This window comes from Acomys minous (genome assembly GCF_964271855.1).
Source record: "Acomys minous genome assembly, chromosome: 9".
Taxonomy (NCBI): domain Eukaryota; kingdom Metazoa; phylum Chordata; class Mammalia; order Rodentia; family Muridae; genus Acomys; species Acomys minous.
The window spans coordinates 17,031,679-17,608,394 of NC_140490.1; the positions used below are offsets into that span (position 1 = coordinate 17,031,679).

Here is a 576,716-nt window from a genome sequence, read left to right on the forward strand (position 1 = left end):
TTTAAAGACTTTGGAATACATATGATGTTAGTGTCACAGCAGAGAATGTAGGATTACAAATTTCCCAGGGAAGAGCACTGGTCATCTCATCTCTGTTCTTTGTCCTTAAAGTCAGGACAATGCATTAGCTTTCTTTATATAGCAGGAATATGAAGGAGATGTGAGTCAGCATATGGTAAGGTCTTAAGAAATAGAAAATAAAGGAAGACTTTTTTAAAGGACCATCTTACATCACCATCACTGCAAGCATCAACATTGTCATAACGGGTCAGAAAAGCAGTTACTTGGCCTCCCAAGAGCTTATTTCTGTTAACCACAGGCAACTAACCTACCACAAGCCGCCCTCCTCACTCCTGAAGGGGCTGCATTGAAAACCCATCACAAACAGAAGTCATCAGAAGTTGAACGTGCGTAACACAGCCAACATGCTGAGTGGACATCCTAGCTTAGCCTTGTAGTTCCCTGTACAGTATCAGTGCTTTACTCTCGAGATAATGCTGCTGACAGGCAGCCATAGCACCCAGGGAGTACAGAAATACAGCACTGTGCATCGTTAGCTCCAGAAAAGACCAACATTCCAAATCTGAAGTGTAACTTATTGCATTTTCACTAGTGTAAAGTGTAAAATCACTGAGTCAGGGACCACCTCAATACAACTTCTTATGACAATGATGGTACAAAGCTGTTGTAAAGCATCAGCCGTTAGTGTCGCTACTATCAAATATATATTCCCAGGCCTCCTCGGGTCACTAGAACCAGAATTCCCAGGGATGGCAAGGAAAAGGCCTCAGTCGCCTGCTCTCTGGAGAGCTGTCGCACTCCGAATGTGGCCTCCAGAATCCAGCCCAGGTGGCATATTCTCTGACTCCGTCCTCCAGGGAAGTGCCTCTTCCTTGCTTGTCCACACCCTGGCTTTCCAGGTTTGGCCAACATTTCCCTACATTCTCTGTACTTCCTGACTATTCCCTACTGCTCTCTTGGCCTGTCCTACTCTCCAGAACAGTTATTGTCCGAACACGACCATTCTTCCTCAAAAGGTACCCTTTGACATTTCTCACTGGAGAAATATAACATTTATATCTGTAGCTGGCTGTTCTAGCCCATGAGTCAACATGGCAGTGACACGGGTCCGAAGCAGAAGTCAGGGCACAGAAATCAGCAAATAGCCCAGGGAAAACCCCAACTGCACCAACAATATTGGAGAAAAAGACACGAAGTCTTCTCATACGGGGAAACCACAGCTTTAACTAAAATATCTAAAGCAGTATTTTTAACCCGTGGGTCGCGACCCCTCTGGAGGTTGAATGACCCTTTCAGAGGGGTCACATATCAGATATCCTGTATATCAGATATTTACATTGCAGTTCATAACAGTAGCAAAATTATAGTTATGAAGTAAAAAGGAAAATAATTTTATGGTTGGGGGGGGGATCACCACAACATGAGGAACTGTATTAGAGGGTCACAGCATTAGGAAGGTTGAGGGCCACTGATTCAAAGCCTTACAGAGGATGAGCATTGGGAGCCACAGCCTGTATGGTGTGTGTTGTTTTCTGACTGATAAAAGAACTGAAACTTTTGGTCCAGCAAAGAAAATGCCAGCCTCAGCAAGTTTTTAGAGTGGGAGTTATTTGGAAGCTGTTTGGAAGAGTTCAATTCCCTGTCCAAAAGGTCTAAACAAACTGATACTAGAGCTTTTTATACAAATGGCTAGAAATGAAAGCAAAAAAAAATTTTTTTCATCAAAGTAAAGGTGTGTGTACAACATATTGGCCCCTTGGTGTCACTTGAAGCAAATTAATGTGGAGGACCAAAGAGATGGCGTCGGCAGTATGCAACGCTCCAGGGACCTGCCTGTGATTTTGTTCCTAGTGTAGCAGAAATGAATGCTCCCAGCAAGCCTTGGGGGAGAAATACGACGTGCATAAGTAAGATTAATCAGTAAAGCTAGCATCCACCTAATGAGTCATCTTTGACATCACAAAGCTAGGAAAACATCGGGCTGCAGCCTGGCAGGTCTGTGTGATCCCAGAAGACACAAAGTGGGAGCCACCCACATGCATGGGTGTGGGTGGCCCCTGAGCACACTGGTCCCAGCAGAGAGAAAGTGATAGAAAATGGCTGCCTCCTGGGTGCCATTGACTGCTGTGGGAAGAGAGTTGGGGGCTACTAAAGCAAGACTGAGGGGTCCATGTCCCCTCAGCGTCCCTCCTGTCTTTCAGAGGAGCTCTGGAGGTGGAGGGGGGGCGGAGGGGAGGCTGTGTTTCTATTGCAAGTGAGCATCTCTAGTCTGAGGCAGAAAGACTACAAGCTTGAGCTAGTTTTGGAGATACAGAAAAGAGACCTAGTTAAAAAGAAGAGAAGAGGAAGAAGAAGAGGAAGAAGAAGAAGAAGAAGAAGAGAAGAAGAAGAAGAGAAGAAGAAGAAAAGAGGAGGGGAGGAAGCAAGGAAGGAAGGATGGAAGGAAGCAAGGAAGGAAGCAAGGAAGGAAGGAACAAGCAAGCAAATTGCCAACTCTAGGAACCCTAAGATTCCAGAGCAAGTGAGATCACAGCTTTCTCAGCTGTACACCCCCAGTTGCCTCAGTTTTTGCAAACTTTCCTTAAACACTCAGCACCCTGCAATCAACCCTCCCTCTACTGGCCACAGTAAACAGTATGAACCCAAGAGCCCTAAGCCAGTCCTCCATGGTTAGAGAAGCCAGGCCAAGTCCTATGCACAGGTCCAGTGATTGTAGTGTCCCCGCTACAGAGCCCACTGCCTGACTCCAACCCAGTATGCCCCGGTCCGCAATCCAACTGGCAGCCCACATTACTCCACAAGATCCAACTGCAGCATCCAAGGTGTTGATATGTGGTCCCCTGGTTTGCCCTGACAGTCCTTGATAAGAATGTTCCATTGTGCTTTCTTTCTCAGGTCACCTGTACACAAAGAGAACCCCAAGTCTTCCTCAATGGCGGCCATTGTATGTACAAAAAGCAGGAGGTTTGGAACTGATGAGGCAATACACGCAGGCCTGTGTCCTGGGCCAGGCACTGATGTGCAGCCTGCCAGTGAGATAAAAGCTCCAAGCTGCACTATCCTGGCTTCCCATGCTTTCTGGGACTGTTTGCTGTGATTGCTATGTACCTGCATTGTTCTGGACACTGAGGTCACAACGGCAAATCACTGCACACAGGCTCTGCTCTGTCAGGTTGTATTTTAGTAGAGAAAAAAGCGAGCGAGTAAATGCAATCAGATCAGGCAGTGACAAATGTCATGATGAAAGTGGAAGAAACCCCTGTGACAAAGGGACATAGCTAGTCAGACAGGCAGGGAGTTGGATAGCATGGTGAGAGAAAATTACTGACAGGTGAGTTTTTGGTTGTTGTTTGTTTGTTTTGAGACAGGATTTCTCTCTGTATCCCTGGCTTTCCTGGATTCACTTTGTAGACCAGGCTGGCCTTGAACTCACAGAGATCCACCTGCCTCTGCCTCCCCAGTACTGAGATTACAGGCGTGTGCCACTGCCTGGCAGCAGGTGAGTTTTGAAGTAAGGCTTGATCACCAAGAGGAAGCCAATGAGGGAAGGTCTCGTGAGATGTAGGCAGAGAGAGCGGAGGTCAGAGTGAATTTAATGCCTCCTCCCAATTTGTAGGAATGTATTCCAACACCCTAGTGGATGTCTGAAACAGAGCCTACATGCTGATATATATATATATTTAGGATAATTTCGTTCAGAATTTAATCATAGCAAAAGATTGACAATGTAACAAGTGATAAAAAACAGAACAACAAAGAGTAATATAGTTTAAAGATATGGATATCCTATCTCTCTCTTTAAATACCTAAATGTATTGCACATCTTAACAATGTCAGCACCCAATTCTTTTCCTTTCCTTACTAAATTGAGAACTTCTGCCTTTTTGGTTACAGCAAGCACTTCGTGGCTTTTCTCTTATATATTTGAATTACTAGGATCAGTGTCCTTGGGCTTTCGAGCTAGCCCAACCATGACAATTACTCAGATCACCACGACAAGGCTACTAAATGACGAATGCGTGGGTAGTGTATACAGCTCAGCCACACTGCACAAAAGGATGACCTATGTCTGGATAGGGCGCCGTAGTATGATGTAGGATTTCATTGTGTTACTCAGAATGGCATGCAACCTAAGAATTATGAATTGTTTATTTCTGGAATCTTCCACCTAATATTTTCCAAGCATGCTGGCAGTGAGTAACAAATTGCAGGAAGTGGAGCCATGGATAAGGAAGGACATGGAATTTAATAAGCATTGAGAAGCAGTGGCAGGGGTGGAGTAGGAAGGGGAGTGGAAAACAAAGAGATCTGGCACGTGGGTGAGAGGGGACCACATACAGTCTTGGAGCTTGTCCTAGTCGAGTTTACTCTTGCTGTGATGAAGCGCCATGACCAAAGGAACTTGGTTGGGGAGGGCTTATTTGTCTTATGCTTCCACATCACTGTTCATCGAAGGAAGACGGGACAGAGCAGGAACTCAAACAGAGCAGGAATCTTGAAGCAGGACCTGATGCAGAGGCCATGGAGGGGTGCTGCTTACTGGCTTGCTCAGCCTGCTTTCTTATAGAACCCAGGACCACCAGCCCAATTAACCCACACACCCAATGGTCTGGGCCCTCCTCCCGTTAGTTAACTAATAATTTTTAAAATGCCCTACAGGCTTGCCTACATCCCAGTCTCTTGGAGGCATTTTCTCACTGGAGGTTCCCTCCTCTCAGATGACTGTAGCTTGTGTCAAGTTGATATAAAACTATCCAGCACAATGACAGAATCCTCCTTGTTTGAATATTCTCCTAGACTTAGTTAAAAAAACTGCTGGATGGTTTGGTAAGAGGGATAATATGTTTTGGTTTGGTTTTGTAGTTTCCCCCTGCCACCCACCCCCCCCACTCCTCCCCTCACCACCCCCCACCCCCTCCCCTCCACCCCCACCCCACCCCACCCCCACTGCCTGCCCACCTGCCACGGGATGGGATGAAGGGATGGTGGAAGAGAAGCCAGGTGTTTTGCAGGGTACCTGGAAACCCTATGAGTCACTCTCCCAAATAGCCAAAGACTTTAGAGAATGAAAAACATCTGTTCCCCTATAAAGCCCAGCAGGAGCAGCACTGGTGGGTGAACTCTGGGCAATAGGAAACAGCCAGAAGGGTGGACCCAGATGAGTCAAATAAAAGAGAAAGGGAGATGGGCAGCGGGGAAACGTCACCAAGGATGCAAAGAGCAAGGTTTGCCAAGGGGAGAGAGTAAGCACAAAGCTCCTTAGGGTACCAGCAGGAGCCATAACCCGGGCAAGCCCCGTCTGCACACTTGTTGCTGGAGGTAGCTCTGCACAGACTTCTGAGCAATGTTTCAGTCGCTGGCCACTTACACAAGAGGAAGCAGGTGAAAACACTATTCTAAAAGACAAACAGCTCCCAAGGGGCTCTGCCACTTGTCGGGTTTTTAACAAACCACAGTAATTTTTTAAAAATGTGTAATCATGAAATTAGATGCTTAACTCTAAATGTGTGTGGGGGGGGGGGAAGATGGGGGAGAGAGGGAGGGAGAGAGAGAGAGAGCACACACGTGTGCACAGTAGAGCTAAAGACAGAGACAGATAATTAAATTAGGTGATGAATTAACCTTTTCGGAATCAGATTCCCTGTGACATAGTACTCTATCATCTGTCTTTCTCCTCCCATCTCTATTTTCTCTCCTCTTCCACCGGCTTCTTTCTCAAAGTATTGTTAGCATTTAACGCATGGCGTGTGAATAAAACTCTGCGGGCTAGATAAGACTCCATGTTATATTTTCAATTGTTCGGGTTAATCAGAAAATTCAAATATATCATGCGCAACGCTGTGGAGTCTCAGAAATTCCAAAGCTGGTCCAGTGTCTGAGCCCTATGACAGCCAAAGCCTCAGTTAAGATCCCACAGCAGTGCCCGCGAGGGGCAGGACTTAAGCCTTTATAATCATCCCAGCACATTGGCTACACTGGGACCTGACTGTGCATAATGTATTTGAAAAGGACTTTGTTTAAAGGACAGCAGATGTCAGGAGGTTAAAGAAGCTAGGAGACAGAGGCCTCCTTCCTTTCTTCACTTCACTTTGGAATTTAGCTTCTAATTTAGCAGAAGAACCTCCCTCACATGGCACGATAGTTCAGCTCAGTGGTGGAACTGTATTAAAGGGTCGCAGCATTAGGAAGATTGAGAGCCACTGCGACAGATGAAAACTTCATCCAACAATCCAACCGAAAAAATCCCTGCAGCCCGTGGTTCCCACGGTCAGTTCCCGTTATAAAGTTAGCCATTGCTTGTGCTGTTGCTAACTGATGACATACTCAGAACTCTAGATCCAAAAGGCTGAAACTGAATCTTTGCCTGCCCCCTAAACATAATAAAATAAGTGACAAGGTTTGTAGCACATGGTTTATGTTTGTACACATACAAGGAGAGAGGAAGAGGGCGTGGGATGTCAGAAGCAAAGCCGAGTGACCCAACACACTTGGACCCAACACAAAGAAGACCCTTCACAGACACGGTCATCAAGCCCATTTGTCCCCTGAGGGTGAATTTCTAGGCTTCTCATGGGGTCAGAGCTTTCTTATGGTCCCCATATTTGGACTGAGGATGACCTATAAAAAGTTGTGGGCCAAAGGAAAAAAGATAAAGTCTCCTTCAAGAACCCTCAGAACAGAAGCAGGCAGCAAAGCTAATCCTCCTAAAGATGTGCCAGCTGGCTGTCTCCATCACCCTCAAGATGTGATCTAAAAGACTAGCTCTGAGCATCTCACTCAAGGCAACAGTACTAAAAAGCGGTAGCTGTAAAAGATGATGAGGCAGGAGAGCTCTGCCCACACTAAAGGAGTTAGCTATCTTTTATTAAAGGGGCTGGACAGAACTAGCCCAGCCCTCTTCTGCACGCCTTCCAACACCCACAATGGTATGACGCCAGAAGCAGGGACTGGGTTCTCACCAGACACCAATTCTACCATGGACCATTCCAGCTTCTAACACTAGATCACTTTCTGAGAAAAATAAATATGTGTTGTTTACAAAAAGACATAGCCTTTGGTTATTTTGTATAATGGCACAAATAGATGTGGTAGGATAGTGCTAACTTCACCTGGGAAATGGCTCCCCTGCTGGAGATGGACGACTGACAAGCCTCCTCCCCCTATTCTGCCTTGAGGCGGATCAAGACCTGGGGATCTTCTCAAAGGTGGTCTGCTGTGATGGAGGAGGATGTACGCCATATGTGGGGTCTCATTTCTTTAAAAAAAAAAAAAAGATCTTTTCTCTGCTCTTGGGCCAATTAGAATGAGTTCTATAAAGACACAGAGACTCCAGTTTTGAAATTCTGCTCGCTCACTCTTGTTGTTTGTCTTCACACACAATATGCGGCAGGGAAATAAGCAGAGAATAAGGACACGTTTCATGGCTGTTGCTCTAGATCTACAAGTTTGCCCTAGCCAGAGAGGTCAGAACATTCCCCAAGTATTGTTAAAGCTTCGTCCAATTGTCCAGGAAGAGCTGCGGGCGAAACTCCTATGTAGCCCTACACAATTGCCAAGCAAGTCCCATAGCCCGCAGACCAGAGCTGTACAGAGGATCTTCGGTACTCTACCTCATCGTGCTGGCTGAGCAGGGATATTGCAGGGTCCTGCACTCACCTGCGCAGACTGGGGCAAGGCTTCCCAATGGCCCTCACCTCTAAGGCTATGCTTCCCTGAAAAAACACAGCACGGTCTAGAGGGGAGACACAGCTCATTTCCTTTTCAAGAAAGCTGGAGCTACCAGCTCTTGGATTCAAATACAAGGCTTAGAATTCTTAAACTCTGATTTTGACCAAATTGACTGGAGGAGGAAGGAGAGCTATGTCAATAATTAACACCAAGTACAAAAGCACAGTAAGGAGGGATGGAGGGCAAGAGAGAATAGCAAGGGCTAGATATGAGCAAGGCACAGCTGTACCTATGAGAAAAGATACTAAACCCCATTGTTTTGAATGCTAATTTTAAAGCATAGATACAAACTTAGTCACCTGAATTGGATAAATTAATAATCATTCATAAAGAAAAAAACAGAATCTGAAGTTTCTCCAATATGTAAATCCTGTGGATAGATCAAATATTCACTGAGAAATGTACAAGAAAGAGATTTACTTGTGATCAAATACAGATTCAAATGAAGCTGAGCACTCACGTGATAGCAATCAATGGAAAAGCCTGCCATTCTTCACTGTGACCACAGGGTGGCAATAGAGACCGGCATTTGCAGAAGTCAAGCCACAGAAGGCTTAAGAGAGAGAGCTCCAGGGCCAAGGCAGAGGAACTCAGAAATGCAAATCTCAAAGCCAGGGACTCCCAGACTCTCCCACGCACAACCAGCTTTCCCTAAAATCACCAGGCACTACCCTAGGAGTTGATTGTGAATTTCTTCATCTTATCAAATAGCTTCTGCCGAACCATTAAACTGCCTAGTTTTGAAAGAAAAGCAGTGCAGTCAACTCCACCTAAGAATCTGTCTGCCACACTGAGCCTCACTTGTAAGGACTAGGTAGGTGAGGTTTGAGCCCTGGGTCTTCCTATCTGGGTGATATGGCCACTGCCCTCTTTCCCACACCCCTTTCTGCCTTGGACTTTTCCACTCTATCTTGGGAAGGAATCTAGCTCTATGTTTCTGTGTCTCAGCTCCTTCTGAAGGTCAGAGGTTACCCTCACTGGAGTTCTGTCCATAGTGTCCTAATTAGTAAACTAGAGCAGAAGTCCAGACCTGGCCCTCATACAATTATCTCTTCTCTGGTTCCTCTTCCAAACCTCTGGCCAGTCCCAGACCTAAGTCTCCTCCGGCCCCTCCCACCACTTGCCCAGTGTGAGATTTCTACCCAAGGAGGCTGGGATTGGATGTTTGCATTACCAGAAGTGGACTGAGCATTGCTCTTTGTGTTTGTTTGTTTGTTTGTTTGTTTTTTGTTTTTCAAGACAGGGGTTCTCCTACAAAGAGCCCTGGCTGTCCTGGAACTCTCTTTGTAGACTAGGCTGGCCTTGAACTCAGAGAGACCCACCTGCCTCTGCCTCTCAAGTACTGGGATTAAAGGCGTGTTGCTCTTAGGAAGGCAGACATGTTCTGGTCTCAGCCTGGCTACTTGGGGAATGGTTTGTATAAGCCACCAAACCTCAGCCATAAGATGAAGGCAAAGCTCTGTTCTTGCTTTGCACTAGCTGATCTAGCATCGTTTGTGGGGTTCTGGGAAGTCTCCCCTTCTCTCAGGCAGTAGGGAGTTCCTATGCCTGGCAGCCTGGGAACTGGGATGTACATTTGTCAGACCTTAGGAATTAGATAGAGATGACAAACGCAACTGACTACAGGGTGTAGTGCACCCACAAAAATCAGCCCACCAGCTGGCTGGACCTGTGGGACACCAGAAGCCTCCTGCCCTTCTAAATGTTGCTTGGATTTTTAGGACGAGAGCCTAAGTTTTCAGAGTCCCAAATGAGGAAGCTCAACCACCTGTCCCAACCCACCGGTCAAAGAGAAGAGCAGCGTAAAGACTGGTCACAGTGGGAATAAGTTCAGGTGTTCCAAGTCTATCTTTGCCATAGGGCCCTGAGCTTTGGGTTCGGTGGAGGAACAATTGGGGCATGGAGAAACAGTGCTCAGAATGAATCTCAGTCTTGATCAAGAGCTGTAGTTTGGTTGAACACTAGGCTCCATGTGTGCAAAGCGACTCCAGGTCTTCCTTATTGCTTGAGGGGACCTGCCTGTCCCCATGAGAAGACTGCTTGTGCTTACGATGTGACTCTTCTGCTGGAGGCTCTGCTGCTCCTGACATTCATGGTCCAGGACAATTACTGAAAACCTTCAGGCAGCTTTAGGGGTTCAAGAGCAGGAAGCGGTAGAAGCTGACACGATGCCCTCCCCATTTACTGGTATTTTTGTGTCTTCATCCTTGAGGGGTGATGAAAGCGCAGGAGTGTCACCAGTTTTCCTACAGACAATCCTTGAGGAATCAACATGCCTATGGGACCAGCTAAGCTGGAGTGTGACTCCAAGAAAAGACAACAGACACGGCATGAAGGCAGAGACCCCAGGCCTCCTTCCTGTTATTGCTTACCTCGCAAACCCCTTGGGTGTTTGTTTTTAGCACAAAGCAGCTTTTCAGAGCCTGTTTATGGGGAAGCCACTGGTGGTTCCACTGTGTGCGTAGATATTGGGGTACACTATGAACAGAGGGGTTGGTATGAAGCTGAGGCTGTGGCCTGCTTCTTGAGGACTCTGGCAGAAGGGAACCACGCTTAGGTCAGGGCCATGCATAGCTGGTACTTAATGACACCATCACATCTAAGGGTCTGCCTGGAAGCCTCTAAGTAGTGGATGTTGGAACCCAGACACAAAGCCAGGGTCTAGCCTCCTCCCCAGCTTTCCAGGCTGTTCCCCAAGTCAGAAGAGGCCAGCCCTGTAGTTGTAGCAAAGGGCCTTTAGTCTGTGCAATGCTGAGGGTGGGAGTGCACTTACTGTGGTTGATATCTGTGAAAACTCTGAGGGTGCCGTGCTGAGAAGTCCCGTTCTCTAAAGCCATCCATGGCCAGAGAGGGCTGTTTGGAATTGTGACTGAGAAGACCATTGCCCAGTTGTATTTAGAGGAGAGTCACCCAGCGACTCAGATGCAGAATTCCATCTAGAGCATAACTGCAGTTTCTGAGGACGGGCACCCAACTTGCTTCCTAGCACAACTCTTTGCCTAAAGCCCTGCTCACGGCCTTCTCAATGACCCACCCAGCCCAAGGGTAGCTCCTCTTGTAAGAAGCTGAGGGTCTGAGGTATGCAGCCCGTCTGTCTGCTTCAGCGGGGGAAGAAGTTTAACTTTGCTGGGCTCTAAGGACACACGTCCAGTGGTCTTTATTTGATCACTGTTGGTGAGCCTCACCTTGGCCGTCTCCAAGCCCTCCTTGAAGGTTGACGATGTAGACTTGACGGCCACCTGCATGACACGGAGGAAAAGGTCTCTGAGGACAGGTCCATTGTGTCCCAGCTCTGTCTCCTTTGCTCAGCCGTTCTTCATTCCATCCCATTCTCACGTCCTCCCTGTGGGGACAGTGCCGACCAGCAATCCTGTAGCTTCAGTGTCAGCCTTAAAAGGCACTGAAAGCCAGAAGACGTCTCGTGACTCAACACTGTCTGGGCTTACGTCATTTGGTGGCAAAAACCTGACCCGGAATGACACGAGTCTATTTATGCTCTGTTGATCTTTCAAAATAGGAATATTTGTCCACCTTTCATGCACAAACATCAACTATTTGACTGTAGGTAAATTACCCCAAATGTTGTGGAGGAATTATCAAAGGCATGCTATGTACTGTACATATATCATCTTGTTTCCCTAGCTATTTAAGATGCTCCAACCGACAATGGAGCCCTGGAGTCTCCGAGATGGATTGTGGGTCTTTCATCCACACTCCCACGGGGTAGCCAGGATCATTTATGAAACAGAGTCCTGCTCCTTCCAGTAGAGGCATGAGGCGCAGTGCTGCTGGTGCTGCTGGCATGACCCCATCCTGGCTGCCTGTGGTAAGCAGCACAGCACCATCACCCCCGCAAGGCTCCAAAGCACTTTTTCCTTCATGTTCTTCAAAGCATCTTCTGGGTATCACTAGTCATACATGGTCCCCAAGGGATGACCAGTTCTAACTACATCTTGATAGATGGTCTAGTGCTCCCTCGCCCTTCTGCATCCTCAGATGATTTCACATCAATCACCAAGTGGCCCTGCCTGCCCTGCCCTGCTTGTGCCTCCTCCCTACACTCAGGAGTGAGGCAAGCTTGCTTATCTTGGCACTGGCATTTCACAAACTATTCTTGATGCTGAAGGAGGAGACCCTGTTGGTTAAAGGCCCACTCTTCTGAGCCCATACATGAGCTAAAAGGGGACTAGAAGACCTCTGACCCTTAGGAAGGAGTTTTCTTCCTTCCCTCCTTGCATTAATGTCCTCAGTTCAGGGCTAGGGGCTTCTCTGCCTCTCTCCTACAGGGATCTCACAGAGAGGAAGGCCAGCCTGGGCCAACCGTTCCTAACATAACCAGCAGGGCTGGGGACATTCCTGGGAATCGTTCATGTAGAATACAGCCTGGGTCCCTCTTGAGCTATGGGTACTCTCGATAAGCCTGCTCCTTCTCAGAGAGTGGCTTAACAGGGCTGGTCCGCTGGAGGCATGGCCCTTCTGCTCTCTGCCCAGTCACCCAGAGGCCGTCTGAGCCAATCACCCACTGTGCAGACTGAACGCTCCATGAGGGAGTCTGGAGCTGACTCCATATCTGGGGTCAGTGAGGATGTTCCAGGCTGTGAGGTCTGCTACCAGATGGCGTCTGAGGAGTTCAAACGAGGAAATGGCACCTGTCATTTGCACATCTGAGAGGCAGCTTGACATGGCATAGAGCCAATGAACGGTCAAACACATCTCACTGGACTGCATGCTCAGGAGCTGGGGAGACAGGCCCTCACCATTGTGATGGATGTATACATATGTCATGATTAATTTGATGCTAACTTTAAATGAAGCTTAATCAATTGTATATAATTACCCGTGATGCTTTCACACGGCCTGCCCTGAAGCCACCTCCCTGTGCTGCCACCCCCATCACCACCACCACCTGTGCAGGTAGGCTATGCCTACATTCCTGTCCCTAAGTACAAAATCTGAGTCCTTGCCTGCATCGCCACTCCGAGGTCTAGCACCATTCCAGAGAATTCCTTTCAACTCTCTCCAGCCACCATGGATCAAGTCTAGCAATGAAACTTGACACTTGTATCCAACCTACACAGTCAAGGTCCATCAGGATCGTTCTGCACCACACACTCATTACACTTAGACACAGGCATTCTCACATGCCTAATTACAACAGGAGTTTAGAAGATAGAACCCCTACACTCTCGCCTCGTGGGCACAGTGTAAAAACACCAAGATACTTCAGATAGGTTTAATGAGTTTGACCCTCAACAAGAGAGAATCTGAATCCTGGACATTTTCCTCCCTGTGATAGCCTCTGCGCGTGCAGGCATGGTACCAGGTGTTAGAGGCACAATGGAGCAGCACCAGCCATTGGACAGCACTCAGCTGGACTGTGATGCTGACATTGCTCTCCCAAATCGCACACCAATAATAGTCAATGCTTCAGATATGTGATCTGTTGCACCCTCAGGTCAGTCACCACTGTGTCACCTGCACCTGGCAGGCTCTATGTGATCTCCTGACCTATGAGTCATCCAACATCATGAGCCACCATCAGCCATCGTAGCCATGTGTTGGGGATGAAGCGCGGGGTCTTGAACATATGCCTGGGTTGCAGCCCTGCTATGATGCTCCCTGATGGTATGATCTGGAGTGAGTTACTTCCTCTCTCTCTGCATCTCACATAAGATGGTGAGAATAACAGTTCCAACCTAATGGAGGTGCTGTGAGGAGGCTTGGTCAGCAACCATTAATCTGTTTTAAAAAACCAAGTTAGAAAGCCAAGTGTGCTAGCATGAGACAGTGCTGAAGGGCACAGATGGGCTGATATAACGGTATGTGTGAGAGGCTCATTGGCTGGCCAAGCTAGCCAATACCAGCTCTGGACTTCATGAAAGACCCTGTCTCAAAATAATAAGCTGAATAGTAGGCTAGGGTTGCACACAATTGATCTCAGCACTTGGGAAGCAGAGACAGACAGATCTCTATGAGTTTGGAACCAGCCTAGTCTAAATAGTGAGTTTCAGACCAACCAGGGATACATAGTGAGACTCTCTCACACACAGAAAAAAATGATAAATAATGTGCAAAGCAATAAAACAGGACACCTTAGTTAACTTCTGGTCTCATCATGTGTGCATGTGCGTGCATATGAGTACACACACACACACACACACACACACACACACACACACACACACACACCCCTTCACCATCACACAGGAATCCAAACCAAATTAGTGAGTTGTCATGCCTCACTTTAGAGAAGTCTATACACACATGTCTATATGTGTATATTCAAAGCATTTCAGATGTCTTTTAGTCTGGAGCGCATGGTGGGCCTAAGAGATTCCAGGTGAATTTAACATGGCCAAGAATTCTTCCTAATGTTTTTGGGCCAGTGCACCCCTTTTTAGGAGTCACCTCTCGTTCTGGAAAGCAGGGAAGAGAACACATTGGGCTCTGAGTTCAGGATATGAGGACCCAGGTGCCCCGGGCAGGCAAGCCTATGATGTCTGGAAGTGCAAGGAGAAAGTGACAGGGGAAGAGCATGCCATATACAGAGGGTCTCGAAAGCCTTGCAGAACTCGTGAACTTGACCTGAGCAGTGGAACTCCGAAGCTGAGCCTGCCCTTTCATGCCGAGGGCGGACAATGCCCAACAATCACAGGTCTACCTCATGAAAAGGGTGTGGATATCCATTTCGTGCTCCTGTGTCTGCACCGAATGGAATCAAATGATTCCTTTTAATTATGGTAGCATAATTAAAATCTTTGCCTAGAAACCACAAGATTTTGGAGAAGAATGAACCAAAATTGCACTTAAATGCTCATTTCTGCCCATTTATTAAAGTCCCTATCACTTATCTTGGGAAGACAAGATACTCACAAGAAACTTTGCTAAGGAGTAACTCCTGTAGTCATCTGGACTAGGGTCATATGTAGATCTGGTTTGGTAAGAAAGAAATTGTATTACTCCTACAAATGTTTGTGTGGGGTTTTTTTTTTTTTTTTTTTTTTTGCTACCTACAAAACATGTGTCTGTAAATGTTTGCTCCTGCTTGGGCTGCAGAAATTCCTTTTGGGGGTCACAGGACTCAGAGACCACCCTCAGGTGGCCACACTATTACCTGATCTCTAAAAGCTATAGGAAAATATGGGGTGCCCCTTTCCAAAACATTATCTTGGGTCCCAGCCTGTATGTAAATAGAGCTCTGTCCCTCTGGTTTTGATGGGTAGAATTCCCTAACAGAATTTGGAGGCTCCAGTGAGATCCCAGCCACCGCAGCCCTTCACACTGAGGGAGCAGCAGCTCAGCCAGGCCAGAGTGAAAGAGTTCCAAATGCAGATGCTAAGCGATATCTGCCATTCCTCTGAGCAGTACTCGACTCAGTCCTTGACTGTCCTGTCAGCCAAGCCCCTAACTAGATCACTGGAGAGAGAGAGAGAGACAAACTTGACAGGAAGAACTTGCAGGATAAGGTAAGGCGCTGAATGAAGCTCAGAGTTCTAGTCAGGCCCACTTGGGGTAGAATTCCCTAATCATATTCTAAAGAATCCTCCATAAGCCAGGCTCGATGACACACACCTGCATTCCCAGCACTTGAGAAGGTAGAGGCAGGTGGATCTCTGAGTTCGAGGCCAGTCTGGTCTACAAAGTGAGTCCAGGACAGTCAAGGTTACACAGAGAAACGCTGTCTCAAAAAAAAAAAAAATCCTTCATAAGAAGGCCCTCAGCTCAGGGAACCACACCTCCCAAAAGAGGAAAGGAAACACAATCACCTCTGAATGGATGTGCAGCTGGTTGGCGTCACCTCAGGTTCAAGTTGGCAGCTCCATGGCTGGGTGTCTTTACAGGACCCCATAAGGCTATGGAGTTCATGGGGGCTTGTCTGAAATACTATGGCAAATGCTTATTGTCTAAGGGTGACACCAGCTTAAAGTCCAGTTGCACATCATGAAAAGCCAAGCATCACCAAAGCTCTGAAGAGAGACATGGGCAGATGAGTAACTTCATCTTCGGAGGTGAGTCCTCATCCTCGGCTGTCTGTCTCACATCATCACATAGGAAGGGACCACTGGGAAACCATTAGGCAGAATCGTAGGGAGACCTCTCAGCCCTCAGCACTTGGGAAACTTTCCTTGAGGAAATTAGACTCCTATCTGGTCACCAGGCCTTTGGGTCACTCTTTGTTGTTGTTGTTGTTGCTGCTGTTGTTGTTTTGGTTTGGTTTGGTTTTTCAAGACAGGGTTTTTCTGTGTAGCCTTGGCTGTCCTAGACTCACTTTGTAGACCAGGCTGGCCTCGAACTCACAGCAATCTGCCTGTCTCTGCCTCCTGAGTGCTGGGATTAAAGGCGTGCGCCACCACGCCTGGCGGTCTTTGGGTCACTCTTATCTGCAGGCTCACTGTTATCTCTGACGCTTGCCCTCTCTGCACTCTGCATAAAGGGACCATTTGACATTTGGGGTCGCAATTGATATTTGGGGTTGCGTTCCTCTGGAGGACGCTTAGATCCTGCCCAGAATGAGGAGGCACTTGGAACTCATTTGACACTGCTCCACTTTTTGCCATCTGGGGCCTCTGTTAGGTTCTCAGGTCCCCAAGAAAATTTTCTGGGCCTTCTATCCTACCTATCTGTCTAAGAAGGCTGCCACTGTGTGGGAAACACCACCAGAATGTCCCTGAAGGGCATAGAAGGGCCTAGAAGGGCCCAGGGGACACAGCAGTTGCTGCTGGGTCACCTGTAACCTAGTAACTTACAAGATTAAAATTGAGATGGTTTCTGGTGGCTTGAGACAAATTCAGGTTTTATCTTGCTGTTATGTTTGTCATGTAGTGGACCCAGTACGTTAAAAACTCAGATTATGTTATCCTCTATGATAATCTCCGTTGCCAGAGGCGAATGTTATACTTAGCTAACAGTCAAAAGACCTGTGTTGCCTTGTTGTAGAGTCCCTTCACTGCTTGTGTCCAAGTGTTGCTAATACATACACAGGACATTTGTTACACCACCACCACCAAGCCCTAGCAAGAGGTAAACAGCCATATAAGGCTGGATGCTATGTTTCGGTTCCTGGGCCTGTCAAATCCTAGCCTAGCAGAGTAATACTGACTTTTCCTGCCTCTTGGGAAGCCCAGCTGATTGCCATCCCGGGAGAGGGCTTGGAAGAATCATAAGAGCTCTCCAAGTTGTACCTTTGCTGCTGGAATTGGGGATGGCACTGGGAGTAGGAACTGGTTTTGGGGAACCAGCATCCTCTGGGATCCAGCATGAACAGCTGGCCTCTAAAGCAATGCAAGATGTGAAACAGGCAGCCCAGGCTCTAGAGACAATAAGAGGTCAAGTAGCCTCTCTTGCAGAAGTAGGTCCCCCAAACTAGAAGAGGATTACATTCACTGACCACAAAGAGAGGGGACTCTGTACTTTTAAATGAGGAATGTTGTTACCATGCAAATAGATCTGGAATAATAAGAGATGTGGCCAAGCGACTGCGGGAAAGCACAGCAAAAAGAAGGGAACAGCCCTGCTTGGTTTTATTGCTATGAACAAAATAATCTACCTGAAAACATTTGTTCCTACTCCTGCTGTTCCTGTAAATGTGGCTGACTATGACAGAAATTCCTCTTGGTATGCATGGGACTCCGAGACCACCCTCCGAGACCACACCATGCTGTGACCTGAGTTCTGAAAGCTGTGAGAAATTATGGGATGCTGCTGGACTTTCCCAAAGCACTAGCTTGGCTCCAAGCCTATGGATAAGTTGAATCAAGTTCTCCTGTCCCTCTGGTTGCATGGTTGAATCTCTGCTGGCGGGAACTTTCATAGCACGGCCTAGTGGGGTCCAGGAGAATGCCAAGGCTTCGAAGCCCACAGAAGAAGCCCATGAAATATCAAAGCACTGAAGATGTGGGACCAAGCAGATGAGCAACAGAGGACAGGTCAGACAGCCTGCAGATGAGACGTTGGCTCATCATCCACCCTGTGCTGCTGACCTGCACTTGCTCATTAAATGGACTTTGGGGCCTTTCCTCCCTGAAGGTGATGAGACAAAAAGTTAGAAAGAAAAAAAGGCTTCTATTAGAATGTCCATAGACATGGCTACTGTGTTTCCTGCTGCTGGTCTCTTTCCTCAGTAAACTTACCTGGACAAGGCATTAGCCAGAAACGGACTCTCTGGACTCTGTCCCAGACTGCAGTGAGGTTGATGGGCAGGAGGTGCAGGCTTTGCAATGCACGGCCTTGCCACTAGAGGGGGCTTTCTCCTTATGTCTCCGCGGACTACACTCACTGAGGAGCCAGATTTCAGAGGCTTCAAGACATCCCGTACTGTGAAAGATAAAGATAAAGAAAAAGAAACATATCTGGTAGATGGCAATTACCTGTTTAGATGGATTGGATCCACAAACAGACCTTTCTTTAGATATGCAAAGAGCCTACTTGATGATATTTACACACTGTTGATGCTTCCTTCTGGGCTGGTGGTTCTCAACCTGTGGGTCATGGCCTCTTGGGAGGCTATCAAAAAACCCTTTCTCAGGGATCACCTAAGACTATTTTAAAAATTACGATTCATAACAGTAGCAAATTTACGGTTACAAAGTAGTAACAAAACGGCTTTATGGTTGGGGTCGCCACAGCATGGGGAACTGCATTACAGGGTCGTAGCGTTAGGAAGGTTTACAACCACTGGTCGGCTACATGGAGGAGCCCATGACACTGTCCTCCAAAGAGTCCCTGCCCCAAATGCACGTTTACCAAAACTATAAATGGAAGTGATGGTGCCTAGTCAGACCTCTTTCCCAATCACAGCAGCCTTGAAGCCTAGGAGAGAAGGCCGGCAGCCTCTATTTACCTTCTGTTTTCTTCCCAAAAGCAATTCTAGACTGTAAAGTGCAGTTTCCTGTTGATATCTTAGCTTCTCCAACCAGCCCGTCAATGGAAATGTTTCCTGGTTCTTTCTAGAATGTGTCTGGATTTTTTTTTTTTTCAGGGCCGTGTGAGCTTCTCACTAAGCGTCCCCGGGGCACTCCACTTTCCACAGCCCTTTAACAAAATGAGAAATCCCTAATTCTTTTTTGAAATGGGAAAAAATCCTTCATCCAACAGTCATCTTTCCAGTATGATGTGCATCAGCCAGGGATCAAGGCTAAGCTACCTTAGATCTCACCTACAAGACAGGATCTACGAGAGCAAATAGCGTGCATTGACGCAATGTGGTGTGGTCCATACAGTGATAGGAGTGCGGTCACAACACAGTGGGAGATGGATTTTACTTAGTGCTTGGCTGGACCACAGAAGTTCAGTGTAAGTCATCTAGGAAAGCAGGAGTGATGCACATTTGTGAGCTCGGTCGCTCTGTAGCAGACTCTGTGAGCACCACAACGCACCCACTGCATAAACAGTATAAGATCTGATGGGCTTGAGTGTGTTGTACAAGGTCAGACACTTGGACATGGACAAAGAAGGAGCAATGTAAACTTGTAGGAGCCTTGTAAAAAGAAGGACCAATTCTGTGAGGGTTTTTTAAAAACAACAGATTCTAAACGCAGAGCATTTGAGTAAGTTTTTCCAGAGAGATAGAAGCTGATAGAATCAGTAATTGAATCTGGGCATTGCATTAGAGCATAGCAGTGGGTGGATCAGATAGAAAACCTTTTACATCAAGCTAAGGAGCTTGGATTGTCCCCTGTCAAAAGAGGCTCTTAGGCTGTTAACTGACGCTCTAACTTACCCTGCTCGAAAAGTATAAACTGCCAAATCTAGAGTGAAGGTCTAACAATAGCTGTCATCTCCAATGGGGACATTCAGGGCAAAGACAGCACCTTCAAAAATGCTTATGATGATGCAGGAAGGTAAGGACAACCTGGTGGAAAAACAGGGAAGTGAAGCAACAGGCAGTTCACACACACACACACACACACACACACACACACACACACACACACACACGGAATTCAAATGGCCTACAAACATACCAAAAGCATCTCAGCCAATTAAGCATTTAATGATTGAAATGACAATGAATACTATCTCTCATCAGACTGACAAAAGGAAAAGACTGCTCAGAACACGCACCGGCACTGACATGGCCCTGATGTGAAGGTTTGTGCAACCATTTTGGAAGGCAATTTGGAAATTTCTTTTAAAGTGTAAAACGGTCTCGGTGTGAGGGAACATTCGGGGCGGTCTAGGCAAGAATATTCTTACTGAGTTCAAGGCCAGATTGGACTACAGAGTGACCTACATAAGAGACCTGTCTTTTTTTTTTTTAAGTTGTATTTATTATTATGTATACAGTGTTTTGCCTGCTTGTACCCCTGCATGCCAGAAGAGGGCATCAGATCACATTATAGATGGTTGTGAACCACCATGTGGTTGCTGGGAATAGAACTCATGACCTCTGGAAGAGTAGTCAGTGCTCTTAACTGTTGCGCCATCCCTCCAGCCCAAGAGACCTGTCTTTAAGAAACAAAATAAGGGCTGGAGAGATGGCTCAGAGGTTAAGAGCACTGACTACTCTCAGGACACCCAGAGAAACCCTGTCTTGAAAAAACTAAAAACAAAACAAAAATCCCAAATAAGCAAACAAAAGAAATAAACATGCACACCACTGGGAGAAACCTCTCCATAAGAGGAGGAAGCTGTTCATTGTAACATCAACAAATCAGAAAAAAACCAGGCCCATCTATAGGTAGGATGTCAGTGGGAAATGAATATCACACACACACCCCTTTTAAAAACACTAACAAAAGTCTCATAGTATAATAGCAGCTAAGAAAATGGAACTCAGGACTAGAGAGATGGCTGAACAGTTGAGGACACTTACTGCTTCTGCAGAGAACCAGAGCTCAGTCCCAGCATCTACATGACAACTCACAACTACCTGTAACTCCAGTCCCAGGGGATGTGGCACCCTCTCCTGACTTCCATGAGCACAAGTCATGCACGTGGTCCACAGACATACAGGCAGGCAAAAGGCTCATCTGCATAAAAACAAATCAACCTTTAAAGAGAGGAAGACAACAGAATTCCCTTTTTATAAACTAAGGTGCATTAAATGCTTAGTAGAAAATGAGAAAGCCCCAGAGTGGCACACACATAGCAACACACATTAAAACACACTTAACTAAATGCAATGCGATTTGTTAAATTTTATATGAGCTCATATCTATGCATAGAAAAGTTTAGAAGGGGCCTGGAAATATGCATAAAACAATAATGGTGGCCAGGGACTAAACATCTATAACACTATGAATTCCATTAGCAGAATGTAGTTCCATAGTATTTGTGTGATTTATTTTTTATTTCAACAAGTGTAGAGGTGATTTTGAAACCCACTAGCACACCAGCTCCCCATGCAGAGTGCTGTGTCCAAGCCCTAACAAACAAACAGAGCTCATCTCTAAAGAGCTTTCAGGGCGGCTCTGATTAAGTGGTGGCCTTCTCCTGAAACACAAGCACTTGAGACGCTGAGGCAGGAGGATTTTGAGAGTTGCAGGCCAACAAGAGAAGACAACAGCAGTAACAACAAACTTGCTGGCGCACAAATGGGCAGGTGTGAGCCTCAGAGGTTGATTAGAGATGATCCGAGCACAGGAAGGCTGGGAGGCTGATATCCCCGGAGACAAAGCTAGGCCCACATAGCAGGTGGTGTGGGGGCTCTGTGAACAAGCTAGGAACATTCCTAAAGTTTGACAGAGTAAATAAATTTGGTGTTGTGCAGGTATGCACTGGTTAGCTAAAGAGGGAAGGTGTCCAGTTGAGAGCTGTTGAGTGGCCCAGTCTTGGGGAAAGATGGCGGTTCTTAACCTTCCTAATGCTGCGACCCTTTAATACAGTTCTTTATGTTGTGGTGAAACTCCCTCCCCCAACCATAAAATTATTTTGTCACTGCTTAGTATAGGAAATTTTGCTACTTTTATGACTTGTAATGTAAATATTTGTGTTGTCTAATGGTCTTAGGTGACCCCCCCCATGAAAGGGTCATTCAATCTCCACCAAAGGGGTCGTGAACTACTGGTCTAGGGCAAATTTTTAAAGAAGGAAGTGAACCTGAGGGAGTCATAGAATTGAAATGAAAAGCAAACATAAGGGCTAAAACAAAAGTGATCTGAGGCCAGGCTTCCTGTCAGAATGCATGTGAGGGATCTACAAGTCCATGTGTTGGCCAGGTCCTTTCTCTGAGAGCTGTGGAGAGCAGATCAGAGCTCACTCAGCATGTAGAAGACATTGTCCTTTGCCCTACTGCACCCACTATACTATCCAAGTCTGGGCCCTTGGGACGGGCTGGCCAAGGGCAGCCAGGCAGACTCATAGTCCTCTGGCTCCCAGCCACCAGAATCACAGGTTTCCGGGAAAAGCTGACACGAGGCCACTCTGTTCTTCTGAATCTGAGAATACTGAGCTGTGGAGGCCTAAATTAATTAAGTAATGCTGAAGCCCCACCCCACCCCCACACACAAGGCAGCACACGAGGGAGGGGCTAGTGAGGCCTGAGAACACTGCCCCACCCCCACCCCCAGTGCTGGAATCCAGAGGCTCCTGAGTGTCATTGGAACTAAGCCTGCCCTTAAGTGCTTCTTCCACAGAGACAAAGGAATAATAAATCTGGAGTAGGCACCCCGCCCACACACTGCCCAACCACCACACCAACCTGCTTCTCCACAGACACCCAGGCAGTTTGCAACTCTGGGATGAATTTCGCCAAGAAGCAACACATGGTAAAGCTCTGACCTTCATGTCAGAGGACCCCTTGCACCATCTCAGAAACGAAGCCAGAACAGACGGCCCCTCCCTCCACAGCGGCACCTCCACACTCAGGACCTCAAGTACGCACTGCTGTAGGTTCCGTTTGCACCCTCTCTCCAGACTCCCCCCACCCCAGAACTCCACACTCTGACCCAGCTCCCCGTGGCACTGATCCAGAGGGAAACAGATTTTGTTTTATCAGACTAAAGGCCACAGCTGTGCCCGCTGAATGAAATGAGAAGAAAGGTTGTCATCCAAACACCACCGAGCCGTCTGAAGCAATTCAAGGTACTAATGAAGCTCCCACTGAGTACCAGGCTTTGAGCCCTGAGGCCACATGGTGAGTTCCTTGGGCTGCCAGTCCCTGCTGCTGGATGCCACTGAGACTGAGGTGAATGCGGGCGTTAGATCTGACTAGGATGCATTATCCCAACAATAGAAAGATAATACGAGTGTTGGTGAGATAATTAAATGAGTTAGTGCATGCTTTGCACACCACCTGTCCCATTGCTAGCTCTCCTTACAGATTTAATAAATAAATTCCTTCCTCCGCTCAGTCAACTTACAAGGTATGTACCTGTACCCTGTAGTAACAGTTTCTACATTTTGAAGGGAAAGGAGAAAAGGTGCTTCTGTTTTCCCTCCAGGATGGAATAGGAAATTTCCTCTTGTCTATAAGTTATGATCAAATGCAGGAGTGTCGGGAAAGGAGTTTGCCAAGCGCCAGGGCGAGGAAAAAGCCACAGGCACAGAAACACAGCCTAACCGGAACCGGGGCCCTTGGAGGCCTACTGCCAGGCAGCATACTGGCCAGGACCATGGACAGTTCCAGTGAGCCTCGTGGCCTGGCTCATCCAGGAGGAGATAGCCTTTTGCCTATGGGGATCCTCCCTTGCCTGTGACCCCTGTACCCCAGTCCAGATGGGAAGGCCGTTGTCTTCTTACTTAGACACTAAAGAATGTCATTTAGAGACCCGGAGCCGGTCAGGTGCCTTTCTTACTCCAGTCTTTATCTGCATCTTGTCCTTACCCTACCAAGGTGTGCCAGACGGGGTAACACAGGCGCAATGAAACACAAAGAAAAGGGAGGCAGCAGACAGGTCTCAACAGCCAGAATCTTGGACAAGTGGCAAGCTTCTTTCTCTATGCCTAGTTCCCTATGAGGAGGGAGGGTTAGCATCTACCCTGTACCAGGGTTGAGGGGGGATGAGATAGGAACATACATGGGACTCTGAGACAGAACAGGTGAGTGTGCATCTCATACAGGAACAGAAGAGCAGTGAGTCGAGTGTGAGTCCAAAAATGAATTGGCTTCATTCCCAGGAACAGCTCTGGGTTATTATGTAGGGTGGGGAGCAAGAGACAAGACCTGCCGCTTGCTAGCACCGCGGAGTCTCCTTTCTGAGAGCTTCCACTCACTGTCCATTAGCTACTAGAAACAAATCTGCCTCCAGTCTCATCCTGCCTCCTGGTTTTATTCAGATAGAGGGACAATATATGAATAATTAACCACTGCCACATAGGTTGGGGAGGACCTCTTTAAAAACCACAGGTGAAGCCTTTGTAGAAAACCAGAGAGAGCTCCAGGTTTTTAAACTCAAGTGTGCAGAGAAGTGTCTCCAAGAAGCAACAAATGGTAAAGTCAGGTGACAAAAGTTCACGAAGCAAGCTAAGAAAGAACTGGTCGCTGGAGAGTGTGCTATGAATAAAGGCTGTGCAATAGCAGTCAACGGGTTTTTTCCTACACTTTCTGCAATGTGAATTTTGGTAACCTCTTAGTGAAGACAGGCCAGGAGGGCCAGGGACAGGCTAGGACTTGCCCAACGCCATCCACAGCTGTGGCTCCTTCCCTCCTTCATTTCCAGGGCAGCTGGGCCACCACAGGGCATGTGATGGCAGTTACCCTAATCAGATGGGTTCCTCTTCCTTTCATAGGTACCTGTGTGTGTGGGTTGAGAGGTTGGGCACTAGGACCATAAGACTGCTGCCTCTCACTCTGACATGGCGGTCTCCATCACCTCATCTTGCAGCTGGCTTAAGAATAGAAGCCAACTTTCCAGTTCTTTCTGCATCTTGCACCAGCCCAGACAGAGCCCAGGCTCACAATGCCTACCCAATCCGAAGGATAAGCCAGAGAGTCAGGAAACTCCTAGTTTCTATCTGCCCTTCACAAGACCCCCCACTGTGACATGAACATAAGGCAGCACATGCTACGATGATAACAGCAAATATGATTTTTCATATTATGTGTGTACCACCCCCTAAGCTGTAGGTACTTCTGTGCCATTTTACAGATAAATAAAGGGACAGTGGAGCAGAAGGAGAAAGCAATAGCCTCCTTGGCACTTTTATCTATTAAGTGGCAGAGCTGGGAGCCATCCTATCTGTCTGCCTCTTGAGCCCAGATATCATGATGTCTTCTTCCCGGTGGGAAGGATGACAGAAGAAGCTGGATCCGATGCCTTGGGCTCTGAAGGCTCCTGTGATGCTGGAAGACTGAGAAAGTGCGTTTTCAACACTGGCTTCTCTCCCTCCCCCTTCCCCCGGCCCCCAATCTCAGCTGACTAATAGCTTCTCTCCTGCCAGTCTGTGGACTAGTACACGGACCTCACATGCCATCTGGGGTCAAAGCTTGTCTGGGGACATACCGGACCCAATGCATAGGCTGATCTGTTCAGTCTCCTGGTCAGCCACAAACCACAAGCCTCAGAATTGTGCAGCCCTCCCGGAAGGAAGGTGAGCCTTCCTAAGCCTCTACTGACAGCAAAGCTGCGGAGGCCCTGCCGCTTGAGACCCAGAGGCTTCCACACAGGACTTCTAACTAGCGCCACACCACTAGTGAGCCCACTCAGGGCTTGGAGAAGGCCGCGGAGAGTGCGGGTTGCAGAAAAGTGGACGGATGCTCACAAGAGCCTAAGGAGGGCTTGGTCTAGAGAGAAGAGGACCTGGGAGGTGTTGGGATGAGGAGAAGGAGAGGAGATAGAAAAGAAAAATAGGCGGAGCTAGAGGGGGTGGGGACCCGCTCCTGGGAAAGCGGAAAGGGAGATTCCAGGCAGGGGGAGGTAAAAAAGGGTTCGTGCTGACATCTAGGGCTCTGGGTGCAGGGGATGACTCCTCCTGTCAGTCTTACGCGCTCACAGTCGCTGCCAAGACTTTCTGCCCAAGGGCAGGTGGGTCGGAACCAGACCCAGAAGGTTCTGTACCTTCTCCATCCCTTCCTGGAAGAGACCGAAGGAAGGGATTGCGTACACTGTGCCTCTAGGTCCCGGCTGCGCGTTCCAGCTGTGAGAACAGATGGAGGCAGCGCGGCTCACCTCGGGGGCTCCGTGCCCGCTGTGCGCCGAGGTCCAGGCTGAGGAGGAGGTCTAGAGCCCTGGCTCTCCCGTCTCCCACCAGGCTGCGGGGAACCGGCTGCGGTACCCCCTCCTCCCAAGTGGGGGAAGAATGGAGCCTCACTCCTATAGGTCTCAGAACTGGGAAGAACACAGGGCCGGTTCCTCCCATGGAGCACCCATCTCTAGGGGCTTGTCTAGGACTCTTTCTCTCAAAGATCCCCTTCCCCTGGCTGTATCTGGGAAGCGGACCCCTACCCCGACGCGCCCCGCCCCCGGCCCCCGCCCCGACGACGTCGCATTAGCATGAGCGACGCCAATGGCCCGGGCACCACTCGGGGGCCGAGACTCACCGCGTCATAGCCCCAAGTGGAGGGAGGAAAAAAAAAGAGGCGGCGGCGGAGAAAGAGGCAAGAGCCGACGCGCGGGGAGGGGTGCGCAGTGGCGGCAGCATGCCCCTGGGCGGGTGCACACGGCCTCTCTACGTGGCAGGGGCTGCTCCTGGGCTCGCTGGGCACCCCGCGTCCAGTCTCCTGCCTCAGCCCCTCTGCTTCCTGGCCTCCGCGGTTGCACCTGAAACAGCGGCAACTGGTCCCTGGAGCAGCTAAGAGCAGCGGCGCAGCGCGGGACAATCCTTGCTTTTCTCTGAGCTCGGAGATAAGAGCCCCACAGCCACCTGAAGCACAGGGGGCGCTACGTGGCTAGGACCGCGCCCCCCGAAGTACCATACCCTAGCCTCTGCACTGCGGGACGCCGGCACCCGACTCAAGTGGAAGCATCTTCGGAAGAGCAGCGAGTAGGGGCATGGAACCCACCACGCCAACCGATCAGGCCCGGGCGGCGGCAACCAAGCTGTCGGAAGCGGTGGGAGCCGCATTTCAGGAGCCCCAGAGGCAGCGGCGCCTGGTGCTGGTCATCGTGTGCGTTGCACTGTTACTGGACAACATGTTGTACATGGTCATCGTGCCCATTGTTCCCGACTATATCGCCCACATGCGCGGGGGCAGCGAGAGTCCTACCTTGGTTGCTGAGGTGTGGGAACCCACCCTGCCACCACCCACTCTGGCTAATGCCAGCGCCTACTTGGCCAACACCTCGGCGTCCCCGACGGCTGCTGGATCTGCCCGGTCAATCCTGCGGCCTCGCTACCCCACAGAAAGTGAAGATGTGAAGATAGGGGTGTTGTTTGCCTCCAAGGCTATCTTGCAGCTTCTGGTGAACCCCTTGAGCGGACCTTTCATTGATCGCATGAGCTACGACGTGCCTCTGCTTATTGGCCTGGGCGTCATGTTCGCCTCCACAGTCATGTTTGCCTTTGCAGAGGACTATGCCACACTCTTCGCCGCGCGCAGTCTACAAGGCCTGGGCTCAGCCTTCGCGGACACGTCTGGCATCGCCATGATCGCCGACAAGTATCCCGAGGAGCCCGAACGCAGCCGTGCCCTGGGCGTGGCGCTAGCTTTCATTAGCTTTGGAAGCCTAGTGGCGCCACCCTTCGGAGGCATCCTCTACGAGTTCGCGGGCAAGCGTGTGCCTTTTCTAGTGCTCGCTGCCGTCTCGCTCTTCGACGCACTGCTGCTGCTGGCGGTGGCTAAGCCCTTCTCGGCTGCGGCTCGGGCGCGGGCCAACCTGCCCGTGGGCACACCTATCCACCGCCTCATGCTGGACCCATACATCGCTGTGGTAGCCGGCGCACTCACGACCTGTAACATTCCCCTTGCGTTCCTCGAGCCCACCATAGCCACGTGGATGAAAAACACAATGGCAGCATCCGAGTGGGAGATGGGAATGGTTTGGCTGCCGGCTTTCGTGCCGCACGTGTTAGGCGTCTATCTCACCGTGCGCCTAGCCGCGCGCTATCCACACCTGCAGTGGCTGTACGGCGCTCTCGGGCTAGCGGTGATTGGAGCAAGCTCTTGCATAGTACCTGCCTGCCGCTCCTTCGCGCCACTAGTGGTCTCGCTCTGCGGCCTCTGCTTCGGCATCGCGTTAGTGGACACGGCGCTGCTACCCACGCTCGCCTTCCTGGTGGACGTGCGCCACGTATCAGTCTATGGCAGCGTCTATGCTATAGCAGACATCTCCTATTCTGTGGCTTACGCACTCGGGCCCATAGTGGCAGGCCATATTGTTCACTCTCTTGGCTTTGAGCAGCTCAGCCTCGGCATGGGCCTGGCCAACCTGCTCTATGCACCTGTCCTGTTGCTCTTGCGTAACGTGGGCCTTCTTACTCGCTCGCGTTCCGAGCGCGATGTGCTGCTTGATGAACCACCGCAGGGTCTGTACGACGCGGTGCGCCTGCGTGAGCGTTCGGTGCAGGGCACGGACAGCGGCGAACCCTGCAGCCCGCCTGGCCCTTTTGATGGTTGCGAGGACGACTACAGCTACTACACCCGCAGCTAGCAGACCGGCTTCTCCTCCAGGCCACCTACCCTCCCCGTTTAGGTCCTGCGGGAGCACTGGCCAACTATGGCTTGGGGCCCGCCTCCACCAACGAGTACCCCAGCCCCACCCCAGCCTTGAATTCCCTTGCTGGAACCCTTCTCCGTGACCTCTCTCAATGTAACCTCCTCCCCAAACGCACTCTCACATCGGTTGAGGGAATGGTACAGGGAGGTATAAAAAGCTATTGGGCTCCTAGCAGAGGTGAAGAGGTGTGCGGGGCGATCACCAATCACCTACTGAGCGCCCCAAAAATAGAGCCATGCACCTCTCCTTCCTGTGGATCTTTCCAGTGCCAAACTTGGTCTGCTGCACCCCGGTGCCTCCGGCCTGAATTAATAAACCATATCTGTCTGAGGAGGCCGAGTCTCTTTACTCATGAGGGGTGGGTGGCCATGACACAAAACCTGAGCACAGAGACAGGCTGCCTGGGTTTCCCATGTTCAATCCAGGCCTGAAGACAACTCTCTCTCTCTCTCTCTCTCTCTCTCTCTCTCTCTCTCTCTCTCTCTCTCTGTGTGTGTGTGTGTGTGTGTGTGTGTGTGTGTCTGTCTGTCTGTCTGTCTCTCTGTGTTTCTCTGTATATATGTGTCTGTCTTTCTCTGTCTCTCTGTGTGTGTCTGTCTCTGTCTTTCTCTGTCTCTGTGTCTGTCTGTCTGTCTGTCTGTCTGTCTGTCTCTCTCTCTCTCTCTCTCTCTCTCTCTCTCTCTCTCTCACACACACACACACACACACATCTCGAGATAGTTCCTCACTTCCCAGCCCAGTGCAGCACCTGAAGGTTCCACCCGAGGGAGCCTGAGGATCTGCCTGGCCTTGGAAGACAAGCAGCGCCAGGAGTTCTGAACTGGGCTTCCCTACCCAGTGGGATCTTATCTTACCTTGTCAAGTAAGGAGCAGGAGGGAGCTGTTTTCTACAGAAAAGAGGAGGCAAGTCCCCATCTTTTAGGGCCCCAGCCTGGGAACAGCGTTCTTTAAGGACAGTGGCTCTTAAGGATCTGAGGAATGGGAGAGCAGCTGCCTGTGGATTTGCCTTTTCTCAGTCAGTTTGAATGGAGAAGGGAAGAGATATGGGTGTGGGAGCTGGTGCCAATCCCTGCCCCTCTCTGTCCTAAATGAAAGAGGTCACTCAGAGATGGCAGGGAAGTTTCCTAGCCTGATTTCCTGTGCTGGAGGCTGAGGCCGAAGGCTGTACACTCATTCCTGGATCCTGCTGCCTCCACACGGAGCCCTCTGATTTCATGGTGGAGAGGCAGTTGGATTAGAGTAACCTGTGTGTGCAGCGGGGAGGACTGCACGTGTGTGGGTATATCTATCTGTCTGTCTGTCTGTCTGTCTGCCTGTCCTTATCCGTTTGTGTAAGAGAAAGGGGTGTGTGTGTGTGTATGCGGGGGATACTTTGCCTGAGAAGAGTGTCTGTGGGCATCTGGTTGAGTCCCTAAACAACCTTTGCCTGCTTTCATTGCGGACCAAGTCTGTGTTCCCTTGTCTCTGCCTCTCTCTTCAAAGAGCCTGCAGGAATAGGATGGTAAAAGAAAGGAAGGGAGGTCCCACAGTAGCCAACAAACTCATTAATATTTTAAAGGGGTGCAGTAAGGTTCCAGCCTTGTGAGAAGGGGTTCTGCATAAGCAGCTGCACAGAAGACCATGTGGATAGGGGAGCCTAGGGACTGAGGAAGGCTGGGGTGGGGTGATGGGCATTAGCAGGACAATGTTCAGTGCCCCTTTCCAGGGCTTAAATCCGATGCCAGTGCAGGAACGAACTCATCCGGGAAGCTGTCCGAGACAGGTTTTGAGGACAGAAGATGGAAATCACAGGGCGGGGCATGGGGTGGGGGGAGCAGAGGACTGTGAGGAAGAGATGTAGGGAGGGACAAGGGGGAGGGGAAAAAAGAGGAAAAGGGGAGGGAGGAGGGAAGGGAGGGAGTCTACAGAGGTGCGGCTGGTTTGCTTGCAGTCAGCTGCTGGGACCCAGCACGTCGTCGGAGACTCTACTATTGACCTAGGCGGCAGCCCCACTTTCTTTCTGACGCTGCCTCCGCCCCTTCCCTGGTCCTTCTGGCTCACACAGCGGCCTCCAGCCCTGCTTGGTGTGGAGCAGCGCCGGGTTTGGTGCCGAACAACCCAGGAGAGCAGGTGAGGAGGGCTGGGCAGCGGTGGGTGCGCGGGGCGGGCGCAAAGAGCTAAGCCCTTGGAGACAGGCGGACCCAGGCGCTATTCCCTCCGGAGGAGCTGTCCAAGGAGGGGCAGCTCCCAGGCCCAAAGGCCCCTGGACGCTCAGAGTGTACAGCGTCCTAGGCACCACTGGTTGTCGTCGGAGTACATCTAAGAGACTGAGGGGTTTGGCAGCTCAGATGCCTGGACTGGGAGGGCTCGATTATCAAGGCTTAGGACTCCCCTGATGGATACCGCCCACCTGTGTTACTTTTACTTGAAGCCCAGGGTCTGTTGGTATTATCTCTGGGCCCCAGTTTTCTCCACCCATTCTTAAGAAGGTGGGGAGTGCCGGGGGCCGGGGTCGATGACACGCCTGCAGGAGTGGCAGCACAGAGAGCCTTAGGAAACCAGATCAGATGTGTTGGACCTTCAGGGCAAAAAGCAAAGACCTCTCTCTCCCTGTAGCCCCTGCAAGCCAGGCCAACAGAAGAAGAAATGGGAGGGTACCAAACCACAGGAAGACAAATACATATGAACTCTCTAAGCCTGGGCCAAGGTGCTAAGGAGGAAGGAGCTGCGTGTCATGGGAGAACAGTGGGACACCCACCACAATGTCTACTGGCAGGGGCATATTCTCCCCTCAGAGATATGAAGTCCTTCAGGCCCGGCCAGTGTTCTCCCCTTCCCATCACTGAGATGGCACAAAAGGAAACATTAGCTGCCCAATGTAGAGCTTTTATTAACTTGACCTTGTTGTCTTGGTTGACCCCTCAAAGTAAACAACAAAGCACCCACATACTTACCCGGCAGTTTCTAGGCACAGTTGGGCTCAAGGACTGTTGTGCTGGGAGTGTGCTGCGCTAGACCCCAAGGCCTTTCTGTTCTCTGTTCAGTGGGGCCGGGCAGTCTCAAACTCTCCTAGGCCTGGCTGAGTCTGGTTCTTCCACCTTTCTGCATGGTCTCTCCCCAGGATGAACTGAGCCTTATGCCAGCACCTGGCTGTGCTTGATTCTGAGTGAGGTTTCTGCTGCTGCTGCTGCTGCTGCTGCTGCTGCTGGTCCAACAGGCTAAGCATCAGCTTTGGTCTCTTGAGGGAGAATAAAATGTAGGTTTGTAGAAATCTTGTCTGTGCAGGTTTCTGGCTTGGTGGTGCAGAAGGTGTACCCCACAGCTCTAAAAACTGGCCTGTGTCCTTAGCCTAGCTTATTTCTGGCGCACCTTCTAAATTAATCTGCCTTACCCAAGGCTGCTGGGAGAATCTAGAGGCCGTGACTACCCACGCTCTGGTATCATGTCCCCCCATATCCCCGTTGCACCCACCCTTGGAGCCTGCTGCCCAGAGACTACCCCGGGGTCTCAAGTAGCCCAAAATGTCACCCAGAGTACAGGACCTTAAAATACTTGAGGGCATTCAAGCACCCACTCATAATATTCCTACGTACAGGGTGCAGAGTTTTCTGGACTCACATCCCCTCTACTTCATAACAGAGCCAGGCCAGGCATCCTAGAGGGGAATCAGGACACGCTGGATATGGCTTTGCACAGGAGAACTACAGTTTTGGGGGAAAGTTGAGACCAGCCCGGTCGGGTCTCAGTTGTGTTCCAGGCAAACCAAAGCTAGCACTCTGACCCTGGTCGGTTGAGAGTGGGCAACCCCAGCCTGGCTCCTCCCAATGCCACCTGGGGTCACCAGCTATTCTTGAGTCATGCCGGCTTCATGAGAGCAGGTCTCAGCTCATGGAGGATTCAGAGAGGTCACCCTGGTCAGGGACACAGGTCTGAGGGGGTGAGATGGCAGTCACAGCAGCACTGAGCTCCCTACACACTGCTGTCAGTCTCTGGCTGCCTTAGGGTATGGGGAAGAGCCTATGGGATTCATTTAGGCTTCCATGGCTCTGTGTGAGGCTGCTTTTCGTCTGTCTCCAGGTCTACAGGTCAGCTACTCTGGAGCAAGAATCACCAAGATGCCCATCCTGGACAAGGTCCCCCAAAAGGTGCCTGCAAAAACATCTAGCTGTGAAGAGGAGCCGGTGAGGAACTTTTTGAGCCATGTGTCTTATCCCTGCTCTCTCTTCTCACACCCTCGTATTCCCAGAAGAGTCTGGAGTGGCACTGGCTCTCGACTGTTCCCAGCTCTGGGCTCTCCTAGACAGAAGGGCAGCTTGTAGCCCTGCCCTATCCTGGGAGGAGCCTCTTTTGGCCTGGAAGTTCAGAAACCTTGCTACAGGAGGGTTAGGGCAAAACCCCCAGATCTAGTTCTAGTCTCTCCAACTGGCTAGACTCAGCTGCTTGTCCTCAATATATCAATTAAAGAGACAATATGTTAAAAAGGTAGAGAAAAGAGCATTAGTTGACACATTAGGGAGATGAACAGGTAAAGAGGTCCAGTGAGTCTAAATCAATCTTCAAGGCATGGCCATACACTGGAGGTTTTAGAGGAAGAATCTGGACATATGAATATAGCCTGATATCTGACGTATATATGATCTGGACTTAAGATGTGGTCTGGCAGATCATTAGCTCAGCTGTGATTCTGCAAGATGACCAGGAGAAGTTGTTGCTGTGACCATCGAGGGGAAGCAGTTTATTTCCCAGTGTTTTCCTGGTCCAGAGGGAAGCTTCCTTATGGTGGATGACTGCCGTGATTTGAAGGGTTGCCTGTTCTGTAAGGCTTCCGACAGTGCTGTTTGAGGAATGCAAAATAATTGGTGTTGAGTGCAATGGAAAGGTTTAGGCACATTTGGAGGGTCTGGAGCAGAGCACTGGAAAATCCGCGAGAGATGCATACGTTCCTCTTGGTTTTGTTTTGCTTGTTTGCTGTTTTGTTGTCGCCGTCGTTTTTGTTTTGAGGGTTTCTCCGTGTATCTCTGGCTGTCTTGGAACTTGCTCTGTGGACCTGGCTAACCTTGAACTCACAGAGATCAGCCTGCCTCTGCCTCTGCCTCTGCCTCTGCTCAGTTAAGTTCCTCTTTGTTCTTTCAGCCAAGCTGAGGGGTTAGTTAGGTTAGGCACTGCTGTCGTTGTCTCTTTTGTTGTGGTGGTGGTGGTGTTTTGTTATTTTTAAAGGCAGTTACTCATTGAGTGGTTATCGCGCCGACATGCAGGACTCGGCAGGAAGAAACGAAGGCAAGGCAGAGGTGCCAGGCTTGCACCTCATTCTTAATTACCTTGTGGACCAAATGAAGAGTCTGATGCTTTAGTGGTGGGGGCGGGGCAAGGCAAAGGCAGTTTCTAAATGCCGACTGTAGCCTTAGGATGCTGGGGAACGCAGAGGACTGCACTTCTTGCTCTCAAATCCAAGAAGAGCTCAGGCACCAGTCAAGCACTGTCTCCCTCACCTCCCCCCCACCTCACTGTACCCCAAGTTCTACTGCAGATGGCTTTAAACCCAGCATGCTTGCCTAGGCAAGGCTGAACCCCCTTCGCAAGCCCTGGCACATCCAAGCTCCAGCTGCTGCCACTGGTTCAGCCCAGGAGCGTTCAAGCATCATCTTTTCCACTGGTTTGAAACAACACTATCCTCCCTGGGCAGGCAGCCTTCCTCCTGCTACATCCAGCCTTCCAGAGATAGAGCAGTGCATCTCAGTTCAAGTTCCTGCATGTGCCGGTCCCTCTGCCACAGCCTTCTCGCCCCTCCCTGGTCCTGCCAGGATTTCTCGTCTTCTGCCCTTGAGCTTGCTCCTAACACATCCCCAACCTCTGTAGCTGACCAGCACCTCTGCCACCACTGTCCACGGCATTGTGTCCACTGTGCCTCTCCTTCCCCGGCATTGGCCTATGGCCTATGGCTCCCTGGAGGGCAGACTCCTTCTCTCCACTGTCTATAAGACCAGTCCATAGCCTGGCTCAGATAAACCACTCAGAAATTTGCACAGGCCACAGAATTCCAAGTCTACACAAGCCCAGAGGGCCACAAGAGTCAGAGAAGGAGCCACGGCTGGAGCTGAGATGCCTAAACTAAGATTCCCACCCCCCCTCCATCTTACCCATCACTGCTTCTCTCTCACCCAGGCTGTGCCACAGCACGAGTGAAAGCCCAGGCACTCTCGTCAAACCTTCCACCACTCTTGGGCTACGCTTCTTGGAGACATTTGCCTGTTCCATCCACACAGACACCTGTGAGCAGAGGAGGAGGGACTAGAGTGACTAAGGAGGGGGCATCAAAATGTGGTTTGCTTGGAACGGGCCAAACAACATAGGACATCGTCCAGACCTGTCCTTGTGTTTGTATTGTCCCCCAGGGCAGCAGCACCAGAGGTTAGTGCTGACAGTTCACCTCCAGCCAGGGTATTGAGCTCCACAGACAGGACCAGACAGGTGGGGACTTATCCATCCATTATTACTTGTTCCGCCACCACCCTGGGCTGAGCCTCAAGAGAAGACAGGTGCTTTCAGCAGCCCACCAGGGTAGGGTGAGCCCTTGGCTAACCTATAGAAACACAACTCACCACCTCCCCCCGCCCCCTCACAGAGAAGAAGCCCCTGAAAAAAAGGCACCGTGCTGTGTGCCAACTGTGTACAATCTAACAATGGCGCTAAAAATCTGGCTTCTCTATTATCAAGGGCTGAGAGAGGGAGACGGGGGTGGGGGGTGGGGGGTGGGGGAGCAAAAAAGGTTGTGAAGGAGAGGAGAGGAAACCCCAGAAAGAGGAGGGGAAATGAACTGGGGGTGTAGCTCAGCTGCAGTGCTTGCCTAGTGTGTACAAGGCTCTGGGACAGGAGAAGAGAGGGGAGAGGAAGGGAGGGGAGGGGAGGGGAGGGGAGGAGATGAAATGAATTACATTGACTAAGAATCACTATGTGACCTGGGATTAGTCTCCCCATACTGTGGCTTCAGTTCCCTCCTGTTTAATGACAAAACTCCCTTCCCTGTCTATGTGGCACATTGAAGATACACAAGACCCCTGGTCAAGCATGCTGGATTAACAAGAACAGGCAGTGCCCATGTAGGAAAATCCCTGTGAAGCTCCCTTTCTGAATCTTCACCTCACTTGGAGCCTGGAGACCACAGGTTTCTTGGGTTTCCTTTAGAAGGATAAGGCCAGTTAACCAAGCACAATCCGCGTTTGTTGCAGCCCTGTTAGTTTTCTCTTTTATTTTCTTGGGGTCCATCAGGTAGGAAGAGTTGTTGAATGGGATAGGTGAAAAAGACCTGAGGCCTGGAGAGGCCTGGGCAAGAAAGCCTTCCACTGTCCCCCGCCGCCACCCCCCCAACCTGACCTAGTGCCCACATGGAACCAATGCCCTCCCTGGGTTCCACACCAGGAAGCAGGAATCCAGAGGCAAAGGGCAAGAGATAGCCACTGCCCCAGAAAGCCTTTCCAGGAAGCTGGTCATATCACTCAAAGCCATCTTAGCCCATTTGACTCTTTCTGTAAGGCTAGCATCTTCCAGGCCAGAGAGCATGCAGGCTCTGGGGCATCAGCTGGGAGGAGTTCCTATGTGAAGAGTGACCAGCAGTCAGCAATATCGCCAATGATCTTTCGTCCCAGACCCATCCTTTATGGGCTGTTAGCACATGTACATCTGTCATCCCTTTCCATCCTGTGAGAGGATCATTTTTCATAGAAGAACTGGGCCCTTGCAGAGGGAGAAACTTCCCCCAAGGACATATCACTGATCTGCAGCAAGGTCAGTGTGTGAACCCGTCTGTCTGATGCCAACAGCAGGGTCAGGGTGTGAGTCCAGGCCTATCATTTTGTGCCTTCCTGAGTCCTAAATACAGCATGTGGGCAGGGACAGCAAGCAGGAGGGCCCTTAACTTACAGTTCTGCTAAGGTAGGCCCAGTAAATAGGCCCCAGGGTGGCAAATGAGAATGAGACAGAATGAGACATGTTCTGACATCAACTCCAGGACAGGTATGGACCATATTCAATAAGGGGAGTGAGAGACCATGAACCTTCTTTTTCAGGGCTTACCCAAATTGCCAGTGCCCCCACTGCAGCAGACACTGGCCACCTATCTGCAGTGTATGCAGCACCTGGTGCCAGAGGAGCAATTCAGGAAGAGCCAGGCCATTGTGAAGCGGTTTGGGGCTCCTGGTGGCCTGGGTGAGACCCTGCAGGAAAAACTCCTGGAGAGGCAGAAGAAGACACCCAACTGGGTAAGGGTTCCTGGACAGAAGGTGGCGAGAGATCTCTGGGGTGGGGAGGAGAAAGAGGAAAGGATGTGGGAGAGGGTAAGAGCTGAGGTAGAGGGCGTTGGGAGAAGACAGGGATGCATGATGGATGGGAACAGACCGATAGCATATGTTGGGTGACTGCAAGGGAGAGAGGTAGGTAAGATGAAAAAGGGACTGGAGGAAAAAGGAGGGTGGGGAGCATGAAAGTGAAGACAGAGGTGAGAGATTGGGAGGGACGGGACACAGAGCTAGGGACAGGGATGGGGAAAGATGGGGATAGAGATGAGCTTAGAAGACAGAGTGGGGTGACAGGTAGGGCTAAGGCACAAGGACAGGCGGTGGGCAGGGATGTATCACTAACGATGGGAAAAGAGGAAGAAATAAAAGATACTATATGGGATGAAGATGAAGGGCAGGCTTGGAGAACTGGGAAGATGCAGGCTCAGCAAACAGCTGAGTCTTAGTGCATTTGTGGGATGGAGGGATGGATGGATGGGTGGATGGAGGGATGGATGGAGGGAAGGATGGATGGGTGGATGGATGGATGGAGGGAGGAATGGATGGGTGGAGGGATGGATAAGTGGATAGGTGGATGGGTGGATGGATGGATGGATGGATGGATGGATGGATGGATGGATGGATGGGTGGGTGGGTGGATGAGTGGATGATCCACCAAGAGGGGCTTATTTGGAGTAGTCAGAACAGGGCTGATGACCTCTGCGAGGACAGTGCCTGTGTAGGAAGGGTGTGTCAGGGTTCAGGTGTAATGGCACCCCTCCCTGTGCTTCCTGACAGGTATCTGAATACTGGCTGAATGACATGTATCTCAACAACCGCCTGGCCCTGCCAGTCAACTCTAGCCCTGCTGTGATCTTTGCTCGGCAGAACTTCCACGACACCAATGACCAGCTACGGTGAGGCCAGGATGCCCTGGGCACACAGCAGAGGAACCCACCCAAGATGTGGGGGTCTGCCTTCACACCAGGAGGGAGAGCCCAGAGCTTGTGCAACGTCTCAGCTTGCTGGGGCCAAGTAACACAAGACATCTCCTGATGCCATCAGGCCGGGGGTGGGAAGGGTTAGGCATGGTGTCACTCAGTAATAAACACGTGGTCTCTCCCTAAACACATTTATTTGATGGAGCTAGTGGGGGGGGGGGTCATGAGCCCCAGGGACCCACACAACACTTTTGACCCTGCTTGGTCTATGAGCTGTCACTTAAAAGTAGTCCTAACTGGGCCATGCTGCTCCAGGTGCCTGAGAGGTCCTCTGTACTCCCTGAAGCTCTGCTCCAAACACACTCCAGAGGGAGGAACATCCCTCCCTGCCAGCACAGCTACCATCTGCTGCAATTTCAGAGCTCAGTGAGCCGCTGGAAGGGCCTCTAAGTGCATGGAGAATGGTGGCAGTGGTGGGTAGGGGCAGGGAAGGACGGTCTCCCTGTTGGAGTCTGTCAGGATTTCATCCTCTTACTGTCTCCGTGGGAACACAGGCACAGCCTAGGCCTAGCTCCAATTGCCCGCCTCTCCTCTAGAAAGAGGAACGAGGATGGATGGGTTCTGAAGACAGCTCTCCAAATTGCAACTGAGGGGCATTTTCCCCCCTATGCAATTAAGTCAGACCTCATCATCCATAGACAGTTATGATGGCACCGTCCCCTGGCACTGGGCCCTGAGGCTTTCCTCCCAAGACTCATTTTCCTTTTCATTAGCCACTAAGAGGGTTCAAACTGCAGCCTTTCCCCCTGGAGACTGCATTTCCCAGAAGATCCAGCCACAGTGCTGGATCCGCTCATGGGAAACCTTACCCTCTCACCTTCCCTTTTCTGTCACTCACTCTGTCACTACTCCAGGCACCTCTTCCTCCTCAAGGTGATTCTGCCTTCCTCTCCCCACACCCCCCCCCCCACACACACCAAAATAAACCATCCTCAGTTCTCACCAAAGGACCATTTTTAATCCAAGGCTGTGGTGGGCTGACAGCACTCAGGGGAGGGGCAGTACGACCCACATCCCATTAGTGCACATGGGGCCTGGCATATGGCAGGCGATAGATGGGCGAGTCTGGAAAAGAGGGAGGGGCATGAAGAGCATAGAAGGAGAAAGGGAGGGAGGAGGAAGTCAGGAAGGACAGAGGAAAGGTGGGAGCATAGGGGCCCGGAAACCGCCTCACACACCCCTCAAGTCTCTCTGTGTCCCTGCAGATTTGCAGCCAGTCTCATCTCCGGTGTGCTCAGCTACAAGGCTCTGCTGGACAGGTGGGTCAGGGCCCCAGCCTGGGAGGGGTAGGGCCCAGCTTGGTTGTCTCCTCCTCACTGCCTTTCTCTGAAATGCCCCTCCCTCCCTCCGGACCTCTTTCCGCCTGCAGTGTGACTTACAGTTTGGGTCTGGAGATCCCAGGAAGGGCGGAGAAGGAAGCACTGTTAGAGAAAGGGGTGGCACACTAAGTGGTGCTATTGGGATGACGGTCTCCCCCACTTTGTGCCTTAGGGTCCACATGCCCACCCTAGCTCAGTGAACATGGGGTGCTCCTGTAGGTTGTGGGAGCTACTCAGGCACTGGGTTCTCCATAATCCTATGAGAACAGTCCCCCTTCCTAGCCAATCTCAGGGCAATGGGAACACTGGGGAGACCACAGAGCTACAGGTGCTGTAATGAAGGAGGGGCCGAAAGCCGCGCTCTGTGCACAGATAAGGAAGCGAAGCTCAGAGAGAGTCAATAACTTATCCGTTACCGTACAGCGGAGAAGCGGAAGGGCACAGGGGCAGTCTCCACTCTCTGTTCTGTGTAGATCCAGGTATCCAGGTTAGTGTTTCCCCAACCCTGGGACAGAAGCTAAGACACACATTGTCCCCAGGGAGGAGGGTCAGAGAGGCAGAGCCTGGGGTCAGCCCATCTGAATATGAATTGTGTTTTAGACAAAGCACTGACTTGGGGGGGCGGTCTGATACTTGTCTTTCCACACTGGGCTGCCAGGCCTGTGGGCTGCCCTTTCCAGTCACGTTTCCAGAGCTTCCTTACTCCTCAGCCGGAGCCTGAGCTCTATCCAACACACTGCAGCTGCCTTGAGTGAGCCTGTCCTGCTCAGCACTCTGGCTGCACAGTGGAGGAGGGAAAAGTCTGACCCTGACGGCAGAGCCCAGGGACCATGGAGCTACCCATTACTGGCAGCCTTGACCCCCGCCCCACCTCTCACTTGAGCAGGCAGAAACACGTGTATGTGTGAGCATTTACATGAATGCACACAAACATCTGTTTCCATGCAAGCCGACATAAAGGTCCATGTGCTCTGTACTTGCAAACATCATAAGACTGGGACCTTTGGAGGAGTGTCTGTCTGGCTTGGACACTTGGGTAATTTACTCTTCATTTTCAGTGTATTGATGCTCGGAAGATGTTGAGAAATTACCTACTCTCAAAACGTTCTCAGATGGACATAGAATAAAATCCCATTCCTTCTGTGAACCCAAACCCCAGGCATCCCCACTGGGGCATCTACTAGTCAGTCACCAAAAAGGGACCCAGTATGCTTCTCCCATGTGCACTCCCCCTCACTCGTCTCTCCTCCTCAGTACAGGCGGTAGCACATCCTGATTGGCAGGTCCAGCTGGGAGTCTCCTGTGGTCACTCCTTCTCCCTCCATGACATCCGTTGTGCTCAGATGCGGCCACCACATACCACAGCCAGTTCCCAAGCCTCCTTCTTAACTTACCCACAGTATTTTCCCACCTTGGCTTCAGTCTTCTTCCTGATGCTTCCTGGGACAGACTTTGGTCTTCTCCTTGTATAAGCAGGGCCATTAAAAAAGCAAAATCGGACAGGATATGCTGGGAATATAGCTCAGTGCTAGAGCACTTTGCCTTGCATGAGTAAGGCCCTGGGTTTAGCCCTCAGTACTGACAAATCAAACGCAAAACAAACCACACACACACACACACACACACACACACACACACACACACACACGCCAGAGCTGGGGGTGCTGTGTTTTAATGATGATGATGCGTATGCTTAGCATGGATGAGGCCCTGGGTTCAACCCTTAGCTCCAAAAGAAGAAAAGCACACATAACTCAAATCATGCTCCTGGGTGTCAAAGCTGCCAGAGGCTTTTTAATGCACCAAGCATAAGCTGCCAACTTCTACCTTGCCACCACAGCCCAGGGACCTGTCCTTGCCCATTTTTTCAGACTTTTTTTCATTCTGGCTTACTTTCTGCCTTCCACTGGTGCACTGGTAAGTCTCAAACCATCACTGGAAGAAGGGGCTTTATTTTCGAATTGTGTAAAACATGACAAAAAATTACTAGAGAACGTTTACAAAAGTGTAAAATCCAAGACTGCGTGTTTTACTATTGAATTCAGTTGGCATAACTCCCACCATTGCTATAGATATTTTTGGAGTCTGGCACTCATCACAGTCATGCAATTTCCATGCAACACCCCCACTTTGAGTGGCATAACTGTGGGTCTCTCTGCCCAGCCTGTCTGCCTGGAAGCTTCTTACCCTTTGGGCTCAGCTCAGTCAAGCAGGCAGGAATGAGGCTTCCCCTTAGTCCTGTACCCCTGCCCTTGCTGGTCACTCAATCTATCTGAAGCCCTCCTGATTGCCAGTTTACAATATACTTCCCAGCAACACATCCCAGGACCCACATCCAGTCAGGGTGGGAAAAATCGTGTCCGCTTACTATTACCACAGAATAGTGCCTGGCATAGAAATCGAACTTTGAAAGCTGAAAGAACAAAAGAATAAATGGATTAATGGGTGGAGAATAGGCCAGTAGGTAGATGGACGGTAGGTAGACTGAATGCATAGTAGGTCATTGGTTGCACAGTGGATGGATGAGAAGTGATGGATAAATACTTGGTGAATGCATGCACGGCAGATGGTTGAATGGATAATTGCGTGTGTGCACACATGCACAGTAGATGCGTGAATTGGTGCAAGAGCGGTAGATGAATGCGAGGGTAGCGGGTGGTTACATGTGTGGTAGGTGGGTGGATGCATTGGAGAGGAGTAGATGAGTGAATGGTGCACTGCTCACTTTTCTGTTGCTGTGATAAAACACCATGATCAAAAGCAACTTATAGAAGGAAGAATTTATTTTGGCTTATGGTTTCATAGGGGGAAGAATGGCATAATGGCAAGGAAGGCATGGAAGCAGAAAGCCAGATCAGAAAGAAAACTGCCTGAACACATTTGAACAGCACATATAAAACACACACACAGAGAGACAAAGGGTCGGCGTGGAGGGGAAAGAGAATGCAGGGAGAGCTCAGGGAAGTAGAGTAACGCTATAAAACTCTTAAAGCCCACCCCTAGTGATGTACTTCCTCCCTCAAGTCAACATGTCCTAAAGATTCTACAACGTCCCCCAAACAGTGCCATCAATTGGAGATCAAATGTTCAAATACCTGAGCCTATGGTGGAGCATTTCTCACTCAACCCACAAAAGACAGATACATGGTGAACTGGTGGGTGGACAGGTAGTAGACAGAGAGATGGATACATAATAGATGGATAGTATACATGCATGCTCATCGATGGATGGATAGTGAGTTGGTAGACAAATGTATGGATGGTCCTGATGCTGTGACCCTTTAATACAGTTCCTCGTGTTGTGGTGACCCCAACCATAAAATTATTTTTGTTACTTCACAACTGTGATTTTGCTACCGTTGTAAATTGTAATGTAAATATCTGTGTCTTTCGATGGTCTTAGGCAAACCCTGTGAAAGAGTTGTTCAATCTCCAAAGGGGTCACAGCCCACAGGTTGAAAACCACTGAGTTAATGCATGATGGGAGTGTATGAATGGATGCATTGATAGACTATGGATGAACGAATAGATACTGTGTGGATAGATGTATAATGCAGAAATGATAGGTAGATGGATGTAAGGATGGATGCATGGTGGTTGAATGGTGAATGTATGTATATAGTTGCATGGTAGATGTGTGGGTGGCTTAATGGTAGATGAATATATACATGAGGGATGTTGGATTGATGGATGGATGGGTGGATGGGTGGATGATGGGTGGGTGGGTGATAGGTGATTGGGTGGGTGGGAAACTACATGATGGTAATGAATTGATGATAGACAGTTGGATGCTTATATGGAAAGATAGATAAATGGATGAATTGATAGATTCAGTGGAAAAATGTGTGGACAGATGACTAGGATGGATGGATGGATGGTGGGTGGATGGATGGATGGTGGGTGGGTGGATGGATGGAATGATAGATATATCATTCAGAAGCCACATGACAAGAAGAACTTTCTACTTTAAACTCTGAGAAGGCTTCAAGAAGAAATAATAAAGAATAGACTCTTGAAGGAGGAGTTTTCTTAAAAAAAAAAAAAAGACAGTGGAGTACAGGGGTAGAGGAAAATGTGTGCCAAGAAAAATTGGTGTAAGCAAAGGCACAGAGAGTTAAAAGGCAAAAATTACATATACATTTCCTGTGGCTGGGGTGAGGGTAGAGTTGTGGAGGTTTGGGGGAAATTCTGAGGTGTTCCATGGGCCACAGAAATGGAACCTTCCATTATTTCACAGAATGAAAAAAAGCCCTGCAGCAGTGCCATTGTAAGTTTGATGTACCGTTAGCCTAACTATAACAACAAAGTACAGAGTAGTAAGCCATAAGTAGAGTGCTTGTTTAGCAGGCACATAGCCTCGGTTTGATGCAAAACCTTCAAAAGGAAAAACATGAGGTTACCATAGAACCCATCCCAGTGCCTTCTGGCCCTCTCACACCTGCCTGCCTAACTCTCTTATGCTCTTTCCTTCCAGCCACTCCCTCCCCACTGACTGTGCCAAGGGCCAGCTTTCAGGGCAGCCCCTCTGCATGACCCAATACTACAGGCTCTTCTCCTCTTACCGGCTCCCTGGCCATACCCAGGACACACTTGTGGCCCAGAAGAGCAGCATCATGCCTGAGCCGGAGCATGTCATTGTGGCCTGCTGCAACCAGGTAAGTGGCCCCTTTGCCACAGGCTCTCAGACTTGGAGCACGTGTGGAGCGGATAGTGGCTAGGTGTTCCCATCCATCCCTGCCTCTTCACAAGTGCACAGGCTGGTTCCTCAAGTCATACGGTGAGCTTGGGGCATGATACCCTCACAAAGAGGATTTCCTACTGGGTCAGTCCATTCTCTCCAGCAGCTGTATTTTAAAAACGGAAAAACTATTCAGTTAGAAGATAAACTCCCTGGGTTCTAATCCCAGAGAAGGCAAGGACTTAGGGTCATGAACGAAGTCCAATATGGCCTTCATCCTCACAGTTATTTATTTTCATGTTGTCCATGTCCTTCCTGGAGCCTGGATGGATGGACAGAGTTAAGGACTAGCAGACAAGACCTCTCATGTGTAAGACTGTGGGTCTAGAAATTACATTTATTAATTTCATTTAATTACTCACAATGACCCTGGAGAGGAGGCCTTTGAGTCTTCATTTGACAGCTGAGAAGGGGAGGCTTAGGGAAGCTAATGGTGTGTGCAAGAGCAAGAAGGATTCCAGGTCACCAACAGCCCAAGACCAGGCTCTACCCTAAAGTTCATGTTTTCAGACTTGATTGTTCACCATGGCAGGGTAACAAGCTGGGCATGAAGGCTACGGGCTCTGTCTGGTGCCTACTACACTGTACATCCTGAGTGCTGAAGCTTCTCAAAATAGTTCATGTGACAAAAAGTGGGGCTTGGGAGGTCTTCCTGTCTTTTTTGTATTGAAAGCTTAAGTTTGGCAACCACACCTGCCTCCCTACCCTCCACCCTATTTACTATCTAATATTTTCTTCCTGGGCTCATTTCAGTAAATTGAGAGCATGGGAAAAGTCTGTCCCCGGAGGGTAGCTGTGATCACTGTTTGAGGGTTTAAAAGCTAGCAGAAGACTTCCTAGCCCGGCTAGCACCCTGACCAGACAGGCACAGAGTGAAAACCTTTCTTCGTCTTCATTTAAAGAAAGTCAAGCCAAGCATTTCTCAGCCTCCATATTGCACATTATCCAAGCCTTCTGGGAACAACCATAGATCAGACTTCATGGACTTCGACGAGGGTGATGGGTGGAGCAATCACTTATATCTATATACTGAAAGGGATGTGGCAGGCTGAGTCAAGAAAGAGACCCTTTACCAAGTCCAAGGCCCTGGCTTTTAAAGCTGTAGAATCATAGCCCTACAAGGCATCCATGCTTAGCTCATGCATACACAGATGCTTGTGCAGAGATATACCCAGTGTTTTGTGTGTTGGTTTTTTATTTTAACATTTGTCTACAACTGCTGGTTTATTGTTGTTGTTGTTGTTGTTGTTTAGATCTATACCCACATCTCTGTCTATAGCTGTTTGTTCTAATTCACTGTGCACTGCATTTTACATATCCAGTCTACCCCAAAAGAACAGGCTGGCTCTCTCTACTGTTTGGCTAAATCAAAGGTCTACTCTGCACACACTCTTTCATATTCTTCTGGTACACATGGGTGTGCTTCTCGGAGCCCTAGGCTAAACTCTGCATATACAGACGCAGTTGCCGTGTCATAGACAAGCACTTAGTTTTGATGGACACTGCCTTCCGACAGTGGCTGTACCCATTTATACTTGATTCTCTGAAAACATGATGATGTTGCATGCCCTAGGAGCCGGAAAAAAAAATTTTTTTTTTAAAAAGGAAGGAAAAAGCTTTCTTTCTTAGGTTTCATCTGGCCCGTGCTAGGGAGAGCTTGGAGTTGAGTACAGTCAGCAGCTTTGAATGCTTGCCAGAACAAGACAACGCAGAACCATTAAGCACCCTGGAGACCTTGGGCCCGATTTCTCTGTGAAGACTCCGTGAAGGCCTGGAGCCTCGGGCTGGCTGCTACAAGTCATGTGTTCGCCCTGTTTCCCTCACAGTTCTTTGTCTTGGATGTTGTCATTAATTTCCGCCGTCTCAGTGAGGGTGATCTGTTCACTCAGTTGAGAAAGATAGTCAAAATGGCGTCCAACGAGGATGAACGCTTGCCTCCAATCGGCCTGCTGACGTCAGACGGGAGGAGCGAATGGGCCAAGGCCAGGACGGTCCTCCTAAAAGGTTAGCTGCAGTACCAGCCCATCTCCATCTCATCCTCATGCCATTGGCTTTCCCTCCTCCAAGGTGAAGAGGTGCACAATCTCGCAATCTCATCCCCATCAGCCACAGCGTGGGGGAGCCCAACCCTCCAACCTAGGGCGGAACAGTGGGGAGCCTCGAGAGACAGAAGGGAGCGGTTGTACTTTTGCATTCTAAGTGATGATACTGTAGCTTTCTGGGTGACATAAGGGGAGCCCTAGAATTGTGGGTCATCTGGGAATGTTGAGTGCAGGAGGTTTTTAAGCGAGAGGAAGGCTGGGGACAGCTGGCAGCTGTGTGGGACGTGTGGTGCTCACTTGGAGACATGAGTCACTGGAAGAGCAGGCAGATGGGGCCTTGGTGTAGGGACCACCTCTGAGAGTATAGTTGGCCTTCTTCATCTGGTTTCCTGGTCCTAGGACTTTTCATGTTCTTATGAAGCAGCTATCCACCCCCAACTAGAAATTGGTAATTCTCTTTCTCTGCCCTTCTCCTCCCCTCCCTCCCCGCTCTCTGTCTCCGTGTGTGTGTTCATGTGCACGTGAGTGCACCTGTGTGTGAGTGTATACATATGGAGGTCAGAGGACGGCCTGTCATTTATGAGGTGTTGCCTCATCCCCATTTTTGAGACAAGATTTTTCACTGCCCTGGAACTCAGCAAGTAAGCAAGGCTGGCCAGGGAGCCCCAGAGAGCAGCCTGTCTCTGCCTCTCCCCATGCTGGGGGTTACAAATGTGTTATGCTATGCTCAGTGTGGTTTCTAAAATTTAACTTTACAGGGGTTCTTGGGAGTCAGACTTAAGTCCCTACGTTTGCACCCAACTTTTATCATTTTAGCAGTTTTATCAATTCAACCATCTCTCCAGCTTCAGTTTCTGTTGATTGATTGACTTTTATTTTTTGCGTACATTACATCCTGATTGCTGTTTCCCCTACCTGCATTCCTTTCAGTCCTCACCTCCAACCTTCCGTGTCCCCTAGATCCATTCCTCCTCTGTTTCCCTTAAAAACAAAACAAAACAACAACAACAACAACAAAAGCAGAACTCCCAGGGATATCAACCAAACATGACATAACAAGTTTCAGTAAGACTTAGTACAAACCCTCATACCAAGGCTGGACAAGGCAACCCAGTAGGAGGAAAAGGGTCCCAAGTGCAGGCAAAAGAGTCAGAGATACCCTCACTCCCACTGTGAGGAGTCCCACAAGAACACCAGGCTAGTCAACCATAACATATATGCAGAGGACCTGGCTTAGACCCATACAGGGTCCACTGTTGTCCCTTCAGTCTCTGAGCCCCTATGGGCCCTGCTTAGTTGATTCTGTGGCTCGTGTTCCTGTGGTATCCTTGATCCCTCTGGGTCCTAGAATCCCTCCTCCTCCCCTTCTTTTTCTGCTTTGCCTAGTGTTCCCCAGGCTGGGTTTAAAAGTTTCCAATCTCCTCTAGAAAGTGCTTTTTAAACCGAAGCCAGCCTTCATGGGAGGAATGGCTTCCTTTCTTGCTGACGTTGGACACCATGTAATGAGAAGCCAGACTTGTAGGACTCTTCATCCACTGCTAGGGATTGCCAAGGACCAGGCCGTAATTCAAGCCCTGTGTGTGTGACTGAGGAGACTGAGCTAGATCTAGGGTGTGGGACAGATAGGACAAAGCCTCTGCCCCCGTGCAACCCAGTGACAGGAGCAGGATGAGAAAAGGCCCAAAGAGGAAGGTCAAGTAGATAGGAGCATAATGAAGCAATAGGGACAACAGGCACCACAGAGATGGTCAGGGGCTTCCGACAACAGAAGGAACACTTCCTAATCGGATTTGAAAGGCGTTGCTGGGAAACAGTGAGGAAAGCAAATGGGATGGAGGATGAAATCTAGGCAGATAAATCAGTGTGGATAAAGTCAGCCACATTCTAGGGACACATTGCCCCGTTCCAGGAATCATAAGAAAAGCAATTGGTTAGCAAAGATGTCTGCTGGTCATCAGGGCCCGGCTCCCAGATGATCAGTTGTTTGCATTTTTCCAGGCATCTTCCTAGAAAGTTCTTCCCCCCTGGAGTTGGTTGACTTTTTGTACTTTGCCAAACTGAACTCTAGTGTCAAGGCCTCAGAGCCTCCCTAAGCCTTCTTCCTTGCTATCGGCACAGTGTCACCTTGATCCACTTTTTAAAAGTTTATTTTAACATTTCTTCCCCACTCCTTGGTGTGTGTGGGAAGGGTACGCACACAGGAGTGCAGGTGCCCTTAGAGTCAGGAAGAGGGCTTGGGGTTGGAGTTACAGGCAGCTATGACCCACCATACATAGGCGGGTACTGGGCCCAACTCATGTCCTTGGAAAGAACACTAAGTACTCTTAACCCTGTCCCCCTTCCCCCCACCCCAGCCATCCCTACAGTTCCTTTGACCCATTTTCTTATCTTGAATGACTTTCTATCCTGCAGGAAGCTCAGTTCCTGTCTGGTCAACGGTCTGCCCCACTGCCACCATCTGAGGACAGGGACCTGTTTGGTTTAACCTCCAAATCTACCAGACCAACCATAACGGTGGTGCAATTACACCATGCTAAATAAAATGACTGAGGCTTCTTACTAAGGATACTAGGCCCAGATGTCCTTTCACCCAAATATTGAGCACCTGCTGAACACTTGGTCCTAAAAAAAAAAAAAAAAAAGAGGGCTGCAGAGGGCACAGAAATCTATGCCCCAAATCCATTTTCACAGATATGATTGCCACGTTGGAGAATTAATAACTTAGAATTTGAAGGTAGATTATTCCCCCAGGAGACTGTAGTGAAATCACACCCTACTCTTTTTCCCTCTGGGGATGGAAACAGGCATCAAAATAATCACCTCTGCTACCCAGATAGTTTCCACTTTATTAGCAGGCCAGGCACAAGATGACTGACTGGGGTTGCCTAAGGTCTGAGTGCTTGGGCAGCACTAATCAGAATTAATCCGTTAATGGCATTTGATCTGGCTTTCTGAATGGAAGTGCTGTTTTTTAAAGGAAGTTCAGCAGAAAGGGATCGTGTGTGCGAGCACCACGCACACCTCCCCGTGGGCAAATCAATTAATCCAATTAGCGCCACCGGCAGTGTCTCTGCACAGCAGGAAACCAAGTCCTCCCAGAGTGGCGCCCTCTTCCCTGAAGCGACCCCAGAAGGGAAAGCAGGGAAGCCATTGCAGAAATGATTTCTGCTTCCAAGTGAACTGCCCATGGCAGCATGGCCGAGGGCTGAGTGTGAAAATAAAAAGCTGCGGCTGAGTTTAGACAGTCTTGAAGGAGATGCAGCAGCAGCAGCAGCAGCAACAGCAGCAGCAGCAGGAAGGGGAGGGAAGGGGCGGGGGTCCCTGGGTTGCTCGTCCTGACCCACACAGTGGACACTGGTATCATTTACTGAAATGGGCCGTGGGCTGGAAGTGGAGAGATCCTGTTGAAGTACATTTGACTGGAGGCACCCTGAGTCATCTCAGTGGAGGTGTCATGGTAGATATATGTGTCTGGAGCGAGAGGGGGGGGGGGAACAGTTATACATTTGAAAGGCATCAGAGCTTAAGTAATATTTAAAGTTATGGGCCTGGATGAGATCATCTAAAGATGGAACAGAGTCTCGGGGTCAAGCAGAGAAAGATACAAGGCGTGAGAAACAGCTCTCGGCAAGGACAGGAAAACCAGGAATAGTCAGAGATTGGAGGGGGGCGGGGGGGGCATGTTCAGCCACATGGAAGGCTGCTGAGGGCTTAAGAGAGAACTGCTCAGAGAGGAACCACTGAGCTCTGCAACCTCAGCGCTGTCTGTGAGCTTGACAAGGCTAGGGATCACCACAGCCTATGTGGGTAGAGACATCAGAAGGAAATTGTTGATGGAGTGGTCAGTGACTAGACCCAGCACATGTGGGTGACCGTTTACAAACTTGGGAGTTAAAAAAAAAAAGCAGAATTCAACATTTCTGGAAGAGGACAAGGGCCAGGGAGGGGTGAGCAGTGGGAGAGGCTGGGGCCACAAAGGAACGCAGTGGAGAGAGTTGCCCATGAGGAGGGGGTGGGGAAAGCAGGTAGAAGCAGGGGAGAAGAGACCTTTGTTCGAGCTGAGTCCCATGGGGCTACAGCTGGCATGTACAGGAGGCTGCCAGGGGTGGTAGCTCCTGGTCAGGGATGGGCAGAGTCATAGTGTGAGTAGGAGTGAGGATGGGATTCTGAAGATGGAGAAGTAAGTAAAATAGCCTCTTGGGAAGTGGGACCGGAACTGTGTCTGGATGCTACTGAGATGTTTGGACTGTTTGGGGCCAATGTATGAGGGTTTTGGGGACCATCAAGATTAGTAAATGTTACTTAATATTATTACAGGAGACCTATACATGTGTACACCCACACACACCCACACACACACACACACACACACACACACACACACACACACACATCCAACTTGGCCCTGGATATATGGATGTGAAAGAAAACAGTAGTATCTTATCACAGGGCCCAGGGGTGGGAACACTTGGGAGTATCAGGCTCCAGTTGAAACAGGGGGACGGAGGATTTGTAGAGAGGATAGCCATGCTGAGAACCAGCCCATCACAGAGAGTACTATGGATTGTTCAGGAACTAACAAAGGCCAGGAGACAAGGCTCAAGGGCTCTTGGGGAATACATGAAGATGGGCAAGGGAAGGAATCTCCATAGCTAGGCACGGCCCCACGCTGCATAATGTCTAGGAAGTTGCTGTCTGCCAGCTGGCAGGGTTTGCTGGGGCCCAAAGTCACTCGGTGTTGTTGCTGAGCCATTCCCAGATGTTATAGGTCCCAACTCTCAGACGAAGCCAGGGAGTCCCGCCTCCCTCCCCTGTGTTGGCACAGGGCCAGAGAGGTGCTGTCCAGCAGACTGACCAGGACACCCATCTCTTCCTTTTCTGGTAGAGGGGGCTGGCCTATGACACTGCTTATGGGAAATGTGACTCTGGTCAAAATGAGTCCTCCTCCAGTCTGCTGAGAGCCAGTGGGACAGAGGATTGGCCACTTCAGCTCTTTACACTGTCAACCTTTCTCCTTCCGGACCCTGTCCCCGAGCCTCTCTACAGCCCTCAACTAGGACTGTCCCTTCTGTAAGCTCCACCCAGCCTGACACTGAGGGGCTTATGAGGGTTCAGGGACCACCAGGGGGCACAGCCTACTCAGAGGAGCAAAGTGTCTGTTCCCTGTTCCCAAATTCGTTTCCCCATTCAAGCTCACTCAGACATCACAGCTGATAAGTACCATTGGTTGCCCCAGCAACTGTGGGCCAATGCTAGGGCGTACAGGCTACAACCCAAGAAGCATTTCAAAAAGCATTCTAAAGGAATGTGGGGCCACATACCTGGCCTGTCACAGCTTAGGAGGCAGTGGAACTTAAGGCACAAAAAGTCATACAGTGGGCTTGGCTGATGATGAGAATCTTTGATACACTGCTTAGAACAACAAAACAAAACAAAGCCCAAGGCTCCCAAGCCTGAGGAATTTTCCAGTAAGGACGGAGTGCAGTGGAATTCCATTTTAAAAGGACACTGTTGCCTTCGAGTGAAGGAGCTACGGTTGGGACCCACTTACTCAGTTCCACACCAAGCTCCCCGTTTTGTTCATGGCCTCGACCTCAGCATTTTTTTCATTCGTCCACATTTTCGTATTGCCTCCGAGGTAGAGATTTTGTCCACCCGGCTTCTGCAGTGTCCCAGCCTTAGAAGTAGTGGCTGGCAGCACTAGGCACCCAGCTACCCCGCCTGAGGTCCACACACAGGGGGAGAGGGTGGAGTCTAAAGACGATCTTGGGGCCTCAGAAGGGCCTGCGCAGCCGCCCCATAGAGGACCTTCCTCCCCATCAAACTGTGAGACCGTGGCCTCCTGAACCCAGGAGGAACTAACACCATTATCATGGTCTGGAAATTTAATTAGACATTCAGCCCTGAGTCTGGAAGACTACAGTGCTTGTCAATTTGTAGGAGAAGTATGGGCAGCTTAGAGAGGCCCCCCAAGCCCTCCGGCTTTCCTGTGCTCTGTGTGGCGATCCTGAGAACCGACCTCCTAGGCAGATGCTCTCCATTTACACAGCCCGTAAATATTTATCCCCAGCAGCCAATTAGAGCCCAGGCACTGCTACCGAGGAGGGAGCTGACAGAAGGTAGTTCCAGCTGCGTGAGGCTGTGGTCATGGTTTACAAGAACGGCTCAGGAAGAAGGCAGAATGCTGTTTAAATATTGTCATCCAGAGCTCGGCAAGTCTGTTGGCTTGAAAACCAATTACACATTAGCAAGAACAGCCTCTCTGATTTAATTGGCCCAGAAATACCTCCTGAGCTTTCGAATTGGAATACAATTTTCTTTCTCTAGGGAGGGAGGGCCTGGGACTAAGCCCCACTCGGCAGTAGAAGCTCAGAGGCCTTTGTGATGAGCAATCCAGAGAGGGAGAGGGAGAGGTCCAGAGCAAAAGGGCAGCTGGTGACCCGTCCCTCTTGTCATCCACATCCTGGGGTTTCTGTCCCATGGTGGCATATGGCCTGGTACCTGGTGCACCAAGGGCGGTCACTAAATGAGAACTCTTATTAGATTTAGGGGAAATCTGTGGGTCACTGTAGTCAGAGACAGTGGCTTGAAGACCTGTAGGCTTCATGGCTTGCTTCCTTACACGCCATCCTAACTTACTAGCTTTTTACCTTGGGTGCATTTTATGTCCTCTGCCCTCTCTATATCATATTTTACATCACACACACACACACACACACACACACACACACACACACACACACACCTCTTTCTTTTTAAAAATTTCTCTGAGCTGCACTTCTCCAGCCTTTGCCTCCCATTTTAAGCATTTGAAATCTAAAGCATCTGGGAAGTGGCTTTGGGCTTATCTCCCCGACCCCCTGCCACCCTTGTCCCCAGTTCTGGAGCAATGGAACGCCTTATGTTCTTTCTTCTTGGAAAGGGAGGTTAGAACCAGGGGAAAGAGCTCAGCTTAATTCTTGAATTCGCTCCTTCCCTCCCTCCCTCCCTCCTTCCCTCTGTCTTTTATTGAGGCATACCTCTGTGAGTTCAAGGCCAGCCTGATCTACATATCGAGTTCCAGGGCAGCCCAGACTACATAGAGAGGCCCCCATCTCAAACGAACAGACACAAACCCCAAGAAAGAAAATAAGTTTTTCATAAAATATATTCTGATCGCCGTTTCCTATCCCCATTTTCTCCCAGATCCTCCCACCTTTCCACCCACCCATCTCTATGCATTCTTCCTTTCTCTGTCTCTTTAGAAAATAAACAGGCAAATATAAAAAACAAACTAACCAGAATAAAACAACAGCAACAGAGACAAAGAAAAAGCACAACACACACACACACACACACACACACACACACACACACACACACACACACAAAACCGCCAAAACAAAACAAAACAAAAAACCCAAACTCTCAAACCATAGAAACACAAAATCAGAAACAAATATACAAGCAGGAGACCAGTAAGACTTAAAAAACAAAAACAAAACAAAACCACCACCACCACAACAAAAACCCAAAAAACTAAACTACAAGAATACTATAGAGGTTTTTTGTTTTGTTTGTTTTTTTGTTTGTCAGCCATCTACTGGGCATGGGGGCATCCTTAAGTCATTTATATACCAACTGAGACTCCATTGGAGAAAATTAATTTTCCATTGCAAGTGGTTGTCAATTGGAGATAGCCTCTTGAGTAGGGACGGGGTCTCATGCCCACTTCCCTTCTGGGTGCTGGGATGCCCTCTCACTGGAACCTGTGCAGGCCCTGTGCACGCCGCTACAGTCTCAGTGAGTGCATATGCACAGTAGGCCTGTTGTGTCAGGAAGACACTGTCTCCTTATGTCATCCATGCCCTTGGGCCTTCACCTCTGTTTTGTTTCTTTTCTTTTTCTTTTTCTTTTCTTTTCTTTCTTTTTTTTTTTTTTTGAGACAGGGTCTCTCTGTATAGCCCTAGCTGTCCTGGAACTCACTCTGTAGACCAGGCTGGCCTCAAACTCAATGATTCCCCTACCTCTGCCTCCCAAGTGCTGGGATTATAGGCCTGTGTCACCACCACCCATCTCCTCTGGCTTTCACCATCTTTTTTTTTTCTTCCTCTTCCTCATAGCTCCCTGAGCCTAAGGGGAGGGGTTTGATGAAGACACCCCCAACTTAGTGTTCTCAGGCCTCTCACTCTCCACACATTGCCCAGTTGTAGGTCTCTGCATTTGTCCCTAACTACTGCAAGAGAAAGTTCTCTGATGCTGGCTGAGTCAGACTGACCCGAATCCAGGTCTCCTGAGGCCACTGTGGGTCGCAGGTCAAAAGTGTTTCTAGGTATCAGGGGCTGACACAAGGGAACGGGGATGCGCTGAGAGGGGGGAGGGGCTGAGAGGGTTTGCAAGGATGAGGAAAGCTGGGTGCACAGCAAGGTTTGACAGAGCCCCTAGGAAATGGAGATAGGACAGGGTCTGCAAGCAGTCTGTAACAAGTAAGAAGCTGGGCACAAAACTGGACAGATTGCAATGAAAGAAGGAAGAAGAGTGAACGAGGTATTATTATTATTATTATTATTATTATTATTATTATTATTATTATTATTATTAAACTTATTTGGGCCATAAGTATAGGTGTTCCAGTAACAGGGAGAGAGGCCATGTGTCTCTGTCTACCTCAGAGCTGGCATCTTGCAAAAACTATGGTACAGTGTCACACCCAGCATGCTTAGCCAATTGCAGGGCATCTCGACCACCTCAAGGATTCCCCAAAGTAGACTTTGGAGCCGCACTTGCCTTTCTACCACCTCAACACTTCTTTAGCCTCTGGCAACCACAGAGCTCTCCATTTTTATAATTTTGTTGCTTTAAGAATGTTATATAAAAAAGAATATTATATAAATGAAAACCCTATGGAACTGTGGTTGTCAGACTTTTTTTTTTTTTTTAACTCAGCACAATTCTCCAGGGATGTATTTAAATTCATTCTGGTGGTTTTGTTTTTTGACAGGGCTTCTCTGTGTAGCCCTAGCTGTCTTGATCCTTGCTCTACAGACCAAGCTGGTCTTGAACTCAGAGATTGTCCTGCCTCTGCCTCCTGAGTGCTGAGTGTTTTAGGCATCAGACTCAGGTGGCCTACCATAGCGGCCATCTCACTGACCTACTTCTTAGATTTTGAAGAAATTGTGTCATGAATGGGTGTTAGATTTGGCCATTTTTTTTCCTCTATCAATTCTGATAATGTGAGGGTTTTGTTTTGTTTTGTTTTTTCTTGTACAAGTCTGTTGTTTACTTCTATCTTTAACATATCGCTCAGTGCTCTGTTACACTTGTATGTGAAGAGCACTGGTCTGTCGCCTTATTCTCTTGTGTTTCAGTTGTGTTGGCAGTGGGTTAATACAGTGGGGTATGTTCTCCTTATGCTTCATGAAGAAATCACACAGACGTGGAGCTCACTCTGAGCCTAGAGGGTTACTGGGAGAGGGAGCAGTAACATACAAAGCCGATTTCCTTAATAATTACAAGACCACTTCAATGATCTATTTCATCCTTAATGCATTGTGGGAGTTTTACACATTTCAGGAATTGACCCATTTCATCTCACTCGTCAGAGCTATGTGTCAAGATGTTTGTAATATTTTTTTAAAGATTTATTTATTTATTATTATGTTCACAGTGCTCTGCCTGCATGTACACCTGCAGGCCAGAAGAGGGTATCAGATTCCATTACAGATGGTTATGAGCCACCATGTGGTTGCTGGGACTTGAACTCAGGACCTCTGGAATAGCAGTCAGTGCTCTTAACCTCTGAGCCATCTCTCCAGCTCCCATTTGTAATATTTTAAATTGTATTCTTATATCTATGGGGCCCTGCGTGATGGCATCTATTCCATTGCTGATATTGGTAATTCATTCTTTCAGTCTCTCAGATTCTCTCTCTCTCTGTCTGTCTCTCTCTCTCTCTGTCTCTCTCTCTCTCACACACACACACTTCACACTTAAATTTTCCCTTTAATTGCTTTAGCTGAATTTAATTTTTAAATTGTGCATGTTTATTTTCCTTCACTGTGGTGTATTTTTTAATTCTCTTATGACTCACTTTTTAACTTATGAATTATTTTCAAGTGTATTGTTTAACATTCCAATGTGTATAATTTACTGTTAATTTCTCTTATGTGTTTCTATTTTGTTCCCATCATAGTCAGAGAACAAACAGGGTATCATTTCTTTCTTTCCCATTTTTGAAGGCTGTTCTATGGCCCTAGATGTGGTCTGTTTTGGCATGCACTCAGCAGGTGTTTAGAAAGAATGCCCATACTGTTAGTCTTGGACTAAATATTCTGTAAATGTCAAACACATCCTGATGTGTGGTGGTGTTGAGCTTTGTGTCCTTGTTGAACTTATACCTAGCTGTTCTGTCCATTGTTGGTAAAGAAATGCTGATGTCTCAGCTATAATAATACATTTGCATTTTTTCCTTCCAGTTCTACTTTGTTTCACAGCTTGCGGAGTGTTACCTATAGCATATATGTTGTCATGCTATCTTGCAGATTTACCTCCCCCCTTTTTTTTAAAATGTAGTTTGCTCCTAAGTCCCTGGTTTCATTTTGAAGTGTATACACACTAATTCATATTCATGATTTCTTTTGATTAATGCTTGCATGAAATAGTATTTTCCAGCTGGATGAAGTGATATATGCCTGTAATCCCAGCACTCTCGGAGGCAGAGGCAGATGAACCTCTGTGAGTTCAAGACCAGCCCGGTCTACAAAGTGAGTCTAGGACATCCAAGAAACATACATAGAGAAACCCTGTTTCAAAAAAAAACCAAAATGAAACAAAAAAAATCCAAGCATTTTCCTTCTTTTTGCTTACAGCAAATTTATATTTGATGTGAGTTCTTTGTAGGCAGCACATAGCTTGATAACATTCTACTATATTCTAGCCCCTCCCCTCACTTGCCAGTTTCTAATCAGTGTATGTAGGCTTTTTTTTTTTTTACACAGAAAATAGTTATTGACTGTTATGTTCTGGCTTAACTCACTTTATATTTTTGTTTTCTCTGTTTTTTTTTGAGGGGATTGTTTGTTTGGTTTGGCTTTATTGGTTTTTGTTTTGGGGTTTGTTTTGTTCTGCTTTTTTCAAGACAAGGTTTCTCTGCGTTGCCTTGGCTGTTCTGGACTCACTTTGTAGACCAGGCTGGCTTCAAACTCACCGAAGTCCACCTGCCTCTATCTCCCAAGTACTGAATTTAAAGATGTGAGAAACCACACCCAGCTTGTTTTCTGTTTTAAATTTTTTTTCCTTGTCCAATTTTGTTTCCTTTTTCTTGCCTTCCTATAGATTACATGGTTTAAAAAAAAAAGCCTTCTAGTGTTTTAACATTATCTGTTTGTATAGCATTTTCTAGTTGTTCATGTAAGTACTGCCTTGGTTTTATGCAAATTATCAGGCTTGAATTGAAAGAACCGTCTGTGGTGAAGGGCAGGAAGCGTACCACTTTTCCTTCATTTTTTGATGTCTCCATACATCTTTAGAACCATGTCAGTCATTGTTATGGTCAGCTTCATACTAAAACATAAATGCAAATGAAAATTAACTTTTCATTCAAGCTTTTACTCTTCCCAGTGTCTTTTCTTCCTTGGCCAGTATTCCCCTATCACACACAGACACACACTTTTGTGGAACTTTCTTTAGTCATTCTTTTATGCTAGGCAGGATAGAGAGAAAACCTCCGACCTCCAGGATTAAAGGCAAGCATCCTACTGATGAGCATCCTGCCCTGACTTTTAGAAATGCTCTGGTTTCTCTTCCTTTTTGTTTGGATGTAGAATTCTGTGTTGACATACCTTTCATTTCCATTTCTACTTCCTTCCAGCCCCCTTGGGCTCTGGTTAGAAGTCTGCCGTCGGTCTAATGCTTTTCTTCTGTGGATGGTGTAGTTTCCGTCACTGCTTTCAATACTTTCCTCTGCTATTGGTTTTCATAAATCTAATATAATGTATGGTGGTGCAGATTTTTTTTAACTTATCCTGTTTGGTGTTGCTAGTCTCTTCAGTCTTTAGATTGCATGCTTGTACTAATTCTGGGAGTTTTAGCCATTGTTTCTCTGAGTACTTTCTGTTCTGCTCTTTTTTTCTCTTTCATCTGGGAATTTGATTTGGTGACATGAACTTTACATGTTGCAGGTTTTGTAGGTGCCATTCACAGTTTTTCTGTCTCTTTTCTTTCTACTGTTATTCTGTCTTCAAGTTTCCTTGTCTCTTTTCTGCCCCTTGCATTCTGCTCTTGAACCCAACTACCGATTTTATGGCTTTATACTTTTATATTTACTGGCATTATATTTTTATTTCTAAATTTTTATTTGGTTCTTCACATCTTTTTTTTTTAGAGTTTTTGTTTACATGCTGATACATTCTGCCTTTAAAAAAAAAACCTATCTTTTCAAACATGTTCAAAATCGCTTGTTAATACATCTCAGGATTACAGAATTTAAAAACATAAGTCACATAATTTGAACACTTCTTTCACTTTTTTTCAAAGTCATAATTTTCCTGTCTTGATGTGATGTCTGGTTTCTCTTAAAACTTGGGTGACTTACGTTATGAGGCCCTGGGAGCTGTGTAAACCTACCGACTCAGTTGTCTGATTCTGCTGCTCCTGCAGCAGGTGATGGGGGGGATAATGTTACATCATCACGCCCAGTGAAACCAAAGTCCTTCATTCTGTTGGTCCTCAAGGGTTCAAGGTCTCTACGTGCTTTCTGTGGATGTTGTGTGAAAGACAGTGGGGTGAGCTGGTTACCATTCAGTGGAAATGGAAGGTCCAGCTTCCATAAGAGACCATGGCTTGTGGAGCTCCTCAGTGCAGGTCAGTGTTGGCAGACCAAGTTCTCTGCTGACTGTGAGCCGGAGCAGGGCGTGGGACAGCTAAGTTATGGCTGTAGATAGGGCTGGGGACTTGTAGTTTTCCTGGGGATACCTGGCTGAAGTAGTGAGGCTATTGCCTAAGAGTTTGTTGTTGTTGTTGTTGTTGTTGTTGTTGTTGAGGGGTGTTTGGGTTTTTTGTTTTTTTTTTTTGTTTCATTATGGTTATTGTTTGTTTTGTTTAGTTTTTTGGGGGGGTGGGAGGGGCCTGGGACTCTCTATTCTGTAGCTCTGGCTGTCCTGGAATTCACCATGTAGATCAGGCTAGCTCACATTCCCAGGGACCAGCCTGCATCTGCCTCCCAAGTGCTGGGTTTTTCTTTACTAACCTTTTGGCTTTTTTTCCTTTGTATTACTGGGCAAGGAAGCTGGGTGTGGATGACTCAGTGCTCTCGTGACTGAAATAATGATTTGTTAGTGGGAAGCAAATAAAACGCTTTTAAGTTGAATAGAAAAGTGAGTGCCACTACACCCTGATTGTCAACTGTTCTATTTTGCTGTGGATGGAGAGAACAGGTCTGTGTGGGGACTCTGTGTGTGTGTGTGTGTGTGTGTGTGTGTGTGTCCATTTGTGTTTTCATGTTTCTGATTTCTTCGGATCCAGATAGTGACTATTTTAGATAAGAAAAAAAAGGAGGGAGGAGATTACAATTGAGATGTAATCTGAATAAATTACTTAAAGAAAAAAAAAAGAAAAAAGAAAAAGGGGAGGAACTCTCTTTATGTTAGTAAACTTAGGATGCCATAACAAAAACACCAGAGCCTGGGTAACTCGGAAGTGCCGTTCTAACTTATAGAACCTGGAAGTCCAACATCAAATACCAGCAAGGATGGTTTCTCCTGCAGCTTCCTCCTTGGTTTGTAGATGCTACCTTCTCACTGTGCCTTTAAAGGGCCTTTCCTCTGTGTCTCTCCTTACATGGACCAGTTGGTCCTGTTGGTGGATTACAGTTACTGCTTATGGCCAGTTACCATTTTAATTGTTTCTCAAAATCCAGTCATAAGGGAGGTTAGATCTTTAGTATATGACTTACAGGGAGTACCGTCATTCCAGTACACTCAGGACCTGCCCCCTTGCTGCCTCCTAGGCTGTGCAATGCCCGCCTGGCATGCTTTCCTCTTTCCATCTTCCAGAGTCTTCTTATGTTTGTTTTAAATATAATATTTACCTAGGACATCTAGTGGGAGGGGTGGGGTGGGGGGGAGCCTAGTCCATTTTCCTGGAAAAGAAGAGTCTCTGTCTTGAAAGATTTAAAGGAGATTTTATAACTCAATTCAAATTGGTTCTAATTCCCAAGAGCCAGGTTTCATTGATAAAGACCTGCTTTTGTTTTCATCTCAGCCCCTGGGAACTGGGACATAAAGATTACCTGCCCGAAGCTATAGATTAGGACAGAGTATCAAATGTCTGATGGAAAACGTACCTCCCAAAAGGAGATATAATCTGTTGTCCTGGGAAGGAAAGTTGTTATGATAGACATAGCGACAGATTAGAAGCTCCATGCCTCTAAAGATTCCTGGCTCATCTCCATGATGAAAATGTGATCTGTGCCAGAGAAAACAGGAGCCCGGAAGAGGGGCCAGGTCCATGTATGTGTTTGTGCACAGGTGTGTGTGTGTGTGTGTGTGTGTGTGTGTGTGTGTGTGTGTGTGCATCTCAGAGAGCAAGATCTGAGAGTCTCAGCCTTCCAAAGTAGAGGCACGAGGTATGTGTTGTATCTTTGCACACCTGGGTGAGTCTAGAAGCTTCTAACCTCCAGCCCTCTGGAACTTCCACGCCACCAAAGCTGTGCACAGCTGAGTGCGGGGGTCAGGAGAAATTCCTTATTACTCTGCTACCACCTCTCACTAGTAGGTAGGGGCTTCTTGAGGAAGATTGATTCACTCCCTCAAGCAGGCCCCAGTGTGCTCCACGAGGAGGTCACAAGACGAACAGCCCCTGCCACGAGCCTCTATCCCACTACCCAGTATTTCTATTACACTTGGGCCGCGGTCGTGGTAGATGAGTTTGGGTGTACTTCATTTCCTGCCTTACACAATAAACTTGTCAGTAGGTGACGGATCAGTACTTGCATTCAGGGAGTTCATTTGCAAGGCCACCTGGCTTCCTAGCTTTGCTGCCCTGCTCCCATTTCATCTTGCCTAATGAGCCAGGGCCTGGTTCCTGGTGAGTGGTGCTGAGCTTTGGGGGCCAGACATGGCCAGCATTTGATAGCAAGGTCTCAAGCCCTCCTGGGGGTTCCTTCTCATCTGTCTGATCTGAGGAGGTCAAGCCACTAATACAGGAAGAAACAGCCTTTTTTTTTTCTTCCCTGCAAGCCTGAGCTGTGCAGTGGGGAGGAGCATCCTGGGGTCTCGCTCTCCTGCCCAGCGGTTGGTTGGAGCAGCCTTGCTGCAGCTTCCCAGCTGGACACGCTTGCAACCAGCTCCCTGGAGTGCTGTAGCCTCCCCATCCCACCCTGGTTTGGGCTTGTTTCTAAGACATTCCAGTTAAGGGAGATACAAAGCCAGGCTTTCCGGGTTCACCAAGAAATGGCCCAGAGCTGCCCATGGTCCCTCGCCAGCCAGCAAGGTCTTATTCTTTCCATATTTCCAGGCAACTTTGACTCTTCGCCAAACAACATAACGGTGGCCCCGACCCTCCAGTGATTCTTGCTGCGAGGACTCTTTGCTCCTGAGTCTGGCTTTCTTGGTGTCCTGCTCCCAACCTGGGCTTAGGGGTTACCCATCTGGGAACCAACCCAGCCTTCTCCAGTTACTGGGCAATTATTATCTAGCTACATTCAGGTCATTCATTTATTTTCTTTTCCCACGACCTGCAAGTGGGACATGATAGCGTTGCTAGTATTCTATTATAGTACGCATGCCTAAATTGACACCTGGCACCTAGCAGGTGCTCAGCCTTGGCTGGATAATAACCTCGAATCACCGTGCTCATCTGGCCTCATCTAAGTCTTTTAACCTTTACCCTTAAGCTGGAGGGCAGCTGGTTTACCACAAGCTCCCCCTGTGTGGCTGGGGCAATACTTCCAGCCCTTTCACTCTTCTGCCTATCACCTCCTTCCTGTATGCTTCTCCTCCCCCCTCCCCCTCCCCCCTACCCCCTACTGTCTGGATCTGACATGGGACTGACCAAGCATACCTCCCCCCTGCTCTGAAGACGCTGTCTGTACTGGGAGTCTAAAGGGACCCTCAGCACAGAGCACCACGTAAAGCTTGCCACTGTGGCCATCTTCAGGGATGCATAGGGTGTGGAGAACCCTATGGTGGAAGGCACTCTCTATCCTGTTCCTGGCCCGCCCTCACTCCTACCTCTCCACAAAGCTTATGCCCAACGGGTCCTTAGTGGGGCCTTGACCATTTCTGCAAGGCTGCCGAGCTGCTGCAGGCCCATCTCCTACCTGGACACAGATCTCACTCCCAGCCGGGCCAGGCTCAGGAACGTGCCCTGAAATCTGCTAACTATAGATACTTTTCTTTGCCTGCATTAAATGGAGGTCTCATCTTCAGTGAGTTCACAGACATGGGAAAGTACCCAAACCAGAGTCCCCTCGGAAGCTGCATGACAGCCAGAGCCTTGAGGGCCTAGCATGACAGCAGGGCCACACACTGTGAACAGGAAGCAGCAGGCCTGGGGAAGGGGGGCATAGCGCTGTGAACAGAAGCTGCTGCGCAGTTTGGAGGAAGGTGGCAGGAGTGGCAGGGAGTACTTGCGGCTTCCAGGATGTAAAGGGACCCAGCGTACCCTCCCTGTGCCCTGAAGGCACTGACTAGCCTGGGAGCCCAAAGCCCAAGCCCATCCCCACCCCTGGGGCCACAAAGCACACAGTGCAGAGCTAAGCACCCTGGCCATCTTCAGTCCACAGAGACAAGGGGCATGGTGGAGAGAACAGGCACCTGGCTTTCTTGCCTCTAGATTTATTTTTAAGTTTATTTATTTATTATAATTTACTTATATTACATCTCGATTGTATCATCTTTTTAAATATATTTTATTAATTTATTCATATTACATCTCAATTGTTATCCCATCCCTTGTATCCTCCCATTCTTCCCTCCCTCCCATTTTCCCCTTACTCCCCTCCCCTAAGACTGTGACTGAGGGGGACAGCCTTCCCCTGTATATGCTCATAGGGTGTCAAGTCTCTTCTTGGTAGCCTGCTATCCTTCCTCTGAGTGCCACCAGGCCTTCCCATCCAGGGGACGTGGTCAAATATGGGGCACCAGAGTTCGTGTGAAAGTCAGACCCCACTCTCCACTCAATTATGAAGAGCGTCCTATCCATTGGCTAGATCTGGGTAGGGATTCGACGTTTACTGCATGTATTGTCCTTGGCTGGTGCCATAGTTTGCGCCTCTAGATTTTATTGAAAGAATTTAGACCTTTGCTTGCTTCTAGCAGAAGGGAGCCTGGAAGTTGTGGCTTTAACCAATAGTCCATGTCCAAAGCTAAACGCAAGGTCCTGTGAGTAAAAGGAACGGGGAAGCTGTGGATGCAGGCAGCAACCGCTGCCACATTGTGCATTATGGTGCCTAATACCACATCCCCCTGCCTCTGTGCATACAGCACTCTCACCCCTGCCCAGGGTACCTGTCTCCGTCCCAACACAGCATCCAGCTCCAAGCCCAGACTCTCCAGGCCGTACTCAGCCCTCTCCTCTGGGTCTTAAAGTAGCTCCTTGGAATTATAGATTAAAGCTGTGAAGTTTTGGCTCATGCTGGACTTAAAATTTTGATGAACTTTTAAAGCTAAAGATGGGTTCCTAAAACCCACGCCCACTGTGGGGTGGTGGAGAAAGCACTCGACGTCAGGAAAGTCACCTGTGAGGAAGAAAGAAAAACAGCAGTGTCCGCAGCACATGCCCACGATTGGTGCCACCTGCCAGGTGGGCTTGTCAATCTCTTGGGGACTGTTGAGGCTTTATGTAAAAAGAAGCTGTAGGCCAGGTTGGGCTGCCAGTTGATGCATGCCCTGAACATCTAGTGGCTTCTAGCCTATCTGCCCTGTTAAGTGAGTTCTGTGTGCCTGAACCAGTCCCAGCCAGCTCATTAAAGTACAGCATCAGCTGTAGCGTTGCCCTACCCCCTGCAACTCAGACCCTGAACCAACAAACCCTGTGGGGAATGGAGAGCAAACAGTCCCTTTCCTTCAGATTTCCAGGTGAAATTGCCTAATTTAAAGATTCCAGGAACAAATTTAAGTACTTGGAAAAAGTCAGAATCAATGATCAATATGGACAGGTATGGTGATATCTGCACAAGGATGAGGATGCTGTTGGGACTGGGGGGGGCGGAGGTGGCTGGGCGGGGCTGAGGGCTGAAGCATCCTCCTTCATCTAGGCAGGCAGAACCAGTAGCCACAACCTGGGTGAGGCTCAGGGCATTGCTAGGGGCCAAGCATCATGCTGAGACCACAGGGTAGAGCAGAGGCTCGGAACAGTACAACTGACTGCATGGTCCTGTCAAGGCTGACAGGCTGCCTGCAGCATGTGGTGCCTCAGAGCTGAGGCCACACTCCCCTGTCCTGCAGACTCCACCAACCGGGACTCCTTGGACATGATTGAACGCTGCATCTGCCTGGTGTGCCTGGATGGTCCAGGTGCCGGAGATCTCAGTGACACCCACAGGGCACTCCAGCTCCTTCATGGTGGAGGCTGCAGCTTGAACGGGGCCAACCGCTGGTACGACAAGTCCCTCCAGGTAAGTGCCCTGTCCGTGGCCCTGCAACTGCATAGCCTCCTCTGGAGCTGGCCGAAAGCACATGCTCTTGCTGTCTTCTGTCATTCAGACTTCATTAGTGATGTCACCTCTAGACTAGACAGAGTTCTTCACAGAAGCCAAGTGGTGCGACCCAACTGAAACTCCCTAACTGTCTTGCTAATGTGCTTGGAAGAGCTTGGTCACACCTGGGCTCATCCCTCCCCCACCTCCATCACACTCTGGGGTGGTCCTCTTCCACCCCAGTAAGTCCTCAACAGTTAGTGGGATCCAGGTCTGACCAGAGATGCCGGCTTTTCTGAACATCTGCCACCTGGCTTAACCATTTCAGCACATACCGAGAAGCACGGCAGCCCAGCATCCCCTAAATACATCCTAAGGTACAGTAAAAAAAAAAATCCATAGCTTTTCACTTACATGCATCGGGATAACCTCTTATTTGGGCTTGAAGGAAAACACCCACGCAAACGGGTTGTGCTCCAGGTTGGCCACTCATTTCAGGCCTCACCCCCTGCCTGCCCCTGCCTACCCCATAACATGCCAATATCTAATACAATCTTGTTTATCTATAATGCCACCACACTGTGCATAGAAAAGCAAGTCAGCCATCTCGCTGCACTGGGGCAGCCCACCTCTGTTAGCATTTCCCGGCAGCAGCTCATTTTCTCCCCTCCCCATCCCTGCATTTGGCCGGTTATCGCCTTTATTGGTTTACATGGTGATTCTGTTGTTTCTGATGAGTTCTGCTGGCTGTTCAGCCTCCACAGCAGTGCTAATGGCTTGGGATCTTTCACAGAGCAGTGGTGGGAATGAGATAATATCATGGGTGTACGGGGACACAGACCATAGTAAGCGTTGGGTACAGTTTTTCAAAGACCTATTTTCCTCCCTTCCTTTAAGTGACAGGGACAGAAAGATGCTCAAACGGGGTGAGCACAGGTTCCCTATTTAGTAAACAGGACAGAAAACAGGTGAGCCAGGGGCGCCACCGAGATGCCATGGACCTGCATGAAAGAAAGAGATTGCTGGTCCAGGGAGAGAGTCCGAGAAAGAAGCAGAGAAAGAAGCTTATTTAGGGATGCTCTGCGGGTGGGCTGTGTGATGGTTTGTCGGCTGGATTACTTGGATTCCGTGAGATTCCAGTGTCTGGCACAGATAACCAAGCCCGGGGGTAGGTGTGGGAAGAGGCTGTGTGTGCTGTGGTCCCCAGGAAATGCTTTCAGTAAACCCCTTGAGAACCTATTCCTTTCCTCGCTTGTTTGTTCATTTACCGAGGGCAGACAGTGTGAGGAACTCCAGAGCAGCCCAGCTTCACGGGGAGTACACTCAGTCAAGGCTCAAGCCTCATCTTGTCCGCTATTTTCTCTTAATACTTTTGAGCCCTGAGAATATCCCTTCCCCGGGTCAGCTCAGTACAGTCTCTGTAAAACTATGTAAAAGTGCCTGGGGAATCTTTAGAGCCTCTGTGGGTCCTTCAAAGACATTCTCTCTGAAGGGTCCTGTGAGCTGCCTTATTGGGCTGGACCTTAGTCCTCAGGGTCTGGTGGATGCTCCCTCAGTCACCAGACACAATAGCCAGCTGAGATCTGGTGGCTGTTCAACAGAACATCCTCCCACACCTTCCCCGCCAAGGAACCTGTTATTTCTCCTTACAAATCTTCTTACCCGCAAATCACATCGTTATTTTTCACCCATTTATGCAACACAATTACCCATCAGCTGCTCTGGGAAGGACACTGGTCTAGGTCCCGGGAATAAAATCAACGGTGGCCAACAGAAGCAAGAGACAATCCATTAGGCAAATGGGAATGGTGTTTCCTGTGCACACAATTAAGGACAGACAGGACTGAGTCACTCCGCCCCATAGACCATGCATCGGACAGTATGAGCTCACTAAGAGCCCTGGGCTGCTACAGGGGAGAACTTGGGCTGCTCCTTCACTCCCTGGAGGCCTGTGGGAAGAACCTCCTTGAGACTTCCATACTCTTGGGTGCCTGCAGTCACCTGCAGCATCCTTTTGAGGAATCAACGATCCTTGATATCTTTGGAGGAGAAATGTCCCAAGAGTCCAGGGGGTCCTAACCCAGGCCCAGAGCCTAGTTCAAAACGCTGGCTCCGGCACCAGCTCAGCTCACCTGCCTCTTCTCAACTCTTTCCCTGCTGCAGTTTGTGGTGGGCCAAGATGGCACGTGTGGCGTGGTGTGTGAGCATTCCCCGTTTGATGGCATCGTCCTGGTACAGTGCACGGAGCACCTGCTGAAACATATGTGAGTCTGGGGCAGGGCAGAGGAAGACCTCAGAAGGCTGCCGTGCAAAGCCAGGAGAAATTGGGGTGTCAGTCCAGAAAACAGCTGAGCCAAAAAAAAAATGAACTTGGAAAGAAGCTCAGAGACTGCAAAATGAGCTTCATGAGCCACAGATGGGGAGAGCAGATTGGGCAGGAAACTCAGGGCAGACAAGGAGAAGCAAGAGGTCCAAGCTTTGATCCCGGGGAGCTCAGATCAATCTTTGTTGTTGGTCCTGAGACCAGGTACCTAGTGACCCGGCACAGAGGGAGGTCTCCTCCATCACAGGCTTGGCCCCCCAGCCTTCAGTTCATGCTGCTAGGGGGAAGCCTTGCTTTTCTGTCCCTTAGCCAGGCTGCATTCCTTCAGGCTTTCACAGTTCTGCTCACTCTCTGCTAGTATCTCTTTCTTACACATAGCTTCTCAGTCTCTTCCACAAAAGTCTCTGGTGTGACGGAGACACAAGCCAGACTTTGGAGACAGAGCAACCAAGCCTGCTACCACGTTACCACGACTTTCACAAGTTCAGCCCTGAACATGGTTTAACACTAGGGCAAGTGAAAGCAAGCGATGCACTTTGGCGGAAGCGGATGGGATCCTGACTCTGTCATTCACAGAGTTTGGTTCATCTGCTTGTTGGTTTTCTGTGGGCAGCTCAGACTCCCACAATTCAGAGGCTGTGCACACCAGCAGCTAAGATGACTGCACAGGAAAGCAAGTGCACCCCTCGCTTGCAGGGTCTCAGGAGGATGCTCCTTTGTGCCTGCAGGATGAAGAGCAACAAGAAGCTGGTCCGAGCCGACTCAGTGAGTGAGCTCCCTGCCCCCCGAAGGCTGAGATGGAAATGTTCCCCAGAAACTCAAGGCCATCTTGCCTCCTCAGCAGAGAAACTTCAAAGGTGAGGGAACCCCAGATTTCCTTCAGGGGCCTACACTCCCCTCCCCCAATAGCTGCTGAAGCATCCTGGGCAATTCCAAAGGCCCTGGACTCTGCTCCCCTCCAAGCCCCGCCCCTTCTCATCCGTCACGGAAAAGTAGTCAAACTAAAAAGGAGTTATGGCTCTCAGGAAATAACCTTGCTCGAATATCCACCATTTTCATAAAATGCAAACGCGAAGTTATTTTTTTTTTCCCTGCAGGTTTCACCTGACTAAGCAGAGTCAAGGCTGGGGAATGATTCTCTGCTTTGAGGGAGTAATAAACAACTGCTTTGAATAGGTCATTTGAATCCAAGCTATTTCAATTTGCTTGAGTTTACACTGGAACTTGACAAGGGGCCCCTTTTCCAGGGGAGGAGCTGGTTTGGATGTAGTGGGCATAGGCAGATGGGCTGGGTCTGAGCTGCCTTTGTCAAGTCCTTGCATGAGAGAGAGCACTCATTCATTCAGCAGACTCCTGGAGCTCTATCTGGTGCATGCCAGTTCTGGGGTGAAGCCCTGGAAACGCCAGAAATGAACGTGCTCTGGGATTAACCTCCACACTTTAGTGGAAGAGGCAGATCCCAGATCAAATCATGTACGAGCCATGAAGTGCCCAAAACAGAGGGAGGCACACAGACCGGAACCTGCACACAGACAAGGGGTTGAACTCGACCTGGAAAATGAAGGAGGGTTTCGAAGGATGAGTAGCAACTTGGAGGGTGGGGGTGGCTTGTAGACGGGGAAGAGGCAGCACCGTGGCTCATAAAGACCCACGCAGGCTGGAATGGAGACAGCAAATGAGAAGATGCCTGGAACTGGGACGTAAGAGAGAAGCTGGGATGTAAGAGAGAAGCTAGGACATAAGAGAGAAGCTGGGACGTAAGAGAGAAGCTGGGACGTAAGAGAGAAGCTGGGACGTAAGAGAGAAGCTGGGACGTAAGAGAGAAGCTGGGACGTAAGAGAGAAGCTGGGACGTAAGAGAGAAGCTGGGACGTAAGAGAGAAGCTGGGATGTAAGAGAGAAGCTGGGACGTAAGAGAGAAGCTGGGACGTAAGAGAGAAGCTGGGACGTAAGAGAGAAGCTGGGACGTAAGAGAGAAGCTGGGATGTAAGAGAGAAGCTGGGACGTAAGAGAGAAGCTGGGACGTAAGAGAGAAGCTGGGACGTAAGAGAGAAGCTGGGACGTAAGAGAGAAGCTGGGACGTAAGAGAGAAGCTAGGACATAAGAGAGAAGCTGGGACGTAAGAGAGAAGCTGGGACGTAAGAGAGAAGCTGGGACGTAAGAGAGAAGCTGGGTCGTGCTATGAAGAGCCTGCCTTGCCTATGATGAGGAGCTCCTCCTGGGCAGGAGTTGTTGGGGAGTCCAGTGAGGAGTCTATGGGGGTAGCATGGGTGGGCGGGACACAGCGTGGCCAGACTAGGTAACCTAGGGTGGAGACACTCCTTGCTTGGAGCAGCTGTGGAGGCCGCCTGCCTTTAGTAAATGAGGAGGCGGTCTCCGTGTTTCCACGGAATGATGCTGACATCTCAGCTTTTAGGATGGGGGTCCAAGGTGAGTGGGCTGCCAGAAGGGGAGTGCAGAAGGAAATGGATGAAGGGCCAACAAGGACTCCCTTATTCTCAGGGACCCGGGAGCTCCTATGTCCCCCAACTTCTCCCTAATGGAGCAGGAGGTGTCCCCTGGGTCTAAACAGCCTATGGGAGGAGGTGGGCCTAGATGAGGAGAGTCTGGGAGGGGGGGTGTCCATGGTGACAGAGAAATCTGCTCAAGGAATCTGTCAAAAGGTAAGGGTCTCTCCTGTTGCAAGGAGCTGCAGGACTCCTGGGAGCTTAGCTCACATGGGGCAGGAGGACTGAGTTAAGGTGGGGAGGGGCAGTAGATGTAGCACCGAGTCCCAGGGACAATGTGGATGGGGTGGGGGCAGGGGCATGCCTGGCTCAGCCAGTGGCATACACCTTACTGGTGATGCCCCCCACAGACAATCAGACCAGACCCCAAACTCACTAGGGCTGTTTCGACTATCACACTAGAGAAGATGATCAGCAGTCACTGGAGAAGATGGGGTTTCTGTAAAACAAAAGAGGAGTAAAGCCCCAGTCCTCAGTGGAGCCACCATGCTGGTCAGATTCTAAGTCTGTCTGCCCCATAGCACAACAGGGATGAGGCTGGGTGACAGTGACTGAGAACTTAACTGTTGGGACAGCTGAAAGTCCACAGGGACAATGGACCGCTGTTCCTACACAGGTCATAAATAGTCTGTTTCCAGCCTGCTTTGTAGGCTGCCCATGCAAATCTCTCATGTCTGTGCCCCTCCTACCTCGCTGCTGCAGCCAGGCCCCACCTCTCCCTAGAAAGGTCACCACTACCACCCCCAACCCGGGGCTGAACTCACCTTCCCAGAAGGGCCCCAGTTCCGTTGTGCCTTCTGCCATTTGCACAGATGAGGGTACAGCTCTGACATCCCGGGGGGTATTTCTGGAGGATAAGAGCTGTATTCACCTTCTGGACCACTAGAACATGGATCAGAATTAGAAGACGCAGGCAGGCTACGTGGTGTAACTGCCTCAGAGCATCTTCTTTCTCTTCCACAGAATAGTGAAGAATCTGGACTTCATTGTTTATAAGTTTGACCACTATGGGAAAACATTTATTAAGAAGCAGAAATGCAGCCCAGACGCCTTCATCCAGGTGGCCCTCCAGCTGGCCTTCTACAGGTGAGAGAGGGGAATGGCTGCCCCTACTTGTGTCCCCCTCAAGCTCAGTCTTCACGCAGAGCGGACTTGCACATATGCAAATCAGGCTCTAACCCTTACTGCCTGGCACACCCGGAACCCCATGCTTGTGCTTTTGGGGCCCTCCTGGAAACCTTTTTTGCCCTCCAGATCTTTGCCTTAGCCACGAACCTGCCCTCTCACCTGTCACCTCCAACCGAAGGGTCACCTTTCAGAGCTCTGTCTGGAGATAATCTCTTACCAGAGGCAACCAACCCGGGCCCTGTTATCACCCAGCTCTCTACAATATTGAATTGACCATCAACAGTGTGTACCTCCTGTAAAGACAGACACAGAGCCATAACTTGTTGTGTGACACCGAGATCTCATTGGTCTCAACTCCATGGACGTTACTGGCTGACGGGAAATGGGGATTCTGCCATTCAGGGATGTAAGCCTAGGGACGTTCATTCACCAGGTTTCTGTCACCTAAGGGGGAAAGGCTTTCTAGACAATAGCGTGAGCCCCGCTGTAGTAGGCAGGAGAGCAAAACAATGTGTGCTGGTACCAGACACAGGTTTTCCCCGTGAGATACACCTTGATGCCCTGGTGGGCCTGGGCATCTGTCTACACTCACCATATTCACGTGCTTTGACCAGAGGTCATGGCTGAACCATCTAAAATAAGGCAGGCTCCCTTGCAATATGTGCATGATAAAGTGCACATGCTTCTCAGTCTGTGGTATTAATCAATACTCATTAGGTCGCACAGAAATGTCTAGGTCTCCCTACAGATTGGTGGTGGTGTTTTGTTTCTTAAAACCTGTCGCCTCCTTGTTTTATATCAACACAGTGTCCCCAGCGCATAAAAGTGTACATGGTTCTTTACATCAAAGACTTCCTAGCATTCATCTTTGGATTTCTCCTCTAGAATTCTATTAACATTAAAATGAAATACTATGCCACGTCCTGTCAGAGCTATGAAAATAAAGCCTGCCTGGGCTATTTTTCTTTCTGTATTTATGACTCCCTGAGAACAAATTACTGTTTGCCATCCATCTTTTATCTTGGTCAGGCTTTATCAGAAACTGGTGCCCACCTATGAGAGTGCATCCATTCGCCGGTTCCAGGAAGGTCGGGTGGACAACATCAGATCGGCCACTCCAGAGGCTCTGGCTTTCGTGCAAGCCATGACTGACCACAAGGCTGCCGTGCTGGTAACAACCCCTCCCTACCCACCCCCATCCCACTCCCACCCCCCACCCCCCCACCCACACCCCCACCCACACCCCCATCCCCCTACCCACATCCACCCCACCCCGTCCCACCCCCAACACACTGTGCCTTAAGAAGCCACAAGTAGGCCAGTGAGCCTGCCTCAGGCTGTCCGTGTACTTTGTCCCATGTTACAGATTCTGTGGCTGCAGTTGTCCTTCCAGGCTGACCCTCTTCTTTCTTCACAGGCTCCTGAGAAACTCAAGCTGCTGAAGCTGGCCATCCAGGCCCAGACTGAGTACACAGTCATGGTGAGTAGCCATGCCTCCCTCCCCCAGCACCCACTGCTCGGTGACCCGGTGAGACTTCCGCCCCCTTATTTTTACTCACTTTATTTTATTAATTTTGTGGCACTGGGGATTGATTATAGGGTCTTACACATGCTAGGCAGGTGCTATAGCACTAAGCTGTATGCCAACTTCTCTTTTTTTCACTTTTCATTTTGAGACAGAGTCTCATTAAGTTGTCCAGGCTGGCCTTGAAGTCACTATGTAGCCCAGGCTGGCCTTTAATATGGATCCTCTTGCCTTGGTGTCTCAAGTGGCTGGATCTGATTATGGGTTCGTTGCACTGGGCAGGGTCTTTTTCTTATTTCTTCAACACAGGCAAGCACACCTTTCCTGCTCTCCCCTGGTTCGCCCACAGGACAGTACGTGGTGCTTGAAATCTGTTGACATAACCATAATGACAATAATAGCTCGCAATATGTGTGGTACTTTTATGTGTGAGTGTTTGTGTGTGTGTGTATGTGTGTGTGTGTGTGTGTGTGTGTGTGTGTGTGTGTGTGTGTGAGATCAAACTTGGTGTAGGGGCAGCCTGATGAATATTGGTAGTTTGGTTGCTGGAACCCTGGAAGGAGTCAGAATTTATTATCACCTAGGGCTGATTTTCCCTCTTGCTTTCCATGTGTTCATTTATGCTGCCTGTGAACTGAAGGTTCGCTGAAAATTAATAGTGAAATCAAAATTGTATAGGGACTATTTCTCTAGTTGGAGGGAATAATTTATTTTTTAACATTGCAAAGCCATTATTTACATGCAAACAAGGGGGAATGTGAACTAGTGATCAATATATTAATTCCAGAGCACTCAAAAAACAACCAGAAGGATGACAAAAATCTATGGGAAGGATTGATCAAATTTTTCTCTATGTATGAAAGCAAGTACAACATACTTCTGGGTTTTGGAGATCACTAGTGTAGACTTTCCTCTTGGTCCCTAATTCATCTTAATAGCTATGTCAGTTTTGATAAGCACTGTATTAGCCAGGCATGATAGCTCAGGCCTATACTCCAAGCACTCAGGAGCCAGAGACAGGACGATCACCACAATTTCAAGGGGAGCATTGGGTATGAGCGACATTCTGTCTTAAAAAGCTCTTAGCTGGCTTTTCAATCACTCAAGAGACAATCATCAACCAATCAGCACAGGGGAGGAAAAGCTTACTCTGGCTCACAGTTTTAGAGGCCGCAGTCCACAATTGGGGGCTTCCAGGGCTTTTAGGCCTGTGGAAAGGCAGCACATTGTGGTAGGGAGAGGCCCATGATGTAACAAACTGTTCCCTTTTGTGGCAAAGGAGTAACAGGGAAAGAAGAAGGGGACGATCTGAGGTTCCACAATCCCCCTCAAGGGCACATCCACACTTATAGGAAGACCTTCCAATGGGCTCCACCTCTAAAAGTTTCCATGGCTTCCTAATGATGCCAAGCCTTTAATGCATGTGATTTTGGAGCTATTTCAGGTCCAAACTCCAGCAGGTGCCCTCTCTGTATTCAATGAATTATTTTTCCTGTTTCATGCTAAGCAAAATGCTATATACAGAGAAACAAAAACGGACGCCCCTAAGTGTTGTAATAGGGAGTTTAACATGGAGTTTGGGGAGATGGTGCTTCGGTTACGTCAAACTCACATGAAGAGAGTCCTGGGAAGTTACGGAGCACATGGGGGAGCAAGCGTCTTCCTCAGCTTTGGAAGGCTGAGAGGAGTTCCCAGAGGAAGCAGCCCTTAGTGTGAGGTGTGAAGGACTGAGAAAGAGAAGGAAGGCCAGGGAGAGAGCAGTGTGCGGCAAAGGCGAGGCTTGGGAGTGTGGTGCATTTGATGAGAAGAGCAGCTCAGTGTATTCAGCTCCACAAAAGACGGAGGAGCAGAAGAGCTGGATAGTCTGTCACCCCAGTGTGGGGCAAAAAGAAGGACAAGTTGCCTTAGGGAAGTGCTTGCCAAGCAGAAGCTGTATGATTCAGGAGAGAAGTATGGCTGGGCAGGGTCAAAGGGATGAAGGGGAGCCGCGTGGACTCCTGAGTCAACATGGCATGTTGAACATAAGAGTCCCCCCACCCTGACACTTTCTAGAACAAAGAATGGTTAGGGGTATTTTAATCCATATACATATGAAAGGGAATTGGAGAGAAGGTGACAGCAGAGCATTAAGAGCTAAAAAGCAGAACAGATGGCAGCTGGCTTAGGGCACAGACAAAGAAACCTAGTGAACTAAACAGCAGCTCAGGTACCAGGGATGCACCAAAAGTAGGGGCGTATGAAAAGACTAGGGTTGGCCGATGGGCTTGTCTGTTTAGTCTGCTATTAATAGAATGCTTTGTACTCTGCAATTCATAAAGAACCAAGATTTCTCACACTTCTGGAATCTGGGAGTACAAGATCAAAGCATCAGCAGGTGAGGTTGCTGGCCTCTGCTTCCAAGCAGGCGCCTGCTGCTGCATCCTCCAGAGTGGAAGGATGTGTGATGCTCATGTGGCCAAGGTAGAAGGCAAGAAGGCAGGAAGCTGTGTGAAGCCTCTCTTACTGGGGTCTTAAGAAGGAAGGAGCCCCAATGATCTAATCACTTATTAAAAGCATGGCCTCTTAATATATTTCATTAACTAGTAACTTTTGAGAAAATTTCAAAATCTCTTAGTCTATAAATAAGAACAAGAAACTCTGAAATAAAGATAGCTCTAGGGTGGGAGACAATACGAGGTAACCTAATTTAAACACCAACAAAGTGAAATGTAAGACAGATGAGGTGGTAGGTATGCTTAGTTCAGGTGAGCAGTATCCCAAATAGCAGTTGTTCAGAAAGAGAAATTGGAGAGTAGAAGGATTATTAACAAAATAATTCAAGAAAAATGCCAAAGGCCGAGGATAGTTCAGTGGTAGGGAATTATCAGGTATAAAGACCTGGGTACTATGCCCAGCACTAAAAACAAAAACAAAAACAAAAACAAAACAAAAAATCAAACTTCAGAACCACAGAAAATGTTTCTATATTGAGGGAATTCACCAAATATCTTACATAATAGAAAATGATCATGCCGAGGAAATTTTATGACACTATAGACAAAGAGAAATCCTAAGTTTCTTAGAGGAAAAAAAAAAAGGCAATGCTCATAAATAGAGATATAATTGATCTCCCATCAACATCATCAGATGGTAGATATTACTGGAGCAATGCCTCCAGTGTCTAAGGAAAAATGATCTTCAACACACCTTCCATACCTAGCTAAACTATCACCAGATTTCAAGATAGAAAAAAAGACATTTTAGACAGAGAAGATTTGTATTTTGTATTTACTAAATAATCTTTCTTATAAAACTGCTAAAGGCTGAGCATCTCAAGAGTGAGAAAATAAAACATGAAAGCTAAAAAACAAAAAACAAAAAACCCACACATGCACACACGAACAAAAATGAAGTAGAAAAACTCCCCAGGATGACACTAAGCAAAGACTAGAAGTCAACAGCTATTCTTGAGAGTAATTACTACACAAAGGAGGAGTAATTAAGAAGATAAATGAAATTCTGGCTGTATTTAAGAACTAATTAGAAGTAGATACATAAAAGTTTTTTTTTTAATTCAATTTAATGCTTGTCTTTAATGCTTGTCAATTCAAGGGAGAACAAAATGTTTAATAAAGGAAATCTATGTCTGGGAACATACCTAAGTTGGTAGAGTACTTGCCTAGCAAATGGTAGGTCCCGGGTTCAATCCTCAGTAGGAAAGAAAGAAAGGATGGGTGGGAGGAAGGGAGGGAAGAAGAGAGGGAGAGAAATCTAATCATATAACACTAGAAGACTCAGCTGCAGACGTTTACATAATAACAGCATCTAAGCACTATCTGTTACTCAAACAACCAAGAGTTGAAATATGACTCTACTAGGAAGACTGAAAAGTGGAAGTAGGTAGAGGAAGTAGAAGCTAATTTTTTTTCTTTCTCTCTCCTTTTTTTTTTTTTTTTTTGAGACAGGCTTGCCTTAAACTCACAGCAATCTGCCTGCCTCTGCCTCCCAAGTGCTGGGATTAAAGGCATGCATCACCACGCCCAGCTTAATGTTTTATTTCTTAGAGGAAAGTGAATAAGTAAGTCTGGAAAGGGAAGTTGTGGCACTCGTTTTTTTGTTTTGTTTTGTTTTTTTGAGACAGAGTTTCTCTGTGTAGCCGTGGCTGTCCTGGACTCGCTTTGTAGACCAGGCTGGCCTCGAACTCACAGCGATCCGCCTGCCTCTGCCTCCCGAGTGCTGGGATTAAAGGCGTGCGCCACCACGCCCGGCAGTTGTGGCACTCGTAAAGCATGCATTCAGAGCAGTGACCGCGGTAGCAGAAGGAGCAGCTGAAAGGCCTTGCCCCTGTAGAGCGGGAACCTGTGCTGGCAAGGTGGCTCAAGCTACTGGCTTCTTTATGTCTTAAACTATAAAGCACGGGGATACTAGCCTCTGTACTTTGGTAACAAATTTCTATTTACAAATTTTCCTTTTAGAGAAATGTCCTCAAAAGCATCACCATGGAATCCTCCGTGTTAGCGTTAACCTGACAAAAGCCACTGAATCAGGGAGTAGGCAGCAGAGAGGGAGGAGTCAGGAAGGCAGCTAGAACCGGGGGAAGAGACAGGAGACAAGGCAGCCTCCCACTGCACAAGCATGTTTCTGATAGAGATAGCATGGAGAGGAGACCCCAGTGAGAATGCGTGGTGGTCCAGGTCCCTCTCACTAGTCTCTTATCAGTTGATGCTCCTCCCTCCCAGCCTTTATTCTGGTTTATAGTTAGATGCAGCTCACGTGGTGGTGACTACCTACCCTACTGCACCGTAAACACAGGCCTCTGACCTCCTGCCTTCCGTCAGGTAGCAGCAGCAGGCATACAGTAGGTCCTCACAGTCCTAGAGGGGGCACGAAGCCAGGAGCCCTTATACTCGTTGCTAGTCACCACTCTAAACAACTGTTTATTTAACTCCTCTGGATGCCATTGGCTGGTAAGAGCAGGGTGGGCAGGCACAAACGAAAGGGTAAGTAGAGGTCAATGAAGCATGTCCACTTTTGGGGAGGGCTCCCAGCCAGCACCTCCTCTCTGTCAGAGCAGGGCACATAAAAGGCAAACTGTGGCAGGCTGGAGAGATGGTTCAGTGGTTAAGAACACTTCCAGAGGTTCTAAGTTCAATTCCCAGCAACCATCTATAATGTGATCTGATGCTTTCTTGTGGCATGCAGGTGTACATGCAGATAGAACACTCAGATACATAAAATAAATAAAAGTTTAAAAACCTCTTATTTAAAGAAATAATTAAAAAAAAGCAAACAATGGGATGGGCTACAGCTGCATGGTAGAGCACTTGTTTAGTGTGTGTGAGGCCTTCGGTCTGTCTCCAGCACCATCTTACATAAATTAGTTAATTAAGAATAAAGTTAGCCCGAGTCGAATAACTTGTCTTTTCAGGCTATAATTAGACGCCTTCAGGAAAAAAAGCCTCTGCATCATCCTTATGCACTTGTCCTCAACTGAAAAAGAACAGCTGTCAGACGCTCATACGTGCCTTGTAAACCCAAGCAAAGTTCACTGGCAAAGGAGGCTTTCCTCCCAGGAGGAGCAGTAACAGCTAAACAGCCACCATACATAACGGAAACCCCAAAAGTCTCGATTGCTCTGGTGGAACCAGGTTATTGCTACAGGCTAGAAGCAGTCCCTTGAGCCTCCTCAGAGTCTCCTCGCTTCCCCAAATTGCCCCCTATAAACACAAATCACAAACACAAGCGCAACCAAAGAGTGTGGCTCCTATCCACCAGCCTCAAGAGCGAGAGGCTCAGAACAGTGCCCTGGCCCCTTTTTCCAGTCCAGAAGTACTCTCTCCATGGCGTCCAGGTGTTTTCCCTCTTCCACCCCATCCACTGAGAAGAGTTTTAACTATCTCCATGGGGTAGGAGTGGGGGTGGGGAGGGAGGGAGGGAGAGAGAGAGAGAGAGAGAGAGAGAGAGAGAGAGAGAGAGAGAGAGAGAGAGAAGCCACATCATTCAACTGGCACTTTCTTTAAAACATCTCCTCAGCTGTCTAGTTCCTGACTCCATTTCTGAGCTTGTGAAGCAAATTTAAGGGAGTCCACACATTGCCCTGACAGAGTGACAACCCCTGCCCCTGCTTTGTGCCAGAGAGTCAAGAATTAGTTATGGTGTCATCCTAGCCCCGGCAGTTTTGACGTCCCCTCCTTCATGCCTGGACCCAACACATGAGCCAATCTTCTCCCCTATCCTCTTTCCCTGGTCACAGCCTGGTCACTGGTGCTGGGACTGACAGGTCCCCCGCCCCCATGCATGCAGGCTCCCTTAGCATGCAGGTGCAGCTGTGTAGCAGATGCTGACCTTTAGTCCAGATGTTCTCAAGGTAGATCTCAGCCTACTCTGGATACAACGTGTGTCTACGGTATGCTAGAGTTCAGGAGCAGAGGCAGCACAGTAAAGCAGCCTGCTCTGAGCAGATGCTCACACAGCAGTGGGTCTACCAAGAGCAGTTTTAAGCAAGGGTTGTGACAGCTGGAGCCACCCACTGGCCTTGAGGAGGAGACAAGGAGGGGAGAGGAGGTTCAGAGGCGTGCAGGTCTCATTGCCCGCTGTGTTCCTGACTCCCAGGCCATAACCGGCATGGCCATTGACAACCATCTGCTGGCACTGAGGGAGCTGGCCCGGGACCTGTGCAAGGAGCCACCTGAGATGTTCATGGATGAAACATACCTGACGAGCAACCGGTTTGTCCTCTCCACCAGCCAGGTACAGCCTCTGCATGCGCTCAGGGCCCTGAAGACATCAGTGACTTGAAACCTGGCTTTGTTTCTGCTTCTTTTCACACACACACACACACACACACACACACACACTTGATATGTTAATTATGCAAAATAATTCTATGTACTTACAGGGTACAGTGTGTGCTGAAATACCTGCATGTAAAGGGTAACAGTCAGATCAGCCTAATTGGCATATCTATCAACTTAGCCATTCAGAGAACATTCGAAATACTTTCTACTAGCTACTTTGAAATATTTAAGTTATTGTTGTCAATCATAGCCTTCTTACTGTGCCACTCTCAACCTCACCACCTGGCTCTTTGTTTTTTGTTTTTTGTTTTGTTTGTTTGTTTGTTTTTGTTGTTGTTTTCTTTTTTCTTTTTCTCTTTTTCTTTTTTTCTAGACAGAGTTTCTCTATGTAACAGCCCTGGTTGTTCTGGAACTTTCTCTGTAGACAAGCTGACATCACAGAGATCTGCCTGCCTCTTCCTCCTGAGTGCTGGGTTTAAAGGCGTGGACCACCACACCCGGCTTTCTTTTGTTCTTTTAACAAGTTTTATCTTTACATGTGTGAGTGTGAGTGTGTGTGTGTGTGTGTGTGTGTGTGTGTGTGTGTGTGTGTGTGTGTATGTGTGTGTGTGTCTGTCTGTCTGTCTGTCTGTGTGTCTTTGTGCGTCTGTATCTGTGTCTGTGCCTATGTGAGTGAGCGTCATGTGTTTGCTGGTGCCCTCAGAGGCCACAAGAGGGTGTTGAATCTTCTGGAGCTAGAGTTACAAGCAGTTAGTGAGCTAGCTGCCTGATCTGGGTGCTGGGAATTGAACTCGGGCCCTCTGGAAGAGCAGCAAGCTCTTTTAACCACTGAGCCATCTCTCCAGGCACAGGCTCACTTCTTAAGTTCTGTCACCTTCAGTAGCATAGCTAATGTTCGGGCCATTAATATCCTCCCATCTTCTACGCAGGAATGACCACAGCAGACATGCTGGGAACATGACCATCTGGGCTTCTAACTGTCATGCAGTACTGCCTTGCTCTCTGCTGCATGTGGGGTATATTCCACTGTAGAGGACCCTGGGATCTGAAGCTTGACAGGCCTGCTTGGGCACCCCTGAATTAGCTCAAGGGGATTGTGATAATGAATAGCCAGGCCACAGTGTCAGAAAACGAATTGTTAGCCCAACATTTCCTACCTGGTGCTGTACATATGCCCACGGTATTAAAGGACCACAGCCACAAAGACAGAAGGACTTTTATTAGTGGGAAGCTGCAGGGGAGGAGAGGGAACACGTAGCTACCCCAGCCTCCTGGAAGTTACCTCATCTGCAAACCGCTGGACATGCGCAGTGAAGGGGGTAGGGTCTGACAGAGCTGTGTTTGAGGATAGACGCCCACTCAGTAATGTAATTTTGCCATTACAGAAGTGGGCTCGCAGACATGAATAAATGAGAGCAGAATACTACAACATAAATTCTTCAGGAAACCATCCATGGGCGTAGAGTGCTCTGGAATGGCTTCATGGCCTCCGGCCATTGCACGGCAAATTTATCTGACAGTGCAGTGACTCTATTAGCAGGACTAATGGCCTGTTCTGCCCCATTAAAAGCGGCTAGTGCCGTTTCTGAAGGCCCAAGAACACAGCACCAGAAACCTGTGGATTTAAAACAGACCCTGTCCCACACTACACTGGCCCCATAATCCTTTCTGCTTGTCCCTAAAATCAGCTAGTAAAAGGAATTTGGGATGTGAGTGCTTCAGTTTCTTTCCCACTGGAAAGTGGCATTTACAGCTTGAGCGCCTTCAGAGCCACACTTTCTTGGTTTGTGATCTGGATTGCAAGGCCTTAGCCCTCGAAATTCAGAACTCCTTAGATGATTTTCTAAAGATTCCAGGTGACAGCTTGGAAGTGCCGGCACTGAGTAATTGTGCATGGGTGGGCCTTGGGGAGGAAATCAGACCAACCAGGCGGTTACTGACAGTAATTAAGGATCTAGGAGAAATCAACAGAGAAGACAGGCCAGATTTCCTCCAGTTCATAAATTACTCCCTGTGGGAAGCCATCTAATGGGTGGGTGCCACCAGGGTGCCATTTAGTAAATTAGCCTGATTGCCACAGTGCCTCAAATGGCCCCTAGATGAAGGAAAGCCTTGGCTCAAGCCTGAGCAGCAGGTCACCCTGGGAGCTTCCAGCTCCACAAGCAGAGCCAAGTGTACACTGAGGAGTGGACCGGGGTCTCTCTCCCCCGACACCTTGCGCCCTGATAGGCTCATCTTTATTACTCCAGCCATGTCTGTTCATTCATGCAACACAATTCAATCTGGTCAAGTCTGCCATGAGGGGATCCAGACAGGAAAGCAGATGCCACGGAAGCCTTAAGATACAGGACCTCACCCACCACGTTCTGGCAGGTTCCTAGGTTGAGTGCCAATAGGCTGTTACTGACCTATGCCCTTCTGCAGGTGCCCACAACCATGGAGATGTTCTGCTGTTATGGCCCCGTGGTCCCCAGCGGGTATGGAGCCTGCTACAACCCCCAGCCCGAAGCCATCATCTTCTGCATCTCCAGTTTTCACAGCTGCAAAGAGACCTCTTCTGTAGAGTTTTCGGAAGCTGTGGGAGCGAGCCTTCTTGACATGAGAGACCTCTGCAGTGCGGGTCAGCCTGCTGAGGCCAAGCCACCAGCAATAAAGGAAAATGCTAGGGGCCCAACTAGGCCAAGCAACCTTGACTCTCACCACTAGCCTAGCCTCCTGCAGGAGCCAGACCCTACTAAGCCCTGCTCCCATCCCAGACCTCAGCTTTCTGTTGCTCCCCTATCTTTTGGCAGGGCGAAGGGCAACCCACAGACTGTGTAGGAAGGCATCACACAAAGCTGGCATGGTAGGAGAAAGAGTCCCTCGCTATTAATCAAAGTAGCCTCTAGCCTTTACAACTGGAAAGGAGACCAGGCCAGTTTGGAAGCAGCCTGGGTGAGCTGGGACCTCTCTCCGAGGTCTTCAAATGCTTAAGATTTATGCATCTTTCCCAGCAGCACCCAGCAGTACACATGGTAGTTCTGCCCAATGGGAGGATGACTCATCTCAATGCTATGGGCCCAAGTAAGCCACAAAGGCAGAGACTAGGTCTGGATCATCACCTGCCACTGTTCCTCTACACCTCCACACGCACCCCTATAGCCCAAGTCCATTTAAAATAGAATGGCTGGCACCCCTAAAGACATTTCTTCTTTCATCTTCCACAGCAGTCTTCCTTGAGTTTACGTAATCTCATCCAGCTATTCAGAAAGGGAGGGGAAAAAAGCAAGCAATTGTCTTCATTTGCTTGGAGGGAACTGAAGTCTCTGGGCAAGGCTGAGACGATTCAAGATTGGGCTGTGGATGAAGGGCTGCATGGGAGATGGGCAGAGGTGCCCCCTTTGAGATAACAGTACCCAGCGGACATTGTTTGAGTGGCTTTCTCTTAAACTATTTACACTGATCTGGGAGAACTAAGCCTAGTCTTGCTATTCTCCTCGAGAAAAGGAATTCACTGTCTTTATTGGGTATATCAAACCATGCGCTGTGAGGGTGTCAAGACCCTTGAGTGGCAGACCCTTGGCTGGAGGGAGCAACTCCTCCCTTAGGTAGGGATTGGAAGCTGGCCTTCCCCCCTCCAGGAACAAAGGAGTGCATTCATCTTTATGCAAAGGCGACACTGAGCCATGGCCACAGGCTGCTCTGTGGGGACCCTGGGAAAGGAGACTGTTCCATGTGTCCCTAAAGATATGGAAAATGAGACAGTTGTTTCATCATAAGTATGGCCACCTTATCATACTGCTAAATTGCCAAATTATATATGAAGTTGATGTTTGGGTTCTATTTTTATAATATAGTTCTAGATTTATGGCAATATGTACATTTTAATTTATAGCTCTGTGCTTTAAAGACATACATGTATGAATAAAGAGCAGTATATTGAAAGTATTCTATTCAAGATATTTAAGGACAGTACGTCTGTATTCAATAAAATGTAATGCCAAGAAAGATTACATTGTCATTGTTCCTACTGGCAGATGGTACAGATGCTATGAGCTGAGTCAACAGTTCATTGGCCTGTGTCTGGACTCTGCCAGCCGCAGTGACTGAGAGCGGGGCTGGAACCTCACCCAGGGCCAGGAGTTTGAAGCCAATCTGGATAGCATAAGGAGACTCTGCTTCTAAAGATAAAATAAAAATACATGATACTGGGCCATGAAAGGAAAGAAAAGCGGGAACTAGGTCTCTGCTAGTGTGGATAACAGGCCACATCACAACTGAGGCGAGGCATAGGCTTCATGTGGCACTTGTGATTAACTGACGGGAACTCAGTGCAGAGAAGGGTGCTCCATGTAAACCTGTCCAAACACATGTGTAGGCAGCACAAAGTGGAGATAGTTCCTCCAGGCTCAGAAGTCAGATGCCTGGTTAACAAGCCCAGTGGTACTCTGAACTCGTGATGGGTCCTGGGGAGTCTTAACCACCTTTCTAGACCATAGTGTCTTTGCCTGCAACATGGGACTGTTAAGGTCAACACTAGGTGTTTCTGGGGCTTGGGACAAGGTGACATGAGAAGGCCATTGTTTGAAAATGGAGGAAAATATGTAAAGTCCTAGCACTCTTGTTGCAGGCTCACAGACATGGGCACACCTGCCCAGCCTGCAAGGCCCTCTCAACAGGTGAGCAGTGCATAGGGCCAGGATGTCCTTTCTTCCAAATGGGAACCCCAGGGCTTTCCTGGAGGAAACTGGAGTGTGCTGGTAGCAAGGCAGGATGTGGGACAGCCTTTTCAAAGAGATACAAGTTTAGAATATTCCAGGATGGAGGGGAGGAGGAGAGTAATGTGATTTGTTCCTCTCCATCGTATACGTGGCAGATGGCCTCCAAACAACCAGATGTGAAATTACAGACAACAACAGAGCACAGGAAGCAAAGGCATTATAAAATTACTCCTCCCTTCCCAGAGAAGGCAGGTAGACTCCCTTTAAATGGCACAAGAGCAGCCAGAAGTTCCCAGAGTGTTCTGGAACAACAGTCTCCTTGGAGATAGACACCAGTGGCTGCTTCCGTTCACTTTCTTTCTTTATATATATATATTTCTCTGAGTTTCCCTTTCAAAAAGCCCTTTACATACAAGGGGTAGACACAGGACTCTTCCTGAGAAGAGCTGGCCTCAGATCAGGTGCAAAGATCTTTCTAATCCAACTCTCTTTTTGTTCCTCTCCTATCGTGTGTCCTTCCAACTCTTGAAGGGACTCCCGTTCCTTGTGTCACGGGCCCCAGAATTCTGTCTATGCCCTCTATTTCTAATTAAGAAGTACTGATATGGCAGGCTGAGTTGAATCAAAATGGCTCCTCCAGTTATGAAAACATATGCTCAAAGGGAAAAACATTTAAACTATACACTGGCATTCAGGAGATAAACGTTTTCCAGCACTTGGGAAGCAGGGAAGGCATATCTCTGTGAGTTTGGGGCTACCCTGGTCTACATAACAAGTTTCAGGACAGCCAGGGCTATATATAAAAATAAAAATAAAAACTATCTCAGAGAGAGAGAGAGAGAGAGAGAGAGAGAGAGAGAGAGAGAGAGAGGGAGGGAGGGAGGGGGAGAGGGAGAGGGAGGGAGAGAGAGGGAGGGAGGGAGGAAGGGAGAGAGATGTTTAAATCTCAAATTCTAGAAAGAAGGCTGCCCCCTGTGAGCTACTACAAGTCCATCATACACAGCAGGTGTGCCTTAGCTCCATTTCTGTCGCTGTGGTGAAAGACCCCGACCTTGAGCAGCAGCGCAGATGGGGAAAGGGTTTATTTAGCTTATTGATTCCAGGCTGCAGCCCAATGTTGCTGAGATGTCAGGAGGCAGGAACTTTAAAGACCACACCCACAGCCAGGAGCAGAGAGAGAAGAAACGCAGGGGTCCTGCCGCCTGTTTGCCCACGGTTTGCCCACTGCTCAGCTGGCCTTCTTCACTCTTACACGGGTCAGGCTGCAGCCCAAGCAGGTTCTGATCGTATCCAGGGAGGGTCTTCCCATTAACAAACGGCCGAGAGGATTCCGAGACATGACCACAGGCTTACCTGACCTAGACAACTCCTCAATTGAGACTCTCGTCCCAGGTGGTTCTAATTGACATTTAATACTAGCCAGCACATGATCCCGCTGGCCCATCCAGCGCACTGTCACTTGGGGTACACTTAATACTAGCCAGCACATGATCCCGCTGGCCCATCCAGCGCACTGTCACTTGGGCTTCACAGGATGTGCAAGTCCATGGAGGGTGAAAAAACTGCTTAATGTCCAACACAAACCCAGTCCCCAGAGGCATCTTCATCTTGTGAAAAGGGCTAGAAAAACTCGTCCCCATCGCCCCTTCCCCCAACCCCAGACAGGGGCAAGAAATTCTGCCATCTACTGGAGGTAGTAGATGCAGGGGAAAGGAATGCGTGAGAAATCAACCCCACGGAATGTCGCCATGTGAAGACAAGAAGTGTGAATTTACACAATCATTTTAAAAGGCCGAATCGCCGTGATACAATAAGAGCCAGATAATCACATGCAAAGCCACTTCCCACCTTGGACACATCAAACACCCACAGTGGGAAACTGTCTATTGCAGATGAGCTCACAGTCAGGAACACAAAGCTAGGAAATAACATGCGCTACAGGACAGCAGCACAGAAAGCAAGTGGAGTCAGTACCACGGCAGCTTCAGATAATAGGCACTCCAGAGAAACAACAACAACAACAAAAATGTGTTTAATATTATTAAAGGCACTGTTGAAGGAAGGAGAAAAGAAAAAAAAAAAGGATCTCTGAGTGATGTACATGTAAGAGTAAAAGAAGGAGCTTCCTAGTTGGCTGTGATAGTGACCGTAGCCAAACACAACTGACAGAGGAGCGAGTTCCTTTGGCTTACACATCTCCATCAGTCTGTCACTGACAGAAGCCAGGGCAGGAACTCAAGACGGAATCCCGGAGGCAGGAACTAAAGCACAGGCCACGGAGGGGCGCTGCTTACTGGCTTCTTCTCACGGCTTACTCAGTTTGCATTTTTATACACTCTGCCCAGGGGCCACAGTGTCCAGTGTGGGGTAGACCCTCCTACATCAGTCGCTAATCAAGAAAAGATCCCCATGAACTAATTTGTCCACAGGCCGGTCTGATGGCAGCGACCCCTCGTCTGAGGTTCCGTCTTCCCACATGACTCTAGCGTCTGTGGAGCTGACAAAACAAAACTCAGCATGGGGATCTATTAGACAGAACGTGGGAGAGCATTAGTCATTGAGAACATTCCAGAATCTAACAAACACATGTAAAACTCATGGGTCAAAAAAATGAAACATAACACAGACTTTAGAACATGCAAAGAACATTAAATATACCACTTAACAGTGCTGCTCCCAGAACGTCTCGGTGACAAGTGTAGGGGACCTTATTGGGATGCTACCGAACAGTACAGGCTTTTGCTATTGTTCTAGCTGCCCAACCAGAACTAGATGATAAGACTCTATTGCTGCTGAAGACACCACTTGATTTTTGTCTCAGGGTGCTGATAAATTAAGCTGAAAACGAGCTGGAAGCATGCTCCCTGCTGGCAAGCTTTCACACTGCTGGGATGTGCTAAGCAGTCTGCTGAGGGAGTAGAGGCATCAACAGTCTCACCCAGCCATGAACCCTGTGCACTATAAGTACCGACTTGCAGGGAGAGTGTGCTCATCCATGTGATAGTGACACCACTGACATAGGAGTATCCAATCAGTTTATTGTCAGATCTGAGTCTCTCTTTCCACAAGAAGAATTCATGTCTGGTGATGTAAACTTGGTCAACATGGCTAGAGAGGTCATAGACCCTAAAATGAGACCCTACTACTGTTGGTTGTCCTGCTGAGTAGACATGGTTCCAAACCGCCTTCCGATGTTTATACCCATAGACTAGCGCCATTCTCTGAAATGTTTGTAGTTTATGCAGAGAATAAGTGCTGAATGCCTGACCGTAAACAGGGCAACTACGTCACTCCTTCCAGGGCTCAGGGAATATTGTGGAAGGGGATGTGGAAAGAATATAAGAGCCAGAGGACAGGAGGGGACACTGTGAAATGCTATTTTCTAGGCATGGCACCATGAAAGCAACCAATCAGGGAGGAAGCCGCCACCCATGAGCTCACAGCAGCAGAGGCTACATGCGTAAGACTGAGCCTATCAGCATTTCATCGCAGAAGGGGAGGGGTCCACGAAGCTATAGGAACTTAAAGGTTGTTCGGGTTGGGGAGTCATAAAATCAGTGGTACATCCACAGGTAAATTTCTCTTGATCAATCAGATAATCTCTCATACATGTTCATTCAGGAAACTGTAGTTAAAAACAACAATGACAACAACAAAAATACATGAATGTGGGAGGAGGGTTTAGAGGGAAATGGGGTTCAGTGGAAAAGAAAGAGATGAGCACACAATGTGGGCATATGATCAAAGCTTAAATATGTGTATGAAACTGTAAAGGATTAAATAAATTTATTTAAAGGTGTCTCATAACACTTTTGGGATATAGAAAAACCTTTTATGGGCACATAATACATCAGTAAAGGATATGATAAAGGAATTGGTGAGCTAAATATAGCTTTTTTTTAAGGGAAAAACTGGACATGGTGGTCTACACCTATGACCTCAGCACCTGGGCATCTGAGGCAGAAGGATGAGGAGGTGAAGGCCAGTCTGGGTTACATTGTGAGTTCAGGACATCCAGAGCACTGTGATGAGACCCTGTCTTAGAAACCAAATCAGGTGGCACAAGCCTTCTTTAGTCACAGCGCTCAGGAGACAGGGGCAGAGGTAAGAGGATCTCTGGGTTCAAGACCAGCCCGGTCTACAGAGCAAGTTCCAGGACAACTACACAAAACAAAAACAAAAACAAAAAAAAAAAAAAAGAGGAGAGGAAGAAAAGGTCAAGAACAACAAAAATAAGGAAGGAAGAGAAAGGGAGGGAGAAAGAAAGAAAGAGAGAAAGGTGGAAACTAATCCATTTTGTGATGCCCGTACTCCCAGTGCCCAGTCCCCCAAAGAAAACTGTGAAGAACTACACACATCAGCATCCCCATCACAACCTTTGAGAGTTCTCTTCAATGACTTCTTGCCTAGGCTGTGGTTTTTTTCCCTTTGTGTGTGTGTGGGGGGGGGGGATGAAGAGGTTATCACAGAAGCCTTCTATTTCTCCCATTCAGCTGTGAGTCTGTAGTCACCTGTACCACTGCAGAAGACGCTTCCCTGCCCTTTGCAGTCATCGGCAGCACAGCCCATGAACATCAACATGGCTTCAGGTGGTAGCACAGACCACAGAGATCAAAATTAAGCATTTTTTAATAAAGATGTTTTCAGTTAAAATAATGTGTAGTGCAGAGTTTTGGCATCTCTAAAAACTCAGTTATGATATGTAAACATGTTTTGGTTTTAATCCCAGGTGTGGCATATGGGGCTGCTTCAGATTGTCCACAGCAGTTGACTATTTGCCTTGTGCAGGCTCTGAGAGGGGGCTCTTTGCCAGCTGCAGATAGTTTAATTTTGAGGACTCTGGAGAGGGAATAAATACCAGAACCCAGAGAGTATTTGGGGGGGAGGGGACTCCAAAAAAGAAGGCTGCTGCTCCCAGATGCCACTGATGCAGTTTGACAAAGAGAAGTTGGAGCTATCCTGAAACAGAGACCGGGCTTGCCCCAAGGAACCCGACAACCCTAACCAGCCTCAACTAAGTCTGAAGAGGCCTATGTCTCCTTCCCCTTCTAGCCTTCTTTCTCTCCTACTTACGGTTGGGAGGTTGCAAGGGAGGTAGAGGCTTAAGGAACCCCAAATAAAATAGAGTTAAAATGTACATGCAATAGAAGAAGAAACCCAACAGTGGCCTCAAATGAAGTAAGAGAAAAGAGTAAAAGACAAAAACAGTCACTGAGTCAGAAAACAAAACATAACAACAAAGTACACAAGTATGGTAAAAACTACCTTGTAGTGGTTTAGTTTCTCAGCAAGCCACCACCTTAGCTGTGGGAAGGAAATATGTTAGAAATAATTGTTTCTTTTTAAAACATTCTCCTTAAATAATTGTGGAACTTTCTGTTTGTTTTGTTATGTGTTGTTGTTGTTCTGAGACAGAGTTTTTCTGTGTAGCTCTGGCTGTCCTAGAACTCACTCTATAAACCAAGCTGGCCTTGAACTCACAGAGATCCACCTGCTCTGCCCCCACCCCCACCCCAAGTGCTGGGATCAAAGGTGTGCACCACTACACCCAGCTTGTGAAAATTATTTTTATGGACAAACATTTCAATCGATAATTTGACCTATGGTGCAGAATTTTCACTGTGCCAAGTATCTTCAGTCTCTGGATGGGTGGGTCGTTAAACAAACAAACAACACAGAAGAAAAATTGTCAAAATCCAACCAAACATTCAGCTTCCTTAGCCAAAGACACCCGCTATTACTTCTTTAGTCTAAGATCTACACCACACAGAAAACATCAATTTGTCTCCTGTGCTGGCTAGATTTATGTTGACTTGACACAAACTATAGTCATCACAGAGGAGAGAACCTCAACTCAGAAAATTCCTTCTTAAGACTGGTCTGCAGACCAACCTGTAGGGCATTTTCTCAATTAGTGATCAATGGGGGAGGACCCAGCCCATTGTGGGTGGTGCCATCCCTGGGCTGGTGGCCCTGGGTTGTATAAGAACGCAGGCTGAGGAAGCCATGGGAAGCAAGCCGATAAGCAGCACCCTCCATGGCCTCTGCATCAGTCCCTGAGTTCAGGCTCCTGCCCTGCTTGAGTTCCTGTCCTGACTTCTCCAGTGGTGAACAGTGCTGTAAAGTGTAAGGCAACTAAACCTTTCCTCCCCAATTTCCTTTTTGGTCATAGTATTTGTTGCAGCAATAGAAACCCCAACTAAGCCTTTAATCCCAGCTCTTGGGAGGCAGAGGCAGGTGGATCACTGTGAGTTCGAGGCTGGCCTGGTCTGCAAAGTGAGTCCGGGACAGCCAGAGCTACACAGAGGAATCCTGTCTTGGGGGGAAAAACCCCAACTAAGACATCTCCTAATGATATAAATGTTGGGCATCCTCTCAAAACGGAGAGAGGACTGGATGAGGCATTATATGCTATTCTAAGGTATTTTTAAAATGATGACTAAAAATTCAGAATTGATCACAGGGACTTTGAAAAAGACAGCACCTTGGAGATTCAGTACAGCCCCAGTAAAGAGACACACCAGGTGCTTGTAACCAACCTCCTCTTGGGTTGCAAAACTCCATGAGACAGAGTTCAGCTTTGTATTTCTCACCTCGGACTTAGGCCAGCTTGTCCTGTGGGCATACCCACGTGGATTTCAGGGAGCACGCCAACTCAAAGCTCTCCTCACATTTCTACTAACGTCCACTCTTTTATAGAATGTTTCCTAAATCCTTTTATATTTAGACAATTAGAAAATCGTTCCTTAGTCTATTTTTCTGAGAGGAACAGTGATGATTTGGGTTTTAACGACAACACAGATGGAGGATTATATTATGCCATCACATTAATCACATTATTTGCTATGACTCTTAGCTTACCCAAACCTTCTAGTTTACTTGAATCAAGTTTTCAGTTTAAAAAAATAAAAATAAAAAAATCCACTACCTTTATAAAATAACTATCTTATTTGGAGAAAACACAGTTTTAGACCTAAAATAATAGAGCAGAGACTTATTTTTTTTTAAGATTTATCTTTAATTACGTGTGTACATGAATGTTTGTATGGGCATATGTGTGTACATGTATGTTTGTATGGGCATATGTGCACATGAGTTGCAGATGCTCACAAAGGCTGGGGACAGACTGCCTGGTGTGGACGCCTGCAAGGGCAGCTCTCACTCTTGACCACCAAGTCATTGCTCCAGTCCTGTAGAGACCTATTATAAGTTGTCTACAAGAGACCCATGTTGTGGAATACATTTCTCTGAGATGAGACTGGGTGGGTTTAGGCTGGGATGACTATAGACTATATCTGATATTTAATATAGCTAAGAACAAAAGAACTACTTCTTAACATATGTTGCATTTCTATGTGTGTGCATGTGCATGTTTGTGTGGGTCTGTGTGTGGAGGCCAAAAGTCAACATTAACTTTCATTCCTTGGGAGCCAATTTACGGTTTTTGAGACAGGGTCTCACTGATTAGCCTGAGATGGCTGCCTACCGTCTTAGTCTAGACTCTAGACAGATTCCCCTGCCTCTGTCTTCTCCATGCTGAAGCTGAAAGTGCACATCATTGTGCCCGGGTGCTGAGGACTGGACTCTGGTCCTCAGGTTTGCATAGCAAACATGGAGCTGTGTCACCCAGAGCTCTCAAAAGAAAGAATAGTAATTGGGTTCAAGCTGCTGGAGCTGATGCAGAGGTCACAGAGGGGTGCTGCTTTCTGGCTTGCTCCTCCTGGCTTGCAAAGCCTGCTTTCTTGTAGAACCCAGAACCACCAACTTAAGTGTGTCCCTGCTCACAATAGGCTGGGCCTTCCCCTGTAAGTGTAAGATGGGAAAGGTATCCCGGCAGTCGGGAGCCAAGGAAAACCACAATGTTAGCTCACACAGCCAACCTCGAACAGAACATTTATTGGGAGAGACAGACCCAAGAGAGCGGGAGGCAGACTTTATACAGAGCTGCCTCAGGGTGGAACATTCCATGTTTGATGGGTGAGATTTCAAGTCCCAAGCTTGGGCCAACTCAGGAGTTGGTGGGACTTCAAGCCCTGGAATTGAGCTCAGCTGGAGCTTGGCTGCCTCTGGTTGGAGGGGCTGGTCTGGCCAGACGGGCAGTTAGAGTGTTCTGTGGGCAGAGTCTGATGGTTGGGGGGGGGGGGTTCTCAGGGGCTGGGCCTCAAGGGGCTTCCACCCCATCAATCACTAATTAAGGAAATACCCTTCGGGCACATCTGATTACAACAGGATCCTCTCTAGGCATTTTCTCAATTGAGTTCCCTCATCTCAGATGACTACAGCTGTGTCGAGTTGATATAAACTCAGCCAGCACAGTTAGACCCTTCCTAAAGGCATGGGGCCGTCATGACCACAACCAAGAGCAGCTGCCTTTCTCCGTAGTTTGCATCATCCTCTGTGTTGTGAGTCAATTTCTGCAGTTGGGCTGCGCTGTAAACTGAACTGTCCAGAAACAGCCACACCCATGTAAAAGATTCTGCAGGGCTGTGGGTTGGTTTGAACCTCAAGAGTGTAGAGAGTCATAATGTTCAGACCCAGAGCCAAAATTGCCTTGGGTTATTGTTAGTTCCTTAGTGTTCAACCATTGCTAACTTCCCTGCCTGACCTAATATCTTTTTTTTTAATATTATGTAAAAACCTTTGGAATACATTAACAGAAAGTTAGCTTCCATAACCCCAAACTAAAAATATCATCAGATAATACCCGAAACCAATAGTTACTGCCTTGCTGTAACCACCTCCCCACTGTGCCCACCAATGTATTTGGTAAATGCTTTGAATTATGCCTTCCTTTTGTTCTGTGACTATAAAAGCCACTTCTATGTCAGAGCATGTTATTTGGGGGAACCTTAACTCATGCTCCTGGGCCATAGTTACTGGTTTTTGGTTCAGAATCAACGCTTTTCTTCCTCCTAAGGTAAAGGTGTATCTTGCACCGCCAGTGGGCAGGAGTGTACTGGGAGGAATTCTTTGTGCCTTTCTAAAAGTCAGAATTCTCCTGGCATCACAACTCTAGTCACCAGCGTGGATGCACCAGCATGTGCCACAGAGGAACAGACTGTACACGTGGAGAGAATTAAAAATGCACAACAGTAGCATATGTTGGGAGAAGAATTAATGGGAAGGGGTTTTTAATCCTTTCTCTGTTCGTAAAGAGTACGAAGAGACCAACTATGTTGATCTTTATAAATGTGTGCTGCTCTCACAAGAAGATAACTGTTAGGCTTGGCTAACTTCTGCGAAAACAAAACAAAACAACAACAACAACAACAAAAGGAATCTCAGGCATTGTAGAAGAAACGCTTCCTTCTTGCTCTCCCAGAATAAAGCAGGTCGCTGAGGCTGTGTCCAGAGATCCAGCTTCCGCCCTGTAGTGGAGTCCTTTGTCCATGGGCCTCCAGGTTCTCCCTGGGTTGTCTGTGACTGGGGTGGGGGTGGGGGCACTGCGAGCAATGGAGGAGAAAGAGGAGGGAGGGAGAGGGAGAAAGAGAGAGAGAGAGAAGGAGGGTGAGAGAGAGAGATTATTCAACGTGGCCAAGCATTTGGGAGGCTTCAACAAAACAAGGAAACACAAGAATGTCTGTTTATATGTATAATAAATCAATCAAAAACAGGTCATAAAGTAGAGAAAGCACAGTTTCCACTTTCCTGCCTGGCTTGGCAAGTCTCCTGAGCCTCAGCTGAGTAAATACAAAATGCAGGCTGCAACTCGATGCCTACCAATGCAATGGGGCAACTTTGGAAAGCACACATGCTTTCCATAACTGGCGGGTGTTAGTCATTCACCCATTCACTAACAGCAGGTGGAAATTGAGTTAGTTTATGGAGCAGTGTAACAGCAACTCTGTCCTAGGCCTAGGCCCCGCCCAGCATGTGCCACGCCCACCTTTCTGAGGACTGGAGGGGCGGTTGCCTAGCAGCGGGTGTTAGAGTCCTTGACAGCCTCGCTCAGCCTGGACGCAGCACCATGCCCAAGAAAGCCGTAGTAACCTTGCGCTATGGGCCTTACAGCGCAGTGGGCCTGTCCGTGGAGCACCGCACCTACCGACTGGAGGGTCTGCTAGGTGGGTCACCCCACTGTGTGCCTCTTTTCTGAGCCTCAGCCTCCCGGATGCAGGCTGCATCCTCTACCTAGACCCTCCCTTCTCAGACCCTGGTCAGGTGCCACCTCTCCCAGGAAGCCTTTCCGGGATGGGACGACTTAGCATCTCCCTCTGGTTCACCCAACTTGAATATTAAACTGAAAATGAATGTGATCTGATTGTTACCAGGCAAACACCCAAAGTCACTAGTTAATAAGTAGTTAATCCCACATTGGGATATGGGGAGTTTGGGGTCAGAAGTAATAAGTGACCTTTGTAAGTCAACTGGCTGCAGAGTGACAGATGGGAGGAGATCCTAACCCTTGCTCCTTCGTTTATGCAGCGAGGCTTCCATGAGTGCACGGACTCAGGCAGATGGGCTCAGGCAGGTGTTGAACAGGATGTGTGCAGCAGAGTCATGCCTACAGCCTGACGGAGGACACAAAAATCCATTTTGGTCCAGCAATCAAGGATGACTTTCTGGAGGAAGTGGTATTTGAACTTCATACCTGGAGAAGGGTGGGGAAGCTTTTTCACTGTTACAAAAAAGTTGCTTTCTCTAAGAAAATCGTTTATTGGGAGGTTTTGGTGGCAAATCCCATAGTGTCTGTGTTGGAAGTTGTATGCTAGCTAGACACAAGCTAGAGTATTTTGTTTTTTGTTTTTTTGGAAGAGCAACTCTCATTTGAGACAATGCCTTTGTAAGGCTGGCTTGGAGGCAAGTCTGTAGTACATTTTCTTAACCAGTTACTGCAGTTACTGATATGGGAGGGACCAGCCCATTTTGGGTGATGTCACCCATGGTCTTCTGGTGCTCCTGGGTGCTGTAAGAGAGCAGATTGAACAAGCCACAGGAGCAAGCCAGGAAGCAGCGTTCCTCCACAGCCTGTGCTTCTGGTCCATCCAGCCTGCAGGCTCCTGCCTTGAGTCTTGCCCTGACTTCCTTCCGTGAGGACGGTGAGATGGAGCTGTAAGCTGAAATAAACCCTCCCACCCACACCCACACCCACACCCTCACTTCCAAGTTGCTTTCAGCCATGGTGTTTTATCATCACGGCAATAGAAACCCTAAAGCAGCGTTCATATTAGTTCGTTTCAGCTGCCAGAGTCAAATGCTACAGGCTATGTGCCTTGGACAACAGAAGGCATATTCCTTTCCACATTGAAAGCTGGGGGCCCTGTCTAGGCAGAGGTGGTTTCTGCTATAGCTCTCTGCCCAGCTTGCTGACCATCGCTTTCCCTCTTGCCCTCGGGTACTGAGAAGACGGATAAGGTAGCAAACACTGATATCTCATCTCGGAAAGACCCTGATACCTTTTTGACATCATTAAAATAATATTTATTACTTCTTTTTTAAAATTGCATATGACAAACTTTGATCCTAATTCACCACTTCCTGCTCCACCTCAGCTTCCCTACTCACTTTCACACGCACCCCCTTTTTAAAAAAAATCCCACTAGCCAACTCTTGCATGTGAGTCTCTCTCTTGGAGCATGGCAAACCTACCAGTAGTCCCAACCCTAAAGAAAACTGACTCTGTCTAGGCAGCTATTAGTTGCCAACAGCTTCTTGCCTAGGTGTGGGACTTCACGTCTGTCTCCCCTCTCCCTGCTGGGATTTTGTCCCGCATGAGTTTCTGCCGTCACAAATGCTGTGAGCTCGTATGTATAATCGTCCTGGTGTATAACTGTCAGAAGACAGCTTCCCTTTAGTCTTGTACCACTCTGCTCACGATCTCCCTGCCCCTCTCTTCCACAGCAGTTCCCTGAACCTTGGCAATAGGGAGTATGATATACAGGTCCCATTTAGGGCTGAGCACTACTGGGCAGCTTTTATTGCTCTGGAAGGCGCTATGGATAAACGTAATCGTTACCCAGCTGTGAACCCCGAGAACTACAAAATGACTGGCCTGGCAAGATATGCCCACCAGTACAATAGGGCACATGCATTATGGGAACAACCAAAGACTTTCCAATTGGATTGAAGGGACACAATTGAGACCCATACCCAGTACCATTATTGCAACCGTGACACTGTGGGGTACTCAAGTTATAAGCTCTAAAGACAAACCTACTGCAGGGCTGGAGAGATGGCTCAGAGGTTAAGGACACTGACTGCTCCTCCAGAGGTCCTGAGTTCAATTCCCAGCAACCACATGGTGGCTTAACAACCATCTATAATGTGATTTGATGCCTTCTGGCCTTCAGGTGTACATGCAGACAGAGCACTGTATACATAATAGTAAATAAATCTTTTAAAAAAGGCAAACCTACTGCTGTTGTTCTGCTAAATGGACAGAGTATTGGACCAACTTCTGAAGACGTATCAATATACCTGTAGCTTAGTACATCTCTCAACTCTGATAAGACGAGCTTCTTCCTGCAACAGACACTGATGTACAGAGAATAAGAAACTCCAACCCTTTAACCCAGGGGCCCCCTATGACTTCATTTTACCTTAGTTATATCCAAAAGGTCAAAGTTAGGACTTCAACATACAAAATAAGGAAATTACAATTCAGTCCATAGCAGCAGCATGTTGCAACATTAATTAAGGATCACAATATCATAGAACCATCATTTGTCTGTGTCCAGCATTTTTCAACATCCTAAACAGTAACTCTAAGTAAGTAGTAGCTCCAACTTCCCACCCACCCACAGACCTGACACAGTCTAATCAACTTTCCATCCCTGTGCAATTGATATTTAATATATAAAATCTGCTAACAGACCTGCACTGTTGCCAGGGAGAGGGCACTGGCAGAGGTAAAGCACAGGGGCTCTGAAGTTGAGCTAACCTAGTTTTGACATGGCCTTACACATAAAGTCAAAAATCTCAAGTTGTTTTTCCTTTATGAGCCTCACTTTCCCTGTTGGTAAAGGCGAATGGGAAATCCTCACTGGTGCGAGTCTGATGAGAAATGCGTAGAGACCATGAGCACTGTGGCACGCGTGGCACACGTGGCACACGTGGCAAAGACTTATTCCAGGGACAGTTGCTAGGGAAAAAGGAGGGGGTCTCTCAGGACATTTGAGGAATGGCGAAGTTCAGTTCAGTCTTATAGAGTTGGATTTGTTTTGTCCTTGACATCAAGAAGTTAGCAAAGGAGCCTAAGTGAAGAATTAAGAGTTTGCCAGATGGCGGTGGTGCACACTTGTAATCCCAGCACTCAGGAGGCCGAGGCAGGCACATTTCTGAGTTCCAGGACAGTGTAGTCTACAGAGCTAATTCTAGAACAGTGAGGGCCACACACAGAGAAACCCTGTCTCAAAAAAACTATAAATAAATAAATTTGAACCATGATTTGTATTTTAAGGTCCAATTCTGGAGAGAGAAATTGGAGAAGAAAAAAATGGAGGAAAGTTGAATTTTTAAGTGATACCAAGCCAGCGTGTAGAAACATGTTCTAGAATTTAGAAGAAAGGAAGGCAAGAGCGATTCTGACTGTTAGCAAGATCTAGTATTGATGACATTCAATGCCTACCTTTTCCCAGCCCCAGGTCCTGCCTGCTCTCTTTTTGCTGTCATGTCACCTTGGCTCATTCCTCATTCCTCCCTCCGGTATACCTGCTGCTCAGCCTGTCAGCCCACCCCATGGTCTTTGTCCTCTGGGAATGCCCCTAATTCAATCTTTCTTAGCCCTGTTAGCTCCATCCCTCACTGGTTATCACCCTCTGCTTGAGTTGTGTCATGGCTTTTAGCCTGAGCTCCCTGTGGCCATGGTGTGGTCTTCTTGTAGTCTGTTCTCAGAACCAGAGCAAGGTCAGAATATGGCTTCATTTCTGGATGACTCAGGTGACTTCCAGCTCAATTAGGATAAAAGCCAAAGACCTCCCAAGGCCATCAGATTCTTCATGACCTCCTTACACATCCACTCCAGCCACACCCAAGTCTTCACTGAGCTCTCCAGGGATCTGGGGAGCTTACACCTGGTGCTCATCAGGAGATGCATCTGTCACACTTTTCCTATATGATCCTCTCTTTCCTCTCCCAGCCTTCAAGTCATCAGCCACAAATGTCATCATCCATCATGGACAAGACTTCCTGGAGGAGAGAGAGAGAGAGAGAGAGAGAGAGAGAGAGAGAGAGAGAGAGAGAGAGAGAGTTCATGTGTGCATGCATGAGTGCCTTGCGTACATGCTGACGCTAATATGTGGAGGTCAAGGGATAAATTGTTGGAGTTGGGTCTCTCCACCACATGGGTACTGGGTATCAAACTAGGGCTGGCAAGCTTGAGAGCAAATGCCTTTACCCATCAACTGCTCTCAGCTGCTCTGCCTCCTTCCTTCTCTATCCATCCCCTTCCCGCCTCCTTTTGTCCTTCTTAGTGTTTGTAGGTACCTGCCACAGCACTCATCCTACCGCCTCACCTCACACACGCGGATGTAATCTTCAGAGATTCCTATCTGTCCTGCTCACTGCTGGGTCCCATCTCCCGGGACTGTGTCTGGTATATGAAAAGTGTTGCAAGACTTTTCCCAGGGAGATGTGAATAAATATCTATTCACCCCAGATGGGGCACTAACAGCAGACCAAAGAGACAATCCCACACACGTCTAACTTAGCGAGCTAGCGAGCTTGTTGGAATTGCCTGCTTACAGGAGCATGAGTGATTCACAGGCAGCTGCATGGCAGGAGAGCCCACCCAGGCATTGCCAGAGTTCCCTGCTCCACTTACTGGTAGCTCTACTGAAGTGTCTCCTCTCCCCTGGGCATGACTCACTGCTTCTATGATAGTGAAAGTGGAGGCTCCTGACAATGTAACTTCCAGAACCTTCCAGGGGGGAATGTATCAAGTTTGAGGATATAGCTACTCAACGGAAAGATAGAGCCACACGCTGGGAGGAGCCTGGAGGAAGTAGGAGAGGGGGAAGCAGGCAGCTGGCAGAGGTGTTCCCTAAGGACAAGGTGCTAGGGCCAGGTACAGGTAGTGCAGAAATGGGAGGCAGTGTGAGAGTGCCAGCAGGCGTGTGAGACAGGATTTCAGAAGAAACGGATCCCAAACTGTTGAGCTCGTGCTATCTCCAGAGGGAGCTGCGTCTCTAGTTGTCGGTTGGGGAAAGATTAGCGAATGAATGTTCTCATATGTTCCCAGTTGGAAGACAGCTTGGGCAGTGAGCTTCGAGAGCAGCTTGGTAGTGTCTATAAATTGTAACCCACAAGCCAGGTATAGTGATAACACGCCTTTAATCCCAGCACTCAGGAGGCAGAGTCAGGCAGATCTTCATAAATTCGAGCCTAGCCTGGTCTACAAAGTGAGCAGGTCTAGGGCAGCCAGGGCTGTTAAGTGGAGAAACCCTGTCTCAAAAACCATACCTATAGATCCCAGATAACAGAAACCAAGTGTTTTGTTTCCAGTGCTTCTTTACTGGGAAAAAAAAAGCTACCCATAACACAAGTAGCATAGTACCAATGCTTTCTGCAACATTCTTGATGGATGGAAGCAACCAGAAACAGCAATGCCTCCATAAATTGCAGCACATCTGTCATGTGACATGGGAGGTGGGAGGCCTGGGCAGGGATAAAGCATCTTCCTAGTCCCCTGCACCTCACAGTCTCTCTTCACTTAAATGGGCAGCTAATGGAAGAGGGACGTAGGGTAGAATCATGGTTGTTGTTGCTTTTTTTTTTTTTAATTTTTGTCCTTTTCTATAATTTCTAAGGTTTTTGCACAATCACAAGACTGCCTTACATGACTAATCTGAAAATAGTTTAATGTACTTTTCTTTCAGTAAACATGTCCCAAAGGAAGATTTGAAACAGAGACCCGGTGCTCATCAGTAACCCTGACCACTTGGAAAGTAGAGGGTGGAGGATCATGAGTTCAAGGCCAGCCTATGCTACTCAACAAGACCCTGCCACTACCACCACCACCACCACCCCAAAAAAAAACAAGAAAGAGGGGTAGGGGAAGGAAGAGTAGAGGAAGGAGAGGAAAGGAGGGGAGTAAAGAGCAAAGACATGGGTCAGGGAAGGATACGGAGGACGCATGAGCGTGTGCTCCTCCGACCTCAGAAAGGCAAGTAGAGCAGAAGTAAAGGCCAGTGGGGGTGGGCAGAGGCTGAGCTGAGCCTCTCTGAGGCTGGTCCCTGTCGGGGAGGAAAGAGAATTTTGAAGAGATCTGGAGAGCATTTGGATGGTTGGTGAGGCTTGTAAGTCTGCAGGTGGCTGATTTGTAAAGTAAGCTGCACACACCCATGCTTGATAACAACATGTCTAATAACAGCTGACAACATTTACAAGGGACACAGTGACAAGGGCCAAGGTGTTAATAGCAATAGAGCAGGGAATATCCCCCCCCCACTTTGTCCCCCCACTCTCCCACTTTAGACTTAGCATTAACACTGGAGCAAACAGATCTACTTGCAGGCCATACTCTGTAAAAAAAAAAAAGTCTGCTTCTGAATTCTGCATGTGACTTTTAAAAATCATAGCCCTTTATCATTTCCCGAAGCCCCACTGTCTTTGGAAGGATGCCTGATCTTTTCTGAGCGTACCATGCCCTAAGCAATCTGAACACTCTTCTTCTTTATTATCCACGAATTATAATGGCTCAGCAAAAGAAAAAAAAAAGTCTCCACTAAACCAGTGCTTAAAAGAGCCCTAAGTAATTGGCCTGGCCACATTGCTCCTTGTCTACTGTATTTGAGCCTGCCAAACAGTCCTCTCAAAGGAATTGGAAGGCACTGGAACTGACCATTAAAAATGGAATCCATCTTTATTTAGTCGAGGCACCCAATTGCCATCCTTCCATCCCAGTAATGCATTAGCTGCACTCATTAATGGCCACTGGCATCATGTCTGCAGTGAGGAAGGAAAACAATCCATCAGTGTACCTCCACTTCCTTACCAGCGGCATTTACATCATCCACAGACGGCGGCGCACGGCTCTGCCAGCTCGAGGAGGACAGAGCCCTACCCTGTCCCTTCACTTTATCTAACCCCCCTGTGAGGAATGAAGTGCCACTTCAAAGAGATGGGTGTTCTGTGGGTGGCTTGCTGCATCTGGCTGATTTATGCTGGAGTTTAGCCACTGCCTGTGCGCAGACTTTGTTTCAGGGAAGATATTTATCTGACCTTTCTTTGAATAGCCAACCCAGCAGCAACTCAGGAAACCATGACACTGCCCCCTTCCGAGTGGTGGCATTTGGGTCAGCTGCAGGAATTCCAGGGCATCTCCTTCTCTCATGCCTTAAGCCTGCACCAGCCTTAGTCTCACCACCTCCTCTCTGACAGGAAGGGATGACATCCTGAGGCCGACAGGGTGACAGACTCTGCTGCAGTTGTCAGTTGACTACAAATCAGACAGGAAACCGATAGCCACAAGAGAAGTTGGTGGCACTCAGCATCGTTGTAAGTTTGCTGCTCTGGGGAGCCTGTGTTGACCCCAGGTGCCCAGAGAAGGGTGGAGGGACATGCCCTTAAGGAGCTCAGGGGCCTGTGCCTGGAGCCCCTAGGCATCTGCTTCACTTGCCCATAGGAAGCCTCACTATTCACCTCTCAACTCCATGAAGTGCCTGATTTTGTGGGTCAAATCTGTTTTCAGCTGCACCTTGTCACATGAGTGTGTAACACTGTCTCTATAAAATACTCCAAACTCAGGTGTGACCTGAGTGAGTTCAGATGGGCATTTTCAGGGGACCAGTCATGGGCAGCTGGGAAGTGCTTACCTCCTGAGGCCTCTGGCTGGACCACCTGCCTTGTATCCTTAGTCCTTGTATCCTCAGTCTCTCAGAGCCCCTTAGGCCCTGGGAGTTGGGAACAGAGTGACAGATAGGCTCCTGCATTGTCCTTGTAAGACTCCAGTCCACTCTCTGAGAGGGTCTATAGACCACACAAAACCTAAGGTCCTAGAGGCCACAGCACACCTTCCTACCTGTAGCTACTTCCTGTTAGGGAGAAGGGATGCTATGGGCAGGGGAAGAAATTCTACCCACAGTAGACATCATGTCTCCTTGATGATGAGCTGACTTTCCAAACCAGCTGGACCACTTCCACTTAAACAAGTCACTGGTCCAAGCTGAGTACCCTCTTCAAAGCTGTTTAAGATCAAGACAGCAAAACAGGATACAATAGCATAAATATGCCAAACAATGCAGGGAGAAAGGCGTTAGCTGAGGCAGGTCAATTAGGGCCACCACCGGGAGCCTGAGGAGCGTGATCGTGTTAATGGAGACCCTCGCTGAGCCTTTCTCAAGTTTCTTTCCAAAAGTGAAATCAAAATTATGCAATTAAAAGGCTCACAGCCGGGGCCAGACGTTCTTGAGCTGATTGAATGATGAAGAAGTGGACACAACAACATTGGGAAACAGCGATTGTCTCTGTAATTAAATGCAATTAAGTGACAGAAATGTCTGCTTTTTCCCCCTCCCGGAACTGATTGGAATACCAAGAAATACCAAGACCTTAAGGAAACACGACCCCCATCTGATACCTTGTTCTTCTAACCCAAAAGACTCAGCCAAAGGTTCTAGGATGGATGGGGGATGGGGCACATCAGGGGAACTAAAGATGATGGGGTGGGGGATGGGGAGGTCTAGCAGTCTAGAATGCTAGGCATGCTAACCATATACAAGAGACCGCGTTGGCTGGGCTGTAGTGGAGTCTTGCCTGAATTCCATCCTCAGTGAAGTGGGGAAAAGGATTAAGTCTTAACAAATTACCTGTGGCTGACCTCTAGGAAGGAGCCCCTGGATGTAAATGGTAAGCAAGCAGCAGACTCAAAGGCGAGAATAACAAATCCGTTTTCTTCTTTAAAGTTTCCTGATTATTATAGACATTGTGGACGGTGCTGAGAGAATCAGAGTAGATCTTTCCCATAATCTCACCTCAGAGAGAGAAAGAGCCACGGAGCGTCCTCTCCTCTCTCTCTTTCTTGAGACAGGCTTTCACTTTGTACCCCAGGCTGGCCTCTAACTAAAACATCCTTCTGCCTCAGTTTCTCTAAGAGCTGGGATTATAAGTGTGCCACCATACACAGCTCTTTTTTGTTATTGTTTATTTGTTGTTTTGTTTTTCAGGACAGGGTTTCTCTGTTTTAGCCATGGCTGTCCTAGAACTCACTCTGTAGACCAGGCTGGCCTCGAACTCACAGAGCTCCCAGCGCCTCTGCCTCCTGAGTGCTGGAATTAAAGGTGCCTGCCACCTCCACCTGCCTACCTCATGGTTCTTCACCGAGGCACCTTTACTAACCCCTTGATGTCAAGGGCAAAACAGACACCATGCTCTACCAGACCAAACTTATCATTCTTCAAATGTCCTGAGAGAGCTGTACCACTGCCTGGCTAAATTCCTATTTTTTTTACATATTGTGTGTGAGTGTGTTTGTGTATACATTGTGATGCATATGTGAACATGAGAGAACAATTGCAAGAACTGGGTCTCTCCTTACGCTATATGGGTTTAAAGGATTGAATTCAGGTCATAAGTCTTGGCAGCAAGCACCCTTACCCAATGAGCCATCGCACCCAAATTAAAATCTCACTATAGCACTGTTTACTCAGCCATCCTTTTATTATCAGACTTGTGAATTGTTCATGGAATTTTGGTGTTATAGAAAAACTATCTTACTAAAAAAAATTTTGCCTGTATTCCTGATTTTTTTTCTTACAGAATTTCTTTTAAGTATATTATTTTTGAAACCTGTTTTTGAAGGCTTGGGGTTATGCTATAAATTGCCCTCTAGAAAGGCAACCAAATTGTATTTCCATTAAGAGGAAAAGAAGTTGCTGGTTCTGGATCCCCTCCAATACTGAGCACTATGAGACTAAGCTAGGGAACGCTCAGTGGCTACTTCCAAGAGACAGGCCATTTCTTAACAGGTCCTCTGGGGCAATTCAGAAGCAAGAAGTGGCACTCAGGGGGTCTGTGTTTGCTCTCCTGGGACTACATGGACACATGGAGGCTGGGGACCAGCTAAGTGCCCACCAGGTGGTTAGCTTATAACCACGAGCAGCCAGAGAAGAGATGTCCATGTCTCTTGGACAAGGCTAACCTGGGGTCTGCCCCCATGTCCCTGTTTTCCAGCTGTGTTGGCCAAAGATGGACATAAGGTCATCCTGGAGCAAATAGAAGACTGGAATTTGGTAGAGCTTGTGGTAAATGAAGAAACAGTCTTCCAGTGTGATATCCAAGACCTGCAGTTTGGTAAGGCTATGGGGCCCCTGCCCAGCAGCCAGCCTCCTATGAGAAGTCCCTTTGTTTCCAGTAGATGGTCAGGAAACCAAACGGGGGTTCACTCTGCATTTCAAATTCACATCAAGAGCCCTGTTCCCTGTGACACATGAAAGACTGCACCTGTGTGCTTGAGCACAAGCTTGAGGTTGCACACACACACACGTACACCACACACACACACCACACATATTCCACAAACCCACACACCACACACCACATATACACAACACACACATTCATGCAGACACATACACACACGTACCACATGCATGCACATGCCACACACCATATGCATACACAAACATACCATGCACACTCCTCACACACACACACCACATGCACACTATACACGTACCACACACATACACATATCACACACACACCACACACACAGAGTACAGTGCTGTGCTGCCCAGCTTCTTCCCCAAACACTGGAGACAGAAGAGAAAAGAAACAAAGCTGAGGCCAGCCTTCAAATGTAAGATGCAACTGGAGGAAATTAAGGTTTTATGTTTAGTTTCTCTTTTCTCACTTTAATAATGTGCATCTTATCATTATCTTCTTTCAAAGAGATTTTTGTTATATTTGTTTACGTTATCTAGATTTCTGAGTTAGAATCAGTATACCCACAACATATGGCATTATCAGCTATATTCTGCATGTTTCTTTGTGCTGGGGCGCATCTGGCCCCATATGCTGGCCCCATGTCCGCCATCCTGTGCCTAACAGCAAAAGCTTCAGAATCCACTAAGCCTCTACCACAGGCTACTTAACATTTTACATGCCTGGAGCCTTTGAAAATATACTCCCAGTGGAAGCCCAAGGCACATTTAATATCACGTCAAATTGTACATAAAGCTGGCCAAAAGGTGTTATCTGTTTCCCTAGGGGGTGATGGCAAACTAGACCCGCTGTGTGAAGAGGCCAGGATTGCTGTGCTAAATGCCTTCTGAGCTCACGGAGCAGACAGAAGAAAGCCAGCTGTGCCCTCCAGTCTACAATACCAGCACAAGGGACTTATCGGGCACACGGACAGTGGCCTCTATCTGTTAGAACATGGCACTGCCACATGTCTTCTAGTCTGTACCGTTTGGGTTTCTTATCTGGCCACATAGGCACCCACAAAAATAATAAAAAAAACCACCTCACTGGCAGCGTCTCTCAGTCTCAGCCCATGGGAGAGTCCTCCAATATGAGGTGCAATGGATCTGAAGGAAATAACAAAACGCAATCTAATAACAGTGCCGTCCCCTAATAAAGCACCATTGCCAGGAGCATTAGACAGCCCATTCTTAAGCAAGCCAAGAACCAGGAATAGGTGAAATTAAAGAGCACCTGAGTAAGGGGGTGGGGGTGGGGGTGGGAATGAGGGCTTGGAAAGGCTGGACCAAGCCAGTGTCATTGCAGAATTCGGAAACCTGACCATCTCTACAGGTTTATTTCTTCCGCCTCCTGGAATACATTTTTAATTGCTAGTATAAAACCAATCCTCACTGGTCCCTGTTGCAAACAAGAAAGGCATCTGCCTTTTTTGTGTGTTAGCCAGTTCAGCAGGATGATCTGATGGAGACAGGAGACAGTCTGAGGCCAACTAGAGCAGCTCTTGGGCTCCCTGGAAAAGAACACAGCCTCATAGAAAGGAGCTTTCGTGACAGGCAATGTTGTGCTGAAATAATGCGTGTTTGCTTTCTAAGTCCTATGCTCGTGTGTGTGTGTGTGTGTGTGTGTGTGTGTGTGTGTGTGTGTGTGTGTGTAATAAGAACATATACATAAGAATTCTAATAAAGCTGGGCATGGTGGTGCACGCCTTTAATCCCAGCACTTGGGAGGCAGAAGCAGGAGGATCTCTGTGAGTTCGAGGCCAGCCTGGTCTACAAAGTGAGTCCAGGACAGCCCAGACTAAAAGAGAAACCCTGTCAAACAGAAAGAAAGAAAAGAAAAGAAAAGAAAGAAAAAAGAATTCTAATAAGAATATATACATATATTCTGAACTATAAAAGCGAGGAGAGGAGAGAGACAGACACCACTGTATGACGTCACACATTAGGTTGTTTGAAACAGGCCTCTCACCTTTTAGAGATCCTAATTGAAGTTAGGAGACTATACAGAAAGAAAAGCACTCTCCTACCCTGCAAAGAACCTATACCCCCTGGAAATCTGTCCCTCCCACCTCAGGTTCCCCACCCCCCACCTCCCACAGCTGCTTCTCCAAATCACAAAACCAACAGACGTTTCATGTGCTAACTTGAAACCTTGGCCCAAGATTCATTTGTCAGAGGCAATCCAGATCACAAATCGCTCAGAGAAATATTTACTAATCATCTCCTTAGTGAGAAACCCAGGCTCAAGTCCGCCCTGTGTATGTTCTCTGGTTGGCGGTTCAGTCTCTGTGAGCCCCTAGGAGCCCAGGTTAGTTGACGCTGCAGGTTTTCTTGTGGTGTCCTTAACCACTCCTGCTCTTTCAATCCTTCCTCCCACTCTTCCACACGATTCCTTAAGCTCCGCCTAACGCTGGGCTGTGGGTGTCAGCGTCTGTTTTCATCAGCTGTTGGATGAAGCCACTCAGGTGACAGTTATGCTAGGCTCCTTTGTGCGAGTCTAGCACTATTATTAATAGTGTCATGGCACGGTCTCAAGCGTGGCCAGTCACTGGCTGGCCTTTCCCTCACTTTTCGCTCCCTCTTTATCCCTGCATCCTACAGGCAGGAAAAATTGTGTGTAGAAGGTTGTGTGGCTGGGTTGGTAGTCCCCTTCCCTCCATTGGAAGTCTTGCCTGGTTACAGGAGGTGACTGTTTCAGGTTCCATATCCTCCTATTGCTAGGAGTCTTAGCTAGGGTCACCCTCACAGATTCCTGGGAGTTTCCATTGTCCTAGATTTCTAGCTTGTCCCAGGGATTCCAGCTTTCTCTCCCGCCATCCTCCCACCCCCTCTCCCACTGTTCCCTCCCTCCATCCACCCCAAGTGTCTATTTTACTTCCCCTCTTAAGTGGGATTTAAACATCCTCCCTTGGGCCCTACTTGTTACTTAGCTTCTTTGGGTCTGTGGATTGTAGCATGGCTATCCTGTATGTGAGCATCCTCTTCCTTGGGGCGGGGGCTGTTGGCCACCAGCCCACCGGGGCAGGAGGAGCAGAAGACGAGAAGCAGGGCCTGGAAGGCAGTAAGCATGACGGAGAGCAAACACTCCAGAAACCACTTCAGGAACCAGTTCAACTTTACTCAGGGAGAACAAAGGTAATACAGCCCTTGGGGAGTGTGTGGGAGCCTTCCAGGATAGGCGTTCATAACTGGCTGAAACCAGGCACTTTAAGGATGCTTGTTTTGCATTTTGCAGCAAGCTTCTGACATATGAACAAGAACCTAATTATCCTATAGGTCCAGGGAAGGGAGAGCAAGCAGGAAGCCGTGTCAAGGGCCATATATCAAATGTGGTTAGGGGCATCTATATCTAAAGACACTCTCCAGATGGAGTCAGGCAGAGAGCTGCAGGCCCTGCTGGGGAGAGGGAGTCCTACACCTAACGCCAAGTTGAGAATGGCCGCCCAGACCAGGAGGACTGCAACCTCAAACAGCAGGGTTATTCCAACACCTGTACTTTATGGTTAATATCCATTTATAAATGGATATTTGTCTTTCTGGGTCTGGGTTACGTCACTCAGGATGATCTTTTCTAGTTTCATCTATTTGCCTGCAAATTTCATGATGTCATCATTTTTAACAGCTGAGTATATGTACCACCTTTTTAGAAATCCATTATTCAGTTGAGGGACAGCCAGGTTGTTTCCAGTTTCTGGCTATTAAAATAAGGCTGCTATGAACATAGTTGAGCAAGTGTCTTTGTGGCATGCATGGGGCAGCCTTGGCCCCCTACACATACGTAACAAATGTACAGCTTGCTCAACATGTGTTACCTCTAACAGCAGGGGTAGGGGCTGCCTCTGACTCTGTTGCCTGCCTTTGGATCCCTTTCCCCTAATTGGACAGCCTTGTCCAGCCTCAATAGGAGATGATGCATTCAGTCTTACTACAACTTGATATGCCAAGGCAGATTGATATCCATAGGAGGTCTCCCCTTCTCTGAGGAGAAAGGGAAGGGAGGCATAGGAGGAGATGAGAGGGAGGGGAAGTAAATAAATCAGTTAATGAAAAAAAGAAACCAACAAACTCAAGCTCCAATGCAGTTCTCTTCCAGGATCTGGTATTGGTTTTCATAGATCCCTTAGTCCCTTTTGTCAGAGGCCAACCCCAGTTACAAAATTTGTAGCATTTTATCTTTATCTCAACATAAAATTTTAGAGGATTACATTTTCACTAAAGAACTATGGAAAGCCAGGCGTGATGGTACACACCTGGGATCCCAGCACTCAGGGAGGCAGAGGCAGGCAGATTTCTGTGAGTTCGAAGCCAGCCTGGTCTACAAAGCGAGTCCAGGACAGCCAAGGCTACACAGAGAAACCCTGTCTTGAAAAAAAAAAACATGGAAAATACAAAGTATTGGTAGAGTACAAATTCAGCATCATTTGGGTGCACTCACATTTGAGTTTCTTCTATTTATGTCTAGATAGTCACAGAGATAAACACACATGGAACTTGACTTTGCCTGCTCACATATTTTTTTTTTACCTTAGTGTCTTATATTGAACTTGTCTTCATGTGGCTGAGAATTTACTAACTGTCCATGCATTACTAACTAAATCAGGGAAGTTCTTCCTCTTTCAATGAGTGTAAGAAGTTGTCTTGGTCCATTTTGTGTTGCTATACATCAGCATCTGGTCCTAGATGATGCATGAAGAAAACAGGCTTACTTGACTCATAATTCTGGTGGCTAGAAAGTCTAAACAGCATGGTGCTGGTGTCAGAGGCTTACCTTACATGGCAGGTGACAGCCCATGTAAGACGTGAAGCAAGAGACAAGAGATGGCCCAGGCTTGCTTTTATAATAACTCTTGAGACTTGTGAGACCAGATTCAGTCACTGACACCATCATTAATCTCTCTCACAAAAAGCATTCATCACTCATCTGCCTCCTGTTAGGTTCCACCTCTCTGAGATTCCAGCATCACATTGGGCTCCAAACTTCCAGTACACAAACCTTACTGGAAAAAACCTACTCCAAACCATTGGGAAAGTACTTTCAAATAAATGTTTAAAATAAACTTAAGGGTCAGCAAGAAGACACAGGGATGAAGGTGCTTGTCACCAAGTCTAGCTATCTGAATTTGATCTCCAGGGAGAAGAGAGAACAAACTCCCAAAACTGTCCTCTTACACACACACACACACACACACACACACACACACACACACACACACACGTACACAGAGAGAGACAGAGACAGAGAGACAGACAGGAAAGAAAGAGGGAGGGATGGAGAGAGGGAGAAAGGGAGGGAGAGAGAGAGAGACAGAGACAGAAAAACTAAATACCTACACTTAAGACTTTGGCACAAGAGCCGTCTATCCATGTGCCTAACTCTCTGTGGAGATGACTGAGCATGTTTCCTTCTCTCCCTTCCTCTGTCTTCTGACTCCTCGCAGACACTTCCTTGGGGAGAACCAGGAACCTGCTTGCTCCCCATCATGACTAAAGCACTCTGTAACTCAGAAAGCTAGACATCAGATGCCTTTTAATGCTTTTAAATCACCGATTAATTAATTACATCGCAAGCTTTATAAGACGACAAATCAATGCCACTGCTAGTGGAACACATAAAGTGTCTTTTTCAGAATAAAAGGCATGGTTCTGTCTCAACAGTTTTAAAATGAAATTTGGAGTCTATAAACTTTTTCATCATTTAAAAAAAATTTGGCGTCCCCACCCCAAGGGGGTAAATTTTTTTTAATGAATAGATTGGGGGTGGGGTGAAGCTTCCAGGTTGTTGCTAAAAGCCCTGCTGACCACACCTACTTCCTCTTAGTTTTACCCTTGAAACATATGTGACCAACAGTCCTGTAAGGCAGCCATTTTTAGTATAACCTCCACTCCTGAGGCCAATGACAGGAACATTTCAGAAGTGTGAGGGAGAAAAGACCCGGAAAAGACCCTTGGACACTCTGGGGCTAAATATTTCTGTGGACACATCTCCCAGACAAAGTAACCCCAGGAAGTGATACACAAATCTTTCTCTTTCAGACACTGACCTACATCAGGTGCCTTCACAGATGATTAGATGTTTCAGGAAGGCACATCTCAGGCGATAGCATGCATGCTCCTGTGGGTACCAACTTTCCAGAAAAAAAACACATCAGCTAGCCAAATCCAGGTAAAAGACAAGAAAATAATAACAGGTGTCTAATAGGGGGCATAGAGAGATAGCCTTCAGGTGGACACAGAGGGATAGCCTTCCAGGAGCACAGGGGTGGGTAGCCTTCAGGTGGGCACAGGGGATAGCCTAAAGAGCATGGGGATGGCCTTCCAGGAGTACAGGGATAGCCTTCCAGGAGCACGGGGGATAGCCTTCCAGGAGCACGGGGGGTAGCCTTCCAGGAGCACGGGGGATGGCCTTCCAGGAGCACAGGGGATGGCCTTCCAGGAGCACGGGGGATAGCCTTCCAGGAGCACAGGGGATGGCCTTCCAGGAGCACGGGGGATAGCCTTCCAGGAACACAGGGGATGGCCTTCCAGGAGCACAGGGGATGGCCTTCCAGGAGCACAGGGGATGGCCTTCCAGAAGCACGAGGGATGGCCTTCCAGGAGCACAGGGGATGGCCTTCCAGGAGCACAGGGGATGGCCTTCCAGAAGCACGAGGGATGGCCTTCCAGGAGCACAGGGGATGGCCTTCCAGAAGCACGGGGGGTAGCCTTCCAGGAGCACGGGGGATAGCCTTCCAGGAGCACAGGGGATAGCCTTCCAGGAGCACGGGGGATGGCCTTCCAGGAGCACAGGGGATGGCCTTCCAGGAGCACGGGGGATAGCCTTCCAGGAACACAGGGGATGGCCTTCCAGGAGCACAGGGGATGGCCTTCCAGGAGCACAGGGGATGGCCTTCCAGAAGCACAAGGGATGGCCTTCCAGGAGCACAGGGGATGGCCTTCCAGGAGCACGGGGGATAGCCTTCCAGGAGCACAGGGGATAGCCTTCCAGGAGCACAGGGGATGGCCTTCCAGGAGCACAGGGGATGGCCTTCCAGGAGCACAGGGGATGGCCTTCCAGGAGCACAGGGGATGGCCTTCCAGGAGCACAGGGGATGGCCTTCCAGGAGCACGGGGGATAGCCTTCCAGGAGCACAGGGGATGGCCTTCCAGGAGCACAGGGGATGGCCTTCCAGGAGCACAGGGGATGGCCTTCCAGGAGCACAGGGGATGGCCTTCCAGGAGCACGGGGGATAGCCTTCCAGGAGCACAGGGGATGGCCTTCCAGGAGCACGGGGGATGGCCTTCCAGGAGCACGGGGGATAGCCTTCCAGGAGCACAGGGGATAGCCTTCCAGGAGCACAGGGGATGGCCTTCCAGGAGCACAGGGGATGGCCTTCCAGAAGCACGAGGGATGGCCTTCCAGGAGCACAGGGGATGGCCTTCCAGGAGCACAGGGGATGGCCTTCCAGGAGCACAGGGGATGGCCTTCCAGGAGCACAGGGGATGGCCTTCCAGGAGCACAGGGGATGGCCTTCCAGGAGCACGGGGGATAGCCTTCCAGGAGCACAGGGGATAGCCTTCCAGGAGCACAGGGGATGGCCTTCCAGGAGCACAGGGGATGGCCTTCCAGGAGCACAGGGGATGGCCTTCCAGGAGCACGGGGGATAGCCTTCCAGGAGCACGGGGGATGGCCTTCCAGGAGCACAGGGGATGGCCTTCCAGGAGCACGGGGGATAGCCTTCCAGGAGCACAGGGGATAGCCTTCCAGGAGCACAGGGGATGGCCTTCCAGGAGCACAGGGGATGGCCTTCCAGGAGCACAGGGGATGGCCTTCCAGGAGCACAGGGGATGGCCTTCCAGGAGCACGGGGGATAGCCTTCCAGGAGCACAGGGGATGGCCTTCCAGGAGCACAGGGGATGGCCTTCCAGGAGCACAGGGGATGGCCTTCCAGGAGCACAGGGGATGGCCTTCCAGGAGCACGGGGGATAGCCTTCCAGGAGCACAGGGGATAGCCTTCCAGGAGCACAGGGGATGGCCTTCCAGGAGCACAGGGGATGGCCTTCCAGGAGCACAGGGGATGGCCTTCCAGGAGCACAGGGGATAGCCTTCCAGGAGCACAGGGGATAGCCTTCCAGGAGCACAGGGGATGGCCTTCCAGGAGCACAGGGGATGGCCTTCCAGGAGCACGGGGGATGGTCTTCCAGGAGCACAGGGGATGGCCTTCCAGGAGCACAGGGGATAGCCTTCCAGGAGCACGGGGGATAGCCTTCCAGGAGCACAGGGGATAGCCTTCCAGGAGCACGGGGGATAGCCTTCCAGGAGCACAGGGGATAGCCTTCCAGGAGCACGGGGGATAGCCTTCCAGGAGCACAGGGGATGGCCTTCCAGGAGCACAGGGGATGGCCTTCCAGGAGCATGGGGGATGGCCTTCCAGGAGCACGGGGGATGGCCTTCCAGGAGCACGGGGGATGGCCTTCCAGGAGCACGGGGGATGGCCTTCCAGGAGCACGGGGGATGGCCTTCCAGGAGCACAGGGGATGGCCTTCCAGGAGCACAGGGGATGGCCTTCCAGGAGCACAGGGGATGGCCTTCCAGGAACACAGGGGATGGCCTTCCAGGAGCATGGGGGATGGCCTTCCAGGAGCACGGGGGATGGCCTTCCAGGAGCACGGGGGATGGCCTTCCAGGAGCACAGGGGATGGCCTTCCAGGAGCACAGGGGATGGCCTTCCAGGAGCACGGGGGATGGCCTTCCAGGAGCACAGGGGATGGCCTTCCAGGAGCACAGGGGATGGCCTTCCAGGAGCACAGGGGATGGCCTTCCAGGAGCACGGGGGATAGCCTTCCAGGAGCACAGGGGATGGCCTTCCAGGAGCACAGGGGATGGCCTTCCAGGAGCACGGGGGATAGCCTTCCAGGAGCACAGGGGATGGCCTTCCAGGAGCACAGGGGATGGCCTTCCAGGAGCACGGGGGATGGCCTTCCAGGAGCACAGGGGATGGCCTTCCAGGAGCACGGGGGATAGCCTTCCAGGAGCACAGGGGACAGCCTTCCTGAATCGAACATTTAAGGGAGAAGAACATGAGCTGGCGGTGCAGCCAGGTGCTCTCAGCTTGCTGTAAGGTAGTGTCCTGAGTCACAGGAAGCGGATCAGGGACCTTCTCCATGTGAGCTCACATTCTGGAGTTACAGAGGCTGGGTGTCAGCAGCCTGACAGCATCAAGCTCACCTAAGAAAATGGGCCAAACAGCCATGCCATGCTGCCTAGTGAGCATGAAGAGTGAGGTACCCAGTCTCTGGGTACAGCCATCACTCACCTCCAGTGTCACTGTTGCTCTCCAGGAGGAGACAGAGCTGGAGATATTAATCTTCTGTCTCCTTCCAGGTTTCTATTTTATCTCTCTTCCTTTATTTCTGGTACTGAGGCCTGAAGCCAGGACCTCCCACAAAACACAGTGCTATCTGAAAAACAAACACATCCATGGCCAACAGTAGGACAGTCCTTTACTACTTGCTCAAGACTGCTGCAGGTATGCCTTTGGTCTGGGCATCATTTTCGCAATAAATTCCATGGCCATCCTTCCCAGGAGACCCATGGCCTTCTGGTCTACAGTGTGGCTGTATGTAAATGACTCTGTTACACTGAAACATTTGACCCAGTCATTTGCATATGCAAATAAAACAGCAGACTGTTCACAGTTCTCTGAAATGACACCGAAGAAGCTGAATTACTAAAAGGTTGTATTATTCCCATGATCAAACACAGAGCATGTGCGCGCACACACACGCACACGCACACACACACACACAAATGTGAAAACACCACCCTCTTCCAGGTGGAGGATTGCCTCTTGAGAGGTACTAGACTGCATCCAACTGCATAGTCAGAGACCTTTGTGAAGATGATACTCCCATCTGACTGGCCCTTCAGTCAGGAGGTCAAGAGCAGACGTCCAGAAGCTGAGAAAGAATGCCAGCTTATACCAGTTAACATGCTAGAGGGAACATATTCCAGTCTGTACCAATGATATTCCCAAAATACAACAGGAAGAGCCAGCTTCCTGGCTGTAAGAACGCACTGATCTGTGGACTCCTGTAGGCAGCCTTAACCCTAGTCTTACCTCATGGTTGAGGGGTCTGGGGTAGGATTGAGAAGCCTGCATTTGTGACCTGGATATAGATAGTAGGTAGACCATCCACATTCTGAGAGGGTTAACATCAGATATTGGGAAGACCCTGTGCTGTAGGTAGGGCGTGTCAGTCCGTGTGCGCATGCGCACAAGGACACACCAGGGAAACAGTTGCTTCTGTCAATCATCCTAGGAAAGGCAAGAAAGGAGATGAGAAGAGAGGATATTGGAAACTAGGTGGGGGGAAGGGAAGGAAATGCGGCCACATATCTTGGCACTGTGTCCAGGTTAAATTGACTCCTAAAACATGGCCACTAATGACCAGCTTCAGTCATGTTGTTTAGATGTTTGTTCAACAGGCTGCTAACTTTGACAACTCCTCTAGAACACAAGGGTAGAAAAATGACACAGTTCTACTGCTGAGTTTATTATGCTGAGATGTAAGGGAGACCACCAAGCCCCATAGTTCTCAGAATGTGATGCCACGCGGCCACAAGTGTCCACGATGTTGTGTCTGGTGCTGTAGGGATAGAGTGGGGGAAGGGAAGGCTCAAAGAGGCTGCATGACAGGTGAGCAGAGACCTAAAGGCTGAACAAGTTCTGCCAGCCCAAAAGCACAGTGTAAGAATTTGAAGAAGAGGGAGGGAGGAAGGCAGAGAAGAGGGAAGGGCTGTGCCTTATTTTGAGGAACCATGAGAAATGTAGGGTATCCTGAAAGTATGTGTGGCCGTTTGAGTGACAATAACCTCATAGGTTCATAGGTTTGAATGCTCAGTCCCCAGTTGGTGGGACTATTTGGAAAGAATTAGGAGGTGTGGTCTGGTTGGAGGGTATGTGCCATTTGGGGTGCCCCCTCTCTGCACACCTACAACCCCCGCACCTCTTTTTTTCTCTACCTTGCGCTTGTGGAACAGATGTGAGCTCTCAGCTACTGCTCCAGCGCCATGTCTGTCTGCCTCCATACTCCCCACCATGACAGTCATGGACTCTAACCCTCCCACGAGCCCCCAAATTAATTTTTTTTCCTTTTAGAAGTTGCTTTGGTTGTGCTGTTCTGTCACGAAAATAGAAAAGTAACTAAGATGGAATGTAAATACATCAAAAGGTAGGTAGGCCAGTGGCAGGACGTGGGGCATAGTCTGCAGTACGACAGTTAGAGCTGTTCAGGGGTCTAACGCAAAGCCCACAAGGAGAGAAGAAAAGTGCAGAATTTGGAACTGGTTCTCTCTCTTTAATAATAATTTATTTTTATTTTACGTGTATTAATGTTTTGCCTGCATGAATGTTGGTGTGGGGGTGTTAAATTTTGAGGTTACAGATGTATATGAGCTTCCAAGTGGATGCTGGGAATTGAACCCCGGTCCTCTTGAAGAGCATTCAGTGCTCTTAACCACTGAGCCATCTCTCCAGCCCCATTGGGACTGGTTCTCAACTTAGCTGTTCTCATTCTTCACGTGGTCACATTGGCATTAAGGGCTCAACAAGCTGCTGATTTACAATCTGGGTGCCGTACTATTCTCCATTGGGACTTCGGATGAGGGAGTTACAAATCTAGCATGTCCTGGGGGAGGGTCTCAGCCCCACCTCTTCCTGTAAGAATCACAGCGCTGCAGCCCCCTTTCATTGCAATACAGGTATTTACTGCTTCTTACCCAAAGCAGAAGACTTACAAATGAAAAATGTGCATTTTAATACAACAGATCCTGGAGAAAGGAGAGCAGTTTTCAAGTACGCCAACCGGATTCTGGGGCGGGGGCGGGGGGGTTCCTCCTGGTTTGTGGGCTTGTGTAAAAGAGTAGCAGTAAAACCCACACATTGGGGCTGGAGAGATGGCTCAGTAGTTAAGAGCACTGACTGCTCTTCCAGAGGTCCTGAGTTCAATTCCCAGCAACCACATGGTGGCTCACAGCTATCTATAATGTGATCTGATCATACTGTATTCATAATAAATAAATCTTTGGCAAGACAAGCCCACACCTCCAAGCCAGATTGTCTCTGGACAGGAGTGTTAAGGACTTTAGACTCCATGGTCTCCACATATGGGAGACCTTACTTCCTGCCTGTTTCACCCACAACAGCTTCCATGGGTTTTGACATTTGAGGCCACTGCTGCTGCCCTGTTCTCTCTACACACTGGCCCGTAACTCCAAGAGTAGATACAGACCTTGTGGAAGACCAGACCTGTCCACGTCTCAGCTCAAGCATGCTGCTGCTGTTAGCAAGAGCTGGCTGGAGGCCCAGGGAGAACTGGTGGTGTTCAGTAAGTACCAGCCTCAAGAATCTCTCCAGCCTAGCCATGAACCTGGATCCAAGCCCAGGAAAGCAGCTACTCTCACCCTGCAGGAATATTGCAAGCTCTTCCAAGCTCTTTGGAACCTGGCCACCAGCATGCCAGGTGCTCATGGGATGTCCCCTACGTGTGAATCAGAGGGAAACTGGTCATCGTTTAGGGCTTCTGGCTTGAGGGAATATTGCAACATAGTTCTCTCCCCCTTCATCCTGCCAAGTGCTTCAGGCAGATTCATCATAGAAAACCAACGATCCCTAAGTAGAGCTATGAATCTAACGCGATGCCAATAACAATGCCAGCTGGGCTGTTTGAAAACAGGATAAACTAATTACAATGTCTATATTGACATATTATCAAGCAGTAGTGACCCCAATATGGAGTAGGCTTGGAATTTGACCCTCCAGGGAATGTAGCATATGGTAAAAGTCTTTCAGACCACTTGAGAGAAGGGAGTTTGTTCTAAAAACATTAGGAAAATTGGATGGCAGTCCTGAAGACCGTTGGACTCAAACCTAGTCTTCTCTGGAATAAATCCTAGCGACTTAAATGTAATAAATAAAACCACAAATCTGTAATTTTGTAAACTTGAAATGAGAGCTTTCCTTTTTAAAAGAATTTATATTTGCTTGTTTTCTGTGGTGGAGGGGATATGCATGCCACAACGCACACGTGGAGGTCAGAGGACAACCTCCTTGCTTCTCTCCTTCCAAGTTCTGGGCATTGAAGTCAGGTCGTTGCAAGCTCCTTTACCCACTGACCCACCTCAATGCCTCCTGAAAAAAGGCCTTTTAAATCCAGGTGTTGGTGACACACGCCTTTAATCCCACAACTCAAGAGGCAGAGGCAGTGGATCTCTGAGTTCAAAGCCAGGCTGGTCTACAGAACAAGTTCCAGAACAGCTAGAGCTACACAGAAAAACCCTGTCTTGGAAAGAAAGAAAGAAAGAAAGAAGAAGAAGAAGAAGGAAGAAGGAGGAGGAGGAAGAAGAAGAAGAAGAAGAAGAAGAAGAAGAAGAAGAAGAAGAAGAAGAAGAAGAAGGAAGAAGCCCTTTTAAAGTCTGACTCAAACTCCCCCAAGCATAAAAGAATAAATTAATATCTTCAATTCCATAAGAAATAAAATTTCCCAATCTTTTTACAAAATAGTAAATCACATCAAAAGTTTAAAATATATGTGGAACAGGGCCTTTCCAACTCATATTTTTAATCAATACAGACTGCCACAAATCAATAAAAAAAAATCCTAGCAGCTCACACAGAAGATAAACAAAAGAAATGGAGAGAACATCCACAGAAAAGAATGCATGATGGTCCTTCAACACAGGAAAAGATGTTTTAAGCTTACTCATAGTAAGATCATTGCAAATTAAACAGATGCTAAGTCTGAGGCGGCACAGTCTTTGGGGAGGATGTGGAAGAGCACTTATTCCCGGCCAGCAGCAGCCTGAGTTAGTAAAATGTTCGTGCGACAAGGGCATTATTTGTCAGACAATTAGAGCACATGGCCTTTAGTTCAGTATCAGTCCCCTTAGGAATTTAACCTAATGGCATCCACATGCAAATGTACACAGGAACGAAGACACTGGTTAAAGCATCGTTTGTGGTGCTGTGGAGCGGCTCAGTGGTTAAGAGCACTTAGTTGTTCCTGCAGAGGATTGGGGTCGGGTTCCCAGCACCACCTGCTGACTCACAGCCATCCACAACTCAGCTCCGGCAGATCCAACGGCCTCTTCTGACCTCTGAGAGCACCAGGCATGCGCACAGCACACATACATACATGCAGGCAAACACACACATAAAATAAAAGTGCATCACTTTTAACAGACCAGGTGTATTCATATGAAAAAAGTCAAGGCAGGTGAATATGTGTGTGTGTGTGTGTGTGTAATCTTTTTTTTGTTTGATTTTTTTTTCAAGGCAGGGTTTCTCTGTGTAGCCCTGGTTGTCCTGAACTCACTTTGTAGACCAGGCTGACCTAAAACTCAGAGATCCACTTGCTTCTGCCTTCCAAGTGCTAGGATTCAAGGTGTGTGCTACTACTTTCTGGCTAATCATATATAATCTTAACAAAGCTGTTAGCAAAACAAAAAACAACAAGAAACAAAAACAATCAGTTATGCCCCCCCCCCACTTTGAACAACTTAAAAATGAAATATGTTACTAATGTCCTGGTACGTGTGGTAGGTGTGAAAGAATGAATGCACAGGTGTAGGTTGTTGGTTGTGTGCTGTATATCTACACACTCACACAGGTGAAAGTACACTTGAAAGGCTAGTCTTTTCCTGGAGAACTCAAGAGCAAGGTGAGCAGGTAGAACAAAGCGGAGACCCCCTTTTACTTTGTGGAAGTCTACACTGCCTCGATGCTATGCTGCACTGGGAGCCCATGCAGTTCAGTTTGTATATAATAATAAAAAAAAAAAGTAGAAAGGCAAAAAATAAAAAAATAAAAAGAGCTCCTTTGGAGCTGGAGAAATGGCTCCACAGGTCAGAAGGCATAGCACTGCAGAGGACTTAAGGTGGGGGGGGGGGGTCCCCAGCACTCATGTCAGGTAGCCCATACAACAACCTGTAACTCCAGAGGGAGCCAACATCTCTGTCCTCCATGGGCACACCCCCTCTCACTACCACGTATTATTTTAAAAATAATTAACAAAAGTTAAGCTCCCTTACCTGTGCTTAGCGAATAGTGAAGCCCAGCTATGTGCACCTAGTTCATCCAGTGTCCTGATAGCAGCCAAGGTCACTGAATCCTCACATAGATCCCGGCCAAGGTGAGGGGCTCAACCAAGCTGGCTCCCTCAGGTAAGAAGCGGCCAAGCCTTGGGCAGAACCAAGTTCTGGTTGTTCCCGTTCTCTCCTCCCCTATTGCTGGAACTGAACCCAAGCTGTTCCCGTAACTTTCCCCCCAAGTGACCCTTTAGTGACAAAGAATGACAAGCACAGCCCAGCTCCAGCACCGATGTGAGATACATCAGTCTTGCCCAACGAACGTCAGATGTCACCAGAGCTCAGGCAAAGAGACTGACGCGCTGCAGAGGGGCCTCAGAGCAGTAGATGAGCCTCCAAGACCTGACTGATTCTGGTCCCTAAATGTCTGTCATCTAACTCTTCCCTAGTGAGTTGGCAGCATTGGAAAAAGGCATTAAACACCTCAAGTCCTAGCAGAGAAATAACCGAACTACATTTTATTTGATACACTTCTACAGAGCGCCCCCCCCCCCCCGTGAGGAACCTCTATTTCCCCCTTCTCTCACGTTGCTTCCAAAATGTCTGATTATATCTTCCTCATTGGGAAAAAAAAAACCCTGGTCTTATTGCATTGTGCGTGTGCGCATGTGTGTGCATGCATGTGTATGGTGCATGTGTGTGCCTGTGTAGGTGAAGGTGCATGTGGAGATCAGAGCTTGACACTGGTTATCTTCTTCTGTTGCTCATCACTTTACTGGTTTCTGAGACAGTGTTTCTTACTGAACTTGGAACCTGCCAGTCAGCTAGACTAGCTGACCCACAAAGCCCCAGGGATCTTCCACTCTCTGCCTCCCGGCTGCTGCCATTATAGGTGCCCGCACTCTGCCACATTTGTTTTTTACATGGATGCTGGGGGCCGGAACCCAGGTCCTGACACAAGGCAAGCACTCTACTAACTGAGCTATCTCCCCAACCCCCTTATTGTATTTGTAAGTGTCTTAAAGTGTCTTCTCAATGTGTCACAAACATTAGTGCTCTGTAAGAGCATCTTACTGTTAGTGTTTTGCAGTTACAAGTGTGTCTCTGAGCTCATCTCTAGACCAGCTCCCAAATCACAGCTAGTCTCCTGTCACACCCACCTCCTTCCCTGCAACTCTGAGGTCTCACCCACAGCTCCACTCTAGCACCCCAATGTCTTCCTCAAGCCCCATTTCCCTTGCTAAGACCAGATTCCAAATCCCAGTGGCTGAGCCAAGTGGCTTAAGTCAACCGCAACTGACACAAGGGCATAGAAGTATGTCAGTTTATGTAACCGAGAAAGGCAGCTTCAGTCATGGCTGGCCATGGATGCTCCATTGGTGACATCAGGCCTCTCTCTGCACTGTTTGGTCATGCTTTCTCAGGCAGGTTCACTCAAAATAGTGACAAGATGGCCACCAACAGCTCCAGGCTGGAATTCCCCAGCTAGGAAGCCCCTAGTGAAAAGAAAAAATTTTCCTTCCCAATTACTTCCAGAAAAAGTCCTGTAACCTAACTTTGATTTGCCCTGATTGGGTCATGTACTCACTTCAGATTGAGCTTGTGACCTGGGTTGGCCATGCCTGGGTCACACACATACTTCTAGGGTAGAGGGGTAGAGAATTCAATCCTATTAGAACAGACCTAGTGGGGGAAAGAGATGAGTTTCCAAAGGAAAAGCAGTGACTGCTTCCCAGGTAGAGTAACCAAAGCGCAATTGCTCCACACATCCTGGACATCTCCAGCTGGCTATGCCAGACACAGAGAGCCACACCTGCTCCTCATCACTATCCCTAACTACATCCATCCTCAGGATGACTAGAGTCTCAATCAGCGGCTTACTTTGGAAAGCAGGGAGTGTCACAATCACTCCTTTGCCATCTTACATTTTCCTGAAATATCACCAATTCGCCTTTCCCCTAGTGTGTGACTCATTCTCCATCACCATAACAAACAGCTAGGACCATCAGTTTAGAAAGAGAACAGGCTTGCTTTGGCTCACAGCTCTGGAGTTTCCAGGCCCCCGATCAATCTGCTCCATTGTTTTCAGTTCTGTAGTGAGGCAACACCCCACAACAGGCATGGGCAGCAGAGCCGATTACTCACACTGTGTCTGGGGAAACAAAGGAAAGACCCTGTGAGGGTCTGCTTCCTCCGTGACAGGAAGAACAATTCTTGGGCTCCACCTTCCAACAGTGCCTTTCTGGGTACCACTCCTTTAACACGTGGGCTTTGCGGAGGCAACTAAGATCCAGGCTGTGGTGCCTGACAACACAATCACTTCTGCTTTGGGTGGTTACGACATCTCCCTCTTGAACTATTTCACTGAATTCCTGTCTCATCAATGAGTCCCCAGGATCACCACCTGCAAGCCACATTCTGCACGGCTACCAAGAGTCTCTCTCCACCCCTGATCACCAATTCCCTTCCTGCCCTAATGTTATTTGGGGAACCTGCCATTATCATGGGTCTTGAGTGACATAAGCAAATAGCCCATGCTCGGTCAATTTCTTCCCCACACCTTGACTCTAGACGCTGGAGTCTAGAGCAATGGTTCTCAATCTTCCTAATGCTGTGACCCTTTAATACAGTTCCTCATGCTGTGGTGACCCCCAACCATAAAATTATTCTCATTGTTACTTCATTATAACTGTAATTTTGCTACTGTTATGAATTGCAATGTAAATATTTGATATGCAAGACATCTGATATGCAACCCCTGTGAAAGCGTCATTTGGCCCCCAAAGGAGTCACAATCCACCTGCTTTAGCTGTGTCTGTCTCCTGAGAATGTCAAGGGCCCGGAACAGCAGCAGCCATGTCATCTTTTCTTTGTGCCTCTTACCCAAAAGTAATACATGTAGGTGTCGCCTCATCAACTCTCCACAGTTGCATGGAGAACACCTGAAGGCATGATGGTCCATCTCCAATGTCAGCTTCACTAGCTTTAGAATCTCCTAGGAGACACATCACTGGGCATCACTAGGAGGGAGGCTCCAGGGGGAAGTAACTGAAGAGGGCAGATCAACCCTGAAAGTAGGTGGCACCATCACAGAGGCTGAAGGGGCGGTAAAAAGTGAGTGAGCACCAGCATTCATCTGCCTTGGCTTTCTGACTGTAGACACAATGTAACTGACTCCGTTGCCTGGTCCCTGGGCCTCTGCTGCCCCATCCACTGTAGCCCTCAGCCAAAAGAAGCTTCCCTTAAGTTGCTTATTGTCCAGTATCTGGTTACAGTAACAAAAAAATAGAAACTAGTGGTGGCAATGACAAGCGACTAATACAAAAAACAACCATCTGTTGAAACCTGCTAAAACTGAACAGGCACCATTCATCCCCCAAGGGGGCAGTGTGGCATTCTTGCTTCATAAAGCATGCTGGGGACTCTGGAGAAGTGCATAATATAAATTGTTCCTGACAGTTAGTAGGTATCTCCTTTGTGGGAACAGTTGGCTCCTTGGGGAGACTTTTCCCTTGGGTCCTAGTGTCTAGCAGAGCTCCAACTACGGGACAGGGAGGTTTGACTCTCAAGATGCAGCACTAATAGACAGTGGCTTTTCTCTTTGACCTTGTCATAGCAACAGTCTTACTGTTTTAAGAATCCACTTTTTGGTCTATGGGACTCCATGCCATCCTGCTGCTGCTACTGATTCATGCCTGGCCAATCAGAGTAGGACATCTCCCAGGACACAGATTCTCTTAGGCAAGCTTGAATTAATTAGAGCCTGTCACTTGGAACCAATATGATTTTCCCTAGAACCACTGCCAAGCATAACACAGCAAGTACTCAGCAAGCCACTGAGCAGCTAGGGGGCCAGTGCACCTCTCACACAGGAGCCAGGAAGCTTCCTACATCATGCTCCGCTCAGGTATGAATCACCCACACACTCCTGGAGGAACCGGCTGTTGATGCTCCCCTACCTGCGACATCTTCCAATCAGCCCACTCACCCAAAGACCCCAAGAAGTAAGCAGAATTTCTGATTCCCTGGAGAAAAAAGACAGGGCTTCTCTGCTATATCCACAGCAAGTGTTTTAAAGATTTATTTATTTTTACTTTCTGTGTTTCAGTGTTTTACCTGTGCACGCGCATGCATGTGTGTGCGTGCGCGTGCGCACCATGTGCATGCAGTGCCCACAGATGCCAGAAGAGGGCATCAGATCCTCTGGCACTGTAGTTATAGACAATCTTTAGCTGCCACATGGGTGCTGGGAACAGAACCCAGGTCTTCTGCAAGAAGAGCAAATGCTCTGAACTGCTAAGCCATCTCTCTGGCCTTTCAAGCCATACTATATGTATACTGTTGGTTAATAGATAACAATTATGTGTCTATCCGGGGTAGAGTAAAATGTTGCGCTACATTTACTTATTGACTGCATTTACTTACTGATCAACTCAGGACATGGATTAGTCTTTTCCTTGTGAGGACAACATTCAGAATCCAATCTTCTGGTTATGCTAAATTATGGTACAAATGGTATTTCAGAGAATGACACTTCTCACACCCTCAACAGCTTGCTAGAGGGAGGGCCAAGCCTCGAACTCAGGTCTGTGTAACCCAGAGGGAGCTAGGAAATTAGCTTGGGTGAACAGGGTGCTGATGAGTGAGGGAGAACACAAGCAGGGTGCTGAAAGCACTTGGACTCGACACGTGCTGTGGAGGTGTTAGGGTTTATTAAGGCAATGGAGCAAACGTGTACTGAGGAGCTTTCCCAAGAGAAACAATTTGTAGTTGTGACACGTTTGGGGGAATAGTTTCCTTTCCCAGAACCCAGTTCAATTTGTCACAGTGATTGTTGACCGTCCATGAGTCCTGGCCCCACCCTTCAAGGATGGCCACCATCTTGTTCAAACACATTTGTCAACAGGCTACATGATAGTCCAAAAATCCCTTCTTAGTGCAAGACAGTGTCCACATGTGTGTCTGGGAAACATTTCAGTGGTTGCTCGTGTATGTATGTATGTATGTATGTATGTATGTATGTATGTATGCGTGTCGTATGATGGGGTGAACCGGAAAAAAGAGAAGTTCACAACCTTTCTTGCTGATCACCTAATCTGCATGGCTCCAGGCAGAGATTCCGAATGACACTTCTCTAAATGACTGAAAAAATGTTCAGTCTCTTGTTTCTCAGTTTTCTCGCCTATAAAAGGGAGCAGTAATGCCACCACCCTCCTTGAGTTCCATCATTAGCATCACAAATTTATTTATTTATTGAAATTATGTAGCTCTGGCTATCCTGGAGCTCCCTACGTAGACCAGGCTAGCCTTGAACTCATAGAAATCCACCAGCCTCTGCTTTTTGAGTTCTCGGATTGAAGGCCTGCAGCACTCTCCTGGCTCCCAGTTTTGTTTTGTTTTTTAAGTAGCCTAGACTGTGTGATTCAAATCACAAGTGAAGCCGTCAGTAGAGATGGAGGACCAGTCCCATTGTCCTTTGTTTTTGTCCGAGCGGCCTACAGTTCAGGACCCACAGCACTGAGGGCGTCTCTGTCCGGGTCTGACATTCTGAGAAGGAAGTAACTGCAGGGGACTTTTGTTTTGCACTTCAGCCAGAGAGAGAGGTGCAAACAGCCTGTGGTGGTGGTGGATAATTTGTAACGTGGCTCTGTTCCTTCCTCCGAGTTTTGAGACTTCCCTCTGATCACACCGGAAAGTTGTTTAAAACCAAACAGTTCTCTGTAGTCTCCCACTCCTCACATAAGGAAACAAGCAAATGAGCCTGTAAAATCATGTTTTTTCTACTCCCATTCTAGACCTATTACATTGCTAACAAGCTTTAAAGCACTAAGCTGAGCAGATATGGATTTATTCTAGCCCGTCTACACTGGTCTGGACTATTTTCTGGCCACGTGCCCCATGCTGCTTGCAACCATAGTCTCGCCTAGGCTGCTTCTGCTCCATCTGTCTGTCCTCATGTCCTCATGGCTCCTCCTCCTCCTCCTAGCCCCTTCTCCTCCACCCTCCTCCTCCCTCCCTCTCCCTCCTCCTCTCTACTAACTGGGATTGGAAGTCCAACCTTAACTCTCCTGCCCAACTATTGGCTGTTCATCTCTTTATTAACCAATCAGAGATCATGGAGAACAATGTTTATACAACAGCATTGAGACAGGAGACTCTTCATAGAAATGACAGTCCACTTCCAGACTGCAACCAGATCTCCTCTGGGCACATAAAACAATATCTGAATACACAGCGCACAATACCATCCCCCAATGTGAGCCCCATTTGGACCCACACTGATCAGCACGGATGAGCGGGTTCTCTGGACCACCCCACTTGGATCTCATAACAGCCTTCCGCACCTCCACCCAGAGGCAGTGAGCTCAGTGGTGACCCTTGTGTGACTCCAGGACAGCAACTTAACCCTCCCAGAAGGGTGAGGCCAAAGAGCCCCAAACTGACACACAGTAAGAACCTGACAGTCCTGGTGACTACTGGGTATTGCCATTGTCTTCATGGTGCCTCTGGCAACAGAGGACAGCCATGTGCAGTTTGTTCTGATCAACACCTATATGCCTTTCTTCTAGAAGCCATGACCAGCTTGGCTTGGGCTCTTCCACCATTTCTTACACATAGCCTTATGAAAATTGTCAATCAGGTCACCCCAAGAAAGCTATGGGTGGGCCAAGAACTGCCGTGCATATATTCTGTCCTAGAGTGTGACTCTTAGAGACAGCGGCAAATCTGACAGGAAGTAGATCGAAAACCCAGGAATTCATCTTGGGAGGCAAACACAGAGTGGACTTTCCATCAGCACAGGTAGCAAAAAGGCTCAGATCCATCCTGGTCACGTGCCCTCTCTGTGCATTGTTCATAGATTCTGCACAAGTTCTACAGGTTCTGTCTGTGGCCCACAAGGAATGCTCTCTAAGACACCTGCAAGACGGTATCATACGTCAGCACGCTGCTCAGCTTCCGGTACATCACAATGGCAGGCAGGATTTTAAGATAGGAGATCTGTAACATACAGTCAGTTAAAAAAAAAAAAAGATAAAGATGCCAAGATCAGAAACAAGACTAAAGGGCTTGTGAGGCATGTGAGCCCTGGAGCTAGAACAAGACGTTTGGCTTCTCTGGGAACAGGACTCGGTATCCTGTGTCAGATGCAGGATTGCCAGAAGTGCTTACACAGTCGGGTGCCGAGAGAGTGTCTATCTCTCAGGAAATGGAGGTGAAGCATAGAGTCTGCCTAGATGCCTGCAACAGCAGATTCTTTGAGCCTCTGGACCTAAAAGCAGTCTTAGACAAAGAACTCAAGACAGCTGAAGCCCTTCAAGGCTCCTGGCCTAGGCTTTGCACCTCTCCTGTGCCACCGTAGAATAAAGTCCATAACCTCTATTGCACTGAGCCCCCTAATCTTAGGCCACGTTCCAAAATCCTCAGAGGATGTCTGAAAGCAGAGACAGTGCTGAACCCCCTCTGCACTTGGTTTGGTGGTCAGCTGCTATCAGAAAAATATTAAATGGGCAACTCCAGAAATACATAATCTACTTGTAGCATAATTCCCGGTAACATGGGGTGAAGTCTCCCACTTTGTGCTCCATCACGGTGGCTATGACTCATACCTTGGTCTAACAAATGTGCATCATGCACACACTGCCTCCCAGTCTCTTGTAAGCCATCCTTGAGATCAGGCTGCCTGAGCAGTCAGTGTCTGCATCCTAACTCTTATTGCTCTTAATCATGGCTCCAAGGTTCAAGGCTAGTGAAGAGTGAAAAATCAGATCTTCCAAAGAGAAATACAAAGGCTTCCTTTAAACAGCAAGACAAAAGTCCTCGATAAGAAGAACCACAGCAATTCTATGTCGGGCTTGCTATGCCTGTGGGTGGCTATTGTTGCTAATTTATTACTAATTTACTAATACCAGTACTAGTAATTACTAATTGCTAATTTACTCCTGTAAATTTACACAGTTATGTGTGGATAGGGAAAAACACAGTATACTTAGGGCTTGGTGCCATCCAAGTTTCCAAGCATCTACTGGAGGCTTTCAAATGCATCCCACAGGAAAAAGAGGGTGTGTTGTATAGTTTTATGTCAACTTAACACAAGCTAAAGTCATCCGAAAGAAGGGAGCCTCAATTGAGAAGATATTTCCATAAGATAAGGCTGTGGGCAAGCCTGTAGGGCATTTTCTTAATTAGTGATTAATGGGGTTGGACCCAGCCCATTGTGGGTGGGGATGCCGGTGAGCTGGCGGTCTTGGGTTCTATAAGAAAGCAAGCTGAAAAGCCATGAGGAGGAAGCCAGTAAGCAGCATTCCTCTGTGGCCTCTGCATCAGCTCCTGCCTCCAGGTTCCTGCCCTGTGTGAATTCCTGCCCCTCCCTGCTTTTGATTATTAACTGCTATATGAACTGTGAATAAAAAAAAAAAACACTCCTTCTCCCAGTAGGCTTTTATATTGGTGTTTCATCACAGCAATATTAATCCTAACTAAAACAGGGGCTACCATATAATAATTAGTCCTACAGAGATCATACAACCATTAAAGTGGAAACCAAAGGACTAGGCAGGAGAGAGAGAGAGAGAGAGAGAGAGAGAGAGAGAGAGAGAGAGAGAGAGAGAGAGAGATAAACTAAAACAACCACCTAAAACAAGGCAACATTCCAAAGTACAAGGAAAATGAAAATGCAGGGGGAAAGTTAAAAATAAAACAATTTGAAGATGTTTTGAAACTCATTTCAGGTAAAAATTAAGTTTATAAGACAATATGTCTTAGTTTGCTTCTCCATTGAGTGATAAAACACCATGGTTAAAATCAGTGGGGAGGAGGTATAGTTCAGTTCACAGTGTAGTTCATCATGAAGGGAGTGAATTGGAGGCAGGAACCTGAAGGCAGGGACTGCAGCAGTGGCCATGGAGGACTGCTGCTTACTGCCTTGCTCTCTATGGCTCGCTCAATTTGCTTTCTTATAGAACCCAGGATCCTCTGCCCAGAGTGTGATCTGGACTCTCCCACATCAATCATTAATCAAGGAAATGTCCCACAGACGTGCCCACAGGTCATTCTGATGGAAGCATTTTCTCAGCTGAGGTCCCTTCTTCCCAGATGACCCTCGGTTTGTGTTAAGTTGACAAAAACTAAGCAGCACGGGTAACTGACAGTTGCTTAAATCAAGTTCGGTAAGACAGATACAGAAATGACTGTCACAAGAAGGATGTCTGTTATCCTGTCAGATCTTTAGAAGCAGGAGGCAGGCCAGGCCAGACCTTCTGACATTGGGAAGCACTGTGCATAGGGGCTGAGGGCATGCAGTGAGCAGAGGCCTGTGGGGTTTCAACAAGAAGGCGTAGGCAGGCTCCGGTGCATGGTTGCAGTGGGCATGAGAGACTTATGGGCATAGAGGTTGTTCTCGTTGTCTGGTACTTGGCAGAGGGGCCTTAGAGGAGGTGGCTGGGGGCATATATGGCTGGTTTACATGCAGAAAGCCAGCCCTCTGGTTGTATTTATTTAACTAAAGATTGGATAAATACAATAGGAAGATGACTTTTCAGGTCCCAAAATTTACAAAAAAACTCTTAAAACTCAATATAAAAATAACAGAATTTCAACTGTATTTGTATACTTTACATTCTTAAAATAAATGTAAACATGTGTATATATGGGCAACACTCAAGTAGAACATGTGTGTGTGTGTGCGTGTGTGTGTGTGTGTGTGTGTGTGTGTGTGCGATATAGAAGAAGGGGGTAATGAATTTGAGGGTAGGACAGAGGAAAAGTTGGAGGGCTTGGTTTTGTTTTGTTTTGTTTTTGGTTATTCGAGACAAGGTTTCTTCGTGTAGCCTTGGCTATCCTGGAACTCCCTTTGTAGACCAGGATGTCCTGGAACTCACAGAGATCCACCTGCCTCTGCCTCCCTGGGTGTTGGCATTAAAGGTGTGCACCATCACACCCGGCCCTAGTTAGAGGGTTTTAAAGGATGTAAATGCAGTGTTTTTTTGTATAAAACTCTCAAAGCATTAAAAATGGAAAAAAAATAAAAGAAGAAATGAAGCATTTGAACAAGATAAGTGGTCCATGGGCTTACTGGTGTCTGTTCTGTGGTGTCCTTTCTGTATATTCAAAATATTTTTTTTCCTAAAAGTTAGAATGAGTCCTAAGTGGTGCCGCAGAATCAAATGAGTACCTATTCAACTGCTGTCTTTCCCTTGACCATCACTATAGAGAGAAAACGTCCACTGTCTCCTTCCTGTCATGGGTTGAGTCCTGAGACCCAACAGTCACGAATGATGAAAGAAGGGTGCCCTGTGAACCTGGCCCCACCCATCAGAGAGCTTTGCCTTCCTACTGCAAGGAGTTCCTTTCTTGCCAGAGTTCAGAGGCACTGATGCCTCCCCGAGGGTGGCAGATGCAGTCCTGAAGCTGGCTTCACTCTGGGGAACCCGGATACCCTTGGTGTGCTTTACTCCCATGTAGTGCATGGCAGCAGGAAACCACAGGCTGCTGCACGAGGCTCACAGGGCGTGGAGGGCAGCCTAGGCTATCATTTCTACAGCAGAAGTCCTATTATCACAGCCTCCTGTACTGATCACGCCTCATCTCAATACAAGAAAACCCTGTTCTGTAGTCAGCTAGAAGCCCCCATCCTATACTTTCAGGACATTTAAATACCAAAGATGTAACATTTATAAGACAACTAAGGAGCAGACTAGTGTACTGGCTCATTTGATGTCAACTGGATACAAGCTAGAATCATTTAGGAGGAAGAACTCTCAACTGAGAAAATGCCTCCATAAGACCGGCTCGTAGTTAAACCTGCAGTGTATTTTCTTAATTAGTGATGGATGTGGGAAGGCTCAACACACAGTAGGAGGGGTCATTCCTGGGCTGCTGGTCCTGGGTGCTGTAAGAAAGCAGGCTGAACAAGCCGTGGAGAGCAAACAATGCTCCTCACGGCCTCGGCCTCGGTTCCTGCCTCAAGGTCCCTGCCTTGCGTTCCTGTCCTGATATCCATCAGTGAGGGACTTTGATTTGAGAATGGTAAGATGAAATAATGCTCCCCAGTTGCTTTTGGTCATGGTGGTATTTTGTTTGGTGGGGTTTTGGTTTTGGTTGGTTTGTTTGTTTCGAGACAGGGTTTCTCTGTGTAGCCTTGCCTGCCCTGGAACTCACTCCGTAGACCAACCTGGCCCCAAACTCAGAGATCTGCCTGCCTCTGCCTCCCAAGTCCTGGGATTAAAGGTGTGTGCCACCATGCCTGGCCTGGTCATGGTGTTTTACTGCAGTAATAAAGTCCCTAAGACAACCAGTAGCCCCAATTTAAAGCAAAACAAAAACCAAAAAACTATTTCCATACAATCAGTGTTCAGCCCTTAGCTTCACTGCTCCAGTGAACTTATCCTCTGGAGATCAAGTACCTCTTACAGGAAAGGGCATATTTCTGAGTGGGGGGCAGGTGATCTGAAAGGTGGCATAAGGGATGATTCCATTAATAAGACAAAAAGACAAGCTGGTGTGGATGGAAATGGATTAGTGGTTGCTGGGGTCCCAGGTGGTGGGTAGTAAGTAGGCTTAATGGTGTTGAGTGCAGGGAGATCTTTGGGGTGATGTACGGTTCTGCCTTTTTTGTGTGGCACTAGTAGTCACACAAGTCAATGTATGTAGGAGTGGGGTGTTGAGGTCATCCGTTGTTGTTGTTGTTGTTGTTGTTGTTGTTGTTGTTGGCTATTAGCCACCATGTGCTGGCAGTTGAAGCTGGGTCCTCTAGAAGAACAGCCAGTGCTCTTAACTGTTGAGCTGCAGCTCTAGCCCTAGACACCGTTTTTTAATCCTATCTGCCAGTTTCTGTCTTTGGGTTGGGAAATTGAGACCATTAATAATCATTACTGAAAGGTGTTTTTTTTTTCCCTTCCCAACCCCAAGCTTCTGGAATAATGACTCATGAGACTCAAAATATGTTTACAAATACCTAGTTCATTTAGCTAGGCTCTTCTCTGACTAGCTCATAACTTAAAATAACCCATTTATACCAGTGTTCATTCTGCCACCTGGATGGTGACCTCTGCTTCCGGGGGGGGGGGGGGGGGAATCTCTTACGCCTGCTCTATCCCAGGATCCTTTCTGCCTGTTGGATGCCCCATCCTGTGTTTCCTGCCTCACCTGTAGGCCATTAGCTTTCTATTAACAGGTGATGCTTCCATGCAGACACAAGAGATTCCTTCTACAGAAAGGTTTGGTTGACTTCTGTCCTTTCGATGATTTTGTACTTTGTTTCCTAATTGTTCATTTGCTTAGTTACTGTCCTAGCATGTAAACAAAATGAGGAATGCCTGCTCCTATGTATAAGGTTGAGGATTTTATGGTAGAAATGAGGGAGCATCTGGAAGACTCCAGAACAGGGAGAGAAAGTAGTAAACTAAACATAACCAACAGCATATTGATTTGGGCACAGGGGCAGGCAGGGGCACGGGGAAGGGACTGTTAGGCAGCAGAGAGAGAGCAAAGGAGGAGAGAGAGAGAGAGAGAGAGAGAGAGAGAGGAGAGGAGAGCAGGGGGCGGGGGGGGGGGGGATGGGGATGGGAGACACACAAAGAGAGCAAAGAGCAGAAGGTCAAAAGGAACAGAGGGAACCAATGAAGTAAAAGAGATCACATGGCCGAAATGGCAGAGTTACATAGGAACAAGGAGCTGGGGAAGGGATGGAAAGCTGAAGAGATTTAGGGAAAGGGTGGGGGCGGGGCTTAAGAAGAGCTGAGAGGAGCCACAGGTGCTGAGTCTAGAGGCCAGCATACACTTTAATATGCTAATAGGTACCTCAGCCATTTGTCCTGAGTTTCATTTGGACCTGACAGCATGGTTTGGTTTTTTCTGTAGCATATATATATATGTAATGTGTGTTATATATATAATATATATGTATATTATATATGCTACAGAAAAGAATATATGTTTAATATATGTATATTACAAATATGTTATATAAATTATATTATAGATTATACTTGTATATGATATTATCAATATTTATATTCCTATTTATATAAATTCTTGTGTATGTATTATTATATTATATATAGATATATATTTAATACATAAATATATTTATGATTCTAATTTTAAACCAGGCATGGTGGTGCATGCTTTTAATCCTAAAACTTGGGAGGCAGAGGCAGGATCTGTGAGTTTGAGGCTGGCCTGGTCTACAGAGAAAATTCCAGGACAGCCAAGGCTACACAGAAAAGCCCTGTCTCAAAAAAAAAAATTATTTTGTGACTTGTTAAACTTACTATATACATATGCATATATATGTCATATATATAAATATATACACATATGTATCTGTAGAACTGTCACTGGAATGGCACTGAACTTAAAACCCAATTTACATAAGTTATTTAATTGTAGTACTACTTATGTTTTTATTTTACATTTTTTAAATTACAAATATAGTAACATCATTTCCCATTCCACCTCTTCTTTCTCCAATCCCTCTCATGTAAAGGGAGAAATGAAAAAGGGGGTGGACTTAATTAGGGAAGGAAGTCAATATGGACGGAGACTGATGGAATAAATAATTCTAAGGATGATTTGAAAAACACCATAAGGCATGGTGGCACATGCCTTTAATCCCAGCAGAGGCAGAGGCTGGCAGATCGAGGCCAGCCTGGTTTACAAAGAGAGTCCAGAACAACCAGGGCTACGCATAGAAACCCTGTCTAAAAAAAAAAAAAAAGGAAAAAGGAAAAAGAAAAACTCCATAAGGAAGCATATTATTTTATATTTACCCAAAGCTACATATAATGCATGTAAATGTTTCTGTATACATACATATATACTTTAAATGAAGTTATGCCATTGAGGGTAATAATATTCCCTCCAGAGCCATTTACTATCTAATAAGCCCAGTACAAAGCGTGAGACACTTTCTTTTGAGTTTTGGCCAATTGTGTCCAAGAGACTCCCAGAACACTAGAGGCCTCCCAGAAGCTGAAGGTAAGTCCCCATTGCTGAAGAACCTCGAATTCAGGCACAGGGTTTGGAGAAAACCAGGTGGATCTGCCCCAAAAGCGTCTTCTCAGAGGATTAGCTTTCACGATACCAAAAGGTGCTGCTATGCAAGCTTCCACCAGAGCAGGACAAAGCTGCCTTGCAAAGTTGGCGCTGGGATCAAATAAAGAAAGAATTCATATGGAAAAATGAGAGGGAGCTCGTTGGGGTTAAAGGACATGCGTGCATTCTGGCAGGATTCCAGTCTTGAGTCTCTCTGCACTCTGTCTTCAGCTGTTGGGTGCTTGCTACACCCTTGCTGGTCTGGCCCTTTGCCAGGTCTGGTCATATATGCTCATCTCACCAGAGGGCCATCTTCTATAGGCTGACGCTGCTCACACCACTAGGTGGTCCTTCAGTGATGAGTTTGCCAATGTAGCTCCTGCCTCTCTGTTCAAACCTGAGTCACATATTTGGTTCCCCCAACGGGCATGCCTTCATAGGTCCTGTCACGGATGCTGGCCGCACCTCTCTGGTTGGCCCTTCAGGAGTGTGGCTGCAAGGGCTGGCTCCAATCCTGGGTGGTTTGTTGGGAGTGAGTGATGTCCTGAGTCAGTGATTACTGTTTATGTGGACACCCCTATGCTTAAACACTCCTTTGCCTCTGCCCCATGGGAGTGGCAAAGCCTTCTCCCTAAGATGAGGTTCACATAGCAAAGGCAAAGCCTTCTGTCCTGGGCCAAGTGTGAATACCGATAGCTGTATGTGGAAAATGTCCACCATAGCTTTCTCTCCCTGGCATCTTTACATCCTAAAGACTGCTCTCAGGTAGAGGCTGCCCCATGGAGATTAGCTAAGCCTGCTTCCTTGACTTAGTCGTATACCATGAGTCCTGTGACTTTGATTTAACTGCATGGACTAACCCCTTCCTTCCTGTTCAACAGTACATAATGAACATGCTGAGCCTCCAGGGTGCTGGAGCGTCCCCATCACAGACCCATGTCCACCTTATTTTAGCTTTTCTCTGTATTCATCTGCGTGTTTGCCGTTTCCTCATTCTCTCACTGACCCAATCAAGTCAGTCCCCAGAGCTGTGCAACGACGTGGCAGTGGTTCTTTGTGGAGCTGGGTCACAAATGCTGGTCTCAACACCAGAGGTCAGGATTTGTGTCATGAAGCAATGTGGGCTTTTGTCAAAGGCCCTCTCTGCATCTATTGAGAAGCTTATGTGATTGCCTGTCCTTGAGATCTGTCTTAGTCAAGGCTCTCTAGAGGAACAGAACTGACAGAGTGAACATAAAGGTATGAATGTGTATGTATATGATTTACACACACACACACACACACACACACACACACACGCACACACACACTTTATTAGAGTGGCGTACAGTCTGTGGTCTGGCTACTCCAACAGTGGCTGTCTCCTGACAGAAAGGCCAAGTATCTGGTAGTTGGAGATCGTGGGGCCGGATGTCTCATCTGATATTTGGTCTATGTTAAAGTCCTGAAGAGGTAGGCTCTACCACAACAAAGGCACGCCTCAGCAACAGGACAGATGAACTTGCAGTGAGAGGGAGGACAAGCAGGCAAAAAGAAAACCGCTTTCATCTTTTGCTTCCTTCTCTGTGGGCTGCCACCAGAAGGCATGGCCCAGACCAAGGGTGGATCTCACAGCTACAGGCACGCCCAGATGCTTGGGTTTTAGTTGACTCCAGAAGTGGCCAAGCTTTCAACACGAGACCATTTATGTGATAAATTATATTTACCTACTAAGCTATGTTGAACATCCTTTATGTCTGGGATGAAACCATCATGATGAATGATCTTTTTGATGTGTTCTTGAATTTGGTTTGCAAATATTTGGTTGAGAATTTTTGTATCTATGTCCATATGGGGAGATCAGCCTATAATTCTCATTTGCCTGGGTAGTGAGGCAATAAGGGTTTCTTAAGGAGGATTTGGAAGTGGTCGTTTTCTACTTACAGAATAACCCAAGAAGTATTGTGATCTTTAAAAATCTGGTAGAATTTTGCACTCAGCTCCCAGATGACCTACGTGGAGGAGAGGAAGAGGCTCTGAGTCTATGTATATTATTGACATGGAATGGCCATATCAAAGACCCCAATGATTCTGACTGTGGGAATGGCAAAGCCTTCCCCAGGTGAGGCTCAGAGGCATAGCAAAGCCTTCCCCAGGTGAGGCTCAGAGGCATAGCAAAAGCCTTCCTCTGGTCGAGTGCAAATGTTGACAGTGTGTATAGAAACTGTCAACCACAGCTTCCTCCTCCAGGATGATTGCAACCTGAAACTGCTCCTCTATCTCTTCCTTCAGCTGCTTACCATAACCCCGCCTCCTCCTTCAGCTGTTTACCATAACCCCACCTCCTCCTTCAGCTGTTTACCATAACCCCACCTCCTCCTTCAGCTGTTTACCATAACCCCACCTCCTCCTTCAGCTGTTTACCATAACCCCACCTCCTCATTCAGCTGTTTACCATAACCCCACCTCCTCATTAAGCTGTTTACCATAACCTCACCTCCTCATTCAGCTGTTTACCCTAACCTCACCTCCCCCTTTAGCTGTTCACTGTAACCCCACCTCCCCTTCAGCTGTTTACCATAACCTCACCTCCTTCATTCAAATGTATAAAATAAATGCTCGGTGTTTCTCCTGCAGTTGGTGCCCTCTGTAAGAGTGAGCACAAGCTGGGCGCAGTGATGCACACCTGTAATCCCAGCACTCAGGGAGCCAGAGCCAAGCGGGTCTCAGTTCGAGGCCAGCTGGTCTACAAAGTGAGTTCAGGACAGCCAAGGCTCCACAGAGAAGCCCTGTCCCCCCAAACAAACAACAACAAAAGTAACTCAAAAAAACAAAAGGGGGGGGGGAGTGAGCACAGCACACACATCCATCCCAGCTTTTCTGTGTCCTAGCTAGGATAAATCATTGAACCAGTGTAGAGTGTGGCAGAACTAGACATTTTATTTGGCAATATTTTTTCCTTTTACCTGATTGCTTGTTATAGATATTTTAACGATGTGCTTCATCTTGCTTTGGTAGATCATAGCCATCTAGAAATTCATGTTTCTCTTGGTTTTCTAGTTTAGTTAGTGGAACATAACACTTTAAGGTATGTCTTCACAAGTCTCTGTGTTCCCTTGATGTCTCGCTGTTCACCTCTGATTGTATTAATTTGGGTCTTGTTTATCTTGTTTATCTAAGAACCAATTGTTTGTTTTGTTGGTTCACCTTATCATTTTTTCATTCTTAGTTCATTAATTTATGGCCTGGTCTTTGATTGCTCTGGAAACAGTTCTTGCTTTTCCAGTGCCTTAAGGTGTATCATGAGGCTTTGTTGTTTTGGTTTTTCAAGACAGGGTTTCTCCTTGTAGCCCAGGCTGTCCTGGACTCACTTTGTAGAGCAGGCTGGCCTCAAACTCAAAAGATGACCTGCCTCACTGCCTCCCAAATGCCGGAGAATCAAAGGCATGCGCTCCCAACACCTGTCTTTTGGTTTTTGTTCTGTACTTAAGAGTTATAACCTTCCCCTGGCATTGCTTCACTGCAGCCCACAGATTTTATACACTGTTCCTTTCCGTTCAGCTTGAGGGCTTTCATTTCCCTTTTTTCAATGATTTATGCATCATGTAATAGTATGTTGTTAAATCTCCACGAGTTTGTAATTTTCTATAGTTTCTCTGGCTGTTGTTTTATAACTTTATCCCACTATGGCCAAACAGACTGCAGGGCATCAATTTTCCTACATTTGTTGAGATTTGCTTTGTGTCCAAATATGTAATCTATTTTTAGATGGTTCCGTATGCTGGTGAGAAGGCATATTCTTTGGTAACTGGGTAGAATACTCTGTAGATATCTGTTAAGTCCATTTGATCTGTATGATCCCAATATTTCTATATTCATTTTCTGTCGATCCATCTAGTAAATGAGGTATAGTATTATTGTTATGATTAATTTGTGACTTTAAATCTCACAGCACTTGTTTAAGACATGGGGTGGGGTTTCAAGACAGGGTTTCTCTGTATAATAGCTCTGGCTGGGCTGGACTCACTTTGTAGACCAAGCTGGCCTCAAACTCACAAAGATCCACATGCCTCTGCCTCCCTAGTGCTGGGATTAAAGGTGTGTGCCACCACCCCCAGCTACAGCACTTGTTTTATGAAACTAGATGAGCCTGTGTTTGGTGAGTATGTATTTAGAATTCTAATTTCCTCTTGATGGATTGTTTCTTTGATCAGTATTAAGTGTCTCTATCTCTTCTGACAAGTCTATTTTGTAAGAAATTGGAACAGCAATGCTGCCTCTTCCTGGTTCCATTTGCATGGAATATCTTTCTCCATCATTTTATACTATGATAGTGTTGGTCTTTGATAGTAAGATGTACTTGTTGGAAGCACAAAAATTTTCAAAGTCCAGGAGAAAATAGAGAGAACCACATGTGTATATCTCCCAAACAGGACTCCAGGTCTGAGGAACTGGCATGCGGTTGTAACCTTGCACCTGGAGGCCCTGCTCTGGGAAGGGGATGCATGTGTCACAGCTCCTCAAGCATCTTAGAGGTGCAAAGTCAGCAAGGGAGAAGGATGGAAAAGCCAGAGAAGCAGAAAACCTCTGCCTGTGGCTCAAGTGAAAATCTGTTCTGGGCACCGACTCTTTCTCCTTCCCTTGCCCCTCCTCCAGCCATCTCTTCCCCAGCTTTAGTGTGAAAGGAGAACAACACATCTTTCTCAATCGTGTCTTTATTCCTCTGCTCTTTGGTTTCCTGCTTTGGTTCACACACGTGTGCTGCATCTCACTGCATCTTGCAGTGTGGGTGAGCCTTGTCCATTGTTACTGCTGAAAGCTCTACTTCCAAGAACACAAAAGAGGTCATCTCTCTGAATCTACAGATGAAGACAAGGGATGAATGGCAACTAAGTCGGCCAGGATGGGAGCAATAGTACACAGCTCCAGTGGCTGTCTAGGGACAAGACCAATACAGCTAGAGAACTCCCCCCCCCCAAAAAAAAGATCCAGAAAGGTCAGCAGGGCTGGTGTGACAGGGTACATCTACATCCCTCCATCTAAGGAGTGCTAAGTCTTGGTCCTGACCAATTCTGAAATAACAGAGACCAAAGCTGGCAATGTTACTCTTTGGTCCCAATTGCTACATGAACGGGGTTTATCTGGGCCCCCCCAGAGTTTTCAGAAACCTCCTTCTGCAAGACCCGAGCACGTTTGGCCTCATTCTAAAATGTCTTGCCCTCGAAGGCCTTCAGATTGAAGGCAGTATCCAGAAACTTCCTCAGTGACACCAAGTGAGTGTTCTTGTTTCCAGTGGCTGGTGCAGCTGCTGGGTCCCGGCCAACATACCTAGAAGAGGAAAGTCAGCTAAGGGGAAGGGCTGGGTCTACCTGCACACTCATTCTAGAACTGTAGGGTCACACATGAGAAAGACTGCCTGCCTGGGCAGTCCTCTCAGTGCACTGTGGCCTTACAAGCTCAGCGACCCAGCGGCAGGACAGGGAGAAGTTGCAGCCTCCATGACCATGAAGACAACAATCATGCCAAACCCCAGAGACTTTGGGAGCAAACACACTTTTGGTTTTCCACATTTCTCACCCCTGACCCCATCTTCACAGAGACAAAGACGCCCACACTGGGCACTAGCGGTTGCCACCTGCTAGGCACTTCAGGAGGCTGGCCTGCACACACAGCGAATCTTATCTTTTGGGGGGAGGGGACAGAGAGGAGGCAGTACCAAGGCTAGGGGCTAAGATTAAAGGGAGGAGATTTGAGTCACACAAGAGGGTCTAAAGTTTGATCCCAGATGCAGAATACTTAGGCTTACAATCCTTGAAGGCTACCCTAGTACCACCACCTCACCCCACCACCATCGATGCTGATATGCTAACCTGTAGACAGAGAGCTCAGAGCCTGTAGGGATTCATATACTTGCCAGAGAAGGGCAGAGGCTAGTTCTGAGTGGCACCGCCAATGAGGCAAGAAAAGCCAATACGGGACTGCCAGGCTCAAGAACAAAAGGCAGGCTAACAAGAGGTGGGAGGCAGATAGCGAACTGTCTAGCCCAGTACCATATGGGCCGGGAGCGGCCAAGGAGAGTCATGAAGCGCGGACTGATGTAGTCGTAATAGCCCATGTTCTTATGTTCTTCCTGGCACCACACCAGCTCAGCCCTCGAGTACTTCTCTGCCTCCCGCATGATCAGGTCAAAAGGGAATGGAGAGATCTGGGGAGCACAGTAAAGGAAGGACAACACATGCAGCGTCTGTGCTGTGCCTCACAAGTCACACCCACACATTGCCTAGAGCCCGGAGCCGGTGAGTTGACCTCGTCACCACCAGTGTGCAAAGACTCAGCCAACCTGCTCCAGGCGTGTGATGGCCACTTGCTGCTCCAGGCCCTGGCTGCTGCGCTCCTTCACCAGGTCATAGTACACCTTTCCCGTGCAGAAGATGAGCCGCTGTACCTGCTCAGGAGACCCTGCCGCAGGGCCATCTTCTGGAATCAACCGCTGGAAGCTAGTTCCTAAGAGATGGACCAGGTACCTCAGGGGCAGCAGCATCCAGAAGGGTAATGAGACACTGAGCACCCCAACCAACCCTGGGCTCTTCCTGGCAACTGGGTTGATTCAGGTTAGGCTTGTTCACATTCGACAGCTTTTGACTAAAGGATGAATGATACCCCAAGTTTTCACAGGGAGAGAGCAGAGCCCTGGGAACCCAAACATTCAAGGTGTGGGGTACAGGAATGGCAAAGGTCCCTGAAGGTCAGAGAAGATAACATGGTGGACCCATGATAGCACCATCCTGCTCCAGATCTGTACCCACCCACCCCCGACCCCCATTACACATGGCGCCCAGCCCCCATGTGCCAAGGTGAGAAGAAGCCATTGGGAGGCCATGGTACATTCCTCCTCCCTCCTCCCTGTAGCAGGGTCTCCATCCCCCAGCGTTGGCCATTTCTCCTTCCTGAAGTCTACACGCTGCAAAATTCCCCAGGGCGCTACTGAGATGTTCTGCCAGGTGTGGGGACAGCAATGCCAGTCTACCGTGGGGTCCAGCGGCACTGGTGGAGCTCTGATGGCCCACTACAGCTGCCTTCCCACAGTGGACAGATGAAAACAAAACAAAAACAACAAACCCCACAACTATCCATGCTGCTGAGGCCCTGACTGGCTAAACCCTGTCTCTACCACTACTCAGGACTCTGCCAAGCCAGAGCCACTCTGCTGGCCACAGGGCTTCCTTCTTGTGCTTCCCTGACTCCCTAGCAGGGCATGCTTTGAGCCTTCATGTATGTTACCTGCCCCTAATTCTCAGGTCAATGAAGCTGAGTGCTTTGGGAGAGGGCAACCAGGTTCCCAGAAATGCCTATTTGGTTCCTGACTGAGATAGACACATGATTGATGATAGATGGATGGATGGATGATGGGTGGATGGGTGGATAGAGATGGTAGACAGATGATAAAACAGTGACTAACACTCAGTACTTAGCAAACCAGATACTGCTCTACCAGTGTCTGACCTCTTGGCAGTCCTTACTGATGGTTAAGAGAGCCCGTCAACTCCCTGGACCCTGGAGCTTATTCCTAGCAATCTGATCTAGCCAAGGTGCCAATCTCCCAATGCTGTGGCAGGTGAGAAACAGGACAGGAGCTGCTGAAGGGCCAACGAGCACAGAGCTGGGAAGACAAGGGAGCTCCAGAGGCAAAAAACCACACACCAGTCACTAGGCCTCACAGGTCACCACCCCAGTGAAGGAGACCCAAGAGGCCCGGATCAGGCACGTACCAGACACCATCTGATCAAAGCTGGACTTGGCATCAGGGTGCCTCAGCAGGGACTTGGGTGTGAAGACAATGAGCTGGAAGGTAAAAAAAAAAAAACAAAACAACAACAACAACAACAAAAAACAGTTGCCAGTAGCCCCTACCCATCTACGGTTCCCCACACCCAACCCTTGCACGCCATGGTGCTAACAGGCCCCGGGGAAGCTCACGGGCTTGCGGAAGGGTAGCAGGATCTGTCGGCGCAGCACGTGGAAGTAGCTGGCTGGTGTCGAACAGTTCACCACAATCCAATTGCAGTCGTAGAGCTGGCTCACCTCGAAGTCCTCAGTGAACACCTGCAGTGCACACCGGTGGCTAGGAGGGGCGCTCTACACCAGGGCTCTACTCCCTCCTGGGGAGAGCAGGCAGCACTCACTGGGTAGGCATCTGAGTCCTCATTGCTCATCTGCAGGAACCTCTCTGGCCTTGCTGAGGAGTGCTCCGGACCCTGAAAGCACATATGTGACCCAGACTCAGCCTGCACAGACCTCAGGCCCGGGGTGCCTAGGGGTTCAAGGGGCAGACTAACCCTGCCTGTGCTTGTTCCCACCTAGCCCACAAGTCTGCCTTACCATGCCCTCCATGCCATGGGGCAGCAGGAGGACGATGCCGTTGTGCCGCACCCACTTGGCCTGGCCAGTGCTGATGAACTGGTCGATGATGCACTGGGCCGTGTTGTGGAAGTCACCAAACTGAGCTTCCCAGAGGACCAGGGCGTTGGGGCTGGCCATGGCGTAGCCCAGCTCAAAGCCTAGGCAAAGGATACCGAGACAGAGCTCAGTGCAAGGTCACCAAGTGACTGAACCCAGCCTCTCCTCACTATATGCTGCCAGTCCCAGTCCATGGGAATCAGGGGCTCACTGTACCACAGAGGCCTGGATGTGTCTTCCTGGGTGTGGAACCATGCTTTTTGTATACTATATGTTGCCATGTTAGACCATATATATCCCAGGAGCCAAGTCCACAGACAACCTGGGAACACTACACAGACCATCAACCAAAAAGACCCCTGAAAATATGTGCAAAGCTCCTGAGAAAGGGCAGACACATGTGGGGCTGAGCCCCAGGAAGGAGTGAAGGGGAAGTATGCTGGCTTCAGGCAAGCTAAAGGAAGCATGTCCCAGTGGAGTCACAGCCGGACCTCAGCACACAGTACCTGGGGGGTACAGGATAGAGAAGATGGGCTTAAGGCCACCTAAACCCAGGGCCAGGCTTTAGTGGCAGCCGGTCAGTAGCTATGTACTGTTATGGACTCCACTGGGATTTCTGTCTGGACTGCCTATGGCTAGTATCTAGGGAAAGAGTTTAGGTAGGTATCTTATAGATACAAAGCAGATGTCTGTTCACTGAGATGCCTGTTGGACCATGTGGGACATGACCGCATCTCCCAAATGTCTCTAGAAAGAAATGGTCCCACAGCAGTCCCTCAGGACCATCCTAGCACCTCTGTCCTTCCCAATTTCTGAGATCGCCTGCCCTCCCAGACCCTGAGGCATCCCAGTGAGCATCCCGCCCACCTAGAACACCATACTCCGAGAGGGAGCTGTTGCACACGGTGTAGGGGGCCTGGTCAGGCCACAGGTGATTCATCGGGACACACGTCCTCCGGTCAACCTCTTGGTCGTGAAGAACATGGTGCCGGTGGCTGGGGAGAGAGACCAGGAGAGGGACAAGAGTGGGCAGGCTGACACCTACTCCAGACCTGGGTGGCAGCTAGTAGGCGGGTCTCGTTATTATCCCCAAAACCTGTAAGGTCTAATGGAATGGTCACACCAAGAAGGTTGCCACAGCAACATGCTCCTCCTCCACCGCTAGCCTGCCAGCCACCCATACAAAACACTGAAGGTGCCAGACCTAGGTCTGCAAGTTAGATCATCTCAGCTTCATGGAGGGAACCAGTGAGACCTGCCTTGCAGCATCCCAGAAGCAGAGTAGCGCCTGAGACCCCAGCGGGCCACATCCTCAAGGTGCCATCCCCTACCTATCCTACGATCTCTTCGTCCACCACACCTGCCCCGCCCGTGCTCAGAGGGAGCTAGGAAGCACTGTGAAGCACCCACGATGGACTAGTAAGGGGGCTACCTGGTTGAGGACCAAGACTAGCAAAGAGTGGCATGTAGCCCAAGGTGCAGGTGATGGCTGCTTGGCTCCCAAGCTGAAATAAGGCTGGCCAATGAACCTGACACTGAGTCAAGACCCAAGATTTCGGGCCCCAACCGAGAAGAAATATGAGTCCTCACTCGGATCCCAAAGCTCAAGGACCAAGGTGGAAAGCATGGTCTGGTGCAAGCCACCAAATTAGAAATAAGGGCTCCCGAGGGCCATAGATGACCACCAGCTTGCTACTGAGGGGGAGGGAGGGAGTGGGGGGGGGGAGGCAGGGAAGGTCAGGAAAGGGTCTCAGCAGCCATCTGAAAACTTGGCCCTACCTGGCTGTGGATTTAGCCAGACAAGTGTCCTCCCAAGGAGTTCCCCGAATAGGGGGAGCCAGGTCTACCTCAAATCTCTAATGCTAACCCTGCGAAGCCTGTGTTTTGCTGAGTTATGAGACGCATGGGTTCAGTGAAGACAAGGCCCAGCCTGCCACAGCCTCACCTGAATGTCCCCCTCTCCACATCTTGGCCACTGAGGCGCACATGGATGCCCTCCTTCAGCAGCGAACCGAAGGCCATGTACTCTGCCAACGCCCAGTCCACTGTGCGTTTCCTGGTCATGTCTGCGCGGCCACGCAGGATGCGAGAGAGGCCTGGGAGGAGACCCGAGGAACAGGGTTCAGCCACAGGGGCAAATGGCTGAGGGTCAGTGCTCAGTGACTAAGGTCCCCTGCAGATGTTCCTCCCCTAACCTGCAGTCAGACCAGGGCTCATCTAGGCTTCTCCAAAGGAGGAAGCAGAAATGTCCTGGGTCAAGATGCTCTGTGACAATCTCATGCAGGACGGTCCCTGCTCTCTAGAAGAGGAGACTAAACTAATAAATATCGCCCAGCCAGGAAGACCCCTGCAGCGCGCACAGACTGCAGCACGAAGCCTGGATGCCACTGGTGGGTGCCTCACGCACACTGTGAGCGAACTGTGTCCTCAGAGCTACCTAGAGACACAGATTCTAGCCAGGAGGCCCTAAGCCTCCCAAACAGAAACTGCTGTGGCCACGGCTAAGTGACCACCTACCAGCCCGGCTCAAAAGCCAGGAACTCACGGGGTTACCCTCTGGGCTAAGCCTGAGCTAGCAGCGTACCCATGTCTCCTTGCCAGCAGAATTCCTGCAAGTTTCCAGGTTCTCCCCTATCCCTCCAGAGCTCCCTACTTCCCTGTTTTCCTACATGGCCCACGGGCACCCTAGAGACTGCCTTTGGCCGATTCAAGCTACTAATAATCTAAGACCTCGCCCTGGCACCCAGCTGGACCATGGTGTCCACAAATGCCTAACTGCCCACATCCACTGGCAGAGGAGCTAGGAACATAGCAAGGGGCCCACACAAAGCTTTGAGAGCCTAACCAGGACACCAACAGGCTAAGCAGGGACATGCCACAAGCTTTGTCTCCCTTGGTATCCCAAACAAGCCTCTCTGCAGGACACAGTGTCGGCTCCGAGAGTGGCCATACTAGAGCTTGGACAGCAGCCTCACCTGTGTGGATCTTAAAGTCCTCCAGGGGCACAGAGCTGGCCACGTTGCCAATGTGGGTTAGCATGTCCTCGGGGATGCCCGTGGTAGGGCAGGTCATGCTCTTGGGCTCCCCATCCATGTTGAAGAAGCCTGAGGGGGAAGACTCCGTTCATTCCCCGGTGGTGGTGGGACTCTGACACCCTGGTCAGTTTTCTGTCCCGGGATAGAAGGGTTGCAATTCCTGACGCCCAGAGGCATCAGTATATGCCCTAGGGGCCTGCCACCGTTGTAGCACCTACACCTACCCCGACACTCCCCTCGACCCTAGCATAGCTTGGCCCCACCATAGGGGCCCTCTTAGTAGACTCCCCCAGTACCTCCCACCCTTGTCCCTGGCGAGGCACAGGTGGCCCACACTGGCTCTAATGCCGCCTCCTTCACATTGGCCTGCCTCCTCCTGCAGGCAACAGCTCCTGGCTCTGCAGTGGCTGCTCTCCGGAGCCACTGCAGTCCTGCTCCTCCACCAATGCCCACAGGAGGCTTGAGGGGGGATCCCTGAGGCGCATGCACCGCACTCACCAGGCCAGGGGGAGTCCAGCCAGTGCTTTATATGCAGGATCTTTTTATCCTTGGACCTGCCATACGCCTCCTCACAGATCCGGTCATACTTGGCAATTTCTTCCTGGTTTGAGAGGAAGGTGTGCACAGACAGTGATATATTGGGCATCTGGGAGGGGTCAGTCAGCCCAGGCTCAAAAACCCTGTTCTCCATCACCACGCTCTGGAACTCTCTGCTTCTTGGTTCGTAAGTCAGATGCACAGTCAGACACCCGGACCTCAGAGTGCAGAGTGGTCCTGGGCACAGATACTGCAAAGCCTGGGTGAGCCTGGAGTGGGCCCCGGAAGGGATCCAAGGAGACAGAGCAGTGACTCAGGCCTTGTTTTCAGAGGTTCCGTCCACAAAGGCATAAGGACTAACATGTCCAGAGACAATTTTGGGCACGATGCCACACAAAGACACCTCTTTGAGGACCCACACAGGGAATCTCCTTTCCTGTCTGAAACTCGGCTTGTCCCAAATCACAGCACACACTCAGCTATGACCACTGTGCCCTGTTAAAACCAGGGACTTTTGGAGACAAGGAATATAAGCCACCTCCTTTAACTCTTCAATGTCTGGCATTGGGCCGACGGCATCTGCAGCCCTCCCACGGTCCCCTTCTGTCCATCCGAGGTTGGTCCCCCACGCCCACAAGTCCCGCCTGCCCACCTCAAACTCCTGGAGGGTTACGGCGCCCTCGGCGATGAGCTTGTCTGCGTACTTCTTCAGCACGGGCACCTGCTTGTGAATCTGCTTGTACATCAGTGGCTGTGTGAACATGGGCTCATCCATCTCATTATGGCCACGCCGGCGGTAACAGACCTGGACGGGGCAGCCAGAGGGTTCAAGGCCCTCCCACACACAGGCTGTGTGCTAGGCACACACGCAGGCGAGGCCCCAATCTGACACGTCCCAAAAGGACTCGCTCTCACCTGTCGCTGAGTGAATGCTCCATGCCCAGGCCATTGTAAAGTAGGGTCACTTCTTGGTGACACTAACCCTCTGCCTACATGCACTTGTAGCCCTCAGTGCTTAAGATGCCACTGCAGCTCTAACAGGCTGGCATGCCAGCATTGCTCCAGCCCCAGCACCCTCAAATAGTCCAAGCTTGACCCGATCAGCACAGAGAGCCCCAATCCCTGCTCTACCCCAAATCGCCTGGTTTGTCTGAACCACCAAGAACTGGCTACTAAGCCTGTTCTGGCACCAGCACCCGCAAACACACCTGACTTTCTTGACGAGGCAGGAATGGGCTATTCACCCCATCTTTGGCTCTAGCGCCCCCAACTATACCCAGCATAGCAGGAATGAGTCTACCCCCACCCTTGCCGTGGTCTCAGTCCACACCCCAGACCCACCAGGTCTACAACAACATCTTTGTTGAAGGTGTTCCTCCACTCGGCTGCCACACTGCACACATACATCACAGCCTCTGGGTCATCTGCGTTCACGTGGAAGATGGGTGCATTGACCACCCGTGCCACGTCAGTTGGGTAAGGTGATGAGCGAGCCATTCGGGGATCTGTGGTAAAGCCAATCTGCAAAGGCAGGAGAAGCCAGATCTGTGTTTTTTTTTTTTTTTTTTTTTACTCTACTCTGTGTCCCTCTGTGTATTCCTTTTGGGGACAGTGTTTCATTAGGCCTGGGTTCCAGCAATCCTACTATCTTAGCCTCTAGGGTAGCTGGAACTAGTGGCTTGAGCCCAGAGCTCTTGCTTACTTTGGGCTAGAACAAATAGTGACAGGCAGGTCAAGGAGCTGGGGGGCGGGGTCTACCAGGGTACCTAGGACACAGAGGGGACACTAAGGGATAATAGTGAGTGAGTCCTTGACCAGATATGACAGCAGCTGCTATGGGGCGACAGTGGCAGTGGCAACTACAAGGAAGCTGCACTGCTTTTCTACCAGACATTTGCTACACGGGCACATAGGTATCACGGGGAGGAGAGGGTCTGATCCACTGGAGTGACTGCGGAGCTCTGGGCAAGATGTTTCAGTTCCTAGCCTCAGTGTCTTCATCTATAAGGAAGTCTTATTAAAGTCCTGCCTCTGAGAAAAACTCAAGATTAAATGCCGCTGCAAATGAGGCAGCAGACACAGGGTTTCTAACTGGTATTAACCTTAGCTGCTTGGAAGGAAAGGAACGTGACTGCCAGCTGAGACCAATGTGCTCAGGGGAGCTCGAGGTCACCTATAGCTACATGGCCAGCCCCTGGTCCGTGTCCCTCCCATCCTTGCCACATCCTCTCTACTGCTACATATGGGGGTCTCCAGGTGCCTGTGAGAGGATTTCTCAGGACCTCACCCCTGCCAAGATACAAAAGTTTACAGTATTTGCACAGAATCTCATCTGTCCTATACCATTAGTCATATACCTAATATAATGTCACTATACTATAAACTTTAAAGAGCAAGAAAAAAAAAAGCCTGTTCATGCGTTCATGTTTTGTATAGGATTAGTGTCTCTTTTTTTGTTTTGTTCTGTTCGTTTTTCGAAACAGGGTCTCTGTGTAGCCCTGGCTGTCCTGGACTTGCTTTGTAGACCAGGCTGGCCTCGAACTCACAGCAATCCACTTGCCTCTGCCTCCCAAGTGCTAGGATCAAAGGCGTGTACCACCATTGCCCAGCTCAGGATTAGTGTCTTTTTTTTTTTTTCCCCTGAGTACTTTTGTATGTTTAATTTTGGAGTTCAAACCCAAGGCCTGCATATGCTAGGCAAAGATTCCCCTTGGATTTTCTGAGATGGGTCTCAATACACACACACACACACACACACACACACACACACACACACACACACACACACACACACACACCTTAAACTGTCCATGAACTTTCTATGAAGCCCGGTGCTGGGATGCCACAGGCAGGTAGCACCACACCTGGTCTGAATATTTTGGGTCCATGGTCAATTGAGCCTATGGATGTGTAACCTCCAGGTACAGTGGTTATAACACGGTCTATAAACATATATAGATGTGTATACAATACATATGTATACGTTATGTATCTACCACCTTCTCAGACCAGGACACAGGACTGGGCAGTGGGCTCCCTGCCTGAGGTTGCATGCTGGGATCAGGTCCTCTACCCACAGTCACGTGTGTTGGGAAGCTGCAGGACAGTGGGTGAACACCAGGGCTAGCTTGCTTTTCCCACAAACAAACAGCCCGGACTTCTAGGAATGGGCACGCAACCCAGTATGGAGCCCACACCCTTACCTGGTTGTTGACCACAACATGCACTGTGCCGTTGGTGGTATAGGAAGGCAGGTCACTCAGATGGAAGGTCTCATAGACGACACCCTGGCCAGCGAAGGCGGCATCCCCGTGGACCAGGATGGACATGACCTGAATGGCAGGGGGTAAGGTAGCAGGATCCTGTACCCCAGCCTATGAAGCCCACTCTACTTCCTCTGCCACCAAGATCCAGGACCCATGGCCTCAGTGTCTAGTATCTCAGAGCCCTGCTCTCAAAGGATGACCTTCAGGTGCCACCCTAGGGACCCTGACAAGCTCACCTTCCTACCCTGGGCATCCCCACGGTAGAATTGCTCTGCCTTCGTCTTCCCCTGTACCACAGGGTCCACAGCCTCCAGATGGGAAGGGTTGGCTACCAGCGACAGTGTGATGTTCCTGTTGGTGACTCGGTTGATCCTCTCATGGTACATGCCCAGATGGTATTTGACATCTCCAGAGCCCTGAGGGTAAAGGTGGGATGTGATGAACCTACCACTTCCAGCGGAGAATGAAGGGCACCTTATGATCGCACCGAGCCAACTTGCCAGGTTTCTTGGAACACACCAGAGCTCAACAGCTCCCTTAACCCTCACACCAATGAAGTCAATGCAGAGAAGTGTCAGAGGGCATCTTAGGAGCGACGAGAAAGACAGTTAAGCCAAGACAAATCTTCCATTAGCAAGGGGAAGAAAATCCAGGCACAGTAAGCAAGGAGAAAAGCAAGCTGATCCATCAGATGCAGGGAAAGAGCTGGCTGTTCTCAATACACAAAGTGGCTTTGGAAATTAGTAAAGCCAAGTGAGAGAAAAATGAACAAAAGACATGAAGGGGATTTTACAGAACACGAACCACTGAAATTCAAAATACTCAGTTGATTCACAAAAAAAAAAAGTGTTAAAAACATCATTTTTTAAAAAATCATTTTGCAGCTATCCTATTGGCAAAGGAAAAACAGAGATGGGAACGGCTGTGGGAGGCGTGTGCTGCGGGTGGGCCCAGGGGAGGCTCCCTGGTGTCCGTGCCTTGCCCAGGCTCATGCACTTCTCAGACGCCCATGTGCTCACATATGCTCATTACAACAAGCAGAGCCCTGACCCAGAACACTGCAGAACACTGGGAGAAGCCAGCACACCAAGCTTCCTCCGTGCTGGCACGGAGCAATGACAACTTGGTGAGTGAAGCAGCCAGGTACCCACAGTGCCCCAAGCTGTTCTCATGGCTCCCAGACAGATGCATGTGCCTGTGGGGAACACAACCTCACCACAAACGCAGGCGAGCGCACACGAACACACCACAGGAATGATGTATCATGGGGAAAATGTTTTCGTTGAATCAAACTTTCTTTAAATAATGTTCAATTTATTTTTCCATGTATATTTTTTCCTTTCAACAATATTTACATTTTTTAGTTATTTAAAAAAAAGATACATTTTAAAAAGTGCTCCCTAGCCAAAATAATAATAATAATAATAATAATAATAATAATAATAATAATAATAATAATAATAATAATACTGTTTTCTTCCTCCAAATCCTCTAATTCCTCACAGGGGCAGGTGCCTTTGTGACTAATCTACTGAGGAGCAAATAGAGGCTTACAGGTGTGAAGGTGGCCAAGCGACATGAACAAGATGCAGGAAGTTCCTGGGCTAGAAGGCAGCCATGTGGGCCCTGGGCCCTACTCCAGCACCATGGGTCAGGTGCTCTTGGACCAACCAAGCACCTACATGGGCGCTAAGGCTTTGGAGAGACAAAGTTCCTCCCTCGCTTTTGAAAGGAAAACAGATGCGCATGCGGGGTTACACAGACACAGACACAACACACACACACACACACACACACACACACACACACACACACACACACACACAGGGGTAGGGAGTGTGGAAAAAGGCCAGAGAGGAGGCAAAGCGAAGGGACACAGAAGAAGGAAGGACAGATAAAAAATACCCCTATCAGGAAATTCAGATAGAGCCTTGGATAAGAAGAAATAATGCAGTTGGGCTGAGGGCTTGGCATGCCAAGAGCCCCAGTGACATCCAAACCACAAAGTAGGACCAAGAAAGCATGTCCTTGGCTAGTGGGCCAAGGGCACAGGAAGCCGTCAGCACACCCATGCCTCTCTGGCTGATAAAAGGACTGTGCACAAAGGCTCAGCAACGAAATCTCAGGGGAGAAACTGCCGGGAAGGCCCTGCCCGGCTCTGCACCGCAGTTCCTCTAGCTGGGAATAGTAAGGTTGGCCTGGATTCTCCAATGCAGCACCGGGTCTCCAAAGCCTGAGGGACCTTCTGCAAGCATCCCAGCCCCTTGAGTCTTGACTCTTTCCACATCTGTCAGCCCAACAGCTCCAGTCCAAAACTCCCCCAGACCACCCCATAGACACCAGCCCCCTTGGGGTATGCCAGAACCAGTGTGCGGCACCCACCTCATCTGCAGCTTCCAGCTTGGGATCAAACTGACAGAAGATCTGCTCCAGGTCTTTGCGGATCACATTGGCCAGCACATTCAGCCTGCCCCTAAGACCAAAATGTCCTGGGCTGTCACCTGTCACCATGGTCACCTTCCTAACAATGGCCAAATCCAGCCATTCGCCCTACCTGCCACGGGACCTATCAGAACCCATCCTTCTAGAACCCAAGTAAAGCCCAGCCTTCCCATCCTGCCTCAATACACCAGGGGCATGAGTAGTTCTGCTCGGTCAGCTTCCTTCAGGCAGACTCCCTGCACATCAGTGACTTAGAAAGCCCTCTGGGGAGGGGCAGGAAGCCACCAAGCCACCTACAGCACGTCCTCACCCATTCTCCCACAAAAACCTAATCCAAGCTATTACTTTGGCACCTCTCCACACTGAATTTATTATGCTCAGGTTCCGGGGCTGCTCGCATGCCCCTCCAAGCCCAGCCGGCAGCAGCTTTGAGCAGCATGGGGCAGAGGGCACTCAGATCAGGGGAGACACACTAGGCACCCCTGCACCAGATTCTTCAGCGCAGCCTCAACTTCCCACTCATGGTAGTTACTGCAGGGCGGGTGCCAGCCTGGTAGGAACACACAAGTGACTCAAAAATTATCCTCGGAGCCCATTGACTTCAGGGCAAGAGTGACGCCAAGCCTGACTCCCAGCTCCACCCAGGAAGGAAGAGCCTCCTCCTGGTCAGTTCCTTCACTGATCCCCAATATCCCCGCCCTCTCCAACCACCCCCCCCCACACACACACACAACACATATACAGGTCAGGTACAAAGAACATTGCTCAGGTGCTCTGGGTAAAACCCTCCACAGCCCCCAGGTTAGTTAGCATTCACACTGTGGAGCACTGAGCAGAGAGCCCTCCAAGCAAATGCTCACCTAACAGCTATCTGAGCCACCTCTGTCTTCCAGCTGCCACCTTCTCCTGCTCTCCTAACAGCCTGAGGCATGGAGTCACGCGTCCCGTGCCACCGTGGCTACTGAGACAGCTCCACCAGACACCTGGGCACTTCCAGGCCCATCAAAGGACCACGACAGACAAACCTCAGACTCTTGACAGGCCTGCCGAGGCAGAAACCGTCTACACCGTGATGCTACAGTCTCTTAGGCAATGCAGCCCTACGCTAGCCCAACCACAAGCAGCTGTCTAGACCACGGTAGAGCTCTGCCCCACAGACTGCTGCTGGCCAAGGAAACTTCGAAGTCGTCATCAAGGGAAACACAGAGTCACCCGTCTCTACAGACCCATGTCCAAGTGATGCCAATTCAGGGATATCTACTCTCACACCCCTAAGCACAAGCCCTTGACATGTTTTTATCCACAGGATCTTCCAGTACAATGTGTCCCACCAGCTTGAGGCCCCGCCCCTCCTGGGAAAAGCAGCAAGAGGACCAGAGAGAGTCTGACAGGGCCCTTGCTGCACGTGGCTTTGGCCAACCACCTGGCTCTCGTTGTAAATAACAGGCCAGACCTGGGGCCCTTGAGAACCTACCAAGTTGCCTGCTTTTTTGCCTCAAGTCCCACCAATGCCCCTCAGCCCGACTTCTCCCTCCTCTCCTCCCTCCAAGCAAGCACGGATGGAGCGGAGACCAGCACCCCACCTGTGCGGCATCCCCAGAATCACGTTTTCGATGCCCATCTCGCTAGATTTGTCGATTATGGTCTTGAGCGCGGGGATCATGACCTCACAGCCTTCCAGGCCAAAGCGCTTCTCCGAAGACCACTTCCTGGCCAGGAAGTCTTCAAACCTGCTGGGGCAAGAGGGAAGTGGAAGGAACAGGTCGAAGGGGATGACGCCGGGGTTCTGGGAGTCGGGGTGTCCGCAAGCACCGGAAGCTGAACGCCCAGGACACAGAAAGGACCAAGTCACCTCTCTCCTGTATAGTCCAGGATACACACTGAGAGCTTCGAGGGCTCTCTGCTCAGAGGAGCCCTTCTGGGCCAGTTCAGGCCTCCATGGTGTGAATGCTAACTAACCTGGGGGTTGTGGAGGGTTTTACCCAGAGCACCTGAGCAATGTTCCTTGTACCTGACCTGTATGTGTGTTGTGGGGGGTGGGTAGGTTGGAGAGGACGGGGATTTTGGGGATCAGTGAAGGAACTGACCAGGAGGAGGCTCTTCCTTCCTGGGGGGAGCTGGGAGTCAACTCCTGCAAGCCCAGACAGCGCTACTGTGATAACGGTCTAAGTTGAGCTCAGAAAGTCACTCAGCACCCAGTAGCCGATCCAGGTGTACTTGCAGGCCAGGCCCCTGTAGCCCTGGAAGGTGCCTTCTTCCGAGGCACCAGTAGGTAGCACTTCAGCGCCCCTTGCCTGGGATGCCATCACACTCACCCATGCCAGGGACAGTACTCTGTCATGTCATTCCCACGGCCACACCCTGTTACTTCTGCCCATGCTCAGTGTGACCTCCGCTGCAGTGCTTCTCGGCAGTCCCATCCATGCCCACCTATGTGGCTCTGATGGTCAAATTAACTGAGCATATGGTCCTGATGTTTTGCCTAAGGGCTTCTACAGGCCTCCAGCAGTAGGAGCAAGCCAGCCTGCTTTCCCTTGCTAGGCCCTGCTAGTCTCCCAGCCAGGGGTACCAAGCATGGCCCTCCATCCATGCAGGATGTCCATCAAATTGTGCTGACCTCATGGAGCGCACCAGCCTGGCTAGCAGGGTCCGCTTCTCCTCGCTGGAAAACTGCATCACACCAGGGGTTTCAAATTTCTGTCGGATCCACTGGCATTGCTCCACATCATTAATAAACATGAACTCCAGGCCGATGTGCTGGCAGTAGGTGCTCTGAGAGGAACAGGTGGAAAGGCTATGAGGAGCCGGCCAGAGGGCTGACAGTCCTAGAGTCTGAGACAAAAAAGGAAGCACCCTCCCTCCTTCCCTCCCCAAATGCTCAAGAGCTGCAGCGCTAAGGCAGACAGGACTTCCTGGGCTTACCTCCAGGCGACGAATGATCTCTCGAAGAGAGAGTGTGTTCTCCGAGCCCCCAATGAAAGTCGTGGTGGGCAGCTGAAACTCCTTATCCAGATCAGCCTCCTGCAGGTCATAGAAGGCTGGAGAGGAGCCCAAGGCAGCAGGGGGAGCAAGAATGAGGTTAGGCTGGGGTGTAGCCAGCATCCTGGCAGTGCCCGCTGTACCCACCCTGCAGACCTAGCTGGAAGTCCTGAGCATTCATCAGTGGAGAGAAGAGGGGAGGATTCGCTCCCACCTGCTGCCATGAGAGTGGTTTGGACAAGTGGTGAACCCCAGTGCAGGGGGGAACACATCCCTCTTGGGGACGCTGTGTAGTAGTAACTGGACCCAGGCAGGAAAAAGTCATATAGACCCAGAGATATGCTGGGCTCAGGCTAGGTTCCAGACCCCACAAGCTCCTCACTGGGCCACAGGCACCAGCTAGCACGACAGGGAAGGATCTCAACTCTTACCCAATTTGTCAATGGTTGTGATCAAGTCTGAGGGCACAAAGGAGTCCAGGTCTGCATCCAGGATGCCCAGGGGGTCCAGCTGGGCCACGTGGTGGCCTCGGATCTAGGAAAAGGGAAAATAACAAGGCTGGACAGATCTTTATTCCAAGTGAGGCTCAGAGCCCCATCCTGCTCCCAGCTTCTGAGTTTCAAGCTGTCACACATCCTACTGTGTTGTCACCCGTGAATCTCCTGATGGCAGATGGTGGGAGCTCTAGTTCAAAGGTACAACACAAGGCTGCCAAAAATAAGCAAAGACATATACATGAGGTTATGTACTACACACCACCAGTAAGTGTGAATTTCCAGAAACTTCCAAAGTGTCCAGCATAACCAGGAAAATACACGTAAGAGTGAGGAAAAATCCTCTTTGCTATTGTGAAACCACTTCCACAGTCTCCAATGCACGCCCTTGCGCATGTGCATACACAACAATACAATTTTTAATTTAAAAGAGTGAGTGGAGGGTTTAAAAATTAATACATATAGGCATTAGAAAAACCGTAAACTAAAGAGAGATCATGAAGTAAGAAAAATTACTGTACACAGAGATGGGGCAATATAGGAACTGTAAAAATTGGGTTGAAAGAGTAAGATTTCAAAGAATCTGGCTTTTAAAATAACTTATTTTGGAGATTTGACTTTAGAACCTTATAAACATTTTAATTATAAGGTAGATTAAGATTTAACACTGATAGTAAGCTCTACCAAATAGCAATATGTCCACAGCAGCACAGCTATGCCGAGAAGAATGATTCCACTTGGCCAATGGAATATTCCCTAAAGACAACAGAACTATGGGGGGAGGGGAGACTCCTAAACTCTCCTCCTGCCAATCAGGAGCAACAGTGAGGAATTGTTATTCCAAGCCTGGTGCGTGTGAGCTAAGGAAACATCACATAAGCCATGGCACTGGCACCGCTGAGAACGTCTACTGCTGGCATCTTTGAAAGGAGACGGTGCTATAAGACGGATGAGGTCAAACCCTTAGTCCTGCATCTGAAGTATACAGCATCAGAATAAATCCATAATGCATGTTATCCTTCTAAAAAACACACACTTCCCAGCACTGATCACTGCAATTGACGAGACTGAGAGACAGCAGTCTCAGAACTCCCGGGAAGCCTAAGATGGTTCTGGAAGGGGGGGAAATATGCAAGGCTAGTCTACTTATTTTTCTGTTGTTATAATAAAACACTGGACCAAAACCACTTTGGTGAGGAAAAGGCCTGTTTGGCTTATAGGTCCTTCATGAAAGGAGGTGAAGACAGGAATTCAAGGCAGGACCCTGGAGGCAGGACCCGAAGCAGAGACCAAGGAGGGGCTCGTGGGATAGGAGGAGCGCTGCTCACTCACTGGCCAGCTCAGCTTCTTTGCTTACACAGACCCACTGCTCGCTGTAGGCTGGGCCCTCTTACATCAATTAGCAATTAAGACATGGCCACAGGCCATCCTGAGCAAGGCAATTCCTCAACGAGGTTCTCTCTTCCCAGGTGTCTCAAGTGACAAGTGAAGCTAACTATGACAAAGATTGACTTAGAGCATATTAGACCAGAGAGGAGAGGGCTGCTAAGCACTGCCAGGTCTGGGAATAAGGACACAGTGTAAGGTGTGTGTGTGTGTGTGTGTGTGTGTGTGTGTGTGTGTGTGTGTGTGTGTACATAATTTACCACAGACTGGAATTCATCTAATATGCTTAAGTATGTTCAATCATATGAAGCTATAAAAAGAAGAAAGTTGGGTATGGTGGTACAGGCCTGTAATGCTAGTAATCAGAAGGCTAAGGCAGGAGGATCATGAACTCAAAGCCAGCCTAGTCAGTATAGACTATTAATGGAGGAGGAGGAGGAGGAGGAGGAGGGGGAGGAGAGGGGGAGGAAGGGGAAGAAGAAGAGAAAAGCAACAACCTTCACTGGTTTCTTATGAAGGATGCACAGAACACATGGTGTTTTTGAAGATCAGTCAATAAAAGGAAAAACAAAATGCCTCCCCTGGCCATGCCTTTGCCATACACTGTGCACCTCAGTGGACAAAGGGAGCTGTCCTATGACAAGCACCTCAGGGAAAAGGGAAATATTTAGCATGCTTGGCTGCTCACTGCATCCCATGCCCACCAAGAGGCTGACTGGGGGAAATCAAGTCTACACGGGGTAAAGCCTCCAGAGATCAGAATTCATGTGCACGGACAATGGGATGGAAGCAGAGAAACTCTGACTCTGAAAACCTCTACAGGGAAACCACCAAGGTTCATTTCACAAAGTTAGCAAGAAATACACAAAACAGAGACAGAGCTGCAGCATGCAGGAGACACGTCAGCCACTGAAGCAGGCAGCTTTACTGTGGTCTTGCTTCAAACAGGCCATGCCGGAATCCACAGGACCCTGAGCTTGGTACTGGCTAATTAAAAACAAACAACAACAACAAAGAACAAGCCAGGTATGGTGGCACATGGCTGCAATCTCAGCACTTAGAAGATGGAAGCCAAAGGATCAGGAGTTTAAGGTCATCCTAAACTACATAGCTTGTTTGAAGGGAGACCTCTGGGCTACATGACAATATGGACTGAAAAGATGGCTCAGTGGGTGAGACATGAGGACTGAGTTCAAATCTGCAGCACCACATGAACAAACAATTAGGCAGGGTTTTGTGCACCTGTAACCTCCATTAAAGCTAACAAAATCAGCCAGGCATGGTGGTGCACACTTTTAATCCCAGCACTCTGGAGGCAGCGGCAGGAGGATCTCTGTGAGTTCAAGGCCAGCCTGGTCTACAAAGTGAGTCCAGGACAGCCAAGGCTACACAGAGAAACCCTGACTTGAAAAAAAAATAACTAAGCCAGATGGATCCAGAGAGCTTACTGGCTAGCCATCCTCGCCACAACAGTGAACCTCTGACTCAATGAGATACCATCTCAGGACAGTGAGACAGAGATGAAGAGAACAGCCTGCTCTGACCTCTACACACACACATACACACACACACACCTGCACACTCATATGCACGTACCACACACAAGCACTATACTGGGATAAGGCCAGAAAAAGGCCCTCAAGCGGCACCCTGGATGTGAATCTCAGTGCTATACAGTTCCAGTTCTACTTTCCTTGCTCTTGTCAATCATGAGGTTTCTCTGTGTCTTTGACCCAGTCAAGAAAACACAATGAACATTTCACACTCTTCTTGATTTGGGGATATTTCCAGACATAGTGAGATCATTGGAGATAGGACCCAAGTCTAAACGTGAAATTCACTTACGTTTCACCAGCTCCTTATATTCAGAGCTGAAATGTGCTTTTGTACAAATGTTCTTAGGATGCCTGTGCCCAGACTACAACCAATCACACAAAGAGGGGTGTGGAAGTTGCCCCTTGTGGTGTGACACTGATCCTCAAAAAGTCTTAGATTTTGGAGTTCTTAGGGTTTTGTTTTGTTTTTTAGATGCTCAACTGGCTAGTCCTCAGGCCAGTAAGAGCCCCCTGGCACCCTTGAGCACCAGGTGGCCAGGGAACTCTCTTTCACTCCACACCCCCACACAGAGGGTGCTGGGTGGAAGATAGCTAGTTCATTGTTTCCCTTTGCTAATGCCCTGGTGTTCCCTCCCAGTCCCATGTAGCAGCTTGCTGCTCCCTCCCTCTCTTCAAGGGCCCAGGACCCCTAGAATTACCGCCACTTCCCACAGAGATCCTCAATGGTTGCACCTGTAACCACACCGACACAATTGATCCTGTTCAGCTGAGAACATGGACCGTCACCAAAACACACTGCCAAAGACTGGGCCCAGCCTAGGGACCCCATGTGAGAGAGCCCAAGCCTCCAGAACAAGCAGCTGGTGGGGGAGCTACGCTTGTTAAATTATAAATTCATGCCATCTTCACTAATGGAGCTCCTGCTATTATAAACTGTCCCGTTGCCTGGAATGCCCAGGCTAGAGACTGGTTATCAAGTGTCAGAGTGCTCCGTAGTCACTTAATGCTAAATGGGATTGCTCACCTATTAAGTGTTCCTCTGGGTACTTAGGGCATTGTGTGCAACATGAACAACAGCACGGAGAAACAGACAAGCCAGCAAAACAACACACTCAAAAGCTCTAAGTGGCATATGACAAAGACTGGTTCTCAGTGGAAGTGACAACAGAGCTCAGACTCCCTGCACCCTCCCCACACCCTCCCCACATCCTCCTCACCCCTGCCTTGGTCACTCTCACCTGGTAGGCACGGATCAAAGACTGTACTGCCAGGTGGTCCTCTACCAGCTTGCTGGTCTTGGTGCAACTTGAGACTGAGGGTCTGCTCTCTTGGATGACAGCTGGGGGCTGTGGCTGAGCAGGACCCAGAGAGGCCTCCTTACTTGCTTTCTGGAAGAAGCTGTCCCAGGACTGGGTAGAGGAGAAAGAACCCAACACATTCAGTGTTCTTGGGAACCATGGTGCTCAGGGACTCTCTCTACTAGCCCAGACCCCTTACACATTGGCCAGCTCTCCTCAGGATGTGGGTTCAGTTATGACAGGGACATCTACCCTAGGGAAAAAATCTGTTCTTGCACATTGGGTTGTAGAGATCCTTAGTAAAGAACAGAACGGCAGGCACAGATCACAAGATCTATGCATAGACTTGTGTGTGTGTGTGTGTGTGTGTGTGTGTGTGTGTGTGTGTATGACAACAATCCCACTACTGGTAATTTATCCACAAATGTCCTTATACAACTGTGTCCAGATGTTCCCTTCAGGGTTGTTTATAACAACAGTGATGTCCAAACATCCTAAATGACTACAATCAGGCAACTGGCTAAATAAATAAATGTAGACCCTGGAAAGCTGTGCAGTCTTCTGTGAAAAAGTACATTTGTTGGGGGGTGGATGTAGGATGCTAGCAACACATGCTGCAAGGAGGACAGGGCTGGAGAGAATGTGTGGGCCTGCTGCTTCACAGAAGCAAGATCAGGCATGCACACACAGATATATCTGTGTTCTAGGAGAGCAGAGAAACAGTGCTGTCCTGAGGTGGAGCTGCTGGCCGGGTTCCTGGGAGAAGCCTGTCCCCATGTGTGAGGGCCCAGGACCCCATGGCCTGGGTCCTATTCTCAGCACCACAGTCAGGGAAAAATACTGCTTCCCTCTGCTCACTCCCATGTGGGACCAGTGGGAACATTAGCTGCCAGTACTCAAGGAAAGCAATTTGACAAAACATCGAAAGTGCGCACACATCTAGTATTAGAAAAACCCTCCCACAGTCAGCTGTGCACATGCACAAGTAGACTCTGCAGCAGCGCTCACAGCAATCAACACAGGAGTAGACCGGAAGTCCGCCACTGGGGACAAGATGACATCCACGTGATAAACTACACAGAAACAAATAATCAGTGGAGCTCTCCATGTATGAACATGGAAAGAGCTAAAAGCCAGCAACAATAACAACAACAGGATTGTTACCTGTCAGTCTGATAGAAAAGAGGGGAAATTCTGTTGTTTACAAAAGTTTACAGAAACAAAAGTCTCAGAATGAGGAAAAAAACTAAACCTAAATCCTGTGGTGGGCTGAGAGGGATCTCTTGACTTTTCATACTTTTTGAGTCTGGACCATGTGACCGTTTACTTCTCTTCCATTTCACTTTTAGTTACCAAGAGGTTAAATTAGTTTATCAGATGACACATCTATAGCCATCCATTTTCTTAATTTCATCCCAGGAGCCATCTGGAGAGAGCGCGGCGGCATAAGTAGGCAGGGCGTCTTCATGGCCCAACCAGCACTTCATCAGCAAGGAGGCAAGAATCCTCTCCTTCCTCTCCCCGAGAGACACAGGACCTGAGATTATGGCCGCTCCTGGACAATCCATCGTCCCGCCCTCCACCCCATGGAACACAAAACACAGGTGCTAACCTTGTGAACACTCTGTGGGTTTTCCAACCAGGCAAAGTACATCTCCTCCACGTAACTGGGGTTGACTCCACTTCTGCTCCTTGGGACGGTAGTCGGTGGCCCAGAGGACCTCCTGCGCCCACTGAACACTGGGAGATCCCGTGTGGCCAGGAGCTTTGTGGCCTGTGGCCCCAACCTGCATGGCAGCAGCCTCAGCTGACTCATTCTGAGCCTGGGTGATGAAGAAGAAGAAGAAGAAGCATAAACCACAGTCGGAAGGAAGCTCAGACACATACGTGTGAGTTCACTCCGAGCATCTACGCTCCTTCTGAAAGGTGGCCCCAGACTAAGCCAAGGTTGTCGGTGGCTGAGAGCACCTCCTGTACCCACAGAACACTGGGAGATCCCATGTGGGGAGGAGTTTTGTGGCCTGTGGCTCCAACCTGAATGGCAGCATGGTCCTAGCATCCATGCTCGACACCTATCGGCTAGACAGATTAAACTAGGCAGGGGACAAACTCCCATCTCTTCCAGCTTCGTTTCATAGACAGGGGTCTCCGTTCAGTAACCTTCTCCAACGGACTCTGAAACGCAGTGCTCTTGGGCCCTCCCCTCCAGCCTAGGCTCCCTCTCTGCTGGCCCCAGGACCCTGCTACCTCCACACACAACCCTGCTTCAGAGGGCACCTAGCTCAGGCCCTGGAGCTCACGCAGATCACAGGACATGTGTGGGCAGTAACCCCTCCCCTGTCTAAAAAAAAAAAAGGATGGTCACATAGCCTACCACCTGGGAAATAGGACAGGGGTCCTCCAAGCACTGGGTTGGCTGTGAACAGTCAGAAAAGGCAGGGAGAGGGCCCTGGGAGCAAAGGCTCAGGAAGATGAGCAGAGACAAGATACACCCTCTCTGAAGTCTCTACTCAGTGGTCAGAAGTGACCAGTGACTCCCTTGTGAGTGCAACACCAGGTCAGGGAAGACTTCCTCCTGATCAAAGCCAAAACGTCAGGAACCCAGGCCTCAACAACAGCCCCACTTCACAGAAGTGAGGTCTGAGGGTCCCTCTGATGGAGGCGAATGAAAGACCGCCCAATGGCAGATCCTTACTGCAGCTGCCTTCTCTGGCTCCCGAATGCTGCCTGGGACTCACACTCTGGACGAAGGCCAGCTGAGGCAGCTGTCAGCCCAGGGTACTGAGAGGCCGGAGGCCACTCGGGTCACGGATACACGAGACTGGGCTCCCTTCACTTGTCAAACTACCTGCCCTTTGCAGAGGAAGAGGCCTGAAATGATGGGCAGGCTTTTGATGGAGACATCCTCAGCCACCTCTCCCCAGAGGACCAGGAGTTTCAAAGGTCTCCTTGCTCAGACCCGGTGAGACCCCTACTGCCCCTGGGTCCTGCCACCACATGTAAAGTGGGACCTCTGTTGTTCTGCCTCCCCCCATGGCTTTGACCAGGAGGTCCTCTCCTGCCCTGCCCAGCCACGGCCTGGACACGGAGTAGATCCTTCCTACTGAATACTGGCTAATGCTTTTTTGCCTGGGGAGCCCAAGCTTCAAAGCAGAGTGCACCCATCAGAGTCCAGACGCCCACAGCCCCTTATACAGCTCGTTACCGTTAGCCCAGAACGTATATTCTAGCGTATAACTGGCTCCTGGTCCTGCTTAGGAACTGGCCCTGAGTCACTGCCAACCGCACTCCTCCGTTCTACCCCTACCACCAGCTAAACCAAGTCAGGAGAGCAATGGCTGGAGTTCCTCCAAAGGCCAGGTATGGCTCTCCTGGGCTGCCTCCCTGCACCCTTGCAGACTCACTTGAGATGGAGGGACAGGTGAGGTATACAGTCAAGGAAGGGTGGCCTCCTGAGGTGACCTGCAGTGAGTCTAAATAGAGGAAAATTAATACCTAGGAAATATACTCTACTGCAAAGGGAAAGGGTAGCAGAACTCGCATCCTCAGGTGCTCCAGGATCCCCTCCCACACATTTCAACCCCTGAGCTAGTGTAGCCAGACCCCACAGTGAGCCACCTGAGACTGGACCTCCTCAGGTAGCAGCTTTCCAAAGGCTAAGCGTGGGCTCTAGGGTCAGAGAGCTGGGGTCACGGGGTTCAACATCCTCAGAGGGGCACAGAGGCAGGAGGCTAGGCTGGAGAGTAACCGGCGGTCTGCTCCAGTGCCTGTGTCTTTATCACGACAGCATCAAGATGTTGGCCCACTATCTCCCGGGGGCAATGACCCAACTGCTCTTTCTCCCAGCTTTACCTCGACAGGGGGATGGGACAATTCAGGCCAGATAGGGACAATGCCTGGCTGTACCCAGCCTGGCCCGGGGTAGGAACACTGTGTTTTACAAACACAGAACAGTCTGGGCAGCCACACACTGCCATGGCCTTGACCCAAGCCAGCAGGGGATGCCAGCCATCCCCACCCCCATGCCAGCTGGGCTTGAGGACCCCAGAGCTTTGCTGATCTCTAAATCTACAGCCCGGGCCCTAGTTAGCACTGCTACATACTGCCCACACAGGGCAAGGTAGCAGCAAGGACCCCCAAAATGTGCCTTGTGTACGTTTCTAGTGGGCAGATCTTGGGGGCATCCTCTCTGGAACAATGTGTCATCCAGTAGTCCCAACCCAAGCCCAGAACCAGGGCGGGCAATCTGCCACTAACCCTCCCATAGAGATGCTCAGGGGAGGCCTTGGCATATTGGATGCCTTGGGAAATTCAGTTTTGGAGGTCAAGGGCAGGAAAGCCCCCTCCCAAGACTTCAAGCAGCGGCAGCCGCTGAGCCTGCATTCTGTGTATCTATTCTGTTTTGCACTAGAAACTGGACTCTACCTGACTGGAGAATACACGACTCCAAAGAGCTAGGCAGGGTGGGATGCGGGTGGGGGCACAGCTTATCTTCTTGGCAGGGAGGAAGGAAAGGACAGACTAAAGGCCAGGATTGGGAAAACTACAAGGACGAGTGAGGCCTGGCTGAAGGTTACGGTGGACGTGTGGAAAGGATCGACACATTGGTTTTAGGCCTGGATCCTCTGAGGCTAGGGGTTTCACAGCTGGGTCTCTGCAAAGCATGGCCCTTGGGGTCAGTCAGGTATGGCCTCTTAAGGCCTCAGGGTTCCTCATCAATGAAGGTGGGAAAAGCACCTTCCGTGAAGGCTGAGACCCCAGACTACTCGAGCAAAGGAATCTGGCCAGCCCCGGTTTGCTGTGGGAGAAGAGACCACAGCTAAAATCATGTATAGGGCCTGTCCTAGGACTTCGAAGCCGCCTGTGTGTCTGGCCAGGTGCAAGCTGGAATCTCTCCTCAACCTCAGTGCTGTTCTGGGCAGCCCCCTCTCCCTGGAAGAGTACTAGGTAGGCTCCTTCCCCAGGTCACTGAAGGTGGAGGGGGGGGGGGAGTTGGGGAGGGTCTGCTGCCTTCCGGGGAGAAGCCTCACTGTTGGCAAGTCACTCCTTCCCACGCAATCTGCACTCGCCTACTGAAACGAGCAAAGGGCCAAGGGTTCTAAGGAACGCCTGGGTGAAACCAAGGTCACGTTCCCCCCCCACTCCCCATCCCCACTCCACCCCCTCCCCAAGGGCCCCGGCTGAGGGCAGCGGGCAGCGTTGCCCTGGGACCTAGGACAGAGGAGCAGAGGACCCGACTCGCAGTAACAGGGGTCGCGCCGCCGCGCTCACCGGCTGGCGGAGATTCCGGGCCACGCGGTCCGGGAGGGGCTGAAGGTCCGACGGCTGCGCGGAGGGGCGCAAGCAGCGTACAGTACCAATTACCTGGGTCACGTGACTCGGCCGCTGTGAGCGCGCACCCCCGGGACTCCGCGCGTCGTGACGTCTCAGACGCCCCGCCCTGTCTGCGGCCCGCGCTGTCCGAGGTGCTGACCTCCCAGGTCCAAGACCACATGAGACACGCCCACCCCACCCCCACCCCCAAAGAGTCAGGCTCCTCCGCATAGCAAGCAGGAGCCCACGCCTGCCTGCCTGAGTGACTGGAGACACTGCTGGACCCATGAACCCCAGTGTGCTGGACTTGAAACTAAGGAGAATGTACCAGAATAAAGCAGATGTGTATGTGTGTTTGCGGGGGAAGATAGATTCCTCTCTATAGCCTATGAAAAGTTCTGCTGTCTTCAGGCTGTTTTGAAAAATGGACGAGGTAATTTGTGAAAGCGTTTAGCATACTACCCACTCACTTCCCAAGGAACTGTGGCCTGGCCTTCCCTCCACTCGGAGCGCCATTGCCACAAACAGATCAGGTGGAAATTTTTCCCCTGTAATATATATATATATATATTCCAGGTGGGTGGCTCATCTGGTTAGTAGTGCAAGTATGTGATTTCTCAAGCCAACAAAATGGTATCACCTTTGCTAGGGTTTTTTACTCCCGCTGACCACGCTAGAGGGTTCTTAAGTCCTTGTATCTTGGTGTTAGGGTCGTAATTTTGCCAGAATAGCAAGTGTGATGTTTAATTATTGCGTTAATCTGCACTTTTATTATTAGCAGTTTGTAGCTCATGTTGTTTGACTGGAGCTTTTCTGTTGTATTTCTGCTTGTTGCTGTTGTTGTTGTTTTGTATTGGGTTTGTTTCATTTGTAAGCAAGTAGTCCTAAGACAGTATATACAGTATATACTTTAATATAGTATACCTGTGACTGAAAGTGCCTGTCCTTTACAGGTTGCTGTAACAGCCCCTACCTGGCTTCTGTGAATCCTAATTCATCATAGCACCCAGAGATTTCCTTGTAGCACACACAACTTCATGTCATGACTTTATTCACTCATCTTCCTACATAGCTGTTTGAGAGGCACTGATCCTAAGCAAACTATGGATAGTCGACCCTGTGTTTTTGGGTGTTCAATCTGAAGGCTGCTACAGCACATAAATCCATAACCAAATGAGATTTCTATGTTTTTCTCTTGCTGACCTGTCCTTGGCTATAGGGGTCTTGGCCAACATCATTTGTCAGGAGCAGGAAGGGGCTCATCTATTTTTTTTTCTTCCTTATAAGGTAATAAACATCTGTACCTTACAGCATTCTGGAGGCTTAGGAAAGATAATTAAGAGTTCAAGGCCAGCCTGAAATACATACTGAGAACCTGTTTCAAAACAACACCCAGCTTCTGCCCAGGAGGCTCTGGGCAGTTATGAATGTTCAAGTTTGTGTCTTTGAAATCTTTCTCTGGAAACTTGGGGAAGGTGGAGGGTAAAATGTAAAAATGAGCATTGTCTCAGTGGGAGGCAATCACACACTGCTAGGGATGAAGCAGGGACATTTGGGAGCCACTCTGGGAGATTGGTGGCTGGCCGACTGTGAGTAACATGGATTTCTAGCTTTATTGACTGGAGCTCATTGAACAGGGAAGACAGGTTGGCACAGGTTGAGAGATACATCAGTGAAATTTACAAGTGAGCGCCAATAATGACTGATGACCTGAGATGCAAAGCTAACCAGCAGCAGCAGCAGACAAGAACAACACCCTAGCAAGTCCAAAGCCTTCAGAGCCTCTTGTTTGCTCATAGCCCTCTGCAAAGTTATAAGTGGGACAGAGAGAGAGATCCACATGCTGGAGGGAAGGTGAGTCACTCATAGAATGGGATGGAGAAGGGATGCCAGAGACGGGAGCCACTCCCGGGGAAGCCTGCTGGTAGACCAGCCCTCCAGCCTAATTGTTGCTCTGCTAATTACAGCGATTGAAGCAATTATTTGGGAGCAATCAAGGCTCCCATGAAGGTGGCTGCCATTCTTAGGAGCCTGAGAGGACTTGAGGCAGGGGCTAGAGCTATGCAGAACTCGTGGCAGCAGGTACCTGTCTTTTCCTCCTCAGGTGTGGGGTACAGACACCCACATTTCCTTATTCTGGTGGTGTGGACTAGTTAATTCAGAAATATGAAGCACAAGATGTGAGAGCCTTCCTTTCCTGGTCCTGATCTCCGTCTCCCCTCCAGAGACACCACTGGCTGGTTTGGTGGACGTCTTCACTAAATGTTTCATATATTTGCATACATGTGCATATAGACATATACATATAAACAATTATGAAACCATGCAACTATCACACTGGAACATAGCTCAGCAAAAAATATCTTAGTTTCTATTGCTATGACAAAACACCAGGACCAAAAATTAAGTTGAGGAGGAAAGGGCTTATTTGGCTTATACACCTTCACATTCCTGTTGTCACTGAAGGAAGTCAGGATAGGAACTCAAACAAGGCAGGATTCTGGAGGCAGGAACTGACGCAGAGGCCATGGAGGGGTGCTGCTTAGTGGCTTGCTCCCCATGAATTACTTTGCCTGTTTTCTTATAGAACTCAGGATCACCAGGCCAGGGGTGTTACCACCCACAATGGACTGGGCCCTTCTCCACTGATCACTAACTGAAAAAATGTCTTGCAGCCTGACCTCATGGAGGCATTTCCTCAACCGAAACAGCTGTCTCTCTGGTGGCTCTAGCTTGTGTCAATTTGACACACAAAACCAGCCAGTACCTGTCCCCTTTGTCCTTGGGGGGGGATTCTTTATTTTAATTTAATACAGGTAGGATCACCCTTTATTTTTAGTGGGTATCAGACACTTTGTATGATAAATGCATTTCACTTCTCATTGACTGAACATTTTATTTTGGTTTTTTTTTTTTTTTTACACTTATGGCAGGGAAAAAGATAGCAGAAGAAGGCCCCTGTATGTTTATATGCAATTTTGGTAAGACTGACTGCTGGATGGGCACAGTATGTGCGTTTTGGGATTTAATGTGTTCAGTCTTTAGTAAGACTGGTGCTTCTCTGTAGTGATCCTGCATTCTCACTTCCTCACATCCTTGCCTAAACTGCTTATAAGTCATCTACTGATTTGTTTAGCTGGTTCGTTTGTTTTTTAGACAAGTTGTTCCTCTGTGGCCCAAGCTGGCTTGGAACTAACTATTCTCAAACTTGTCCAGGTTATTCTCAAACTTGCAGCTATCCTCCTGACTCAGTCTCCCAAACGCCTACTTAAAAAAAAAAAAAAAAGAAACAATATGAGGGTTAAGAAAAAAAGGACACATTTTACTTTGGTTTACATAAAATGATGAAGTTAAGAATCGTTTTACGTGTGTTGTTTTGATCTGGTTCTGTTTTTGTTCTGGAACTTTGTTTTGTTTTGTTTGGGTCTGAGGGTTTCTCTGTGCAGCCCCAGACATCCTGGAACTCACTCTGTAGACCAGGTTAGCCAGTTCTGACTCACAGAGATCCACCTGCCTCTGCCTCCCTAGCGCTGGGATTAAAGGCGTGCACCACCACTACCTGCAGTTTGGATTTTTTTTTAATTGCCTACTGTTCTTCTGCCATTGCTCTAGCAGACTTTTCTCTTCCGTGTATCTTGTACTTCAGTATGAGCTGCACATGTTCTGGATAACAATACCTTGCATGCTGCATCCATTATTCCCAGATGTCATTCGTCTCTCACTTGGTTTGTGGATGGTTTGACCAAGTAGTAATTTATGCTTGCGTCCTAGTTTTCTTTCTGTTGCTATAATAAAACACTGACCAAAAGCAACTTGGGGCAGGAAAGGTTTATTTGGCTTACACTTCCACATCATTTACACTTCTGAGTCACAGTTTACCACTGAGTGGAGAAACCAAAGCAGAAACTTGGAGACAGAAACTGGACCGGAGACGGTGGAGGAGTGCTTCTTACTGCCTTACTCTCCTGCCTTGCTCAGCTGCCTTTCTTATACAACCCAGGCCCGCCTGCCCAGGGGTGACACTGCCCCAATGGGCTAGTCCTACATCAACTAGCATCCAAGAAAATGTCCCACAGACACGCCCACAGGCCTATCTGATGAAGGCAATTTCGCGACTGAGGGTCCCACTTCCCAGATGACTCTAGTTTGTATCAAGCTGGCAATCACAACTCCTTAAGGGTTACACTGGGTCCTTGCCTCCAATTCTATAAGATGAAATCCTAACCCCAGATAACTCAGAATGTCCCTACCTTTAGAGATCAGTATTTAAAGAGCAAATTGAGTTAAAATGAGGACATTAAGATGGCCCTAATCAAATAGGACTTGTATCCTTTTTAAGATTTATTTATTATTATGTATACAGTATTCTGTCTGCATGTATACCTGCACACCAGAAGAGGGCATTAGATCACATTATAGATGGTTGTGAACCACTATGTGGTTGCCAGGAATTGAACTCAGGACCTTTGGAAGAACAGGCAGTGCTCCTAACCACTGAGCCATCTCTCTAGCCCAGGACTAGTATCCTTATAGGTAAAGGAAATTTGGGCACAGACACAGAGAGGGGAGACCATGTGAGAGGCAGGAAACACCTGCCAGCCAAGAAGAGAGGCTGTGGAAGAACACCCTCATCGCCCTAAGATGGTGAGGAAAAGAGTGTGTGCTGCTGCTCATACAACCTGCCTGAGGCTGTCATCTCCCCTCCTTCCTGCTTCCCTGTTCTTCCTAGTTCCTGTGTCTGCTACAGGCTGGGTCATCTCCAAAAAAGCACAGGGCAGGCCCATCCCACCCTCTTAGAAGGCTTATGTGCACTTTCTCTTCAGTTCTTCCACCAGTTTATTACCATTTTGAAGAGGAACTTCATGGGACATGCCCTTGGGCTAGTGTCCAGATATAAGTGAGTATATACCATTTGACTCTTTCTGCTTCTGGGTTAACTCACTCATTATGATCATTTCTAGTTCAATCCATTTGTTCACCAATTTTGGAAATTCCTTGTTTTTAATAGCTAAGTAGTATTCCATAGTGTAAATGTACCACAGTTTCTTTATCCATTCTTCTACTGAGGGACACTTAAGCTGTTTCCATGTTCTGGCTATTATGAATAAGGCCACTATGAACATGGTTGAGCAAATGTCCTTGTTGTGTGCTGGAGCATCTTCTGGGTATATTCCAAGGAGTGGAATAGCTGGGTCTTGAGGAAGCCCTATTCCCAGTTTTCTAAGATAGCACCAGATAGATTTCCAGAGTGGTTGTACTAGTTTGCATTCCCACCAGCAATGAAGGAGTGTTCCTCTCTCCCCACATCCTCGCCAGCATGTGGTGTCACTTGAATTTTCAAAGGGGCAGGTCACCACTCAGAAGCAAGTACTATCTGCTCCTTTCTTGGACTGATTTCTGTCTTCATTTCTGTTTTTCTAAACTCAAGAACAATTTCATTAGAATTTAGAAAAGCAAACAAACCAAGCACCTGTGGCTCTCAGCAGCTTCCCCAGGGAGAAGACTAGAATAGAGAAGCGGGCGTGGGAGCGGAGCGAAGTCTGGCGTGGAGTCAGACACAAGGTCTACAAGTGGACAAGTTTGGGGGCTTTGGAGATTAAAGATCTGCCCAGCAACTGAAAGAAAGAGAAAAATGAAAATGAAAAGAAAAAGAAGGAAGGAAAAGAGAGAGAAAGAAAGAAAGAAAAGAAAAGAAAAGAAAAGAAAGAAAGAAAGAAAGAAAGAGGAAAGTTGTGCCTTCCTGAGTCAGGACTGGGAATCTTGATCTCATGGCAGTTGTGCTCTCAGGGCCAGCGCTGGGGGAGGATTCTGGAAAGGAAAAGTACAGCTTCTCACTAAAGGCAAAAATATCCCACCTACGTCTTTATCATGACTTAATGTGAGCTCACTTTCCTAGGGGTGGCCCCTTTGTCAAGTGATTGTCCTGGCCTAACTAGGTCTCCACTCAGACCAGAGAGTCTGTTCTATCGCCAGATGGAGTTTTCCCACAAAAGGCACTTATTGCTTCTCTAGCATTCCCTCATCGGAGGAGTAACCTTTAAGTCTTTCAGGGTGCAGATCATGGATCAGAGCCCCAAACACTTCTGGCATCTCTGGCTTAAGTATCATTTACATAAAGAACAGAAATGCAGCCAAGCACAGTGGTGCATGCCAGTAATCCCAACACTCAGGGAGGCAGAGTAACACTAACAAAACAGATTTACCATCTTATAGGGAAAGAGTTAAATCCAAATTACACACATAACATAATGTAATAAAATTATGTCATATATATATACATACACACACACACACACACACACACACACACACATGTATCTGTGAAGTTTAATAAGTTCCCAAGAAAACCTTATAAAAAATAAAAGATAGCCAAAAGTCTCCTTATATTCAGTACAGTCCAGAAAATGATTTACCATAAACATGCCTTTGGCTTTGAAAGACTGAGTTTATTAAGTATATAGAAAACAAGTAACAGGTAGCTAGTAAAACTTCTTTGAATCAATGTGCATAACAGTCAGCAGAAATCAATTAAGAAAGCCCTCTTCAGGAAGATCTCTGAGGGTTCAAGGCCAGCCTGCAAAAGGAGTCCTGGGCAGCCAAGGCTACACAGAAGCCCTGTCTTGAAAAACTGGGGGAAAAAAGAAAAAAGAAAAAGCACACCCTGCTAAACTGGCAGCTGGAGTTACAGGCGAGTGACCATTGCCCACTGACTGTCCTGTGTAGTGGGAATGAAGGCAAAGTAGTGGCAAGAAGTAAAGAATAGTCTCTTTCCCCTGAGTGTGAAAAGGGAGGGAGCACTTGATTTTGAAGTCTTTCCTCAGCTATCTTTAATTTATTATTTATTTATTTTTGGTTTTTCAAGACAGGGTTTCTCTGTGTAGCCTTGCTGTCTTGGACTCACTTTGTAAACCAGGTTGGCCTCGAACTCACTGAGATCCACTTGCTTCTGCCTCCCGAGTGCCTGGATTAAAGGCTTTCACCACCACACCCGGTTTATCTTTAATGTTATAGGGGCGTGGCAGCTAGCACTCAGAATCAAGAAAGATTGGACTGACGGAAGTGTTTGTCATTCCCCACATCTAACTTGAGCTCCTCCCTGGCTGGACTTGGGAGTGACCAAGTACTTAAAAGCTTGCATGTGCCTGCAAGTGGAGGTAACCTGCAAACCGTGGTCAGGGCCCTCGTTCCTATAGTGCGATCAAGTTGTAAGATGATATAAAACTACGGTTGACATTTTCCTGCAGAATCCATTGTTTTTAATCCTCCAGCCTAAATTTAGGCCAGTGTGTGTGTGTGTGTGTGTGTGTGTGTGTGTGTGTGTGTGTACGTACATGCTATCCATCCTGATGAAGATGTCATAATGTTTTATTGTGGCTCTAATTTGACTTTCCTGAATGGCTAATGAGTATCTTTTTATATGCTGGGTTGTCATCTGTGTGACCTCTTCAAAGGAATGCCTCTTGGTATCTTCTAGCCCTTTTCTAATCTTGCTTGTTGTTCTTTGTTTTTCTTACTGTTGGATTTGAGAGGCTTATGGGTAGCCCAGATACTGGTCCCTGTCAGACACACTTTTTCTCTTAGTCTATGGGTTGTTTATTCATCATCCTCTTAAAGGGTCTACTGGGCGAACATGGTTAATGCTAATGTGTCTGGCTTCTCATTTATTTCATGGTTGGCATTTCTGATGCCTGAGTAAAGTTTCTTTGTTCATTTGGGGGATTATCAGTGCAGCTGGTGTGCCTAGGGAAAATGAAGACATTCCAAAGAGACTTGTATCTCTCACTCAAGTATATACCCTCATACAAGGTACACCCTCCCCCCTTTCTCCCCAGTAATTAAGAGCTGGGATTTCCCCTAGGAACCTCTTGCAGGGATTCCAGGCTTCTGGGAAGACAATGACGGGTGGGACCACCCATGACTCGACTGCCTAATTATGCATTTATATGCCTTCTATTTAGACGTAATCCTCACACGATGACCCAAAAGATGAACCAGAGTGCCAGCCTGCATGCATGTCACTGCATCTCTTTTGACCTCTTACCATCGATATGAAGATGTTTTACTAGCTACCTGCTATTTGGTTTCTATATACTTAATAAGCTCACTCATTTAAAATGTATTTAAAAACTGGACTGTATTGAACATAAGGAAACTTTTGGCTATCTTTTATTTTGTATGAGGTTTTCTTGGGAACTTATTAACCTCACACTCGGGTCCCTCGGTCACATTGCCAACTTCTGTCAGGGAAGACTGCAGATGCCCTCTCAATCCCATTCCTATGCAGGGGACCAGGCCTTAAGCCTCACTCCTAGAGCTGCTATTGTCAGGTCTAGATACAGTTTATCTTGTTTGCAGACTTGAAAAGCAGTCTCACCTGAGATTCATGGTAAATAGGAGAAAGGCCTAAGTATACAGAAGCCTAAGGTCTGAGGACCTAAGAAAGTATCTAACTCTGACAAAACATGCCACTATACCATCCACTACCATGCCACCAAACCATCCACTACCATGCCACCAAACCATCCACTACCATGCCACCAAACCATCCACTACCATGCCACCAAACCATCCACTACCATGCCACCAAACCATCCACTACCATGCCACCATACCATCCACTACCATGCCACCATACCATCCACTACCATGCCACCATACCATCCACTACCATGCCACCAAACCATCCACTACCATGCCACCAAACCATCCACTACCATGCCACTATACCATCCACTACCATGCCACCATACCATCCACTACCATGCCACCAAACCATCCACTACCATGCCACCAAACCATCCACTACCATGCCACCAAACCATCCACTACCATGCCACCATACCATCCACTACCATGCCACCATACCATCCACTACCATGCCACCATACCATCCACTACCATGCCACCATACCATCCACTACCATGCCACCATACCATCCACTACCATGCCACCAAACCATCCACTACCATGCCACCAAACCATCCACTACCATGCCACTATACCATCCACTACCATGCCACCATACCATCCACTACCATGCCACCATACCATCCACTACCATGCCACCAAACCATCCACTACCATGGGCCCCCAAGCTCAAGATTCTAAGTTTCCTTTGACTTCTCTTTCAAGCATAGACTTAAAATGTTTCTCATTGTGCTCGACTTAGATACATCCAGTCTTCTGAAGCCCCTTTCTCATGATGTGTGCTCATGCTGAAAACTAAGGGCAAGTGAGCTTTTGCCCTTCTACTCTAAGGAGTTTGCTGTCCTCCCTGAGGACACCCACGTTACAGCTTCACAGATGTCAAAAAGATCTGTAAGGCTTCTGCCTCTCCTCAGCTCACCATAAAGACTATTCATGCTTTTAACCCAAGGTTTTTTCCCCCCTAGCTTCTGCTATGCTATAACATAAAAATGTATGTCTACTACCTTTTTATACAATGTGTATTTCTTTTTGGGGGGGGGGCTTGTTTTGTTTTTGTTTGTTTGGTTGGTTTTTCAAGACAGGGTTTCTCTGTGTAGCCTTGGCTGTCCTGGACTCACTTTGTAGACCAGGCTGGCCTCAAACTCACAGTGATTTGCTTGCCTCTGCCTCCCTGGGTATTGGAATTACAGGTATGCATGACTATGCCAGGCTTACAATGTATATCTTACTGCAGATTGCTAATATGTCTAAAGTTTATCTCTTTGTAAACTTAAAGATTCTTGTAAGCTTCAGGAGATCCAGTTGAATCCACAGGTCACAGCCCAGATAAGAACCATTGTCTGTCAACAGCCTAAGTTTCTATTGCCTATTCAGAGGATGGGATTCATCCCCTTCCCCTGGTTTTGGACCCCTGCATGACAGTCCTTGTCTATGTGCAGCTAATCCTCCACACACAGAGCAGGCAACAGTCATGCCCAGGGGTGGTAGACCGTTGTGTGACAGTGGGTGCTGAAAGGGCAGCCCTCCCACTTGCACCCCCAGAGTTAGAAAACTTTCCAGAGTGAAGGCCTACCTACAGCAAGAGATCACATCCAAAGACCGTCTAGATCTATGTGATCCAGCTGGCAAGAGATCTCATCCAAAATCTTCTAGGTGGATGTGATCTGGCTGGGATACAAACATGCCTTTAATCAAGGAGACAGAGTCAAGCAGATCTGAGTTCAAGGCCAGCCTGGCATAGAGCAAGTGTCAAATAAAGAAAAGTTTAGGTCTAGGTGTGGTGATACACACCTTTAATCCCAAAGGAAGGTAAAGTTAGTTTGTGGAAGGATGCACCCATGTTTGAAAGTGATGTCTAATTGAGTGGCAGAAAAGGTGATGAATCAGAGAAGATTTGACAGAATAGGATACGCCCAACTCTCATGAGAAAAGAGACGAAAGGGAAGCTGCTTAAGAGGCAGTTTTACAGAGAGAGGAGGCAGTTTCCAGGACAATAAGAGAGGTGGGTTACAGAGAGAAAACTCAGGTGAAGATGCAACCGGCCAGAAAATGAGAAGAAGCCAGAAGATGAGAGCAGGTTGCTGAGGTAGTTGAGGCCAAACAGAGAAATTTAGAGGCGAGAAACCAGATTAAATTAGTAAGCTGGGAGAGGAGTTTGAGCCAGAACAGATGAGTTGAACCAGCCAACCCAGAGCTCAGAAAGAAGAAATAAAGGTGAGTTTATTAAGGAGTAAGTCTCAGAGGCTGAAACATTCTAGCCTAGGTTAGATTGTACAGCGACTAGAAGCTTCCAGAACTAGGTCTAGGTTAGCAGAAGGAGGCAGGAAGCCTCTGAGCCAAGAGAATAAATGTTTCTTTTACCTGACTTACCCCAGGACTTGGGGTTCTGGAAAAATGGAGAGAAGCCAGAAGTCTCATACTGCACAACAGTGGCTGGGTATTCAGCCTAGCATCCCCATCCCTTTATTTCATCTCCTGGGGGGTGCAAATAAACCAGGCTGGGGCTTCCTGGACCAGAGGGAGTGTTGCTCACAAAGGCCTGCAGGCAGCAAGAGTCTGACATATTCTGGAGTTGTCTGCCTGGGCATCAGATGCTCCCTAGGAGGGCTATAGTTAACTAGGCCTACCCAGGGGCCTTTGGAGTGCCCAGAGCCCTGCAGAGCCACTTTAGGCTTCAAATGATAGACTATTCAGTCTACTATGGAAAAATCATTCTGCAAGTTGCCCAGAGACCGGTAGGAGGCCTGATGAAGGCCAGGAAGGGGCTTCCCTAATGAAGGACTCAAAAGGGCCCCGCCAGTGGGGTAGGGGAGGAGGAACGGAAAAGGTGTTACAACGCTGGGGATGGTGAGACTGGGAGCATGTAGGTAGTGAGTACTGAAAGAGTAAGAGTCAGCATGTCTTCCTGGGGCCTAGAGTTGCATCCAACCGTGCCATCCCCTGTGTGGGTGCAGGGTTGAGCTCTATCTTGCATTTGAGAACTATTTGCTCAGGACCGTTGCAGTGCAACTCAAGGGCTTAGCCGGGAGCCTTTGCTCTAGGGACAGGTTCAGCTTGTAGCTCATTTCTAGCTAATTCCAGAAAAGCCTTAGGCCCCAGGACAGACACTAGAGAAGAGAACTTAAGAAATGCTGAGGCAGAGCAGGCAGAAGCAGGAACTGTTTAATGAACTGGTTCTAGTGTCAAGATCTTCTTCTTCTTCTTCTTCTTCTTCTTCTTCTTCTTCTTCTTCTTCTTCTTCTTCTTCTTCTTCTTCTTCTTCTTCTTCTTCTTCTTCTTTTTGTGGTGGTTTTTCAAGACAGGGTTTCTCTGTGTAGTAAGCCTGGATGTCCTGGAATTCTCTTTGTTAGACCAGGCTGGTCTCACAGAGATACGCCTGTCTCTGCCTCCCAATTGCTGGGATTAAAGGTGTGAGCCACCATGCATGGCTGAAATGTTCTTTTCAATTGCAACATCAAGACTTGCTTGTTACAGACACAGAAAAATAGAAAAAAAAGATTTATATTCAAACTCAATCAGTTGAGTTTATAATGTAACATTTTCTATTCTCCTTGTTATGGTTTTCCAATGTTTGACAAAGCTGTAAATGTTATTCTCCCAATTTCAGTCTCTCTTTATTTAAAATGACCAGAAGACAAGGCAGGTATGGTGCCATACCTGTAATCCCAGCACTCAGGAGGCAGAGGCAAGTGGATGTCTGTGAGTTCGAGGCCAGCCTGGTCTACAAAGCAAGTCCAGGACAACCAGGGCTACACAGAGACACCCTGTCTTGAAAAATCAAACCAAACCAAAATAAATAAATAAATAAATAAATAAATAAAATGACAGGAAGGCATTCCCATCATGTAATGGATACCTGAGTCAGCTAAACATCAACATGGTACATGTCACACAAGATCTGACCTGCCAGGTTTGAGGTATAGGTCCTGAGCCCCAAATTCCTTCCAATCTACAGAATATAAATGCAAGTGTCGTCTGAATCACTTGCTGCATCAGAGGTTAGTGCTGGCTGCCTCACACGTAATAGCCCTATTCTTTCCTGCAAACTCTTTAGGCAGTTGTAAGCAGAGTAACTTAGAAACCCCAGCAGTATAATTAACTTCCAGTGGAAGCAAGGAGGAAGTGTGGGCTGCTAGTTAATAAGACTGGGCGAGGCGCCCGTATTCTATGAAGTGTGTGGGCTAGCGATGAGAGCTTTAGGGAATAATCAATGCCACTGTTGCTTGCGCTTTGATTGATTTCATAAACAAGGACTGAGCTACTAGAACATCAGACAGAGACACCACCTTGCTACTAAAAGATTGCAATGCATTCTCTCTGTTCCAGGAGAGGTAAGGATATATCTGTTGTCACCCACATCATGATGACTGTAAGATAGAAGGTGTTTGTGGACCCCTCAGGAAACACAGCGCCCATGGTTCTACCCCAGGGATTCAGGAGCAGATTTCTCAGCATCCAGAAGCCTGGTACCCTAGCATCACTTGGGATCCTGCCAGTAACACAGGATCTCAGTCTAGACTTACCAAAGTAGAATCCACATTTCTCTAGCATTCCCATTAATATACACATTTTAGTAGATGCCAGAGGCACTGCTCTCAATAATCCAAGGATCCTGAATTCCTGTACAAAAACAAAAAAACAAAAACAAAAACAAACCTAGGCCTGGCAGCAGAAATGAGTCGTCGGGGGGATCAGCTTGGTGGCTTGTCAGTCAGTGGGCTTATCTTGAAATTCAGGAATTCCAGATGAGGGACATCTTCCCTGCTCTCCCAGCAGGGCATTACTCTTCTCCCAGTTACTATGACGCAGCATTTTCTATTATGGCTATTTACGGGCAATCACAGGACTATGGGCTGCGAAGGTCTTGCCTATGTGTGATTCTCAGGAAAGTCATTTCTTCTTTCAAGTGTTTATTAAAAACAATTATACATTTTAATTTAAAACGAAGCTTTATACATAGCCACGCGCAGGTGTACGAGCCATCCTGAAAGCCATGGGGTTTTGGAGTCCTGAAGCCTTTACAAATTACACGGCAACTCACCTAGAGATTAAATGTGAGTAAGCGCATCTGCTCACTTGGCATCCACAGTGGGGAGAGGACAGTAAAACCAGGAACAAGAGTTTCACACTCAGACAAGAGTAGTGGCAAAAAAACAACGCTGCAATTTAAAAAACAAATGCAACTGAGAAAGGACGAAATGAGAAGGAAATTTCTAGGGTTCTACCAATTCCAGGCTCTTCAGATAGGTACAACTGGCTAGTAGCACTCTCAAGATCACCTGTCATCAGGTCCACCTGGGCCCACTGATCAACAGCACAGTGGCTGGTGCTGGCAACTGTTTCAGTGACATGAGTGTAGGGACTCTTAAGCATCTAACTCCCTGTCACCTGCAGCCGGAGGAGTTCTGACTGCTCAGTGATTCTCAGAAGCCTCTGGACGCAGGTGTCCACAACACAATCTAGTGTCTGCTATCCTCAGGGCTGGAAAATCACATTTCCTGAAGGTGAGAAGCCTGCCCCTGTACCGGGGAGTGACTACTCTCTCTGTTGTAGCCATTGAGGACAAACCCTTGGTAGTGGCTGTTCTCTACAAACTCCCTTTACCCTTAAAAAAAAGTGTTGCATGTTTTGCTTTCATGTTTGTACTTGGCATATATATATTCATTGTACTAGTGGTGGGTTGGTGGGTTTCATAAAGACCCTTGTATTCAAGCTTGCTATGCATTCTGACTGTATGCACCCTATATCACCTCTCCCTTCTCCTCCTCCACCCCCAGTCTCCCTTCTACTTTTGTGTATTTCATAGATTTGGGATCTCTACATTTAAAGGGACAGTTTAAAAGATTTTTAGTTTAATCTATAGCTAACCATTCTTTCTCTTTGGCTTCTGGACATCTTTCCATGATCATAGTATGGACAAGACCTTGACTCGGCGAAAGGGGCCAGACTGGACTCCGAGGTGGGCAAGCCATGTTTGAGGACCCTGCCAAAGAGCTAAACCCCTGTGGGGGTGGGCTGACTGGTGTGGTCCTATTTTCTAAAGGTAGCTTCCGGCATGGTTGCCGAAGGAAGTAGGACCTAGAAGGAAGGAAAAAGAAGAAAAGCTAGTACACTTGTCTAGAGTAGGGTGATGGGTAGCCAGAAGGCATCTGGGCTTTGGGTCCTTGGCCAGCTGGGTGACCTGGAAGCTTTTTCCATTACAGGCACAATTCCTGCCTCTAGATTTATAGATTTCTGCCACCCCACGTCACTGCTTATGGCTTGAGTATGCTTTATCCTGTCTGGCTCACGCTGGACACTGGGCACCACTGTGGGCATGCTCGGGGGGTCTTTAAAGAGAGATGAGTAATTAGTGGGTATGGAGTGTTTCTTTGTGTAACAGCCCTGGCTGTGCTGGAACTCAGTTTCTGGCTGGAGTGGGTTTATCCACACCAGAACAGGTTCCTGTAAGCAAGGCTGCCTTCTGTGTGTTACCCTTTGACCTGTGCCAACTTGCCCTTCTGCTTTCCACCATGACTTGGAGGGGCGTGGGCTCTCCCCAGAAGCTGCTGTCATGCCCCCTGGACTTCCCCGGCTTCAGAATTTTGAGCCAAAATAAATTTCTTCCATTTACAAGTTACCTAGTCTTAGGGATTCTGTTACCGCAACAGAAAACAGACCAATAGGGTGACATGGCATTCTCAAGAGTTAACAGAGATTTTAGTTATTTTAAAAGGCGTTAACTGGGCAGTGGTGGTGCACACCTTTAATCCCAGCACTCAAGAGGCAGAGGAGGGTGGATCTCTGTGAGTTGAAGGTTAGCTTGGTCTACAGAGAGTTCCAGGACAGCCAGGGAGGGTTACACATAGAAATCCTGTCTTGGGGGAAAATAAGTATATGAAGGAAGGAAGGAAGGAAGGAAGGAGAGAGAGAGAGAGAGAGAGACAGACAGACAGACAGACAGACAGAGAACTGACGTATAGCTAGTATTGAGGGTGCTAAGGAGTCAAATTAACATAACCTAACAGGGACCCCAGGGACCCCCTTAGGACATTCACATTACGGGAATACCTGTCACAACTAGTAGGTATGAGAAAACTCAAAATGGTCACCATGATACAGAGGCCTCAGGAAATCTATCCCAAAGAACCAAGCTTTAGAGAACACGTACTGCAGCTCCAAGTGGAAATAACCTAAAAGTTTAGTGGCAGGACATTAAGAGTAAATAACCCATGCCACCTTATTTTCTCACCACTGAGGAATCTATTCACAGATCTGGGAACACTAGAACTCCATTCTTCAAAATCAGAGGTGCTTGGAAATGTTAACTGATGTGAGAAAGCACTTGTGGTGGGGTGTGGTGGTGCACATCTCAGCACTCGGGGAGGCAGAGGCAGGCAGATCTCTGAGTTTGAGGCCAGCGTGGTCTACAAAGTGAGTTCCAGCACAGCCAGGGCTGTTACACAAAGAAATTTTGCTTTGAATCCCCCACTCACCAAAGAAGACAGTGCTTCTAACAGAATGTAATTATTGTCAGCGACCACTAAGCACACACAGCACATGCCAGGCACTCTAGGAAGTACCCTGTAACATATTTGATTCTCCTGGAAACTTGCAATGGTTTGGCTGGCCAGTGTGTTGACAGGCCTGATCCAACTCTTGGCACATGGGGAGGTGGACTCTTTAGGAAGTGCAGTCTTCTGGAAGGAAGTGAGGTCATTTGAGGGCATGCCTTTGAAGGGAATAGTGAAGGCTTGGCCTGCCTCTCTTCCTTCTCCTTCTCTCCATGAGGTGAGTTTTTTCTCCGTGTGTTCCCACTGTGGTGTTCCACTTTACCACAGGCCCTACCACAAGGAGGCCAAACAACCATTAGCCGAAGACGACATACCTATGAGCTCAAACAGACCTTCCTCTAAACTGATTATCCCAAGTATTTTGCTGCAATAATGGAAAGATGACAGAACCACAAGTCTGAGAGAAGTATCATTATTGCTATTATCCCCTTTAAATGAAATTAGGACACTCAGATGTCAAGTAAGAATGCCTGAGCCAGGAGTGGTGGCGCACACCTTTAATCCCACCACTCAGGAGGCAGAGACAGGAGATCTCTGAGTTTGAGGCTAGCCTGGTCTACAAAGTGAGTCCAGGACAGCCAAGGCTACACAGAGAAACCCTGTCCCAAAAAACAAACAAACAAAAAAATGAAACATTTACATATATACATAGAAAGTTTCACATATGCATAGAAAAACACAATTTAAGAAATCTTATTGAGTAATAATTTATATTCAACTAAGTACATAAGTCCTACAAATGCAGGTTAAAGTTCTTCATGGTATATACACTCATGTAACCAACCCCAGACCAGCACATAAATAGTTCTCAGCACCCTGGAGAGCTTGCATGAACATGTGCTGCCTCCCCATCAACACTCCTCAGAGGCAACCACCATCACCAAACCGCAGAAATGGAACAACACAGGAGAGCTCTGCCCACGGACACCCAACCCCTCAGGTGCTCAAGTCCCTTATATACAAGGGATATTATTTACATATAGCTCTGGGGATGTAGTTCAGTGGTCAAGCACTTGCCTAGCATGCACAAAGTCCTGGCTTCTAGCTCCAGTATGTGGAGCCCCTCAGCCCCATGGACATATTGCTTATACATAGCCGTTTACACTTTTAAGCCATTTCCAGACTATTTATGATGCTTAATGCAAATGTTATACAAATAGCTATTATATTATACCTAGGGAATAATGACAAAAAATCTGTATTATTAACACAACACAATATCTTCTTTCTTTAAAAGAAGATTTATTAGCCAGGTGGGGCTGGCACATGCCTTTAGTCTCAGTAGTCAGGAGGCAAAGACAGGTGGATTTCTGTGAGTTTGAGGCTAGCCTGGTCTACAAAGTGAGTTCAGGACAGCCAGGGCTATACAGAGAAACCCTATTTTAAAAAAAGATTTATTTTTTATTTATTTTATGTGTATGAGTATGTATATATATGCGTATATATATGAGCATATATATATACGCATGGATATATATATATCCATGTATGTGCAATGCCCATGAAGGCCAGAGAGTGTTGAATCTCCTGGAAATAAGAGTAAGCGATGACTGTGAGCAACCATGTGGATACCTCACTATGGAGAGGGAGAAATCTGTGTAACTGTCCCATCAGCCCCTGTTTTCAGTCCCTAGGATCTGATCACTTCTGCTGAGTGGGTGGCAGATGTACCATATGGGTGCTGGAAATTCGACTCAGGTCCTCTGCAAGAACTTATAAGCATAAATCCATGTCTCCAGGCTCCATCATTTCTTTAATGATTAGTTTCTAACCGACTTTGGTTGAAACCACCAATGTGGAGCCCATGGGCAAAGCCACGCTCTTTGTGTTTGGCTCCTCGCAGGCAGTGGTGTGTCTGTAAACATGCATTGTTACTCATCGGCAGCAGCTGCTCATTGTGTGTAGTGAAGCCTTATAGGAGTGTACAACGTTGTGGCTGCCATTTCTACTCTAGTTGGAATTCTGGCTCTTTTATATTATTAATAATGGGCCTAGAACATTATAGTGCACATATCTTACACTGTAGTGAGTCATATCTATTAAATACATGCCCATGAGATAGGTCTTAGAGCACAGTACATACTGCCAAAAAGTTTTCTGGAAGTGGTTGTACTAATTTGCAATTTGTATTCCGCTTTACTTCTTTGTATCAATTTCCTGTTCATTTCTTTACGTGTGTGTGTATGTGGGTGGTGGTGGTAGTGTGTGTGTGTGTGTGTGTGTGTGTGTGTGTGTGTGTGTGTGTGTTGTATAAATGCTTATGCACAAAGGACTGAAAAGCAGAATAAAATGTTAGCCTTGCCATGGCACTAGCCGTGCGTTATCCAGAAAAGGTCCCTGGATTTGCTCATTTGTCTCACAAAAGAAGGATGGAGGGGGCTGGTGGCCACATGTCACTCTACTACATAAAGCTGTCCCCTCCGTAGTGAGACTATACTGAGTTTGTCACCTTTAAACTACTGGAATCCCACAACCAATCAGTGCCACATTCTTTATTACAGAAAAGGAGCCAGGATACAAGAGATGGCTGAGGACTTAACTCTAAACCTCAGATTTGTCACCTAGCCACTCTTCCTGTGTGTAAATCCTCGAGTAAGCCCCATTGGAAATACCTGCTGTGCCTATGGAGAGGGATAAAGGTGAGTGACAGTCCCACCAGCCACTGTCTTCAGTCACTAAGGTCTGATTGCTTCTGCTATTGCACATTGGCTTTTGCGTTGCTGACTTGTGCTTTGCTTCGCCATTTCCGAAACTAGGATAGTGTCACTGACACTGAACAACAGCAACAATTTATGAGACGTATGAGTCATCCTGGAAGAGACACAGGGGAAGAGCAAGGCCCAATAAAGTCACCCCTGGGTCACAGTCCAACAGTATTCAAAGGGATGAGCTAAGCCTGCGGTGACTGCAGAGCAGTCTGGATGCAAATGTGTACGCCACTAAAATATCAAAGCTCTCCTTGTCCTGGCTGGCTGATTCTGACTTGACTGAGACTGTGGGCCTCTACTAAGGGCATTGTGCCTGCTCTTAATAGTCTCGTGGTCCACATAATAGAGACAGGTAGGTAAATGGGAAAGGAAGACTCAAGTTGATGTCAGGTCTGATGGCAAGTGCAGGGTGCAGGGCCTGAGCAGCACGAATTCCACCATCTGTAATTAAAATCCACAGAATAGCAGTCCAGAGAAACAAGAAGAGCAACTGGACTTCAGAGAAATTGATAATGATGAACTTGGAACAATAAAATGACCCAAGAGCTTCAGGCTGGAGTTGTTTTGGGTCTCTGTTGTTTGTTTATTTTGCTGTTTTGTTTTGTTTTTTTGAGGCTAGGTTTCTCTGTGTAGCTCTGGCTGTCCTGGACTCACTTTTTAGATCAGGTTAGCCTTGAACTCACAGAGATCCACCTGTCTTCACTTCCCAGAGTGCTGGGATTATAGGCTTGTGCTACGGAGCCCAGCCTTAGGCTGGAGTTATAAATCAGTGGTAGATCAGCTATCTAGCATATGCAAGGACTTGAGCCCCATCCCCATCCCCTGCAGTAGAAAAAAAAGAAATAAAGTTAGTTTTCACAAGCCAAAGACATCAGAAGCTTACTGGGACTAGTCCTTAAACTGTAAGTTGAGAAGCCTTTCCACAAGCAAGAACCGGTTTCCCATCCTAGCTTACTTGCTATCTCTCCTTGCGTGGTCCCAGCAGGCCAGGTAGCTTCTTGGAGATCTATTTCCCTATCTAAAGATAGAGGGGGAGGTTGTGGAACGATGCTTGCTGTTCTTGCAGACAGGACTAGAGTTAGATTCCCAGCACCCACAGCAGATGGCTGACAACTGCCTGTAGCCCCGGCTCCAGGGCATCTGGCTCCCTCTTCGGGCCTCCATGAGCACAGGCACACACACTTGTACATGCATACACACATGCACACAAAATTTTTTTTAATCCTTAAAAACAAAAATGAGTTAGGGTTTCTGCAATCTTTTTAGAAACATCTCAAGTGGGTTTGAGTTAAATCCTGTCAAATGCTCACACAGGTCATCTCCGCTGCATGAGGTTTATCAACGTCTTTTTTTATTTTGTTGTTTTGTTTTATTTTGTTTTGAGACAGGGTTTCTCTGTGTAGCCTTGGCTGTCCTGGTCTCCCTCTGTGGACCAGGCTGGCCTCGAACTCAGAGATCCACCTGCCTCTGCCTCCTGAGTGCTGGGATCACAAGCATGTGCCATCGGACTCGGCTGCTTTATCACCTTCTAATGTACAGTCCGCTCTCTGTATCCCAGGTTCTGCAACTGCAGATTTGCTAACTGTCGATCAAAAGCATTCAGAAAAGTGGTATTGTTGGCTCTGTGATCAGTGCTGGGAATCGGAGATTAAGATTGGTCGCTGTTCCTGTAGAAGCCACAGGCAAGAAGAGAAGACTCCATCACCTCTCCACCCTGTACACAGCAGCGGCAGAAGCACATGGTGCGGGAGATTGTTAGCAATGCAGCCTAAGGCTTGAGATGAGAAACTGCATTCTGTGTCCTAGACATGGTGCAGGGCTCGGGGCAGCATGGGGTCCTTAGCAGGCCGCCCACATCTGACATCAGGGAAGGTGTCCCCGGGAAGGTGCTCCTGGGTAGTCTTGTAAGTTGCCTGGGAACTTACTGGTTTGAGATGGGGAGAAAGGAAACCCTAAGCAGAGGCTGTAGAACACAGAGAGCAGAGCTGACTTTGGAAGCCATCTATCTGCTATATTAAGATACTTAAGTTTTCTTCCCTTCCCTGAGCACAGGGTGGGCAGTGCGTGACAGACGAAGGGAAACACATACATACACAAATTCCCACACAAGGCAAGGAAAATGACAAAGGTCCAAATATTATGACAAAATATGGTAGTAATTTTTCTTGGAGACAAAGCAGCAACTTCTTGCAGACTGTGAAAGGCAAAGCAGACAGAGAAGGCCTGCCTTCAACAATGATGTGAGACTTGAGGTCTGCTCTGGCCTCTGTCAGGCAGATGGCCTGACCCTGGATCCTGTCTGGGTGTCAGTTCCCTCCCTGTGCAGGTGCAGGCTTTCCTTCGTTCCCTAGCTGGGCAAACCCTCTCACTGTTGAGCTAGAGGAAGCCAGGGGCTTTTAAAGAAGGGCAGAGAACATTAGTCATGGTCTGCTATTACAGTAGTATTGATTTCCTAAAGGTGGGTGTATGTGGTGGAATGGTACAGCCATCCAGTCCAGCATGAGGAAGCCAGAGACTCCTACCCTGAGATTTAACGTCCAATATCTGAATGTGCCTTGCCGCAGCACAGCCTGCTCAGGCTGAGGAAAGCCCAGATAAATCCTCAAGACTTACTGGCTTCACCTGCTCTTGGCTGCTTGCATTTAGTTGACGTTTTAAGCCATCCATTTACAGGCAGCTTAATACCTCTGAGCTGTGAGCATGGTGATGGTGAAGACTGCATATGCAGAGACCCCCGCCCCCAGAAGACTTCCCAGTCACCTTTCCCACACCTCAGCCCGTGAAGATCTCCAAACCCTAGAATTCAGACTTCTCCTACCTGCACATGAAACCACCTTGTTTGTTTGTTTGTTTATTTGTTTGTTTTAAATCTGCTCTTCAAAACTGTTCACGTCAGTGATCTGGGGATGCTACATAGCAGGCAAAATGCAGGTTTCTCAGTAACACTTCAGTCATTGGGAGTGTTAACTAGGAGAAGCAGTGTATATGGACTGGTATGAGGTGAAAGTACATTGCAGTGTATATAAGGGGGCAAAAAAGAGAAAAGGGGGAAGGAAAACGGGTGAGAAAAGAGGGGCCTTTAATGTTGGCCCCTCCGGGCCCTCTTCAATGTTAGTACCTGCTAGATGCTGCCCCCTCCCCCCAGGCTCTCATTAATGTCAGTACAGGCAGATGCAGGCCCTTTAAGGTCCTCTCTGTCCGGGGCACAGGGCAGGCTTGCATGGTGCTCGCTTTCTTCTTGATATGAGGGCTGAGCGATGCTGTCTCGTCTTATGGACGGGATGAATGGGTTGGCAGGGCTCTAGGGGGCTGTGCGGCCGTGTATGGCTGTGAACCAAATGGCAAGAACAGTGCTTCTTCAGTCTACATTTAAAGCAACTAAGAGAAATGGAGGTCAGAGTGACGTCTAAAACCCCTAGAGTTCCAGGAAGGGAACATTCTGGTGCAGGTGACTTAGTGAAGCATTGGGGTCAGGAAACCTCAGGCATACCAAACAGAACACACTAGAAGAAAGCCAAAGAAACTGCCGGGCAGCAGGAACAAAAGCAGGCCTTAGCAGCAGAGAGGCCGGCTTCTCAAGAACAGGAAAGATCCTTGCTGCTTTAGCCATAAGTTTGACGTCTTAAGTATTTATTCTTGTAAAAACATAATTTTCTGGGCCCAGATGATACATTGTTTTCCCGCTCACCCTACCCCCTGCCCCGTTTCCTTTCTATTATTAACTCCTTGTTTTAGTGTGGCACATTTGGAACTGATGAGCCAGCCTTGATATATTATTATTTGACAAGTTCTTATGTCATGCATCTGTTATATAAACTTACATAGATTCATAGTCTCATCAATTGAAAAGCCCCATAATGCAGATTTTTAAAACTTTACCCTTGCCTCTCTTTACCCTAACCCTCTAATGTAGATCTATAATCTATTATAAGTCATCTATCAGTTTTTTCATCTCTATATTTTGCCATTTCCAGAAGCCACATAATTTTTGGATCACACAGTATGAGCCTTCTCAGACCTGTTTCTTTCACTTAGCAATATGCATTTTAGATTCTTTCATGGCTTTTAGTGAGATGGCAACTTTTTAAATTGCTGGAGTAACACTCCCGTCTGTGGCTATATTACAATTCATTTGTCACTCACCTGGCAAATGACACTCACTGTATTTCCAGTACAAAAAGGATAGCATCATGCCTAGTGAATGGGGTGGTGAGGTGGGATGTTTGCTGCCTCTGTTTAGTCTATTGGTCAAAATGGGGAAAATAGTATAACAATTTTGAGCCATCCTATTCCTGAGAATAGGATAACTCAATCCTGCTCCCTCCCCCACACAACAGGGTTTCTCTGTATAGCCTGTCCTGGAACTTACTTTGTAGACCAGGCGAGCCTCAAATTCAGAGATTTACCTGCTTCTGCCTCCTAAGTGCTGTGATTAAAGGCACTTGTATAATGTTATACTCAGCATTAGCTCTCATTTATTATTTGCATTTTTGAGACAGGTTTCTCTGTGTAGCCTTAGTTGTCCTAGACTCGCTTTGTAGACTGGGCGATCCGCTTGCCTCTGCCTCCGGAGTGCTGGGATTAAAGGCGTGCGCCACCACGCCTGGCTATTTTCTCTATTCTTATGCAGAAGCTTCCAGTGTTGAAATGGACATACGTGTTTTCTTTATCACAGTAGAAAGTCTTTTAGTCTCTCCTACCAAATATGATGTAACTCTTCGTAAATGCCACCAAGGTAGGAAGCTCCCTGTGCAGTCCTAGATTCCCGCAGGTTTTGAATTGTGAATAGAAGCTGAACCTTACGGCATGCCTATTGACGTGACTATGTTCCCTTCCTTCTTCCTGGCAGTGCTGAGGACTGAAAGCAGGGCCTTGAAATCTGAGAGGTAAGTCTTTCCCATGAGGCTACACTCCAACCCTGTCTCATTTAGCCTGTTAATATGATGGCTTGATTATGAGTTACGCTGTTGGATCCAAGTAGCTAATACCCTATTCAAGATTCTTACATCTAAGGCAGGAGATACTGGTCTGTTACTTGTTTGCTTTAAAGACTTTGCCTGGTTTTGCTGTTGAGGGTAATGTTTACCTTATAGCATGAGTTAGGGAGGTGCGCCCCCTTTCCTTCTGCCCCCTGAAACAGGCTGTATATAAATTGCTGTAAGTCCTTCTGGTTAATTTATAGGATTCAATAGGAACCATATGGGGTGGGAGCTTTCTGTTTGGAAGGTCATTACCTACTGATTTCTTTATTAAAGGTAGGCCTATTTAGATTCTTCCTATAATTTGTGGCTGATGTTTTAAAAAACAATTGGTCTATTTCTTTTAGTATACAAATTTAGTGAGCACTACATTCATGATGTTTAATTATTATGTTATGTCCTAGGATATGCAGTGATACCCTTTTCATTCCTATTAGGACCATACAAATTTATTATGTTTTTCTTAGCTGGAATAAAGGCTTACTTGTTCTATTGAACATTTTGAACACCGACTTTAGTTTATTTTCTGACATGACTATTTTTTCCCTGCCTTCTTATAGGTTAAGCAGCACTTCTCAGAGTTTGTTGTCATAGACACATAGCACTTGCAGGCATATCTTTCCTAGTGGCTGCTCTATGTATGTCACCATATGCTACCCACAGCTTGCCACAGTGTACCAGTGCTGCATTTTACCAGTTTGTGTGATGTGGGAACTTTACATCCCCTGAATATTTATATCTGAGTCATTGCTTCATTTCCTCTACATACAATAACTGCCCCGCCTTTTGGTTTTTAGAGACAGGATTTCTCTGTTTAGCCCTGGCTGTCATAGAACTTGCTCTGTAGACCAGACTGGCCTTGAACTTGTAGAGATCCATCTGCCTCTGCCTATCAAGAGCTGAGATTAAAGGTATGCATCTCCACTGACCGCCTCAATAAAACCACTTTTAACTTCAATAAACACTTGGAAATCTTGAGGTTTGTCATACTTACCCATATTTCAACTTTCTATCCTTCCTTTCTGATCTTCCAATATCTTTTTGTTTTTTTGAGACAGGGTTTCTCTGTGTAGACTTGGCTGTCCTGGACTCATGTTGTAGACCAGGCTGGCCTCAAACTCGTAGCGATCTGCCTGCCTCTGCCTCCCAGAGTGCTGGGATTCAAGGTATGCGCCACCTCACCTGGCCTTGTTTGTTTGTTTTAACAATTTCATTTTTTTTTTTTTGAGAACTTCAGCCAGGTTATTAAGTCAGGTTTGCTGGCAGCACGTTCTCTTGGCTTTCTTACATCTGAGACTGTTATAATGCCCTCTATCTCTGCATTATGTTTTTTCTGGATTCCGTTGGCAACTGTGCAAGTCATGAATTCTGGTAACAAATCCAGTCATTTGAACTGTTTGTCTTAGAACATGTCCTTGCTCATAACTTTCAAGACTTTCCCCTTAGTTCTCAGAAGTTTGACTGTATTAGTTATATATTTCAGGGCATTTTGTTTGAGCGTTTCATAAGCTTATATCATTCATCTATTTGGGAAACTTGTAGAAATTATTTATCTAAATACTTTTTTCTTTTGCTGTTGTTTCGGTATTCAAGACAGGGTTTCTTTGTGTAGCCTTGGGTATCCTGGAATTCTCTTTGTAGACCACTGCCCAGCTCTCGAATACTTTTTTGTTTGTTTTGTTTTGTTTTCCAAGAGGGTCTCTCTGTGTAACTTTGGCTGTCCTGGACTTGCTTTGTAGACCAGGCTGGCCTCAAACTCACAGTGGACTACCTGCCTCTGCCTCCCAAGTACTTTTTAAACTGTATCTTTTTTCTTATTCAGCATTCAGCATTTCCATGTTGTTGGCTTTTTCAGTGAGAACATAAGATTTATAAAGCAACAAGAAAATCTACAGGAACCCTTGTGTTGTTGAGTCCCAGGGCCCCTAGCAGTCTGTTCTTCTTCCAGTCTTCCAATATATACTTTCATTCCATGGGTTTTTAATGTACTTAACAGGGATATTGAAAAGTATGTGTACTACTCTTTTGAATTAGAAGTTCTCCTGTATTATTTTGATGTGTATATGTGTGTACTATTGTGGGCACACATTTTTAAGATATACTGATTACAGATGAAGCATCTTAAATGAACTTCATAAAGATAGGTAATGGGTACTAATATAGCGAAGCGAAAGTGAAGTATAAATTAATTGTTGAAAATTGTGGACATACTCAAGTTCATTTTTTTCTGGATCTTGTGTGTGTGGAAAGTTCTTTAAACAGACAAAATTTCACAGCTGCCCATTCTAAGCAATACGACATGTCTTTACGAGACCAGTGAGCATCTGTAGTCTTGTTACAGCGTAACCTTGATAGCATTTGTTAGTTATTATTATAGTACCAGAGCTTGTATAATTGTCACTAAGATACCATAGTTCCTCAAGTTTAAGATTCCTTGGATTACAAAATGTACTTTAATGTTATGTGCCATTAAGAAAAAGTACTGTAAAATATTAGAAGTTTTCTGATGTTAGAGATGCTAGAATGTGGAAAAAGGCTCACTGGTTCCCACGGAATAAATTCTGAAGAACAAAAGGCCAAGGTTATGGTGCTGTCTTCATACATATTCAAGACCACAGCCAGAGTATACCTCTGAGGTTACCAATTCTAGTGAACAGGTTTGATGAGCACACTGGAAATTTACATCCCAGTTTATGGTGTTTCTACAAATCTTACAGAAAACAATCCACTTCCCAGGGCTACCTTTTCTTTTCTTTTGGTTTTTCAAGACAGGGTTTCTGTATAGCCTTGGCTGCCCTCGAACTCACAGAGATCTGCTTGCCTCTGCCTCCCAAGTGCTGGGATTAAAGGCATGTGCCACCACACCAGCTTCAGGTCTACCTTTTCTTTTTCTCCCCCCCCCAACCCCTCTCTCTGTTTTTTTATACAGAGGTTCTCTATGTAGCCTTAACTATCCTAGACTCACTTTGTAGACCAGGCTGACCTTGAACTCACAGTGATCAGATGCCTTTGCCTCTAAAGTGCTGGGATTAAAGCTGTGCACCACCACTGGCTGGCCCAGGTCTACCTTTTCATCAAGTACTCCCTCATATTTCCACCCCTCCATTCCCTGACATACACAATTTAAATACTGTGCCAATAAATTAAATTCATCTGTTAATTCTCACCATTTATTTATTTATTTGTTTTAGTTTTTTTGAGAAAGGGTTTCCCTGTGTAGCCTTGGCTGTCCTGGACTCTCTTTGTAGACCAGACTGGCCTTGAACTCACAGTGATCCGCCTGCCTCTGCCTCCTGAGTGCTGGGATTAGAGGTGTGCGCCATCACGCCCAGCTCACCTTTTATTTATTAAATTTGTACTGTTTAGACTGACTAATGTGGTATAAGTTTAGCTAAAGTAAAAGAAACTTACCTTTCTCCTGGCTGCATGGACTCACGCTAGGGAAATGAGCATTTCCAACAGGAAACCACACTTAAAAATTAGTTTTTTAATTACCATACAAAGTATTAGTCTTTATTATGGTATTTTTAAAAACAAAACTTGATGAGCATCAAAGAACTTCCTTATGGAAATGGCTTCAAAGGTGGCAAACAAGCCACTGGACAAAATGCCATTTCTACAACACACAGAATTCTGCCTTAAAAAGGCCAAACTCTGCCAAGACAGGGTAAGCAAGTCCTCAATAGTTCCTGCCTCACAAATATGTCTGTCATATATTTTGGGCCAGAAGGCTGAAAAAGATGTTCCAATGTTATAGTTTTGGGTGACTATTCAGGTAGAAAAGTGTCTCTGTCATCTTATTTGGAGAGCTACTAACCTGCACTCCCGGCATACTCAGGTAATCAAGTTTATTTCTTCTCAAGTTTCTGATGAAGTTGAAGACCGGGTAGCTTAGCTTTACAATGAAGCTTAATTGTTTAGGGGTTAAGATGTTTTTAGGTCTAGATAGATATTTAAAGTTGATAATGACAAGATGTGATGGAGATTGATTTACATTCAGAATTTTAGACACACCAAGATAGGAAAGATGTTTTCTTCAAGGCTGTCAAATACAAATAGCCCAAACACTAAGAGTGTAACATTTCTATAATTCCTGATTGTGTCATGGTTCTTCTTGCTATAGGTAGTTTATTGTACATATGTGTAATAACATAAATGTATATGTAAAAAATAAAAATGTTTAATTACTAAAAAAAAACCACTTTGGTTTTGTTCCCTTTCCTCCCCTATTCTTGTACATTTTCCTGGCCCCCTGGGACACTTCCACTCCCAGTAGACAACTCCCCACTTTCATGTAATAAGTGCTCTGTTGTCCTCAATACCTTTCTTAGCTGCTTCCTTGGAGTTCAAGGCCCATTGACACCAGGGTGTGAGCACTGTTAATGGATTTATATAGTATGTGTGAGGCCACCTGCTATACAACTCTTCCAATTAGAGTGTCTATAAAATTAAGCTCTGGTAAATGGACAGAACGTGGACTCCTATTTAGTTTTCAGACCGATAGATAGCAAAGAGATTCAACTGGTTTTTCCAGGTTAAACTGGCCCAAGGCAGGTCATTCCACCTCACCATGCCTCAGTTACAGATGAGTACAGGGACAAGCCATTAATCTTTGCTTTGCCTGAGCAGAGTGCAATGGTTGACCTTGAGAAAGTTCTTAGAACCTATGAATTTGCGAATGACCCAGGTCACGGCCCTCAGAATGGTTATCCTATCTACTTTGGGCCTGACTCAAGCTCTCTTGTAGGTATGAAAATTAAGAGAAGGGATTAAATGCCATGCAATGTGAATTCAAAAGCCTAGCATGGAAGAAAAACAAATGCACCCAGAAGGCTGGCCATGTTTAAAAGCTCCTGGAGCTGGTGGCTACCTATGTTCCTAACACACATAGAATGACAAATCTATAAGCAAGATGCTCACCAAACTCTGAACACACACACACACACACACACACACACACACACACACACACACACACACACACAGTTACATGAAACATGGACATAAAATCTCAAACAAACAGTAAATAACTATATGAGGGGAAAAGAGGGCCGTGATTTAGAATTTCTTGGTCTGTCCCTATAAAACTCCTAAGACCACTCCTAATCCCTAAATTTAGAATCTTCACAGCACATTAATCACATGTAAAATGAACAGGCAGAAAAAGAAAGCCAGTTATTGGATAAAAACACGCAGTTCTTCTGACTAGTTTCAGAAACCTGCCACTGAGGGCTCCGTAGATTCCCGCGGTACCTAGGGAACCGGGATGGGGCACCTGGCGTCTGGGAGTAGACAGTGGCGGGCAATGGCACTGAGCAGCCGAATCTGCTGAGTCTCATGCTGGGATCCCTCTTCCCTCCAAGGAGCATGGAAGGACTGTGAGCTCCTGTTGCAGCAATGACTGGCCTGGGACTGTCTCTCCCTTCAAGTAAGGAAGCAGGTGGTGCCTACAGACTTCAGAGTTCAAGCCTTTTTGAGCTTTCTCTTTAAACTGGAAAAGCCACAAGAGTGAAGTTACAGATCCTGCAGGAGGGCGGAGGAGGCAGCAGAGCATCTGCACGGCACCTCACTTCAAGTTAAGGTTTTAAGATGCTCTCAGCTCTGCCGCAGGCCAGCCTTTAAGGTGTGCTCTACAGTGGGACTAGACATTTGGCTTCCAGAACAATACCTATTAGAAAGACATATCTGGTACTGTAAACACAGGGTTTATTTGCGACTCATTTTCAAGCTTACCTTTGAACATAGGTGTCACTGCAGCCAGCAAGAACGGAAAAAATCCTCTGCACCCAGCCCCGTGTAAAGATCCAGCCATGGCGAAGCAGAACTACTCAGCTTCAGAGTCCTTCATGCAAGAACTCCAAATGTGAGCTGCCCCCAAATAAAAACTTTAGGGGCACAAACACGATGGCACAAGTGAAAAAAATCCTCCATCTGAAGTCACGTGATATGTCCCCATCAAAACAAAGCCATGCTGAAACTACTTCATAAAAAGAGCGGTGGGCATGTGGGCGGGGATAGAATGAAACACAAATGAGCTTTGCTGTTAGACCTGGATTGCATCTGTACAGCTCAGGGTTGCAGGATATTTGATCCCATTGTGAACTCTTGAGGTTTTGAACTGTAAAAACTTGTTTCTGATTGTGGTACGGCTCAGTCTTTGGTCCTAGAACTTTCTGTTTACTGTAGACAAAGACTTTGGTGTGGCTCAGCTCTACCACACACCTTTAATCCAGGAGCTAAAGTTAACCCTAGGTCAAGAGGTGGAGCAAGTAATAACAAGCTGACAGGAAATGAACATAGGAAAAAACCACAGAGAGTGAGAGGAAGTCTGGAGGATGGATAGAGAGATAAAAAGGAAGGAGTTAAGGAGGGACACTGAATTAAAGGAAATTTAAGACAGCATGGAGAAAGAAAAAGGGCTTTTCCCTTCTGGGATGTGAGCGGAGTAGGAAGGTCAGCTGGGTGCTTTCTCTGCCTCTCTGTGCTGGCACATTTTTACCCCAGCATCTGGCTCCTGAGTCTTCACTGGTAAAATCAAACTACTGGGACTTTCTTCCATAATAACAATAGCTCAGGGCACACAGTTCAGTGCTAGAACACACATAATGCCCCGAGATCCATGCTCAGTAGGGGTGATGGAGTAGGTCCTCGCTGTGAGAAAGGAGTGGAGGAAAAATGCAAGAATAGACTTAGTTCAACCTCAAAATGACAAGAGCAAACCGTTATTGGTTTGAGAGGCTGACGCTTCCAAGTTTGCGGTCTGGTATTGGAGGCTGCAGGAGAACAAGCTGCATGGAGGGTGAGAACAGTCTTTGTAGTGCTGAGGGAGGGGTAGGGCGTGGCTTTGTGAGACCCAGAAACTGTTTTATGAAAACTGCAGGGTGGGAGAAAGTCAGACTGCCTGTTCTTGCCACCTCTGGGCTCCAGAGCATGAGGTAAGGTTGGCTGGTTTCTGGAATTCTTCTATAGGTGTCAGATTTCTTGGAAGCATTGGGGCTGTTTTAGGGCCATGGGTTTTTTTTTTTTGGTGGGGGGGCGGTGTAGCCCTTTACCCTTTCATAATGCGCTCCTAGAGGTAGAAGTGGCATCGTACATGCTAGCCTCTGGCATCCACTAGCTCTCTAGAATGGGCTAGTCTGTGGAGAGCAACTAGCAGATAGGACAGTAGACACTCAACTGCTGGTTTTGTTTTATTTTTTGAGTCAGGGTTTCTCTGTGTAGCCTTGGCTATCTTAGACTCACTTTGTAGACCAGGCTGGCCTCTGCCTCCTGAGCGCTGGGATTACAGACGCGCACCACCGCGCCCAGCTATCCACTGCTGGTTTTATGCTTATTTCCCAGGAGGCGCCACTAGTTATTTCCTAGCTCCGTGAGATAAGAGAGTCAGAGACAAGTTAAAAACAGAATTAATTAGAACACAGCTAGTACTTAAACTCAATTTCTCTGATTCAATGCCTTATCTGTTACTGTACATTTCTTCTGTAAGTGGGTGAGCTAGATAGAAATTAAAACTACCTTTATTAAAAACAAGATTTGGGCTGGAGAGATGGCTCAGCTGTTAAAGGCTAGGCTTACAACCAAAAATAAAAACTTAAGATTCCTAAATTTGGTAAATTAAAGGAGCAAGGTGCAAACATGAAATAAAACAAATGCTACCTGAAAGAGAATACAATGGTGCTGATAAACAGAATGGATGTGAATGCTAACCCCGCACCCCAACTGCTTCATGGAGAGGCTCTTCAAGGACAAAGTAATAGTGCTCTCTGCGCGAGCCTCCCTCCTCAGGCTGCTCAGCGTCATCAGCCTGTGCTCATCAGGACACACCGACAGACACTCCTCAGGCTTCATTCTCGGCAGCCAGGAGACGGCCACGTCACGAACCCTGCATAGCACCAAGGGCTGGGTCTACTGCGCTCTGGAATGTCAGGCTAGGGAGTCTTTTAGCCTGATCTACAGTGTCTGTCAGAATCGTTGCTTCATCATTTGCCTAAGGGAGAGAGAGGTGTGAGAATGGAAAAGGAAGGAAATAAAATATATCCACAAATCCCTCAGCAAAGCATAGAACAACAGTTGGAAGAGAAAGAGATTTTAGTATCAGTAGGGATAAGGCCAGATCCCTCTAAATTTGGGATCTGATCAAAAAAGTCTTAGTGGTTGCAGTAAGACCTTCATCAATGACAAGTAGTGGCCTTCATGTCAAAGCCCATTATCCCCCTATGTCCATACAAAAGGGCCCCTGCTTTCCTGCCAGTGATGGTCAAGGAGCCTAGACTGTCTAACAAAGGCCTCTTGGTAACAGAATGGCTTTTACTGGTGTTTTCTGACATCTAGACTAAAAACCAGAACTTCAACACCTTAGACTACTTTGCAGATCTGAGAAAGTGTTTTGGTGACTAGATTCTAATCACTTAATGTAAGATTGGCCTTGGTTTCCAGATTAACCTCACAAAGACATCAATTACCATTTATCTTGTTGGTGGCTTTAAAAATACAAATGTGAGCCAGGTGTGGTGTGCACGCCTTTAATAACAGAGCTCAGAAGGCAGAGGAAGGCGATCACTGTGAGTTCAAGGCCAGCCTGGTCTACAAAGTGAGTCCAGGACAGCCATGGCTGTTATACATAGAAACCCTGTCCCGAAAAAACAAAACCAACCAACCAACCAACAAAACAAACAAACAAACAACAAACCAACTGTGAATGACAAATTTTAAACAGAGCTCTGATAAAGCCCAAACCTAATTGTTCCCCTACTTCAGTTGGATTTTATGTGCTCCTGCAGACACAATTAAAGAGCACATGTTTATATGTACAAATAAAATATATGGGAAATTTCTGACAAATGATTTATTAATGAAAATTTATTAACTCTAAGATTTGCTGCCAGAGAAACTTCACTGTGTAAAATCAGCATGAAGTTTCCAGTCCCCAACCTTTGGTTACATGAATATGCCTTAAGCACCGCAGAATAAACATCGATCCTAACTGCAAAAGGAAAACAAGTCTCAAGAAACAAACAAAAATCCCCAACTCCCTTGAACCTGGTTTCTTTATACCATATGAGGAAACTCCTTCTATTCTACATTTTCTTTCCTCTTGGTCAGCTTCTAAAATAGTGCCAATAGAAATGGAGCTGAGGAAAAGGATGAAAAAAACAAAAGTGTAACACCAGAAACCAGCCTGTCTTAAATAGAAAATAGTTTTAGCCTAAGGTACTGGCATTAAGTAACAGAAGGAAAAAAAAAAGTAACAGAAGAAAAACTTCAACTCTTAACTTTTAAAATTCAAAATGTAGACAACACAAGCCTAACAAGGGTTGGAAGTGACAGGATCACAGGGCCACCTGTAGCAAACTCCACTTGAGAGTTCTGGATTTTAATTTCCTCCAGGCGCAATGACATCTGCTAGCCACCAAGGCAGTCTGGGATACTACACAGACAGGAAGAAAGCGACCTAAAAGCTGAGTGCAACTTTCATGGGGCTTCCCAAGAAATCTGACTGGCAAAATAAAGAAGAGAAAAATCAAAGAATAAACACTGAAGGAGAAGAAAAGTGGAAGAAAACATGCCACATCAATCAGGATGAAGGGAGCTCAGATGTACAAATGACAGCTGCATATATAGAAGAGACTGCATCTCGATTACAAATGTGGATTATATACACATTTATATCAGATTAACTCAGTCCATACATCACATCCACATTCAGACAGGACATCTCTCAGAGGGGAGAGGGAGTCCTAGTCACTTGGCTCCTCAGGTCCCTGTCTTTGGTCCTGGCTGGTCAGTAGTCTCTGCATTCGACTCAACAGCATGGTATATGAATGGATAAAGCTTGATGTCTGGTCCAGGCGTGGAACAGTTTCTGCATTCTTCGTTGTAGTATCGTAGCAACAACTTAAACACTTTTCCTAGAGAGTGAAAGGCCAAACAAAGCAATTTGCACATTAAGTTATGTTGAGGGAGAAAAAAACCCAACAAAGTAAACTGTTATTTTAACTTATATAGTGTAAGCTCAGATTCAGCTTCTGAAAATATGGTATGACTTTCTAATGCCTAGAAGGCTTTCCTGACATAAACTCTAACATTCAAAAGATACTTTAATGTAGGCTGTGACTGCAGTGGGCTGTCCATGTCTTCTCTATTGAGTTCACTGCAGCCCAGCTATACACCGAGCTTCCCAGGGGAGCAGCACACGTGATGAGCACACTGCATTCTCATAAATTTAACACACCAAGTACTTGAGGACTGACTATAGCTTCCCCTCCCCGCTCTCCATGCCTTCCTTCCTCTCACATGTATTTTAAACATACACTCTGTATACCCCACGCCGCCTTTAGATTTTCATAAAGAAAAGTAAAAGTGGACATTAATTCTAGCTTTCTACCTTTCCTCCCTATCCCTCACCCCCTTTTTGAGACTGGGTTCACTATTACGCCAGGCTTGCCTGAAACTAATGACCCTCCCAACTGGCTGGGATTATAGGTACACACCACCGTGCCTGGCCAGAGACCTCACTCTGGGATGACAAGGTTACATCAATATCATGACTGAAATTCTGCCAGAGAACAAAGAGCAACCTCTGCAGAACTTGCCTGCTGAAGAGCGCTGTCACTCTCCTAGCCCAGCTAAGCCTTTCTTACAATGATCCGTCCAGACTTAGCAAGTGCTCCTTCTGGACGGCACACAAGTGTCAAGACTATCTCCTACTCACCGACATTGAGCTTCCTCTCAGTAAGGAAAGTGTGCATGCTGTAAATGTCTCTCATCAACTCAGAGTCCCCAAAGGTGAAATAAACCACATCACGTTCAGCTGCAGCAGCTGCCAGTATCTGTATTAAGGCTGCAACAAAGAGAGCAGGCTGTTATGTCAGGGCACTCCCTGTCAACACACCCTCAGCTCCTTCGCCCAGCTACAGACGCTGACATGCTACAGTTTTCTCCTAGATCAAGGATTGGCAAACCCAATGTGTATGTTCTTAGGTATGGTGAACATAAGATGACAGAAATTGTCCAACTTATGGCTCATGCTTTGGAGAGTAACACTCAACTGTAGCAGTCCCTCACAGTTACCTTCTCTGGGCTACAAAGAAAGGAAAGTTCACTTGAAGCAGCCAAGCCAAGGCATGGAGGTAGTATATATACTTATTTTTATTAATCTTGAACTATTTTTCTGTTTGCTCAATTAAACAATTTTGTCTCATTACACACTCACTGGTCTTTTGTATCTCAGCCCTATCTGGAGATTCTGAGGCTGTCTATCGCAGACTTCAACCAGCATTCCCCACAGAAGCTGCTACTAAGCACACCTGCAGCCCTCCAGCACTCACGCCTCTCGGTCCCTGCCATGTGGAGTCAGGGTTACTGAAGATGAGTAAGCCCCTGACATTCTGGAACAGAAAAACAGCCAAGAACCACTGTCTCCAACCAGAGCCACAGAGCTCTGAACCTGAAGTGTTTCTAGAAAGTAAGCTTTTTTTTTTTTCAATCCTTATCTCAACAGATAGATTTGTTTTTGAATATGAACAAAACTGAAGTTGGAAACAACAAATGTCCTTATGGTAGTATGTTTTACTTTGTAAAAGAGAAGGTGGGAATATAATAAAATGCTGTGAAGGATATTTTTCTATAGTTACGATTTTTAAGAGTACACTAGTATTTACACATCCAAACAAACAATTTTAACATTACTGAGAGCAGGGAGGAACCTCTAGGGGAAGTTCTGCTTTGCAGTGTCTTCTCACAGATCCATTAGGAGCTAACAAAGGGTGGGAGAGACCTCAGTAACTATCCACTGGAACCACTGGGCAACACCTGACCTGAGCAGTCACAATGGAGGCCATCATGGTGTCCAAAGCCACCAAGAGCCTCCAGGCAGTCCCGCTGCTGCAGTCATTTGAGAAGGTATAACCCCAATCCCAGACCCGAGAAACGCCGTATACTTCAAGCATGTTGTAAAACATTTTTGGAAATATTCCAGCCTAAAAACACATAACTAAATGCTGCATCTGGTCCTGGACTCTAACTGGAGAAAAAAGGCTAACTTTATTATCTATTAGGTCATCTGGCACAATGAGGACACAGAAGAAAGGAAAGAGAAATACAATCATGTATGTTCAGGCTGGCCTTGAACTCACAATCCTCCTGCCTCAGTGACTTACTTGAATGCTGGGATTAGAAGAGTATAGTGTCATGCCTACCTGTTACTAGTTTTGATGATGCATGTGAGGTTCTAAAATACTGTAAGTGCTGCCCAGCTGTTTAAACCATATTTACTGATACCAACAACTTGGGAGATACCATGACTAGGCCTCATTAATCTTAGAATGTTGAAAGTAATTAATTTGAAAACAAAGGTAAGTTTTAATTAAAATTGCTCAACCAACTTATGCATACATTAAGGCTTCAGAACACCAGTTTTAAAAGGTTCCTAATTAACCTTAAAGTGCATATAAAAAATGGAAACTAATGAACTGTCATCTTCCTCTTACCAAAACTTAGGATATTTTACCTTTTAGAGAGAATGAGAAGTTCTGATTATCCTACTGCACAGGCATGTGTGGACCAGTAAGGACATAGCGACAGGGATCCACGTCAGTCCCCGGGCTCTGCTAGCTGCACTCAGCCACTTGCTTAGCTCTCGTGGTCTCATTTTTTTTCTCAGTTACAAAATAAAATTGAACCAGATGATCCTTGGAAACTCTGTGGTTACGATTCCCTAATTACTGTTATAATTGTTAAGACTGTAACTACACAAATGAAATTTCCAGGAAAATAAATTAATCTTGACATTAAATACATCATTAATTCATCGGCAAAGTTTTTTTTTTCCATTTTTATTTTTCATGTGCATTGGTGTTTTGCCTGCATGTGTATCTGTGTGAGGGTGTTGGATCCCCGGAAACTAAAGTTAATAGACGGCTGTGAGCTGCTATGTGGGCGTTGGGACTTGAACCCAGGTCCCTCCAGTGCTCCTAACCATGAGCTACCTCTCCCGTATTTTAAATGGCACTATCTGCAGGACCCACTGTCTACGGCATCTCCACGGTCTTTGAAAACTATAGAATTAAACCTCATGTTTTAAGTGAACTCTCTTGCATCAGAAGGTAGACGAGAATAAATTTAATGGGATATGTGGACAGATGCCAAATCTAATATAAAAGCATACAATTCTAGCTCAAGCATGCATAGGTGCCAAAATAATCACTTAAATTAACCTGTAGGGAGCTTGGTTTTAATTTTCTTTTTGGCAACCATGTTACACTATGAGGAAAACACAAACAAACATGAATAACCTAAAAATACAATTTACTATGTCCTGTTACAGAAAATGAACCAAGCAAAAATGGTTAAGATGGCACTGGGTGTGGTGGCACATGCCATTAATCCAAGCACTAGGGAGGGAAAACTAGTCTGGTCTACATATTGAGTTCCTAGAGAGCCAGTGCTACACAGAGACCCTGTCTCATTAAAAGAGCTGTCAGATAATGAAATCTCATGCCACCAGTGGTGTCTGAGGCCATCCACATGTAATATTAGCAGTGCCCGCTAACACGGAGCTTGAACTCTAAGGATAAGCTCATTCGCTTTTACAGAACCAGGATAAGGTGATTAGCATTACTGCTATTTTGAGATGGGCTAGGTAATTATCCAAGGACACCTCATAAGAGCGCAGTGGAGCTGAGAGTTGACACAAAGCCCTACACTCTTGGCTGTTCCACTGCTTCAAAGCTGCAGGTAAAATGATTCCGCATGAGGCCAAGCAGACTTTATCACATGCCAGACACAGGGTTTCCATACACTGTTAATTCACATCACTGGAGTGTATTCTGGCAAAAAGGCTCAAATGGGATCATGGGAAATAGTGAACTCAACCTTCTAAGTGCTCACTGACCCTTGGTTGCTCTGACAGTCTCCAGTTCTGCTTATAAACCCCAAGGAATACAATGGTGTTTACATGGAAAAGCACTCTTCTAGGCCAACTCTTACATTAGCGAGCATTCCTGTCTCCTGGCTTCTGCTCTTAAGTCTTGAGTGGCCCCACCTGTACTACGGGCATCACTAAGTTCCACCTTTATAGTCTAGTCATTTAGATAGTCTTTTTTCAAGCCCAGAACTCTACCAGCAATGCTGCATCACTTTCCTCACTGCTGTGATGAAATACCTAACAAAAGCAACCTAAGGACAGAAAGGTTCCTTTGGCTTGCAGTTTGAGAGTGCAGTGGTCCATCACCGTCGGGAAGGTGTGGCAGCTAAAGCATGGAGCAGGTGCTCGCTCTGGATTCTCAGGCAGGAAGCAGAAAGAGGTGAATGCTGGTGCTCAGCTGCTTTCCTTTTTACTCAGCCCAGCACGTAACCCACTGGACAGTACTGCCGCATTTAGGGTGAGTCCTCCCATCTTAACTAACCTCACTAGAAACCCCATCACAGACACGCCCACATCCCATCAAGCTGACCATCTCCAGGTACTACCCCACGTGTCGGCTTTCATGTCTACACCCAGACCCAGTGCAGATTAAATACATCAGAAGGATGAGTGTTTTGTTGACAGAATCCTTCAGGCATGGAGTAAGTTTTACACTCTTCAGAGGTACCTTTTCAGGCACCCAAATATATGCAATAATTAAGTCACACAGAGAAGCTTAAGCAGAAACAATCTTTATTCTCTGATTCTAATGCAGTAAGCCTTAAAAAAAAAGAACTTGCCTTTACTTAGAAACAGCTCAGGGAGCCCAGGACGTGTGCACGTACCACACTCTCCACTCTCCCAGCCTCCCGTGAGTAAGACTATCCCACGCTCTTGCAGTGGACTTTCTGTGGCCCGCGTGCTCAGAGGATAATGCATGTTCAGGGATGTCCGGGCTATTTGTTATCAGAAGCCTACCTCATAGTCTGTTCTGGTGGGATGCTAAAAAACAGCAGCAACAAAAACCACACCAAAAATAAGCAAAATAGAGTTCTTTGTGGTAGCACACACCTCTGATCCCAGCAGAGGCAGGTGGATCTCTGAGTTCCGGGCTAGCCTGTTCTACATAGGGGGTTCCATGTCAACTAGGGCTATATAGTGAGACCCTATCTCAAAACAAACAGCAATAACAGCAGCAGCAGCAACAACAACAACAACAAAACCATTAAAAAAGGTTTATAAAGCAAATATACAAAGCTGTTTCCACTCAAACAAAGAGAAAAGACAAAATAATCTACAAAATTATAAAGTGTGACTAGATATACCGAGGAGACAAAACGCATGAACTGTTTTATCGTTGAAAAGGCATTGGTGGAAGACAGGGACACCATACAAATGAGGACAAATAAATCACCTAAGCCTTTAACAAGAGCCTAAAAACGCTAAGTGGGAACTCTAGCTCTGAGCCTTTCTGCTCACGACAGCAGGGTCCTGGCAGCTGTAGCTTACTGCTATTGCCCAGTATAACGTGAGTACTATATCACAAATCACCTGTTTGGGAAAAGATAAAATTCAAGACTTGAAGCAAGTTTTCTACCAAATGCTTAAAGAAACACCATGAGAATTCAGATTCAAAGGCACTTTCCCATGTCTTCCAGAAAAACACGGCCCAGCCAGGTAGGAGGCCATAAGCCTCACGGGGTCCAGCACAAAGCCCCCTCTGTCCTCCTAGTTCTAAGGCCACCGGTTGCCTGAGCAGCAGTTGGAATAAATGACAGTGGATGAATTAAGAGATGAAAATATTCTCTTTATATTTTTTCACAATAGTTCAGGTGTGGTGGCACATGCCTAGAAGACCAGCACTTGGGAAGGGAGGCAAGATCATGAGTTCATCACCAGCCTGGCCTACATGGTGAGTTCAAGTCCTCCACTAGGATATATAGGGAAACCTTGTCTCAAAACAAACCAAAAAACTAAAACTCTCAACTGATTAAACAAACAAAAAATGATTAAATTATACTAATGTACAGCTAGAGAAGCTAACATTAAATCATTTTGAACTGTGAAACTTGTGTACCATTAGACAACACACCCCCAAAACACTTTATTCTATTTTTAATTAAGAATATACAGGGTTAAGGATTTGTAAATGCCTGTGTTCTCTATGAAATGTTTGACAAATTTCTGTTGCTGTTGCTGTTACAAAAATAATACATAAAATAAAAAGAAAGTGTTTGTCTCTATGACCCACTTAGAGGAAATTTTGGTTACTTTTTGAACTTACACAGATAAACATAAAAAACTGTTTTACATGTTTAATTTAATATTGAAAATGATTCACATGGTATGATAGTTCATTTTCCCTGTAAGCAGGAATATTTCAAAGACATCTTTCCATTTCAACAGATTTCTATAACAGTTTAATGTACAATACTTTATTTCATAAACACCCTACATCTTCTGTATTAAAAATCAAGCAGTGGTATAGTACTTGCCTAACACTCAAAAGGCCCTGGGTATGATGCTCACCACAGTAAGAAAACAACACTAAACAAAATCATGGCGTAGGTAACCAACACCTTACTGAAGGACACAGACTAGTAATTGACTGACTGTTCCGACAAGTGCATGGGAGGGAGCTGGAGTAACTGAGGAAATGATTCACACAGGAGGAGCTTTTGAACACTATCCTGATGGTGCAAGCAAGGCTGCAGTGGGAAAGGAGCTTTAAGGCACAAAGAAAAGGAAACAAATGAACACATTTATAAAGCTTTCCCACTGTCCAGCACAAATGACCACGGTCTGTGGCAGACCAGCTTTCTGGATTGATGACATGAATCTAGTCATTTGTTTTACTTAAGAGAAAAACAGAAAAAAAGGAAGTATCTATCATAAGATCAATAAGTCTAGAGTGAAAAACAGGTTTCCTCAAACAAATTCAAGACAATAAAGAATTTCATAAAATAAATCTCACAAATTCTTTTGTTGACTTTCAAATGTTAAAAAAAATTTTTTTTTAAAGTACCAGGCAATTTTTGGTTTTGAACCTAAAGGAAATATAGTGGTCTTTAAAATGAGCGGACAAGAAAGGTTATTCTAAAGATGTCATAAAAATATGGACACATAAAAATGTAACTCAATATGGCATTTAACATAAAAAACCTGAAATAAAAAAAAAAAAAAACCAAAAAGAAAATACCCTCTGCCCCCTGCCAAAAAAACAAAACAACCCCCCCCCCCACCAAACCTGGGAAAAATACCTGTAACACAGGCAGGCTAATGAACACTTAATAGTTTTTAATGTACCAGTGTTGGGGGTTGGTCTGGTGCTCCATGTACTCAAATGCGGTCACCATACCAGGAACTATCACTGACCGGAGACAGAACAACTATCTCAAGAAGGGGAGGAGGCATGAAAAAGCAATTCACAAACAAAATATGCAAAAACATTAAAACTAAATGTCAGAATGGCTGGAGGCTGATAAATTCACCATCCTGAGCTCAGCCTACAGACCTCTAGCAAACAATCTACATCAAGTTTCAAAATATAAAGGACACATATTCTAAGAGTTAATCTTACTTGAAGAAATTTATACTAAGAAGGTAATTATATGCAACTTAAGGCAAGATAACAAGCAAACCAATTGTACTGAGCAGAGAATCTCTGAACTGTGAATGTATATATACATAGAGCAGAACAGTATGTAGCCACTAAAATAACTGGCAATAAGCTTATGGTTTTTGGTTTTAAAAGGGGCTGTGGGATGGAATTATGGTATGAATGCATTCATGTCAAATGGCTCTACAGAATTTTTTCACAAAGCTATTCAAATGGATGGCCATGAAACGGTGACAGTGAATATAGGTGATGTTTATATACATGATGATATTTTCCTGGGCTTCAGAACAGTGACTGTGGCACTTAATAAAAACAACAGCTTTTCACTGTTGGGACACTGTGACTGACTCACCTGCTGGATTCTAATAAGCCGGGTTCTAGTTATGTCTAGCTTGGCTCTCAAGGCTAGCTACTTGCGTATGTGTGCTGTCACTGCACTTCCTGTTCCCTGCTAACTCCCAGGTAGTTCTTAGTGCCATGTTCCGGAGGGACCACTGAGACACTGAGAACTGCTTTAGTCTCAGTCTTCGTTGTACTAATGAGGTGATTCAGATAACCTCAACTGTCTTGATTAGTTTGATGGGAACTTGACATAAGTCCGAGTCAAGAGAAGAGGGAACCCCTTCTTTGAAAAAATGCCCCCACCAATGGGTCCTATGGGTCTTTAGGCTTTTTGTTGTTGTTTTAGATTTATTTGTTTACTTATTTATTTATTTAGTATATAGCGCTCTGCCTGCATGTACACCTGCAGACCAGAAGAGGGCATCAGATCACATGATCTCATTATAGATGGTGGTGAGCCACCATGTGGTTGCTGGGAATTGAACTTAGGACCTTTGGAAGAGCAGACAGCACTCTTAACCTCTGAGCCATCTCTCCAGTCCCGTTGTTGTTTTTTAAATGACTGGTGTGGAAGGACCCAGTTCACTGTGAGCAGTACTACTGATGGACACCTGGGTGCTATAAGCAATGAGGCTGAGCAAACTATCAACAGCAAGTCAGGAAGTGGCACTCCTCCAGGTTCTTGCCTTGGATTTCCACCCTGACTTCCTACACCAATGGATTGTGATGTGGACATATAATTTGAAATAAACCTTTTCCTCCCCAAATTACTTTCAGTCACAGTGTTTTGTCACAGCAATAGAGACCTAACTAAGACAACAACCTCTAGGGAGACTAGTTCAGTCATACGGGGAATGATTTCATCAGTGTGCCAATGTCATGAAAACCCAACCTGAGCACCAAAATGAGCAGGATTTTCTGGTTGAACTATGGACATATAAGGACAGAGGTAATCTGACATTATTGGGAAAGGTTGTCAAAGGTCCCAGTTGTCTTCCAGACTTTACCCTAGATGTAGCCTGTGTGCTCAAAGTATGGAACTTAAGAATTCTGGGAGTTATTTTAGTGAATTTTCAAGCTTGAAGGAACCAGGAGGCAAAATGCAGGTGGCCTGGGCCCCCTGAGCCTTGTGGCTAATAGCCTGAAGCAAAGGCAGCCATGCCGGGGACTGTCCCCTAACCTGTACTCATTCCAGGAGGGTAAGCGTCCAAACTGTACCATGACACTTCTAGTTTGTGTCAGAGCAGTTGGGCTGAAATGGAGCAGTGGTTAACCATCCTTAGTTAAGGATAGTGCTATTTTCTACATTTGCTGCTTTCAAAGCAAGCAGATGCTATAGTGGTAAAGGACCGGTAGCTTTGCCAATAGGCTTGGTCCTGTTGCCCCCTGGTCTGTCACCCTGCAGCTTCCCCAGGCCATGCTCCCACAGCACCGTATTTATCAGAGCATCAGCCACCGTATGCTCATTTGCCTACTACACTTTTCTTTCACATGCTGGGCTGTGACTGTCTAGAGAGGGACCACATCTTAGTTACCTTGTATTCTCAGTGCCCACAGCATGGCAGATGGTCCATCTGTTTAGTGAGTGAATGAAGAGTTCAGTGAATAGCACTGCCCATAAACCACACTCCAGTGAGCAATGTGCTGGAGTGGGCACTTCGCTGTGAAACATCAGAGTTGGTTTTACAGTTTTCTTTGCCCCTGACCTTTCTACATTTAGCTAAATATCGTGGGAACTAGTTAATCAAAGAGAGAACCAACATCTGCATAGAAATAGTAACTGAAGCTAAGAATTCCTGAAAACCTAGCAAGGAGAGAGAAAAAAAAAAAGACAGTGTAAAGTCCTTTTTCATCCTTAGATTCTTATAGTCGCTTATGACAGGACACTAGAAATTGGGCTGTAAAGACTTAACTCTTCGAACTCTCCTACCCCCAGTCAGCAAGCTACTACCTTTCCCTACAGTGACTAACTTACCTTTTAATCTAGCATCACCCCCAAAGGCACCACAGCCCCAGTTTCCTGTGGCCACTGCAGACAGGTTCTCGGAAGGAACTCCAGGACGGAAAAAGCCACAGTAAGCCTGCAGGATAAGAGAAAGCACAGCACAGGAGTGAGACACGAACAGCACCACTGGCTGATGGTCTGAGAACAGCATCCACTGTCAAGTTTCTGTCCTCATTCTCATTTTTCTTCGAGCCAAGATAGAAGGGAAAACAGAGAAAAGAAGTCAGATATGGGAGAGAGTTAGAAATGAAAAACTCTAGTATTTGGATGTAACTGCTTTGGTGTTGGGCAAATCAAATCTCTCAAACCAATATAACTGTTTCTCTATCCAAGTGAAATGGGACTACTAGGTAGCTTTTAGGAACACTGTGACAAAGTACCAGAAATTAAAACTATCATCGGTAGACTTCTGATCAGGGTCCCTGCTTCCGTGGAGTCAGTTTTGCAGTCCCCTCCCCCTGGCCTCACTACACTCAGCTACATGAGACCCTGGGGTTAGACTAAGAGCCCACAGCTTTAAAAGGGACTCTTCTATTCTATAACAAATCTTAGTACAGACTGTCACTAAGCCACACCCAACCCCCAGCCCTCCTGCTATCTGGCTCCTGAGTACAGAGAACAAAATGGCCTTAAAGACCTCTCAGGCCTAGTCTCCAATTTCACAGCTCTGTTCTAAGCTAGAATATTTAAACATTTGCTAGTAACCCCAGAAAAGAACCATATATCCTAAGAATGTTGGCTAAATAGCTAAGTTTCTGATTTTTATTTCTTTGCTATCAGCCCAGTAGTCAGTCTTCCTGCCTTTTAAGGGTTCTTAGCTTTGTGAAACCATCAGATGAGTTACACAGGCTTAATGTAACAGCAAAGCAAATCTCTTTTATGTTGTCTCAGGCATCAAAAAAGGACAAAAATAAAGTCTACAAGGCGGGGCATGGTGGTACACAGCTATAATCCCTGCACTTGGGAAGGCAGAGGCAGGTGGACCTCTCTGAGTTTGAGGCTAGCCTGGCTACAAAGCAAGTCCAGGAACGCCAAGGCTACACAGAGAAACCCTGTCTCAAAAAACCATATACAATACTATGCCAAACTAAAATGATCATCTGTGGCAAATGTCCCTAGGAAAGAAGCAAAGACAAAGGAAGATGCTTCTGTCAAGCCCCACATGCAGAAATAGAGTAAGTTGTTCTCTAAAGTCTCCATAAATGTATAAAAATATATTTTATACACTCTCTGGATGGACTAACGAAGCTATTTCTTCTACCCACTCCTAGGCTGTAAATCCTGATAGATATTAATTATAAATTGTTGCTAAACCATTATTCAATACCAGGGTACAAAGCTTATACAAGAACTGACAAATTACCTGCATAATCAGATGCACTGAGCTTGTGAACATCCCTTTCAGGTCAACAATATGAGCTCCACTTATTTTTTGGCAGGTTATTGAAAGTTGAAGGTTCTGACAGTCATTATAAGAACACGAAGGAGAACAACCCTCTGTCAGAATAAACACAGCTCTGCCACTCTGTTTCCTGTCACTTTTTCCTAACATGCCTAAACAAAGAGGAGTTCTCTCTCGGCTTCCCAAGTTTATGATTTTGCCTTAGTTCTCAGAATGGCCCCAGTCTCCTCTCCACTGCTGTAGTCATCTCAGCGGGAGAGCCAGCACTCTAGAGACAGACACCTGTGTTAACACTCTAGAGACAGACACCTGTGTTAACAGTCTAGCGACAGACACCTGTGTTTCTCCCTTTGGTCGTTAGAATACTGGAACAAGGGACCCCAAAGACTTAAAACTTCCCCAAATATCTCCTGCTGGAGGAAGAGAAAGGCTGAGGCTCTGCTACCCCTAAAGAGGAACTTGCCTGCCAAAGGAGACTCACACAATTCTGACAGCCTGCTGGACAGCGCTGCAGGACTGCTGTGGCAGGACGATGCTAGGCCAATGATGGGTGGGTGAGACTGGGATACTTACTTACAGCACACCACCCCCATGTTAAGACCCGTATTTGTTGCCCTTCCCAACATGGCCATACTGAACACATCTCTCTTTTTCTGTGTTTCTCCATGACCTGTCTCTTTAGAGTCCTGAAGATGGATGGTTGAATCTAGCATGTCTGGACTGGCAGACAGTCCAGATCTTAGAAGCTCTAACATTGTCTCCAAATAACCGGGAGTTAAGTCACTGCAATGAGCAAAAAAAGCTTAGCTTAGTGATCAGGCTTAATAATGGAGAGTTTAAAACACTTAAATTATTAGAAGTAACATTTAGCATAAAAGTTCAGATTTTCTTCAAACGTGATCTTAAAAAAAAAAATGGCCACAACAAAAAATCTGAAACAGAAACTATGTGTTTACTGGTTTATCAAATATTATCAGATAAAACTTCTAAAGATGAAATGATTTAGAATAGAATTACATAGTTAGTATATACAAAGGACTGGTTAGAATGATTAAATATAAAATGCTTTCATTCTGGTAAAGTTATAAGTTGAGAAGTACAGCAGTTTCCTTTAGAGGAGTGTTTCAGGATACCACTATGGATGCCCAAATCTACTGGCGTTCATATCACTTCCACAGACAGCATACTCTTATATGGCTTACACAACCCTGCTGTATACTTTAGAGTTTAAGTCATGTCCAGCTTTGTAAATAGTTGCTACATGTATTAATTAGCAAGTAATAGGGAAAAAAATCTATGTATGTTCAGAATGGATGAAGTAAAACATGTTTTCAATGTGCATTTCATTGACTCTATGGATGAAAAACCTAAAAGATAAAGAAGGCCAACTGAAGAAAGATGCCTGAAGCCCCTAGAGAGCCTGGCCAGGGACAGCGGTTCCTTAGGAGTTTAGAGCAAACCCTGTACTTGCTCAGAGTCTTTCTTCCTTCACAGTAGGAACTGAACTTACATTGGTGACCAAAAAAGATAAGAAAAGGAAGCAATCTCAGATGTTCTGTCAAGTTCTTACGCCAGTTAGTTCTAGAGTGATATATTGCTGAATACTTTTCTTTTCCTCCAACGAAGCTAGAGTGTTTGAGGAGACTGGCAGAGAAAAGGAAAACCAACTTGACATCTGGCCAGGCATGGGCTGTTTGGCTCCAGAAATGCTACAACATAGCAATTTATTTACCCTAATAGCCAAAAAGAGGAAAACACTCACACCCCCAGGAGAATAAGTAAACCAATGAGCACTACAGGCCAGAATGAGACCTGATGAAAGGGAAGAAAGACGGAGGGGAAGAGAAAGGTAACCTTGGATTCCTGAAAGCTGCAAAGAGGAGTGTTAAAAACAAAAACAAAAACAACAACAAAAACCGGCTCCTGGAATAAAAAACTATAGACCAGCCAGAAAATAGTAAAGACAGGGATGTAAGCAAGAAACAAAAAAAGTGAAGAAGAAATGAACAAAAGCAATTTCCAGAAGAGAGTTGGCCATGGAGTGATCTGGCAGAAACATGTACATGCAGACACAAAAGTACTTTGACCGCTAGGTCACTGGTAACACACTCAAGAAGATACATTTCAGCGATGTCTCACTATCATGTAAACATATACTTTGCCCCAGATTAATAATTATTATTCTTGGAGAATTGCTTATCATATGAAGTCAACCTACCATACTTGCTTAAACTAATACCCAGCTGATACAGAGGTTTCGGTATTTTGTGATTTCTTAAAAAGACATTTGTTTTCTCTTTTTGGAAAAGAGAATAACGTTTTACTACTAAAGAGCCTTAAAATGACCCGATGCTCAGTCACAATACAGTCTATAAATTCCTAACTATCCAGGCGTCTTATGCCTTACAGAGAAGACGGCGGAACCAGTAAACAGTCATAACCAGGACAGTCATTAAGCTTATCAACACAAGAGAGTCCAACATAGTCTGATGAAACAGATGATAAAATGTGAGATTATAGGTTATTTTTAGGTACATTTACATGACTACATTTTATATGGAAAGACCTACAAAAACAACCATTTGAAAGGGGGTCTTTGAAGTATGTATTAGCACACAATTTATCCCATTTCTTATTTGTTGTGTCTATGTGTGCATGCCAGAAAGCATCAAGTTACGCTGCAGAGGGCAGAGGACAACTGGAGAACATTCAGTTCTCTTGTTCAACTACGTGGACTCTAGGGACTCAGTCAGGCCACCGGGACTGTGGCAAGTATCTTTACCTCTTGAGCCACCTCACCAGTCCAATTTCTGCTATTTGTAGAAGAATGCAAAGTGAAAAAAGTCAGTTAAATTCAGCTTTCTTATTTATTTATTTATTTATTTATTTATTTATTTATTTATTATTTTGGTTTTTCAAGACAAGAGTATCTCTGGGTAGCCTGGTCTGTCCTGGACTTGAACTCATGAAGCTCTACCTGCCTCTGCCTCCCCAAGTGCTGGGGTTAAAGGCATGTGCCACCACGCCCAGCCCAGTTTTCTTATTTGTGAAATTAAAAACAAGAAAACAAACAAAAAAACCCAGATCAGATATCTTCATGGCTTTCTGGTTCTATGTACTGAGAAAGTTTAAGGAAAAATTCTTAGAAATGAGACATTTTGAACTAATATTCCAGCAAAGGAATGTGACACATACTTTAAGATTATAAATGATCAGATATTGAACTTCTTAAAATTACCAGCAGAAAGCACTAATTGGTTTTGCTATTAAGCTTTGATTTAGTAATAACCCTACTCCAAATTTGGATCCCAACAAAACTCAATAGGAAAGCTAACAGCTGCAATCAACTTTGTTCACTTTCTATGCCAGAAGGCTCCAAGAAATGTGTTCATAGTGTGACCTCACCTAGACAAGTCTAAGAGGACACACAGCATTTCAGTGGCATCTTACTTTTCCTTTGCAGAGGTGCCTGCCACATTTACAAGCTGGAGTCACAAATCTTTCCAATACCAGTGTCTAAAATGTCAGCCAGCTGATCTCTCCTAGAATTAAAAATAGCTTTCCAGCATCCACTGGATCAAGTGAGTCTGATTCCTGCTTTTCACAGATCAGCTCTACTTCCAGGTCCTGATATAGGTCTAAGGATAGGTGGAGTCTACATAGCATGACCTCTTCTAGAGGATTTCTACTTCAGCTGTCATCTCCTTGGCAATGCCTAGCGGCAAAGAGAACACTGGAGCGAAGATGCACACATTGCGTTATGGTTTTAGGCTTTGTTATTTCATTTAGAAAAAAATCTATCACTCTCCTACTTATCTTCCATATGATATGTAAAAAAATTTGTGCACATTATCACTAAAATGATCTAACATGTTTTGTTTTAAACATGCTCATAAAACATAATGAAATATAATACATTATTAACAAGAATAAATTAATAAAGGAGAAAAAAAAGAAATATAATACATTATTTCCTCCAACTGGTACTTCCCTTTTATGTGACTACTGGTGTTTGTCCTAAAATTTATAAATCTGTTTAATAGATAAGTGCAATTAATAAGGAACAGAAGTTAATTTACGAAGCCCAAAGTTATCTGAACTAGTGTTTTGTTTTTATTGAGTGTGTGTGTGTGTGTGTGTGTGTGTGTGTGAGAGAGAGAGAGAGAGAGAGAGAGAGAGAGAGAGCATCTGTGTGGAGGTCTGAGGTGCTGTTAGGGGAATTACTCTATTGTTCCACTTTGTTTTTTGAGACAGGGGTGTCTCACTGGCCGTAGAACTTGCTGCTTCAGCTGCAGTGGTTGGCCAGTCAGCTCCAGGAACCCACTTTCCCTGCATCCCCATTGCTGGAGCTCAACCCCTGGGATCTATACGGTGGGAGAAGAGAACTGACTTTTTTTTTTTTTCTATTTTGCTTTTCTGAGAACTGACTTGTAAACTCTCCTATGACCTCTGCAAGTATACTGTAGCATACATGTCCATATATATATATATATATATATATATTGAATACAAATGTAAAAAATTTCAATTAAGAGCCGGGCGTGGTGGCGCACGCCTTTAATCCCAGCACTTGGGAGGCAGAGGCAGGCGGATCGCTGTGAGTTCGAGGCCAACCTGGTCTACAAAGCGAGTCCAGGACAGCCAAGGCTACACAGAGAAACCCTGTCTCAAAAAACCAAAAAAAAAATAAAAAAATAAAAAAATAAAAAAAATTTCAATTAAGATGGCGATGACATCTGACAAAATTATTTGCTGCTTTTTTTCTCTTTTTCAGCAAGAGTTAGAAAACAATTCTTTGCTGAAATAATACATTTTGTGAGTATAGCAGTGAATGAAAGAACATGCATCTAATTCAGGAATGGTGGCAGAAGTCTGTAATTCCAGCACTCAGAAAGCAAAGGCAGAAGAATTATGAGTTCAAGGCCAGTCTGAGCTATATAATAAAACCCTGTCTCAAATGAGGAGGGGGGAAAACACACATTGATCAGTTGGCTTCCCATATGACAGGCCCTAAACTAGGTGCTTTCTCAATTTTAGTTTACATGCCCATCAGCTGTATTAAATCTGCAGTGTATTTTTTGTCTCACGAGAATTTGATATATATGTTCGAGACAACCTTAAATTTCCTTTAAAAATAAATCAGACAGAAAGGAACACTGGGAAGATTTGCCAAGCACACTGACACAGTCAGAGTTTCTGAGAACAACAAAGAGGTGACTGTGGTGTACACTTGCTAAACATCAAGGCAGGGAAGATCCTGAGTCACTGCGACCAAATGAGGCAAACAGTCTACAAGGTCAGACTGAGTAACTAAGTGTTATGTGTGTGTGTGGGGGGGGGAATCTACATTTTAAAAAATGTGATCTGAGGGCCTGAGGTCCAGGTCAGTAATAGGATACTTGCCTAGCACAGGCAAAGCTCTGTGGTCTCCCTAGCACCAAGAGACAAAGAAAAAGAAATGAGTAGGAGAGAGGAAAAAAAGAAGAGAGAAGAAACAAAAACAAGCAGAAGTCAGAAGAAACTAGATTTAAGCCCTGGCTTGGACAGCTTTGAACATAGAATGAGTTACCCAGTGTCCAAAGACATAGTCCATCTCTAAGTAGAGGTAAGGACAGCATCTCTTGTCTTTTGGAGTGGTTACAGTAGTAGATGGAAGGCCAGTGGAGCTAGGGCGTTCAAGGCAGCCTGTGTGGCATAGTAATAGATGTCTCAAGAAGAAGAAAATCTCTGACACTGCATTTAAAGCCTACATGGAGTGCCTAGTACACGATAAGTAATCATTTTATTACCTTTCCTACTGTTAGCTATATTAATCGAAAAACAATTCTACTTGCAATTGACTAAAAAGAATCTGTTATAAGTCAAATGTAAGCCTTAACTGCATATTGACATAAATATTGGCAAGAGGAAAACAAATACAAACAGGAAATAACACATTTTGTGAATATAGCAGTAAGTGAAAGAATATGAATCTAACTCAGGAATGGTGGTACAAGCCTGCAATTTCAGCAGTCAGAAGCCAAAGGCAGAAGTGTTATGAGTTCAAGGCCAGTCTGAGCTACATAATAAAACCCTGTCTGGGTCACTGTATTAGAAGGTATCATATATGTTTTATCTGTTGTCTTCTTTGCTCTGATGCTGGACTAACTTAGATTTATTTAGTATTGAAAAGTATCTAGGAAGTAGTTTATTTGTAATGGTCTGATACAATGTACTTAAATCATTTCTAAAATATTTATTTTAATTAATTAAAATTAATGTTACTTTAAATGCTCCCCTCTTGCCAAGTTATTTCAAGATTCAATGCTGGGGATATGTATCACCAGCCTATTCATCTATACTAATATATACATGTTTACATATATGTATATGTGTACACATATATAAACCATATATATTTAACATTTTGGAGACAAAAAACTAAAGGTTAGTGATGTACATTTATGTAGAGAGCATCAATAATCCATAAGGAATTTTAGAGACTTGTTTATACCCAAGGATTGCATGAAAATATCATAATTATGGATCAATTTATTTTTTAAAAACGACATTTATTCTGCCCTCCCCCCACTCGTGTGTGTGTGTGTGCGCGCGCGCGTGTGTGTGTGTGCGCGCGCATGAGTACAAGGCTGTGTTTGCAGAGGGTGAAGGAGTAGTTTTTTCTCTTCCCACCATGTAGGTCCTAGGCCCTGGAGATCAAATTTAGGTGGTCAGGCTTGGTGGTGAGCGCTTTACTCACTGAGCCACCTTGCTGGCCCCAATAATTTCTTTTAAAAGTGAATGTTGCAGCTCCCTGTAGGAAGGTGCATATAAGAACATAGCTGTTGGGTGGTGGTAGTGCACACCTTTAATCCCAGCACTTGGAAGGTAGAGGCAGCTGGATCTCTGTGAGTTCAAGGCCAGCCTGGTCTACAAAGCAAGTCTGGGCCAGCCAAGGTTATACAGAGAGATCCTGTCTTGAAACAAACAAACAAACAAACAAAGAATACATGCTTCAGCAATAAGATGTGAGTCTTTCAATTTATGCTAATATATTATACAACTATGACAAAGCACATTTATTTTTACCTTTCTTTCACATATTACTTTAAAACACCTGCTTAAACAAATAAAACCATGTAACAAGTTCCCATAGACATACTTACTGAAGAACACCTGACCAAAGTTTGAAGATAAATCTTACTCATCTTTATACATTCTATCATAAAACATCTTGGACTTGAATGCAACTACTTCAAGTTGAAATTTTAGAGAAGTAAAAACAAGTTACATTTATCTGATTTTTGAGGGTGGAGGGGTTAAGGGGGAGTATTGGGGATGTAACTGAGGGCCTCACGTACGCTAGGCAAGTACAGTTACATCACCAGCCCAGAGCATTTAAATTGTCCACACTACTTATAAGGCAAACACATCAGTGTGAGGAGTGAGCGATGGAGAGGGCTAACACACGGACAGGCTTTGCGGACAGCTGTGCTGAGGAACTGCTGGAAACAAATCTCAAAAAGGGCATCTGCTACACAGGTCCAACTTTGGTGACAGCAGATTATTGAAACACCTGATGAGAACCATTCAAGAACACTAAGCATTCAAATAACCTAATAAATTATATATTAGATCCTTCCATTTCCTCTTTCTCCCAGGCTTCTCACACCTAAAGTTTCAATAGGATGTCCTCCCCTCTTACCCATTATTCTGGTAGGTACAGTTTTTCATGGGGACGTACACCTTGGGCTAGTGTCTCGATATAAGTGAGTATATACCATTTAGCTCTTTTTGCTTCTGTGTGAACTCACTCATTATGACAATTTCTAGTTCAATCCATTTGTCCACAAATTTTGGAAATTCCTTGTTTTTAATAGCTGAGTAGTATTCCATAGTGTAAATGTACCACAGTTTCTTTATCCATTCTTCTGTTGAGGGACACGTAGGTTGTTTCCAAGTTCTGGCTATTATGAATAAGGCAGCTATGAACATGGTTGAGCATATGTCCCTGTTGTGTGGTAGTACATCCTCTGGGTATATTCCAAGGAGTGGAATAGCTGGGTCTTGAGGAAGCCCTATTCCCATTTTTCTGAGAAAGCACCAGATAGCTTTCCAAAGTGGTTGTACTAGTTTGCATTCCCACCAGCAATGCAGGAGTGTTCCTCTTTATCCACACCCTCGCCAGCATGCGGTGTCAGTTGAGTTATTGATCTTAGCCATTCTGATGGGTGTAAGATGGAATCTCAGTGTCGTTTTGATTTGCATTTCTCTGATGACTAAGGATGTCGAGCATTTCTTTAAGAGGAAATGGAAGGATCCAGTGGGTCCTGGAAAACTACAGGCGAGTCTGGGCCCTGGGGTCCTCCGCAAACTGTGGCAACAGCCAAGGAAAAAATAGGCAGTAAAAACCTTGAACCCCTACCCGGACTAGCCGATGGACATTCTCCACTGTTGAGTGGAGAAGATCTAACTCTCACACAAACTCTGGTGCCCCATATTTGATCATGTCCCTTGGATGGAGATGCCTGGTGGCACTCAGACGAAAGATAATAGGTCACCAAGGAGAGACTTGATACCGTATGAGCATATTCAGGGGGAGGAGATCCCCCTTAGACACAGACATAGGGGAGGGGAGTAGGGGGGGGGGAAGTGGGAGGAAGAGAGGGATGGGAGGATACATGGGATGGGCTAACAACTGAGATGTAATATGTATAAATTAATAAAAATGTATTAAAAAAAAATAATTTAACAGCATACATAAACCATTGATGCTTCTGTAAAAAAAAAAAAAAAAATTATATATTAGAAGACAAGTTTCTCAGTGAATTAGTTGCTCAGATGGTCCAGGGAAAAATGACATCATTATGTTTAAATACCTACTAAACTCTAAGGGCTGGAAAAGCCTCTGTGGTTTGCTTGTCTCTACTTGGGCTGCTGTCACTGTGAGAGGTTTCTGTGCAGGTACCTGCAGATGTAGCCAGGCAAAACCACAAAACTTGTTACCTTAATAAATAATATCCGAGCCAAATTCTACACTGGCAGGAATTAAACAACAGTTTGCAGAACTGAGTTAATTTTCCTGGCTATGAGAGCGATTTGGAGAACTAAAGATTACCTTAGCTGCTGTGCTAAGGCTTCAAATCCATAGAATAGAATCAGCACTCTACTTCATGAGGGAATATACTCATTATAGCCCATAATAGTGAGGACTGGATAAACAAGAGGTGTATCACTTTTTATTTCTGAGATAGCAAAAGAAAGAAAACAATTAAGTAGAACTATACATCAAGTATCAGAGTTTTCATCATAAATATGCCAGATTACTAAATCAATAAATAGCATGTTTCCTGTTAAATATTGGTACATAATTTGTGGGTTTTAGAAAATATTTTCAAACCTGATATCTGCACACCTTACAGAGAAGATGTCATGTGATAGATCTACCCCACTCCAATGCCACAGCTCATTCCTTTCTATATAGTTTTACAAAGCTGCTAAAATACCTGACGAGATAAATGCATGTGTGGATTTAACATTAAGCATTAGTCTATGTGGCAACAGTAGGCAGTAATCAAACAATTACAAAATGGAAAGTACATCTTGTACAAGCTGACAGAACCATTAAATCAGGGGAGCTCTGAGCAGATGTACTGACACTGTAAGAATTACCAGAAATCATTAATTTCAGCATTAATAAAATGGCAGTAAATAGATGACAGCTGCCAGATGAACTCAGAAATAAGGTTACTGGCCTTGTTAAGTTCACGTCTCATCTTCTCAGGCACAAACTGATCGAGGTAGCGCCTGAAGTGCAGTGCATCAATGGCAACAATCTCCGTGCAGCGTCGCTGCCAATCGTCTCTGTGATAGGACAAAGGGGAAGAAAGATATGGAACAGGTAGAAGCCTTATATAAGACCCCTGCAGGAGACAGGCTGTTGACATTTGGTAGCGTTAATATATTAAAAACAAACAAACCAGAACCACAGGGCTAGCAAAGCAGGAGGGCAGGAAATCATTATAGTTTTAGATTCAGAGGTATGCATATTGCAGACTGCTGAGCAGTAAAATGAAAAACCAAGAGACAATGTGAGATGATATATTGTATACAAGTACATCATTTACAGTGAGCCTCAGAGGTTGAAGGATTTGAGGGTAAACAAAAGTAATACTGGTCTTTGTTTTTCTCTAATACCATAGACATGGTATTTACTCTGTCTTTGTTTCAGAGATCTGTTTTAAATCACTGGTATATAACTTTACCCCATATTGTACAGAAAATAATCCTGAGGATCAAGTGTTACAAAAATATGTAACATTTAGTTCAACCTTCTACTTACTGTCAACTGTTAGCTACAAAAACTGTCTTTAAAATGATCCAGACAAGCGAGCAGACAAGACATATTGCCTACAGAAATATGAAGGACTATCCGAGGTGATGAACTTAGAAACCCTTAAAAATTCCACAGAGATCATTTGTTAATAAGCTGGCATGTATTGGTGCCAAGCAAACTTTTACACTAAAGATAAGAACCCTCCGTGCTAGTCTAGATAATTATGGGGAATAAGCATCCACACAGATAATGGTTTCATTACAGGTTCATAGCTAGTGTCAGTTGTCAACTTGACCCACTGCGCAGAGGGAACTTCCCCAATAGACTGGCCAGTGGGCATGTCTGTGGGACATTTCCTTAATTGCCTGGCCCACCATGGGCAATGCCATCTCTGAGCAGGTAGTCCTGAATTATATAAGGGAAGTAGTTGAGCAAGCCAGAAAACAGAAGTGCTCTATGGTCTTTAGCTACTGTGGCTCTTGTCTCAAGTTCTGGCCTTCGCTTCCCATGAAGATGGACTGTAAACTGTAAGCCAAATAAATAAACAATTCCGTCCCAAGCTTGTTTGCTCACGGTTTTTTAACCACACCAACAGAATCCAAACAGGAATAATGTATTTTATAAAATAAAAAGAAATCATAACCTGGACTTGACATTACAAATAGTAAGACTGTAATATAGGTACATTTGACTCCTTTTGCCAGAATGCTTTTTTCATTAAAACATGAAACACAAAGTGATTTCCCTCCCCATCTGGTAAATAAGGTTTGTCTATCATTTAGTGAGTAAGCAAGGATGCTAACATATGAAGTCTATTTCAAGAAGAAAGGGGACAGGAGCAACAATATTCACTTCAGGCTTTGCTGTCAACTTTTATGTGGCACCAAGCAAATTGTCCCAACACACATTCCCTCATGTATCTGATAACATGGAAAAGTTAAGAATAGCTAAATAAGCTGGTCAAAGACTCTAAACTCTAATTAGAACTCAGTCTAAGTTTGGGCTTGGAAGTTAACCTCTATAGGTTAGAGATAAAAAGTTGGAGAATTATGCCCTGATGGTTTTTGTCTCAAACTTTGAATTTTTATTCTTCTATTTAGTGTGTAGGACATGGCAATACTGTTTTGTCTTGCAAAAATCTGAGATACTGAATTTTAAAATAATTTAAATGGAGTTACCACATAATGGGGGAGATAATGCCTCAACTAGAAACATCTTATGTCACCAAGTAAAACCTCCAGTGTAAGGAATGGGTTAGAGCTTGTGAAGTTGTTGGCCAAAAAGGGTCCCATGGATCCCTCAAACACTACAGGCTATTCCTGAGGCTTTGGTTCGTCTCCACAACGGTAAGAGCCTAGTGCTGAAGACAACACTTACTTATGTCATCGAACATGGAGAAACGGAGCTGGTGCCAATCTAGAAGCTTCCCCCTTACTGACTAGCGATCGTGGTGCGGAAGGTACTCTGCACACTACCGGAGGGGAAAAGTCATCATCAATATCACCCAGCTGCAAACCCTGTGGCCTACAACAGCAACTTGCCTGCAAGACATATTGGTATAACAGTGGCACAAATGTTACAGGAGCAACCAACCACTTTCTGACTGGCTTTAAGGCCTACTCCATGAAATGGTATCTATACTGACATTGGTAAGGTCAGAAACCCCCAACTGGTCAATGTGCAGTGAGTAAGAAACTTTGGAACACCCAGTCTCAAATGGGATGTCTTTATTAAATCTCTGTCAAATCTCATGGATCTATATGGAAGAGGAGAATAAAAATTCTAAGAGCCAGAGGTGATGAATAATTCCAAGGAAACAGTGTTTTCCAGACATAAAAGGATAGATATACATAGGAACTCACAGACAGTGTGACAACATGCACAAGACTTGCACGAAGTCAAACCAGACCAAGACCCAGCAGTGAGAAGGGAAGGTGGGCACAGAGCTCCAGCCCTAGACAGGCAGTTCTTTGCACCTGAAGTCTACTGGGAAAGGGTAAATCATTTTTCTCCAATGGAGTATTGCCAGGTATGTCAGCCATACTCCAGGACAAGCTCCATGGTCCTATGCCCAGTAACAGCTGACAATCAGAAAATGGACTTCACTAGTTTTTTCTTGTTTTTGTGGGTTTTGTGGGTTTTGTTGTGGGGAGGGTGCTGAACATGAGGTTGGATGGGTATGGAGGTAGGGAGGATCTAGGATATTGGGAAAGGGGAAAGAATATGATCAAAATATATTGTATGAAAATAGTATTCTAAGTGAAAATAATACATTTCTGGAAGGAGCAGAGTGCAGAGTCAAGCACATACTCCCTTAGTTTCAGGCACACAATACTAAAATCAGAAACACTCACTTTTCACTGCTGTCTTCATGGCTCCGGGCCCAACGGTAAGTTTCGGCATAGCCGGTATATTCACTGTACTGTTCAGTACCTGGAACAAAAAGACTATTATTAACATCACTTACTTCAGACTCAATGGTGAGAGCATTCTAACTAAGATGACCAATAAGGTGAAAGTATCATTCCTTTTCTTTTCTTTCTTTTCTTTCTTTCCTTTCCTTTTGGGCAGGGTCTCTCTACACAGCTGTCCTGGAACTCACTCCGTAAACCAGGCTGGACACTATTATTCTTATTACTTCTATTCAGCACTGTACCTGAAGGATAGGTAGGTCCACCCACTCACCACCCCCAACCCCTGCTGCCACTGGCCCAACAACCCAAGAAAAGAAATAAAACACAAAGAATGGAAAAAGATAAGAAGGGTTGGGGAAGCAGCTCCATGGCAGGACATGAACAGGGCCCTGAGCTTGACCCCAACACAAAATAACATAAAAACAAAATAAAACATAAAACGTCTTGCACATGCCATCATTGTGTATACTACAAATCCCAAAGAATTGCTAAGAGTGGAGCGAGGGCAAAAAAAAATCATAAATAATAAAGTCAAAGATGTCTCTGTACATTTGCAGCAGACAAGAAAACAAAATACCAAGCATCCATTAAACACAGTAACAAAAACATAAGTTACCATAAAACTTAGCAACAGATATATAAAACTCAAAGATGACAAAAATACCCAAGCAGAGAAATAGAGCATTCTTTTGAAGTAGAAAAGTCAGTGTTATTACGGGGTTAATTCTTGATCTATATATTCATCTCAATGCCAACAACAATGCCAATTCCACAGTCGTCCCCCACTTCCTGACCCTGAGAGTAGTGTTGTACTGCTCAGACTGACTTAAACTCATGGGGCTACAGGTACAGCAGCATGTGTTTAAAAAATAGTAATTAAACTGGGGATGTTTGTGTTGTGACTTCACTGCCAGCAAAGAAGGAAGGAGAACGAAACGAAACAAAACAAAACAAAACAAAACCTGGGGCGCTCAATTATTGTACTTCAACAGTTCCTGGATCTAGGCCTAAGAAAGGATGTGGGAAGGACCTACAAAACAAAATAGAGACCACAGCCTAACTAACTGTACATAAAGGGACTACAGTAAGACATACAGGAGAGGATAGTTTACCCCAAATATTAGAACAGTAAGATAATTCATATAAAAATACAGGTTTCAAAAGCTACCTCATGAATAAACATTTTGACAGAATAGACATAAACATAAAGTTATAAAATCCCCAGAGAGAACAGGGGAGTCCAGCCCCAATCTCAGCACTGGGAGGTGGGGGCTAGAGCATCAGGAGGACAAACAGGGCGATGAGAGACCCTATGTCAAAAAACAAACGCAACCTACACAGGAGAAGAGCTTCACTCTGCTTAGCCAGAGAAGTCTTCAACTGGATAGAAAGAAAGAAAAGAAAGAAAAAAAGAAAGGCTGTGACCACAGAACTTATAAATGAAAGAAAACCAGATCAAAACTCAAGTTGCTGTTGATAAAACACCTTTAGGGAAAGCAGACAGTGACGAGTATCTGACAGAGGACTTGTACTCAGAGCATCTGAAGAAGCCTCACACACTAACAGTAAGACCCAAGCAGGGCTACGGAAGCAGCGTTTGGGGTGGAGCCCTTTCCAGCATGTGTAAGCCCAGTGCTTAGACCCCAGCTCAGCAAAACAAATACGAAATGAGGAGAAACACAACTCAACTTACAAAAGTGGACAGAAATTATGAACACACACTCACACAGGAAGTACACAGTTGGCTAACAGCCTTATAAAATAATGCTTAAAATTATTAATCATTAGCAATCACATTAAAACCACAGTGAGTTGCTGTAAAATTCTCCATGTACAGCTAAAATAAAAATGGCCACAATAAGGGCTAGTTGTGGTGCACACACTGTTCCTCCCTGTGCTCGGAGGCTGAGGGTGGATGGATCTTTGTGAGTTTCACGCCAGCCAGGGTTACAGGGTAATATCCTGTCTCAAACAACCAAATGAGCAAACAACAAAAAAGTCACACTAAAGGCTGACAAGGAAACAGAACAAGTAGAAATATCATATAGTGCTGGTAAAACAACATGGCATAATAATTTTGAAAAATAGTATGACAAATTTTTTCCAAGTCACAAGAAAAGAATGAGTATTTTTATTTTCAGATAATGTATCTGGGAGTAAAGGACAAGTTTTATATCAAGTGTTATATAAAGAAGAACATGAGCTAACTCAAAGTGCCACTTTCAATTGTGTGATGGAAATATAAAAAAGAATTGTAAACTCAAGATTTCAATGTAATGAAATTCCTCTGATGAGTAGATGTAAGCACCCTTACCATTACCATGGTAGACACTGTATCTACCATGATGACTTTTAAAATCCTGTAATAAGTACTGTAGTTATTGTTCTGAATTAGCTATATGTATGGAGCCAGTCTAAACTTCGTAATGGCTCTACGGGTTTGAAACATACTGAAAGGCATTTGGTAGCTTTCTTTCTACCAGCACAGCTATAATTTATACCATTTCATTTGAAATATGGTTGAAACATCTAGGAAAGAAATCCTCAATACATCCTTGAGATATTTCAGTGTAGTATAATACTATATTACTAGGGAAGATTTTTATTTATATATGCATATATTTTTAAAATAATTTTTCTTTTACCGATTTCTGTTCTCTCCTAGTCCCTCCCTACCTCCCTGTAGCTCTTCTTATACCTGATCCCCAACCCCCTCTCCCATCCAGTTCCCTCCCAGTTTGGCAATTTCTTATAAAATTAAATATGAACAGTTTGATCTGGAAAGTAATTTGTAGGTGTTTACCAATAGAAAACAAAAATGTGTACAATAAAAAACTGTACAGAAAGGAGATAGTTCTTCAGTGGTTCAGAGCACTGGCTGTTCTTCCAGGGGACTCAAATTTAATTCCTAACACCCACATCTCAAAACCAGCTGTAACTCCAGCTCCAGCGATCCAATGCCCTCTCCTGGCCTCTTCCAGCATCAGGAATACAAGTGATGCATACATAGAGATGCCAGCAAAACACCCAAATATGTGAAATAAAAATAAGATTAGAAAAAAATTGCAGCTGGGTGGTGGTGGTGTACACCTTAATCCCAGTACTCAAGGAGGCAGAGGCAGCCAGATCTCTGTGAGTTCAAAGCCAGCCTGGTCTACAAAGTGAATCCAGGATAGCCGGAGCTACACAGAGAAACCCTGTCTTGGGGGGCGGGGAAGGCAGAAGAAAGAAAGAAAAAAAAATTGCTCAGAAAAATATTCATAGCAGGTTTACTCACAATAGCTGCATATCAGTCAAGGCCAGCCACAGAAACAGAAGCAATAAGATTCATTTGAAGAGATTTACTGCAAGGACTTGGCTCACACAACTGTGGGAACTAAATAAGCAGGTTTAACAAGCAGGCTGGGACTCTGAGACATGGGCAGCAGCTGCTGTCCACAAGAGGATTTCTTCTGGGAAGTCTACCTTTTAACTGACTGAACTAGACCCTCACAGATTAAGGCAAATAATCTCCCTTAAGTGGTAACTACTGTGGACTTTTAATCACATCTATAAATTATCTTTACAGCAACACATGAATTCAGTGTTTGACTGAGTACACAGAGGCTGTAGCTGAGCTAACACAAACCCATAATAACCTTACAAACAAGCCTGGCACAGTGTCTTATGCAGAGGTTGGGAGATCACCTCAAGATTGAGGATACCTAGACCACAGAATGAGACTCTTCCTGAAAACAAACAAACAAAAAGAGAAAGAAAGGGGGGTGGTCCCAAAGTAAATTAACAGGGAGAAACAAACCCAGTGGGGCTTACGCAGAACAGTAGGCAGGGAGCTCACCCAGAGGGAGGGATGCACAGAGCCACTACACACCCCGACACATGACAAGCCTGGGTAGGTGGACTCACTAAGCTTTAGAAATATAGATGAAATATTTAGGAGTAAAATGGTGCATAGTGATTGGATGTCTCCAACATACTCTTAAATATTTGAGGAAAAGAAAATTGACAAGAACAGAGGTAAGCTGGTACAGCCTAACAAAGTATATGGAAAGCTCAGTGTGGTAACATGAATTCAGGAAGCTGAGGCAGGAGGATCCTGAATTCAAGGAAAGCCTGAGTTCCAAAGTAAGATCCCCCCAAATGAAAATTCAATATATTTTTCTTGTGACTACTGAATAAGTTTGAAGTTTCTTCTAAATATATTATATACATGTAAAGAAGAGATTTATATTTATGTAACATTATGAAAAGACTGGTACATGACATAATTTCTCATAATAAAGGTTAAACACTACAGTTTCTAACTTACTGTTTAGCATACCACCTCTTAAAATAATTTTAAAGTATTTAATACCATTAATTTACTTAGATTTTTTTTTTTAATGCTACAAACCAAGAAAACAACTCTAATGTCCTTGCTATTTGTTGTTCAGGACCTTTCTGGATCTATAAGTAGAGCTGAATGCCCTTGTGTATACAACAGCCACAGTACCACCTCTGTAATCTCGGCACTCAGGAGGCAGAGGCAGGTGAGTTTAAGACCAGCCTGGTCTACAAAGCAATTCCAGGACAGCCAGGGCTACACAGAGAAACCCTGTGTCAAAACTAAAATAACCACATCCACAGAGCGTAAGTGTAACAAGTGAGCAGGATGTGAGCTGACGTTACAAGAGTACGGTCAGGTATACCCTATAGGGCTACACAATGGGCTCTCGAGCAGCTCACTTTCACAGCCAGCAGCAGGGCAGGAGGCAGAGGCAGAGGCACTGCTGGGATGCCTAGCGCAGCCTGTATGACCCCACAAGACAACGCCTGAGAAAAGAGAACCACATCCTCAAAGACACACAGAGTGCTGAGAGAGCACCACACTGACACTAGGAAACATGGGACTCCGGGGTGAAGTGACACTGGTCATGTGACCTTGGCTAACCACATCATCTGAAACTCAGGGTTATAATTAGTGCTCACTCTTCCACCTCACCAGATCGCTTAGAAAACTAAGTAAGACAAATTAAAACCCCTTCAAAACCATGTCAATGAGCTTAACTTTGCAAAGAGTAAACAAAAGTGACTCTCCTATGTAGCACTCTTCCTTTTAAACTCTACTTTATTTGGGGTGTTTAGGCTTCAACCTCCCAAGCCTACGTAGAGAGGTTAGTGGGGAGAGGGAGCCCGATTATTTCTCCCGGCAGTTTAAGGTCACTTGGGTTCTATACTCTGTCAACAGCAGACACAGCCAGCGGTCTGCTTCGAGCCGCTGAGAACCTGAAGGTTCTCTGAGTCTGTCATTCTCCGGTCTCCTCAAACTGCTACACACTACCCTTAGCGCTGCTGCTCGCTCTGTGCTCTCGCTCACCTCCTCAGAGTCCTAGACAACGCCCCTCAGTACAGTAGGAGGAAGGCCTCACCAGCTGGCAAAAGCCACACCCTCACAAGACAATAAACAGGTGTGGACAAGCTAAAACTCAAACTAAAATCCCAGACGTTGGGTTAGAACAAAAACATATTACACAAGACAGCTGAGTTTACAAAGAACCCAAAACTTCCCTTACACTCTTCTCTGGGTGTTTGCCTTCTTCTAGTCTATCGGCCTAAGGGCATCTAAAGGCCAACCAGGAGCACTCATTTATGTTGTCTATTTTCTGCCTACTAGTAGACAAGCCTCACTTTTCCTGTTCATAACAACAAAAGCTGCCTACTTTGATCTTGTAATTATGCAAACACCTGGTGTGACTTTTAAAAGTCTTTTAAAAAAATAGTTGAAAACTATAAAATAGCAATTGTTATGTTTCTACCTCAAGTAACGACAACGCCAGCCTTCTTTTCAAGGAGCAATAAGCGTAGATATAGTTCCTTTGCATGGGTGGGGAGGTGGGGGTGAGAGATTAATGCATCCTTCTGCTCTGAGCAAATTGAACCTTTGGTTTTGTAAGTAGACAAGTTTTATACTTAATATCACTCTTGAAAAATGAATGCTTTTAATGTATTTCAAATTCAAATTTATTAATAAGCCATGATGGATGTATAAAAGCAAACAGTAGGAAGAGCCACGAAGACAGAAGCTTCTGAATCAGTGAGGCTGTCTGCCTCGTGACAGACTACTACTGTTGAGATCTGCTTCGGCCTTTTGCCTAGACTGTAGCCACAGTCATTTTGCTCCCAGTCTCCATCTTGATTATATGGTAAAATTAAGGTCAAATTCTCAGGCTATGCTCGCTCGCTCAATACTGCTGACACTGAATAATCTAAAGGGTCAAGAATAATGTCTTCCTGTGACACAATGATGTTACTACTCATGCTTTGTTTTATCTATGCACTTGGTTACACCCTGGATGCATCTGAAAGACCTTAACTACCACCTCACTTTAAAAGTTAACTAGCCAGGCATGGTGGCACATGCCTTTAATCCCAGCACCCAGGAGGCAGAGGCAGAGGCAGGTGGATCTCTTTGAGTTTGAGGCCAGCCTGGTCTACAAAGCAAGTCTAGGACAGCCAGGACTACAAGAGAAACCCTGTCTTGAAAAACCGGGGGGGGGGGGGGGCGGGGGGGGGGGAAGTTAACAGATAATAATTTGTTGGCCAAAATGCAACACTTCCCACTCCTTGCCCTCTGCTCTTATAAAAAGCTTGCTGGAAAGACAGACCGAGTCACAGTTTGGCTCCCGAGCCCTTTCTGTGGCCCTCGGTGGTCTGCCTGGAATTGGTGCTCAATAAATCATCAATATCAAACACCCAACATCAGACTGGTGTTTGAGTGGTTTGTGGCTATTAGACGACAACACTATTAGGCCAAATTGACCGTAACTTAAGGGAAAATCTTATCAAAAGTTCATTATGAGTTTTTTGGGGGTTTTTTGGTTTGTTTTTGGTTTTTGGGGTTTTTTTGGTTTTTGTTTTGTTTTGTTTTGTTTTTTTGAAACAGGGTTTCTCTGTGTAGCCTTTGCTGTCCTAGACTTGCTTTGTAGACCAGGCTGGCCTCTAACTTGCAGAGATCCACCTGCCTCTGCCTCCCGAGTGCTGGGATTAAAGGTGTGTACCACCGCCGCCTGGCCATGAGTTTTAAATTTAGTTTCTCTTACTATTAATAAAAGCTTATGGTGAACTGGGGAAAATATTAGGAAATTAATGAATTTTACTTGTCAGTGGGTTGTGCCCTGGGGCAGGCAGTTTATATAAATGCCATCTACTCTACGGAGTAGATAGATGTAACACTCTTGCCTTCAGTCTCCACAGTTATTATTTTGTAAAGATATGTAGCATAGAAACATTTGATCTCAGTTGGAATCACATCTTTAATCCCAGCACTCAGGGAGGCAGACACAGGTGGGTCTCTGTGAGTTTGAGGCCAGCCTGGTCTACAGAGTAAGTCCAGGACAGCTAACGCTACACAGAGAAACCCTGTCTCGAAACACAAAGCAAAATCAAAACATTTGATCTCTAAACACTCTAGAAAACTCCAATTGAACTCAGATCTCTCCCAAAAGTCTAGAGTCAGGGAGCAAAGGGCTGTTTCTATAGTGATGATGCCCCTCACAAAGATGGCACAGAATCATAAGCAGTGGTTTACTTCTGGTTAGTCTAGACAGTCCGATGCTCTGACACACTGCTGTGTAACTCTTATGTAAACTAACTATTCTGCTCATGAAGTTTCATCTCTAGTAAGGGCAGGCATTTGCTTTATGTGCTCACCAGACAGAAGCAAGAGGAGAGCCCTGCAGCGCCACCTAGGAACTGATACTGAAGCTGCATTCCAGATGTTTCATTCTTTTACTCCATCATACTTTAACTCATAGCTACTATAGGGTGAATCACAGCAAACAGAAATAACACCGTCTGAACAAAAGTAGTTGTCTGTTTGCATGACCTGCTTCATAATCATTTAAAAGTCTGATAGCAACCAGATGTCCCACAATGATGACAAATTTAATTTACTTCCAATTTCTCCAAACTCTTCTACAGATTCAGGCAGCACAGTCACAGCCATTAGGTCACTGAGCTTGGCTGCATCATTGAAGGAATGGAATTGATCAGGCAGATAAATTGCAGTGCATGGTTAAGAGTCTCCTAAGAAGGGAGATGGCAGAAATCCAGATACCAAATAGATGATGAAATGGTCATTTCCATTAAGGGAACATCACATCACAGATATTAATTAGGAAGCACTGTAATAAAGTTAAGTGCATGTGGGGAAAATGCTGAGTTAAAAGTCACCCAAATGTCCTTAGCTTAAGGTAATCACAGATCTGAAAGACAGCCACAAATCTACAATTCATTCGTTTTATAATAGCTGCAGGCAAGTCAGAGATCACTGATAATCCCAAGTGGTCCTTTCTTAGGCTGGAGACAAGATACCGTAAGTAGGAGAGGGATGGAGGCAAGAGGGAGAGAGACAGAGAGGGACACATTGGTGTTTTCCTTCTACTATCCCAGGGAAAGAGACATCCCTTACTTACTGTAGCATTAATGGCCAATAAGATTCTTTTTCTACCATAAGAGAATTAAAGCAAATGAAACAAACTAGCTTTGAATTTAAGTGCCCAGCATTTTACCAAAGTTAATTAACCTATTTTTTTAAGGATGTAAATTCTTCTGGAAAATTAATGGAATATTTTGTTGTTAGTCTTCAATTCAAATCCTCTAAAAATTAAAAAAATTAAAAAAAATTATCATCACATACATGGGTGATAGGAACAGCAAGTGCCGACTTCCACAGCTCATGAAAAGAGCACCGGCAAATGCTCAGTGTTCAGCTGCCAACAGTGGGCATTCAGCTGTCCTTCCCTCACTTTCCTTCTCCTCCCCGCAGTAACTTCCCAATCTATCTTATGTACCTACATGGTAATCAACAACTACAGACAGAAACAATAAGGCGCTGAGACCATGCTGTGAATATAGGGGTGTATCTTTCCAATTCAATACAATTTGGAAACAACGTTAGAATTCCAGAAGAAATTCTTCATCTTATTAACTTGAAGTAACAAACTAAGGTTCTAAGAAGAAATTCCTTTGCTGAGGTTCTAATTTTATTTTCCCACATAAGCAAAATACATTTTGTTGTTTGCCTTACCTCACCAAACCATCAGATCACATGGGTACAAATGTCTAACTGATGTGAGGTCATTCTTGAAAGCAGCATGATAACTTTACTTTCAGTTTTTATTTTATTAATTATTCACTTTATTAATTATTCCCTCCTCCTCCAGGTCCCATCCCTGCTCCCTGTTTCTCCTATCTCTCCTCCCCTACTCCTCAGAGAAGAGGAGACCCCACTCACTCACCCCAGCATATCCAGTTGCATTAGGACTTCCCCTATGGCCTGGCAAGGCAGCCCCACCAGAGGAAAGTGATTAAAAGGCAGGCAACAGAGTCCATGTCAGAGTCATCCCTCAGTTGCCTTACTAGAGGACTCATATGAAGACCAAGCTGCCTATCAGTTACAGAAGACAGCCAGCACCTGAGACTATTAATGATACTCTGCCATGCTTGCAGACTGCAGCCTAGCACAGCTGTCCTCTGAGTGGTTCCACCTAGCAGTTGATGGAACCAGATGCAGAGACCCACAGCAAAACATGGGGTGGAGCACAGGGAGTCTTGTGGAAGAAACACTTAGAAAGGACCAGAGCCTCACAAGAAGACCGAAAGAGCCAACTAACCAGGGGGGCTTGTGGAGACTGAAGCAAGAGAACTTTCAAGCCATAACTATTGAGGAAATCAGCAGCCCAGAAGCTGCCAGAGAAGATGGAAGAATGTTGAAGTTTCTTCAAAGTCCCATTTTCTGAAAACGGCCATTAGACATTTTTCCTGAGGAGATCTCATGCAGAAAGCTGTCTTGACTTCACAAACCTGGAGCTTGCCCAGTGTGAAAAGCTCAGTCTTCAAGAGCTAGATGAAGACAGCACAGGTCCCTACTGACCAAGGACACTACAGAGGGCAAAAAATAGACTAACCAAAACATCCAAGGAAAGCTGATAGCAACTTGTCAACAAGGAGCTTGGGGAAGCTCTAGCACATTCCTGGGAAAGCAGAAGTCCGTGTGATACAAATGCCCAGGAAAACCTGAGAAAGCCTTTAGCTTTCCCCTTTGCCCAATCTTGAGGCTTTATGGAAGCAAGACACTCAGGCTGCACAGTGTCGTCAGAGCCCTGGTGGAAGGCTGATGGTGTCAGCAGGCACACAGAGAGCACTTCAACAAAGCAAAACCTTACTGATTCCAGTCACTTAGAAAACCTGTGCAACCATTCCTTAACCACTAATAAACCCAACAGAAACCTTAGTGATGACACTCAACACAGAGTATAGACACCACAGAATTTGTGTAGAGAAGAAATGAAGTCAACAATACAAGCTGGTAACAGTAATTCTGATAGGGAATCTAATCTACACTATTTAAAATGTTCAGAGCTCATCATCAACTACAACACAGACACATGTAAAGAATAAGACAGGATGCCCACTTCAAGGAATAAAGTAGTCAATGGTAAACCAGTCAGTTATTTTAAATCTGTTGGAAGAACTGAAAACCAAACAAAACCCATGTCTTAGCCCTAAAGGAAAGTATTAGACTGATAATCCTCACCTGGCTATCTTAGGGCCACGAGATGGCTCAATGGTAAGAGCACCTGCCATCCAGCCTGACGACTTGAGTTTGATCTCCACAACCCACAGAGTGGAAGAGGAAAAGTGACTCCTGGAAGATGTCCTCTGATGTCCAACTACCATGGCATGTACACATGCATGCATGCAGGCATGCACAAACACAACAAATAAGTAAAATTATAATGAAAATTAAAGAATGAAAACTTCTTTAATATAGAGACAAATTACGGGTCGGATTCTAGAATTTTAAAATACAATAAGGAAATGAAAAATCCAATGGAAGAAAATAAGAGTAGATTACAGCAGGTAAATGAATCAGTGAACTGACCAAAAATTAATTGAGTCTGAGGAAAAGAAAGAATAATGAAGAAAATGAACGGAGATCCAGAGATTAGCACAGCATCAAATGTACCAACATGCACACTACTTGGAAAAGAAAGAAAGGGGGCAGAAAGAATATTTTCAGACATAAGGGCCCAAGAGCTGGAGTTTGGCTCAGATGACAAAGAACTTGGTAGAAAGAAATTGAGTCTGATCCCCAGCACCCAAGTAGGTATGGTGGCACATGCTTGCAATCCCAGAGCTGAGAAGGCACAGCCAAGTGGATCTCGGAGGCTTACAGGCAGGCAGTACAGCCTAATGAGAGATCCCAGTGTTGGAAAGACATGAACAGTGTTCCTGAGGACAGTATCCGAAGTTGTCCTCCAGCCTCCACAGGCATATGCGCACACACGCAAATGTACCCTCTTACAGCTATGCGTGCACATACACAAACACACACATCCAAACATTAAATCAAAGACGCAGTGGCCACAAACTTAATAAACTTGATGACAAAAATAAATCTCAGCATTCCAGAAGCTCCAATGAATTTCAAGTAAAGTAAAATCAAAGAGATCCATACCCAGAGAAATTGTCAAAAGACAAAGACTGAGAGCAAAACAAAGTGAAAAATTAGATACTCTCCTAGAGGTTGCCTGCAAATTATCAGAGGTCAAGAGTGTGACACTTGACTTTATCATGCACCTCTTTGCATGGAATTTAGTTTTATACACATCTGATATAAGTCATAGGAGGCTTCTTTTATAATAATACTCCAATTTCTCACATTCCAGGAACTCCAGTTTCCTATCCTAATCTCAAAGCAACCACAGAAAACACAGTTCAGTTCTCTAGGCTTAAAAAGGTTATCTGTAGCTGACGGAAAGTCTGGCTCCTGGAGGCATGCTCTTCTAGTTACCCACATGAAAGGTGCCGCTTAGATACGCCAAAAAAAAAAAAAAAAAAGCGGCGCAGGCGGGGGACGGGAGGCAAATAAAAAGTATTACTACTCAAGATATTTTAAAGAAAATAAGATAACAACAATAAAAAAACCCAAGCATAAATAATAAATTTAAACTATCGGGAGTAGGGCCAGCAAGACGGCTCAATGACTAGAGAGAAGTGTCTGTCATCAAGTCTGATAACCCGAATTCAATCCCTGGAGCCCATATAGTAGGAGGAGAGAACCAACACTCCCAAGTTGTCCTCTGACCTCCTCATGACCTGTGGCATACAAGCCAATCCCCTCTCCAATAAATAAAGTGCAATAAAAATAAAATATTGGGTCTAACAGTCACAGAAGAGAAATGCCTTGAATGGGCAGCTTTTAATCTTTGTGGCAGGGATTCAAGATGGGGATCCTCTGCAGGCACAGACAGACAGACAGACAGACAGACAGACAGACACACACACACACACACACACACACACACACACATGCACACACACACTAACCTGTGATAATAAGACATTCATTGTGATCCAGCACTTCTGTAAAGAGCCGTGAAACAATCAACTCAGGATTGATTAAAAAGCGGATTTCTTCCTGGACAAGTCCTGCACCAGTCACACCACCTCCGACAAAACGGTTTGCAAAATCCACCTATTGGAAAAAAATGCAGTGTCTCAATAGTGTCTAAATCACCTACAGCCATGACACAGAAACACATACACTACAGGACCAAGTCTTTCTCTTTCCTGTGAAAAGCAGTGCCCAGATCTTCCTAAGCAGTGACTACAGTTAGGACAGCTAACACCTCTGCATATTTCTGTAGGTCCCAAAACTTCCTAAGGAACCTGGAAAATGGAACTTTTAGATAAAATATTAAACAAAAACCTTGTCTGTGACCCTGGGGTCATAAATCAAAATTAGTCTTGCGCTGAGGCTTCAACATCATTTACCTACATCTACTATTCAACCCCCTTTTGTCTATTTCAAGTGACTTTCAAACAATTAAATCTTTATATTTAGCACTTATTTTTCCTCAAAAACAGATTTTTTTTTTCCAAAAAAAGGTTTTTTGAGATAGGGTTTTCTTCATGTAGCCCTGACTGTCCTAGCTGGCCTCTGACTCAGAAATCCACCTGCTTCTGCCTCCTAAGTGATGGGATTAAAAGTGTGTGCCACCATGGTCCAGCAAGAGATAAAATTATTGTTCCAAATTAAATCCCATGCCAAGTTACATGAATACTACCAACTATTTTTTAAAAATATATTCAATGAAGGGGGAAGTAAAATCAAGCAAAAATCAAGCATAAGAACAAAGAACTGAGTTAATATTTGTAACTCAGTCTGTATGTCTACGTTGGCATGCTTGTTCCTCTTTCATGATGTAGGCAAGTGATTCCCTACAGAAGATTCATGATCCTCAAAGGAGTGCAAATCAGCCTGCCACATTACTTCAGCTCTAGAGTGATTATTTAGATCATTAATTAGATTGTTTGGATTATTCTAAAGAGTTAGATCACACAACACAAATGTACACAACTTAAATATACATAATCAGACACATAAGTAAAACAATTTATCATGGGCTGGAAAGATGGCTAAGTGGTCAAGAGTGGTTAAGTGACTGTTCTTCCAGCGGTCCAGAGTTCAATTTCCAGCAAGCACATGGTGGCTCATGCCCATCTATAATGGGATCTGTCTTCTTCTGTCATGCAGGCATACATGCAAATAGAGCACTCATATACATAAATTATATAAGTTAATAAACCTTTAAAAAACAGTTTATCATGAATTGTAAGAAAAATTTCAACTATTTTATGAGGCCTCAAAACTGTTCATATTTTTCTAAAGCAGTAGAATGAAAATACCAAGCCAATTTTATATAAGAGTAAAGCAGGAATGCAAATCTTATGTACAGTAAAAAATATGAAAAGTCAAAAATTAATAAAGGGATATATATATATATGATCTTAGAAAATCCTGACAAATTATTAAAATGAATATATAGAAAACCACATATTTGGCTTTGTGCTCTAGAGTACTAAAATTGATAATAAAATTCCAGAATAGTTATTTATCTTATATAGAAAGAAAAAGATTTCGGTGATACTAGCTAGTATTGACTAATTACATACAAACATGAGTTTTCTGGAACTAGGTGATATGTCTTAACAAACTTTTACTAAGCATTATGCTGGGGACCTATGGGATAAATAAGAAGTTATGTAGGTGCTAGGACTGGAGTTGTAGCTCCCAGTGAAACAGGACTTGTCTGGCATGTGCAAGGATCTGGGTTTGATGCCCATTGCCACAAAAATCTATCTGAAAGTATGTGGTCCCTGGCCTCCAAGGATTGGCAATCTGGACGTGGTTGAAGCACAGAGATTATGAATCATTGCTAATGAAGCTCTGAGTATGTGCGCTGTGCCTTCTCAATGGTGGAATCAAGTACCATGTGAGCACAAGGAGGACAGTGCAGCTCTACGGAAGGAAGCAGCACTCGGCCCGGAATCAGCCTGCAGGCAGAGGGGAGAGGGGCACGGTGTGAGCAGCTGATGGGGAGCACTGCAAACAGCTCTTCCGTCATCCCTGCAATGTGGAGGACACCACACAAGGGGTTACAGATGATGATACGGCGGTCTGGGGTATACAGAAGTTTTTACTCAAATTTTGAGATTTTGGGAAGGATTCATTTAGCAACTTAGATCAGTGTTTTATTTAGATAACTCAGGGCACAGTTTTAGTTTCAAAAATTAACTGAAAGGATGTAAACATAATAGCAAAGAACTTAACCAGATAACTACTGAGTAACTGCTAGGGCCTCAAATAGGGCCGTGGTAGAGTACAGCAAAGAAACAAAACCTAGCAATCTCAGATGAACTGGACAGCATTTGAGAAATGAAAAACTAATCAACTACATGTCTGTCATTGTAGGGTATCCATGAATATAAACGGAGTTTGAGATCAACATAACTTGATTTTTACTGGAATTAGGTAAACTGAATAAAGATATAATCTATTAAACTTATGCATTGCTTGATAATAATTATGGAAGCATACCATGTGATATTATTGTTCACTCTTTGACAAAAAGACCAAGGACAGTCATTACTTGAAAGGTGGACACAGAAATACTGTTAAAGCAGGAGCTTAAAAAAGAAAAGAAAACAAAACAAAAACCCCTAAAATATCTAGCACTTACAAACGCTCCTAATAAGCGGCTCTCTGTAACAGGTGAGAAAGCTGCTCCAGTACACGAACACAAAAGCACATGAGTGTTTCTTAATTATCAGCCAGTCATTTCCTAAGTCTCTTACTTTAAAGGTACTTGTTCAGATTACTCAGTTTCTGCATTGTGACTTGATGAAAAGAGAGAAATGACAACACTCCTACAGAGGTTCTATTGTTGCCATTCGACATTCTACATAATGTAATTTATATGCTGCATAACAAGCTTTTGGAGCACTGCAATACAACATCCCCTGGTCTCCTGGGGAGCTGTAGCAGGGGTAGAAAGAGCAATTAATACTGCTAGAAGCCTTTCTAGTAGTCTTTTCACCTTCCAGGGCTCCAGATTTCATCTTTAAGATTTGCAGGCAAGTGGGGAGAATCGCAACCCTGATTGTTGGTAAATGATTCCTTGTTGAATTGTTCTATAATGAGAGGTCAGCATTCCTGTGGTGATAACTAGCATTACCACTGCTTAGGGTTTAGGTACGTTATGCCTCTTCCATTTTATCCAAGACTTTAATGTAGGAAAGCACCGCATAAAGGAAACACAGCAGAAAGTGGTACTCATTTGGAACAATTTTTAAGGACACTGAAAAATTATTTAGAAAAAAAATTTTATGATTAATTAAAATGTAGTTTCAACTACATAGATAGGGGGTGGGTGGGGGTGGGGGTGCACGCGCACACACATGTGGTGTTTGCTTGAGATAGGGTCCTGCTATAGCTTAGGCAGACCTTGAACACGCTATGTTTTGAACTTGCAGCACTCCTTCTAAATACTGGCATTACAGGCATTAGTCACCATATGAATATGAAAAAGTGATGTAAAACAAAACATAAATGAATAATGTAGAGCATGCCTATAATCCTGGAACTCAGAAGGCAAAGGCAGGAGGCTCACAGGGTTAAGAGCACCTTGGATTACAGAGCAAGTCCAATATCAGTCTGAGCAACACAGTAAGAGCCTGTCATACAAAACTCAAAATAAACAGAAAACAGAGTGTGCTTCTTTTAAGATGTTATGTATAAATATGCCTACATGAAGGATTGTTCTAGAAAGAATATGATTCTTTAGCTATTTGGGAACATATGTCCGTGACTCCATTAAGCTTCTGTCTTGGACTCTCACGTGTTAGGATCACAGGACTAGCTTCTTAGTCACTTCTCTCAGGGCTTGGAAAAAAAGTGATGATAGTAACAACTTCATAGCAAAGGTTAAGGAACAGACAGGACTGCCTGCTTTTCAACAGGGAAAAGACAGTACAAACAGCTACATCGTGTGCTTTGAAAGAACTCTATATGGGAAAGAAATCTCTTTTATCAATCAGTTTTAGATGTCGGCCTCCTACACCCAAATAAGGCTTTTGGTGGCACAAAAATACCTCTAACTAGTCATGATTTAGGACAAAAACAAGCCCTTAAACAAAAAAGAACAAAATTGCCTGCTGACAGGTTGTCAAGACTATACCCTGGGAACGTCATCTTTTGTCACTCCGCAATCAATGTCCGAACCAAAAGGACTGATGTTGTTCAGATCTTGAAATTTCCTGTCAAAAGCTTTTATAAGAGGCACATGAGCACACATGGGCAAATAGCAGCTGTCAAAGTGATCTGTTCTCTGTTTTTTTCCATACCTTTTGCATTAAATCAATTTGAGACAAGCAGGTTTTCAAATTTCCTTTCCTGGCAGGAATGTGGCCAGAGGAGTCTTTTTTTGTTTTGGTTTTGTTTTTCGAGACAGGGTTTCTCTGTGTAGCCTTGGCTGTCCTAGACTCGCTTTGTAGACCAGGCTGGCCTCAAACTCACAGCGATCCACCTGCCTCTGCCTCCTGAGTGCTGGGATTAAAGGCGTGAGCCACCACGCCTGGCGCAAGGACTCTTAAATGCACACGTTCTTCTGATGTTTACCTACCTGTAGCATGCCTCGGCCATTGCCTTCTATGGTACCCTCGTACGTGACATGTAATCGTGTCAGGGGCTTCTCACATCTACAATGTAAAAGATACTTTCTTAGAAAAGTAATTCACAACACATAACTCTGAAGATATAAATGACTATGAACAAACAAAGGAAACAACCCAGAATCTAAAGCCAGAAATAAATGTTAACACTCCTGGTATTGATACTTCATTTTTTTTCTCACTAAAATATGCATATTTGCATTAAAATGGGACAGAATATTATTTCCCCTACACGATATTAAGAGTTAAAAATTTGGGACTGGAGAGATGGCTCAGTGGTTAAGAGCGCCGCCTGCTCTTCCAAAGGTCCTGAGTTCAATTCCCAGCAACCACATGGTGGCTCAAAACATCTATAATGTGATCTGAGGCCCTCTTCTGGCCTGCAGGTGTACATGCAGGCAGAACACTGTATACATAATAATAAATAAATCTTTTTTAAAAAGTTTAAAATTTTCTCAATATACAAAAATGAAAGTATATGAAAATTCATTATTATGCTAAGGTTTGCAATCTACTATGGAAAATTTGACAATTACCTGCATGGTTCTTAAATGGGCCCTATTTTCACTAGGTTGACAACTAGTGCTTAGGGAGGGGTGCCAGTGGAATTCTGAGCTACAGAATCTTTATATTAACCCTCTTAACAGATAAACCTAGTATGTGTAAGTAAGAACTCAGAAAGCACAATTATTTCCTGTTTCTTTCATAAGCTATAGTTACTGAGATATTGGCCTGTATTATATTAAGTTGATAATTTCATTGCATTAACAACATTTTAAGATGTTATTTTTTTCTTAGTAGATTCCAATTGTTCTTCCAACTGCTTATTGAATAAAAAAAAACTTAAGCTATATTACATAACAGAGATGAGACCCAAGCTAACTTAAACAGCACTCTTATGTTCTTGGAGTAGGTAATGAATAAGCATGCGCACACACACACAGAATAACACACACCCGCATCCACAATTTAGAAATACTATTTATTGCTGAGATTTACTAATGTCCGAGTTTTGAGCCCACAGATATTTGTGGCCAAACTCTAGACTAGATGACAGATAAGTTTAACATAAGATTATTTCATACAACTTCTATTCTAAAAGCTTTATTTGGATTAACTCATTTAATTATCAGAATAACCTAAGTTTATAGACAGAAAAGAAAAATACAAAAAGCATTTAACTGATTTACTCAAGCTAGTAAGTAAAAAGCAATACAGACTTGAACCCAAGTAGCGTCTCATTAATTAAAACTCTTAACAGGATATCATGCTTTTAGAAAGGATTATGTAATCTTCTGTAGAAAGTAGTAGATTTGGTTTTATAATAACACTTTATTGTATTTTTGTTTATTTATTTTGTGTACCACAATAGTTGTGCAAAGATCAGAGGACAACTTGTGGGCGTAGGTTCTGGGACTGGAACTCAATTAGATTTTTTTTTTTAACTTCTCTTTCATGGTCCTAGTTTCCTAGTCATTTTATTCAAAGGGAAGCCTGCCCATGAGGACACAACTGAAAAGACAAAGAGGCATGATCCAGAAATCTGTGAGCTGTCTATCAGGAGTACTATGACTGGCAATGACGTGTAGCAGTTCTCACTGTAATTAGGGAATGGCTACTCAGTTTGATAATTCCTTCCTAGTAGCTCTCCACTTTTGGTCTCTGCAAATACTCTGCACCTTGCTCCAAGAATCAAAGACATAGACTATGGTCCTCTGTGATTAACTAAGCCTGGGTAAAGTACCCGCTAATAATCAATGGGCTAACTGGAGCACGGCAGAATCAGATCAGGAAAGCCCCCATCAATCCTGTACTCTTAGTAGTACCACAGGCCCTATCTCTCCTTCACATGCATGCCCTCTGTAAACGCATGCCCTTTCCTGGTTCCATGGAGTCTGGGAGACTGATTTTAATCACACCTCCCCAACTCATTCATGAAGCAGCTAAAACAAGACATCAATAAAGGAAAAATAAGCTTAAAAGGCGCCAAGTTAGGATCTGCCTCTCAGAGTTAAAGGGAGAACTGCTCTCATAGGGGCAATTACTGTATTCCTTTCACAAAGCAGCCATGCCAGCGTCTACAGCATGACGATGTTGGGTCCCTTTACACTTGTGCCAGGTTAGTGAGTACTATAAAGTACCTAGATAAACTGCTACGTGAATAAAACACACTGTATTCCTTAACTCCTGTATCTCAGAATAGTAGAAGAGAAAAGAAAAGCAATGCTCTCTACTTAGTAGGGACAGGGAGGCACAGTAAAGTGTGTAGTTCTAGGCACCACATTTTAAGAGAATCAATGAATTCAAGGTATGTCAAAGGCAAGTTTATGATCCAAAACGAGTTAGTATAGACTTGTGTTAATGTTAGAAGTAGAGGTCAAGAAAGCACCTTTTTTTTTTTTAATGTACATTAGTGTGAAGGTATCAGATCCCTTGGAACTGGAGTTACAGACAGTTGTTAGCTGCCATGTGGGTGCTGGGAATTGAACCCGGGACCTTTGGAAGAGCACACAGTGCTCTTAACCACTGAGCCATCTCTCCAGGCCCAAAAGCACTTTTAAGGTATGAGAAAAGGTCAAATGTTGAAGAACTTTACAAATCAGACTCATTAATTGTAGTGTCAAAAACAAAAAGAAAAACAAATAAACAAAACAACAACAAAAAAAGAAGAGTGGATGGCTGGAGAGATGGCTCAGCAGTTAAGAGCACTTGTCTGCTCATCCAAAGATCCTGAGTTCAATTCCCAGCAACCACATGGTGGTTCACAACCATCTATAATGAGATCTGGTGCCCATTCCTGGTGTGCAGGTGTGCATGCAGGTAGAACACTGTATACATAATAAGTAAATAAAATTTTTAATTAAAAAAATCATTTCTATCATGCATTCAGCCTTCTGAAGTTTTCACCTCACTAATAAACATCTCTGGTGACCAAAGTATTACCTAAACAGACAGGTCCTTTCAAATTAACTACCATAAGAGATATTCTCCCTCATCACTAATTCTGAACAAAACTACAAACTATGAAAATAATTAAAAATGACAGACATTTCTCTTTGTCTTTTGTTTTGGTTTTTTTCAAGACAGGGTTTCTCTGTGTAGCCCTGGCTGTCCTGGATCTGCTTTGTAGACCAGGTTGGCCTCTAACACACAGAGATCAGCCTTTGCTTCCTAGGTGCTGGGATTACAGGTGTGTATCAACCACTAGATGAAGAGACATTCCTTAACATGAAATACATACCTAAAATGTACATTTTATCATATCTTTCTCTGTCTTTAAAAAGCTGGCACATTTTCTTTAGTCATTGGAGGTTTGCTCTAGATTAAAAGTGCATTAATTGAGACTGCCTGTTATTCTGCTCAGAATTTCGAGATAAATCATACGAAATAAACTGCTGTAAGTGAGGAATCCATAAAAATTTCTCAACTGCCCACATAGATCAAATAGACCTTATAATTCTAAGGTTGATGATTATTTTTATTATTACCTTTCCCATTCTGGAAAATCCTCAAGACTCTGTCGTGTAAATGTCACCAGTCCAGTAGGTTCTACAGAAGTAACAAAAGAAAAAAACACATACAAACCCACAAAGTATTACATTTTAATTTACATATACTCAGCAAAAGAGTATGCTTAGCAACCCCTATAAACTAAGTAGAAGCAGGCGCAGCAGCATGTGTCGTGACCACGGCACTGGTGTAGAGGGTAGAAGCAGGAGGATCCAGAGTGCACGCTCGTTTTCAGATGATCCTCATGCTGTGACCTACTGAACCTGCAGATGCTGAGTCCTTGGATACACAGGATCCGCTGTGCATCAAAATAACGATGAAAAACATTTAAGATTCAGAAACTAATTCCTGGTCATATCCTTTAGACCACATTACGGGCTTAGATGCTAGGCAATAGCACTGCTCAGACAAATAGGCACTTTACCAGAAGGAGGAACTACTGTGTTCTAGGAATTTAGGGAAAAGATAATCTGTTTTTAAGAAAACAATAGACTTAAAAAAGAATCAAAATTACATATTAATAATATAGTCAATAATTCTGGAGAAAAAAAGTGACTAGATTTACTAGTTTTGTTTTGTTTTCTAGTCATAAGCAAAAAAATAAGTCAACTGGCCAGAAGTAATTTGTCTGCCTCAGACCAAAGAAGAACAAACTGAAAGGCTGATGCCAGGTTTGTTTTCTTCTGGGGAAAAAGGCTCTTAAGCATAAGAAAGAGATGTCAGAAGCTATTAGCGGTTTTGGTGTTGAGTCCAGTGAAAGCTCAGCAATAATTTTGTTCCTGTGGAATTTCTTTCATTCCTGTGGACAATTCTGTATTATTTTTTACTTGCAGAACAACAGGAATATTACAGGGGGCAGTGATTTTAGAGCCAGGATTTTTTGTTAACACAGATCTTAAAATAGCCTTTAGATTATGTAAGATATATGCATAGCATACTTAAAACTCAGAAGAAACCAAGTAATGCACACACTGGAAAAGGAATGTGCACACATAATAAACCAACATCTATCTTATCATTCAACTACTTAGCAGAGAAATGAGATCATCAAACGTAGTTCACATGTAAGAGAGACTAAGAGAAGCTGATAAATAAACACTGCAGGCAAAGCAAGAGAAGGAGAGACTACTTAACCAATAAGAGTAGTCTTCTTCTTCTTCTTCTTCTTCTTCTTCTTTTTTTTTTTTTTTTTTTTTTGTGACAGGGTTTCTCTGTGCAATAGTGATGGCTGTCCTGGACTCACTCAGTAAACCTGGCTAGCCACAAACTCACAGAGATCCGCCTGCCTCTACTTCCCGAGTGCTGGGACTAAAGGGCATGTGCCACCAGGCCCAGTTAAGAGTCTTTATTTCTAAACTATATAAAATAATTTAATTCAGAAGACTATTATATCGTATAGTCCTGAAGTCTTCATCATGAATATTAAGTGCATCATGTTTAACAAAACTGTGAAGTAGGTCCTGCAAGAATCATGTCTTATCCATTCTAAAACTATGTTTTGTTTTTTCTTTCATATATTAAGTTTCTAAAAGTAGCATACTATTTTACAGTGGAGCTGCCAAGGCCTGGGTCTGGAATAAAGTAAAATTTCCCCCCAAAAGATTGGCATGTGCTTTTACATTCCACTTACACTGGATTAAATCCTGTTGCAGGCCTTTCCAGCCCACACTGGAGGTAGGATTGCAGGCCTGGCACTTGTAATTTATGGTTCAAATTCTCAGAGATTCTCCCCTCCTCCATCCAGAGTCACGGTTGAGATGTGTAAGTTTCTACTGTGTCCTTTCTGCACAGCCAGGCTGGATTCTCATTTATCCTTGACTAAGAGCACAGATGTGCCAGTTTTATGTGTCAGCTCACCTATGACAGTCCCCCATTTCTGAGTGACTTCTCCTTCTTAGAGATATACAATGTGATGAAACTTCCTCCATCGATGGTGTTGGAGCTTAATGCATCACAGTACTTTAAACCGACTTCAGAAGTCTGTACAGTAGACTCCAGGCTCTACTACAAGGCTTTCATTTCCCTACAGCCACTGGAGTCACATCAAGACCTAGAGTAAACACAACTGTATTTCTGCAAAGAAGTAAATTACTATGCACAGAGGGGAAGGGGCAGAAAGGAAGCAAATTTATTTATATAAATTTATAATTATTTATATATAATTTATTTCTTCAATCCAAATCCCAAGGCTTATGAGAGTTTATATATTTCTAGTTAAACAAACAAAAACTTTTAGATTTTTCTTAAAATTAAATGAAGTCTTAAAACTTGGTAAAGTAAATTAGCTTTTAGAAAAGTAATATATGGTTAGATCCTCAAAATAGGAAAGGCAGCTTTCAATTACTTATTTATATCTAAAACATGTTAGTAAAAATAACTAGTAGCTTGACACTGCTTTGAATTACATAATTGTAATTCTTGCACTTAAAGATGGTGATAGGAGGCCTCTGAATTCAAGGCCAGCCTGAAATACACAGAGAGCTTCTGAGTCTGTGTACGTGCACGTGTGTGTGTGTGTGTGTGTGTGTGTGTGTGTGTGTACGTATGTGCGTGCATGCATGCGTGCATGCATGCGTGCATGTAAGCCAAAGAACATTAGGGTATTCCTCAGGCAATTCATTCACTCATTATATTCGTTTAAGACAGGGTCTCTCAATGGACTAGTAGGCTAGGCTGGCTGGCCAGAGAACATAGGGACTACCCTGTCTCTGTCATTCCAATGCAGGATTACAAGTGCCCACCATCACTCTGGCTTTTTTTCCCACATAGGCACCAGGGAATCAAGCTAAGATCCTTTACCAGCACTTTACAAAGCCCCAGCTCAAAGGTCACATTTTTAACAAATCATTACAAATTCTAATTTATTTGTTTGGTGTTTTTGTTTGTTTGTTTGTTTGTTTGTGCTTTGTTTTGGAGACAGGGTTTTTCTGTGTAGCCTTGGCTGTCCTGGACTCACTTTGTAGACCAGGCTGGCCTCAAGCTCACAGAGATCTACCTGCCTCTGCCTCCCAGAGTGCTGTGATTACAGGTGTGCGCCACCATGCCTGGCTTAATTGTGTTTTTTATAAGCCTGAACAATTCTGCATCCTTTCTTAAGATATCTTTCAGTACAGAGTGCAAAACTAAGTAAGCTATAAATACTGTTAACAAAGCATATGGTTTTTCCTTAAATATCAAAATCTTCTTCACCAGACTTCTTTCTAAAAATCTAACCAATATTTACCAACACCATATTTAAAGGGGAGAAATGACCTTAGAATGATTTCAAGATGTAACTTAAGACAGTCACACAAGCTGGAGGGCTAGAAAGGAAGAAAGCTCATTTCACCTGACCAGAATAGACCTGACTTACTCAGCAAGTCTTCTGGATTTCTTGTACCTTGTAAGAAAGTCTACCTACTGGTAATAGTTAACATAGTAAGCATGTATCTTCTTGCTTAATATCTGCAACTACCCTATGAAGTAATTATAATTCTATCTCACAGATGAGAACCTGCTACTGGGAAAGTCAAACAGTAAGGTGCCAAGAAGAAGACAGACATGTGTACACTAAGTGTAACTCAGTCTCATAAACATGCCATGAAGGGCTTAGGGGACATGCTGTTTAGTTTCTACTGTCAACTTGACACAGACCAGAGTCATCCTGGAGAAGGAATCTCAGTTGGGCCATTGTCCAGATCAAACTGGTCTGTGGCCATGTCTGTGATGACTGACTGGGAGGGCCTGGCCTATATATGAAGTTGAGCCAATAAGCAGCGATCCATGTGGCTCCTGTTTCAGTTCCTGCCTGAGTTCCCTTAGTGATGACCTGTGACCTCAAGTGTAAGCTAAAGTAACCCTCCTCCCCAGGCTGCTTCTTGTAATGGTATGTATCATAGTTCTAGAAGTCAAACTAGGACAGCAGGGCCGGAAAGAAAGGAAAAATGAAGGACCTGATCTATGAAGATTAAGCTAGCTAACACTTCTTTAGATAAAAAAACATCCTAAAAGACTTCCTTTGAAAGTCATTTTGAGTCACAACAACCCTTGGGTATGTATTTCAAAGCACCCAGGTCTAATTTCAGGTATTACAGTATACAATTATGTCTATACAAAAACAGTATAAAATCAAGGACATTGCATTAAATCATCAATGTCTAAGTATGCTTCAGTGAGCCATTGTACTTCAAAATATAAAATATTTCTCAGGTTGTTTGATTTGACTTCTCACCATCAGCAAGAAAAAGTATAGTAATGAATAAAAGGAATTTACTTTTCTCTGTGACTCTTCGAAAGTAGCAGAAGAGTGTTTTCAGTTTCTCTGGTTTCCGTGATGAGCGTCCTTCAAACAACCTGAAAGAGGCCACAAGTAAAAGGGTTAAAACACCTTTGTGACTCCTAAACACCAAATCTCTATTTTCAATTTTTGGTTTGTTTGTTTGCTTCTTTGGTTTTTTATTGTGGTGGTAGTTGTTGTTTGTTTGCTTTTTCAAGACAAGGGTTCTCTGTGTAGCCTTGGCTGTCCTGAACTCACTTTGTAGACCAGGCTGCCTCAAACTCAAGAGATCCACCTGCCTCTGCCTCCCTGCGTGCTGGGATCACAGGCATGCGCCACTGTGCCTGGCTCCAAATCTCTATCTTCAATCAAAATCTAAAATTCTTCTAGAAGGCAGTCCTGGAGCTTTGGAGAGCCAGAAAAAGGATGTGGATTTGAAGGGCACCCAGAAAGAATTCAACCTGGCTGCATACAGGCTCCTTCAAAGCCGCTGAGCCAGCACCTATTCCTCCAGGAACAAGGCACTGTCTTAACCTCAGTGTCAAGTAGGGCCAGGCAGCGATTATCTTCATGGCAAGTACTATTTACAGTATACAATATTATCAAGTGGTTATATAACTAAACAAATGGCGTCTCAGAAAAACCCTCATCCTCAGTATTTGCAATTAAGTGGGGGAACTATGAGAGTCAAGACACAGCGAGGACAAGAGTGGGAACTGAATGGGCAATCTCGGGTAACTAAGCAGATCCTGTTCTGGACTGGATGTTTCTGTCTTCCAAATATTCCCATGGTGAATACAAAACCCCCAACAAGGGTCTAGTTGGCGATAACGCTTGTGAGGCAGTGGAAAGGCTGAAGAGATATGCGAAGAGTCCAAATCCTAAAGGAGAGACAGCGGGTGAGACAGGGAGAAGGCATGGTCTACAAGACATGAAGACCCCTCCCTCAGACTCAATCAGCTGCATCTTGATCTGGGACGTCTAGCCCCAAAACTGTCAAAAAAATAAATTCTGTTGTTTGAGCCAAGAGCTTGCAATATTTTATTATAGCATTCTGAGGTAATACAGATCCTTTGCTTGGTAGCAAAACCCAAGCCTTCTCTGTGTTGCCCAGGACCCAGCAACCCCGATTTGTACTGTTTAATTCTGTTTCCTTTGTAATGGCACGGCATTGTTATTGTTAACATGTAATTCAATTTATCCGGAGGAAAGAAACAGAGGGCTTTAGAAGCATATGACCTGACTAAGTAGTTCATTATAAGACTTCACACAAAAGCACACTTTTAGACATAAGACCTAGCTTTCCAAAGGCATTTAAAAAGCATGTGAAGATTCAGTGGCTGTAAATAATGAAGAGTCTCTGCCCCTAGTCATATATTCTGCCATTAAATCTAGAAAGCCTTCGAGTAAAAGTCATCTTTAGTAAGTGGTAAAATGGGCACCATTTTTCATGATTAGAAGAACAATCTTATGTAAGAATATAGAAAGGAGCAAGGCAATTCACAGAAAATCCAACAACAACTGGAAAAAAAAGGGGGGGAGGGGAGGAAATACAGCAAAGGATTCTGTATAGAAGGACCTGAATTCAGAGTCACCTTCTGGAGAATCAATGTGCTGCCTAAAAGGAATGCCAATGCTGTACAGTATTTTAACCTAACATATGCTCTGCTTTAAAAAATAATTTAACAGTACCTATACGATAACTTACTCATTTCAGATTTGTTATTCTAAAATACTTAATACAAACATGCTTACATCTAGCTGGCAGCTGGAGGAGGCTGTAAAGGTGAAGGTTTTACCCTGATCTCTTCTGTAGTATGCCAACTAGAATGCAGTCTGTTTAAATAAACACGGCAGTGATGTCACATGGCAGTTTAGGTAAACATCCTACGTAAATAAATATGATCTACTAAATGAACACTTTGGCCTCTATACAAAATCCCTTTCTAAAATTAGTATGTAATAGAAGAAAGGAGTATGAATATCTTTTTTTTAATGGACGAACAGATGTACTATACAATTCCACTAAGGGGAGACACTCTTTAATATGACTATTACAGAAAGAGGAGAAAATGACTATTGCCCTTAATGAATAATTTCCCCCAAAAGACAAATGTCCCATATATGGCTAGTTACTTGTAAAATCACATAAAAGTTCTCATATTTCATAGCCATAATCGCAAACTATTAACCTTAGGAGCTCCATGGGATCACAGACTTATTATCCTAGGAATATGGACTTTTATCTAGAACATTATATGGCTGCTATTATTACTAGAAATTAGTGTACTATTTTATTTTACAAACTTAAGTCTTAAAGGTAGATTGCATGAAGCTCTAGAGTTCAACCTCAGCCAGTGAGCTCAAGGCTAGCCTTAGCTACATGACACTGTCTCAAAAGAACCAACCACCAGTCAACCACTAAAGCAAAATATTCCCAAAGTCTAAGTGTTAGTGGTATAAATCAAGCAGTACCTGAATGGATTGCTTTTATTTACTTTTCCAAGCCCAATTCAAATTACTATGTAATCAAATAAGCTTTCTCAGATTATTTTCTTTATGTAAATGTTAGTTTCTTTTTTAAAAATTATTTTATGTGTGCACACATGTGTACAACTGCACAAATGTCATGGTGCATGTGTAGAGGTCAGAGGACAATTTCACTTTTGGAAGCCAGTTCTTCCCTTCCACTATCGGATGGGAGATCTAATTCAGACATCAAGATTGTGTGACAAACACCTTTCTTGCTGAGCCATCCCATCAGCCTTTTCTCATCATCATCATGGTCCTCCTCCTTCATATGTAGCCCTGGCTGTCCTGGAACTTGCTATGTAGACCAGGCTGGTCTCAAAATCAGAGGTCCACCTGCCTCTGCCTCAGAATGCTGAGATTAAAAATTAAAGGTGTGCACCGTAATGTCCTGCACTTCTCTTCTCTTTTTCTCATAGAGCCAAGAAGGATCTCTCCCTCCCTCCATCCTCCTCCGTGTGTGTGTGTGTGTGTGTGTGTGTGTGTGTGTGTGTGTGTGTGTGTAAAAGTGCAGTCAATCAGGAGAAATAGGTTTAAAATCTTTGTAACAAATCTCCAGTTTGGTTTCATTATGCATAACCACCCAAATAAAATGAATTATCCTATTTTTGTATCATTGAAAAACAGCAGAATTCATAGGAAATGGACATGAAAAATGTTACCATGAAAATGATATTCAATCTGAGGACAGAACCTTGGGAGTAAGAAAGAAAAAAGGCAAAGGGGCTGATAATGGAGCAGAGAGGGAAGAGTGAGGCTGACAGACATGGGCCTGGGACCTAAGAGGATATGAGAAAGACACAGAACAGACAGACAGACGTTCAAGGAGAGAGAAAGATGTGGGTAACTGACAGTTACCAAATGTCATCCAATTTTAAACTTCCCATATTCATTCAGCAATATGTATACAAATTTGTACATAAGCCAGGCCATAATAATCCTTGCCCATGTTGGGAAGACATTTATATATTTTACTGCATGATAATTATAGACTATTTTTTAAAAAGCCAACAGGAAAAAACCTAGTCAGGCAACTAACTTTGTTCTAAACAAGGCATTTTGTATTGTCAAGGGAAAAAGTCAGTAAAGGGTCAGATAGTTATTAATGTGTTTCTCCTTCCATACTTTTAGAAAAACATGGTTAAATAAAATAACCTTGCCATGCATGAATGGAAACACTGAAAAACATTACTGGAATTAAATTTTGTGCACACACCCTTAAATTAAGAATCAATCCCACTGGTATATAGTAAATCAAGTCCAAAGCACTATAACCTCCAGCTTAAAACAGAAGCAAATGATAATATGGGATCTAGCCAGAAAGTCGCTCCTGGCTGCTTTGTGAGGCGCTCTGCCATATGGCCCCAGCAGCATTCTCAATTCAGGGAAGTGGCAGATGTAAAAGCCTCCTGGGCTGCCCACTGCTGAGACCCACAATTTATCTCTGACCATCTATTTTCCATGTGATTTCAGAAGCATCAATGCTAATCACATTGGAAGCCTTTATATAAATGTTCAGGCTGAGAAAGGCAAGCAGGGGAAAAGGTCAGAGGTATTTAACATAACTAAGCAGGCCTGGAAGAGCACAACAATAAATAAAAGAAGGAAGGCTTATTCAATTTATTGACGTCAGCCACCCACCACATACTTTTACCATTTTTCTTATTCAATCAAGTAGTAGCCATATCTCACTTGAGACTGAATAACACACAAACTCTTCTGACTTGCCAGAAGTTATAATGTAAATACAAACCAAGAAGAGAAGGAGGGAAAATACTACATATTTGGTTTAACAAATGGCTTATCTAGGGAACTTTGTTTTGTCTTCCATTTCTTGAGCATTCTCAGAACACTCTGCTTTTGCAAGGTAGTCAGACAGGAAAAGCACCAAGCTTGAGCAGAAGACAGTGTTCAAGTCTCATTTCTCAAGGTAAGCCATGCCCTCTCCAAAACCTCATCCATATACAAACTCTCCTGCCTAGAAACTCCCACAGAGAGGACAGTGAGCCACAACAGACAGGTGAGTGGTTCCGAGCGGCCGTCATTCTTGTTGCTAGTTAGGGTCATTATAAGACACACCACTTCCCAAGAGAAGGCAGGTACACACTGTGAAGAATACTAACCCGGGCAGGATCAGAGATAGCTGAACACTTGCATCTGTGAACTGAATCTTGAAAAAGGAATAAAAGCCACATGGAGAGAAGGGAAGTCTAGTAAGTTACAAGCTTTAAAAGCAAGACAATTCCTACTAAGAATAAGAACAAAGAATCCAGCCGGTCCAGTCTCTGTAACCTGGGTGCACTTAGCACACAGTGAGGAACACAGTGGCTGCTCACACCAGCCACTGTCTACTTGGCTACACATAGCACCCTCATAAGCTCAGCTACTGTTATAACTTGGAATCACTCCTCATGACAGACATTTATACAGCCAGAGAGCATGCGGATACAGCATGGATACCCTAATGTCTGCCAACAATGGGATTTTAAGAACATTCTCTTACACTGATCACATTGTTTTTGATTGCTAATGCTCCTCTTTAGTGTTGCCAGTACAGAGTGATTGTACAAGAGAAACTTTCATTCATGTTTTAATGTTTGAGAGCCCTTAATATAACTTGAGAATTAAGGCAGCCTGAGAATATTCTTTTTATTGATCCTTTGTGAGTTTCCCATCATGCATGCCAGTCCCACTCATCTCCTGCCCCTTCATATCCACCTTTTACCCTTACAGCCTCCCTCTCAGAATAAAACACACACACACAGACAACGAAAACAAAGCACATAAAACATCTCATCGTGGAAGTAGTATGTCACAGTGTGTCCCACAGTGTATCCCTCTGTCCACACATCTTCACTTGCAGATGTTCACTGTAAGGAGTCATTGGTCTGGCTTGAAATCTCTGACTTCTATGACACCATCAATACTGGGTCCTCCTCCTGGTTATGCTGTTGTTGCCCTGTGTCATGGAGATCCTACAGCTGGCCCCTTCACATGTCCTAACTGTTTGTAGATGATATAGGCTTTGGGGTGGGCCAACTCAGGCCATGCTAGCTGTCCCTTATCAGCACCACCAGGGCAGAGCATTGCTCTAGCTAGGCTCCCCAATGCTGCCATTAGCCAGATGAATGGTGGGGCCAGCCCTCCCATGCTCTCACTCTCAGGGCTGGCTCAGCTGCACTCCCTCTATCAGGGCCAGCCCTATTCTGATGCCCAGCCCAGGTACAGGGCCAGCACACTTGTTCTCATGACCCCAGGGTCAACTCTTTGACTGCCTCAGGTGGCAAGGGGTGAAGGGGTGGAGGGCATCATTCCCCATCCCCCAGCCTAGACAGCACATACCAGATGTGTGTTGGAACTAACTCTCCCACACTCTTGCCCTTGGGGCTGGCTCACCAACTTCCCATCGGCCAGAGCCACCACAACTGTGCTGCCCAGGTGAGGTGCAGCTGGTAAGGGGCAGGGCCAGCTCTTCTGACTGCCACAGGTGGTGAGGGGTAAGGGGGGAAGGCATCACCATCACACCTCCACCCCACCCATGCCACCTCACAGCAGACAAGTAGCAGGGCCAGCTCTTACACTCAGGGCTGGCCCTGTCTTTCCCCTACCCTATCCTGTTGTGCTCTGCTGCCTGGATTTGCTTGGATTGGATTTTTGAGTCCTAGGCATAAGACAGCTCTGGCCACTAAGCCAGGCATCAAGCTAGATGAACAAAGGACAGCCAACTGCTGATATAAAACACCAAAATCAACAAGGTGTCTCTGCCCATTGCTGAGTGATGGGGAGTACTCTTGTATTTAAATAATTTAGTATCTGCTATTAATGGAGTTGGATGGTGGTGATACATGTCTTTAATCCCAGCACTCAGGAGGCAGAGGCAGATGGATCTCTGAGTTTAAGGCCAGCCTGGTCTATAGATTGCGGTCCAGGACAGCCAGGACCACACGGAGAAATCCTGTCTCGAAAAAGCTAAACAAACAAACTAACTAAAAATCCTATAAATGTACTGAAATGTCTTAATTTAAGTTTTTAAATTAAAAAATTTTATTAGCTACTAATCAGCTGAACTCTAGAATTCTTCTCATCTCGAGGGAGAGAAGCATTTCATAATTGTAAAAGATTTACTACAAGGTCTTTGGAATTAACACTAGAGAGAATGATGACTATACTTCTCCACTGTCAGACAGAGCTATCAGAAATGCTGCCCGCATACAATGAGCACATCCACCACCCAGAGCCTAGTCTCTGAATAAAAGGAATCAAGGACCCTCAGATAATAGTTGGTTCCAGGCCTGGGGAAAGGATAATAGAAGCCTAGAATATTTTATGATTCTAAGTGGAAGAAAATGGAAAAAAATAAAAAGATGGAACCTTCTCAAAAGTGTACAAAAGCCCATATTTTTAATAACCCTAATGATCCAAAAAATACAAATAACAAAATGAATGATTAGTTTGTTATATTATTTTTTAAAAATAGGAGTTAAGGAATAGATCTTCCTTACGATGAATTTCAGTTAAGAAACATAGAAAATTAAATAGAAAAATTACAATAGACACTCCTTATGGAGATGGCTTCAAATGTGGCAAACAAGCCACCGAGCAAAATATCCTCATTTCTACCACAGACAGAATTCTGCCTTAAAAAGGAGGCAAGCTTGGATGCAGGCAGAGTCAATAGTCAAACTCTGCCAAGACAGGGTAATCAAGTCCTTAATAGTTCCGGCCTCACAAAGATGTCTGTCAGATATATTGGGCCAGAAGGCTGAAGATGATGCTTCAACATTATAGAGAGTTTTGGGTGACTGCTCTGTCATCTTCTCATTTGGGAGGCTGCTAACCTGTACCTCCTATACATTCAGGTAATTAATTTTATTCCTTCTCAAGTCTCCGATGAGGTTGAAGACCAGATAGTTTAGTTTTACAATTAAGATTAGTTGTTTAGGGGTTAAGATGTTTTTAGGTCTAGATAGATGTTTTAAGTTGATAATGACAAGATGTGATGGAGATTGATTTACATTCAGAATTTTAGACGTACCAAGGTAGGAAAGATGTTTTCTTCCAGGTCGCCAAATACAAATAGCTAAAACACTAAGAACATTTATATAATTTCTGATTGTTTCATGATCCTGTTTGCTGTCAGTAGTTTATTGTATGTGTAATAATATAAATGTATATGTATAAAATAAAAAAATTTAAGAAAAAAAGAAAAAATAAAATAGGCAAACATCATCATAATAAATGCATAAAGATTGACCAATCTTTGCTATAGTTAGTATGGAAAAATGAGAGATCATTTGCAGTGTGTTACACAGAAAGTAGTTTTTGTTTTGTTTTACAGTGGAGGAACCCAGGACAGATTACATTGGTTAGCTGACCCAACTTTAAAATGAAATATTAGCCCATTAATGTGAAGGGCTGAGAAGGACCCATGACCAATTCTATGCCATTGCTGCCCAAAGCTATGGACCAGCCCTGTGTCATGGCTCATGCATATAATTCTAGGGAGACTGAGTGAGGAGAATCATTGAGAATTTGAGGTCAGCTTGGTCTACAGAGTGAGAGTTTATCTCTGAAAATAAAAACAAAAAAGAGCATGACCTCATTCTAATTATGAAATAACATTAGCAAAATTCAGATGGAAAATATTTTATAAGATAACTAGTAAAGTAGTCTTCAAGGAGATCAAAGCCATAAAAGGAAGCAACAATTCTAAGAAACAGTTTGGAGGTGTCTAAGCAGACAAAATGTAATGTAAGATGCTAGGTAGGAGCTGGATTGGAAGAAAAAGTAACAGAAAAACCGTAAGAATTCCTAAGGCTGAAAGTCAGCTAATAGTGTTAAACCATTATTAACTGGCCAGTTGTGGTTATTTTTACCATGGTACAAAAGATGTTAGAGTGAAACTAAGTGAGTTGTTCACAAGAACTCTTGGGTTCTATTTCTGCCACTTTTAAGTCTAAAGGTAAGTTTTTAAGAAAACACATTATGGCCCAGGTGTGGTGGCGCACGCCTTTAATCTCAGCACTCAGGAGGAAGAGGCAAGCAGATCACTCTGAGTTCAAGGCCAGCCTGGTCTACAAAGAAAGTCCAGACAGCCAAGGCTACACAGAGAAACCCTGTCTCCAACCCCCCCCCCCAAAAGAAACTACATTACTACAAAAAGGTAAATTAAGTGGTTCACTGTAGCAATCTACTCTGAAGATAAAGTGTGTGAGCTATGGTTTTTGTGCTTACTACGGCCATCCTAACTGGCACACTGCTTCTAGGAGCACACCCTCAGAACCAAAGCACAGGTGACGGAAGACGGTGCAGCCGAACATCACACTCAACCCAGTGTGAAAGAGGAGCACGTAAGGGTTTTCTGAAGGCTGGCCCTTCACTAGGAAAAATGTAATATTCTATTCAAAGTCCATAAAGACATGCTCAGATAAAGCAAGAAAACGAAGCAAGAGCATTAATTAGGAGTGGGAATAAAGGGGAAAACATGGGACTTATCTGCTAAAGTGCTTATAATGCTTTCTTTTGGGCAGATGTTAGATAAGATTTGGAAAGTAGCTAAAGTCTAAAATATTATTGATGGTTTCACAAAGTATTAATCTGAAATAATTTGAATACTCCTTTGTCTTCCTTACAATTATACTGATAAATCAATAGTATCTATTTAAAAATACTAAGTCACTTCCTATTCTTGTCTTTGAGATAGTTTAACTGTGTTGCCCTGGCTAGCCTGGAACTTGGCTATGTATACCAGGTTGGCCTTGACCTGACAAGAGATCCAGCTGTCTCTGATGCCTCCGAAGTGCTAGGACCAAAGACATGTGCTACGAGTGACTTTAAAAGTGCCCAGTGACTTTATATTTTTATGTAAGATCTTTACAGAAATGAGGGCTTTTGTTCCCATTTTAAAAACTGTTTGAGCATAGGATTATAATACACGACAAACGTCCCTAAAAATAATCAAACCAAGCAAAGGATGGAATTCAAGCATTCAGACAAGGATAGTGTAAGAGCACAAAGAGAGCGCAGGCTCGGGAGTAACCAAGATGAAGCCTGGTTGTGATTTATTGGTTCCAGGATTCCAATCATGCTCTTGGCCTCTGTGAACTTGAATTATGATGCCTAAAAACTGGTCAAAACATCATCTGAAGAAAGACATCACTCAATGATAAATCACTCAAAAACATTCATTTCATCCACCCTTGACGAAAATCTCTCTGAAAACATACCGATTAAAGTTAATGTCTGGGTAACTAGAATACTCCGACTTCATCTTGGCATTCCGTCGGGGAAATGTGCAGAAGAAAGCATTAGCTAAGAGGCTGGCAATCTGTTCCTGCGACACTGTGATAGAATGATTCATCTTCTGTTTCAGAAGTGGTATTGGCTGATGGAAGAAGACGAAAATACAGATGAGAAAAGCAATAATTAGTTTAGCAATTTTGAAGACAGAGGTATTAAATTGCATTTTCAAAATTAAGGCAGGAATAATTTCAAGCTACTCTTGAGTCCCTAAATCAGCAATACTGTTAAAGTCAAGGGCTTTTTATCAGATGACTGAAAAAAGGTACTCAATTGACAAGTTACAGATTTCTAATCAATAACAACGCTGAAGAGAACATAAAGCACCAGTTACCAGTGAAAACTGAGACCACCTCAGCAAATACACATTAACACATTACTCTTGAAATGAAAACGAAAACAAGACGGAATGAAAATCCAACACTGAGTTTAACTATTATTATATATGTTACATTCTAACATTAAAAATAAGGGATAAAGTACTTTTTTTAGTCCTAGATAAAATAATTAATACGATTGAATAAATAAGTCATGTCCCTCCTACTCTAAATCAAACTGCCTATTATTAACTCCTTTATGAGAACTGAATCTAATTGTACTAAAGCATTTAACAGAACATGTGAAATCTGCCACACAGAACTATGTGTAACTTATAAAATAAAGGCATTTTCTACATAATAGAACACCAAAGATGGTGCAGGACATTCTCCTCCAGTCTTTTCAATGTAAAATGTCTTCTTGTGGTAACTCAAACATCATGACTTGTAAGTACAATGCATATGACCCGAGCATTGTGTTCACTGTGTTCTGTTCTAATTTAAGTGCTTAAACTGTGGTTTTAAAGACAGGCTGGGTGCTAGAGGGATGGATGAGTGGTTAAGAGCACTCTCGGCACGTACATGGTGGTTCACAACTGTCTGTCACTCCGGTGACAGACAACTATTCCAGGAGATCTGACACCCTCATGCAGACATACGTATAGGCAAAACATCAACACACATAAAGTAAATTAATCTTAAAAAAAAAAAAAAAAGACATGCTGGTAAAATAAAAGGTCATCATCTACCAATTTTCCATGAGTTGTTAAATTTAGAATAGTCCCCTTTTCCTTCTCCCTCTCAGCAGTACTCAGAACCAAGAGTACTGGTGTCCACACAAATCTCAAGCCAGCTGCCTCAAGTGAGCCATCATGATCACATTTCAGGCACCACCCAAAATACAGTTAAGATAGCAGAAAACACATGCTGCTCAAGAACGACAGTTGATGGCAAGAAGGAAAAGTTAAAATTACAATCTATTTCTTCTAAAAAAAAAATAAAAATTCAAAGGTAAGCAAACAAGGGAAAGATAAAGAAATTATTTTCACACACCAGGCTGTAGATGTCATCTCTTACAAGGCAGAGGAATCAGAAAGCTCACACTGATCTCTGTTTTCTCTCCAAAATATTTACCAAATAGGCCATAAAAATGATTTCAAAAATTAGTAAATATTTTTGGCTTAATTGATTTGATACACAAACAGTTCTTATGCTATGTCAAATAGAATATTTTTTTAAAGAAATGACTTTTGTTCTCTTGGTGAGAAGAATGCATAAAAGCTCACACTTACTGAAACGAGAGAGCAGAATCTTACTGGCAAGTCCCTAGCTAGAAAAACTATAAACCAAGATATTTCAAAAGCTTCAAATTTTAATTTATTTGATTTTCCTTTAAGGACCTAAGAATTATCTTATAGATTTGGCCTGCATATGTTAATGTGGCAAATCATTAAATACAAGCATATGCAATTTAACTTGTCAAAAACATATTTCTACCTCAAGCTGAAATGTTAATTTTTCATAATAGAGAATGACTTTGCTGTAAAGAACAGAGCACAGAATTAAGACTTTCTCCCCCTCAGTGTAGTAATGAAAGAACAAGGTATCCTAAGACAGGATAAACACCTAAACAGGCATAATTTGATGTGACTCTACTTAGCAACTTATTATAGCTTATTAATTTAAATTAAAGTGTAAATTTTTCATGAAATAAGATATAGAAACCTCTCCTAAGTGCAAAAAAGTGCACCATCTGTGTCTAAAGAGTAGGCACTGCCTTTATGAGCTAAACATTGGATTAAAAGAACATTTAACTAAATAAGCTTCACATAAAACCCAGAGACACAAAAAGGATGTCCTTTACAGGAGAATATAACCTAGTGGGAGAAAAGAGGCCAGGTCATGAGTCAAAGCAATGAGGGAAATATGAGTTGAATGCTACAAGATGATTCCATTTCACTGGGAAAAGCAAGGAAGGCTTTGCAGAAGTGGCAAGAGACAGTTGGGAAATAGGAAGAGCTTCATGAGACAAGGAGAGTAAAGGAAAAGAATGGAGAAGGATCATTAGCAAGCAGCTTTCAAGACAAATAACAAGAACTGTTTTAAAATACACTTCTCTAACAACAGTAAACGTAATTTCAGACACAATATGTTGCTGAGGTGACACTACAGTTAGGTAGCCTTGGAAACATCACAGTGAAATGCTAATAAGCATGGCATAATGAAGGACAGTCATTGGGTTGTTTTTTTTTAAGATTTTTTTATTTATTATTATGTATACAGTGCTCTGCCTGCATGCCAGAAGAGGGCATCAGATCATATTATAGATGGTTGTGAGCCACCATGTGGTTGCTGGGAATTGAACTCAGGACCTCTGGAATCAGCAGTCAGTGCCCTTAACCTCTGAGCCACCTCTCCAGCCTCACTCATTGGTTCTTGACTGAAGAGAATATGGCCTAAACATTGAACATGTTTAGGATATTTGGGGCTATCCCCAAGGACTGTGGTTATAGTTTTAGGAGTACAATGATTGATATCATCATCTCGTATGTCCCCAAATGTTTTGGCCTAAAATATCCAAGTGTTAGCACAATCCTAGCTAGCACTGAAGTATAAGAGAGCTAGCCCTAGAAATACAAAACAAAAGCAAATCCAAGCCACTGTGGTGGAGAAAACACACAGAAAATAATGAAGAGCAAAACTGCAACCTTCTCTAGAGATTAAATTTTTCTTCTCCTTTAAGAAGTGGGGTCTCGCAGGCTGGAGAAATGGCTCAGTGGTAAAGAGTACTGAGTGCTCTTCCTGAGGTCCTAAGTTCAACTCCCAGAAACCACATGGTGGCTCACAACCATCTACAATGTGATCTCAAGCCTTCTTCTGGCCTGCAGGTGTACATGCAGGCAGAGCACTGTATACATAATAATAAACCTTAAAGAAAAAATAAGAGGAGGAGGGGGGGGGGAGGAAGAAGAGAAGGAAGAAGAGGAGGAGGAGGAGGAGGAAGAGGAGGAGGGGGCTTAGGGCTGGAGAGATGGCTTAGAGGTTAAGAGCATTGTCTGCTCTTCCAAAGGTTCTGAGTTCAATTCCCAACAACCACATGGTAGGTCATAATCATCCATAATGAGATCTGGTGCCTTCTTCTGGCATGGAGGCCTACCTGTAAGCAGAAGACTGCATACATAATAAGTAAGCAAATCTTTAAAAAAAGAAGAAGAGGAGGAAGAGGAGGAGAAGGAGGAGGGATCTCCAGTGGATGCTCTACACCCATGCACACACAGGCAGCACTAATTACACTCAGTGAGCTATTAAAAAAATAATAATTATATGATGTTGGGAGGGCAGCAGAGAATCAGAAAAGAGGCTGCTGGGGGAATGAGGGTGACTATGATCAAAAACATCTACCAACTTTTCAAAAAAAAAAGATTACATTTTTTTAAAAAACTGGAGGAGTCTAATTTCTCCCCCTTGAGTATAACCTAGACTAAGTGACTACCCTCCACTAAGCAGAAAAATAGCAGAAGTGACACTGGATGGGATTTGGCCCTAAAAGGTACAGCAGTTTCCCTACACGCTCATGTACACTGAGGACATCAGCTACAAAGCCTTGAGGACAGCTAAGCTGCACATGGAAAGGCCCAAGTGAGGTACAAGGGTATAAAGGATCCAACTAAGTGGATCCTGAAGCCCCAGCCAAGCCCTTAGATGGCCACAGTCCTTGCTGACATCCTCACTGCAAACACAAAAGAGACTATGAGCCACAACTTACTCAACAAGTTGTTCTCAACTTCATGACCAACAGAAACTAAGATAGTGCATGCCTGCTATTTTAAGTTGCTACATTTTGAGGTTATCTGTTAGGGAGCAATGTGTAATTAATACATTATAAACAAAATCATGTAATACAGTATTTTTCTTATAGTTTTAAAAGTTAAAAAAAAAAGTGCCATGAATTCACCTGTTAATAGTCATATATCACTATGTAGGAAGGTGAGGGAGATGAAGGTAGTATTAAATCATCTTGAGAAAAACATACCAAACCAGTAGTTTGTTTTAAAATAATGATTTTTTAAAAAGACATTGTTTAAACAAATAAATGGAGGAAAAGGAGTCTGAGTAAACAAACTGCAACAACGGAAAAGGAAGCTCTAAATCGAATGCTGCATCTTTAATGTTCTTAGGCAGTGTCCTCTCTAGCCTCTAACCTTTCCATGACAGCAAAGCTGCGTGTCCTTTCGCAGAATCCTTTCCCACCTCAGCCATTTGAGTTCAAGGAAAGCACTGAGATGTTACATTTACTAACCTGAGTACAAATATTTGGCAGACAGAGCGCAATTTTCACCATGTCAGGTAAAATGGACTGATACAAATGTTGAGCCTCTGCTTCTTCAAGTACCTGAAAACCAGTGAAATATATTGCATGGATTAATAGTAGTGAACAGTAATCAATGAATATAGATGTATGTTAATCTTAAATTCCCACTGTAAGGTACAGTGTCCTCAAAAAAAAACAACAACACATGTAGAAATATACCAACAGAGCTGGGCACTTAGGAGGCAGAGGCAGGCGGATTGCTGTGAGTTCAAGGCCAGCCTGGTCTACAAAGCATGTCTAGGACTGCTAAGGCTACACAGAGAAACCCTGTCTCGAATAACTTTAAAAAAGAAAAGAAAAGAAAAATACAAACAGGTCCATCAATAAATTAACAAATTCATATCATTTACCTAAATGTCTTCCAAAACCAAAGTATACCCAAATCAAGTCTCTCATAAAAACAACATTCACCAATAAATGTAATATTTATAAAATCAGCAAGTTGTTTTCCGTAAAGAAAGGCACCTGCCATCAAGCTTAATGACCTAAGTTCAATTCCCAGGCTCTATATGGTAGGAGAGAACCCACTTCCACAAGACGTCCTCTGACCTCCATATGCACGCACACACACACACACATACATACACACACACACACAAATGAATAAATAAATAAATAAATGTAATATTTAAATGTAATACTTGTAAATAGAAAATAGCACACTCAACCTTGGTTATTTCAGCTGAAAACTGAGCACCAAGAGCTCTCTCAGAAACCCTAAAGGACCCATTTAATTTCAACAGTCATTAACATAAAAGAGCCATAACTACTCCAAAGCATATTGTCTGTGAGCAAACTAACCCACTAACCAAGAAACAATGGGGTTCCTTATAATCTTAGAATTCTCCCATGTTAGGTACATTTGGGAAGATAAAACCACATTTCCTGTATCCACCCGAAATACACCAAGATGGCACATATGGTCCATGTTCATCTGTTTTTCAACTCTACAGTAAGTGAACACAAAATGATTATTAAATAATTCTGGCGGAAACAAGTTGCAAAAAAAAAAATGTAAGCAATATCTATTAACACCCACTATAATGATGAAGCTAAAATGAATTTGACAGCTATGGCAGGACAATGAGGACACAATAAGGCTTCTACTAGTGGTGATGGGGGAATCTGAACAAAAGTCAAGTCCTAAGTCCCTACAGAAGAGAAAGTCAATACACTAAAAAGGCTAGATAGGGTAGTGGGCTGCCTGCAACCCTAGCACTCCAGAGGTTGAGGCGGGAGGATCATTACACGTGTTAGGCCAGTCTGGGCTACAGAGTTAAATTCTGTCCAGTTCAGAACAGTTAGGTGGCTACATCCGTACAATAAACCTCTTTTAAGTCCAAGAAAAATAACAATTAAAATTAAAAGGTATACATCCTTTATTGCTTCATAGCTACAAAGTAAACTGTTTTCCTACATCTGTAACTATATACTGAATACTCAAATGCATACTGTTTAGTTTCTATAGCAATCTTGTGTTATATTTGCTTCTGTCACCTATCTGTTTGTCTGTACACCCAAGAATCTACTTTAAAATGCATTTTAAAGTTACACCGTTACATTTCTGTCTGTTTATCTATAAATTTAGTTCTTGAAGAATTACAAGATTTTCAACAAATAACAGGCAGGATTCTGATGATGCATTATGTTACTCCCTGCTTTCTTTAACATTTCACATATAATGCCACTGTTTAAACTCTAGGAATGTGTTCTATCACTCTGTGACATTTTCTCCCACTTGTGTAATGGGCCCTTCCTCCATCACTGTGTAGCTGAACGTGCATACCAACAAGAACAGTTATTGTAGTTTATAAATATTTTATTAGTTTTTCTCCTCTTGCCCCACATTACAAAACACTAAACATATAAGGACTGTGTTATAAATATTCATATCCCCACTACCAAGCACAGTATATAATAATGTTCATCATTTCATAAGGAAGAATTGTCTGGCAAAGAAAAACCTGGGGATGTAGCTCAGTGGTTGAGTCCTTGCTTAGCATATTCAAGGCCACTCATGTGTCCTCCAGTACCAATACACAGAGTAAAACAAAGTCAGTGGAGCTTGGGAGTTACTATAGCCCAGTGAGTAAAGCACACACTGTACTCCTGAGGAATTGAGGTGGATCCCCAGCAATTATGCTGTTTTTAAAAGGGGCAGCAAGGGCTGGGGAGATAGCTCAGTAGTCAGGAATGCTGGCTGCTCTTCCAGAGGACCTGAGATCAATTCCCAGCACCCACACAGCAGCTCATAACTGCCTGTGACTCCAGTTTCAGAGGATCTCACACCTTCACATAACATACATGCAGGCAAACACCAATGCACATGAAATAAAAGTAATTAATTAATTTTCTAAAAAAAGGCAGCAAAAGTAGTACAGGAAAGACAGGCGCCAAGTGACCCCCCTGGGGTTTGCTAGCCAGCCAGACAAGCCTAGCTAGTAAGTCCCAGGACCCTGTGAGAGACCCTATCTCAACAAAACAGAACAAAACAACAAAACAAAGCAACTAAAGCGGATTGCTCCTGAGGAACGGCACCTACGTTTGACCTCTGGCCCCATGTACACACGTGCACATACAGGTGCACAGGCATAGAAACCTCAAACCAAACAGAAGCCCATATCCAGTTGGTGGTAATGAAAGCACAGTTTGCCCTGAAAGAGCCTCCAAGATAAGAATGTACAAGATACTCAGAGGAACTAAAACTCAGAGGGAAAGCAGTTGTCTTAAACTCAAGCCCTGAGTGGCAGGCTAAGACTGGATGCCAGGGTTTTCTCCCAGGTAACAAGGAAGGGCATTTTAGAGGAGGGAGTGCTGGGCAAGAAATGGGAAATCAGTTATAGAGCCAGATGTGCATATGTGCTCCAATGCTTCCTTTCCTGATCCGTAACAAGGACAATGCTCTGACTCTGCTTAGCTCCCAGTTCTGAAGGTTCTAACATAACAGTGTTCGATGGAGACTAGAACACCATACACAAATGCAAATTAGGTAAATGGCTAGTAATTCACAGCTTCAATCTCCGAGTCCTCCACCTGAACCATTACCCTCTTTTAACCACTAAGCTACACTGCCTCAGGCCCTCATCCTCTCCTATCAGGAATTAGACATGATCTGTGTCCCACTGCTCAGTCCCCTTTGGTTTCTGCCCAAGTATATCCTAAGGGTTCCTGCTCTGCTTGAAAGCTTCCAATGCCATAGTTGAGTGGAGAGTGGGGACTGACTTTCACATGAACTCTGGTGCCCCATATTTGACCACGTCTCCTGGATGGGGAGGCCTGGTGGCACTCAGAGGAAGGATAGCAGGCTACCAAGAAGAGACCTGATACCCTATGAGCATATACAGGGAGAGGAGGTCCCCCTCAGTCACAGTCATACGGGAGGGGAGTAAGGGGAAAGCAGGAGGAAACAAGGGATAGGATTACAATTGAGATGTAATATGAATAAATTAATAAAATATTTTTTTTAAAAAAAGAAACCTTCCAATGCCTTTTCAATACAGTACAAACTCCATTAATTAAGATATTTGTGTATCTACATAATATTAAATGTTGATATTAGATAATTAAGCTTTAGATGTCTTTCTAAATATTAAGATATTTATTCTATCTTGAGTTAGAGGCTTATCTGGTCTTATTTAGCACATCATAAAAACTGGTATCCACACAGCCACACACACACCCTCCAGTCTACTTTACATACTCGGCAGCTCTACTAATTAGTCTTCTACGACACTGCCTTATCCACCCACAGACCCCATTTGTTCCATGACTGTGATGTCTTTGTTTAATTCCGAAACATATGTAATTTTCTTGCTATTTTATTCAAATAATAATTGTTTCAAAGTCCATCCATTTTTCCTTTCTAGTTCTCTCTTGCAATTTTTCTGTGCTTTAAAAAAAAAATAAGATCCTTAAAATTTTCTGCTTTCTGCTGTTATTTATGGACATGCTTTCTATCACTTACTAGAAGTTCCTTCAAGACAAGATTAATGGCTGGTTCACCATGTCTAGAACAGTGACGTTCATGTGTAACAGTGTTAATAAAAATACTTTACCAGCCATCTATCTCACTTAGCTTATTACACAAAGTTCATCCTCCTTTCCATTGCCTTCCAGAGTCTTTACTGCTTAGCAAAATTATGACAGGAGGCTCTAAATGGTGACTGAACTGTATAGGGGCTCAGTTTTATATAATATATCTTAAGGTTACTGGAAATTTCACTAGTATATCATAAGTCCCTTAAGGAGGCAAGTTCCTATTTCAAAAATTAAAAGTAAGTCAAAATTACTAAGATCTTTCACATCAACTTATTCTTTAGGCATGTTTCAGATTACAGAAAAATTAAGCATTAGAGGAAAAAGAAAAATTATATCACTAAATTATGTAGGAGCAAAAAAATCAGCTAGAGAAAGCTTATGTTTCTAACATTTATCTGTGTACAACTCAGGCTGACACTTTGAAGAGAGGAATGTGACAGCTTACAAGAAAACAAACTCACTCATTCTCCTTAATTTCTGAAGGCTCATGAAAGTCTGACAGGCCAGCCACAGGGTGATCTCTCATGTGTATCACCCATCACAATTATGGCTTCAATAACAACGTTCTCTAAATTTTAATACAGTACAACTGGTTTTCAGGAAATATCCAGTCTAATATTTTCATATTTAAGAAGGCACGCTTCACAAATTAGCAGCTAACTAATCTTCAGCTCTAAACCCTGTCCAAAAATTTTATTTCACAGCATCAAAGAAGGTGTAAATAAGTGCAAAGGCGTTCCGGAACAGACGATGTGAAGCCCTCAGGGATCTGCAGGAGAGACGAAGCAAATGCTGTCTACCGAGCCACTCCGACGCTGTGCTTGCTTGCTTGCTTGCTTGCTTGCTTCCTCCCTTTCTTTTTAAAACCAGGTATTCAGGGGTTCCCTAGAACTTGTGAGAGTACCATAACTCAAATCTCAGAAATACTGATAAAAATCATAACTCATTAAAGCATCTAAAATTATATGGTCTAAAGATAAAAGAGATATTCTAAGTTTTAAAGTATTTGTCTTTTAGCTTGTATTAGGTAGAATCTACATTTGCCCTTAGATTGATTTGATAGTTATCTGCTTTGACACTGCTCTTTCTTCCTAGCTGGAAAGTGGGAGATGAGGGATGGGGCGGGCATGGCAGGCAATAGAATCTTTCTATTTTTAATTGGCAAACTACTTGTTTCTTAGTACAATTAAATTCATTACTATCATCTGACTTACTATGTAGCTTAGGACAGTTATCTACTAGATAGTGTGTATGTTAGAAAACACTGAAAACTAGGCAAAGATAGGCGTTTGGGCTGGCTAGTTTCAATGTGACAGAAGCTAAAGTCATCTGAAAGAAGGGAACCTAAATTGAGAAAATGCCTCCATGTTCTGGCCCCAGGGTATTTACTTAATCACTGGTTGATGAGGAGGGCCCAGTCCACGGTGTGCCGTGCTATCCCTGGGCTGGTGGTCCTGGGTTCTATAAGGAAGCAAGCTGAGGAAGGTATAAGGAGCAAGGCAGAAAGCAGCACTCTTTCACAGCGTGTGCATCGGCTTCCAGGTTCCTACATTGTTTGCGTTCCTACCCTGGTTTCCTTCGGTGATGTACTAAGATGTGGAATAGTAAGCCAAAGAAACCCTTTCCTCCCCAAGGTGCTTTTGTCATGGTTTTCATCATAGCAAAAGAAATCCTAATTAAGACAAGTTTATATAAAGAGAAGAGAAGGGGGCACTGGAAGAGCATGGAGTCTTGGCAACCCCATTAGCAAGGAAACAATAACCACAGGAAATCAGCAGCCCAACCACATACAGCTCACGTAGCAGCCTCCCCAAAAAGGCTTCAAAACACACATCCCATCATGACTATATACTGGATTTAAAAAAAGAAAAAGGGAGGACAAAAAGCACGGGCGGGGGGGGGGGGGGGCTGGAGAGATGGTTCAGCGGTTAGGAGCACTGGCTGTCCTTCTAGAGGATTCAGGTTCAGTTCCCAGCACCCATATGGTGGCTCACATCTGTCTGTAGCTCCAGTTCCAGGGGATCTGACACCCTAACATAGACATACATGGAGGCTAAACAGCAATGAACATAAAATAAAAATAAATTGTATTTTTTTTTTAAAGAATAAAAGACCCAACTTAACATACAGGATAAAAAACACAGATGGGGGTCAAATAAAGCATCATTTGGATACTGCCACCCTTAAGGGCAAGTTCATACTTAGATGGCTATGTTGTTCTGGGACATAAAAACATAGGCAGCTCTTCCATAAATTTCATCAGAAGGTGGCTTCTTACTGCTTGGCTCAAGCAATCTCTTACTTGTATGAATACTACTCAATTTCATTTCATACTCCTAGAGGAAATGAAATGTAGGCAGAATATTAGGGATTTTCTTTCCTTGAGTAAGATGGTTAATGGTTGAATTATGTCTGCAAGATTCAACTGACTAACAAAGTTTTGTTCATAGTCCCTAAAAATCTTTTCAAACACAAAAAAAAGTAATCCCAGCCTTTGGGCCGGTGTTTAAGAGAGGGCAGGTGATAAGCAGGCCCAGCAGGTCCAGTGTCCTCTCCATCCACATCAAACCGGGTTCTTGCCTTCAGGTGGTTTCTACTACATAGTGGAGGAATGCTTTCGGTCTTTAAAAACTAACTTTAACTGCCAATTTCAACCATGTGCTTTTTGTCACAGCAGGCAGCTATCCACCTACAAGTGTTGCTCCTATTTCTTTGCTTCCAGAGAGACTTCATGAAACTATTCAACTGGCATCTAATACCTACCTCATGGATCCCATTTGGCCTCTTCTGGACGGAAATTCAGATGGTTGAGCTTGGGCCTTATAGTCACAATGGCGTTTTCTGAGTTTTTGGCATCTACCCAGAGAGCCAACACTGTATAAAATTTCCTACCAGATGATGCATTTTGCAGGGAAGCTCATTAAACTCGGGAAGTAAACAACTCAATAATTTCAGCAAGTCCCTGAAACTGGTGAGAGTGACTAGGCCCCACTCTCCCCAAACTTACATAAACAGAAGGGACTGCGGAGAGAGTGTTCTCTCAGCTAAGCCCAGTGGCCTAGAGTTGACAAAGCATCTGAGTCACTAGAAGAGACCCTTACCAACTTGTTCAGCTGCCTGTAAGCTGTGTAGTGTGCTCCAGGCATCCAGCTTTTGTGAATCATCACCCATGCTTTTGGTGATGTATCTGTTTTTGAATCACTTCTGTTCCTGTAAGTAACTCCAATAAACTCACTGGTTGGACTTTGATGGTACTTTACTTTTAGGTGCCTATCGGGGGTGAGTAGATGTTTATACAAGTCTCACCAAGAATACTGTCATACAGCATTTACGTTGCTGCCCAAAGCACTCAGCATGCAACAAGATTTGGACTAACTTCCATTCATACCAACAAGTCCTCACTGGCCAAGACAAAGAGGAACGGGAAATAAGAGGAGAAAGATTTGCTTCCAGAGCTCACTAAAGCCCCATTTACAACTGCTCCCAAACACAGATGCATTGTGTTTGCCAATTCGTTGGCATTAATTTCTTGCTTTAGGAAATAAGGCATCAGGGCCCCACAATTCTTAAAATTCAAGACTTCTGTGGATAGGACAAATTTAACCATTATGTATTCTAATCACAAATAATTAACAACCAATTTGGGAATATTTTTAGTGAGAAAAAAATACCTTAAGATAAAATACGATTCTAATAAAAAAGCCTCACTGTTTCAAAGACTCAATTCATTAAACATAAAGGTCTTCCCTACACAGTATTTACTGTATAATCACTATTTTTTCATATTAATAGTAAACTTCATAGTTTTTACTTTTAAACATTTTGTACTCTTTTGAGAATATGTTTTAAAACTTAATTTTCAAAAGCATTCAATGACAGCTTACCAAAATTATAATACAATAAATAATTCCATGTAAACCAAGTACTGTACATACACATTTAGAGTGCTCCATTACTGATAACCTAGTATTAATAAACAAAACTACAATATGAATTTCACATTAATTAAAGCTAAAGCAAACCTAATTCTCAAAAGGGTTGAGGGCACCCCCTGGTGGCAGATTCTTTAGAAGAAAAAACAAAAACAAAAATTTACTAGCAATTAAGACAAGCACCACTACAATGATTTTTTGTGGGGGAGGTTGTTTTAGTTTTTGGAGACAGGGTTTCTCCGTGTAGCCTTGGCTGTCCTGGACTCACTTTGTAGACCAGGCTGGCCTCGAATTCACAGAGTTCAGCCTGTCTCTGCTCCCTGAGTGCTGGGACGCAAGGCATGCGCCATCACGCCCTGCTCAGTGAAAGTATTTTTAATTCACCAAATTCTACATAGAAACTCGATTGTTTCAATTAATATATAATATACAAAAATATTCAAGCTACAATTTAAAAAATGCTAGGAAGTTACAGTGTGGAAGAACTTACCCAAGCAGCACCCTCATATGAAGATGGTATCAACTACAGGAAGTAAGCAGGACCTAACCAGATCTAATGCAAACAGCCTATTCCAAAGGTTTCCTCAACTATGTCCTATAGCAGCTATTCAAATGCCAAGGAAACGTAGAGATAACCTAGTGCAGTACTTTCTAATGAAACTGCACTGATAAAAGTGATTAGTATCTGCCATCCACACATATGGTAATCGAGCATTGGAAATTTGGATTTAAATGTAAGTGAGAACTTTAAATTTTTACCTCATTTTAATTGCTTGCAAGTAGCCGCTGGTTACTGTTTGGACAGCATGGATTTGTTCCACTTGCTAAGCAACTTTAAAGAAATAGTTGCCTGAGTACCCAGGGATGACTTAGAGGTTCTCAGCCAAATGTGTAGTTATGTATAAACCATACAAACTAAATCATAGCTTTGTGCTTACATTTTTAAAATTCAATTGCATCAGGCTTAATTCATTTTTGAGTTTGAAAATAGTCAAATGTTCCTCCTAAAAACAATTTTGACTCTATAGCTTATATAAGACTGAAGATGAGAAGACTGGGGTAATATTTCAATGTTCAGGTAAACCAGATTAAGAGCCTCTCATCTTGGGCATTTATTCTTTTTCTGCATGTTGTGAATTAAAGAAGTAAATAAGCCCTAAGTGGGTTTGCTGAGCTCAGGCATCTAAGAGAACAAAAGACTCCTTCTACTTAAGTCTAGTCAGAGGTTGCTGATGTGCATTGTTCACCTACTGTGTCTAAACCATAAAGTTGAGCTCCTGAAGAATAAACATTGTCAAGTCCTTTCCTCTAGAAGTATACCACTTTTAGCATAAAATGTGTATTCAACACTCATAAGAGTCTGTCTACTGACTCTCTCTTCTCCAAGTTGTCAATCTGAGGTCAATTGTCACGTGACTATTCTGCACCATCTCAAAGATTGTGGCTCAAAGCTCACACATTCCATTGCTGGAGCCATGAACTAGAAAACACCAAGAGGTCCAGTCGGGGAGAAGTTTAGCTTCGGGGAAAGTATAGACATTTCACACCGAACATGAGAAATAAACAAATGCAGGGAGAGGAAGACAGGACTGTGAGCACTCGCAACTTTCAGAAGAGGCTGCCAGGACAGAAGAGACCAAGCCTGAGCTAAGCTTTAAGGAAGCAAGGAGGGAAGCAAACAGCTTTCCAGAGAACCAAGTGAGGATTTAGACTGTGACGTGAGGAATAGGAAATGATACCACAGAGGTGCTCAGAGGCAACACAAAAAGGTTTCACAAATATCAACCAAGAGAACTGAAAATAGAGGAATGCCATGGAAGGTTTTAAGTATTGATTCAGATAGCTTCCTGTGTAATGGCAGAAGATGGACTTGAAGAGACCAGCACGGGACAAAGGGAAAGCTACACAGTGACTGCAGTCCACCAGCTGAGCCATGGTAACAGTACGGATGAGACAGTGCAGTAAAAACAAAGATGAGCCTCAGAAAGCTCAGAAAGGAATATCACAGCATCTGATGAGGGGTTTAACAGTTGACAGGAAGTAGTGGCTGAGGACGGCTACAATGATTAACAAACTCTAATTCTGTGTAGTTTCAATTCTCTAAACCAGGCATGGTGGTGCACACCTTTAACTCCAGTGCTTGGGAGGCAGAAGCAGATGGATCTCTGTGAGTTTAAGGTCAGTCTGGTCTACATTGTAAGTTCTAGGACAGTAAGGGCCACACAGTGTGACCTTGATTCTAAAAACAAAACAAGACCACTACCACTAACAACAAAACCATTCTGTGCCTTGGTCTTCACTTGTAAAACAGAAGTGCTTTAACAACATCTAGCAATGGGGTGGTTGTGAGAATTAGAAGAGGAAAAGGATACTGCTTACATTGTATACAGTAAAGCTCTCAAAAATAAGGACCACCACTGACTGTCTACATCAGATAGTGATGGAGGATGTCCCAGCAAAGAAAGAAAATATAAGGAATATCTTGCAGTAGAAACAAATATTGGAAGAGACTGAGCTAAGACTGAAGCTGGAATGTTCTGTGATTCATATGCAATAGGCATAAAAGAAAGAAAAGCTCTCTTACAGGAAGACAGGGCTGTATGTGACAGAGACTGGGCAGTTTCAAAGCTCCATGCCAGAGGAAGGTGCCTTTTGCTTATCTTTAAGCTGCCCTTCTCACAGCTCTGAAAATATTCCAAATTATACTGCGCTGGAAATGGTTCTTGCTTAAGAAATGTCTTTTTTTTTTTAATACAATTCTTGTACTCAAAAAACATTGCAACCAGATAGCACGACATTCCACTTACAAAAATGGAATATGAGCTGGGTGTAGTGGCACATACCTGTAATCCCAGCACTCAGGGAGGCAGAAACAGGCAGATCTCTGTAAGTTTGAGGCCAGCCTGGTCTACAAAGTGAGTTCAGGACCGCCAAGGCCACACAGAGAAACCCTGTCTCAAAAAACAAACAAAAAACAAAAACAAAAAAAAGGAATATGCAAGATTTATTCCTAATGGGTTGCAACATATAATATTAAATGCAAACTAATTTGATAAAATGCCAAAAGCTAAAAGAAAAGTAGCATAGTTTATGAACAGAGATCTAAGTGAAGGGGTAGATTAAAGCACGGAATTACCACCTTTCTAAGAGAGAAAGCAACTGAATAATGAAGTCAATACCAAAACCATATTTAAAATGAATAACTTCTTACTATGTAATTCAAAAAAATAAATTAAAGGCTGGCAGCTAGAAGAAATTAATACACTAGATTAATTTCATTGTTAGAATACAGAACAAACTCTACTGAATCGATTTCCGTTTTGAGTATCCCTAACATCTGACATCCTAACATCTGACATCTGCCAAGGATGATGGCACACATCTCATAATCACCAGATAACTCTAACTTCATCAATGACATAGCGCATGGAGGGCTCCACTAAGAAAGAGCTGCGAAATAGCTTGCTAAGTCTTTCAAAGCTTCATTCCAATTGAAGCAATGTGTCCTGTGGGGTATGAACGACATTTAGAAGAAACATGGATATAAATCTTAAACATACACCCCAATATAATAATACACATAAACCCAATGTGGAAGTGATGATGGACCATAACATATTTCATGTAAACCTAAGTACAATTTATCTGTTTTAATAGTTTAGTGAGTCTGATTAGATGCCTTTTGGCTTCTACAGTTCTCATGAATTAAATTAGCTTGTGCTGTAAAGCAATGCAGACCTTATTGATTCCAGAGACTCTGAGTCACCAAGGGAAGAAGTCCAAAAAGGTTAAACTTCCACTGAACTCCAAGTCAGAGGCCTGAAAGCTACAGAGATAAAGGCATTAGCTGTAGTCTTATGAAACATCCAAGGCTGCTTTCATTTGATTAAGGATTTGCTACAGGCTCTTCATGACAAATACAACAATTTACAATTTCTAAGTGTTCAAGACAGATCCAGAAAACAGATTATCTATTAATAATTCTAAATTAGAAGCTACAAAGTATGTCCAGTAGCAAAAATATACTTTTAGGTACCAAAAAGGAGGAGGAAGAAAAGGCAGAGGAGAAGGAGGAAGAGGAGGGGAGGAAGGAGAGGAGGAATAAAAAGAAGACCCACAATACCAAAGGGCTACACCGAACTGGGCGTGGTGGCACACACCTTTAATCCCAGCACTCAGGAGGCAGAGGCAAGAGGATCTCTCTGAGTTCAAGGCCAGTCTAGTCTACAAAGCAAGTTCAGGGCAGCCAGGACTACCAGAGAAACCCTGTCTCAAAAAAAAGGCAAAGCCAAACCAAACCAAACCAAACCAAACCAAACCAAAAAACCCAAACGGCTACACTGCAGGAAGAAAGCCAACAGCCTTATTGATTATTGGATACAGAAGCCTGTTTAGGGTTGAAACAGTGGTCACCACAACTACTTGCGTTAGATTAGTTTTTCTCAAACTATTCTTAAGAATATAACATTCAGTAAAACATTTGTAGACAATCAACCAGGCCGAGTGGTGATGGCACACGCCTTTCAGGCCAGCACTCAGGAGGCAGAGGCAGGTGATCTCAGTTCGAGGCCAGCCGGGTCTACAGAGTGAGTTCCAGGACAGCAAGGCTACACAGAGAAACCCTGTCTCGAAAAACCAGAACAACAAACAAGAAGAAGAAAATCAGCTGAGAGGAAGGGCAAAATGTCTTCAATACATAAAAGTTACCAAGCATTTTCATATAGTTCCAATCACGATACAACATACCCACAATAGAATGTTACATCTGGAAGGCTAGACAGTCTACAATATATGCCTGTGATCCCTATGTGCACTGATTCTCAAGTGATACATATGCTCACACTATTGTCTTTTACGCTATTTAATGACGACTGATTTATACTAAGTTTTGCCAAATCATTATCACATAATATAAATGTTAACCAAAAACTTGAGGCCAGTGGAAGACACCCAGAGGCTTAACTGCCACATGGTCTACCCACAGCCAGTGAGAGCCACTACTATGTGCAAGAGCGTGGGTGACAAAGAGAAGCTGAGTGGTTTGAGGACTATGAAGAGAGGTGGAGCTGGAAACATAGGGTAGAGAGAACAGCCTGATAAGAATAGCCTGCCCTGCTACCTGAGGCCATGGTAAACTCCTAGGCCATGCTGCCACTAAGAGCTATGTCTGGTTTTGTGGCCATGTTACCAACCAAGGCCATGTGAATGTCTCTGGTCTGGGCTGCTGCCTCGTTGACATCCAAGGATTGTGTAAAACTGGGCCTGCCCCTCACTGGCTGTGGCACAGGGGAGAGCAGGCTATCTAGAGGAGCTGACCCTAGTTGTAGGTGTGCCTCGAGGCCAGGAGAGCAGGAGAGCTAGCCCTGCTCCTTGCCAGCTCCAACAGAAGCAGTGTTGGAGAGCTGGCCCTGGTGATGTGGGTGTAGAGAGAGAGCTGGCGGGCTGACCACCCAGGCCCAGATCGAGGGCATGGAGTTGGCCCACCCCAACATCAATCCCATCTATGAACAGCTGGAGCACATGAAGGGACTGGCCCTCAAGATCCAAACCTGTGGGATCTCCATGACACAGGTCAACAATCGGATATCCAAGAGGAGTCCTGGTAATGATTCAGTATTGATGGTGTAACAGAAGCCAGAGGCCTCAAAACAAACCAAGGACTCATTGCAATGAACGTTTGCAAGTAAAGATGTGTGGACAAAAGGGTGTACTGTGGGACACACTAAAGCTTCCATGATGAGAATATTTCTTAAATTTCAATTTTAATTTAAAATTTCTTTTGTGGAGAACGTTGCAAAGGTGGAGGGAAGATATGAAGGGACAGGGAGATGAGTAGGATTGGGGTAAATGATATGAAATTCACAAAGAATCAAAAACAATTTTTTAAAACTTAAGGCCATTAATTAATAACATAATTAATTTTGTTAAGGCACTTTAATACAAATTATGTTGCTTTTCTGGGTTTATACTTATGCTCTTCCAGTACACCATAATTTTAAGCTTCTCATAATCACAAAACTTTTTAAAAATCTTATTTAAGTATTGGTACAACAATACATACTTCATCCTGTGAGACAATAAATTATGCTGGGCCTGCTTTGGAATTTTAAAATAACACACCAAGAACTCTGAAGAAATGGATAAACTAAGCATAAAATTTATTCCATTAATTTGCATAAGTGCCACCCTTATCTACTTTTGTAAATAACCTGCATATAAATAAGAATGCCAGCTCATTGTTGACAGGGTTGCAGTCTTTCTTACAGGAAAGGGGATTTAAGTAGCCTTTCGCTAACAACCCACAGGACAACGGGCAACTGTAGGACAAATCCTTACTATTCTTAGCACTATAGCAAAAGCAAAAGATGTGCAGCTTCTTTTTTCTTTTTAAAAGATCTACTTCGTGTGTGTGTGTGTGTGTGTGTGTGTGTGTGTGTGTGTGTGTGTGTGTGTGCACGAGTCTGCGTGTGTACATGCATGCAGGTGCTTAGAGGCCAGAGAAGAATGTCAGAGTTCCTTGCTCTACAGCTGCAGGCAGCTGTGAACTGCTGGCAATGGAGCTTTGATCTTCTGAAAGAGTAGCAAACGCTGGATAGCTGCAAGCCAGTTATCCAGTCCTCCAAATACCACAATTTCTAAGTTGTAATAAAGATAATTTTATATTCAATCTGAGGTACAGACTTTGCTATATTTACTAAAGAAAAAAAAATACAGTTTCCAAAAGAGAATATATCACAAGTCTACACACACAGCAAACAAAAGTTGTCCGCTTTAGAGGTTTTCTTAAATGTCCTCTTATTGCTGTTCTATGCCTATCTCTCACTGTCTACTTTAGCTGCCACAGATGCAAAAACTCAAACTAAACAACAGCACCTGCTGCTTATTACAGCTTTTATGGGTAAAGCAACAACATGAAAAACGCAAATACATAATCTTTTTATCTCAAGCATTAAAAAAAAGGTGGAGTAGAAAATAAACTACTTACTAAAATCTTTAGGTTTACTCTGAACAACTAATCGGGTTGCTGAAAAAAATGTTTGCTACATAAATCAACTTTAAGTTCTTTATCAAATATTTTGCACATATCATGAAATAGAAAATTTATGTGTAACAAGAAAAACTTTTTTTTTATTAAAGGATTTTGTTTTGTTTTGCCTTTTTTGTTGTTGTTAGCTTTTTGCTTGTTTTGATTTTTGTGTTTGCTTTTGCAAAAAAGAGAAAAAAAACATCAAGTTGGATAAGTACTGGTGGAGCGATTGTAGGATATTTAAATTAAAATTTTATGTGTGCCAGGCATGATGGTGCACACCTTTTATCCCAGAACTCGGGAGGCAGAGGTAAATGGATCTCTGTGAGTCTGAGGCCAGCCTGGTCTACAAAGCAAGTCCAGGACAGCAAAAAATACACAGAGAAATCTTGTCTCAAAAAAAACAAAGCAAAGTATGTGTACAGGTTAGTGAATACCTGTAAAGCAAACATCCACTCTATACCCGCCATCCACTCTCCTCAAGCGTACAACCCATGTTCCTCCTCAGTCTCTGGCTTTAATGTACAACATAAACCTCAAGTTCACTCATTAATAATGAAATGAAATAATGTCACAGGTGCTAAATGATGGAAATGTTTAAGGCTCTTTTATAATGCATTAAAATAAGAGAACCTTTACTAATATATAGGACATTTCATTAAGATTGCCAGTGAAAAATGCCAAGAGTAAAAATATCGATCCATTTGGAATATAAATTATTGAAGTGCTTGGATTTAATTTTGTGGGATGCCACACAGGAGGACCATAAAAAACCATGATTTGTTCCCAACACTTTTAACAGCTGGCAATAAGGAAGGCCAACACTAGCACTCAAGATGCAAAACCATCAAATAACTGCAATTTCAACATGGTGTACTTAATATAAGTAACTATAAATTACAAATTAATAGATTGATCTCTGTGATTTTTTTTTCCTAGCTCTTAACAAAATAATGATGGCTTCAGCAATACTTCTACTCTCACCCCCAAACAGGATGCTCATGAGTCAGGACTGGAACTAAGAGTCCCACGACTCTTACAAAGACACCCATCTGCAGGTAATAGCAGTAATGTGGAATCATGCTTTCTCGTTACTGTTAATATGATGTTAAATTGCACTGGATATTGTCTCTTTAATGAAGCATGACACTCAGCACTCAGTGTGATACTTAAGTGAAGCACGTTTTGTGTAGCAACGTGACCAAAATGTAACAATAATATACTATGTACTTTTAAGTTGCAAGTAAGGATCTTCAATGTTTTCTCTATAAAGAAATGATAAATGTTTTAGGAAATCAATATGTTTAACTTGATTTAATTATACAGAATAAACAATGTATTAAAATATTACATCAGTACCTATAAATACACAGTTTTACATTTTTATCAGCTAAAAATTAAAAACAAGCCAGGCACAGTGGCGCAAGCCTATAATTCCAGCACTCAGGGAGAAGAGGCTGGCAGGATCTCTGTGAATTTGAGGCCAGCCTGGTCTACAAAGTGAGTTCAGGACAGCCAAAGCTACACAGAAAAACCCTGTCCACAAACAAACAAATAAAAGAAATTGTAAATCCTTTAAGTAAACAATATTTAAGAATTCTTTAGATTGAGAAGCAACCCTACTCCAGAAAGTAAACAGTTATCACAAACCACAAAACAAACATAATGCACTCATTATTTTAAACCTAGGCGAACAACTATTCCCCTGCAGTAAAGCACTCCTTTTCCATTGCCATTGGCATTTGTAGTGTTTGACACTCACTTCTCACTAACTACTGAAGACTTGGGGGCACTGTCCCTGTGGGTTATAACTTGATAAAGTTATGTGTTAATCTTCCACGATGTGACAGACAAGAAGACACACGAACGTATTAAACATCGAAATTTTTGGGTTAACTACAAGAACAAGGACAGAACAGCCATTCTACCAGAGCAACAAAACAAACAAAACAAAACAAAAAACCCCACAAGCTGTACCAATATTCTCAAATCTCCTATACTTTAATGGCTGAGAAAATAATGTCAATTTGATATACTACTATGCAATCATGAAGACTAAAAACTATAAAGCTGTAATAGAAAATTTTATAACATACAATAACATATTCAAAGCATATATTTAGATTGAGATATAACTATATAAGATAAATATAAATATTTAAGACATTATACACACAAACAAAGACTTTATAAGAATGTAGTAAGAAAGTATCTGATTTGTTTTTAAGCTCCTTTAACCCTCCACATGTTGAGAAAGTAAATTAAAACAGAAATGAGTCCTTTCCCTAGAGAACTATAAAACTATCATCAGCACCTTGGAAATCACCTTATATTTATGATCTACACTAAACCCATACAAACTTGCCATAATACACACACACACACACACACACACACACACACACACACACACACATCACCCTGACCTCTTTGTGCACGCTAGGAGTAAGGTCTCCAAATAAAGAAGGAAGTCCTAGCCAAGCATTCTGATTAGGAGAGGAAGGGGGAAAAAGAATAAAGGATGAAATAATTAGTACTCAGCAAGGCCAAAGAAGTGCCAATGGAATTTTTTACTGCTATGTCAAAGTATCAAATTTAATATTAGTTTAAGGAAGTGAAACATTATACCCACTTAAACCAAAAAAATTTCAAAATACAACCGTTACTTTCAATAAATGATAAAATACTGTATCAATATGATTAACTTTTCAATGCTTCAGAAATTAAATCTCTCTAAGAACCAGGCTCATTAAGATTCAAGGATACTGAGATATTCAATTACCTGTCAGAGGGACAGATAAGGAATCTATTACTTTATGGCTGTCATGGGTCAAAAGCTCAATAAAGTAACCCTAAAATTACTGGCACTAACCAAAAGACACAATTAATTTGGATTCTAACATGATTATAAAAGCTTGCTTTTGCATAAATTAACAAACTAATCCTAAAATTCATATCCAAATGTAAAACATTCAACAAAGCCAAATAAATAACAGAAAGAACCAAGTTAAAAACTTACTGCAAAGGTACAGTAATCAAGACTGAAGCCTAGGATAAACCTCCACACACACAACTACACACAACTAGAGAGCATGGTGTTTGGACAACTGACTAATAATGAAAATAATGAAACTGGACCCCTATATCTTATAATAAATACATAAAAATTAACCTGAAATTGATGTTCACATAGAAAAATAATAAACAGAGGGCTAACAAGGCAGCTTAGCACATAAGGAAACTTTTCCAAAGCTTGATGATCTGGGCCCCATTCCTGGAGCCACAAGGTAGAGAAGAGCACTGAGTCTGAAAAGCTGCTCTCTGACCTCCACGTTTTTGTGTGTGTAGATGTGTCCCTGCATAGCTTAGGCTCAACTAGACCTCTGAATGTACAGACTGGCTCAACCTTGCAATCCTCCAGCCTCAGTCTCTTTAGTGCTAGGATGATAAACATACACCACCACACCTCACTCTAAAATATGATGTTAAAAGAAGTTTCCTGCCATTTTTTACAAAGAGAAATGCTGCTGCTCAGCCTGCTGCTGGTGGTTCTGACGTGGTGCTCTCACCACACTGAGTGCATAGTAAGTGACTGCAGCTGTGGAAAATTACAGCATAAATGCAGAGTAGGAAGAGCTACGCACTTTTGTGTCTTTTCATCTAAACATCTAATTCTGAAGTTATCTAAAGAAACAACCTCAACTATGGGAATATATACATAGACATGTACACACAACATGTTAGTACTGTATAATTACACACACACACACGTTATATAGTGTAGATGATAAGGTAAAATTTAGCAACCTACACATTTGCACAGTAGTGATTTTATACATCAAATCATAATGCCCGTGTGGCAGCTCATATTTGTAATCCAGCACTCAGGAGACTAGGCAGAGCTGTGGGGGAGTTTGAGAGTAGCCTAGACTAAAAAGTATGACCCTGGCTGGGCGAGGTAGCACATGCCTATAATTCCAGCACTTGGGAGGCAGAGGCAGGTGAATCTCTGTGAGTTAAAGGCCAGCCTGGTCTACAAAGTGAGTCTAGGACATCCAAGGCTACACAGAGAAACCCTGTCTCCATAAACCAAAAAAAAAAAAAAAAAAAAGAGAGAGAGAGAGAGAGAGATAGACCCTGTATAAAAATCCAAAAGGGAAGGCAAAAATCTAATCATGGAATAGATACATCCACTGATAATGATAATAGTATGAACAATATGAGAAAAAAATTACTACACCAAAGGAATAAAACAAAATTCAGGTGGGGGGCCTGGTGGCACTCAGAGAAAGAATAAGCAGGCTACCAAGATGAGGGGGAGAAGGTCTGCCTGGGTCACAGACCTAGGGGAGGGGAACAGGGTGAAAGCAGGAGGGAGGGGGAACTGGGAGGATACAAGGGATGGGATTACAATTGAGATGTAATCTGAATAAATTAATTTTAAAAATCCAAAAAAACAAAAGCCAAAATTCAGTTTCAGTCTCAAATTATCTACCTAAAACAAGCATTTGAAAAACCATTAGAATAAAGTAAAATTTGAAGAATTATATGTACTTTTCTCAAACCTTTTTAAAAAGTAGTATCATTTTATAGCAGAAGAAATAAGCACACTTTTACCTTATCCCAGAAATCAACCAAAGCCGTAAAGTCCCATTTCTTCGAATATGCCACATTGTACTTCAGAATAGCATCCTATAGGAAAAAAGACACAAATCTCATGACATAGTCATATACGTTATTGTTTGCAAATTACTTCCAGTAAATTACTTAATGCTAAGCAAGCTTCCTTCTGACATTAGCTATTCCACACTAGTAGCTATGGACAAACAAAATGCACACTATTATTCACGTAAGAAAAATGAGATTAAAAATGTTAAGCAACAGGAGGAAAACATAATTACCCCAAAGCATGCATTCTAAAAGGGGACAATGTACTCCAACAGGGAGAAAATCAGACCTTAGGGGATTAAAAAAAATAAAGTACAATAGTTTGTGGGTGACATATGTTATGTGTATATATTGTGTTGTCTGTTTCTCCCTGTGTGCACATATACATACATGTATTTAAGATCACCATACACACAGTTATATATACTTTATATGTTTAGGTATTCTCACACACAAGAGACATGTAGCTACTTGTAGCACTAAAATATCACTGGGGAAAGAATAAGAAAAAAATGTTTAAAAGAGAAAAAGATTGAAAAATAGTATCTTTTTAATTTAGTTTTAATTTATGTGCATTGGTGTGAGAGTGTATCAGATCTTGGAGTTACAGACAGTCGCCAGCTGCCATATGGGTGCTGGGAATTGAACCCGGGTCCTTTGGAAGAGCAGACAGTGCTCTTAACCACTGAGCCATCTCTCCAGGCCAAAGAACAATACCTTAAAGTGCAAAATGGTTCCCCCCTCACTTCCAGCTCTCTCTCTTTCTCTCTCTCTCTCTCTCTATGTGTGTGGGTGTGGGTGTGTGGGTGTGTTTGTATGTATTCATATGTTCCTATGGATGAGTGTCTAAGTATGTGCATAGCCAGAGGTCTATGTTCAGTGTTTTGTTTTGTTTTGTTTTCAATTATTCTTAACCTTGTTTTTTGATCCTGGGCCTCTATTCACTGACTGAGAAGAACTGGCGAGAGAGCTCCAGGAATCCACCTGTCTCCATCTCCCTAGCATTGGAATAACAGACACAAACTCAGGTCCTCATGCTTTCACGGCAAGTAGTTTACTGACTGGTCCATCTCTCTAGGCCCTACTATCAACTATTTTATAAACTATAAAATATAACTTTGTTAGTACAAAAAGGTATATATACTTTTCTTAAACCCCCCTACAGAATTAAATTATTTTATAGCCAAAGAAGTAAGACACTTTTACTTTATCCCATAATTAACCACAGCTAAAAAAAACCCTTTGGTTGTACAAAGCCTAGCAGTTCACACCAATTATATATTTATATAGGATGGTTAAGTCAAACTATGCCACCTACTGGTGTAAGTTTTAAATAACACTATATATACTGGGTTTCCAGTTAGCTATGCATAAAGCATATTATTTATAATTAGTTCTTATTTAATTCTTTAAAATATCTGATTTGCTCATATTTTATATCATTAATAAATTAATAGAATTTATAAGCAATGATATTGATTATTTACTTTTTCTGAAGGAATATATAAGTCTAAAAATCACTGTGCTAAAGTATTACTATGATTCTAAACTTTATCACTAAAAGAAAACAAAAACAAAAACAAACTTATAAAAGCTTCCTAGAAAATACTTCATATCACATAATGAACAAGTATCTACATTAAAGCCTGAACCTACAAAAACATACTGTATTTACTTAGAATCTTCTTTCAGAAGAGACAAAACATTAACCATAGAATAAGAAGTAAAAGCTTTTATCTTTGTCTCACAAGCCTTAAAAAAAGCATTTTCAGTTACTTGGTAGCTTGCTTCAAAATGTGACATGATTTAGTAAATAGCAATGTCCGCAAACAAATAATGGCCAAATGATATATGCATATACTTAGTCACATAGGCAAATCTCAAAAATCTTAATTTAAATCAAACACTATAGCATACATATTATGAGACTCCTCTCATGTAAATTATAAATGAATCTGTAGTGGAAAAAAAGAGCAAATTTTTTAGCTAAGGTGAAAGCAATTATAAAGGGGCAAGGAGAATCTTTGGGGATTTCATAAATGCCAAGTATCTTGACTGTGGTGGAGACTCCAACAGTAGACACAAATGTCAAAGTCCATCGTATTAAACACATCAAAAGTGTGTGCTTTTATATATTTCCTCAAAGTTGATAAAGAAAAACATTTTAAATACTGCTTATTTTCTAATCCTTCATCACATTTTATAATTAAATTAACCCCAATAAAGTTACTGCATGACATTTGTGCAAGATTAGTTCAAGTCCCCCTCAGGGTACCTAAATCTGAGTATGCTCAATTTTCTTATATAATGGCATAGCATTTGTATATAATTAGGCACACTCTCCTTTATACTTAGGTTACTTATAATCACTAAATCAATATAAATGATATGTAGATAGTTACACTCTATTGTTTAAGGAATAACTGCAAGAAAAAAAGCTGAGCATTTTTAATTATTGCCAGAATTTTTTTCTTTCTTACTTTTTTTTTTTTAATTTATTTATTTATTTATTTATTTATTTCTTACTTTTTTTCTTTTTTTAGGTCAGGCCTCATACTGTAGCTCAGGAGAGCCTGGAAATCTTTATGTAGCTCACACTAGTCTCAAACGCACAGCAAACTTCCTATCATACCTGAGCGCTGGGATTAGAGCCACAGCAGCAAGGACTGCCATGCCTGACTTACAGATTTGTTATTGTAGGCTGCTCAGATCCAAATATGAGGAGCTTAGATACGTGGTTCTCTTCCCTCTGGAATGCTAATAAGTGGGCTGACTGGATTTACTTTTCCTCTAGTCTTCAAATCTCAACAGCGGTTCTTTACTAGGAAAGCTGGATGTTAGTTTGCAGCTAGCCATCAACTACCCAAGTTCTCTTTAGCTCACAATATTAACCCAAGGACCTTCCTATACAAATTATCCAACTATCAACAGACATAGTACCAAGGATTCTGTTTCTCTTTTAAGCTTTGAATATCTGATCTTCCCGAATCTACCCATGAATGAATAAATAACAAAAAGATTATAGCAATCACAAGGCTTAATATTTACTTCTTTCTTTTACATCATTCTTTGAACAAAGAAATTACTATAAGAAGATATAAGAAATCTTGACAGACTATCTTATTCTGTTGATAACAAACGGAATTTCACATTAAAGCACTTGCCCCTTCCTAAAGTAATCAAGGAACTGCCAAGAGGCCAGCAGACTAACTCAGAATGCTATGATTATTCTGTGTGCTTAAAGAAAACATTATGAAAATTCTACAAAATAGGCCAACTAGAAGGACAAAAAGAACCTAAGGCAATGCTTCTCAAATGGCACTTGGATAGTGTCATCAGAAAGTATAAGTATATGCGTCTGGGTTGGGAAGACCAAGGCCCAGACACAATGGGGTGAAAGTCAGTGATGCTCTAAAGAGATAAAAACAATCTTAACTATTGACTACAGGAGGACATGTGTGGAACACTAAATGACATGGATTAAAGTGGTCACTATCATGTCTATTTGCAAATTAATCAGCAAATATACATATTTTAGGCCTGGCACACCTTTAATCCCAGCACTCAGGAGGCACAGGATGAGGCCAGCCTGGTCTATAGAGGAGTCCAGTACAGCCAGGGCTACACGCTGGAGTGGGGGGGACAGCAGCATCTCTGCACCCATCAATTTCCATCTACTATTTATGATTGTAAAGGAAAGATTAAAAACAAAGTAGTTATTCTTTATACATAGTATTTAAAAAAATATTCAGTATCCAATTGGGGGCTTGGATACTTCTGAATGCAAAGAAGAACATTAACTATACATTGTTTTCACCATGATCACAAATACAAATCAAATGCTGATTTATTATACTTAAAATGGAACAAAACCCAAACTGATATGCATACCTAAATGAAAACTGTATGAGCCTGTACGTTTGTAATTTTATGTTTGCACAAACAAAATTAACATCCTTTTTCATTTAGAAGGAACCAATTTAAAGAGCTCACTACAAGATTTTTAAAATGCCAGGGCTACTAATCCCCCTCAGCTTTCCATACCGCTTTAAAATACAGCTTTATAAGTCTATCACTGAAAAGATAGACACACAGGGCATGGTGGTGCATACTTTAATCCCGGAAGTTTGAGGCCAGCCTGGTCTACAAAGTGAGCTCCAGGACAGCCAAGGGCTATTATACAGAAAACCCCTGTCTCAAAAACAAAAACAAAAACAACCCAAAGCAAAAGAAAATGCTGTTTGAAAGGAATAAAATGTCCAAAATACACACATGTACACATACATATCAATGTTTTTCATGTAAAGAAAAATAGGTAAAATCTACCACAGAAACAAGTTTAAAATTAACTTGGTAGAAAACATGAAGCCCAAGAACGTGGCCATAACAAACCAAGCAACTGAGTGGAAGTAAGCACCACCTCCGTAACACACAGGCGCCTGCGCCAATGTTTACATAAGCATTAGGCTCTTTGGCTATAACTCTCTAACAAAATATGCATGCTCATGCAAATTGTAGACATTAGGGGAAAATAGAATGATTACTCTATGCTCTTAAGTAAAAAATTAAATTACTGCTCATATGTAAGATTAATAAATAATTAAACTCCTAAAGTAATAAGAGCAATAAAAATAGAATATTTAATATGCACTCTAATCATTGGCAAGCTCAATTTCCCTTCAGGCAAAAAGTGCCATGGTCATAATTCTTTCTTGATTTCCTATTAAACACCCTGCAAAAGCATAATTTTAAAACAAACAAACAAACAAAAAAAGAGGCTTAACCTGAAGGAAATTGGACAGAGAACCAAGAAACTGAAGTCTTATTGCTATTTCAACAAATTATTCTATATGGCTCTGGGCAAATCATTTACAATTCTCAATTCTTCTACTCTTTTACTAGTGACACTATGGAAACCAAGAATTTTTCTAAACAGCCTTCATAAGTGACTGGAAACCAACACTGCATATGAGATTGTTTTCATCCAGGTCTGGCCTATTATGATTTTTTTAAAAATGCCTTTGAGGGAGAAGACAAAAGGCCTACCTCTCAGGGCTATATAGGAGAAAGGATTGAAAAGAACATACCTTCAGGCTCTGGGGCCGGGTGAATTTGTTGAGAAGTGCAGTCTGAATGAGCTCCCACCTACTCCCTGCAGTTCGCTCACCATTCTTACAGGAGGGAAAAAGGCCAGATCAAAACATTTTAAGTTGTTTTGCATCACAAATTCAAAAAGCCAAACGTGCTAAAGCATGACCCAGAGACTAAATGACTTCCTGCTTTATATTTACCTCATCTTCCACAGGGTACAAGTTTTGTTCGGAACAAGGCATTTTAACATGTTTGTTATCCCACAAATCTTTATAATGTGTTGGAAAAGGTTTTGGAACATCCCCTGTTCGCAGAAGGTCTACCTGAAATACAATGTAAATAGAAAAACTCTAAGTGCATAAAAACAGCAATAATGGGCCGGGCGTGGTGGCACACGCCTTTAATCCTAGCCCTTGGGAGGCAGAGGCAGGCGGACTGCTGTGAGTTCGAGGCCAGCCTGGTCTACAAATTGAGTCTAGGACAGCCAAGGCTACACAGAGAGACCCTGTCTCAAAAAACCAAAACAAACAAACAAACCAAAAACAAACAAACAAACAAACCAGCAATCCTTCTACAAAACAATACAAACAAAGCAGCCCAAGCAAATGCTATGAAGTGGAGACCAGCTCCCAGGCAAGAAAGCTCCCGAATCCCTCTGAAGCTGTGGCCACACTTCACCTCTAGCAATCACCATGTCTTGATCATTTTTACCTGCATTCTGAGACTCTGACACTTCCTCACTGATTGCCCAACTTCCACCAACAGCTTCCTGTCTCCCTCTTCCTAACTCCACCCTGTAAAAACGCTCCACATTTTGGAATAACATCATCTCTAAAAACAGCTCCAATTAGCCTGCGCCGTGGTGCACGCCTGTAATCCCAGCGCTTGGGAAGGTAGAAGCAGGCAGATCTCTGTGAGTTCAAGGCCAGCCTAGTTTACGAAGCTAGTCCAGGACAGCCAAGGCTACACAGAGAAACCCTGTCTCGAAAAACAAAAACAAACAGAAAGCCCCGGTTTTAGAATCTTTGCCCAAGCTCTTACCAAAATGTCACTCATTTTATACGAGTCAGAAAACTCATCCAGAAACAGCAAATTCTTCCATATCATAGCTATATGCTGTGTATATACTATGTCCTCTCTTCTAATATAGTTAATAGTAGCTATCATCTTCTTACTTTATCAACTTAAACCTGAATTCTCATCTTTACAGCTAGGCTTTGTTTTCTTCATCACTGTGAAGTCTTTAGAAACTTTTAAATAAGCAGTTAACATCGTTCTTTATTTTGTTAAACCACTATCATACTGGGCAACACTTGTTTTTCTCTGGTGTGTATGTGTGTATTTGTATGTGTTCACATGGGTACAGATTGCATGTCGAAGTAGGTATGTGCACATGCATGTAAAAGCCAGGCCATAGGTCAGTGTTAAGTGTCTTCCTCTATTGCTACGCACCTTACTTAAAATTTATTAACTATTGTGTGTATATGACATAAGATATGGGCACATGTGTGCCACAAAGGGAGTGTAGAAATGCTGATTTCTGAGGATCAAAATCGGGTCGTCAGGCTTGCATGGCAAGCACCGTTACCTGCTGAGCCAACTCACAGGCCATCCACCTTAACCGCCTTAACGTTCTGAGACAGAGAGGTCTCTCACTGAACCTAGAGTTCACTGATTTGGCTAACTTGGCTGGCTGGCCAATGAAGCCCAGGGGTCTTCTTGTAACCACCCCCTGCAGATAAGCACTGGCCCACCCATTTTACTTCTACATTTATTTATGTGTATATGTCACATGTGCACAAGAGTGCCCCTGGAGGTCAGAAGGATGACAGATGCCCCAGAACTAGAGTTATAAGTAGTTGTAAGCTGCCCAATGGTGCTGGGAACCAAAGTGAGGTCTTTTCTAAGAGCAGCAAGTGTTCTTCCTCGCTGAGTCATCTCTCTAGCCCTCACCTGGTTTCTATGAGTGTTGGAGATTCAAACACAGGTCCTCATGCTTATGTGTCAAGCACTTTACCAACTGGGCCATCTCCTTAGCCCCAATACAGACTTTACCTTTCTTCACTAAAGTTAAATTTCTTGAGGAATAACTATTTAAAATTTTTCACAAGAGCAAGTAAGATAGAACCCGGTCTGCACATATATGTGTATGTATGTGCCAATGTAAACACACACAAAGCTATAACAATAAGCATTAAGCAAATCTTTGACGAAAAGCATAAGGTTTTCATTTTACCTATTCTAGGTATTTCAAATAAACAGAATCACAGAACATGTCAGGTTTTGGGTATGTCACCTTCACTTATCAGAACATGTCAGGTTTTGGGTATGTCACCTTCACTTATCAGAACATGTCAGGTTTTGGGTATGTCACCTTCACTTATCAGAACATGTCAGGTTTTGGGTATGTCACCTTCACTTATCAGAACATGTCAGGTTTTGGGTATGTCACCTTCACTTATCAGGTTCACCCAATTGGTGTCACTTATCATAGTCCACTGCAAAGAATAATCACATAATATTTTTTTCATGTAATATGCTATGAATGAGATGTATGTGGTATTATACAGAACTATTCCAGAAATATTCAATTAGGTAAGCCAAGAAAGACTTCCTTATGGTTGTGACAGCATAGCTGGACTCCAAGGAAGAAAGAGAAGCTAACTGGGGTGAAGGACACTAGTCACGTAGTATTATTTCTGTTCATTAGGATCTGGAGCACCCAAAGGACCGTGTATTAGAGGCTTAGTTCCCAGGCGCTGGGTCTATGGATGGTGGTGGACCCTTTAAGACCAGTCCCAGTAGAGGTCTCTGACCTCTTTCTCTCTCTTCTTTGGTTCCAGGATGCCAAGAGAGGAAGAAAGCGCCATCACACTCTCCTGCTGTGGTACGCTATATAGCTATAGGCCAGGAGCAACAGACAAGAGCAATCACGGCCTCCGAACCCTGGCCAAAATAAACCCTACTGTTTATGAGTATATTTCCTCAAGTATTTGTCATAGGCACAGAAATCTGACCACAGAAGAAAATTAGTACCAAGAAGTAGACTGTGCAGTATCTCATGATGTGGTTCAGAAACTTTTGGGATTGGCTTATGGGCAAGGTTTGAAGAAGCAAGCTAGGGAAAACTTAGAATACTATAAACAGGGTTTTATAGTATGTGAGTGATGCTGGTAGTTCAGAAGAGCAGAATGCTGACAAAAACGTGGACAGGAAAGGCTGTGTAGATGAAGTTTCAGATAGAAACAAGGACTCTCCTGAGAATCAGACTAGAAGCCATTTGTGTTTCATTCTGGCAAATGACTTTATATTTTATCCATCTCCTAAGCCTCTGCGGCTGAGTTTTTAAATGGCAAGACTGATTTATCAAATGATAAATTTTTAGACAGCAGAACAATGAGACTGTGGCACGAGTAATGCTGGTTGCTTTTAACTGGATTTATAGTAAGGCTAGAGAAAAAAAAAGACCTGAAAAGCTAATAGTTTAGGGGGAAAGCACATGTAAAGTTGGGGAAAGGAGAGTATTGTTGATAAAGTGGGTATCACCACTAAAAAAATACCTGAAGGCTTATCAAAAACCGTTGAGCCTCATCTAGCCAAAATCTTACCTACTACAGCTTAAGGATTAAAAAATAAAATAAAACAAAAAATGGATAGCTCATTTCAAAGACTTGCCAAGACAATCACTGCAGAAGAGGCCTGGAGTTCTTGCCTGCACAAGGTTACCAGGGGACGATTTTCCCATGTTAAGTCAGAGAATTCAAAGCTGATATAATTCAGAGCAATCCCATACAGTTCACACCAGCAACGGACCTTGGCACTGTCCATGATTTTGATTTTACATGCACGCACCATGCAAGTTAGAGTCATGGTGGAGGTTTCCCCTGAGATTCCAAAGCAGAGTCTAGAAAGCCAAGCAACGGGTGATAAGGTCAGAGACCCTGCAAACTTCCTCTGACAGCTGGTGCATGAAGACAGTGAAGCCAAAGCCGTAAAGGAGACCCAGGAAGCCAAAGTGAAGGCAGGGGTAGGGAAGGTAGAAGGTGGGGAACTAGAAAATGTGGAAATAGTTAATGAGCTATGGAAAGCAGGGAATGAGGAGTTACTGCTTTATAGACATGAATTTCCATTTAGGAAGATAAAAATCTGGAAATGGATATAGGTGAAGGTTATTCAATGCTGAAAATACACTTAATGTCACTGAATCACATAATTAAAAATGGTTACAGTGGTAAACATTATATGATGTATATTTTACCACAACTTAACAAAAAGTGAGATTGGAGTCGGGAATGGTGGCACAGGCCTTTACTCCCAGCCCTGGGAGGCAGAGGCAGGCGGATCTCTTTGAGTTTAAGGCCAGGCTGGTCTACAGAGTGAGTTCCAGGACAGCCAGCGCTACACAGAAAAAACTCTGTCTCAAAACAAACAAAACAGTGCATTGGCTTTGGTGTGCTGGGTCCGAATGCCTGTGAGGTGTGATGGAGTAACCTGAAGGATCTAGGAAAAGAGCGAAGATGGAGACTGGACGGAACCGTGAACAACTTTGAAGTCTTTTTATTTTACAAAATAACAATAGCTATCATATAGTGGGTAGTTACAAAATACAATCAACTGGAAGGAAAGGAAAAGAAAAACCATTTTTCCTGGTAAGGGGCAATACTCACCCGAACAGTTACTGTGTGATTTGCAGATGGTCTTAAGAGAGGCAAACGGATCCCACACCAAGGCATTTTCCTCATTTCCTCAATAGGAGTTCCCAGCCACTTCCTGTCTGGAGGAAGGTTAGGTGGGACGTATTTAGGAATCTTCCTTTCTGTTCTTTGGTGTCTGGCTTCACACTGTTCTTTTCTAGAGTCAAGACAAATATATTTAGTCTCAAGCTATTTATTGTTTTTCTTAGACACATATGTACAAAACTTACAAAGAATCTCACTGTCTAAAGTACGCCAAGCTTGCTTTGCAGGGAAGAACTGAAGAGGCCTAGATTAAAACTCCAGAGCTGGTTTCCAATAGCCTAGAGAAGAAACGTCCAAACATACAAATCACCTTTGAAAACAGAAGCAGTTACTTCTCTGCTCTTCATAGAATCATGTCAACAAAGTAAACTTAGGATCATAAGCTACAAAACACATCTTAGAAAATTGAGCAGGGTTTAAAATTACTTACAGAACAACAGCAAAAATACAAGAGTTATACTCAAATACACATGAAAAAGATTGCAGTAGTTTTGATGAAATTTCTAACCCAGATCTCACTTTTCTCATTTAGAAAATACAGCATTACTTGTTGTCTGTCAGAACATTAGAGATAGTGTTGTATAAAAAAGCCTAGATAGTAAATACCAGCTACAGTCAACCAAATATTTTTATCTTCTAATAATGTTCATAAATTCTGTAAGAAATTCCATGAAACTAAAACTGACCACCAATATACATCACTCCTTGTTTTCTGCTTTTAACCTTTTAGAATTTATACTTTGAAATCTAGACTTAAGTTTAGTCTAGCATAAATAGTTAATAAAATACAACTAATTTACTATAAATAATTACTTTCTTAATTTCCCCCTACAAAATTTAAGAATATTTCATGCTATGGAGGAATACTCCTATTAGGAGGGAGGGAGGGGGTTACCTTCTGTCCTCTGATTTGGGAATTCTCATGAAATGATCTGTGATTTTAGAGTCCTTTTTTCCATGTTGCTTGGAACTTCTACATTCTACATTAAGGCTAGAAGTGCGTCCAGACGGCTTGGCATTTAAATCACAGGTCCCAGTACTGCTCTCTCCTTCAAATTGGAAATGCAATCTAAGATCACTGCCCTTAGTCAGACACTGTTTCCGAGAATCGCTGTCACCTTCTCTTGCTTGGCAACTTGAAAGTTTATTTGCTGTTTGGGAGGAACTATCTTCTTGCTCATCAAAGCCTGGACTTGTTTCTTCATCTGCTTCTGAATCTTGACAACTATTTTTCGAGTTGTCTACATCCATTGGTGACTCGGGCTCACTTTCTTTCTCAAATGGAGGTGAATCGCCTAGGCTACTTTCTTGTCTAGTCAATTTGTTGTCGTTTTTTAGTCCAGTTCCAGTATCCTCAGCACCAATATCTGACAAAGGACTCTCCGGTACCACATCCACCTCCCCCTGCTGACAGCATGTACAGTCTTTCATGGCATGGCAAGACCCGCTGCACTTACAGTAGCTTCTGGCTTGCTCCTCTCCTACTGTGTGCTTTGTATTTGCAAGCTTTATAGGTGTAAGAAACTGTTGATTGTCTCTGTCGTCTTCATTGTCTGTGTCACTGTGGTCATCAGTTTCAGGTGACTGACCAATGTTAGCGTTACTCAGCTGCTTTGGTACCTGAGTCTCTGTTGAAGGCTCACTTGCCAAAAGCTGTTCTGTACGCTTCCCTTCATTTCGCCACTTGCACGTACTTGCACTCTGCTGTTGGTTCAAATACTCTGTGCTCTTTTCAGTGGGCGATTTATCAAGATTTAGCTGAGGAACATTTTCCAATTTTTCCACCTTATGTTGGTAAAAGTTATCTTTTTGCACAGAACTCATTGTGGAGTCTATCCTTGTGTTGTTGTTTTCTTTACTGCAAGAGAACAGAAAGAACTAAAATCAACTTATTACAAAACAAAAATTAAAGTGATTAAACTACTGAACACCACAGTGAAAAGTTTACTCTTGTGATGACCTAAGCAGAAGCATATATACTGCTCTGCATGTCTGCACCTCACCCATGATGCCCTTCCAAGTGGTGTGCCTGGTAAACACCTTCCTTTCCTTCAGATGCTAAGGTTCTCCCTGCTTCCCACTTTCTTCCCTCAAGGCCCAGGCAAAGCTGTTGGCTTTTTTCTACATGTGCTAGCCGCCAGCTGTACCTTTACATGCTCACAGCTTCACTGATGCTTTACCTCGTGAAACAGTAACCGTGTGGTTTGTGTCTGTAATCACTACTGCACATGAGCTTTTTAAAGTCAGAAACTATTTATTTCTCTTTCATCTCTTTATCTCACATATAAATGAGGCTCTCTCTGTAAAACAGACTAAAAAATATATACTTTAGAAAATTCATGAAGGTAGATGAAGAAAAACAAAAAGAAACTGAAAACAAAAAGAAACAAGATAAAACAACCCCACCAATGCACTATTTGTTTCTCCATATAGAAATGTCTTTATACCTTTCTGATTCCGCTGTCTTGGTTCCTTTAGTGTCCATCCAAGTGGTAATAGTCTTTTGTTTAAAAACTATAAAAAATTAAAATTAAAAATTAAATATATATACATAAATTCTTTCAAATAGAAAACATATAGCCTAGATCTGTGGGTTAAACAAAGAATAGTTACTCTTTCCAACTTCAAGTACTAAAAGATAAGCCAGGAGCAGTGAGTATGTACAGTACAGAGGTGAAAGTGGCCCCCTAAGAGCTCTAAGATGACAGGCTCCAACTCAGAACATCTGGACTGAAACCCTGCCCCGCTCACTGGCTTCCTTTGTGACTGTGTAAAAGAACACTTCTCTCCAACTCAGACTACCTCTTGTAAAGTATGCCCACTGCCAGCATCTTTCATGGGGCTAATGTGAAGTTTAAATGGTTAATAATTGATGTAAGAGACTAGGGCACTCTGTGGTATATGCTCAAAAAATCTTAGTCCTTAAAATGATTAAATCATTAATTTAAAATAAAAAAATCATTAAAACAGGTTTTGATCAGGAACTAAGGTATTTCCAGGGGGAAAAATACTTTAAGACAAGAAAAAGTGGGAATAATCAGTTAAGATTTCTCAAAAGAGGTAATGTAATTTCAAGGTAATTGTGCCTTGAAAAATTAACAGGCACTGACATAAAAGAAAAATTCTAAGCAAATGTACCAATGGCAAAGGAATATAAAGAACTAAGAAACAAATAAAAAATTTTAATTCAAAGGTCATCTGAGATCATATCATAGAGAGCATCTTGAAAGACCCATGGAGGTCAAAAAGAAGGCCAGAAGTCACTTAGAGGCATGATTCCAGTCACCCATGATGGATACCTGAAGTCACACTTAGAGGCATGATTCCAGTCACCCATGATGGATACCTGAAGTCACACTTAGAGGCATGATTCCAGTCACCCATGATGGAAACCTGAAGTCACACTTAGAGGCATGATTCCAGTCACCCATGATGGAAACCTGAAGTCACACTTAGAGGCATGATTCCAGTCACCCATGATGGAAACCTGAAGTCACACTTAGAGGCATGATTCCAGTCACCCATGATGGATACCTGAAGTCACACTTAGAGGCATGATTCCAGTCACCCATGATGGATACCTGAAGTCACACTTAGAGGCATGATTCCAGTCACCCATGATGGATACCTGAAGTCACACTTAGAGGCATGATTCCAGTCACCCATGATGGAAACCTGAAGTCACACTTCGAGGCATGATTCCAGTCACCCATGATGGATACCTGAAGTCACACTTAGAGGCATGATTCCAGTCACCCATGATGGATACCTGAAGTCACACTTAGAGGCATGATTCCAGTCACCCATGATGGAAACCTGAAGTCACACTTAGAGGCATGATTCCAGTCACCCATGATGGATACCTGAAGTCACACTTAGAGGCATGATTCCAGTCACCCATGATGGAAACCTGAAGTCACACTTAGAGGCATGATTCCAGTCACCCATGATGGATACCTGAAGTCACACTTAGAGGCATGATTCCAGTCACCCATGATGGAAACCTGAAGTCACACTTAGAGGCATGATTCCAGTCACCCATGATGGATACCTGAAGTCACACTTAGAGGCATGATTCCAGTCACCCATGATAGAAACCTGAAGGCAAGAGGATGACCAACAGAAGCCGGTGAGAAAGCTACTGGTCTAGGTCAGTAGTTCTCAGCCACCTGGGTCATGAGAAAGCTAGCAATAAATGAATGCCAGGACCATGCCCATACCTAATAACTCAGAATCTTTATGTGAGTGTGAGGAACAAATGTAAGGGGCTGAAAGTCCATCTATCCATCTGCCTGCCTGCCTATCTATCTATCTATCTATCTACCTATCTATCTATCTATCTATCTATCTATCTGCCTATCTACCTATCTATATCTATCTACCTGTCCACCCATCCATCTATTTCCACCCATCCATCTATATCTATCATCCATCTATCTATATCTATACATCCATCTTTCTTTCTTTCTTCTCTCTCTCTCTTTAAGAATTACTCCTTATGCGATGAGTAAAATTGAGTATAGTCATTACAGACTTGAAGCTTAAAGCTTGAAAGACCTGAATGATCATAACACCAAGTAGAAATATGAAAGATTAAAAAAAAATATGAAAGATACTAAATTTGAGATGTCAAGGAAACGACTGAATGGATATGACCAGCAGCAAACATGAAAACGATCAGCACCATTCCTAGCAACCACATGGTGGCTCACAACCATCCATAATGAATGCTGGTACCCTCTTCTCACGAGCAGACATACATGCAGACAGAATACTGTATAAATAATAAATAGTGCAAATAAAAGCAAGACACATTTTATATAACCATTAAAATATATACACTTTCAATTTTTAATTATACTGGACATGAATTAAATGTGTCTATTCTAGTATTAAATTTGAAACCATCTCAGCTGTTCTCTAAGTAGCAATATTGAGACTAAACACTTAAGTCATAGAGCAATTCTTGTTTTTCTATTTTAACTTGAGTACTATAATATGAACCTAACAGATGCAGGCCTAAATAGCTCATTTACCTATCACTAGGATAAGGACGTGAGAGACATTTCAGGTGTGAGAACTTGAGATGCAAGTATTTGAGTTTCAGAGCATTTCTAGATTCCACAAAATACTGAATTGTCATATACTTTCATTAAAACAGTAAAAGTCTAACTAAAAAAAACTGATTAGTATTCTTTAAATGGTTTCTATTACAAGTAATTTGCATAGACCTTTTTTGTTGTCAAGTACCACTTTGTGACTTATTTTGTATGTCTTCTATAAACTAGGCTTTAAATAAACAAATAGCACCAGTCTACAAGAGGATAAATGATTTGATGATGAAAGTTTCTTCTATAGCTCTATCTTTTTCTATTTAATTCCATTATACAAATTTAATATTCAAAATCCAACTCGGTGAACTTTTGTACTAATTCTGGAGCATTTCAGATTTAAAAGTTTTCAGATTAGCGGTGCTTAACCAGTTTGGTCTATGCAAAGTTCCAAAATCTGAAAAACTCCAAAACTTTAATCATTTCTTACCTTGAGCATTCCAGGTATGGGACACTAAGCCTGTATCAACTATAGGAAGTATAGTTTAGAAAATCCTCAAGCTTCGAACCAGAAAACTGGCAAAACACTAATTTTGGAATCAGTCTAGAATTTAAAACTTCTTCTGTAATATTAGGATTAGATACAATGCTGCAATGGTGGTGGTTTGAATAAAAATTGTCACCACAGACTCATATAGTAAATGCTTAGTTATCAGAGTGACTCTGTTCAGGAAGGATTAGAAGGGTTGGGGGTGTGGCCCTGTTGGAACTCACAGGAGCACTGGGATTAGAGGCATGTGCCACCACAGGCCTGTAGGGCATTTTTTAAATTATTGATTGATGTGGGAAGGCCCAGCCCGTTGGGGGCAGGGACACCCTGGACTGGTGATCCTAGGTTCTATATGATAGCAAGCTGAGCGAGCCACAGTGAGCAAGGCTGTAAGGAGTACCCTTACCTCCATGGCCTCTGAGTCAGTTTCTGCCTCCAGGTGTTTCACCATAGCTAACAGTAACCCTAAGCAGGACAGCGAAGATACACAATGAGCCCTTTCTGTTCTGAACTGAGACTTCTCTGTCCAGGTACCGGCATTATCATGGTCAAGTTATTTCAGTCTTTGAAACACTGGTAAACTGCACCCTGTCCCCTGTCCTCCATTTTCCATCCCACAACTCTCTGCTTTCCTGGTAAGACCCCACCCCAAGCCTTTGGTCTCCAAGTACCCTTAAAACACACCCAACAACCTTACACTACACGCAACCCCCCTGGATTAGATTTTCTGGCCCACACCCCCTCCTGCTTTCCCAGAGGGCACTCTGGCACCAGAGGCTGCAAGCCACAATGATACTAAAGACCCCAGAAGCAAGGTTAGCATCCAAAAGCCCTGAGGCCATACAGGGAGAGACCCTACTGGGCCTGAAGACTCCCTAATCACCAGAACTCCAGGCTCCTCATGCCGAAGACAGAGAAAAACAGAAGCCAGGGTATGTGAGGGGGTGGAATAAAAAAATTCCATCTAACAAAGATAAGCTTAGAAATTAGCATCTAAACCTATAAGACCCCCAAACCCAACAGGCTAAAGGACAGGACAGGAACACAATCAAGAAGAGCCAGTGCAATATGGCACCACCAGAGCTCATCTATTTTACTACACCAAACACAGTTAAAGCACATGAAAATGACCTTGAATCCAATCTCATGAAGAGGATAGAGGCCTTTAAAGAGGAAATTAATAAAACCCTTAAAGAAATACAGGAAAATACAAGCAAACAAGTGAAAGAAATGAATTAGACTGCTCAAGACCAAAAAATGGAAATAGAAGCAATAAAGAAAACACAAACAGAGAGAAAGAAAAAAGAAACCACAGATGCATTTATCACAGAATACAAGCGATGGAAGAGAGAATCTCAGTCATAGAATATACATTAGGAGAAAGTGATACATCAGTCAAAGAAAATGCTAAATCTAAAAAGTGTCTGACATAAAACATCCAAGAAATTTCTGACACTATGAAAAGACCAAACCTAAGAATAATAGGAATAAAAGAAGAAAATGCCCATCTCAAAGGCCCAGATATCTAACCTAGAAAGAGAAAATATACACACTCAAAAAGCTTACAGTATACCAAATAGATACCAATAAATAAAAGAAAAGCCTGCCATCACATAATAATCAAAACACTAAAAGTACAGAACAAAGAAAAAATATTAAAAGCTGCAGAGGGAAAAGGCCAAGAAACATGTAAAGGTAGACGTATTAAAATTACATCTGAATTCTCAACAGAGACTCTAAAAGCTAGAAGGGCCTGGCCAGATGTTTTGCAGTCTCTAAAAGACTACAGAGGCCATGCCAGACTACTATATGCAGCAAATTTTTCAATCACCATAGATGGAGAAAACAAGATACTCCATGACAAAACTAAATGCAAACACTATCTATCCACAAATCCAGCCCTACAGAAGATACTAGAAGAAAATTTCCAACCTAAAGAGATTAACTGCACCCAAGAAAACATAGGAAATGAATAATTTCACACCACCAAAACCAAAAAAGACACACACACACACCACCACCACCACCACCACCACCACCACCACCATTAAGAATCATTAGTCTTTAATATCTCTCAACATCAATGGACTCAATTCCACAATGAAAAGGCACAGATTAACAGAATGGATGCCAAAACAGGATCCATCATTCTGCTGTGTACAAGAAACACACCTCAGTAACAAAGATAGGCATTACCTCAATGTAAAAAGCTGAAAAAAGATTTTCCAAGTAAATGGACCCAAGAAGCAAACTGGAGTATCCATTCTAATATCTAATATCTAATAAAATAGACTTCTAAACAACATTAATCAAAAAAGATGGAGGACAGTTTATACTCATGAAAGGAAAAAGCCACAATGATGACATCTCAATATTGAAAATGTATGTCCCAAATGCAAGAGAACCCACATTCATAAAAAGAAACATTAGTAAAGCTTAAATCATACACTGAACTTCACACATTAATAGTAGGAGACTTCAAAAACTCCTCTCTCACCAATGGACAGGCCATTCAAACAGAAACTAAACAGAGAAATAATAGAACTAACTGGCATTATGACTCTAATGAACTTAACAGATATTTACAAAACAGTTCACCCAAACACAAAAAAAAAACACCATCTTCTCAGCACCTCACAGACTCTTCTCCAAAACTGACCATATACTCAGTCACAAAGCAAGTCTAAACAGATGCAAGAAAACTGAAATACTCCCTGTACTATCAGATCATCATAGATTAAAGCTGGCTTTCAACAAAACAGAAACAACAGAAAACCTACAAACTCATGGAAATTGAACAACTCTCAACTCAATGAAAAAATAAAGAAATTAGACTTTCTAGAATTAATTGAAAGTCAATGCACAACATACCCAAACTTATAGGACACAATGAAAGGTAAGAGGAAGGTTCATAGCACTAAGTGCCTTTATAAAGAAATTGGAGAGATCCTATACTATAGCAACTCAACAGCACACCTGAAAGCTCTCGAACAAAAAGAAGCAACATTACCCAAGAGGAGTAGAGAGCAGGAAACAAGCAAACTCAGGGCTGAAATCAATAAAATAGAAACAAAGAGAACAATACAAACAATCAAAACCAACAGCTGGCTCTTTGAGAAAATCAACAAGATAGACAAAGTTAGCCAAACTAACTACAAGGCAGAGAAGCAGTATACAAACTAACAAAATCAGAAACGAAAAAGGGGACAGAACATCACACACTGGGGGAATCCAAAGAATCATTGGATCTTACTTCAAAAACCTGTACTCCACAAATTGGAAAACCTAAATGAAATGGATGATTTTCTTTATAGATAAATCTTACCACAGCTAAATCAAGACCAACAACGATCTAAATAGACCTATAGCCCTAAGGAAATAGAAACAGTCATTAAAAGCCCAGGGCCTCATGGTTTTAGTGCAGAATTCTACCAGACCTTCAAAGAGGAGCAAATTATTCCACAAAATAGATACAGAAGGAACACTGCCAAATGCATTTTATGATTCACCCTGATACCTAAAACACACAAAGACTCAACCAAGAAAGAGAATTTCAGACCAATGTCCCTTATGAACATTGATGCAAAAATAGTACTCGCAAACCAAATCCAAGAACACATCAAAAACATCATCCACCATGATCAAGTAGGCTTCATCCTAAAGATGCACGGATGGTCCAACATATGAAAATTTGCCAATGTAATCCACCATATAAACAAACTGAAAGAAAGAAAGAAAGAAACAAACAAACAAAAACGCCCACACAGGATCATCTAATTAGATGCTGAAAAAGCCTTTGGCAAACTCTAACACCCCTTCATGCTAAGTCTTGGAAAGATCTGAGACACAAGGCACATACCAATAAAGGCAATATTCAGGAAGCTGATAGCCAACATCAAATTAAATGGAGAGAAACTCAAAGCAATTCCACTAAAATCAGGGACAAGACAAGGCTGTCCACTGTTTCTGTATCTATTCAACATAGTACGTGAAGTTCTAACTGGAGTAGTCAGACAACTAAAGGAGATCAAAGGGATGCAAAGTGTGAAGAAAGAAGTCAAAGTACCGCTTTTTGCAAATGATATGAAAATAAGCTACCCCCAAAATTCTACCAGGTAACTCCTACTGCTGATAAATGCCTTCAACAAAGTGTCTGGATACAAAATTAACTCATGAAAATTAGTAGCCTTCTTACATAGAAATGACAAATGGGCTGAGGAAGAAATCAGGGAAACAACACCCTTCACAACAGCCATAAATAATATAAAATATCTTGGTGTAACTCTAACCAAACAAGAGAAAAACCTGTAACAACACATAAAAGTTAGAAAGACCACAGATTATGTAGTGACAGAAGTCAGAGACACTATCTGCAGTTCTTAAGGTCTTACTCCTTTATAACAAGTCCTCTGAAATCTACATCCTAAATTTAAAATCCATTCCTTCCTTATATCTTTAAGTACTTTACTTAATGGGCAACTGTTTTCCATTTCCTGAAAATGGTCTCTCTGTTTATAGTTTGGACTTTCTTTGTTGTTGTTGTTGTTGTTGTTGTTGTTGTTAAAGATAAATTTATTTATTAGGTATACAATGCTCTGCCTGCATGCCAGAAGAGGGCATTAGATCACATGATAGGTGGTTGTGAGCCACCATGTGGCTGCTGGGAATTGAACTCTGGTCCTTTGGAAGAGCAGTCAGTGCTCTTAATCTCTGAGCTATCTCTCCAACCCAAGATTGGACTTTATTTAATACAAAGCTTTACAAACTAAAAATGACAAGCATTAGCCAGGCAGAGGTGGCACATGCCTTTACTCCCAGCACTCGGGAGGCAGAGGCAGGCGAATCTCTGAGTTCAAGGTCACCCTGGTCTAAGAAGGGAGATCTATGACAGCTAAGGCTACACAGAGAAATCCTATCTCAAAAATCCAAAACAACAAAACATGACAGGCATTTTTAAATGAAATAAGAGAAGAATTTATTAACATATTACACATAGTAAGGATGTTATTTCATGAAATATTTCAGTCATATATATGGCATATATAAAATTACAGATATTACTACCAGAAAAATATGTATACAGTGGCCTGATGTTTAAAAAGTCCAAAAGCTACTGCTTAACCTGTCTTTCTAAAACATTAACCAAATGGTATTCTTTATCTTTGCTTAAAAGCTTCCAGGAGGCACACAAAATACAGAATAAAGTTTAAATTCTTATCATTTCAAGATTTGGGTCAAGCCAAAGGCAGAAATGTACCTGATTAAGTACCTCTGATTTTTGTACTTATGAGGCAGAGTCAGGCAGATCTCCCTGAGCTCCAGACCAGCCAGGACTACACAGACTTAGTCTCAAAACAAAATCAAAACCAAAAAAAAAACCTTGCTTCAAGTCTGCACCTAGCAGTCCCAAGATAAGCAAGCATATGCTATTTGCCCTGATCTCTCTGCCCAGCCTCTTAAGACTGTGAACCAAATGCATCAACCAACAACACAGACAGTTCAGGAAACAGTCTAAGCCGAGTGTGGTGGCACACGCCTTTAATCACAGCATTTGGGAGGCAGAGGCAGACGGATTGCTGTGAATTCGAGGCCAGCCTGGTCTAAAAGTAAGTCTAGGACAGCCAAGGCTACACAGAGAAACCCTGTCTCAAAAACCCAAACCAAAACAAGAAAGAAGCAAGTGTAACCAAGCCATGTTGTCCCCAAACAGGCACACACACACACACTGAACACCCTTTAATGGCCTATTACTACCCTGAAAACCTAAAGTTCAAAATCCTTAGGAATGTCCACGGCATTGTCTATACATCAATATAGTAGGATCATTTTTTCCCATTTCTCTGCAGCCTATCTCTCACTATGCCACCAGCAGCACTTCTGAAATACCTCTTCACTCTTTCTTCTCCAGTACCATAATAAATATCAAATCTTCTGAACTACTATCTCTATTTCATAACTAGGTTAACTACACTCGACTCCTACCGAAACAATAGCTCTCCCACCAACAAGAAAATCCATTGCTCTTTGTTACACATATTTGACTTGTGCTACTGTTTATCTCTCCTTATAGATTTCAACGTATGAAGGCAGAAACCAAGTTCCTCGTTTTCCACATCGGGTGCCGGGGACAAATACAATGCCAGCAAAGTAAGCCTAACAGGTCTGCACTCTGGGAAGTCAGCACCTGACTGAATTCCAACATCTTCTAGAAGACTGAAGCGCCCTTCTGCTTCATACACACAACTAGACTTCCTTACTGAGGCAATTTCGCTATACAGACTGAGGAAAGCAGACAGGTGAGGTCCACCGGTTAGCAACTGTCCGTCAAAGTTTTCCACACCACGCGTGCCGCTAAAAAAAACACTGCAGCCTCTCTCCCCTGCGAGTGGCATCTAGTGACTGATTGAACCAGGAGGCATCAGAGCGGTGATCAGATAGGCGTGACTGGGGTCCCATGGTCCTCAGACCGAAACAAGGACAAAGGTTTTTTATTTTTATTTTTTTTTCCCCACGTACCAAATGAGGTGGCGCTGCCTCTGTGCGGTCCCGCCCGCCCCAGGACGCAGGCTGGCGAGGACGATGGGACCCTGAACTGTACGGGTGCGTCCTTAGGGTCGAGAACGCGCCTCTGCCTGCCGGGGAAGCTCCGCGAGTCCGAGGCAGCCTGCGCAGAAGTTCCAGCGGCACCCCAGCGGGGCCGCTTGCTGCAGGGCTCACAGCCGGGGCCCGCACTCATGCTGGGACCCGCAGGGCACAGTCCCCGGGCCGGCCCGGGCGGAGAGCCTCATTCACTAACCCTGACAGGGACGGACTGCGCCTCCTTCTCGGCGCCCCCCGCACCATTCCCTCTCTGCGGCGGCCCGCTCTGGAGGCTGCTGGTCCTCGGGGCTCCGAGGCAGACCCTCCCGGCGCAGCCGCTTGCCTCCGCTCGGCCTCAGGGAGCCCACCTGCCCCCGCCGCGCCGCTTCCACTCGGGCTCAGGCTCCGACACAGGCTCACTTTCCCACCACCGGAAAGCAGCCGTCCCGCGCTTCCGACTTCCGGGCCGTACGCAGCCGCAAAGCGGAAGTGTGGTGCTTAACGGGAGCCGGCGCCCGGAAGGTCAGCGTGTGAAGGTGGCAGTAGCAACGCGGGTCTTCCCGCTGTTGCTGGTTGTGGGGTTGGAACCACGGCCGAGCACACGATCCCGGCCTGAGGTGGCGGTGGGAAGCCCACCGCAGTTTGCTGCGACGTCATGGAGGGTGGCGGAGGAAGTGGCAACAAAACCACCGGCGGGTTAGCTGGCTTCTTCGGAGCGGGAGGAGCGGGTTATTCGCACGCTGATTTGGCCGGCGTCCCGCGTGAGTATTGAGCCTCGCTTCCTACCCTTTTCTGACTGCTTCCTGGGACAACTAGAAATTTACAGCGTCCCCTGTCCCCTTTTCTGCTCCGGTTCACAAGGTTCGCCGCCGGTGATGGGTTTTCATGACTGAATGAGCTTGGGAGGGCCGTAAATCACCGGGAGGCTTTTATTCGTTTGTTTGTTGGTCTGTGTAACAGAGCCGTGTCCTGGACTCACTTTGTAGATCAGGCTGGCCTGAAACTCACAGACATCAGCCAGCCTCTGCCTCTCAGGGTGCTGCTGTTAAAGACTAGCCCCACCACGCCCGGCCCCTGGAAGTTTTTCATTGACCTACTTTCAGGAAAAAACAAAATGTCTCCCTTTAGCACCCCATCCCTTTTTTTTCTCTCACCTGCTTTCCTGTGTGCTTGACCCTGGATTAAGAGACTCTAGTTCTGGAAATAAATATATCCCAAATAACAAGCCGGTAGTTGATTTTTTTTTTCACACCGTCTTTTAATACCTCTAAATTCTAAATATCGGTTAGACAAGAACTTTTTATTTGAGACAGTCCAGGAAACCAGAAGAGCCTGGGAAGTGAGCTAAACTTTAAGAGATTTATAAGCAAGAAAAAAGCCAAACAGATTTTGAAAGAGAAATAAGCAAATTCAAAGATACGGAGACATGAATATCCTGCCTGTTGACCCTCGGTCACATAAATGCATACTTCAGGCTTTTAAGGTTTGGTGCTTATATGGATATCGGGCTGGATAAGTAGAACGTGGGCCTAAAGATAATGGGAGTTGATGGTTAGTAGTCAGTGTTTCTTCTTCCTAATCCTTGTGGTATTTTCCTAAAACCTTTATACTTGAAAACATTAAAAAAGCCCTTTGATGGCCCTAATTGTCTCCTGTCAAAACAGAGTCTGGAACACAGTTTGTGTGTGTTTTAGGGTTTCTCAGTTGCATAGAATTCAGGGCACAACTTACTGTGACAAAGTAATTAATGTTTTTATGTTGTATACATGCTACTGAGGTGAGCCAAATGACATAAAATCATTGCAGCTAGTGATAGCTGCCACGAAGGAAATAAAATAGGATCCTGAGATGTGGTTGAGGTGGAGGCTATTGGCACACAGATCAGGGAAAACAATTTGGGAGTTGACATTTGAGCTGTGACCTGAATTTAGCAATAAATATGAAGGAACTACTTTGATTTACTTTTCCACAATCAGGGACCCAGCCCAACTACTATTCTCCCTGAGAGACAGAGTACTCTTGACAATTTGCTTACTTGTTATGCTAGTTGAAGAAACTGCTTCTATTCATGGTCTGGGAGAGTTAGTGGGTATGAGCACCTTCTGCCAAGCCTGCTGACCTTTGTTGGATCCCTAGAACCAGACTGGTAGATGGAAGGGACTCCAGTGGGACTCCACATGCACACTAGCACACACACAGACACACAAACTCATAAGTAAATAAATAAATGTAAAATATTTAATATATATACATATATATGTATATGTATGTGTGTGTGTATATATATAAAATAAACCAAAACAGTAATAACAAGCCTAAGCTAATTTTCTGGGAGTTTAATGATTTGATCTGTTAGTGCCAATATTATGAAAATATAGAGCATCAGTGCAAGACATAGATCCTAAAGAAAATTGACATTATTGAGTTTCAAGACATATAGCAGCAGAGTCAATCCTGTATGGAATTCGTTAAGGAATTTTGTTGCGACGTAACTTTTTTTTTTTTTCCCTGTCTAGTAACTGGAATGAACCCCCTGTCTCCTTATTTAAATGTGGATCCACGCTATCTGGTTCAGGTAAGATAGACTCTTGACTAGTTTGGTTTGATGCCTTACTATACTACCAAGTTCAAGTGCGTAGTGCTGATGTGAGCTGTGAGGTACTCCTGGAGGCACTAATCTGGCCTCCGTTAGCTCTTTGCGCTACACAAACCCCATGGGTTTGGCTTGCACTACTTCTTGGAACCATTGTTTCTTCTAAGATTTGCTTTGTGTTTTAAAGTCACAAAGTATAGTAAAAAGAATCACGGTAAAGGTAACCTTTGCATTTAAAGCTTGGTTTATAGTATCAAGGTCCTGAACTAATGGGCAAATTTTTGAAAGATCACTGTTGGGATGTTTCAAGGAAATGAAGCTGACTTAACATCTAAAGATAAAGATTCTATAGCATTCCCATATATAACAAAGCAATAAAGGAAAAATACAGGATAGAAGCCATATGATTACCTCAATAGATGAAGAAAAAAGTATTTGGTTAACTCTTGATAGAATTCCTCAACCTATTAAATGACATTTACAGAATATCCATGGCTGATGTCATACTTAACAATAAAAGACTGAGTAGACTCCTCAAGATCAGGAGCAATAAAAACATTTTCACCCTTTTCTCAGAATTGTCTAGCCAGCATAGCAAAAGAATGAAACTTGGTGGTTTGTGCCTTTAAGTTCAGTACTTGGGAGAGAGGCAGAGCTCCATGAGTTTTGAGGCTGTATACTGAAGGCCTGTCTTAGAAAGGGGAAGCTACTAGTGGTAGCCCACACCTTTAATCCCAGCACTGGGGAGGCAGAGACAGATCTCTGAGTTGGAAGCCAGCCTGGTTTAGTTTCAAGACAGCCAGGGCAATACAGAGAAACCCTATCTAGAAAAAAAGAAAAGAAAAAAGAAATGTTATTTAGACTGAAAAAGAATTAAAACTGTTTGCAAATGATGTTATAATTTTAACTACAATAATTGAAGAAAAACAAGCAAACCCATTTGTTGGCTCTGTTTCTTAACAATTAAACTTGATTATACAACCCAACTAGCTTACACAAGAGGGAAAAAAGAGTGAACCATCCGGTATCCGTTCCACAGGACGGGTCCCTAGGTGTCTCTGGTCTGCGTGCTGGTCCGGCCTGTTCGCTGATCCTCTTCCAGATCTTTGTGCGCTAAACCTGCTACTCTGTCCTCTCCGCCTGCTGTCTCTCATGTGCAAGGGGTGGTCTCCCTCTCCCATTGAGGGTCGATTAGAAACACAATAGTCCAGGTGGAGTCCCCAGGTCCTTTTCCTGAATTCCAGACCCAGGATGACTCCAGCTAGTCTATCTCAAGGTTAATCTCGGAGTATCCATGTTGTGTCCAAGGGTAAAGCTCGCCAAGACTGCTTTCACCTGTGACAAAGCTTACAATCCTTCCCACACCCCGTTAAGAGGAAATGAATTTAGCAGAGTTGTAGAATGTAAGGTCTAGAGGCATAAATTAATCTTTTCTTTACAGTAGAGATGAACACTAAAAATAAAATTGGGGCTGGGCGGCGGTGGTGGTGGTGCACGACTTTAATCCCAACACTTGGGAGGCAGAGGCCCTGAGTTCCAGGCCAACCTGGACTAAAGAGCGAGTTCCAGGATAGCCAGAGCTGTTACACAGAGACACCCTGTCTCAAAAAGCCTAAAATAAAATTGGGGAAATAGATTTTTTTTTTTACAGTTAACATAAAAAGTTCCAGGGCAGCCAGAGCTGTTAATGACCCTGTCTCAAAAACAAAAAACAAAAAAGAAGAAGAATTAAACAATGGAAAGACACTCCATTGTTTTGGAAAGTTTAACATTGGTAAAGTGACAGTCCTCTCCAAATTGACCTGCAGATCCAGTGTGGTTCCTATCAAAAATCCTAAGGGTATTGGGAACAGGGAGTTGGAATTGGTGATTAGACCCCAAATTCATATGATACTTCAAAACACATAGAAGTGATGCTTTTGAAAAGAAAATGAATCAGATGATTTATCAACATAGTTACTGAGACATGTATGAGGTGGTGCAGTAGAATTGAGACCAGAAATAAACCCTTGCTTTAGTTCCGGTCAGTTTTTCAACAAGGGAGCCAAGGCAATTAAGACAACTAGAATGAATCTGGAAAAGAGTTCAATTGGACCCCAGTTTCACACCTTATGGAGTGTTAACTCAGATCAAACAGGTAAAGTAGGTAAGCCTCTTAGAATAAACCATAGGCATCAGTGGTTGTGATTCAATTAGAAAACAAGTCGTAGATCTGCCACTAAAAGTATAAGTAATAAAAGGAAAAATCCACAGTTGAATTTAGTCAAAATTTAATTTTTTTCTGTATGTGCTTAAGACAGTATCATCAAGAAAGAGACAAGAAAGCCAGGCATGGTGGTGCAGGCCTTTAATCCCAGCACTCGGGAGGCAGAGGCAGGTGGGTTGTTGTGAGTTTGAGGCCAGCCTGGTTTACAGAGTGAGTCCAGGTCAGCCAAGGCTAACACAGAGAAACCCTGTCTTGAAAACCCAAAGAAAGAAAGAAACGCGAACTAACCAGGCGTGTCAGCACAAGCCTGTAATTCCAGGACTATGTAGATGTACCTTGTCTCAAAAACAAACGAAAAGGAAAAGAAAAACAAGATTGCCTGAAAACTGGAGGAAAAACCACTTAATGATTTAACATTTTTACATTTAAGAGGAAAAAGTCAGTTAAAAAAATTGCATTGGGTCTGAATAGACGTGTCTTCATGAAATCATACAAATGTCCTATAATATTAAATATAAGCACAAATGAGATGCCAGTTCACATATACCAAAGAACAGATACTGCATTGGTCTACTAGCCAGTAAACTAGTAGGAATGTCACATGGTGCAGGTGCTAAGCCAGGTGTGGTGGTGCACACTTATAGTCCTAGCACTCAGAAGGACTCAGGCTATCCTTGGCTGCACTGTAATTTGAGAGTGTTGAGCTTGAGATTTCTTTAGGGGAGGAGAGGTGGAGTTTTCTCTAGCCAGGTCCCGCTGTGTGTATCTGGCTATCCTTGCGTTCACTGTAGATCAGGCTGGCCTTTGAACTCAGAGATCTTCCTGCTCCTGACTCTAAGTGCTGGGATTAATGATGTGTACCACCACACTGCGCCGGGCTTTAGATTCTTGAAAATTGTCCTGACCCAGGAAAGAAAGAAAAGAGAAGAGGAAAAAAAAAAAAGCTGCTTTGGAAAGGTCTGGCATTGTCTAACAATAGGAGAAATAGTTATGGCCTTGCAGTTTTACTCTTAGATACAAATTTCACTTGAAGAGTAGACACGTAAATAATACCCATCTTTATATGAGGCCTTATTTGTAATTTCTCTTACTGGTTACTTTTTGTTTTCACTCTTTGATTCACATTGAGATGGTTTGTTAAATTTACCTTAAGTAACAAATCTTCCTGAATCCCAGGAATACCTGATGTAAAAACAAAATTTAGTTTTTTCAACATAGTGCCGTCAGCTTTAAATTATAAAGGTTTCACACAACCTCAGCCTTGTAACTATTTCAAGTACAATGACTCCTAAGTTTCATTTCTCTTCTGTAGTTGCAATACTTGTGTTTAATAGTGTTTTAGTACCATTGTGTCCTCGAATGCCATCAGTACAAGCTCAAGAACATCTCAAGATCTCCCCTGTATGTAGTTTGCCAACCTCACTTGTATGTGACTTGCTGTACACTTGTCTCCAACCCGTGTGGTGCCTATTATGGCTGATACTGCTGAAGAGTGAGCTGGTGCTCCCGCCTGTCTGTTCTACTTCTGGTTTTTAATTAGTTATCGATTTCTGAATTAAAGGATAATTATTTGCCTTTTCTGGTAAGTAGAACATTTCTAAAATAAAGAGGGTAAGAGTAATTTAAAATTTGGTCATTAGCTGAAAAGTCAGGAAGCCTCTCTGATACACAAAACTGTTGTTGTTGTTGTTTTCTTCATTGTCTACCAGACCATTTTTTTGCAATGAGACTATGTGGTAGTTTGAAAGAACACGGCCCCATAAGGAGTGACACTATTAGGAGATACGGCCTTCTTGGAAGAAGTGTGTCACTAGGGGCGGGCTTTGAGGTCTCAAATGCTCAAGTCAGACCCAGTGCACTCTCTTCCTGCTGCCTGCCAAACCGGAGTAGAACTCTGAGCACCGTGTCTGCTATGCTTCCTGTCGTGGTGAAAAAAGGACTAAACCTCTGAACTGTAAGCCAGCCCCACTTGAATATTTTCCTGTATAGGAGTTGTCTCAGCCATGGTGTCTCTTCACAGCAATAAAACCTAAGACATTAGTTGCTATGCTGTGGTAGGCCTGAACATGTACCACATTTTCCGGTGTGTAAGACGACTAGGCAAGCCGGGCGGTGGTGGCGCACGCCTTTAATCCCAGCACTCAGGAGTCAGAGGCAGGCGGATCGCTGTAAGTTCAAGGCCAGCCTGGTCTACAAAGTCAGTCCAGGACAGCCAAGGCTACACAGAGAAACCTTGTCTCAAACAAAACAAAACAAAACAAAAAAACCAGACGACTGGGCATATAAGACGACCCCCAGCTTTTCCAGTTATAATATAGTTCGGAATATACCTGCCAAATAAGACCACCCCTCTTCTAACACGCACCCTGTGTGGCCGACTCAGGCATGTGTCTGTTTGCAGGCAGGGCACAGACAGCCAGGCACTTTATTAAATGCTGGCAGTCAGTGCCAGCCTACACTGCCCCTTTAAGGCATGCTCCACACTCAACCAGAAGACACAGCCCTCCTGAGTCGCATAGGTGGGTTCTGTTGGAGAGCCATCCGTGCTCACGTTCCCTTCAAGGTACAGGAAGATGTGTGCAGCTTTTCCCTCCCTGCTTCAGACTCCCTTGGACAGAGCAGGGGAATCAGCTGCTGCCCCTCCCACTGTATGCACTGGACTATGAAGCCAGGGGAAGCAAGCTACAGGTAAATACCCAGTGTATAAGACAACCCCTGACTTTGGCACTGAATTTTGAGGGGTTAAAAAGTTCTTATATGCTGGAATTTGTTTGGAGGAATGTGGACCTTAGGACTTTGGGCTAGGAAAACAGCGCACTACTTTAAGCATGGTTTAATACACCATGCTAGTAGGAGCATGGGAGACAGTAGTGCTGAGGGTAATTTAAATAGTGGAGGTCCAGCTCCTAGAGACTGTAATTACCTTCTGCCATTGTCTAAAAAGTCTGCCCAAAGCTAGGTTGAAGAGTCATGCAACAGCTTTGGCAGAGGAAGTTTCTAGAAAACCTAGTATTGACTGTTGCTTGTTTATTAGTGACCATGCTTTTGCAGATTTTTAAAAGAGATTTATTTATCATATATACAGTGCTCTGCCTGCATGTGCACCTGCAGGCCAGAAGAGGACATCAGATCACATTATAGATGGCTATGAGCCACCATGTAGTTGCTGGGAATTGAACTCAAGAACATTGGAAGCGCAGTCAGTGCTCTTAACCTCTGAGCCATCTCTCCAGCCCCACTTATGCAGATTTATAATGAAAAGAAGCAAAGAAAGTTACAAAATGTGCAGTATGAGAAGGGCCACCAGGAAGCTGGAATGGAGCTAAGTCTTATGTTCGTGGAGATAAACAGATTAAAGAAAATCCTGATGTTAAATTGAATAAAGGTAGTGGTGACCTCGGGGCAAGATCCCACACATAGATGTTTCCAATTTGTGAAAAGGAATTGAAAAGTTTAGAGCCCCTGTAGTGGTGCACGCCTTTAATCCCAGCACTTGGGAGACAGAGGCAAGTGGACCACTGAGTTCAAGGCCATCCTGGTCTACAGAGGAAGTTCCAGGATAGTCAAGTGTAGGCAGTGAAAAAAAACTATCAAAAACAGAAAGCTGGTGAAGATGTATGAGATTGAATGAGGGGGCCATGTTCCAGCCCCAGCAGGCAGCAGAAAGGATAGAAGAAAGGGGTTATGGACTCTCCCTTGACTAAAGACAGCAGCTGAGGCCAGGCATACCATATGTCAGGCGGTGTCTGCGTAGAGGCCCAGTGAAGCTGTGAAGGTGAAGCCTAGATTGTCTTGAAGACTCCAGAAGGTTGGAGATGTCAGAGCCCTGAGATACCTACTGAGGAAAGCTGCTAACAAGGAATGAAGAACCAGCCCTAGGGAGAGAAGTGTGTTACAGTCAACAAAGCTGAAAGGAGTTGGAGATCTGTAGAGCAGTTTTTACATCAGACGTGGAGATGTAGAATTTGGAATTTGCTCAGCCAGTTTTTATCTTCGTTTAGTCCAGAATTTTCCTCACTGTGTTCCTTTTTTGGAATTGTAATGTGAATTTTGTTTTATGGTATGTTGAAAATATGTGATCTGCTTTTTCATTTTGAATCTCAGACTTTGGGTTTTGAACTTTTAAGCAATATTGAGACTTATAGACTATAAGGACTTCTAAAGTGGGACTAAATGCATTTTGTATTATGATAAGCTTATGGGGGTCAGGGAGTGGAATGTGGTGGTTTGAATGAAAATGTCCCCATAGGCTCATAGGGAGTGGCACTGTTAGGAGGTGTGGCCTTGTTGGAGGAGATGTGTCACTGGGGCAGGCTTTGAGGTCTCAAATGCTCAAACCAGACCTAGTGTGACTTTTTGCTTCCTGCTGCCTTCCAATCTGGATGTAGAACTCTTAGCTACTTCTCCAGCACCGTGTCTGCCTGTGCATTTAATTGGGAACTTTCCTACAGTTTCAGAGGGATTTTCAGTTTATTGTCATGGCAGGAAGCATAGAGGCACAGCATTGGAGACAGAGCTGAGGGTTTTACATCCTGGTTCATAACCCGCAGGCACAGAAAGACATTGGGTCCGGTGTGAACTTTTTGAACCCTCCAAGCCCACCCCAGCTATGGGTCTCCTCCAACAAGGCTCCCAAGCCTTCCAGACAGTTCAACTGGGGCCAAGCATACAAATCTATCTGCTTATGGGGTGATTTTCATTAAAATCACTACAAGAGGCTTGGTAAAAATGAAAGTTTTCTTCATAAAAGTATATTGGTTTCATCATTTGCTTCCTAGAACTGTTAGGGTTTTTAAAAATTATTTGTTTGGGGACTGGAGAGATGGCTTAGCAGTTAGAGTGCTGACTGCTATTGCAGAGGACGTGGGTCCTGCTCCAGCACCCACACAGCTCACAGCCGCCCTTCACTCCCGTCTCAGGGAAATCAAAGCTGTCTTCTGACGTCCTTGACCTCCAGAGGTGCCTGTGCTTCACATACATACATGTACACTCATACACGTAATAAATCTCGGGGGCGTAGAGGCAGGACAATCAAGAGTTCAAGATCGCCCTCCCAGCTACATAGCAGCTCGATGACTACTTGAGGTCCTGTCCATAAAAGAGAAGAGGAAGTCACTAAAGGGGTAATTAATACTTGTATGATCTAAGATGTTTTTTATTCCCTTCCAGACGAATAGTCAACTGGTTCATCTTACAGTTTTGAGTATTTCTTTCTTTGGGGCCATTGTTTCTAAACAATTTTACTGTTGCTTAAAGTTATCATTAAAGCCCATTACAACCCTGTCAGGTCTACACTGTGAAGAAGTTCTGAATGAGCATCACTCCAAAGAATTCGGTGTGTTAACGTCATGTCACTTCTTATTAGTCAAGCTTGTCTAGAGGAGCAGACTTTAGAGAGTGGACATGCATCTATGAAGAGGATTTATGAGAATGGCTTACAGGCAGCAGTCTAGCTAATCCAGCAATGGCTCAATAGAAAGTACCAGAATCCAGGAGTTGTTCAGTCTACAAGGCTGAGTGTCTTAGCTGGTCTTCAGTATATGCCAGGATAGCGAAGAATGCTCTAATGCCAGTGAAAGAATGGACTGGTTAGGGAGAGCAGGTTTCCTTCTTCTGTGTCCCTTATTTTCCCTATTAGCAACTCAACACCTAGAAGGTGTGGCCCAGATTAAAGGTGAATCTTCTCACCTCTAAAATCTAGGTTAAGAGTGGCTCTTCCCACTTCAAATGATTTAATGAAGGAGGAGAAGGAGAAAGACAGGCAGACAGACAGATCCCTTGTAAGGGTAGCGAGCCCCTGGGGTCTTAGTTAGTTCCATATGCAGTCAAGCTGACACCAAGAACAGCCATGACATCACTTTTGATTTATGGGCTGACTATTATTGCAGGTAATTTTCTTTCATTAGATTGTTTTCTTTTTAAAAACAACTTTGAAAAGTTGAAGACTCTGTAATCCTGAATCTCTTGGGAGACTGAGGCAGGATAATTGTGAATTCTAGGCCAGCTTAGACTACCTAATGACACCATGTCTCATAAACTAAAAGAGGAAAATAGGAAAAAAGTTACAGCTGTCTAATTGCTGTGTCTTCAGGGAACATTCACCATGCCTTTCCTTTTTGCTCCGTAGGATACTGATGAGTTCATTTTGCCAACTGGAGCTAATAAGACCCGAGGCCGATTTGAACTGGCTTTCTTTACCATTGGAGGATGTTGCATGACAGGTGGGCAGTATTATTATTATTATTATTATTATTATTATTATTATTATTATTATTATTATTATTATTATTATTATTAATGTCCTTAAATCCAAGTAGTTAATGGTGCTTAAAGTGAAAAATACCAGACCAGGTGTGGTGGCACACACCTTTAATCCCAGCAGAGGCAGGTGGATCACTTGAGTTCGAGGCCAGTCTGGTATACAAAGTGAGTCCAGGACAGCCAAGGCTACATAGAGAAACCCTGTCTCAAAAAAAACAAAAGGGGGGAGGTATTGCCTAGAATATTATTTTCAATTTTTAAAGCATGCATCACATTTTTTTATTATATAAAAAAAAGCAAACCAGAAATATATTTAACATAAAGCCGTTTTGTTTTGTTGTGTGTGTGTGCGATTTGTTATGATTCAGGGGCTGCATTTGGGGCAATGAACGGTCTTCGTCTAGGATTGAAGGAAACCCAGAGCATGGCCTGGTCCAAGCCAAGAAATGTACAGTAAGTCTATGAAATCTTCTGATGAAATGATGCTTACATATTAAACTCAGCTTTGGTTTTTGGTGATTACCACCCTATGTTAGTAAAAATGTTTAAATAATTAATATTACCCCTCCCGTCTCTTTTTGGGGGGGTGCAGGGGTTAGGTTGAGTGTGGGTTGAGTTGGGTTGTCTTTCCACACCATATGGAACCAGGTTACTGGAGTGAATTTTGAGAAAGTTGGTGTTTTCATTCAGCTGGTATTACCGGCCTGATTTCTTGGCTTACACGTGTTCTGTTCTCCACACTTACTTACATGGCAGACTTACTAAATTGTTGAGTTGCTAATAGGGAATTCTGACTCTTCAGGGACCTGTATGAGAGAGTACTTGGGGATGAGAGTTAATTATACTTATTTATTATGCTTCTTGCTGACGTGTTTCAATTAAATGGGGGAGTGACAGAAAGCCTTACTGCTTCTAGAACTCCAAGATCATTGTGTGTGTGTACATGTGTGCAGGTGTCCCCATGTGTGGGGGTGGGTGCATGTGAAGGCCAAAGGTCAGCCCAAAGCATCTCTGAGGAGCTGTCGGCCTTATTCATTGAGGCATCTGTTCACTCAGCCCCTGGTACTGAGTGAGCTGGCTAAGCTCTGAGTTGTGAGTGTATTGTTTTGCCAAAAGGTGGCAGCAGACATGCTGGAATTAGACTAAGGAGTGCTTAGAAGCTTGCCAGTTTTTTCCTGTCCCTGTATCTGTTACTGCATGAATTCCTGCACTACGATTAATTCTGTAGCATGAGAAGCTAAACTAGTGTAATAAATAGCTGTGAACCCTAATTCTTCTACAGCAGCCATCAGCCATTGCCGGTCATGCCCAGTTTCTTCTCTTGTATTACTTTGAAGCAAATCCCCAACCAGTATTAAATATGAATTTAGAAGTAGGATGTCTCTTAGAAAAGATACTATACTTCATTTTTTAAAGCAATAGCAATATAATCTTTCTCCTCTTTCCATATTGGAAAGCAGCGTATTTATTTATTTGCTTGCTTGCTTGTTTTTGGTTTTTTGGAGACAGGGTTACTCTGTTTAGCCTTGGTTGTCCTGGATTCACGTTGTAGACCAGGGTGGCCTCGAACTCACAGATATCTACCTGCCTCTGCCTCGCATCTGTGGGATCACAGGCATGTGCTGCCAAGCCTGGTAGAAAGCAGCATTTAATAATGGAAAAAAAGTAGAATTTATAGCCAAACACACTGTGTATAGCTTCATAATCCTAGTTTAATTATTTAATATTTTGTGATCTTGAGTAAACTTTCTCTGCTTTTCTGCCTCGCAGATTTGTGGAAAGGGTTCACTAACCGTTCACAAAATGGAAGTGTGCTGCTTGATTGTGTCCCAAAGAGTTTTTACCAATTTTTAGTTGAACCAGCAATATAATAATGAAAATTGTAACAAGTTTTAAAATGTGTTATAGATTTAAAAATCAATGTGCTAAATTTATGTGTTAGTAAATATTTAACAACTAATTCGAAAATACATTTCTCCATAGCTATTACTAGGTTTTTAAACAACATTTTAAAAGCAAACACATTTTTTTGCTATGGATCTTTGAGTTCTTACTGCTTGCAATTGTATTTTGTTATTTCCAGTAGTAGTCAACCATCCTAGACACATTCCTGTGATGGTGTTACACTGCTGGGAGAGTAGCATGTGATCTTCACCTGGTTGCTGTGTCACTGTTCTGGTGGCCTGTGGCTCTGGTGTAAGATGGAACTTTGCTTCCCTGAGAGTGTGCTAAGCATTCGCTCTGACTGCTTGGTTGTAGTGTGGAAGCAGACAGTGCCTTCTCCGTGGGCTCTAGTAGCGAATGGGGCTTCCTTTCTACTCCCAGGTCCTTCCCATAGATTCTACTTAATGGTCTGAAAATATACTTCCTTTCTCAAAAAAAAAAAAAAATCAAACTGCTTTGCCACAGTTACAGTGACATTGGTTAACACAGATCAGTCTGTAAAATACATTCTAGGCTGTTCTTCAAGGCTTTTGTGTCATTAATCTGTCTTGAATTATTTTTTATCTTTACTAAAGAACTTTTCTTCAGTCATTGCCCACAGTGTTGGAAAATTTTATCATAACCTTCACTTATATGATGAAGTAACAGCCATATTTATTAAAAATCTGGGTGGTATTAAGGTGTACCTTAAAGTTCTAAGAACACTGAGGCTTGGGTCTAGGTGTTTGAAATAGCTAATATTATGTCTTAGAAAGTTGCTAGAGAAACGGTGATCCTAAAGACATTTTTTTTTCTCATTCTTTCCTGACAGGATTTTGAATATGGTGACTAGACAAGGGGCGCTTTGGGCTAACACTCTAGGTTCTCTTGGTGAGTTTAACTCTGGTTCCATGAGTCTTTTGTTTTGAGGCATGCTCTTCTGTAGCCTCATCTGACCTCAAACTTGTTGTGTGGTTGAGGAGAAACTCAGAATTCTGATCATCCTGGTCCAACTTTCCAAGTTCTGAAATTACAGGTGTGCATTAGGAAACAAACCTAGGGCTCCAGGCATGCTAGGCAAACATTCCTCCACTGGGCCACCTTCCCAGCTGGTAAGTCATTCGTGCAAAGAAAGAATGTGAAGTTATCATAAACAATTTGTCAACCAAGATTCTGAATCTAAGCTAAACAATTCACATTTAAACCCATTTTGGTAAGTATTGTAGCTATTATCTGTGAAAAGACTTGCAAAAGGCTACCTTACTTGTCCTAATAATATGCCAAGTAAAATCCTGTTTTAAACTAAATGATGTCCAAGGCTTAGGGCTGTAGGCATTAAGAAAGGTTCAAAGTCCTGTAGTGAGACGTGACAGCCCAGGGCTGACCTTTTGCTTTGTTTTCCTAATAGCCTGGTGAGTAGTCAGTTCATCTGTCGATTTCCTGAACCTAAATGACAGGGTTGCAATAAGTCTTTTGTAGATAAGGAAAGCATTCACAGTTATAGACAAGGGGTGCTTTAATGGTGCTTAGTCAGAACCCGGTGCTTTTATCACATACTGTTCATGAATAGTTTGTTCTTTTGATTGCTAGGGATTTATAACCACTTGGAGCACATGTACCTTACCATTTGAGGTTTCATAATTTATAGACAAGCTGAACTTATGGTTCTCTTTCTACTTGTAGCAGATTGAGTAAAGGAAAATGGAGACAAACTAGAAAAGACAAAAGTCCTCTATTGTAACTTGGTCATAGTTCTGCCTTGCTATGGAATTTGGAAGCAGTACATTTTCACACCAGAAAGCCAAATTTCCATTCTGTATTCTGACAAATGGCAGCTTTGGTGTTCTGCTTATGTCTACAACCTTGAAACAATCCCCTACACACACAAGCCATGCTTCTCTGTTCTTTGTTAATTGCTTATAAACCTAGGAAACTCCGCGCTCTGTGCCTACATTACAAGTTACTTATCATTAGCCCTGCAAAGCCTACAGTCCTAGGCAGAGTGGACTAGATGATCACCAGGTGGTTACCATGTTTTTCCATTGTAGTGTTACATGAGTGGTCACAGTAATTTGTACATGATCATTTTCAGTTAACTATGTCTAGTAGAAACACTAGCTGTCATAAAAGTATAGAAGTTTTACAACAACCCCTACCCAGATCTAGCCAATGGACAGAACATTCTCCACAGTAGAATGGAGAGTGGGATATTACTTTCTCACATACTCTGGTGCCTCACCTTTGACCATGTCCCCTGGAGGGGGAGACCTGGTGGCACTCAGAGGAAGGACAGCAGGTTACCAAGAAGAGACTTGATACCCTATGAGCATATGCAGGGGGAGGTAATCCCCCTCAGTCACAGTCATAGGAGAGGGGAATAAGGGGAAAAGAGGAGGGAGGGAAGAATGGGAGGATACAAGGGATGGGATAACCATTGAGATGTAACAAGAATAAATTAATAAAGGGAAAAAAATCAAAAAATAAATAAAAATAAAACCGTTACTTATATTATGGAAACCCCTCCATCCATAAAATTATTTTGCTGTATAAAAAAAAAAGTTTTACAACAGACATAGTGTGAGCCTGAGCTTGATGGGATGTTGGAACAGTAAGTGTAGCTATGCTTGTTGTTGTTGTTGTGAGCCAGGGTCTCCCTTTAGTTTTGACTGACCTGCAACTTGCTGTGTTAACCTCAATGGCCTGGAACTTACAGAGATCCTTTTGCCTCCACCCATTTAAGGATTTGGCTGAAGGTTCTGTAACACTAAAGGGTTTTGTAACATGTGAAAGTCAAACCTCAAGTTCTTTTATTGATACTGTGTGTGGGGTTTTTGTTGTTTTGGAAAGAAGGTTTCAGGACCTTTTTCTTTATAGCCCTGCATGGACTGGATCTTGCCATGTAGACTAGGTTGTCCTAACAAAGATCTGCCTTTCCCTGCCTCATGAGTGCTAAGATTAAAAATGTTTGTCACCATTGGCTATATTGGTTTACTGTAGTAGAAATATAGGTGTTTTTTAAAAACGGTACAGGTAACATAAGTAAACATTTGATTTTTTTTTTCTTGGACTCTGCAGTAATATGTTGTAGTAATAACATTTATTCTGCATTTTTGAGATCCCCTCCTTAGCATAACCAGTCAGATTTATGCTATTGTATGCATGTACCTAGTTTATTAGCAGTGAATTTAGGTCTTCCTAGGGTTTTGTTTTGTTTTGTATTTGAGACAGAGTTCCTCTGTTAGTTCTGTCTGTCCTGGAACTCACAGCGACTTGTGCCTCCATAGTGCTGAGATTAAAGGTGTGTGCCACTATAACCTACTATGTGCTCACCTACCTTTTATGTGGCCATGGTGTTCTGTATCCTGAAAGTCCCTTTCTGGATCACTGCAGTGCCACAGTGATGGACATGTTGTTTATTGCTAGATTTTTCCTTAATAGGAAGTAACAGTGCTCCGGGGATGGTTCTGTCTGTGTTTGGGTGTACTTACTGTTCCAACTTTCATCACTGATCTTTGTTCCTGCTTTAGCTTTGCTCTATAGTGCATTTGGTGTTATCATTGAGAAAACACGGGGTGCAGAAGATGACCTCAACACAATAGCAGCTGGAACCATGACGGGAATGTTGTATAAATGTACAGGTAAGCGGTTCTGAGTGGAGACGTGAAACATGGTTTTTATCTGTAATATATTTTTAATATTTAGAGGAATTGCACACGTCTCCCAGTGATTCTTAGTCATTTGGACAACTTTTCTGTAGGCATTGCTTTTATGTAGTGATGTGAGGGTTGTCGTAGAACTCTGTTTAGATCTTGTGAGAATTTTTGAAAGGAGAACTGTCAGCTCGGACCCTCAAGACCAAGATCTCAGCACAAGAATTTATTTGCCTCAGAGGGACAGAGGTATTGAGTAAGAGACACAGACAGGAAATAGAGGGTGAGGGCAAAGGGGAAGGGGGAATGGCTATTTGTCCTCTGGATAGAGAGGAGGCAGACGTGGCAGGTGAGCAAAAAGTGGTTTATAGAGGTGAAAGGGGAAACCCTGTGTTAGGATGAGGGGCTTAGTTTTAATTGGCTATGTTAATTAGGTGAGCCGAAGGAGGCTTCTGATTGCTGTGCTTAAATATTTCAATAGCTGGACCTTGGTAGTCAGCCCCAGGAGGAGGAAGTGGCCAAGTAAGGGAATAGGCCTCGGTGGCTGTTTTTAGGAATGTAATCTAATGGGGTTTATTAGCAAGACAGAGGGAATTGGGGAGAAGGGCAGTGCTGGCCATGTTCGCCATGCTTGAGCTGGTTGGAGTCCCTTCAGTTTTTACAAATCTTAATGTAATATCTGTTATAGACTACTTGGGAGAAAGGTAAACACTTAATTCTTAATAGGCATATTCAAGTTTATGATTAAATGAGAATACCATTTAGAAAATAAGACTTAATCAAAAGTCCAGCTAATTCCTGGCCTTTCCACTGCTCGCTCTTCTGTGTGACTTGGCCCCTTCATCCATTGAACACTCCAGAGTAGATCGTTCTTTCCACTGGCTTTTACTTCTCATTTAAGGGTCTTTTTTTTTTTTTTTGGTTTTTTGGTTTTTTGGTTTTTTTTTTTTTTGGTTTTTCGAGACAGGGTTTCTCTGTGTAGCCTTGGCTGTCCTGGACTCACTTTGTAGACCAGGCTGACCTCGAACTCATAGTGATCCGCCCGCCTCTGCCTCCCAAGTGCTGGGATTAAAGGCGTGCGCCACCACGCCCGGCCTGGGCCTTTATTTTTTATGTTTATTTTCCTTATAATGCTTTTTCCAAATGTGTTTTTATAAATTTTCATCTGCGGTCTTTGTTTATATATGGCATTCTTGAGACCTCCCTTAAATACTGTAGCACATAAACTTTTGTGCCACAGAGTAAATTACTGAAAGCCAGATTCCTTAAGCACAAAAATCTGTGTATTAAAAATGATAGTAAGTATTGCAAAGTGACCCTTAAAGACTGTATCATTATCAGTTTGAAGTATCATCTACCCTATTTTCAACTTTATTATTTTTAATTACGTGTGCTGGTGCCTTCATGTGAGCGTGCGCACGGGAAGGACAGAGGTGTTGGAACCCCCAAAGCTGAAGTTACAGGAGCTTGTTGGCAGCCTGGTGTGGGGGCTAGGAGTGAGAGTGTTCTCCATCACTGAGCCATGGCTCCAGCCCTACAGTGCTTGGACGTGCATGCCAATTGATGGAAGCTAGTTTCTTATTGTTGTTATGGTTTGATTTAGTTTTTGAAATAATGCCTCATTCTGTGGATCAGACTGGCTTCCAACTTGTGAGGAATGCCCACCACCCCTTCCTGACTGCTGAGACCATGAAGCCAAAAGTAGTGTCTTGTATCGCCTTTGTTTTCCCCCAATTGGTAGTAAGATTGAGCAACTTCTCATATTTTTATTGCCATTGATTCCTCTGAAGCCCTGCCTCCTTTCCTACTGCGTGTGACTTCAGTTACTTTATTGAAACATTGTCAACATTGGGGCCTTTTAGATATTACATCTGCTTTGTGAAATTTTACTTAATTTGAAACTGAGCTTATGACACTAACTTTAATCCAATTTTCACTCAACTACTATCTAAGGATAATGAAGTAGGAGGATTAGAAGTTCAAGGCCAGCCTGGACAATAATTATTGAGACACCCCTTTAAAAAGTAAAGTTAAGATCAGGGTAGAATGCTTGCCTATCATTAATGAAACTGTAAGTTCAATTTCCAGTGCTGTAGGTTCAATTCCCAGTTTATGTGCTGGGGGAAAAGAAAAAAAATTTATATTTAAAATGGCAGTAGTAGAAAGGGTAATCAGGAGGTCCTTTGGAATGTGCATTTGACATTCAGTTTTGACTTTTGCAAAGAGAACCATTAACTAATTGTAACACTGATGGTACTTGCTAAATTTGAAATGCTAACTTTGAATATCCCTTTTACTGACATTACTTACTATAAACCGACATTGTTGTGGAAAGCTAAGACTAACAGAAGACATTAGCAGAGAAAAAGGGGATTCCTCTGTTGGCTGCTTTGGCCTTATTTCCTAAATACATGGCATTAGCCCGCTCTAAGATGCTTGCCTGTTGTTAGCAAAACTGCAGCTGTTCTTATTATGGTAGAGCATAATCCTAATTGAATGGTTCAAGTGGACTCCAACTCACATTCTTTGGGGAAAAATACATAAACATTGAACTGAATTAAAATGATAAAATTCCCTTTAAAAAAGAAAAAAAAACATGGTTTCATGTAGCCAAGGCTGGACCCCAACTGGCTCTGTATCTAAAGATAACCTCTTAAACTCCTTGGCCCCTCTAGCCTCTGACTCTCAGGTGCTCATTAGGTTTACCACCATGCTCAGCTCGAGTTCTTCCTTCCACAGGGACTCTGTAATAGTTTACATACCACACTAAGTATCCAAACTCTTCCAAATCCTTGAATGTAGAAGTTGAAGTTATGTTTTGTTCTGCCACACCAAGTTTGTCTCTGGTTTGTCTGTCCTCTTGAGTTTTGCTTTAAATCAGAAGTTAAGAAAAGGAACTAGTTTGCTGTTATTGGAGTGGCTTCCTTACGAACAGTGTTGCTGTTGTGGGTCAGCTGTTCCACAATTGCAGTTGCTTAGTTTCAAAATTGGCAGCGTCACTTGACAGAATGTTATTGTCTTAAAGAAGCAGATTCAGTACATTTTTAGGCTCTAGGTTACCAGCAAACAGGAACTAGCATGGTGCCCTACCTTGTTTGCGATGAGGACTAGATGGCAGTGATGTAGAGTTCCCACAACCCTCCCCTGTGCTGGGAGCAACTCCTGCGCACTCCCAGCTGTTTGCATCATGCATAGTAACATTGATCTGCATTGTGTATGATGGCTCTTGTTTTTACATTTAAAGCCTAGTATGGTGTTTCCTGTACGTGATCCCAACACTGGAGACCCAGGCATTGGTGTAATGCTGGAATTAAAAGGCTTGGAGTAAAGGCTTGTGCTACTATACCCAGTTTATGGGGTGCTAGGGCTAGAACTCCAGCATTCATACATTCTGGGCAACTGCTATACCAACTGAGTTACATTCTAGGTCCCCTGGGAGCTCCATTTTTGTATATGTACATTTTATAAAAAATAAAATTGCAAGTATAGTCCATTTTCAATATAGAAAACTGCTCTTATTCTTACATGGCTCAGGAAGAAGTATATGTTACAGTTCTTTTGAAGCTTAACATGTCTGTATATAAAAGTAAAACTGCTATTTGGAATGGATGAACTGCTAGAACCTAGAATAATGCATAATGCACAATAAAGTAGTCAAACAAAGGTACCTTTCAGAGGCATAAATGCAGGACATATGTGGTTAGTTAAGATTTTTAAAACAAACATGCATTAATAGTGAATTCATCTATTGAATTTGGATGTGATAATTAACTACTTTAAAGATTATGATGCAACATCGAGTAATGGGTAAAGGCACTTTACTGCTAACCCCAGGGGTCTTATTTATAACAGAACATATTGCTCAGTGAATATTCCTTTTCTGTGTCCCAGAAGTTTGTTTTCTCTTTCTATCATTTGAGTCCTAAGAATTAGTCTCTAGTTGTCAGGCTTGGAAGCAAGCACATCTACCAGCCCTGATTTGTGTTTGAATGTTGTTTAGTATGTCCATGTTTATAACATTTATTCATAATTCCCAAAGATAAAAGGAACCCAGGTATCTATTAATTGGTGAATGGATACACACAATGAACACACAATTAAGCCTTTACAAGGCAAGGCAAGGCTGACATACAGACAGAGCACTGAGTAAGATAAGACAATCCCAGACAAATAAATACTGGGAGACTACTTATGTGAGGTATGTGGAATAGTCAAAGTCATTAAGATAAAACAGTAAAGGGACAGGAACAAGGAGTTACTGTTTAATAGTTTCAGTTTTGCAAGACGAACATTTTTCCAGATGTATTGTTGAATAACAAGATATAGGGCTAGCTAGGGAAAGGGCTCAGCAGTTAAGAACACTATTGCAGCCTCAGTTCAGTTCCTAACACCAACACGGGGTGTCTTACGGCTACCTGTAATTCTTGCTCTATGGGAACCTGATACCTCTGGCCTCTGAGGGTACCTACACAGGGTAGAATACTGTACCAAGTGTGTGCATGTGCATGCACAACAATAAAATAATAGAAATAGACTTCCTGTTTTAAAAAAGAACATGCAAGTATATTTCTCATCCCTGAGCTGCATGTTACACACATGTTCCACAATTTATCGCTGGCATATGTGCTAGGCATGGACTTGACCACTGAGCAAAGCCCTTAGCCACTGCATCATTTTTTAAGGGAGGGAAGTAAAGGCAAGATCTCCTGTAGACCTGGCTGGCCCCAAACTTCCTGAGGCCAAGGATGACTTTAAGCAGCGGTCTTCCTCCTCTACTGGAATGCCGGGCCCAGGCACGCACCGCCATAGCAGCTGTGTGCTGAGCCCAGGCACGCACCGCCATAGCAGCTGTGTGCTGAGCCCAGGCACGCACCGCCATAGCAGCTATGTGCTGAGCTGGGTATGGGCCATGGCTTCTCTGATGGCTGCTGCTCGGCATGCATGCTGCCAGCGGAACTATACCCCCGGCATCCTTTACCACAGTTTAAAAAATAGTTTTAAACAAAAACTTCCCAAAGCCTGAAAATTATTGTAGTTAATTTTTTCCTCTAAAGCAGGAGCCATAGTACTGCTGACAGCTAAAACTTCTATTTTTTGAAAAATAATTACATTTTAAGTGGAGGTGAAAGTACCTATACAATGGCCTTTGACCTTCAGAGCCTAAAATGTTTACTGTCTGGATCTTTTAAAGAAATTTTACTATTCTCTATTCCAAATTGACGTTTTAATGAATTGGTTCTGCTATTAACCAGATTCTATATCCAGAAACAAGGCACTTAAGTATCCTGACCCTGTTTCCCATGCTTGGAAAATGTAATACTCAGCCTGTCTCTTTAGAAGAGCTGTGTAAGCAGCCAGAAGACAGGAAGTAAAACAAACACATCTGATGTTTGCTCTACTTCATGTGGATGGAACATTGGCCTTATTTACCCTGTTAGCAAGTGTATTTGCTGACCAATGTCCTGTTCTTGGTGAGACGGTTGCTGAGTTTTAAGAGATCTAAATCAGGAGGCCCTGAGTTTTCGTTGTTTTGGTTTGGTTTTTTGAGACAGAGTTTCTAGAGAACTGTGTAGCTTTTGGCTGTCCTAGACTCACTCTGTAGACCAGGCTGGCCTCGAACTCAGACATCCACTTGCTTCTGCCTCCCTGAGTACTTGGTATTACAGGCCAGTGCCACTGCACCTGGCTGGCCCTTACGTTTTTTATTGTTGTTGTTGTTGGTTTTGTTTTTGGTTTGGTTTGGTTTTTTGTTTTTTTGTTGTTTTGTTTTTGAGCCAGTTGGTAAAACCAGAATTAAAGAGTACAAAATTAGAACTTGGGGAACTGGGTGTGGTAGTGTATGGTTTTAGCCCCAGCGTTTGAGAGGCATAGGCTGCCAATTTAAGGCCCACCTGGTCTACAATAGTGAGTTCCCAGTGTCTTGAAAAAGGAAAAAGAAAAAACTGAGAACTTGGCTGATGCGTATGATAAAAGACCGCTCTTAAGCTAGAATCGGGTGTGTGGTTCATACATGCTGCCTATGTTTGCTGCCTTCTTAAAGATAGTTTTTTTGGGGGTTTTTTTTCTCTACCTTTAAAGAATAAATGTTATTGGTTTGTAAATGAATGCTTTCTGGAGACTTTTTTTTTTAAGACACACTTAATGTGCATTGCTATCCAGATGATCTTAAAGTCTTATAGGTCCCATTGAAGGCTGTTTGGTTTGGTTTGGGGGTTTGGTTTTGGGTCTGCTTGTCAGATCTTGGAATTCCAGACAGTTGTGAGCTGTCATGTGGGTTCTGGGAATTGAATCCAGGTCCTTTGGAAGAGCAGTCAGTGCTCTTATCCACTGAGCCATCTCCCCAGCTGCCCCCATTGAAGTTTTGTAACCCCTAATACATATACTAAAGTCACAGGGTAGATTGTTACTTGAAATCTGAGAAATAGTTTGGAATTTCTTGCACAAAGGCCAAACAGAAACCATGTTCTTAGAGCACAGGGTCAGTTGGCAGAAACGATTTGCAGCAGTTCCTCCCAGACCAGTGGCTGGCTGTCCGTGTGGTTACACCTCAGCGCTGAGTGAGTAGTCAGCCTTTCCGATCCACAAGGCTCTAGGGCTGTGGTTGGGAGGCAATTTTGATGAAATTACATGTTTGGTCAATGCTGTAGTTACTGTCCATTACCTGCCCTCTGTTCATTTCTCTATGAACTGCCAGGAGAGCCTTAGCCTTCCCTTTGTTTTGTCTTGGTTCTGAGTAGGGCTTACAGGGATGATATTTTGGTTGCTTGCTTGAAAGAGCCTTCATTATATCCAGTTGAGGGCTAATAACTAATTTTTATCTTGTAGATCCCTTCATTTTTGTTTATTTTCATCGTATGACTTTGTTCTAATTAAAGTTCATGTCCAGCTCTACCACTTTTCTTTGACTTACTACTCAGAGTCACAAGATTGATCCTTATTAAACTAATCAGATCAAGATGACAGAACTAGGCACTTAGAAATGCCCCCCATGTAAAGATTTCATTATTTTATGTCTATGGATCTTGTGCCTGCATGTGGGTGTATGTGCCATGTATGTGCTTGGTGCCTGAGAAGGTTGTGAGCCACCACCTTGTAGGTGCTGGGAATTGAACCCAGGTCCTCTGAAAAAACAATTATGACCTTTTCTTAACTGATAAGTCATCTTTCCAGCCTCCTCCTCCATTTACGTGTGTGTGTATGTATGTTTGTCTTACTGTTTTTGATCCCTCTCCCACATATTTCACAGCTGCTTGAGGTGTCTACAGTTTCTAAGAGAGATAATTATGGCATTTCACAGTGGAAGCCTAAGAACCTATGTAGGCCAGCTATCAGAAGGCTTCAGACTAGAGACTCTAGAGGGGAGTGGCCCTTTATCAGCTGAAGCCATCTGGTAGACACTCGTTGCAGAAATGGTTTAGTTGTGGTGTTGTAATAGAACATTGAATAGAAATGACAGAGGTGACTGGCATCAAGCTCAGAGACTCTCAAAACAGCCTCTTTGCTACAGACTCAGCACACAGTTGTCCCTTTCTTTTTCTTTTCTTCACACGTTGAGGTTAGAAAACAGTTTTCAGGAGTTGGTTTGCTCCTTCCACCATATGGGCTCTGAAAAGCAAGCTCAAGGCAGGTGCCTGAACCCTTGAGCCATCTTCCTGGGCCCCTTACCTTTGTCTTTTGTTTGGTTGATTGGTTTTTCCGAGTCAGAGTTACTGTGTAGCCTTGGCTGTCCTGGACTTTTGTAGAGTAGGCTGGCTTCGAACTCAGAGATCTGCCTGTCTCTTCCCCTAGTGCTGACATTACAGGGGTGCGCCAATGCACTCAGCTACCTTTGTCTTTTTAAAGCATGATTCAGACAACTCTGTAAATTCCCTGAAACTTGTGGTGCCAATTTATTTGTCAAGCTGCAAGGCAGTACCCTCAGCCCCTCAAGTTTCTTTGGGAAACCCCATCCTGGTGGAGTTTCTTACTTTTCTTTCTCTACTATGTAAAAGTTAGTAAACAATTATAATCATGAATTATTGGACCAGTTCCTATTTTAAATTTCTGGGTCACTTCTTAATAGACTTGGGGGCTCTTTTCAAACATTTCAGATTATTTTTCCACATGAAAACGTGTTTAGTTAACAAGTACAAATAGTTCCAAGTCTAATCCTGAATTCTTTCTCAACTTGTCTGTTTATGCTCAGGTAGTGCGTCCTCAGTTGTGTGAGATTGACATGATCAGTGCAAAGGGGGCGGGGGACGGGGCGTGCTAGTGTCTCATCAGTACTGACTCAAAGGCTTGATTACCTTTATCCCCATTGCTTCTTGAGACCACAAATATTTGAAGGACCTGTCCAGAGCCTGAATGCTGACAGTAATGTTTCCACATAGAATGTTCACTTTGTTACAGCCTTAAATCCATTGACATTGCTAGTGAGAGTCTAAACTCTTCCAACAAGCATGGAATGACCAATCTGTTTGAATGTCAATATTTTAACCATGTTAAAATACTATGTACTGTACTGTGGTTACAGGTTGGATTTGGGGAAACCACAGTATCAATCTTTTTTTGTTTGTTTTTCAAGACAAGGTCTCTCTGCGTAGCCTCCGCTGTCCTAGACTATAGACCAGGCTGGCCTCAAACAGCAATCCTCCTGCCTCTGCCTCCTGAGTGCTGGTATTACTGGCATGTGTCACTCCACCCGGCTCTCACATTATCAATCTTGAGGATCTTAGGTACAAGTCATGATAAGTACAAAGAAGTCACCAATTTTAAAATACAAAAATATGCATTACGTTATTTGGGAAGTTATCTCCTGATTTAATAATGATTTAAAACTTTCCTCTTGCTTGGGGTAAAGTAAGTTTCTTAGCAATATCTGTATTTCATAGCACTTTTGTCCTATTTTTATTACATTTTTCTACCCTTTACTGCTAGGTCATGATATATAAGGTTCTTTCATTTGTTTCCTTCTCTCCTCAGGTGGTCTTCGAGGAATAGCACGTGGTGGCCTGGCCGGACTGACACTCACCAGTGTCTACGCACTGTATAACAACTGGGAACACATGAAAGGCTCCCTGCTCCAGCAGTCACTCTGAAGAGTTTGCCACTTCAGGAATGGGGGACACCACATAGTCATCCAGATCGATTAACAAGTCAGTCTGGAGTTGCTTTCTCTCTTGAACCTACAGTTACTTTAACAATTGGAGACTCTGATTTGCTGAGACAAAGATCATGGATGTTTAACCTGGACTGCACTGCTTGCCGTTAAGTGAGTGGAAGCCAGACCCTTTGGTGGCTCACTGAGTGTGTGTTTCCTTCTCCTTTGGAGATGATCTTGCACCTGGTTTCTTCTACCCCCGAAATTGGAAAACCATTTATTCTCCAAATTCAGGCCATACTTGTTTTCAACACTTTTATCACCATGTTTATTCATTTAAACCTCCAAAACTTATGTTGCCCTGTACTCCAATAAAGGGTAAAAATAGAACCAAAGTCATAATTCCAGCATAAAACACATTATCTCCATTTAATAACATCTGGGTGGATAGGGAGATGGCTGATCAGGTAAATCACTTGCTATACAAGTGCGGAGACTGAGTTTGAATCCCCAACAAGTGTGGCAGACAGCCCACCTTTAGCCCCAGTGCTCAGTAGGCAGAGATAAGAGTCCTAGGAGCAAGCTGACTCGCTCTAGTTTTATTGAGAGACTTTGTTTCCAGTATATACAGTGGAGAATGCATGCGGAAGATGCCATGGTTGGCCTCTGGCAAGGGCGCGCGCGCACACACACACACACACACACACACATATACCTGCCTGAGTATAAGGTGATAGCTTTCCCACCTTGCCAGGTTTAGGCTAAACCAATGTTTTCATGTTTATGGTGAAATGAAAAGAAACTGGTAGCATAAACAGCCATCCTAAAAGTTTCGCCCAACATAGATAACATAAAACAATCTCAAAATATTTCAAGTTAATCATTAGAGTAGTGTGCTAGAACAGAACACTCTGTACAGAACAGTCGACCTTCATTCTGTACAGTAACTCTGGGAATAAGTAAGGGCTGGAAGTTTTCTAAGAAGCCTGGGGAAAACTAAAGGAAAAGTGATAACCATGTAACTGCCCTACAGGTGGGAACATAACATGCTAAGTTCCAAGCAACCTCTGGTGTATGGGTGGGAAAAATACACTAGGACATTTTTAAATATATCCAGTAAAAGGAAGTCTGGCAGAAAAATACTAAATAAGTAGCCAAATCACTTGGGGTGTGTGTGGGTTTTTTTGGTTGGCTGATTGTTTTGGTTTTGGGGTTTTTTGTTTTGTTTTTGAATCAGGTTCCTCTTGGTAGCTTTGGCTATGCTGGACTCACTTTGTAGACCAGGCTGACCTAGAATTCAAGAGATCTGCCTGCCTGTGCTGGGATTTCAGGCATGTGCCACTGCACCCAGCCTGTGTGTGTTTTTTTAAAGAAAAATATATGTAGAGGCTTTTTTTTTTTTAAAGGAAAGGCTGAAAGTAATAAGATTCATAAAACTATACATTCTTTGTGTATTCGTCTTGTCTATTGCACCCCTAACCAATGTTAACATTTTGAGTTTTACAGATAACACAAACAACTGTGATGTGGCCATTATGCTTTTAATGAAGATAGAAAACATATCAATGCAAAAGAATGCTTTATGTATCATTAGCATAGTGATTAACTTGTATTTTAATAATGTGAAATACAGTGTGCTAGACCTCAAAAAAGAAACTACAAAGTTCCCTGCAACCCAAAATGTTGGAAAGGCTCCTTAAATTGTTTTTACCCCCCAACTTTATAATACTCAGTGGCATCTGGGGGACTTAAGAAAATATGAGGCTCTTTTCAGCTGTGATTCAGAGCTTTAGTAAAGCTGTATGGTGTGTCATCACTATGGAACCATAAAGTCTTCTCAGAAGTACTTCCAATAGCATAGGCAGTTCCAAGCATAGAAAGCTAAGTTATCTTGGAGAATTGTACAACATAAATCCTGTTACTCTCCTACGACAGGAAAACTTTCTAAATGTAGGCATCACTCAAGGACATCAGTTCTATGAAGTTTCAATAAACACTCCCAAGGCACAAGTGTTGAGCACAGCCTATTAATCAAGATGTCACTGCACCATACTTTTGGAGGTTCAGGATGCTGTGCTTGAAGTGACAGGACATTGACTTTATCCCTAGTTGAGAGCACCAGGTGTCAAGCTCAGCTTCCATTTACACAGGATGCACCAATAAATCCTTAGGGTGATGAGTGGCTCAGGTACTACATTCCTAACATTTGCCTTTCTGCTTTAGTTGGTCTGGGGGCTCTGACTGCTCTAAGAATGGTCTTGAAACTATTAGTTCTTTTCAAAGAGCTTACTGGATACTCAGAAAGGCAACAATTGTAGTAGCTTAATTTCTTTCAAATGAAAAATGTTAGAAATGCCATATAGGCTAAATATTTGATGGTTAATATCAAAATTTGCAATATAACTAATAGACATTTAGTGGGGCGGGGGAGTATACTGTATTGGCAAGGTTAATTCTTTGTGTGAAATATTCTGTATATCAACTGAACCAAAAAAAAAAATCATTTCAAACCACTAGAAGCTCATAGCAAGAGAAACAGCTAAAACACAATCAAAAGTTAGAAGTTTACTAACCTTTAGAACACATTAACACACTTGATACAGAAATACCTCACTTTTAAAACTATTGTTTGTTATGGAAGCATACAAAGGCCTGTGCAATGGGATGCTGTTTCTAGTACGGGAGCCGATCAAGGTAGTGCTTTTGTAAGAAGGAATGAATCGCCTTACCATCAAGCCTCTTTCACAGACTAACTCATAATTTATGATTTCTCTTCACTAGTTCAAAACTAAGCAGGAAAGGAACTAAGCTGACTAGTCAGGCCTGGAATACATAATGGTTGGCAAGTCGCAGTCACTCAGCTCAAAGGTGTGCGGTAATCTGCAGGAGAGCTGCTAGGTCTAGTAGGCCATCCTTTCACATCTGTAAAGAAAAGCCCACACATGTGTCAGTTTATGGCTGACAGCAAAATTCTTCCCACCTTGAAATAGACTCAGGTCTTAAGCCACCACAGTTCATGAGGGGATAAGAAAATTGTGGGCAGATAAGGTTCAGTTTTTTTTAAGGTTTATTTTGTGTGTGTGTGTGTGTGTGTGTGTGTGTGTGTGTTGCATATGGGGGCATATGTGCTATGATGTGGTTCTATCTGGGGGTCAAGCGTCCTTGAACTCAAAAGCCTGTCAGGCATCTTTATTTTGCTAGCATGTGATACCTTAAATTTAAGGTACTTCTATTCGTGTACAGATTAACAAGGGTGTGGTTCAGGGGGGGAAGCATAAGTTGGTAAGAAGAAAACATTTATGAGCCACTTTAATAACAACACTGGTGCAGGTACTCACCTGTAGAGGAGTTCTATACAGCCATTTATCTTTATCAACTTGAAGCTGCATACAGGCAAAGAGGTCACAAACTGTGGGGAGGCCGTAGCAGTCTGGGCGAAAGTTCCGTTCTTCTTGTAGGGGTGAATTAAGAAATACTTCCTACAAGAACATAAAAAAGAAGATGACTACCAGGGGACGTGGGACTAAACTCCCAATCAGACGTAAAGAACAAAGTATTGTCTTTTTCATGAACAAAGGCAGCAACTGTTCCAACAAAATAGGCTGGATTTTCTTCCTTATTGCAGCATGAAGGCCAAGGACCTGAGAAATTCACAAATAATGCAGTGTGACTTGGGAAAATTACTACCTCAGCCAACTTTAGTAGAAATTAAAATAGATTCAAGCAGGGCAAATTTTGTTGTCTGCTCACCTGTGCCTTCTTTCGGAGTAGCCACTTATCTTCTCCAGAGGAGAAATGGCTGGAGTTTCCGACTTTCTTTCTTGGTAAGACCCAGTCAGCAGTGTTAAAAGAACACCAGGAAGAGGCCACAGAGCTTTTAGGCGGTTCTTTGCCAGCTCTCTCCTCAGAGCTAGGCACTGCCTTAGGACCTCCTTTGCATGTGGGCCCAATAAGCCACTCTGACAGGGAAGTGTTCTTTATGACTTGTAAAGTATCAGCAATTCTAGCAGGAGCCGGTGCCTTAGCTGGTTCTGTTAGCTCATTTCTGGAGGGGCAGAGCCACTGACTCAGGGGTTCTTTGTGTTTCTCAGGCTCAGCCTTGGGTTCCATAGGCATTCCATTCTTGTCCTTTCCTTCTTTCTTCAGAAGCCATTTATACACAGCCTCCTTCTCACAGTTGTCATCACATACACACTCTGCAAAGCTTGTGCAGGGCTCGTTGGCTTTGCACACTTCCTCTACTTTACAGGAGCCCTGATGGTTCTGGACAAGCCAAGCTTCAGTGCTTACACTGGGGACTGCTGGTGGTTTCTTGGCTTCCAAGTGGTCGTTGAGGCATTTCAGATTGCCCAGGTTCTCAATCTCCACACCTCTGGGCTGGTTGCCCTGACAGTTGGTACAGGAGTCAGGCTTGACGAGCCAATCATTCACATTGTAGGGCTCTTTGAACACCTGGAGTAAGAGTTTAAACTTCTCACTGGTGTCACAGCTGCCGTTTTCAGGCTTCTCCAGATCACAGGGTTCCTGGGGAGTCACAAGCCAATCTGACAGATCCAGCTCATCTTGACCAAGGAGCTCTACATCTTCAACCTTTTCAACTTCAGTAGAGAAAGAGCTGGTGCTACAGTGGCTGTTACACTTTGAGGAACTTGGTTTTTCAGGAATTTCTTGTTGATGACTATTGAGGAGCCAGTTTTCTAAGCCTTTTAGATTGCCCCAGGCATTGCTGAAGAAACTGCAAGCTCTGGTAGAAGTCTAAACATACAAGAAGTACCCAAATTAATGTTTTATCGGGGGAAAATGCTAAAATAAACATTTATAGGAAAATTCCATTTTCTGTTAACCTTATAAGTATGAAATGGAAACTAAAGTATTTGTAGCCTTGTACTAAATTGTAGAAAAGAGAACCAGCATTCTTAACATAATGCCTGTATGATGCATAGGTCAGAAAAGTCCAACAAGCATAAAAATATTCAACTGCTTCAAAAGCAAGATTGATACTCCTTGAAAATCACAAGAACAACTACCACCAGGCTGGTGGCTGAGGCAGTGTGAATGAGAGTGGCCACGCTGGGTATACAGCGGAGTGGCTGCTTCCCAGGTGGCGGGCTGCTGAGGAAGAACTAGAACGCGGCGGCGGTTGAGGTGCATCAGTGGGTGTGGGCACTGATGTTTCAGAAGCGCATGCCAGGTCCAGTGTTCATCTGTCTCTGCCTCCAACTGGCAAGTAAGATGCAAACTCAGCTGCTGCTCCAGCACCATGCCTGCCTGCTGCCACGCTCCCTACCATGATGGATCATGAACTTAAGAACTCCGTTCTGAGATTGTAAGCACCTGCCCAATTAAATGTTTTCTTTCACGAGTTGCGTTGGACCTGGTCTCCAAGGCATGTACAGGTCCACGGCATATAGAAAAAGTAAGATGGTGGTGAATATTCCACTGATATGAGTATCAATCATTAACTTCCTAAAAAGCTATATTGGCACAATGTATCAAAAGTCTTTAAAAGAGCAGGTAGACAGAACAGTAACCTAGGGATTTACTCTCAGGAAATAATAGCTCCTAAATATTTAGGGAACAGAATCTTAAGTTTCAGCCAGTTGAATTGTTTGTAATCAAACATTATATACTTACCAAAACAAATTGCAGAATGACTTTTTTGTTTTTGTTTTTTTTGAGACAGAATCTCTCTCTGCGAGCCTTGGCTATCCTCGAATTCATTCTGTAAACTAGACTAGCCTCAAACTCAACAGAGTATACACCTGCTTCTGCCTCCCAAATACTGGGATTAAAGGCATGCATCGCCACCGCCCAGCACAGAATGATTTTTTACTTACATGTATGTACAGAAAATACTGTTAACAAAGTTGTCTTGATGTCATTTCACTTGGGACTATTGACATGTATTTTGCAAGATTTTCTTTCTAAACTTCCTATAGTGAAGTACTTTCACTATTGTAGTATTAAAGGTTAAAGGCATGCACATGTAGATAACACTGAAATATAAGCTATTGTTAACCCAGTGTACCTCAGAAACAATAAAAGCAGCCACACACCTGACTGTTCTCCAAGGTCTGCTTTGGGGTTAGCCAGTCCTGTGGGTTGGTACTGGGTACATAAGGAGCCTGATGACCAATAGCAGGTTTGCTTACAAGAAGCCATTCACTTAGAGAAACAGCTGTGCCGCTGGATGCTGGCTTCTACAAACCATAAAAAAACAAAAGAAACACCTAGCTGCTTAACAAGGCAGTATCAAATGCAAGAGAAAATTTACCAGAAACAGGAGGCCCAACCCTTCTAATATTACTACTAACCTTAAAGGTTACATGCTTTCTCCAGCCTCATTTTTTTTTATGTTTTTCTTACTGGACTGCTGAGATGGATCAGCAGGTAAGGACACTTGCCACCAAGCATGACTGACCTGAGTTTAATCCCCTAGATCCACATGGTCCTCTGACCTCCACACAGGCACTGTGGTCTGTCCATCCCTGCCACACATACACAAATACAATATTTAAAATGTATTGTGTGTGACAGAGCACGCATGCTATGGCATGTGTATGGAGGTCAAAGAAAAACTGTGGAGGTGCATCTCTCCTTCCATCATTACACAGGTTCCTCAAGTTACTCAGGTAACTTGAGCCATCTTTTTTTTCCCCCTGAGACAGGGTCTCTCTGTGTAGCCTTGGATGTCCTGGACTCACTTTGTAGACCAGGCTGACCTCGAACTTGCAGAGATCCACCTACCTCTGCCTACCTAAGTGCTGGGATTACAGATGTGTGTCACCACACCCAGCTCTTTCTTAAATTTGTTTTTGTTGTTAGTTAGTTAGTTTGTTCTTTTTAAGGGGAGGAGCTTAAGCCATCTTAACAATCCCAATTTTCACAATTATAAAACAAGACGAGGATGGTGGTACACACCTACAATCTCAGCACTCTGGGAGGCCAAGGCAGGAGGTTTCCAAGTTGAAGCCAGCTTGGGCTACATAACTAGTTGTAAGTCAGACTGGTAGAGCCTGTCTCAGAGCAACACAGCTGACTGCTAGAGTATTTTTCAACTCAGATGTCTTCAATCTTTTATTCATTTACTTTTACAAATACATCTCTGAATTAGAGACTCCCCATGGAAGAACCAATGTCAGTAGCAATGTTCTTCTCATTAAATCTATAAAACAACCAAACTATTTGAAATTCAGTGCTTCAAGAAAGGGACACAAGTGGATGCTTTTCACAGATAAACAGTGAGATATAGATAGATAGACCGATCGATAGATAGATAGATAAAGATATAGATATAGTGACACAAAAGAATTAATAAAGTAATGACTCAATTACCAGAAACAAAACTGTACTTTACCTGCTCTGGCACCTGATTATAACCTCTTTTCTCTAGGGAAGGCCCAATATTGGAAGAGCTACCATGGGCCATCAGGTGCTCCGGGATTTGCTATAAAAAGAGAATTGTGTTATTTGTGCTATACTTTCCTATCAAAAAAGAAGAAGAAGAAAGTGATAATATAATTCTAAATGTCAAAATTATTGAGGAAAGCATTCTATTTTCACTGAAGTACTGGTCATCATAAATCCAACCACCTATGGGGTAATGATCAGTTTGCATTATCCATGTCATCATAAGAAATCTTCCCTATTTGGCAAGACCCACAAAAAGCTATACTCAGCTCTTTATTAAAAGCCATTCAAACCATAACATTTATTTTTAAGTGTGTCAAAATATTTTTGAAGATAAGGAGAGCTCTAAGTATTCTCAATGAGTCAATGACAATCCCCAAACTGCCAACCTACTGCTCTGACTTAATCAGCCACTATTTCTAGCAAACCCCCATCCATGAGCTACAGACTTGAAAAGTGCCCTATGAAATAGTTGAAATTAACGTTACTTACAATGGTCTTGAGGGATCCAAATGTGGTGATGGTCTGGCGCAAAGCAGATGTGTCTGCTTCAAAGAGTAGGACAGTTGAATCTTCAGGCTTAAGGGCCAAACTGCCCAATCTACGAAAATGATAAAGTTTAGATATTTTTCAAGGAATACCAGTATCAGCAAGTGTAACATTATATACAAAAAAGTAGGATGGTTTTACATAAGAATAGAAAGTTGAGTTAAATCCAACACATGCAATGCATTACAAATCTGACTTGCTTTATGCCTACTAGTGTAGACCAAAGTCAAAATAAGTAAAAAGTCTTTACCTCTCCAAGCACAGAGAGACTTGATTGGCAAGATCTTTGTTCTGCGTATACTCCAGTTGATGAATAAGACAATTGAATTGGCCCATTAACTACAAGAAAATGAAGCTATCTCATCACAAAGATACTAAAGTACTGGGTATATCCAAAATAATATATAACATTTTAGATTGAACTTTTATCTGCCATATTAGTAATTCAAGGCAGAGAAAACATTCTCTGGAATCTCCAAAGCATACTCAAGTCAATTCTAGCCACCTTACCCAATAAAGCTGATGAGCCTGTTGCTGCAGTGTCTCCTCTTTCAGCTGATAGATAAGATCTACCTGTTCGTTGAGCCACACCTCACGGCTCCGAAGGCATTCCAGGTGGCGACTTATGCAGCTGTGAATTTGAGCTTTTACCTAGGAAATGCATAGTAGCATAAACTAGTGTTAGAAGCCGAAGAATGGCTCCATACAATGCTTGTGTTCTTAAACTTTTCAGGGTCTTTTACTATGACAACTATGAAGAGTCTCCCCATTTCAGCATATACTCAAAACCTTGCCTACAATTTCAGTGATCCCATGAAGTCCTATAATCCTAGTTAAAGAATCCGAGCCAAAAAGGTATGCCTAACTTCAAAACTCCTCACTCCTCCTTCTGAGAGGTCAGGCTTATTTTGGGTATCAGCAATAAAAAGAAAGAGATATGTCAGGGCTACTAATCCCCCTCAGCTTGCCATACAACTTTAGTATACAGCCTTACAAGTTGATCACTGATAGACCTGGTGGCGCACACCTTTAACCCCAGCACTAGGAAGGCAGAGGCAGTCGATCTCTGTAAGCTGGAGGCCAGCCTGGTCTACAGATAGAGTTCCAGGACAGCCAAGACTACACAGAGAAACTTGTCTTGAAAAGCAAAGAGAAGGGAAGAGAGGCAGAGCAGACAGACACTGTAGCTGCTCTATGTCCTTTTTCCCACATACATGGAATAAGTAGTCTTTTATAGTAAACCAGAAGGCGAGGAGACCATTAGGGTGGAAAGTATAATGACTCACATTTTATCTATATACAACCATTTTGAGGGAAAACTTCAAAACTATAAATCATATGGGCGTCCACATAAGTATATCCTAAAAGTTCTCCTTTAGAAGAAGAAGTTTTCTAAGTCAGAGACTACGTGAAGCACTCACCAGCAGAATGCTATTGGAAGTAACAGTTTTTATTCTGACAACCAGAATGACAAAATCATTTAGAAACTACCTTTTAAATCATGCTACCAACAAGTTAAATGGAGACATAATGAAATGCCATTTTTTATGTATCAAAAAAAGTGCAGCTATGCTGGGCATTGAGGCACATGCTTTTAATCCCAGCACTGGGGAGGCAGATGCAGGCAGATCTCTATGAATTCAAGGCTAATCTGATCTATACAGAGTTCCAGGACAGTCAGAGCTATGTAGAGACCCTGTCTCAAAAACAAACAAAACAAAACAAAACACATCTAAGCAGAATACTGCTCACTCTGTCTTTGTTACTCTGCATGACTGGGTACAAGAACCACTCAAAGGAGCAATCAAAACACATGCTGAATAGCATTTTCCAAGTAGAGTCTCAGATTCTTCCAGCATAACTTATTTCCCTGTGGGATCAAAAGCTCCAACACACCAGGCAGAGGATTAGAGTTAAGACAATGCAGGACATGGGCTCAAACTCTCTGGGAGACACTGACAAATTAAGTGCTTTGCTGTGCTCCAACCAGCCTTGTGATACAACCAGATTCAAGGAAGAGAAAAGCGCAATAGCACACCTCTCGTAAGTTATCCTTAATTTGCTGTTCAGCCCGGAGTACTCCACCAATAGCAAGCTCCAGCTCCCGCCGTGCATCACTGCACCTCAAAAGTGTTTCTCTATTACTGTAGCAGCCACTCTGTTCCAGGTTCATATTCATTCTTCTCAGTGTTCCTTTAAAAGAAAGAAATCCAAACACCATAATTACAATCATGGCTCGAAAGGTTACTGCAACCAGTTCTCATTACTAACAGCTCGGGTGGTTTCCTACACATGTACTCTTAATACATATTGCCTTCCTTCCCTTCCCAGCCTCTTTCTACTAGAAAATTCTAGCCTGGCAGTAATGCACGTCTTTAATCACAGCACTCAAGAGGTAGAGGCAGGTGGATCCCTGTGAGTTCGGAGCCAGCCTGATCTATAGAGAAGAGTTCCAGGTCGGCCAAGGCTACAGGGAGAAACTCTATCTCAAAATAAGCAGAGAGAGAGAGAGAGCACACATGCTCTATAACTATTTTGGGGACAATCTACATGTGAACACATGTATCTGATAAAATCCACCAGTGGTCCTGAATTAACAGAACACATGCTGGTGAATATGTTAAAAGAACATTAAGCCGTGTTTGATACTACATGGCTGTAATTCCAGCACTGGGTAAGGGAGGATATCACAGCAAACAGGGATACACAGCACTGGTTTTGAGTCTGTGTCTCAAAAACAACAAAACTAAAACAAAAGCACCAAAGATTAGTTTCCGGACTACAGATGTGGCACAATGTACAAGTGACTCTCCTACCACATGTGACTCCTTGGGCTTTATCCTACCACTGTAGAAGAATAATGGTGACAACATGAATAAAAAAAAATGTGATAGTGAAAGTATAAGATCCAATGTGATGCTCTATTGCTTCAGAATTGCTATTCAAACTGTTCATTAAAAATAATGTACATGGGCTGGAGAGATGGCTCAGAGGTTAAGAGCACTGACTGCTCTTCCAGAGCAGTCAATTCCTAGCATCCACATGATAGCTCACAACCATCTATAACACAATCAAATGCCCTCTTCTGTCATGCATGCGCACATGCAAGCAGAGTACTGTAGATACATATTGATAAGTCTTTTCAAAAAATAATATAGACTTTGGGTATGATTAACTTTGATGTGTAATTTTGGATATTTGCAAGTATTTTATAGTAAAGTTTATAAAGATTTTTTTTTTCAGCGCTGAGGACCTAACCCAACGGCTTGTGCTTGCTAGGCAAGTGCTCTACCACTAAGCTAAATCCCCAACCCCAAAGATACTTTTAAAAGCCTGAAAAGTTCTGTTCCTAACACACATGAAGCCATGAGGCACTTATTACTCTAAGGTTCAGACTGAGAGGTACTAGAGGACCATGATTATGCTGAACAGCAGCTGCTGGCCAATACTTTGGTAGAGCTTTAGTTGAAACCTACTCAGAGCTGCATGTACCTGAATCTGTAAAGGAGATATTGAGGTAGGGAGGTTAAAAATGTTATCATAGGAGCTACAGACTTCTCTGTAGTTAAGAGTTCCCAGCACCCACCTAGGTGGCTTACAACAACCTGATTACAGTTCCAGGGGATCTAACGCCTTGGATATCCATATAACTGGACAGGCAGACACACATACAAAAAAACTTTTTTCAACAGATAGTTAGAAAACTTTCCTGAGAATAAATATGACAAAATAGTTTCATGTAATTTAGGTATAAAAGAGATTTCTAAAAAAGAATTTGGTGTGGGTAAGTACTGAGGGTTCTCTAATAGGAGACGAGCTCAAGTGGAAGGAAAAGCAAGTGCTATAATGAGATAAACATGAGGGTGTCAGTAAAGCAATGAAGCGGGTTTGACAAAGTTCATGGCAAGAGCAATCTGGTGTTTATCTTGGAGAGATTTAGAATGAAGGTAAGGTTTATAAACACAGAAAAATCAAGCACAGAGTGTTTGCCTGACATGCATGAAGCCCTTGGTTCAATGCTCAGCACTATATAAGCCTGGTGTGGAGGCCCGTGCCTGTGACCCTGCACTCCTGAGGTAGAGGCAGAAGACCAGACACCCAAGGTTGTCTGATTACCTATCCTCAGCTACACAGCAAGTAAAGCCAAGGATAGTCACAGCCCAAAAGAGATAACCAGGCCCGTGCGGGGTGGCTTTGGTTTTGTTTGTTTTAAACAAATGCCTGTTTTCTCTATTACTGGGATTGAAACATAAAAGGCAGATGTTAGAAACAAGATGATAGACCTGTCACAGAAACAAACTCCAAAACTATTTCCATGTAGCTTTAAACCTAATCAAGCAAAAAGAAATTGTCTGCACTTGAAGGGTGAAGACAGCCAGAGGAGTATTATTTGAGGGGGGGAGGGGGGGAGAGAGGGAGGGAGAGAGAGAGAGAGAGAGAGAGAGAGAGAGAGAGAGAGAGAGGGAGGGAGAGAGAGAGACTCTGTTGAAAGCAAATTCTATACTCTACTCTTCAGTAAATTTAATCCATATGTTATTTGAACGCATTTGTCACAAGGCTACTCAGTCCTATGATTATTAGGCTCGAAATTACTTCTGAGTAACATTTGGAGACATTTAGAAAAAGGAAGGAGGCCTCAAAACCATGGCGGGGGGCAGGGGGAGGAATCTCCAAACAGGAAGGCTGTTTGGCCTAGATAAGCAACTCTGCAAGGACACGATTACTACTTTCCAACATTTGGAGACCTGTCTAATAGAATGTAGACTTCAGAAGAGCCCCAAAAGTCCTAAAAGTCCTGAAGGCAATGACTTCAAAGAAGCCTGCTTTAGGCTCAGTAGCAGCATCCAGCTCAGTGGAGTCACAGTGGCTGGCTGCCTATTTGAGGCAAAGGGGCATCTTGGACTGGCCTTGACAGCATCCCCAAGACTAGGTTTCACATCAGGCTGAAAGCTGGAGAGGGCCAATACTGAGTTCTTACCCTCAGAACCAAACTGGTAGGGAGGGGGAGGTGCTGGAGAGGTAGCTTGGTAGTTAAAGGACCTGCTACTCTTCCAGAAGACCAGGGTTCGTTTTCCAGCATCCACATGGTGGTTCACAACGGTCTGTAACTATTGTCTCAGGGGGTCCACCAATGCAAGTGGTACAGAGACATAAATGCAGAAAAAAATACCCATACACATAAAATAATTTTTAAAAATTAAGAAGAAACTTATAGGAAGATAAAGCTCAAGAGCCTTTCTTACCCACTTCAGCAAGGACTCAGATGGAGGAACTTCTGAGTTCCTACCAAAAACTCAAAGTTCAGGAAGTTTTCTAACTTCCCACTTGCTAATTCTGTTACCTCAGTGTGTTTACCCACAATGACTTACAGAAAAAGGGTTTCCTCAATTGCATTTGTCAGAAGCCCTTGTGGAATTCTGCCTAACCCTGGAAACATCAGCTGTATGAATTTGTTTACATCTTATCTTGTAAGTGGGCTTCAAGTGTATTGGGCACACACTGTAAGGTCTTTGAAAAAAAACCTGCCAGCAAAGTAATATTAGGAGGTTTGGGATACCGAGTGTCACCCATTACCATGAGATCTTCCACACTGCGCTAAAAATTAGCCATGCAAGACCCCTGTAGCTATCTTCCCAAATGACGTTACCTGGGCCAAACTTCTCAAGTCCTCACTTGTATAGAATGCCGCAATGCCTGGCACTATGAAATTTTTAATTAAAATACTGCTTTCACAGTGTGGAAACCCCACAACTCTAGACAAGCCAAAAACACTCAAATACAAGTAGTGCAGACTATACTACTAGATCCTTAACAGGAATCTTTGAAATCCGATCACAAGCATCTTCAACTGACCAGGAGTGGACAAGGACAAAACACACGGAGGTTCATGACTGCTCTCAGTAGTCAGGAGGCTGAGGCAAGACTGAAGAGAGTTCAAGGCCAGTCTGAGTTACATGGTGAATTCCAAGACATCCTGGGCTACAACATGAGACTGTCTCAACAAAAAAAAAAAAAAGAAAGAAAATCCCCTGTTGGTTTTTCCTGTCAGCAAAGAGAAGTTATAAGACTGAGTTTACCACAGTTACAGTTTTACTATCTTTAAAAAAAAAATCATCTTGTTAAAATTCACAACCCTATCTCAGCCTCCCATCTTGGGTTATAGGCATGTCCCCCAACTGCTGGCTGCCTACTCACGTTTTCTTATAAGGCCATCATAAACAACAACACATAGAAGACTGCATTGAGGTTAAAGTGAGAGGGTATCTGTATATGAAAACTTACTTCTGCCCCTACACACTATGTTACTGTTTGTGGGTTGGGGACAGGATCTCTACATTGCCCTGGCTGGCCTGGAACTCTATACCAGACCAGGTTGGCCTATAACTCACAGCAATTCACCTGTGTCTGCTTCTCAAGTGCTGGGATTAGAGTACCTCAACAGGCACTCTGTTACTTATTGCTACTGCAGTTGATACTGCAGTTAGGAGGTTTTGCTGAGTGACTGAGACCTTAAAAACTTCACCTGTTGAATGCAGAAAACAGTACCGAAATTGACAATCACTTTCCAGTGAGGAGACCTTGACTGAGAAACCTTTAGCCACTTAGCACTATGACCTTGAGCCACCATTTCCATTTCTTCCACATGATGTCCTAGTGAAGACGATGCTATGTATGGAGACATGGGTGGCACTTCTTTAATAAATAGTTCCCCACTTATAGCTGTACAGTCTAAACCTTCTAATCCAGGTTTGCACATTTAACTGTTTTCTTCTCACTTTTAATTTGAATGTGTGTCTCGTGTATTCATAAGTGTAAAGTGTGGTGGTGGGGGTAGGGGTGTGTAGGAGTGTTTGGTTTGCACAGAATTTGTGCACTACACATGTGCCTGGTACCTTGGAGGCCAAAAAGATCCCTGGAACTGGAGTTACAGGTGGTTGTGCCACATGAGTGCTGAGAATAATCTGGTCCTCTACAAGACAAGCAAGTGTCTAACCCACCTCCCCAGCCCATAATGACCCTTTTAAAGGGTCACAACCACAGGGATGAGACTTAGATTTAAAATGAGAGTTCTCAAGTCTATTCCTGTGTTAGCTCCTCTACCTTTAGAGTATTATAACCCATCAATTATATTTACCAAAATTAGAGTTTACACCGAGCATGGTGGTGCACACCTGTAATCCCAGCATTTGGGAGGCAGAGGCAGGAGGATCTCTACGAGTTCAAGGCCAGCCTGGTCTACAAAGTGAGTCCAGAACAGCTCAGCCTATACAGAGAAACTCTGTCTTGAAAATGAAGAAGAAGAAGGAGGAGGAGGAAGAGGAGGAAGAGGAAAAGGAGAAGGAAGAGGAGGAGGATGAAGAGAAGGAAGAAGAGAGGAGGAGGAGGAGGAGGAGGAGGAGGAGGAGGAGGAGGAGGAGAAGAAGAAGAAGAAGAAGAAGAAGAAGAAGAAGAAGAAGAAGAAGAAGAAGAAGAAAAAGAAGAAAGATTAATATTTTAAACGGTTACTATTATTCTCCATTGAGAGTCTCAATACATTTTAGTCTTGAATAAATTATTAGCAGTGTTCGAGAACTGTCTACCTTAGATGACAACTACAAAATTACATAGTACTGTCATGATAGGCTCAGAATAATCAAAATACTACCAAGTACCAGTGCCAAGCAGGATGGAAGAAGAGAGCCCTCAGTTCCAACCTTTGAATACAATCATAACCACTCCAGGTTTCATTTGTTGAGTGAATCAAGGTTTAATATAGATTATATTATATTATATTATATTATATTATATTATATTATATATTATATTAAACACAAGAACTTATTAAGTAGACCAAGCCTGCCTCTGCTTCCAGAGTGCTGGGATTAAAGGCCGGTGCCACCCACCTGGCTAGAGATAATCTTTTTTTAAAGATTTATTTATTTATTATAAGTATACAGTGTTCTGTCTGCATGAACACCGGCGGAGCACGAGATCTCTTACAGATGGTTGTAAGACACCATGTGGTTGCTGAGAATTGAACTCGGGACCTTTGGAAGAGCAGCCAGTGCTCTTATCCTCTGAGCCATCTCTCCAGCCCCATGCTACCCTCCAGATCTCATTCTGTGTCAGCTTGCTCTCTGCCTCCAAGAAAGCTGATTTTCCTGGCAGTTTAGTCAATAAACCCAAGGAGGTCTAAGAGACCCACAGGAGACACATACACACACACACACACACACACACACACGTATGTATGTAACAAATTTGAAATACTGTCAACTGAGTCGTTGAAGAGACAACCTACATGAGACCGTTTGTACAGTGAAAAAGTTACCAATTTAGTAACAGTTAAGTAGTATTTTGCAATTTTACCTTGAGCCATTTCTTGTCTTCACTTGTTCTTCTGTCAGTGAAAACAGGTTGTTGAATCACAACACACTATCTCAAAGACTATAACGATCTTAAGCTGAGCCCACTTCAAATTCTTTACCTTCGGCAGGGCTCTAATTTGCTTTCACAAGTTAGACCCCAGCACATAAACTCTAAGCAGTAACCGAAAAACGGCCGCACAATTCTGCCACCTAATGGCAAAACTAAGGAAGGTTTTTCTGGTTCAAAAACTAAAAAACTAACGGCAAAATTAAGCTAGAGTAACAGTGACTCAAACAGCTTTCTAAGCTTCCGGTTGCCCTTTCTAGGAGCGGCAGTAAGGCCGGTCTCCTAGGGCTCCTGCACGCAGGCGCGCTCTCCAGGCCCCGGCAGCGAACTTACCTGGCAGTCTGGTCCCGCGACAAAAACAACTGCGTGAACGAGCGACGGCCTTTATACTCTACCGGCCAGTCTGGCGCCGGGTCAGGTCACGCCCGCCCCGCATGCGTCACGCCTCCCTTCCCCCTCCACAAACACACCTGCTACCCCGCCCACTACCCGGCCACCGCAGGCCCCAGGCTCCAGCCCTCGGCAGCCTCTCCAGCTGGCTCCGGCCCAGTGAAGAATCTCTGCTGCAAATCACCAGCTACAGACAATAAGGCGGATTGCACTACCTCTTGCCGGCTGAGGGTTCACCCCAGAGCTATTTTGATTTGGTTGGGTTGAAGGGTTTGGTTTCGTTTGGGTTTTTTTTTATTTTTGTTTTTGGGACTGTGGTGATGCACGCTTTTAATCCCAGCCCTCAGCAGGCAGAGGCAAGCTCTTGTGAATTCGAGGCCAGCCTGGTCTATAGGGAGCGTTCCGGGACAGCCAGAGCTACACAATGAAACCCTGTTTCGAAAGAAAAGAAAAAGAAACAGAAACAGAAAGGCTCTTGCTGTGTAGTTAAGGCTAGCCTCTCCAAGTGCCCGAGGCCCCAGGAAAAAAATGAGCCAGGACATAGAAAGGGAAAAATGCCCCTCACCCTGGAATTTACTTTACATTTCCTGTCTGAGAGTAAAGAAAACTTCTATGTAACTGATAATACCAAAATTGCCTACAGAGATAGAGCTTGTTTTCCTAAATGCATTTAAGAAAGGGGGTATCAGAAACAACCAATTGCATCTGGTGTCGTGCTCAAACCTGTAATCTCAACACTTAGAATGAAACAGAATCAAGAGAGAAAGGGAAGCATCAAGCACAGAAGAATTCAAGGTCAACCCAGGACACCTGAGACAGTTTCACCAAATACAAATTTAACAAACCCCCTATGCTTACTTAAGGCCAGAGTGTCCTGGCCTTGAGTTGAACTGTATTAACTATTCTCATCCCTAGCCCTGAACAACACACCATTGTTTCACTCACAAACATTCATTCTTTAGACCAGCTTATTCTCTTTTTCACTTCATGTTTGAACTTTGCTTACACTTTCGACTTTGTTGTAAATTGCAACTTTTGAGCAACGCAACATAAAAAGTCATGGTAAACACATGTGACACAAAACTCTGAAGAAGCCTTTACTCATGTCTTAGATGTCTACTGCTTGAACAGAAAGGTGTTTCTCTCTTATCCCTACTTAATGAACTCATTAACTTTGCTTTGCTCAGATTAGTTCAGACATTCTTTCCTGAGGTGTGCTCAGGGTCCAGCCTTAAGAGTGGAGGGAAGGGCTGGGTGAGCTGACTCAGCACACTGGAGGCAGTGCCGAGGCCAGGGGCCACAGACAGCATATAAAGTGACTTTTGTGAACACTAAGAGTAAAGCAAGAGACGGGTGTGGTGGCCCAGGACAGTCAAAGCTACATAGAGAAACCCTATCTCGAAACATCCCACCCCACCCCCAAAAAAAGAGTAAAGCAAAATCACGAGAAAAGACTGAACCATCTCAGGCTGGAGAGATGGCTCAGCGGTTAAGGGCACTGACTGCTCTTCTAGAGGTCCTGAGTTCAATTCCCAGAACCCAGGAACCACATGGTGGCTCAGAACCATCTATAATGTGATCTGATGCCCTTTGGTATACATGTAGATCGAGGACTCATGTGTAAAATAAATAAATAAATCTTAAAAAAAAAAAAAAAGACTGAAACATCTCTAGACAACAAATCCAGACACAGAGTCAGCACAGTTTGAGATCCCAGTGCAAAAGAACAAAAACAACTAGTTTCAAATAGCTGCTGTGAATAACACACTTGGTAAAGACACAAACACTGGATGAATGAGCATCTCAGTGACAAATTCTTAATTTGTTAATGTAAATCTGCTATCAAGCAAGGTAATCCCAGTACTCAAGACGCCCCAGCAGGAGAATCACATGCTTGTCATCCAGGGCTACATTATGAGTTCAAAGCCAGCACACATATATACATGTGATATACTGAGACCCTGTCCACATATCAGGGAGCAGGGAGCACAGCTAATCAGTGTGGGGACTGCTGTGATTCTTGACATCTCCATTTTAGTGAACTAAGAAGTCCCTCTTTCCACCATTGTCTCTGTCTTGTCCAGCTTGGTTCTCCGGGTTGTTCTGCCAGCAATGTTAGTCCCTTTGAGCTGTTTGCTTTGCAAGTCACAAGCACTCGAAACCTTTCCTGAGCAAATACACCATTCTTCACTATTTCCAGCCCACAGAACTGTCGTGCTGCCTTCTTGTGCCTACTGACATCTGTCGAACTTATTTTTATAAAACTGTGTTTTCGTTTTTCTTAGCTTATTTCTTAGCCCTGCTATCACACCAATAACTGAGACTCTTTTTTTATAACACAAGGATTCACAACCCATCTTGATCAGTTTAAGTCTGTTCTTAACCCTCTATGCTATTCTGTCGTACTCCCAGCATTATGGGAATCAGCATGTAAACTAAACAATAACCTTATGCCTACAGACATCTCTATAGGTTTCCAGCATGAACCCTTTAACACAGTGGCTCTCAACTTTCCTAACACTGTCATCTTTTAAAAACAGTTCCTCATATTGTGGTGACCTCCAACTATAAAATGATTTTCACTGCTATTTCATAACTGTAATTTTGTTACTATTATAAATTATATAAATATCTGTTTTCTGATGGTCTTAGGTGACCCCTTTGAAAAAGTCATTCCACTCCTCGGGGGGAGGGGGGGTGTCAAGACCCACAAGCTGAGGACCACTTGGCTCAGCACATGATGCCCTTGTTAGATCTGCTTTCTTAGCCTCAGGGCTCTTCCAGCTTTGAACATCCCAGCACTGTGCACACAGGTTGGTATCATCTGCATCTTGGCATTAAGAACCCTTTCTATGCCAGGTGCACGTGGCAGAGACAGGTGGATCTCTGTGAGTTTGAGCCTGATACACAAGCAAGTCCAGTACAGCCAAGGCTACACAGAAAAACCTTGTCCCGAAAAAAAAAAAAAGAGGGGGTGGGTGCCGGAGGGGTGCGGAGGCGGGGAACAGTGGAGCACACCTGTAATCCCAGCACTCTGAAAGGCAGAGACAGGTGGAGCTCTATGTGTTTGAGGCCAGCCTGGTCTACAAAGTGAGTTCAAGACAGCCAGAGAAACCCTGTCTCGAAAAAAAAATCAAAAAACAAAAAACAAGAAAACAAAAAAAGAACCCTTTCCACATGCTCTATGTGGGACACAGTTAGCAGAATGAAAAAGATACCCATAGCATTGTACCAATGCTTGAACTCACCAGTGGTTTAATACATCTTTATCCATAGATGAATAAACAATTTATTAGTGATCAAATTCACAGCAACCACTATAATAAATATTTCTGTTATAAACATAATTAACTTGGTGTTGTCCCAATAAAGCCTATAATATTAATTTAGAAGAGGACAGTGTTTCTAACACAATTATTCTTTTTCACCCAGCACTGGCAGCATAATGCCCAGCCGTGAATATGCTGTACAGCGCTTTAACTCAGCCACACCCTAGCCCTTGGTTTCTGAGAGCTCCACCTAGTTCAAGCTGGTCTTGAACTCAGTATTCCACCTCTTGTCTGGACTCCCAGAACCCTGGCAACAACACCCAGACTAACTTAATTCCTTGTCTTCAAACAAAACAGAACTGGTGGGGGTGTCACCATGGAAATTATAATCCCAGGGTGAGTGCTGAGGGAGGCTGTTTTTAAAACTGAAAGACTCAAAAATCTTAGTTCCATAAACTCAAGACAACAATGGGCTTGTGAGTTAAAATGTGTGCTGTATTTACAGCCAGCTCAACATTTCCCCTGAGGCTTTGCAGTAAGTACCAATTCCAAGGGACAGCAGCAAAAGCAAGGGAGGCTTTCAGTCCTGGGCTGTGCCCAGTCTTCACCTTGAACCTCTTGCCCCAAGGAAGACAAGCATAGGAAAGCAGGCTGCCTACCTACATCACATGAGAAGCCCATTAATCTCTGGCTTTAGAGGATAACTATCTTGCGGGTTTTCTCTGCAGAAGCAAACAAGAGATAAAATATTTTTCCTCTCTAAAGCCAGAGGGATGAGCAATAATGCCAAAATAAAACTCAAAACACACCTGATGAATTATTTTGGATGCTGTAATTGCCCACGCATTAAGACCATGCTACTTACTGGCAAACAAGCAAACCCCATTTAACCTATTTTGTCAGCTACTCACCAAACACTGAACCAAACTGCTAGGTCTCTAGGGCCATCGAGGTAATGCCAAACAGGGGGAACTCGAAGCTCAAAGCTCCGAGCCGATCCTAGTCCCCAAGAAAACCATCTTGATTCCACCGCACAATCAAGCCAACCTGGAGTAAACCAGGCATGAGCACTGGGCAGTCGCTCATGCTACAGAGCACCTACACAAAGGTTACTTAGTTCACTTGCCTGTGACGCTATCTAGCTCAGGGAGTACGTATGCCATGCTAGGGTATGGGGTATATAAACTCTAAGTTTACAGACGATGACTGACATGTTAGATCTACCAATTGCAGAAGACAAGCTGAGAAGGACAATATGATGGCTCCTCTGACAGACAAGCACGCAGGGCACTTCTGGTGATACTCCCCAGATCAAGAATACTCAGCTTGGCAGCTAGTATAGACTTGACAGGATTAAAAATGATACCTACAGTCATAAGCTCCCAAGTCCAAAAGTCTGAGTCTAGCTGCGTCTTAGCCTTTTGGCTAAGATCCAGAGTGAGCCTAAACCCCTCAGCTGCACCAGGTATTTTGAAGGGGCCATTTAAGGTTTATGCAGTCACTCAAGTATTTAAGGCCTTGAACTGCAAGGCATTGTTGTTGTCCCTGAGAACACAATGTTGAGTCTGCCATCTAGTGGAGACTTTGTGCTACTGGTTCACAGACAACTTCTGAAGAGAGGCACAGTTAAAAGGTGACTAGCAGGATCAGTGACTGTCTATAAGTGCCTCTCGTTATGTTAACCCTGTGTGGGCAAAGCACCAAAGATGTTAGCCAAGAAAGAGTCCTAAATGGAACAGGAATATGTGCCAGAACAGCCAGAGTTTTAGAAGACCCTTATACGCGATCCATGAGATTCCCAGCAATCTACGCTAGTTTAATAACTGGAAATGGGAGTACGTCCTACATGCTTCTAAATTCAGATACACCGTCCTCTTTAAGACGCACATTCTCCTTTCTGTAGCTCAATGATTTTCCACTTTTGAAAATATTTCCTCAAAGGAATAATGTGGCTGCAGCGACTTAGATATAAGTCATCATCAGACTTTAATCACAAGACCTTACACGCCTAGGTTATTTTCCTAGAGACTGAAAGACTAAGACCCAACGGAAGAGGTAAAGAAAAGAAGCAAATGTAAGGACTGTTAGCAGGGCCAGAGGCTACACATTATCTCACTCGTCATCACAACTCTGCAGGCTAGCAAATCTTCCCAACAGCAAATCAGCTGGGTGTGGTGACGTGCACCTATGTAATCCCAGCAGAGCCACGAGGACTCCAGCAGCCTGACTCAAACAAGCAAACAAACCAGGCTGGAAAGATGGACGGCTCAGTGGTTAAGAGCACCTGCTGTTCTACCAGAGGACCAAGGTTCAGTTCTCAGGACGTTCATCAGGCAGCTCACAACGGCCTGCAGTGGGATCTGCGTCGAGCTTTTTAAAAAAAAAAAAAAAAAAAAAAAAAAAATCCAAAGAGCAAATCAAGTATCTTGCTGAGCAGTACACACTGAATAAATCTTCTGTTGCCACACCAGGGTGAATTCCTTTCCAAGGTTCTGATGTACTTTGCAGTTCAGAAATGTCACAGTGGGATCCTAACAGAAACAACAGATTGCCTGCCGCATACACAGTCGGGGAAGTATATTCCAAATAACCTAGTGGCTGGTAGAAAGTCAAGTCCTTCCAAAAGGAAATCATGATGGTGAGACTTACCTAGTAAACAGCACTAGTAAGAGAGCGGTGTGTGCTGGAAGCCAGAAAACTCCAGCCCATCCTCCCAAGTTTCAGCCTGTAGCACTTAAGACTGTACAGTTCCCACCAAAAGGACTTAGTTGTCTGAGCCAGGAGCATGCCCACTTCTTACATTACTATATATATCCTCAATAATCTGAGTTCACAGCATTTTATAAACGAGTGCCCAAGCAACGAATCAATGACCCTGCAAGCTCTCTCTTCTTATCAACAGAAGGAAGAAGGGGCTGTCGGGAGAATTACATGGGATGTTAAGTAATACTGTGTCCAGGACGTAGCCGGCCTCCTGAAAGCATTCTACCTTGCCAAACCATTAGGAGTAGGAGCAAATGTGCCCCGGATCAGTAATGGAAAACAGGCCCACCTGGGACCAGAGTCCCAGGCAAGAGACAGAGGAAACGGGGCTGTCACCATGGAAAACCCAGAAAAGGACAGCCAGGAGAACGTAGGGAAAGGGATGGAAAAGAAGCATTCAGGCTGCAAACGTGGCCTAGGGACAGGAGGGAGGAGAGGGGGCAGGCCCGGCGCGTAGGCGAGAAGGAAGAGGTGATGGACCCGGGACGAGGGGAAGGAGAGGAATTCGAGCCTTGCGTGACAAGGAGAAGGAAACGGAGACGTGTTCAGCTCTAACGGGAACGGGAAAGGGAGGGGTGATTGGGCCCCGCGCGCAGGCAGGTAAGGTTAAGTGGCCCGGGACTCCGCGTGTCGGGGAGAATGGAGGGCAGGACACGCCACAGGCCGGAGATGGGCAGCAAGACGAAGCGCGCCCGCCGGCCGCTCACGTCCTTACCAGCTGGTAGCGCTTCTTCCGGGGATCCGAGCGGACCTTGGACCGACCCAGACACTTAGCCGGGAACGATCGGGACCCTGAAGGCAGAGTTCTCGCGATAAGTATGGTCTTCCTAGCTCGCCTCTCGTTAGGGTTCTGACAGTTTCGCGAGATTTCCTTCCGCGCCTGCGCAAAGCGCCTCACGGGTTCAACGTGGAGCCGGGCTTTAACTTTCCCTGCCCACTTAATCTGCGTCCTTTTCATGCCTATCAGTAAGTCAATTTAGCATTTTGAAGATGTGCTATGCTGGAGAGAGAAATATGCCAGGTAGGCCTCTCAGACAAAATGTTCTCACAAGGTAGATTTTATTTTATGCAAGGATACATGGCAAGATACAAAAGACCTTATATCGTATGGCTCCGTTATTACACAAGTCAAGGCAAACCTTTTTTCCCCAAAAAACGTTTTGAATTGACACATACTAATTGTACATATCTATGAGGTACAATGGTAACTTTCGGTATATGTAAACAATGGGGGTGGGGCAGGGGTGGGTAATTGCAATATTCATTATGTCTTTGTATTGATAATACAGAAACTCCTCTCAACTAATTATTTCTTAAATAGCTAATCTGGGTGTGGTAGCATCTGGCTGCAATCCTAGCACTTGGGAGGAGGGAACAGGAGTTCGAGGCCAGCCTCCACTGCTGAGACTTTGAGAGAAGAGGGAGACGGAGATAGCAGATGATTATTATAATCAGCGTAGTTGTCCCACTGTGCTGTGGAATATGAGCTACTATTTTCCTACCTAAGAGGAAGGAAGGATTAGCTTGAGTACCAAGGGCAGAAAAGAAGTCCAGTTTTATTGTGAATACGTATGCTTTTTTTTCCCCGTTGTAAACCAGAAACAGAACACAGGAAGAAAAATCCAACATAGCAGAAGTGGTGGAAACGGACATAGACCCCATAGGAAGACACATGCATGAAACCCATTTGAGCATGGGATGATACTGTTAACGTGTACCACCTCTTGTTGGGTTAATTTGTTTGGTTTTCTTTTCTTTTTTTTTTTTTTTTTTTTTTTTGTCTCCTTTAAAATTTGCTTGCTTTATAACATACATTAAGTCAACACAAACATAATTGGCGCATGTATTTATTTATTTATTTATTTGCATTTTTGAGACAGTGTTTCATTGACAGATTTATTTATTCATTATTTACTTGAGTTTCTTGAGACACGGTTTCTCTGTGTAGCCCTGGCCATTCTGGAATTCCCTCTGTTAACCAGGCTAGCCTTGAGATTTGCCGGCCTCTGCTTTCCCAGTGTTGAGATTATAGGCTACCTCCACGCAGCCTGTAATTGGTAAACTTAATTCATACAAAATATTCAAATGTTGCTCAACTCTTGGCCCACTAGAAGCACATTTACATTACCCAGCTACGGACAGTACAGGCCTTTTGAGGGTTCTTCCGTTCCACCACACTATAGCTGCAGTTTTCTGGGTGGAATATTTTGTGACACTTCTCTTTGTCATAAGACATCGGCGTTTGGATTCTGTCAATGAGACAAGAAGAGGCCCGTCAGAAGGGGGAAGACAGTTATTCACAGTCCTGCTGCTCAGACATGCTCTGTGCAAGAAGCAGACCACACACTTTTCCAGTTGTCTGGGGGCTCCCCTCCCCAATGTAAGGGCATCGCTTGGCTGGAAGGCACAAAGTATAGACGGAAGGGTTCTGTTTCTGCCTGTGTGGAGCCAGAGAGACCATCCCTAACGTGAGTCCTACGTTCTCCCTTGCATGCACTGAAGGACACTGGGAAGGCCTGACAAGCTCAGGGGAAGGCTGGGTTGCTCTGGGACAGGGTCCCCACCTTGCCTTTCCCACCCTCCCTGTTCAGGGAGTGGACAGCGGTGACGATACTGTGAGAAGGGAAGGGTTGTCCCAGCTCTGTGTGGTATCTGATTAGAAGAGGAGCTCACCCAACCAACAGGAGCCAGGGAGCAGCTATGGAAACAAACCTTCCTAGAAAACCCACCTGCACATGGACAGGCACACACAATTTTAGGAGTCATTGCCGTCCAAGCACAAGTATGGGCTTGGGATTAAATTGTCCTGCCAAGGCCAGCATGGCGGCACATACCTATAGTCCTGTCACTCACGAGGTAGAGGCAGGAAGATATGAAGACCAGCCTCAGCTACGTAGTGATTTTGAGGCCAGCCTAGGCTACAGGAGACCTTGTCTCAGAAGACAAAGATATGGGCTAAAGAAATGTGGTCAGTGGCCAAAAACAATTTCTACCCTTCCAGAGGATAAGAGTTTGGCTCTCAGCACCAATGTCCGTTAACTCCCAAATGCCCCAGCTGCAGCTCCAGGGAGTCAACACTTTCTTTTGGCTTTCATGGGAACTACACATACATACATACATACATACATACATACATACATACATACACATACATACATACACACACACATAAATAAATAAAATAAGTCTTTTTTAAAAACCAAAGAATAAACTGCTCTGCCCAGAGTGTATAAAAGCAGCCATTTCAGTGTCCCTTGTAACAATTTCTCCTTACTAAAGAAAACACGAAATTGTGTCCTAAAGAAAAAAGACATTTCAGTCCTCTCCCCAAAGTTACTTAAAACCATTCATTGATCACAATTTTCTGGTTCTTAGGACATCTGAATTTGCAGCCCTCGGTGAGGACAGATACAAAGGCGATGGCAGGAAGTTGTATCACAGCTGACCAGGGCACCGGGCGTTCAACCCAAGCCCACGTGGCTCAGAACCATAGAAACATTGCCCTGTGAGTGGAAGCCCCCCATGACATCATGCCTTTGGCTATAAGATTCTGGTTTGATTCTTTTTAAGCCTAACAGTGGGTTACTTGTAGTGTATAGCATTTTGAAGGCATTTGATGAGATAGATGGTACTAATGCAGAAATATTAATTAAGTTAAAAAAAAATAGAACAGCAAACTGTAATATAACCGGTAATGTTGGTACATACTTTAATCCCAATCCTGAGAGGAGGAAACAGGAGGTTTGAAGCCTGAATATACAGTATATATAGTGAGATATGTTGCCAAAAAAAATGTTTTAAAGTCTAATTTAATTTGTAAAGTAAGTTTTGAAGTTTAGTTGTAAAAATGTATAAAGAGAAATAAATTACTGTCTGCGGTTTGAGTGTGTTTACTTGATTTTTCATCCTTTCTTCCTTCCTTCCTTCCTTCCTTTCTTTCTGAGACAGAGTCTATATAGCCCTGACTGTCCTGGAGTTCACTGTGTAGGACAGAGATCTGCCTGGCTCAGCCTCCCAACTGCTGGGATTAAAGGCATGTACCACAGGCTTTTAGCTCCTGCCTTAAAAAAAAAAAAAAAAAGATGGAGGTCTCAGTGTGTTACCAAATCTGACTTAAAATTCCTGTGTGTGGTAGCGCACAACTTTAATCCTAACATTTGGTAGGTAGACATAGGCAGATCTCTGAGTTCAAGGCCATCTAGGTCTGCACAATATGTTCCAGGCCAGCCAGAGCTACACTTTGAGGTGCTGTCAAAACCAAACATCAGCTGTCTGAGCTCTAGTGACACAAGTATCTGAGCTTCACAGGTAGCTGGAACTACAGTCAGAAACCAGCTCAAGATGAACTGTCACGTCACTAGAGGTGGTAATGTTTACACAACACTGTAAAAGTATTTAATGTAAGCCAAATGTATACTTAAAGTGGTAAAATCTATATTATGTATCTTTTGCCATGAGAAGCAGGACTGAAAACTAACCCTACTCCTCACCAAGATCCAAAGTAGAACATACACACACGAAAAAGAAAGAGGGAAGTGGGTAACACTGCTCTAAAATCAAACAATAAGGAGGCCCTGAGCTAGTTCAGTAGGTAAAAGCGCATGCCATGCAAACCTGAGTTCAGTTGCTGGAATAGAGGAAGGTGGAAGGAGAGAATGACTACTGAAACTGCCCTCTGACCTCAACACACACACACACACACACACACACACACACACACACACACACACACACACCACTAACATTTAAAAGTATGTAGGGCTGTAGCTCAGTTGGTAGAGAGGTTGCCGAGCTGCATGAAGCCCTGAGTGCAATCCCCAGCACAGCATAAAACAATGTAGTGACCCATTCCTGAAACCCCAGTGTTTAGGAGATGGAAGATCAGGAGTCTAAGGTCCCCTCAATCACAAAATAATTTTGAGTCCAGCCAGGGTTGCTCAAGCTCCTTTCTCAAAACACACACACACACACACACACATACACAACAACAACAACAAAACCATTGACACAGTGGTACTGCCTGTTGTCCCAGTGTTGACCAAGCTGTGCCCACTCAAAGTTACTCCATGCTGTGCAACACAGTGCACTTCAGGCCGTGCCTTGCTGTGGAAGAACCCATTTTATAAGCTACATTTCATTTCGCTTGTGTTCAGAGGAGGAGGCAGGATGCCTTTGCACTTGCTGTGTGTGTAAAAATCATCCACCTAGCGCCACCCACAAGACACACATCACTGAACAACTCAAAAGTGAAAAGGATTCTATCCTAAGGACTCACAGAAGCGTGGGAAGAGAGGACTGACTTCCGAAAGTTGTCCTCCAACTCCACGTGCACCACTCCATCTGTGTCACGGTGCTGAAAGGGAACTCCTGACTGTCCTAGGGGCTTCAGTCCCTGCTGCTAAAGCCTCTGGCTGCCCATTCACCTGCTGGTCCATCTAGACCAGCTCAGCACTTAACCTGCATGCCTTCAGTAGCCCAACACCTCACCTGGGAAGCTCAACTTGATCCCGAGGCTCCACTCTAGCTGAACCTCCAACAGGTTCTCTCTGCCTCTCTGTCACATCTCTGCCTGCCTCCAGCTCTTTTCAACATTTGCAACTCTGCTGCACTCTGTCAGCTTCATATAGCCATTTTGTAATATACATACATACATACATACATACATACATACATGCACTTACTGTGTGATGTGTAAGTATGATCAGAGAGTTAACGGTAGTAATTGAAGTTGGAATTAAAAAAAAAAAAAGATAGGGGCTGGAGAGATGGCTCAGTGGTTAAGAGTGCTGCCTGTTCTTCCAGAGGTCCTGAGTTCAATTCCTAGCAACCACATGGTGGCTCACAACCATCTATAATGTGATCTGATGCCCTCTTCTGCAGATTAAGCACTCATATACAATAAAAGGTGTGTTCCAGTGATTAGCTATCATGGGACTGCTTGGCAAAGTGTAGCCCTCAAACCACACACACACACACACACACATGCACACTCACAAACAAATAAGTAAATGTAATTTTTGTTAAAAAATGAATTTGCTGTTATTCAATAAATTCTTATAAATAAGATACAAACATGTCTGTCTATGCTTCTTACTCAGTACACACTGACTGAAATATTGGAATGAGCCAATGGCAAGATGAAGTTATAGTATATAAAAACAGGTTTAAAAAAAATAAAAGCAGGTTTATTGGAAGTGGCTCTCTGTTGCCATGCAGGAGGAAGGAGGGAGGGAGGGAGAGACAGAGACAGATGTGGGAGAGAATAGAAGGAGAGATAAAGAGAGAGGAAAGCTGGAGGTGGACCTTTAATCCCAGCACTTGGGAGGCAGAGGCCAGCCTGGTCTACAAAGCGAGTCTAGGACAGAGAAACCCTGTCTCAAAAAAATCAAAAAAAAAAAAAAAAAACCAGAGAGAGGGAGGGAGGGAGGGAGGGAGGGAAGGAGAGAGGGAGGGAAGAGGAGAGGAGATCAGGAGGGGGGGAACCAAAATGTCTGGAAGAGGGGAAGGTCCCCCTGGGCTAGAGAATTCAGGCTAGAGGGCAGGTATGCCAGCCATGCCCCTGCAGCAGCCCTGCAGCAGGTAAAGACCAGCGGTTGCCTGAGATCACACACACATTACATCCAGCTCACATAAGAGAACCCTTGCGCCCTGGAGCCTGAAGGCAGGGCCAGCTAAGGAGCCTTGGTCTCAAAACCAAAGCAAGCAGAACCCCATGAAGAGCGCCTGCCTGGGACAGTCCAGACCAGCGGCTGAGACTTACATACTGCAGCAGGTAAGCAAATATTCTTGACAGAGACACTCAGTACAGCCCTTCTTCCAGGTAGAGTTGATGGCGTGTTTTTCACCTTCAGTATCCACACATTCTAAAACAATGCAAATCCCGGAGTCATACAACAGGAACAAAGTCCGTCAGTCACAGCCACTGGTAAGTGACTGTAGGCAACTGTAAAGGTGTCGGAAACAAAGCTTTTGCCATCAAAATGGCTAAAGTCCAGCGCACTACAGTCCTGTAGTCCTTGCCTCTGATAATACTTTTTGGTTGGTTGGTTGGGGTTTTTTTTCCCCCCTTCGGTTGGTTTTTATTTTTGTTTTGGTTTGGTTCTGTCAACTTGATACAGCCTAATGTCATCTGAGGAATACCTTTAAGCTCCTGCTTTCTCCCTCCCCCACCCCCCACCCCTCCCCCCATCCCACCCAGACTTCTCTCAAAAATGAACTGTGATCTAAAAGTGAAAAGCAAATAAATCCTTTCCTCCCCTAAATTTGTTTTGATTATGGTGTTTCATCACAGCAGCATAAAGCAGTGCAGTGTTAAAGTGCTTGCCTGATATGTATGAGACTCTCTGGCACCATTCACACCAAACACCCGGAAGCCGCACACACGCATGCATCTACTCGCTCTCTGCGTTTAAACAAAACTACAGGCATGATCGTACACATTAACTTTTGAATGCTGCTTCTTAGCCCTGACTGCATGGGAAAGTGAGAGAGTGTTACTGTTCAGCCCTGGCCCCCAGAGACTCCTACTCAGCTGTTCTTACAGGGGGCCAGATTGTGGTCAGCTTTGAAGTTCTCTAGGCAATGTCAACTAGCAAGACTTGGGAGCGACCTTACTGTGTCTGTGTCTGCCAGGCACAGTCCTTCCTCCAGTGTGTATTCCAAGACTTCCCCACCTGCCGTATGCACCAGGTCATATCTACAGGTTGTATCTGCCAGGCTGGAATGGCATTAAACATGCTGGGGAAACAGGCCTTACCTTTAGATGGTTGCTTTGGAGTTCCCTGCTCTTTGTCAAAAGAGCATTGTGCATTTAACGCTGTCACCAAGGTGGCAAGGAACAGAAGAAGGCTCCCCAGCCAAGCTTTCTGCGATGCAGGGAAAGGGAGAGCGCAGAATGAATGATTCTTGGAGGTCATCCTTGACTGACCATCCCACAAGATCCCGGCTAAACGCTGGCAGGAAAGGCAGAGTGTGGAACAACTGCTGGGCACCCCAGCCTCGTAATCAGAGACTAAGACATAAATTAGTCATGTAAAAAGAAAAATCATAGGGAAATTTGTCATGAGGCAAAATTAAAAGATAAAATAATAACATGAAACCAGATGGTGGTGGTGCATGCCTCTAGTCCCAGCAGTTGGGAGGCAAAGGCAGGCAGATCTCTGAGTTCAAGGCTAGCATGTGCTTCAGAGTGAGTTCCAGGACAGCCAGGGCTACACAGAGAACCCCTGTCTCAAAAAACCAAACCAAATAACAACAACAAAAACAAAACAAAGCAAAAGCAACAACAAATTGGGGCCGCAGAGATGGCTCAAAAGTAAAGAGCACTGACTGCTCTTCTGGAGGTCCTGAGTTCAATTCCCAGCAACCACATGGTGGCTCACAACCATTTATAATATGATCTGATGCTCTCTTCTGGAAGGCAGGTGTGCCAGAATAATATATATATATAACAAATAATGCATAATATATTAATAATAAATTAAAAATAATAGTATATTAAATAAATATATAATAAATATTTATAATTTATATAATAACATATATCAATAAATAATTATATATAAACAATAAATAAATTATAAATAATAATTATAATATAATAATAAATATATATATAAATAAATCTTTTTTTAGAAAAAGAAAAAGCTTGGTGTAGTGGCTCGCTTATTTCATTCCAGCATTGGGAGAGTAGGGGCAGGGCAGTGACAGGATGATCTTGAGTTTGAAGCCTGCCTGGTCTACATAGTGACTACAGGACTACATAAAGAGACACCCCACCCCCACCCCACTAGACCCTGCTACTAAGGTTGCAGTCCTTCATGACCAGAAAACCCTCAACTCAGTGAATTGAGGACTCCCTCTTCTCAGTCTGATCTGGGGAGCCTGAATCCCTTCACAGTCTACCTGAGGAAATCAGGGGAACAGATAGAGGGACGCACGGGAAGCAGAAGGAAGTGACATCAATTTGAGGGTTTTTGAGATGGCATGGGGAAAGAGACACCCACTGGAGAGGAAGGTAAGCTGAGTGCTTTTTCTGCCTCTCTGAGCCAGCAGGCTTTCGCCATAGCTTTGAGATTTTGTTAAAAACTCAACAGGGTAAAGCAAATGATGCCTTTTAAAATTATCTGCCTGTCTGCCAATGGCACAGGTCTCTCTCTCTCTCTCTCTCTCTCTCTCTCTCTCTCTCTCTCTCTCTCTCTCTCTCTCTCTCTCTCTCTCCCCTCCCTTCTCCCATTCCTACTTCCATCCCTCTCCCTCCCTCTCTTTGCCCTCCCTTTCCCTCACTCTGCCCTTCCGCTCTCTCTTTGTAAAAGGAGTAGCTCTCTCCTTGAGGAAGCTGATGAAGTAGCCACAGTATCAAGTTCCCTGACTGGACTGCTGGGTCTCCTGCCCACCCAAGTGAGCTCCACAGGAAAAATGGCCCACACTGGGGGCTCACTGCTGTTTTCATGAGCTCGGGGAGCCCGGATGAAGAACATGCGTGAAGGTTCTGCACTGTTCAGTGCGTCTTCAGGTTATGATCAACCCTCCCAGGTGATGCTGAGACCCTAGTCTGAGGACCACGCCCTGAGTGGGAGGATCCAAAGTCCCCTCTCTTCCCTGTATTCTGTTCCACCCTGCCTGCCTTGCTGCAGACAGTAGCCATGTACACTGATGCCTGCAGGCACTGGGGAGAAAGCTGGGGTTTCCTGTGTGGTGTGGTTTCCTGACCAACTTGGGTGAAGCAGACTGGTGGTGTCCCCTGAACCGTGTCCCCTTCCTTAGATATCTGTTCCTGGAAAGGGGGGGTCCTGCTCTCTATAACTGAGGGTCAGGGGTCTCAGAACCCTAGTCAGGGAAGAGCTATCGCTGCTCCCAGAGTTCACCCCCCAGACCTCATGGAAGGTGGGTGGAAGGAGGGTCTGCGCAGAGATAGGGAGGACACCCCAACCCCCCACTGTTCGACCCCCTCCTAGCGCTGTCTGAGGATGGCTTCATAGAGTACATTTGTCCTGAGGTGAGGCTCTCTCCACCCTCACCCAGCCTCTGCGTCCTTTCTCGCCCGTTCTTTCCTTTAATCTGGTTTACAGAAAAGATACTTTACGAAAAGACTCTTTTTCAGCTAAAGACAGAACACAGAGTGAACCCGGTGTATGAAATCAGTCACCTACCATCGTGACAAGTGGGACCTCCTTACGGGCAAGGACCTCCAATGACGTCTCAGCAAGCACAAGTGCTGGCTCCCTATATATCCAGGTGAGGACGACCACACCTGCATGTTCTTGGAAAGACACTGTTCCAAGAACAGATTGGCTGTTTACTGAGGGCTGGAAGGGAAGTTATGATTTCTGTTGATTTATGAATTTCTCACGTATTAAGCTTCTGCCCTATTTATGTGTTCGCCATTTTCTTCGTTTGCCCTTGATGCGCTTCTGCCCTGGGTGTGAGAGAGCAGAGAGGGGGAAGACCGCAAGGCACCCCCATGCTCTCTCTCCTGGGTCCTGGACAAAGAAATGAGAGCTCAGGGATGTGACTCCCAGGCGCCTGGGCTGAGGCTGTGTGGGAAGGCATAAGGCTAACCCAGTGGGTCGGCCTGCCTGGCTATGGAGGAACTGGCCTTAGGGTCCAGTATAGGAAAACACTAGCACATGGAGCCAGGTTTCATGGTCTGAATGAGTTGCCCCCGCCAGCTAAGCATCTTTTGACAAGTCATGTGCTCAGATCTCTCCGACTTCCTCATATTCTCCCAAATGTTTGGTCTTTAAGCAAGTCTCCCTTGTGTTCAGTAGTGATCTCCTGTATAGGAAGCAACATGGAGCTCCTCTGACAATGAACACTTGATGTGCCTTATAATCCAGCTGTCCCACCGTGAGGACTGTCTGTCTCACTGCTGCACTGTGCACACTTGCCACGTGATGGAGCGTCCCTGTGTCCGTAGCTGATGAAAACCTAAGGAAAAATGCAGGCAGCAAAAGGTGAACTTTGGGGCTGGGATGTAGCTCAGTTTGCAGAGCTTTTGTCTGGCATATGTGAAGTCCTGGTTTGATCCCCAGCACTGCATAAAAACAGACCTGGTGTAGGCTGAGGACGTCAGTAAAGTGCTTGGCTGGAACCCTGAGGACCTAACATCAAATGCTATTCATAGCAGGCACTGTGGGGCATGCCTGTAATCCTGGCACACAGGAAGGCAAAGATAGGTGGATCTCTGTGAGTTCAAGGCCAGCCTGGTCTACAAAGCAAGTCCAGGACAGCCAAAGCTACACAGAGAAACCCTGTCTTGAAAAACCAAACCAAGGGGGCTAGAAAGATGGCTCAGTGGTTAAGAGCACTGACTGCTCTTCCAGAGGCCCTGAATTCAATTCCCAGCAACCATATGGTGGCTCACAACCATTTAGCATGTGACTGGATGCCCTTTTCTGGTCTGCAAGTGTACACACACACACACACACACACACACACACACACACACACACAGAGAGAGAGAGAGAGAGAGAGAGAGGGAGCACACCTCATATACATTAAATAAATAAACAAATCTTTAAAAAAAAGAAAGAAAGAAAAACCAAACCAACCAACCAACCAAACACACACACACAAAAGCTGTTTGTGATGGGCAGGCTTGTAACCTCAGCAGCAGTGATGCTGAAACAGGTGGACCCTGGCTTATAGCCAGCGAGCCTAGGCAAGTCTTGGTGAGCCCAGACTAGTGACAGACCCTGTCTCCAAAAGCAATGTGAATAGTGTCTAGGGAACACACACACACAAAAGCTGTTTGTGATGGGAGTCTGTTCTCTGGCTCGGTAGCACTTAGTGTTTCGTTTGTTGGTTGGTTGGTTTGGCTCCCACTTCCTTCATGACCCTGGTTCATGACCCCTTGACTTGTGGTTTAAAGTCTGTCTGGTCTACTTCAGAGCCCTATCTGTTAAAGGCCTGGTTCAGCTCCATTCCTAGAAACAGGCCTTCGGGGACATGCCCTAACAAATTGCTCTGACTATGGTAAGATCCTTGAAAAAGAAGAGAAAAAGGTGCGTTCTTGCAATACAGTTTGGCTACTAATGTATTGGGTTGTGGGGGAAATGGCCACTAATAAGTCTCTGTTGTTCTAATTACAACTGGAGATGTTCTGCAAAGCCCTGGGAAACTAGGGATTTGCCTGACGTTTATGTTGTGGCCTTCGTCTGCTGACCTGGTGCTTTCATTAAAGAAGCTCCAAGAGATACAGATTTTCCTGCTCACTTCTGCTGAGACTGAACTCTGAACATGTTTGAATACACAGCAGAAAGGCAGCAGAACGCTGCCCCATGGGAAGAGATTTCCAGTCTTGGCTCCATATGCAATGTCCATGTATTCTGTTAGTGTGGAGCTGGGGCTATTTCAGGTGTTAGAAAGTAGGTTATCATGTAACCTGGCAACACATCCTTTTTATAACATCGAGATTAGATATTTCAATATCTGATTTGGTATGCATGCACATTATAAAATTATCAAGGTAAACCCAGTATAGTTCGCCGTGTGATGGGGCAAGGCAGGGCAAAGTTTTCTCCATCTTGTATTTTTGTTGAGGCCTCTCAGGTCTAACTAGAATTTGATCTCCTTGGTGGAGAAACCTCTGGAAAGTTACCCAGCTCTGTTCTAGGAACCCAAGATCAGGACGTCCTGGTAACTTATCTTAGCCTTTGTAAAAAATTGTTTGTTTGTAGGGAACCTCTTTTGGGTAACTGCTCATCTGAGCTGCCTGTTTGTGAAGAATCCCCTGTGACTGGCCAGCTGTCTGTCTCAGTTAGGGGTTCTATTGCCATGAAGAAACACTAAGAGCAAAAGCAAGTTGAGGAGGCAAGGGCTTATTCAGCAGACACTTCCACATTGCTGTTCATCGTGGAAGGAAGCCAGGACAGGAACTCACACAGAGCAGGAACTTAGTGTTAGAAGCTGATGCAGAGGCTGAGGAGGGAGTGCTACTTACTGGCTTGCCCAGCTTGTTTTCTTTCTTTTTTGTTTGTTTGCTTTTGTTGTTGTTGTTGCTGTTGTTTGAGACAGGGTTTCTCTGTGTAGCCTTGACTGTCCCAGACTCACTTTGTAGACCAGGCTGGCCTCGAACTCACAGCTATCCGCCTGCCTCTGCCTCCCGAGTGCTGGGATTAAAGGCATGCGCCACCCCCACTTGGCATCCAGCTTGTTTTCTTATGGAACCCAGGACCACCATCTCAGGAATGGCACCATCCACACCAGGCTGGACCCTCCCCCTTTGATCACTAACTGAGGACATGCCTTACAGCTGGATCTCACAGAGGCATTTCCTCAACGTAGACAACTTCCTCCCTGATGACTCCAGCTATATTGAGGTGACACACAAGCCCAGCCAGTCCACTGCCTATCTTAGCTTCTGATGCACCTGCTTACTTCAAACTGCTTATTCTTGGAAGTCCCCTCTGCATCTGCGGAGCCAGATGCCTCCACAAGGTCTCTGCCCTTAAGAACCCCATTATCTGGACACTCTAGGTCTGTGAACCCTTGGGTGTGGTCACAGCGGGCCGGAATAAAGCATTTCAATTGTCTATACACTGAGTTGTCGTCTCTGTCCAACTCCTCTTAACAACAAGAAAGTAGGCGAAATTCCTGTGATGACCCAAAGTATTCAGATTGACTCAGAAGTAGAATCTAAGTAGCCCTAAATAAGGAACGGCTCTCTCACTAACTGGAGCTCACTGATTGGCTACCCTGGCTCCGGGTCCACCTTCCCAGTGGATAACAGTGCTTCTAATGCTGGAATTACAAGTGCACACTGCCACAGGAGCTAGTCATTGTGGGTACTGGAGATCCAGGCTCGGCTTCCTGCCTGTGCAGGAAGCTACTGGCTAGCCAACATATTTTAATTTCTATGTCTGAGAGAAAAATGGATCTATTCTCTTTCTGTGTTTCTCTCATTTGACTTAACATGGAATCATTAGCTCCATCCATTTGGCAGCAAATGACAGGATTCCATTCTGCCTTACAGATGTACACTGTTACTTGTGCTTTTTAAAAAACAAAAAGCAAAAAACAAAACAAAAAACAAACAAACAAAAAAGCCTGGTGCTAGGTCGGACACACTGCTATGGCCCAGTTGAACACAGCCCACAAAGCCACAAGCAGTGACTGTCTGGCCTTCTGCAGAAAGTCTGCCCCCTTCTGATCTAAATAATCCCACCAAGGAGATGAAAAGGAGACAGAGCCTTAGCTGGGAAGGTTTGATCGCTGTGTCTGGGCCATCTGTGTTTGAGAAGTGACCCTCATCACTGTGAAAGTCCAGAGCCTTCTACACACTGGGCACAGCGGCCCCCTTCCTGCTGATTACTGTTCGAAGGGAAGAAAGACAACCCTGGGGTGTAGATTTATTGAGCATTTGCAACTTTAAAATTTCTAAATAAATGTTCTAATACAAATGAAAGTTCAGGGGCCTACAGTCAGGGTTTTGTGTGGTACAAACAGCAGTTTTCTGGACGGCAGCCACTGGCACCTACAGATCTCATGTACTAGAACAGAGAATTGGAGCAGGGACTATATCTATGGCTGGAAGTGGAGGTGTTTATTAAGAAGGAGGAAAGCATCCCTGAGTATGGGCGTGGCTGGAGGTGGGAAGTGGCTTGATGAGCGTTGCTGTTGACCACGCCCATTTTCACTGAGCGCACCCATCTTTTCCTTTCTCTGGTCCTGTCCGCCTTTCCAGACACTAAAAGCATTCTGACTTTTCTTGCTGAGATAAAATACACAACAGAAGCAACTTAAAGAACAAAGAGTCTATTCTGCCCCACAGGTTAAGGTCAGAGCCCTTCTTGACGCAGAAGGCACGGTGGCAGGAGCCAAAGGCAGCCGGTCATCTTTAAGGAGAGGAAACTCAGGAATGCAGATGTGCAGACCGTTTTCCTCTGTTTTATATGGTTCAGGATCTAAGCCCACAGCGTGGTGCCACCCACATGTGGGTGTGCCTTCTCCTCTTTGTTAACCCAATCTAGAAACTGCGTCACAGGTATGCCCAGAAGTTTGTTCCCAAGGGTCCTGAATCCCATCACGACTGAGCATCCTGTGGGGCCTGCTTGTCCTGACAGCTGTTCACAGACAACCATCTCTAACTCAAACACACAGCCCTCTGTCTCATCCATCTCCCTCCTCCTGGCAGACGCTCAGATTCACAGCTTGCCTGCTCTGTTGTTTCCTCCAATAATCCCAAGAGGCTCAAGTTTCCTCTTGATTCTGTTATAAAAGTCTTTTATCTTGAAGACCATGAACATGCAAAAGGAAATCCAATGTTATCGGAAGTCAAGTATGCTGCTCATTACTGGACCAACTATATGGCCCAACTTAGTAATTCTTAGCTTTCTGAGGAACACATTTTGTTTGCTTTTGTTTGCTTCTTTTTGAGACAGTGTCTCACTATGTAGCTCTGGTTGGCTTGGAAGTCTCTGTTGATGTCAGGCTGATTTGAGAATCAGTGAGATTCACCTGCCTCTGCCGTTGGAGCTCTGGGATTGAAGGTGTGTCCCACCATGCCTTGCTCAAGGAGCACATTTTACCGTAAGAGAATCATAGTGGAATACCCCAAATCCTTCAGCCTGCCTTTAGTTTTCCCATTCAGAGAAAGTGGGGATACAGGTATGGGGGCGCAGATATGCAAGTTCAGAAGGAAACTTGGGCAGCGATTACAAGTTCAGGTCTAGTCTGGATTATACAGTAACTCTCTACCACACACATATATGCATACATAAATACATACATATATGTTTATATACATCTGGGAGGAAATTAGATGAAATAATTCTTCTAAAATATAAGAAAGAGAAGAGCCAGCAGGAGACGCTCTGAAAGGATAGTCCTAGGACCTTTTCTTAGAGAGTGTAATTGCATACTAAGAGGTTCCCAAGCCAGTTTAGCTAGGCCGAGCACTTGATTTCAATGCAGCAGGCCCTATGTCAGTAGAGGATTGTTACCATGTGTGATTTCTAATACTCCATGATGGTGGAATATTAAGCCAGAGACAACAGATATAAGCAAAAATACAATACATGGGACTGGAGAGATGGCTCAGTGGTTAAGAGCACAGGCTGCATGAAAACAGAGTACTCATATACACAAAATAAATTATTTTTTAAAAAGAAGTATTTTTTAAATTAAATATATAGTGTTCTGCCTGCATATGTGTCTGCACACCAGAAGAGGGCACCAGATCTCATTATAAATGGTTGTGAGCCACCATGTGGTTGCTGGGAATTGAACTCAGGACCTTCGGAAGAGCAGACAATGTTCTTAGCCTCTGAGCCATCTTTCCAGCCCAAAATAAATAATTCTTTAAAAAATACAATACATGTGTTTACATTTACATATATTGACAAATATATAACAAAATGTATATGCTAGAATGATTTCATTTAGGGAAAAGAGATTTATTTATTTATTTATTTATTTATTTATTTATTTATTTTTGGTTTTTTGAGACAGGGTTTCTCTATGTATCCTAGGCTGTCCTGGACTCGCTTTGTAGACCAGGCTGGCCTCGAACTCACAGTGATCCACCTGCCTCTGCCTCCCGAGTGCTGGGATTAAAGGCATGCGCCACCATCTCACACCAGTCAAGTTTTTTAACTTTTTGCTTTAGGATAGGAAAAGAGAGAACGTTATCCAAGTACCCACCTGCAAGAGTTAGATAAATTATGAGCTATCTAGTACTACTGAGATCTCCTATAAAACAACCACCATCTCTATGTTGCGATTAAAAAAAAAAAAGCTCTACATAAATGTTTAGGTAAAGAGCAAGGTGCAAAACTGTAGCCAACTCTACTTTGCAGTGGTGGCCAAAGCCATGCCTGTTTTTTTGTAGTGTGGCCTTGTTTCTCCACCACCAGGAGCAAAGGTAATTCGCTTCCTCAGAGTCTGAGATGAGTTTCCTAACACTCAGACAGTGGACTGTGACGAGGGGAATGTTCTGGAGTTACAGACAAATGAGAATCCTGTGGCAACAGCCAGGATTTCTAGGTTCTTGTCAGATGGAACAAGAAACTGAACAGAGACATAAGCAGTAGAAACAGAAACTTCCAAAGAAAGAAGTGGAGGAGAGCTTAGATGGCTTAATGGCAGCCCCAGGCCCTGAGGCAGGATCTTTGTAGGTCATTTATCATCTGTGCTCTTGTACCTGCCAGCCTTGGTGAAGAGGGGCTTCTGGCTTTGTTCCTTTTCACATTAATTTTTTTCATCTCATTCCCGACTGTACACACCGAAAACACACACGCTGAGATTTGTCATCCCAGGAGACTTTCAAGGAAGCTGAAGAAGGATGACAGCGCTCTTCTGTACCTCTTTCTTGCTTGGTCCCTCTCTGACTGGGACCACAAAACTCTCTAGTTCTACCTATCAGGTGGAGAGGGACATTCGGTGGCATTCATGGCATTCTGAGCATGCAGCCTCACCTACATGGGACCAGCTTCCTCCCAGCGCTTCTGTTTCCCCCTAGAGGTACAGCAAGTAACCCGGTATAACTCTCATACCTCAAGTTTAGCTTACAGCTTTAAGTACATATGCCATACACCTGTATACCTGGAAATTGCCTGGACGTGGGAATGGGTCCTTGTCTTGCTTAGCTTTGGCTTTCCGCTTGATATAGCCTACAGGCTCTGAGATGGGAGTTTAAACAGAGGGGTTGTCCAGATCAGATTGACCTGAGGTCACGTTTCTAGAGGCCTATCTTGACTGCTAGGTGATGTAGGAGAACCTAGCACATTGTAGTCAGTACCATTCCCCTGGCAAGTGATCCTAGAGTATGTAGGAGAACCTAGCACACTGTAGTCAGTACCATTCCCCTGGCCCTAGAGTATGCAGGAAAGCTTCTTAAGCATCAGTCTACCTAAGGGAGGCAGCAACTAGCATTCCATGGTTTTGCTTCAAGTTCTTGCTTGAGTTCTCTCTTGATTTTCCTGGTTTGGGAGGTTTCAGAGGGGAGCAAGGAGTCCTATCAAACTGTGCTAGGGATCATTTCCATCAGATTTTAGCTTGGAATCTGTGTGCTGTTGATCTGGGCCTGAAGGACCAGCTGTGGTCAATAAGAGATCAGCACTAAGGAGTTGAAGTCATCTGTGCCCCATTGGATGACTGTGACAGCTTTTCCAGGGCCAGCACACAGACCCTGTGGTCCAAGGGACCAGGGCTATATATGAAGTTGCAAGGCAGGCTGCTGTGATTCGGGAGTACAGCAGCTTTGTCGTGTCCAAAAGGTCTCCAGTTAGCATGATGCTATCTGTAGGTCTTTGTATGTATCCTGTGTGGTATTGACGTAGGTTCTCTTCATCCCTGGTTTCAAGCTTTTACTACGATGGCGTGTTGAGTATTGTCAAAAGCCCTTTCTGTAACCGTTACTACAACCATGTGACTTCCAGTCCTGAGCCTATTTGCGTGATGTAGAGCTGGAAAGGTTTTGAAAGTGGTAAGTGGTTCAGGGGCACTGAGATGGAAGTGGGCACTAAGGCCACATACATGGCATCTAAGATGAGGTCTTCGAGACTATCCATAAGGTAAATGCTACCTGACAGAGGGACAGGCCCTCTTCATCATGTAGGGCGGACAAGAAATACCCTGATGATGAGATGAATTTTGAAGACGTGTGGACCTTTCTCTCCAGCTAACTTCGTGTCATCTAGCCCCACAGGTGCTAGGTCCCTCCCATTAGCAAAGCGCCTTCTCATCTCCTCTGGGCCCAGGGACATGGTTCTTCTCCCCGTCCATCGTACCCCAGTGTTTAGCCATACCTTGTCTCCATATCCTTTCTTTGTATCTCTGTTGTGCTTAAAAAAAAAAAAAATGAAGATGCCCATAAAGATATATCCTAATCTGACTTGTCTTAAAACTCAGAAGGAACTATGAGAGCTCTTAAATATTTAATTGGAGTACATTCAAAGGAAAAGTGATTATGGTAACTAATGTTAATATTTGAAGTAGATAACATTTTAGGTAGATTAAATCATAATAATATTTAAGGTAGGTAAACACTCTCTGTGTAACTAGCCAAACTCCATGGCATCACAAGCAGCACGTACTGAGATCTGTGCCCTTCTCCTTTTTATGTCCCAGGTTCTGGGCTCTGGAAGGTTGCTTCCTACAGAAAATTAGAAAGATGGGACCAATGCTCAATGGTTTTGTTACACAATGACTTCTTCCAGTTTACAGCAGAGGAAACTCTTTAGCACAGAAAGGCTTTGGGGAGCATCAGACAATCCACCTCTTGGCACTACAGACATACGAGGACTTCTAAAGCTCACCCAGACTAGATGATGATGCAAGAGGCCAAGGGCTGGGGACCTAGATGTGGGATATTGATTTGATTTTTTTGTTTTGTTGTTTGAGGCAGGGTTTCTGTATAGCTCTGACTGGCCTGGAACTTGGTACGTAGACCATGATGGCTACAAACTCATAGAGACCTGCCCTCCTCAGCCTCCCAAGTGCTGGAATTAAAGGCCCACGATACCACCTCCAGCCTGGTATGGGACTCTTGATGTGAGTTAACTATGTTAGTTCCTGACAGGGAGCACAATGCCCTAGGATGGGTGATCAAGGACACTGCAGGCAATGTCGTCTCAGATATGGGTGGGAAAAGTGTTTTTAACCTTCTAGGGGCCTTGGGAAGCCAAGAAATCTTGAGGCATCCCCACACCGTCAAGTGTAGTATCAACATGAGTCTGGAGCAGGCACAGCACAGCTCAGACTCCTGAGCTCCCAGACTAGACACCTGCTATTGCTCCTGTTCCAGGAAGAGCTATGAGACTGTAGGGTCTGAACCTGAGGATGTGGATGGGAGCTGGTGATGATGTTGGAAATGTGTGTAGATGGGTTTCATAGCAGGAGGACCTATGACCTTCTGCCTGTCTGACCCTGTGTGGTGAAGAAGGCATAGCTGCCCTGAGTAAGTGCACAGATATGCATGTAGGCAAAACACTCATAAACATACAATAAATAAATACAATTCTTTAACAAAGCTTAAAAATGTATAAGCAAGCAAATAAGCTAATCCATTTCTATTCTGAGGAAGATATAAATATTTAACTGACATTTATATAAATCTACACATATGTCAAAATACTAAACTTGACAGCTCAAACAGTTACATTTTGTTGTATGTATTTTGTGTGTGTGTGTGTGTGTGTGTGTGTGTGTGTTTATGAGACAAGGTCTCACTATGTAGCTCTGGCTATCCTGGAACTCAGGGAGATCCACCTGCCTCTGCTTCCCAAGTGCTGGGAATTAAAGGTGTGCTCCACCAGGCACAGCAGCTATTCCATCTTAAAACTTACTTTTCAGTAGGGCACAGAACATTGGAACTAGTGGTTGGAAGTTTATTTAGAAACACAAGATTATCGTGTGCATCAACTTCTTTATTCGTTGCTAAAGGGAGGGTGTACGATTTCCATGGTCACTAGTAGCCCCTTTACCGATGGATGGGCTTTGTGGATACACCTAGCCAAGCAAGGAGGGTATCGTCAGTGAATGGCTAAAAAGGAAGGTGTACCACGTGGGCCTGAGAGACGGTGTTAGGACAAACGCAAAAGCAGGCAATAAATGGCTATCAGAAAGGTAAAGAGGCCCAGCATAATCTGACTGTAGGGCTGCAACATTCTGGCTCTCTATGATACACAGAAAATCATATCAGCCAATCAGTCCTGTTGGGAGAGTCTGTTCTCGAGGGCTCAGTCCTAAGGATGCTCAGCTCCAAGTGTGAAGTGAATGCCTTTCAAAGACAAAGAGAACGCCTCAGAAAATATTCCAGATACCTCCAGTACCAGAGAGATCACAGAGGGAGGTGGAGGCAAAGGATGAAGGCACATGGCAGGGGGGAGTACAGACCAAAGGGGGGGAAAAGAACACAACTCAGAAACATGATTAGCAATGGACACATCACTGAGCACAGTGCTGCCCAGCCAGTCAGAGTCCTGAGGTCTGCAACAGGCTCCTTTATCTCACCGTTTCAAACAGCCCTGCCAAGATGCCTAATTAAAAGGATGCCCGGTGACTGAGTAGCTCGCTGGTTTCTGAGGGAAATGGGAACTCAGGGCAAGCGTCAGGCAACTACCCTCCCAGGGTTGGTCTGCAGAATATCTCTCCTAGCTAATGGCACATCTCCATTCTACCAGAGGTAGACCTTTGAGCTGAAGCATAGAACAGAGTAGACCCCTTTTCCCCGTAGGGCACCAGGCAGTGAAGCTGCTACCAAGGCTTCCCTGAGGAGGGGAGTAAGTACAGAGGAGCCAGTATCCTAGAGCCTGACAGCAGGCCCCTCCAGGACCTAGAGACAGAGCGAGGAGGGAGAGCCATGTCAACCGCTACCAAGGCAGCAAGTCACAGCCTCTGGCTGGGGAGACAGTGGCGCGGAGATGAGCACTGCCTGGGAAATATTACAAAGGCTCTGCTCTCATCAGAAGACACCAAGCCAAGTCCTCACTGAAGAAAAAGCAAGATGGAATGAAGCGAGCTCGGTTCCCCCTTTGCCTGGTACATACCTGGAGAATGAGAAACCTCTCCTTTATGTTTACTTATTTTTATTATTGTTGTCTTTTGAGTTTATTGTTTATCTATTTCCTTCTAACATTCCCAATGTACATAGTATCTGGTGTTAGAAGGATACTTTCAATCCGGCACTAGTTCCTTCTTTTTATTTGTTTACCCCCACCAATCTCAGGACATTGTACTTGTGTTTGCTAGGTAAGTGTCCCTCCACTGAACTAATTTCTGCACCCTTTATACATGTTAACAATGTATTTGGGCATATTCTGCCTCATATTTCCTCCTCTCCTCATATGTGGCCCTTCCATTAGTTCCCTTTGTTATACTAGGAAACCTTGCGTCTGATTTCCTTCATCTATCTATCTATCTATCTATCTATCTATCTATCTATCTATCTATAACCAAAGGGCACGTGGCAATAGAGTCTGTGCAGACTCAATTCTTTAAGTTGGTGAATTTGTTGGGTTGCTTTGACTTTTGATGTTCATGAATCAGATAAAGTAAAAAGGAATCTATAAATAGGAATGAGAGAGAGGTGTGATGAGTGTGCAGATTCATTTTAGAAGACGGGCTAGAAAGAAAGCAGACAGACATGTGTGGGGATGGGAAGCAAAATCTTTTTGAATGGCAAAATAAGATTTTTGCCCGAAGCTAAGGCACATGAGGACAAACCCTGGAAGCCGAAGCACACTACAGAAGTCTGAGTGCGCTGCCCCAGGTTTGTGGAGCATGGAACTTTTTTTTTGGTTTTTCAAGACAGGATTTCTCTGTGTAGCCTTGGCTGTCCTGGACTAACTTTGTGGACCAGGCTGGCCTCGAACTCACAGCAATCTACCTGCCTCTGCCTCCCGAGTGCTGGGATTAAAGGCGTGCGTCACCACCGCCCGGCTTGGAGCATGGACCTTAAGATGGTGCATGCAGGATGATGAATGAGTGGGTACCTTCGGTCAGAAGTCAGTACCCTGACACACACCAGCATCCTACCACCTGCTTAACCAATGAGCTGCCCCGGACAACATGTACAACATGAGATGGCTTTAAAAAACTTATGTCTAATCAAGACAGATACTTATATTTTATCCTGTTTGCCAAGCTTTTCATTACTTAGGAAACCGAGTTACAAGAAGGTCATCGTAAAGACTTTTTAGGTGAGTACTTTAACAACTGTTCGACTAAGGTGATTCTAGGATACTACAAATCCACAGCTAAAAATATGGAGATGAGTATAAACTCTGTACTATAAAAAAACAAAAAACCCAGATTTTTAAATACTGGCAAAGGTTACAAAAGTATTTAACCAAGTTGATGCCATCAAAACTAGCATGGTTTATAATACTATTAGTTTCAGGAAGAAGTTCATCCATTCCCAATTGTTTTCCTAATGATTTTCCATTTCCTGATGGGCCTAGTAAAAGAAAACTAAAACATTAAACATGAACATAAAAACTTTTCAAAATAAAATTAAAGAATTTATTTAAAATTATAAATTCACTAAACATAATTTTTATAAATTTCTGCTCAATAATTTAAAGAAGTATACAGTTCACACAAAACCTACATTTTCCTTTAATTAATGTAAGCAGACCACTTTGCCCCCTCAGAGCAAAAGAAAAATCTGTACTAATCAGTTCATGGTGCAAAGGCCAACCAGAGAAGCTCCATTTGTGTTAGGCCTCCATCTTAGTACCTCATGACTGTGTGCTTGTCCTAGACCTATTCAAAGTTCCAGAATGCTGGGTTCCTGGAAAACAACCACACCTCAGCGACCTCTGCCCAGCAATGGACAGCTGTGACCATTTTACTTGTTATAACTGGTGGGTTTTTTTTTTTTAAAGCATCTGTAACTTGCTCACACAGATACAAAGAATTGTTTTGAGTTGCTTTAACTACTTAAACTTGGTAGAACAGACAAGGTTTTGCTTGCTTACATAGATAACCTTCCTGTGGTTGGGTTTTTTGTTTTGTTTTGTTTTGGTTTTTGCCTTAAAACCCCCCCCCCCAAAAAAAAAACAAAAAACAAAAAAACAAAAAAACAAAAAACTTTTCCCTGCTGGGCATGGTAGCACACTCCTTTAATTCCAGCACTTGGGAGGCAAAGGCAGGTGGATTGCTGCGAGTTCGAGGCCACCCTGGTCTACCAAGAGTCCAGGACAACCAAGGCTACAGAGAGAAATCCTGTCTCAAAACAAAACAAAACCAAAATCCAAAAACCAAAAAACCAAACCAAACCAAACCAAACAACCCAAAAAAACCTTTCCCTGCTGTGCACAGGCATACACCTGTAATCCCAGCACTCTGGGAGGCAGAGGCAGCTGTATTTTTGTAAGTTCAAGGCCAGCCTGGTCTACCAAGAGTCCAGGACAGCCAAGGCTACAGAGAGAAATCTTGTCTAAAAAATAAATAAAAAAAAAAAAAAACCATAAAAAAAAAAAACCAAACCAAAACACCAACAACACCCTATGACAGGCTCAAATTTGGCTCTGAGACTGTCATTCTGCTAGCAGCTAACCACTAACTCTTTTCATTATAATTGGATTGGGTATGGTCTTTTCCTAGGTGTCAGAAACTCTGTAACAATGGAATATCATAAGACAACTGAATCGGTATTAATGAAAGAAAAATCAATACAATAAAAATAGCTTGAACAAGGAAGTGTGCAGAAAGTTTGTCATGCCAATCTGTCCCTGATTTTCCTTCAGTCTTGGCCTAAACACGTAAAGAGTCTCCCTCTCCTGAGTGGCTCTCAGGTCTTCTGTGCCTGCTCCCTACCACCACTTCTCAAAGCAAATGCGGTCCTTGGGAACGTGGCTGTTTTCCAGTTGTTTAGAGAAAAAGTCCGTCATTGGAGGTGGGCCGCAGATATAGAACAGAGTCTCTGCTGAAACGTGATCTCTTATCTCCTCCTCTGTAATTCTTCCTTCTATAAAAAAACAAAAACAAAAACAAAAAACCAGAAAATCACCAAATCAGGCTGAACATGTTTGTAAGCCAACCGACCACAGCTGGCTGGCAGCGTTCCCGTGCAGGAGCAGCACCTGAGCTGGCTGGCAGCGTTCCCGTGCAGGAGCAGCACCTGAGCCTGTTTTCTCCAGGCTTCCCAGCCTCGAGCAAGCAAAGCAGCAGGCTCATCACCAGCTTCTCCTTCGAGAGGGCCCTCAAGCCTACTCATCTCTGCAGAGATGGAAACTGCCTTTAGCAGCGTAAATGGCTGTCATAAATAAACAGATAGATAAAGAAATAAATTCCTCTCAGGACGGTAAGATGGCTCAGCAGGTAAAGGTGCTTGCTGCCAAGTCCAATGGCCTGAGCTTTATCCCGAGACTCACAGATGGAAAGAAAGAACCAACTCCAAACATTGTCCTCTGCTCTTCATACATACCTGCAAACACACACACACACACACACACACACACACACACACACACACACACACACACATATTGAAAAATAGCGTTAGCTGGGTGAGGTGGTGCAAATCTAAGCATTCTGAGGGTAGAGAGGTAGGTGGAGGTTTATGATTTCCAGGCCAGGCAAGGCTACAGAGTAAGACCTTGTCTCAAAAAAAAAACTTAAACAAACAAAAGTGAATAAGATAACTTTAAAGACCCCCTCCAAATAGGGGAACTTGGTAATTTAAATAACTACTAATGGCATATGCAACTGATTCAACCAAAGCAGCATCCTTTTTTTTTTTTCCTTCCCTTTTTCAAGACAGGGTTTCTCTGTGTAACAGAGCCCTGGTCCTGGACTTTCTTTATGGACCAGGCTGGCCTTGAACTCACAGAGCTCCGCCTGCCTCTGCCTCCCAAGTATTAGGATTAAAGATGTGCACCACCACCGCCCAGCAGCATACTGTTTTTTAATTGTATACCATAGTGATGGTGCCAAGGCCTTCTAAAACTTGTGATTTTAACATGAGCATAGGAATCTACCTATAATAAGCAAATCCAAGTATGTGTTTTTATAAGAACCATCTCAATTTCCTTGGGAATGACATTCCGAGCAGGAGACTCCTAACAGTAAAACATTCTTCTTAACCAATTGGCCTGTCTCTCCAGTAACTGCAGGGCTAGTCAAAATCTCTTTAGAGGACTCACCTGTGACATAAGGCTTAAGTTCTGCACTGATTTCTGTTGTCTGTTTTGTTACATGTAAACTGCAAGTAATCTTCTCAGGAAATTCATGCACTAAGTCGAGGATATCTTTCTGGAATGTCAAACATATTGGGTCAAACTACAATTAAAAAGAAAAATCAAACCACAGCTGGGTATGGTGGTACACGCCTTTCATCCCAGCACTTGGCAGGCAGGCTCTCTATGAGTTCTGGGCTAATGCCTCAAAACCACCACTACCTGATGCCACTACCACCACCTCCTTCTCCTCCTGCTCCTATTTTTTTGAGACAGAATCTCATTTAGTCCAAGTTAGGCTTGAATTTTCTATGTAGCTGAGGCTAGCTACACGTGCCTGATCTTCCTGCCTTAGCATGCCAAGGGCTGGGATTACAAGTGTGCCACCATGCCTGGCCCTAGTGACATTTCCGTTCCGTTAGCTTCTAGATTCTATCCTACTATGGTGACCTAAATGGAATGGGCCCACAGGCGCATAGTTTGAATGCTTGGTCCCAGTTGGTAGAAGTGTTAGGGGAGGATTAGGAGGTGTGGCCTTGCTAGAGGTGTGTCACTGGGGTGGGCTCTGAGGTTTCAGAAGACTCATCCCACTCCCAGTTAGCCCTTTCTGCCTCCTGCTGTGTCTCAAGATGTGAGCTTTCAGCTACTGCTTCAGCACCTTGCCTGCCTGCCTGCCTGCCTGCCGCCATGACGGCCACGGACTCTCGCCCTGAAACCAGAACTCCCATCTTAAGTGCTATTTTATAGGTTGCCTTGGTTACACTGTTATATCATAGCAATAGAAAAATAAATAAGACAGCCATCATATTTCATCTTATCCCGTTGCTTAACTGGAAACATTTTTAACTATCCAGGGTGAGATTGTCTGTTAATCATTTGAATTGATTAAGCTTTGCAAGCCTTTTATTCCAATCTTTGCAGAGAAATCTGAACCTACAGAAAAAAAATTTATGGTCTGGAGAGATGGCTCAGCCGTTAAAGGCTAGGCTCACAACCAAATATAAAAAAAATCCTACTTATTTACATGTTTGTCTATTTCTATTGTCATATATTATTTAGTGATGGGTTTTACAGAGACATCTTCATCAGAGCACACCTCACATTTTGGCCATAATCCCCCCCCCCCCCCCCCCCGCCTTCTCTCTTTACTCCCATTCAATCTCCTAGGTAGTTTCACGTCTTTCCTGTCCTATACACCTGTATGACTTTTCATTGTTTAATAATGGGTTTCATTATAGCACTGTCACGTCATATCACCTGCTGTTTATGGACTATAAATTATGCACACTTGCTTCGAGCACACTGTAAGCGCGTCTCCCACCTTACCTTAAACAGGAGTTCACTGGTGTCCTTTGCACTGTAGAGTAGTTTTATTGTCCCTATCGCACAGCTACTTCCTTGGTCTGCTTGGTCCCGGTGGAGATCTGCTGAGTGGCGCAGGATGGAAAGCAGCGGGTTGATCCCAACCCCTCCAGCAATCAACACGAGGTTTCGAGGGGCATCTGTGGGCTGCGGGTCGAAGAAGAACTCTCCACCCACTCTGACAGCCACTTCAGAGTCAAGTGTGCACTGAAGCAAGAAAGAAAAGCTCCTTTGGTCCTGTGCAAGGCAAGTCTCAGACCAAATGTTCTACTTAAGTGAACTCGCCGAGCTGACCCGCCTGCTTACCAGTATTTGGGAAGATCTGCACAGCTTGTTTTAATTCTCCCAGAGCCTGGGGACTGGATTTTACTCTCCAGCATGTATTCCAACTTTGTGGTCCATACAACATGGCCATTCAGAAAGGGGGTCTGCTTCAGAGATTTTGTCACTAACTTTGCAGATAAGGAGCTGAGCTGACAAAAGCACCAATAGACTGGGGGGGGGGGCAACCCCGGGGTTATGCATCTCTTTACTAGAGGCATGTTGGGACCTGTGCGGGCCCAGTCAGACTAGCGCAGCAGGCTTGCCCCAGCACTGTGGGGCAGTTCTATTCTGTTGTGTCTGTTCACACCCCTCTCTAGCAGCCAGAAAGGCAGCAGGAGGCTGTGCATGCAGGCTGAGTCTCACACTTGTCTGCAGTGCGCAGTGTACGTACCAGTATTTGGTGAGGTCACTTACATGAAAATTGCCTCCAGAGAGGAATGCACTGGTTCCCAGTGGGCCAATATTGTCTCTATGGGGGGTATTCTAGAAACCTGCAGCAACATTTTCTGTTTTTTTGTTTTTGTTTTTCATTGTCACAGTGATATGGGGGACTTAAGTGACATTCAGAGGATAGGGCTAGATGTCCCACATAACTGGTGGCTTCCTGGATCTGGCTCCTATTAAACTGATGGCTAAATCAGCAGGAATCTTGTGAGCTATTCTTTATTAGTAGTTGGAATCAGCCACTGTGGGAATATTCAGAACACAGACATTTGCACATAATACAAACGAAGGCTTTTTAAAATTCAGAGTGCTGGATTCCTGCATGCCATTATTGCAATGTACAGGACTGTCAGGATGACTTCTGAGTGACCCAGGCTATTCATGTGGGCAAATGCCAGTTTGTAATGATCTGAGGCCACACTCTAAATGTGTTAGTCAAATGGTTTTGGCTCCCAGCTTCAGAGGTCTTAGTGCACAGTCAGCTGGCTGGATGCTCTGTTTCTGGGCTATGGTGAGGCGGAGCAGGGTGATGGAAGGACACAGACGCTGATTTACTCAGCACATAGCAGCCAGGAAACCAAGAAAGAGAACGGCCACAAGGGGGTTTTCTCCTTCCCTCAGGTACTGTACCTGTCCCTCTCAGCCCATGGACGGTGCTGCCCTCCCACATTTAGGGAGTATATTACATCCTTGTGTATTAATCCTCTTGGAAGCAGCCTCAGAGGAGTGCCTAACTAATCTCGTACTCTCTTCTCCATCAAGCCCACAAACTAAATTAACATGAATCTTTTCTTTTTTTTTTTTCCCAGACAGGGTCTCTCTGTGTAGCCTTGGCTGTCCTGGACTTGTTTTGTAGACCTGGCTGGCCTCGAACTCACAGTGATCTGCCACCATGCCCAACAATGACTCAGAGACAGCTTTGCACAAATCTAAGTTCACCTGGATTTCCCGGAATGTAAATAGTGTGTAGACTACCCTTGGCTGTGTTCTGTTCTGGAAGACCACATACCAGATGGTGACATGAGTGTCCTTCTGTCACCCACACAGCAAGCCTGTACCAGCTACATTTACAGACCACATGTTTGTGGTAACTGTGTTTAGTAAAAGTCCTCTGGTGGCTTCATTCTATCTTGTGGTTTCCAAACGCTCAAACTTGAGTACTCAGAAATAAATATCCGTTGATTATGGGTCCCTTTCCTTCCTTTTCTCCTCCTCTGCATTTCGGCTAGAGAATTGTGAGTTTGGGGTGCTTTGTTCAGTTTTATGTGTTTTTCCTCTAATTTCCTGACAGGGTTAACACTACTACAAGTCATCAAACCCTTCTGCTCTGGACCCTGCCTGCCCCCATGACATAGCATTGAGCTCTATATGAAAAGATGTCTCGGGCACTGTAGCTCTCAGAGAAGAAAACACTCCTGGATATGTCTACCTGACAGCATACAGAGGGTCCCACTAGCCTGCCATTCAGGAGCCCAGCAACCTCTGACGTCATCACCAGCTGCCGCCAGGTGAGTGCCAGGTGAGTGCTGATAAAAAGGACACCACTAGTCTCTTACTCCTCTTCCTCTTTCTCTCTGCTTCTGTCATGGGTTCCCTCCCCCCTTCTCCCATCCCCCCACTTTCCCACAATACCTTCATACCAGATCTGTTGCATGGCACCTTTATCATTATTATAACACTATCTCCTTCCTGCCTCCCCCCAAAAACCAGAATCCAGCCATTTATATGGAACGCCCAGTTTTGCCTCGTTACAAGCTCCTGGCACAAATCAACAGACTTTAGAAGTAGGACCATACACATGCTTTCAGAAGGTCAGAACCTAGGCGTTCAGTCCTTGGACCCCGCATTCCAGGTAAGCAGGAGGCACCTCTGGACAGATTTAATTCCAGGTTCCACAACTTCAGACGACCAAACTTAAGAGAAAAAAATCTAAGAAAAAAAATTCCTGAATTCATAAAATAAGTCTTTTGGTAAAGAAGTTCCTAGGGGAAAACCACCTAAACTTACCTACTTTTAACTACGTAGGGCTTTTGACAGAGAAAGCAGCAAGGGAGCTGCTGGTTCAGAAAGTAACTCTAGGCATGGCTGCACTAGCGACTGCACTGCTCAAAATCATTCCTTCCTTTCAAGCCCTAAAAGTAGAATCCAAAGCCTAAGAGGCCCTGCCCCTGCCATAGGCCTGCTGTAGCCCTGCCTACCTGCCCCTGCTGTAGCCCTGCTTACCTGCCCCTGCTGTAGCCCTGCCTACCTGCCCCTGCTGTAGCCCTGCCTACCTGCCCCTGCTGTAGCCCTGCCTACCTGCCCCTGCTGTAGCCCTGCTTACTGCCCCTGCTGTAGCCCTGCTTACTGCCCCTGCTGTAGCCCTGCTTACTGCCCCTGCTGTAGCCCTGCTTACTGCCCCTGCTGTAGCCCTGCTTACTGCCCCTGCTGTAGCCCTGCTTACTGCCCCTGCTGTAGCCCCTGCCATAGGCCTGCTGTAGCCCTGCCTACCTGCCCCTGCTGTAGCCCTGCTTACTGCCCCTGCTGTAGCCCTGCTTACTGCCCCTGCTGTAGCCCTGCTTACTGCCCCTGCTGTAGCCCTGCTTACTGCCCCTGCTGTAGCCCTGCTTACTGCCCCTGCTGTAGCCCTGCTTACTGCCCCTGCTGTAGCCCTGCTTACTGCCCCTGCTGTAGCCCTGCTTACCTGCCCCTGCTGTAGCCCTGCCTACTGCCCCTGCTGTAGCCCTGCTTACTGCCCCTGCTGTAGCCCTGCTTACCTGCCCCTGCTGTAGCCCTGCCTACCTGCCCCTGCTGTAGCCCTGCTTACAGCCCCTGCTGTAGCCCTGCTTACTGCCCCTGCTGTAGCCCTGCTTACTGCCCCTGCTGTAGCCCTGCTTACTGCCCCTGCTGTAGCCCTGCCTACTGCCCCTGCTGTAGCCCTGCTTACTGCCCCTGCTGTAGCCCTGCTTACTGCCCCTGCTGTAGCCCTGCTTACTGCCCCTGCTGTAGCCCTGCCTACTGCCCCTGCTGTAGCCCTGCTTACTGCCCCTGCTGTAGCCCTGCTTACTGCCCCTGCTGTAGCCCTGCCTACTGCCCCTGCTGTAGCCCTGCTTACCTGCCCCTGCTGTAGCCCTGCCTACTGCCCCTGCTGTAGCCCTGCTTACTGCCCCTGCTGTAGCCCTGCTTACTGCCCCTGCTGTAGCCCTGCCTACCTGCCCCTGCTGTAGCCCTGCCTACTGCCCCTGCTGTAGCCCTGCTTATTGCCCCTGCTGTAGCCCTGCTTACTGCCCCTGCTGTAGCCCTGCTTACTGCCCCTGCTGTAGCCCTGCTTACTGCCCCTGCTGTAGCCCTGCCTACTGCCCCTGCTGTAGCCCTGCCTACCTGCTCCTGCTGTAGCCCTGCCTACTGCCCCTGCTGTAGCCCTGCCTACTGCCCCTGCTGTAGCCCTGCCTACTGCCCCTGCTGTAGCCCTGCTTACTGCCCCTGCTGTAGCCCTGCTTACTGCCCCTGCTGTAGCCCTGCCTACCTGCCCCTGCTGTAGCCCTGCTTACTGCCCCTGCTGTAGCCCTGCTTACTGCCCCTGCTGTAGCCCTGCTTACTGCCCCTGCTGTAGCCCTGCTTACTGCCCCTGCTATAGCCCTGCTTACCTGCCCCTGCTGTAGCCCTGCCTACCTGCCCCTGCTGTAGCCCTGCCTACCTGCCCCTGCTGTAGCCCTGCCTACCTGCCCCTGCTGTAGCCCTGCCTACCTGCCCCTGCTGTAGCCCTGCTTACTGCCCCTGCTGTAGCCTGCTTACTGCCCCTGCTGTAGCCCTGCCTACCTGCTCCTGCTGTAGCCCTGCCTACTGCCCCTGCTGTAGCCCTGCTTACCTGCCCCTGCTGTAGCCCTGCTTACTGCCCCTGCTGTAGCTCTGCTTACTGCCCCTGCTGTAGCCCTGCTTACCTGCCCCTGCTGTAGCCCTGCTTACTGCCCCTGCTGTAGCCCTGCTTACTGCCCCTGCTGTAGCCCTGCTTACTGCCCCTGCTGTAGCTCTGCCTACTGCCCCTGCTGTAGCCCTGCTTACTGCCCCTGCTGTAGCCCTGCTTACTGCCCCTGCTGTAGCCCTGCTTACCTGCCCCTGCTGTAGCCCTGCTTACCTGCCCCTGCTGTAGCCCTGCCTACTGCCCCTGCTGTAGCCCTGCTTACTGCCCCTGCTGTAGCCCTGCTTACTGCCCCTGCTGTAGCCCTGCTTACTGCCCCTGCTGTAGCCCTGCTTACCTGCCCCTGCTGTAGCCCTGCCTACTGCCCCTGCTGTAGCCCTGCCTACTGCCCCTGCTGTAGCCCTGCTTACTGCCCCTGCTGTAGCCCTGCTTACTGCCCCTGCTGTAGCCCTGCCTACCTGCTCCTGCTGTAGCCCTGCCTACCTGTACACACACTCCTCTCTGCCGTGCCCCCACCCAGAGCAAAAGAGCCTGAAAACGAGAAAGAAACCTTGTCTTTGATGCCTCTTCAGTGTGTGTAGAAAAGACAACAAAAAAGGAATATGAAAACTGCCTCTGTCTCCTGTTGATAAACAGGAACTGCTGGTGGAGCATGACCAAAAACTCAAATCACGGCCCTCTCTAACAACGCAAGCAGAGAGCACTGCATTGAATTTGAATGCAGACTTTCTACGTTTTCACAGCAACTGGAGCAGTTACAGCTCTCTGAAACTCCTTGCTCTACCAAAGACCACAAAGTAAAAGACAACTTTAAGCACGTTATCCCATGTCAACTGAGCCCGCTGCCACCAGACACAGTTCCACTGTCCACCCTGCCAGCTCATAAGAGTCAGCTCAGGCGGGAAGGAGCCTCCTGCAATGACCGCATGCTGGCTGGTGGCGGCTCCCGCTGGGCAGAGCAGGGTAGGCAGTGGGCACTGTTACGTGCCCCACCCTGTATGCTGCAGTCTGCATTTCCCTGGTGGTGAACGACAGTAAACATCTTTTCATTTCCTGCGTTCCTAGCTGTAGGTTATCGCTAATTCTGTTAATGGTCATTTGCAGAAAAGCTTTAATCTTAATTAACATAGTATGTGTTGTTTTTCTTTTATACTTTTTCCTCTTGGTGCCATGCACAACTCTTTCTCTACTTTCAAGTTCCAAATACTTCCAGTGTTTTCAACTAAAAATTTCCCAGTTTCATGTTTCACATCTGTATTTACAAGCCATTTTAATTGTGAATGTAAAGTATGAGAGTTAGGTCCAACGTTTATGCATGCTTTATGTAAATGTAAAGTTGTTTCTATGCTATTCGCTGAAAAAGCTATCCTTTTTCCACCCATTCTATGCCATGTTTGCTCAAACTGAAGCGGCCACACACACCAGTGTCTTGCTGAAGCCCTTCAGTGCCCGCCCTTTGCCAGCACTGACTGTTGTCATTATTATCACTTTGCTTTATGCCTACACTTTCATGTGATTTTTCTTCCTGCTGTCACTGTTGGCTAAGACAGGGCTCGCTGCAGCTGAGACCCGGGTGTGCGCCATGCGGACCCTTCCTAGTCGGTCTCTTTCGGAACTGCTCTAGTTATTCTAGGTCTTTCCTCTCTACATAAGCTGAAAGGACTTGTACTGTCACAGGACACCCCAAGGTCAAGTTCTCAGCACAAAGGAGATTTATTTGCCCCGAGGGACAAGGGCAGGGAATAAGAGATGAAGACAGGAAATAGAGGTCAAGGGAGAAGGGGGAAAGAACAAGGGAGAGGCCAGGGATATTTGTCCCCGAGGACAAAGGGCAGGGATGGAGACAAACACGGGGATGTAGGGTTAGAGAAGGGGAAGGAGCAAGGGAGAGGGGGAAGGGCTATTTGTCCAGAAGGAGTGGGACAAAGGACCAGCTCTGGATAGAGAGGAGAGAGAGATGGCCCACAGGTACAGGGGGACCTGACACACCCCTCTCCCCTGCTCCCCCAGGATGAATTGGTTTTGATTGGGCGTGTTAATGAGGGCAGCCAAAAGGAGGCTTGTGATTGCTGGACTTCAATGCTTTGATAGCTGGATCCTGGCAGTCAGCCCTCAGGAGTGGCTAGCTTTAAGAATGTAATCTAATGGTTGCCATGCTCGGGCCAGCTAGAGTCCCTACAGAAACTCTGAAGTCACTTATCTGTTTCTGTAAAAACTGTTATGATGCCGGGCGGTGGTGGCGCACGCCTTTAATCCCAGCACTCAGGAGGCAGAGGCAGGCGGATCACTGTGAGTTCGAGGCCAGCCTGGTCTACAAAGTGAGTCTAGGACAGCCAAGGCTACACAGAGAGACCCTGTCTCGAAAAACCAAAAAAAAAAAACCTGTTATGATTTTGTTGACTGTTATAATGTAATTAATGCCATGTTCTGTATGAGGCCTTGTCCTCGAGGTGATGCTTCTCCCTGCCAGCAGTGTCAGAAACCCCACCAGAGCGATTACACACAATTAGCTCCCAAGGTTCCTCTGAGATCAAAAGGCTTTCCCTCCAGACTCAGCCTCACCCAACCTGCCAAAAGGCTGACATTCCTGTGACCCACAACCTGCTTATGGTCTTTTCCCTTTATAAACCCAATGCCCTTGAAGCTCTGGGCCACTCTCTTATCCTGCTGTGTCAGGAAGGATTGTGATCTGAGGTTGAGCCCGTAATACAGGACCCTGTGCATGTTGCACTGGTATTGAGTCCTGGTGGACATTTCACGGGGGCGGGAGGCAGATTGTGTGTCTCGTGATCTGGGTATTACAATAACGAATCCACCAATCAATTTAAGGGGAACTGCCTTCTTTGTGTTGAGTCTCCCAATCCAAGAATACTGTATCCCTTGATTCTTTTCATGAGATTGTGATGGACAACTTTTGTTTTTTGAAGATTGAAGATCTGTATGAAAGTTGGTCTTACACTAGAGGATGAACCAAGTGACCTAATCTGCAAGTTTTCACTGCACAAAAGGTCTCTCCAGCCACAGGCATGTTACTTTCTACAAATATGGCGTATTTACGATTCTTTGTGTAGCATTTCCCTAACCAGGCCAAACTGTAGCCACTGAATTCGACCTTTTTTCCTGGCTGTTTTGTAGAACAGCGCTACACATCTATCCCATCATGTATTTTTTCCTGGTACTCTCTCAAGATCTGCTACGATTGGCTTCATTCCTTTTTTTGCTGTGGTTCCTACACAAACAAGGATTCTCTGCATTGAAAACACAGCAATAAGGCCCTGATGAAAGGACAAAGGGAACCTAGTTCTGTGTCCTTGTCCAGGAGGGGACTTGGCAAGGCCTGCCTAAGGCTGGAGTCAGTACCTCGAAGGAGTCAGGGTTGTAATGTTTCTGGGGACCTGACTCTACCTCCTTGGCTATGGTTATCAATCCTTAGGCAGCTGTGTCTGAGGTATTCTGTGTTCTTTTTACCAATATTGTCCCGACTTAGCTGTCCACTGACCTTGGACATTTTCCTCTTGCAATTAGTATGTATGTATGATGCTGTATTTCCTAAAAACTTACTTGGCACTGAGTTTATTTCTCATCCCTGGCCCTTGCACTTGACACCCTGCTATTCAGGACTCTCATTCCCGCAGGTCTGGATTACACGTGAACCAAGTAAGCAGAGTGCAGCTTTAATGGGAGGCAGAGATGCTCACATCCTAATTTAAAAGTTAGTCGAGGGTCTGGAGAGAGAGCTTAGCAGTTCAGAGGGCTTGTCACTCTCTCAGAGGACTCAGGTTCAGGTCCCAGCACCCACAAGGTGACTCACAACCACTGGTGACTCCAGTTATAGGGGATCTGATACCTCTCCCAACCTTCCAGGAAAACAGGCATGCACATGGTTTACAAACAAATATGCAGATAAAATACACACATAAAATAAAAGAAATTTAAAGTTATTTTTCAAAGGTAGCTGCTCACCTTATTGTGAACCCAGATAGCGGGAGGGTGGTTTGTGTATTTCACTGCCAGTTCTATTATTCTCTCTCGCTCTAGCAGCTGGGGACTGGAGCAAATTGAAAAGCCACCAACCACTGAGACTCCTGGGATAAAGAAATCAACCCTAAAAGGATGAACAAACCATCACTCTTAAAAAACCCTCAACAGCAGGCAACAAAATAAAACTGACATTTTAGTAAGACAAGGAAAAAGATAAACTCCTATATTAATAAAAGAGGAACAACATAACCAATCTTACAAAAATAAAGAATTCTTCATTAATTTTATGAAAAACAAATCAAAACAAACAAAAACAAAACAAAACAAAAAAACTCACCCAGGCGTGGTGGTACACGCCTTTAATTCCAGCACTTGGAGGCAGAGGCAGATGGATCGCTGTGAGTTCGAGGCCAGCCTGGTCTACACTGCAAGTCCAGAACAGCCAAGGCTAACACAGAGAAACCCTGTCTCGAAAAACAAAAAACAAAAACAAAAACAACTATCAGAAATGGCACAAGAAGAAACAGAAAAACCCGATCATGTCTACATAAACTCAAACAACTGAATTAACGAAACTTCACAGTAAGAATTCTGGTTCAGGCGGCATCACTGGTGAGTTCCATCACACGTAAGTAGAATTGATCCCAACCCTTCAGAAGCTTCCCCAAACGGAAGAGAACAAACACTCTGAACTTACTCTAGTGAAGCTGATATTGCCCTGATAACCAGACACTGAATGAAAACTACAAACAACATCCATTCAAATAAAGACAGAAAAATTCCAAGAATATACGGCTGCCTTAACATCTGTCCTCATTAGTTTGTTTTTTGTTTTTGGAGACAGGGTTTCTCTGTGTATCCTTGGCTGTTCTGAACTCTCTGTAGACCAGGCTGGCCTCAAACTCACAGGACCCGCCTGCCTCTGCCTCCCGAGTGCTGGGGTTACAGGCGTGCCCCACCATCGCCTGGCTCCTCATTACTTTTTTATCAGCTTGAGTGCTAGGTTCAGTGAGACTTTTCTCAGAAAGAGAAGGCAGCCAAGAATCGTGGCACACACACGCAGATCTCTAAAGTGAAGCCAAGGCCCATCTTTCAGCCACTCTGCCTACTCTCTTAGACCAAAGACTGGGTTTTAGAAACGCAGGAGTGCCTAGCAACCATAACCCAAGGATCAGGCGGCTGCAATGTGCTCAGTTAGTGAGCCTGTCGCAGACCCCACGACCGCGCTGTGGTCCCACAGAGCAGCACTTTGCCTGGCGTGAAGCTGGGCAATGAAACGTAGGTTCAGACATCACAGATGGGGCATGGTTCCAACCCACAAAGGAATCGAGTTGTTCATGACCAAACAGAACGACCCAGAATTCCTCTCTCCTGGTGGGGAATACCAAGTACAGAAGTCCTTTCCACAGGAATATGTAACACCCAACAGCAACTTTATAAATACACAGTTGAACATGGGAAACATCACTCACCACTGGCCAGCCTTAAAGGAAAAGTCTTTATCAGCAACAAGCAGGCGGAGGCTCTTCACTGACGGAGACTCGTGGGCGATTTCACACACCTTAGCTGCAGCCACAACCTGAAGCAGAGAGGTTGAGGCTTAGAAACACGTGGTTTGGAAACTTGCCCAACAAGGCAAAGCACACACTGCTCCGCTCTGCCCTCCATCAGGTGAGTGAACTAAATGAACTATGAAACGTACTACAATGCTTCTGTATTCTGAGTACAAAGTCATCACTACAGGAACTGTGGAACCAGTACTCATGGGCGCTGGCCAGGCACCCTGAGTTCTGGGGTGGGATGCCCCTGGCACCTACAGGCCTCTTCAGAAGTAGGCCATGAGGTGCAGTTGCTTCTGAGTAAGAGGTCCATGGCACGCTAACAGCAGATGTTCACGGAAGACATCAAATGCTTTTTAAAGAGCAAAGACACAGAACACTGGGTTTGTACTTGTGTGCTTTCCTCTTGCCTTTGAACTCACTCACCCTGCCTCCCGAGCCCTGATTAAGGTAGCACCACCACGCTTGGCTCGTGTACTTGGTTCTTAACTTATTACATTTTTTCTAAAATATACACATGACCTAAGGCAAGAGCACCACAGGGCCCTTTCCTACTAGGAGTTTGGGGCAGTACTACCTCAGTGATGCACTGACTTTCTGAATGTCCAAAGAGTGACTTGGGAAATATTCAGTGAGGGTAACTCATGCTGTGACACCCATCAAATGTAAAACCCTCTCCACTTCCTTTATTCCAACTCTGCTCGGTACTTCTCTTCCTCCTCTAAGTCTGGGACATTAATCTGAGGGTGGAAGACAGGCACGACTCCCCTCAGCTTCCTTCTGCTTACCTGCTCCTATGGTACTGGGCAGGAGCTGACCACTCAATGGGGCCCAACCAGCCCCAGCAGCGAACACTGTGGACGCCTCCCACCCTGGTGCTGGCTCAGCCTAGGACTCTGAGGTCTGACCAACTCTCAGTGGGAGATCACTTTTTAAAAACTCACTAGAAAAGCCTCACCTCAACATAGCTCCTGAAACTTCCCCCCTCTGTCCTCTGCGGCAAACCCCTGCCCCTCTTCCTCTGCACTGCTGCTAATCTCCTCCTCCTCCTATCTTGGAGAACAAGTGGGTGACTTTCCACAGCAGCCCCTAGGCCTGGACCTTTCACAAAAGATAGGGTCTCTCCTCATAGGCCAGGCTGGCCTGGCACTTGCTGTCCTCTGTGTTAGAGCTAAGATTACAGATCTGTGCCGCCAGGCTACGTCCTGCCCTGCTCGCAGAGATCAGTGTCTTCACTCCTCCCTTCTCTTCCCATTTCCCATTCTGTTTCAGAGAAAAAAAGAACTAAAGAGAAGGGAAATGAGGTTAGGATTTTTTTCCCCTAAAGACAGCAATACCATCAGAATTGTAATCTTGTAACTGACTCCTGGCATCAGGTGCCCTTTTAATTGTACCATCAGAGCGTACAGTAGTCCTTCTTTGTCCTAAACAGGATCAAATGAACTGCCCCAAAGTCCTAATACTTCCGCCCTATAAGATCCCAAAAGACGACTCTAATTCAACCACTGGTAACTATTACCTACTGGACAAACCACAGCACTTTGGTGAGTCATGTTTGATTGGACACAGAAAGCCTGATTTGCCTACATCCTTCCATGGCTAACTCCAACCACAAAGATACAGTTTAGTGATGAAAATACTTAATATCTGGGCCTTTGGACAATGTTTGCCTCAGATTGTCCTAATTTATCTGTCTGCCTCTACATACCACAAAGAGAGTACACACAAGCTTGTGATATAAGCCATTTTTTTTCTTTACAACTGACAGGACCTCACTTTCATAAAGAAATTATTAACAAGCTTCCCATTCATACAATCAGCTCTTTGTTGTCTTGTGTTTTCAGATTCACCAATAGGAAAATCTAGTTTCCTACACGCCTATACCTTACTCTGCTGAATTAGCTTTATTTACTTCTCAAAAAGAAAAGGTCAACTTCAAGTGGAATCAAAAACCACCTTTAATACCAAAGCAATTCTCTAAAGAAGAACTGAGCTTTAAAAGTAGGATCTAAACAGGAAAAATGTTAAGTATGTGCCTCTTTGTATCAAAACATAAAATGAAACTACTGTGACAATACAATTTCTGATCATGTTTGTAGTTTTTTTTCTTGGTTCACTGAGACAACACTAAGCTAAACACACCTGAATAGGTGTGAAACAACTCAAAAGAGAAAAGCAGATCTCCACCGTGTGTTTTTAGCAGAAACAGAGCTGCTTGCTGAGATAAAGGGTGAGGCTCCTCTAGTTCCCAGTCCTCACACCCTTCAGGTGGCAGGTTAGCTTCCTGTAGCCTGAGTATGATTGACAGCCTGCAGGGGGAGGGCCATGAGCTTCCTGTAGCCTGAGTATGATTGACAGCCTGCAGGGAAGGGCCATGAGCTTCCTATAGCCTGAGTATGATTGACAGCCTGCAGGGGGAGGGCCATGAGCTTCCTATAGCCTGAGTATGATTGACAGCCTGCAGGGGGAGGGCCATGAGCTTCCTGTAGCCTGAGTATGATTGACAGCCTGCAGGGAAGGGCCATGAGCTTCCTATAGCCTGAGTATGATTGACAGCCTGCAGGGGGAGGGCCATGAGCTTCCTGTAGCCTGAGTATGATTGACAGCCTGCAGGGAAGGGCCATGAGCTTCCTATAGCCTGAGTATGATTGACAGCCTGCAGGGAAGGGCCGTGAGCTTCCTGTAGCCTGAGTGTGATTGACAGCCCACAGGGAAGGGCCATGAGCTTCCTATAGCCTGAGTATGATTGACAGCCCGCAGGGAAGGGCCGTGAGCTTCCTATAGCCTGAGTGTGATTGACAGCCCACAGGGAAGGGCCATGAGCTTCCTATAGCCTGAGTATGATTGACAGCCCGCAGGGAAGGGCCGTGAGCTTCCTATAGCCTGAGTATGATTGACAGCCCACAGGGGGAGGGCCATGAGCTTCCTGTAGCCTGAGTGTGATTGACAGCCCGCAGGGAAGGGCCATGAGCTTCCTGTAGCCTGAGTATGATTGACAGCCCGCAGGGGGAGGGCCATGAGCTTCCTGTAGCCTGAGTATGATTGACAGCCCGCAGGGGGAGGGCCATGAGCTTCCTGTAGCCTGAGTGTGATTGACAGCCCGCAGGGAAGGGCCATGAGCTTCCTGTAGCCTGAGTATGATTGACAGCCCGCAGGGGGAGGGCCATGAGCTTCCTGTAGCCTGAGTATGATTGACAGCCCGCAGGGGGAGGGCCATGAGCCTCCTGTAGCCTGAGTGTGATTGACAGCCTGCAAGGGGAGGGCCATGAGCTTCCTGTATCTGAGTATGATTGACAGCCTGCAGGGAAGGGCCATGAGCTTCCTGTATCTGAGTATGATTGACAGCCTGCACGGAAGGGCCATGAGCTTCCTGTAGCCTGAGTATGACTGACAGCCTGCAGGAAAGGGCCGTGAGCTTCCTGTAGCCTGAGTGTGATTGACAGCCTGCAGGGAAGGGCCATGAGCTTCCTGTAGCCTGAGTATGATTGACAGCCTGCAGGGAAGGGCCATGAGCTTCCTGTAGCCTGAGTATGATTGACAGCCCGCAGGGGGAGGGCCGTGAGCTTCCTGTAGCCTGAGTGTGATTGACAGCCTGCAGGGGGAGGGCCACGAGCTTCCTGTAGCCTGAGTATAATTGACAGCCCTCAGGGAAGGGCCATGAGCTTCCTGTATCTGAGTATGATTGACAGCCTGCAGGGAAGGGCCATGAGCTTCCTGTATCTGAGTATGATTGACAGCCTGCAGGGAAGGGCCATGAGTTTCCTGTATCTGAGTATGACTGACAGCCTGCAGGGGGAGGGCCATGAGCTTCCTGTAGCCTGAGTGTGATTGACAGCCTGCAGGGAAGGGCCATGAGCTTCCTGTATCTGAGTATGATTGACAGCCTGCAGGGAAGGGCCATGAGTTTCCTGTATCTGAGTATGACTGACAGCCTGCAGGGGGAGGGCCATGAGCTTCCTGTATCTGAGTATGATTGACAGCCTGCAGGGGGAGGGCCATGAGCTTCCTGGCTCAGATGTTAGTGCTGCTCTGATAAGCTATGAGGGTCTTCTAAAGCAGACGAACAGGGACTCTGTGACATGATGGCCACAAAAGAAAAAAAGGTAAGCCATTCATAACGTGTAGGCTCCACAAGTTCCCTTTCCTATAGGACGCCTCGGTGTACCTGTGAGGGAAGGGCTTAGCCATGGCTGCGCTCTTCCACCGAAACAGCCCACTTATGCCAGACTTAGTGAAACACTTAGTACTGCTTGAACGTTGCTTCCAAATTAGTTCCCGCATGTCCTGCTCAGGAAATTCCAGAACAGGAAAATAAAATCTCCCTGACTGTCCCTCATAGGGAAAAGCCTCACCTAATGTCTTTCCTATAAGCCAGTCAGGTACAAGGTGCCCAGCCAGGAAAACCCACCCTGCCCCAAAGGTACAAACCTCCCGTCGGAGGGCACTTGCAGTTCTCTCCAAGTGATCCGTCTTCCTTTTGGACTTCATTATGCTTTTTAAAAGAAGGTAAACTTAGGTTATTAAGCATTATCCTCATAAAATAATAAAACTAGTTTCCCCTGCTCCCCCACCATGTCTATGGAAAACACAATTAATTGTGGATTCTGCAAAATACTGAAACTCTGCCAGTCATAGGTTGCACACGCAATAGTTTCCGATCTGATGGCATATGAGTGGAAGCAGGATGCTGCCTCTCTTGATTTTGAAGGACTCCCAAACCATCAGCAGATTAGGTCTCTGAAAAGCAACCCAAATGACACCAAAGGCTGACAACGTACCTGGTTAGGGAAAGGTGACGCAAAGTGTTGGCTGTCAATTTCCACAAAGCTGCCTGAGTGCAGATGGCTCCCACAGGACCACGAGACAGACCAGGAATCAGGACAACGTGGGCCATGGTGCTTCCTTGGCAAAGGTTAACTGAAATTTATAACCATTTTCAGAGAAAGCAGAGAAATGCCAGACTATGTTAGGGGGCTAGAGATGGCTCAGTGGTTACGAACACCAGCTGCTCTTCCAGAGGACCTGGGTTCAATTCCCAGCACCCACATGGCAGCTCACAACCATCTGTAACTCCAGTTCCAGAGGATCTGATGGCCTCTTCTGATCTTTGCAAGTACCAACACATGATGCACGGACATAAACACAGACGAACCACCCATGCACATAAAAACACAACATCTGCCCACATAGTGGAAGGAAGAAAATCAATTCCCACAAATTGTCCTTTGGCTTCCATATGTATCCAGCCAACACACGAATGAATGAATGAATAAATGTCGGGGTTTGAATAGGTGTGGCCCCCATAAACTCTTGTGTTTCAATGCTTGGCTATATGGAATGACACTACTAGGAGGTGTGGCCTTATTGGAGGAAGTGGGGCCTTGTTAGAGGAAGTAAGTCACTATGGAGGCAGGGCTTTGAGGTCTTAAATGCTCAGACTATGCCCAGCTTCCTGCTGGTCTGCAGTTCTTAGCTCCTTCTGCAGCACCATGTCTGCCTGCACGCTGCCATGTTTCCCACCATGATGATAATGGACTAAAGCTCTGAAACTAAGCCAGTTCCGATTCAATGTTTTGTTTTGTTTTATAAGAGTTGCCATGGTCATAGTGTCAAGCCAACAGTGAAGTTTCTGTAGTTTTTCATTCACTGAAAACTACTAAGGGCCCAATAGGAAGCAGGCGCTTGCCTAAGCTTTGGCAGTGCAATTTGAAGAACGCTTCAGAGAACTTTGGTTCTCATAGGTAGAGATAAAATTAAACGAAGGGGTGATGTAAATCAGAATCTATCAAAGGCCACAGCTCCCTAAGTAGCCTTGAGATAGACAGAGTCTTTTTGCTACATTGCAGTTTGGCAGCCTTGAGAATCCACATGCTACTGGCTGTTTCCCCAGAAAGCGAAAGAGGTGTACAGTCTCCGCTACCTCATGCAAGGCTACTAAGGTAGTTTTCCCCCTTTAAATGTGCTAAATCAAAAACTGTGTGTTAGTCACTGAAAGCAAGCAAACAGAACTTACTTTAGAGACCCATGGGATTCTGGGAGTCCTCAGCTGGCTGACACAGAATTTTCGTCCTGGTACTATAATAAGACCTCTGGATTGATAGCACCTGGAACACAGACACATTTCCCATGTACTGAAATTCCTATAAAGTTCCTGCAGTGGCAGAGACAATAAATTGTTAAGTGCAAAGACAGGAAACAGAAAAAGGCCCGTCAAGTCTTACTTGCAAACGAAAAGGCTCCTTTGGAGTTACAAGTGTGAAGCCCTGTGGAAGAGTGCTTACTTGGCAAGCACACAGGCCCTGGGTTTGAGGGGAGGGGCCTTATTACAAGCAAAGGTCCCCACTTTCAATTACTCCCCACCCGCAATCCTTCCTCCTCCTGGGGACATTTCTTTTTGATTAATTCTCATCGGCTGCTTCTTGATCTTCCTTGGCCTGAGTCAGCTCCTGCAGATGAGGTCACCCTTCCCACGAAATGCCCTCCCCACTGCTGCATCCTGCTATCTGTGGCCCGCCTTCCATCTGGCCATGGTGGCTCCCCTAACCGTTCTGCCCAGCTTGAGTGGGGGCTGTGCAGGAGAAAGCACAATCAGGGTCAAGCGCTGGGAAGATGACACACTTATGACACTGTGGGCCAAATTCCCTACTGAGTAGTTGATCTTCCAGTGAAAGGTGGACATTGTTTTAGATACCTCCTGCCCAAAATAAATGTTTTTATAATACAGCACACCTTTAGTGACTATTCTGTTTAAAATATCTACTTCTCACTCAACTGGAAAATAATGGGGAAGCTCATTTTAAAAAAAGCTGTTCTTTTTCAAAGATTAAATTCTGTTAACAGTATCATGACAAGGAGTGCCACCTATTGGTGGCACCACTGGTAAATAAAGGCATTTTTACAAAATTGTGTTCAACTTGCCTTCCAAACTTTATTCCAGTTCTTAAACTAAAGTGTTTTTTGTTTGTTTGTTTGTTCATTCGTTTTAATCAGACTGGCAAGAAGGTGCAGTGGGTAAAGGCACCTGCTGCCAAGGCTGAGGATCTGGCCAAGAGATGGGTGATAACTACAATTAAAGGGTAGTTACAGATGATAATGCGTGGTATGGAGGAGTCAGGAGTGATGGGGAGGGGTGTGGCAGCTGACGTCAGAGCCTTAAGAGGCAGCCAGGCAGCTATGAAGAGGAGACATGAAAAACACTGCAGCCGAGGTCTTGGCAAGAGCAAAGTCCCAGCAAGTAACAACTCAGGGGGGTTAGAGGAGCCTCGGCCAGGGTGCCTGGAGAGCAGGCTGGGGATGCAAGCTGTGTAAGTAGGGGTGTCCTGGTCATAGCAGGGCACTAGAAGCAACTGAAGGACCTGAATAAATTAGGACAAGGACCTGATCCCCTTCCCATTGTTAAATGACTGCCCAGGTTGAAGCAGAGTCAGGAGCCTGGTCTAAGGGGATGGAGAGATGACTCGGAGGTTAAGAGCACTGCCTTAAGGACCACTTCCAAGGGTCCCGAGCTCAATTCCCGGCACCCATATGGTGGCTCACAATCATCTATAATGAGCTCTGGTACCTGTCCTGGCCTGTAGCTGTACGTGCAAGCAGAGTGCTGGATACTTAATGAATTCTGATAGAACAGTAGCCACAGAGAGCAGAAAGGGACAGTATGAAAAAATGTTTGGGAATTAGTCCCTATAACTTGCTGATAGATTCCTGCGGATAGGAAGGGCCCCCCTCCCCCTCCCGGTTTCCCCCTCATTCTGCCTGAACCAGACCACACTCAGCAGTCATTCAGGAAGTCTAGTTCTAGGATCAAAAGGGTCTGAGTCGGCATCATGGTTTTTGCCTTAGCAAACCCTTCAGTCCCTAACTCTCCTTTCCCAATGCTAAAGATACGCCCTATCTGTACCGCACTGCGTTATTCTAATGATACAATACACATAAGAGTTATTGCCAACAGTGTCAACTGCCATAAACAAATGGCTCATCAGTTTTTCTATTTTAAATAACACACACACAAATGATTAGTTGAGAAATTACAAAGAAAAGCTAGCTGGCCTCTGTAACTTCAGGTTTTAAGACCCCCGCTCCCAACCTAGACATTTGTTTTTGATGGCTCTGAGTTGCTTTCTGAAAGGTCAGGACTTGGGGTGCCACTAAGCTAGTAGAGCAGATATGTAGCATGCAAAGGACCCAAGGTTTGACTCCCAGAACTAGTAAAAAGAAAGGTTTTTAAATTGTAGTCTATTATTTAAATCTTTTTCTTATTGTATGTGTGTGAGTGTCTGCCTTCGTGGATGTCAGTGCACCATGTGCGTGCCTGGTGCGTAAGGAGGCCAGGAGGAGGAATTGGATCCTCTGAGACTGGAGTTACAGACAGGTGTGAGCCTCCCACGTGGGTGCTGGGACTCAAACCCAGGTCCTCTCGCAGGGCAACAGGTGCTACTAACTTCTGCGCCAATTCTCCAGCCCCTTTTTTATTGGTATTGTTTTTATGTGCACAGGTAATTTCCCTTCATGTACATCTGTGCACTGTGTGCATGTATGGTGTCCTCAGAGGCCAGAAAAGGGTGTTCTGGAACCGGAGTTACGGAAATAACTAACTTCAAGGTGGGTGGTAGGAATTTAATTTGGGTCCTCAGGAAAAGCAGTCAGTGTTCTTAACTGATGAACCATCCCTTCAGGCTTTTGTTTGTTTTGCCTTTTAGATAACAATTTATACATACTATAACCTAACAACTCATACATACTATGAGCCAAACATGGCTACATCCAATCGTGTGTGTTGTATGTGTGAGTTCAAGGCAGAGGTTGATTCTTTAGTCATTCTCCACCGTATTTTTTTAAGATAGCCTTTTTCTGTACCTGGAGCTCACAACTGATTGGGCCACTGTACTCCAGGGAGCCACTAGTCTCTGTGCCTCTGCCTCTGCTTGCATCAGCGCTGGGGTTAAGAGCCATTTATTTCACTTAGCAAGCCACTGCACGTGCAAGAGTGGCTCATAAGAACTGAAGATGAGGGCTGGAGAGTTGGCTCGGTGGTTAAGAGCACTGCCTGCTCTTCCAAAGGACCCGGGTTCAATTCCCAGCACCCACATGGCAGCTCACAACTGTCTGTAACTCCAAGATCTGACACCCTCACACCAACACACATAAATTTAAAAATTAAATAAATAAAAAATATTAAGAACTGAAGATGACTACCAATCATGATCATCCGAACTAAACACAGACACCTGAAAAGCAGTTTTCTCCTTCTGTCCCAGAGGCTACCTGGAAATTACTTGTAGCTATAAAGGTACAAGACTGCCACAGGATGTCTCTTTTGCCCAGCCAGGCCATAGTTAGCCTTCAACAGGCTACAAATATCTCCTAATTGCTGTACAGTCCTCCAATTATGTTTAAAGAGAAAGAAAAAAGGAAGCAGAATCTTTGAAACAACCTTCCATATACTTGTTTGATGTTAACTTCTGGTTTTCCTCCTAAAGACTTCTCTGCCTTGAGGTTTTCCCACTTTCAACGGGCGTCAACATATAGTGTCCTTTCAGCATGTACAAAATTGGTAACTTACGCAAACACCTGTAGATAAACATTAAGTATAAGTTAGAGAAATGTAAACTACATAAGCTATACATGTGATGGCTGAACTACTAATTCCCGTGCAAAAGGATCTTTTCTCAGAAGAGAACGCCCAGAGCCCACCTCACTTCTGCCACTGTGGTTTTTCACTACCCTGCACCCCTCCAGTGAGCTGTGAGTGAGGCAGTGATACAGCAAAGCTCCAAAGTCCCTGGATGTAAGAAAAATAGGCCCAGCACTGCTTTCAGCCAGCCCCTACACTGTGGTCCAGATAGGTAATCTCGGGCAAGATGGCCAGTCTCTGAATCTGAGTTAAAGATGAATAAAATGAAGTTTTGAACCTCAGGATCAACAGACCTACACTGAATACATATAGGTAGCCCACTAAAAAAACTCATTAAAAGTGATTATTACGGCGACTACACGGCTCGCTGTAGTGAATACGGCAAACATGGCTAGAACTCGTCCGTGTCTTGCATCAGGGTATCCGAAGGCGGCTGGGGCGAGACAGGCAGCGATGTACCTGCAGGCAGGAACTCGTAACAGGCCAGGCATCAGTCAGAGCTCAAGGTCACTTGAAACGCTGTGTGTCAAGGAGGGCTGGAGAAGAGAAGGCCGTGTGGCTCTCTGAGCCTCAGTGACGAGGCGACCCCCTCTTAGGAGAGCCGTAGCCTCCAGCAACTCCTGAAAGGCTTTCTGCAGTCAGTGATGGAGAACGAGACTCGGAGACTCCACCAGCAAGTGAAACTCATTTGTAGCCCAGGCCCAAACTCCCCGGGTCCCGGGGTGACGTAGCCGCCGTGTGCGGGAGCCCCTCATACTATTGGTTGTCGCTACCCAGTGGGCGGAGAGCTGCGCAACCCTGCAGCGCAGGAAGCACGCTTTTCCTAGCCTTTAGGCTATCTCCACGGCGACCGCGACCTGGTCACCCATTTGGCTGCGACGGTCGAGGTTACGTCATCGCCTGTGCGCCCGGAAGTGATTGTCCGGGCTCCAGGGCAGGCCTTGAAATCCGGGCCTACCCTGCACGGGCGGCGGAATTAAGCAAATCGATGCGGTGCCGACCCGGTGACCATGGCGGTGTTTCACGACGAGGTGGAGATCGAGGACTTTCAATATGACGAGGACTCGGAAACATATTTCTACCCCTGCCCCTGTGGGGATAACTTCGCCATCACCAAGGTACTTTTAGGGCCCGCCAGCGACTCCTCGAGCTTGCGCAGTTTCGCTTCCGGTGTCCCTGGGAAGGATCGGCCATCCACGTGTTTTTCTGAACCTCCGCCCCTAAAGTTGTAATCTCAGCCGTCAGGGGTACAGGGTCTGATTAAGGGTGCAGTTCTCCCCAGGCCGATCCTTGTAATCTGTTTCTGGGAACGTCTTAGGAGAAGGGAACTCTGTTTTGTATCTCAGGGTTTTGGAGGCGATCAAGCCAACCTTTCTCCCTGGTTGTTTTCCTAGATGACGTTGGGGAAAGTTCTCTGTGCTGTTACCCAAGACTTGCACGCAGCCGTGGGAGAGAGGTTTGTGCGAAGATGAGCAAAGGGAGACTCTGCTGACCATGTGTTGTTTGATTTCGTTGTAGGAAGATTTGGAGAATGGAGAAGATGTGGCAACGTGCCCTAGCTGTTCTCTCATTATAAAAGTGATTTATGACAAAGTAAGGGATACGTTAAAGGGGGCGGGTGGTGTGAGGTAATGTCCAAGGCCTAAAGCATGTTGTCTGATATAAAAGTGAAGAAGTGTTCATTTTTGTTGTTTGTTTCTTTTGTTTTGGGGGTTTTTTGTTTTGTTTTGTTTATCTGTTTGTTTTTTGAGAGAGGGTTTCTCTTTCTCTGTGTAGCCATGGCTGTCCTGGACTTGTAGACTAGGCTGTCCTTGAACTCAGACATCAGCCTGCCTTAGCCTCCCTGAGTGCTAGGATTAGGGTGTTGGCCACCAACTGGCTTCTTTGTTCATTTGAGAAAGGGTTTTAATGTCTCATTGGCTGTAGTGGAAATCACTGTGTAGAATACGCTGGCCTCAGAGATCCACCTGCCTTTGTACCCCAAGATCTGGGATTAAGGGTATGTGTCACCACGCCCAGTCTAGAAGAGTGTTTTTTAGCTGTGTGCTAGATGAAGGGCTATTTTTAAAAGCTTTAAAAATTGTTAGGAAGTACCGGGCGTGGTGGTGCACACCTTTAATCCCTGGACTCAGGGAGGCAAAGGTAGGCAGATCTTTGTGAATTCGAGGCCAGCCTGGTCTACAAAGTGAGTCTAGGACAGCCAAGGCTACATAGAGAAACCCTGTCTCAAAAAAAACCAAAACGAAAATTGAATTTGTTGGCATTTTTATAATAGCACAAATGGATTTTCCCCTACGTTTCACATCTTGAATTTTCATTGCTAGCGTTAAAAAAAAAAAAAAAAAAAAGAGGGAGAAATGATAGAGCAGTGAAGAAACCTAATAGTTGAGTGGATTCTGTAATGAAATGTAAAGTGATATTAATGCATTTGTGGGACAAAAACCTGGTGACCAATAGCATTTCTTCTTCTGTCTTAGGATCAGTTTATGTGTGGAGAAACAGTCCCAGCACCTTCAACCAACAAAGAGCTAGTTAAATGCTGACGAAGCCCTCAGGAACTCCAATCCTGAGAGCAGGGGAGGAGCCCAGGTGGACGGGTGAGTGCGGTTACCAACCTCTTCCATGGGTGTGGATCATCTTCAGCCGCTGAACTCATCATGGAAAAGCAAGCCTGTGTGTGACATCTCAGACCTGGATTTCATGCTTACATGGAATTGGAAGGATTTCTCAGTGTCCATCTGAATGTGAGGAAGAGCCTTATAAACTGGTGCTTTTTCCTTCTCTCAGTTGCGTCATTTGAATATCTTAAAACTAACTCATTTTCTGAAAGCAGCAGCATCCACCTCAATCCCGAGGGTCTTTATGTTTTGAGGACGTATTATTTTTAATCATGTGTATGTGTGTATTTGTGTGTGGGTATGTACGTGTGAGTGCAGTTACTCAAGAAGGCCAGAGGCACTGGATCTTGTGGAACAGGAGTCACAGGCGTTGGGAACCACCTGATATGGGTGCTGGCATCCAAACTTGGATCCTCTGAAGCACTATGCCTTCCTCACGTTGAACCATCTCTCCGACCCATGATAGGAATTTTTAAAAGATTATTTTGCTGGGCAATGTTGGCACATGCCTTTAATCCCAGCACTCAGCAGGTGGAAGCGGTGGATCTCTCAGCGATGAAATCTGTACCTTTTCTGGAGCTGCACTTGTGGCTACTTGGCCCGCCAGTCACCCAGGCCTTGCTGTGATTGCATTGTTCAGTGTTCTTAGTCATTTCTGTTACAATTCACATGCGAAGTTCAGTTATGGTATTGGATTGTAAGGCCATGGTTTCTCTATAGCTTCCTCTTGGGGACAAGGAAGGAAAGTTGGAAGTGAAATGGTAAAAGAAACAGACCCCACTACTCCTCTGCATCCCTCAAGTCAGGATGGGTAAAAAGAAACAGCCAAGGGGGGGGGGGTGTGAAGCTGGCAGCAGTGAGAGAGTGCAGCCTGCCAACTTGGCAAATGAAAGTACACGAGTAATTTTGCCAGCGGGGAAGCAAGAATTTCTGTGTCAGGGCCTTTACATATTGAAGCGACTGATGGGATTGCATTTCAGATGGGTGTGTGCTGCGCCTTCTATGGCAGTGGTTACAACATCACAACCCTGTGTCAGCACTAGAGTCCTAACGAGTGGAAACTCTAACAGAAAGGAGCCTGGTGAGCTGGCTCTGACAGACATGCCCATGAGGGCACACCTAGGAAGGCTGCACACAGCAGATGCCCGAATTAGGCATGCTCCCTGCTGAGCGATGCTTCTCCTGCAGAGGAAAAATATATGAAGCTGGCCTGTTAATAGTCTTCCCTCACTGCAGCCTGAGAGTAGCGAGAAGATGGACTCGCTTATTCTGAAATGTGAAAAGTTCCTTTGTAAACACGGCTCTGCTGTGAATGCAAAAGGTTCTGAAAGTACACTGGTATCCAGCAGATTGTTTGGGGTATGGCTCCTGAAATTACAAAGCAGCCAGGAGGGGCTGGAGAGATGGCTCCTGGGTTAAGAGCACTTGCTGCTCTTCAGGGGACCTGTGCTCAATTCTTAGCACCCCCGTAGCATCTCACAACCATCTGTAACTCCAGTTCCTGGGGCTCTGATGCCCTCTTCTGACCTCCATAAATACCAGGCATGCACATGGTTTACTGGCATACATGCAGACAAACAAAACAAAACAAAAGTCATATAACTAAATATTTTTTTCTAAGAAAGAAAATAGCCAATAAATACATTGTACCCACTCATTGGAGGTTTAAATTAAAGTCTGTAGCCAGGTTTGCTTGTTTGTTTCACCAGTGAGTATGTATGGTTCTAGGTAACTAACAGGCTGAGACAAAAAAGTTAAAAGTTGCCAGAAATGTGAGTGCATTCAATGTAACGTGTCTTGTTGGGGGGGAGGGGCAGGTAAGGAGGTGGGGAGGTAAGGAGGTGGGGAGGTAAGGAGGTGGGGGGCAGGTAAGGAGGTGGGGAGGTAGAGGTAGGGAGGTACTCTAGTCCTGGGCTCTTATCTCCAGCCAGCATATCTTTGATAGGATAGGAACTCTTGCTGCCGTTTGATGTCCCCACGTTATCTTAGGAAACAAAGCCCCTGCTCAGAAGGACAGAACAGGGTTCTTCGGGTGAGAGTGGGCTGCATGGAGAAACAGGCTGTCCTGTGCTCAGATGGACAGTTGTGGAGATTGCACGAACACAGTCTTTGCTGTTGCTACTGAATCCCACAGCAGAGCAGACGCTTTGGTGTAGGTCTTCTGTGAACACAAAGGATCAGGAGGAAAGAGTCTCAAGTTCAGACACCTCAGGAGAGAGGCCTGAGCAGACTGCTGATGAGTGACTAGGAGTGGGTGTGATTTAAAGCAACTGGGCAAGTTTATAAACTATAGGGAAACACCAGTTATTAGCTCTGTATCAAACGGAAGAACCCAGGGTCATTCAGACATGCCTGGGCCCACACTTTCCAGAGCACTGGGAACCACTGAGTGGCCCCACCCTGTCTCAGGATGAGTCTTTGCCAGGGCCTGTGGATTCATCATCTGTTCACTTAGCCTGGCTCAGTTGATGGCTCAGGTGTCAGGCAGTTTTCATTTCGGATGTGGATCCTCACCAGAACTAAAATCTTTATAAATCCCAAGTTACCTTGAACGGAAGCTCTATTTTTCTTACATAATATCGTACTTTCAGAGTTTGAAAGTTTTAAGTCAGTTCTTCAAAGGATTCTGCATATATGTTCACGTATGCATTCCAGACACAGCCAACATTTTTTTTTAGAACTGTATGTATCAATTCATTAGAATGACTTGCATTGCCAAGCTAAATAAAATGAGATCATGCCAGTTCATGTTTTCATGAAGCTCTTATTCCTCCAAATACTAAAATTTTACATGGAAAGTTTTTGGTGTCATGATTTTAACTTGGGCCATTGTAAGTAGGTTTCTAGTCTGGGCTGATTTCCAGGTTCTTGGCCTCTTATTCAAGGAACTGCAATATAGGCTAATTGCAAAAGTAGCAAGGAGAGTTAAAGAGAAGCCACTGTCCTGATAAGAAAGTAAGCTACAGGCTGGGCGTAGTGGTGCACGCCTTTAATCCCAGAGATTGGGAACAGATTTCATTCTTGGATTGGAACTGTGGTTGTAAGTAGGGTCTAAAGGCTCTACCTTTAGACAAGGGTTCCAGTTAAGAATGGAGAAGAGAAAAAACATAGGTGCCCCATGGGTGTCGGGCTCTTTGTGTGTGGCTGTCACCGGCCACCCAGGGTCAGGTCGATGGTATCAAGTCTGGCATTAATTTTTGCCTCATTTTTGTTTTGAAACGAGTGAAACTTTGGCTATGTTTTCCATATTAGGAGATAAGCTTTGGGCTGAAGAGATGGCTCAGATGGTGAGATGGCTGTGCAAGGATGAGGACCTGGGTTTGAATCCCCAGCACTCATGTAAGAGCTGGGCATGGCGCATGTGCCTGTGGCCCCAGTGATGGCCGCAGAGATAGTTCAGCTGGCCTAGTCAGTGCTGTTTCAGGCTCAGAGCAAGGGAAAGCAATAGGGGAAGATACCCCGTGCCCTCCTCCTCCGGCCTCCACATGCACAGGCATGAGCACACAGGCACACACGTGTACATAGGTACAAAACTGGCCATCACCCTCACAATACACTAGTAATAAGTTAGCATCTCCAGTGTCTTCTGCAAGTATTCATCTGGAGGTAACTATCGGCTGAGAAACTGGGCCATACACTTTCACGTACTCATTACAAATGATAGCTCAGGGGTGGGGGTGGGGTGGCAGACAGCCTGGACCATGCTGCTGCTGTCTCTGCTTCCTCACTGTTGAGGTGAGGTGACTCACGTCCAGTGTTCTGTTGCCACTGATCTCCTGATGTGCCTCCTCGGTACCCAACAATGTACTAGCCAGCAAAGCCGCTCACACTTTGATGCCGCAGATACCACCTTAGCTAAAATCGTGAACTTTAGACCTTGAACAAACTCTGCTACACATAGCTTAGATACTCCTAACAGTGTGACCTACTGATGGGTGGTCCATCTGGCTTGGCTAAGTGTCCTCCACGCTGAGCTAGGGGCAGGGGACAAATGTTAAGGAGACCTTTCTGCGTGATAAAGTATCAAATGTTGTTAATAGTTACCCCTGAATGGATAGACAGTATCCATTCAATCAACCAATAAGCATTTTGTTGCTGTTTATAAGCGCTAAGAACTAAGCTGAATATACACAGGAGAGAGTTTGGGGTTTTGTTTTATTTTTGTTTTTGTTTTGTTTTGTTTTTTTGGTTTTGCAAGACAGGGTTTCTCTGTGTAGCCTTGGCTGTCCTGGACTCTCTTTGTAGACCAGGCTGGCCTCGAACTCACAGCGATCCGCCTGCCTCTGCCTCCCGAGTGCTGGGATTAAAGGCGTGCACCACCACGCCCGGCCTGGGGTTTTGTTTTGAGACAAGGTCTCACTGTATAGCTCTGGCTAGCCTGGGATCCACAGATAGCTGCCTCCCACTGCCTCCTGGGTGCTGGAATTAAGGAATGCACCACCACTCACAGCCTTTTACGATTGTCTTGATGGGGTCTCACTATTTACCTTTCTCCCCTAATGGAGAGTTTTCAAAAACTGGAATTATATTACAGAAATCTTTAATAACAACCAAAGTGGGAATGATATTTTTCCACAGTAAGTGACCCAAGGTATGTGTGATCGCTCACAGATGGCAGTTCTGTTCTCTTTACCAACGCTCACCTGACATCAGCAGTCTTAAGGAATTACAGTGTGGGCATAAAGTGGCAGAAGAAAGGCCTGACCTTGACCAGATGGCTTCTGTTTTTCTTGTTGCCCATATGTTCCTCGACCATCTGTGGGCTCAGCAGGTCAGTGCCAGGGGCAAAGAGGCCAAAGGGATACCGGTCACCTCCGTTAGCCTTGGTTTTTCTACTGTGAAACGGTAATAAGGGCGTGGAAGAAATGATGCTTAAGGCCCCTCTCTGCTCTGTTATGATGCGACACCTAGTAGGCTATTTCTAGCTGATTTTTGTTCTTGGGTGAAGTTCTGTCTTGTCTGATGGGGAGGGAGGAAGGAGAGACAGGAGAAGTGGATGCAATTCTCACTGTGGCCTGTAGGGGGAGCTGGAGCTCCACTGGACTCCTGTGTTGCCTGCTCTGGGCCAGGCTGGCATACAGCAAGGCCTGTACAACCAAAGATGTCTCTGGGCCCATGTGCTCTCATCCCTAAGGGACAGCCTACTTAATGTCTGGAGCAGCTGGCATTCGCTGGACCTTCATCCTGAGATCGGGGGTAAACACAGCCTGTTAGTACTGGCCTAAGTGGTCTCTCCCAATGTCTATGTCTCAGTGTCCTAAATGCTGTCAGGGCTTCTTTGTTATAGACTAGCACTGCCCAACATGGTGACCCTAAGCACCCTGTAGCTTTTACCATTCAAATGTTGTTAAGAAGTCAGCTCCTCCACAGTCATGCCATCATATTCCAAGTAGACATATACACAATCTGTGGCTTGTGGCAGCTGTTATGGCTTGCAGGGACCTCTCTCCCCCCTGGGAGGCCATGGAAACCTTGGTAGGTGGGGTGTGGTTGGAGGAAGAACACTGGAGCATGTCCTTGTCCTTAAAGAGGATCTTGTCCTGCCCCTCCTCGTTTCTTGGCTGCCACAAGCAGATCTGTGCCTGCCGTGACACTCTGCCTTAACCACAGGCCCAGAAGCAAGAGCCAGAGGACCATGGGCCAAGCCCTCTGAACACACGAGCCAGGAGAAACCTCCCTTCTTTTACATTGTTTCGAGGGTTCACCACAAAGAGGGCTGTGCCAACACAAGCTCCTACTATGTAGAGTGCAGTGATAGGCACTAGGGAAAACTGGGGCATCAGAGAATTTTGTACTGCCCTGCCACTGTGTGCGCGAGTGCTCCCTCACTCTCTCCCTCCCCTGTCCCCCCCCCCTCTCTCTCTCACACACACACACACACACACACACACACACACACACACAGGGGAGCCTCCCTGATGTTCTGTTTTTGGAATCCAGTAGTCCTTGGCATTCATCACCTCATCCCAAAGGAAGAGGCCTGATTTCAAGGTTGGTGCTGTATACACGCTGGAGAGGCTGTGCTGCAGTCATGACGTCGCAGCAGAGATGAATTCATCTGTCAGGGCACTAAGGATACCTCCCACGTGTGTGCAGAGGCGACTGGCCACAAATGCCTTAGAATGAATTCCGGCCTGGTGGAGGGAAGCATTGAACAACATGCCCTTGCTGCAAGGATGCGCAAGCCCCCATTGCCATCCATCGTGCTCGCTGGGATCTGTGTGCCCGTCTTCCCCGCTCCAGGGAGAGGAAGGTTCCGCGATCCTAGGGTGGTCAGTGGTCTTCACTGTGCCACGTCTTGGTGCGCTGTAGGGAAGGGAACTGTTGGGATGTGAATAGGAACCGTTGCCCCATGGCTTCAGGTACTGAGGGCTTGGTGGCCAGCCAGTGGGCTCTGAGAGCACTGACCTGACTCGAAGCTCTGACCTGACCAATGGCCTTGTCCCTTTGTGGGTGATTGTGGTGAAGAGGGGGTGAGGCAGAAGGGGAGAGTAGAGGCTGTGTCTTGCCTTGGCCCTTTGCTAGAACCCTCACTCCGGCTTCCTGTCTACAATGAAGTGAATAAGCTCCTCCATCACTCACTGTTGGATGTGTTCTGCCCAAGCACGTGGGGCAGAACCCTCTAAAACCACAACCCACGTGAAAACTCTCCTTCCTTCCTTAGCTTGCTCCTGGCAGGGGTTTGGCCACAGCAATGAAGGCAGTAATGAGAACAGCCTCGCGTCGTCAGCAAGGTGTTCTCTCCCCCAGGGGTTCCCACTTCTCTGCCTAGTGCCAGGAACAATGGAAAGACTTCACCAGTGATGTTAGGGGGTGGGACCAGCCCTATGGTGGAGCAGGTGCCCCGTGGCAGGCTTTCAGAGGCACCCGGACAGCTGTTTCTGTGGCCTTGAGTGGAGAATGGACGCTCAGGGCACCAAGCCCACGAGTCTGGGGAGGCTACACAATCAAGGAGGACAGCCCTGATGTGGTCCAGGTTGGGCTTGTGCTGACAGCAGTCTGGGATGAAGTCTTGGAAGCTGGTGGTTTGAGGGCAGGAGATGCACTTGAACAGCAGGAGTGCGGGAGCAAGGAAGTGATGGGGGCCAGAGGAAAAGCTGTGTTGTCAAAGCCGGCTCTGCCCACACCCTCATGAAAAGTGCGCAGAATGTGTCCAGAATTACCTACCTGGAAGAAAAAGACTGAGCATCTGCTGAAAGGCTTGGTCCCCAAGGTAGTAGTAGCCAGAGCTGGGACTTTTAGGTATGAATTGAATCATGGGAGACCTGACCTCATCAACACATTAATCCATCCATGGCTTCACAGCATCAGGACCTGCTGGGAACTTAGGAGGCAGGAGGTAGTTGAAGGGGAGCACCCTTGTTCCACCATGTCTTTCTACCATGCTGCTGTGCGTCACCATAGGCCTGAATTACAGAGCCAGCCAATTGTAGACTGAGATAAGTTTTTCTTCCTTTCAGGTGACTCTCTCAGATGTTCTGTTACAACAAGGGAGAGCCAACAACACAATGGCTGTGTGAACTACTCAGTCTTTAGAGAACACCCCATGGCAGAGTGTGCATGACCCTTAGCAGTGGCTTAGAGGAAATCAGAGCCAGCACAGAACTGCTCAGTGGCTGAGAGCCAAGGGCAAGCAGCGGGTGTGTTGCCATCAGGGTCAGCTGTGCTTACTAAACCTTGTAGTCATGACTACACATGGCATGGTCCCTGGGTAGTGTGCCCTAGATGCAGGAGAGATGTGCATCTCCTGTGTAGAATAGCAGCTTCTGGAGAAATCCAGTCTGGAGCGAGAATGGAAGCTGAGCTTCAGAAAGGTGTTAGGATCTTCATTAAACTTTATGTGCTCTGTGTGCTAGTGGTGATGCTGATGTGAACCTCAGGGGTCAGTCAGAGGTAATGCAGAGCTAGAGAAAGCCATGGCCCTCTCCTGTAGCCTGTTTTCTCTGCTCTCTGTCTGCAGAGAGGTGAGCAAGCTCCCCACCACATACTGATAACGGTTTACTCGAGGGTGCAGGGTATGTGGAGTTCAGTGCCGGAGCTGACTTCCTTTGGCCTTTGACTTCCCAGTGGCATTAGGATATCTGTTCTGTGCCTTGACTTGGGCCTTCGGTTGACTTTAGTCATTGTGTCACCTGGATATCAATTCTGCCACAGAAACCACTCTGCATAGTCTGGGTTCAATTTAAAGTTCTCCCGGAAAAGGTGGCAGCCGACAGCAGATTTCGTAACATTCAGAATGGCTGCCACTCTCCTCCCCAGCAGCCAGGCTCCATTTAGCTTGAGAAGGGTTCTTGTGGCCAGGCATGCTATCTGAGCTGTCACCATCAAGCTTTGTCGCCTTTGCATGAATGACAGGAAATGCATGGGTGAGCCTGTCAGTTTCCCTGTTGTTGGCCTCGCTCTGATGTGCAGCCATGAGCCATGTGGCTATGAGTCACCAAAGAGGGAGAGAGGCTGCCTCAAGGGCTCTGCCAGAATTTGAAAGAGCTTTTCTGATGTTCCCTACTCCTGTGCCCTCTGGACTCCTTGTATGGACTGTTACTCAGAGCCACCGGGCATGTGCATGGCCCCCACTTTAATCAGGGTGCGGAGCCTGTGTCAGATAAACTCTGAGAAAGAAAAAGGCATCAACCACGTGGGCCTGGCTTTGAGATCCTGTCCTTCCTTAACACAAACCATTGCGCTGACATCAGGAAAAGGATGCTGTGACTGACTCAGTGAGATAATGAGACCACAGTGTCTAGTTTCCTTTCTGTTGCTTGGTCCCCAAGGCAGTCATATTCAGAATGGGGCTTTTAGGTACGGATTGAGTCATGGGAGGTCTGACCTCATCAACACATTAATCCATCATGGCTTCACAGCATCAGGACCTGCTGGGAACTTAGGAGGCAGGAGCTAGCTGAAGGGGATTGGCCCTGGGAGTTACAGCCTAGGAACTACTTCTTGTCCTTGGACCCTCCCCTCTGCTTCCTGGCCTGCATAAGGTGAGCAGCCTTGTTCCACCATGTCCTTTTACCACGCTGCTCTGCGTCACCATAGGCCTGAACAACAGAGCCTGTAGGCTCAATTACTCTGACAGTTATACTTTATTATGAACTTATTAAAAGAGCATACCTCCCTTATAACCTGACTAGCCTAAATAAGAGGAAATTGAGATTAAGGAAAACAAGAATGAAACCTGGGTATCAGTTCCTAGGAACAATTCTCCTGGCATATTCAGCAGGATTTCATCAGACCAGCAAGTCTACCAAAGTTGCTGGAACCTGAAGCAACCAGAACCTGGAGCCTCAGCTGGAGCCCAAAGCCTTGAAGCCTCCCCTGGAGTGGTTCTCTTTAGGAGTGTCTTGAAGTAGAGTCATGAACAGCCAAATAATACCAAGTCCCAACAAAAAGTCCAGCCTCCTGTTTTGGGCTCATATATATATATCCTCTCAGTCTGTTCAAGGATGTTTTTCAGCTGGCAACAACCAAGCTTCCCTATGAAGTGGTTTTACTTCCAAGCGGAAAAACATCCTACTCTCTCACATCTAAGTGGTAAACATCCTGCTCTATCCCCCATCCCACACTTGGCATCAAAATGAAAACAGATTTATCCCCCCTACATATCCCCCTTTCTATTAAATACAATAAACTATATACAATAAAAATAATTATGAGAATTATCCAGGACAAGTGACATTTACAAGGACGAGTCCATTTGTGTTTGACAGTCTTGTATAAATTATTCCACTATATCCTATCCTACTGAGTCTTATCCTAGTGTCCTGAGTCACCATAGGCCTGAACAGCAGAGCCAGTCAACTGTGGCCTGAGATAAGTTTTTCTTCCTTTCAGGTGATTCTCTCAAGTATTTTGTTACAGCAGTGAAAAGCTGGTTAACATAGTGGACCACTCTGCTTTCAAGGTTTATTGACACTTCCAGGCCAGTCTATCTTGAAGAGAAGTCGGCAGCAGCTCAAGGCAGGAGGTTGAAGCGGAAACCATGGAGGATGCTGCTTACTAGTTGCTCATGCTCACTAGCTTCCAGCTGCCTAAGCATGGGGCTGGGCCTCCTACATCAGCCGTCAATTAAGATAATCAATCTCTTACAGAAATGGCCACAGGCCAGTCTGATCTATGTGATTTCACAGTTGAGTTCTCTTTTTCCTGGTGACTTTAAATTGTGTCAAATTGACAATAAAAACTAGCCAGTATAATACGTAAGCACAGACAAAAACAAGAACACACAGGCCAACTGTAAGTAGTCTATTCTGTGGGCAAACAGAATGGCACTTCCCAATTAATTGTGGCTCCAGCCCCACTCTAGTCCCCTGAGGCCTTCTAGACTAAGGTAACTAGGATGCTCTGTCAAAAAATTGTCCCATCTTCTCATGGAACCCAGAGCAAGACTGTTTGTCCTCACTCTTCTCAAAGTCACTGTAAGGGTCCAAAAATCACTGAAGGAAGATTCCAGACTTAAATAGTATGTAAAAACAAAGAATGTTTATTCTGCAGAAACAGCCTGCATGCAGGGGTCAACCATCCATACAAAATGGCAGCCACCCTGGCTAAAGGTGCACAGGACTTTTTATAGGGAGCTAGGGACTTGTAAGAGGGTGGGCTAAGGGGCAATCATAGGGTGCATTAGCTGATAGGCTACGGCCAAATGGCTGGTCACCCAAGTTACAGTCCAGAGACTTCACCTCACATATAGTCACATCAGCAGCTGATTGGCTCAGATCTTTCCTGGACCAGGAACATCCTGTTCAGTGATTCCAATTGGGATTGGCTGTTGCTGGCCAGGACCTCTGGGGGCTACGTGACTTCTGCCATGGCTCCATGGGCCCGGGTCTCTGTGACTTTAGCCATTGATCTTTTAGTAATGTCTGACCCTCTCTTGTGGGGAATGTTGAGATAAGCCTTTTGGAGGCCCACAGAGAATGGCGAATGACGTGTCCGTGGCTCCTAAGACTCCTGAATGGTCCCGATCCACTGCACACAGTGTTGATCTACTAGGGACTCCTAGCTCACTAGTGAAGTCTCCTAATGGATCCCAGGCTAGGGCAGTGACTGCTTTCCCTTCTTTACAGAAGTTTCCTAAGGTGACCTTGTCCTGCCTCCCCCATTTCCTCAAAGTTACACCAACCTGTTTGATTGCTATTGGTGCTTGAGGCTAGTATGGGATAGTCTGATTGGCCCTTTAACCTTTTAAAGGCCTTTACATTGGACAATAAAGTTAGATCTGCACCTTTGAGTCTGATTCCCTGGGACTCTGTGTGGGCTCTGTTGCCATTCACTCCCCTTCTCCCCCCACCCCTTCCTGATCCCCACATCTCACCACCTAACTCAAATGGTCTCCTGAGAAGCCCCACTTGATAACCTTTTCTATGAAACATTCACATACCCCATGGTGTGTGGTTTTCCTCATTTCAAGAAGCACCAACAAACACATCTTTGATTGATCACCGACTGTGTTCCTGGTGGTACTGGCTGATGTGGGCCCCAGGGAAGGTGGGCAGTACTGATTCACTACATACATGAGGGCGCGGTGCTCTCTGGGAGCCTCGATTGGTGGGTAGCTGCTGCAGGCAAACTGTCCCGATCCTCCTCATTCCAGCCTCTGCTCTGAAGGACACTTCCCTCGGGGCTCAGACTCATCCGACATGAAGTCCAGTTCATTCGCCTCTCCACTTCTCTGCAATGAAGCTTTCATGGAAGCTTCTGGAGTCTGTCTCTCCTTGCAAGTGCAGACCATATCCTGTTCTGGCCTTCAGCCAATAAGGGCAAAGAGCTGGGTGGGAAGTGTCCAATCTGCTCCTCATTGGTTGGTTAGCTCTGGCGCATGCTCTGTGAAATCTTGGGCTACGAAGACCCGAAGCACGATGCTCAGAACACCTTTGCATTGGGCTTTGTTCCCTCCCTGTCCCACTCTCCTTGCTCTTGCTTCCTGAGAGGACCTTCCAATAAACCACCTGCCTCCAGCTCCTTGGTGAGGCCGTTATGGTTTGGATCTGAAGCGTCTCCATGAGGCTCATGTTTTGAATGCTTATCCCCTAGCTATTGGTGCCATTTCAGGGGAATTGTAGCACTTTCAGGAGGGGAGGTCTACCTGGTGTGATTGGTCCTTTGAATGGCCCTTTGAAGGTTAGCTCATTTGCTCTCTGCTTCCTAGTTTGCTATGACGTGAAGAGCCTCTGCCACGCATGCCTACTGCCATGAACTGAGCTGCTTGGCCATGTCATCCCTGACACGGTGGACTGAAATCACAGCTCAGGATAAATCTTTCCTCCCTTAAGTTATTTCTGTCAGGTATTGTGATCACAGAGATGTGGAAATAACTAATAAAGGCCCTACCCCTTCCCCGCTGTGTGTATGCGAGTGTGGTGGCCAGGGGTTGATGTTGCATGTCCTCCTTAATTGCTCTCCTTAATTTCTAAGACAGGTCTCTCGTTGAACCTGGAATTCACAAATTCAGCAAGCCCTGGGGATCCTCCTGACCCCACTTTCCCTGAGCTAGAATTATAGGCAGGTATCACCATGCCTAGCTATTTTTTTTTTAATGTGGGTGCTGGGGATCAAATGCAGGCCCTCATGTTTGTGTAGCAAGTGCTTTATAACCTGAGACATATTCCTAGATTCCACACGTTCTGTTTTTTCTTTCTTTCTTTCTTTTTTTCCTGTTCTTAGGTTACTCCAAATGAAGACAGCTCCCCATCTGTCTTAGTTAGGGTTTCTATTGCTGTGAAGAGACACCATGACCAGGGCAACTCTTATAAAGGAAAAAATTGAATTGGGACTGGCTTACAGGTCAGAGGCTTAGTCCATTATCGCATGGCAGGAAGCATGGCAGCGTGCATGCAGACACGCTTCTGGAGGAGCTGAGAGTTCTGCATCCTGATTCTCGGGCAGCAGCAGGAGACTGTGTGCCACACTGGGTGTAGCTTGTGCATAGGGAACCTCAAAGCCTGCCCCACAGTGACACAAGTCTGGCATCAAAAGTTAAGAGAGCCACTAGTCTTCAGTTCATGGTGGAAAACTAAAGAAGCTGGGTTTCGATGGACTCAGCAGCAGCAGCAGCAGTGGCTGCAGGATCCATGCACTCACCCTAAGAAGTGAAAGCAAGTGAGCAAGCAGCTCTGTTTTTTTTTTTTTTTTCTGTTAAAACTTCTGTATCTGGGCTGCGATAGTGGTGCTAACTCTGGTGGAGGGTCTTCCCCACTCAGCAAATCCTTCCTGGAGACACCCTCACAGATTTTTTGAGAGCATATAACTTAGTGAATTCCAGAGCCAGTCAAGTTGAAAATGAAGACAAGCCCAGCAAGACAGCTAAGCTTTGCCATCAAGCCTGAGGATCTGAGTTGGATCCTGGGACCCACAGGGTAGAAGAAGAGAATTGGCTCTCACAAGTTGTCCTCTGACCTCCACACTTGTGCCAAGGCCCACATGTGTGTGCCTGAGGGCTTGAACACACACACACACACACACACACACACACACACACACACACACACCAAATAAATAAATGTAATTGTTTTAAAGGATCGACTAAGCTGGGTGTGGTGGCGCAGACCTTTAATCCCAGCACTTGGGAGGCAGAGGCAGGCGGATTGCTATGAGTTCGAGGCTAGCCTGGTCTACAAAGTGAGTCTAGGACAGCCAAGGCTAAAATAGAGAGACCTTGTCTCGAAAAACAAAAAAAAGTAATAATAAAAAATAATAAAAGATTAACTATAGCAACAAGGTTCTACTGTGTAGCTCGGGCGTGACTCACACTCCTTCTGTCAGCCTCCAGAGTGGGGTGGTTACAGGCATGGGCCACTCGCTGTCTCAGTTAGGTTTCTATTGCTGCAATAAACACCATGACCAAAAGCAACTTGGTGAGATTACAGTCCGTCGTGCAAAAAGGGCAGGGCAGGGACTGAAGCGGAGACCATGGCAAAGTGTTGCTCATTCCCTCTGGCTTTGCTCAGTTTCATTTCTTATGCATACCAAGACCACCTGCCTGGGATGGCACTACCAGAAACCAGCTATCCTACCACAGCAATACTATCACACCTGAAGCTCAAGAAAATGATCTTAAACTTGAGGTTATGAAAAATGATAGAAGCCTTAAAGGAGGAAAATAAATCCCTCAAAGAAACAAAGGAAAATACAGTCAAACAGGTGAAGCAAAGAACTACAGGAAAATACAATCAAATGGGAGGAGGAAATGAATAAAACAGCTCAATAAATAAAAACGGAAATAGGAGCAATAAAGAAAATACAATCTGGAGATGGAAAGCCCAGGGAAGAGAACAGAAAAGAAACACAAGTTTCATCAACAGAATAAAAGAGATCGAAGAGAGAATCTCAGGTATAGAAGATATGATTGAAAACATAGAGATACATCAGTCAAAGAAAATGTTAAATCTAAAAAGTTCCTGACAAAAAACACACAAGAAATCTGGGATACTTTGAAAAGACCAAACTCAGAATAATAGGAACAGAAGGAGAAGATTCCCATCTCCAAGGCCCAGAAAATATTTTCAACAAAATCATAGAAGAAAACTTCCCCAACCTAAAGAAAGAGATGCCTATAAATATGCAAGAAGCTTACAGAACACAATATAGACTGGACCAGAAGAGAAAAGCCTCCTGCCACATAATAATCAAAACATTAAACAAAGAAAGCATATTAAAAGCTGCAGGGAAAAGAGCCATGCCACATTTAAAGAGAAACCTATCAGAATTACACCTGACTTCTCACCAGAAACTCTAAAAGCCAGAAGGGTCTGGGCAGATGTCATACAGACACTAAGAGACCACAGATGTCAGCCCAGACTACTATACCCAGCGAAACTTTTATTCACTATAGAGGGAGAAAACAAGATATTCCATGACAAAAAAATAAATTTAAACAGTACCTATCCACAAATCCATCCCTACAGACGATACTAGAAGGAAAACTCCAACCCAAGGAGGCTAACTCTACCCAGGAAAAGACAGGAAGTAAATAACCCAACATCAGAAAAACCAAAAGAAAGGAAACACACACACACACACACACACACACACACACACACTCTACTACTACTACCACCACCACCACCACCACCAAAATAACAGAAATTAACAACCACTAGTCATTAATATTCCGCAACATCAACGGCCTCAACTCCCCAATAAAAAGACACAGATTAACAGAATGGATGTGAAAACAGGACCCATCATTCTGCTGTATACAAGAAACACACCTCAGCAATAAATATAGACATGACCTCAGAGTAAAGGGCTGGGAAATTGTTTTCCAAGCAAATGGACCTAAGAAGCAAGCTTCTTGGTTCTCACTGCCCTCTCTATGTAAGCCAGCAGGTCTCGGGTAAAAGTGGAGGCCAATGGAAATAAGGCAAATAACTTTACAGAGAGGATTGTCTGACCCTAACTCTGAAAAAATCCCACCCCCATCCTCTGCTCCTCTCTAATTCTCTGACCTGGCACCATATGCAGAAACTAAGGCTGCTGATTTCCACCTTGTCTCTCAGGCCACCTGTAAAGACTAATTTCTCAGTAACAGAATTCATGGGGCATGTGGACCAGGTGCTCTCCCAGGCTCTCCCATGAGCTGGGGGAGAGGGGCGACTCCTGTGGTGGGAACAAACAGCTCTCACAATAGTCACACGATAGTCATGTGACCAGAGCTGGAGAAGATTGCAGGATGGATGGTGCTCCTGGCTGACGGCCTCCTGCACACCTGCAGAACATGCCAGTGGTGTATCTGGGAAGGCCAAGACTTTCAGCTGCTCAGGCTCTTCCGGACCATATTTAAATATAACCTTAAGCATCACCTACCATGCTAACTGCCTGTGCTTGAGGCGGTGTAGGCAGCAGCACTTTCCTGGTGACACTTTAGAAAAGCTCAGAGCCTTTTCTAAGCCCGAGATTCAGTGGGGTTGACTGCTTGTGCTTATCCACCCCCTCCTATTACCTTATTAAAAGATGTTTTCTAAAAATGTATTTTATTTTATTTTTAATTATATATACTTGCATGTCTATGGGATGGGTATATACATATACACAAAGAGGCCAGAAGAGGGTGCTAGATCCCTGAGGGTTGGCCTTAAAAGGTGGTTGTGAGTTGCCCGATGTGGGTGCTGAGAACAGAACTCAGGTCCTCTGTAAGAGCAGTATGTGCTCTTCCTGAGCCATCTGTGTTTCCCTTATTGGCTCTGTTCTACTTACTACAGACACTGCATGTTTATTCTTCCAGAGCCCCTTCCAAGTGCAACCTGTTTGCATTTCCTATGTCTGGACTGGTGAGTAGTTTAGTGTCTAACCAGTTTTCTCACAACAAATCAGTTGAGAATGGATCTCCTTCAAGGCAAGGTGGCAATATGCCACACTTACAAGGGTTCACTTAAAAAGGCTGAGCCTTAGCCAGCATCCTTATGGGTCCAGGGACCTTCCAGATATCTGTGGAGGTTGGAACTCTGACTTTGCTGGTGGATTTTTGACATTGAGACAAAAAAAGAAACACATCAGGCCCCTTTAGGGATGACATCTGCTTTCACTGTGTGTCACAGCATAAAGAGCATGGACTGTGGTCTGCTGTGTGCACATATCCATCTACCCCAGCAGGATCCTTCATAATGGAGGTGGGCTTTGTGAGACAAGTCACAAAGTCACACAATTTCATAAAATTCACACTGACAAGCAAAATCTAACCAAGGAATCAGATCACTCCACTGCCGAGTTTCTCTGCTTCTAAACAGACCGTTGATAAGAACCCAAGTTACACTGTGGGAGCTTGTTTTTCAGAAGGAAGCAGAGGCATCTGTCTTGCTGAAATTCAGGTCTGTAAGCACCAGCCAGGGACTGAGTTGAAAGCCATTTCTGTAATAAAATAATGAATCATGGGGATAGTTAAGGGAGCAAGAGGCACCATATTCTTGCTTTGTTACAACAATTAAGCAATAAGCCATCTGCATCCTTTTGTTAATCACCACAATGCACACAACAGAATTTAGTCTTTTATTTAATTATATTAATTTATTCCAACAGCTTCAACTACTCACAATGATAATATTAGTGTTCATTTCAAAAATAAAGATCTTTTAAAGTGTTTGTTCTTCAACCATTACTACCCTTTACAAGGTTGCCATTTGAAGCATTTTAGCTCCATCCGGGTCTGAAGCAAGAAGGTGGTGACTAAAATATCTCCCTTATCTAGGGCTAGCCAGTACCAGTAGCCCACTACTGGTGGATTATTTTATGATGATGGTCTCATATTCAATAACCATTAGCCACAGGTGGCTACTGAACTCTTGAAATGTAGCCAGTACAGTCAAGGAACAGTGTGAATATTTTGAGAATTGCAGTGGACTTCCATCAAAATGGCTGCAACTGGGTTTGTGGCCACCATCTTGGATAGCATTCGTCTACAGCGATTCTAAGGCTGGAGAAACACAGTGGGCGTTGACTTGGATGTTGGAGAAGGAATATATATATAATGTTATGTATCGTAGACACCACACTCATTCTCCAGTTCTTACCTAAAACAACTGTGTTCTGAGACAGCCCAGAGGACAAAGGCATCTTTAATGGAAAGTTTCTAAGCCTTCCATATAGAGAGCTAAGTTGGTCCAGAGAGAAATGGGCAAGATGTTTCTTTTCCCTCTCTCAACAGCACCCTAACTCTCTCAGCAACCCTTGTGGCTGAGCCTTGGCTCTGTTCTGGTTGAGGTGGATTTCTCTCAACCATGTGAGTGTTTAACCAGAAGCCTCATTTAGGGGTCACAAACCATCATTATGGACTCATAGATGGCCCAGTCAAACTTCAGGGACATATAATAGTCAAATCTATTTGCCTTGTAAAGATTTGGGCTCTGATGCTGGCATTTCCCTCCAAGGGACGGTTGCCCCCTTTCAAAAGCTGCTTGCTATCCCTCGTTGAGCCAACTGCTCTCCTAACAGGGCACTGAGAGAGTTTATCCACTGTGATGCCTTTGTTCATGACACTGCTCAGATGTCTTGGTTCTTCCAGCGCTGGTGACTGAAGAACGAGCACACGGCAAGGAAACAGGGTTGTGGATGGCTGAGATGCACAGGGCAGGTGAAGGAGGTAGCAAGGAAATACGGTTGTGGATGGCTGAGATGCACAGGGCAGGTGAATGGAGGTAGAAAGTTTTAAGACAACGGGCCTGAAGATGAAAACCGTCCTAACCAGGTCTGCTGATTCTTCCTTCAGTGGGCCAAGCTGAGCTGGGGAGTCTCCCGTCTCCCTCCCAGCCTCACCCCATTGTCTCCCTACCCTCTGCTTCCTATTGAGCCAGGGTTCAATGAATGAACACGAAATATGTGCTAGTAAGCCTAATCGAAAGGTCGGGACTGCCAGGCCATTACACACCCCTCACTCTTAGCTTCCAACCCCTGGCCACATACACCGTCTGAGTAAGGGCTACACGAGGTTAGGAAATTTGTCTTCTGCATTTGATGTCTCCTGGAAGTGCTGTCCGACTATGCCTGGGTCACTTCCGCAGTCAGGAATAAGAGCAAATGTTATGCTCAGGTTGGGGTGGGGTAAAGGGTGAGGGTTGGGGAGGACTCTGCTCTACTTCACCAGGGTCATTTCTGGGGATGAAGACAATGGATCCATTGTTTTTTTGTAAATAAAAACGAAACAAAACAAACAAAAGCAGCCAACATAGCTCAGCAGTGGTGGGTGCATGCCTTTGATCCCAGCACTCAGGAGGCCGAGGCAGGCAGATGTCTTTGAGTCCAGGACAGCCTAGTCTACAGAGAAAGATATCCAGAGAAACCCTGTCTCCAAAACCCAAAACCAAAACCACAAAACCAAGACTGAAATAGCCTACAGTCAACGACATAAAGTACAAGAAAAGACTTTCTGTTTTTTTAAGGCACTTTTTTTCCTCTCCCACACCAGAAGCGCAGACATAGGGACTGACGCGCGACAGTCCGGAGCGGAAATGTGACGCCGAGCATGCGCTTTGCTCTCCGTTGACGTTACTCATCGTTCAGGCACGGGGTGCACCTGGTCGAACTGCCACAGCTGGCTGGTTTTACCATCACACTGCCGCAAATACAAATCCTTATTGTTCGGCTGAACGCCGGCGTCCAAGCATTTCCCAGAAAGAATGTGGATGATCATTCCATCCTGAAAAGAGAAAGGAGGAGCCCAGGTCCTGACAACGTCAGAAAAGAAGGATATTTTTAAGATTTCTACTGAGTATTAAAAGACTAATAGAGGGGTATAAGCTAGCCTGGAGGGAAATGGTAGGCTTTTTAGTTAATAGAAAATGTAATTTAAATAACCCTAAAATTTAAATGTCACTCAAACCTAAGGGGTCATAAACCCAATTACTTGTATTGCCATTTGTTAGAAAGTTCTGGTCAGGAAAGCTCTGGTTGGGGCATGTCCAGTCTTCCTGTTGTATTGTCAGAGTCACTGTTGGCATTCCTGACTAACCCTGCAATTTGACATTGTGGCCACTGGCTTGCAGTATTGAGCAAGACTGGGCTATCCTGCCAGTCTAATTAGACAAGCCATATGCAGGAGATACAATAAGTCATGACTCAGCCCCACCAGATTCAATATTTACCCTAACATCTTCTTTTAAAGAAGGGGCTTATTTCTTTACAAAATTAAACAACTTTAGCCACAGTGTTATAAATTCTTGCTTACTGTTTATATTTTCCAAAATACAGACTGTTTAAAATACACAAACGAGTTGTCTTTAGTATATTCCAAAATATTTCCGTCACTGCCAAAGACACGACTACTTGTCTGCTCTGCCGTCCTCCTTCCAGCCGTTGAGGAGCACTAGTCTCCATCTGTGGTTGTTCTAGACACTTCAGATACATGGAGTTGTAAGGCATGGTTATTCTAGACACTTCAGATACATGGAGTTGTAAGGCATGGCTCCTTTAAAACTAGCCTCTTTCGTTTTGCAAGTTTTTCAGATTTATTCATGTTGAAGCAAAAACTAGTACTTCACTCCCTTTTTTCCTTTTTACTGTGGTTAAAAAAAAAACCCACCAAAACTTACCACTTTGAAAGCATTTTCAATATTAAACTTTAGAAAGGTTAAATGTATTGGTTTTCCATAACCTTTTCGTTGTGAAGAAAACCTCTCTATCATTAAGCGACAGTTCTTCCTCCCCACCCACTGGTAACCACTGGTCATGCTTCTAGGTCTTTACCTGCGTTACATAACATGCACGGAGTGGAATGATACAGTTTTGGGCTGTGTGCATGTGTGAATGCGTGCATAGGGGTGTGTGTGTGTGTGTGTGTGTGTGTGTGTGTGTGTGTGTGTGTGTGTGTGTGTGTGTTATGTAATCTAGCCTAATGTCCTCAAGAATCACCCTTGTTGTACCACATGACAGGACTTCCTTCCACTTTAAGGCTGAGGTAGGAGGTAAGTAACCGTACCTTAGAGATGAGCTTTAGGAAGGATGTGTGTCCACATTTTATCTACTCAGATGTAGGGGCATGTTTGGTTTGCTTGCAGTGCTTTTAAGTTATAAATAGTTCACCAAGAATAGTGCCTCATTGTTTTTTTCTGGCTGAAGAATACCTTACACACACACACACACACACACACACACACACACACACACACACACACACACCCCTTACTAGTTTTGTGTACGGGCCCCAGGGCCTTACATTTAATGGGTAAGTGCACTAGGCCACTGAACTAAATCTCCTGTCACATCTCATTTTTGTTTTTGTTTTTAGAGAGGGTTTCTCTGTGTAGCCTTGGTCATCCTGGACTCACTTTGTAGACCAGGCTGGCCTCGAACTCACAGCGATCCGCCTGCCTCTGCCTCCCAAGTGCTGGGATTAAAGGTGTGCGCCACTATACCTGGCTCACATCTCATTTCTTAATGTCTGGAAATACGCCATGTGTGATCGCTTGGTTTGGCTGCTTGTTGGGAGCTCAGCTTAGGTTTTCTGTGATGGGAGTTTCCTCTCCTAGTCCTATGACTCACCGGTGCAGAGTTCCTCTAACCTTATCTTCTTTACTCTCCGAATTTGAAGAAAAATGAAAATGTGTGTGTATCTATTTGTCTAACTCAACTCAGAAAGGACGTAGAGGGGGAAGCTACGTGGAAACATAGTGTAGATGCAGTGATGATGGTGCTGAGACTGAGGCAATGGTGGCTAAAGAGACCCTTAACAGAGTGGGACAAGAGGAACTCACAGTCGGGCTGAGGTTCAGGGACCATCTTCTGATCTTTTGTGGCAAGGATTTGTCTCACAGTCAACTCCACAGACACGCTGCAAGACTGACCTCTGCCCCGTTCTGTACTGGGGCCCACTCACACACCTAAATACTTCAATCCCCTATACCTCCGAGAAGGATCTAGAACATGCCAACAGGAAATATAGAAGTAAAAACTTCACAAAAACAATGAAATGTCCATAGTGGAATGTGCATTATAATGAAAATGACAGTGACATATTTGTTTTTCTTTTAATACTTTAAAACATATTTAGTCACTAAGCCATCTTTCCATCCCCAACAGCTGGATATTTACATATCAATATATGCTTATTTTAAATTTTGCTTTACATCACTCCTAACTCCACACCACTGAGGAGATGTTGTTTTTGTAGTGTGTTCCTCCATCCTACCTGTGATTCAAGCTGATAATCTATGATGGTGTAGGGGCAGATCAGACTATATCCTGAGGCCAGGGACCAGAGACCCCAGTGTCAAGCCACCACGCTCAACAACAGAAGTAGCATTGTGGAGAGCACCTGACATCTTGGAAGAGTCCAGGATGCCATGCTAACCAGGTCAGTCAGCCTGGAAATTCCAGCTAACCGGAAGTTCCTGGTGATCAGCCAGCATTTCCCGAATGGGTTAATTACCTCCTGGAAGTCCCAGTGCTGTTGATGGATGGCAGGGCCTTCTTCCGTGCAGTTCTGCAGAATCACCTGCTCTCGGCTGACACCGAAGCACAGGTGCCGCGGACTGCCGAAGAGAATTTCCTTCCTGCTGGTATGCTCCAGGTTCTGGGGCAGAGGGGACAGGCAGTTAGCATAGCCAAAAAGGGCGCCCTTTCTGGAGCCAAGGGGAGACAAAAGAACATTGGAGGAGCTGAGTTCTAGGGACCATTTTCAGATTCTGCAGGGACAGCAACAAGGCTCTTCATGGGTTCTGAAGACCGAGCATCTTGGTCTTTCTCACGTTCGTATTTCCACACTTTGGCACGCCCCTGTGGTATTCTATTTCCTCTATACGGCTGCTTTAAAAGGATGCAAGTGATGGGTGCGCCCTGCTGGAAGGGCAGGTGAGGGATCTCTCTGAGGCCCAGGTTGATTTCCTTCTAGGGACATCTTACCTGCCCCTGACTTGTTTCCCCGCTGCTCGCGGTGTCTGCGGGTTTTGTAGCGCTGGACTGTGTGGACCTTACAGAGGGGTTTAAACTGGGAGGCACCTGTGCTGACCAATTGGATGGCATGTTTTGGCAAACTCACTTTCTGTTTGTTCATACCAGATGTAGTCTGCACTGGTTTTTATATTAACTGTGCGACTGAGACAGGACTAGCATCATGGCACACAGCTCGTGCTGTCTCGTGGGCCCTGTGCTGAGAAAGCTTTCATGTTTTTGGTTCAAGCTATTTAGTTTACACGTTGCTGCCACTGTCTTGGAATTCTTCATAACTATCGAATTAGAGATATAACATCTTCCATTTGCACTAGGCCTGCTAATTTGCAAATCTGCCCTGCTTGAAATTCCCAAACTGCGCACTTAGCATAAATTTGAACCCTAAGCATATCTCAAGCGAGCCTGAGGGCAATTCTCGAGGGAGAGCAATGTTTTTCCTACTCAAAGTCCCATCTGTGGTGGCAGACAACTTCCTTGTTGTTCCTCTTGGTCACGGGGAGATGCTTTTAGTTCAGCTTTGCAAGGACAGATACCTTGTGACGGTCAAAGCTGGGTAGCGTGAAGTCTCATTTCCAATGTCATCTCTCATGAGCTGAAGCTGGTCTGTCCTTGCTTCTCCCTGCCTGCAACCTGACTCCTGAACTGCCAAGGTTGGTGGCCACTGAATCCAGTCACCTCTCTAGGAAGCCCAGCTCTCACAAATGGCTGTTTTCAGTTACCACCTGAGTTTTTGGTTTTTTGTTTGCTTGTTTGTTTTTGTTTTTGTTTTTTGAGACAGGGTTTCCCTGTGTAGCCTTAACTATCCTAGATTTGCTTTGTAGACCAAGATGGCCTCCAACTCACAGCGATCCACCTGCCTCTGCCTCCCAAGTGCTGGGATTAAAGGCATGCACCACCACTGTCCAGCTGCCACTGAGTTTGAGTTCTTGGATATTTCCCTTTCTTTCTTGTAAACTCAATGACCTGTGCCTGGAAATGGGCATTTCATATTCTTTTTATCCAGCATATATTTAGTTTTTTCCCCAAGGGGTTGGGGTGTGTGTGTCCAGCTTACTTACTTTCCAATATTGCCGGCTCTATAAGACCTCACTAATTTTTAAAAAAGCACAGAACAAATATTCTCTTTGTCTAAAGGGAGCAGCCACATTCCCTATTGCATACAAGAAACCGAGCCACAGGTGTTAAAAAGCCTGTCAAGATTGCATGGGTTGCCGGGCGTGGTGGCGCACGCCTTTAATCCCAGCACTCGGGAGGCAGAGGCAGGCGGATCGCTGTGAGTTCGAGGCCAGCCTGGTCTACAAAGTGAGTCCAGGATGACCAAGGCTACACAGAGAAACCCTGTCTCGAAAAACCAAAAAAAAAAAAAAAAAAAAAGATTGCATGGGTTAAAAAGCCTGTCAGGATGGCATGGGTTAAAAAGCCTGTCAGGATGGCATGGGTTAAAAAGCCTGTCAGGATGGCATGGGTTAAAAAGCCTGCCAGGATTGCACAGGGAAGGGGAACTTGATTCAGACCTGGCTCTAGACAGCTATAAAGCTTGGACAGTTGTCAGCCTGACATGTGACTTCCTCACTGGGCTCTTTATGTCCTCTCTTGTGTTTAATGTTGTGGTGTGAATGTGAGGTATCTCCCATATGCCTCCCACGCTCACTTCCCCAGCTTGTAGCCCTGCTCTGAAGGCTGGGGAGCCCCGGCGGTAGTGCCTGACTGGTGGAAGCAGCTCACTAGAGGCAAGTCTCTGAAGGCAGTACGCACCCTGGGTGCTGGCTTGCTTTACCGGCTGCTCAGTCTGCACCATGTGAGCAAGCTGCCAAACGCCTCATACTCCTGCCACTGTAGACCAAGCCATGCCTTCCCCACAGCAAACTGAAATCCTCCTGAGACTGTGAGCTTAAAATGAATAAACAAATAAAATCAGCCGGGTCCAGTGGCGCACACCTTTAATGCCAGCACTTAGGGAGGTAGAGGCAGGCGGATCTCTGAGTTTGAGGCCAACCTGGTCTACAAAGAGAGTCTAGGACAGCTAAGGCTACAACAGAGAAACTTTGCCTCAAAAACACCAATACCAACAAACAACAACAAAGCCCAAAATGAGCCTTCTTCTCATGTGAAAGCTTACTAATGTGTCTGGTAGGAATGCCCGCTGGTATTTTAGGAAAGAATGGTAAAGTACAGAGAGACCAAGTGGATCCAGAGCCAACTCCTTCCCTAAGTATCCTCCAGGCCTGGAGCCTGCGCCCAACACTTTAGGCTGGGACCAGCTTCCCACAGAGATAACTTAGGCTTGCAGTGTAAGGCTGGGCCCAAAATTTCCCATGGAGACACTTCTTCTTTCACCCCAGGCTCCATGGCTCCCACTTAACTGCTGGTTGCTTTTATTAGGCAACTTTGGAGTATGATAGTTCAATTCAAAGGACCCCCATCACAGACCGAATCAGATCTGGGGCAAGCTAACGATCACAGCCACCTTCCTAATGGCCGAAGGGTCCACATGTGCCTTAGCTCTCGACTTAGCTTCATTACTTGCTTTCTACCCTGACTCTTGGACCCTTCCTCAACACTGGAGGATCTGAGGTGGACATTTCTGGGCTGCTGGTTCTAGACACAGTTTCCTCATGTGTCAGAGGCAAGGGCTGGATAGGCAGTCCCTTCATTCCTTCTAGCTGAGATGCTCCAGTCTTTCATGCTGGTCCAGGTCTAAGGTGAGGATGGTGTGGGCAGAACCCTGACAAGTCATTACGGTGGGGGCCATGACCTGTCAAGGGCCATGGGGCCATGGGGCCATGGGAAGGAGCTACTTTGAAGGGAATTGAAGGGCACCCTAGGGAACAGCACCCACTTATAAGTCAGGATAATATCCATCCCGGGAAGCATCACTACCCACCTGTTGTGGCCGGTTGTTACTGCAAGGAGCCAAGGTCATGGGGCAGCCCAGGATGTCCCCTTCTGCTTGGCAGTCTGCACAGAAGCCAAGTCCGGTGTTGTGGAGCTGAAAATGGACATCCACAGAGATGTGAATCTGACCTCCACTGTGGAGATGTCTTGAAGCAGGCTCTAATCTCCTGTCCTTTCTAGACCTTATCCCAGTGTGTGTGTGGTTCAGTCACAGAGAGCTGGGTCAAGGGAAACCCACTTATCTTAAGACACAAGCTCCTGGGAAGGAGTCAGGTCACGCTCTTTATGGTGAAGGGATTTGGCATGGCTCGTAGGGAAGCATGCTGCCTTCCTCAGGCTGTCAGGGAGGCAGGGAAGGGGAGTCCAAAGGCCTCTGGGACTCTACTGAGCCTGGAACTGGTTGCCCAGTATAAAGGATGAGTGTCCTTGTCGTGGAAGGGGACCCTCACCCCCAGGCCATGCCTTGCCTTTCCAGAGAACCTGGGCCTATGCTCAGATGGATACAGCTCAGGGTAGACATTGGCCAGAAACCAGTGGAACGTCCGGCATCCCAGCCTCCTTTGCAGCTTCAGGCGCTCTGTGCAGTCTGGCTTTGCAACCTGCGGGTTGGAGAAGGGCATGGGGAGTAAGGCCAGGAAAGCTTGTTTCGCCCCCCAAATTCACACAGTGGCAGGGAGGGGAATAGGGGCGGATGTGAAGAAGTGGAAGGCTTGCGACAGAGCACATGTCTCAGGATTGCAAACAGGAGGAAGGGTCCTATGCGAGAGAGGTTTAGAAGGTGGAGTCAGTTTTCTTCTCTGGAGAGAGGTGTGGGGCCAGCAAGATTGGAGGCAGCCCGACTCCTTCTCACAGACCCTTAAATCTTTAGCCTACAAAGACCATGGTGTCCAGTCCATAAAGACTTTCCTCTGCTATAGGAAGGAATGATGGCCTCTGTACTGGGTTGCACATGGGTCTCACAGAGGCAAAAGCTGGCCCAGAGGCAACAGAGGTGAAGTCAGACGGGAAATGGGAGGGTGGGGGGCGAGGAGAGGCAAGCTGGTTTTTCTCTCTCCTGCGTCTCAGTTTTCTCCATGGATGAACCATTCTTTTAGGCCACACTGGCCCCTCTTTTTGATGCTCTCCTTTATAACACAACAGTAGGAAGATGAACGCCAGCCCTTGACACTAGTTAAATGTTTTAGGCTGCATCGGTAAGATAGGAGGAAACCCTTAGTATAACTTTCCTGGGAGAGAGAGGCTTTGAGAAGCGGCTGGAGGCTGGAGAGATGGCTCAGAGGTTAAGAGCACTGGATGCTCTTCCAGAGGGTACGGGTTCCACTCCCAGCACCCACATGACAGCCCACAGCTGTCTGTAACTCCAGTCCCAGGGGATCTGATGCCCTCTTCTGACCTCTGCAGGCACCAGTCACACATGTGGTACATGCAAGCAAAACACTGATACACATAAAATAAAATAAATATAACTAATTTTTTTTAAAAAGAAGGAAGGGTTTGGAATAACCAAATGTGGAGAAAGGTGCGTGGGAAAGGAGGGAGAAGGGAATGGGAAAGGGACAGAAAGCAAGACGGCAGGAGGGCGCTATCCATGTCAGAGTTCCACCTTGGTGGTCTCTGGTTTTTAGTCAGACTCAGAGGGGCCCAGCGGGCTGTAAATACTTTATGTGCTGTGATGGGCTGACTACATCCAACATTGCTGTGTTCTAATGAGCCTGTCTAGTGGAAGGCTGGCCCGGGTACATCAGAAGCCTGGATATACTTAATTCTTTTTTATGGGTTCTTTATAAATGAAATCCGTACTGACATTTAAAAAAAAAAAAAGGTCCTCTGAAAGCAAAGAAAAATAGTAACTTGGCATCCATTATGAGAAAGGTGGAAGGGAAAGGGGGGAGGAGAAAGGAGAGAGGGGGGCGGTTCCAGCCTAAAGAAAGTTCAGAGGTTAAGAGCCACAGCAGCTCTTTGGTGCTCTATAGGACTCTGGAGAAGAGGGCCCTACTCCCCACTGTCAACTGGTTAAAGTCTAAAACTTTGAGCTCAACCCTCAGAGGCTTCAGGCTCTTCCTCCAGCGCCTCCTCTGGTGGCTGAGTGGTCCCCTGCTGCCATTGTTGAAGCATACTTCTGGGGTGTCTAGACTTAGGATTAAACTAGGATCCTGAGACTTGCCCTTTGATCTCCAGTTCCCCTCTACAAACCCAAGCCAGAAGCTGCAGTGGTGGGGTCCCTCCTGTGTGCAAAAGACAATGCTTGGACTCACTCAGGGGGACCCAGAGGGAATTCTAGCTACCTAAACATTGGGACTGATTGAATATTTTGTGTCATCTCCCATTAAAGAGACAACTGATAGAAGTCCAAGGAGCTCTGAGACTTGTTTTGGGGGCTGATCTTCTGTAGGGAAGTGGGTGGATCTGGATAAAAAGGAACAAAATCCTGAGGGCCTCAAGAAAAGGGGGTGTTGGGGCTCCTGCCTGGCTCACTCTCATCTGACTTTCCCTGCATGCAGTGGGCATGGGTGTGTCTTTCTGAGGACCCTGCTTTTGCCTATGCTATCCAGCAGTGAGCTGGTGAGGGACTAGTGGGAGCAGTTGCCTGACCATACTGGTCCTTTGGGACCCTACATGGAGTGTAGCAAGTGAAATGTCAGCCTGTGGCTCACAGCAGATAGCGTGTGTGTGTGTGTGTGTGTGTGTGTGTGTGTGTGTGTGTGTGTACGTGCATGTGTGTGTGTGTGTCTCCACAGGAAGTGACCAACAGTGAACCGAGAGACATTTAATTAGGCGTTAAAAATTCTCAGCTTTTCTGTGGCTTTTTGATTCTTCATATTTATTTTTGTACTCAGATCCACTCTTTGTCTTGGGTAGTCCTTAACCCTTGGTCACCACTCAGGATGAAAGGACCCTCAGAGACACAGCTCGTCCTTTATCTGGGCCTACCTCCCCTTGGGCCCTGCCTGTGGTGGAAGGTTTTGTCTGGTTCATAGCTTCCTATAGCAGTCTGAGAATTCCAGGCTAAAGTCAGCTTTGATGCTCCAGGGAGGTGCTGGCAGGGACAAAGGACAGCCCCACCAGGAGAAGGGTCACTCCAGAGGGCCAACTCTTGGAAACTCAAGCCACATATAAGAGAGTCCCCCTTGGCTGACTTGAAGCAGGTAACCTTATGTTGGCCAAAGACCTCTACCAGCCTTTCCTTACCTTGCTCAGGGCAAAAGCCTCTGGGATGTGTCTGTAGAAGGTTTCTTTGAAGGGCCCTAGCCAAGTCTCAGCAATGCGGACCTTGTTCCTCAAGATGACCTCAGGGTCAGTCCTGGAGCTGGCATCTTGGCTTTGGTAGATGTGTCCCACCCGAGAGCAGGGGAGGATCTCAACAGAGCCACCACAGAGCCAGGCCTGTCACAGAAGGAGAAGGTGAGTGACTCTCTGTCTGTGCATAGCTGGCAGAGCACCAGGAAGTCCTAAGTCAGAGCGAGCAGTTCAAATCCTCAGAGTGCAGGTCCCAGATCCGAGAGTGTGGGCAGCAGGGCAGCAAGGCGGGACGGGTAGAGGGCAGTTGCAATGGCTGGCACCCATGCTCCTGCCTGAACATGCCACCTGGGAACACGTGCAGAGTCAGTGTACAAAGCAATTCAGGGTCAGCACACCCACCTACCAGAGAATGCTTTTCTAGGGAAAATATGTCTGCAGTGGCTAGGAAATTTCTAAAAGCCAGTGCTGTTTTTTGCTGCAAAGACAGCAGATATGAAACCACACCCCCCCCATTACTCTTCTTTATTCCTTCCAGAAGCTTCTCCCAGCTTCCCACTGCTCACTGGACAAGAAGCCTTTATACTATACTTGGTGACAGAAATTACAGTTGAAAATAGTGCTGGGACAGGCCATGGATGAAGAACTAAAACCACACGAGGCAAGGGGTTGTCAAACAGCTGTGCCCCAAGATACCTCAGAGACCCCAAAGGGCACCGCAGACATTTTTCATTTGCTATGTCAGAGAAAGAGCAAACTTGGACATTGTGCAAACCACGAGGATGCTATAATTCTCACGTCCACATTAGATTGGTCTGTCCATGTTAGATGGTGGACATCTTTGCTGGGTTGGGTTTTGGGCAGTTGGTATGACTGGAAGACACGACAGTGGCTGTCCAGCATGGCTCCCAGGACAGAGAGGCTGAGATATGCCCAGAAGGCCCTAAGTCAAGAGACTACCAAGTTGTTTGGACGGGACCAGTCAGTGCCAAGGGTGGTTTCACATTTGGCTGTTGCATGCCATAAAAGATCCCCAAGACCAGTGGTTTTCAACCTCCCTAATGCTGCGACCCTTTAATATGGTTCCTCATGCTGTGGTGACCGCCCCCCCCCTCAACCATAACATTATCCTGCTGCTACTTCGTAAGAGTAAGTTTTGCTGCTATTATGAATGTTAAGGTAAGTATCATATTTTTTCTGATGGTCTTAGGCAACCCCTGTGAAAAGGTCATTTGCCCCCCCCCCAAGGGAATCACAACACAACAGGTTAAGGACCGCTGCCCTAGATGCTAAGGGTGCCATGAACATAGAATGTACCAGAAACTCTTGAGTTCACTGCACGGAGATGTGAATAACTGAGAGCACGTTCACTCCTGATGAGGGTTTTGAAAGTCAAGTTCACAGAGGAGGCTGAGAGCAAAACCAAGGTAGGTTACAAGAGACATGGCCTGGGGGAGGAGGGGCAGGGAGGTTTGACATACCTTGTTGCAGTGACCTTGTAAAAGTTGCATACAACTTTATTCCCAACACCTGCCCCCCGCCCCCACCGTCTGCACCAACCAAGCTGACTACATAAAGGGCTCCAGAGATACCACCCATGCTCACCGTGGGCATAGGACCTACCTTGAAGGACATCTCAAGATCTTCACTACCCTGCAGTGACAGGAGAGGGTCATAAGCTCCGGTGTTTTGGAAGTAATGTCTGTCCACAGCCATCACCTCTCGGGGTACCACAGGGCTCCTGCACAGAGAAGCCAGAAAGGAGATTGCAGTTTGACCCCAAGTATAGAAACAGGGCCTGGGTGGGGCTTCCTGGAGGCAGGTCCAGTGAGGGAGACAGCCAACTCTGGGCTCTGGTGAAGCTCAGCATTTGCAACTGCAAGACTGGAGCAGAACAAAAGTATTTGAGATCTAGACATTTTACAAAGAGATGGCTCAGTGGTTAAGAGTGCTCTCTCCTCTTCCAGAGGACCCAAGTTTGGTCAAGCACCCATGTCAGGCTGTTCACAACTGTCAGTGACTCCAGCTCTGGGCAACCTGATGCCAGAAGGACGTCACACACACAACATGCCCTCACACAGACACATACATAAAAACAAGACCAAGGATTAAGGAGAACTAGGCTTACTGGGGGGCCTTTATATCTTGTCCTCAGGTCTTTTTCTATAGAAAGGACCAGTGATTCACTTGAGTCCCCCTAGAGAGATGTCTGAGAAAAAGACTTTAGTTAAAGTAAGACACCCCAAGGGAGGCACTTGCCAGGCTCAAAGCAAAAGCTATATAGTCAGGCTCTTTTATGGCTTGAGTCTGAAACGGCTGCCATGGATTCATGTTTTGAACACTCTGTCCCCAAATTGTGGTACTGTCCTGAAGGCTTGGAGCCCTCAGGAAGTGGGGCCTTGCTGGGAGAAGAAGATTACTGGAGTGGGCCTTTGAAGGCTACACTCATCCTTGGCTCTGGCCTAGCTTCCTGCCTGACCAACGTGACCAGGCCACCACCACCACCACAGGCACCTGCGGAACTGAGTGCACCATTCCTGCTGTCATGCCTTCCTGCAGGACAGGCTGAGCCCTCTGAAACCGGAGCCAAAGCAGACTGGTCCTCCCTTCATCAAAAGGAGGACAAAAGCAACGGATACAGGCTCCTCCCTCTTCTCCTCCACTCCCCCTCCTACTTTTCTTTTCTCTTGTCATCTATTCTCTCCGCAACATTAAGATGAATCTAAAAGGAATTCTGGAAGTAGGTAGGCCCCTTCTTCCGGGGGAGAAGGGAAATGTACATGGCTTATACATGCAGAGAATAAGAAACTCCAAGCAAGGAAATTGGGGTTGAAGTAGCAGTCCTCAAAATGGTACCACAACAAATGAGGCATGGTGGCGCACGCCTTTAATCCCAGCACTCAGGAGGCAGAGGCAGGTAAGTCTCTGAGTTCAAGGCCAGCCTGGTCTACAGAGTGAGTTCTGGAACAGCCAGAGCTACATAGTGAGACCCTGTCTCAACAAAACAACAACAACAACAACAAGAGGGTTGCATAGAGCAGGTCATAGCTAGAGAGCCTTCGCACAAGGACTCTTTCACTCAAAACAGATGTTAATGCAGCCGAACTCTGGCCGTGCTTCTGGATTTAAGTGGCTCAGACTTCGGGCTGTCTAATGGGCAAGGAAGTGATCATAAGATCACCAGCTTCAAGGTATTAAAAATGCTAATTCATACAAAAAATGCTGCAAATCAGAATTGCAATGATTAGCCACTTAATTATCTGTGGGGTTTTGATGAGGCGTGTTACCTTTCCAAGTCTGATTTCCTCACTTTTAATTGGGATAAAATGACCATTCACAAAACAACGGAAAACCAAACCCCCAAAACAGGTCACAACTGAACCTGTGGGAATTAAACTAAAAGGTTGCATACAGTGCCAGGCACTGCACACACTGTATTTTAGATACTAGACTGTGCTGTTCTGAGCTCATTATTCTGCTCTGGAATGTGTAGAGCTGTTGCTTTTTCTCTGTTGTTTGCTCGTTTGCCTTTGTTTTGTTTTTTTTTGAGACAAGGTCTCACTGTGCAGCACAGGCTGGCCTCGAACTCATGATCTTCCCATGGGATGACAGGTATAAGCACCGCCAGCTCCTGGCTCAGAGCTTTTGGATTTTAGAAAGGGCCACGCACACCTGACACATTGCCTTTCAGCTTTGGTGGTGCTCTGTGAAGTGCACTGATATTTCTTTAGTCGGTGCAGAACTACTCTCAGAGCAGGCTCTGCCAGCATGTCAGTCCTGGGATACTCCTGCTGCCCGGTGCATTATAACGTCCTTTCAGAGGGCTTTGGATTCGTGGTTATCGATAGCGGACTGTGGATTTGTGCCAGGCACCCAGATTAGTATATTAGGGAAGTCCCTGGGTTTAGGAGCTCCCTGCCCTGGATTTATGTCATTGCGATATTGGGAGTTTAATGGGTTTGTGTCCTGGGCACAGTGAAGTAGACAGCCAGCCTGGCAGGGATCGTCCAGAGGTCACGACCCACAGAGCTCAGAGAATAGCTGTTGCTTTACACACTAAATTTGAAGTGGTTTTTTCCCTCATCAGAAAAATTCTTTTAATCTACTCAAAAGAATTGTTGAGAAAACAAACAAAAAAAAAATCAAATCAACAACACAGGAGTGGCAACTGTCAAAGCTGGATCTATCTCAAGATGTATGATGTCACAGCGTTCAGCCAGCTAAGTCTTTCCTTTTCACTGAGCCAGGTCCTGTGACCAAGGAATTTTCTGTGTTACCTGGGGTCAAGACCAGCTCAGGTTCTTCCATGTTCTCGCCCTGGGCACCCATGGAGGCTTCTGGACGAGCTCACAGGACTCCATTGATAGCACAATGGTAGCAGCATTGTGGCTGGCTGGCTGCTTTGGTTTCACGCTATCGGCTTGCGTGGTTTTCACAAGCACCTCATGTGCTAGGCCCTGCCATCAGGAAGCTGGGTCACAGGTAAAATGGCTTGCTGTCCAAGCGTGGAGGGGCTCAGGGAAAGGAAGGCTGTGGCAGGGCCTCACCTGACAGGGCTGATGGGGGATGGCAGGGCCTTCTGCTCCTGCTCCCCCAGGGGCTCCCATCGGAAATCCAGCTTCCAGTCCAGCGCCCCTCGCTGCAGCTCCTTGGACGCAGAGTACTGATGCGTCTTCCAGTCACTCACGTCTATGACAGGAGACACCACTCGGCTCCTGGAAAGAACTGAGGGTCAAACAACGAAGCCACTCACTAGCTGGGGGCAGAACCGAGATCTGTGTCATGTGTGGCCCCATGCAGCAGCCGCAGGCCACTCACACCTGCCGTCCTTGAAGCTGCTTTGTTCTAGGTAAGACTATCCATTTAGAAGAATTAATATGAAAAAGAAAAGATGCAAAAACTTTTACTATTTTTTGTGTTGATTACATACTGATATTATACTTGGCTTACTAAGATACATTATTAGAATTAATTTCATCTGCTTTTGTTTTTGGTTTTTCAAGACAGGGTTTTTCTGTGTAGCCTTGGCTGTCCTGGACTCACTTTGTAGACCAGGCTGGCCTCGAACTCATCACGATCTTCCTGCCTCTGCCTCCTGAGCGCTGGGATTAAAGGCGTGCACCACCACACCTGGCTGTTTTTGCTTTATAACATGACTGTTTTAATTAAACTCATAGTCCAGGTTGTATGGCTCTGTGCCATATCTGGACTCGTGGTGCCTCAGGCAGGGCCCAGGGCAGCTGGTAAGTGGGAAATAACCTGGGATGGTACAGTCTTTTGCTCCTTCCTAGAGACTGCCTTTCTTCTAGAGGCCTTCTTATTTAGCGGTATCAGGCATTAGAGTGGGCAGACAGCATAGAGCAGCTGGAAGCTGGCTATGGTGGACACCCTTGGCCTTCTACATTGATAATTTATCGGTAGGCTGTCGTCACCAGCATCTCAGGACCACCCTAAACCATTTGGTTTTTGTCTAGAGTTGCTTTGTACAGTTACAGGGACTGTACACCCCTCAGCCCCAGAGAACACCTCACATGCTATACATATCATAAAACTGCACATTTACTTTTATAATTTTTTAAAATAAAATAAGACACTAAAATGTCTTACTCTAAGCCTGGAGATGGCTCAGCTATTAAGAGCGCACTTGCTACTCTTTCAGAGGATCCAGGTTCAGTTTCCAACACTCATGTCAGGCAGCTCACAGCGGCCTTAACTTCAACCCCAGAGGATCTGACATTCTGCTCTGTCCTCTGTGGTTACTGCGCACTTGTCTCTGTCTGTCTGTCTGTCTGTCTCACTGTCTGTCTGTCTGTCTGTCTCTCTCTCTCACACACACATACACATACCTGCGCGTGCACGTGCACTTGAGGAATGTAAAGGATGGCGAGGAATAAACAATTCAAACAAAGTTGCCATATGGCTAGGGCCAGGCCTAGTTCATTGTCAGGATCAGAGAACCAGGGCTGATAAAGGATTCCAGACCCTTTGGCTGAGGCATGGCGGAAGCTATGTCTCTTCAGAGCAGCTGGCTGGTTGCCACCCTGTCCCCTCTATACTCCCACTGCACCTGGGTAATGAAAGCTCCTGGAGACTTTTCCTCCTTTGGCGACACTGGGTCCTCATCTGATGACAGAATGTTCAGGCCAGAGAAGCTTTGCTTTCACTGAGCTGTGGTGTGATGTGGTGCTGTGTGGTGTGATGCGTGGTTGTGTGGTGTGGTGTGGTGTGACATGACATAATGTGGTGTGGTGTGGCATGGCATGGTGTGGGCCATGCCAGGCATCTCAGAAGAGCTGGTGGGACTGAGTCCTACACAAACTAGGAAAGGGGAGCCTAGACTTGCCGAGCGCCACTGGGCAGCGTGTCCAGGGAAGGGAACTCAGATGGCGGAAAGGGGGTTTTCTTTCAGGTTCCAGATAAGCCGGAGAAGTGGGCCCAAGGAAAGAGGGTGGGGCGAAAGCCATGAAGAGGCTGTGGGAGGATAACAAGATGGTGGAATCTCAGAGAGCAGTGGGTACGTGAGGAGAAGGCCCCAAAGATAGCAAAGCCCCGAGATCAGAGGCTCTGGGGGAGGCGTAGGATAGACGAAGACAGATAGGAAGGGATGGGAACAGATGCTACATGTTACAGTGGAGGATTGTGGGGGCCCTGCTGTTCCCCCCTCTCTCTCCCAGCCCACAGTAAGGACTATGGCGCTCTGGGATGGCACTATGTGAGAAACTGACATGAAGGAGGACATACGTGTTTAACATGTCTCAGCACTAAGGCAGGAGAGGATCCTCTCTGACTGACTTCAGTGGGTCGTAAGAAGAAACCACACTCAGCCTGACCAAACACCTGTCCTCCACACCTTTTGTACACAGCATCACCTCTATGAGCCCCAGCTGTCCTCTTCAAGAAACAGAAGCAGGAGCACCTGCCTGAACCACTCATTGGGGAGGGGAGGGGCGTCTCGGAAGAATGGGGCACGAGACAACAACACTACTTAGTCCCCAAATATCTACAAGTGTGTTCTTCAACATGAAACCACAAGGCAGGGCAAAGTGATCTCCAAGGTGCCCCCGAGTCACCCATCTGTTACACCACGGTAGGGATCAGACAAGGAATGGTCCAGAAAACTTAGGATCGACAAGGGTTCCAGGATTTTAGGCGAGCTGGCACAGGGAACCGAATCAAAGATGGCCTCTTTGGAGGCCTGGTGAACTTTTCTTGTGCTCAGTGTGGTGCTAAATTTAGCACACTTCTCCTTTCCTTATTGGGATGTGGACCAAGAGCAGGTAGAGGTGTTCATCATGCAATTGGGCCAAAGAGATCTGTCTTGGTTCAGGATTTTTTTTTTTCCTTCTGTGTGATCATCCCCAACTTCAAACAAGGCCAAACACAGAGTGCAAGAGTAGGAGCCATGAGGTCTGTTTCTCACAGCTCCATCTGGCTGGGAGCCAGGAGGTGCTACTGTGTCTCAGGCCTGATTGAGTGGCAGGGGTGGGGAGTGACGGAGGCCCCTCCCCACACTCCTAGGTGAGCTCCTTACCAAGGTTAGGTTCCCTGAAAAGGATATTTATATTGGGGGAAGTGACTGCTAGGCCTGGCTTAGGGAGTGCTGGAGATGAGAAGGAGTGGGGAAGGCAGCATGACAGCGGTCAAAGCAATGCTTTGGGTTGCAGTTAGGCCCCCTCAACTCCCACATTTTTCTTTCTTAATGGCCTGGCTTAGAACATTACCCTGTCTATAATGCAGAGGAGCCAGGAAGTTGTCAAGAAAACTAGTGATGGGGTAATCTAGTGTCTTCTCCCTGGGCATGGGTGACCTGTGGTCTAGGCTGGTTTAGAAATTTGTTCCGCCATGGTGTGTTACAATCTCAATAGAAACTGTGTCAGAATCAGAGGTAATGACAGGCACGGTGTGTGCAGCTCTTGCTGGGCAGCCTGACGGGACTGGCTGCAGTTGAACGTGGACAGAAGCTCTTCTCAAGGCTAGAAACCCTCTGGCCTCCCTTCCAACAGGAACTCCCCACATTGCTTACAAGGCTCAAGCATCAGTAAGCCCCAAGGAATAGACAGTGGATAGTGGAGACCAACGTGCTTCTCAAGTGGTGGGTGGGCACTCTGGTCTCAGAGTGACTGCACCTGTGCACTGCCTTGTCCAGCTTCACCCCTTGCTGTGCACACCCCAGGGGGGAATGAATTACCTGTCATCGGCTATTCTGCTGAGGAGGGGCTCCAGCCATCCAGGGTGGCACTCACACTGGGCATCCATGAAGACCAGCACATCCCCTGTGGCTCTGGTGGCCCCCAGCATCCGGGCCCCGATGGTACCAAGCCTCTTGTTGCTCCTGAGCAGCTTCACGGCCTCCAGCTTGGCCACATATTCACTGAGAGCAGACTTCAGTTGTTCTAGAATTGACAGGGCCCTGTCAATGGGGCGGGGAGGGGGGAGGGGGGTCACAGATGCCAGAGCAAACAAGACTGTGATGAGCGTTACAAAGATCACTCCCTTAGAGCCCACCGTGAGCACTGGATTCCGAGCCTCCGTGCGATATTGAACGGTGGTCATTTCTAAGGTTTGGGATGGCTTACGGTTCCATCTATTAACTGGAGGGATGGAGTGGAAAACCAGACAAGGAGAAGCTTTGCAAATGATCTCCAGATGAGAGTATACACCTCAAGAAAACCTCCTCTTACATTCCAGCTTCAGACTCTCTCATTGACAGAACCCGGCCTAAGACGGTGGACAATGGGGTTGAGAACAGAGGGGTCATGACACTCTGCACCTGGGGGACCACTGAGGTATTTGTTGTCTCAGAGGGCATCCTCCCAGTGGCAGTGTGAGTCTGAAGAAAAGAGGGAGAAAAGAACCCAGGCCTGCTTCTAGCTGTGTGCTTTGGGAAGATGCGAAGGCTGTGGTGAAGCTGCCAGGCAAGGATGCAGATGCCCTCGGGTAGCAAGGGCTGAAGCTGAGGACTTGCGAGGTAGCCTGTCTCAGTTAGGTTTCTGTTGTGGTAGAACATAGTGACCAAAAGCGGCTTGGGAAGGGAAGGGTTTGTTTCATCTTAGAACGCTCAGGTCATAATCCACTGCTGGGGGAAATAAGGGCACGAGTTCACGAGTTCACGGCAGGAACGGAAGCAGCCCAGGAGCTGACAGGAAGGGACCCCGGGGCTGCTCTCTGGAGGACTCTGCCTCAGCCGGGACCCTAAGAGTCTTTACGCACTTTTTTGCCCAGCCCACTGCCTCCCCATCAACCTCAGCAAATGCTGCCCAAATGTGCCCTGCGAACCCCACACAATTTCAGTGCCTCCAGCTGCTCTGACCCTCTGCCGTGGCCAGGCTGGCAAATTCAATATGGAAGAACCCCAAAAATCACACCAGACGTTCAGCCCCTCCGTGCCACCCTCCCTTATTAGAGAGGTGCTGCGGAGACCTCAGCAAGGGCTCGGCCTTCCGCCCAGGCCCGCATGCTTTCCCTTGAAACCAAAGGGGGCTGCTAAATGTCATTGACTTGAGCAGGAGTGGAGAGCTTTGATCCCCAAGGGGCTCATGCAAATGTAGGCGCTCAGCCATCGCTGCACCTGAGTGCTCATCATAGCTACAGATACCTGGGCACCACCAAGGCCTAGAGACCCTGGGGTGATCCGCTGAAGGCACTGGCCGTGGAACCTGGGCTCTACACGGGGTGGGCTCTACTCCTAAACCATAGCCCAGCCCTTTGTTTGCATCTTTGTTTTCTTTTTGAGATTATAAATTACAACATTTCTCTTTTTCCTTTTCTCCCCCTAAACACTCCCATATACCCCTTCCCACTCTCCTTCAAGTTCATGGCCTTTCCCCCCCCCCCACTATTTATTCTCGCATATCTATCTGTCTGTCTGCTTGCCTGCCTGCCTGTCTGTCTACCCATTTCAAAATATAACCTGTTGAGTACGTACAATGTTATTTGTCTGTATGTTTTCTGGGCTGGCTCTCAAGTATTGAACAACCAATTGGTAAATTCTCCCCTGGGGAGGACCACCTCTCCTGCTCCCAGCTTTTCTGTTACCCACAGCTTTTTTTGTGGAGCGTTGGGGCTTCTTGGGCTTTCCCCCCCCCCCCACCCTGTTTGGCAAGTTCATTATTTATTTTCTTTGAGACTCAATATGTAGCCCAGGCTGGCCCTGAACTCACAGACATCTGATTGCCACTGCCTCCAGAGTACTGGGATTAAAGTTATGTGCCACCACGTCTAGCTCATATTTTAAAAAATTTTCATACAAGTTCTCCTTACATCGTCCAACCTGGCCTTGAACTCCATCTGTAGTACAGGCTGACCTTCTCAAACTTGTGAATCCCCTGCCTCAGCTTCCTCAGTAGCTGGGATTATAGCCTCCCACTTATACCCCACAGCCACAGTCTGGGTTTTAACAAGTCTGTCTCGGGAGCTCAGGAAATCAAAGGCTGAGACCCACTCGCTTGGAGGTCGCCAGGCCCTTCTCTGCTTCTTCTTTTTATGCTGCTCTTGACCTGAGCGCCCTGCCAGGTGAAGCATCCGAGCACATCCTAGTCTGGGCTCTGGGCCCAGCTCTGCCCTGCATAGCCTGACTCAGCTCTGGTCCTTTCTCATCTTTGGTCTTCAGTTTTCCCCTCTGGACAGGAGGCAGGTTTGCCCAGCACCGAGGGGGCATTGAGCACCCGTGTAATTTAGATACTACATCTTGGGGCAAAGCTAATAGGGTGTGTGGGGGGGGGTCAAAGCCTGAGGAAAGAGCCCTGGCAGAATCAGACTGAGGTGACCCTTGCCAGTGGCCTCCTGAGTCTAACTGCTCTTTGGAGTTCCCTATACCAGGACTCTTCCTTGCTTAAAATATTCCTTTCCTGCCCTTCCTTGTTGCCTGGGGTCCTTCAGCCATAAGTTGCTCACATTGGAATATGCAATCCTTCTTCACTTGCATCCGGGGAACCTTGACTGTGGCCTTCAACTTCCTCTTTTACAAGGAGACCCCCTTCCCTCTGCCCTTCCCTCCCCCCTTCTGGCCCATGGCCAGCCCCTCCCAGTGACCCAGAAGCCAACTTCAGTTGTTACCTTGCTGGCTGAGGTCATCTACCAGGATGATTTCCTGCAGCAAGGCCCTAGGTGCTGTGTCCAGGATGCTGTGCACGGTTCTCAGGAGCGTGGGCCAGGCCTCGTTGTGGAAACAGAGGACGACGCTGGCTGTGGGCAGGTCACTTGTGAAGTGCTGCTGCAGGCACCTGCAGGGGAAGGGTGTCATGGAGCCTTCAGGAGGAGACTGCAGAGAAGCCAGATGCCCCTCACTCTTGGAGCCTGGTTGAGCCTCTGCAGCCCATGGCTTCCTCCCAGTTCAGTGGCCACACAAAAATCCCAGCACACAGCACAGCAGCGCTTTCTGGTTCTCAACCTTCAGATCACAAGAACCCTGCTGAAGCCAGCCCGTCCTTTGTACTTGAGGGGAGCTGGTCCCGTTCTTTGAGATGGTGGCCCTCAGCTGTACAGTGGGAACGGATGACAGTGTCCCCATCTCAGATAACGGAACTGAAATGCAGCAAGCGGGCCAGGCTCCTCTAGGCAATGTCAGTGGTATCCAGCTTCAGAATTGCTGGGTGATTTCTGCTTCAGCCATTCCTGCCTGGATTCCCTAACTCACTGTGTTGCCTACACCCTAGGGACTATGTGAGGCCCTCTGCCTGACTTGCTGTCATGGAGGGAACTGTGATTAACAGCCTGACTCACAGAGCAGCAGGGCACGCCTAAAGTGAAACTTCTTTTGGGGTCCCTCCTCGGAGGGAAATCAGAGCCACCAGTCTGGGCCTGGACCCATCTGAGGGACACAGTCCCCACCCCACCCCACCCCCAACGCTGTTGAGTGTCCCTCTGCCTGGTCTGTTCCTCACCAGGGTGGGCACTTTTAGTGAGCAGTAGTGACACTTAAGACAAAGACTGGTGGAGGGACAGCTGGCTCTAGGTAAGTGCTTAAGGCATCATAAACTAGCATGGGATGGGGTGGGGGTGGGGCAGGAGTGGCCATAAGATGGCTCAGCAGGTCAAAGCTAGTCACTAAGGATCCACGTTTGATCAGGGCCTGAGCTCCATCCCCAAGGTCTACATGAGGGAAGGAGAGGCCTGACTCCCCCCCACTGTTTTCTGACTTTGACGTGTGTGTCTTGTGGCACGCCCCTGCACCCCACAGTAAATAAAAAAGTGTAACTAAAAAAAAAAAAAAATTAAACAGTGGGATATTTTGTTAGTTAATGAATTTCTTTCCACAAAGGATTTTACGTATTTAATTACAAGAAATACATACAGCTGGGTTGGAGATGTAGTTCGGTTTAGAGTTCTCACCTGATGTGTGTGAGGCCTTGAATTCCAACACCCCAGGACTGAAAACGGAGTACAGTGAAATGGCATGAAGGAGGGGGGGGGAGAATCCAGGGAAACAGAAGAATGTATGCGCGTAAGCCATATGGTTTCCTAGAGTGAATGTGAAATTTGATTTTGAGATTCCTGACAACTGAGGTTAAAAAAAAAAAAAGGCGTATGCCTGATGGGAGGACATCTGTCTGAGAAGTCATATGTGCTTTAGTTTGTAACTTTTTATTTTGCGATAATTTAAGACACCCCCCCCCCCACAAGAAGTTGCAAGCATTGTACAGACGGCTGTGCTTCTGTCTGGGTCATGACCCCTTACACAGCTCCACAATGATCAGAGCACTGTGGGCTCTGACCTTGCTCAAGACGTGACCCCACAGACGTTATTTGGATTTTTACCAGCATTTACACATCACACTAATTTCTAAAAGAAACTCCTAAGGGCTTCAGAAAGTCCATAAATGGATGGTAATGTCCTTGAAATCATCTCCACGATAAACAAAATAATGTTAAGACAACATATCTAGAGGTACCAGTCTTCCCTGTGAGGTTTTGGGAGATACAGGAGTCATTTGTGTAGCTGGTGAGTGGCAGGGCTCCAGGACTTGGCAGGAGAGGCAGTGGCTCGCTAGGGATGGGACTGAGAATTATACATCTCTCCATCACCTGCGTTCTTATTCCTAGTTGGTACCACGTGGGAAGCCAGTGCTGTGTGGGGACTGTGGACCAGGCTGAGTCAGCCAGCATGCCTTTCCAGCCAAGACAGACTTCATCCCATGAGCAGGAGAATATGTAAATGTGTGTGTCTCTCTGTGTGAGTATGTGTATCTATGTATGTGAGTATGAGTGTGTGTGTGTGTGTGTGTGTGTGTGTGTGTGTGTGTGTGTGTGTGTGCATATGGGGAGGCCTGCAGAGGCCAGAAGAGGGCATTAGATCCTCTGGAGCTGGGTTTATAGGCAGCTGTGAACTACATGGCATGGGTGCTGGGAACCAGACTCGGCCTGTCTGAAGGGGCAGTGTGGGCTCTAACAGCTGAGCTCTCTCTCCAGTCCCCTTTATCCCCACCCCTAGGACTGGGGATTGATTCTTGGACCTTGCATGGGTTAGGCAAGTGCCCTTCCACTGAGCTATGCCCCAAGCAGCAGATTTTCACAGGAGTGTACATGCTGCAGGAACATTTGAAGTCGAGATCAACACTGGTCTGCAGTGTTGATGCTGCAGGTCTGTGGACCCCGCTTGGGTGGGACCAGGTAACTAACACTGGTATAAATTCTCTCTCTTTGAAATAAGCAGACACCATGCAGGCCTTGCTCAGACCCCTAAAGCCAGCTGGGATCATGGAAGCATAGAGCAAGCCCTGCTCGTGCTGGTATCCTTATGTACTTTGGACCTATGGCTTATACTCAGCTGTTTCTGCCACAGCCCTGTGTGGCACAGGAGGTATCAGAGGAGACATTGTCCCCGTGACTACACCACATGGGTCTCATGGGCTAGAAGCATGGTGTTTGTTACTTGCCTTCATGACATGGCCAGCTAGGGCCAGGTACAAAAATTTACTAACAACGTTGAGTTTTGCCTTTTTGGTTTTTTTTGTTTTTGTTTTTGAATGGGGAAGCTGATTCCCTGCCTTGTCCTATTTTTCTCCTCCCTCTGTTTTTCAGGGTGCTCTCTAGCTGATGCCATGTTGGGCACAGCTCCATTGTCTCTTACAAGAGGGACAGAGTCATCAGGCAGCTCAGGGAACTGAATGGATCCCTGTAAATCAAAGTGCTTCCCTTCCCTGCTCTGATCCTGGCTAGGAAGAAGAGAGCCCCTCCCCCACACCCCACTGGCTTTCAAGGCTGGGGACCAATAGTGCAACTAAACCCTGGTTCTCACCTGCCTGGCTGCCTGCTAGAGCCACCTCACTCACTTGGATGAAATATGAGGTGGGGCACAGAGCCCAAATGCCTGTGTTTTAATACACACGGTGGGTGAGCCGGCCCTGCATGTACACAGGACTTGCTGGTGTAGCCCCAGGCTATTGCAAGTATCGCTGCAGACCAGGCTTAGTGTCTCAGGCTGCAGCCCAGGCCTCCTGAGTGCTGCTTTGCCTGTTTGTCCATGGCTGCATGCTCACAGGCACGCTGAAGTCTGAGGATCCCTGTTCTGGTGTAGAAAACTGATTTTGCCCGGGGTTTCCATAGCATTTCAGAGTGCCTGTAGTACCCAGGAGCACATGGAGGATGCCTGAACCTCTACTTCAACAAGCCTTCTGGGTGCTGGGATGATGCCGTAAGTAGTAAATACTAAGCACATGGGCACTTTGTAGGTTGCATCCGGCCTTCCAGCATCCCAGGATGAGACACGGAGCACCTTCACCTCCTCCCTCCTACTGAGGACGCCATGGTAGGCATCCACCCACATGCTTTCAGGGGCATGGGAGGTGGCTGGCTTCAAAGCCAGCAAACTTTAAATGCTTGACACCTAGGTAACATCCCCAGGTCTTGTCTGGAAACTGGCACACTCAGAGTCTGTCATGATGGTTATGAGCTTGATGTTGGCGTCATACGGGCTGTTGGGTCACATGGCACAAACCCGTTCACCTTTCTACACCTTGACCTTTCTCATTCATCAAATGAAGTCTGCAGAACAGATCTGTGGAGCAGATTAAGGAAGTAAGAACCACTTACTTGGGTCTCTGGTGCATATTACACGCTCACTAGAGTTTTGCCTTTCTATCTGAAGACATTTGTTCTGAGACAGGATCTCACTGTGTAGCCCAGGATGTCCCCAAACTCACAATCCTTCTTCCCCAGCCTCCGTCACCAAGTGCTGGAGTCCCAGGCATGTACCATCATGTCTGGCTCCAGAGTCTGTCTTTTGGCTTTTTTCACTCTTGCATTTTTCTCTTTTAGTCCTTAATTATCAGTAGCTTCCTTGAATGTCCCCTGTGCAAAACTGACCTCCAGCCGGGATCCTAGGGGAGATCTGGGATCTAGTGAAGGGACTGACAAGAGCCAGGGTGGTGTGGGGTCTGGTGAAGGTCAGAAGAACATGTCTGGGTTAGGAGTTGAGGAGCTTGCAGGAAGCTGGGCGACTAGAGGTGTGTGGCACAGAGGGCACCAGGGGGAGATCTCTCAGCCCTGGTAGGAAAGCTCAGGTCTCCACACAGCAGACAGATGGTCAATGTGTGGCCTCTCTTGTCTTTCCGCCTAGTAGAAGAGGAGAGAGGAGAGCACTGCCGCCTTGGTAGAGGACAGGGGCTGTGCCTGGCTTTGCAGGGCCTCTTGGGCATCCAAGAGCCTTCAGGAAGGCTGGGGAGGCTGGGCCTGGGAGTCTGATGGCAAGCTAAGGCTGCACCGACTGCACTCACTTGTAGGGGCCAGCAGAGGGCGCTGTCCACCTCCACATGGGCCTGGTAACTGCAAGAACCCTGGGATGGAAAGCCCAATTCTACTGCCAGAGACTTTTCAGCATTGAAATAGGGCAGGTCCCAGACAACTGAGACGCACTGGTTACTATGGAGGGAAGGAACAGTCAACGAAGTGGTCTGCCTAACATATATGCAAGTGTACAAGTTTGTTTACATCAAACACAACTGGTATATATCTGTGTCCCTTTGTACCACCCACTCACCTTGCACACATGCACATCACACCACAAGTATAACAAATGAAACACACTTGCACACAAGCACATGACCACTGCAAGAAACATTTACAACAACACATGTATTACACACATATAAGATATATAACATACACATGCCCCATACAACACGGAAAATAAACACGTGTGCACATCACATCAAACACACGCTATACACATTATATTCATGCATGCCCTACATAGTACATCTAAACCTGTGTGCAGCACTCATACTACAAAATGCACCCACCTGTATTGCACACACAACATACCCATGTATGTGTCTTACATACAGTGCACATGTAACACATACAATAATTACAACACTATATATATATATATATATATATATATATATATATATATATATATACTTTTACTATATGGGCAAAGCACATAATACATATGAAACAGTCACAGCACATTACACATACACACAAACACATACAAGACAAACACACACAGTTCCATATAATATATGTCCCAACGCACAGTAGATACACAAAATATATGTATGTAGCATATACATCCACCACATGCATACACACATGACACCATGCCAAGCACACCTGTGCCCATCATTACCACACACACAACCTGCCTATACCAAACCTCAAACTACTATTCACATGCACTACATACGACACACGTCTGTTTAATATACACAGCGTAATGTGCACTCCACACACAGTGCATGCACAGTGCATGCTTGTGCACATATGCAATTCACCCTCAAGCGTGCATATGTAGAGCGTTCTGGAAACAGAATCACACACACATCCCCCAAACCAGCGTCAATGCTTCTTGTTTACAGAATGGAGATGCTCACTCTTGCTCTCAGCCAATGAGAAAATGCTTGGGAAGAACTGAGAAGTTGTTCCTTCAACCAGCAGCCATTTCTGTACAGGGTGGTTGTGCTGGATGCTGGGACGTGCAGTGCGCAACCGGTCCTGACCTTCAGCCGGGGAAGCAGGCACCGCATGGACGAGCACACTGATGGCCATTTAGCGCCTGCTCTACGAGGTGCTGTGAGTTCAGAGGGAGGCTGAAACTGGAGTGGGGTAGGAGTTCCTGGGCAGAACTTTTAAAGCCAAGGTATGGAGTCAGCGTAGCAAAGCTGGGACTATGGGCAGGTGAGTGCTCCAGGACAAACAACCTCAGGAGCTCTGTGCTCCCCAGTGATCGCCTCACCCGTGCATGTGAGTGGCTGAGCAGCCAGGCTGAGAGGGATCAGGGGTCCAAAGAGTCATAGCCCTGCTACCAGCCATGTGTCCTTTGGCTACTAGGGATAGAAGATGTGTTTGCTTTCCAGAAAGCTCAGTGGGTTGTGGAAAGAGCCGTGGCTTCTAAGGCAGGGCGCTAGACTGCTCTAGCTAGCCAGCCACATTGCTTCTGGATTTGGATTTAGACAAGCAATCTTTTGGCTGTCGCTGTGGTTGTCCATGGCGGGAGGGGACCAGGGGCTAGAGAAGGAGCCACCATCTCCCTGGCACAGGTCTGCCTGTCACACACACCTCCCAGCTTGCCTCCTGGGGTGGAGCACCACCCTGCAGCTGAGTTGTATAGTCAGTGCACTATGAACTCCTGGGCATTGGAACTGTTCCTTTTTTATTAGGGACTGAGGACGGTGGCAGAAAGTGGCGCTTAAATGCCTGAATTCAAATTCCTACTTTGACACTTATTAGCTGTGTCACAGTGGACAAGCCACAAGGCCTCTCTGTGCCTTTCAACAGTATAAACCAGGCATGAGGCTAAGACAGCATAAACGCAAGAGGACTTTCTAGAGCGTTATGGGTTGTATGAGGAAAGCCCTTAGATTAAAACCAGGCGCGTGGCAAGAAGTACATAAGCATTTCCTGCAATTTTTGTAGCTGCTTTCCTTGAGCCCAGATAAAGGTAAACACTAATAATAAACAAATGTGAGAAACGCATTGGAGTTAGCCTGAGGGACATAAGGTGCCTTGAAGAACTTCTGCTCCCATCTCCCTATTAAAGCTGTGTGACATAGCAGAATTAGCAGCAGGACTAGAACCCAGGACCGGGAAGAGAATGAACAGGTGAGCTCTTCTCTCCCGTGGGACTGTTAAGTGGCAGACCCATGGACTAAGCAGGTCTGAGATGCGATTTGAGAATGGCTCCAGGGACCACATCTCAAGGAGCACTGTCCCAAGGATAGGAGAGGCAGACTACAGAGAGTCAGATCTGGGACTTTGCTGTCACTGAATCACACACTTAGATCACAGAAGGGAACGCAGGGCTACTTACAGTGGGTGCCGCACCTCAGGCAGGACTCTCCTCAGGGGCAGGCGGGCACTGAGCACCCTGTTGAGGCCATCTGCATCCAAGCCGAGTGGGGTCAGCCCCTCTTCTGATTCCTCCCCATCTTCCTCAGTCCTCCAATCCCTCTCAGAGGCTCCCTCATCCCGCCTCCTGCTCAAGGGTTTGATGAACTGGTAGCTGCTGTGTCTCCTGCCCTGGCTCTGGTTCCTCCTAGCTCTGGGTGAGGCCACAGCCACCAGCAATTGATCTTCCTGTAGGGAGATGAAGGGTGGCAGACCGTCCAAGAAACTGTACTCCTCACCCTCATCCTCCAGGACCCACTCCCGAGAGTCCCCAAAGTCCATGTGGTACCCAGTGTCAGGACTATGTTTGCTGGGCTGGGCTGTGACAGCCTGGTGGGGGGTGGGTGGGGGAGGGGGCAGCAGGGTCACCATCATTAGGATACATCCCAGCATCAGGAAAAGCAGGAGGAACTGAAGCCTGCACCGTCCGTTCCTGGGTCGCTTCCTCAGGATCATGTCGCAGCAGCCACTCGCCCGAAGAAGCAACAGGTCCCGACCGAGTTTGCTTCCTCCTTAAACGTTCCAGCTACCTTCAAGCTTGTAATCGAACCTGGGCTGTTCATCCCAGCTGAAAGGCCTTTTGCCAATCACCTGCTCCTTCTATGCCACCTGGCATTTGCTAACAGTGTTCAGAAAGACCCACTGTCCCTTGGGATCGGAAAGCCACAGGAGCCTGGGGCCCCCGTGGGGCCTCCCTTGAGTGGGTTTTGTTAGTTGTCTTCTGGAAAGGTTCTCTCCGGTTCTGCTCTTTTGCTTCCTTCCCTCTCACCCCGCTCTTGTCCGTTCTGTTCTGGTGCTTAGTCCCATCTTTCTTCCCCTTCTGCATGAATGGTCGGGTTCTACAGGATGTCTGGGGCGAGCTGCTGCTGGGGCGTGGGGGGTTCAGTCAAGCCGAGATGACAGACATCGTCCTTTGGATGCCTTGAGTCAGGTCAGATCAACAGATGTAAAGCCGGCAGGCACTGCCCAGTTTCCTTTCAAACAGCCCCAGCTCTGTGCGAACCCTTTGCCAGACACGACAGGAGCCAAGCATGCATCTCACTCTTGGTCCTAACGCCCTCACTGTTCCAGGCTTTGCACAACCACACAGTGTCACCCCAGGAGCCAGTTCAAAACAACAGCCTCCCAGGAGTTTAGACTTGAACCTCATTCCTAGGGAGGCATCTCCTCCCCACGCAGAGGATCAGGAAGGAGAATTCCCTCCTGGGTCAGACAAGCTGCCAAGGTGACGCAGATGCCAGGAGCCAGCTGTCTGTCAGCACCTTCAATCTCCCAAGGCAGTCTGCCCTGCTCTGGCTCTGCTCCTTGCTGGGACCCAGTAACCTTTCCTTTCTAAAAGTGAGGGGCTGGGGGAGCCCTTGTAAGTCTGGCCCCCTGTCTCCCACAGAAGCACCCGCAGGTAAATGGAGGAGAGGCGTGCTTCAAATTCTTCCAAAGTCTTCAGACTCCATTCAGCGCCGTGTGCCCCAGACTGTCCCCTGGATTAGGAGTGCCACAGAGAATAAAGTCAAGCTGGGACCTCATGGTGCTTACATGACAGTGAAGGAGATGGAGAGGTGGTCCTTGAGCATATGCAGAGGGTCGGAACACATCCTGGGTCAAGGGGTGAAGCAGAGACAGGAGCTGGGGGACACGGGCTGGCAGCTAACAGGCAATCTTGAGGGACACTGCACTTTCCCTAGAAGAGCCAGCATCTGTGTAAGGAGGAGACCAGGAGAAAGGAATAACACAGGCGAGGTTCTGAAAGGAAGAGGCCCAGTGGGTGGGGCAGCAAAGAGCCAGGGTGGCCAGAACCGAGCAGGCTCAGAGCACCATGATGGAGAAGCATGGCAGGAGGCACGGCCTGGTTGGTGCTGAAGCAGTGGGAGAGGCAGAGCCCACCGGGAGGCAGAGCATGATGGGAGGTGGGATAAGGAGAAGTAAGGCATGCTGGGAGATGGAGCAGGATGGGAAGTGTGGTACAATGGGAAATGGAGCATAACTGGAGGCGAAACAATGGGAGAGGGCACACGACAGGAGGTGAAGCATGATGGGAGATGCCACGTGACCAGAGGTGAAGCATGATGGGAGATGCCACATGACCGGAGGTGATGCGTGATGGGAGACGGCACACGACAGGAAGTGAAGCATGATGGGAGACGGCGCAAGACTGGAGGTGAAGCATGATGGGAGGCGGCACGCGACAGGAGATGAAGCATGATGGGAGACGGCACGCGACAGGAGGTGATGCATGATGGGAGACGGCGCAAGACTGGAGGTGAAGCATGATGGGAGATGATGCAAGACTGGAGGTGATGCGTGATGAGAGATGCCACGCGACCGGAGGTGAAGCATGATGGGAGATGATGCAAGACTGGAGGTGATGCGTGATGAGAGATGCCACGCGACCGGAGGTGGTGCGTGATGGGAGACGGCACGCGACCGGAGGTGAAGCGTGATGGGAGATGGCACGCGACCGGAGGTGATGCATGAAGGGAGACGGCACGCGACAGGAGGTGAAGCGTGATGGAACAGGTGAAGCGTGATGGGAGATGGCACGCGACAGGAGGTGAAGCATGATGGGAGACGGCACGTGACAGGAGGTGATGCGTGATGGGAGACGGCACGCGACAGGAGGCGAAGCATGATGGGAGGTGGAGTGCAGTCAGAGCTGAGGCAACAACAACGAGAACAAGAGCAACACAAAATGGGAGACGGAACGTGGCTGTGTGACACCTGTCTTACCTCAGAAGAGGAACCCACAGCAGACCATAGTAATGGTCACGCCACAGTCCACTTTGGTGGGTCAATGAGTTTTTATTGGGGTTACTATCAGGAGTGTAGGTCAAGGGTTGCAGGAGGAGGGGATGATGCAGAAAAGCAACTGCACCCCTGAAAAGCCCACACCAACACAGGTGATGGCTCATGAAAGCTACAACCCCGCGCTCTCTGCACAACTGCAGGCAGCTGTCAGGTCCGACAGATCTCTGCAGCTCTGGGATCTGCCTTCTTCTCAGGGTGAGGCGGAGGGGCCTCTGAGACTCTTCCCAGACATGTGACCTTTTGCTTACCTCCTCCCCTGGGGAATGTTCCAGTCGTTAATGAGAAGTGGATATGGCAGCACGCAGAGAGCCATGGGAGTTGAAGCACAAGGAGGTAAAGCAGGGTGGCAAGAGTGACGGGAGGCGAGTCACTGGAGATGACAGTGTAGAGACAGGGCACGATGAAGGGCATCTCAACATGGCAGGAGAGGGACCTCGGCTTTTCCTCTCCGTGGTATGAGAGCCTTTGGAGACCTGTGGGCAGAAGAGGGACCTCTGACTTGGGGTTTAACTAAATTCCTCTGCCCGTTGAGACTACAAGGGGCAGGCGCAACGAAACTGATCATTGGTGAAGCTCAAAGTGACACCAGCAGAAATCGTCATCTCATCAGAGGTGACAAGAGCTGAGTGGCATCGGATGGGTTTTAAGCTCATAAAAGCTGGTCTGTGTGAGAGAAAAGAGTCACGGACGGGTTCTACGAGAAGTGCTAAGCCTGAATTTGCCATCAGTTGAGTGAGGAGGGCAGGGAGCAGATGGAAGGAGGTAAGTAGCAATAGCTTACCTGGGCACCTGTGACATTGGCTGTGGCCTATATACCCACTCAGTTTCCTGGATGGTAGCAGAGAGGCCTGGCTTGCTGCTGTGATGCTGCACCCAGCCAGGTGTGCAGGGACTGAGTCTGAGATCTGAGGTCACCGATAGCATGTGCGGACAACACGGAGAAGGGATTGCTCCTATCCCATTTCTATTCCTGTAACGAAATAGGTTGGTAGCTGAGGGGAGAAAGGAGTTTTTGTTGTTGTTGTTGTTGTTGTTGTTGTTGTTGTTGTTTTAATGTACAGTTTCAGGTTACATGGAAGTCAGGGCAAGAACTTCAAATAGTCCCATCACATCCACACTCAAGAAGAGGGAAGTGAATACACACATGTTCGCTTGCCTGTGCTAAGTTAGGTTTCTTCACACTTAAAAAGTTCAGCACCCCCTGACTAGGGAATAGTGCTGCCCACAGTGGGCTGGGGCTTCCAACATCAATTAATTAAGACAGTCTCCCAGAGACATGTCCCCAGGACAACTCAACATAGACACTCTCTCACTAAGATTCTCTCTTCAGATGAGTCCAGATTAGGTCACAATGACAGTTAACGTCAGCCACCACAGGGATGGAGAACACTGAGAGATCTTGGGTTCTGGCTCCAATGTTTGGTGATTGGTAGCAGACCATTGCTCTGAGCAGCACATCTTCTGGTGGGTGTAGGAATGATGTGGGTAAAATTGCCACTGGGGAATCCCTAAAGTGAATTTGATCACTGTTTTCTGTTTTGATTTTGATCTTAGAATGTGAGCTTTAAATTTTCATGTAAAAATGTTCCTACTTTTGACTCAGTTGCCCCCCGCCTCATTCCTTCTCTCTGACACAATAGGATATATGTAGATGTTTCCTCAATAGCATAATGCTGACCCAGTGCCCAGACTTCAGAACGTGTGGTGTGATTTTGGTCTCTATGTGTCAGAGTTGAGTGGGGGTGGTGATGTCTCTCAAGTTTAAGAGGTCAGGACCCTGGGGCACGTAATATGGAATTTCTGAGACATGTTGAAGTCCACAAGGGTGTTGCAACCAAAGGTTTCAAAGTAGAAAGGTCAGAGGGCCGCGTCACCATGTTCTGGGACAGTGCCTTCAACCACCCCTCTCCGGCGATGCTCACTTCAAACTCATTAGAATTCTCGGCTGAGGGCTTATCTGCCTCCTTAGCCAAACTGCTACATAGGCTCTTTCCTTGGAAACCCACCTGTGTGGCTCACCATTTCACCTCCTCGTTTCCTGTTATTTAGATACCAGAGTTTCCCAGAACCATCCTTTCTGCCTGCAGAGCCCATCTGCCCATGCATGGAATTCTCCAGCCCCCTTCCTGCTCTCTTTGGGGATGTAGCACTCTCAACCCCTGACAACTTAAATAGTCAGGCCTTTGGAATGTCTGGTGTTTTCACCACCTGTATACGATATACGCTCATCAAAACCAGCAGTTGGTTTGTTCTCAGCTGTTTTTCCAGTGACCAAACCTACATTCATATAGAAAAATTGGTTTTCCACCTGCATGGTGGGCTCCTGAGAAGGACAGGTGAGTTACAGTGGAGATACCTACAAGGCCAAAGTAGCGCCCCATGAAAGTAGACTAAGTTCACGTTAACTCCAGTTGCCTCTGGCAGTTGGAACAGGCATCCTGGAGAAGGTGAGACACATGGCCATGGAGCTAGTCACAGGCCCATGATTGCCGGAGGAGAGTGCTGGAGGAACATCCTGGAAGACAGAGCAACCTCAGCCCTGCCAGCCAGTGCTTCCTGCCAGTGAGGTGATCGCCAGATTGGCAACACACGTGAGCTACAATGGCCATCACCTCCTCTGCCCGCCTGCTTCTGAGCACCTCCTGCATCTGACCTCAAAGGCTGGCAGAGCTCTCTTACCCCTAGCGTGCCTGCGTGTCTGCGTTTTGACTCATCCTAAGACAAGCATGGTGCAATCCATAGGTTAGAACCCAAAGTTGACTGCCATCCCCAGTGCAGCTTTCCTCAGTGAGGTTTGCAGCCACCTGGCCACTGTGACAGTTTGGGCTTGCCCGTACAAGAATCACCTAGCCCTTTGCAGTGAGTTCCTGGAAGCCAGGGTTCCTGGCACAAAGTTGCCTTGAACTTGGCTCTGTGGTTGAGGGTGACATTTGGATTTCAGGCATGAAGCACCATGCAGTCCTGGTGGTGGAACTTAGGGCATGTTAAACAAGCGCTCTACCAACTGAGCTACATCCACGGAGCCTGGGCTGCATCGTTTCGGTTTTGTTTGTTTCTTCGTTTGCTTGCTTGTTTCCTTGTGTCTTCTGAGATAGTGTCTTGTGTAAACTAAGTTGGTCTCAAACTTGGTCTTCCTGGCTCTGTCTGCTATGAGCTGGGTCAAGGGTGCACCCTACTGTACCCACATGCAGCCTCTGCTTTTAGCTTTATTTGACAGAATATCAGAAGTCTCTGGGAAGTCCTTTTGTGCTGGCTGGTTTTATGTCAAGTTGACACAAGCTAGAGTCATCAGAGAAATGGGAATTTCAGCTTCCTCGGCTGTAGGGCATTTTCTCGATTAGTGATTAATGGGGGAGGGCCCATGCTACTGTGAGTGGTGCCATCCCTGGGCTGGTGGTCCTGGGTTCTATAAGAAAGCAGGCTGAGCAAGCCAAGAGGAGCAAACTGGTAAGCAGCACCCTCCATGGCCTCTGCCTCAGCTCTGCCTCCAGGTTCCTGCCTGTTTAAGTTCCTGTCCTGACTTCTTTTGATGATGCACAGTGCTGTGGATGCGTAAGCCGAATAAACCCTTTCCTTCCCAACTTGCTTTTGGTCATGATGTTTCATCGCAGCAATGGGAACTCTAAGACACCTTTCAAATATCAGAAACTGTGAAAACGGTCCTCACTCCACACCCAAAGGAAAAAAGTAAGGAAACATTCCTGAAACTCTGCCCGGCTGATTACAGAGTTGGCCCACTGCGCATGGGTCTTGGTGCTCTGTGGCTGATGTATTGGTACAGGAAGGTCTGTTTATGATTTGTCATTGTTGTGACAAAACACCCAACAAGCTACTTAGGGAAGGAGGGATTGTTGTGGCTCACAGTTTGAGGGTGCAGTCCATTACAATCCGGAAGGTGGCAGAAGTGGGAGGCCGCTGGCCACTCTGCACCTAGGCTCAGGAAGCAGAGAGGTCAGTTTGGTGCTCTGCTCAGGTCCTCCTCGTATGTTGGTCTGAGACCCTACCCCATGGAACGGTGCAGCCTACTCAACCTAGACGCCCCCTAGTGGAGTTTTGTCTTCTGGGTGATTCTAGGTCCTATCACGTTTACACTGGACATTAACTATAATGACGGCATAAGGAGCGGGTATCCCAGACCCGGGAACTTCCAAACAAACCAGTCCATAGGTGTGCGGGAAACCAGAGCAGATGTGTGTGGGAAATAAAAACTAGTTGATTTCTTAAAACCACCTCCTCCTTGTGATGCTACACTGTTTGGTTCTGGGGTTGCAGGCAGCTGGGTTGTTTATTGGTTACAAATGATTATTGTATCAGATGCTTGAGAGTCAGACCTAGGGTAGAAAGCAAGCTGGTTGTGTGAGATTCCTCAGCCCTAAGTTGCTGCTCTAAATGGCTCTCCCACCCTGTGGTCCCTGCATAGACCCACCAACCTAATTCCTTGACCCAGAATGGCCTCGGCTTCTGTCACCACCGAGACTATTTTCTTGGCTGGGCTGTGGAAAGCTCTGAGCTCATTACTTACATCACCTTAGAAAGCCTCACCTCCCTGCTGCTGAAAGGCTGGCTGAGAGTGGGAGTCAGCAGGGAGTGTGTGTGTGTGTGTGTGTGTGTGTGTGTGTGTGTGTGTGTGTGTGTGTGTGTAATGAACTCCAGCCAAACTAGAATCCTAAACACCAAACAAACAGTCCCATGCCTACAGCTTGTGACTTCTTAGAAGCATGGCTGGGCCTGAGCTCCTCCGTTGTCAGCTGCCATCTGAGGCCCACAGGCAGAGAATCTGAGAATCCAAGTTGATGGGAAGGAAACGAATTTGTGAGCTCTCGAAGCTTAGTGCCCCTCTGGGGGAGGGGTGAGAGAAGAGACTGCCCTTCCTGTCCTCCTCACCCTTTCACCTGTGCCATTCACACAGTGTTCTCTCGAAATACCTGGAGTGGGGGGGGCGGGATTTCAGGCTCAGCAAGGCAGAGCACCCTCCCTCCCACCCCCGGATGGTGGATGGACTGGGCCATGTCTTGGTATGTCATTTGCAATGTGTACCCCCTTTGCAAGGTCAGGCTGTCTCTGAAAAAAAGGGAAAGTTTCTTTCTTTCTTTCTTTCTTTCTTTCTTTTTTTTCTTGGTTCTGGATAGAGTATACAAGTGGGAGGTGATGCTGGTGATGGGGAGGTCGGCTAATAAGCTGGGGTAAGGCAGGCAAGGAGGAGGGGTTCTCTGACTACAGAGGAGACAGAAGGGCTGTGTGGAGAAGTCCGCTTGCCTCTGAGAGCCCCAGATTGTATACAGATGATGGGTCCCGATGGGTGACACACAGAGGCATTGTGGGAACATCTTGAACACAATGAATGAGTTGGAGACGCATGGGGGCTGGAGACAATCTCTGAGGAAATTGGCATGGAATGCTAGATGATTGCAACGGGTTCTGACTTGGTTGGCAACGCTGTGAGGACTGGCTCCTAGTCTAAATGCTGTGTGATCCTGGACGAGCCTCTTGATCTTTTATTCACAAGAGGAATCGCTCAGCACTGATGCCATGCACAGTGCTTGTACTGTTAGAGATTTTGCTTGAGAAGTTACATTTTATATTCTCTCTCTCTCTCTCTCTCTCTCTCTCTCTCTCTCTCTCTCTCTCTCTCTCTCTCTCTCACACACACACACACACACACACACACACAGATTTTGTCCTGGGGATTGAACTTGGATTGCCAGACTTGGTACCAAGTCATTTGCTGCGCCATCTCAACAGCCCGTGCCTGAGCAGCTCATACAGAACTCCTAAATTAGGCAGCTGGAAACCAGCGAGAAGAATTTGCTCATCTGTATTAGTTACTGTCTCATTATTGTTATTGTAACAAACACCCAAGGAAACAGACTGAGGAAGGAAGGGTGCCTTTGGGGCTATAGTTTGAGTGTGCCAGTCTTCTGAGAGCAGAAAGCCATGGAGGCAGGAGCCTGAGGCAGTTGATCGCGTTGCATCTGCACTCCGGAAGCAGAGAGAGACGGATGCTGGTGGTTGGATGCCTAGGGAATCTCAGCTGTGGAATGGTGCTGCCCACATTTAAGATGGTTTGCTCCGCTTACATTAGGGCAATCTGGATAACCCTTCATAGACCCACCTAGAGACTTGTTACTATTTTTGTTTTCTGTTTGTTTGTTTTGAGACAGTGTTTCTCTATGTAGCCTTGGCTGTCCTGGAATCACTTTGTAGACCAGGCTGGCCTCGAACTCACAGAGATCCACCTTCCCAAGTGCAGGGAATTACAGGCGTGAGCCACTACTGCCCATCTGAGACTTGCTTCTATGGTGGTTCTTCTGTCAAGCTGACAATTGGGCTTGTCTGAGGTCACAGCGTCTGACACCACCTCCTTGCTCCCTGAGTTCCGGGCAGCTGTAAATTTAGAGACCCAGGCTGTCACTCAGGGAAAACTACTCCTTCAAGACTAGCCTGTGTGTCCACGTCCTTGGCTCAAAATAGCCACTTAAAATTTAAGTCACACCCCCACCCTCAGCCACGCACGCCATACATGGTGTAGGCAGGTGGAGGACACGCAGAGACTCACACGCTGCGTGCCCAGCGTGTGGTGGATGGATGGGAGAGAAAGAGAAGTGGAACCTGAGACGCAAGGGTGGAGAGGAATAGCCTGTTGTGAGTAGCCAGCCCCCCCCCCCACCTGAGGCTAAGGTGAAGTCCCCAGCCCATGCTGCCACTGAGGGCCGTGTCTGGTCCGTGGCCATACAGCAGCAACAGGGGTCTGTATCAATGTCCACGTCCCATATCACCACTAAAGACCATGCAGACACCCCCTGATCTGTGGGCAGCCACCTGGGGCAGTGTAGATGTCCAAGGACTGTGCAGAGCTATCCCTGACCCTCACGGACTGTGGCACTTCTCCTGGGCAGCACAGTAGGGCTGACCCTGATGGGGGCGGGGTGAGCTGGCCCTGAGGGTATAAGTGCAGGAGAGCTGGCCCTGCCCCTGTTTGCTGGGAGGAGGAGGTGGCAATGCCCTCCCCCACCCCGACCCTTGCCACCTGTGGTAGTTGGGAAAGCTGGCCCTGAGGTCACTAGAGCAGGAGAGCTATCCTTGTCTCTCACCAGCTGCAGCACTTGGGAGATTGAAACCCCTTGCTTTGACTGGGCAGCATAGCAGAGCTGGCTCTGGTGGTGTGAGTGTAGGTGTGCCAGTCCTGAGGGCATGGGAGTGGGAGAGCTGCCCCTGTCCCCTGCCAACTGCAGCACTGGGTAAGCCAGCTGGGGCAGTGCTGGAGAACTGGCCCTGGTGGTGTGGGTGAGAGAGAGCTGGAGGGCTGACAAACTCAGCTTCTACCCAGGCCCAGATTCCGAGTTTTGAGTTGGTCTACCCCATCATCTACCTTATATATGTACTGCTAGAGCTTATGAAGGGACTGGCCCTGCTGATCCAAAGGTGCAGGATCTCCATGGCACAGGGCAACAACTTGATAACAGAGAGGAATCCCTGTGAGGACCCAATATAGATGGGGCAGCAGAAAGCCAGAGGTCTCCAACCAGACCACTGACTCATTGCAATGAACATTTGTAAGTAATGAAGTGTGGACAAAGGATGTACCGTGGGACACACTGAAGTGTCCACAGCAAGATGTTTTCTTTGTTTTGTTTACCTGCTTCTTTCTTTATTTATTTTTTTAATGGGATAGGCTGCCAGGGCAGAAGGTGGATGTAAAGAAATGGGGAGATGAGTGAGACTGGGGTGCATGATGTGAAACTCACAAAGAATCAATACAAAGTTAAAAATAAAATAAAATAAAATTTAAATCACATTTGTATTTGTATTTGGGCCTTTATCCTAGCCAGCAAGGACTTGGTTGGTGGCTTTCTCTCTGGGGTTGTCCGAGGCAGCTGTGTGCTGGTGGATATTTAGCTGGCTCACAGAGGGGAGCAAAGGCTGTGAAAATGCACCGAGTACAGCATTTCCCCTATCCCATGGTTTAAATGCTGCCACGCAGGCACTGTTGCTAATTTCGGGCCACTGATCTGTGAACACAGGGTTGGGAAAAAAATGTACACTCACCAGTTTATAGACCACTTTATAGTTATATAAAATCATCAACCTCAAGATGATAGATAGTTGTAAAATTAAAAAAAAAAAGAAGAATTTGGGATAGCCATTATTTTTTATATAATTCATTTAAGTATAACCTCACAAATAAACTTTTAATGTGTTTAACAACTGGCCATCAAAACAAGCACACAAACAAACAAATAAACAAACAAAAAAACCCTTGGCTCTCAAGAGTTAGTACCAGCTGGATCAGAACATCATTGATTTCAGAACTGGGCTCAGTGGTGATTGGTGCTGTGATCTATTAATAATGTCTGCTAAGGCACAGAGGTAGAGGTGGGTAAAAGACACATATGCCACACCTAGTGATTCATGAAAACAGGTTGTAAAGTTTGTATGTGTGTGTGTGTGTGTGTGTGTGTGTGTGTGTGTGTGTGTGTGTGTGTGTGCGTGTGGTGTTTGGTGGTGTGTTTTGGGGGGGAAATGTGTGTGTTTTCTAATGTGTGTGTGTTTGATGCCCTTTTACTCCTCGCCTATTTCTAGTCACAAGGCTTCTGTGCTAACTGCGTCTCATCAGTGTTGACAAAGTTCAGGAAAGAAAGGAACACGAGCAAGCTGGGGAAGGGTCCTTACTTTTCTCTCAAGGTGTCAACACTCCCTTAAATGCTGCACATGCAGTAAAGTCTGTGCTGAAGGACAGGACAAGTCATCTTCTGCCTGATTTGCGTGAGTGCGCAGGGTGCCCATAAGTCAGAACCACAGTTTGAAACCTCATTAAGACGTCCGCGCTGGCTTTCCCAGCTCCTTCTGTTTCTCCTTGTGGAACTGGCCAGCAGCTGAACAGATCCAGGTTCTGGCTGGTTTTCGAAGACCCAGGCTGAAGCTGCTTCCATGGAAACGGGAAGGAGTTAATGCTGTTTCCCTAAGTGCCCGAGTCTCCTAATGAGCTGTTAGCACTCGGCACAGCCTGCCTCAGAGGCTGTGATCTGAGAATTTCCAGAAACTGTTTTTGGAGCTGGAAGGTCTCCCGAAGACCCAGGAAGTGGGGCGGCTGGTCCCCAGCCCCAGCTCCCTGTTATCCCTATAGGACCAGCATCTGTGCTGTGCTTGATCAATCTTCCCAAACCCATAGAGAAAGGGGATGGGGGAGGGGGGGCTATGTGCACTCCTTATCCTCACAGGACTTAATTTTCATTCTTTATTGAGGTACAGTTTAAATATATGTGAAATGTGTGCCACTCAGTGCATATTTTTCTGTATTCTGCAAAAGATCCTTCAACCATTGATGGTCTTACCAAGATGCAGGAAATTTCTATCACCCCACACGGTCCCTGTCCAGTCAGTAAACACCTCACCTACCAGCCCTATGCAACCACTCCCTACTGACTGTTCCCCTGCAGGACTTGTGCTTTGAAGCCCTCCGTCTCCAGCTGGATGGTGTCTGAGGAGGGGTCCTCGAGAGTAATTATGTTTAGGAGAGGGATCTCCAAAACATGATTCATGTTCTCCCAAAGAAAGGAAGGAACAAGCGCACATCTTCCAACAAGAGGGCTTTCATCTATAAGCCAGAAGGAGCCGTCATCAGACTAGCAGCTCTAGCATACAGTCAGTCCACTGTGGCGGGGAAGGCGTGGGGACAGGGACACGGAGCAGCTGGTCACATCACACGCAGCTATAGTCAAAAGAAGTAGAGGGAGAGGAACAAATGACGACGTTCAGTTTGCTCTCTCGTTCATATAGTCCAGGATGCAAGCCCGGGGATGACGCCATCCACCGTGGACAGGTCCTCTTATCTCTATTAACCTAATTAAGACATTTCCTCACAGGCGTGTCCCGAGGCCCAGAGAGTCTAGTAGAGTAACCATCGTGTTGGTGAAGTGAAAAGAAGGCGAGTGTGAGCTCTGCAGTGCTTCTTTGAATAAGGCCACTGACCCCATTGCATCAGGGTGCCACCCTTGTGACATCTGTTACTTCAACCACTCCTTTAGAAGCTGTGGGTTTGAGTTTCACTGGGGGCTGGGGCGGGGACTCAACATATGAATTTGGGAGTGAACACGCACCCAGTCCACAACAGGCCTCTAGCACACGGATGAGGATTGGCGGGTTCAAAGCTTTGTGCGAATGGAAGTGTGCAGTCTGTATATGCACTTGCATGTCAGGGCCGATTTGCATGCCCTGCTCCCTTTTTCACTCAATGGAATTATTTTTGAGACTCATCCATGTTGTTGCCTGAATACAATCTCAGAGGTTCGTTCTTGTTTTTGAACTGAGAATTATTGTGGTTGGCAAGCCATGCTTTGTTTATCCGTTCTTCGGCTGCCGACTGTTTGGGGGTTGGTTCCAGGTTGCCAAAAGCCGATTTCTTCCATGGTCAGCACTACGTTAGCAGCCAGAGTATAAAGACATGTAAAATATGACCCATGAGCAATGTGTGACCTTGTAAAACCGCCAAGGCACCGACACACAAAACAGAATACCGACCGACTCGTGGAGCAGAGATGAAGTGATGACGGGAGGAAAGGCATGCTTGTAGGAGCGCCAGTACGGTCTGCTTATAAAAACTTGCACTCAGAAGATAAACAAACAGAGAAACATCAGCTTCCAGAGGAAGGAAAGTGGTGCCAAGAGAGGCTGGAGCCAGCAGGTGCTGCCGGCTGCCCGGGAATCCTCATAAAGGTTTCACCACCTGTGTTTATAGGCCAAGGAGCTGCACGGCATTGGGGAAGGATGAAAACAGTCCTCTTAGATGGAAGCTGGCTCAGCCTTTGTTTTTGTGGTTTCTTCCAAGAGGGTGGGGAGAGAAAGGTCTGTCCTCCTCAAAGCAGCCAGACATCCAGTCCGCCTGCGGGGCTCCTGGGGGGAGAGGCCCTAGGCCAGCTCAGGCAGGAGGATTCTGAGGGCATGGGAGGCAGATGGGCATGGGTTGTGAGCCCAGGGGTCCCAGTTAGGGGGTCTGCTGACTGCGTATTTACCACTCTGGCTCAAGGGTGTGTTGGAGTCAGCTAAATGGGATCTTTGGTACTGGGGTTGGTCCCACGAAGTCAGGAGTGCACAGACCAAGTTCATGGCTGTCCCACTAAAGGGACCCAAGCGCCTGCCCAGGAGCCTTGCACAGCAACACTAACACTCTCATCCCTGATTCTGAGAGTTGAGCTCTCCCATGTCCTCATAAGTCTTTGGAAGGCTCCTGCCCCAAATCACCCATCATGGCAGGATCCAGCGTTTCCTCGCTGCAGCCACACACAAATAGCACCACAGAGCCAGAGTGATGCCTGGGCAGAGGAAGTGTGGGGAGATGTGTCAGGTCACAATGATCATAACTACCCGTAAGTGGTGTCACATTAGAATCATGTGCAGCTTCCTCCAGCTTTGAGCTTTCCTTTTTAATCTTTTTTTTTTCCTCACTGAAATGTTGAGCAATATCATTTGAAAAAAAAATTTTTTTCAAGAAAACTTCCAGACAACCCCTCCTAGCAAATGAGCTCATGTTTATTTATTTCTTTTTGTTTTGCTTGTTTTGTTTTGTTTTTATTTTGAGACAGGGTTTCTATGTGTACCAACCCTGGCAGTCCTGTCTTTGTAGACCAAGCTGGCCTCGAACTCACAGAGATCCGTCTGCCTCTGCCTCTAGAGTGCTGGGATTAAAGGCGTGCGCTATCACACCCAGCTACCGTCTACTTCTCATGGTGTATATGACACTCTTTCCTGAAGCTCCAGCACTGCATTTTCTGTGTTGCTGTAATAGTCCTTATGATGACTGTATCTTCAGTTGCATACTATTAAATGCTACAATATCATAATTGCATTACAATAACACTAAGATGTGCCATCTTTCTCTATTTTTCATTATTAGATCTCATATTGTTCAGAATTTGCTACCATCTGCAATTCCAAGGTTAAGTGCTTTCTTTTTGTCAAAAAAATGGTTAGCTTTTTATGTCAGTCATGCTTGATTTCGGTTGTTGATATGGAGTCTTGCTATGTAGCCAGTACTGGGCCTCAAACTCCCAGTCTTCCTGCCTCTGGCTCCTGAGTGCTGGGATTACAGGGCTGAACCACTCTATCCACCTCAGAGCTACATTTTTGAGAGCCCAACCGAAGCCAAAGTTGGCCAGGTAGAGGGACTGCTGAAGTCTCATTTCCAAAGATGTATAGTTCTCAGATAAATGCACGCATGCATGCTTGAATAAAAAGATGGTCTAAATTTTTTGAAAGAGTAAGTGCTAATTGTACAAGGAAATGCAGTGTCTCTTAGGCGGCATTAACAAGGAAGGTCATGCAATTTTTTAAAAATCTTCTTTCAACTTTTACACTTTTTCTGAAGGTACAGAGGCTTGGAGAGGAGATCCCATCTTAACACCACGTGTGCTCCCTCTGTTCCTGGGATCTTCTGGATTTGAAAACTAGGAATTTAGTATCTCAGGAACACCAGAGCCCCCAGGAAACTGTGACCCTCGGTCAGCGTGGGCCGCTGAGACTGTGAGGAATGAACAAGGGAAACATGTGCTCTTACAGCTCCAGCAGGCAGAAGTCTACCGTCAAGGCGTCAGGATCCTCAGGGTCCAGGGAGCATCTCCCCCTGGCTTGTAGATAGCTGCCTTACCACTGTGTCCTCAATGCTGAGGCGAGGGGTGTAAGGGTGAGAGAGGAGAGATGAGAAATGGGAGGAGGAGGCGCAGGAGGAGGCGGAGGAGGAGGAGGAGGAGGAGGAGGAGGCGGCTGGAGAACACACGTTCTGCCTTCTCTTTTAGGGCCATCCTCACTGTGAGAGCTTGGCAGTCACAGTCTCAGCTAGCCACTGTCTCCCAGAGGCCACCTCCAAGCACAGTCACAATGGGCATCAGGGCCAAAGCCCACAGGGTTTGTTATAGCTCAGTGTACAGCAGCCGGTCGCTCTGTATCCACCCCCCATTTTTTGTTCTCAACAAAAGCGAGAACTATTGTTTGTATCCCTCCTGGCTCCTAGCTAGGACCCTTTTGATGTGTGTTTCTCCAAAACACCCTCTTGATTTGGAAGGCCGGACTCTCACACAGTATTGTGTTTTTCTTTTTATTTTTCTCTTATTCCTTTTTTCTTTTCTTTATTTATTTATTGCTGTTGTTTTCCAAGACAGGGTTTCTCTGTGTATACCAGGCTGGCCTCGAACTCACAGAGACCCACTTGCTTCTGCTTAGTATTGTGTTTTTCCTACGGGCTTCATTCTGGAACAGAAATATAGAGCTTCCACATTTCCATTTTCCAGCAAGGAGATGCTTGTGGGTATCTAAGCAGACAAAGGGAACAGAGTGGGACGTCTGTTTTCCTGGACCAGAAATGAATCACACACATTGCCTTCTTTCGGAATTATAGGCTCAGGAAAGAAATGACAGGAAGAAAACATTTTGTAGCGGAGTGCTGTGAGAGGAAAAATGGCTCTCACATAGAGAGCTGCCTTCAAGACAGACGCTGAGTGTGACTGAGCTCTTGAATACATGCCACACTCATTTGTGCCCTGACATTGTTTCCAAATGATCTCTTTAGCACTCCATGCCATTCTAGGGTCTTCAGAAGGCCAGGCTGATGGCCAGCCGGAGAGAAGGGCGGAAAGAGGCCATGTCTGAACTGCCCCAGGGCTGCAGGCAAGAGTCCTGAAAGTGAAGCCATCTCTTTCCCTGGAGATGGAATGTATTACGCAAAGAAAAGAAGTACCAAATATTATGCAGTCTGAGGAGAGGGAAAAAAACTTTTTAAAAAATAAACCCATTTTATTTTCTTGTAAAACCCCCCACTTTCTCAGAGTTGAAGGATCCGATTTCAGCTGATGAGTCATTGGTGTTGTGTTTTCTTTTACTCCCCCACTTAGCCAAAAATGAGGTTTTTAAAAAGCATCTCTTCTGGCAAATTCTTCCATTGCTTGGCTTGCCATCCTCGGAGAGATGAGCCCCTCCCATCACACAGCCGCTGCCCCCCCTGCCCCCCCCCCTGCCAATTACAAGGCACACCTCCAGAGCCAGCAGCTGCCTGAGTTCTTATGAAAGACTTCAGGAAGAGAGACTTGTAGCTGTCAAGGTCCTGTGTGAAAAAGCAATCTCATTTTACATATTGATCTGAAAGCAAAAAGATGGGAAATGAAATTTGAAACACAAATTTCAGTGACCACTGGGTGTGTTTGAAAGCGACACACACACAGGGCTGGGCTGGGAGGTGCTGACACTGTAAAGTGCTTGCCTGACAAATATGAGGGCCTGCATTTGATGCTTGGAAGCCATGTGGAGAACAAAGCTGCCCATGTTTGTACGCGCTTGCAGTCCAGCAGTGAGGACGTGGGGACAAGAGGACGGCTGGAGCTCACTGGACACCCAGACTAAACTATTTGTCAAGTTCCAGGCCAATGAGAGAGTCAGTCTAAACAAACAAACAAACAAACAAACAACTGAAAAGGCGAACAGTGCCTGAGAAAGTCCCCAAATGTTATCCTCCGGGCTCTACATGTGCAAGCACAAATGAACCCCATGTCCCAAAAGGCACAGTAAGTTCACGTCTGTAATCCTGGTACTTGGAAAGCTGAGGCAGGAGAGTCTCAGTATGGAAGCCAGCCTGGAATATATAGTGATAACGTGTCTTAAACAAACACGACACAGCAAATGTCAGGAATGAGAGAAGAGAGATTGTGTGGACATTGTAGCAGGGTGACCGTGCACCTTAGATGGCACAGAACACTTCCAGTTCATGCCCAAGAAGTACTCACTTTGACTTTCAAGAGTCCTGCTAGGCACTGTGAGCTATATGGCCACCCTGCTGTGGAGGCCTGAAAACATCTGCAAATACTTTGACACTCCTACTATCAAGAAATCTATGTATCTGTGCATGAAAGTGGGTGGGCTTCTGTGGCTGCCTGGAGGGGCATCATGCCACAGCAAATGCCACAGTGCCAGATTTCTAACTGTTTTATTAGAAAAGGCCATGCAGCCCTTTCTGGTTTGTGTTGGGCAACTCTGTCTGGAAGTCATCAGCCACCTCGCGGCAGTTCTGACCACACAAGAGCTCATGTGCTAGGTGGCTCCACTGAGGGACCATACAATGACAGAGAGCGAGAGAGTCAGAGTGAGAGAGGGAGTGAGAAAGTAGGGAGAGAGAGAGAGAGAGAGAGAGAGAGAGAGAGAGAGAGAGAGAGAGGAGAGAGAGGTCCATGAAGAGGCCAACTATTCTCATCTCAGTTAAGGTACAAAACTTGCAAATGAGGAAGTTTTGAGGTGATGCCACGCCTAGGTACTGCCTCCTTTGAGACCCTAAAGAGCCCAGTCAACCATAGACCCACTTTGAGCTGTTCTACTACACAGCAGAAGGTAACCTACAGACCAAGCGCATGTTGGTTTAGTATACTGTGACATGATAATGCTGTGAGAGTCCCCACTGGACACTCTGACGTTGTTACAAGTTGTTTTTTTTCTTAATTTTGTATTATGAATCTGATCAGTGTTCACAGCTACATGGGCCTCCTTACAAATCTTCCTATAGCCAAGCATTTTCTAAGCCTCGGCCTAGAATGTTCGTTTTTCCTCACCATTTCTTCTCCTGAACTCTTACCCACTCTCTGGGACTCTGTTAGGAAAGCACTATGTGGCTCATTTTCCTTAGGCTCTAACGTTCTCATAGACATTTGTAAGGCACTGCGGTTATGGTTTTTGTTTGTTTGTTTTGTTTTGTTTGTTTTTTGTTTTTTTTTTGATTTTTTTTTTTGAGACAGGGTTTCTCTGTGTAGCCTCGGCTATCCTGGACTCTCTTTGTAGACCAGGCTGGTCTCAAACTCACAGTGATCCACCTGCCTCTGCCTCCCAAAAGGTGTGCAGCACCACCACCTGGCTGACATTGCATTTTCTAAAGATCACCATAGACATACTTTTGATCCTACGTGCTGTTCCCCTTAGCCACTGTCCTATCAACTTGGGGATTTTGTGAGTGCATTTAATTGATAGATTATGGCAGAAGTGACAATGTGTGACTGAGTCTAGCTCACCAAGCAACATGGCTTGTATCTCACTCCTCAGGACACCCACCCTGGGAACTCAGCCACCATATTGTTGGGAAGTTCAGGTTCAGAAAGAGGCCACAGGTGCATCATAAAAAAGCTCCCACAGACCCAGCAGACAGCCATTACCAATTGCCAGACAAATGAGATTGCCTAGTGACTAGCTGTATGACAACCCAGCCATTGTCCTCTAGAGGGATGAGCTGTCCCCCTTGAGTGATTCTCAACATTATATGGTCTTAGTGGCATTGTTTTAAGGCTAATTTTAAGGGGTGCTGGGCAGATGGTTCCGTTGGTAAAGCACCCAGCTACATTGACATGAGGGATTGTGGGTGATGTAATCTTGATAGTGGAGGGTGCAGAATGGTAGTGGAGACAGATTCTTGGAGCTTATTGGTCATCCAGGCTAGCTTCAGGATCAGGAAAAATTCTGTCTAAAATAAATAAACAAATAAAGCAGAAGCAATAGATAATGACACTCAATATTGACCTTTGGTCTCTACACGCATCTGCACACCCAACTGCATGCATACATGTACATACACAAGACTAGTTTACTTAAGATAATAAAATGTAAATTTTATGTAAATAATCATTATACTGTACTTATGGAATAATAACACTGATGTTTCCTCCTGAATTTTAGAAATCATTTTTATCTGTCATCATCTATCTATGTGTACTCATTCTAGAGAGCACATGTAGAGGTTAAGGAACAATTTGAAGGATTAGTTTCTCTCCTTTTACCAAGTAGGTCTGAGGACTGAGCTCAGTGTCTTTGTCAACTGAGCCATCTGGTTGACCCCCTCAAATAGTTTGACCCTGTTTGGTTGAATGCTCAGCCCAGAGGTGGAACTTGTGGGCCTGAATACAAGTAGTACTTTGCTTTGACTTCTTAAAATTGTCCCAGCTGAAACTATGTAAATATTGCTTAGTGATTTCCTTAATGCCTCTTTGCAGTTTGAAGTTATAAGCACCATGAAAGCCAGGTCCCTAAGTGACTTGTCCATGGTATTTCATGCACTTGGCCCTAGTTATTGCACAAAAATGTCGTGTGTGTGTGTGTGTGTGTGTGTGTGTTACATACATATGCATATTTCAGTAGCTTACTCCTCTCTTACCCTATTCAGAGATCCCTTACCCAGGGGAAGTATGCCTTCCACAGTGGGTGGGTTTTCCTGCATATATAAGTATATATATATATATTAAATATATATACATTGAATAATACATATATATATAGAATAGCCTGAAAATAGTACATGGGTATATCATCCAAATGCCTAAAGATAGGAACAAATCATCTTGACTATAGAAGAATGGGGGAAGACACAACTCAGGGTACTGAAACAGAGGGATTAACACCCATTTAAGGGCAGCCTAGTCTACATAGTGAGTTCTAGACTAGCCTGAACTACAATATGAGATCTGATCCATGGGACTTGGAGAGCAGGCTCAGCAGTTAATCACACTTCCAGAAGACCCAGGCTCAATTCCAGCACCCACACAGTGGCTAACATCTGTAGCTCCAATTCCAGGGGGATCTGACGCCCTTTTCTGGCCTCTGTGAGCACTGTATGCACATGGTGTACTTAGACGCAGGCAGACTAAACATTTATAAGGAGAGAGAGAGAGAGAGAGAGAGAGAGAGAGAGAGAGAGAGAGAGAGAGAGACTGAAAGAAAAGGAAACATGAGGAAGAAATTCCACTTGAAAGACATCTGTGGAGTTTTGCAAACTGTGTTGCAGAGAGAGAGACTGAAAGAAAAGGAAACATGAGGAAGAAATTCCACTTGAAAGACATCTGTGGAGTTTTGCAAACTGTGTTGCAGTTTGTTTTGTATTTACCAACCTATGGTGTTATACCTGTTTACCTATATTAGTTTGGCCCCAGCCACTCTTAAGTATTCGCAACAGTGAACAGTGAACGCCTTTTATCTTCTTTTGGCTCCTGTTGGATTCAGAGTAAGTTCTTGGCTCCTGAAACTTTCTTTATTCATATATTTCTAAAGGGTGTAATTTAGAATATAAGTGTACACAAAAGACATCAGCCTCAGGGATTGACTCTTCTGGGAGGGCAGGTTACCTACACAGAGGAAAACATGTTTGGAAAACACGGTATTGTGGGCTCAAGGCGCTGCTGATAAGTGCTATTGCAAAACACTTTTATTTTCAAGAACATGTGAGGGACTGAGGTCCAAGAAATGGGGGAAAAGGCTAGCACAGTGTCCGTCCTCCCAAAGGAAACAAGTTCTGAAGAGAAGAGAAAAACAGAACAAAATAACAATTTATCAATTTGCAAACTCCAGACAGAACTAGGTCCGGAGCAACCAGTTTGGCTGAAAGAGAAAGGGGTTAGGGCCAAGACCAACTAATGCCCTGTGGGGAGGAGGAGGAGGACACAGGCTGAATAAACAACTGCAGAGCAATAGATGGCTGCAGTGGGGCTTCAGAGACCTTTCCGTACAGGTTAAATAAATTGAGTACCTATTCTAAGAAACAGGACTGAGTTTGGATCAATAGCTCTTCTATTGCGAGCAAAAGCAGTAAGCCTTGTAAACCGGAGCCTCCCAAAGTCCACAAACCTCCCCAAGTCACTGTTAGGAGCCCCATAAAAACCAACAAACAAACAACAGCACACACACACACAGAGTTTGGTTTCTTCTAAGACTTCACCTTTATCTCAGAGCTGCCCGCTAAGAATCCAGGTCTGCCTTCCTGACCACTTTAAGAGCAGGAAGCCTGGTCTGTTGGTCTCTTCCTCCCTGGCGTTCAGAACTTATGTTCCAATTTCATTTCTGTTGCTGCGATAAATATCCTGACCAAAACACAAGACAGGAAAGCGTTCACTTGGCTTACACCTCCAGGCTACCACCTATGTTGACGAGGTCAAGGCGGGAACTTAAAAGCATCAAATCCACAGTCGAGAGCGGAAAGAGGATAAACACGTGGATCCTTGCTGGTTTCATCTTTCTGTTAGCTTAGTCCTCTCTCACACTGCTCAGAGACCTCTTACCCAGGGGAATGCTGCCTCCCACAGTGGGTGGGTCCTCTGGAATCAATTAACAATCAAGATTGTCCTCACAGTCATGCCCACAGGCCAATCAGACAGTTGCTCTGTTGAGGCTCTCCACCTCAACCTCCCCTCAACTCCTCTCCCCTCAGATGACTCTAGGCTGTGTCAAGGTGATAGTGAGAGATTATCAGGACCCTGGTGCTCAGTAAATATTTGAGGCATTAAATCCTTAGAAACTTTTTGGGAGACAGAGTGTTAAAACAAAACAAGAGTGAGTCAGTCTTATCTTCGTCTCTCGTTGAAAAAGAGTTCAAGGAGAAAAATAAAATCATAGAGATGGTTAAGTAAATAGGACACGAGCCGTGTTTGTTGGCATCACTGAGAACAGACTGTTTTGGGGCCAATGGCCAATTGTCAGGTTAGCTAGTTAGAAGGTGTAAGTGAGGGTTTTTTTTCCCGGATATAATGTGTGTTCTCTGTATTCAAATACTTTAAAATCCACCTTGGGAAACATGACTGTAAGCATCTGAAGAGTCTCTATAGAGCATAGGCCGGCTTCCAAAGGATAAGGAACAGGGAGACATGAGATCAAATTGCCCTGAGAAACACTGGAAAATACTTTAATGAACTGACAAGACAGTCAAGTTTGATCAGCGTTGACAGTGATGATCTGCTAGGCACAGTGGCACAGGGCTGCCATCCCAGCTACTCAAGATGTGAAGACAAGGGGGTTAAAGTACAAGCCTTGTCCATGCCACAGTGAGGCCTCAGCCAGCCTGGGCAGCAGTGAGACCTGCCTCAAAATAAAAGTTAAAAGTGGGACAGGTTGCTGGGGAGATACAAGTGAGTGGTAGAGAGAGCACTTTGCAAGGCCACAAGAGCCCTGGGTTCAATCCCTAGCAAACACACACACGCACGCGCACGCGCACGCGCACGCGCACGCGCACGCGCACACGCACACACACACACACACACACACACACACACACACTGTGTGGAGTGGTACTCTGACCTTGGGGAAAATTGTGCATCTTGCTCCTCAGAACCTTCTCCTCAAACAGGCCCTGGCCTTGGCCTGTAAAACTGTAGCCTCTCAGCAGTTTACGTCATTTCTCTCACTGGCCACCCTAAGAGCCGGGAACTTACAATAGTCTTTAACACTTGGGGCCACATCCCTACCACAACCCCGGCCTCTTGAGCTCCTGCCAAGAAAGCTGAGTGATGTTGAAAGAATTTACTATTCATCCTAAAATCCAGCAGTTCCTGCCCCCCTTGCTTTGAAAAGCTTACTTAATAAACAAAATACTCTATTTGTGTGAATGTTGTGTAACCCTTTGCGGCATGTCTTGTACAACTCAGACATATATTTCCAAGGACCCAGGAGCCATTGTAAACATCAAGAAAGATGGGGCCTCTGTCCCTCTGTCTCCTAGGCTCTGTGGAGGAGTGGAAACCTATCTTCAGTTGGCAAATGCGAGAGACCAAATCACATCAGTTGTCGTTGTCATCTCCCGACCCCCACCCCACACACACACCCTGCAGAACATTTGCTTTAGCTCAAGCATTTTGCTGGTGCACACCCCCTTCTGCTTGTGTGTTGGTAGAGCTAGCCGAGGCTGTCTTCACTACGGCAGTAGTCCTGAGTAAAAATCATCCTTGCCGCCTTTAACCAGTCTCTAGCTTTGTAGCTATTTGATAGCTGTGATTTCAGCACTAGTAGAAGTCTTAAAGAGAAAGGGATGATGAAATTGTTATTGTTGCTGGTGGTGGTTGTTGGTGGTGATGGTGATACACACACACACACACATACACACACACACACACATACACACACACACACATACACACACACATACACACACACATACACACACATACACACACACATACACACACACATACACACACACACACACACACACACACACACACACACACACACACACATCCTGTTAAGAGGCAGGAGGCAAACAATGACCTTTCCAAGGCCTCTCCTGGCCAGTTTGCCCCTTAAGGAGTCCCTTGAATGTAAGAAAAGGTACAGAAGGCCCTTTAGGTATCCAGGGAACAGACAAGTGGCTCTGCCGTCCTTCCTCTGACTCCATGTCTCCCTTACGAGAGAATGTTAAACATTAGCTTTTGGCAGCCTCAGTTTCCCATTTCAGAATTCAAACTCCTCCAAGCCCTGCTGTGGCTCCCAGGGCCCCAGACTTCTGAATGAGGAGCGAGCGTGTCCAGCTAACCCCACAAGTGATGTGAACTGCCTGTGGTCCGTGTGCTCCAGAGCATGAGTGTGCTCCACTGGGCACCCCGAGAGAGCTCTCTATCTGGTCCATGTGCCCAGAATCCCCCAGAAACCGGAGGCACATATGGTTGCCCGAGAGTCTAACTTTGTGACTCAGAGTGTACCATCTGCTAAACAGCTTTTAACAGAAGCTCCAAGAGGCAGAAGCTGGCTGGATTACACCGCGCAAGTCGGTTCAGTAGGATTATCTTTGCTAAAAGAGGGTTTTCTGTGTTTAATTAGTTGGAAGCTGTTTTGTCGCAGGAGGATTATTTGGATGTCGGCTGTTTAGGCTTCCTGCTTGCTCCCTTTCCTCCCGCATTTGAGCCTCGCTGACTTTTTAGTTAATAGCAGCTTCTGGCCGCCCCCTGCCCCCCTCCACCCTAAGCTGCACTGCCCATCTTCTGAGGCATCCAGCAATACTGACACCTTTTCAGCACCCGTCAGGATTCAGGTGAGTGACTTCAGGTGGTGGAGGAGGCAAGTGTAACCTGCTCCCAGGTCAATGACTTAAGACAGGGACAGGCGTGAGCTGGAAAGTTAGCACCAATCAAAGTGAAACGCAGGCATTGGTGTGGTGGTGGTGGTGTGTGTACAGTGGCAGCCCTTTAGTCTGGTACCAGGAGGCTCCTGGGGATTCCAAAAGCTTAGCCATTTGCTTCTGCTGAAGTGGCTGAAGGAGTTAATCTCCAGATAGTAGCCACTTCCTGGCAGGAATTTAGACTGCTGCAATTCCTCATCTGTCCTCAGGGCTCGCAATTTGAGATTTTGGGGTATTTAGTCAGGAAGTGGGCTCAGTGCAAGAACCCAGGTCACATGTGTTTGTAGCAAATGAACACGATGTTCAAGCTGTTTTAAAGGTTCCAACTGAGTGAAATAGTTCAAGAGACACCATTTCACACTTTTTATTTATCAGAAAATACAAAAGCAGCACGAGGCTCTAAAGACCCGCCCCCCTAGACCTATCACCAGCTCCCACAGCCATCAGCTCCAGGCAGTCTGGGTTCCGCACTCTCATGGTCTCTGGTCCTGGATCTGCACACTGTGTCCACACACTTACAGTTGAGAGCACCAAGACCCGAGTGTCAATGGGTCAGTTATTTGATTTGAATCAGTTATTCTCAAAGGACAGAATTTAGCATCAAGCTGAGGAAAGGGACAAAGGTAGTAGACTGCATCCTTTGAGAGCGATGTGTATTCTTTGTGGAACAAGCATGGCCTATTATGCTCTATTTCCTTTTAAATCTTATTTTTTAACTTACTTTTAGTTATAATACAAAATAATATTTCCTATGACATTTCATGTACTCATAACACCGTAACTTGCTAATTTTTGCTCCTCTCCCCATACACTATTAATATATAGTTTTTATTTAGAGCGTGAATACCATAGATACTGTTTTCACGATATAAATGACAGAAGGCAAAGGCAGGAAAGAGTTTTATTAAAACGGAGTCTGAAAAATATGAAGTATCACTCGATGAGACTTCAGTTTATTAGAAAGGAGCTACCAGAGATGCCAGTGCTTTTGTGACCCTGTTTAAGAAACATTACCAGTCGTGGCTCACACCTGTAAATGTGAGCTCTCAGAAGGCTAATGCAGGAGGATTACAAAGTCAAATCCAGCCTCGGTGACAGTACAGGACCCCACTTCCAAAATAACTAAACAAACTAGCCACACATAGAATCAAGGCTCAAAATAACCAAACAAGGCAGCCATGCATAGAGTCAAGGCTCTATGTTTGCACATTTGAATCAAGAGAGTGAAACTTTATACTAATATTCAGCTTTATCCCAAAGTAATTGAACCAGAGAACTCACTGGAGGGTGAGCAAGAAAGATTATTACTTCTCACTTATTTTGAAACAGTTCAGCTCCTCATACAATTAGGGAGTTGAGTGAGGGGTGGGAAAACCCTCAAAGCTCTACATATTGGATTTTTTGTTTGTTTGTTTGTTTGTTTTTTGTTTTTTTGAGACAGGGTTTCTCTGTGTAGCCTTGTCTGTCCTGGACTCACTATGTAGACCAGGCTGGCCTCGAACTCACAGTGATCCGCCTGCTTCTGCCTCCCAATTGCTGGGATTAAAGGCGTGAGCCATATTGGATTCTTATAAACTGCTTATCTTGTTTGCCAGTGAGGAATATCTTCCTAGCCCTGCTCTGTCCTATTACATATGTGCGTACACACACACATATACACATGTGCACACTCACACACTTTAACTAGACTACAGATATTTGACATTTCATCACTAAATAGTCCAACATACTCCTCATACATATGTCATAGAATATAGAATTTTCTCTGATACAACCACATAGCGTTGTCAAGTCTGAGCACATCTGTTTTCTCATGATTAGATTTGGCCAAGTATTTCGAGAAACAAACTCCAACTGATGACTTTGTGTGCTGCCATGTTCCTTTCATTGCAGGAAATCAAGAAGGGAAAACAAACAGGCAACTGTAGATTGACCAACTTCAGCGAGCCCCAGGAGAGCTTGTTAAAACCTCAGTCTCTGGGCCCAACCTCACAGTTTGGGCTTCCGAGGTCTGGAAGGAGATCTGAGGTTTGAACTTGTTGCAAGTTTGGAGATGATGCTGATGTTTGTATGAGGGTCTGCTCCAGGGAAACCCACACATGACCCCAGGCCATCCATCTTTCCACTGTGAACAGGGAGTGGCATTCTTAGCAGCCACACCAGGCACTAGACCTGTGACTAACACTGAGAACCACTGCCCCTCAGGTCTCAGTGCTGAGCAGCACTCAAACCACCGAGGACCCCATGAGGCAGTAGCCTCCCAGGCTACTCTCTGGCCTGTGGAAGTGGAGTCTGCATTTTAAACAAAGCCCCGTGGTGATGTGTGGAGATGTTAACATTTACAGAGCCCTGAGGGATTCCTCCAGCCTCTGCCTGGGCCTTGGCCACGGACTGGCCTTCCTAGAACACCTCTGGCCACGAAGGTTGTAAACATGGTGAATTCACTCGTGTGGCTCTAGAAGGGAGCTGGAGTACCTTCCAGAAACATTAAGTCTTAATTAGAGACACAGTAGAGGTCACCCTGTCTAGGCTGCAGCTTTAGGCCACAGCACTAGCCCTTAGGGAACAGAAGAAACACACAACAGACCAGCTTCCCTCTTAGTGCATTTCCATCCCCAGAGCAGCATGCAAAGGACTTGGGTAGAATAAGCTTCAAGCCTGTCCCTGTGTATGTCCCCCATTTTTCTGGCTTCCAGTTGCTTCTCTCTCCTTAGTTCTGTCTGGCTTGGATGTTTCAGAGTGGGCATAATTTTACTAGCTCCTAAAGATACAAAGGTGAATAAAAGCAATCATTGTCTTGAGAGGCCTGCAGTCTGTGTCCCCTACCGTAGCCTCAGTATCTCGCAATGGCCTGATGTTTTCCATTGTTCCTTGGCTCTGGGTCAGCAGGGATGGGACGGACATAGAACTCACTTGTACTTCTTTCTTTTCTGGGTTTCAACCTACTGTTCAGACACTGGGGCTATTTGAGGCCAGCTGCTGCAAACAGCAAAGCCGTGGGGACCCATGTGAGGGTCCTGAGCTCCTGAGCTCAGATGGCCTTTAACCAGAAGGAGAAACAGGGTACATGTACAGAGAAGAAAACAATAGAAGGTGATTTGGAGACACATACGAATTACATGGTGCTGGAGGTGCTGAGAGTTCTACATCTTGATCTGCAGGCAAGAGACTGCCCTCACAATGGCACAGGAGACCTCAAAGCCCTCCCAGACAGTGACTCACTTCCTCCATCAAGGCCACACCTACTCCAACAAGGCCACACCTCCTAATAACGCCACTCTCTATAGGCTAAGCATTAAGACACAGGAGCCTATTGGGGGGCCGTTCCTATTCAAACCACTGCACTGCTATTGATGATGGAGTGTTATATAGAACTTACAAGGTTAGTAAGGCTTCATCAAGGTGAAATTTGGTGACAGGAGGCATCTTTGGGATCAGATGGTGTAATTGTTCACCGTAACTCTGCTTCAAGATAGCCCAAGGGTTGGTCTGATCCAGACCACAAGTGTACAATCCCACATCCACCCTGTGGCTGTCAAGCTTTACAGGCCTGGGCAATGGGGCATGAATGGTACAGACCAGCCATTGAAATAGCTCACATACATAGATGGGCAGGAGCCAAGAGGGTAATGTGACAGTCGGGGACTAGAAACAGCATCCAGAACAAATCCGTTCCTCTTCCTGGCTGAGAACAAGTCTCAGAACTGTAGATGGTTGGGCTTGTGTCTTAGGGCTACTATTGCTATGATAAAACACCATGACCAAAGGCAATTTGGGGAGTGTGAATAAAAATGGCCCCCATAGGTCCAGAGGGAGTGGCACAATTAGGAGGTGTGGCCTTGTTGGAGGAAGTGCATCAGAGGGTGCGGGCTTTGAAGTTTCAGAGGCTCAAGCCAGGCCTAGTGGCTCATTCTCTCTTCTTGCTGCCTGCGGATCCAAATGAAGAGCTCTCAGTTCCTTCTCCAGCACCATGTCTGCCTGCGTGTCACCATGCATCTCACAACAATGGACTAAACCTCTAAATTGTAAGCCAGCCCCAATTAAATGTTTTCCTTTATAAGAGTCGCCTTGGTCCTGGTGTCTCTTCACAGCAATAGAAACCCTAACTAACAAAGGGAGGAAGGACTTTCTCTCTCTCTCTCTCTCTCTCTCTCTCTCTCTCTCTCTCTCTCTCTCAAAAGCAGTGTGTTGATTTGAATAAGTCTGGCCTGCACAGACTCAAGTGTTTGAATGCTTGACCTATAGGGAGTGGCATTATTAGGAGGCGTGGCCTTGTTGGAAGAAGTGAGTCACTGTCTGGGAGGGCTTTGAAGTTTCATATGCTCAAGCTATGCCCAATGTGAGCGCAGTCTCCTGCTGCAGCCTTCGGATCAGGACGTAGAACTCTCAGCGCCCCCAGCACTACGCCTGCCAGCGTGCTGCCATGCTTCTCACCATGTTGATAATGAACTAAAGCTCTGAAGCTGTAAGCCAGCCCCAGTTAAATGGTTTTATTTATAGGAGTTGCTACGGCCACAGTGCCTCCTCACAGCAGAGAAACCCTAACTAAGACAAACAGTGAGGGCAGGAACCTAGAGGCAGGAGCTGATACAGAGGCCATGGGATGGGCCAACCCAAGTCAATCACTAATTTTAAAAATGCCCTTACAGGCTCACCTACAGCTGGATCTTGTGGAGACAGTTTCTCAGTTGAGGCCTCCTCCTCCTCTCTGATGACTCTAGCTTGAATCAAATGACGTAACTAGCCAGCACAGCCTGGGTATATCAAAAGGACAAACCGAGCTGGGTCCATCGGCGCTTAGGTGAAAGTGAGATGGGGACGATCCAGAGAAGGGGAAAGGCATCAGAGAGGAAGTGGTAAAGGAGACGTCTCCCCACGATTCATCAGTGAGCACCCTAGTCTAGCACCACTGCCATTGCTGGGATGGTCAGGGAGGGTGGCTGGGAACTTTGTGGACCAATGGGTAGGGAAAGAGTCATAAGAAAGTAGAGAAGACCACACAGAAATTGTGGAAGTACAAGGTTGTGTGTCATTTCTTAGGATCATCCTGCCTGGCCAAGTGTCACTGTTTATGTAGGGGCTCCAGACCATTCCAGATAGTCTAAGTTAACAGTGAGATTTACAGTGGGGGGGTGAGGAGGGTGGCTTGGACTATGTGTTATCAGCCTGACCACAGAAGGGGCTTGTCAGTGTTCCATTGTGTGAAGAGACGCCATGACCACGGAAACTCTTACAAAAGAAGGCATTTAATTGGGGCTGGCTTACAGTCTCAGAGGTTTAGTCCACTATGATCATGTGAGGAACATGGCAGCCTGTAGCCAGAAACGGAGCTGTAGAAGTAGCTGATCTGGTGCAGAGACATAGGCTCGGGGCTTGGCACGGGCTTTTAAAACCTTAGAGCGCCTCCCTGGCTGGGGCACCTGGTTCCCACTGCTGATTTAATTCATAACGTTTCTCTTCTGCAAACATAACTGTGAGTCTAACATCTTCGTTGAACTCTGTGAGACCTTTTGGCAAACACCGAGTCCACAGTCACCATGGAAACCACGAACTACAGACAGTCTGCCTTAATTTCCCTGAAATGAAGGACTGTATCTTGCAACTCCCTAAATCAAGCACACCCTTTTTTCACTAAGTTGCTTTTTTTTTTTGCCACAAAAGAAATGAAGTTCGGACACGTCTTGTGTCATGAATGAACCATATCTCCAAACCAGGAGCTAAAATAGCCTGTTCTCTCTCAAGCTGCTTCTGTCAGATTTGGTTACAAGGATGAGAGAAATTCCTAATATGGTTCCATTGTCAAAATGCCTAGAAAGCACCCAAAGCAAAGTGCAGGCGTCTGGGGCTCGCAAACTCTAGGCTCAGGAAATCTACCAGGAAGCGGGGGCCTGGCTATGCTGTTCTTCCACCCTCCGCCCAATGCTGCCTACTCCACCCTGCCTTCTGTACACCTGATGGCATAGAACTTAATTCAGAGCCCGGCTCACAGTGGCACACGCCTGTAATCCCAGCACTGGGGAGGCAAAGGAAGGCAGATCTCTGTGAGTTCGAGGCCAGCCTGGCCTACAAAGGAATTCCAGGATAGCCAGGGCTGTACAGAGAAACCTTGTCTTGAAAGAAAGAAAGAAAGAAAAAAAAGGGAGCCTAACTCAGGGGTCACTTGCATTTCTCAAGCCTTGGAGTGTTCCATGACTGGAGGCATTACCTTCTCACAGGCTCAGAGGGAGAAACCAGTGCCATGGGCTCGGGATCACTTACTAGCTCCCACTCGGGCTTGCTCATCTAAGATCTCCACCCTCCTGGAGGCATTATTTCTTAAGAAAGCACACACACAGAGTATCTCAGCTGTGGTCTGGACTACGTGAGGCCAGGAGGCAGCCTCAGATCAGGATAAACCAAACCTGCAAACACCTTGATTTTAGACCCCATCTGCCTCCAGACCTGTGAAAAACAAGATGAACTCAGAAAGATAGTTTGATGAGTAAAGTGCTTGCTGCACAAATGGGAGGAGCAGACTCCAGATCCCCAGAATCCTTGTAAAGCTGGTGCAGTAGCGCACATCTGTAATCCCTGCACATCTGTAACCATGGTGCTCCTACAGAAAATGGGAACAGGAAAATCTCTGGGGCTCAAGGGCCAGCTAGCGTGAAGTATGCAATGGCAAACAGCAAAAAACACCTGTTTCAGACAATATCATGATCAACCTCCAAGGCTGTACTCTGACTTCTACATGTTTGCCTTAGCACGCATATGCCTTCATACACACACACACACACACACACACACACACACACACACACACACACCCCGCACAGACACATCAAACACACAAAGGATTTAACACATTATTTTAAAAAATTAAGATTTGTATTGTTAAAGTCACTATCCTGTGATATTTTCTTATCAAGGTCGCCCAGAATAAAAACAAGAGCCCACAAAGATTCCTATGCTTCCCCCTGCCTGACTCCGCCATCCTCAAGGTGGGGCAACCAATCTGAGCCAGCTTGAGTGTAATCAGTTAGTGTTCTGGGCAACAGAGGCATGAGGACAAAGGACAAAGGCCCGAACAGCTGGATGCACTGGCCCTAACAGCTGGATGCACTGGCCCTAACAGCTGGACACACTGGCCCTAACAGAGGGACACACTGACCCTAACAGGTGGATGCACTGACCCTAACAACTGGACACACTGACCCTAACAGCTGGACACACTGGTCCTAACAGATGGATGCACTGGCCTTAACAGCTGGACACACTGACCCTAACAACTGGACGCACTGGCCCTAACAGCTGGACACACTGGCCCTAACAGCTGGACGCATTCCCTTGATGACACTTCCCAGTGTTCCTCTTGAAGATTTGTTGTGGTCCCTGGGCTGTAGGGGCTGAAGAGCTGCAGAGAGGGCCCTTTGGAGACCCTGTACAACCTCACTAGGTTCCTCAGCTCTGAGCTGTCACCACCTTTTGGCAATCTGGGCCCCAGTGTTTGGGTAAAGTCAGTGACTTCAGCCCGTGATGTATGTTTATATGAGACATTTCTTTAGCTGAGCTCAGCTGGCTACAGCCTGAGTGGCTTTTCCTGGAAAGATTTGGGGCAGCCGTTCTTAAACTCTGGCATGCCTCACAGTCACCTGGCAGGCTTACACCAGTCCAGATGGCAGGGCCACCCCCATAGTCTCTTTCAGAGGTCTGGGTAGAGCCCAGAAACTTTGCATTTCTAATGAGCTGCCATGTGATACTGATGCCACTAGTCCAGACACTGGTTGGGCCAAGGGAAGCAGGATTCCAGGAAAAGTACCTAAAATGATCCAAATAATGCTGAAGAAGGACTCAGGCAGAGCTGGGATAAAAAGGTGACAGGAGCGTATGATTTAGCCCAAAGTGCTCATCATGTGCCAGTGGTTCCATAAGCCACCAGGGAAAGGGATAGAAATGGGTGCAAAGGACCATCAAAGATCACGCATCAGAGCTTCCATCCAGCAGCACAGGAACGGCCTACAGAGGGCAGCGGATGGATGGAGCCTCATCTTCAAGTCCACAGGCACTGTTGAAGGCTCTGCAGATTCCAGCGCTGTCACTGAGCTAGCAGCAATGCAGGATAGGAGCCATATGGAAAACATAGCTCGGCTGCCTTCATATATGGTCACGTACCCCCTGAGTGTCTGGTACCCATGGAGGGTGGAGGCCAGAGAGGGCATCAGATTGCCTGGACGTGGAGTATGTGTGATTGTGAGCTGCCATGTGGTGCTCTAAACCACTGAGCCATCTTGCCAGCCCATTCTGTCACCAACAACTCCGTTCTGCGGACATTTATTTCTAAGTTCCAGCTTGGGCCACTTTGTTTTCATGGCCATTCAGGATTGCTGCAAGGACCCAGTGTGATTCAGACGGAGAAGCATTTTGAAAGCAAAGAACTTCTACAGACATGCCAATTATTTAGGTACAGGCCGACATAGAAATGAGCTGGCTACCACCTTGCTCACTGCATTAGTTATTTATCTATTGTTTGAACAAGATACCATGACCAAGGCAACTTAGAGAAGAAAGAGTTTATTTGGGGCTTACAGTTTCCGAGGCTTAGAGCCCATGATGCCTGAGCAGAGGTAGCAGGCAACAGGGAGTCCTGAGGCCAGCAACTGAGAGGTCCCACCTTGAAACCCGACCACAAACAGAGAGGACCACTGGTAATGGCAACAGTGTTTTGAAACCTCAAAGACCCTCCCCCATGACACACCTCCTCCAACAAGGCAGCATCTCCTAATTCTTCCCAAACAGTTCCAACAGCTGGGGACACATGAACCTGTGAAGGACATTCTCACTCAAACCCACAAAGTAGGTCCACTTTGATGTAGTAGGTCTGCATACCAAATCCCTCTATTCCAAATAGGGCTCACCTGCCCCTCTGCATCATGTTTAGGTGTGTCTAAGACACTCCATCCTCTCCTTGATGCTCCCCACCCATCCTCGCCAGAACACTGACTAATGTCCTATCCCTTGTAAGCCAGCTCTTGTAATTCAGCAGCACAAGAGATTTTATTTTAAAAATCAGAGAGAGATATAAATAGATTTAGATGGCGTAGGTGCTATAGGTATCTAGGTGGTATACTTCAGTTGGTACAGTGCTTTCTTTGCAAGCATAAGGATCTGAGTTTGATCCACAGAACTCACATAAATAAGAAGAAGCTGGGTGTGGTGGTTAGCATGCTTGTAATTCCAGCACTGAGTGGGGTGGAGCTAGGAGCATCCCCGGGGCTCGCTGGCCAGCCAGTCTAGAGTGACAGACTCTGTTGAAAGGTAGTGCCTGAGGAATGACACTCAAGGTTTACCTTTGCCCTCTACACACCCATACACACACACACACATACACATACAGGCACACACGCACACATGCATGCACTCACATGCGCATGCACATGCACATCTAGTTAGGTTTTTTTAATAGTTTCTTCTTGTCCTCTTAAAGTCATACTCAACCCTGCATCCCCAACGTCAGTTCACCCCATATCCTAGATACTCAGTCTACAAACTCATCTCTGCCTTGGGGCCTTTGCTGGCTCTGTGCCCTTGACAGAGAGGCTCTTTCCTGGTGCTCTTTGTCTGGCTTATGCCTGCTCTTTCATAAGACCTCAACTGAGGCCTGCAGTGACCCGATAATATCTATTAGCACCCCCTATAGTTTTCTCTGGGAGTACCTATATATTTTTCAACAATTTGTAACTGTATAGTTGTTTTGCCTGTTCGTTTAGTGTCTGTCCCAAGCTAATTGCTGAGCTCTGAAGCTGGGATCCTGTCTTGTCTCCTCATCTGTAGTGTTACTTAGGGTATTGTGGGTATCAGCAACAGAAACTGCTGCTTCATGTAAGAACAGGGTGTCTGATAGAAGGGCACGTGGAGCCAAGAGCCCAGCCAGAGGGCAGGGCTTGGAAGCACACAGGAGCAAGACAGCTTTAAAATCCAGGCTAACATGACAGGAAACGTTCTCCTTAAAACAGCCTGATTGGGTGGGGACTCCCTCAAATACCAGCTCATCTTTAGGGTTTTGTTTGTTTGTTTGGTTTGGTTTTTCGAGACAGGCTTTCTTTGAGTAGCCTTGGCTATCCTGGACTCGCTTTGTAGACCAGGCTGGCCTCTGCCTCCAGAGTGCTGGGATTAAAGGTGTGCACCACCATGCCTGGCAAGTTTTTAGTTTTGCAAGACAGGGTTTCTCTGTGTAAGAGAGTCCTGCCTGTCCTAGACTGGCTTTAAAGACCAGGCTGGACTTGAACTCACAGTGATCCACCTGCCTCTGTCTCCTTAGTGCTGGGATTAAAGGGGTGCACCATCACCCCCAGCTCATGTTTTTATGAACCTATTTTGATTTTAAAACAGAGTGGACCGTTTAATTGGCCAACCTCGGTTCATGGATGGCTCCCTCTGTTAAGGGAGGGAGGAAGGCCTCATCAGACTGGACTCTGAGAAAAGAAGTAATCCCTGGATGGAGGAAGAAAGAAAGAAGACATGGAGGAAAAGGGAAGACAAAGGGGAAGGGAGAGGGGGGAGGGGAGAAAATAAAGATTGCTTATTCTGTTCTTCCGAAGCAGGGATGAGGGTGAGCAAGAGGATGAGCTGAGTTGCTAGCTCAAACCCTTTGCAAGCAGCCAGATCCCTTGGTTCCTGAAGGAAGCCCTCAAAGTTCCCATCCCCTAACACTGTTGCATTGAAACTATGTTTCCAATGCGCCCTGTGAGAAGACACATTCAAAACATAGCAGGTGGCAAAAAAGGTTGAAAACCTCTACAGAGATCTTCATGGATGTGGAAGGTCATATGAGTTATGATAGTGACATAGCTTCTGGAAAATTTTCACAGTTAAATATGTTTTGTGCTAGCTGGCTTAAATATCAGAGATGATTTTGTAGCCCTCGGCTGTCTATTCTGTTTAATACCCTTGCGATTGTAGGATTTGTCCACTTCACACAGCCTATAATCACCTTGGAGGAAAGTCTCCATTGGGCTTTGTCTACCTTGGGCTTGCCTAAGGGCTTATGTTGTGTAACAGTTTCTTCTGAGTTTGAAACAATCCATCCCACAGGGATACTCCTTAAGCAGGAAAATAAAGAGCTCAAAATAGCTTCAGGAAGTCCCTGAAACTGACCAAATTCACTATTCCCTCCCTGCCTGCCTAAACAGTAAAAGCTGAGAGTCAATCTCAGATAAGACAGGCTCTGAAGAAGACTCCAAGACAGACTGGCTACTTGGAAGAGGTTTAGACCAACTGTGGGACCTGGAAAGGACACTCTCCAACCTTCTGAACTACCTGCAGGCTGTGCAGTGTGCTCCAGGTTACCCGTTTTGTGGGACTCTGGGGTGGGCTTTGGTGATGCAGCTGACTTTGAGTCATTTCTGCTTCTGTAAGTAACCCCAATAAAACTCATAATTCACTCAGTAGGGCCTTGGTGGTCTCCATACTTGTTTGTTGTGGGCTCCCTATCTGTAGTGAGTAGACGTGTGTGTTGTATCTCCCCAGAAAAGTTCTGTCATACAACAGCATGTCCATGGGGTGATTGTCTTAATTAAGTTAATTAATGTGGGAAGACGCTGCCCATTTTGGTTCTGACACTGGCTCCCTTACCTATGGAGTAAGGGCTATTATGGTCATAATGGCCAAAGGGAAGCCATTGGAGTTGCCAGTACAGGGGAAATAGCGAATCAAAGACAACCTTACATCGCTTGAGGAATGGCAGGAATTAGTGCCGCTATCAAGGACTTGAAAGACGCAGGAATGGTGATTCCCACCACGTCTCCCTTTGACTTTCCTATCCGGCCAGTGCAGAGGACAGATGGATCATGGGGAATGACAGCTGACTACCGAAAACTTAATCAACTACTGATTCCAGTTGCAGCTGCTGTACCAGATGTGCTGTCCCTACTTGAGCAGATTAACACATCTGGTATGCAGATACTGACCTAGCAAATGCCCCTTTCTAGGTACCAGTCCATAAGGACCACCAGGAGTGATCTCATTCTGCCAGTGCTGTTCCTCCAGAGAACCCTGACTAATACAGTCTGCTTTGAAATGTTGCAAAGGATGCCGTGGTGAGAGAGGGAAGTTATTCTCTCAGGTCTCCTGTAATAGATATAATGAGAAAAAGAATCAAGAAAAAATAAGGACATTGTGCATGGTGGCACATGTCTTTAATCCCAGCACTCGGGAGGCAGAGGCAGGCAGATCTCTATGAGTCTGAGGCCAGCCTGGTCTACCAAGTGAGTCCAGGACAGCCAGACTACACGGAGAAACCCTGTCTCAAAAACAAACAAACAAAAAAACAAAAACAAAAACAAAACAAAACAAAAAACAAAGAAGAAGAAGGAGGAGGAGAAGAAGAAGAAAAGAAGAGGAATATGTTTATGTTCATTATAGGAGAAGAATATTCTAGCAAAGAGATACTAATTTATTTATATCTCATAGTTTTTAGACTAGTAGAAGAGATAAAAAGAAATGTTAGAATGTGTTGAATAACGTGCCGTGACAGACACTATTTGGGGGGTTGTGTCTTTCAATCCATTTTTTTCCTTTCAGCTCTGGAGATGTGTAGCTCAGTAAGACCACAACATCCATGTATCTGAAGCTGCCTCAGGCCCCTGCCCTTCAGTTACATTAAGTTATCCCAGTTCCTGGCTTGTTGCTTTCTTCTCTTCCTGAATTTGTCTCCAAATTCAGGATGCCATCCTTCTCTTCAAGTGCTAATTTTCAGGGCTCACTGAGAATTCTGACAACAGAAAAGCTTGGCAGTAGAGTATCCTCTGAATAGCATCCTTGGGATGTTGCTTACCCTCAAGGTTGTGGATTCCGTGATGGCTGGATGGAGAAGCTGGATGAGACGGGGAAAGAAGGCAGCCTCCCACTTTGTCATCTTAGAGACCCTCAAGAAAGCATGCACATCCTTGGCCAGTATGCCTCTGTGGCTGGCCAGTATGCCTGTGGGGGTGGCCAGTATGCCTGTGGGGGTGGCCAGTATGCCTCTGTGGCTGGCCAGTATGCCTGTGGGGGTGGGATGGGGCTCTGGAAGTGACAGGTGTTCACTGTTGGTCCACAGAGGTTTGAGAACTACTGAGGAAAGATACCTTCCTGCTGTATTAGGACTTTCTTCTTTTTAAATATGGGAGCAGGGCAGGGACAACTCACAGGAATCAGTTCTCTCCTTGCGTCATGTCGGCTCCGGGGCTTGAACTCAGATCATCAGGCATGGTGGAAAACGGCTTTCCCACTGCTGAGCCATCTCACCAGCCCAAGAGTTCCTAACTAGAGTCAACTGAATCCTTTTCCATTCCTGTGCACGAGCCATGTTTTTTGTGTCTTTTAGGCATGTCCAATGCCCACGTGCAGTTCAGCTCAGCTGATGGAAGTCTCTGGTGTTGTGATGGTCTATGAAGGGAGCTGCAGACAGAGTTGGAAGAAGGCACGGAGAAAAAGATCCCAAGGCCCCAAGTCTCCTGCAAGCCTGTAGCAAGCTTTAACGTTTCTGGGTACCTGGGTATGTACAGTAAGTGGCAAGAACATCCCATGTGATCTCTGGAAGCTGAAGGACAAGTTCCCAAGTAAGATAAGGACTCGTTTGGACAACACAGAATACACCAGGTTATGACGCCTAAATATGACGTAGGTTTCTTTGTTCACAGTTTGAGTAAAAGTCCAAGATTAAGGTGCCGCTGGGGTAGGTGTCTGGTGAGACCTTTTCCCCCTTACTTATGGCCTTCCATGTTCTTATGGGCCCACACCTGTCCTTTCTTCTGTGTGTGTGGAAGGAGAATTCTCAAGTGTCCCTTCCATTTCTTAGAAGAGCTCCAATCCCATGTAGCTAAGAGGCCTCATGTCCATGGCCTGACTCTCAGCAATCCTGTCCACATCCCAGGGACAGGAGCAGACACTGAGGGCTGGGCTTCATCATGTTGGTGAGAGGCAGAAGCAGATTCAATCTGTAAAGTGGCCCACGTGGATCAAGAAGATTCACTTTCCCTCACTTTGGAACTGGTGTGTGTGTGTGTGTGTGTGTGTGTGTGTGTGTGTGTGTGTACGTATACATATATGTATGTATATATGCAGGGGCTGGAGAAATGATTAAGAAAACTGGCTGCTGTTGCAGAGGACCTGGATTCAGTTCCCAGCATCCACATGGAAGCCCACAACCATCTGTGGCTCCAGTTGCGGGGGATTGGATGTCTTCTTCTGGCTTCTGAGGACACCGGGTATGGACGTGGCACACAGATATATATTCAGGCAAAGCTCTCATGCAGATAAAATAAATCTTTAAAATTGTTCTGACTGGGCTGGAGAGGTGGCTCAGCCGTTAAAGGCTAGGCTCACAACCAAAAATATAAAATTGTTCTGACTTCTGGCTGAGCTGTTCTTGATTTGGTCTCAAGATAGAAATGACTAGGAGGTCGAGGTGAAATCATGGTTTCCCTGGGTGGAGCAGAGAGAGGCAGTTCGCATCAAAGTGAAGCAGGCAGGCGGGAAGCAGAGGCAAGGACCAGCACAGTAACACGTGATCCTAGACCTTCATACGAACAGGAATAGTGAAGAGAGGGGAAAACAACAGCCAGTGCTAATAAGGACATGGACCCAGCCCAGAAGATGAGAGTGTTCTGTGCATGACTACTTGGGAATTTGGAGAAACATCATGGCAGTTTGTTATAAAATTAAATATACACTAATGTGACCCAGTTATATATATATAATGTGTGGTACCTGCCCTCATGTTTGCATCAAGAGACAAGTACTGGGTCCAGTTGGGGGGACAGATGAGTTGAAGATGGAGAAGGGGACAAGGATGGGGACGGGCAGGGAATGAGGAAAAGAAAGACTATCGCAGGTGCAGTTGGAAGCGTGCTAGCATGCCAAAAGCGAGCGATGCCCTGTAGTTACCAGCCTGAGCAGAGGAGAGGGCGGGCAGAGAGACCTAAACTGGCTAGAAACCTGGTTGCTGGCCTCCGGAAACCCCTCCTGAATTGAACGCCTACACTGGAAAGTGGAATGTTACATCTCTCCCCATGCCCTGAGAGACTCCACCGGGATCTGCTTGCTCTGGGGGCCACAGGCTTCTGCAGCTGCATGGTACAGTTTTCCTACTCCTCAATTGATGACAGGCGGCGGGGCTAACAATCACCAGGGAGGAGCAGTCGCTGTGCTGTTTCTGTGGAACCTAAGTCTGTCCTCCTTCCCGGCTCCTGCCCGAGAGACAAGATAGCCCCGCACTTGGAAGCTGAGCTGGGCAGGTCTGGCTGTTGAACGCTGTTGCCATGACTCTAGGGAAATAAGGTCATTGCTCATTCCTCTAGATTTCTGCACCCTGTGTTCAACTAGCCCCTCTCAACTTCTGGAACTCAGGCCAACATCCTCAGCAGGCCGAAGCCTGTCTATGTTGTCACCCAACTGGGAGATCAGGGGTGTCAGTACCAGGTCCCGAGGTCCCCAGATGGGTTCCGGCAGAGTCCTGCTGCTTGCTGTTGTGAGCCCAGAGTCAATACTGACCACGCACGCACTTCTACTGGCCTCCTTCCACCCACAAGGCCCACGTGGCCTTGGTCTCGGGTATCTATAAGCTCTCTCGGTCTCCCGGGCTCTGCCTGCTTGCTTGGGGCCATCTGGATTAACCACTCTACCACCCCTCGGTGTCCCCGTCCCAGCCCTCCTCCTCTCGAGGCTGGAATGAGTGGGATGAGCACCACTCTCTGGGGCTCATAAGAAACAAGGAAAATCCAGAAAACAGTGAAGTCACCCCTGAGAATGAAGTCATACATTGAAAGAGGCTTTCCCTTCTTGGAAACACAGGGTTTTCCACCCGGGGCAGCTTTTAACTTCAGTTGCTTCCAACTCACAGGAAGACTTGCCTTTGTGCATGGTGGGTGAAGGCTCAGAATGGCGCACGGCAAGGTCTGTGCAGCCAGATGGTCGAATCATCTCAAGAAACTGAACGTATTGCTGAGAGCACCGAGAAGTGCCCCTAGCAAGGGATACGCTGCACCCATACCTCAAGCGCTGTTGTCTTAGTGTACGTTAAATCACTAACCTGAACCATCTATAATGCAGTCTAATGGCCTCTTCTGTCTGATGCTCTCATCAGCATGCATGCAAGAGAGTGCTGATATACACAAATAAATAAATCTTGAGACAGACAGACAGAGGAAGGACCAGGAAAACAGAACTATCTGCTTAGGATTCTGAATGTAAAATTCCACAATCACACCTGTGTGATACACAGACTTTGTAACCACATCAATGAGCAAAGCATGGCAGAAGCCATGCTGTTTGACTACAGAGGACAGGTGAGAACGTGGCTTCTGCTTTGCCTGCACTGTCACCATCTCCTTTCCTGGTGACCTTAGAGGCTAAAGATTGAAGATGCTGACATCATAAGAGTGAATGGATCTTTGTGTCACTCCTTGGAAAAGAGCCACACAGGCATGAACAGACAATGCAAGAGATAAGTAAATGTTTATTACTTTACTATACCAAAAAGTGGGGCTGTTTGTTACAGCAGTCACCCTGCCATCCTGACCTGGCTCATACACTTGGAGAGGATGGTAAATTATAAAGGGCTTTTCCATCTGTCTTCTCCATTAGAACAAATGCTTCTTGAGGCCCTTTTGACTCGGGTGACTGCTACTGACTCTATTGAGCCTCGTTCTTATACTGAATAGTAACCCTGAACTGCTTGTCTGTGGTTAGTTAGGTTAAGAAAAGAGAATTGTAGCCTAGGAAGATGTCTGTATGAGGGCCTGGGAGATAAGACAGGAGGTAATTGGGGCCTGCTGGAAGCCAATGTAACTGAGTCATCAAGTTTCAGGTTTATTGGAAGACCTTATCTCAAAAATAAGATGAGGAGCAATTAAGAAAGAACTGATATCGATCTGTGATCTATACATACACGGAAGGGGGGGGCAGGGGGTGGAGGGGGAGAGAGAGCGAGCAGTAAAGCTGTAATTTACCAGTTTGATACCTCAATGCTAAATGGGACCAAATAAGTAAGATTTTTCCACTAGAGAGTTTTAAAAATCAGTATATTTTTTTGAGACAGGGTTTCTCTGCATAGCCCTGGCTGTCCTGGCTTCACTTTGTAGACCAGGCTGAACCTCGAACTCACAGCCATCCACCTGCCTCTGCCTCCCAAGTCCTGGAATTAAAGGCAGCACCACGTCTGGCAAAAATCAATATTAATGATTAGAGTTTCTTGAAAGTTCCACAACACTGTTATAAGCTAATTAGATGATTGGCTTACATATTTCTAGATTAGGTTGTCTTAGCCTAGGAAGGACCCTACTGTGCAAACACAAAGGTGGCGGTGAGAACTCTACTGGAAAAAAAATCACACTATTCGCTGCATCAGAGCTGTTTTTACCAATGTAAACAAACATAATCTGCATTTACGTGGCTAATCTGTAATAAGTCAGTGCAGTGTGTTCTCACAGTCCCGAGAGGTAGGACTCATCTCACAGTTATCTTCTCAACACTTGAAACCCCAAGAACTGGGTCTCCCGATTCTCGGCACAAGGGACTTCCTCCACCGAGACCACCCAAGTTGTGTGCATTCAACGTGGTCAGCAGCCCAGTAGGAACAAAATCAAACAGATAAGCTGTGTTTGAGCCCACTCTGGCCAAATACTCATGCTTGGGAGTCTTGTGTGATGAAAAAGAAACAATAATTTATAGAAGAAGAGTTATGAATTTGGGAGGGGGTGGTGGTTACCAGAGGAGTTGTCACAGCCAAAAAAATGTTATGGGTTCAGAAGGAGGGAGGCCGTGCAAGCTCGGACAAGCAAGAGAGTGTGTGGCGAGCTGGGCTTTCAGGAGAAGGGAAAGTCAGGTCACAGAAATTTATATGACGTGTGTGTGTGTGTGTGTGTGTGTGTGTGTGTGTGTGCGCGCGCGAGCGCTGGCATACAGGTGGTGTACCCTTGGACATCAGGGGACAGCTTTGGGGAGTAGGTTCTCTCCTTCCACCACGTTGGTCCCAGGAACAGACGTCAGGTCATAAGGCTTGGTAGCAAGCACCTTTGCCTGCTGAGCCATCTCAACAGCCCCTGCCACATACAGTGTCTTATCTGCTCAGCACCTTTCCCTTGTTCTTCTAGAAACGCATCCTCCCCTCCTGGACCCTTTCCTCTCTATAATTGTCTCCCGCATCTTCTGATCACTTAAGATGAATTGTAGATGAGGCTGTTAATGTTAGCATCCTGTACTTGGGCCCCTTGGTAGGCATAGGATCCCATTCTAAGCAATCAGAGTTTTTGTTGTTTTTTTTGTTGTTGTTGTTTTTATTGTTGTTGTTGTTTGGTTGGTTGGTTTTGGTTTTGGTTTTTTTATTATTATATAGGGAAAGGCAGCCCAGCCACTGGGCTGGAGAAACTTAGAATAGGGGGCAGGGTATGCTAGCCAGGAAGGGCCCCGTAGCAGATATGGACTAAGGAATGCTGGGGAATCTTTGCTTTGATATGTTAAATAGGCATCTCAGCCATTTGTCCCCGTTTGAAACCTAATGTCTACACCTAAGTTCTGATTCCCGAAAGGTTTGCAGAGGAATTTCAATCTAGCAACATGGCTTCTCTGATCACATCCAAAGACTTTCTAGGTCTGTGTGATCCTGCTGGAATACAGCATGCCCTCAGTACACATCTTTAATCTCAAACAATGCTATCTAAATGAGGGACAAAGTGACAAATTAGAGAGAGAGCTGACAGAATAGGATGCCCAACTCTCATGAGAACAGACAGGAAAGAGAGGCTACTTAAGAGCAGGAGAGTAGAGCTAAGACAGTAGAGACAGTAGAGAAGACAGTAAGTACAGTAGAGAAGACAGTGCGGCAGAGCTGAGTTCAGTACAGGACAGGCAATCCGATGCAGTTCAGTGCAGTTGAGTTCGTGAAGTTGAGAAGCAGAGCAATTCAGGAGGAGCCAAGGGAAGCCAGTTTGAATCAGTCAGTTTTGAGAGGAGTTTTGAGCCAGAACAGCTGAGTTGAATCAACCAACAAGAGTTCAGAAAGAACTAGAGAGGGTGAGCCTGTTCAGCAGTAAGTCTCAGAGGCTGAAACCATTCTAGGCCTAGATAAGATTGTATGGGGGCTAGACGCTTCCAGGACTAGGCCCAGGTCAGCAGAAGGAGGCAGTAAGCGTCTGGGATGACAATTACATCAGGCCAAAAAAAGAAAAAGAAAAAAAAAAAAGATACTTTTACAAAGGTTACTGCACTGAGCCAGACAAATTCTCCTTTTCCATTTTCAAGTAGGACTCAAGCCATTTGGAAACATTCTCTTAACTACAGTGATGGGCAGAGAGGAGAGGGCAGGCTACCCAGGCAGAAGCCACAGAACGTGCCTTCACCGGAAAGAGTGGGAGCAAAAGGCATCTTTGGAGGGCAATAAAAAAAAATCATTATTTCCAGAGTGCAGGATCGTTATGCATCACACCTTTTAAAGTGGACCCCCTAACTCTGAGCAGGTCAGACTTCAGGTGGCAACAGACCATGTGCAGGGATACACTGTATAGACAGCAAAGCTGGGGAAGGGGGCAGAGATGAAATAGGACCAATGCAAGTGTACTGAAAAGAGTGCTAGGCTCAAAGTGAAAAATACTTCCAATGAGATAGGAGTTCTGAACGTACTTTAAAGTGCACAAGTTTAAGAAAAGATTAGTGAGCTGGGTGCAGTGGCCTACACCTGTAGTCACAGCACTTAAGGAGGCAGAGGCAGGTAGATCTCTGTGAGTTCAAGGCCAGCTGAGTCTACAGAGTGAGTCCAGGACAGGCAAGGCTACACAAAGAAACTCTGTCTTGAAGAATGAAAACAAAACAGAGAGAGAGAGAGAGAAACAGACAGACAGAAACAGAGAGACAGAGAGAGAGATAAAGAGAGACAGATAGGCAGAGACAGAGAGACAGACACAGAGAGAGACAGAGATAGATACAGAGAGACAGAGACAGAGAGATTTGGAAGCCGTTTGCATGGAAGTAATCGTTGAAGTCGTGAGCACTGAAAGTTATCAGGGAAAAGAGGAAAGTCTTTAAAAATTACTCAGCTACTCAAAGACAATAGGGGCATCAGAGAGTTGAAGTAAAAATGGGGTCACAAAAGCCAAGTAAGCAGAGTTTAAAGAGGGTGAGAGTGAGCAAAATGAAGCAGGGGAGCTGTGATTGAATGTTGTGGCCCCCTCTGAAACTCACATGGTGGTTAGCTGCTATTGTGGCAGGGTTGGAGGGCTGGAGGACCTAAGTGGAATACACTTGGGTCATGGAGGAGCGCCCTTCATGAAGGGGTAACTACCTTTTCCTGCATGCTTTAATTCTCATTCTTGGGGGACTGGCCACTAGATCTATAAGTTAAAATGGGCCTCTTTGCTTTATGAAGAACCCAGTCTGGAGGGCTGTGCTTCAGCCACAAAAGATAGACTAAGGGCTGGAGAGATGGCTCAGAGGTTAAGGGCACTGACTGCTCCTTCAGAGGTCCTGAGTTCAATTCCCAGCAACCTCACGGTGGCTCACAATCATCTATAAATGTGATCTGATGCCCTCTTCTGGCCTGCAGGTGTACGTGCAGCCAGAGCACTGTATACATAATAATAAACAAATCTCTTTAAAAAAAAAAAAAAAGAATCTGAGAAACAGGAAGATGTGGGAGAACCTCGAGATGGCAGAATGGTCGCCGAGTGAGAAGAGACGTGTTGTTTTAGGTATGGCGGTGTGCCTGCTCACGTCGGTACGGTTCCCAGTGAGCTCTTGCTGACTTTCCAGTACGCAATCTATTCTCTTTGCTGAAGAGATTTCCCCCTCCCTGAGGGCCAAAAAGACCATTCTTGCCACAAGTGTGACAGATGCCAGAGGGAGTTAGTAGTCCTCAGGGGCAGCCCTTTGATTCCTCTGCCACAGTAGAACAATTTGGAGGCATGCATCCTATACCATTCCCCGGAGCCTCCCTATAGAATCCGTGCCAGCTGTGCAGTATGGTTGCTGGCTGAGCAACTCTGCAGCAACTGCTCATCTCTCTGGGTGACTTGTCCAGTCTCTTGCCATCTAGTGCCCCCACTGTGCTCTCTGCACCTCTCAAGCCACCCGTACTTAAATCCTTGCCTGTATATCTTACAGCAGAGATCCAAACTAAGACAGGTGAGCCTGTCATTTACGGCTCACATTTGGCACCTGTGGGAAGAGGAGGACGATGATGTTAACAATTGTGGCAGTAGCAACTGATGCAAATCAGGACATTGCCTTCCTGGTTGTGTAACCGGGCTATGTCAAGGCCTCTTCCAGATGGCTTGGGACTGGAGGAGAAAGATAGACAATTCAAAAGCCAGTTCCTTAAAACAGGAAGCAGAGATATCAGAGTGAGTGCACCTTTGGTTTAGCGAGCTTTGTGCACACCACGACGTTCCCTGGGGCCTCTCAGATGGAGAATGTCAGCTGCAGAGCAAGTGCATAACTCAGGAAGAGAATGGACCAGAAGAAGTCTGTCAGAGTCCAGCCCTCAGGAAAACCAAGCGTGTGCTTTCCTGAAGTCCAGTGACTCTTGGCTCCAGGGCTGTGCACAATCCATCAACCACATTCAGTAAGATGGTCACTTACCTTTCCATTAGTGGTTTCAGAACCTTTGTTGCTCTCAACACACATAGAGACAGACTTGTTTTGACAGCATGCCCTGCTTTGACAGCGCGTGTACACCGTCTCTGTAGGTCCCAGCAATACTGGAAATCCCAACGCTAAGGACCTTTCCACTTCAGATGTTTTAATATCTCTCTTCTAAAGAGACTTTTCTCTCCAAAAAATTCTTCCAAGAAAACCGTCCCATTTTCTCACATGCCTGAGTTGTGTTGCTGCCGCCACCATCACCACTGACCTTTAGGAGGTGGGGACTAGCTAGTGAGGTCACTAGGGGCAGGCCTCTGATGGTCATACCTACCTCTGGTTTCAGTCCTCTTCCTCTGGCTTTCTGGTCTACCTCAATAGACCTAGAGACCACCAATACTCCTGCTGCATGCTTTTCCTACCATCATGGTCTTATGTCATTTGAAGTCATGAGCCAATTAATGTTTCCTTGCTTAAGTTCTGTCATGCCTTCTGTGGCAGAGACACAGACCTCTTAGTCAGGGTGTGTGCTGCATTCTTTCTTATGTTCACACGTCCTTCTCCTGTCTGTAAGTTTATCAAAGGTGGAACCACAGCAGCTCAGCTGAGCCTCTTCCATTTGCTTTGCAGAGAGCCTGGTGTGGAAGGTACATTTGAACAAATGAAGGCGGTGCATGGGGGAAAATAGCCGCATCTGTGGGGGAACCCTTAGGAGGACAGATAGATAGCCCACGTGTTGCATTAAATAAAAATTTACACTTCAGTTTCTGTCCTTTCTTGGACATGAACATCCAGGGTCCCTCTGAGTACTCAAGAAGATGGACTCTTCATTTCAAAGAGAAGACTTGGGCCTGCAGAGATGGCTCAGTTGGAAATGAGTATTTGCCAACAAGCATGAGGACTAGAGTTCAGGCACCAGCACTCACTTAAAAGCTGGGTGTGATGTGTTTTGCCTGTAATTCCAGCCCTGGAGGAGATGGGAGGCTCCCTGGGACTTGCTTACTAGCCAGGCTAGTCAAGTTAGTGAGCTCCAGGGTTAGTGAGAGACCCTGCCTCAAAAAATAAGGTGATGAGTGATCTGATCTCTGCCCCACTGGCGTGTGCACACACACACACATGCATGAACACACACACACACACACACACACACACACACACGCATGAACACACACACATACACACATACACACACACATTAATGAATTAAAAGAGATTTCCATGGTGGTTTGTGGCTATAATCCCAACATTCAGGAAGCTGAGACAGGAGGATTGCTATGAATTCCAGGCGAGTTTGGGCTACATAATGAGTCACAGGCTAGCCTGGGCTACATAATGAGTCACAGGCTGGCCTGGGATAGGCTATGAAGTGAGACCCTGTCTGTTTGTTTGCTTATTTGGTTGTTTGGTTGGTATTTGAGACAGGGTTTCTCTTATAGGCCTGGCTGTCCTGGAACCCACTTTGTAGACCAGACTGGCCTCGAACTCATAGAGATTCTCTTGCCTCTGCTTTTCAAGTTCTGGGATTAAAGGTGTGCACTACCCTGCCTGGCTTAGACTCTGTCGTAACAGTCAAAGCACAATAAGAAAGTACTTTGCAGGGATTGTACCAGAATCAAAGATTCTTTGAAATCAAATTTTTCCTTCTTCTAAAAAAAAAAATCAATGGAATTTGCGGGGGGCCACTCAAAGTATCTCTGACGTCCTCCTTTTTCTCTTTATAAGCGGTCTGATGCTAACTTGGGTCTCTAAGGTTTCTAGCAAGCTCTCCATCCTTCTCTTTAGAATCCATGTACCTTCCTGAGTAGATTTTTAGGGATAATGGCTAAAAATAGTAACAGTAGTCCTATTAGTGACAATTATAATAGCCACCAGCCTCTTACAGGGCAAATTAGCCAAGAAATTTTTGTTCACGAGGGGCAGAAATTACCTCTGGCTATTTCCAGCAGAGAAGAGGGAGACCTGGGAACTGGTAACATGTCTGTCGGCTTCCTCTGGGCCCTTTTTGCTTTTGCCACCGAAGGTTCCAGGTACAAACAACACGCAGCTATCTATTCCCTCCTCCAGAAACGCCTCTGCCAAAAGGAACCGCTTCCTGGGGGATTGCCCTGCAGCTCCCGCGTGACAGATGTGGCAGCCACAGCCCAGAAGCCAGCTGCAGCTTCGCTGGGCTTCTCCCTGCCTGGCCTGCTGCCTGCTCCCTTCACTTCTTAAGGTTTCACCCAAGGGCATGACTAATCCTACGTCAACAGTCCTGCCTCGGGTGCTGTTTCTAGGGAGTCCAACCTAGATAAAAGGGCACTGGGAAGCCACAGCTCGAGAGAGGGCAGCACCACCTCAGCTGAGAGTGTCCAGAGGAGAGCGCGACAGGTGGTCTTCTCTGCCGTCTTCAGGATGAGTCAGCACTAGTTGATTGGATGGTCCTCTTGGTCCCCGATGGCACTCTGCTGAAGATCTCAATGCCTGTGAAAATGACCCAAATGGCTTCTCTCGGGTCACATGTCCAATCCTTGTAATTGAAGAGGACAAGGAGTCTCCTTTAGCTTCTACCAAGTTATTCCGTTTCTTCAAGGTCAGATGGGAGTACCTTGTCAAAAAGAGAAAAATCCTCTTATCAATACTATACCACCATAGGACAGCCTGTGAAATGTTTGCCACCACAGTCATTATACAAAGGAAGAAACTGAGCACATGACTCAGGAAAAGCCAAGGTGTTAGCCTGAACCACAATATTTCTTGATTTAAAGCTGCTACTTTGCAGGGTTGACTCTCCCTTAGGCTGCTCCAGCTCCGTGTGGCTCGTGAAGCCATCAAGACTAACATGTGCCAGGGTCTGGAGAGATGGCTCAGCGGTTAAGAGCACTGACTGCTCTTCTAGAGGTCATGAGTTCAATTCCCAGCCACCACATGGTGGCTCACAACCATCTATAATGTGATCTGATGTCCTCTTCTGGCCTGCGGGTGTACATGCAGGCAGAGCACTGTATACATAATAAATTTAAAAAATAAAAAATAAAAAAAGACTAACATGTGCCTCCTCTCCTGCCTTGTCCTGCTGCTCCAGATTCCCACAGACTTGTCTAGTTAAAATGGTAAAAATTCTAACCTCACCATTCTGGAAGCTGAAATCCATTGCAAAGGGCCAACATCTGGTAAGGGAAGTCATTATTTTCTGAAAGAAAGAGAGAAGGAGGAGGAGGAGTGGAAATTCCTTATTTTACAGAAACTTACTACCACAGTGATGAGCTTCATCTTATGACAATGACTTTGGTCCAATAACTCCATCCTCGGGAGCCTTGTTTCGCCTCCCAACACTTGTGCCCTCCTTCTCCACCCTTATCCCTTCCAACCCCTCAATCCTAGGTAGGGGATAAAGAAGGTGAGAATGGGGACACCAATACTGTTAGACTACTTCCTGATGATTAGGGGTGTCAAGTTACTTAGGGCAAATTTAATCATCATCATCATCAGGTTATCTCCAACCAGCAACCAGGAAACAGCAACAAATAGCAAACAGCAACAGTAACAACACCAACAGCAGCAGCAATGGCAGCAGCAGCAATGGCAGCAGCAGCAGCAGCAGCAGTTATTAGGGATCTTCTTGCATTTCTATACCCTCTGAAGAATCCCCAGAATTCCAAACATAAATTGTCCCCAGCTAGCAAAAGCATGCCCCTGTCAGAGCATAAGACAAACCATAGTCAGCTGCTGTGGACAATCTGAAGCTGCCCCATATACCACACCTGGGGTTAAAACAAAAAAATATATTCACATAATATTTCTATGTTTAAAAAAATTCTCACGACACTTGAGGTTTCACCACATGCGGGCGAGGCGCAACCTCTGACCATGACACATGCCCCTTAGAAGCTACTAGACCACACCCTTGCTTTGGAAACATCAGAGAATTTTCTTGAACCTCTGGAAATATCTCCTTGTTCCTAAGAGACCCAAGAAGGGATCGTTCTCGGTGATTTCTCTAAATTACTAAGTCTGGGTCTGAAAAGGTTGGTTGCCTCAGACTTTTGCCCTGCTGGTCTCTAGATAGATGCAAGAACAGGGAAGTGTTAAAACAAAGAGGCTCACAGAGACCGAAGCAGAGCCTTTCCTGTGTCCTGGCTGGCATCCACTGTGCCTGCAGCCTCCCTAATGGACAAATACCTTTCCCTATTGTTTTTTTTATTTCTTTATTTGTTTATGTGTATGAATGCTCTCTGCATGTACACCTGTATGCTAAAAGAGGGCATCCGATCCCACTATAGATGCCTGTGAACCACCATGTGGTTGCCAGGAATTGAACTCAGGACTTTCTGAAGTCCAGACAGTGCTCTTAACCACTGAGCCATCTCTCCAACCCCTTCCCTATTGTTAAGTAAGGTATAGCTCAAGCACAGATTGCTGTCACTTTAAGTCATCAGCATCTTAACTGATGTCCTTCTGTCTTTGGGTTGGATAAAATGCCTAAAAAGTAATATTAAAGATAATTGAAAATTGTAGTGTATTAGTTGCATAACAAAGCATTGGATCTCTCTGAATCATAGCTTCCTCATGTGGATTAAATAGGATCTAGCATTCACAGCGAGCCACCCACGAGGACACTGTAAATGCCTAGTAATATTAATAACAGGCTATTAGATATTTCTTTGGGGAGATAAAAATAAACAAGTACATATTGTTTTAATATTGTTACTGCTTTTTCTGTCCCCCTCCACATAATTTCTAATATTTATGTATGTAGTCCTTACGTCAGCCATCACATCATTTCTCACCTTGTGACAGTTCTGTCAGCGCTCCCACTTAATCCTTTAACCATACCCAAAAATGTGAGCTTCTGAAAGGTAGACCCTTCCTTTAGGTTCTGTTTGTTTGAATAGCTCTCAGCTTGAGTCCAGGAACCTATACATATAATGTATTCTTAGCCCAGTGGCTTATAACCATGAATCAAAGCCCAATTTTAATTACAGTGGTTCTTAGATGTTTGGAGTCATGATCCCTTTCCGAGAATCAAATGAATGTTATGGACCAATTCTGAGGTAAAGCACTGACAAGCGAAATGGCCAGACACTCACTTTCTCCCCTACCCTGGCACTAGCATTTTAAAAAGAAACCAAAACAGTTAATAATACAGACCAGAGGCTTCAGAGAACACGTCCTATTTAATCTGTACAGAAACAGCAGGGCGATGAGTCTTGGCTATGTGAGGTTTGGAGCTGTAACTAACACTCAGGAACTCACCCAGCCAAGCGGACTCTCTCCTGACTCTGGGCCCTTCGTTACCTCAGGCCCTGCGTGGTCACAAGCAAAGGCAAGCCTCTCTGTTGTCAGTACTGCCAGTGAAGTAGCAGAGGCGTTGTGAGACGCCTCATGAGAAGACGGTAAAACTCCTGACCTTGAGATGGCTATGCTCATTGGCTTCTCCCCCCCTTGCCCCTCCCATTTGTGCCAAGTACAGCTGCGGTCCAGGCACACCGCCAGGAACCACATGATGCAGCAAGGTAGAAAGAGTCACAGCACACAGTGATCTGAACTCTAGCTCTACCTGTTGGCTGCTGAGCCTGTGCCTCAAGTCCCCTGTCTGTAAAGCAGTCGGTGGGATTTCCTTCACGTGGTTGGCCGGAAATCAGACAGACCTATGTGGGGGCAGTGGCCTGCCCGTGACCTACAGAGCATAGACAGCACGTGGGGGTTATTTGCGATCCTTTTAGAGAGGAAAACAAAACAAAACAATAACATCTTGGGAACTAGAGAGATGGCTTAGCGAGTGAGACTGTTTGCTGCATATGTTATGAGGACTTGTTCAGATCCTCACAGCCACATTAAAAGCTGGATGTGGCCAGGCGTGGTGGCACATGCCTTTAATCCCGGCCCTCAGGTGGCAGAGGCAGGTGGATGGATCTCTCCAGTTGGTCCAGTCTGAGAACTATGCCTCGTGTGGGTCCCCCAATTTCTATGGACCCTCTACCCATCCATAGATCAAATAAACAGGGAGGGGAAATCTGGTCATGGTAGACTGGAGTTTACCCTGAAGCCTTCTCAGTGTCTGTTTAAAAAAAAATTTCAGCCTCCTTGATCGATGGGATGGCTGTTCTGTGGCTGAAGAGCGCACTGTGGATGTGTCGACCAGCTGTTCCTTGCACCCCAGAGTGGAGCTCAGGGCTGGCAGGGCCAGTCACGGAAGAGCCACTTCCACCAGAGTAGCTACTCTCTCCTGTTTTGCCCCCAAGGTTATCATCTGAAAACACTCGAGACGAGGGATGTAACACAGTCAAGGTGAGAATTAAAGACTATGTTCTAGGGGACGGAGAGGTGACTCGGGGTTAAGGGTGCATACTGCTCTTGTGGAGAACCAGAATTCACAGCAGCCTGTAATCCTAGCCCCAGAGCATTCGCCCTTTTCTGGCCTCTTTAGGCTCTGTACTTACACCCACAGACCCGCACATACACACCGTGCTGGCTAGTTTTTTGTCAGCTTGACACAAGCTAGAGTCATCAGAGAGAAAGGAGCCTCAGCTGAGAAAAATGTCTCCCTAAGATCTGGCTATAAAGCATTTTCTTGATTGGTGATTGATCCGTGAGGACCCAGCCCACTGTGGGTGGGAGCCAACCCTAGGCTGGTGGTCTTGGGTCCTACAGGAAAGCAGGCTGAGCAAGCCATGGATAAGCAGCGCCCTTCCATGTCCTCAGCTCCTGCCTGCAGGTTCCTGCCCTGCTTGAGTTCCTGTCCTGTTCTTCCTTCATTGATGAACTACGATGTGGAAGTGTGCACCAAATAAACCCTTCCCTCTCCAACATGATCGGCCATAGCATTTCTTCACAGCAATAAAAAACTAACTAGGGTGCATACATAAGTAGGAATAAAATCCATGAAATAAAACAAAATAATTAAATAAAATTCTATGAAGACTCTTGGCTACACACCTGGCATTTTAGAGTCACTACTTGAAGTCACATGACATGCCGTGCTTTTGCCAGGCTGGCTGGGTCCCGTTTACTGTGGCTTCCTAGATTCTAGGCGTCCTACACTCACCGCCCCTCTTGGTCATCAGCCTTTCAGAAAGGGTCTTCACTATATACATTTTACAGCTACAGAAACGATGTCAAGCTGGGCGTGGTGGTGCACGCCTATAATCCCAGCACTTGGGAGGCAGAGGCAGGTGGATCGCTGTGAGTTCGAGGCCAGCCTGGTCTACAAAGCGGGTCCAGGACAGCCAAGGCTACACAGAGAGACCCTGTCTCAAAAAACAAAAAAACAAAACAAACAAACAAACAAAAAAACAGAAACGATGTCATCTGACCAGGATCCCTGGGAGAGAAAGAGCAGAGTTAAGCCTCAAATCTGGGTCCCTCTGGCTTTAAAGTCTAATCAGTTGCCACCCAGCCTCTCTCATGCTGTTGGAGGCCTTGTCTTCTCACCGAGTCACGTGTTCTGTTCCCAGGATGAACCTTCAGGGATCATCGATGGCATCCAACCGCCTCACTTCATAGCTAAAAACACTGAGGTCCAGAGGGACACTTTCCTAAGTACCAGCTTAACCTGCTGGGTATCATAATACCCCTTGATCTATTGCAGCACACACACACACACACACACACACACACACACACACACACACACACACCCCAAACACAAAAATAGACAACCAGAAAATAAAATACTTTAATGGAACCTCAAAATTGAACTCTCCTATAATCACCAACCATATCAAGAAATAGAAATAGAAAGTTCCAGCGACCCCAAACTCTCTCTCTCTCTCTCTCTCTCTCTCTCTCTCTCTCTCTCTCTCTCTCTCTCTCTCGTTTCTCTTCCACTCTCTCAAATTTATCTGGCTTCTGTCGTAATATCATCAGCACAGCCTATGTCCCTAAATACCACAGCTCAGTTCTCCTGACTTTGAACTTCGTTACGTCACACCATACCTGGTACGCTCCTGTACCTTCTTTCATTAGTATTGTTTAATCCATAGTGTTGCATGTACTGTGGCTTACCATGCCCACAGCCAGATGGTATTGCACCACCGTGTAGAATAGTGTACCCCGAGTTCATGTTTGGACTGTTACCTTATTGGAAAACAGGATCAGTTAAGTTAGGTTGAGATCATGTTAGATGAAGGGGGAGGTGTCCTAATTCTGATGAGCATGCCCTGATGGAAAGGCCGTGTAAACACAGACAAGAAGGAGAAAACCTCGTGATGCCAGGGGTCGGGATAGTAGTGACAGATCCACAAGAAGGAACACCAAGGATGGCCCTCTGCTGCAGGAAGAGGCAAGGCAGGGACAAACGCTCCTCAGAGGCTCCAATGGGAACCAACCCTGCTGATCCTTCGGTTTCGGGCTTGTAGCCTCCTAAATTGTGACAGAACAAAGTTTTAGGCTGGAGATGTTACTAGTGCTTATGAAGAAGGCCAGTGCTTATCTAGGAGGCACAAACCCCTGGCTCTGATCCCCAGTGCCTCATAAACCAAGGGTGGTGGCACATGCCACTCCAGAACTTGACACGTGGGAGCCAGAAGGTCAGAAACTCAAGCCCATTCTGTTCTAGGTAGAGAATTGGAGCCAGCCTTGACTAGTGTCTTGGGGAAAAAATGCTTAATTAACAGTGTCACACGCCTTTAATCCCAGTTGAGGCAAGTGGATCTCCATGAGTTCGAGCCCAGCCTGGTCCACAGAGTGAGTTCCTAGATAGCCAGGGCTACATAAGAGAAACTCTGTCTCAGAAAACAAAAAAATCAAACAAACAAACAAACAAAGCAACAACAAAAACCACCCAGCTGGTGCCCTTTGAGAGTGCATATAACATTTTACTGTAGAAACCAGCCCCAATTGGCTTATAAATAGCACACCACCACTTCCTGATGCGTTCCCCAGTTGAGGCTTGTTGTCATGATCAGAGCTGACAGCGACAGTGCAACTGTGAGCACTGTTGTCTCTGAAGCCTGTACTCAAGGGCCTGGTTTCTCTGGGTGACACATCTCTAGAGCCCTGATAATGAGACACACTCAGAAGGTGGACAGGGGTGATAGCGCCCCCCAGTCAGAGCCTCTGATGGAGCAGTTCCCTCCCTCAGACCTGCCAGTCCCTTCTGAGGCTGCTTGGCTGTGTTTGAAGCTGCTCTGCTCATTGTCACTATGGGGGAACTCAGCCACAGCGTTTTGGTCCAAAAGTCCCTAGCCACGGGTCCTTCTAACAAGAGGGGGCTCCTCATGTTTTCTCCCCACTTACCAAGAAATCCACTGATTTTAGAGCATGGTTACCCTCAAGGGCAGTGGGACACCAAAGAGCAAAATGACCAGGCAACATGGGGCAGGAGAGGCCAGTGCCTACCCAGTATACCCCGGAGTACCAGTACACGTGGCTGCAGCAGCCTCTCTCAGTGGCCAAGTCTCAAGGGGGAAAATAAAAGGAATGTCTCTGTCAGCACCGAAGGGGTCCATTCCTGATGAGTCACTTCCTAAACTTCCAGGTCTGCGGCGTCCGAGGCTGCTTATCCCATGTGCACACAGAGGCTTGTTTTCCTTGTTTTCAGACCACCTCGCGGAGGGCTGGGCGCTTTGCTTCTGACACACCCTCTTGTTATGATCCTGTGCCTCATTTGACTCCGTCTTCAGAATGACTGAGTTGGTCTGTACAACCTGTTCTGAGAAATTATGAAAATAGCAATACTGAGGTAAACAAAGTTTTCTTTTTTTCTCTTCTTTTTAGGGAACTCCGGCTGCTTTGAATTTAAAATCAGATGACAAATCCATGGTGAACCCCACCCATTGATGCTCCAGAGCCAGGAAAGGGATTTGTTTTTGGGGGTTTTTTTTTCAGTGATGATTTCATTATTTAATATTCATTCTCTATTGGCAAAGGTCCTCCCACAAAGAAGTTCTGAGAAGCCGGTGAGGATGAGTAAGAGAGCTGGCTGAGAGCCACTGTACTTACAGCTGTGGTGAGCGCTGAGTTTTACAGAGGATTTTGAACAGTCTCTCTGGCTTGTTTTCCAGTTCCTGGCAATAGTAATAGTAAACACCCCTGCAGGGATGTCTCAGGGAGACATCTATCAGGTGGGGCTTGATCAAGGAAACATTACTACAATAAGTGATACAGAAAAAATGAATTTGCTGTGGAAATTGGCCCAGAGAAATACAGTGAGCCTGTGAAGCTGTGTGTACAAGGCTGCCACCTCTGTGTCTGGAAGGGTCAGTGCTGGACTTGAAGGAGAAAAGAGCAAGGAAAACAATAACCTACAAAGATAAGAAGTCACAAAGACAAACCATAGCTCATGAGTACCTACTGTGACACTCATCTGTCTCCTTCCCTTTCAATGTCCACCAAATAAGTGACCTGTGGTCATCACAATGACAAAGACACTCGATCAGGACACAGCTACATGAGCAAATAGGAAAGAATAAAAAAGATACGGGTCAGGATGCTGCTGTGCACCAACAGGGTGGTCTTGTATCAGTCAGCTACTGCTGTATAACAAATCAAACTGAAACTCAGCGTCTTGAGCCACAGTCACTCATTTTTGCTTCTGGATCTTAGGGTTGGCAATGAGAATGTAGATTAACATCAACCAGGTGTCTGTGCTCCAGCTCAGCTCTTCGCTGGTTTGGGGTTCGTTGTTTGCCGCATGTATGTTCATTGTAGGTAGAGGGCAGCAGTTATCTGGATTAAGCTCTCTTCATGATGGAAGAGGTACGGAATAGCAAGTAGAACCAGCTTTACCCCTTAAGATCAAGGCTCCTCTCAGCCACGCCATCAACTGTTCCTATATTCCACTGGTCAAAAAGCAAGTCTAGGTTAGGATGCGCAAATTAGTACACACAAGGAACATAGCTAGCAGAGGATGTAGACAGAGAGTGAGGAAAGATGTGGAGTCAACGATTCACAATCTTTTGATTATTTTAAATTACTTTATTTATTCACTTTACATCCTTGTCATAGCCCCATCCTTCCTCACCTCCCAGTCCGACCTCCCTCCCTCCCCCCTATTCCTCAGAAGAGGGGCGCCTCCCCTTCCCATCCACCCCAGTTCATCATGTCATATCAGGACTGAGTGTGTCCTCTTCCCCTATGGGCTGGCAAGGCAGTCGTGCGAGTCTATATGAGGGAGAGCCCCTGGTCCCCTTACTAGGGGACCCACATGAATCCTAAGGTGCCCATCAGCCACATCTTTGTAGGGGGCCTAGGTCCAGTCCCTGGTTATTAAAAATCAAATATCCATCTTCAGAGTCTCTTTTAAATATATTTCTAGGTCTCAGAATTCTAACTCCTAAGAGGGCATGTGGAGGAGAGTGGCTGTTCCAATCAGAGAGCTGAGTGGATGGCATTCAGAGGAGAGCTTTGGGCATTTTTGTCTGCTCTTTGCTTTATGCCTCTAAGGCAGTCTCTGCCCATGACAGCCATCCTAAAAATCCTTTGACCACTGGTACAGGTCTACCTGCTGCTGTTGTCTGCGTGCTGCAGTCCATTCTATTACGATGTGCATCTGTGCCTTGATCATGAGTTGTCATGCTTAAAGCCTGACCTACGGGGTAGTGAGCCCACCCTGGGTCCCTTCCGCCTTCCACTCCCAACTGAACATCTCACTCAAGGACATTTGATCTCCATACGAAAAGTCTGGGCCATGATTCTTACAGACCTCAGGGACAAACTGAGCCTCTAGAAAGGAACGGGCACTAACTCCTGATGACTGAGGTATACCAGAAGTCCATGGTTTGAATTCTCTCATTTCTAAGTATCGCCCTCCTGGATTTCCTTATCTATTTGTTAACTTAATGTGTCACTTGTTTAAAAACATGTTTTGTTCCCATGGTGGGGGTGCCAGCTATATTTAATCTCTTGGGCGAGCTTTGTGCATTGTTTTTCTTCAGAAAAAAAAATCTAAAAATTTCTTGGAACAGACTTGACCCTGGTTGGCTGAGCTCCCCTGCAGGCTCTCCAAAGAACCCTTTACTTCCAGAGGGCTTAAGTCAACAACAGCATCAAATCAAAACCAAACCCCATTACCATTCCACACCCCACTACAAGCCCCTTGGGAGAGAAAGCCATGTCTTCATGCGTAAAATGTGCACAAGACCCGGCCCAGTTGGAGCTTAAAATATCCTTGTTAATTAAAGAAGTGAATTCCAGGCTCTGTGACACAGAGTCCATGGTGGCAACACATGTCAAAACAGGAACAGCAGTATGTTTTGTTCCTGTGGTGGATTTAGATTGCCTAGGCACCCCCACTTTACAGGGGTTTAGTCGTGTTAGGCAAAATTATGACATAAACACAAAATCACCTCCATGTCTGCAGATCTCAACAATAAAAGCCCTTCTGCCTCCCCACCCACACACCCCCACACACCCCCACACCCCCAGTACTCTGCCCTTTGGTTTATCTAGACAGGGTTTCTCTCACAGTCCTGGCTGTCCTGGAACTCTCTTTGTAGACCAAACTGGCCTCAAACTCAGAGAGATCTGCCTGCCTCTGTCTCCTGAATGCTGGGATTAAAGGTGTGGCGCCACCACACTCAGCTTACAAGGATCCTTCTAAAAGCCCAACCATCCTGCCTTTCTCTGATTTCTCCCATTGGATAAATGTCAGTGGAGTTTAAGGAGAAGTGGGTTTTGTTTTATTCTGGATGGGGTCTCATGCGGCCCAGGTTGACTCTGAACACACTATGTGGCTAAGAACAATGAATTTTTGATCCTTTAACTCTGCCTCCCAGGTGCCCACAAAGCCCAGTTTACGCAATGCTGAGGACTGAACTCAGAGCTTGAAGTGTGCCAGGCAGGCACTCTACCTGCTAATCCACACCCCAGTCCAGTTTTTTTTTCTTTTGGTTCTTTTTTTTTTTTTTCTAGACAGGGTTTCTCTGTGTAGCCTTGGCTGTCCTGGACTCGCTTTATAGACCAGGTTGGTCTCAAACTCACAGCAATCCACCTGCCTCTGCCTCCCAAGTGCTGGGATTAAAGGCGGGTGCCACCGCCAATCGGCTCAGTTTTTTTTTTTAATTGACAATGATTTATTGAACATCATTTATAAGCAGGCACTCTGTGTTAGGGGTTAGGAAAACAGAGCTGAAGACAGCATCAGGGACTTCCCTGCTGAGGAGGGGGACAGGCATGACACTCGATGACAATTCTACAACATGACAAACTCCCAGATGCTCTGGACCTCCAAAGAAGGTGACCTTCGTCCTTCCTGGATGAGGTGACAAATGAAGTGGTTCTGGGTGAAAAAAAAACAAGAGCTGGGGCTAAGATGTGGTTCGGACAGAAAGAACAGCATGTACAGGGAGGACTCGGGCTGGAGAAAGTGAACATTCTTGCAACACCATGGAGTCAGAGAGACTGGGGAAGAGGGTGGGAGCCCGGGCGTGGTTGGAGATGGAGCCAAGGGTGAGTGGGAGCCACACCAAGCCTGTCAGCTCCTAAGATTTCTCGAGGTGTGGATTTAGCCTGAGGTCAATGTGGATACACGGAAGGGTTATTGACAAGAAAAATGACCTGATCGTATCTGGGATTTAAAGGCTACAGATTTGGATTAGGGAAGCCAGTGACAGGCCATCATAACCACCCAGCCAAGAGACAAGCCTAAGCTCTGACAGCTGGAGGCTTCCATCCGGAGACCAGGCAGGTGAGGTTCATAGTGTCACTCACCAATATCCTCATGGTCGGCCTGCGCAAGCTGAACGCATTACAAGCTTGGTCACTCATCTTCTCCTTTGGTGGACCATTTTATCCAGCCAACTTTGAAGCTTATGGTCTCTAACATTTGATGGCTTTTTGGTACATAATACACAAGCTTTTATTTCTTTTGACGTGGAAAACTGTGGGGAGTTTTCATACTTGAAACCCAGGTTTGCATGAATAGCTTCATTCAGACTTCTCCTAAAAGATTGACTTTGGGTCAAGACCAAACATAAATTTCATGCTGGAGTTCAGTAATGGGTTTGGATAACTTCGTCATTTCTTCTCTTAAAAATGAAGGCGGGGTTGTGGCTAGAGGGACAGCGCAGTGGTTAAGAACACTGGCTGTGTGCTGGCTTACAACCATCTGTAACAACTCCAGCCCCAGGGAGTCTGACAGTCTTCTGGCTTCCTTGGGCACCAGGCACAAACCTGGCACACAGACATACATGCAGGAAAAACATCTATACACATGTAAAAAAAATAAAATAAAATAAAAATTAATATTAGGCCGAACAGATGGCTCCGCAGCTAAGAGTGCTTCCTGCTCATGGAGAGGACCTGAGTTCAGTTCCCAGCACCCATCTCTAACAGCTTTATAGCCATATCTAACGCCAGCTCCAGAAGACTTAATGCCCCTTTTCTGGCATCTGTGGCCACCTACACACATGTGGCATACACTCACACAGGCACATACACTACACATAAGTAGAAATTCTTTAACGGGGGCAGGAGTTGGGTGATGACTCAGTGGGTGAATACTGGATACACAAGCGTGAGCACTTGAACTCAAGCCCTAGAGCCCACATCAAAAGCAAGCATTGGTGTAGACGACAGCTCCATGCCTGGGAAGGTGCAGAAGGGTGTCCCGAGGGCTTGCTGGCTGCCCACTCTATCCAATTGTTGGGCTGAAGGTTCAGCAAGAGACCCCATCTCCAAACCTAAAGTCATGCACGACAAAGGAAGACACCAACATTTACTTCTGGCCTCTATGGGCACGTACATAATAAGCGTGCACCTCGCTATACACACATGTGTAGGTGTGCACATTGATGCCCTTAAGAGCTCCCTGGGAAAAAAAAAGGATAAAAAAAATTTTTTTTTAATTTTTAAAAAAGGAACAAATGCAGCCGGGTATGGTGGCACAGGCCTGTAATCCCAGCACTTGGGGAGGCAGAGGCAGGTGGATCTCTGTGAGTTCTAGGCCAGCCTGGTCTACAAAGTGAGTCCAAGACAGCTGAGGCTACACAGAGAAACCCTGTCTCAAGAAAAAAAAAAAAAGAAGAAGAAGAAGAAAGAAAGAAAGAAAAGAGGCAAGCAGATCATTGTGAGTTCGAGGCCAACCTGGTCTACAGAGTGAGTCCAGGACAGCCAAGGCTACGCAGAGAAACCCTGTCTCGGGGAAAGGAAAAAAAAAGAAAAAGAAAAAGCTGCTTTGAAGATGCATTAATAGAGGACTTTGGGCAGTGTGTAGTGGCAGGTATCTTTTATCCCAGCAATTGGGAGGTAGGGGCGGAAGGATTTCTGGGAGCTTAAGGTCAGCATCCATGCACTTCCCAGGAGGAGGTAGGAATTCGTAGGGTGAGATGCACCAACCTAGCAGGCTGATGGACATCTTAAAAGCCCCTCTCTCAGCTGTCCCAGAGTCATCACTGGCCTAGCCTCATTGTCACATGGATTAATCTGTATGTAACGCAACAGCACCAAGGTCTAGGGAGAGAACCGGTGCCTAGCATATATGATTTGTGATTACGATTCCAAGCTCCCTAGGACAGAACCAGTCTTTAGTACCCTGCACCCCATTTTCCCCACAGGTACGTTTCCCCCCCGTGTCCCATATCATTTCTTTGGCATCGAAAACATGTCCAAGGGTAGAGGAGAAGGCTCTAAGGCTCTGACTAGAAGCCAGCAGAGAAGGAATGGGTGTGTCAAAAGCAAGGTCCTGTCCACGCTCCTCCTCTGCTACGTTCTTATTTCCCAGTTTAATCCCTGCTAGGGGATTAAGGGTCCATTGGGACAGAGAAGCCTTTGTAAAGTTTTAGCAAGGAGGAAGGAAGTGTGGAGACAAAGAGGAAGCCTGGGGACAGGAAACAGATCTCTTAGAGTTCCTGACACGATTTGGAGAAAACCCCTGTGGAAGAGGTTGAACCTCCATTTGTGGGGGAGACACAATTTCTGCACAAGTTGCCACCCAGGTGATTCTCAGCCAAATGTCAACACCCTTCTCCTGCACCGAAGCTTTCGTATACTGCAAAGGGTCTTGGATATGTTTTTAATATTATAAAGTTGTATTTAATATTATGCGATTGTAAAATGTGATGATTTTTAATGAATCTAAAACAGCTTAAAAGCAAAGGATTGAGTAAGCAAGCACCTTTGCAATTGTAGTGCTTTGGGTTCTTTTTTCCAGATGACACTCAGAGATTTCCAGAATAAAAAGGGTCACCCTACTTTTAAAGACCTCCAAAGTAGACTCCTCCACAGACTGCTCCTGGCACCTTCACACTTCCTTGAGATCTGACAAAATTCTCCCCATGGAGGCTCAGGCCACCTGGCCATGGAAGCCAGAGGAAGCCCCCGCCATCTTGGAATTCTTCCTACGTGTTCCAAGATTGTCAACAAGCCATTCGAGCCCTGTTCATCCTGTTTTCCACAAATTCTGCCGGGTGTGGGAGCCTGGTGTTGTGGACGTTCCATGCTGGACTTTCTCTCTCACAAAATGGTCTCTTCATCCACCAGGAGGACAAGGGAAGTGGCTGCAAGCAGCATAAGTTGGGTCAGGTTTGTGGGTACGTGAGTAAGTGAACTCCCCTGAGCTTGCCTGTTCTGTTCACACTCCCAGATGCTCTCCCCAGCACACTGCTTGAAAGAATGGCCCCTCCCTTCTTCTGGTCCTCAAAGAATCTTGGCCAAATGTGCCAAGGAAGTTTGGCCTCGCCTAAGAGGAAAAGGAAACTCAACAGTAGGCCAGAGGGTGAGCCACTGCTGGGAGATAGGATGCATCTGGCCTCTGTGTTTCAGAGGGAGGGAGGAAGGAAATCAAATGCTGCCAGCTTCCTCAAGGCTGCCCAAGATCTGGGTGTTTGTCCCCACATGGCTCTGATTGCCACTGAGATTCAAAACTGGCTCGACAAATGTCTTCCAGCTCACTCCCTGACTCTGATGTAAAAGTAATGCACTCGGGGCTGGAGAGATGGCTTAGTGGTTACTAGCACTGGCTGCTCTTTCAGAGAACCAGTGTTCAATTCCCAGCACCCACATGGCAGCTCACACCTGTCTGTAACTCCAGTTCCAGGGGATCAGACACCTTAACACAGACATACACGTAGGCAAAACACCAAAACACAGAAAATAAAAAAAATAAATAATATTTAAAAATTAACCCAAAGACCAGAAAAGAAACAATAACTGAGAAGTACTGTGAATAAAGGCCGTGTGAATATGGGTTCTGTTGAAAGAAAGTGTCCGCAAATAAATGCACAGTTAAGACGTCCACAGAATCCCCAGGGCTAGGATCGAGGCCTTTAGAAAGAAGAGTATGCTAACTTACACAACTATGTGGGAGGCATGGGCTCCCCCTAAATCTCTAAGAGCCCCCTGAGAATCTGTGCTTCCCACAGAAGTTTCCTATGCTGTGTTAAGATGTTTCACATAAACCTTCTACCTGTGGGCTGGCACCTTCCATGGTGAGCTGAGGTCTAAAGATAAAATTATTACCCGTATTTTCTTTAAAGTCCTTTAAATTAGGCTGGAAAAGATAGCTTAGCTGCTAAAGTGCTGGTCACGTGAGTGTGAGACCCTGACTTTGACACCAAGAATCTATATTTAAAACTGGGTATGTCTATGAGTTTGACCGTGATGGTGCCAGTGAAGGGGACCCCTGGGGCTCAACAGCCAGGAAACCTGGCCTTCTTTGTGAGCCTGGGGCCAATGAGAGAAACTGTCTCAAAACACAAGGTGGGCCGCACGCAAGTAATCCCAGCACTCAGAGGCAGAGGAAGGTGGATCGCTGTGAGTTCAAAGCCAGCTTGGGCTATAAAGTGAGCCCAGGACAGCCAAGGGTACACAGAGTAACCGTGTCTCAGAAAACTAAAACAAAAAACAAACAAACAAACAACAACAACAAAAATAACAAGAAAAAAACCAAGGTGGAAAGTCTGAGGCTAGCCTGGTCTATATAACAAGTTCTAGAGCAGTCAGGGGTACATAGTGAGACGCTGTTGAAGGAGAGAGAGAGAGAGAGACTGAGGAATGACACTTGAGGCTGACCGCTGGTCTCCACACATGCACACACATGTGTAATGTACCTGAACACACAGGAATATACACATGCACATGAACACACACAGTGGGGGAAAAAATCCTTCAAGTTACTCAGAAGCACGAAAACACTGTATTCTGAGAGCCTTTTGTAAGACTGGAGTCCCACCGAGGACACTGTCACATCCAGGCTCAGCCGAGGTGCCCCTCCACCAGCTAATCAACAATGCTACCAGCTCATGAGAACTTAGTTTCATCAGCCACTTGTGAGGGCTTGAGGGGATTGTTTCTTTGTTGTTCCTGCTAGCCCCGCATAGCCCAGTTCCCGTAGCATCGATGTGTCTAGGATACAAGCATCTCTGAAATCTGTTTTTCAGTATTTGTTTATTGAAACAATACATGTGGCTACGGCTAGACACTGAAGAGTGTTCAGATGAACTTGGATCTTGTTTGTGGCAACAGCACCTGGGGAGTTTCTAGGTAGAGGAGCTGCTGCAGGCTGGTGGCCGAGCTGGTCAGACAGGACACCTGAGGTGACTTAGAGTGAGTGTGGAGTGATTTAGACTGTTTCAAGACTCCCCGCTTACAGTCTCACCACCCAGTCACACCCACTGGCCAAGGCGGGTACACTGAATTTCCGTTCACGTGTTAGACCAAGGAGAAGGGGCTGCTGGGATTTAGTTCTCTGATCCAACTGTGCTCTTCCGGTTGCCTTGGCGGTTTTTTTGTTTTTGTTTTTTGTTGTTGTTGTTGTTGTTTGTTTGTTTTTGTTTTTGTTTTCCTTTTCTGGCTCTCCGTGTGCTTTATTGCCTGTAGTTCTCAAAACGCTCCTGGGAGACAAAGGACATCAAGCTACTCGTTTGTCAGATTTGGAAACTAACCCTTCCCAAACCCCGAGTCTTATCTGATCTGCTATCAGACATGCTGGGATGACCTTAGAACTGAAGCAGAGCCCAAGCTTTCCAACGTGAATTCCAAGTTCGGAATAGTCAAATATTTCAAGTTTTAAATATCATTAAGCTCCTCTGGAAGTGTTTGCTCAAAGTTCTCGTCACAAAAAGAGGCTGGGTGACCATTGGACTTCCCTTCCAGCCCTAAAATAATCTTGAAATCCATGGTCCTCTGTTCCTCCAAAGGGCTAGAATTCTCCGGACTCTGTTCTTCTGTCGCCCTCTGGTGGCCACTTCACGAACAACACAGCACAAAATCCTAGCTCAATGTGCCTTCTTTTGTTGTTCGTTCATTCCTGCAACATCAAATGAGTGCCACTCTCCGCAGTAGGATGGGAGGAAATAAAGCCGTGTGTGGTGGTGTATGCATGCCTGGAACCCCAGTACTTGAGAGGCTGAGAAAGGAGGACGATGATGACTGGCCAGCGCGACTTACATAGGCAGACCCATGTCAAAAAAAAAAAAAAAAAAAAGGAAAGAAAGAAAAAAAAAAAGAAAAAGAAAAGTAACTATTTAAAAAATAAAGCCAGAAGGCTTTGCATGTCCTACAAGGGTGGTAGATAATCAAATATTAGATTATTACAAAGAAGTCATGGGACCAACGTCTTAGAGGCATGTGCAGAAAATGCACACAGCCCGGGTGTCTGGGATGCTCTGAGCAGGGGAAAGGGCAGAACTGAGTTCTGGAGGGCAGACAGGAGCAGAGGTGGGTGGCAGAGGTCAGGAACTCAGGGGCCTGTGACCATGCACGGGCACTGCAGTGGAATTCAGAACCCAGGTCTTGGGCGGCTAAGATCCAAATGTGGTTAGATCAGATAATAAAAGAGTTTTGTGTCACAGCCTTATTTGAGCTTGTCCCTAAGCTAATGCCACCAATTGTTAAAGCATGTTCCCTATTGATAAAAATATTTAAGTACTCATCCTTAATGTTTTATTAATACATTTTATTTTTAGTCTCTGTGTGTGTGTGTGCACATACTTGTGTGTGTCAGTGTGTGTATGAGTATAATTATGTGTGTGGTGTGTGTGTGTATGTGTGTGTGTGAGTGTGTGTATGTGTGTATGAATATGTGTGTGGTGTGTGTGTGTGTATGTGTGTGTGTGAGTGTGTGTATGTGTGTATGAATATGTGAGAGTGCATGCATGTGTGTGTGAGTGTGTATTTGTGTATGTGGTGTGTGTGAGTGTGTGTGGTATGCATGCATGCATGTGTGTCTGAGTGTGTAAGTACTGTGGTGTGTGTGTGTGTGTGTGTCTCAGAAGACACTCTGTGAGTCAGTTGTCTTCACCCCACATGAGTTCTAGATGGCCGGGCTGGATGTCAGGTGCCTTTACCAGCTGAACCATCTTCACGCCTTAGGCTCTATTTCCTGAAGGCCCTACCTCCAAGAAATAATACCATCACAGCGCGCTGAGTTTCCAACAGCTAACCCTGTGGAGGACACACTTCAACCAGATCCACCCTGGCAGCACACACAATCTCAGCCTTTGGAAGAGGGTTCAAAGTCCCAGGCCTGTTCCATTCACCCACATGCAATGGTTTTAGTTGAGAGTTGGTAACAGTTGCCAAGATTCCTGGTGCCAACTAGCTGCTCCTGTAAAACAATTTGAGAGCTTTATCTTTTCATACTGGAAACAAGTTAGTTTATTTTAGAAGATTTTTGTGAGGTGTCCCAGTTTGGTTTCTATGTTGTAATGACACACTAAGCAAACCCAACTGCAGGGGGAGGACTGGGCCTCTTTGCCTTACAGGTTCCATGAAGGACCGTGAAACACAGAGCGTGAATGAATACATGCTTGCCCCTAGCTCATGCCTAGCTAGCTTTATTATATAGCCCAGGCTAGCCCAATTAGCAATTAAGAAACTGCATCATGGGCCAATCCGATGGAGGCAACTCTTTACTTGCATCTCCCTTTTGCCAAGTGACTCCAGGCTTGGGTCAAGTTAACGGCTGAAGCTGACTATGACGTAGGGTTAGAATGTCTTGTTTTTGAAGCCACGTGTTCAGGCTTTTCTAGAAGGAACACTTGTATCCTCTTCAGCCACAGATCACCTACCCATTTGCCACATGCTCTCTCATGCACGAGTTTATCTTGAAAGATTATTGCTCTTTCCTGCTCTGTGCTGCATGACCTCCCTTTGAACCGACAAGCCTCTGTGGCTTAGGTGCATTTTAGTGACCCCCACTTCTGTCAGGAAAGAGGTCAGCCAACTTGAAATACTGTATGTTTATCAAGAGAAAGTTCCTGATCACTCTTGTATTGACCACAAGGAAACCCTTCCACCTCTGTTAGCATTGATTACGAGACACTGTGTGTCCTTCGATCTATTTGTTTTTGTCTGTGATTTTTCCTTCTGACATTGAGCATGAGGCCTGGAACATGCCATGTAAACAGTGCACCACTGAGCGGCACTGCCAGCTCATTTTGTTTTCTTTAGAGCCAGTGTCTAGGAAATTGCTTCGGCTGGCCTCGAACTCCCAATCCTCCTGCTTCAGCCTTCCTGAGCAGGGATTGCAAGTCCACACCTGTACACATTTACTTATTCTATTTGTTTATGGGAAACTACAGTGTGATTTTTTTTTCTCTCCCTCTTTTGTTGAACAAGCACACAGACAGAAAGTGAGAGAGACAGAGAGGGAGAAAGAACGTATGTAAGGCCTGCTAACATCCTCCTAAGCCAGTGGCACGCTGCTCAATGATTAGCAACCAGCTCTCTAAATAGAGCAGAACTTAAGGCTGGATAGATGGTTCGGTAGTTAGCAGTATTGCAGAGGTTGTGGGTTCGGTTCCCAGCACCCACACAACAGCTCACAACCACGTGTAACTCTACTTACATGATATCCAATGACCTCTTCTGGCCTCCCTGGGAACCAGGCACGCATGTGGTGTACAAGCGCATGTGCAGACAGACATACAAATCAAGTCAAATTTTAAAGGGAAAAACAGAACAAACAAACAGAACTGAATCTGTGGGGAGCCCCCACCAGTGCTGGTGTTTGGGTCTTGAATGTCCCACAGAGATGCAAGTGTCTCAAGTTTGGTTCTGCAGATGCTCGCTATGGAAGGGTGGGGGACACTTAAGAGGTGGGGCCCAGTGAGAGGCATTTGGTCATCAGAGCTGTGCTCTTACTGGGGATCGTGAGACCCTGACCTCCTCCTCTTTTTCTCCTTTGATTCCCAGCAATGTACTGGTTTTTTTCCCCACCTCAGGACCCAAGCATGAAGGTACTGCAATAGGCCCAAAGCAGAAGGGCCTGCCAATCACAGGTGGGGAAATCACAGCTGCCAACCAATCACAGGTAAGGAAATTCGAACCCGTGAGCTAGCAGAAACCTCTTCTCTTTTCTGACCTGATGGTCCCAGTTGTCTGTACAGCTACAGAGCATAAATATCTTATGGCCCAAGTCTTCCCACCATGGCTAACGTCCAGTTACTAACAGGATGCCACTGGTCACAGAGCTGGGACAAGAAGAGACACACAGCAGGATGCCATTGTGGACCGTGGCCTTCCTGCACACCTACTTTAAGCGTGTGAACCTGCAGGCTTACAGTTAGCAAAATGCAGTGAATAGGAAGAAATGAGCTTTGTGGGTTTGTTACCCATCGATTTTAAATAACACAAGTATTGGTTTGTGTGTCTGGGCAGTAGCTTTTACGTCTGTTTATCTTATGATGTGTGCACATCGAAGTACGTATGTGGAATCAGAGGATGACCTGCGGCAAGGGGGCCATCCTCTCTTTTCACCAGGGGATGCTGGGGTTTGAACTAATTTCTCCAGGCTTGTCAGCTAGTATCTTTGCCCACTGAGCACAGTTCATGTAATTTCTTTTCTTTCTTTTTTTTTTTTTTTCTTTTTTTCTTTCTTTCCTTTTTTGTTTTGTTGTTTGTTTGTTTTTCAAGACAGGGTTTCTCTGTGTCGCCTTAGCTGTCCTGGTCTCACTTTGTAGACCAGGCTGGCCTCGAACTCACAGAAATCTGCCTGCCTCTGCCTCCCGAGTGCTGGGATTAAAGGCGTGTGCCACCACACCCAGCTGTAATCTCATTTTTAATAACAGCTGTTTATAAACTAGCACATAAAGTTCCTAAAAGTTTTACTAATATGTTTCTGTGATCCAATAGAAGCCAGTTCCACACGTGGCATTTATCTTTATTACTCTAAAAGAACAAAAGGGAAGAAGAGAGAGAGAAAGAGAGGGAGGAAGCAAGAGAGTGAGCTAACAAATAGCATATTTAATTCCAAAAAAAGTCTTATTTGACACTCTGATTTATTTAATAGAGTAAAAATTTGAGGTTAAGTAATTTTCTTAAGAGACTAATTTCAATGGCTGGGTTATAGTTTGGGTGATAGAGCACGTTCATCGCATAAGGTCCCAGGTTCAAATCCCAGTACTACAAAACAGATAAATAATAACAAGGCCCTTGTATTGACAAAAATAAAAGTTTGTAGGTGCGCATGATAGCGCACATTGTAATTCCAGTACTCAGGATGCGAAGGCAAGAAGATCCTGAGTCTGGATCCCAGCCTGGGCTACACAGCAATTGGAATGTTAGAACAGTAATTTCCACTCTCTGAGTGAGCGCGTCACTCCGTATGCGCCTTCTTTCTCTGTGCCGCTCCATAGCGATCTTGCGTTGTCCTTGTACTGTTTCTAAGTGTGCTGTTTACTAATACATAACGCCATGGTTGCCATGGTGACTAGAGTGTGTTTCCCCCTGATATCTCCAAACCGGCTGCTGATGTTCTACACAAACACTCTTGCATTTAAACACACATGCGGCGCAGGTAGGAAGGAGCCTTGCGGAAGAAGAGCTCCTTTGCCGGTGACGTGCGGCCACGGAACAAATGGCTCCGGTGGATCCAGCCTCTTCTGCCTCGCTCAGTGCCGCCTGCTTAATTAAGCTTTCTTGGAACTGGAACACAGTTTCCTCATCTGATAAATAGAGACAGTGACAGATGCACCTCTGCCAGGTCTAGAGGTTTGAATGGAACCGTGCCAGCGGAGCACTTAGCAGAGACCTGGCAGCCGGAGGCACTGGACTTGTGCAAGAGTTACTACAGAGGCTCTTAAACTCGCTGTGGGACTAATTCACACCCATAGCTGGCGATATTTTAATAAAGTTGTAGCCCTTCATACTCTCTCTTTCCCTCTTCTTTTTCACTTCCTGTTGAATAGAATAGAACTGGGCAGCATTTCGCGTGCTGAATGGTAACCGCATCGCCGGCCTCGCGAGTCTCCGGCTTGACCCTTCCACATGCCGCAGATGACGTCCGTTGTTAATGTGAAGAGTCACGACGCCTTGGGGCTCTGCATCCTACTTACATTAAAAGTTTCCTTCTTTTTTTTCTTTTCTTTTGACAGGGTTTTGTTATATAACCCTGCTGACCTGGAACTCACAATCCCCCTGCCTCAGCCTCTTGAGTGCTGAGATGAAAGAAACCACCAAATGTAAGGGTCCTTCCCCGATTTGATTCTTCAGTGTTTTAATTCCAGGCGCTCAGTCACTGCTGCATTGTGAATATGCAAAGCAAGACAGGATAAGAAGAGGTAGGTGCGCCCTCCTCCCTGCTGCTCACTCCAGGCTCCGCTGGACCCTCATAAGGCATCCCCTGTGACACTCCTCCTCTCATAGACATGCCGGTACGCGCATGCGCAGCTCTATTCCTTCACTGCCTCTCGGGCTGGTGCTGTAATCGGGCTCAGTGCACACATCGGGGGTGGTTGTTTTCTTTACTTACTGCGTCAGGGATTGTTGTTGTTTCCGGTTATAAAGACTAACACATTTTGCTTAGCTACACCTCAGATTCTTCCCTGAGGCACTGTGGCTCAGTCATTCTCTCTCTTTTAAAGATGTACTCATTTTTATTTTATGTGAGTGTGTGTGTGTGCACACGAGCGTATGCAGGTGTGTACACACATGTACATGTGCACAATGCCCATGCCACTGCACTAGGAGCCAAAAGGGGGTGTCAGCTCCGCAGGAACTGGAGTCACAGGCAGTTGTGAGCTTTGGGGTGTCGGTGCTAAGAAGCAAACCTGGTCCTCTGCAAGAGCAGCGAGTTCTCTTAACTGCTGGGCCACCTCTCCAGTCCCGACCCAGTCATTTTCTTACTGGTGAATATTCCAGCAACCTTTCTGTTCTGGCTTCCCTCAAACCCCAGCCCCCCACTCTCCCTCAACAAACAAACAAAAAACCCCAAAGCTACAGTAGACACTTGTAGTCAGTGTGTAAGGGGGCCGGGGAGGAGAAGGGAGAGTTAGAATTTTCCAGAGTCAGGTCTTATTTTCTACCAGGTTGGTTGCAGGAACCGAACTCAGGTCCCCAGGCTTCGCTGCAAACACCATTACCTGATGAGCCTTCTTGATAGCTCGACAGATAAACATTCTTGTACACACCTTTTGGATCCCTATTTCTTCAGGATACAGATAACTATATGGGGGATTGCTAAACCAGATCGAACACATTTCTAAATTTGAAAGATCCGATCAAATTACCCTCTCTCAGGAGTTATATTGATAATTTCCCACCAACGATGTATGAGATTTTTTTTTTCAAAAGAAAAACATATTTTCAAAACAAACAACATAAACCACAGCTTTGCTCGTGCCCCGCTGTTCTGTTGTTGCACTACGTGTTTGATTTGTTGGTATTTTCCTTAGCATCCTGGGATCCCACTTACATCTGGAACAGAAGTAAATGCCTGTTGTAGGTTTAAACACATGGCAATTCCATTTGGGTGACTTCAGCGGTGTGTACCCCATCTTCTCCCTGCTCTGGGACAATCTGAGTCAGGTGGCAACTGTATACCCCGTGACATTCTAACAGAATTAGTTTGCAAAGCCTACACTTATTTTGAGAAAGCCTCGAAGCCATTTAACTATCTTCTATGGTCCTCAGTGTTCTTGTGTTTGTCTATTTAGTAAATCTTGATCATTTATGTTTTATTAGAAAATTCTTCATCTCCCCCCAACCAGGTTTCATAACTTTTAGTATAGAGTTGAGCATAATATTCTGCTAATGTAATCTGTAAAAGTACAAGGACCAAAGTGGTGCACACCTATAATCCCAGTATTTAGAAGACAGAGGCAGGAGGTCACAAGTGCAAAGTCAGTCTGGCCAACACAGTGAACTGTAACTCTCTTTCTTGTAATCATACTCCTGCCCTCATTCCGTGTGTGTGTGTGTGTGTGTGTGTGTGTGTGTGTATGTGTGTGTGTATGTGGTATGTGTTTGCACGAACACATGTGTGTGTGTATGTGTGTGTGTGTGTGTGGTATGTGTTTGCACGAACACATGTGTGTGTCTGTGTGCATCTGTGTGGGCGGTGTGTGTTTGCATGTGTGTGTGTGTGTGTGTGTGTGTGTGTGTGTGTGTGTGTCCAGGATTCTATTTTCTCTTTTCTAACCACCCATTTCTGCTTTAAGCTTTGTCAATTCCTTCTGTTTAACTCAGTCATAGTCTACTGGCAGCCTTTTGAAGTTCCAGTTGAAACATTTCTTTATAGTCCTTTTTTCTTCGTGTTCAGTTACTAAAGCTTTACACACCCGCCGCCTTCTTGTGCACAGTCTCAGCCCTCTCACTGAAGAATGAATATCCTAGTCAGTCTTTTCTAAACAGTCTGTTCTTGCAATTTCTATTCCTCATCCAGTCAAAGGTTACGCCGCGTAGGAGTGTGTGGTGTTTGCTTCTTCCCTCCCCACACCCTCCCGCCTCTTCCTCCTACATTTTGGCATTGCCGGTCTGTTTCTCTGCAGTATAATCTGATACTGTGGGTACCATACTACTTTTTCTTGGGATGTGTTTCTTTTTCCATGAAGACTGGTAGCTGATTACTTGTGGTGTTTAATGACCCAGGTCAGAGACTGTCCTCTGGAGAGAACATCTAGACTTGGGAAGAGATTTCGGTACAACTGTCTTCTTGTAAGTCAGCTAGACTTGTAAGTGGAATTTCAAGTTCATGGCAGACGTGTCTTCTTATTGCTCTGTTGCAATCTTAGAAGTCAAAGGTGATAGACATGCGCAAACTAGAAAAGAGATAAAGGAAGGTAAGGAGTTACTTAGCTCAGAATTACAGAGCCCAGGTTTAAGTCTCTAATGCCATTTAGCAGGCCAGGCAGCTACTGAGAATTACATTTGAGAGGATACAAGAAAGAACAGTAGAGGGGATGCGAGAAACAACAGTGGGAAGGACGGGAAACAGCTTTCTGAAGAGGTGAGGCCGGAAAGCAGACAGGACAAGGCCGGGATGGGGAAGAGCTGGGAAGGGGTGGGTAGGTGTGTGTGTGTGTGTGTGTGTGTGTGTGTGTGTGTGTGTGTGTGTGTGTGCACGCGCGCGCGCGCGCGTGCTTTGCTCCTCATCCTGCTGTGTTGGCCACTAGATACAGGGAGTGAGTGAAGTTGAGACACCTCCACCCCTCCCTTGGAGCCTTTGGAGGAAAGGAACTCTGAGTGTTCTGAGGCAGCACGAGTGACAGAGGAGGAACAGTGGCAGGGCTGGGGTACACAAAGAAAAGAATCCCCATGACCTTAATAGATCTCATTCTCCCTTTCTTTCTTTCTTTCTTTCTTTCTTTCTTTCTTTCTTTTTTTCTTGGTGGGGGAAGGGCAGTGCTGAGCTTGAACTCGGCGCCTCCAGCATCCTAAGCAAGCACTCTATCAGTGAGCTGTATCCTCAGCTGGGGATGTTCTTGAATCAGGGTCTCACTGTATACCTCAGGATGACTTTGAATTAAGTGGCCCAGACTGGCCTCACACTTGCTTTTGCCCCCTGAGTGCTGAGATTGCACCAATTTCTGTTTTCTCCAAGCTGCTCCTGGGTGTGTTTATCATAAGGCGACTCCTCAGGGTTGGTCCGTGTCCATGTACTGAGCCAACCCAAGTGTAAACAGACAGGACTTTTTTCTTTTCCTTCTGATGGCCTTACAGAGTCCACCATGTGACCCTAAATGTGTGCCGAGCGGGGAGTGGTGTTAGGATTCTGCCCCAGTCTGCCTACCTGTGACGTCATTGCGTACCTGCCACTGGGCGTGGCCTTACCTAGTATATAAAAGAGCAAGCCCGCCTCACTCCTCCCTCTCATCTCTTAGCTCTTCTCTCTCTCCTCCTCTCTCTTTCTCTTCCTCTGTCTCTTTCTCTCTTTCTGGGGTGCCCCTCTTTCTTCTCTCCCCATGCTTATATAATAAACCTCTCCGTATCATATCTATTGTGTGGCACATACTTCATATTTATATTATATTTCATCTCTCATGGTATTTCAAGCGGGGGGCTGGTACAACTGTGGTGGAGGCCGGGGGAACCTGGGCTCCTGCTCATTTGGTCTCTTCCGGTCTTCCAAGGGCCTGAATCCAGCTGTCCCATTTCCATGTCCCAACAGATTGCTGCTCAGCCCACCCGAGTTTATGACTTAGCAGATCTGATAGGTTTCTGTAGGAAACCGTCCCAACATCAAAGTCGGGAGTTGATGGGAGCTGGGCACTGGGCTAGACATACTCCTTCGTTGGATTTAGGATCATTTTCGGAATTCCCTTGTGTTAATGAAAACAAAACAGAAGCATGCGCCAATCCCTCATGCCAGGAGCATAAGCAATGAAGATGTGGCAATTTGTCAGTGAGGATCCACAATAATGGAGACCTAGGATTTGAGGAATAATTTCTGGAGCAAGAAAGAAGGGTTGCAGGCTAAGAGATGGCTCAGGGGTTAAAAGAACTGCTTGCTCTCTGCGAGGACCCTGGCTCAATTACCAGCACACATGGCAACTCACAAATGTCTGTACAGGGGATCCAATCCCCTCACCCGGACACGAATGCACAGAAAACACCAATGCACATAAAATAAAAATAAATAATTATTTTAAAGGAGGGCAGCTGGAGGGATGGCTCAGCGGTTAAGAACACTGTTTTTCTGGAGGTCCTGGGTTCAATTCTCAACCATCTATACTGAGACATAGGGCCCTCTTCTGGCCTGCAGGTGTACATGCAGATAGAGCACTCATACACATAAAAAGTAAGTCTTTAAGAAAGAAAGACTGGTTGCAAGCAGAAGCAACATGCGTTCAGGCTGAGTTGAAGGTAGAGACATTCATAAAGTAAGAATTTGACCAGTGAGGGCATTTTTAACAGAGGGCATACATAATTAGGTATGTACTCTGATGTTCAAGGGTCCTTCGTTACATCTTTATGTATCTGTTGCTTACATCTCTTTTTAAGCAGAGGGGTAAGTACCGCTCAAAGAGGGCACTGATTACCTACATCACATTGTGTTATGGATTCAAAGTCATCACATTTTCCAATGGGAGATGGGGTCTCATCCGACTGAACACAGCCTGAATTTGTGTTCTGTGTGCTCTAGTCAAATCTGGGAGAACTGTCATTGCTGTCCAGTCTCCTTCCTGTGCCTTAAGACTACCGTGCTTCGGGTCCCCAGAGCAGGAGAGACCAAATGGAGGGGTACCAGGGCAGCCACCACCCAAAGATGGAGTGATCGCAGTGCATGCTGCCCAGCACAGGAGGGCCATCCAGCGAAACCTGGGTGACTGCTCCCCAGAGGTGTAAGGAAATTCAATAGTGTGTGTGTGTGTGTGTGTGTGTGTGTGTGTGTGTGTGTGTGTTCATTTGGGTGATTGAACATGTAAGTATTCACGCACATGTTTGCATGTGCATGTAGAAGCCAGAGGACAACCTTGGGTGTCATTCCTCAGGAGTTGGCCACCTTATTTCCTGAGACAGTCTTTCAGTCTCACCAAGCAGGCTAGTCCATTTGGCTATCAGCCCAAGCACCCACCTGGTTCTTCTTAGCTAGTGCTGAGATTACAAGTGTGGGGGTTTTTTGTTTGTTTGATTGGTTGGTTGGTTTGGCTTTCTTGGGACAGGGCTTCTATGTGTAGCCTTGGCTGTCCTGGACTCACTTTGTAGACCAGGCTGGCCTTGAACTCACAGAGATCCACATGCCTCTGCATCCCCGTGTGCTGGGATTACAGGTGTGCTCCACGTGGCTGTGGGTTTTTTTGTTTGTTTGTTTTAATGTGCGTTCTGGGTATCAAATGCAAGTCCTTGTGCTCTCAAGGCAAACACTTCAGCAACAAGACATCCCCTCCCCAGCTCAGTGGCTGTCCCAAGCCGCTCAGATCTGAGGTGATTTGTTATCCCTCCGATTGTTGCCACAGATGACCTCAGTGTCTAGTCATGAGGAGCTTACGGAAGTGAATCTTGAGGATGACTCACAAGCCCCTCAGATAAGTCAGAAATGAAGTCACTAGCCCTCCAAGTGAGAAGCAGCTGAGAGGGACGTCAGGAGGATGACTTCTTCTTAAGGCTGCCCCTTTATAGGTAAGCCGGTTTCTATTTGGCGGCTTTGTGCTCCCTGCCCCCAAAGAAGGCCCTGGCTTTATTATGACAGCTGCTCACGTGATGCGGCTTGTGTGGCTAGATTCTCCCTGCTCAGTCCTGGCCCCCTCTCCCTACCTCCAGCACCAACAAAGGGCCCTTGTTGTGGAAGTTTCGGTTTATACGGTTTATACATAAAGTCGTTTTTTGTTTTAATCCCAGGTGTGGGATATGGAGGCTGCTCCAGTTAGTCCACAGCTGATAACTGCCTCCTGAGAGGGCGCGTGATCTTTGTCAGCTGTGAACTACTCCTGCATGTGTGAGGGGGCGTGGTCTTGGTGAATGGGGATAAAAGCCAGACCCAGAGAGAGATGGGGGTGGGGTGGGAGGGGGCCTCCAAGAAAGAAGAAGGCTGCTGGTGCTTCCTCCAGGCTGCTCCTGGTTGCTGTTGATGCAGTTTGACAGTTAGAGAGATCCTGAAGCGAGGACTGGACTTGCTCCAAGGAACCCAACGACCCTGAACAGCAGGAAGCAGCTAAGGAAAACTATGCCGCCCTTCCCCCACTAACTTTCTTTCTCCCTTACCTGGTATTGGGGTGTTGGAAGGGATTGGGGTGGAGTAGCGAGAAAGAGATGTAAGGAACCCAAAATAAAAATAGATTTTAAAAACTACTCCAACAGGCCCTTGCTAGAGCTGCATGCTCTAAGTATAGATGCAGGCCCATAAAGCCACCCAAGAAAAAGGCAGTTATAAGAAAGTGCTTTAATCAGGGGGGGAAAAATCTCGCAGAGTCTGCGTATTACTTAGCCATATTCTTAACCTTAGTGAGCAAGTAAATGTGGGAATGCCAAGAGTACCCGTCTGCTTAGCACTGTGGTGAGCCCCCTGGAACTTTCCCTGTAAAGTCAGTTGTGGACGGAGAGCAGAGGAACAGTTGGTGGCCAGGGGGACATGGGCTACCAGATGTCTCAGCGTTACTGCCTCGCTTTCCTCATCTCCAAGCACCTGTTGTAGATATTTGAGGTGCATTAACAAACAAACCAGGCCAAAAGGTCAACGTCCATGACTTCTTAGAGATTACATGTCTACTGGGTAGAGAACAAAGGTCGGTTACATGTCGTGCAGGAGATGATTTAGTCTATGGGGATAGTATAACAGGACGTGGGATGCCAGGAAGAAGAGACTGCCTCCAGGAGTAATTGGCTCCATTCAATTGGCTTTGCTGAGAGCTGAGGTTTGCAGAAGACGTGAGGGAGGGAGGGAGGGAGAGAGCAGGCTGAGTGGATTTCTCGGGGGAAGAGGGTCCTGGGTGGACAAAGGTCCTGAAGTGGGAGGGGCCTGTGCATATGAAGAACAACAAGATTGTTGCGGGCGGGAAGGAGAGAGAAGGACTAGAGTTACGGAGTCAGATTGGTAAAGGCTTAGTGGGGGAAGGCTATATTCTGCAAGCCTTTCAGCCATTGTAAGGCTTTACTTCTGATTGGATAGGAGCCGTTGGATGGTTCTGAGCAAAGCAGTGGAACATCCCAATGTGCTTTTGGTATTGTTGTGTTGAGACACTATCTACCGTTGCCCAGGCTAGTCCCCAACTTTACAAGGATGACCTTGAACTTCTGACCCTACTGCTGCTACCATCCAAGAGCTAGGATTACCAAACCTCTTATGTGGCACTAAGTATCCAGCCCAGAGCTTCACCTGTAATAGGCAAGCTTTCTACTTCTTTGGACTCCAAATTGAGGGGGGGACAAGGACAAATGCAGGAAGTCCGGTAGAACAGTGGCGATCCGTTTACTTTCTATAGTTGACTTTGAGGAAATGGAAGGTTTATGAGAAATGTAGGGAGAAGTGGACGGGCTGTGAGTGGAGACTGGACTGGTCCTGCTGACTCTCCCCAGGCGTCCCAACTATGATGGATTTGTTTGCCCTTAGGCTTTGTTGGTAGAGCTCATCTTGCAGGTGTGACCTGGCAGCTGTGTGTAACCTGACCCTGGCTGGGCCTATTTTAGGGAGGTGGGTGATCAGATATTCTGAAGAGGAAACAGCAGACGGCCAGTCAATAAAGGCTGGGACTTAAAGGCTAGGCAAGCTGCCAACCTCGTCCCTGCACGGGGATGTGAGGAGGCGCTTGTAGCCAGGATGTTCTGGGAGGTAATGGACAGGAAGAAGAGGAATTTCTCCTGGGCTTTTGATCAGCCATTGTCACTCTTCTTCCACGGGACAAAAGGAAAGCCAGCACCTGACAGGGGCAGTGAGGTTGTCGGTGAATTAAAGAGAAATAAATTAAAGAGAAAATAAATAAAGAAGTTAGTTAGATGTAGTGCTGCAAGCATCTAATCCCTGTGCTCAGGAGGCCTAGGTAAGAGGATCACAAATTTGAAGGCCAGCCTGGACTATGTAATGAGACTGTACCTCAAAAGCCAAACCCAAACAAAGCAAAGTGTTTGAGGAATTAACCACTGAGCTGGAGTCAAGTATCTGGAATGATACAATTACGTGGTGACTAAAGAGCACGCGGGAGCTGGTTCCTCGAGGTTGCATCATAGCCGACTTGAACCAAAGCAACCGTGACTCCTAAACAAACACATTCCATCAAGGGTTCTGCTGATGATGGTGTAGTCAGTCAAATGACAGACCGCTGTCTGTTTGGCCCTTGAGGGGCCCTAAAGAAATGTAGATTCTGTTTCTTAAATTCTGTTGTTGTTGTCTTTGGTTTTGCTCCTTGAGACAAGATCTCTCTATGTATCTTGAATAAACCAGGCTGGCCTCCAACCTGCAGAAATCTTCCACCACACTGAGCCGAAGAAATCAAAAGTTAAAATGTGATCTAGCATCTTGCACAGTTAACGATAGGAAGAAACAACCCCAGAACACGACGGTCAGTGGGCTGAAGTGCTTAGAATGTGGTGCGCTGGGAGATTTACTCCCTTTGTCTTAACGTAGGCCAAGTAAATGTAATTTAATTTTTAATAGTGGCTGTGTAACACAACAGCCTTGCAGGATTTCCAGGAAATGAGCATTTGGCTCTCATGAGCTTGTCCAAGCTCTCTTCTGCACCCTGCTGCTCCTAACGCACAGTAGGAAAAAAAAAATGGAAAAAGACTAGCAGAGGTGAGTGAACCGTCCACAAAGAGAGAGCCCCAGAAAGCCTTGGTGGGGGCTGCGCATCCTTTGTCTAAGAGCTGTCAGATTCATTTTCTTCCAGAGAAGTCCGCCCTGCCTTGTCCCGAATGTGCCAGCCTCTCTTCCTAGCCTGGCTGAGCCAGATGGACGTCCCTAGTGCCACTGTGCTCACCCATGTCTGACCTCATACACTCGGTCAAGGGACATCAGGAGATTGTCTCCGGTGACTCCCGGCCATCTCAGTCTACAGCACCCTTGCAAGCGTTTCTAAGAAGAGAATCAGGAAATCTGACTCCAGAAACGCACATGAGGAACAAAGCCCACAGGAGATGCACTCACTGCTCAGATGGAGATAAACCTGTGTGTTCCCTGACGGCAGCAAGGGCCCTGAGTTCTAGTGCTCAGCTCAGGACAGCTTCAGGTGCTTGCTTCCAGCATGACAGAGTGTTCCAGGCGAGGGGCCCAAAGCTTTGTAGAACAGGACAGCCGTTTACTTTGGAGCCTCCAAGTCATGTCTGCAGCCTGGAGACCGCAATAAGGAAGGGCTAAATAAACAGAGCTCAGAGGAAGGGTCTGTGTTACAGTATTTTGTATCCGTTCAGCCTACAAAGCAATTAACTGACACAAGGAGACTGAACCGTACTTTAAAGCTGCCAGCACTTTGCTGGGCAGAGTCTGAACTGATCCTAATCTATTCATAAACTAAACAAACTACTCTAAGCCTTGTTACTGTTACATACATCTATTCCAAAGACTTGACACTTTGACCCCCGGGTTGGTCCTTGTCCAGTTCCCACCGTCTTCCTCCAACCTTAAAAAAAAAAAAACAAAAAACCTCGTCCCTCTCCAACTGTCAAACTTTTCTCCTCTCTTCTAGGAAGTCCCGCCTTCCACTTCCTGTCCTTCTGCCCAGCTGATTGGCTAAACAGCGCTTTATTGATGGTTGATACATTCACTTAGCATTCCTCCACAGGTCTGTCCACAGCCAGGTGATTAATAATGTAAGGAATACTTAGATGGCCTTGACCAGAGCAGTAATCGTTTTTCATGGCCAAAAGAAAGGATTGGATTTTCTTGTGTGGTGGTGTCATGGTGAACACCTGTCATGCATTTTTTTTCCAAGTCTGTGCCATTATATCTTCCTAAGGCTATGGAAGCTACAATACCAAGAGTTGGCCCTAATGTCAGTCAGCTGTGAGTGTGATCATGCACCATTAGTGCAGGTTCCTAAGTTGTGGTAACTGCACCAACCTGGTGGTGTGTTGATAATGCGGCTATGCATGTGGGGGGTGGGAGGGTAAAGAGCTTATGGGAAAATCTCTGTACCTACTGCTCAATGTTTCTGTGAAGCTAAGACCTCTCAACAACAGCAAACAAACAAACTTTAAGAAGCCCTATGCTATTTGAATAATAAATTTAACTTAATTCTCTAAAGATAAGATGAGAAAAATATGATATGCCACTAAAAGCATATTTTAAAAACTGAGACATTATCTTCAACATGTATAGCCAACCTCACACATAGAGAATAATTTACACAAGCATACTTTCTTTCCACAATGAAGTAAAGAAACACCTCCATTACATACTCCCACTGTTGTGGTTTTATGCCTTACAACAAGCCCAGGCAGGCAACCCAGCCAAAGCTACAAGCACAACCCCCCACCCCAACAGACACACACAAAAGGAACTCCTAAAGTTGAACTAAATGTATTCTGCATTCTGAGATGTGTCAATTATGAAATGTTGTGTTTCAGGTTTTAAAAATTCTGGGGCTGGACAGATAGCTCAGAGGTTAAGGGCACTGGCTGCTCTTCCAGAGGTCCCGAGTTCAATTCCCAGCAACCACATGGTGGCTCACAACCACCTATATAATGTGATCTGATGCCCTCTTCTGGCCTGCAGGTGTACGTGCAGGGAGAGCACTGTATACATAATAAATAACTCTTTTTTTTTTAATCCTGACAGGCTCATATTTAGAGTGATTATTTCTCATGGAGGTGGGATGTGGAACATTTAGGATGTGGTGCTAGCTCACAGAAGTAGGTCAGCAGGGTGGGCCTTAGGGTTATAGCCCCATCCGTAGATTCAGCCGTTCTCTACTTCCTGGTCTATACGATGTGATTCATGTGACCATGAACTCCACTGAGATGGACTAAGAGCCCCTGAAGCCAGGAGCCAAAATAACTCTTTCCTCTCCGGAGTTTCTATAAGGAATTTGTCACAGTGACACAAAATGACTCATAAACTTATCACCTCTGCTATCTCCACACAGCGGGAGTCTTCCCCGGGGCTTGGCTATTAGCAAACCATTCTCGTGATTGGGTTTTTTTTTTCCCAGACAGGGTTTTTCTGTGTAGCCCTGGCTGTCCTGGAACTCACTCTGTAGACCAGGCTAGCCTCAGACTCACATAGATCACCTGCTTCTGCATCCTGACTGCTGGGATTAACATGAGCCACCACCGCCCAGATTCTTAATGTAGAAGCCTGTGCTGAAAAGGAAGAAATTACATCTTAATTCTCCCTAACCACTAACCACGGTTGGTTTTGCATTTCCCTCACTCAGGAAAATAGGCAACCCCCAACCAGAAGACTGACAGCCCCTGTGAGTGCAACTAACGTTACAGTTACCATAAATGATTCAGACTAACACCTCTGGTTGTCAATTCTCTGACATTATTGCAGTCACTGGGGCTTGATATTTTGTGCAGCTAAAGCATATTTGTTACCATACTATGTTTCAAATATTTTGATAGTTGCACCTTAAGGTAATATTATGGTATATTTTAGACATTTAAATTTTTATTCTGCAACTTCAGTGGGAAGGGATGAAGGCCCGTCCCTGAACCAGCAAGAAGCCTATTAGTGCGATTCTTCAGCAGTCTTTTTAAACAACAGTCTCCTCCTCCCAAACCCCACCCAGCTTAGTCCCTTTCTTCAGGGCCCTGGGGTTGTGCTGACTTCTTCTCTCACAAGCTGACAGGAAAACTCAAGATGGTACATTCAGAACTCATTAGAGGTTAAACCAGCAAGGTCCCAGGAGAGAAGGAAAGCTGCAAGTTTATTCTCCTCTGATTCCTTGGCGCCCATCAAATCATGCCTCAAGCAGGAACCATGTGGACACTTTTCCAGATGACCCAGGGGCACTCAAGCAGCAGCAGCAGCAGCAGCAGCTTGGTTCCTTCCTCTCCTCAAGGCAAGCCTATCCCAGGGATTTTCTCCTGACCAGACTTGCCTTTTCAATGTGGTGCCTAAGGGCTGCTCGCCTTCCTCCGGAGCAAACCCTCCCAGCTTCTCCCTGTGCGGTTCCAGGAGATGTTAATAAGGACTATTAATTGGGACCTAATTTACATGCCTTGTGTATGAATGGTGGTTTGTAGCTAGCGGGGATCAAAGCTTGCTTGTACCGCTCTGCCCCACCCACCGCTGCACCGGGGCCAGGATTACCCATGCGTCTGCTCCTCTAAGCCTGGCGAGCTCAGAGGACTAACAACGTATTTAGTATGCTAGGACCCAGGGCGTCCTGGAAATGGAATCGACACGCTTCCCCCAAACCCTGAGAGGCACAAAGGAAACTCATCCACAGTGCATGATTGGGAGGGAGTCTGCATGACGTAGGATGGGCGCTGTGTGATTCAGTCAGCACTGGCAGGGTTTTTTTTTTCCGTTGTTGTTGTTTGTTTTTTGGGGGGTTTTTGCAAGTACCCCTGCTCCTAAACCGGCAGTCACAAGCACTGCTTACATTAGAATTCTGAAGAGGTGGGGTAGGGTTTTATTTTGTTCGGTTGGTTTTTGGTTTTGATTTTTCTGTTTGGGGTGGTGGTGGTATTGAGCCTTTAAGCACTTTGCATTTCTAATTAGCCATAAGCCTGGTGGGGGCTCAGTTGGTATCACTGTGCACACGCCCGCCCCCTTGCCTGCCCAAGTGCTTGATAATTAGCGCTGCAAAGACAGGCAAGCCTGACTGGCAGCAGCTTTTGCAAAAGGCTCCCCAGCCCTCTCGGCAACAAAGGAAACCCTCAGCATCTTGCATTATAGCTGTCATCTGATCCTTCGCTTTCTCTGGCTGCCACCGCTGAGGGTTTGGAAGTGTGTTCGTGTTTGAAGCATTGGCACTAACGTTTTGTTGGAAATTTGTAAATCTTACATGTGAGGGCAATGTTTTGTTTGAAATTTGTCATGACTCCTAAGAGATAGAAAGGGGGTGAGAGTGTTCACTTCTAGATTTGAATGGGAGTAACAGTGTGGAAAATGGCTTGGTTAACCCCAGGCAGACCCTCCGACCCAGCCATTCCACACCCAGAACAACACAGAAACGTCACAGGACTTTCTTCCCAGCAGAAGCACTTGAGGGGGGAGGTAGTCACACCTGCACTGTCTGTAAGAGCCCCAAACTGGAAACTGCCCAAATGGTCACAATAGAATAAGTGTCTAGTTGTGACAAAGTCACACAATGGCACCTTATACAGCACCAAGAGTACATGCAGCTACATAGAAGGCATCCCATAAATTTAAACAGAGAAAACCCTGCCATAAAAAAAGAATGTTCTGCATCATTCTATTTACAAAACCACAAAAGTAGAAAGTAGGCAATGCGATGGTCTAGGTGGTGGCAGGCCTTTTGGGGGAGAGGGAGGAAGTGCTGAGAAGGTCCCCTGGGAGTGAGTTATCATAGCGTTACTGAATCTCAGGGTTGAATCTGAGAGCATATTAAGATCTCCTGAACAGCTGGGCGGTGGTGGTACACACCTTTAATCTTGCAAGGCAGAGAGAGGCAGACAGATCTCTGTGTTTGAGGTCAACCTGGTCTATAGCGTGAGTTGTGGGACTTCCAGGGCTACCCAGAGGCAAACAAAACAAAAACAAAAATGAAAATCTACTGAATTGTAGACTAACATGAGCACCTTCCTGAATGGCCTATTAAACTCCAGGAAACTGTTTTGGTTTAAAATGGAGGCTTAACAGCTAACTCAGTAATTTGAAGAACAAGACTGTGCTGGCCTCCCTAATCTGTAACTGGGTCAAGGTGTCCAAGATCTGCTTTGAAGGGTATTCCAGCCATGGACTATCTCAGACTTCCTAGTAGCAGCCTTAACGGGGCAAGCTCAAGTAGAAAGCTGAGAGCTGGTGGGAAGAAATGCAGCCATGGAGAGGGAGAACAAGGCATTAGGGCAAGAGAGGATGTGACTATATCCAGAATTTATTAATGGAATTCCCCCAGGCATTCCTGGCATGGTGCCAAGGGGCCAGGGCTATCTCAAAGTCCAGTGAGAATGTTTAAGGGTTTAAATAATGTTTAATGATCCCAAAAAGAAAAATAGAAAGTACAATTAGTATGGTAAATGTTTATTTTAATGTCCACAAACAAAACATAGCATTAGGGTCAAGTATTTCAGTGTTTTTACACACTAACAAGTGCATTAGTATCCGGGTTCTGGTCGGACTGCAGGGTCTGATTTGGTGCCTTTTGTGAGGCCGAGAGTCTGCAAGCTGACAGGCTTCTAAACAGTACTCGCACGTGTAGTGACAATTTTGGTGTCTTTAAAAATCCGGGTATATTATGTAAACATGTTTTTGTTTTAATCCCAGGTGTGGGGTATGGAGCTGCTTAGACTGTCCACGGCAGGCAACAATGTGTCTTGTGCTCTGGAAGGGGCATGATATGAGCCAGCTGCAGATAGTGTAATTCTAGGACCTCTTTAAGAGGGTATAAATAGGAGAGTCCTGAGAGGGCCTGGGCCGGCGGCTGCTCTCCGGGCTGTTGCTGGTTCGTCCTGATGCTGCATTTGCTGTTGTGTTTGCTATGCTGGATTGCTGGAGATTCTGACAACCAAAGATTCAACTTGCCTAAAGTAACTCTATCTCCCTAATCAGCAGGAAATGGCCTATAAAGGTCTATTCCTCTTTCCCCTCTAACCTTCTTTCTCTCCTACTTAGCACTGGTGAGTTGGAAGGGATTAGGGTGGAATAAGAGTTGGAAGGGAGGTAGAGGTATAAGAACCCAATAAAATAGGTTAAAAGCCAGGCAGTGGTGGTGCACGCCTTTAATCCCAGCACTCGGGAGTTCGAGGCCAGCCTGGTCTACAAAGCAAGTCCAGGACAGCCAAGGCTACACAGAAACCCTGTCTCAAAAAAAAAAAAAAAAGAAAGAAAGAAAGGAAGGAAGGAAGGAAGGAAGAAAGAAAGAAAGAAAGAAAAAGAAAAAAAGAAAAAAAGAAAATGGATTTTAAAAATATATATCAACACTCACTTCTTCTGGTCTGCAGCCTTCTAACAGCACAGGGAGTTAGTTACCTGCAAAACAAGTAAATGCCGACTTGGCTATAATATGTACTGAAAAAATAGTAACATCAATATTTCATGTTCACACATAATTCAGAACAATGTTTTTATTGTGGTAGGAGATGCATAATGAATTTGCCACTTTAGTATTCACCACAGTTCAGTAGATTAATCAGTCACAATATTGTTTTCCCACTGTCATTATCCATGTCCCCAAGTAAAACTACACCCTAAACAGTAACTTCCTTTCCCATCTCCTCAGGCCCTTAGTAACCACTTTTCTACTTTATGTCTCTGTGAACTTGGTTCGTCCAGGCACCGCCCATCAGGAGGTTCATACCATGTGTTTTCTTTTCTGTTGGCTTATTTTACTTGGCATAGGTTCATTCAAGGTTCATGCATGCTATCATTTGTGTCAGAATTTCGTTATTTTTAAAGATGAACAATATGCCACTGTGCATATGTGTCTGCAATGGTCTGACCGTGTGTATGCTTCACAAATGTATCTGCTGACCTCCTAGCACCCAACACAGTGATAATAGGAGGTAGGGACTTTGGGAGGAGATGGTCACAAGGGACAGTTGCAGAATTAAAAGATCCCACATGGAGATTGTCCATGTTTTCCACTGTGTGAAAACGTGCAATAAGAAAGGTCAACGGGAACACTCACCAGAAGCTAGATCTACCTATACTTTGCTCTCTCTTGGACTCTCCAGTCTCTATAAAGTTAAGAAACAACTTCTCTGGCTTGTAAACCACCCAACCACCAATGAGAACTTGGGCTGTGCCCCCACCCCACCCCGCCCCACCTTTGGACCGTGGTGAATGATGCTGCTGTGAACACTGGTACACAGACACCTCTTTAAGCCCTTTTCTTTTCATCCTTTTACCCAGAGGAGGGATTGCTGTGGGGTTATTTATTTCATGTTTTCGTTTATCTGAGATAACAAAAGAGCAGCTATTTTTAAACATCCTCAACTACTGTTTTAATGACCCAGATGAACGCATCCCTCAGCGTTGCTCTTCAGCCGTTTGCTCCTACACGGACTGCAGGCCAGCTCCTCAGTGCTTCCACTAACAAAAACGCAGAGGAAGTGAGACTTGGCCAGTTCCCAAGCTAACCCTTAATGGACTTGGCAGCCTCTGCTTCCTCCATCTTGGAAAGCTTACTGTCCGTCGCCATGGTCCTTGTTGGAAGGTAGCCACCACGCTGTAAGTCACTACAGGAAGCCACATGGAGAGCCCATGAAGAGAAGAATCAAGGTCCACAGCAGACAGTCCTGAGGCAACTCCTAGTCAAACTCTACCCAGCTCCTGAAACACTGGCATTCTAGCTGGTCCAGCCTCAGCCTGGCACCCGGCCAAGCTTCCAGAAGCCTGCAGATTCGTACAGTCCTAGCTTGTTGCAGAAGATCCATCCTGTGAGAGACAATCCACTGTTACTTTAAGCCACAAAGTTTCAAGGTCACTTGCTCACCGCATTAGATAAATGAAACAAACCCATTAGATAAATGAAACATTTACAGGAAGAGAAAAACACGTTACATTGAATCTGCAAGGATGGAACTTGAGATAATGCTATAGGCCTTACCATTTTAAATATCTCGGGACTTTACAAAGCAAACATAAGGCAGACAGTGGGAAATGGCCCCTCAAATATCCCAAGCCTGCCTAAACCCCAAAGTTGGAATGTGTCCGGAGGATAGGCTTGGTTTTGGGTTGAGAGGGATACTTTTTCAAGATAGGGTCTCACTATCCTGGAACTCACTATGTAGACCAAACTGGCCTCAAACTCACAGAGATCCACTGCCTCGCCTTCCTGAGTGCTAGGAACAAAGGCGTGCTCCACCTCATTTGGCTGGATTTTATTTTATATTTTAATGCAGTTGTTACGATGATGGTTGTTTGGTTAAGGATCCCAGCTAGCCCTAAACAGAACATCAACTAGGTTTTAGCATCCTTTTACTGCAGGAGGCAGCCACGGGCTTCTCTCACACGTGTGGCTTGACTTTGGGGGGATTTGAACTCATTATCAGAAGCTTGCTTTCTCCCTAGAAATGACTATGCAGCTAGGGCCCTGGCCACGCTTTTGGGAAGATGGTAGGGTGAGTTCAACCACGTGTGACCTTGGATTCCTGTCAGCTCAGAAAAGAAGCAGCCCTAACCCGAAGCTGTACAAGGGTTGGCAGAGGCGTGACAGTCCTCAGACAGTCCCGGATCCCTGAGCCTGCCGCTGCCGGGCCGTGGGAGGGAACCGGCTTCCTCCTCTCTGCATTCTCCCACATTGGCGGGCACAGGGCCCACACCTGCAGGACTGGCTGTCCTTGGGAAAAAGGAATGGTGGGTCGAGGGTCCCTTGTTATCTATTGATAGGTATTGAGCATGGATTGTGTGCCAAGCAGCCCTGTGCTGGGCACTGGGCATATGTTGGTAAATATAGTAGACATTTTTGAAAGCCAACACAAGTTCCACATCTCTCTTTGCTCTGGGAGCCATTTGCATGGTTTTGTTTGCTTGAAGTGTTCTGTCAAGTCTTAGCGGGGGTGGGGGGGTGGAGAGGGTAGGGGAGGTGGGGGGGGGGCTAGGGCGGTGGGAGGGGTCAGCTTGCAAAGGTCTCTCCTTCCACCAGTCCATCTAGAGCAGCAGTTCTCTGCCTTCCTAAGGCTGTGACCCTTTAATACAGTTCCTCGTGTTGTGGTGACCCCTCCCAATCATGAAGTTATTTTTGTCGCTATTTCATGAATGTAATTTTGCTACTGTTATGAATCATAATGTAAATATCTGCTATGCGGCAGAGCTGATATGTGACCCCTGTAAACGGGGGTCAGTCTCACCCCACAGCCTGAGAACCACTGGTCTGGAGCTTCCCTCAGAACCCATTTCCCAAGTGACAAGAGACTGAGAGCGCAGTGGCTGCCGTTTTTCTCATGTGCTAATTGAGTTGTTGTCTTTCTCCCCCACAGAGGGTAGTCTCCTGGAAGGCAGTGTCTGGTCATCTCCTTCCCTAATGTTTCTGGAGCATCAAAGACACTGGCTAGCACACAGTAGGTGCTCAAAAGTTTGAAGAAATGAGGAAAGCCACAAAACTGTTATCTCCCATTTTTACCGCCAGAGAAACTTTTTTTTTTAAGCCATGTAACTTAGCTGATAATTTTACTTACATAAAACAAAACAAAACAAACAACAACAACAACAAAAAACAACCCACCACTACCACCACCACAGTAGGCATACATATACTGGGAGTCAGTTAGAGATTCTGTTCCTGATAAAAAAAGCTAGGGCTACCAAAGAGTAATCTAGCCAGAAGCAAAGCATTTTGCTGGGGGCAGTTTCTTGTTCCAGATGAACGTGTGATGTCCGGTAGATGTTTGGAATCATAAAAACAGTACCGGGGCCTCCTCATCACTGTCACAATCTCTTGGTGGGTATGTAAAACAGATACATACAAACTTGCTTCTCTCGAAGACCTCCAGGCAAGCCTTCAAGAATTCATCAAAAAGTCAGTGCCTTCTACCTACCTTCCGAACCCCCTCTGCCTCCTATTACCCAACACTGGATTTGATCCAAGTGTGCAAAGATGAGCCAAGCGTGATCCCTAACCTCTGCGTGTTTGGATGCCCAGGGGAGCTTCAGACCCAGAACAACAGACAGTCTTTCCTGTGAGTCACCCAGCGATGGAGATCTGCAGGGGTTGGAGGAACACACTAGAAAAACATGTCCTATAATGTGGCATGGTCAGGATGGGGCTGCCTAGAGGTGGTGTGCCTTCGTTCAGTGTGAGAGAAAGGGGTACGTGGATGAGGAGAGCTCAGCAGAGGGACAGAGGGGTGTGGGCTTGGGGAGAAGGAGCAGCCAGAGTAGAGAGCAGCTCTGGGGGGCGCTGCAGAGGGGAGGGAAAGACAAAGGGGGGGGAAGGATGGGGGCAGCCCGTCACAGAGCCTGCCACAGAGTCAGAGTGGTACACACGGAGCCCAGTTCTAACAATCTGATTGCGATTTGTTTCTTGTTTCCTTCCTGTCTTAATACCTCTGAGACCTCGGAACCCACAGGTTGTGTTTCAGGGTTCAGATTTATGGTGACAAGCCTGACCATTGTGGTCACTGTCTTTCGCATCTCTAGGAAGGCTTTCCTACCTATTGCAGAGACTCAGTGTGCAAGCCTCTTTCTTTTATGGCTGTTCTCCCCTAGTAACAAATAGTTTTGTGTTTTTTTTTTTTTTCAAAAGACAGCATATGCCTACTGACTTTGAGAAACTGCAGCAAAGAATTTAGGAAATTTCCACTATTTGGACAACTGGCAAAGAAAACAGTTTTCTCTGAGTACCAGGCAACACTGTGATTAGAGAACCAGGGAACAAATAAAAGAACAGATAAGCTATTCATAGGATGTGTTACTTTCTGGTATGTTGGGAACCTTTCAGGCCTTGAATCCATTTCCTTTGCTTTTAATTAAATTTATTTTAACTAACACATACAAATTGCCTTTATTAGTAAGGTACCATGTGATATTTCAATCAAGTAGTTCTTAATTTGGGTTAACCATCTTTATCTCCTAAAACAGTTGTCAATTCTTGGTGCTGAGAATGTTCAGACTTTCTTCTTGCCTTTTGAAGTGTATGGTTTCCTACTGCTGTCTCTACTGCTGTCTATTGCCTTCCGGGCAATACAGCATTCTTGCTCCTAATTGTAACTTAGCACTTGTTGATCACCTCTCCCATTCCCCCCCTCTATGCTATCCCAAGCCCACAGGAACCCCCGTTCTATTCTCAACCTCTATGTGACCGACTCTTTTAGATTTCCCGTATCAATAAGATCACATAATACTAACCTTTCTATGCCTGGCTTGTTTCATTTAACATAGTGATTTCCAGTTCCATCCATGTTGTCACAGTGACAGGAGTTCATCCTTTTCATGGCTGAATACTATTCCATTATGTAGATGCACCACAATTTCTTTATCCATTCATCAACTGGCAAGAGCTGAGGTCATGCCTATTTCTTGGCTCTGTGACTTATGCTCCAATATACATGGGAGTACAGAAGTTTCTTCAACATACTGACTTCATTTCCTTTGATAATGACCCAGAAGTGGGTGAGATGAATCACACAGAAGCTCTATTTTAAATCTCTTGAGGAATCTCCCTGAGAGGTTTGCTCATTTGCATTCCTACCAAAGGCATCAAGCCTTCCCTTTTCTCTGCATCTCTGCCAGCAATTGGCTTCCCCTAGACAATAAAAAAGGTGAATATTTCTTGTGCCTTCATCTGCTTTGTTAATCAAAAAAAAACAAAAAAAGCCCACAAACATTGAAATAGGCTTCATACTGGGTGGTGATGTCAGCCTTTAATCTCAGCATTTGGGAGGCAAAAGCAGGTGGATCTCTACATTCAAGGCCAGCCTGGTCTACAAGAGTGAAATCCAGGACAGCCCAGGCTACACAGAACGCTGTCTCAAAAACAAACAACAAACAAACAACATACTAAACAAACCAAACAAACAAACAAACAAAAACACAACAGAAATAAAATAAAAAGAAAAAAGAAGAAGCAACAGGTTTCATGATGTTGTCAAACCCAAAATAGAAATCTGGGGGAAAGTAAGGCAAGGACAGATCTCCAGCTGCCTTCACTGGCTGTGGTGGCTTGAACAGGAACGGCCCCCATAAGCTCATGTGTTTGGATGCTTGGTCATTAGGGAATGGCAGTGCTTGACAGGGATTAGAAGGTGTGGCCTTGTTGGAGGAAGTGTGTCACTGGGGGTGGGCTTTGGGATTTAAATGCTCAAGCCAGGCCCAGTGTCTCTCTCTCTCTCTCTTCCTGCTGTCAGCTGATTCAGATGTAGAACTCTGAGCTACCTCTCCAGTGCTGTCTACCTGTGTGCCACCATGTTTTCCACCATGGTGGCAATGGACCAAACCTCTACACTGTAAGCAAGACCAAATTAAATGCTTTCCTTTATAAGGGTAGACATGGTGTCTCTTCACAGCATTAGAACATTGACTAAGACAGCAGCTGTTCCCCCAGGAACAAATCTTAATCCCTTTCAGCTTGAGCTATACAGGAAGAACCTGCATACATTTAAACCAGCACCCAGAGGCCCTGCTAGTCTCAAACTTATGAGTCATGCTGGATTCACATGGGTGTGTGATACTTGAGGGTTCAATACCTCCAGGGTGGTACAAAGCACTATTAGGCATGCTAAAGACAGCTGGGTATGGTAGCAGAGGCCTATAATCCCTGCATCTGAGGGGTTGAGATGGGTGGGTTATGAGTTCCAGGCCAGCCTAGACCTATAGCAAGAGTTAGTGTTAGTCAATCAGTCAATCAATAAATCATTGGGAAGACAGAGGCAGAAGCCTCAAGTGAGCATATAACATCCAGCCCAGTGCCAGGTGCCCCTGTGGTGGCATAGGAGCCTAGGGGGACAGGAACTAGAAGGGAGGGCGGGCAGGATTAGTGACAAGAAGAAAACCATCAGAAAAACATGACGCCACTTTGGATCCACAGTAACATGACTTTCAGAGATGGTGGCAAATCCCTGGACAAAAGTAAGGCTCGCTTTGAGGGGGCTTTGCCAAGCTTAGCTCTCAATTAAACTTAAACTGCTGAAAAACACTGTCCTACCATACACTTTTGCTGGTTTCTTTCCTCCTTCATCTTCTAGCTCCATCCTTTCTTACTTAAAGTTAAAAAAAAAAAATCTAGCATCAGCTTCCACACACTGAAGCTCCTACGATACCAGTATGTTCTCTTGCTTCCAGTCACGTGTTTAGTCTTTTGTTATTGAAAGTTTAAAGTCCTTATTCCCTGCAAAAATGACCCCTAAGGCATCTGCAGCCAGTGAGGGGAGAGTTAGGAGCAACCTGCTTTAACGACCACATAGAGCATTCTTGAACTGTATTTGCCAGGCCCCCTATCAGCACCTCCCTTAAGAAATTCAGCCCACAGCCTCCTGTTGCTTAGTTCCCCCCTCAGGGAATGGAGAAAATGCAAACACGGAGAAAGAAGGCAGCAGCAGAGCACCTAAATACTTAAATACTATGGGCCAGTATTTACATATTAGAGTTTGCACACTGGGGTAATCATTAAGTGATGGGTGAGAAAAAGCTACCAAGGAGGAGGTTGAGATACTGAAGACAACAAGTAGGAAGAGAAAAGCTAAATGGATCTGGCTGTGCAGAAATACTAATTATAGCCATTTTGGTGAGCCTCCTACCACATGGATACCTGATTACCATACAAGCCTTGGATTAACTTTGTGATAAAGTATACTTTGATTGGAACAGGAGACCCAACACGCACTGAGCTGAGCCTTCCCAGTGTGTTCCTCTTGCAGAATGGTTGTTACTAGTCTTGAAAGGTTAGCATCAGCCGGGGCTCAGCAAGAGGGAGGAATAGATAGCCTGAGAACGGCTCTCAGTGGCCCCCTCTTCTCTGTATCCCTGCCTTTCCTTTCCTCACTAGGCCAGGGAAGGGAGGCAGAGCATCATAGTATTCCAGCTTTGCAATGCTGCAAACAGAACTTCCCATACACATACCTGCTTTGACATCAGACTCCTTGCTGGGCTCTTAGGCAGAGCCTAAGGCAGCCCTGCTGCCTTCTCTTTGCTTCCACTTCTTCTTTCTTTTCCTTTTCGTGCTCGGGATTGAACCCAGGACCTGGTGGATGCTAGGCAGGTACTCTATCATCAATCTACATCCCCAGCCCTTTGGCCTGTTTGCTTCTCTTTTAACTGGTCCTCTAAGCATCACCGCAGCAGCAGCAGCAGCAGCAGCTTCTTTGCAGCATGTTCAATGCCTGGAGAAGCAACTTCATGTTGACCCTCATCTGAGACACCAGCACCAGCGGCCCCAGACCCCAATGCCCTCCTCTGAGTTTCTAAGCTTTACTAACCCCAACCTCTCTTCCTTTGGTTCCCCTGCCCTATGGGCGGTGGCTACTTCCTACAGGTGCTCCTTGCTTACTTCTCGGCTCTACTTTACCTGCTCAGTCTGTCAACAGTCATTACTACAAAACAACTGGGGAGGGGATGGGGGGATGAGGGGTGGGAGGGTGGAGGGTGGGGGTTGGGGTTGGGGGTGGAAGGAAAAAAAATCAACCCCTGCAGAGAGAGAGACAGAGACAGAGAATAGAAATAAATAAATGTAATTTAAAATTTTGAACTGGGGTGACTTACCCCAATTCTAACCCCTCCCCTAGAGAAGCTCCATCCCAGTCTCCCATGTTAGCCTTCCAGAGGGACTGTCTACCCTTTCCTTGTACGACCTTAGGCGTGATGCTGTGGCGTTCCTGTCTGGCTCCTCAGTGGAAGCCACTACCTCAGACCCTTCAGGCTTTCCATGCAGGCCTGCAGCCTTCTTTCTCCCCATGGCAGCCAGCTCACTTGTGTAGGTTCGAGTGCAAATACCAGCTGACTGTGAACAACAGAGGTGTCTAGCGGTGTCCGTTGCCTTATTGTCTGTCTTCATCAGGGTTCTACTGCTGTGAAGAGACACCGTGGCCACAGCATCTCTTATAGAGGAAAGCATTTAGCTGGGGCTGCCTTCCAGTTTCAGAGGCTTAGTCCGTTGTCACTGGAATAGGCAAAGAGGGAGTTGTTATTTTACTTGAATTTGCTGTTACCCACATGGGCTAACCTGCCAGTTACAGGAGAAAAAAAGCATAAGGGGCTATGGCTACCAAGCGTTGGGGACAAGCCCAAGGTTCCTAAGTCCATGATCAGTGTAACTGGTTGAAGCAGGTCAGCAAGTTAAGGCAAGCAAGAGACAAGAGGCAGGAGTCAGGCAGATGAGCTAATTCCAGACAAGGCCATTGGCAGGGTAGTGGGGAAGGCCAGAAACCTAAGCAAGCTGATCCCAAGAGAGGAGATTCTGACCTGGGCCCTGAAGCTCCTCTAGGCAAGTCTCACGTGTGTGCAGGTCCCTGACAGTCACAACCACCTGGAGTTACACTCTGACCCTGATAGAGACCGAAATGGAATTCAGATGACAAGATTCTCCTTTTCTTTTTAAGATTAATTAATTTATTATACACACAATGTTCTTCCTGCATGCGTGCCTGCCTGCCTGCCAGAAGAAGGCCAGGCATCAGATCACATTATAGAAGGTTGTGAGCCACCATGTGGTTGCTGGGAATTGAACTCAGGACCTCTGGAAGAGCAGGTGGTGCTCTTAACCTCTGAGCCATCTCTCCAGCCTTAGAGCTGTCTGTAACTTAGTCCTCCCTATATTCTTAAGGAAAGAGGAGGTTGTGCCATCTCTCTTTATCGTTTCGCAAATGAAAGGTTTTCTTTGCTCCTTTCAAAGCTTTCAGAGTTTTAAAGTTTTGTACCCCTCTCTGGGTACCTCCAGGAAGGCCTGTGTGCAGTATATCCCCGGTATGAGTGTATCTTCATTAGTTAATGCAATTCAATCGCCATCAAATTTTAGTTACACAAGTATTTGGATGTTGTCTACTTAGAAAGAATGAACATATCTTTCTGGAAGGAAAAAGAGAAGGAAGAGGGGGAGGGGGAAGAAAAGGGAGGGGAGAGAGAGAGGAGAGGGAAGAAGAGCAGATAGCAAGGATGGCCTAGAAGGAAGAGGAGCAGCAAGGCGCGAAGTCTGAGGCCCTCATGCCATCACCCAGCCTGGAGAGGAGGGCGGAGCTGAATGCTGTAGGTGAAGGCACGCTTCCCTGGGAGCAGAGACCAGCCAGTTTTCCCACTTCCTCTGCCTGCAGTCTTGGCCCAGAGAATCTTGAGCAACCATTGGTTGTTGTTCTAAGCCACTTGGCTTTGGAGTGTCTTGTTACTCAGCGAGAGATAACTGTTATCTACCCTGCTCCTAATATCAATCTCCTCCTCTCCTAAGAAAATATTAGCTTCAAGCCAGGCATGGCGGCACACACCTTCACTCCCAGCACTCGAAAGGCAGGTGGGCCACTGTGAGTTCAAGGTCAGGCTGGTCTACCAAGTGAGTCTAGGTCAGCCAAGGCTACACAGAGAAAGCCTGTCTCGAAAAACAAAAACAAAAACAAAAAAGAAAAAGAAAGAAAAAGAAAATATTAGCTTCAATATTATATATATGCACGTATGTATGAACAAGAAATTAATAAATGAAACATTATATGCCAGTGTTAGTGTGCTTGCTTAGCATGGCACAGCCCAAGGTTCGATGCTGAACACAGAAAACAAATATAGCCAGCACATTGAAGGAAACACTGCAACTCATCTTTCCATGTAACTAGTGAACATTCCTTCTTTTCTGAAGATCTGGTTTATTTTCTGTGTCTGTTTTTCTTGCAAAATTTTCCCCATGGATTTATTGCATCTCTTCCTATAAGTTAGGAAGTGTCTCCTAAGAGTAAAATACTAGGGCTTGCTTGAATCTTGAGAAACTCCCAAGAACAGAGTTAGAAATGAACAGACAAGCAAAAGCACACTGTGTAAGGTACTGGAGAGGAAAAGGTAAGGTAAGGAAAAGGAGAATTAGGCGTGTGGTGTGCACATCTGTCTGTAATTCCGGCTCTAGGGAGATAGAGGCTGAGAAACCACGAGTTCAAGAATAGCCTTGGCCACACAGTAAACCCCGGGTCAGTCAGAGCCACAAGAAACCCTGTCTCAAAAAAACAAAAACAAACAAACAAACCATGAAGAAGAAACAACAGAGGAAGAGATGGAGGAGGAGAAAGAGTCGGAGGAAGAGGAGGACAAGAAAAAAAAAATGGCAACTTCCACAAGCTCTCTGGGCTCGTGGTGGGAGTTCCAAGAGGCAGGAAGGCAACAGAGCTTTGAAGCTATGATGCCCAGAAGGAAATACAGAAGTGCCAATTGCAGATTTTCTTTGCTGCCAAAAGTAAATGTATAATTTAATTTGGACATGCCCCTTCAACACATCCCTGAATAGGCCAATGAATTACTGGTCTTCCTAGCAGTAAATGTAGATGACACCAAGGAAAACTAGACTCCTTTACCCTCTGAAGAGTCATATTTCCTTCACTAAGGTCACTTGATAGAACCTCTTCAGACTCACAAGACACATGGGACTGTGTTTAATATCTGGCAATTTTCTTGAGCCTCTTTATTTATTAAAAGAATGTATCCATTAGCAGTCATTAGTGCATTCTGTCTAGATGGGGGTTAAAGCTTCCATAGCTTGAAAGAATATTTTTCCCCCAAGAAAATTAGTGGCATTAATTGCTCAGCTGAATAGATATGGCTTTCTCATTGTAACCTCTCCTCTCCCTCCCCTCCTCCCAAGAGGAACTGGACACTGCTTACCTCTGTCAAAGATCCAGGCCACTTTCTCCCTGGGCTATGGGTCAACCCTGTCACGCCAGCCTCTCTGGTGACATGCCACTATCCACGGGGAATAAATAAAGCTTCTTAGCCTGTCACGCCAATGTTTCTTATTCTATTTCATCCAAGGGAGAAAGAGCAGGGAGATGCCTCATTTAGTTAGCAGTCTCATTTGAAGGGACTGGGTTTTAGACACAGGGAACACATCGCACTAGAGAAAGACTCAGCCTTCTGGAGCTCAAGACTGAAATGGATCTTCTTTTTGACCTTTAGTTTGAAAACACACGCTCTCCGGAAAATGCACCCAGGGTAGACCAAGGGAGAGGTAGCCCTAACTGCATGGGGATCCTGACTTATTTATTATTGCTATTTTTAATTAGCATACCAAGTGATGGATTTCATGATGACATTTCAAACATATGTTAATATGCTTTGTTATTTGCCCCCCTCCCCCACTGCCCTGTTTCCCTGTCCCCCACCCCCTCTTTCCAGTCCCCACCCTCCTTCAAAATAGAGGCCCCCTATGCTCTTATGTCATGTGTATTTTGTTACATTCTCTCCCCATGTTCCTCTTCAAACAGTTCCTCCTATGTTACGGTCTCTTTTAGTTTCACAACACAACACACACACACAAAGAGGGGGGTTAGAGTTTTAATATTATAATAATAATAATAATAATAATAATAATAATTATTATTATTATTATTATTATTATTATTATTATTTCATTCTCTTTAGAGATGAATAAAATTCCATTGTGAATATACACTATATTTTTTTAAATACAGGGTTTCTCTGTGTAGCCCTGGCTGTTCTGGACTCACTTTGTAGACCAGGCTGGCCTCAAAATTACAGAGATCCACCTGCCTCTGCCTTCCCCCGAGTGCTGGGATTAAAGGCGTGCACCACCATGCCCAGCTGGATAAGAAAACGTTTCTAAGCCAGAATCAGAGCTATAGATTTATAATTTCAGCATGTAGGAAGTTGAGGCAGAAAGACTGCAAGTTCAAGGCCAACTTGGACTACAAAATGTGTGTCTTAGTAAAGATTTCTATTGCTGCAAGAAAACACCATTGACCAAAAAGCAACTTGGGGAGGAAAGGGTTTATTTGGCTTACAGGTCCATATCACTACTCATCATCAAAGGAAGTAAAGACAGGCACTCAAACAGGGCAGGATCCTGGAGGCAGGAGCTGAAACAGAGCCCATGGACGGGTGCTGCTTACTGGCTTGGTCCAGCATGGCTTGCTATGCCTGCTTTCTTATAGAACCCAGGACCACCATACCAAGGATGGCACTACTTACCATGGTTGGGCCTTCCTCCATTGATCACTAATTGAGAAAATGCCTTACAGCTGTAATCTCATGGAGGCATTTCCTCAACAGAAGCTCCTTCCTCTCTGATGACTCTAGCTGGTATAAAGTTGACACACGAAACTAGCCAGTACAGTGCGCCTGAAGTCAGCCTCAGCTACACGGTGAGTCTCTATCTCAACTCCCCCACCACCCCCACCACCCCATCACTGCTGCCGGGGTCTGGGATGTAGCTCAGCTAGCAGACTACTTGCTCAATAGGCACAAAGTCCTGGGTTTGACCCTGAGTAACACCTACAACCCCAGCCCTCAGGAGGTGGGGCAAGTAGTAGGACCAGGACTATCAAGTCATGCTTACCTACATGGCAAGTTCAAGTTCAGCCTGGGCTATATATGACCTTGGAGAGGCAGAGAGGAAGACAAAGAGGGAGATGGGGGAGGAGGGGGGGGGACGGGGCTTTTTCTTTTTCTCGATTGAATCCAGCAAGGCTAACTCAGATTCCAGTGCTGACGGTTCAAGTATTCTAGGCTACAGTATTTTTTCACTCATACTTACTATTCTTATGGACTTAAAAATCTAGTTTTTAAAAATAGACTTAAAAATTAAATAATCACCAGGCGTGGTGGGGCACACCTTTATCCCAGCTCTCAGGGAGTCACAGGCAGGCAGATCTCTGTGAGTTCAAGGCCAGCCTGGTTTACAGAGCAAGTCCAGGACAGCCAAGTCTATATAGAGAAACATTGTCTCAAAAAAAAAAAATTAAGTGATCACATAAGTGTAATTGTCCTACGGCCAGTGGTTACCAGTGTACACAAGGGTGTTTGCCCAACAATAAATAGTATGCCCACTGTTACATATGGAGGAAAGCCATTCAAATATTTCCTTCTAATAATTTAGCTACAGCAAGTTGAGAGCCTTGTTGAGAAGCTGACGGTAACCATCGGAAAAGGGGGTGCAACAGGGTCTTCAAGAACCACAGCAATGGGGGCTGGAGATGGCTCAGTGGGTAGAGCCCTGTTGCTCTCTCAGAGGACATGGGTTCTATTCCCAGCAGTCACATGGTGTCTCACAGCAAACTACAACTACAGTTTCAGGAGATCTGATGCCCTCTTCTGACCTCTGAGGGCACTAGGCACACAGGTGGTCCATATACATACATGTAGGCAAAACAGAATATGCATAAAACAAAGTAGATCTAACGATGTTTCAAGGGAACAGCAGCAGTTGAGCTGTAAGTATGATGTCCTCTGCCAGGGAGACACTATTCATTCATTTGTAGCCAGGAAAATGCAACTGGCAGGAGAACTGTGCATCTTGACAAGTGGTTTTGGAATAGGAAATGAAGGCCAGATAGGATGGGACTGAAGGTTGCGTGTCTGCAAGCAGAGGGCTGGTTGTTCTGACTTGAGTGTGAAGTGTCCCCCACGGGCTTGTGTTTTAAATATTTGGTCCCTGCTGGGGATGCTATTTTGTGCTGTGAAACCATTAGGAGGCGGGGCCTGCCACGTAGACCCAGGTAACTGAGGATGATCCCTTGAAGGCTACAGCCAGGCCCTTGGTTCTTGGCCCTGTTCAATCTGCTTCCAAACCCACAACGATGTGGATAGCGTCTGCCATAGGCAGAGCTGCCCGGCCCCGCCTACCTAGCTATGATGGACAGAAATGTCCTGAAACTATGGGCCAAAATAAACCCTTCCTCCCACAAGTTGTTTCTGTCAGGCAATGTGGTTACAGTGGCACTGAAGCAATTAATGAACTTACCTCTTGTTGTTTAGGTTTGGTTTGGGTTTTTTGAGACAGGGTCTCTCTATATAGCTTTGGCTGTCCTGGAACTCACTGTGTAGACTAGGCTGACTTCAAACTCAGAGAAATCCCCCTGCCTCTGGCCCTCAAGTTCTTGCATCAAAGGTGTGTGTCATTACACCTGGCTGCTTCCTCTTCCTCCTCCTCCTTAACTACATAGTCATAAAGAGACAGCTGCTTCAAGAAAAAAAAAATGCTGAGGTGTCAGGACAAAAATAAGTCATATAAAACTGTTTCCTGGTCAGATATGACTTATAGAAGAGATAGAAGAAGGCGAGGAGAATGGGAGGGGGAAGAAGGAGAAGGAGGGGAGAGGAAGGAAGAGGAGAAAGAGGGAGGGGAGGAGAGGGGGGGGGGGAAGGAGGAGGTGGAAGAGAAAGGGGGGACAGGAGGAGAGGAGGCCACCTTGGCCTTAATTGCTGAGATCTGGTGAAGGTTAAAGTTTGTACCAGACTGGCCAAAGCTCTTCCCGGGGACACACACACACACACACACACACACACATGCACACACACACACACACACACACACACACACACACACACGCATGCACCCACAAGCATGAGAACAATCTTTCCCTGAAATTCATACAAAACGTTTCCGTCTCGGACTGTTTGTTGGCTGGTGTCCGGGCCAGACCGGTCACATGCCCAGTCCTGCACCCAGTCACTTGGCCTGCAGGGAGCCATTCATTACTTATCTGAGATCTGGATTCCTAAACTCCTCTCTGTGGTGAGGGAGTGGGACGCACACACCCGTAGACCTACAGGGCCCACTGAAAGCAAGACCAGCCTCCTCAGGTCAGTAAGACTTGGGGTACCCTGGACAAAAGTCAGAGGGCTGTAAGTTTCCCCTTCAAAGTTTCCCCTGCACACAATTCTAGAGCCTGTTACTCCATCTGTGGCCACTGAGCAGGATGCTGCCACTTCTGACAACTGAAGGCAGCACCAGTCAGCAGAGCGGGAGTGGGCCAGATCTTTATCTATGGAAGCACAAGGGCTCCCAGGAGGAAGTGAGAACCAAGTGAACAATTGCAGCCCCCGGGTCACTGGGCAAAGCCAATTGTTCCCCACTGTGCATGGGATACTAATTAACTCCATCACAGGGAAAGATAAAAGGGGAAAGCTGGAGATCCAAAGCCTCTGTCCTGGCATCGGGGGATGAAGGGGGAGGCACGATGGGGGACCTTAAAAATAAACTCTCCTCAAATGAAGAGATAGGTAAAATATGAGAAAGAGTGGGTCTGAAGTGAACAGTCTTTAACCCCTGCCTCCCCGAAGCAGGGAATGCAAAAGTGGGAAAATGCACTCTCTACGGATAAAAGATAGGAATGAGGTTGGACAAAATCCATTAATGTGGCTGTTTGTTTGTGTGTCTCTGGTGGGCCCAGAACTTGCTATGTAGAGCAGGCAGGCCTCGAACTCACAGGGACCTGCTAGGTAGTTGCTATTTTTAAGCCATCCATTAAGTTTCTTTTTCATTCTGTCACCAAGGTTTTTGGGCAAAGTGTAGTGTTTGTCCATTTTTCCAGCGGCGGTGTGCAGGAAAGAGGTGGGGGAGCAGTCTGTCAAAGCCCTCCTTGCTGTGGGCTGAAAGCGATTTAACCTCAACCTTACAATTTACCCACTCCGTTGGCATCCATGGAGGGTCGCTGATGTTCCAGGCTTTGCCATCACTTAATCACGAGGTCACGCCGTCAGCAGCTGTCTTCTTTTCCAGAGGAAGTGGGTGCTTTCAGGATCATGTCCCCAGAGGCATTAGATGTTTCTTCTGAGCATCTCGGTCCTTCCTCTCGTGTCAGTTCAAATGGGTCACCAAGTGACTGACCTCACACTAACAATAAAGAAACCGGAAGCAGAGAAATCATTGGTTTAGCTCTGACTTGTGGGAATCGCACAACCTTCCTGGCAATAAAGGAACGGAAGAGGATTTCACGCACCTCGAGTTGGTGAATCGGCCCTAAAGGGCATAGAATGTGGGAGTGATGCTTCTCCTCTACCCCTCCCCCCCCCAGAAACCAGAGAACCCAGAAGGGCCAGAGAGCAGTGGGAATGGAAAACAAACAGGCTAAAGGCTACACTGTAGAAGGTCTGGAGTCAGAGTTCTAGACCCAGTGAGCTAAGGAAAAAAAGGAATGGTCCCCGTCTCAAAAGCAGGGTGTGACGCCCCATGTCCTCCCCATGCCCTAAGAACCCCAATACAGTGAAGGAAAGGGTACAGTCTTCACATCGGGCCAGCTGTGATTTCTTCCTGGTTCAGCTACGTAGCAGCCACATGAGCCTGAGAACGGACACTATGCTCCCTGAAGTGAGGGGCTGTCAAACTGCTTACACGGAAGAGTTGACTCTCTTGTAGCCCTTGGGAACCTTAAGGCAATCACTGGGCTAACCTGATGGATGACAAAAGGCAGGCATCTCCCTGTCCCAGCTGGCACTGGGCCAACCACCAACTATGTAAATGGTGTTATTCCATCGAGCACCAAGTTAACTTGTCCACCTGACCCACAAGATCATGATAAGTGATGAAGCTTTAAGTACAGTTCTGAGCGTTTTGTTTTGCTGTGCCTCAAAGGCAGCTGATGAACTGTAAATGAACCTGCAGCTATCATGTTAGCAGGATCTTCACTTTGTGTGTGTGCGAGTTCTAAGTGGAGGCACCCATGTGTGCGTGCATGTGCGCCCTCGCGCCCGCACACAATGTCCTTGTAGAGCCCAGAAGAAGAAGGCTTGCTGAAGTCGGCTTCCTCTTTTCTGCCATGTAGATTCTAGAGCTCTGCCTCAGGTCGCTGTACGTGGCTATAAGCACCTTCACAGAGTGACCCATCTCGCCTGGCCCAGTTTTCCTACTTTTTTCTCTGATAACAAAAATCAAATGGAGTCCAGAGAGATGGCTCAGCACCTAAGAGCGGAGCTGCCCTTCTAGGGGGCCCATAGTTGACTCCCATCACCCACAAGACGGCTCACGCCCATTTGTTTGTTTGTTTATTTATTTATTTATTTATTTATTTTCTCACGCCCATTTGTAACTCCAGTTTCAGGGGATACAAATCCTCTTCTGGCTCTTCTGGCCTCCTCCAGCACCAGGCACGCACAGACACACATGCAAAAGAAATTCTCATAAAATAGTAATATATCATTTTAATGTTGAAGCGACAAATCACCTGGACACCTGCGCTAGCTCCGTCTGGTGCTTCCCAGTGTCTGTTGATCAGGAACGCCCCGCCCACTGCCTCCTGATCCCGCTGCAAGGCTAAGCTTCTGTGAGCAGGCTGAGTCCATTAAAAAGACAGGGCAGCTTCCTCCCGATGGCTGGTTCAACTTTCATATACTACAAATAGTTTGTGAAAGTGGGAGTCTAGGGGTGTTTTTACCCTTTGTCTGAACCGCTTAGCTAGAGGTCCTTAGGCGCATCATGTGGCCCTCGTAAGACAAAGACTAAAAGTTCAGTGCAGCTTGGAAGTGCAATCTTCTGATTCGTAACAATGGTGCCTGGGTGAGCTGGGAAAACAGTCGTTCTTTATGTCCAGACAAAGCTTTGGAGGCCGGGCTGCATCCAGACTTCCTGTCATAGCTGAGCCCCTCCCCAGGGATCTGGAGTCCTCAGCCAGGCTCAGGCCATTCTAGATTGGGCTCAAGGTCCAGATTCAAGGTTGGACTTTATCCCCCCACCCCCACCCCAGCCCAGAGGCACAGTTCTCCACTTCCGGGTGTGAGGACTCAGGGAAGGGGGCAGGCACCACCACCACTCGACTCAAACACCCCGAATTACCAGATTCAGTGAAAAATGAGTCTTTACATCATATTCGCATGTTTTTAAAAGTGTGAAAAAATACCTATAAATGAAGAATTTTAACGTAATTATGAATTATAATAGCCCTGAGTTTTAGCTAGGAGTTAAGTTGGATGCTCAGACACCCCAGAATAATACCTACATTATGCCACCTCAAAAACTGCTATGCCAGGTTGTTGTGGCACACACCCATAAACCTCAGAGCTTGGGAGGTTGAAGCAGGCGGTTCATGAGCTTGAGCCAAACTGCCTCAAAACCACAGAGACAGCTGTTCGGTTGTATCAAGGGCACAGGTTCCAAGGACGCAGTGTAAGAGTGCTGTCACTCATCTGACCACATGTCAAGTGAAACAACGAGGTGAAAGGAGCCCTACAGGCTTCCTTTTCTAGCCTCCTACATTGCTGTCTATTCCTCCTTTTCCTCGTCCTCTTGGAAGTGTTTCAGCTTCTGTAACTATGGCTTGTGTATACATAAGAGTTTTACCTTAGCAGGGCACAGTGGCACACACCTGTAATCCCAGCACTCCGGAGGCAGAGGCTGATGGATCTCTGTGAGTTCGAGGCCAGCCTGGTCTACAAAGTGAGTCCAGGACAACCAAGGCTACACAGAGAAACCCTGTCTCAAAAAACGAAAACCAAGCCGGGCGTGGTGGCCCACGCCTTTAATCCCAGCACTCGGGAGGCAAAGGCAGGCAGATCGCTGTGAGTTCGAGGCCAGCCTGTTCTACAAAGTGAGTCCAGGATGGCCAAGGCTACACAGATAAACCCTGTCTCGAAAACAAACAAACAAACAAACAAACAAAAAAACCAAAACAACAACAGCAATAACACAGATTTCATTCTTTTTTTGTTTTGTTTTTTTTTTGTTTGTCTGTTTGTTTGTTTTGTTTTTTTCAAGACAGGGTTTCTGCGTAGCCTTGGCTGTCCTGGACTCACTTTGTAGACCAGGCTGGCCTCAAACTCACAGAAATCTGCCTGCCTCTGCCTCCCAGTGCTGGACTTAAAGGCGTGCGCCACCACACCAGACAGATTTTTACTTTTTATATTTACATTTTGTTGATTATTATAGGGGAAGTGTCACATATGCCACAGTGCGTGTGTAGATGTCAAAGGACAATTGTGTCAAGTTCTCTCCTTCCACTTTTACGGGGGTTCCATGACTTGAACTCAGCTCACCAGGCTTGCTCATCAGGCAGCAAGTGTCTCATCAGGCTCTTTCTTTCTTTTTTCTTTTTTCTTTTTTTTAAAGGACTTTCTATAAACCACACACTGCCACGTGTGGTAGCACATGGCTGCAATCCCACTGCCTAAGAGGGAGTGTTAGGAGAATCAAGAGTTCAGGGCCAGCCTGGGTGACATGAGACCCTGTTTCAAAACAAAAGCAGCAGCAACAACAACAAAAAGAATTCTCAAATTATAAGCCACAGAATTCTTTTCATATTAAAAATGAGACATTCTCACAACAGTCTTCTAAGTAACTTAGGGATATATAATGGTCTGGCCTGCCCGAGAGGTGGGGAGGTTGGAAGACAATGGCGACTCTGAACTACCCAATGAAGAGTTCTTCCCACATGGAACTGCTTTGTACAAGGCAAGGAAAACCACGCCATAATTCCTAGCTTTTCTGTTAATCTGCACCATGGTGTACTAGTAAATATTTAACACTGACTCTCCACGCAGAAAAGCTCTGGTTTCTGACTGGTGACGATACCCATGGTGTAAATACTTCTGGGCGTCAGATGCTAGCACTGAACAGATAGTCAGAAAGAACTGTGGGTAGCACACTTTACTCAGGGTTTCTATCATATAGATGCATTTTTGGTATAATTATGAAATGAATCATTTAAGTGCTGATTGTCAGGTTTTTGTTTGTTTTAGGTTTTGTTTTGTTTTTAGTTTTTTGTTTTTTTGGAGACAAGGTTTCTCTATGTAGACCTGGCTGTCCTGGACTCACTTTGTAGACCAGGCTGACCTCAAACTCACAAAGATCTGTTGGCCTCTATCTCCTATTTGTAAATGTATATAGAAAAATTGGGCTTTTAAAAAAGAATATAGCTTGCTTATTTTTTGACAATGTTATACGTGTATACAATGTGTCTTGACCATATCTCCCCTCAACTTTCTACTCCTCTTACTGCCCTAACATTACCCTTCCACCTTCATGTTCCTCTCTCTCTCTCTCTCTCTCTGTCTCTCTCTCTCTCTCTCTCTCTCTCTCTCTCTCTCTCTCTCTCTGTGTGTCTCTCTGTGTGTGTATCTGTCTGTCTGTCTGTCTCTCTCTCACTCTCTCTGCCTGTCTGTCTGTCTTGTAACTCACTAAATCCAGTGCTGTAACACTGAATGATCTTGCTAACTTGCTCTTGTGTGAGTCTTGTTCATACACTCACAGCTTCAGCAAGTTCATGAGTACAACACCATCGCACCTGCCGGAGACAGGACTTCACAGCACTCCTCCTCAACCTCAAGCCTTTGCATTCTTTTCATTCCTTCCCCTAAGATGTCGCCTGAGCCTTGGGGGAGCTTTCAACTTCTGAGACAGGGCTTCACCAAGTCCAGGCAGGGGTGGTCCCCATCTTGCTACATACCTGAAGATGACCTCGAACTCCTGATTCTTCTTCCACCTCCCAAGTACCACCAGGTATGAACCACCAGGTATGTACCACCAGGTATGAACCACCAGGTATGAACCACCAGGTATGAACCATCAGGTATGTACCATCAGGTATGAACCATCAGGTATGTACCATCAGGTATGTGCCACCAGGTATGTGCCACCAGGTATGAACCACCAGGTATGAACCATCAGGTATGTACCATCAGGTATGTGCCACCAGGTATGTGCCACCAGGTATGAACCACCAGGTATGAACCACCAGGTATGAACCACCAGGGTTGGCTCTAATTTAATTTTGATGACACTCTCTGTATTTTACAAGCAGCTGACCCAATTCTTGAAAATTTAAGGACTGGTTCTCACCAGCCCATAGGCATCAAATCTTCACACCACTGACCTCAAGTCTATAGAGTTATTCGACATTTAAAATGGAGTAAGGTAACTGTGCCCCTGGGGGAATAGTTGGCTGTCTGCCTTATTAGTATCTGTCCTTATCAACACACATGCTCTGAAAAGTTTGGGATTGCACAAATATAGTAGAGATGGCACTACAACCTGTCTGGGATAAAAGTCAAGGAAAATTGCTTGAGCCAATGGGGCTGATGCTAGTGGCAGGATTAAGTGGCTGAATCACAGAGAAAACAACAACAACAACAACAACAACAACAACAAACTGCCTTTTTATTGCAAAGGAAAAGAGCTTTTCTGGTTTGAACTATTCATCTTTGCTATTGCCCAGATTCACCTGCGTAATTACGAGTCTAGCTTTGATTGGTTCTCTGTTGAGCTTTTCGTATGGGACATAAAACTTTAGTTGCTGGAAAGGCTATGGCAAGAGGCAAGCCTGTCCTGATTTATCAGCAGAGCAGACTTGGGATCACAAGAAGACAAACAAGACACTGAAGGGACAATATAGCAGAAGACGCTTTTTTAGTGTGTGTGTATGCGTGCACATGTGTGTGTGCACACGTTTGCTTGTATGTAAGACACCTGTGGAGTGCATGTACAGGTGGGTAGCGTGCATGCGGATGTTGGAGGTTGGTGTCATCACTCTTTAATCATGTTCACTAGAAACAGGGTCTGTCAGTCAAACCCGGGCCACCCCAACATGGCTAGTCATGGCCATTTTTCTTTCAGAATCCTCTATTTCACCTCCTGAAGCTGAAATTATGGCCTAGGCCTCCAGAGTCAACACACCCAAGACTTATGTGGGTTCTGGGGAGCTGGTCCTCACACACGGCAAGTGCTGTAACCACTGACCTGTCTTCCCCAGCCCCAGGAGACACTGATTTTCAGGATCAAGTCAGCACAGTCTGTCTTGACTGTCTCCTTTCAATTCTGTACCCATGCGCTTGCTGTCCCCTTGCCCTGGCCCTGCCCCTGAGACTAACTCTGAAGGCCAAGTTCACATGGCTGCTTGGCCACGGAGCTACAGCTACTTCAAACCTTCAGGCTTCTGCCCTGGACTCCTCCCCTTACCATGTCTGACCGCCATGCCAGGAAGAAACCTCCAAAATGAAGCAAGAGCTTCCATGCACAGCTAGAGAGTAGTTAGAAATCTGGCACATCAGAACATTCTAGAAGGGGTTTGAAATGTTTGGTTCTTCTCTCTGGTGGTTCTACCCATGTTCCAGAGCAAGCCCTGGAGTCTTTTTTGTTCTTTTCCAACGAGGGTCGAGAGAGCTGCCTCAATATAACAGCAATAATAATCATCTTTAAATGTGAAAAAGCAGTCAGATGTGAGGGGTGCACACCTGTACTCTTAGCTCTCAGGAAACGTTACAAGTTTGAAGCCAGCTACAGACTATACAATGAAGACTCAGTTCCATTTCATTAATAAGTAGCTAAAAAGGAAAAATGTAAAGTGCACAAAAAGTAAATTATGTTAGTAACTGATCATATGAAATGGCAAGTTTTTAACTGTGGGGGGGGGGGGGTTGAAAGTGTGCCTGCGTCTATTGCCCTTGTTAACTGAGTGTCTGTTTCTGTGAAGACATGTTATTTAAGGAAAGGGAAGAGAAATGATCAGGGAGCTCCTTGCCCTGGATTAAAACCCTGAAACCAATTTAGTCACAGCACAGTGACCCAGAAAATACAGTAAGCTCTTCCAAACTGCACGGAAACCCCGGCGTCCAGTCAAACTAGTCTCTCATACTTTCAGTGAGGAAAATATATACTGGGCAACTCCATATGTGTCCTCAGAGGAAAGTTTATCTTTCTAAGAAGGAAAGCCAACAGATTAAGTACTTATAAAAATTTCTAATAAAACATTGTAAACAAATGTTGACTTCTCTAGTCCACAAATGGCTCCTTCTATTGATTGGAACACTAAGACATGGAGTGTTTCCCCTCTTGGCATCAGCCTTTGCTGTGTGTATTGGGTTCACTAAAGAGGCAGGACCAGCAGAAAATTCACGTGTGCTCTGTATGCGGGAGACGGAGATCATAGGAGGTGGCTCCTCTAATTACAGAGGCTATGGTACCTGCTGTTCACAAGCTGGACACTATGCACGGGCAAGAGAAGATGCTGCTCAGCTCACAAAGGCAGTGCAAGTCCCCACCCCAACCCCAACCCAAACCTCGCCTCCACACCAGCCCTCGACCCTGACTCCGCCCCACCACCATGCCCTTCAGGTTTTACTGTACTTGGATCCTCAGAGGAGGAAGAAAAACTTACCTGCCCCCCTTCCCCCCAGAAGACTTCGTGCTTCGGTCATTTCACCAATTCAAAATCTAATCTCTTCTGGAAACACTTTCACAGACACTATCAAAAATAAAGTTTTACTAATATCAATGCCTTCCTTAGTCCAGTCAAACTGATACAGAAAATTAACCATCATACCACGGGTAAGTGGTTTTGTATGCATTTATGTGAGAATACTCCGGAATGTAGGTTTGCACATAATACAGGCCGACCTAGCAAACCAGGGTCACTTAAAAGCAAGCCGCGTTTCACTGGGTTGCGGCGATGGCTTCTAACTTTTTGCATTCATGAAAATTCACAGAGCTGAACTCCAAGGAAGATAGATCGCACTGACTGTATTCACACCTCAGTAACTTAGAGGATGAGCATAAAGGACGGGCATGGGTATTAAATAAGTGTTTGCTAAGGAGTCAAAAGGCAAGGAGAGTTTCTTTTCGTTTTGCTGAATCACAAATTTTGCAGTCTAAACAAAACAACGGATTTGGTCTCAGTCATAAGAGTCCTGTGGACATTTCAATCCAGTATCACTTCTCTAAAAGCTGGAGACAGCCATAGAGGTGAGCTCCGCCACAGCCAGGGTCTACCGCCACAGGGATGAGCCACAGCCACAGCCACAGCCACAGCCACAGCCAGGGGCTACCACCATAGGGATGAGCCAGAGCCAGAGCCACAGCCGCGAGCTCCGCTACAGCAGTGAGCTACAGCCGCAGCCGCGAGCTCCGCCACAGCCATGGGCTCCTCGTGCTTGGCCCAAAGCACTTATCTTTGAGAACTAACAAAATCGGGTATTAGGACTCACATAGGAGAATAGACACTTTTTAAACTCAAGTGTGGTGAGCTAGCAAGTAGGCTCAGAGGGAAAAAGGACTTGTCACCAAGGCTGACGACTTGAGTTTCATACCAGGGACCCACGTGGCAGAAGGAGAGAACAGACTCAGGCTCATGCAGTTCCCTTCCACTCACATAAATAAATGCAGTATTAATTTTGTTACTTTAGTGTGTTGATAACAGTTAACAAAATAAATAAATAAATAAATAAATAAATAAATAAATAAATATTTTTCATTTGCAGACACTGTGATGACACCGGGGTTCTATGCAGTCACCAAATTCCTTGTCTAGTCTCAGAATCTCTTTCATTTAAGTATTTCCAGATCCTGATGGGTACTTGATTGAAAGAAAACTGAATAAAGATGAATGAAGAAGTGAATATGGCTGAGCCGCACAGAAGTTTTAATGCCCTTTATGCCTACAGCCAGAGAAAACATGGGCTGTTTGTCTCTAAGTGCCGCAAGAGTTAATGATAACCTGGAGCCACTTGTATTGGCTCAAGTGAACTACACGATAATTAAAATTTCAGGAGCTCTGCCAATTTGCTTTTAAATGCAGTCATAATTAAAAACCAAGTGATCTCAGCTTACACCTAGAAATTACATGAAAAATTAAAATGAAGGCCCTGGGGATATAGCTCAGTTGGTAGGCTGCTTGCCTGGCATGTCAAAGTCCTGGGTTCCATCTTCAATTCAGCATAAGCCAGGCATAGCATTAACCCAGTGGATTAACACTGCTAATCCAGAGGTGAGGGAATACAGGCAGGAGATCAGAAACTCAAGGTCATCCTTAGCTACAAAGTGAGTTCAAGTCAGCCTGGAATACGTGAGGCCCCATATCCAAAAAGATAAGAAAAAAGGTAAAGTTAATAAGCATCCAAGATTCACAACTTCCAGATTGTTTTACTGCAGTGAGCAGTGATCACCACTCTTACTTAAGTTGAGTTATAGCTACCAAGTCTAGGTGGTAGGACCCGTGTAATGGTGCAGGCCTGTGCATGTCTCTCAGGACCACACTCAGTGAAGTCATGTCACTGATAGCGGGAAACGGGCCATGAGAAGGGATTCACACCACGCAAATGAGCAACTTCTGCAGACCAAGAATCCCGACTTGAGACAGCTCTTCCGGAGGTCCTGAGTTCAATTCCTAGCAACCACATGGTGACTCACAACCACCTATAATGTGGTCTGACGCCCTCTTCTGGCGGGCAGGTGTACATGCAGATGGAGCACTCGTAAATAAAAATAAATAATTTTTAAAAAATTAAAATTAGGAAAAAAATGAGGTAATTAATTTAATTATACTTTTTAAAAGAAATAGGAAAACACCTTTAAGGCAAGTATGGAGCAGAATCCAGTGAATTCTTTTGACGCTGAGGCCTAGCCTGGCCCTGTGCTGGTCCCTTTCCTGCCCTGAGGTGATAGTTAACAGGACAACAGGAATACATCCTCTCTCTGATGACTTAGGGCATTTGCTTCTCTCTCTCTCTCTTTTTTTTTTTTTTGCCTATTGTTTGATTGATTGTGTGTGTGTGTGTGTGTGTGTGTGTGTGTGTGTGTGTGTGTGTGTGTGTCCGTGTGTCCATCCATGCATATGGAGGTCAGAGGTCAGCAGACTATCTCTTCCTTCTTGTCTCTCTCATTTTCTTGAGAGAAGCTCCCTCACTGGGACCTGGAGCTCATCGGTTCAGCTAGAGTAACTGGCCAGTGATCCCCGGGCATCCTCTTATGTCTCCCCAGGGCTTGGACTAGACACATGGCATGGTACCTGGGTTCTTGACATGGGTGATCTGAACGCAGGTCCTCAATCTTGTGTGACAATCACTTTACCAACTAAGGCATGTCCCCAGCCCCATGTTAGCTCTCTTGAAAGACCTGAAGGGAACGGAACACCAAGATCAATCTCTTTTTGCTTTGCGGGCCCGCTCCTTGGCAAACGAATAAATCCTCTCCCCCTGTATGGGCAGAAATAAGCACTGGGAGACGGTCCCACCATGTCTTAGCCAACTGGGCCTCTAGTCTCTGTGCATGCAGCCTCGCATTGATCTGAGTTTTATCACCACTCAAGTCACGCTTATATTTCATTCTCTTGTTTGGTGATCCTTTAGGTCCCATTCACGGGGTGAATTACTACAGAAAGAGAATGAGACAGAAACTAGACTATAGGATGTGTATTAAGGAGAAATCATCACCCATGGCAAGGAAAGGAAGAGGCAAGTCTGGAGACATGGGGAAGTTGAGCTCAGAAGAAGTCATCAACACAATGAGGCTTTAGGTTTGGGGTGAGTGTGTGTGTGTGTGTGTGTGTGTGTGTGTGTGTGTGTGTGTAGATCAGCGATTAGTCCTCTCCTTTGTCCATGTGGGTTCCAGAGTTCAAACTGAGGTCACCAGGCTTGGCAGCAAGTAGCCTGGCCTACTTACCATCTCAGCAGCCCCACCACAGAGCTTTTAGCTATCTGCATAAGAGGTCTGAAACTGGACGGTCCCATATGTGTATGTGGGCAGGTCATTCCATCTAGGCTAGCCCAGGAAGCTGCCTGAGCTCGGGCCAAGAAGCTGTATGCAGAAGAGTGATTTCAGAAGAAGGGTAGCAGTACAGATCGCCTGCCAGCAACACTTCCTAGGATGCTACTTCTTCACACAGGAGACGGTGCCTTTCAGAAATGAAGGGCATCACGGCTGGCACGCTACCACAGCCATCTAGTTACTAGAAGCTTTGAGGAGCCCCGCCGTGGGTGGCAAAAGTTACTGGGGAAGTTGGGGTTCCTTCTTTGGGTTCTTAGTCTTGTTAATAAAAGAACTTTAAGATGGATTCGAAAGGAAGATGAAAGGCAATTATGTAAAGTTTGAGAGAAAAATAAGAGAGCAGATGAGCTGTAAATCTTGGCAGCTACTGGGAGGAGGAAGATGAAGAGGGAAAGAGGAAGCCATACGCTTTGCAATGGAGGTTAGCAGGCAATGGCATGCAAACAGCAGGGGGGTGTGGAGAGATGCAGACAGTGAGAAGCCCACAGCTTCAGGAAAAGCATGCCCAGGTTGTGGTCAGGATCTGAAAGAGATCGAAAACTGTGAACAAAGGTCCCAGGAAAGAGCTAAACCTTCTACAAGGCCGGCTACCTGAGCATCGGCTAGAACTCCGCCCATCCAGAGCTCGATTACAACTTATCTTGGGCTGTCCTTAGCTCCCAAAGCCAGCTATTTTTGCTATCTCTTTTTTTGACCAAAGATCCTCATAATAGGTGAAACATTTTTATTTTAATGTATTAACTTAAGGGATCATTAGCTTCCACTGACCAAAAGCTAAGAGTAACATCAGATAGCATCTGAGGTGTACAGCAGAGGCTCCTTGCTTTGCCTTAGCCCACTTACCTACCTAATGTTTCCACCAATGTTTGTGAAAAGTACTTGTTTGTGACTTTCTTCTGTTACTACTAAAAAAAAAAAAAAAAAAAACTTCATCAAACTGTTACCACGATGGATCATGGAATTTGGGGTAACCTAAATCTATCTTCCCAGGCCATGGTCACTCATATTTGGCTCTAGAATTAATGATCTCTTATCCCCTATGAGGTGAGAGTTGTGATTTTGCATAGGCAAAAGAAGAGAAAGGAAAGCGAACAAGCCACAGGGCAGAGGGTCCACAGTGCTGCTTGATGGAAGCTCTGTAAGCAGACACTCGGGGGTGGAGTGCCTAGGGACAGGACTTTAGCTCAGTAAGGGGATAATTATTCCTCCCATCTTGTGGGCATGGCTTTAGTGAATCAGCCTTCCCAAGTAGTGGTCTCTTGGCTGGCTAAGTCACAGGCTTAGGTAGATTAACTCTTAAGCAGGGGAAACAATAGTATACAATGTTCTAACCTTTTGGTGCAGATCAGAATATCATGTCTCTACCCTGGGACATAGGTAGATTGCCAATTCTTTCAACCAGGAGGAAATAGTTTTCACTTAATGGGCCTCAATAGAGGCCTGGTATCCATCCTCTGTGGCTACCAAGGTTACTGTAACAATTGTACTCTCCTGGATCAACAGAAGGCTATTCATCTCCTATGTGTGACATGCAAGGTACCTACAATTGAACCCCACTATGATGGTAATGGACTGAATCTCTAAAACTGTAATCCAGCCTCAATGTAATGTTTTCCTTTATAAGAGTTGCCTTGGTCAAGGTGTCTCTTCACGGAAATAGAAACCGTAAGACACCTCACTACTTTACAGAACTATGAGTGAAACAAACCCTTTCCTTCTGAAGTTGCTTTGGTGACTGTATTTCATCCCAGCAATAGTAACCCGGACTAGGACAACCCTCTTCTTTCTCACTCATGCATACTTGCCCCGGCCCGCCGGGGTTCGACTAACGCTCGGGAGGAGAATTTTCCTGTATAGGGACAGAACACAAGACACGAAGAAGGGGACAAGTCTGCATTCTGATCAAACCCCGTTTATTGAGAAATTTCACAGAGTTTTTATAAGGCATAGGGCAGGAAAGCATATTCCTATGGCAACCCAGCTGCAGGCTATCTCAAGATACGAGGAATTCCAAACAGGTCACAATGTCCTGCCACACCGAATATTTTGCTATCTTTATCTAATCTAACCGCTAAAGTACAACAGGGTGGCTCCATCTAAATCTTATCTTTAGTCTAACTGCTGAACCACGGCAGGGTCAGCTGGTTTTTGGTAAATGGCAGACTGCTGGAGAAATAGGAACCTAGGCGCTGACAAGATGGCTGAACATTGGCCATGTAGCCCGACCCCTACACATACTAACTGTTTGCATACAGGATCCTTACTTACTAAGATGCCCTTTCCTGTTGTACCAGTGTCTCATGGTTGCTTTAACAAAGATTAACATATTTGGTGGTTTCCAACAACATACATATGTTCTCTAAGAGTTCTGGAGTGGGGGGTGGGGTGGGAGGAGGCTGGAGAGATGGCTCAGAGGTTGGGAGCACTGACTGCTCTTCTGGAGGTTCTGAGTTCGATTCCCAGCAACCACGTGGTGGCTCACAACCATCCATAATGTGATCTGATGTGCACTGTATACATAATAAATAAACAAATCTTTAAAGGAAGGAAGGAAGGAAGGAAGGAAGGAAGGAAGGAAAGAGTCCTGGAGGGCAGAAATCCTAAATTGGTTTCATTGACCTGAAGTCAAGGCGTCCACAGGGCCTGGTTCCCTCCAGAGTGGAATTCCTGGTCAGCTCTGGCTCACCAGGGCTGCATTCTTTACATTCCTTGGCTCTTTCATCTTTACAGCCAACAAGGAAGCATCTTGCTTTGCAGTAGAATTGTCACTCTGCTGCTGACACCTCCTTTGTCTCTTTGTAAGGACATGACAATACCTCAACACACTTTGATCACATTTGAAGAGAGAGAGAGAGAGAGAGAGAGAGAGAGAGAGAGAGAGAGCGCACCAGAGGTTGCCCGGCAAGGAGCCTCATTAGATATTTCTGTCTCTCTCTTTGAGGCACAGAACTCTGACCCTTGTAGTCTCAGTACTCACAAAAGCAGAGGCAGGTGGAACTCTGTGAGTTCAAGGCCAGCCTGGTCTGCAAAGTGAGTCCAGCCCAGCCAGGACTACACAGAGAAACCCTGTCTCAAAAAACCAAAACAAACAAGCAAACAAACAAAAAACCCAGCAAAACAAAAAACTCTGACTCTAGCTAGCTTCTGTTCTATTAAGGATAAACGTTTTTTTATAAAAAATAAAAATAAAAATATTGTGCTAAAAAGAAACAAGTGCTAAGGGAGAAACAAGTAGAACAGGAAATAGATTAGGATGTAGCAGGAGGAAGTAGAGATAGATGAAATTTAAAAGAGGCTATCAAGACATTTGATAAAGCTGGGGGGGGGGGCTTATGGTTGTTATCTGGCAAATGAGACTTCTACATAGAGGGGACTGTCACTGCAAAGGCCCAGTGGCCAACATGTCGGAGAGCAAAGAGGAGAGCTCCCAGAGACCTCGGAGCAGGCGAATGACAAGGTCTGGCTTTAAAAGACTCAGTTGCCCAGGGCTGTGACATATGCACCTGTTGCATAGCACAGCGGGGGTGGGGGCACAGGGGAGCAGGGGAAGGGCCAAGGAATGCCACAAAGACAGTCACACCAAGTGAGAGATTTACAGGAGAGTGGGGGAGCATGTACAAAAGGCTGCCTCTGAGCTAGGATGGAGAAGGGGCAGGCTCAGAAGGCACAGGCTCTATAAAGGGCATAGCGCATGCGCATAGGGACAAGCTAAGCCACTTTTGGTGCTGATGATGAGGTGGCCCCTGGCACTGAGTCACTGAAGGCAGGCTCTGGGAGCATCTGGTTCCAGGATGTGTGTGGCTCTCTGTTTACCAACAGGGGGGTCCCCTCTCTCAGACTGTGCATGCAACATGGCAACCCTAAAGCATTAGGCTAGAAAGAAACAAAGGGGGTAAGGCCAAGGAAGACGGTCTTTGTAATAAGCCCTGGACCACTGTGCTCAACATTAGGGCTTGGTGTGGTCAGTTAGCAGAGGATGAATGACTGACCACAGTCTGCCACTACAGCATAGGTGGGACTCAGCGGACATGGTCTTCTTTGTGTTTAGGACACCGACTGAAAGTCAGATGTCCCGTCCAGCAGGACCAGTAATTACGGGGTCGAGAGGGGAGCCATACCTGAAAAGATGGGACGAGAAAAAAGGAGGCGAGACCAAGTAGAACTCCTATCAAGGTCTGTTTATTGAATCAAAAGCAAAAGCTTATATGGGGTGGAGGCAGGGGCTAAGCAGCAGGGGCGGGGGCCCGAGAATGCCTCCAGATGATGCCATCAGGGGAACATCCTGTGGTTTATCTCGGAACACTATCTCTCTATCTCTCAGAAAGTCCCGACCTATCCTGCTGAACAACATCTGCTGGGGGTGAAAGGATGAGGTTATGCAAAGGCTAAAAGGAGGAAGTTATGCAGAGGCCGAAAGGAGGAAGTTAGCTTTGGAATGGGCCATCAGTATTTTTCCATAGCCAGTAGATTCTTTTAGCCTTGAGTGACCTTGGGTTGGCTCCCGACAGTCAGAGAAGTCAGAGAAGATGATCATTGAAATCTGGGATTCCATCCCCTCAGCCTTCTCCCCTGGGCTTTCTCCTGTTGTCTCCCACTCTGCCCGTTGAACACAGCTCATGTATTTCAGTGTTCCATCTTATTCTACTTTCTCAGTGTCCCTGCCTGTGGGCGGAAGCATCACTTACCCATCTACTCAAATCTTTTCCAGTCTTGCCCAGGCCCCTGTCTTAAAACATCTCCTTTAGCCGGGCGTGGTGGCGCACGCCTTTAATCCCAGCACTCGGAAGGCAGAGGCAGGCGGATTGCTGTAAATTCGAGGCCAACCTGGTCTACAAAGTGAGTCCAGAATAGTCGGAAACCCTGTCTTTAAAAATTTTTTTTTTAAAAAAATAATAATAATAAAAGAATGTTAGGTTTTTGAGTCTGGGGTGGTGGTGCACTCCTGAAATCCCAGCAGTCTGGGAGGCAGATGGTTTTGGTGAATTCAAGGCCAGCCTGGTCTACAAAGTTTGTCCAGGATAGCCAAGGCTACATAGAGAAACCCTGTCTCAAAAAAACAGGAGGAAAAAAAAGATAGGTTTTACATCATAGAGCCGGGTGATTATTCAAAGCCAGTGGTTACAAAGACTATGTTTAGACACAAATACTTGCTACTTCCTCCTTCCTATGCCCACAGTCCCACTAACTATAGGGTTTTTTTCCCCTTTCTCTATTGCCTTGTTATATTTAGATAAAGTTTTACTTCTAAATATACATTAAAAACACACTTATTATCGATGGCAATAATAGTAGCAACACATGAGATCGCAGCAGTCCAGGTAGAATGTGTAAGGCTATGGAGATTTTCTGTGGTAACCATCTACTTGACTATGCATCAGAATCATTCCCAGGAGTGCCAACCTTTTGACACTGTGACACATGTCAGGGTGGTCTATAAGTGTGCTGGCCTGCATTCATAGTGATGCTGGCATGATTACATCCGGTGGGTTGCAGGCTGGACACACTTGAATTTATATAACTGTAGCACCAATTAAAAAACAAAAACAAAAAACAAACAAACAAACAAAAAACAGGTCGAGCAGTGGTGGCGCACGCCTTTAATCTCAGCGCTAGGGAGGCAGAGGCAGGCAGATCACTGTGAGTTCAAGGCCAGCCTGGTCTACAAAGAGAGTCCAGGACAGCCAAGGCTAACACAGAGAGACCCTGTCTCAAACAACAACAACAACAAAACAAAAACAACCAAACAAACTTATTTAGGGCTGAGAATGTGGCTTATTGGTAGAACACTTGCCTAGTCTATATAAGGCCCTGAGTTGAATCGCCAGCAACACAAAAATAAATAAATAACGGAAACCACTAGGCAGCATAAAGGAATAGAATACGGCTCTCTGGTACCATCTACCCCTTGTCACCAGCTCTTAGCCAGTCCAGTCTGTCTATTTCCTACTCTTGGTTTTTGCTTCTGGATTATTTTAAAGCGTGCCATAGAGATCACGTTGTTCTACCCACGGGTGATTCTGCGGGTGTCCTCGCCGTAAGGACCGAGAGTGCTCGTGTTCCCACGACAGCACACACTTACACAACAGTAGAGCATTTCTCTTGTAGATCTGGAAGCCAGAAATCCAGATCAAAGTGCTATTAGGGTGAGTGTACGATCTGGTTAGGAAATGTCCCTTACAGGCTGTTCGGGGTACTGTTTCAAGCTGGTGTGATTATTTTGGGGGTCCTTTGGGGAGCAGGGCCTACTCTGTAGAAGTAGGCGCAGGGGCAGGCCTATGAGGTTGTTGCTGGACCCTGGTTTCTCCTGCTGTATTTCCTAGTTAGCCGCAATGCGGACAGACTCCAGGACACAATAACCATAACAACAGTCACAATACCTTTCCAAATCTATGTTATGTGTATACGTGTATGAATACGGGCATGCGCACATGAACGGAGGTGACGGCTGGAGCTAGGGATGTGGGGGTGGGGGAGAGCACCTGTGCGGGTGATGAGAACAAAGCTCTAGTCCTTCGCAGGAGCAGCCCCAGTTCTTAGCCACTGCGGGGTGGGGGTTGGGTGGGGAGCGCGGGGAGGGTCATCTCTCCAGCCCCAGAAATAAAATAATTTAAAAAAGCAAAATGCAGATTCCCAAGCCCTACCCTCTTGCTGCTGCTTCTTCAGGAAACTGGGAGGCCACGATATCTCCCACTGTTATTTTACCACCACCATCACCAACCCCTCACCCCACCCCTGCCCCCTGCCTCCCACCACCGGAAAACTGACAACAATGACGTCACTAGAATTACTTCAGTGTGACAGATTACCAAGAAAGTGGTCTCTGGGATAAGTGTGATTAAACGGTGAGGTTTATTGATCAGTCGGCACCATTTCCAGTTTTTATGTTGTTTTTTTTATTAGTTTAGTAAAGTTATTTTCACTGACATCAACTCTTTTTCCACAAAATGTGATTTGTCCTCATTCCTCAATTGTGTCTGTTAAGACTTTTACTCTCTAGCCACAATGTCAACTAAGTCCTATTCTTCTTCTTCTTTGTTTTTGTTTTGTTTATTTGTTTGTTTTCCTTTTTTTGTTTTGTTTTTTTGTTTTTCGAGACAGGGTCTCTCTGTGTAGCCTTGGCCATCCTGGACTCACTTTGTAGACCAGGCTGGCCTCGAACACACAGTGATCCGCCTACCTCTGCCTCCCGAGTGCTGGGATTAAAGGCGTGGGCCACCACGCCCGGCTTATTTGTTTGTTTTTCAAGACAGGGTTTCTCTGGGTAGACCACTGGCTCACTTTGTAGACCAGGCTGGCCTCGAACTCACAGCAATCCGCCTGCCTCTGCCTCCCAAGTGCTGGGATTAAAGGCAAGCGCCACCACGCCAGGCCAACTAAGTCTTCTTGACCACATTCAGCTGTCCATATCTTGGGACGATCTGGTTCTTCATGCAATTTCCACCAATAGCCATTTTCCCCTACAGGCAGTTATGCTTCTGTTAATCCTATTTGGTGCTATTTTTACCAGTAATATTCATTATTACTTTGACAAAAGGCTGAAAACTTGGGTTTACTTTGTTACATAGCCACGAAGTAGGGGGGAGGGGGGCGAGAGGGGGATCCAAAAACGTTATGTATGTATCTAAGGGAGAACAAGAGAGATGGAGTGTGGGAGTGAGAAAGTGACAAGGAGGGACATGGAAACAGACGCAGAAAGAAGCTACAGCTGTTCAGATCCTGTTTGCTAAGCTGTGGAGGGCCAAATGCCTTGGGGGTCAAGTGGCATGCTTAAAACAATAAGGACGCTACAACAGGGTCGCCCAGAAAGGGCCGGACAAATAGCTCAGAGCTTTAAATCCTGGGAAGTTAAACACACAGCTGTCATCCTGCCCTCCTGCCCCTCTACCACCCGCTTTTATGACTCTTTTTATTTCTTGTCTGCTCTCCTCTGCTCAGCTCTCTCTCCGCTGCCCAAAATGCACCCTTAGCAGAGGTGGCCTCCCCTTTGAGTGTACTCAGGACAAGAACGGGATCCTACATGGAAAGCCCAGTAATTAATTGTCCACCGGTTTATCTTAAAGCGCCACCTTTACGATTGTTACTCGGTGGAAGTTAGGCAGCTCGGAACAAATCACAACTCCAGTAACTTGACCCACGGCTCCCTGGGGTGTGGGGCAAGTGGGTGGACAGAGCCCAGCTCAGCAGTTCTGCACTGCTGAGCAGCCTCTCAATCTGTCTCCGGGATCGAAGCTTGAGAAGTTTTATTTTTCACCAGCTTCCCCTAGCAGAAGCCTGCTGCACACCCACACACTTAACCAGCAAGGGAGAAAGAAAGGCTCCCGGGAGGGTTGCTCCCTCAGGGAGCGTGAATCACAGCAGCAGCCACCCAAAGCTCCTCTGCTAGACTGGGGCTTCTAGTCCAATCTCATGTGCGATGGGGGCTGAAACTACGGAGGGTGGCTTGAGGAAAAAGTGAGGAAGGGGACTACAAATAGAAGGACACCCAGGAGACCCTGGGGAGTGACCCTGGAGAGGCTGTAGGAGGAGCCAGAGACCCCGCCCAGCAGAGAGAGAAGCAGGAGGGGGAGGGGAGGGGGGAGGGAGGGAGACAGCGAGGGAGGGAGGGAGAGAGGCAGATGGGGGAGCAATGCCAAACTGTCTTTAGCTAATATCTTCAAAAGGCTTAAGGGAAACATCCCACTGTAAACTGTGGGGCTATTGCACTCCAACCCAAGGGTTAGAAGGAAGGAAACAAAGAGGCTGATTTAATGGAAGCCAAATACCGGTTTCTTAAGAACGAAGAAGGGAACAAGCCAGGAACAGCAATAGAGAATAAGAGGAATTCAGTTAAGAGTATGGGAGCACGAAGGGAGAGAAAGGAACACCCAGGGTTTCTCAAACTTGGAGGAGGAGTAGGCACCACCCAGGGAGCACTACGACCTAAGCCTGAGCACCCCAGAGACTGATTCCGTTGGTATAGGTGGGTTCTGAGACTCAGGATTTATTTATGCACCCTAGTGGGCCTCTAATGTGTGCCAGCATAGGAACCAACAAAGTTGCCTCACTGAAGACCAGAAGGGAAATGGGGGGGTTGGGGTGGGGAGAAGGGGGCAGGATCTCCCATCCTCCCACCTGACCTCCCCCCAACCCCCCCCACAGCCTTCTATGTCCTTCCAGTACAGTAGAGGGGGACCTTGGATCTGATTGTCGTCTGGTGTCTCTGTGGCAAGTTCTGATGTTCAGTGCTAAGAACGGGTGGCGTAAGGCCTGGGTTCTAGTTTGTGTCCTGCCTGTCATCACTCTGACCTTGAACATTCAAGATGAGGGAGTCGATTCTCAGTGTTCTCAATCCCCCCATGAAAGCCAGAGATGTTGCTCTCCAGCTCGAAAACACCCCAGCCTCTGCTTTCATTAAAATAGCCCAGTTGCTTCTAGTTCAACAGATTTTTTTCCCCATGAATTATTCAAACTGGATAGTTGGATGTTGAAAATACAATGTTCATGGTTTCGTTAATCTCCCTCTTCCCTCCCCCCTCTCTCCTGCTGATTTCTGCAGGGTTAGAGGGATGGATGTAGCTAATCATTTATTTTAAAAAAATCTCGAAAATGTCACATGAAAATAAACTTGGTAACAAACACTCAGCTGATGATCAGAAATGACACAGTAAAGGGAGCCCACTCAAGCATTCCTCAGCCCTTACAGTCTGCTCTCTGTCAGCGTAGCTCTGTGGAGTGTCTGTCTTGCATAAGGAAAAACAGTCTAAGGAGCCCCAGTCTGGGGAATTGACAGATACAGAAACGAAGGAAAAGTGAGAATGTGAGTAAGGGACAATTCTGACTTTTAATTATTAGCTTTCTCCTTGACTTAAGCAATTATGACACTTATTTACTTGTGTGTATGTGTGTGTGTGCACGCGCATGCTCGAGTGTGCACACACATGGTAAACATGTACCACAGTGGAATTCAGAGGTTTGCTTTTGACTTCTAGGAGTCTGCCCAAGTTTCTCCTGCAGGACCTCGTGACATCATCACAGATGTCACCACAATCCAGACACGATAGGTCTTCTAGAGATGGGGATGTGAAGGTGAAGAAAATAAAACCTAGGGGTTTGTGTAACGTGTAATGCATTTGCAAATACATTGCAACTCTGGAAGAATGCTAACCAGGGAAAGCAGATGGGTGGCGGTGAGGGTGCTATAAAGAGGCTCAGTCAGCAAAGCATTGGCTTCACAAGCGTGAGGCTCGGAGTTCACGTCCCCAGAATGCAAGGTTGTACCACTGAAGACTGGAAGGGGACAGGAGGTGTGATCTCCCAGTGCCTTCTATGTCCTCCCAGTACAGTGGAGAGGGGCCTTGGGCATCGTCACAGTCCTGTCCCTTTCTTTTGGTTCCAGGCTGATGGTTAAGTCCAGGAGAGGGGCCAGTGAGATGGGTCACTGGGTAAAGGTTCTGACCACCAAACTTACAACCTGAGTTTGATTCCTGGGCCCAGGTGGATGAGAGAAAAAAACAGGCGCCCAGAAGCTGACCTCTGAATTCCATAGTGGCACATGTTCACCACGCATGCACACACACACACACACACACACACACACACACACACACACACACACATGATAATTCAATAAGTGTCATGATTTTTTAAGTCAAGGAGAAAGCTAGTAGTTAAAAGCTGGGCAGGCCAGCATACACTTTTAATCCCAGTGACAGAGAAATGGGGACAGAGGCAGGAGATTCCAAAGAGCTTGCCAACCAGCTAACCTGACCTACTTGGCAAAATTGCAGGTCAAAGAGAGGCCTTGTCTCAAACAGAAGGTGGAATGACTACCACATGTGCATGCACACACATGTGCACGTGCGTGCAAGGCATGCACGAGAGAGAGAGAGAGAGAGAGAGAGAGACAGAGACAGAGACAGAGACAGAGACAGAGAGACAGAGACAGAGACAGAGACACACACACAGACAGAGAGAGAGAGAGAGAGAGAGAGAGAGAGAGAGAGAGAGAGAGAGAGAGAGAGAGAGAAGCAGATTCATTTGTTCAGACTCCTCTGGCATTGCGGCTTCATGACAATCAGAGAGAATTCCTCTTGGAGACCACGCCCATGCCTATGTCTGTAAGACCTGCTAGGAAACCGCGCCTGCGCGCAGTGTGTATGTGTAAGCCAAGGAGGTGAGGAATGTCAAGTGCTGTGGCATTTATGATTTGCGCTGGGAAAGATAGCTGTAAGCTGTTCTCATGGGAACTAGCAAGCCCCAAACTCAAGACGCATTTGAGCCATGAGGACAGCCGCCTTGCTGGAAACACTGCAGATCCCTACTGCCAGGGTTTCTTAGGAGACGTTGACTCTGAGGAGGCCACACTTCACGAACCGCTGGCAGGAACATATGATTGCACTGTGCAAATTTTGTGTGAAGCAGTACGTGAGACTCCCCCAAGGACTCTGTGCTGCGTTCCCCGTGCTCCACTGTTTAGCAATCTCCTCGTCTGTTCATGTTCTCCCTTTGCAGTGACGTGGACCCATAGCACTGACCCATGGCCAATAAACTATAGGAAAAAAAGTGTCCCTTTGGGCCACCATCACTGCAAGTTATTGTTAGCACGTAGGTACTATTGTGACATCTAAAACTTGACTCATTGTTGCAGAATCCTTTTCCCTCCCATTTTTTAGAAGCGTCCAGAGGCCTTAAGACTTCGTCCAGGGCAGGAGGTGGTTCATGGTGAAAATCACTTGCCTCACAAGCTTGATAATCTGAGTTAGATGCAAGGAACCAACAGTGGAAGAAGAAAATTGAATTCCAAAAGTTATTTTCTGAAGTCCACATACTAGTGGCACTTGCATGCCCACAGTCAATGCCACACCACCGTCACCATCGTCATCATCATATGTCTATATCTATGTATACAGATATACAGATATATATAAAACACACACACACACACAGACACCATGTGCGTGTGATCCCAAACTTTATGAATCCCTTTTCCTTTTTGGAAGAATGAAGCCAGTCAGTGTTATACAGCATCCACTTACCTACTTATGTGCTAAGTGTTATTTAATTATAGCAAAGCCATTTGAGAAGATACTGTTTTAAAGACAGACACGTGGAAGTCCAGAGAGTGTGGGTACAGATGTGGGGTTTTGAACTCTGAGCTGTCCTTGCTCTCAGCAGTATGATAGTTCTTGGTGTAGGGACAAAGTAAGAATATTGTCAGAGAAACACCTCCTCCCACAGACTGCTCATGGGCATCCAAACTTCACCAACACTCATGTGTTTACACCCAAGAGGGAGGCTTTGGCTCCAGGCACCCTTGTTTACTGATCTGAAATCCCACACACAGGAAAAGTGAATGCAAGGCCAAGAGGGTAGGCAGAGGACTAGGCTAAGCTGGGCTAGCACAATCACCAGTGAGGCAGAAATACAGAGGAAGGCAAAGCATTTCAAGAATACAATCAGCCCTTTTCTTTTTGATAGAGGTAGCAACTTTTGACCCTCTATAGGCTTTTAATTTGGTGTGTGTGTGTGTGTGTGTGTGTGTGTGTGTGTGTGTGTGTAGGGAGGCAATATTCTGTTTCTAGCCCTCCTAATGACAAGGCCATCATGCTGACAAGGTGATAGGAAGACGCCTCTCTGTGACACTGGTGGGGCTGTCCAACCTTAACATCTACTAATTCGAAATCCCAGGTTCTGGTGACACTCAGTGCAAAGGGAGCTCCTGCTGAAATCTGATCACTAGTACCAGGGTAGTGGCACTATCAGCCACCAGGTCCCTGGGGTCCCCGTGGGGCCTTCTGACTTGTCATAGGCAGTTTTGGAATGGTGCGCCAAGTTTAAAAGGCCACTTTTTGATCCCACTGGCTGCTGAAAACTGTACCAGGTGACTCCCTGGAGAGTCAAAAGTAAAGTACAGAAGAGATGCAAATAGCCGCTTCCCTGGTAAGAGGCCCGTGTCCACAGTCGTGGCTGAGGAAGAGGAGGGCTGGACCAGTGCTTTCTTCAACCTTTGAATTCTGCTCATTGCAGACTCTGCCTCAATAGGTCTTGGCTGGGGCTTCAGTTTTGTGTTTTTAATTATTCCCAAGTTGAACTATGTCGCTAGCCCAAAGAGCCACATACTCCAGGTTCCAAAAGCAGGACTTTCCTCATGGAATCCTGGGTGGGCTTATGAGGATAATTCCCAAATTCTCCGTGTTCATCTGTGTTCTTTCCAGAAAACCTAAGAACGAAAGAAAGAAAGAAAGAAAGAAAGGCCGTAGGTTCTCTTTCACAATAATTTCCCCCTCATTTCAGAGAAGGCCTCCCTCTCTTTCACCCCAAATCTAAAAACTGGCTCTTTGCCTCAACATGCAAAAACTCGGGTTTCTGAGCAAAGCCACAGTCTGAAACACTGGCATCATTGTTGAGAAAATGACTAACACTGTAAGCCAGTGACAAATATTTTCACAAGTCAAATGTCGTCAATTCATGATGCTCAAAGCTGCAAGAGGTAGGGATTATCTTCTGATGGCTTTTTAACATTAATCTTGAGAGGAAAAGTCACGAAATTCATTTCACTTTTCAACTCAAAGAGAACTCAAAAGATTAAGTGACATTTCTACAATAAAACTTCCAATCCTGCCTCCTAAACAGAAATAGAATTTCTCAGCATTTCTATCTACAAAAAGAAAAGGAAAAAAAAAACCACAAAAAACAAAAAAGAGGATGTTGGTACTAAACTTTTCTGATTCTGGGAGTAAATAATAGCAATAATAAATATAATTAATTACACGACAACAAAACAAAGAAAAACTACCCTCATTAAAGTATCAATTTCCAATGAAAGTTACGTATCATAATCATCAAACATATTCTGTTTTTGTTTTGTTTTTGTTTGGTTTTGGTTTTGGTTTTCTGAGACAGGGTTTCTCAGTGTAGTCCTGGATGTACTGTAACTCACTATATAGACCAGGCTGCCTCAAACTCACAGAGAACCGGCTGCCTCTGCCTCCTGAGTGCTGTGATTAAAGATGTGCACCACCACTGCCTGGACATACTCTAACTTTTGTTTGTTTGATTGATTGGTTTTGATCTTTTTGAGCTTTATTTATTTATTTTCATTTGCATGTATGTGCATGAGCCTATGTGAAGGTATGTACCGTGTGTGTGTGTGTGTGTGTGTGTGTGTGTGTGTGTGTGTAGAAGCCCTGGGAAGCCAGAAGAAGACACCGGATTCTCTGGAGTTACAGATGGTTGTCAACCACCATGTGGGTGCTGAGAATCAAACCCAGGTTTTCTGGAACAGCAGCCAGTGCTCTTAATTGCTGAGCCATCTCTCCAGCCTCCTTGTGTTGTTTTGACTAAGTATATGGCGTTAATTACTGTGATCACTAAACCCAGAAAAGATGCTCTAACTCTCAGAGTCTTAAGGACTCAGGACATTAAGTTTAATAACAATGATGTTGTATAGGGTAAAGAACAACAAAATGGATCCAACCAGAAGAACAATACGCAGTTCAAGAAGAACTTATCCTGTTTCTAATGATATCAGATCCCTTGAAATGTATTAGTTAATTAATTAATTTGGAGATAGCATCCCACTGTGTAGCCCAGGTTGACCTTGAACTCAGGCTCTTCCTGCGTCTGCTCTCTGAGTGCTGACACTACAGGCATATACCACCACATCCAACTTGGAAATCTTTACTCTAAACTATCCATCTAAAGTTGTTATTTCAACTGTCAACATTTCTTTTTTCATTTAATGTGTTGATTTTTTGTATATTTTACATCATGGACTCCCATTCCCCCACCCACCCACCCTCCCCCCTCCCCCCCCCACCCAATCCCATTCATCTCCTCATCTCTTCCTGTCCACCCTCTGCCCTGGCAACCTCCTTCCCAAAAGAAAAAGTAATCATCTTGTTGTGTAAACTGTAGTGTGTCACGGAGTGTCTCACAGTATCCTTACCTGTCTTTACTTGTTAATGGTCATTGCAATGAGTCATTGGTCTGGTTCGGGGACTCTGGTTTCTGCTACCCCATTAATATTGGCTCCTCACAGGAACTCCTCTTGGATATCCTGTTGCAGCCCTGTGTCATGGAGACCTTGCAGCTTTGGATCTGTAGGACCTGTCCCTTCACATGTCCCAGTAGTTTATAGATGAGGTAAATGTTGGGGTGGGCCAATTCAAAGCCCTGGATCTGGGCCTGGGTGGGAGCTGAGTTGATCAGCTGGCCAGCTCTCTGACCACCACACCACCAGGGTGAGGCCTCCAGATGCAGCTGACAGGGGCAGAGCCAGGACGCCTGTTCTCATGCCCTCGGGAACAGCTCACCTGCACCCTCGCCACCAGGATGAGCTCTACTATTACAGCCCAGACAAGGTACAGGGCTTGCTCTCCTGAGTGCTGCAGCCGGTGGGGCTGGGCTAGCTCTCCCATTTGCCACAGGTGACAGGGAGGGAAGAAAGGTGAAGGCATCTCTGCTGCGCCCACAACACCATACCACAGAGGATTGTGGGGCCAGCTCTACTGACCAGTATCCCAAGTACTGCAGCTTGCAAAGGGAGGGACCAGGCTTCCTGTTCTCATGTCTTTGGGGCCCAGCTCTCCCAAGATGTCCAAGCAAGGGGTGGAGCCAGTTCTGCACAGCCTCAGAAATCAACACTGTGCCAAGAGGCAGCCCAGACCAGGGGCATCTGTCTGGCCTTTGGTGGTAACACACACACACACACACACACACACACACACACACACACACACACACAGGGCCTTTAGTGACAGCACAGGCCAAAACCTCACCATGGCCCCATGGCCTTGCATGGCATCACTGGCTCCTCATAGCTGTCTGTTCCTCACTACCCTCCAGTCTTCAGTTTCGCCTCTCTTTACTGTGCACACATCCTCTGCTTCTCTTTCTCTTCTATCTCTCCGCCACTTAATTGCTCATCTTAGTGGCACCGGGGGCCTCTGAATATCTGGGGTCATCTCAGGAGTGGTCTCAGGAATGCTATGTCCCACCCGTGCCAGGTGGCACCGGGCAAGGGTAGTCCCGGACATGGTCTGTCCAAGGTGCTGGACTGGTGGTGGTGTCAGGCTTGCTCCCCACCCTGGCTGCATGGCACCGGGCAAGATTCATCTCTGGTGTGGTCCTCAGCTTTCAGTATTTCTTTTTTTCTTTTTGGTTTTTCGAGACAGGGTCTCTCTGTGTAGCCTTGGCTCTCCTGGACTCGCTTTGTAGACTGGGCTGGCCTGGAACTCACAGCAATCCTCCTGCCTCTGCCTCCCAGAGTACTGGGATTAAAGGCGTGCACCACCACAGCCTGATAGCTTTCAGTATTTCAATGAGACTACTATTGTATTTTTTGCACGCATATGGCATCATGCAAATGTTATGCCTGTTTGCATTGTTTAGGCACAGACATATATGCAAGTACATGCATCCATGCATGTTTGTGTGCACAGAATCCAGAGGTTGACATCAGGTGTCCTCGATTACCTTTGCCTTATACATTGGAGGTAGGATCTCTCTCTTGAACTTAGATCTTGCCCACTTGACTAGCCTAGCTGGTTACCTTGCTCCAAAGATGCCCTGCCTTCATCTCCTGGGCACTGGGAGTACACTCACTCATCACTTACGTGTGTTCTACAAACTCAAATGTTGTGGGTTCTTGTGTGTTCATCCTTCACACCCACACCCATGCTTGCAGCTCTGCTTAACCTTGGTGGGGCACAAAATAAAAACAAAGTGACATAACAGTGGTGGTGGGGGGGGGGGGCAAAAAGATGTCGATGGGGTTGGGAAGGGGATAAGGGAGCATGTGAAAGTGGGGCATATGACCAGAACACATTATACACATGTATGAAATGTCAAAGAATAAAATTACCTTGAAAAGAAGAAAACATTTTTAGTTCCAATCCCTTCCTCCATGGCCATATCTGACCACCCTTTCCCTCAAAAGCAATTTTATGTTTCTTGTTTTATTATTTTACTACATTAAAAAATTATTTATTGCCAGGCAGTGGTGGTGCATGCCTCTCATCCCAGCACTTGAGAGGCAGAGGCAAGTGGATCTCTATGAGTTCGAGGCCAGCCTGGTCTACAGAGAGCAAGTTCCAGGACAGCTAGAGCCATACAGAGA

General features: G+C 45.7%; 10 protein-coding genes and 4 long non-coding RNA genes across 37 annotated transcripts; 7 read left to right on the forward strand and 7 right to left on the reverse strand.

Annotated features, from left to right (window-relative positions):
* Positions 1-25,715: 25,715 nt before the first annotated feature.
* Positions 25,716-28,616, forward strand: SLC18A3 (solute carrier family 18 member A3). The gene has a single exon (XM_084796392.1). The coding sequence runs from the start codon at positions 26,622-26,624 to the stop codon at positions 28,218-28,220; it is 1,599 nt and encodes a 532-aa protein (XP_084652518.1). The 5' UTR covers positions 25,716-26,621; the 3' UTR covers positions 28,221-28,616.
* Positions 28,617-30,216: 1,600 nt separating this feature from the next.
* On the forward strand, positions 30,217-82,490 carry CHAT (choline O-acetyltransferase). The gene is made up of 15 exons (XM_084794009.1): positions 30,217-30,395; positions 32,343-32,446; positions 36,329-36,520; positions 37,334-37,452; positions 38,742-38,795; positions 43,330-43,510; positions 45,420-45,597; positions 64,061-64,230; positions 66,415-66,515; positions 67,303-67,431; positions 70,044-70,166; positions 71,238-71,379; positions 71,626-71,688; positions 78,325-78,462; positions 80,934-82,490. Exons 2-15 carry the CDS (start codon positions 32,381-32,383, stop codon positions 81,213-81,215), a joined length of 1,938 nt encoding a protein of 645 aa, XP_084650135.1. The 5' UTR covers positions 30,217-30,395; positions 32,343-32,380; the 3' UTR covers positions 81,216-82,490.
* Positions 82,491-93,138: 10,648 nt separating this feature from the next.
* On the forward strand, positions 93,139-104,743 carry LOC311604480 (UPF0728 protein C10orf53 homolog). 2 transcript variants are annotated; one of them, XM_084794456.1, is made up of 3 exons: positions 93,139-93,273; positions 103,319-103,438; positions 104,357-104,731. In XM_084794456.1, exons 1-3 carry the CDS (start codon positions 93,177-93,179, stop codon positions 104,419-104,421), a joined length of 282 nt encoding a protein of 93 aa, XP_084650582.1. In that variant the 5' UTR covers positions 93,139-93,176; the 3' UTR covers positions 104,422-104,731. The 2 variants fall into 2 exon arrangements, with proteins under 2 accessions (XP_084650582.1, XP_084650583.1); XM_084794457.1 differs by lacking the exon at positions 93,139-93,273 and adding an exon at positions 99,161-99,311 and having other exon boundaries at positions 104,357-104,743.
* Positions 104,744-137,345: 32,602 nt separating this feature from the next.
* OGDHL (oxoglutarate dehydrogenase L) lies at positions 137,346-163,479 on the reverse strand. Of its 4 annotated transcripts, XM_084793917.1 has the most exons (24): positions 163,368-163,479; positions 159,709-159,919; positions 158,037-158,207; positions 153,794-153,896; positions 153,306-153,421; positions 153,001-153,155; positions 151,967-152,113; positions 150,324-150,414; positions 148,178-148,357; positions 147,879-148,007; positions 146,017-146,196; positions 145,328-145,480; positions 144,637-144,739; positions 144,079-144,207; positions 143,049-143,199; positions 141,971-142,098; positions 141,026-141,204; positions 140,830-140,901; positions 140,624-140,749; positions 140,416-140,488; positions 138,987-139,150; positions 138,697-138,851; positions 137,830-137,974; positions 137,346-137,505 (listed from the first exon to the last, which is right to left on the reverse strand). In XM_084793917.1, the coding sequence occupies exons 2-23, from the start codon at positions 159,910-159,912 to the stop codon at positions 137,851-137,853; spliced, it is 3,033 nt and encodes a 1,010-aa protein (XP_084650043.1). In that variant the 5' UTR covers positions 159,913-159,919; positions 163,368-163,479; the 3' UTR covers positions 137,346-137,505; positions 137,830-137,850. The 4 variants fall into 4 exon arrangements, with proteins under 4 accessions (XP_084650043.1, XP_084650041.1, XP_084650042.1 ...); XM_084793915.1 differs by having other exon boundaries at positions 137,346-137,974; XM_084793916.1 differs by having other exon boundaries at positions 137,346-137,974; positions 163,461-163,478.
* Positions 163,480-195,585: 32,106 nt separating this feature from the next.
* On the reverse strand, positions 195,586-302,537 carry PARG (poly(ADP-ribose) glycohydrolase). Of its 4 annotated transcripts, none has more exons than XM_084796854.1 (18): positions 302,461-302,537; positions 292,360-292,426; positions 290,808-291,770; positions 289,841-290,024; positions 285,374-285,496; positions 285,170-285,253; positions 280,032-280,106; positions 260,346-260,438; positions 255,656-255,813; positions 245,898-245,977; positions 241,624-241,684; positions 238,087-238,162; positions 233,450-233,597; positions 221,018-221,096; positions 218,083-218,191; positions 206,917-207,022; positions 197,789-197,917; positions 195,586-196,985 (listed from the first exon to the last, which is right to left on the reverse strand). In XM_084796854.1, the coding sequence occupies exons 2-18, from the start codon at positions 292,395-292,397 to the stop codon at positions 196,831-196,833; spliced, it is 2,661 nt and encodes an 886-aa protein (XP_084652980.1). In that variant the 5' UTR covers positions 292,398-292,426; positions 302,461-302,537; the 3' UTR covers positions 195,586-196,830. The 4 variants fall into 4 exon arrangements, with proteins under 4 accessions (XP_084652980.1, XP_084652978.1, XP_084652979.1 ...); XM_084796852.1 differs by having other exon boundaries at positions 302,030-302,521; XM_084796853.1 differs by having other exon boundaries at positions 302,310-302,520.
* LOC311605991 lies at positions 236,005-288,924 on the forward strand. Of its 2 annotated transcripts, none has more exons than XR_014782142.1 (4): positions 236,005-236,539; positions 265,160-265,325; positions 276,354-276,472; positions 288,017-288,924. It is a non-coding gene; the product is annotated as an uncharacterized lncRNA (long non-coding RNA). The 2 variants fall into 2 exon arrangements; XR_014782143.1 differs by lacking the exon at positions 288,017-288,924 and adding an exon at positions 281,039-281,514.
* Positions 302,538-302,600: 63 nt separating the features above from the next.
* TIMM23B (translocase of inner mitochondrial membrane 23 homolog B) lies at positions 302,601-328,202 on the forward strand. The gene is made up of 7 exons (XM_084796883.1): positions 302,601-302,853; positions 304,609-304,667; positions 313,019-313,112; positions 313,521-313,605; positions 315,908-315,966; positions 318,603-318,713; positions 327,690-328,202. Exons 1-7 carry the CDS (start codon positions 302,748-302,750, stop codon positions 327,803-327,805), a joined length of 630 nt encoding a protein of 209 aa, XP_084653009.1. The 5' UTR covers positions 302,601-302,747; the 3' UTR covers positions 327,806-328,202.
* Positions 328,203-329,332: 1,130 nt separating this feature from the next.
* NCOA4 (nuclear receptor coactivator 4) lies at positions 329,333-351,463 on the reverse strand. Of its 4 annotated transcripts, none has more exons than XM_084796863.1 (10): positions 351,319-351,463; positions 337,805-337,959; positions 336,277-336,417; positions 336,017-336,105; positions 335,710-335,818; positions 335,165-335,254; positions 333,864-334,007; positions 331,558-332,562; positions 331,146-331,286; positions 329,333-330,729 (listed from the first exon to the last, which is right to left on the reverse strand). In XM_084796863.1, the coding sequence occupies exons 2-10, from the start codon at positions 337,943-337,945 to the stop codon at positions 330,724-330,726; spliced, it is 1,866 nt and encodes a 621-aa protein (XP_084652989.1). In that variant the 5' UTR covers positions 337,946-337,959; positions 351,319-351,463; the 3' UTR covers positions 329,333-330,723. The 4 variants fall into 4 exon arrangements, with proteins under 4 accessions (XP_084652989.1, XP_084652990.1, XP_084652991.1 ...); XM_084796864.1 differs by lacking the exon at positions 351,319-351,463 and adding an exon at positions 344,515-344,659; XM_084796865.1 differs by lacking the exon at positions 351,319-351,463 and adding an exon at positions 344,234-344,450.
* Positions 351,464-359,557: 8,094 nt separating this feature from the next.
* On the forward strand, positions 359,558-364,120 carry LOC311605550. 2 transcript variants are annotated; one of them, XR_014782004.1, is made up of 4 exons: positions 359,558-359,619; positions 359,918-360,137; positions 360,674-360,839; positions 361,442-364,120. It is a non-coding gene; the product is annotated as an uncharacterized lncRNA (long non-coding RNA). The 2 variants fall into 2 exon arrangements; XR_014782003.1 differs by having other exon boundaries at positions 360,674-364,120.
* A 9,989-nt stretch (positions 364,121-374,109) lies between these two features.
* Positions 374,110-398,173, reverse strand: OXNAD1 (oxidoreductase NAD binding domain containing 1). 5 transcript variants are annotated; one of them, XM_084795038.1, is made up of 11 exons: positions 397,887-398,173; positions 397,227-397,363; positions 393,810-393,900; positions 392,575-392,698; positions 392,225-392,288; positions 387,710-387,816; positions 386,220-386,361; positions 382,740-382,787; positions 377,555-377,797; positions 376,196-376,304; positions 374,110-375,018 (listed from the first exon to the last, which is right to left on the reverse strand). In XM_084795038.1, the coding sequence occupies exons 4-11, from the start codon at positions 392,688-392,690 to the stop codon at positions 374,864-374,866; spliced, it is 984 nt and encodes a 327-aa protein (XP_084651164.1). In that variant the 5' UTR covers positions 392,691-392,698; positions 393,810-393,900; positions 397,227-397,363; positions 397,887-398,173; the 3' UTR covers positions 374,110-374,863. The 5 variants fall into 5 exon arrangements, with proteins under 5 accessions (XP_084651164.1, XP_084651161.1, XP_084651162.1 ...); XM_084795035.1 differs by having other exon boundaries at positions 392,575-392,713; positions 397,887-398,171; XM_084795036.1 differs by having other exon boundaries at positions 392,575-392,713; positions 397,778-398,171.
* A 110-nt stretch (positions 398,174-398,283) lies between these two features.
* Positions 398,284-407,895, forward strand: DPH3 (diphthamide biosynthesis 3). Of its 6 annotated transcripts, none has more exons than XR_014781706.1 (5): positions 398,284-398,545; positions 398,822-398,883; positions 399,905-400,024; positions 404,657-404,816; positions 407,506-407,895. XR_014781706.1 is itself a non-coding variant. In XM_084795041.1 (3 exons), exons 1-3 carry the CDS (start codon positions 398,438-398,440, stop codon positions 399,957-399,959), a joined length of 225 nt encoding a protein of 74 aa, XP_084651167.1. In that variant the 5' UTR covers positions 398,287-398,437; the 3' UTR covers positions 399,960-401,699. The 6 variants fall into 6 exon arrangements, 2 of the variants coding, with proteins under 2 accessions (XP_084651167.1, XP_084651166.1); XR_014781708.1 differs by lacking the exon at positions 398,822-398,883 and adding an exon at positions 398,946-399,020 and having other exon boundaries at positions 398,287-398,545; XR_014781707.1 differs by lacking the exon at positions 404,657-404,816 and having other exon boundaries at positions 398,286-398,545.
* A 9,121-nt stretch (positions 407,896-417,016) lies between these two features.
* GALNT15 (polypeptide N-acetylgalactosaminyltransferase 15) lies at positions 417,017-448,051 on the reverse strand. 2 transcript variants are annotated; one of them, XM_084795409.1, is made up of 10 exons: positions 446,808-448,051; positions 439,610-439,776; positions 436,743-436,947; positions 433,102-433,269; positions 430,178-430,295; positions 428,507-428,701; positions 425,785-425,916; positions 425,307-425,411; positions 421,902-422,045; positions 417,017-419,174 (listed from the first exon to the last, which is right to left on the reverse strand). In XM_084795409.1, exons 1-10 carry the CDS (start codon positions 447,338-447,340, stop codon positions 419,028-419,030), a joined length of 1,914 nt encoding a protein of 637 aa, XP_084651535.1. In that variant the 5' UTR covers positions 447,341-448,051; the 3' UTR covers positions 417,017-419,027. The 2 variants fall into 2 exon arrangements, with proteins under 2 accessions (XP_084651535.1, XP_084651536.1); XM_084795410.1 differs by lacking the exon at positions 446,808-448,051 and having other exon boundaries at positions 436,743-436,964; positions 439,610-439,748.
* Positions 448,052-494,301: 46,250 nt separating this feature from the next.
* LOC311605989 lies at positions 494,302-498,527 on the reverse strand. The gene is made up of 3 exons (XR_014782140.1): positions 498,393-498,527; positions 496,264-496,329; positions 494,302-495,744 (listed from the first exon to the last, which is right to left on the reverse strand). It is a non-coding gene; the product is annotated as an uncharacterized lncRNA (long non-coding RNA).
* A 34,323-nt stretch (positions 498,528-532,850) lies between these two features.
* Positions 532,851-542,674, reverse strand: LOC311604915. 2 transcript variants are annotated; one of them, XR_014781743.1, is made up of 2 exons: positions 542,649-542,674; positions 532,851-534,177 (listed from the first exon to the last, which is right to left on the reverse strand). It is a non-coding gene; the product is annotated as an uncharacterized lncRNA (long non-coding RNA). The 2 variants fall into 2 exon arrangements; XR_014781744.1 differs by lacking the exon at positions 542,649-542,674 and adding an exon at positions 537,589-537,974.
* Between the last annotated feature and the right edge of the window lie 34,042 nt (positions 542,675-576,716).

Excerpts from the sequence above, each read along its gene's own strand:
- SLC18A3 (XM_084796392.1), top strand. The coding sequence starts at position 26,622 with ATGGAACCCACCACGCCAACCGATCAGGCCCGGGCGGCGGCAACCAAG.
- CHAT (XM_084794009.1), top strand. The coding sequence starts at position 32,381 with ATGCCCATCCTGGACAAGGTCCCCCAAAAGGTGCCTGCAAAAACATCT. Across the intron at positions 36,521-37,333 it reads AGAAGAAGACACCCAACTGG|GTATCTGAATACTGGCTGAA; the intron begins GTAAGGGTTCCT and ends GCTTCCTGACAG. Across the intron at positions 37,453-38,741 it reads GACACCAATGACCAGCTACG|ATTTGCAGCCAGTCTCATCT; the intron begins GTGAGGCCAGGA and ends GTGTCCCTGCAG.
- LOC311604480 (XM_084794456.1), top strand. The coding sequence starts at position 93,177 with ATGCCCAAGAAAGCCGTAGTAACCTTGCGCTATGGGCCTTACAGCGCA. Across the intron at positions 93,274-103,318 it reads CCGACTGGAGGGTCTGCTAG|CTGTGTTGGCCAAAGATGGA; the intron begins GTGGGTCACCCC and ends CCTGTTTTCCAG. Across the intron at positions 103,439-104,356 it reads TATCCAAGACCTGCAGTTTG|GGGGTGATGGCAAACTAGAC; the intron begins GTAAGGCTATGG and ends CTGTTTCCCTAG.
- OGDHL (XM_084793917.1), bottom strand. The coding sequence starts at position 159,912 with ATGAGTCAGCTGAGGCTGCTGCCATGCAGGTTGGGGCCACAGGCCACA. Across the intron at positions 146,197-147,878 it reads ATGTTGTGGTCAACAACCAG|ATTGGCTTTACCACAGATCC; the intron begins GTAAGGGTGTGG and ends CTGCCTTTGCAG. Across the intron at positions 144,740-145,327 it reads TAACCCTCCAGGAGTTTGAG|GAAGAAATTGCCAAGTATGA; the intron begins GTGGGCAGGCGG and ends CTCTCAAACCAG.
- PARG (XM_084796852.1), bottom strand. The coding sequence starts at position 302,249 with ATGAGTGCGGGCCCCGGCTGTGAGCCCTGCAGCAAGCGGCCCCGCTGG. Across the intron at positions 255,814-260,345 it reads TGCCAAATATTTGTACTCAG|CCAATACCACTTCTGAAACA; the intron begins GTTAGTAAATGT and ends TTCTTCCATCAG. Across the intron at positions 221,097-233,449 it reads TGAATGTCTTATTATCACAG|GTACTGAACAGTACAGTGAA; the intron begins GTTAGTGTGTGT and ends TTTTTGTTCCAG.
- TIMM23B (XM_084796883.1), top strand. The coding sequence starts at position 302,748 with ATGGAGGGTGGCGGAGGAAGTGGCAACAAAACCACCGGCGGGTTAGCT. Across the intron at positions 313,113-313,520 it reads TGGAGGATGTTGCATGACAG|GGGCTGCATTTGGGGCAATG; the intron begins GTGGGCAGTATT and ends GTTATGATTCAG. Across the intron at positions 318,714-327,689 it reads AATGTTGTATAAATGTACAG|GTGGTCTTCGAGGAATAGCA; the intron begins GTAAGCGGTTCT and ends TTCTCTCCTCAG.
- NCOA4 (XM_084796863.1), bottom strand. The coding sequence starts at position 337,945 with ATGAATATGAACCTGGAACAGAGTGGCTGCTACAGTAATAGAGAAACA. Across the intron at positions 336,418-337,804 it reads TTAAGGATAACTTACGAGAG|GTAAAAGCTCAAATTCACAG; the intron begins GTGTGCTATTGC and ends TGCATTTCCTAG. Across the intron at positions 334,008-335,164 it reads ATAATCAGGTGCCAGAGCAG|AAGCCAGCATCCAGCGGCAC; the intron begins GTAAAGTACAGT and ends TATGGTTTGTAG.
- OXNAD1 (XM_084795038.1), bottom strand. The coding sequence starts at position 392,690 with ATGGCCCACGTTGTCCTGATTCCTGGTCTGTCTCGTGGTCCTGTGGGA. Across the intron at positions 377,798-382,739 it reads AGAGAGGAGTGTGTGTACAG|TGCACACTTGACTCTGAAGT; the intron begins GTAGGCAGGGCT and ends TTCTTGCTTCAG. Across the intron at positions 375,019-376,195 it reads ACTTAAGCCTTATGTCACAG|AAGGAAGAATTACAGAGGAG; the intron begins GTGAGTCCTCTA and ends GTTTTTTTATAG.
- DPH3 (XM_084795040.1), top strand. The coding sequence starts at position 398,438 with ATGGCGGTGTTTCACGACGAGGTGGAGATCGAGGACTTTCAATATGAC. Across the intron at positions 398,546-398,945 it reads ATAACTTCGCCATCACCAAG|GAAGATTTGGAGAATGGAGA; the intron begins GTACTTTTAGGG and ends ATTTCGTTGTAG. Across the intron at positions 399,021-399,904 it reads TAAAAGTGATTTATGACAAA|GATCAGTTTATGTGTGGAGA; the intron begins GTAAGGGATACG and ends CTTCTGTCTTAG.
- GALNT15 (XM_084795409.1), bottom strand. The coding sequence starts at position 447,340 with ATGATCCTGAGGAAGCGACCCAGGAACGGACGGTGCAGGCTTCAGTTC. Across the intron at positions 425,917-428,506 it reads AGGCTTTTGCCCTGAGCAAG|GTTGCAAAGCCAGACTGCAC; the intron begins GTAAGGAAAGGC and ends TCCAACCCGCAG. Across the intron at positions 422,046-425,306 it reads GTAACAACCGGCCACAACAG|AACCTGGAGCATACCAGCAG; the intron begins GTGGGTAGTGAT and ends CCTCTGCCCCAG.